Source organism: Pimephales promelas, chromosome 25 (genome assembly GCF_988280905.1).
Source record: "Pimephales promelas chromosome 25, fPimPro1.hap1.1, whole genome shotgun sequence".
NCBI lineage: Eukaryota > Metazoa > Chordata > Actinopteri > Cypriniformes > Leuciscidae > Pimephales > Pimephales promelas.
In genome coordinates this window covers 15,660,572-16,237,287 of record NC_142793.1, presented here as the reverse complement: position 1 = coordinate 16,237,287, position 576,716 = coordinate 15,660,572, and the positions used below count along the sequence as shown (strand labels likewise).

The 576,716-nt window shown below is 37.7% G+C and overlaps 20 protein-coding genes and 5 long non-coding RNA genes across 47 annotated transcripts in view; 13 read left to right on the top strand and 12 right to left on the bottom strand.

The window, feature by feature from the left end:
- Window positions 1–20,060: 20,060 nt before the first annotated feature.
- LOC120460250 (uncharacterized) lies at window positions 20,061–38,526 on the bottom strand. Its single transcript, XR_016150742.1, has 8 exons — window positions 38,343–38,526; window positions 34,345–35,099; window positions 30,517–30,686; window positions 30,273–30,346; window positions 28,581–28,676; window positions 26,888–27,020; window positions 24,469–24,638; window positions 20,061–21,712 (listed from the first exon to the last, which is right to left on the bottom strand). It is a non-coding gene; the product is annotated as an uncharacterized LOC120460250 (long non-coding RNA).
- A 7,406-nt stretch (window positions 38,527–45,932) lies between these two features.
- dnajc24 (DnaJ heat shock protein family (Hsp40) member C24) lies at window positions 45,933–111,740 on the bottom strand. The gene is made up of 6 exons (XM_089127702.1): window positions 111,561–111,740; window positions 58,104–58,210; window positions 57,684–57,801; window positions 52,779–52,917; window positions 46,930–46,998; window positions 45,933–46,841 (listed from the first exon to the last, which is right to left on the bottom strand). Exons 3-6 carry the CDS (start codon window positions 57,795–57,797, stop codon window positions 46,708–46,710), a joined length of 456 nt encoding a protein of 151 aa, XP_088983828.1. The 5' UTR covers window positions 57,798–57,801; window positions 58,104–58,210; window positions 111,561–111,740; the 3' UTR covers window positions 45,933–46,707.
- Window positions 111,741–119,495: 7,755 nt separating this feature from the next.
- mpped2 (metallophosphoesterase domain containing 2b) lies at window positions 119,496–137,122 on the bottom strand. The gene is made up of 7 exons (XM_039648176.2): window positions 136,844–137,122; window positions 134,615–134,827; window positions 133,248–133,429; window positions 132,138–132,363; window positions 121,111–121,226; window positions 120,860–120,973; window positions 119,496–120,644 (listed from the first exon to the last, which is right to left on the bottom strand). The coding sequence occupies exons 2-7, from the start codon at window positions 134,740–134,742 to the stop codon at window positions 120,526–120,528; spliced, it is 885 nt and encodes a 294-aa protein (XP_039504110.1). The 5' UTR covers window positions 134,743–134,827; window positions 136,844–137,122; the 3' UTR covers window positions 119,496–120,525.
- Window positions 137,123–157,219: 20,097 nt separating this feature from the next.
- On the top strand, window positions 157,220–222,539 carry nav2b (neuron navigator 2b). Of its 4 annotated transcripts, XM_039647949.2 has the most exons (39): window positions 157,220–157,456; window positions 162,332–162,449; window positions 162,918–162,970; window positions 164,525–164,597; window positions 164,688–164,928; window positions 165,681–165,749; window positions 166,085–166,218; window positions 168,869–169,829; window positions 169,914–170,002; window positions 174,359–174,470; window positions 176,138–176,479; window positions 181,122–181,244; window positions 198,726–198,855; window positions 201,860–202,157; window positions 202,944–203,583; window positions 205,030–205,413; window positions 205,611–205,676; window positions 206,428–206,579; window positions 207,290–207,466; window positions 209,106–209,158; window positions 209,547–209,570; window positions 209,949–210,023; window positions 212,643–212,726; window positions 212,911–213,031; window positions 213,115–213,281; window positions 214,250–214,422; window positions 215,330–215,410; window positions 215,842–215,995; window positions 216,124–216,271; window positions 216,358–216,455; window positions 216,541–216,636; window positions 216,717–216,885; window positions 216,983–217,218; window positions 218,039–218,193; window positions 218,307–218,378; window positions 218,577–218,773; window positions 218,871–218,989; window positions 219,078–219,281; window positions 220,855–222,539. In XM_039647949.2, the coding sequence occupies exons 1-39, from the start codon at window positions 157,235–157,237 to the stop codon at window positions 220,966–220,968; spliced, it is 6,924 nt and encodes a 2,307-aa protein (XP_039503883.2). In that variant the 5' UTR covers window positions 157,220–157,234; the 3' UTR covers window positions 220,969–222,539. The 4 variants fall into 4 exon arrangements, with proteins under 4 accessions (XP_039503883.2, XP_088984043.1, XP_088984044.1 ...); XM_089127917.1 differs by lacking the exon at window positions 205,611–205,676; XM_089127918.1 differs by lacking the exon at window positions 215,330–215,410.
- A 286-nt stretch (window positions 222,540–222,825) lies between these two features.
- dbx1b (developing brain homeobox 1b) lies at window positions 222,826–226,005 on the bottom strand. Its single transcript, XM_039648106.2, has 4 exons — window positions 225,430–226,005; window positions 225,128–225,229; window positions 223,600–223,799; window positions 222,826–223,494 (listed from the first exon to the last, which is right to left on the bottom strand). The coding sequence occupies exons 1-4, from the start codon at window positions 225,785–225,787 to the stop codon at window positions 223,204–223,206; spliced, it is 951 nt and encodes a 316-aa protein (XP_039504040.1). The 5' UTR covers window positions 225,788–226,005; the 3' UTR covers window positions 222,826–223,203.
- A 3,146-nt stretch (window positions 226,006–229,151) lies between these two features.
- LOC120460277 (uncharacterized) lies at window positions 229,152–236,652 on the top strand. The gene is made up of 4 exons (XR_005617923.2): window positions 229,152–229,353; window positions 229,438–229,522; window positions 233,673–233,831; window positions 236,016–236,652. It is a non-coding gene; the product is annotated as an uncharacterized LOC120460277 (long non-coding RNA).
- Window positions 236,653–245,913: 9,261 nt separating this feature from the next.
- LOC148965066 (uncharacterized) lies at window positions 245,914–257,005 on the bottom strand. Its single transcript, XR_016150645.1, has 3 exons — window positions 256,867–257,005; window positions 247,195–247,288; window positions 245,914–247,066 (listed from the first exon to the last, which is right to left on the bottom strand). It is a non-coding gene; the product is annotated as an uncharacterized LOC148965066 (long non-coding RNA).
- On the top strand, window positions 256,870–265,705 carry exoc3l1 (exocyst complex component 3 like 1). Of its 9 annotated transcripts, none has more exons than XM_089127523.1 (14): window positions 256,870–257,008; window positions 257,126–257,229; window positions 258,910–259,070; window positions 259,174–259,393; window positions 260,561–260,973; window positions 261,116–261,405; window positions 261,486–261,603; window positions 261,712–261,837; window positions 263,228–263,328; window positions 263,412–263,528; window positions 263,676–263,946; window positions 264,042–264,197; window positions 264,852–264,985; window positions 265,079–265,705. In XM_089127523.1, the coding sequence occupies exons 2-14, from the start codon at window positions 257,190–257,192 to the stop codon at window positions 265,263–265,265; spliced, it is 2,334 nt and encodes a 777-aa protein (XP_088983649.1). In that variant the 5' UTR covers window positions 256,870–257,008; window positions 257,126–257,189; the 3' UTR covers window positions 265,266–265,705. The 9 variants fall into 9 exon arrangements, with proteins under 9 accessions (XP_088983649.1, XP_039503889.2, XP_088983650.1 ...); XM_039647955.2 differs by having other exon boundaries at window positions 258,895–259,070; XM_089127524.1 differs by having other exon boundaries at window positions 256,871–257,008; window positions 257,129–257,229.
- Window positions 265,706–266,372: 667 nt separating this feature from the next.
- Window positions 266,373–272,910, top strand: prmt7 (protein arginine methyltransferase 7). Of its 2 annotated transcripts, XM_039647958.2 has the most exons (17): window positions 266,373–266,616; window positions 266,915–266,951; window positions 267,229–267,378; window positions 267,459–267,567; window positions 268,305–268,417; window positions 268,501–268,730; window positions 268,825–269,005; window positions 269,233–269,357; window positions 269,445–269,580; window positions 269,683–269,766; window positions 270,747–270,794; window positions 270,876–270,965; window positions 271,368–271,529; window positions 271,625–271,699; window positions 271,810–271,970; window positions 272,314–272,410; window positions 272,565–272,910. In XM_039647958.2, exons 1-17 carry the CDS (start codon window positions 266,522–266,524, stop codon window positions 272,748–272,750), a joined length of 2,079 nt encoding a protein of 692 aa, XP_039503892.2. In that variant the 5' UTR covers window positions 266,373–266,521; the 3' UTR covers window positions 272,751–272,910. The 2 variants fall into 2 exon arrangements, with proteins under 2 accessions (XP_039503892.2, XP_039503893.2); XM_039647959.2 differs by lacking the exon at window positions 266,915–266,951 and having other exon boundaries at window positions 266,477–266,616.
- Window positions 272,911–273,471: 561 nt separating this feature from the next.
- ciapin1 (cytokine induced apoptosis inhibitor 1) lies at window positions 273,472–276,646 on the bottom strand. 3 transcript variants are annotated; one of them, XM_039647961.2, is made up of 9 exons: window positions 276,508–276,646; window positions 275,622–275,784; window positions 275,364–275,507; window positions 275,209–275,288; window positions 274,748–274,916; window positions 274,356–274,429; window positions 274,165–274,283; window positions 274,004–274,085; window positions 273,472–273,926 (listed from the first exon to the last, which is right to left on the bottom strand). In XM_039647961.2, exons 2-9 carry the CDS (start codon window positions 275,779–275,781, stop codon window positions 273,816–273,818), a joined length of 939 nt encoding a protein of 312 aa, XP_039503895.1. In that variant the 5' UTR covers window positions 275,782–275,784; window positions 276,508–276,646; the 3' UTR covers window positions 273,472–273,815. The 3 variants fall into 3 exon arrangements, with proteins under 3 accessions (XP_039503895.1, XP_039503894.1, XP_039503896.1); XM_039647960.2 differs by lacking the exon at window positions 276,508–276,646 and adding an exon at window positions 276,415–276,486; XM_039647962.2 differs by lacking the exon at window positions 276,508–276,646 and adding an exon at window positions 276,383–276,400.
- Window positions 276,647–277,046: 400 nt separating this feature from the next.
- On the top strand, window positions 277,047–281,143 carry coq9 (coenzyme Q9 homolog (S. cerevisiae)). Its single transcript, XM_039648103.2, has 9 exons — window positions 277,047–277,206; window positions 277,758–277,944; window positions 278,055–278,190; window positions 278,276–278,418; window positions 279,153–279,237; window positions 279,347–279,451; window positions 279,532–279,687; window positions 279,783–279,836; window positions 280,722–281,143. The coding sequence occupies exons 1-9, from the start codon at window positions 277,065–277,067 to the stop codon at window positions 280,755–280,757; spliced, it is 1,044 nt and encodes a 347-aa protein (XP_039504037.2). The 5' UTR covers window positions 277,047–277,064; the 3' UTR covers window positions 280,758–281,143.
- A 283-nt stretch (window positions 281,144–281,426) lies between these two features.
- polr2c (RNA polymerase II subunit C) lies at window positions 281,427–284,460 on the top strand. The gene is made up of 9 exons (XM_039648104.2): window positions 281,427–281,657; window positions 282,262–282,311; window positions 282,471–282,539; window positions 282,636–282,688; window positions 282,784–282,912; window positions 282,981–283,032; window positions 283,112–283,280; window positions 283,706–283,780; window positions 284,185–284,460. Exons 1-9 carry the CDS (start codon window positions 281,572–281,574, stop codon window positions 284,327–284,329), a joined length of 828 nt encoding a protein of 275 aa, XP_039504038.1. The 5' UTR covers window positions 281,427–281,571; the 3' UTR covers window positions 284,330–284,460.
- Window positions 284,461–284,957: 497 nt separating this feature from the next.
- LOC148965065 (uncharacterized) lies at window positions 284,958–348,776 on the top strand. Of its 2 annotated transcripts, XR_016150787.1 has the most exons (4): window positions 284,958–285,286; window positions 289,806–289,907; window positions 315,675–315,814; window positions 348,309–348,776. It is a non-coding gene; the product is annotated as an uncharacterized LOC148965065 (long non-coding RNA). The 2 variants fall into 2 exon arrangements; XR_016150788.1 differs by lacking the exons at window positions 284,958–285,286; window positions 289,806–289,907 and adding an exon at window positions 314,226–314,555.
- On the bottom strand, window positions 285,406–382,859 carry shank2b (SH3 and multiple ankyrin repeat domains 2b). 2 transcript variants are annotated; one of them, XM_089127967.1, is made up of 24 exons: window positions 382,693–382,859; window positions 366,845–367,038; window positions 364,105–364,308; window positions 361,884–361,955; window positions 358,929–359,037; window positions 357,972–358,123; window positions 356,186–356,353; window positions 355,531–355,647; window positions 352,892–352,969; window positions 348,652–348,718; window positions 337,733–338,069; window positions 327,147–327,304; window positions 326,518–326,631; window positions 318,907–318,988; window positions 314,156–314,238; window positions 312,832–312,956; window positions 297,534–297,669; window positions 297,128–297,208; window positions 296,790–296,798; window positions 296,163–296,183; window positions 293,928–294,052; window positions 293,539–293,650; window positions 290,917–293,269; window positions 285,406–288,732 (listed from the first exon to the last, which is right to left on the bottom strand). In XM_089127967.1, the coding sequence occupies exons 2-24, from the start codon at window positions 367,028–367,030 to the stop codon at window positions 288,195–288,197; spliced, it is 5,427 nt and encodes a 1,808-aa protein (XP_088984093.1). In that variant the 5' UTR covers window positions 367,031–367,038; window positions 382,693–382,859; the 3' UTR covers window positions 285,406–288,194. The 2 variants fall into 2 exon arrangements, with proteins under 2 accessions (XP_088984093.1, XP_088984094.1); XM_089127968.1 differs by lacking the exons at window positions 296,163–296,183; window positions 296,790–296,798.
- A 1,975-nt stretch (window positions 382,860–384,834) lies between these two features.
- On the bottom strand, window positions 384,835–390,834 carry acte1 (actin, epsilon 1). Its single transcript, XM_039648088.2, has 9 exons — window positions 390,765–390,834; window positions 389,475–389,617; window positions 389,109–389,237; window positions 388,015–388,125; window positions 387,841–387,925; window positions 387,597–387,758; window positions 387,148–387,339; window positions 385,259–385,440; window positions 384,835–385,135 (listed from the first exon to the last, which is right to left on the bottom strand). The coding sequence occupies exons 2-9, from the start codon at window positions 389,601–389,603 to the stop codon at window positions 384,992–384,994; spliced, it is 1,134 nt and encodes a 377-aa protein (XP_039504022.1). The 5' UTR covers window positions 389,604–389,617; window positions 390,765–390,834; the 3' UTR covers window positions 384,835–384,991.
- A 7,850-nt stretch (window positions 390,835–398,684) lies between these two features.
- guca1g (guanylate cyclase activator 1g) lies at window positions 398,685–403,681 on the bottom strand. The gene is made up of 4 exons (XM_039647907.2): window positions 401,974–403,681; window positions 401,668–401,817; window positions 401,500–401,590; window positions 398,685–399,221 (listed from the first exon to the last, which is right to left on the bottom strand). Exons 1-4 carry the CDS (start codon window positions 402,169–402,171, stop codon window positions 399,100–399,102), a joined length of 561 nt encoding a protein of 186 aa, XP_039503841.1. The 5' UTR covers window positions 402,172–403,681; the 3' UTR covers window positions 398,685–399,099.
- A 42-nt stretch (window positions 403,682–403,723) lies between these two features.
- LOC120460422 (transmembrane protein 263-B) lies at window positions 403,724–430,944 on the top strand. Its single transcript, XM_039648187.2, has 3 exons — window positions 403,724–403,878; window positions 404,697–404,790; window positions 429,406–430,944. The coding sequence occupies exons 1-3, from the start codon at window positions 403,873–403,875 to the stop codon at window positions 429,684–429,686; spliced, it is 381 nt and encodes a 126-aa protein (XP_039504121.2). The 5' UTR covers window positions 403,724–403,872; the 3' UTR covers window positions 429,687–430,944.
- A 6,224-nt stretch (window positions 430,945–437,168) lies between these two features.
- Window positions 437,169–440,309, bottom strand: chst1 (carbohydrate sulfotransferase 1). Of its 2 annotated transcripts, none has more exons than XM_039648186.2 (2): window positions 440,221–440,309; window positions 437,169–439,397 (listed from the first exon to the last, which is right to left on the bottom strand). In XM_039648186.2, exon 2 carries the CDS (start codon window positions 439,336–439,338, stop codon window positions 438,076–438,078), a length of 1,263 nt encoding a protein of 420 aa, XP_039504120.1. In that variant the 5' UTR covers window positions 439,339–439,397; window positions 440,221–440,309; the 3' UTR covers window positions 437,169–438,075. The 2 variants fall into 2 exon arrangements, with proteins under 2 accessions (XP_039504120.1, XP_039504119.1); XM_039648185.2 differs by having other exon boundaries at window positions 440,165–440,254.
- Window positions 440,310–440,332: 23 nt separating this feature from the next.
- Window positions 440,333–466,623, top strand: LOC120460423 (uncharacterized). The gene is made up of 7 exons (XM_089127831.1): window positions 440,333–440,423; window positions 441,048–441,142; window positions 445,345–445,507; window positions 463,647–463,704; window positions 465,655–465,767; window positions 466,006–466,404; window positions 466,534–466,623. The coding sequence occupies exons 2-6, from the start codon at window positions 441,109–441,111 to the stop codon at window positions 466,028–466,030; spliced, it is 393 nt and encodes a 130-aa protein (XP_088983957.1). The 5' UTR covers window positions 440,333–440,423; window positions 441,048–441,108; the 3' UTR covers window positions 466,031–466,404; window positions 466,534–466,623.
- Window positions 466,624–505,459: 38,836 nt separating this feature from the next.
- Window positions 505,460–521,269, top strand: cry2 (cryptochrome circadian regulator 2). The gene is made up of 11 exons (XM_039648184.2): window positions 505,460–506,006; window positions 507,354–507,462; window positions 510,680–510,822; window positions 515,905–516,178; window positions 516,434–516,574; window positions 517,196–517,507; window positions 517,586–517,737; window positions 518,202–518,404; window positions 519,424–519,507; window positions 519,752–519,948; window positions 520,274–521,269. The coding sequence occupies exons 1-10, from the start codon at window positions 505,849–505,851 to the stop codon at window positions 519,940–519,942; spliced, it is 1,767 nt and encodes a 588-aa protein (XP_039504118.2). The 5' UTR covers window positions 505,460–505,848; the 3' UTR covers window positions 519,943–519,948; window positions 520,274–521,269.
- A 2,374-nt stretch (window positions 521,270–523,643) lies between these two features.
- On the top strand, window positions 523,644–544,517 carry mapk8ip1a (mitogen-activated protein kinase 8 interacting protein 1a). Its single transcript, XM_039648079.2, has 12 exons — window positions 523,644–523,740; window positions 524,753–524,864; window positions 528,589–528,900; window positions 533,594–533,675; window positions 535,466–536,440; window positions 537,518–537,590; window positions 538,093–538,262; window positions 538,348–538,451; window positions 538,558–538,674; window positions 539,709–539,779; window positions 540,547–540,645; window positions 542,229–544,517. Exons 1-12 carry the CDS (start codon window positions 523,670–523,672, stop codon window positions 542,299–542,301), a joined length of 2,259 nt encoding a protein of 752 aa, XP_039504013.2. The 5' UTR covers window positions 523,644–523,669; the 3' UTR covers window positions 542,302–544,517.
- Window positions 544,518–545,056: 539 nt separating this feature from the next.
- Window positions 545,057–548,274, bottom strand: cstpp1 (centriolar satellite-associated tubulin polyglutamylase complex regulator 1). 2 transcript variants are annotated; one of them, XM_039648082.2, is made up of 9 exons: window positions 547,847–548,274; window positions 547,572–547,674; window positions 547,322–547,452; window positions 547,135–547,219; window positions 546,956–547,038; window positions 546,340–546,535; window positions 545,806–545,915; window positions 545,625–545,688; window positions 545,057–545,429 (listed from the first exon to the last, which is right to left on the bottom strand). In XM_039648082.2, exons 1-9 carry the CDS (start codon window positions 547,893–547,895, stop codon window positions 545,261–545,263), a joined length of 990 nt encoding a protein of 329 aa, XP_039504016.1. In that variant the 5' UTR covers window positions 547,896–548,274; the 3' UTR covers window positions 545,057–545,260. The 2 variants fall into 2 exon arrangements, with proteins under 2 accessions (XP_039504016.1, XP_039504017.1); XM_039648083.2 differs by having other exon boundaries at window positions 545,289–545,429; window positions 545,598–545,688.
- Window positions 548,275–548,841: 567 nt separating this feature from the next.
- On the top strand, window positions 548,842–572,502 carry ckap5 (cytoskeleton associated protein 5). 4 transcript variants are annotated; one of them, XM_089127752.1, is made up of 46 exons: window positions 548,842–548,992; window positions 550,237–550,323; window positions 551,809–552,002; window positions 552,756–552,962; window positions 553,055–553,226; window positions 553,366–553,498; window positions 554,341–554,444; window positions 554,526–554,639; window positions 554,714–554,818; window positions 554,923–555,012; window positions 555,092–555,256; window positions 555,356–555,484; window positions 555,764–555,913; window positions 556,033–556,131; window positions 556,239–556,349; window positions 556,456–556,548; window positions 556,637–556,822; window positions 557,183–557,277; window positions 557,376–557,433; window positions 557,629–557,754; window positions 558,222–558,361; window positions 558,485–558,659; window positions 558,794–558,907; window positions 559,042–559,170; window positions 559,415–559,609; window positions 559,951–560,083; window positions 560,354–560,451; window positions 560,726–560,800; window positions 561,115–561,240; window positions 561,346–561,495; window positions 561,572–561,775; window positions 564,144–564,279; window positions 564,371–564,564; window positions 565,237–565,403; window positions 565,641–565,664; window positions 566,495–566,668; window positions 566,805–566,925; window positions 567,062–567,241; window positions 567,432–567,619; window positions 567,744–567,819; window positions 569,486–569,674; window positions 569,747–569,884; window positions 569,969–570,052; window positions 570,225–570,384; window positions 570,478–570,620; window positions 571,555–572,502. In XM_089127752.1, exons 2-46 carry the CDS (start codon window positions 550,267–550,269, stop codon window positions 571,768–571,770), a joined length of 6,117 nt encoding a protein of 2,038 aa, XP_088983878.1. In that variant the 5' UTR covers window positions 548,842–548,992; window positions 550,237–550,266; the 3' UTR covers window positions 571,771–572,502. The 4 variants fall into 4 exon arrangements, with proteins under 4 accessions (XP_088983878.1, XP_088983880.1, XP_088983879.1 ...); XM_089127754.1 differs by lacking the exon at window positions 560,726–560,800; XM_089127753.1 differs by lacking the exon at window positions 565,641–565,664.
- Window positions 572,503–573,517: 1,015 nt separating this feature from the next.
- Window positions 573,518–576,716, top strand: part of LOC148965064 (uncharacterized) — a 4,211-nt gene continuing 1,012 nt past the window's right edge. The window contains exons 1-3 of one of the 2 annotated variants that reach the window (XR_016150703.1): window positions 573,518–573,901; window positions 574,023–574,136; window positions 575,217–576,716. The exon at window positions 575,217–576,716 is cut by the window's right edge and continues 1,012 nt beyond it. This is a non-coding gene — a long non-coding RNA (uncharacterized LOC148965064). Of the gene's footprint in view, window positions 574,137–575,216 lie in introns of both variants that reach the window. The other variant, XR_016150702.1, reaches the window with a different exon arrangement.
- The window catches only part of drc7 (dynein regulatory complex subunit 7), a 9,516-nt gene continuing 7,876 nt past the window's right edge, over window positions 575,077–576,716 (bottom strand). Inside the window, exons 14-18 of the mRNA XM_039647900.2 lie at window positions 576,217–576,327; window positions 576,031–576,141; window positions 575,762–575,956; window positions 575,443–575,582; window positions 575,077–575,262 (exon numbers count right to left, since the gene is read on the bottom strand). Of these exons, the coding sequence (XP_039503834.1) occupies window positions 575,178–575,262; window positions 575,443–575,582; window positions 575,762–575,956; window positions 576,031–576,141; window positions 576,217–576,327 (642 nt within the window). The 3' untranslated portion in view covers window positions 575,077–575,177. The remainder of the gene's footprint in view (window positions 575,263–575,442; window positions 575,583–575,761; window positions 575,957–576,030; window positions 576,142–576,216; window positions 576,328–576,716) is intronic.

Sequence of the window (576,716 nt, the reverse complement as noted above, 5' to 3'; positions counted from 1 at the left end):
ACATGTCAATGTATCTCTGAATCTGAATAGCCTTTTCCCCAGATTTTCACTCAAGAGGATACATTGTTCATAGCAACTTAAAGGTAATGCTATTTTTCCTGAAATAAAATACATTTTCGTATTCTAGCCTAATATCTTCACACTTACAGTTACACTACCATTCAACCATTCACTAGCGTTTGGGGGCGGTACATTTAGTAATGCTCATAAGTAAGTTCAATATATCTAAATTTCAAATTTAGTTTATTCCTATAATGCAAAGCTGAATTTTCAGCATCATTACTCCAGATCCTTCAGAAATCATTCTGATATGCTGATTTGGAGCTCAAGTTCAAGTGCTTTAACACATCCTTGATGAATAGAATTAATTTAAGAAAGAAAAAAACGTACTGAACCCAAGCATTTTTACTGTAGTGGCGCTATCAAAACATTGTTCTGTTTGTTTAAACATCTGACCAGCCACAGTATAGCAATGGTAGCTCAACCAATGGCATGAGTTTGGGGCGGGGCTATGTTTGGCCATCCAATCCTGTTAATACAAGAAAACCTGCTTGGAAACAGTCATTTGTTTATACAGAAATTACACTTTTTTTTTCATGAACCACGCAACATCTGCCATTGAAAATAAATAATGTATGTGACTCTAAACCAAAGCTTCACATTAAATATTGAACAAAAATACAGTGAATCAATGTTTGGTACAGGATGAGTAAAAGTGTTGCAAAGTATTTTGAGTAATGGATGTGTGAGCATCAAAAACTCAGTGGAATGCTGTTATTCCACTTCAGCAATCTTTGATTTGTAATCCAACCCCAAGCAGCGCTCTCAACACCCTTTCACAAAGGCCTCAACCATTAGCGTTCCAGCTTGCTGTTTTCAGTAAACCTTTCCTCACTGCAACATCGTACACCAAAGCCCAAAACCACTCTTTACAATGAATGTCATAAGCACATTTCCCAGCCCTGAATAACAGTTTTCTTTGCTGGGAAACTGTTTCTGAATCTAATAATTATCCTCTTCATCCTCCTAATTCAGACTTTAGTGTTTGGCTGAGAAACGGGCCGGCTGCCAGCTCAAAGCAGAGTCTGAGTTGTCAGGTGGATTACAGTCATATGAATCGCTCCGCAGGAGGCCGAGCAGCCTGCAATTACAGCGTGGCGGCGCCTTTGATTTAAAAGAAACTTTCAGAAACTGACTAAAATGTTGAATAATAAGCCATTAGAGATTCCGAAGGCTGGAGCCCCGAAAAGAAACCCTCCCTTCCTTGAAGTTTCCTCCATTTCCTTGGCATAAACACACACACAAAATATTGTTTGACGTCACTAAACGCCGAACAACGTCTGCGCTAGTCAGTCAAGCACCTGTGACGACTAGCTGCTTTCACCCAGGCAAAAGTTTCGACAAATCTTTACGGCACGATTAAGAGCGGTAATCGCTTTCTGCGCAAAAAGAAATATCAGTTTATTCCATTGTACTAAAAGCCCTGAATGGGATCCTTTCAAAAGAACGTGAATCTTTTATATGACGGCCTTTGGATTTTTAAATGAAAATGAGGGGTCAACTTCTCTCATTTTCCTCACAAAGGACTGAAAGGAAGGGACCAAGCAGACTTGAAGGCTACAGCAGAAGGTGATGAGATAAAAAGAGACACAGCCAGCGCCGCCCCGGCTCACATCAATGCTGCATTGTGAGCCCCGCCAGAGACAAACGAGCACCGGCCACAATCGGAGCGGGCCCGTAATTAAATTTCACACAATATGAGGCAGCAAATGACATGTAAATTATAAATGGCTGATTCCTTGCTTTCCATGACAGTGTTAAATAAGGGAGGTGTAAGTGAAATCATTAGATTATGCCATTCAGTGATGGGAGGGAGGGAGGGGGGTTTCAAAAGGTTGCCGTCTTGGAGGGCCCGAAGCCAGCCCTGGCACAAATGATGCACTCCGAGACCATTTCAAACAGCGGCGGGGACAATGCCCAACCAGCCCTTGATTGTGTTTGTCCACCTAGGTATAAAACAGACATTATGGGCATTTTGTCCCGCTCACCGAGATGCTCGGGCGGGCTAAAAAAGAGAAGTGAGATAAGTGGATGTACTTCACTGGCTCCTTGTATCTCCCACCAATTACCCTCTAAATACATAGACACAGCCCACTAGCGTCAACAATGAAATATAGCTCGAAAAGAGAAAAGAGGGCCATTTCAAAAGCGTCGTTGCACGCATGGAGGAGTACCGTGGGGTAATTGCGGAGGGACAGATGAGGGACCGCTTCTTTTCACGGAGGGAGAGGGAAAGACACACAAATACAAACAAGAAGGGGTAATCTCACTTCAAGAGACTTGAAAAACTTTGAAACAAAAAGCCCTTTGAAAGCTGAATTTGAGAGAAAGAGCGAGAGCTTGCATATATATGTTCAGTTGGAAAAAAACAGGGAATGTTGTCAGGATGCAATTAAACCTGGTAAACAAACAACAACAACAAAAATGTTAAATATATATGTAAGGAAATGATGACCGTCATTGGCTTCCAAAAGTTTTGTGAACTAAAGGTGATTAAAAAGTAATGTGTGGGCACTGTGGGCTATCACATACATGTCCAACCTTCTTAATTAGGACAAATCCCCTTTTAGCCAGTACTAGAGAGAGAATAGGCGGCCTTAGAGTGTTTGTGAAGAAACTCATTAAAAATGTGGAATGCTGCATGAGAGATGGAGGGAGAGAGAGAGAGAGAGAGAGAGAGGAGCTCCCGTTACAGCTTTCTGCTTGAGTAGCCACAAGTGGCCTCTAGGATAAATGTTCCCCTCTCGTCTCAAGTAGTTGTCTTGAACCAAGTGCCGAGAGGAGAAAAGAGCCACAACTTGTTAGTCAACAAGTTAGCTTAGAGGGGCAAGAGAGGGATTTGGAAGAGCAAGAGCAAGGTTGTGCCACATCCAAACACACGCGCAAAAAAAAAAAAAAAAAGATCAGATAAACCCCAGTGAGTAGCATCAAGAGGAACATGGTCATCAAACGTCTGATTATAATATATGTGGAAAAGTATCAATGTCAGCAACATTACATTACTGCCATTCATCCATCCATCAATGGCTTGACATTTTTTTTTTTGGCTAGTGGTTTTCCAAAGTTACTAGCCACAGAGCATTTTTACAGGCCAAAATTTTGACATCAATACCATGGGTAAAAAGTGACATATAGATATTTTAAATATTATCAGGTATATTAGGCTGCTGACACTTTAAGACCTGACACAGATCTATTATACTGTTGCACATGCGTTTTCTTTCTCAACCATTTTCGTTGGTTTTTTAACCAACTTAAACATTTTAAACATAACGGACTGTGAATACGGTTCAGATACTCGCCAAGACCAGCATTGACATTTTTTTGTCTGTGTATTTGACTGTTTGAGCAGCAAGCAGGAAAAAGAACTCAATTTAGTACTGAGAGGCAGCTTTATGTGCGCGCACTTTGGGTGTGAGCACAAAATCTGTCGGAATGGGTAAAATTGTGTGTCAACTCGCTGTCGGAGAGATCAGAGAGCGAGAAAGCACAGCTATTCTGCAGAAAATGAGTATTGAAAGCGTTCCACATATTGACATGTTTTGAAAAATCTATACTAAATCTGCACTTAGTTTATTATTTCAGATGACCTTTTAATGGGCCACAATTAAAAATAATAATAATAAAAAGTTGTTGTTGCAATGTAAAAAAATAAATAGAAAATCTCATAACACACACACAGACATTTATACAGCTTCAAAAAATAAGGCCACATATACACAGTGAAGGAAAGAGAGGACGCCTGCCTCTGGCTCTCACCCCGTCAGCTCCAGAGAGCTTAGAGGCAAGCCCCAGCCCCGATTAACCCTGATCGGGCCGTCCGCCCTGGGGCTCTCCTTCTCTAGCTCGGGCCCAGGGTTCAGCCAGAGAGTCAACACCACCTCCCCACTCTCTGTCCTAAACACGTGCACCACAGCTCAACAAAAAGCCTGAGACAGCCAACATCCATTCATTTAGCCAAATAATCCTAATTCGGATCTGGCTAAAACGGACACTGGTCCCCAGAGCATCTAAAACGGCCAATTTTACTTTATGATACACAACCCACAATTAAAAATGGAAATCAAATTGACAGAAAAAAAAAAGAAATATTGACATGGCTGTCAATGAATACGTTTGTGTGTGCACAATAAAACATTAGAAGCACTGTTGCGAGCTTCCAAAAGAGGCGAAAATTAATTATTTCAAATACATGTGGACCTTTCACGAGCACAGGCTTGATTTGCATTGAGAAATATTCAGCAGAAGTAATTGGTGCACACTGAATGAACTCAATTTTCATTCCAAATTTCATTGGAGTCCCAAGGCACTACTGCATGGGATGCGAGCGCCAATACAAACAAAAGTAATGTCAAAAGGGAACGCAGGAATCGAGGAACAAAAGGGAGAGCAAAATTGTTTTAGCATCGTAAATGAACGATGAAAGCTTCATTCAGGCGGTGGGCTGAACGAAAAAAAAAAAACAGATATCACATGAAACGTTGACAGTTGATGTCTTCATATAAATGTAAGAATTTACATTCTAATTAAAAAGAATTTACATCTTAATCAACGCAGGCTTAATTGTTCAGCTAGTGTTTTCCAGTAATGAAAAACTACATTGTTCTCCCAGAAAATGAATGAATGCTATACCATATTACCTATATTACCATATTTTGATCCTTTATATTCCAAGCGAGTAAACAGACTGCTACATAGTTGTAAAATAAACCTAAGTATCTTTTATACTGTGTGTCATATACAGAATTATTCTGTCACACATCATTAAAACTAAAAGTAAAGACCGCATACTCAGTCAGTGATTTGCACGCAACTACCAAGAGTTTTGCGAAGCTTCATGCTGGTCACCCAAAGCCACAGCTGAACCCTTTGGCATCTTCGTGTGAAGGCAGCTGGGGCTGATGGGGTGGTTAGGAGGTAGATACTGAGGGAATTATACAGCACAGCCCCACACTCAAGCCTCCAGACCTTTAGAGTTTTAGCAAGTCATGGAACAGAACAGTCTTTATGAATTTTTAGTGCAAAGTGCTTCTTTAAAATTGAACTTGTTTCTGCCATAAAAAAAGGTAATTGCATCTTTTTATCTCACAATTTGGCTTTTTTGTGTAAATTTATCTCTCACAATTCGGATTTGATAACTCGCAATTGTTAGTTAACATCTCATAATTCTGGGATAAAAGAAAATTGTGAGTTATAAACTTGGAATTGCAAGAAGTAAAGTCAGAATTGTGAGAAATATAGATATTGCGAGAAATAATGCTGTCGCAAGCAGGGCGAGGCCAAGAGCCGTGGGAACGGAGCGAGCGATTGCTACTGAGTGTCACCTGCGCGCCACCATGAATTTCTCACGAAGGAGCTCCAGAAGGATAAATGGAGGACCGACAACGGACTGACAAGGACCAGAGGACCAGAAGTGAACGAGAGAGAGGACCAGGCTTTGTTTTGTTGTGGACTTTACTTTGTGTTTTGTTTATGCTTTACACAGCAGTCGTCCATGATGGGCTGCCGCTTTACTTTCAATTTGTTGTTGGAAGCCAAACTCGCAATTGTGACTTTATTTTGTTGCAATTAGGAGTTTTATCTCTCGCAATCGTGAATTTATAATTTGTCACATGACCTTTTGCCACATCACCTTTTGTGATTTTTTATTCTATAGTGGAAACAAGGTTCCATAGCTTTAAACCTCAAACAATTTCTATGAAATTTTGAAGCTTAACCTAGCTGAACATAATTGTAATTGATAAATCTTACCTAAATCGTAATTATGATGTCAGGTGCGTTCAAATCACTTTGGTAGGAGAAAATTGGCGATGTATCTTTTCTACAAAAAAAAACTCAACAACAAAAAACTCAAAGAAAATTCAGTTTCCACAGTTTCACTTGTATGGGAACATTGTGTTGGCGTTCATGTGTCATAAACAATAATTCTGACATGACTTGAAAGAGGTATGAGTTTCCCAGGTGTATTTGAAGCCACAGTCAGTTATGGCGCAGAGTCTGGTGTAAATTACACAATAATAATAAATGTATATTGCATATAAAGACTGTCATGACATGAAAACAAGGAGCTAAGTAATTTTTTTCTCCCTAGCCCATGCTAATCTATGAGTATGCTAATAAAATAAACAGCACGAGACAGCAGAGTCCTTATCAGCTCTACAAGAAACCTGTGATAAAAATGGCTAGCAGCTTCTTCTAAACTAAAGTAATGTTCGACCGGTCTCAAGACACTAAATCAGTTTAATCAGCTTTTACACTTTCCAACCATTTACACGTCCAACTTAAAAACGTTGCTCTACGCTCATTAGCCAGCACAAAAGACTAGCGACTAAATGAGGCATGATTCATGAAACGGATACCTTTAATCATCACTCCTAGCCCCCGAAAGGTCGTTTGGTATATTATATCTAAGTGTGCAGCTTATTCCTGCTTCATTACTGATAATTAAGACCTGTCATATTTTCTTGCACAATGTGTCGGCTAAGAGCTTTGGCATCTGCCAAATAGGCATCAATTTTCAAAGCTGTGGAATGAAAGGTAAGGCAAGACGTTATAAAAAGTAGTACTGGGGTTGATTTGGTTAGCATTTCTGTTTTGAAATCATGATTTCACAGAAAAAAAAAAGTTGAGATTAAATAAGACATCTTATTTTGATATCGGAAAGCTCTTAGCAAAAGTGATGGGTTCCATGAACAGGGAATGGCTCAAGTAGCACTCTCTCCTCAGATAGTTATCACATGAATAGCCTAACAGACTGAATTACGGGCAGAGACTTGGGAGCTGTGGAAATGTGGCAGAGAGATGCTAAAAGGGACAAATTGGCTTTTTCATTAGCATCTGTTGTGGCTCGACTAGCATAAACTGTAGAAAAGCCTCAGAGGTGTCATACGGGGAGAGTATAGAACTTAAAATGGAAATTCTAAACATTAAAAAGAGGTTAAACAGGGTAGGTCGATTCATCTCAGTCTAATCAACGACAGGTTAGGATTATATTGTACCATGGTCTTTAGCATGTAGCAAAAACTACTGTTTCCTGCTTCACAAGGGGGTTTATGAGATTTTTGTCATTGAGAATTACTTGTTATATTACTCGGTGTTAAATTACAAAAAAAAAATGTTTTTCTAATACAAAAGCTGAAGGAGTGACAGCAAATTAAGACATTATCTCTTCTAAATGGTCTCTATATTTTGTCCCTCTTTTGGAAAGTCGTGAAAAAGCAATCATGAATTTTTTTCTTTTCCTATTGAAGCAAACAGAAAATAAATAAATAAATGATTTGCTGTAATTTCTCATTCACCACAGAAGTTTACCCAGACTATGACGGCTTTTGAAAACCCCAGAAATGTGAAAAGTGTCCAAAACGGTATACACCTCAGGCCTAACAGATTTCAGCAGGGCCAAAATGATATTGAAAACTAATTTCTCTTGACACAGCGAAAATAGACAGGATTCTTCCAGCATTTCTTAGCTTTTTTCCATTTTTCTTTTTATATGGTTCAAGGCTATGGCTTCATGAGAATAAAAAACACCCCCCAAAGGCCTTAAGTTTGCTCAGTTGAAATGATCTGCTTTGACAAATTTAACGGCTCTTTTTTCTCCCTCTCCAAATGCACTTGTCACTCAGTATTAGCCGTCCTCATTAATGACAATGGGAAAGTTTATCTTAGCCACACATTTAAAATCATCCTCAGCTTACAATGGGGCTCAAAAATCTTCCACAAAATAGAAGGCGGACCTACTTACACAGACACCCTTTTTTGAAGTAGTGTTACTCTTTATGCCTGGCTGTGAACAATCTTTCCACAACAATAAGGTACATTCTTCGGTGATCAATACTTATTATCTGTGCTCTGGTACATCTCTATACAACCTCTCTGAAAGGCTACCTGTGGGGTTTGGACCTGATGGTCACTGCTTGATCCGCCACTAGAGATGCACAAAAAAATATCTAATTTTAAAGTCATTATTGTAGGCTTTTGTGTAAACATATATACACACACAACACATACATTTATATTTATATATTTACACACACACAGACACACAAGTACACACAGAGAAGTGGCCAAAAGTGATGATTGGAAGGGATATTTGTTTTTTATGACCCTACAAGTTCGAGTCAAGTGGTCAAAGTATGGGAAAAGTATACATTGGTTCTATTTTAAATGAGGGAAAAATAAAAGAGTAAACTTGGTTTATCTGACAAAATTACTTGGTAAAAAAAAGAAAAAGAGGGAAACTATAGCTACAGGTTTTATTTTACTATGCAAAAACAATGCATAGAAAAACAAAAGGCTACAACAGAATCAGTTATTAATATATCAATGTTTCTCTCTTGCTTTTGTATTTCATTGTACAGTATTATCACAAATTAATTTAACAATATTTAAACAAAGGGTAAAGTCTGAGTTGTAATATATAAATTTAAACACTGAATACAGATATATTCATAGTTATTGTGTGTGTATATTTTGTACACACACATTATATATATATATATATATATATATATATTTTTTTTTTTTCATATATAAAATATATGACATATATAAAAATATGAATCATGAATATGTTTTCAGATTTCAAATAAATTATATATTGAATGGCCAGATTGACCCTTCATGAACTATGAACATATTTAAAACCTAAAACATCCAAAATGTATAGTAAAGAAAATACAAAATAAATAAATACAAAATAAATAAAATACACAAACTTAGTAGCTATCCTATTAAAAAAAGATTATTTGTTTTGTTTTTTACTAAAAAACCCAGCAGTTCTCTTATCTTCTGATGTGAAATGTGATATGGTGTTAAAGCTGATGTAGACACACCGTCATTAGTTCCACACAATTCCCCATGTGTCATAGCGTCTGTTTGAAAAAGCTGCATCATTGATGCATAAGACAGCTTTGAACTGCAGTCTTTTCCATTATAGGACTACTAAACTAAATGCAGATAACATACAGTATAACCATAATACATTTGGAAAGGAGTGATACTTTCATTGCTGCCAGATAATTCGCATTCCTTTTAGTCATTGTAGAACAGCAAGTGCCGAATAACATATATCACAGCCTTTGTGTCAAAAAAGCATTTGAGGTAAACTATCAGATGATTGTCTAATGGGAATTTATATTTGGGTCACATACCAAAGGGGCTCCCCACACCCCCTGAGCAAAACCCCAAAGCTTCCATGCAACAAAACAGCTTGGCCTGCACCGGCCCATATCAGGACGAGACACAAACTGTGGGAAAGTTATTTTTAAGTCGAATGCCATTGGAGACAAAGCAGGAATTGCTCCTGGCTATGGCACTCTATGGCCTGGATCAAAATTCCACCTTTGGACTTCCCCCTCGGACAAGAGGAGGGCAGATGATGACTGGGATGTTGATAACAATAAATTCAGCCAGGACCGTAGTCGCGTGCACACCAACCCGACACTAGAGGTTTTTACACAACTGATACTTGAAAATCAAAGAGTTAACAACATATAGTTGTTTCTAGAATCATCCTCCTTTCACAGTTTTCATCGTCCACTTAAGTGACCGATCATTTTGGTAAACATGTTACGGTTACTCGCTGGAAAGACTTGACCTGTGACTTGACTTGATGCTAATTTGTCAATTTTTTTCACTGACATTAAAATAAAAGAAAAGAAAAGAAAAGAAAAGAAATGACAATAACACTTTATTTAGATAGTCCACTTTCTACAAAGTAACTTTGCAACTCAATGTCAAATACCAGTCCAAATACCATTTAATAATTATAATAATTTAAACTGTTATTATTATTGCATACCGTTAAATGTACAACAATACTGAGGTGAAAATAGTATCTGGCACTATTTATATGAATAAATAACATCTAAATACTATTTACACTTAGTGGAAATATCCTCTACGTTAAAAACATTACACTCACAGAACACTTGCCTCTAAAAATCCCAGAACTGCTTGCTAACCGAGAAATTAATTTGTAAGGAAAAAGTAGGCTAAGAACAAAATGGAACAAGTGTTTTTCACTCACTCACGCGTTTTATTTAATCAGAACTGACTGGTAATCACTTCGGCAGCCATCTTGCCTTCAGCACTCAAAATAGCACCTTGCATAATAAGAGCCACAATAAACCCAAACATCATGTATATTTATGAACATAATACAACCTCTAAATTCAGACTCTACCGTACAATCGCAAATCCCCTAGCCCCCACTTCTGTCCTGATTTTCCGTCTCGTCTTTACAGTTACCCTTTTCCCACCGATCTTCCTCCTTCCCACTCTCTTCCTTCATCTACCTCTCTGCCCTCGCTGTACCTCTGGCAGGCTGATGCCAACATGTTTCAGGTTAGATTGCAGCCAATAGGAGCACAGATGTCATGACAGAATCTGACAAAACAGCTCAGATAAAAGCACTACTGCAGGTGACAAGGACCTGAACCGTTGACCTAGACTCCAGCAGCTCGGCTTGTAGCAGGAGCCTCCAACAACAGAAACCACTTACAATTTGTTTGCTATTTCACTACACAAAATACCTCATAAATATATGAATCCATTTAATTCAACTGTTGACATTCCTATGTTTTGAGCTCTATGGTCTAAAAAGGTTGTTAATACAGTTTACACAACACATGGGGAAAAAAATAAATGCATTTATATATGGGTAATAATAATACTCAAATTTTTTGAGTATATTATTTAACTTTGTCTAAAAAGTTGTAGATTTCAAAGAATCATTACATTAAGTGAAACATATGCAAATCAAACATGCAGTTACTATTGGTTAATTATTTCTTTTACCTAACTGCATGTTTGTAAAAAATATTAAACTGTTACCTTCTTGAAGTAAGCAATTTTGTCTATGCAGTTTCCTCAACAGGTACAACCTGTAACCAAGAATAAATAACATTTTCATTCATTTTTTTAATAGAAAAGGCATGTTTTTTCCTTCTTTTTCTTTTCCTATACAAAGACAAAAAAAAAAATAATAATAGAAGCATGTTTTCTAAAAAACACATTGCAATATATACATTTGCAATTGATAGAAATAAAGTCACAGTTATGAGAAATAAAGTTGCAATGTACAACTAATAAATTAAAATATAATTCCATTTCTTGGTGGAGAACGCGGGCATCATAAAACACGTGCTCACTAGGCTGGAAAAATCTGGGATTTTGGTACAACAAAAACACAAATAATCCTTAAGTTTCTCAAAATGACTCAACAGAAGCGTCACAACAGTGACAAATCTGAAGAAGACAACGCCTGCTGCATTCCAAAGCAAATCGAGCTGGGATATCTTGAAACCAGTCAAGTAGTCGCTGACTGCATAAGCACAGTTTAATTATACGCCTGTTTCACATTCTTAGCCAAACCTTAGTCCCCCTTCGAGTGTGAAGAAACTAATCCAACATAGCTCACCTGTCCTGAAGTTAATGGTAGCCTCAAGCTAATGCACCTGCATGGCTGAACGTTACTGTACGTCGTACAGCTAAGCATTATACAAGAATGATTTGTAGTGATATTAATTTAATTTTAATGTAATTTAGGGCATATAACGACACTTTTCAATTCCCCAACTGGAAAAATGTGCTCTTGCAGTTTTGTTAACATTCGCTAGCTTTAAAATAAATTTGTGTTTTAGTGAGGAAACCTTATACTTCATTTCACTGATAAGAGATCAGTCTACTTGTTGTCAATCCTCATGGAAAACGAAGACGTGATTAAGAGGAAATTGTTCCCATAACTAGCTAACCTGCTAATTGTGTTTCTTCACCTGGCCCAGGCCTGCAAGCCAACTTGAAATTTGAGCTTCTAGCAGATTGCAACCATTAGTAGTGGGAACAAGTTCCCTTCAGCGGCAGTCAGCCTTTACCTGAACTCACTCCAAAGACAGACCTGTCAATCATGTGGCAGGTCACACACACACACACGCTTTGGGTTTTTATGTTTTATGCGGACATTACATATAGATTTGTATGCAGTAAAGACCTGTAAAAAGTGATCTTTAGTTGAAGTAACTTTAAAAAGTGAGGAAACCCATTGCCTTAATTGTTAAATAATTCAACTTCATGCGTAAGTTTAAGGAAAAAAAAACCTTAAACTTTTTTTTTTTACTGAAGTACTTGCCCACATAACCATAGGCATACCTTAAAAACATATGACAGGATGTGTGACCATCCTCTCGGTCAGACGATCAGAAAAATCAAAGGCAATTGGTATGACTCAGACCCAGGCCTTAATACCTCCTGATTGTGCAACTGTAAGCTGGTTTTGTGCGAGTACTGGGGAGCGCTGTGGCTTTAGCAGCAGGGAGATTAGCGGGCCGGCCAAAGTTGGCCTCCAATCCTTTGCCCTGCTGATGCCTGGAGGCTCTTTGAAGTAGACCCATCATACCTGGCATTGCAGCAGTGAGAACTAGACTGGTGTCAGCTCTAATCAGTTGGCTTGTCTGAGGATAAGGAACCCAGGCTTGCGCTAATTGGCCTAGTTGAGGATTATACCCCTTTGCTGGAGATTCAGGACAATAATTTAGTCAAATGGAGAATTTTATTATCTCTGACTAATTAAGATGCCTTCATTTTTTCTTTTCTTTTCTTTTTTTTTGTAGAAATGGGAATAGAAAGAAAGAAATGTATACACACAAAATGAAAAGAGCAAAATAAATGAAAATAACTTTGACAAAAGATACATGCAGAGTACATGCATTAAAAACAACTTCAGAAAGTAATTTCATTTAGGATGTTTAAATAATGACATTGAGGGAGTATTTTGAGGGGACACTGGCTCTAACGTCGACTAGTTTTGTTTGGTAACTCCCCAGAGCAGAAGCTAAGTAACTCGCTAAAATGGCACTGGCCTGCCACGGCTGTGTTGTAGAGGGAGGCAGGTGGTATTGGAGAGGGCCAGCTAGTGGGTGCAGAGGTTTTTAATACATCTCCCGGGAACTAACGAGACAGACCGGCCTTAAAAATGCAAGCAAAGTAACAGAAGGGAATTTAAGCAATTCCAAATGAAACGACACAGTAATCATAAATTCAAACTACTTTTTATAGATGTTTTGAGTTTACTTTCTCTTGATGGTTTAATAGATGTGACATTCATGGAGCAAAAACAGCAAAGCAAAATGTGACGTAAAATTCAAAGACAGTTTGCATATATAAACCAACAAGGATAGATAGAATGACAGAATGATAGATAGAACGACAGAATGATAAATAAAAAGAATGATAGAGAGATAAATAGATAGAATGGCACAGATAAATAGATAGAACAACAGACAGACAGATAGAACAGCAGATAGAACGATCGATAAAATGACAAATAGAATGTTGGAATGACAGGTAGACACAGACATATAGAATGATAAAATGAAAAACAGAATGATAGAACGACAGATAGCTACATAGAAACACAGAACGATCGATAGAACGACAGACGGAACAACCGATTGATAGAACGACAGACAACAAACGATCGATAAATCAACAGACAGAACAACCAATCGATAGAATGAATATAGAATTCTATAGAATGATAGAACGACAGATAGCTACATAGAACACAGAACGATCGATAGAACGACAGACAGAATGAACAATCAATAGAACGACAGACAGAACGAATGATCAGTAGAACGACAGATAGCTACATAGATACAAAGAATGATCGATAGAATGACAGACAGAATGAACAATCAATAGAACAACAGACAGAACAACCGATTGATAGAACGACAGACAGAACGAATGAATGATAAATCGACAGACAGAACAACCGATAAATAGAACGACAGACAGATCAACCAGTCATGAGAACGACAGACAGAACGAACGATCGGTAGAACGACAGACAACGAACGATCGATAGAACGACAGACAGAAGAACCGATAGATAGAACGACAGACAGAAGAACCGATCGATAGAACGACAGACAGAATGAACGATCGATAAATCAACAGACAGAACAACCGATCGATAGAATGAATATAGAATTCTATAGCATATAGAACGACAGATAGCTACATAGATACACAGAATGATCGATAGAACGATAGACAGAATGAACAGTCAATAGAACGACAGACAGAACAACCGCTCGATAGAACGACAGACAGAACAACCGATCGAAAGAACGACAGACAGAACAAACAACCTATAGAAATACAAAACAACCGATCGATGGAACGACAGATAGAATGATAGATAGATCGAACAGTAGATAGATAGATAGAACAATCTATAGCAATAGAGAACGAATAATCGAAAGAACGAGACATGACAAAAGATCTATAGAATGACAGACAGAACGGACGATCAATAGAACAACAGACAGAGCGATGGAACGATGGATAGAACAATAGAACGATATAGATACCAATTAATTTGATTCAAATTTTTTAACCATTTGACAGCCCTAGTATAGACACATCAGCAGAGCAAAGCAGAAGGTGAACTGTGGCAATGTGACAGGACGCCCAAGTCTCTTAATCAAGTGGTCAGCTAAAGAGGCCATCGGGTCAACAAAGGGGCAAATCGGTCATTTGAGGGTGAAGTCCCAAACACCAAAGCGGTGCCAACCCAATAGAGCAGCCGGCCTGTGAAAGGAGGGGAGGAGGAGTATGCTAATTATCCACCGAGTATTCTTATGTGAAACAGGGCCTGGCTTAAGCCCCCTTTACGGTCTGGGGAGGATCAAATAGGTCCGGGGTTGTCAGTGCTGCCCACTTGTTTCATGTGCACCCATTATCTCGCTCCCTTACATTGACTGGGACAGATAACCATCACGTCATATGGACCCTCCTCTGTTTTCGCACATTTGATCTTTCACGCTCGGCTGATCGAGGCCAGGGGACTTAATCAGAGAGAGGTATGGCATTCAGACACATTCAGAGGTGGTGGCTTTGCGAGAAGATCTGCCAGACCTAAAGAAGCAGCACCGAAGCTCTTTAGATGCTACCAACGGCCACCCACAAGAGCTTAGAAGCCATTATTGGCCCTTAATACTTCAATAATAGAGAGATTACTGATTGAGAGTGAATACAATTGAGCCTAGTTATCTAAACCCGTTGCCCATTACAGCACGAGAAGACCAAGCTAAAAGCTGAGAGAGTCCTCTCTTGAAACGCTAACTAGACATTTACGACCAATTTAACCTAATATTTGCAAACATTGCCGTCGCAAATGTTTGATGGACCTTGGAACTGTTCAAGTGTCTTAATTCAGCTCAGACCACGCATGTAATCAGGTTTTAAACTGCATCATTCAATCAGTAATTTGATTAAGGAGCTTCAGTAGGTAAACTGTTAAGTTCCTCTTGACTAAAAGACATGGAAAATGTTGTCAGATTAGTTAATAACCCACAAAATGTGATCACTGAATAACTAATGGACGCTAATACGCAGTTTAAAAGTCACGTTTTACATTATTATTCATACAAAATAATACACAAATGTTAAGTATGTTTTTTACATTGATATTTACAAATTACAAAAAATAAAGCATGCCAAGAAAATGTAAAAATATATAATTAAAAAAAAATTTATTACATTTTTCTCGGTTGCTCTATGCTTGACTCAGACTAAAATATTTATGTAAAAAAAATAAATAAATTATATATATATATATATATATATGTTTTTTTGCCAGGACCATTCTGATTTGCATGCCATAAATAAATTAAATGTATTTTAAAAATAATAATAAAAAAAAATCTTAAATAATATCCATGCATGCAGGGTATAACTGCATATATAATATAATATACTTGAGTGAGAACTGAACGAATTCAACATGTGTTTGTTTTTACGTCCATGCTTGGTTGCACAGGGATTTGGCCTTAGTCAGCTGGCAGCTCGCTGCTTGGCTTAAAAGCACCGGTGAGAGGCTCAAACACACTCCAGGTCACCAGGCAGAGGTGTGTGAGTGTGTACGAGTTGCACAGAGAGGCCCTGCCGGAGGACAAAAGAAAATTAGGGACAAGAGAGTAAACCTGCCAACCCAGATGGATAAACTTGACTTGCTGATGAAGGACTCAGCAAAACGTTCCCCACTCCGAAAGCACCCCCTTGGACTAGCAACACCTCCCCGCACGCTTGCACAAACAAACACACACGCTCCTTTTGTCTGCAGTGCAGTTTCAACACTTGAGGCAATGAAGCAAAATGTTGTGATTATTCTCATGTAATGAAGCAGAACAAGATAAACAGCCATTCTTGTTGAAGAGCGAACAATTAACCGTTCTAAGGTTCTGTGGTCCTTTAAGATGTCTAGGTTTCGTTGTCACACTCACCTCGGTGTGTTTGTGTGTGAAGGAGGTTAGGTTTTTTATGCAGTATTTACAGTAAGCAGATCTAGCTATCACCTTTCACCAAGCCTACAGCACGCTCGAGTCCTTTTTATTTTATTAAATGCACCAGTGGGCAGCTACCAAAACAGGGACCAATGCAAGAACAGAGGGGAGAGAGACAGAGAGAGAGAGAGAGTGAACACATTTACATATAAAGCAATATCCAGGGTTAAATGCAAGTAAAAATGTACAGAAATGACATTTTTGAAGAAAATGTGAGGCGGTTGATCACGCAAAACTCATGGCTAGGTTGTTGCGAGGTGGTTTCTATGGTCTTTTGGGTGTTTTTTTAGCACGTTTAGTCACTGGTCTAAGTCAATACTGAGTCCCAATGTGTCTCAGGCATGGTTATTATTGTTAACAAAAAGAAAGTATTTAAAAATATTTCTGTTAATTGAAATAAAGCAAAAATATTAGTTAAAAAATAGTTGAAAAACTTTAAATAAGTTGAAGTTGAAGCACTAATATTCTGTAGTTATCTGACAAGTTATCTGCCAAAGTATAATGTTACACTTTATTTTGATGGTCCATTTTAGACATTCAACTAACTATAAGTAACTTTGCAACTACATGTCAGCTCACTGACTGTTAATAGATAGTTAGTTACTTCTAGTCAGTAATGTCTGTTGGGGTAGCATCAAAAGAGTGTCAGTAGAGATTAAGGAGACAGTCTACTAATACTTGAATGACTGCTAGTTGACATGTAGTTGCAAAGTTACTCATAGTTAGTAGAATTTTTAAAGTGGACCATCAAAATAGCGTTTTTTTTTTTTTTTTAAGTATTTAGGGTTAGGAGTTTGTTAAAATCATTAAATGAACAATAATAATAACATGCATTATTTGGGCAGAACTTTATTTTAAAGCCCTGTTCCCCATGTACTTATGTAGGCTAATTGGGTAATAATGTACTAACCCTGAACCTACCTCTAAACTTAACCTTAACCCATGTGGTTACCTTATTTTACCCAGTACTTTCTCAGGTAAGTACACACACAATTGCATATACTGTAAAATTAAGTACATTTAGATTTATTCATTTGGCTGACGTTTTTATGCAAAGAGACTTACAATTGCTATATATATATATGTTAGAGTTCGCACGCCTCTGGAGCAACTAGGGGTTAAGTGTCTTGCTCAGGGACACATTGGTGTCTCACAGTGGATTCGAACCCAGGTCTCTCACACCAAAGGCATGTGTCTTATCCACTGTGCCATCACCACCCCACAAGTGAAACCATTATTTGTACAGAAATGCAATTACAATGAAAGTCTCTGGGGTTATAGTTGTACGTTTGCCACGTAGACTTCTATTGCAAGTCTAAATACAACTTACAAGTGCATTCACATCATGAAAATTTTTGTTTTTTGTTTTTGCCCATTTCTCTCCAGTGCCTTTTTGAAATGGGAGACAGTGTATGTAAAAGCAGAGGAAGAGAGTCTCTCGGTTTAATTGTATGTGACAGGACGGCTGGCATGCAGAATTCAGCCATACTATACCTAGTATACTGAGACAGACAGAGAGCTGTGCTACATATACTACAGCATGTACAAAAACAATGGCTTGGACAGTGACACATTTTGCTCTTCTGGAGTGAAATTAGCTCCACAGATTGCTTTTTTTAGTCTGCCTGATATTTAAAGCCAGTATGAAGCTGGTTTTACCTCCACATTTAAGAGAAACAAGATATTCAACAAGAAGATGGTGGGTGGGATTTGATTTTTTGCATCAGGAACTGATCGGCTGAAAAATAAGAGGGCTTGGTGATGTCATCTAAACGGAAAGTTGTTTAGGCGTTTGTGATGAAAGATTACAACGACGATTTGTAATTTTGAAACTCTTCAATTGATCACAAATAGAGCAGGAGTCTGCATAAATTAAATAAATACACTAATGTTCAAAGGTTGGCCGGTTGGTAAGATTTTATAATGTTTTTGAGAAGTCTCTTATGCAGCAAGGCTGAATTTATTTGATCAAAATACAGTAAAATAGTGTATTTTTATAAATAATTAAAATAACTGTTTTATATTTTAATATATTTGCTGTCAAAGCTGATTTTTGACTGTCAAATGATCCTTCAGAAATCATTCTGTACATTTATATCATATTATACATTTATTTACTGTTACTTTTGATCAACTTAATGCTTCCTTGTTGAACAAACTCATTAATTAAAAAAATATATATACATACATGCATACATATATATATATATATATATATATATATATATATATATATATATATATATATATATATATATATAAACACACACACACACACACACACTAGAAATCCATGTTGAGTGGTGTTTCCTACCAGTGATGTAATGGGGTCATTTATTTCAGTAAACAAAACAGTGGGAGGAGACCTGAGTTGGCCTGCTGATATTTACAGAGAACAAACATACTCTCTCGTTAGAACACACACACACTGACATGCAGCTTGTACCAAATACCACCACGACACCAACAAAGCTTGAACCAAAACTGTCAAATATCCATTCCATATAAGTGACACCTATAAACACACAATATGTAATAGGATTATAAATTGAAATGAATATTGATTGTCTAATTCCAAGAACTAGATGTTGAGATGGCTGATGGGTCGGTGTGTGTGTGTGTGTGTGTGTGTGTGTGTAGCCAAGACCAATGTGGATCTCGTACGGCATTCTGCAAAATTCCCCCGAGCCTGTCTGCTGAGCTGAACGTCTGATTGAGTCGTGTCACACTAATCTATCCTGACAACACGCGAGCAGTTGCCATGTACCCCTCCCAATCCCTAATGCACTTTTTTTGTGTGCAAGAGAACGAGAGAACCCCATCCGCCCCTCCATTCACTTCAGAGAGGATGACGTGGTCTGTGTGTGCGATTGTGTGTGTGTGTGTGTGTGTATGGCAGAATACCTCAGGGTTTATGTGAAGGGTGATTTGTAAAGGAAAGAAAATCAATAGTTGGTCCATAAATGTACTCTAGTCTATATCATATAAAATATACAGTAAAGAACATGTCATAATGTTAAATAAACAAACGTGTATTTATGTTTTTAAGTCTGACTGGCTTAAATATTCATAAGATTAAAATGTATTATTTTTTTTTTTACTTTTCTAGTCATCAAAATGTTGCATTTAAAAGATGGACACAGCATAACCTTTTTTTTATTTTATTATGTTATTAATTTATATTATTAATAATATATATATATATATATATATTATTTTATTTTAAAGTAAAGTACAAACGAGAACAAATAGTACTAGAATTTGATTGAAATGATCGGTGCAATTTTATGAAGGATCATTTTTGTAAAGGAAAAAAAAAAATCAATAGTTTGTCCATAGACGTCCTCTGCAGGAACTCTATTTTTACATCATATAAAATATAAGAGTATGTCACGATGTAAAATGAACATAACAGTTGCATGCATTTAGGTCTTAAACATGTATGATTGGCTTAAATAGTCATAGGAGTTTAAAATAAGCTAATAAACTTTACTTTTATAGTTTTAGTTTTATTTATAAAGAGATGGACACTTTTCCTTAATTTAAAAGATAATATAAAAATAGATTTTTAGTTTTTACATTGTCCAAATGAGGACAAATAATAGGAATTTCAATTCAAATTGCCATGGCAATTTTTTAGCAGGAAAGGAAAATTGCGAAGAAAAAAGAAATGCCAGAAATTGAGAAAAGCTAGAAAAGAAATCGTTTGTGTTGAACTCTTTCCATAGTTATTCCTGCACTATTGTCCAGCCTGGTCTAATCCCGTCCCGCTCCAGATGGGGTTCAGGCCAGGAGAGAGGACCGTCACCCTGCAGGTGGGTGTGGAGAGCGGCTGGGGGATCACTCCCCTTACGCCTCACCTTCTCCTCCACCCCCTTTCCCCAAAATCCTGTTTTTAACACATGACCGGATGCCCTGAATTATTCAACCTTTTCAATATTTCACATGGCCCCCTTTTCCATGTTTGTTGCCCTGGACTTATGCAATTTTCATGGAAAAAAAAATGTTTTTGTCCTAGTTTAAAACACAAGCGAGACAGCAAAGGTTTGGTATCATTACAGTGGAGACTGTTGTGAATGAAGACTGAAAGGGGTTTGTGACAAAGACATGACAAGTTTCTCATGAAATTAGACTGGCATCGTTTTTCTTTTTTTTAAAGCTAGATAGATAAAGCTATTTCTTGTTTCTCACATACATTTTCTAAGACAATATAAATTAAATGTTAAAATAGGACTATAAAACACTTGATTTTGATTGGTCAAACAAGCCATTACGGGTTCAAATATTATTATACACCGAGCGCTTTACTACAAAATAGTCCCAGACAAAGGATTTCCAACATTTCACCTTTCTTGTATCACTCCGCAGTATCTTTCCTCTCACATATATACAAAAACTTAAACTAAAATTAAAACAATACTTGTATGTCTATTCATGGAACACGATTAGAAAATTTAAAAAAATAAAGGTTCTTATTTGCATCAATGGTTTCATGAAGAACCTTTAACATTCACGGAACCCTTACATTCTACAAAAGGTTCTTTAGAACATTATAATAGTTCTTTTAAAAACTGTTCACTGAAAGGTTCTTTGGGGAACATAAAATGGTTCTTATATGGCATGGCATTACTCGCTTATATGTATTCAAATGATGACAAATTTGGATAGACATACAAAACTATCAAATTTTATCCTAACATTGTATATTAACCTTGTATTGTAATCATTACGAGCATAAGTTGTAACACGTTTATGGTGTCTGCTTGACTGAATACATGTTAACTTTAAGTGCATATCACTGCCATATGGACATTACTTTGATACACTCATCTTTGAAACAAGCATTTTATGTAAAGCTACTTTGAAACAATATGTATCGCGAAAGCGCTATACAAATAAATGCGAAAACCCTGATTATGCCTACTATACTTTATATAAATGAGTTATAGCTTTATAATGGGCAATGTCAGCAATGTCGCCTTTACTACACCGAACCAAAATAACTACATTGTGTCGTTTTGCATACCTCGCTCGCCACAAATTTGGAGTGCTTTGAGAGACAAGAGTCGAGGAAAGCAAACTCTCGAGGTTGGGCATGTTGGCTGGTGACCAGCGGGCTCAAGCCGCCCCATTCTCCCACTGTTTCCTTCAGAGTCCTGGCTGCCGCTACTCGCCAACCCCCCTGACCTTCCATAAGGCCCCAGCCCAGGACACCGCGCCTGTCCTGCCATGTGGTTGGCTGTACACTCCTCTCTCACAGGACCCTTTTCATCCAGAGTGGAGTGGGGGTGTAACATTTTCTGTAAACACACACACACACACACACACAAAAATACAGTTAAAAATATAAGCGCAGATGTAGATGTAGACGCACAAACAGCGTGACACACATGCGGCACCTCATGAGCGAGTTATTATTAAACTTTCAGGTCAATTGTGTGGTAGAGACTCAACTTGAGGCTTTCAGCAGCATAGTGCAGTAGAACTGATGAAACATTCATGCTCGGAGAGCCATGTTTCTTTTCTTTTTTTTGTGTCCATTTTCATTATATGCCATCTCTGTTGAGTCAAGTCAAGATCTCCTAATTCACTAGTACCTCTTACAGCTAATCAGCCTGACATGTTAACTTACATAAACAGAACTCCAAAACTTCGGGATTGTGAGTTTGTAAAATGTACACCAGAGAACAGCCCCCACAACCTTTTTAAGTTTATATAACCAATTCATGCAGGATGTAACAGGCTTTTAATTATACATTATTTAAAGTTTTAGAAAACGCAATAACAAAATGAGGAGCCGCTTAAAATGCTTTTTTAAAAGCACCTCCGAACCCTGACCCTGACATGAAAAAATAGATAAAACTATTTCTCACTGGAAAACACTCAGATTAAAGGCAAAATTGTAAATAGGACTATAATTCACGTTTCTGATTGGTCAAGGGATTCTAGGTTGAACTAATTTTTTATATAAACTGTAAAATTGTCTAATTTCCTACTTGGCTATACTACTGTAGTTTTATGTCTCTAGCATAGTATTTGTCTTCTCAAATAATACAATAACTTTATATTTTTGTTTATTTATTCATTATTTGTTACACAATCATATAATGACATGGATGTTTAGAAATATTAACGATATGAAACCAAATTACATCAAGATTAATGTCAAAATGGCTGAACTGTGTAGACAAAAACAGGCATCTGGTGGGGGCCGCTGTCCCGGGTCCTCAGAGTGTGGCCGGTATAGGGGTTGCCCCTGCCTTCTGCCTATAGAACAAATGTGCCCAAGTTTGGACCCAGGGTTGCCCACAGTCTGCTTGCACCAGCAGCCAAGACCTCCATATGCCCACCCAGCTGACACCGTCTCCAGCACGCTGTGACCCCAATGTACAGTAAAGCAGACCAACACATGCCCAGAACTCTGCACACAGAACCAGTGCACTAGGTCTAGGATACATCCATGGATATGCGTGCATTAGTGCTGGGAAGCTACTTTGGAGGTTGCCAAGCTAATCATTATTTCAAGTAGTTAAATAACTGCCAAACAACTATTTAGAAAAGGCAGATTCAAGTAAATGCCACCGAAGTTTTTAATCAGAGCCATCATAAATTGTATATAAATCTAAAGAAAATATTTAGATTTTTTATAAATTATTATATTAATTGATTATATATTAATTACATGAATTGATTTTATTTTAACTAAAAGCAAAATGTACTTTTACCATCAAATCTGTAAATAGTCTGTCAATAATAGTCTATATATAGGAATATAGATTTTCTTTGTTTATATATATAAAAATATTAATGCAATGAGATAATTATATATATACACATATATATATATATATATATACACACAAATATATATATATATATATATATATATATATATATATATATACACACACACACATATATATATATATATATATATTGAAAATGAATTGTTTTTTGTATTATAAATTACAATATTAGCGTTCTTTCAGATTTCACGACTTTGAGTTTTTAAAGTCCCCATTTACACCTGTTATTAAAATACTTTTTGGTTTGCATGCACTCAAAATACGCACAGAACTAAACGTGGTAACAAAGATCAAATGCAAACACAGTAGCACAGTCACATGTAGTTATTGCAACCCTAATATCAGTGCGTCCATTAAAAGTCAGAGCATTAGTAACCACAAAAAACAAAAGCTTACTGATCTCCGAGCAGCTCTCACAAAATGTACAAAGCTTCTGATACATTAACACTTATCAGGAGTTATCCTCTCCTAACAGCCACCGCTGAAGGCTCCAGTTGCATTAATATTTTACAAGATTAATATTTAAACACATCAAATGGAATATGGAAAATAGCATATTGAACAGAACCTCATTAGCCCACGAAAGAGAAGCTAAGTAAGTTTCATTCAAAGTGCCTTTTCATTGTGTGTGAGAGTGAAATGGGAGAGGGGACGGATGGACGACGGACGGACGGATGCTGGGTAAAAAGATTATGGCCAACCTATATAAATTGACATGTTCAAGAGTTTACTATGACATTTGGCAATAAATACCATCTGCTGTATAAAAATAGTCTACTAAACGAAGCTCTAGTCTAAACTAATGCAAAACAACCAATCAACTGTCTAGACTTCCTTTATAAATGGCTGGATGGCTTTCAAAAGCAAGTCACACTTTTTTGGCACGTCAAGTTTAGGGTTGTGAAGGAGACTTCATGCACACTGAGGAGGAGAGAGGCCAAAAAAACGTCACGCCGCGAGATCACAAGACTGCCTTTGGCCAGAATTATAGTTCAGAGCTCCATTGTGATTTATAATTTCTCTCCACCTATTTTGAAGTGAATATGAAAGAGGTTTAAAAGTGCTATAAAGAGTTTGCTCCAGTAGACACATTTTTTTGTTAAACAAACAACAACAAAAAATTATTTTAGTTGTTCTGGTCCTGGACTTCATACATTTAACTTTAACTTTTAAATCTTTACCCAGATGTATTGATCTCCATTATATTGAGGCTGAAAAGGAAAGAAACATTTGAAATAAAGTAAACTTACGATGAGAAAGGCATGATGACCTTTAACACGTGGCGTCGTGCCAGATCACGGTGGAAAAAAGACTTGCACGTTGTCATATATGACACTCAACAATAGTTGTTTGCCTCTGAGCTGCCTGGAAACAGCTTGCCGGCTGCTGATGATGGCAGACCCTGGAGGCCACCAAATCCCTGAGGTAAAGAGAGGAAAACATTAGTAACAAGATAACAGGGGAGGAGAGGGCTCAGAGAGCTTGGCTTCTTCAGGTACCTGGGCCTGCTCTTAACTCCTGAACCAGCATCCCAGGGACTGGTGACAACAAGCAGTGGGTGTAGGGGTGGTTATAATGGTTGATTATGATGATGATGATGATTTCAGTCAATATATTAAATGATTATTATACCAGTCTGTCTGGCTGTTTATATCATATAATACACTTAAAGAGTAACAAATAAATAGTCCTTTAATCAACTTTGTTCACTAAATCAACAGTCCCCCTATTAAAGTGACAATCCCCCAGGAATAACCTGGGATTAAGTGCTTTGTTCAAGAACAAAATACTGATTGCTCATGAACTGCCCCATGTGGTGTTTAAATCTATAACCTTTACACCTATGTTTAAACCTATAACCAGGACAGATCTTTCAGTTTTTAAAGCTACACTGTGTGATTTTTACCCCCACCTGGTGGTGAAAAGGTATATGACCATCTAGTGAATATTAATTTCTGCTCCTCTAAATTCCGATTTCGTTTTAACCCCTACGGTACAATGTAGTCCAAGATTAACATGGCTTCCGGTTCGACCTCGTCCATGAGTGTTAACTCAAACGTAAACGCGAAAGGTGAAGCTTGAATTAATGGGTATGTCCCTCTTTGGCTAATGTACTTTCAAGATGGAGGGGCAACATGGTGACCAACATTAGAACCCCTTACCCGTATGTATTTTCAATGGCATATTATACACTCACTATAATACTTTATACTTGAAAGAAGTAAATAAATTAATTAGCACATATATTTTTGAAATAACTAAGTGTTTTTACCTAATAATAAACTAAAAGAGTTACACAGTGTAGCTTTAAAATAATTGTTTATATTTTGTCTATTGTGTTTGTTTATTTGAGCTAAAAAATTGTCAGTTACCAAAACAGATATTTATTTATTTATTAAATAATTGTTTATATTTTGTCTAGAATTTGTTTGTTTATTTTAGTTCGATTTTTTTGTTTTCAGTTTCCAGGACAAATCATTATTTTTTATTTTATTTTAAATAATTGTTTATATTTTGTCTGGATTTTGTTTGTTTCAGTTACCAGAACAGATCTTTATTTTCATAATTGTATATATTCAGTTAGGTTTTGTTTATATAAACTTGTGTTTTGTCTATTTTTTATTTGTTTGGTCTCATTAGATTTTTGTTTTGTTTCAATACCAGGAAAGTTTTTTTTTACTACATAATTATATATGTTTGTTTTTTTTTTTTTTAGTTAGACTGTTTTGTTTAAGTTACCATAACAATTCTTACATTTTTTCAAATAATTATTGTTATTTTGTATTTAATATTTTTGGTCTATTTCTATTTATTTATAAGCCAACAAAAAAGGAGGTACAATACCCAAAACAAAATATCAACTAAACAATTGCAAAATAATGACTTATAGTAGTAATGACAACCAAATGTTAATACCTTGTTACTTTGAAACAACATGAATCTAAAACTATTTTTTTTCATTCATTTTAATTCACCATGGTATTTACACTGCACTTTAACAATAGTGATATACTGTATATAGACCATAGTACATGGTCATAGTGCTTTGGTATTTCTATAATACCATGTCCAGAAAAATAAATAAAATAAACAACATGGTGCTTTCTGTTAATGTACTGAATACATAGTCTAATATAAACAATTAGAATTCATGCAACACAAGTCTACTCGAAAAGATCAATGGAAAACCATTGATAAGTGCCATAATCAAGACACTAGGGAAGCTGTTAATCAGTGACTGCCATTCACATCCTGCAAGAGACGCTTAACAAGGGGTGAATTCTGCTGAGACTGTGATGGCTTCATTACACTGGCCTCACTTACCGTCTGGAAAAAAAAAAAAATAATGATTTAATGAACAGAGTTAAGATTTGACACCACCGCAGCACTCCAGCTCTAAATCAGAAATAATGAACGAGCCATTAACGAGGGGCTGGGAGAGAAACACCTGATCTGCATCCCCCCCCCCCATCCTTCCATCCCTCTGTGTCTCTGTCTATCCCTCCCTCCCTCCTTCTCTAATAAACAGTCCACAGCTGAATCAGGGCATCACCTTCACCTGCTTCTGCAGCACTAAACCTCTGTCTATCAGAATACACCCACCCACACTGCGCCTCTGTCTGTCACACTACTCCTACGCAGTGTATACGTACACACACACACACACACCTTCACCTGGAAGATGAGCTGTCTATGACCGTCTCTGGGGAGTGTGAGGGGGTCTCTCTGTGTCTGTCACACTCGCAACCTCAGACGCGAACACGCATGAGGCACGCAGTAAGAGAAGCACATCCGTACACACCTGTCAACAGAAGAATGTTTAATTTGAACAGGCCTGCCATCGTTTGATAAGATAATGACTGAGGCTGCCGGTATAATCATTTCGTTCATTCATGTTCGCTTCGGTATAATGAAGGTGAGGCCTGAGAGTTCCTGAAATTCGCTAAACAATCATCAACAAGTTTTGAAGTAAATGTTTTGAAATGAGACAATAAACAAAAACACAACTAGGACAGGAAAAATAAGTATGCTTTACCGTGTTGCTTGAGTCGATACATTCAAGGTCCTTTAATGGAAATTTGGGTTTACCAGAACACCTGGCTATCAAGAAATATTTTCCACAGGGTTCTCGAGTTTGCTAATTTGTTCTTTGGATATTAATAAATTCCTATTTATGTCATGGGTTTTTCAGTTCAGCATATTTGTTTTTGGGTTTTTTTAAAGCACCAGCAGAGGATTTTATACAACAAAATTAAGAACTAGACAATAAAAAGTTCTTTGTGGGACTAAATTAAGTTAAATGTTCTCAAAATTGTTAGCCATAGTAGATACACAACTGTTCGCGGTCAGCATAACTTAAAAAATAATAATTAATACTTTTATTCAGCAGGGATGTGTTCAATTAATCAAAGGTGACAGTAAATACTGGTTGTAAAAATACTAGCCTATGGTTTCCACAAAAATATTAAGAATTATTTTCAACATTGAAAATAATGTTGCTGTAAGCTGCAAATCAGCATATTAGAATGATTTTTTTAAGCATTGTGATGCGTGACACTGAAGACATAGGAATAAATTATATTTAAAATAGATTAAAATAGAAAAGTTATCTTATATTGTAATAATATTCACAATATTACCGTTTTTACTGTATTTTGATCAAATTTCCCAATCTGATCAAGTACTGAAGGTTTTTATTAGCTGGGCGGCCACCTAGTCTAAAATATGCCCAAAAACTCTTTAAATCCAGCCAACAGACAAGGGGAGACCATTTAAAGTCGGCATGAAATCAAATTCGACAAATCTTCTTTTTATATGTAATATTGTAGTGTTTATTATAAATGATTTATCTGTGCACTTCAATATTTTTTTTAAATTCATGTACCCTTATAATCTTCAATCAAATACATTACCCTTCCCTCCCTCATCGAAACGACCTGTCTTCTATTTCGGTCACGTGCCATGGCGAAAGGGTGTGGCCAGATCCAATGAGGGTGTGGCTATCGGTGCACCGCCTCTATTCAAATCTGCCTCCATTTAGTTTGCAACACCCACCGCCCAACGATCCAATCAACACACGAAGGACGAAATCAAGCCCTGCCTAACATTTTTGATCTAATTTCAGAAGCCGTTTCACCTGTATGTACGTCACAACAAGGGAAAAAAATGACAATCTCAACGTCTATTTTTTTAGCAAGGATTACATTAACTATAGACATGTTACACAAGCATTTGACAACCAGAAGTTTAAATTTAGCTTAAACACCCTAACTTTTTGTGAAATGTTTAACTTGAAAAGTTTGCTTGTGCTATATCTAATAAATACCACTTGGTTTGATACTGAATGCAATCACATTCTTACCTGTTTAATTGTGGCTTAAGAGTCCAAATACTTTGTTGAGTGACTGCATCCTTGATTATATACAGCCAATGGTCTGCAACTCCCTGTGGCTTTATGCTGTTTTGGAAACAAAATCATGCTAGTTTACTGGTACTTCTTTTAAGTGTTAACATTTCCTTAGCTTTTATGATCTTAACCAGGCCTATTACACATAAAAGGCCCATAATACCAAACCTTAATTTAAGTGCTCCTCCAACAAACCCAACAATTAAGGCACTCTTTACCATGTGTTCCATTCTGGACAAAACTTTACAATTTAGCATTGGGGCACCTCTTGAAACCTGCTTTTAAAGAGCTGTCGAAGAGAGGCATTTTTAACTTTTGACAAATAAACAATGGCACCCTCTGAGCCCGCTGCGCTAAACACCGCTCACCAGGCCCGAATTAAATGAGGAGAAAAATGCTCAGGTCCCTTTGCACCGCACCACGATTTTAAGGAGGGGAGAGCACACATTTCACACAGTTGCCTTTGTGTGTAATATATTGTATCATGGCCATCCTGCTGGGCGTATTTCATATAGATAATGATGAAGGCAATGCGAATATCTACGTGAACGAGTGGGTTAGCTAATTAAGATTATAGCTACCCAGAGAAGTGTCTCGGTACAGTTTGCACCCAGCAAGGCGCTGCCTTCATTGTGGGAAAAGCAGCACCATTTAAACAACAGGGTCCACATCACCTGGAGCGCAATTGATACCAATTATACCATATCATAAAGTAACCCAATTTAATAGTCAGGGAACCAACATGGGGCATTTGGCTCATTTATTAAGAGACGACCGAAAAAAGATTCATTTCTAGTCGGTGAGCTGTCATTTTGTCGCAATGATAAAGCCCAGATCCTAAACTTAAGAAACTGACTGTCACAAATAAGGCAAGAGCAATTAAGCACAACCTGGCGCCAAGAAAGGGCAGTAATTAAGTGCGTTATTGTCTTTTGCCTCGCTATTTTAGTTTCAGTGGAGCTAAAGATGTTTTTGAAAGATAATTTTAGAAAAGAATCAATCCAAATGAAGTATAAATATTATTAAATATTATTAATATTAAAAATAATTGAAAGATGACACTAACTAAGAATTATATATATATATATATATATATATATATATATATATATATATACTGTATATATATATAAATTAAAGATGGTACAGAAAGTAACAGTTTTTTTTATAAAATTATTCAAATGTTTGGGATCAGTATGATTAAAAAAAACACTTTTAATTCAGCAGTGATGCGTTAAAGTTTACAGTGTTACAAAATCGTATTTTTTTTTACATCTGCTTTACATCAGAATTTAAATTTGTCTCATATTTGATGAAGTTTGCATCACTGATCATTATTTTTCAGTTTATCAATAAGAAGCTGCTTTAAAACTATCAGTATTTTATAAAGTGCTATCTATATAACAGAGAAGGTATACTGTATACTCAAAAAAACCTGATCAATAGAAAGTTAAAAAATCAGTTTCCACAAAAGCAGCATAATAATAGTAAGAAATGTTTCTTTAGCACCAAATCAGCATTTTAGATTGATTTCTGAAGGATCATGTGACTCTGAAGACTGAGAGAGTAATGATGCTGAAAATACAGCTTTGCATCACAGGAATAAATGACATTGTAAAATATATTAAATTGACAAGAGTTACTTACAAGATGCTGTAAGAAACAGGTGGAAATCAATGGTGTAAACTGTGGAATTTTCGGCAACGGATGGATCCGCAGTTCTAGAAGAGGATTAATTATTTGTAATATTTAATTCTATGAAAAGTTTACAATTGAAATATTGAACAAAATTCTTTAGTGAATTCAATTGAAACTGGCTCCATTGTGAACGCCATAATCCACTCTTAATCTGGATCAGGGATTCTAGTGTTTTTTTTTTTGTTTTTTTTACCCCTCTCTCGAGGCAGCAGTTGCCGTTCATCCCGTGCCTTTGTGTACGTGCCGGCCTCCTTAACGTTTTAGCAGGGCTTTGACTGGTTGAACTTTGATCTGATGTCTTCATTGAGGAGAACTGCAGGTTACCCATTCAAGATGCAAATCCTTTACCAGAGCCTATAGGCACTTTGTAAAAGAGAGAGAGAAAAACAGGGTGAAAGAGAGAGAGTGAGTGTGTTTCGATGGGAGGGGGGAATCCTGTGTGAAGTTGAAACACTCCGCACGCCCCCCTCTACACACACCCACACACACACACACACACACACTCGCGCTCTAATCCACATTGCAATATGGATTAAGGTAGGGGATAACCTTTTCTTAACGTGCAAGAAAGAGTATGGCAAGGACAAGCCCGGGGTGGGCGGCTGGGGATCTTCTCATTATAAAGCAGTGCTGTATAAAAGCACGCTCTGTGTCAGGCGCTTGTGAATGGGCCTCAATGCAGCCCCATTCCCAGGCCTGGTGGGGAGGCTTGCCAAAGACTACCTAGAGCCAACTAAGCGTGAGTAATCCGTCCAAACTCAATGGACGGGGTGAGCCCCATTCAACCCTCTCAGAAGTTTAAGAGTTGATCAATTTATTATCTGTGGCGATTAGGGTGCAGGCCCAGTCACCTTCTTAAAACCCGACAGTCCGGGAAGAAAAGAAAAAAAAAAAGGAATGGGTCTCTGTTTCCACAGCCAGCGTCGCATAACCGAGGCCCTCTAATTGCGATACTAATGCGCTCGAAACCTCTGATTTGAAATGAACCAAGGCAGAAAACCGATTTCATGCTGTGACAGTTTATATATTGCCGCCGATAGACAAACGGCCCATTGAATAGGAACTGTACCTTCTAATTTTGTTTCCGGGGGAGAGAAAATAATCGCTTTGTTACATAGGTAGAGAAAATTGGGCATAAAATCATTCAGCCATTTTTTTTTACAGTCTTACAGTCTGATGTGATGTCTTTAGATGAGAATTAGATGACTGAAAAAAGCAAATTTGAATAATTGACTGTTGTAATTACGCCCCCAAAAAAAGGCTTTGTGCCTTTAACGGCTTGTAATGACAACTGAGTTAACAGATCGGTGCGGAAAAATAAACTACAAGTCAAACAAGCTTTGTTGACTAAGGATCACACCCACTCCAACGGCCACAAAGGGTGCAGTGGTTTGGGACAAATCTCAAGTGCTCTTCACACTCACACTTCTTAGCACATGGATAAACAGTTGTATTAGCTCAATTCACAATAGCCATCGTCTTTAAAAAAAAAAAAAAAACGAATGTTAAAAGCCAGAGGAGACCAAACAAATGAAAATGACAGGCGAAAAGGGGAGTGTGGTGAAGCCATGCCTGATTCCTCAGAGCAATGATGAGGTTAACACAGCAGGTGTAATGGGGTGTGTCTCAAGTAGCTCACTACTTCAGTAGCCAGTACACTAGTAGCCTACTACTGTAGGGAGTCAGCCATGTCAATATAGTTCATGACATTCACATTGTAGAAATTCCCTGACCTCTCACTAGATTCACTCACCAGAAACAATGCCGTGTTTTAAGTCAACAAAGACGAGTCTATAGACTCCTTTGTTTTATTTACACTGTAAAAAAAATATTGTTGGATTAACTTAAAAAAGTAAGTAACCTGGTTGCCTTAAAATTTGAAGTTGATTGAACTGGAAAAAGTGAGTTACATACAATGAAGGAGATTGATTTAATCATCAGAAACTCAAAATAATAAGTTATCTGAACTAAATAAATTATTTGAGTTGATTTGACAAAAGAAAAAATGTTGTGATAACAAATCTTGAAAATATTTTTTTTTTTTTACAGTGTAAGTGCAAATCAAGAAAAACTCTTATTTTTTGTAGTTACCTTTATATTTTGTAATGGCATTAACAAAAATGCAATGTGTTAAACACTATACTGTAAGCAACATTTTTTAAATTTCAATGTATGTATTTTTTTTAACAAATATTCAGTGATGGAAATTACATGCTTGCTAGGGCTAATTTCACAATTAAATAATATTTTCACACTTTTTAGTTTAAGTAGAAATGATGTACAAAAATATTCTATTTACAAATGCCATTTACCTTTTTTCCTTTGTTTTATCTACACAAATTGTCTATAGAAAACCTTTAGAAATTAAGAAAAAGACCTTTAAAGCAAAAGATTTATGCTAAACAATATATATATATATATATATATATAAATGTATGTGCTCAAAATTGAAGATGTAAATTGTGTCAGTGTTTAAATGACCACTGCTGATCCACGAATTGAATGCTCATGACATACAGATAGGGATCTCAGGAGCAGAATGAGACATCCATAGTTTAACAAGTGAGATATTAACATTCTTGCAGGGCGAAGCAGTCGTCACCTCCTCGGTTCGCATGTTCATGGCCCTGTGTTTGTCAGAGGTCACTGCCAACCCACAACAAGCCGCCACCTCATTACCCAAACTAAATAACTATTAAAGCCATGTGACAAATATGCTACATATTCACATGGACGCTGCTCAAAAGTGAGGCCCCGATTACAGGCCCAGAGCGGAAAAGATTGTTTCATCGTCATTCTCACACTCAATTGACTGTGTGGTTATGTGTGTGTGTGTGTGTCCTGGAGTCATTATGTGCAATTCAGGCAAGCACGTGGATGGATGTGTGTACAGAGCTTTCAATCATGTTTATGAGGGGCCGTTCGTGCATATGCGTGTCTGTTTGACTCTTAGCGGCTGTTCCCTCTGCAGTCAATTTATCTTAATGTGAATTGAATGTGCTAACAACTCCAGCGCCGTCAGACATCATTTCATATCAATCATCCGGTATCAGCCACACTGATCTACAATGGCAAACACTCAGTACTTACGGCAACAAACAGATTTACTGTAAATTATGAAATATATGTTGGAAGAATGGCATAGAGCACTGAGAACTCTTAGTTTGTTCAATTTTGACAGCCGGCTTGCTTGCAAACCCCTTAGCCATTTTGTATGTAGTACAAAAGTGTATTACTGGAATAAATCAAACAAATTCCACAACACTACATAGGACAAACGGTTTGGAGAATAAATAAATAAATAAATACCACAACCCAAATAATATCTGCCACCATTTGCGCTAAATAGCACCTACTATTTACTTAGTGCAAGGAAAATATTGCTATTTTCCACTTAGTGTATTTAATATATATCCCTATTTGCACTTATAATCAAAATAAAATAAAATAACCACTGCCTACTACTACTATTAATAATGCTGAAATCATTTTGTTATGTATATTCAGTGAGAACACTGTATTGACCAATCATCATCCAGGATCGCAACCACCACATTTTATATAAAGTAATAAAATCACAATAAAGTCTTTTAGTGGTTTGTCACTTTTAAAGGGACTTTTTAAAAAAAAAATTAAATGATCTATTTCAGTCTATACTTTGTAGCATGTTGACCGTTTTGGTCTCCTGGCCACTTAACAAGGTGCATGTGTGAAAGAAGATGTGTCAGAGCCCCAGGGACAAATCACCTTTCTTACAATAAAAAAACCAGGCCATTGTCTCGGAGATAACACCTTAAATTAGAAAAACCATGCTTAACACCAACACTTCCTGATTAGACCTGTGAGGAGCTGTGGGCCAATCAGAGAATAGGACCATGGGGCATTCCTTTGTGACATCATTAAGGTAATGTGTGGGTAAAGGCTGATTTAGATCCCTGGGCTGGTCACTGTTACAGATTGCCGGTTAGGAGTGTTTGGGGAGGAGAGGAAGGTGTGAGTGTATGTGAGGGGCTGAATTCACCTCTTGCTTCAGACTCTTTCGGCTATTGACTCCTCCTGGGAAAGGAAAGAAAGAAAAGTCACTCAAGGCAAAATCACATTTGGTCAGGTCTAATTTGACAAAAAAAAAAAAAACACAATCCATGGGTCAGATCAGAAAAAAAATGGCGAAAAAAAAAAAAACACAGCAATTATTATCCATACGGTCAAACACACATACACCGGTCAGACATATTTACAACATCTTCACTATAGGATATTCCTCTCAGACCAGCAAGAACTTTACATATAAAGCGAGGTCAGATACACAAAACATGACCAAAACATTCTTTAGATCCATGGAAACCTTCACTGCCCTTCAGTGTGTCTGCACTCTGCCATGCTAAGGAATGGGAGGCCTATCAAAAAACAAGCCAACATCCTGCATTGGATTCCCGCCCTCCCCATTTATATGGAAAACAAAGGTTTACGCCTTGACCCCACCCTCCATCAATCAAAATATTTACAATGGCCTCCCATCTGTCCGCTGAACTGAAGCGGCCCGGGTGCTTCTGTTCCTCTTTCCATTAATGGAGGGCTTTTCCTGGAGAGTCGTGGGTTTGTATGACCCCCTGGCTGTGGTGAATGCTCGGGAAGGTCATTAAAACCAGTAACATCACCGAGCTGTAATGACAAGCAGAAGATGCACTTCCTCTTTTGTGGGATTCACTGACTGGCTGGTGGCTTTTCGTTACGCCAGCTCTGCATGGCTCCGTAGATTTGCTCCAGAGGCCAAATCTGGATTGAAAGGTGAAGGAAAAGGTGAAGGGTTGTATTGTAAGGAAGAACAATTTAAATGTATGAAAATATGACAAGAAAATATGTTTCTGAAGAAGAAACATATACCAAGAATGAGATTTGGAACACAAATTCTTGGACTCTACAAAGTACGTTCCAAAGTCCCATATTTGATCTGGCTTCCACCCACTCTGAGGCTCGCGGCCAAGCCAAGGAGAGCATGCCTTCTCTGGCTTGGCCGAGTGGGTCAGCCCCCTTGATGAATTTCACTTTTTCGCTTATATCTCGGGAATGCCGGAGCTCCCCCTAGTCCCACTTTGGCAAAAAAAAAATTAATTATTTATTATTAAGGCCACGAAATAGTATCTTAAGGCCACGAGTATCTTGAGGCCACAAGTTAGTATCTTGAGGCCACGAGTTAGTATCTTAAGGCCACAAGTTAGTATCTTGAGGCCACAAGTATCTTGAGGCCACAAGTTAGTATCTTGAGGCCACGAGTTAGTATCTTGAGGCCACAAGATAGTATCTTGAGGCCACGAGTTAGTATCTTGAGGCCACGAGTTAGTATCTTGAGGCCACGGGTTAGTATCTTGAGGCCACGAGTTACTATTTTGAGGCCATGAGTTACTATCTTGAGGTCACAAGATAGTATCTTGAGGCCACGAGTTAGTATCTTGAGGCCACGGGTTAGTATCTTGAGACCACGAGTTACTATCTTGAGGCCACGAGTTAGTATCTTGAGGCCACGAGTTAGTATCTTGAGGCCACGAGTTAGTATCTTAAGGCCACGAGTTAGTATCTTAAGGCCACAAGATAGTATCTTGAGGCCACGAGATAGTTATAATTATTTTTTTTTTGCCAAAGTGGGACTAGGGGGGCTCCGTACCTATTGAAACTCGGATTGAATATAGATCTCCATGGGTCACATGCTAATCAGAATGTTCAAGTCATGTTGTGAATATGCCGTCTTTACATTACACAATAAAACTCAAAAACGCTAAAATTAGATGCCATTAAAGTCAGTGGTTCTCAAACACACCTCCACATCTCCTCCACACCAAAGGGGCCGCATGGTGACTTAAAAGTATTAATAATTTATAAAACTCTTAATTAAAATGACCAGTCTTGGTGTCACAAAAAGTTGCCTTGGAATGAAACTGCAATTCTATGATAATCTTTGTTCTGTTAATGTCTAGCCTGACAGACTGGAAATACAGCTAACGTACAAGTGCATGTACTTCAGCATGAAATATGATCAGTTCCACAAGAACTTGTGTTTTTCCCCCTCCAGACCAAGCCTTTCAAATAACAGAATCGGTTACAGTAAAATTATATTTTGATATGCTATGAACGTCTCTCTTCATTTGCAGCCCCCAAGCCATTTCGATTCAGCCTAAAAACAAAAGGCACCGTCTGCCTCAACATCACTTTGCCCCCAGACTTGCTGATTGTTCAACTATCTGCCACTCAATGATAAAAGTGCCACCCAAAAGCATGGCTTCCTTGTTTCTCCCTCCATCCTGCCTTTGTCTCCAAAACGGTGTAATTTCAGAGATTGAAGTCCTCGCCGGTGCCTTCATTCCCCTGCTCTGACAACAATAGGACCCAAGTGCTTTCAGGAATGATGGATAAATTACTAGGTAGTAAAATATTATATCTAAGGTAGGTGATGGGTCCTTTTCTGCAGGGCTTGTCTCCATCAGTCTCATGGCTCTGGAGGTAATTATAGTCTGTTGGATTGTCTCTCTCTCGGCATGGGATAGAGCTCTGCTGTTTGTCACGAACTCATCTCGCCGAGCGATAGGACAGTAATGGTTCGAATTAACATCTGTTGCCTGGCTGGCATTGTGAAAGGCAGTGACAGCTTCACCACTGACCTTTTCTGATTATTGAAAAAAAAAAGAGGAACAATTAGCTCCCCTCTCAAGAGCCAATAGTTTAAATTACAATGTATATTGTACAATTGACTGAAAGACTGTCAATGGGGCTCAGATGTGTGATTTATTGTGTCGTTTCATTGCAATCATTTGGTCATTTAAAGGCATTGGTTAAAACCTGTTATTTGGAGGTGGACTGGCGGCACGACAAACTCAGGGTGTTTTTCTGAGGTCAAAGCCTCATTAGATCATCGAAACGGCTAACAAATATCAACAGTAGCACGTTGTTCTTTGGCTGAAACGATATTCCTTGATCAGCACAAGTTAAACTCAAACCAACAGAAATTGTGGTATAATGTTGATTAACACAAATACATTTCCTTTCCTTAGTTTAAAAAAAGGGTTTTTACAATTTGGGTTACAGTTGCAATAGAAGCGAATGGGGCCGATACGTAAATGTTAAAACGTTGGTTTTATTTAATATCTTGTTTCACGTTTCTGCTTTCAAAATTGTCAAAAAAGGCTCCACTCACTTCCATTATAAGTGTATTCTTGAACTCAGAGAGTATTCCTCGGAGTAAGTCTGAGCTAATTTTGACAAATTTGAACCAACGTAAAACCACTTAAAACATTTAAATTTCAGTCCTTTCCAAACCTCCTGCAAAGCAGCCAACGTCTCCTTCACCTCAGAAACAACTTGACCCCGACGACAAATAATGACAGCAAAGTTGAGTAACGAACACAGTACAGTGGGCAAATATCATCAGCCTCACCCATAAACTCAAAGCTGAGCAAGGCAAAGACGAGAGATTCCACAGCTCTTCAATTTGTCCTCCCAAGGATTGTCTTTTATTGATGGCTTTCTAGGTCAGCGACCCTCCGTGCCGTTCAAAGGATCTAAGAGGCACCCAGATGGGCCCTCTCAAGATGGAGCCTATTGTAGCATACTTTCTATAGTGTCTTACAAATGAAATGCGTAGGAGCCATTAGCCCAGAGTGGATTGTTTTAGGGGGTGTGTGTCCCTCTCATGGGGGGTAATGATGACAGTCTGGGCCACAGATCAGTCATCAAAACAATTGTTTCGGGCCTTTTCTTTTGATGAGAGGCTTTCGCTTTACTCTCTCTCATTGCTCTTAACTGCGAATAAACTCCTGATTGCGTTCTGCAAATCTTGAATGCTCCAATCTGTTGGTTTTACACCTCAAGAATCAGTCCAAGAAAAGTTCGAATGGTTATAGCTTTAAATAGAATGGATGGTGTAATAAAATCAGACACATTCTCAGTAAGGTTATATACCAACTTTTCCCTCAACAGGATGTTATTAAATCTTTGTCAGGTCGTGACAACAGCAGGTGAGGTACTTACTGTTGTCTTAAGGGATTGGAAAGGCAGGTGTCATCTTTCCACCTTGCTCGGCCCAGCACTGTTCAAACTCCCAGACACCTTGTGTGAATTCAGTAGATAAGCATTGGCTGACACAGACATCACCTTATTGAATTAGGCTGTTTGTGCAGGCAGCCACCAGAGCATTCAGCTTCAGCTCTGGTTCTCACCTGTTGACAGATGGGACAGACATGCTAGTTACCTCAAAGGAAATTAGGAATCCAATTTGAATACCAGCTGTTTTTTAAGCAATTGGAGAGCCCCAGTAGTTGTTCAACAGGGTCATTAGGCCTTAAAACTGAGGTAAAGAACTAACAACGGGTTAAAGAATGCTTTTGCTTCAACTAAAAGTTCATAAAAATAAAGGATTTCTTTAGAACTAGGGTTGAATAAAAATAACGATTTATTTCCAATTATCAACACTTTCAGGGATCGAGTATTTTTTTTTATAAGACATACATTTAAAAAAAATAAATATATGTATTTGTTCATGTCATTAAATCTTAAAACAAGTTAAAACTAAAATTAAATAAATCGGAATCATACAGTATTCAAATCAACAGTAGTTCTTGAAAAATACTGACATATTTTAAAGAGATGTGTATGCACGGTTCGCAGCAATTTACTTTTTTGTATTACTTTGAAAACGCTTTAAAAAATTACAGAAACACAAAGAGCTATAATCACCACTATCAATGAAAAAAAATCCAAATTAGAGCATGCAACCATGGGTAACAAGCTAAATTTTGCTAAACCCCAGTCAGTCATCAAATCCATTGTGATCATGTTGTTTGATTATCATATTTAATTTGTAAGTTGGGCCGGTGGGAGAGCGGATCTCTCTAATCCCCTTTCTCTCTTCTGTGCTCTGCTAATTTGAGTCTGTAATGTTGTATGCATGTGTGGCAGTGATTGCTATCTGTGACACAAACCTCCTGGGAAGTCTGATCTGACTGGTGGGGCCTCATAGACTGATCTACAGGACTATCTTGCTATATTTGCATAAGCGGCAGGCAGCTTTGATACTGGACAGGCAGGTGTTATGCATTCTGTGATCGTAAGCTACAATCATGTCTGGGGGTGCTGTTATTAACACTGATAACGGATATGTTTTCATTAAGCAGCCTAAGGAATAGGTCCCTCTATGGAGACTCTATTTTGAGGGACAAAACGTGAATGCAAACGACGGCAATGCAGTAATATCCATATATAGTTTTTCTGCCACTGGGGAGGGATTGGTAGGAAATGGCATGATTCAACAGCATGATAGATTTAGTCCATGTGTGGAAAAAAAAGCTAATAGTTAACAAATGACTAGGGATGAACAGATTTTTAAAGGGACACTCCACTTTTTTGGGAAACAGGCTCATTTTACAACTCCCCCAGAGTTAAACAGTTGAGTTTTACCGTTTTCGAATCCATTCAGGCGATTTTCTGATATTTAGAAGAATATCAGTAACCAGACAGTTTCTGGTCTCATTGACTTCCATACTAGGAAAAAATATATACTATGGAAGTCAATGAGACCAAAAACTGTCTGTTAACTAATATTCTTCTAAATATCAGAAAATCAGCTGAATGCATTCAAAAACGGTAAAACTCAACTGTTTAACTCTGGGGGAGTTGTAAAATGAGCCTATTTCCAAACAAAAGTGGAGTATCCCTTTAAATTCTGACTAGTGCAGATAATTATCATCATATTATGACAAACAATTGATAAATGGCCAACCTCTATACTATTTTTTTTCTTATATTATACTATTATATTCAAAATAAAATAAATTATAAGAAATCAATGCTTTAAATGCTATACGTCAATTTAGGCATCACAACATTAATATGAAAACATGGGTATTCATTTTGAGATTTGCATTGGCAAGTAATTACATTTTTAGTATTTTTAAAGATTAACTTTACGTGAATATTATGGAATTAATATATCGTGTGCCTTTACCAATGACTAATACGAAATTAAGTGTAAGGAAGCTGGTTGCTGTTCTATATTTAGACTAACTGAACTGCCTTGAACTGATGTTATTACAAAATATATCACAAATCCACAAAGGTCCAAAAGACTAGTTAACATCACCCAAATTCATGGCCTTATTCGCAAAGCTGTGCGGTCTATACTTGCTACAGTTTGGAACATGTTGCTTAATACTAGCGGGTGTGTTTTTCTCTTTGGGACCCCCTGGTTTGAAGCATTTCCAGTTTCCCCAAGTTCCCCACAGTGCCTGACTGCCCAGCACAGTCGACAAGGACTCATGGAGTCATTTAGGAGAGCAGCGGGTCGATGTTGTGGCCTTGTGCTTATTGATCCCATCCAGTCGACAGACACATCCATTTCCCACAGCACACAGTGGGACAGGAACAACAGCTTGACACCCCTAGATCATCAGCTCATGAGGAGAGGTATCTTTTTATGTGAGGGATTTTCTTGGAATGCTGCTTTGAAGATGCGGGAATGGGGAGCCATGAATGGTGAGATTCTTGAGAGAAAAGCAGCTCCTGGGATGGAGGGGTCTGTCAGCAGGGGCTGCCACTGTTGAACTATGGCATCCGAGGTATTCATGGACAAAAGGAAACTTCTACCAGCTTTGACCACTTCTGACTTTTCTTCGAGAAGGAATCTAGGGTGAGAATTTGGGAATATTTCGGAAGCCCATTGAGCATTTGACAGACATAAACTAGTCGTGGAATCAGAACACCTCACTTTTTGATTGCTTACTGAAAAACACAGCAAGTGATGTCAAACATCTGCAATTAGGAGAAACAAATCAGTGTAAAACTGTCTCCGTAAACTTGACCACCATTGCAGGGAATTGTGGTAATCGCACAAAGGACAGCTGATCTAACCTCTCACATTGAGATGTGAGACAGCGATAGATCCAGTCACTGGTAGCTATGACTGCAAATGGCCAACTCATTTACAATCTGAATCCCATTTGATTCCCAGCGGCTCTCCCAGGCATCTCTCCACAAGCTGTACCACCCGCCACTGAGCCGGAGACAGAGAGCCAGCTTGCCACATATGGATCGTCCCTTGATATCATTCAGTCAGCGTGTAATCTTATTATGCAAAGTCTTAATCCGCACCTATGTCCCAATGCCCAAGGGTGGCAATATTGTGATATCAAGGTTCTGGTAGGTCATGTTGCGTGATCCCTACTCTTTTCTTTGGAGAAGATGGGGGACTTAAAAGCCATCCCTAGAGGCCAAAGAAATGGAGAGAAAGAGAGATCTGGGGCGGGACCAGATGTATGGTTTTGTCTTGATTTTTTTCCCTTTTGGATGACAAGATTGACATGAGGTCTCCAGCAAGGATTAGACTTGATTTGGGGCAGTGGGATTTTTTCCAGCAGACACATTATTGGACAAGGGAATAAGGGGCCACCAGCATGGCGAAATTGGATCAGGATTGGCAATCGCTGTGAGTCAGCAATGGAAACATCAACTGCTAAAACAGCAGCTGCCCTGCAGATCTCTCCTCCTTTCAGGTGAAACCACCTTCAGTCATTCGGAAAGGGAGCGGATGGAAAGCGAACTGGGGGTGGGAGAAGCAAAGAGATACGAAGGCTAGTGGTGGTGGGGGTAATTTTGATGTTGGTGAGACTTAACACTGGCGTAATGGGATTAAGAGAAACACCTTTGTGCCCGGAAAAAAAGCCACCTGGTGCTGTAAAGAGAAGAGCTGCTGCAAGAGAGAGACAGCCAGACACAGACCGAAGGAGAGAGGGAAAAGACTAATCCGTTCCCACCTCTGGGATGTCATTCATAAAGCCGAGTGATTTCCGCTCTGCTTGCTTCAAGCTAATTCCATCACCAGGAGCGACGGGCGATGGGAATAAAGGGCCGAGCTGATTATCCCAGCCACGGCCTAAAACATGGAGGCATTCCCGTTCCTCTTGGAATCAATACCACATGATGGGTTTCTTAGACCCGGAAGTTGCAAAATGATGTTCAAATCCTAAAAGAGAAGGACAGGGAATAAAACAGACAGCTCAGGTGTGGTGGACACTATGAAATGACACATCTACATCTATAGTGTCTGCAATTAGCAACCACTGTATCTCACTCCAAATTAGAGGGTTTCCCTCAATAGAGCTATAAGGCCAATAGCCAATTAAGAGATTGGCAAACAATGAAGTTGCATCTCCAAGCAAGCTGTGCATGGCCAAGCGGTTCCTTGTTGCGTTTCAAATTTAGCTTGCTGTCGTTGATTAGCAAGTCCGCCTCCTTTGAGACATTATTGCTGTGCCTTTTCAGTCTATCAGGCTAAAGACAGAAAGCATCTATCTGCCAACATATATGACATGCTAACATTAAAAAACAGACAAATGAAGGTGTGTGTGACAAGCAGGTTGACATAATTATCGGCAAGGGAGGACGGTGTGTGTTTTGGTGTAGTGGTTGGGGGCAGGTTGGCTTGATTAACAAGGAGTAGTTATTTTTAAAACCAGGTTCTGACATGTTCGGGCATGCAACAGTGGGGTGGGGGCACCTGAGGGCCCGTGGCTTTATGGGTGCACCAGTGCTGTCACTTGTTTAGTCTATGAGCACATTGGGGACGCTCTGGCATTGTGACTCCCCTTGGCAACTGCTTTCACAACAAATGTGTAAACAGCCTTTAAAAGAAAACAGTCACGATTCAAACACACCAATTCATATTTCAAGCAGACAGCATAGCTCAGGTCTACATTAATGCAAAAAAACAAAAAACAAAACAAAGCAATCCAGTGAAGGCAGAATAAAACTTACCTATAAGGATTCATAGGTGTTTTGAGAGGTTATACATTGGCTTAATATAACTGTACCCCTCTCTGTCGGTCTCTCTCTCTCTCTCTTACACACACAGGTCTAGCATTGCATGAGGGCTGTTAGCATTATTGCCAATTGAATGGATAGGATGATGGGATAGGCAGTAAACCTCTGGCTCTCTGAAAGACTCTCAGTCATAAACAAACCAGACAACCACAACACAAGCATGGAGCCATCAGCTTCCTGCAAACATCTTTAGTAGAGTCATCCATCAAAAAGAGAGCCAAAACGATACAACCTTAAAGGTGAAGTGTGTCATTTTAAATGCAAATAGATCTCCTATTCAATATCAAAATATCAATATGAACATAAAATTCTGTAAAAAGTAAATGCAGATCTACATTAATACAAATTTGGTCAAACCAATTCTCACTATTAACTACGCCATTTGCCTCAATATATGGATAGTTAGTAAGGTAGCTGTAGTTTAAGTTTAAGTATTGGGAAGAAGAAAATGGGTATGCAGAATAAGGCATTAATATGTGCTTTTTAAGTAGTAATATCCGGCCAAAAAATAGTTCATAGTGAAAATTGGACCCTTTAAACTGTAAACTGTTACCACAAATGTATTATTAGTTATTAGAATTATTATTATTATGTTATTATAAGAAAAAAATCCCACCTGCTGGCCCCTTTGAAAATTTTGAGATGAGAGGCAAATATGCAACGTTGTCCAAAACACACAAGCTATTTTAAAGGTTTGAGCTGAGAGGGGTTAAAGGAGGGAGGGAGGTTCCCTCTTTGTCCAACCGCCTGCATTAAATGAGAAACCATGAGAGCAAAAAAGGTAATGAAAGTTCATTCAAAGAAAAGGGCCCTATCTTCCAGCTACTTGGAGTGCAGGCTTTGCATTAAAGGAAACTCCTTTCAAAGCTACCTGCGAACAAGAACCGGGATCAGTGAAAGTCTTGCTTAGTTAGACAAAGGTTTTGGGTTACCGTTCACACAGATGTCAACAGGGGGGAAAAAATGTGAGAACAGTCACCAAACAACAGAGAGACAAGGTATAACTAAATTAAATAGTTATGTTGCAACATTCAATAAAATATACATTTAATTTTTTTTTTTTAAAGCAGCATTATGTTACTTTTGAAATTTTGCTCTCGGGGTCCCCCTACAGTTGGAAAACAGTATTGTCCTCTACTACTGTCGTAAAATCTGTCATGGTTACACTACTAGGGAATACACGCGTGCATTTGTTGATGAGCGATACCCCTGAACTCTGCAGAAGGAAGGAGTTCTCACATCTTGGGCAGACTCCAGTGTTGCGTGTGAAATGTCTTCATCCCAGGTACATTAGCATATATTTCAGCATGAATATAGCGTCATGGGCTTTATTTTATTCAAACGTCAAAAGATCGCGTAGCTCACATTTACAAGCCAGCGTCTTTATAGTAACGTTAGCCTACTGTTTTACATAATGGATATGCTAATTCAGTTCAATGTTTGTTGGTAGATAATAGCCAAATCGTCAAAATTATAATATCAAGCTACCATAGATGAATCTGCAAATTTGAAAAATCGATTTGCATTACGTTATAGCCTGAGGCAAGACACTTTCAGCAGAAAAAAAACCCCAAACAAACATGACTATCAGCCTGCAGACATAGGATAGTTATCCTGACCGATTATTTTGTCCGTCTAATCATGTATTATTGACTTGCAAGAATGTAGCCCCTATCAAACTCAGTAATCAGTATACTTTCACGTCTCCAGCTGGTGCGAGCTGCCCACCCCGGCTCTACGGGGATGCTTGAGTGTGTTAAGCGTGCTCAAAAGAAAGCAATGCAGTCTACATTGGATGCGGACCCAACAGTAAACTGATCGCGCGTACGCGCTGTTTCTGACGCATTTCACATTTGCTGGACGAGGTAAGATTGATGCACCAGACCGGAGCCATGACAACATACAGAGTCAAAAAATTTTTGTAAAAATTAAAAAAAAAAAAAAAAAAAAACGCTTGTTGGGCTCTCGCGTCGGAATTTGCGGAAGTGGGGGAAGTGACGTATGTCATAAAGCAGTCGAATTTTGTCGTTTTTGTTCCTACCCGCTCCCCGAAGTTACAGAGTGCCAGTAAAAGCGATACAGCAGACCTGTTATTCAACCTATTGTAAGTCGATGTACCATCTCCAGGGTTTTGGAAAAATATTATAAAGGTTGAAAAAAGTTACATAGTGCTTCTTTAAATAAAACTACATAGCTCTCTAATTTTCTAACTTGAAAACTGACTTTCTGATCTATTTCTATGAACGCTGAAATAATGCAGTTGGCCAACATACAAAATACAGTTAACTCAAGTAATGACTAGAATATAAAAAACACATCTTTACCATGCAAATTGTTATGAATTATTATGATTCTTTCATCATTTACAGTCACGAAATAAAGGGACATTAATTCAAAGAAACACAGCTGCCCAACTGCCTGTCCAGACCCACAAGTGCACGCAAGGTTAAAAGTTATATCCCCTCAAAAATAGAATGATGATGTCCATCATTGCACTATAATGTGTTGTTGATCCTGTCTGCACATATAGGGGGAACTGAGGACTTAATTAGAGATTTGACAAGCACACTCTCCAAAAGTGATGAGATTATCCATAATTGATGTCACAGTCGATTAAAGTTCGGTCCATTGCCGGTCCACTGGCAGGTCTAGCCTCGGTTCAGGCCTCAGGACATTGATGAAAAGCGTGGTTTTGCCCCGATCAAGCTGTTTCTACTATGGGACGACAGATTTTAGCAAACAGCCTAATGACTGTTTGAAGTTTAATAAAGGCATGACCCTATTCCATTGCCACAACCTTGCGGATCCCCCCCAAAATTGAGTGGACCGGAGAACAATAAGGCTCGAAAGAAAAATGAAAAGCTCATCATTAATTGGAGGGCCTTTTTCGATCAGTGATGTGTGGAGGCAGTTAGTGACTTCATTGTTAGAGGAGGAAAAAAGTGCATTTATTTACATGCAAACAAATATTAACAAGAGCTAAGAGGTTATTGAGCCGCCTGGCCGGTCCTCGCAAACACAGGATGTGAAAGGATGGGGAACAAACAGCATTTGAGTAAACGTCTGGTCTGTAAAAGAGCACGTCTACCTCGGAGGAAACAACCAAGGGCTTTCTGTGACAGTGAGAGTCTAGTGTGACCCAATTCTGGAAACAGTTATTTGGTGATGCACTTGATAAAAGGTACATGTGAATGAAATGAGATATGCTGCTCAGTTCCACAAGAAAAAAATTAATAAATAAAAAAAAAAATAAAGGGAAGGTTTTTACAATATGGTCACTTTGAAGATTTATGTGGAGGCCATTAAAAAATAGCTTTAAAAAAGAAAATGTCATGTCTTTTGATTTCTGTATACTGTCAAATTTGAATCCACCTGATGAAAAATTCAAACAGTTCCTCAAAAACAATTTCTCATACTGTAAGTGCCAGGCTCAGTTATGAATGGGGATGTCTTCCTGTTAAAATCCACTACGTGTCCATTAAAAACAGTCCAATAAGAAACTAGCCTGAAGTATCCAAAAGTGTCATGTAACCTTCTTAACTTCAATGCTGAGCGAACAGGAATTGCAGCACACAACTGTTTCCATTTCTAGTGTGTCATCCTTCTCCAAGATGAATTCTCCTCCACAGCGGCAGCCATACGTATAACACTCAGTGTCTGAAAAAGAAGTGATGCTTTATAATCATAACCGTATTTATAATATTATAAGTGGGTATTATAAGTTGCTTGAGAAAAGAGTACTAACCACAATCCCAGTTCATGTCGTCTAGTGTTATATGGGCGTCCACTGGCCAGCTCTGTTTCAATTCATGTGCTGCAGAAAAATGTAATATGAAGAGGAAGTCAAACTGATGATCAATACATGACACAACATGCTCTCTTTCTATCAAGAACAAAGCAGTATTTCATTAAAAACCAGATAAGAAGTCCTTTTAGCATTGCATTTTACAATAACACTGGGGAAGGCAATACATTATGACTAATATCTCACTGATAAGAATATATATATATATATATATATATATATATATATATATATATGAAGTGTTCAGATGCAAAAGCCTCTAAATGCCATTTGAAATGTTCTTCTTTAATGATGATTTTTACCAAACTTGTATATTTAAGTTCAGTAATTTCACTTAAATAACAATTAATAGGTAATTATCATTGCCATTTAAGTGAAATCACTGAACTTAAATATACAAGCTTGATAAAAATTATCATTCTAGAAGAAAATTTCAAATGGCACTTAGAGGCTTTTGCATCTGAACTCTTCATATATATATATATATATATATACTGTATATATATATATATATAATAAGATTACTCTGAAAGTTGTGTTTCATTACCACATCGAATTTTTGGCACACACACACACACACACACACACACACACACACACACACACACAAAAACAAGCCACATCCTGAACCTTTCGCTGGAAAAAGTGTCTGGAAAAGTTTCCAGAGCAATCCTTGCTCGTTGAAATATTTAAGCAATAATCACAGAGGATTGCTGGGCTGCTGTTCCACTTATAAGAGATTTAGAAAAAGGGAAACTGCAAAGTCATCTGAGGTCATTTAGAGTATCCTAGCAAAGCCTTCATGTCTCTTACTGCTGCTATGAATACACACAAAAGAGTTGTCTTAAAATATTCATTGAATATTAAAGCAGGAAATGCTTGGCATTTCACAAGGTTCTGCTTTAAAGGCTGCTAATAAGTCAATTTGAAACTAAAACCGTGTGTGAAAAAATGCAATATGACAATTAATTGTCAAGAGGCCGAGAATGAAATTAGATTTCTTTGCTTCCTAATGAAGTCAGGAATCAAGAACGCGACACTTCCAAGTAACGGTTCTTGTCCCTCTCTGGCATACTGTCTGAGATCTTGGCAATTAACAGGTTTGAAAGCAACGTTTTATCATGCTTTCTTTTAATTCGTTTAAAGGAATGTCCTAAGTAGGTGCCATTTCAGTTCTGGCAACTAACATTATCATTAATTTCTTATGTGGAAAAAAAAAGAAAAAAAAGAACTTGAGACAATGAAATGAGGTCCATCTTTGAAATTAGTAGTCTGATGCGTCTCCATTCACCTCAAAAATATGAATAACATTCGGATATAATATTTAGGCTAGCGAAAAGCTAAACCGATGGGAATATTTCAGTTATGCAACATAAAAACTTGATTAATTACCTCATACTATACAGAGTACCCCAGAATAACCTCCAGTTACGAACGTACAGCTACGGATGATGCATTTCTGCTCAGTCATCAAGTCAGAGATGCATAAACTGATGAAAGATATAAAGACTTATTCCTATGACAGTAACCACATGTAAAATGCTCATATCTCACAAATAAGACCCTGTTCATGAATATTTAAAACTGAATACATTGCTGATAATAGAGTGCATGAATATCTACATACTACTATATACTACTATATATATATATATATATATATATATAGTAGTATATATTAGTATTTAGATTTTTTTTTTTTTTGGTTCTTCCCAACCAGAAGTGGCCTTTTAAATAGAAGCCACAGTATTTGACATCAAACCTTGTCTGGTCAATATTGACACACATTTCAGTGTCCAGTTATTGACTGCAGGGCAAGCTACTTAAGTTGGTTAGGGATTAGTGTATCTTTTGAGCTGGCCAGAATTAATCTCAAACTTAATTAAACAGACCATATAGACTTCAATTGAGATTATTTTTTTTTTTACATCAATTACATACAAAAATTAACTGTACAGTTTACTGTGTGTGCTGCTTTTTTCGCACCAATACCGACAAACCAATAATTATTTTCATGTTATGAGCCATGATGACCAATAAACAGTCAAGTTAAAATTGTATACTATTTGCATAAAAATAAAACGAATCATATGAAATGCTACAGGTTAATTTATCCTAATTATAATTTACAGTACAAAACATTATATTAATTTTAAAATTTTCTAAAGATTACATTTAAGTGTTCTAAATCATTAACTTTAACATTTTCTTTGCCATTTTCTAATGCTCAATTAATGTCAAAATAGAGGAAATGAGCACACACACTTAAATATCACCAGTCAGTCAATGTATGCAATATGGACTGACAAAAAAAAAAAAGGTAATATCAGCGAGTTATTGAACCAGCGAGTCTTTATGAGTGAGTCGTTGAATCATTCATTCAAACCGATTAAAATAACAATTAGGGCTGTCAAACGATTAATCGTGATTAATCGCATCCAAAATAAAACTTGTGTTCACATAATATATGTGGGTGCACTGTATAAATGTGGGTGTATATGTATAAATACACACACATGCTTGTAAATATTTAAGAAATATTTTCATGTATATACTGTATATAGATTTATATATAATTTATATTACATATAAAAATAATTTATATATAAATAAAACAATGTTTTTAAATATACATGCATATGTTTGTATTGTATTTATATATACATACAATAATTATACACAGTACACCCACATATATTATGTAAACACAAACTTTATTTTGGATGCGATTAATCGTTTGACAGCCCTAATAATAATTCATTCAAATTAATTAAACATTTTCAACAACAAAATAACATGCTATTTACTAGAGGATCTGACAAAATGTTAAGTTGTCTCTTCAGAATCCAGAATCGTGCAGCTCTACTGTATAGGAAATAAACTGGTTTACATGATGGTCGTTTAGTTTGAAACATCTGCTTTACATTAATTATGTCTACACTTATAATATACAGTTTGAGACACATTTAATATAGTTAGAATATCTAACCTAAAACACCTTTTGTAAACACCTAAAAAGTGTCAATTAGTACTCGCAAATGAAGTCAAAACAAAGCGTGTCTGATATCTGAAATAAAGTCACTCCATTAAATGAGGAGGGCAACTCCATCACTCCAGCATGTGCAACCTAAACTAGGCCTGGCTTTTCTGTGGACATTCTTTAAATGTCAATTCTGTGGCTGTGGCGATCTACGTCTAGTAGCAGTGCAAAGTGTTCCCCCCTAAAGGCGATGCCACAGCTCCCCAGTTAATGGCGCACAGGACCCTGGATGTACACTTATTGAAGGTCCTAATGGAGGGCTAGGGGGAGCTTGTTCCTTAGGCGAGAAGCCGACTATCACTTCATGTAAGAACTGGCCATGTGTGACAGACCTGACCTACATTCTCTCTCGCACTCTCTCTTTATTTCCCTCCTCCTCTAGTACCCACAATTCCAGCTACGCTTTTCTGTAAGGAAGCATCTGTGACTCCAGACCAAAGACAACAGCTCGGTTCTCATTCCTTCCTTTGGTATTTTAAATATTTCAGACAATTTTAGTATGCCAAAGGGCTAGTGACTAAGCTGCTTCATGCTCTAAATAAATTATCAACAATGAACGAAAATGAATGACGAATTTTTATTTTTCAGGTTAAAGGGTTAGTTCACCCAAAAATGAAAATTCTGTCAGTATTTACTCACCCTCATGTTGTTCCAGCCCCGAAAGACCTTCGTTCATCTTCGGAACACAAATTAAGATATTTAAGATATTAAGATCGCTCCTGCATACAGTCCATAGGCTTCTTGAGGGACTGGCTCTTGCTGTCCCCGAAAAGTCATTAAAGACATCGTTAAAATAGTCCAAGTGACTACAGGGGCTCAATCTGAAGTTTATCAAACGACGAGAACACTTTTGTGTGCAAAAAAACAACAAAAATAACGACTTTATTTCAACTATTCACTTCCTTCTCCATGAGCCTGTAAGTCAGTTAACGTAGTGTGATTGCGTAGAGCTACGTCACACGTAGGCTCACTATTGGCCGACGCTGGTCATGTGTGTGTGATGCGTGTGACGTACAATAACAGAAGCTTACGCTATTAAACTAGTAACCTGACTCGCGCAGAGGGAGAAATAAACGAATAGTTGAAATAAAGTCGTTATTTTTGTTGTTTTTTTGCGCACAAAAGTGTTCTCGTCGTTTGATAAACTTAAGATTGAGCCCCTGTAGTCACTTGGACTATTTTAACGATGTCTTTAATGACTTTTTGAGGACAGCAAGAGCCAGTCCCTCAAGAAGCCTATGGACTGTATGCAGGAGCGATCTTAATATCTAATTTGTGTTCCGAAGATGAACGAAGGTCTTACGGGGTTGGAACAACATGAGGGTGAGTAAATACTGACAGAATTTTCATTTTTGGGTGAACTAACCCTTTAAACGTGAGCAGTACTCATCAGTGCTAGACTATTATGGATGGTTGATATGACAATTTATCAAGCCAAAAGTGCTCATTCCATGTCTAAAATGGCAAAAACTGAAACGAATAAATCAATAATGTGGTTTGAAATTGCTGGTGTTTTTGACGTCACAAACTACCTTGTAACCAATCAACGTGCCAGTGGGCTTTAACATATCATTAACAGGTATCCGGGTGTGTTTTTTGTTGATATGAAAAATCGGGTAAATTTAGCAATTTAACAAATGTATCATGTATATTATGATGTTATGATTAACTATATGCCTTTCTTCACGGACAACGTTCCCCCGAGTTGTTCAAAGCGTTTCAAATGATTGTTAGAAGGCAGCTATCTAACTCTGAGATAAGAACATGGTTTGTGTAACATTAGCAACACATTATTAACTGTTTGATAACAGTCAAGCCAAAGGCTAATCATATTAATTACCGTTATGTGTCCAACGTTGTAAAGAGCGATACCATTGTGCAGTGTTTACCTCGGTAAGTTGGCCGAGTGAATCTGTGAGCTTGTGTGAGTGGAGGCAATGCTAATTAGCATATTCACGGCTCCACGCATACTAAATGAAGCAAAGGTGGTTACATTCAAGCTATTTTAAGGCATGAAGATTTTTTTACAGGAAAAAAAAAACATTTAAATATATATTTTGGTAATCAAAGATGAGTTTTAAGGGATACAATTATTGCACTGTTTTTACTCAGTAAAGTGAAATTTCAGCTATATACAATATTAAATGCAGTGTAAAGTTTATTTGTGTATTAAGAAATATTATTGTTTTAGTGAACTCGATTAAAATAAGTTTACTCATTGCAGAGTACTCATAACTAATGTTTTTTTTATAAACTTAAATTAATGGAGGTAATCGCTTTCCTCAAATGAAATGAGTTAGCTTAACTTTTTGGGGTTTACAGTGTGACTACGGGGAAGATTAATGAAACAACATACGAAATTTAGGGGCGAAAAAGGGTACGTTGTCCATTCTGTAGCAATATATGAAGCATCGCTCACACAATTCACTTCCAAACCAAGCAGCCACTTGACCAACTTGAAAACAAGCAAAATCTGTTTCGCCATTCACCAAACTTCCATTTGGTGATTCGAAAATTCCAGAGTATTCTGGGTGGTTGCTAGGGCATTGTTAGGTAATTAATTAGAAAACCACACCGATGTCTCAATGACATTTTAGTCACCAAAATCATAAGTGTGGTCACTCATTTACAAAATTCAATACATCATAGCCCATCTAAACACAATTCCTCAAATACACTTTAGTAAAGTTTCAGTAATTAGAAGGATTAGACTGAAAGTGCATAAGAGGATAGACCGGAGGGAACGTACCCCGTAGCTGGAGGTTGTACTCCTTCCTGCTCTCCTCATTACTCAAGATCTTCCAAGCCTGGTCGACATCAATGAATCTCTGCAGGTGCTGCTCCGCCTCCCCTTCTGATACGTCCAGCCTCTGCTTGTCCGGGTGAAACTGCCAATCAAAACGCAGAGTGATGAGACTGACAGAAATGAAAACCAATGACAGTCACGTCTGATAGAAACTATTACATTTGGACAAAGAAATTAAGGCCGAGAAATTAAGCCAGATTACAGAAACGGATTGCAAACAATACATGAGTGATGCAAAAGGTTGAATAATAAAAATGTAAACATGGTGACAAGTCTTGATGCAAAGTTAATGGGCAATTTGCTGAAGGACTTGCTGTGCTTTTGGACAGTTTACCAGAGAAGGCAGACCATGGGCACTAATATGGACAATGGTTCAAAATATATATGTATATATATATATATATTTATATATATATATATATATATATATATATATATATATATAATATACCAGTTAGGACAGATATGTCTTTCCAATGACAAGACTGGACAGAGTAGACAGTTAAAAGGGCAAAGGCCGCTTCTTTCCTCCAGCCAAAAACACTAATGTGATCCCACTTTGTGTCCTAAAATATGACAGATCTTACGGTAACATCACAGCTTTGCCAAAATAAAATAAAACTGTACCCAGAAGTCTAATGCAGCCTCCCTAAAGGAAGCTTTAGGGATTTATTGTGACAGTCCCTTCCGGCCTAGATGGATCCTTACAGTAAAGAGTCCTTCTCCTTGAGCAATCTACAGATCTGGGGCTGTGACTATCGATTAGTGGGGGGTTGAGGGTCAGCTGAGCCGTGGGGCACTTCATTCGCCCACTGGAGAAGAGAAAGGTTGAAAGGGGCAAACGGAAAACAACTTAGATCCTTTCGAGCAGGCATTCAACCAAACTCTGATTATGCTCTGGCACAGGCGAGCAGAGCATTGCAAGTGTATGTGTTTGTGTATTTCCATGGTCGCTATAGTTCAGAAGCCGCATCGCCGCCAAAGTCGGGTAATGATGCATGGGGTGACACTGGGCTACAATAACCGACAATCTGGGGCAAGCCAATTACTGTCCACAGCGATTATATTTGTAATTTTAACCAACAGGAAGACTGAATTCAACTAATCATTTCAAGCAATTAAGTTTAAAACTAATTAAAATTTAAGGGTGCCCGTTCTCCGTTGTTTCCCGTTCATCCCCCTCTCCCTCCTCGCCCCTTTCTCTGTTTGTGTTTTTGTTGTCGTTTTCACTTTGTTAATGGGTGGTCAGAATGCGATGAGAAGAGGAACAGAAAAGCAACTGCAGCAACAAGCCAAAAATTAACTTCCTGATTGAGAGAATCATTAACCATTTCTTGTCATTTTTGCAGTGCAGGTGAAAGAAGACCCACTCTCAGATACAAGAAAGAGGGGCCAATGAACTTTAACTGAAAGATCCTTAAATATGCTGACGTAAATCATTCATTGCGGCCATCCGATTGATGGAAGGCTTTTTGGAGTGCATTCTCTCCAGCACTAGCGCTGTCACATGCCGTCATTACATTCTGAGGAGAATTTCAAGTTGGTGAAATGCAAGGAAAGCATCCTTCTTCACTCAAATCTCAGTTTAATTAAAAGTACCAGAGTAAAAAAAGACATTAAGATTAGGAACGGCACAGGATACCAGCTAAGAGGATTAAATCGATTTGTGTTTAGGATGCTTCAGATCAGAGGATCAGAGAATGACCAAAGCTAAATAGCTAAAGTGAAATCTTGAGGTGTAAGCGAAACTTTAAATCAGCGTGGCCATCTAGAATAACACACGAAGCCTACTACATAACGTAATGCTTGAATTTTAATTAATATTCACAACACACAAAGTTACACGTTGGTGGAGGAAAAAAAATTTACATTATGACACCCATAAGGCATTTTGGGATATATTTTAATTTTAGTACACATAATGGCAATGAAGAAAAACACTGACACTAGCTATATGTTTAAATATTAGATTTGTTATTTTTATTTCTGTGGTGTGGCAATTTGAACCATCACCTTTCCCAAAGTAATATCTCCAACAATATATTCTCAGCCAGCACAGAAAAGGAAAAACAGCTCCGGTCCTGAACCCTAAGAATGGCTGAGCAAGCTTGGCAGCACAATTTCTCAGTTACCTCCAGCAGGACGCCAGATTCTGCTAGAGAATTAGACTCTCTCCCCAGTGGCGGAATCGGAGATAGGGTTTTGCTTTCCTCTACTCTTTGTAGGTGAGCTCGAGGAGTCAGGACCACAGGTGTGAAGTGCAGCTTAGCCCTGGCAAGCACATACTGCTTCTCCACAAACATCTCCCTGGGTAGTCTTTTGTCAAATAGATAGTCCCTGTGAACTGAGTTTCAGGTCTGTCGTAACAGGATTTAAAATGCAAGATATTTAAAAAAGTTAAAATTTATGAATATATTTTTAATTGGTCAAAGCTTATGCATCTAAAAAACAAACTTTAAACATTGTACAAAAAAAAAAACATTTTAATTTCTTTTTTTTTTTAAATGTTGCTTGTGTTAAGGATGGATCTTTTTTTTTTTCCACACACACATTACGATCCTTCAGAAATCCGTTTAATATGTTGGAGTTGGTACTCGATAAACTTTTCTTATTATAAATGTTGAACAGTTGTGCTGCTTAATATTTTTGTGGAAACCATGATAATTTTTTATTTCCGTAACTTTTGTTCTGATTCTCTGATTAATAGAAATTTATTTTATTTTATCTATTTACTGTCACATGTGATCGATTGAATGCAACCTTGTTGAAAAAAAAACAACAAAGTTTAACAAAAATTAAATTATATATTACTGATTCAAAATTTTGAACTGTAGTAATGTTATATAACTCAAATATTTTAAAATATAAATATATGACTGACTTATATGAAAACCTTAGGGAAAACCAATAAGAGTTAACATTTGAATGTGAACGCTTACTGTACTGTTTTCCAAAGTTTTCTTAAGATGCATTCTGACTCAATGTTACAAACACTAATGTGGTTACACCACCCATTTACTATAGTGTTACTCTACAATTTCCAGTCAGGTACTTGTCATAAATACATAACACAACGAGAGGCTGGAGCTCTGTTAGAGCAGCCCGTCCTCCTGCCCCTCTGGAGTTACACGCTTTAATTGCTGTCTCTTTGCACGCATTGTAAAATATTCATTTACTGGGGCTAATGGAGCTTGGAGAGCAGGAACACAATATAAAGGGCCGGGCAATTTGGAGCACTCGCCAGCTCTAACAATACATCATCATCTCTCAGAGGCTGCGAAGGGAGCACTGCCACATCCTCCGCTGGGCTCTGGTGTTCTGCCTGCAGCCGCTTTCTGCTTCAATGGAGAGAGGAGAGAGACCGAAGCACAAAGGCTACTACCATCACACTACTGCCACCTACTGTCAGGCTGAACTCAGAATGAGGGAATGAGGCAGGACACTGGGACTACAAACAATAATCCCAAGTAATACAGCAGTATAGATCCAGAATTCTGAATCAGTAAGCTGACTTCTGCCCAACTGTCTGGCTATATTTTGAAGAAACCAATACGTGATGGCATTTCCATCACATGATGCTGATACGTTTGACTTTAACAAGCTAAAAAACAAAACAAAACTGAACTATTATTAATTTCATTACCAATCAATCTCCTGCTGTATATTGCGTAAGGCATTGGAATGGAGTCTTCAAACTGCTTCTACAAATTGCACGCCACACATCCTGATTTATCGACTGGTGTTATGAGATTGCTGTAATTAAAATGGGTTTGGGATTAAACAAATCAGCTTAAGTATAACTTGACTGGGATAAATCAACCTGCAATGTGTATTAATGAGAAATACTGATGCCATTGATTAATTGTGCTTATATTTTCAAAGCTTGTATTTAGCAAGAACAATTTGCCCTAGGAGGAAACTTTGAAGGGAGAATCGAGCATAATCTTTATCTCGGAATGAATTTTATCAGTTGACATGCACTGCATAACATCTCTTTGACTCCAAAGCCTACTGTTTTACAATACAATATTCAAAACTTAAGAGTATAAATGATAAAAATTAAATAAAAAAACCTGTAGTGAATAGTGAGTGTGTGCATACATGCATGCATGCATTCATATGGTAACACTTTAGTTTAAGCTTATTAGCATGCATTGAACTAGGATATTGGTTGTTTATTCCCTGGTGAAAAAAAAATGCTAAGTATACTTGCAACCAGAGTATGTTAATGATTAGTTTACATGAAGTGTGCTATTTGTAACTAATTTTGTACCAAGTATATTTTAGTTGTAATTAACTTGTAGTAAAGCATAACTAAATGCATTTAGTGTACTAAACTGGACCAACTTCACGTATACTTAGAGTGCTTTAAGTATATGCCTGTGTAGGGACTAATTACATGTTTGATTAGTAATATTAAAGTGTGTTTTTTTTGTTACAAGTACATTATGAGTGTCTTCGAAACATACAAGCAATATACCATAAATATACCAATATACCATCGGTGCACTTGCCCATGAGTCTATCGTGGTGTGAAATATTTGAGTATAAAGTAGGTGTATATAGGCTCATTAATACTTTCAATGCATTGTTACAATGATCATTTCCAGCACACAGTTAAAATATCATAAAATATATTTTTGAAAGTGCAAATAAATACACTTTTAAAAAATATTAATTTTCACTTCAAGCATATTTTAAGGAAATATATTTTTAGAATATATCTTAAAGTACAATTATTTTAAAGTGTGTTAAAAGTGAGAATAGGTAAAAGCATGATGTTAATATACTTAAATAATTCCCCGTTTGAGAACCACTGATGTATGGGAATATTTGCTGAGTACCTACCTTGAGGATGAGCTTCTGATACTTCTGTTTCAGCTCTTGTATGTCATCTGTTGGACAGGCACCCAGTATTGAGTACCAGTCTTTATGTAACGTTAGACCACAGGATTCTGCCATAATTCTGCAGAATACAAACAAAAATACAGAGGAAAGTATGAATTGTTTGCTCCAAACAACTGGCAAGTGCAGGACGATTATTTGAAATGTAATTTATAACCTGTATACATTCACATTGACCTTGTTAATCTTTAAAAGTAATGATTATATCATAGTAAACAACAGTTAAGACAGTCTGTCTTCAGCAGTCAGTTGGCAGGATGTACTGTATACAGCACGTGAAAAAGCATAAAAAACGATACAAAGTAAGAAAAACATATTATATTGTAGTATGATATGGTATAAGAGAACTGTCTCGCTTCCTACCCGAATATGAAGGCGTTTTCTCCGCTTCTATGCAGCTGTCGTCAGCGTTGGCCTTCCAGTCCATGCTGCTTCCTCCAGTGTGAGGGTTTGCCTCGCTCTTTAACGCACTGACAGAAACACGTATGCGTTGATCAAATAATATTTTAATCTGAACGAATTTTGAACTAGACAAATTGTGTAACATCACAAATAATAAGCACTTATGTTTGTAGTTGAACAATTTAATGTCTATTTTTGAGCATTTCACTGCTCTCAAAGACGGCGGAACTCCTCAAACTAACGTTTCTACACGGATGTATTAGAGAGAAACACGATAGCGGGTGCGCTGCTGCTTCTATGGAAACGGTGATGAAACATAGGGTCTGGAAGCAAACAGTTACAGCTTGCGACAGTTAGCTACTAACATTCAGAATTTATTTAAATTAGACCCTTTTTACTTTTTAGTCGGAAAATAGATAATGAATCACAAAAAATGATTCCAGAATGGTTCCTGATCACAATTATATTGGGATTATAACAAGTATCAGACATTCATTGATTAGTATGTTGGATTGTTGGGGGGTGGGGGTGGGGGACAGATGGCTGGACATGCAGACAGAAATATTGAAATTCAGAAAATATTTGTGGTAACGTTTGATAAAGTGCCATTATCCATTTTAATGAATACTTGATTTACCTGCAAAATCTTAAAGCACATCTATTGTTCAAATGCAGATACAAATACAAATACTGAGCTAAAAGAAAATAAAAAAGGAAATTAAAGGAAAGGAAACATATTATAATGGGAAGCCATAAAATATTGATATTTTGCTTTGACAAAATTACAACAACAAAAAAACACTTCTATATATATATATATATGTGTGTGTGTGATTGTGACAAGGGTTGTGAGAAAAGTTGGTGGATATTTGTTAATTGTGTTGGGAATTAACTAAAATATCATGTATGTCATAGTCTACAGAGGGCAGAAAAAGAAAGAAGAAAAAAATCACAATGTGCACACCTCAGCCACCGTCTCCAGCTGCTAATTAACAAAGTATTTAATGAGCACTGTGAAAGATGCTAAATGTAACAGAGAAAACAGATTGTTTGTCAAGCCATGTTTACTCAGTTTAGGTTTATTATGAAGCAATTAATAATTTCATGATGAAATTTACAGATTTTTTTGTTTGACATTTCAGATGTATAAGGCACAACAACAGATGTTTGTTTTCCTGTTTTACTGATGCATGTAATTCGTTTGTGTAATTCTACTTCTAGGGCAGGAAGAGTTGTGCTGTTGTAGTATCTTAAAAGTTGTCGAGAAAATACTACACTTTATTATAGAATGCTTTTCATTAGGTTGCATTAATTTTTGCTTCCCATTATATAAAGGCTATTTTTATATATTCAATATACGGAGGATGTCACTTAGAAAAGAAATTGAACAGAATTATAAATATATTTTATTTGTTAAACACTGTTGCTAATACTTCCTGGCTGCTGTTGTTATTTACAGACTCAGTAGGTGTTAACGAGAAAAGATTTTGACTGGCGTACATCTAACAACACCCAAATATCACTTTAATTACTGGAACTGAAAAGAAAACAAAGCAAACAGAAAAAACTTTAGCATGACATTGTGCAACTGTTCTAACGTATAATTATTTGTGCTAATTACTGATTTAGAAGTTGGGAAGAATTAAACAAAGTAATTAGCAAATGGCATTCTGATTAGTTTCAGCCTTGTTCTTGTGTATTGCGTGTGATGCATAAATCCATGAAGCACTCAGTGATCAAACGAGCAAACGCATCTTTTTGAGATCCGAAGGTCATTCATAAATTAAACCTTATTATTGGTTTAAAAAGAAAGTTCTACATGAACTTCTATAGAAAAAAAATACATATAATTGGGGGTAACGCATTAAAAGTAATTTGAGCTATGTAATCAGATTACTTTTTTCAAGAACAAACAAAATATCATTTTTCAAATATGTAACACAAGTTACTTTGTTTTCCCATATTGACTGTTAAAATTATTGTTTTTCTAGACTAAATGTGAGCATTAACTCATCTCAATCGCATAAAAACAGATTCAGTATTCCTCAAAATGGAAACTCACAAAAACCTGTTATTAAAAAACAAACAAGTGATCCCAGCCCAGGTGAGGAAATGTAACGCAAAAGTAACGTAATACATTGCTTTCCATAAAAAGTAACTAAGTAACACAATTAGTTACTTTTTAGTAAAGAACGCAATGCATCATTTTTAAAAGTAATTTTCCCAACATTGGTCCTAGATGATGCTAACTGGTAATACAGACTTCACCTACTTTAGAAGTCTAAAATTGTGGTTGAGCTTCATGCTAGAGGAGATCAGTTTTGAATGGTTCATATTTTGCAAGCCATGAAATGAAATAGATAAATAATTTCAGCCAGTTGATGTTGAAGCCAGAGACTATGAGTGATCAGTTTGTTCACTGACCCAGAGTTGAATTTCACCCTGAAATTTGGCTCTAGGAAACTGGCTGTTCCTGCTGTGTTCATAACTCTAGAGATTTATTCTTTAAAACTGTGGGCCAAAGAAGCTGTAGGTTACCTCGAAAAGTTGTTAAATGCTCAAAATAAAGAGCATTTTGGTTTATGGGAAAATTGGAAAAAAGGGCTTTCCAGCATGCATTACTTTCAAAATCTTTTTTAAAAAGTAAAGGTTCTTTATTGGCTTTGATGGTTGACGAATCTTTAATGGAAACTTTCCATTGCAAAAAAGGGTTTCTATAGTGTTCTTCATAGTCTTATAGTGTATTAAAATGTTCTTTACACTCAGAAAAAAAATTGTTCTTTTAAGAACTGTTCACTTAAATGTTTTCCTTGCAAATATTCCTCCCTGGCCAGCGTTTATTAAAAAAGTTGCCAGCCAGTGCTGTTTTCACAAAACTTTCATGGACCCCATATTTCATTGTAGCCTCTGTCTTTACCAAAAAATTAAAACTGTACACAGAACGTTTCCTAATGGTTATTTTTGTTATTATTTTGCAACCATAAAATACTGTTCCCAGAACATTGCAGCCAGGGTATTGAAAATGAAAACTAATTAAATTCAATGAATGTAAAATTAATCAATATATACTACTGAGTGGTTTAGATCACTTTATATGATGAACAGATTGAATTTAGGCTTTTAATTCATATATAAACATTCATCATTCGTCTCACACATCAGTTGTGGTAAACGGAAGCTCAAGCATGTTTGCTTGATGTGCAAGAACCAATGAGGTTCATTCTCGTCTTACTGTATGAAGCATGTTTGAGCTTCAACAAGAACCAATGAGGTTCATTCTCGTGCTACGCAGCATGTTGAAAAACTCAACAGTTTTTCAGCATCCTCATTCTTTACTTGTTCCTAATACTTAGTTGCATAGCTGCCAATGGAGGGACAGAAATCTCTCAGATTTCATTAAACAAAAATCTTCATTTGTGTTCTGAAGATGAACGAAAGTCTTATGGGGTTGGAACGACATGAGGGTGAGTTAAATTATCAACTATCTCTTCAAGAGTGTAAGGACTAAACATGAAGAAGTTATTAGTTGCAGATCAATGTGACCCTCATGCACACTTTGAACATATTCATCTCTACCAGAGAGTGCGTGGGTAGCTGCACTCTTGCAATGCCAAGACCCAGATGAAAACAATCTTTTGTTTGTAATAACCGTTGAAGGTGGAGTTTACACCATTGACCCATTGAGGTCAAACAGTTTTAAAGACAAGGGTACAAGGAATGTACTGAATATGCCATTACTCTGTCAACAGTATTATCAGAAATGAACTAATTTGACATTCAAACCAAGTTTAATATTGTTAACGATAAAAGCTAAACGATAAAAGATTGTTAACGACTTATAAAGTGAAAACCAACCATTTTCATTTCTTATATCTTATTTCTATATATAGATATATATATATACTGTATATATATATATATATATATATATATATATATTAGCATAATAGCCTCAATTGCATATCAGCAGTAGCTCCATTGAAAAAAAAAAGGTGTTTTCGGGGAGTTGTCTGCATCTCCGAATTCCTTGTGAACCCCTTTGAACACCTATATACGGGTACCATTTTTCTGCTACAAAAAGTTTACAGTAAAACCTTTTATTTACTTCAACTGTGACACACAAACCAGATCATATCAGCAGTTCAAGGCTTAGGATCCTCATCTGGTCATTAGGATAAAAATTATCCCCATGTTTGTTTTCAAAGCACTCCAGTGGCTATCAGGGAAATATTTGAATTCTGTGTGTGTGTGTGTGTGTGTGTGTGTGTGTGTGTGTGTGTGTGTGTATGTGTGCTTGTACTCATCATTTCCATAGGTGAGGCTCTGCGCTGCCCCCTGAAGGGTGCATTGAAACACCCTTTCTTCTCCATGAGTACCAACCACTTGTAATTCAAGTAGAGCGGGCAGCTTTGTCCCTCGGTTCACCGATTGTTCCCGGTCGACACGGATGCCCCCTAAATCAGTCTGAACGTAGCGCCCCCACCAACACAAGGGCAGAGACGTGAGAAGGGAAAAGAAGATCCAGGAGAAGAAAGGGAAATACAGTCTCTATGTCTTGGCCATGACATCCTGGTAGGAGAGAGGTATTCAAGGCCTTGAATGGCTGCCAAGCTTTAGGGTTGCCGTCTCAGTCTACATGGGGGGCCCTTTGGTTCATTCTGGCTGTTAACTCAAACACGGTTTACTTTCAGGGAGGGAAGTGGTCCCGGATAATGAATGTTGTTGTGGATGCGTGTCGCACCTGAGATGACACGGAGGTACCGCGGCGGAACGCAGCGCTGAAAGAGGTTCAAGTGAATGATGACGGATTAAAGAGTTATATCTCAGCACGACACGCACTGTACTCACAAGGCCTCGCCGGTTAATGCAAATCTACCACAATGGCATCCCCCGCGAAAGGGGCTTTGACCGACAGTAGTTTGGCAGGGAGCCACAAGCGAGGCAGCACCCCTGCCAACCGTCATTATCCTTGAGGTGAATTCCCCACCAGTGGGCCGCCCAACCGACCCAATGCTCTGTGCTCTCCTGGAGGAGGTAAGCTCCGTCCAGAAGCACTCAGCGCTCGTATTTGTTTTTCAATGGGAATGCCGACCACATGGGGAAAGCAGTCAAAGAGCTTTAGAAAGCATGGACATTTGGGAGTATTCGTACTGTTTAGAAACTCTACCAAAGAAAGGGTGTTTTCTATTCAATTAAGAGCAAGTGGAAACCACATAATCCTTTTCCTCTCCAACTCGTTTTCACTTAATTGAGTTTGAATCGAGAAAGTGGACACAATTTTTGAGGGGTTTGTTTTTTGCATTTTCACGCACACAACTGATTCGGTGTCATGGGAAGAGCTTTTCCATTATTAACATAAACCAAACAGAAAATATCCAAGGCATTACACTAAAATCACTGTAAAAAGTTATTTCCGTGATTTGTAATCACAACTTTTTTCCTTTGTCAAATCAACTACAATTAACTCAAAAATGTAAGGTTAATCCAACAATATTTTTTACAGTGAGTAGGAGCACGTCTTATCATGTGCACACACATATAACAGCACCATTTAAAATATATGTAAATGTTATTCATTTTTGTATATGTAATTAGGATAGGTTTAGGGATTGAAATGTGGTCCAATTTCTTTTACAGCATTACATTTTAATGCTTTAAAAAGATATAGAATGAGATATATGCATTCTCTTCAATGCAAGTGATCTTATATTGAGTTGTCCCTCTCCAAATGGGCTGTGCAAGAGATCATGTGCTATTTATCCTGGCCCAGGAGACGCCCAAAAAACAGTGCCATCTTACAGCCATGTTTATTTATGAGTCCTTTGCTGGGTGCCAAGTTTTACGGGCCGGAACTTCTGTGCTGCAGCTGTGTTTCCTTGGCTGGCTTTCATGGCGACACGCACGGCTGTTCTCTGAGCGCCCCGACACAGAGCGTGGTTGGCACGGCCCAGCGTAACTTTGCGCTCTGGCTCTTTGCTGGATCAGCAAGCTTTACCTAGCGAAATCTGCTGCTAGCGCTATGGGCTTTGACTGATAATCAATCTTGCGTGCCTGCTCGACAGTTGTCACTGGGACAGAGAGGCGGAGCAGGTGGCAGATGGGGCCTGTCTGCTGAGAGAGGAGACTCTAGGTGAGCCCAGGCCTGGCCCAGTGCAGAGAGGTTAACCCACCGCACAGATTTAGCTCTCTACTCCACAGAGGTTCAGAGGGGAAAACTGGGAACGGTATAGGTGTTGATAACCAGGGTTTAGAGCTAGTCTAACACTAAATCCAACAGAGGCCTTGTGTGAATAATCTATTTCGATTTTGGCCTTTAAAGTAATTTTGCTATCACAGGGGGCATATACATTGAATCAAGGATTAGCATAGGATTTGATAAAGTATGAAGATTTTAACCAAAAGTTTGAACTGGGGCAAGTTTTCAAATGTGTTTTAAATGTTATAAATTCATAACATTCGCTGCATGGCCAAACAATGATGTGTTTAATAATTGATTTGAAGACCCTATAATAGGGTGTTTAATGAAATTATATCGTGACAACTTACCCCATGCTGACATTATGATTTTCTCACAGCATAGGCTATTTAACTGGTCTTCTCTGCGTTTATGCATTAATTCTTTTTCAGGCTTTTAATAAACACAGGAAATTTTTTGAGACTGTAAAGTCAAGAATACTTTGTCCTTCAGACTTAATCATTTTTAAAATAAAAAATCTCCATATTTCTTGTTCTATAAAACAAAGCAGGCTCGCCCACATTTTGCGCACTAATAAAAACACACTTTTATACTTTCTCTCATGAACCACGTGTGAAGAAAACACAAGCGAGCCCGCCACAGGTGCGATGTGTGAGAAAAGGCCGAGCTGTCAGTCCGCGTTTTCCACTGTTTGCTCACGGAGCTGATGTGTTGTGACGGGTTGTGATTGACACTGGGAGGTGTGACTGGCACGAGTCTGTTTTTTTGGGTGGAAGAGGACAGGTTTACATCCTTCTAATTGCTGACTCGTCTCGACGGAGCGCGGGAAACCGAGGAGGAGACAGGTAGCGCGCTAACACTCCTTCTTGCGTCAAGCACGGGCTCGCGTGTAATTGCGCTGTCATTTTCTGTACTTCACGACAAGTCGGAGTTGTTGTTAAATGAACCACAGGGAAACGGGAATGTTCCCACCCGCACAGTTCGACATGCATGTTCGGTGAGAGAAAGGCGAAGCACTCCTGTGAGGCGTGATTAAAAACACATATCAATGAACTTCACCTTACAAGGCTTTTTTCTTTAACAGAAGGTGCTGATAAAATAGCTTATTTTTGGTTTGAGTACATATTTAAGGAAGTTTAATCACAAATTTAATAGTAATTAAACAAAGTAAAGGCCTATACTGAACAACACTTGACATTTTTATACATTAACGACTGAATGTCTTTGGTTTATTTTCTTAAAAGTGCTTTTTTTTTCTCTCTCATTAAAAGGTTTCTGACATAAAATTAATATAGGTCTGTTATTTTTGAAAAACATATTTAAAAAAAAGCTTACTTGATATTACATAAGCTTAAATTCAAAAGCCAATTAAATATGTTTAAAATGTTTTTACATTTTTGGGCTTTTCGGTTTAATTTTATGGGATAGTTGAACTTGAACCCTCAATCCAACACTTCGTAAACATGTCCTTAGCATGTCCAACTGCACCACTTGATAGTTATTCAATGTCAAGCAGGTCACCTCATGGTGGCCGCCATGATGAGATCAGATGACCAGTTTGATACAACTTGCTATCTCTGAGTGCTCTTTTAAATTGGTAACTGACATACTATGACTACACTGTAAAGAATTATATGATCAGTAAGTTAAACATCATCAAAAGTTAAGCAATTTTGAAACTTTTTTATATAAGTAATACAAGATTCAGCTCATTTTTTTAGTCAATTTTAAGTAATTTAATTTGAAGTGACTTAAACATCCAAGTTTATTGCAAAAACGTTTTTTCTACAGTGTAGTCACAATCTGGGATTTTTACCTTTTAATAACCTTTTAATAACCTTCACTATTTTTGTTTTAAATGGCACAACATATGTTTTTAGTGCAAATTTTGTGTTAAAATTATTATTTTTAAATTAATAATAGTTTTTCAAATGTAATTATAAAAAAATAAACAAAATGCTGCTGTGTAAAAAATATAGTTTTAGATTCTGTATAAAAGATCAGACCACAGGAAATGTTAACCCAAATTTTGCCACTTTTTAAAGTGAACAGATAGGGTTCATTACCCTAATAGAACCATAATTAATTTATATCATTGGATTTAGGGTAGGTCACGGAATCAGTAGTGTATGCAGGTTTGTACTGTTATAAGTAAATGAGTGTCAACATCATCTGAGAATAAGGCCTATTTTGCATGGGACAGGTTGGGCAGAAGCTGTTTAGGAATGTAGTGTGTGTGTGTGTGTTCTCGTCTCTGTGGAGCCTTGTCTCTGAGCTCTGACAAGCTGACTGGCACAGCTAATGGACTGATCATAATGCCTGTCTGAGGGCACTGTCTGTCACATGACACCAATGCCAAGTCATTAGATACAGCCTGGAGGCCATCAATAACACATACTACATAATAAAAGTCTTGTTGAAGCAAATGCACTTTATACCTAGATAAATAAAAGTAAACGGGGTTTGTCTTTTCACTTTCAATGTGAGATTAATACTATTTTAACACGCTGTACAAACCAAACCTAGTGCAATCTGATTGTAAAATGGATTGCTCTGGACTTTAGGCCGGTGATGGACTTATGTTCAACCATATAGAAAGTGTAAAAAGCAATATGTTGACATCTTAAATCACATTTTGTAATGTCTAGTCAGTATTTTTGTCAGCCACAATAATGTAATGTCTTGGAATGTGGAGGCTTTTTTCTCATCAAGTATTGATGCAGGAGCTATGTGATTCATTTGATTCATTTAATCTGTATATCCTAACAGGGAAGGGAACAAAGATTTAAAAAAAAAATTTTTTTTAGGGATTTACGATGATAATGGATATTCAATTGCGCATGCTCATTCTTTTTGTATTTTACAGTTAGATTACTTTTGTCATCTGCCATAAAACTACTGGATTATCAATATCAGCCATCATTTTAATTCAAAGAATTGACACTGGTCATTCCGAAGGGGTTAGAAACACAGTGCATTGTTTATTACAGGGCAGACCATCAGGAGTCATTACACATACACAGCTTAACTCCCTACTGTGTTGTTGATCATCTGTTCATATGATGTTAAAAGGTGAGAAGATGTGTTCATGCGAAATGTCTTGAACAAACTAGCACAGGAAAGGTCAGTAGGGCAGATGCCGGGAGCCCCATAAGAAGACTGATATTGAATCAGAAGGAAATAAGTTGATAAGTGGCAGAGCCGTGCTAAGGTGAATGTTAATTATAGCTAAATTGTGAAATTATTCCCACATGCTCTCAGCATCTGTTCCCTTCAGGAGCTCTGATTTATGGTTTCTATCAGCACAAGCAACCTGCTCCCCATACTTGTGATACACAGGAGCAAGATGACCATTCAGTGCAGGCAGAAGGCCAGCCCCATAAAGGCTTGTCTGTTGAGTATTACCTATTACCCAAATATTATTAGTGTTACGGAGTTGTTGCCAGTTGATTGGACAACCAATATACTACAACTTGGAACTATTGACCTTTAAGCTATAAACCTCATGTAAGGACAGTAAATCTAGTAATTATTTCCAAAATAAATCCTACGCACCATGATTAATACTGTATATTCTTGACAAAGAGGTATTCAAAATGTGTGGAATAGATTTTGCTCATTTTGTGGGCCTTGGTGTTTGACTTTTTCACACCATTTTCCCAACCTTTGCTAGTCAATTTTCAGGTCCTTTCTACCGCAATCCCTCAGAGAGCTTCTCCAAACACCTTTTGTGAAGAATCCCCAGCAGCATGCTTTAAAATTGCACAGAAAATCCCCCTCCAACGCTGTTCTGTTGAACGCGACTATATGGCATGCTACATTCCTTCTGCAAGACTAGACTGTTTTTATTCTTGTGTGATGGTTTGATGGAATGTGATGCACACGCTTAGCTATTTCACTGCTCTCGTGATATGTACAGTAATTCCCTCTTTCAACCTTATATGAATTTCAAAAGATCATTGAAGTGTTTTTTATCCCCTAATGCACAGACTGAATTCAGTGTTACAAGGAGTGCAGAGCTTTCAGAAGACAGGGATACTACAACTGATGCTAGCCTGTCATCTGCATTGGGAAACTTGAAAAACATATCAATTACAATAGAAACTCAATATTTCAGTCTTTTTGTCTGGTAACGGTTTCATGCACAACCACTACTGTTTGAGCTAAACAGAACTGTAGCAGAATTAATGGTCATGAAATCTATAAAATGGTCTTTTTTTTTTTCTCGAGTGGGCAACTTATTACAGACTTGTTTCCAAAATCTCATATTATGATATTTTATGCCTTAGTACAGTAAAAAAAACAACAACATGACATCATGATTTTTGCGTAAACATACAAGCCACTTTCAAGTCAAGTGGCGTTATCTATACGCATTTTGAGCTATCCGCGTGTATGTCTACGCTGTTAAATGTCTGAGCGATTCCGCGTCTATGTACACGCTGTTAAATGTCCGAGCGAAACGAAGCAAAATGTAGATCTACATCTGGGGAGCGATATTTTTTTTTTCCTAGGATGGTAGGGGAAGACTCATAAATGTTATTAACCCCAGTGACGGGTAGGTTTAAGGACGGGGTTGGGGTAGGTCATATATTTCAGCCCGTTCTCATTCTTTAGCGTCACATAGAACGCTATATGACAAAACGGCGCTATACTACGCACATCGCACCCTTTATCGTTAATATAACACACGAACCCAAGTCGTCATAAATCCTTTAGTGTAATATGAGACTACCCTACCCCACACCTAAACCTACCCATCACAGCGCGTGTTATATTAAAGATAACGGGTGGCATCTGCGTAGTATAGCGCCGTTTTGTCATATAGCATTCTGTATGACGCTAAAGGATGAAAATGCGTTGTATATTTATATATGCAGTAATGTAACGTTAGTCAACGGCGTTCATAAACATGCTGAAAAGCGATTATGCGATTAGATTATGCGATTAAATTGTCGTGAAAAATGGAAATACGAATTGGCGTGTCATTAATACGCCATTTCATGAGATCAGTCTGAAAAAAATGACATACAGCATCATCAAGGGAATTAGAGCAATAATCTTATAACTGGCTTCAGTTTTACACCTTCCAGATAACATCATGGAACGCCAATGCACGACTTTGCCACAAATGTTTTGAATGTTTCGAATAACCATGACAATATTAGCCTTTATCTATGCATTGTATCTATCTGGGTGATCTCAGCACGGTCCAATCAGATCAGCCCTTGTCTTGGTATGTTTGTGTGATAGCGTATACTGTAGTGACAGGCAATGCAGAAGAGAAGACAGGGTAGACAGTTTCCACATGCTAACATGCTCGCCTCCCGCACTATTTCTTCCCTGCACCTGGAGTGTAAGTGGATGCCGCTGAGGGGAATGACGGGCTTCACCCGCCGGTGCCAGGTCCTCACAGCCACCATGATGTGACTTGGCATGTAATAACGTGAAGTGACTGACAACCCGTCAGTCCTCTTTGTGTCAAAATGTCAGTCTAATCACACAGAGATCACTATAAGATCTATGAATCATGGGGCAGCTCCTTAAAGGTTGTGTATCACAAAATGTACATATTGGGTCTATGAGTTGTGTGAGAAAACTGTTTAAACCTTAGAAAATAAAGATTGTATGTTCTCTTAAAATCAATGTCAGTAATTGCAAGTCTTGCTATCCCTTTAACAATTTCGACGTTGGACCCATTTTCTTAGAACGGTACATTTAGGTGAGATAAGCAACTATCGCATGATATCTTCTAATAATGCTTTAAAGGAATATTCTGGGTTTAATAATGGTTACAGTCTATAGACCACTGATCAAATATCAGACAATATCATACCACACAAAAAAGCATTCCCTGTTTGGAAGACAAACAGTTTTACACTTACAGAGAAAATCCATTGGGCGAGCATATAACATTTTTTCCTCAGATGACCTGTAATATTCCTTTAACAAATTCCTGTGCAAATGAATAATACATATTTTTCAATTTTAAACAGTGTTAAATGCTAATTTCACCACAGCGTCCTGGTAAGGGCAGGCTCCATCCGTGGTAACTCATATGCAGAAGATCTCCTCTCCGACACCTTTAGAGCACTGGGGACTAGTCTGTCACTAACCTTTACTGTGGAGAACAACACTGTAGCCAAGTGTGATTGTGGTTACCAAACCCACACTTGCGAGCATACGCACACTTCAGCACCTCTGAACCTCCTTTGACTGTCACCTGCTTTGGTCCTAAGTCTAATTCAATATTTTTTTCCCTTTCTTTCCAGGCATACTTGGGTCCCAAAAAAGACAAGTCAAAGGACTCCAGTTTTATTGACACTTGGAAGTACAAAGCAGAGCCAAATTCTGTATTCTTAAAGACGAAGTAGCTTCACAGGACTGTTTCTGTCTCTACTGAATCATCCCATCTTGGTGGAATCAAACACAAAGCAACAAGTCGCAGCGTAGCTCCCTGTTTGTACAGTAGCATGCATTATTTATGAGGCAACCTGTGCTGTGTGCATCCAAAATCAAATAAGCCTCCTTGTATTACAGCACTGTTCTGTTAACCCTCCACCCACCCTGTCACCCACCCCATTGCCAGTCAGCAGCATGTGCGTTTGAGTGGATTTGTAAAGAGTAAAGGATATAAATATGTTGGGAAAAGACCCACACATCCCATACAATTTGGGTCCCATTGGAGTTCAGGGAGCGTGTGATCGGCGGAGTGCCTCTGAATGTCCTCCTTTAGGGCCCATGCTGCTTGGAGGCTGGGCCCCAACATGTCTTTCCCCCTTCCCTCTATCTACACAGCAAACCTCCTTCACTCTCAATTTAACCCGAAATCTGATGAACCCTCTCTGCCTCGTCTCCCCCACGCACGCATACACAGACACTAACACCGGATTTCATGGAAGAAAGAGTAGATACAGTTGCGAGTTGATCAATCAGCAGGCGTGAACTGAGGCAGAAAGGCATTAACAATTCACATCGTTCTCAGTCCACTCGCCCAAGCAGAAGATTCCGGCAGCATATCTAATGCACAGCTACCTCACTTTATATAAGGGCAGCCATGACTCACAAGCTATTCTGCAAAAGTGTGCATTGATTTAGGGGGAGGGAAAGGATGGGGAACTCTCAATTGCCTTGCCACCATCCATATTAGCGTTGCACCTTATCCAGGCAATTAAAACATCGCTCAGGATCTTGGAAGGACCTGTCTTCAGAGCTGGGGCAGACTCTTTTGAACAGCTTTTTCATATGGCCGTGGTGAAGATGCCCCATCTAAATACTTTGTTGGCCACCCCCTCAGGTGAGCGCTGTCAATTTAATGGGATAACTGCAGAGCAAAGCAGCTGTGAGAGATTTTGCTTAAAGTTCATCAGTGGTGCACTTGTCACTCTCCTCAGTACCGTGGCGAGACAAATTCAGAGAGGCATCGATATTTAGAAGAAGAAGGGTTTAAATCAGGCCCCTGAGGGACAGAGCAAGCCTCGACAGCCAGGCCAAGTGTCGACACTTGAAAGGACGGCCGTCATATACTGTAGGACCAACTAAAAATGTGTGTGGGGTGTAGAGTCAAAAAGTTGGGTCCTCTTTAAATGACTTGTCCTTATCCGAATGTATCTTGTGCGCTGTAACGTTAGTGGTTCTTATCTGCATCTCATTTACAACAGAGGCTGGCATCAGGCATACAGCCATTGCATGTCAAAACTTGCAAATTGAATGTATGTGTGACTGATGGGTGCTGCAAGTCTTCCATAGAGAGAAACACACAGCTCCTTTTTTGTTGTTGTTGTTGTTTTCATTTTAACACCAACCAAAGCTGTTGTAGATGAGCTTGGCAGGGCGTTAACTTGGCGGAAACATGCTCACTTCGCCCTATGGTTGGTTAGTGTGAAGCACTGTTGTTAAGCATCATGGTTCACTGTTACCTTTCGGGGAATCTCAATAACTTGTGAGGCTGACATAATCTTGCTTTTCACTCACATTTATTCATTACCTCTCTCTCCTTCTCCACCTCTCTCTTTTCTTCCTCTCCACTCACCTTTCTTCCTCACCCACTCGGGGTTGACAGAAGGCCCCTTGTTCAGATGCACACCGGGCTTCACACAGTTTTTCATTCCCCAACAATGAAAGGAGCTTTCAGCAAGGCTGGTTCCAATTCATCTGTGATAAATGAGAAGATAAGGCAATCAGAGCACACCATGACACGGTGTGCAGCTAGTTAGGCACACTTCGAGCCCATTCAGGTGTGCCTGTGAGTCCTGACGTTGGGGGGGCCCTCTATATATACGTACACAGTCCTGATGGTGGCCAACACTCGGGCAGGAGCGGGATGTTGGGTTCTTAGTGTAGATTCTTTCTGTTGACAGGTCAGGTGTTGCGGCATTAAATGGATCAGAATGCATGAAGTATGGAAGAGAGAAGATGCTCTTATTGCATGTCTCAGTATTGCATGGACAGTTGAGGAGGTCAGTATTGGAGGCATCTATGGAGGCCTCTGAAATGGATGTCTATGTGCGGGGTTCACAAAGGCCTTTTGAAGAGGGTCACTTGGGTACACCTGAGACAGGTAAGTGAATGGTTTGGACGTTGGCACAGTTTTACTTTAAATTGACAACCAAGTAACGAAGTATTGTTTAATTCCTTTAGATTGAAGTACGCCAGTTTAGATATGGTTCACTGGCATGGCAGGTGTCTTAACGTTTTCTTCCCACACAAATAGAAAGCAGCTAAACTAATTTCAACTTTGCAACCTAAAGGAATTCCTTAACTGTCTATTGGAATTCCTGCCGTTGACTGATATGTCTAAACTGTTATCAGCTTTCTCACGTGATGGGAAGGGCCAGGTTCACTCGAAGTTGAAGAACTTAAGATGGACGTCATGTTAAACTAATCAGCAATTCTGAGATTTAAATATTCTTTTGCCCAAAGGTAATTTGATTTCTAAACGAGTTAATTACATGTGTGGGTGCTTTAGACTGAAGGTCAGCCAAGTTTGAAAATCTTTTACGTATTCAGATGGCAAAACTGTTCTTTCTAATATCATTTAAATGTTTGTACATAAGTTTTGTATCCCTCAGAATCTCCTCTTCCATTGCATGCTGTCTTCTAAAACCAGATCTTTACCTCTAGTTCACTACCCCATTCCTGTCAGGTTCATCACGTATCTTTCTTTTGTGTTTGCACATGAGTATTAGACATAATCATGCATTTAGAAGGGAAGTTCAGTTCAGTTACCACATCTGGTTGACGGGTATGTCCTGTCAAATTAACAATACCTTTAGAATGGTGATGCTGAGTAAATGTGACTAACCAAGCATATTTGTGTGTGTGCTTGTACAAGTGTGTTTAGGGTGGGGTGTAGAAGGACAGAATATTATTGTGGGAGTTGCTAGTCAGTGTTTGTAGACAAATAGGCCTGCAGCTTGGTGATGGTTCTTCTCAGACTGAATGGTGGAGGCCAGCGCTACTAGCTCTCCGATCATTCACCATTAGAAAGTGGGAGTTTTTTTGTTGTACTTTGCTTATAATGCTTATAGTTTGAACATTTGTTTTGAATTCCCAATTCTTTTTGTCTGAAATAGTTCAGAAATTGGATATATATATTCAGTATTCTTTTTTTCTTCACCTTGTCAAATGATCTTTGTACTATTCAAGCATCTAATCATGATAGAATTATATATACTGTGGCTCAGAACACACATAAAAAAAACCTGTACTTTATTTTAATGGCCTTCCCTGCACTAATTAGAAAGTTTTTGAATGAACTTCTTCATTAAGGATCAGGGTGTGAGATTGACAGCAATAGTGCATCTTAAACTTCTGACAGCTTTAAGTGCCATAACCCATAGACGTCTACACCTTGATTAAATGAAGTGAAAATTGTATTCTCGTCTCGCTTGATATGAAAATGGAATTTGCTATCATGAAATATACACAGTTGTCACTTCTTAAAAAGGTGTCAGCAATTTGCTTCACTGGGTAAGGTGAATATTTGCCATGACAGGAGAAGAAGAAAAGGTTTGAGAGAAAAAGACGGGGGGAAGGGGGGGAGTGTGATGTCTGTGATCAATGAAAGACTTCATTGCATTGCGCTTCGTTGCTTTTTAAATAAGAGAATATAGATCTCTAGAGTTTCTCAGGTTTGTGGCATCCATATTTCGGGTGGCATAACAACACTGCCACCTAGAGACTGATGACTATTGCTGAGAAATCTGACTTGATGTGTGTGGTTGTGCGTGTGTTTTTTTAGCGGAGACAGATGCACTCATTCCCACCTTTTTTTCACCCCTCTATGGACACAAAACACATTTGTATGATGTTCATTTTATGCTACAACACATGGTGGTTTTATTTGAATTCCGAATTGAATTCCTAGTGTAATAACAAAGAAAAAAACTTTTTGCTTTTCTCTTTGCAGTCAAATTATATGGTTTTAGCCAATTGTCTCCCAGTGTTCAATCCAAAATATTGCTCTTTGACAATGTTAAACTAGAAAAAAAAATGCAAAATGCTTGGTTGGAAGTAAATTGCAGTTATTGAGCTTCAAAAGAGCGAGTGAAATTTGTTTGGTTTAATTCTGAAACAGTGCCATAATTTGCTCAAAACACCACTTAAATATCTTTTGTATAGTTACTCAAAAGTTACTCTAACATCAAAGTGTTCTGTTTGGAACAGTTTAAAAACCATTTAGAAATAAATAGTCAAAATTGTTGTTTTATTTGCCAATTGCGTTTCTCTCACAGTTATATGTTTAGACCCCAAAATCAAGCCAAAACTGCTGTTGATTGCAGTCAATATGAAGTTGCCTCGCAGGGATTCGCAGACCTGTCAGGTGTGCCAAACTACTAATGAGCAAGACTGCGCATCTAGCCATCCATCTGCGGAGCGGGCCTGCTGAACACCCTCAACCCAGCTGCTCCCTTCTCATGAAACAGGTGAGTCAGGCAGGGACAGGGTGGTGTGTGCAAGCCCACGATCCCCAGGAAACCTGGTCTCCGCATTGGGATCAAAGATCAGTTGTTTCAGAGAAGTGGTCTAGTCTGGTGCTTTGAAGATGGAGCAGGAGGGGATCTGGTTGTGTTGAAGCCAGGTTATAGAGCAAGAGTTATGGGCAGGAAGCAGACTAGCCACAGGGATGCTGGTGGGATTGAATGGGGTGAGATGGGCGGCACAACTGTGTGTGTGTGCTATTTTTGTGCATATCCACTGACATTAGAATTAATTTAGAAGACGGTTATTTTATTCAGAATTCATTAAATTGATTAATATTCAGAACCAGTTCCAGTATTGTATCTTCAACCACTGAAAACTGATATCAAAAAACAATAGTTAATTTAGTACTTGAAAATTTATTGACTTCAATTGATTTGTACTTCCACTAAGGATCATATTTTAGAATGTAATTCAAAGAAAATTTACTTTAAATGCATTTTAAATAAAACAAATATACACTCTAAAAATGCTGTTTTTTTAACCCAGCTTTGGGTCAAATATGGACAAACCCAAACTTTGGGTTAAAAATGTAATTAAAAAATGTAACCTGATGGCTGGGTTTGTCCATATTTGACCCAAAGTTGGGTTAAAACAACCCAAGATTTTTTAGACTGTACAATTGTTTTTTAACAGGTGTAATGTACCTAGAAAATCTTCTTTGTGAGTGCACATTAGTTTGTACATGTTCATACACTACAAAATGTTGGGGTGTTTTAAACCGAAAAGTTGGGTCAAATGTGGACAAACCCAAATGTTGGGTTTAAAATGCAATTAAAAAATGTACAGTTGAATTTTTTAACCCAATATTTGGGTTTGTCCATATTTTACCAACAACCAACCCAGCATTGTTTAGAGTGTATCTTTCATGTCAGTTTCTCTGTTAAAGTTCGATTAATTTTTATGTTTTTAAAGTAAGATTCCATTTTGTGTCTGATGGCTCAACTTCTAGTTTTGTTTCATGCGATATTGTTAGGTTTAGTGTTCTTAGTGTAACCCTGGTCTGCCCTGTCATATTGATTCACCCTCTGCAACGTAGGTGCTATTACAACTGGGGTTCAATGGTGTATCTCCAGCAATACTGTGAAATGTCACTGAACATGAGGCTGACTGTGGAGCTGATTTTCATACGTCTAAAGAGATCAGAGCTGTTGCGCTTGGGAATATGGTTTAAAGCAATTGCATATTATTGTGAGCCTACCACATGTAGTTTTGTCCCCACCAGGATAGACAATCACAGTAGGTTTCTTTATTGTGAATATCACCACCTAATGATTTATGGAAATTCTGCATTTGTATTGCATTGCATCAGAATGTCAAGGCTGTTTTGAGAGTGAGCTTGGTGTTGGAGATGTTGTGGGCCGTTGGACTGAATTCTTGATTAGTGCGTAGAAGAAAGAAAAACATTACAGGAAGGAAAGTCTGGTAAACAGATGTCAGAAATTATGAGAAAAGTATAATCGGTTTAGATTACTTTGACATATTTGGGCCGCTTGTTGTTTCTCTATAAGACTTCCAAAGACAGAGGAAGAAACTTTACAGAATCATTGTGATTTATACAATTCTACAGCCTTTTGTTGTCTGAAGTTATGAAGCCCTGCAGTAATGTCCAGTACACCCACACACAATTCACAGACAATAACACTCTGCAACCTGAGATTGTCCAATTCCAACAGGCACCTGTCAGGATGCTGCAGCCCTGTCGCCGTGTGGAAAATTCCCATTCAATTGCTCTCTCCCGAATGTATGTACAGAGAGTACCAAGCAAATTATGTCAAAGAAATAACTTTTTCTCTCGGACAAAAATTACTTCCTGTCTTGAACTCTTACCTAAAATAATGGAAGCCAACTTCCTTGTGCAAAAAAAAATGTAAAAAGGTGAGACAAATTGGGAGATTCCACCATATGAGAGTCACTTACTTATGATTGTTACTTTGCAAGTTACAAAATATAAAGCCCCAATTGTGAGAGATGCCGCTCTTTACTTTATTATTTATTTCACTCAAAAATTGCTTCAATAGCTGCTATTTAATATATGTAGAAAGTAAATATTTTTGAGAAAAAAACACTGTTTTGAGAATTATCATCATGAAACCAATTAAAGCAACTAAACCAAAAATAAATCAAAAGAAACAAACAGTTATATTTTACATGTCCGAAACTTCTTTTCCACCAATGTTTTACTTTATCTCCAAAATCCCTTTCCCAAAGATAACATACTTAATACAATAATGAAGAAAGTATATTTCCTCATCTTCTAGTACAACAGGATCTTTATTTAAACATCTTGAATGATAGCCTGTAATTCACCTCCTTGGTGTCAGCAAGACTCGTATAAAAAAGCGTAAAGCAGTTGTGGTGTGGGGTTTTAATTGAAGCTCTCATGCACAACGAGCCGCTCTATAGGATCAATGTCAAGACCTGCGGAGGCCGGGGCATCTGAGCAGTGCTCCCTCACAGGCGCAGGATGGCTGGAGCGGTGACGAGCTTCTAATTGTGCTCCACAGAGAGCGAACACCCCTGTGGACGAAAATGAAAGGGCGCCCAGCCTGGCTGCATCTCTATTGTGTGAAAATAAATACATACAGTCGCTGCCCAGGGTGTGAAATAACACACCAGCCGTCGGATTTCACTGGTCATTTCACCCCCAGCTGCAGGGCCCAAAACAAAACGACATTGTCTTAAACGGTGAGAAGGGAGAGACTATTGTGTTTTTTTAAGTGGGGACCTTGCTAAGGTTTACAATTTATCCAATAAAGGTTATCCATTTCAGAATGGAAACCCGGAACCGGAAAAACCGGTAAACCGGAAGACCGGTACCATACCAAAATTGATAATACCGTCTTTCTCTTTGTTATGTTATGTGGAGTGCCTCCACATACGTTTTCAGTAACATTTCCTCTAAAAGACCTCCAAAAACAGAGGAGGAAACTTATTGAAGTTATGAAGCACGTGTTTTACTAGGATATTGGCTTTTTAGTACTTATAAAGCACATATTAATGCCTCATTCTGCATAATCATATTCTACATCCCTTAATCCTACCCAATACCTAAACTTAACAACTACCTTCCTAACTATTTATTAGTTTATTAAGGCAAAAGTCGTATTTAATTAGTTAATAGTGAGAATTGGACCCTAATCTAAAGTGTGACCAAATTTTCAAATGTAAAACTTAACAGACCAGTACTGTAAATGTGGTAAACCATGACATTTTGGTCATGTCAAGTGAATTTGGATGAACCACACTAGAAGTCGTTGCACAATTCCAATAAATGCACAACTTTTACCACTCAATCTACTGAATGTCAACATGCCCACTTGCTACGTTGATGGGCAACAATAAACAGCTTACCTTAAGGAACTATATTACTTGTTGATTTTTGCCACAGTTTTGTAGAAGCAACAAGCCATTTGAGTCTATAGTGATTCATTAGGCTTTATAGGAACACTCGTATCCTGTGGTGAAATTGCTGTGAAACACGTCCTTTTGTGGCTTGTTGCTTTGATAGAACCTACCTTTGCAAATTGATTTCAAACACTGGCCATTTCTGTAGCCATTTTACTGAAATGGTGAAGAAGGTGTCGTTAGCATGGCAGCCAAATGCCTTTCTTGGGTCTATTTAATAGACAAGTAAAAAATATGACATTTCAGATTGATTTGCTCTTTTAGTGTCAGCAGAGACATTTTCTGCCCTCGCAAACCACATCTCAGCCTTCTCTAAATAACTAGCTTGTCACCCAAACAGGAGTGTTAATGTAGGTCCTACGACAACTGTCTGATTTATTGTCCGATTCACTCAAGACGACGACAACAAAAGGCTGATGTTTCTTTTTTCCCTTACACCCAATTTAGCAGCCACCCGTTTAAGTGGCATTGTCCTGAACAGCATGGCAAGCGAAGAGATGTGGGCCGTCTGCTTCTTGTCACTTCCTATTATTAAGAAGGCGCTCCGTGGCACCTGGGGGAATGCCAGTCTCCGCTGCTCCCATCAGAAATCTGCATAACACTGCCTGATGGCTGTGGCCGACCAAACGTCCAAACACAACCTGTCATGTCTCAATGTTACCCAGTATGCCATGAGCAGCGCTGGGCCTGGGGACGCTTTCCAGCGCCCTAACACTCGATGTCTCCGTCAACCACACTAAACCAGCTCTACAAATAAGAGAAGTCACCAGGCATATTTTTACTGCCAGGCCAAGCACAACAGCCTCTCGCCACTACCGCCAGTCTTAACAGGAAACTACGAGGTTTCAGCAGTGGTCCGTTTGTCACATCATGGGGTAAGTTCACAGTTTCTACATTATCATTGGCTTGGCAGCAGAATTTAAATGGCTAACAACCTAATTCAAATCTACCTTCATTATACAGTTGATTCTGGTCTAAATGCATTGATACCATGAAATGCTACAACAACAACAAAAATGTAAAAAACATACCAGTTGTGGGAAAAGATTTAGATTATCACAACTGGAAAGAGGAAGATAACCGGTCAAATGAGTTATAAGTTAATGTTTAAAGCTTTTTGAATTGTTCTTTCCCATGTTTCTCGTGTGCACTGGTCTTCTCTCCCTACATTTCACAGTAAAACATCGATTTGGCCAGAAGTGTTCCACACCACAGTTCACACAAAGTATTCTCTGTTTTGCAGATTACATCCTGCCAGACTTTTTACAATCCATTAGATCCTGGAGGTACATCAGAGAGAAACGGAGCTGGAGTGGAATTCCAGGCAGACGCAGGTGTCAGGATCAAAAGTTGAAAACATTCTCTGAGCAGCAGGAGGGGGTGGCATGCTTGTTAGACTTGAAAAATAACAATTAGCATCCACCATGTGACATGGCTCATCATAACTTTGCCATAGTTGTCTTGAAAGTTCCACCATGTCCTTTAAGAGCATTTGCTGGTGAGGGCAGAAGAAGAAAAGGTACAAAAGCTGTCACTGGGGCTGTACCTTTTCAAAAGGTACAATTTTGTACCCAAAGGCTGCATATTGGTACCTTAGTGGTACATATTAACACCTAAAATGGTCATATTACCACCTAAAAATGACATATTAGCTCATGAAATTGACATATTAGCACCTAAAATGTACATATTAACACTTAAAATGTAAATTAACACTTAAAATTTACATATTAGCACCCAAAATGTACATATTAACACCTAAAATGTCCTTATTAGCTCATGAAATGGACAAAAGTTTACCTTTTAAAAAGGTACTGCCCCAGTGATAACTTTTGTACCTTTTTTTTTCTCTGAGAGTGTACCAATTCGCAATTTGTGATATGAAATAGTTGTCGTGCTGTATAACGTGCTTTCTCTTTTGACCAGATGGCTGGTCGTGGCCTTGGGTACTTCAGGTTTGGTCGTCAACCAAGTGGGTCATCAATAGGAACAGAAGACTTTTAGCACAGTTCATCTGGTAGGGTCAGATGGAACATCTCTGGAGTGTTTTACATATGTCCACTCCATCAACTGTCCATTGAGATCAGTACCACCCTTTTTATCCTTGTCAAAAAAAACAACAACTAAACCAAGCCCTCCAGTAATAAGATTGATGTTCATTTAGCCATCAAGCATTTGGCTAAATACTCTGATAAAGAGGTTACCTTTTGATGTCAGTGTGTTATTTTAATGCCTCACTTGTTAAAGAGATCATATTTAAACTTGTACTTACCTCTATTGCCTCTCAGAGTCTTCGAAATGTTAATACCATGGGATCTATTTGCTTTCTGAACACCAAAGCTTTGTGAGCAATTATTTCTTATAGACAGGATACTACTCATTACGAGTCAATGATATCGAAGAGCAGGGGCGTTAAACAACCCGAATGGCACGCTAGTGTAAACACAGGTTGTCTTTGTATGAGAGATGAAGGTGTGGCTTTTCTAATAATATACTGAGATGTCATGCCAAGAGGTCACAATCCAGCCCCACTACTGCCTGTCCCGCTCCGTGTTGGGCTAACAGTGGCTTTTTTGTGTATACAATAGCGGGACTTCCAAGTGTGAGGAAGGAACGTGAATATTTGCTCAGCGAGGGGCGCAAATTAAAGGGGGTGTCGCATTAGCCACACCACTTTCTTCCTTTCAATATACTTCTCTGTCTTACTTTTAAATCAAAATGCAGCCAGACGTGTATTTTAATTGGTTCCTGTTCAGAATCCCAAATAATTACGACGAAGCTTTGAAGTACAGTCAATTGTTTCTGTTGTAGTCGAACAGGTGTCATTTCTTAGGGACCTTGATGTGTATTTTGTGACATTTGTCAGTGTAAGATTGGCAGGTTATGATGATGGTGCTGCAGTAGACGTGGAGGGTTTAATTAATATGAGAGGTGTTGCTTGCTTCTCTGGAGCTCAGCAGGGATTTGTAGAGAACAAGAATATGACTGCAACATGCGGCTGCCTGAATTGAACGTTATAATAGAGTTAAACAGGTAATCATGGAACATACTGTGCAAAGAGATTTTTTTTCTGTTTACACTTGGCTAAAATGTACTTAAAGCACTTTATTTGCAATATGTGCACTTTTTGGGGGCTTTTTTGAAAAGAAAAATTGGGGGGAAGTCAGTTTTGATTGCCATGGCGATCAAAAAACTGTGCCAACTGTGGTGTCAATGACCCTAATTCCTTACCCTATATTTATCTAATTGAACAAAGGGGGATAAAAAGAACAAAGCGGGTCTGGGAACTCACACTAAAGGCAGTGGAGGTGTCTTGAATGTAACATGCGACTCGGTTGCACCTGCCCCTCACGTCGGTCAGGCGCAATGACTGTGGGTTTTGGGCTGGATATCAAAGCCTATAGTGCCAGTGTCCTAGGTGGGAAGGGATGTGGGAGGCTTGGGGGGGGGGGGGGGTTGGAGCCAGGCCTCCTGAAGGGGATTAGTGTCTCCCAGGGAGAGGAGAGAGGATGTGGAACGAACACCTGCTACGTTGTCAATAGAGTGCCGGAGAATCACGGCAATCATACACAGCACGGCCTTACTCAATGTATGCTAGTGGTGGCCGGTGGGGGGTACGGAGGAAAGAAAGCATCAAGCAATGAGCAAACGAGTGCAAACTAATACCACAGGCACTCAAACAGACAAACTGACTTTCATTATATTGAAAAAAAAGCTTATGTTCCAAAGAAGTGGTTTGGTTTTGATTACATTTTTTTGATTAAAATTGTAATGTTAAACTTTTTTCCAATAGTGTGGAAATAGGCCTATTTGCTCTCATTGAACAGATACTCGCTGTCCTTCATAGTGCAACAATAGCATGATTTCGTTTGCTTTTATTTAAGTTCTTCAAAGTCCTAAATATGGCTTAACAGTACTATTGAACATGTTTTCAATAAGCCTGCGTTTCATGTATAGCTGCTCCTTTTTAATTTTCTCACTATTCAAATGACAAGAAACAGAGCTTTTCCTTTCATCCCTTTCAATTTCATTGTACGAGCATTGTATGAGCCTGTCTGTTTTTGACTGCACCAGCACAATATCGCTCCATTATTTGGGAGTTTCAATTGTTAGCTCGGATAATAACCCGATGATGCTAAAAAGGGATCATATCCCCCAATTTAAAAATGGTGTGACCTCTGCACAAATTCTCCAACTGCTGTCATTACGTTAAGTTTCTCCAACACAATAATTCTAAAGACAACAGTTTGTCTTCTCTGGAAAGGTTCACCACACCCTTGTAGAGGCCTATCTTCCCATTTTCTTCTCTTTGTCAAGCTCTTCACCTGAGCAGCTATTTCAGAGGGCCCTGCCTTTCATAAAGAAGTCCAAGCTGTCATTCACTCTCTTCTCCAAAGTGACCTGTGTTCCTCATGCACTTCTCCTCACCCTGCTTTAAGTGTTAAGTTGAAGTAGGTTATTAAGAGCCCTTAACTCAGTCTGAGAAAATGGAGGGATTGTCAGCCTCTAGATCTTGCCAAATTGAGAGGGAAAATGGAACGGTCGGAAAGTGCAAGAGTGGAACGGTCCTTCTAGATGAAGACTGCTTTGTTAAACTTGACACAAACATCTCTCGCGGCTGGCCTCAATTACAGCCAGTCACCAGTAATTATAGTACTGGGTAGATTGAGTCAACTTGCAATGGTTGTACCTCATAATCGTAATTTCTTCTGTAAAGATGTACTGTTAAATAGGTATATAAGTTTAATGCAAGTTCAGCTCAATCAACAGCATTTGTGGCATAAATAAATGCAAAAATTATTATAATTCAGCCTTCGTTTTCTTTAAAAACAGCAGATGTTTTGGCTACGGTGAGTCATTTACAATGGAAGTGAATGGAGCCCAAGAGTGGAAGATTTAGTGGAAGTACTTGCATTAATTCTTCTGTTAAATCATTGTTTGCATTATCTGTAATCTTGTTCTCATCGTTTTTAGTCTTGAGAACTTGAGAAAAGGATGTTACTTTTTTCTCACTTAAATCGTGTTAACAACACATTGTTTACATCTATATAACTCTTTTGCATTATAAGTGGCTCATTGTAACCCTTTTTTTTTTGCAAACACTACGACGCAGATTTTCTCAATATGGTTCCACTTTTCCATAATGTATTTCAGTACATTGTTTCTGTAAACAAGGCCCACTATATTCACAAAACTCACCGCACTTTATCTCAAATATTAATGAAGCCAAAATCAGATGTTGCTTTGTGTAAATTGTGTGAGCGTGCATTTATATATTTACTTCAGTGAATCAGGCACAACAAGCACAATGCATTCTTTGTGAATTTCCCCCATGGCTTGTTGAACTCTCACTGTAAAAATTGAAAAAGGAATGAATGGGGTTCAAATTAACTGGTGTAAACAGACCTGTTGATTAGCACCATGTGACATTTCCACTTGACATTTGACTTTTTGAACATTGACAACTTTTTATTTTCACAGAAAATTTTCTTTTTTTCGGTTGAAGAAGTTGGGTTGAGTTCCACCGTCAACAGATTTGGAGGTGGCGTCTGAAAAGCACCATAGCATTGTAGGAGTTACGAGCAGTTGATCGAAAGTGTATGACAGAGCAATCCTAATTCCTGTCATGGCGGAGAGTACACTGCTTTTCTTAACAGCATAATTAAGATTCCCATTAGCCGGTGCATCCCTCTGTAATGTTTTGACAGAGGTTGTTAGACTTCTTCACCTGGCAATCTCTTATTTTTTTCTTCTAAGCCCAACCTTATTGCCTGGCTTTCTCTTGCAATCGATCTGTTTGCCTTCCTTTCGCCGTTTAGCTCGACCATACTTTTATTTATTTAATAAATTTGGCTACTTCATTTTGGCAGCCCTTAACAGCGATATCATTACCCATAACACTTCATCTTAAAGATGTTACCTCTAGAATTTGGCAAATAAGTGGAGTATTGACAGCGCTAAAGATTCCAGAGTGTCATTGTAAACCAAGTAGGCCCTGCGGTCTCTCTCCTTCCATTAGTTTCTGAATGGCGGTGCCAATACAGTGAAGAGAGTATTAGGATCAGAGGGCGCATGTCAGAGTTCACTGATTGAGCCTTGTGCAGAAAGCCTCGCTGACAGTGCAATCAATGCAGCGTTGGGTATCGATTCGGCAATATCACAGCTGTCTCTTAATGAAAGGGTAGCGGAGAACGAGGCAGCGGCGGAGTGAGGGGAGAAGGGCCGAATCATCGCGCGGGCTGGAATTACCTTTCGATTTGGCCCGAGTCCACTGTGTTGTGACTCTCATTTTGCTGCGGCACCTTTCTCGGCTGATCAATACGACATCAGCCAGTGAGGCGGTAATTACCATCCCTCCGGCTCCACACAAAGCCCGGCAGCAAGGGCCGGGGGGGAACGGAGAGGTCATGCAAAAAGCAGCCGGCCACGCTGAAGGTGACGGGAGGTGGGGGGGAAGAAAGGATCCCCTTGCGCTCAGCGGAGTACTTAGCTGCCTTTTTAATTACTGTAATTTTCCACACAAGTCAGGAGAGCGAGCTGATGAAGTCAGACACTCTCCTCCCTGCTGTTCCTGATGAGGCTTGATGGGCCTTCAAATTACGCATTGACTTTGCTGTTTCATTTCCCAGTGTTTAGTGCTAATAACCTGTAGAGCCCCCTTTTTTTCTCCTTCTCTTTGCTCCCTCCCCCCTCCGCCACGGCTACACACTTTCTACAATCGCTTATACACACACACACTCTCTCTTTCTCTCTCTACCTCTGAGTCCTTGGTGTCAGTGCGGTAATTACACTGTGTGAAATCTCTACCGCAATCACAGCTGTCTGGCCCTCTTCTCGCGCCCAGGTCAACCAGGCCACGGCTAATCTGCGCCACCGTCAGTGACAAGATGGTAGAGACCGCTCTATTTCTCGGCTACTTTTGGAACTGTGGACTTTGAGAAAAGTGTTTTAAGAGACTTTATTTTGCTCTCAGTAGTTCAACATATTTGTCAAGTAATAATGTCCAACAGTGAACGTAATGTACTTCACTGAATCCCCCCTTCCCCATCTCTTGACATTTTCACCAGTCTCATTTCTATCACATATGAAATTATGTGTGTTTGATAATATTACATGGTGAAAATGACATTTTAAACATTTTTGGAATGAAATAGCATACTGTTTTGTCTAATTTCACAGCTAGCATTTTATGTCTTAAAATGCACGCATGATCAATGGCCTATTTTTAGCCTTTTTGTTTTTTTGGTTAAATTTAATGCTCTGTTAGTTTTAAGTCAGTTAGTTTTCATAAAAAGTCTAAAATATGTTAGTTTTAAAACATTTTGGGGAATTAAATGACAAGCACTTTTGTTACCACATAGCTACCATTTTATGTACCTTGAAAACAATTGAATAATATTTTCTTTTTGGGGGCAAAATTTGATTCTCTTCTCTTAAGCCTGTTAGTTTTAACAAGAAAAAATGTCTGAAATAAGTCTGAAAACTATTATAAATTGACGAATGCACATGCATTTGTGAAAGAAATAACATTTTTGGAATGAAGCGACAAGGGTAATTAATTGGTTTCATTTATGTATCTTTTGGTCGTCGTGAAATCAAAAATGACCCTATTTACTTTGTTAGCACACATTAGCACACATAAATTTAGGTTCTGGGAATGTTAGTTTTTGGTTCCCAGAACTTTCCTAGAACTTTCCCGGAACATTCTCCTTACGTTATAAAAACGGAACCTAAAAATAACCTACATGGAACGTTCCTATAACGTTCTTGTTTGGTTCCCAAAAAAATAACCTCAATGGGACCATTCAGGAACGTTAGGGGAACGTTCTGTGTTTAATCCGTGCAAGTTAATATACAGAAAAAAATATCCAACAAAATTGGAACATTTGCGTCTGCTCTGGAATGGCGTTTCCTCATGATGACATCAGTTTGGCTTAGGTTGAATATCCTTAAACTACCCCCCTCCAACCATCAGTCTACTATGAGCAAAGGATGGAGAGGAGGCTCTCTTAAAAAAACTATTCAATATTCCATTTCACTTGGAAAATGTCACAAAACTGAAGTAAATTTGGTTGCAAATTCCGTTTCACTGGGACTTTAAACACATGATTAAATGATAGTTTCACATGTGAGTAACACAATATTGATTTGTTTAATGAATAGTTTTGCCATGCAGGTTTTTTTTTTTTTTTTTTTGGACCAATGAGGCTTCACTTTGAGTGGGGCTACCCAGAGCAACGCTGTGGAAATAGAAACCGCTATTCATTGCTCAGATTTACATGGAGGCTTTTATCGCTTATCAGTCTAACATGCAAGCCTGTCAGCAGAAACACGGCTCCAACAAATCTTTATAAAAAATACATTGCAACTCTTTTTCTAATGCAAACCGACTGCATGGCACTGCCCCACCTCTCTTCAGCCCTGGGTCTTTCACAAAGACTGTGAAGTCACACCCTCAGTTTAGCAGGTTACTTGCCGCTCCCCAGGCCTCGACACTCACTGCAGAGAAAACAGTTGGAGTTCGAGTGTGACCACTGATGCATAACATTCCAATTTCAGTGCCATCCCATACTGGAAGACTGCAAATGAGACGAGGGGAGAGATGAATCCTCTGCTCTCGACAAGATTTGGGCCTGCCGTGTGTTGTGAAATTCCGCTAAAGATCTGGAGACAACTGTGGATAGGGGATTCTCAGTTTCTTGCATGCCAATTATCACAGTGTTCATTTCATATTTAATGGAAGAGTGTGCTTGGATTTCTTTGTAACATCCTTTGGTTGCTTTTGCAAACATATTGGCAATCGTCTAGTTTAAAACTCACAAAACTTGAAATTTTAACTAATGTGGTTGTTTTCTTCAACAATACTTGATAGTGTCACTTTCAATGCGACTTTGGCTTTTGAGCTTCAGAAGCTCAGAAGAAAAAATACATTGTTTGACTCAATCGGTGTGTGATTTTTGTCTATGTGGCAGGAACGGAAGCCTGATGGACCTGTAGAGAACAATCAGTTGTCGAACTCTAGAGATGTGGCATTTCTTCTCTCCATTGAAAACAATAAACCTTTAGTTGCCTATTGACTTGTGTACATCACCATTTTTATCACTACGGCTTCACTCCCGTCCTCAGAATGAATAATTGATTTGTCGAGGAACAAAAAAAGGTGAATAATTGGAAAAGTAGGGAATAGAATGAAGGGAAAGAAAGTGAATTGATCTCAGATGAGAAGCCCTCTCAAATACAGTAGCCCAATGATACAACAGCACTCAAAGAACTGTTTTAGAGGCCTTTTGATGCTGCTGGGCTTTGTCCAGATATGAGGACCACACTCACGCATGCCATGTTTGATTCCAACAGTTCTGTTGTGTTGGTGGCTGAGTGAACTTGAGGGGGAAATGAGGAGGCTTTGAGCAGTGGGGCCCTGTTGGTCCTGCTTTGCATGTCCATGAAAGCAATGCTGTTCATTAGCTCGGCCAGTTCTGTCTGCCTCACTGAGCCCAAACACATACACACACACACACACAACAGCACACCCTCTAGACAAGAGCAATTGGACCTTGCACGTAAGCCACCCAAAGACCGTCACACAATGAGCTTATTTATCTTGGTGAGTTGCGATCTGTTCTCAGGAAGAAGAGCGCTGGACTGAAATGGTCAAGGTGAACGCTAATTACTTCTGTTGCAGAAAGAAGCCGAAAAGGCGTTGAATAGTTCTTGTGCTCATGCAGTCTGTTATTATGTCTACTGTCTGTCTGTATTTCACTTGTATTGTCTGTCTTTATATTGTTTGCATAATCTGTCTAAATCTCTCGATAGCTGTACAATCTGTCTATCTATTGTTCACATTGTCGGTCTATAAATTGAGCGATCATTTGTAAAAATCGGGGTGTACCGGTATCGTTCATCTGTATGCAGTACTGTATATCTATCTATCGTTTGCATAATATGTCTGTATATCTATCTATCCATACATCTATCTATGTACAGTATATCTATCCATCTCACTGTAAAAAAATATTTTCAAGATTTGTTAGCACAACATTTTTTTCTTTTGTCAAATCAACTTAAATAATTTATTTAGTTCAGATAACTTATTTTGAGTTTCTGATGATTAAATTAATCTCCTTCATTGTTTTAACTCACTTTTTCCAGTTCAATCAACTTAAAATTTTAAGGCAACCAGGTTACTTACTTCAAGTTAAACCAACAATATGTTTTTTTACAGTGTAAATGATAAATCCATCCATCCATGTCCCCTTTTGTCAGGGTTTAGTTTTTTTCTTTATTTTAAAAATGTATCTGGGCTCCAATTACAAACACATACATTTAGAATTATTTCTGTATGTTGTCATCGCTCATCATAATAGTCTGAGCACCTCAGCTATTTTCAATCATTTGGCACATCCATTCACACAGACCTCTGGTAGTGCTCCTAATGTGCTGGGAAAGGGAAAAATCTTCACCCTTTGCTTTCACACACACACACACGCGCGCGCACGCGCGCGCACACTGTCTTGGCTAATATACCTCTGTCCGTGTGTGTGTGTATTTTATAGGATAATATCTAATGGCAGATTAGAAGACTGGAAATACATAAGTTATGTGTTCTCCATCCACACAGAAGAAAGAAACTCATTCCGGTTTGGAAATGATGAACATATTGCCTGAAATGAATTTAGTTTGTAACATAATTGCTACAAAATTATGTTTGCAATAAAAATTTGCATGTGTATGAGTCCATAACTGCCAAGTTTGAACCTTTTCATACACTTGAGGCCAATTTCATAGTCATACTAAGGCCAAGTTCTAAGTCTTGAAGCTGTCCACCATCTGAATGCTTTTGTATCTCCTCTCTGGCTCCAGGTGTCAGGGTGAGCACTCACGACAACAACAACTGGAGGAGAAAGAACGAACCTTTCAGGCAACCGCTGGTGTCTTAAGCTGTGGTATATAAACTATGAGCATATTGGACAACAGCAAGACTGTCATGCTGTGCAATGCCATTTTCCTGCAGGCTCCTTCTCCTACTGTCTTCAAACACTGCTGGAGTGGTGTGTACATGTGCATGTCTGTGTGTGTATGAACAAAGCACTCACTTTAGAGTTGATCAAAGCTAGCAGGCCTCATCCTCGCACTGGGGCATCACCGAATTGCTAGTGCCGAGTTTGTCAGCCACAAGTGGCCCAGCAGATCTACGTACCCCGACCGCGACAGAGAGTGGATTAAAGAAAGTACACAGAGGGTGAGAGCTGTTTATGAGCAGGCAAACCAGCTGCTCAAAGAAAAATAAATCAAATGTGAGATCGGAAAACACACACACACAATCTCATGTGTGGCTCATTTATTTTAATTTATCTTTATCCATTTATTTTTATTTTAATTAGGCTAAGTGTTAAACTGTAGTGTATTATTTGATAATCGAAAATTTAAATAAATAAAAACATGTTTGTGACCTCTATTATGGTTGAAATCCATCTGATTTTTTCATATTTCTTTGCAGCTCAAATAATATCTTTAGTAATGAATGTTTACCAACAAAATTATATAGAAATCAAAAAACGAATAGCCACAACAACACCATTAAGCAATAGGTTCAATTTCTAAGTTTTCGGAAATAAATATATTTTTATTCACAATTGGTAAATTCACATAAGGAATGACTTATTTGTTTGAAAGTGTGTAATTTCTTACAGTATTTTAAGATTACGCTTATGATCCATGTGTGGTTTTAGCCCTACAGTTTTCTCCAATTAAACGCCCATAATCCCTTGAAATACCAACGAGTTAGAAGCTTAGCTAGTGTAACAGAAGAACACAGCACCGAAGTGAAAGACGGTCAAACAAGTTCGCAGAGGGTGTCATTCTATCCCTGGTGGCCTGCAAACACCCCTGCAACCCCCAACCTCTCCTGCACACCCTTATGTGCCCTGACAGTCGATAAGAGCAGCCAGCTGGGCGGGCAGCTAGGGTGTGACCCAACTCCCACATGCATACCCATGCCAGGCAAAACTCTCCATCTTTTCCTCATTCTCCCTCTGTTCTTCTGGGCTCAGAGGGTGTGAAGTAGGCGTTGACCTGTGCCGCTGGGTCTCCAGGGAGAGAGCTGTATGTCCGGCTTCATTTGCCACTCACCTCTCAATTAGAAGCAGAGCGGGGACGATTCCCGTCGCCTGTGTGTGGGAAGCAGAGCCCTGTCTCTTTCTGCCTTCGTGTGGTTTGATGAGTGCCGTGAGGGCTTGTATTAGTTTCACTCACTGTCTCCATGGGCAGCTGGAGATTTCAGATGCTGCTTTGTATTGAGAGCCGAGATGGTGCGGTTTTGAGAGCCATGCAGATTCCTCATTCAAAACATATTGCGAATAATCTGTTTAAAATGATCTATGGGGCAATGTGTTACGGTCGGTTTAAAAAATATATAATTCTTTCAAACAAAAATTCTATCCAAGCTACAATGTTCCCTATTCAGCGCAGTCTCACCCCAAGACGTCATACAACTGACGCTTTTGACCATACGTCAACATCCACCGTTTTAACGTCGGTTAGATGACGTTATCTAATCCTAAACCTACACCGTCACCTAACTGGCGTTAAAGGTAAAGCGTCAGTTGGATGACGCCCCAGGATCGTCATATAACTGACGGAAAATTGTACCCTAAAATGGCCGATGTTGACGTATGGTCAAAAGCGTCAGATGAACGACGTCTTGGGATGAGACTGTGTTAGCCTATTTCAGCCATTGTCCAAATCGGTGTCCTGGGGTCCATTTTAAATTGGCAGGGGTCTATAAAAATTTCCTGAATTTTTAAATATATATATATCGGGAAATCCTTTAGACTATTATGTTATTCACTCAACGGGAAAACATTTTTAAAAATTGTTCACTGAAAGGTTCTTTTGAGAAGCAAAAAATGGCTCTTTTATGGCATTGCAGTGAAAACTACTTGATCACCTACTGGTTACTAATTTAATTTCTGTGGGTGGATTTAAACAGGCCCTTTCTGGTATTAATTTGCCATGATAGCTGTGTATGTTTTAACATGTATCTGAGACTGGGTGCAATATAATTTATATATTTTAAAAGTGATATAAATGTATATATATTTATATTTAGAGAGATTTACATTTAATAAACTGGTACAAATCTGTTAATTAAATGTTCTTCTGTCAGCTACTGCAAAATGCATAGCCAAAATAAATAAAAGTCATGTTATAGCTGTTTTCTATAAAGTTCAATTTTTACAGCTTTTTGTGTTATTTTGACTCCGAAGGCTCATAAAATTACTTATGAGGTCAGAGCCTCGCAGAGGCCAATACTAATCCTCTATGGCCCCCTTCTGGTCAGATGTATTAAATCCGTGTAGCACGGGTTTATCACAGTGCCTGTTTTTCCGTCGCAGTCTCTGACATGATAATTCTCCGTGTCTGTCTCCTAGGTTCAAGAGCTCTTCCTGGAGCTGGAGTTGAGTGACTTCTCCCTATGCTTATGAAAAGTCTATTTCCTCACTCGGATGAGTCATGTGGTCCTCCCAGCTTCCACGGATAATCTTTCAGAGGCTGGGGTCACAGGCAGGCTGCAGTTCAACGGGCCCCTGACTATTTGTTTGATGAGCGGCCCTTGGCCCCCCTCGGAAAGGGTACAAGGTTTATGCAACTTAGAGGGGGGCGCATGGGCCGACCATTTTTGTAATATTGCTGAATAATCGCTCATTGATGGGAGTCCCACTGTCCATGGTGATTCTTCCAGCAGGCACAGAGCACTGCTCTGCCTCTGCCAATAATACTTTGATAATGGATGGTTCTGGCCAAGGCCCACCGAGTGGCATATGAAATCATAGTGGCATCTTCCTCTCTCTGTATATCTGTCTCTGCTGTCCTGCCTGACGGCTGTGTGACAGAGAGAGTGGAGAGTGGGCTTTTTCCTTCATGTCTGACTAGTCACTGTAATGACTGCAGATGGGAGAGCTGCAGGGGGCCGAGGCTCCGGGGCCCTGTCATTGTTTTTGGGGCCGCCCCGACCCACTCCTCTCATCCTCTTTTGCCTTCTAACACAGAGCAGTAATTGAAAAGTACATTAAAGCAAATTGCTTATATCAGAGGACGCAATTTGTCCAAACCGACATGTATTTATTCTCAAATAAATAAGAGAAAGCACTTCCAGAAGGTGCAACGGGTCTCCACAGCATTGACGTATTAGACTGTTTATTATTTGACAACAAACACTGAAATCATTTGTCCACGGTGATGGTCCTCCCCTGGGATGTTAGAAGGATTAACGATGATCTGCTTATTGACTTGAACTAATGTTGCACTTCGACGTTTAAAAAAAACACACACACTCGTGTTTGTCTTGTCAGTGCAGAACACCTGCTATTTTGACTATTGTATATCAACAAACAGTTTTTGATCCTCCTGGTTTTTAAAGTTTAGATGTGAGGAATACATGCTATTGTTTTATTATGCTCCAGACATAACAATGTTTAGTTTAGTCTGGAAATGTTTTTTTGTTACGTTCTAAAAAACATCACATTGCTTTCATCTTATGACTTCAGACATACACTGCAACTCTTTTAGTCGCTAATTTGAATGACGGCCGGAAGTGGGCCACAGGATGGCAGGAATTGGTCTCAGGGGACCCTCGGGCTTTGCTTATGGCCCCTGAGATGAGGGTTAGTGTTCCCAAGTGAGGGGCCACGGGGAGAGCAAGCAGCTGTGTGGAGTCTGGCCTCCATCTTGCCTGGTACATCACCTTAGGTTGAGCTGAGCAGCCATCCAGAAACAATTTGGTTTTGTCCCCTAATGCTGTTGCTCAAGCCTGGACTCGCTTCACTTTCTGACTGTACATCTTTGTTTTGAATATGATACAAAATGAGTGAAGAGCTTTTAACCTTATACAAAGTAATAATTATATATCTCAAGGTGGGCTCTTTTGACCTTATCACTATTTGTCCACTAAGTGGATGCACATTTAGGTATTCAAGAGATACCCTTTTTACCCATAGTAGAAGAAACACCCAACTTTGCATATAGTCTGTTGATGTTCTTTATGTATAGGGTTATATAGATTAACACATATTTGATTTTACATACATTTGTTGTGATCTGTATTTATACTATTTATTTAATGGTTATCCCCTTTATTGTACATAATTTACAAGCTACTTTTTCTGGATTACACCTTGAGTTAATAGGCTACAGCAAATGTAATCCATTAATTAATATTTACTAACATTGGGCCTAGAAAACAATTAGAACATAAACCTTATATGATGGGGTTATGTTGAGTTTAGAAGATATTTCTGGTTAAACGTGATGAGTTGTTGGACTGTGAGCTTTAATAGCTCTTCAGACTCTTATGGGTTAGTCTTTACTCCAGACCTTTACTGACATTAACCCTGATCTCTAACCTCTACTGTGCAAGCACAAGTTTATCAGACCCCTCAGGTAGATCAGATTCATTTCTCATCTGCATTAAGTCAGGATCAATAAGTCCCAGTTTGTGGATGATCCATGGAGTAACATTTTATATAATTGAATCAACCTAATTAAATTCAACGTTAGGCTTCAGTATTTGTTTTACATTAACAAGTTAATGCATTTAATAATTGAATTAAATTAACTTGTAATAACCAAATGAAGCCTGTAACTCATGAAGTACAATAATTGTGAAGTTGTCATGAAGTCCACTTGGACTACGAATGAAAATGAGTTTGTAAAAAGGAATTATCTTTAAAATAACAGTAATTCACTGCACTCCGAGATTACTGCACTCTTGCTCTAAGCTCTGCAAGACTCTTGATCAAATGTTGAAAATTTCAAGGTTGACTGCTTTGAAATCAAAGCTAATTTAGGACAGATGTTGAGTGTCTTTTCAAGCAGTTAATTGATCTGATGTTTTGTCTAAATCCGAGAAGAAAATGTTGCATTAATCAAATTAGTCTCGTAAGAGAGTGTGAATGTCTTAACATTTGCTAATTAGTCTATTTCTGCTTTGGGTTTGTTAATTTGATTAATTATCTTTCTAGGAGAACACTTGTCCAATTGATAATTAGATGAAAAATATGATCTTGTATATTTGGTACATGTGCTATATTGTGAAAAACATGAGGAATAATGCAATTCTATATTTTTTTAATTAAAAACAATAGTTTTTACTATAGTTTTTATGTACTTTTTTTAGTATATTTCAAATTTCTCATTATTTTTGTACTAATATCTAAATATTACAGTCCTTACTTATATGTAGTGTACTACTGAAACTACTGTTCAGAAAACACAAAGTTGTACTTCCTTCAAAAGTAGTTAAAAATCCTATATCCTCAACCTAATGCATGTTCTCATCTCGCTTACCCCGTAGGCTTCTGTTTCAAGCTTAGCACACAACAGTGATTGAGAGAACTACTACAGCTGGAAAGAAAGGAATTACTAGACCCGAATGAGGAACACCTCTCCAGCAGGACAGGGCTCAGTGTTTGTGGGACTTAATAAGCTGCCAGCCCTAATCTCAGTTTGAGGTGACCCCTGTCACTGTCTTTTTCCCCTTTACATCAGCACCAAAGGGGGAGAAGATGCTCTCATCACAAGAGGATTAGTCGGGACACGAGGGACCCAGCATGCAGTAATGTGCTGAACAGGGATCTGTCTTTGCACTGGCTTAAAGTAACATAGTAAGTTATTTTGTCCACTACGAAACACATGGCTCAAGCTCACCTTGTTTAAGAAGACTTTTCAATTTCAAAATTTCAGTTTACTTTATTTGTACACTGTAAAAAAAAAAATGTGTTCAAATTACGGTAAAATACCGGCAGCTGTGGTTGCCAGAAATTGAACTTATAAAATACAGTAGCAAGATTTTACGGTAAGAAGGTTTTACAGACTTAATTTAAAATTTACAGAAATAAACCATATTTTATTATCTGATAAAATGTTTATTTACGTTAAATATCTGTTTTGTACTATTGTAGTACACTGACAACCAACAATCACAGCAGTGATGAATCACATGATATATGGAAGCTCATCACAAGCAGCTCTTGCACTAGAAACTCAACCTTAAAACATTAATTCTGCACAGACTGATTCACTCAAACATTAAACACCATCATGGTAACACATGAAATTTAAAAAAGGCAATAAACATTAATTTAACAACATTAAATGTCGCATAAAACCTTAATGTAGATACCTGATTATAAAAAGACTACGCAAACTATGAAGAAACAAGTTGTTTCAACAAAAATACATAAAATGTGAAGTGTCACGCAGAGAATTGTGGGAACGTCAATTTACGTTTTTTCACTGTAAATTATACAATGAGTTGTTCATTTTCACTTTCAAAAACTGTAAATTTAACGGTATTTTACAGTAAAATTACAGGAAATTTACCATTAGATCTATCACAATTATTTACCGTACATAGTAAGGAAAGGTTCTGTTAACCAATTAACAGTTTTTCACTGTAGCATTTTACCGTTAAAATCACGATAATTTTTTACAGTGCGAGTTACTTTCTTTTAAACGATTTATCAATTCACAAAACGTAACTCCAAATGATTTTCCAATAATAGCAAAAGAAATTTAATAGTCGTCGTAATCTTAAAAAAAAACTAAAACGACTTCCTTTTCTGTTGACATCATCCATGCCTCACATTGGATAATGTTAACGAATATGCAAATAGCTGCATTCCCGTTTCACTTGTCGCACTACGAAAGTAAAATGACTAAAATTTCACTGCACACCGCAAAAGGCATATGGAAAGTAGAAAGTAGAAATTTAAACTGTAAAACTCAAATCTAGAGTGATAAAATGAGTGTTCTCTCCTTGTTTAAGTTTAGCGAAGCGAATAAACTTGAAGGCTTCGAATGCATGTGAAAATACACACGTGAACCTAAGCTAATAATTGCAGTGTATTCGAATGAAACTTTTTCTTTCTTTGAAAGAAGATGATATGTCTTCCCACACATTATGCATTAATTAGATAGGTGCAATTCTGTCTGAGGTGGCGATGCTCTCGCAGAGGGCAAGTCTTTTCGTTAACTCAACAGAAAGGTGCTGTTTAAAAGTAGCATCTGCATAACATATAATTAGACATGCTTCAACTCAAAGAAACTTAAGTTATTGTAGGGGAGGCGTACAGAGACTCATATTATACGTGTAATATCTTTTTTTGTCAGGCTGGTTTGTGCTGTGTTTGTTCTTAGTATCTCCGAACGGAACGGCTGTATTACTATCCAGGTATTTGGAGAATAAACTTTTGAATAGATTCCAAATTAGATTAAATTGTCACAGCAAGAGAGAGTCATACCATGTCTTAATTTTCGACAACAATACTTTTCCTAACCACATCTGCTCTCTGTTACTAGGACATTTATACTATAGCTGGGTTTTCAGGTGATTTCTGGTTCAGCGAACCTGGTGGGGATCAGCGAGTCGAGGTACGGTCTGTTCTCTGTCCGTGTTGAAATCGACATCTGACTGGAATTGATTCAGACTCATCTGGATTTCACACTTTCACCCTGATGTTCCAGAATTATGCGCTTTAAAAAAATAGAAAACAAATAAAAATCCAAATTGCTTCAGTCTATCGCTGCAGATCTTTCAACTTAAATTTGTCTCATTATGCTACATGACTCACAAAAAATCTGCCAGAAGAAATGGGTTTTAGTATATGACTTAAAATGTCCCAACAGGGTTCTTACAGCCCAATGCCTCGCACAAGTAAAGGGAGTTATTTGTGGGAAAAGGAGTGTGAAATCAATGAAGTGTGTGAGTTAGTCTAAGGCCGATATATAACAGATAGCACAGGTCAGCTCTAAGCTCTGCTGATTTTCTTCCCTTTACTCTAATACGTGTCAAGCGCAACAATCTTCTCCCTCGATGCCTCCCCTCCAGGGCCGGAGATCCGGAGAAGGGATTGTCCTCTGAAGCCTAATCTCAGAAGATGACACCATCTCAATTGCCGCATCACTGTTGAGTAATCTAATCTTTTCCAATGAACTCAGAAACTCAAAAAAGGCATTATGCTCCATGAGTCTAGTCACTAAATTTATCTAATGAGGAAAATGATGTCAGTAGCATGGAAATAGACATGGATGGGGGCTGAGGTGGCTTTCATGTTGGTCTGCGGTTTTGCATTTGGGCATTAGGTTAGCTGAAATTACACAAGCACAAAGCAATGCAGTACTGCCATTAGTTTAGCAAATGCAATTGTGCTCAAACAGTAGGGTTGGAAACTTCTCTCTCTCTTTTTCTCATCATTTGTAATGATGAAATACATCTGTGTATTCGTATTTTATTGATTCACTATAGATAACCGAACTGATTCACATTATTAATTCGTTCGAGAACTGAAAAATATTGTTTGCGGTGTACGTATGTTTTTGATTCACTGTAGAGAACCGATTCACATTCTGGAATTGGACTCTATTTTTTCTATATATATATTAAAAAAACGTTTCACTGGAATCATTGGTTTGGAAATTGGGCTACACAATTTGCACTGTATGTTTTGTCTGCTATAAAGAACCGATTCATAAGAGTCATTTGTTCGGGGACTACATCTGTTTTGCACTGTCGAATAGATTCACTAATGTTTCTGAATACAGCAGCATTTTAGTAGCATTCCGTCCTAACTTGCGAGTGAAATAAAAGTTCTAAATAAGAACCAGTTTTCGGTTCCAAAACATATCAAACAAACAGAAAATTTTAGTAGCATTCCGTCCTAACTTATGAGCGAAACGTCATAAGGTTTTTCAAACATTTTTACAAAATAAAAGTTCTAAATAAGATCCAGTTCTCGGTTCCAAAACCTATCAAACAAACAGAGCATTTTAGTAGCGTTCCGTCCTAACTTGCGAGCGTACAAGTGTATAGCCTATGCCATGAATAAAAAAGAGCTAAAAAAACTATAACAATTTAAAACCTATAAGACAATAAACGTTTTTATAAAAGTTAAAATCCCCACAGTAACGGTTTAAAACATAGTTTATAGGGTTTGAGTAATCACTGAACTGTAACTTTACATATTCAAAGCATTTTTACTGCTTCATAAGCTAGTATTATTGTTTCACTCTGATTTCATATTCATAGAAATTATGTGAGAAACCTGATATGGTCTGCTACCCCTTACATCTTAAATGAAATCCGCATCCAAATGTGTGAGCATTTTACTAATAGCAGATTCACATAAAGGGACATTATTATAATAGTATTCAAATGTCAAGTCAAGTCATGCTTCATTGTCATTCAACCACGTAGTGGACTGTTCCACCATATAATAATATGATACAATCAAATATAAGATGCGTACATAACATACGTAGGACAGAGTATCATGTGGTGCGTGTTGATGCAATTTAACAATGTTGCATTTGCCACCTCATATTTTATAACGACAGTATGTTAAATCACCTCAACAAGTAGCCTTCACCGCTGATGGGCCCAGATGTGTTAAAGGCACAGAACAATACTTCCACCATGTTTAATAGGTGTGTAACCTTCCAGATTCATCTTCCCGTCACCATAGTTTCAGCATTAGAGCGAGCAGTGTCCCCTTCTGCATTTCAAGCCCAGTGCATTGTATTTGATTTGCTTATTGGCAAGTTTATGCCCCACTTGGCACCATTGATGCTAAACAGAGAAACAATACACCCATAGTTAATGTACAAATATTTGCCATGTGACCTCATAGGGGAATCCTTGCTCGCCTTGAGTTTGTAGCATGATACTTGAACTTTCATTTAAAGGAATATTTCGCATAGTGATACAGGACAAACAGAAGTATGTAACAAAGATGAAAGATGTTAAGGGATGAGGGATTGTTATATGAAATTATTGCTTAGCCCCACACTAAATTATAATTAGATTACTAAATCTACACACCCTAATTTCATCCTCAAAAAATATATATTGAAAATGAAAATATTAAAATAATAGATCCTTCAAAAATATGAATAAATACTAAAATATCACTGCAACTGAATTGTAATATTGGATATAACTACAGAAAAAAAAGGTTATAGTAAGATATTTATTCACACTAAAATCAATGTAACACATATTGTTTGAATACACTATTGATGCGGTGAGTATTTTAACATTTACGTATGCATTGTAAATACCAGTTACCCATATTACTTGTTTTTTAAAGAAAAAGGGGGACATCGGCTGATAATTGTCGGCTGGGTTTGTTCTAAACTGTGAATATTCCTTTAACGACTTAATGTTATAGTGTATTTATAATGGTGAGTATACTCAAAATATTTGTTGAGATATCGAATTATCAAGCAATTGCGTTTTGTGAAATATTTTATTAACAAGACATTCATTGGAGGAGATAGCAGTCTGCTAGCATGTATTAGATCAGATTAGCAAATTGTTGCAAAAAACAAAGTTTCTCGATGCTTTTGTCAGCTCTTGTGGATGGATAACTCAGATCACGCGTAATTACATTATAGCCGAGATACTTTGATCTAAGACTAACACATGCCTCAAACGCATTAGAGGTTCATTAATGTGTACCATGATCACCTCCCTAACACTACATGGCCTCGTGTGAAAAGGGCACATCTTCATTAGACTTCGTGTGACGGTAACACTTAATTAGAAACATGGATTTGGAACCCGGGGAGCGCTGCAAATGGAGTTGTTGCTACAAGCCAATCAGATGAGGTGGCGAACACCTTTTCCCAGTATGCCGATGGCCGCGTGTGACTGTGTGTGTGCGTGTTGGGGAGGGGGCAGTTCAGTCGAGCATGACGGCCCCTCCTGTCACCCACTGACCTGTGAGGGGGCCCCAACGAGCGGCGAGTGGTTGTCAACCTAAGCACTAGTGACAGGCCCCACTCCGGGCACAGCTGTGCAGGACCCCGCTGTTGTTTTCCCACTGCCTGCTGGGCAGCTGCACTGCTGAGGGGGCGACGCTCTCGTCCTCTCCCCCCCTTTCCCTCTCTCTATCCCTTTCCATGCCTCTTCCTCTCCTACCCTCACTCGTTTTGTCTCTTTTTCTAAATGTAAACACAAATTTGTATCTTTTTGTTAGTGTTGCACCGTAATTAATTTCTTTTCATTAAGGCAAAACCGAAAATAAAGTTTTGGAAATTAAATTTGAGTGTCGTGTTCTCAGGCTAATTCAATTTCACTATTAAACATCAGTATTTCGGGAATTTACTTTTTTTAGTGTGTGCTGTTTTGGCTGAACATTTGTTTTTCCGAAATGTCTGTGCATCACTCTGTGATAACTCATCCTAACCTCTAAGGTTATATGAAACCTTAAAGGGTTCTATCAGGAGCCTCATATATAAAGAACCTTTTAGGGGTTCCCATTTTATGGATTTAGTTTTAATCCATTCATTTTGTTTCAACACCTTGTAGAATTTTTTTCAAATCCGTTGAATTAAACGGCTCATAAACATATTTATCACTAAAATTGAAATAACCTAATAAACCTGGAAATATAACACAATCATTTACAAACATGTCTCCTTATATACTGTAGAACCTTTTTGGCATAAAAATGCTCTTTAAAATTCCAAATCTCCTTTTACCTAAGCGTGACCGTCATTTGCGTCTATCGTGAGTGATTTGCCCTGTTACCAGGCTGGGAAAATGGCAGTTGGGGTTGCAGTGACAACCCCCTGCTCTTACCCCAGGGTGGGCGACAGGCTTGTAGCCCTTGGGGAGCCACTAATCCCTTAGTCTGTCCTCGGTTCTCAGTTACTAGTTCAGGGTCATGTAAGACCTCAATAGTTCATTAAACTCTGACATGAACAGGTCAAAGGACCAGTTTTGCTGTCCTCGGTTCATCCAGTTGCCTCATTTAAAGCTGTTCGAAAGATTTGTGTGTTTGCACTTTTATTTTTTTTTAATACATATTAGAGAAACAATAAAATAAATTGTTGTCACCTATATCGGATATGTTTGATAAACTATAATTTAACATTAATTAACCTAACATGAAAAGATGCATCAAATGTCTGTATCTTGTCCTTAAAAGGAGGTATTTTGGTTTGTCTTGACCATCTTGATTGTATCCAACAAATAAATTCATGCAATAATCTGACAAATGTTGATAGATATTAGATATTTTTTTTAGTTTAAACTAACTTTAAATTTAGCTGCGTCCAAATGTGTGGCTAGAAAAGGCATATATTTAAAACAAAAACTCTTTTGCATCAAGCTTGATATATTGTGATTTGATTAATTCAGATTTATTTTAATTCTGATTTTTTAATTCAAAATTTAATTCAGTGTGTCAGGGTTATGTTTAGTTTGTCTGTGTTTTAGGGTACATTTACACAACAACGATGTCGAGTTTTCCCTTTGTGTTTTTCGCGTACAGGCAGCAGTGTGGTAAAAAAAAAAACGTTAACATGTATTCATGAAAACGACAAAAAATTCTGCATTTTGCATGCCAGGCTAGAAGGTGGTGATGTCCCTTTGTAAAGAAAAACTATGCGCCTATAGACTGAACATGTAATACACATACACATAACATCACCGTATTCACAAATTCGTGTTTTTGTAGTTTTCAAAAGTTTATTTTCAGGCCTGCAAAAAGCTGTTGTCATGTAAATAAATGTCCAAAATGCATAAAAAGTTTTCCATTTTTGCCCATACTCCAGAGGCGGTAAATACCAGGGATTCTACCCCTCTTATAATGTGGAGGAGAGTGGAAGAATTAGCAAAATGACAGTTTCATCGTCCTGCACCAAGCTTGTTTCGTCATCCAGAATCATGTCAGTATTGTCTGTGTTCCCACCCTACCTACCACTCCGAACTCATTTGCCTGACTTGTGTTGACCAAGGAGGCCGTTCCTGAATTGTCTGCCTGCTCAGTGTCTGCAAGGTGGCTGCTTTTAAATGATCTGTCTGCCCCTTATCGGCCAAGGGGGCCTTTTTTGAACTCCCTGCTCATACTACCTAATTCTTCTGCCCTGTTTTTGCTGGCTCAATTCAGCCCATCGGCTCCTCCTAAGCCACCTGCACCTGGCATCCTGGATCCGCCTTGAGCTACCAGATCGCCAACTCTGCCCTGGAGTGTTGAACCTCTAGCTACACCTAAAACCTCCAAGCCCGTCAACTCTAACTCGGCCCTTCCGACCAGCCTGCTCCACCTTGGCTCCTTGCTCCCTCGGCTCCACCTAGGACCGTCGTCCCTATGGCTCCACCGGTTTTCCTCATCCCTCCATCTCTTCTAAAGACATTATCATGGTTCTTTTTACTGACTGAATAGACTTTACATTGTTTTTAGCAACTGTTAAGATTATGCCAAGGTAATGCTGTAAATTACCCTATTAGGGTCATATTATGGTAAAAAAAAATAAAAAAAAATACCATAATATGATTCCCCCCACCCAGAACCAAATGTAGTGGAATATTTATTTGTTTACTAACCTCAAGATGTCTTTCTAAAGGTGAAAAGAGAATAGAAAGCATTTTGACATGACATCTGTCTGTCTAAATTACTGAATAATAATATTCAAAATTATGGCTTTATTACATTCAGTTTCTGAAATGAACTCAAGTCATTTATCAGTAAATAATTACGCACCATTACTGGTGCAGTCCCTGCCAAGTTAGTTACTGTCAGATTGGTTAACAACCTCTCTGCCAATAGCTGGTTTTTGGCACTTGCGCCGTTGATGTCCTTCTCTCTTGCTCTAAATAGCTTTGCATTCTCTCAAAGCAGCTCTAAAATGATCCGTCTGTGCTCTGCTCACTGCGAGATTAAAAAATGAAAAAGAAACAATGTCGGATTGTCTTTGTACATGAGCTCTGGGCTCTTGGGAGACTCATTCTGCTTCAGGCGGAAACATTGTCCTCAGTACAGATGTAGGCCTTAGTGACAGACAATTTAACACTGTCTCAAAATACGCACACACACTAGTTCGGTCTTCCAATTGGTACGTTTATTGCCATGTAAATACAAATTGTCTGTAAACAAAGCTAAGCTCCGATAATGAAATTATAATCATTCCAATAATGCTTGCTGTGCCGTGGATGTAATAATTATGATGTGTTTTTGTTTGTTACTGTCCTCAGTTATCATTAAGGGAACATTTTAAATGTTACGTTTAAGCGTTTTGCATACACTTATCCAGAGCGTTTCGCATCGCATTTTAGGTACACGTTTTATCACTTCACGAGTTCCCCGTGGGAATTGAACCTGACAGTAACATGTAGCATGTAACATGTTTAAAATGTCAAAATGTTTCAGGTGCATAACCACCCCCAAAAAGAAAAAGAGCAATTCATGATTCTCTCAGACTAAATTTGCTGAAGTGTCTTTCTTCTCAGATTTGTCTCCTGTGAAAAAGACCCCACTCGGATTTGCTGAGATGCCAAAGTACAGTCAAAAGTCTAAGATCACTTCATGAGCTCAAACATTTCTCATCAAATTATATCAAGGCTAAGTTGTCTTTAATTTGATACATAAGTAGCCTACTTATTACAGAGATAATGTACTTTTATTTATATGTACTTCTAATGTACTTTTCAACCTACTGTAAATGTAATGTTTTCAAACACTTAATTACAATTAATTGAAAATGTTTTATACTTTAAATGTATATTAAATGCCATTAGTTTTTTGACCCACATATGTAATACTTCTATTGTCTTAAAGTGTATTGAGGTGTACTTATAAGCATTCTAAATTTGATTTATTCTAAAATTATTTTCAATTGGAACTTGTGTCATGTATTTAAATATATTTTGTTTGTAATTATGAAGTTGCGATTTAGAACATAAAATATTAACTTTAAATGTTGGCATATTGAATAACCCACTACAGTTAAAAATATAATCAAGCACTGCATATGTGCTTTAGCATCAACAAGACATTGAAATTAGACGATTTGAAGTGCACTACACATGCCTACGAAAAGCAACCTGCCCAATAATATTCTCATATGAGTTGTAAAGAGACTCAAGCTATTGTTAACCCTAAAATTTACAGTGATTACTTGTTTACTTTTCCAAATGACATGATTATTATGTGATTGTGTGGGCTACATCAGCGTTGTGTAGATGGATGCCAGTGCCGTCAGCGTTGTGCCTTCGCTGTGTGTCTGCAAGGCACTTCCAGAGATTACATTGTGCTACGCTAATTAAGAGCTTGCCTTGCCGCTATCCCAGAGCTAGCATAACGCCCGGATCAAGCGTGAGCTTGCCAGTGACTTCAAGTGATGAGTGTACAGGCCACGGCCGAAGTTATGTAGAGCTTTTCAGAGTTGGATTGAGATGTCAGCCGTCAGAGTTGAACCACATTCACTCCATTGATCCATTTTCTACAAGAGTAAACAAATCATCAAAGCGAAGATCCGTGCCACAAAGTGGGTGGTGTAGTCGTGGAAGATTTGCGCACGTCTGAGATTTAAAGTGTAACAGGCCAACGTTGATGTTTGTATCCATTGTGCGTATCCCTGTGCGGACCTGTGTGTGTGGCAGCAAGCGTGTCTTCGCCGTATAAGGGGGAGGGCGGCATTCTGCACCCTTTCTCACACTATCCCCAGTGGTGCGTGGCTCTGTGAGGCTGCGCTTAGTCAAGCAAGCCGCCCATGCTCACTGGCATTTCCTAAATGCGGCCCAGCTGGAGGCCGACTCTCTCGCCCGCCTGAGTGGCACACACACACTCTCTTAGCAGGAAAGGGAGGGACGGCAGAGAAGGAGGGAGACGTGTGGCGGCTGATGGAGTTCTGCCCCTCGTTCGCCATCACCGGTACCGCTACGGCTATTAGCCACTGCAGCGACGCATTTGATGCGCATTTCCTGTCACAGTGGTCTAGCTCCATTTCGAATGCGCACGAGGCGCTTAATTTTCATCATCCGACTGCGTGATGCCCTTTCTTTTAAGTAATGTCAGTGTCTTTTTTTTAATGGTATTCCTGTCAAAAGTCTCTAAAGGTAATAAATGAAGCTTATGGGGGTGGATAGCTCGTGGGCGGGAGGGGCAGAGAGAGATAATTGACTTTCCAGAAAGCTTCTGAAATTATCTCCCGACTTCAATCATTAACATGAACGAGCATGTGTTAGGGAGGGGTTGCACATGCATCTGCACACAAAATGCAGGCAAACATCATGTTCAGTAAGGATAAGCTTAACTATACTAACATATTTTAAGATAGTTTACTATGGCTTTATTTGTAACTTTTTTTTCCGCATTTGCAACTTCAGAGCTCAAATTTGCACTCTCACATTAATTATGACTTAATTTATCATAATTTCGTTCACAACCTCACAGTTGTGACCATACAGTATATAAGGTTTCTCACATTTGTGATTTTAATTCACGCAATAGTGCAACTTAATATCTCATATTAGGATTTTCAGATTTCACAGTTATAACTTTTTATTTCTCAATTCTGACTTCATATCTTGAATTTGTGATTTCATTACTCACAATTACGACTTCCAATTTTTTTTAGTTGAGACTTTGAACATTTGTATTTTCACGTCTTATAAGTATGACTTTTTCTCACATTTTCGACTAGTTCTTGTACTTGTGACTTTATATTTCACAAATTTCTGACTATTGCAACTTTTGGCGCTTTTCCACTGCACAGTACCAACCTGACTCGACTTGACTTGACTTGCCTTTGTTTGGTTTTCCACTGTGTAAAAGTTGTACCTGTACCTGCTTCCGGGTACTTTTTTTTTTGTTCCACCTCCGGCAAGATTCTGAGCGAGCTAAGGCGAGCTGAGGCGATTCTAAAATGTGACGTGAAAGCAATGCCGACTGCTGATTGGTCAGAGAGAATTTTCACCATTCACGGCGTCATCATCATTGCATACACCAAATATAGTTTTGCCAGAGATAGTTACATTATTATGGCAACTCGGAAGAATACGCCGCGGTCAGACGAGGAGGTGCAAACTTTCCTTTGTTTGGTGGCCGAAGAGAGGATCCAGCGAGACCTTGATAGGGCAACGAGGAACGAAAGGTGTCGCTTTGGCGACTAGGTACTATTTGTGGCGGTACTGTCTGCAATGGAAAACGGAGTGAAAAGCGATCTGAGGCGAGCCGAGCCGAGTCGAGCTTGTACTGGTAATGGAAAAGCGCCATTTATTGCGACTTAAAATCTCACAGTATATCATATTTCTCACATTTGTGATTTTATTTCATGTAATAGTGACTTTGTATTGCAACTTCAAATCTCAAATAAGATTTTCATATTTCCTGGTTATGCCTCAATTGATACAGTATATCAATTACCAACATGACATCATGACTTTTGCATAAACATACACGGCACTTTCAAGTCAAGTGGCGTGTTATCTATACGCATTTTGAGCTATGCGCGTGTATGCGTGTATGTCTACGCCGTTAAATGTCCGAGTGATTCCGCGTGTATGTACACGCCATTAAATGTCCAAGTGAAACGAAGCAAAATGTAGATCTACATCTGAGGATGGTAGGGGAAGACTCATAAATGCTATTAACCCCAGTGACGGGTAGGTTTAGGGACGGGGTTGGGGTAGGTCATATATATACAGTAATGTGCAGTCACTGAAATGGTGATACAGAAGGCCAATCTTCAATTCTGCCATTCCTTCTGTTTGGCTCTTAACAATGTTTTTGGTAACACATGAGTTTAGGGTAGAATTCTCGCTATATTAACTAGTTGCTTATTAGCATGTATATTCCTAGGATATTGGCTGTTTATTAGTACTTATAAAGCATATTAATGCCTTATTCTGCACAATCATATTCTACACACCATAATCCAACCAAATACCTACACTTAACAACTACCTAACTAACTATTAATAAGCAGTAGGAGTTTATTGAGGCAAAAAAAAAAACTAGTGAGAATTAGACCCTAATGTAAAGTGTGACCAGTTTTTTTTATTATATGCATAACAATATAACTGTCTGAAATGCATTACAGAAACTCTTAATTGATCAAGCCTATTTATGACCTCAAAATAGTCATTCTTATGACTTTTCCGAGTGATTTACTTATTCAGGCGTTAATAGCAACAGCAACACTGCCTCGTTTCTGCATAATATTCATATACGCTATTGGTTATAATAGAGCTGTCTAGATAATTATTAGTCATCATTAAACTGTCCCTCAAAGGTTTATTCTCAGCTCATATTCATTTCATTCTTGAAGGCATAATCATGGCTCAAAGAATAAAGGCTTGCGGTTTAATAATTCTGTGTAAATACTTAAAGACACAGGGTTTTTTACTGCAATAATACAGCCATACTTAAGTTAAAAAAACACAAAAACCTCTAAGAAACAGGCTTTGTTATCTAAATTGTGAAATTATGTTTTGTCATCTACTTTAATCACTCATTGTTCTCCTTCTAACAATGGACCCGCAAAAGGAATCACATAAATTGGTGGTAAATTACAGTACGCCTGTAACAGTCGACTCAAAACATTCCACCTGATTTAAATCCATTGTTGTCCCAGCGGAAACAAAAAAGAAAAGAAAATGTTGAACCCCCCAACACGTATTCTGCATTTTGCATAAACTCTTTTAGTAATTCTCCCGGTGGACTTCATTGTCTCCGACGTGCGTTTGAATTATCCAGCTCTAATGTGTTTTTCATTAACACAGCTCTTAAAGACCCTGCGCACTGGTGGGTGTTATGTTGACCATGTCAGATCCAAGTAGGGAAAGAGAGAGACGAGCAACAAAAAAAAAACTTTCTAGTGCTATTTTGTTGTGCACTGTAATTAACTTGCCAGCAGTAACACATTAGCATTGCATTAAGCTCTCAAGAGCGGAGCTCAGCCGCTAGGTAAACAACAGGAGATTGTGTTGGCCATGACTTATGTTGCTTTGGAGACTCTGTGACCCCCATTAGAGCGCTGCCCTTCTCCTGGTGCCCACAAAAGCGGGCACGGCTTTAACTGTCACCCTAGCACCAGCGTGTTATCCCCACCATTCTGGCTTTGTTAATTATTAGTCATCTCTGATGAGATTGCTTACCTATGTGGCTCATTATTTATAGCTTAACTTTAGTGCAGGCAAAACTCGTCACATTCTGTATAATGCTTTAAGATTATGAAATGTTCCCTTTTAAATCTTTGCCTTTTTACAATACATAGGATGTTGATTTCAGCCCATTATGAGGGAAACATGGGCAAATTATCTCGAATGTTGTAAGAAATTGGTCATACCAATTTTTGCATTAATATGTTTTAGCGTGTTTATTGTCTAAACACTTCAAAGCATTTAAGTTGGGGCAATTTGTTGCATAATCTAAACAAATTTTGTATAGAATTTATAAGTTAGCCAAAACAATGTTTTGCAGTTTTAACTAATAAATTATTTTTTGTTTGGTAATTGTTTTTTTTTTTTTTTTTTTGTTATCATGTTCCCTGTGGCAATTGTCAATTTCAAACACTCTGTTCGCATTTTGGGGAAAGTTGTCAGTTGTTTTAAAGTAGTTTTTAAAATGAAGGTCGATAAAGCGTTTAACTATTGAAATAGATAATGTATTTATAATAATGTCATATGGTGTTTTTTGCCATTAACTGTATTATACATGTCTATTGACAATTTCTGTGTCACAAATTCCATTTTAGCTTACTAAGTTTATTTGGAAAAACTTTTTAATAGTTAAAGTGTTTGAGTGTGAATGTGAATTTTTCCCAGGGTGAACGTGATTTCACCAAGTACCACATGCTTTCCAATCAACCAATTAAATTTGAGGGACAAGTTTATAGTTTGTCAAGTTTAGGCTTAGAACCCTTTCATTGCCCACTGATTTTAGGGGAAATTTATGGGTAGGGTTAGGTTTAAGGGTAGGGATTGGGTAGGACTATATTTTGGGAAAGGAATGTTGATCCAGGACCGACATTACTTGACAAAATCACAGTGACCATGTCCCAGTGCTCTCAGTGCTGGGTTGTGACAGGAAGGGCGTCCGACATAAAAACCTGTGCCAAATCATGTGTGTGTGTGTGTGTGAAGCGGACCCAGTAAATGAGTGGGAATAATGCTAAGAAAGAGAGAGAGAGAGAAAAAAAACTCTTTAATAGGTTGTTCCATAGTGACATCTTGCCACACATAATGCGTTAACCTTTTTCTTACATTTAGATGTTGAATATTGTTCAAATTGAGAACTTTTTTTTTTAAGAAAACTTCTTAAGATATCCTATCTAGTGATTTTAGCGAGGTTTGGTGAACATTTCTGCAGCTGTGACATTTCAAACCTCCGAAAATAGCCTTGAAGCATCTGGACACCTTCCATTCATCCATTCTTCTCAATATGCACTCATCCATCCGTTCTTTCTGGCCATTACGTGCGATGGCTCCTTTAGCGAAGCTCTCTTTCGCACCAGACGTGTCACCCCTGATGCGCAGTGGTTACAGGAACCCAGCAGCCCGAGCTCTGTGTGTCCTGTCAGGTTGCCGTATGACTTGTGTCAGGAACAATCTGTTGCCGATTTGTCCGTCTCTGGTGGTGTCCAGCCATGCGGCAGGTCCGCGGCCTCTCTGACCTCAGGTGATGGGACACTGCCCTGTCACATGATATTTGCAGATAGACTTGCACACCGTGTACGTGTTTGCGAAAGTGTGTGTTTGTGTGTGAGTGCTTGGACCCTGTAGGCTGTTTGTACAGTAATTAGCTACAGTAGAGAGGAGGTGGCAAAAGTAATTCGAACAGACAAGAGTTTTTACACTTGAAAGAGAGATCACACACACACTACTCTGAGTGTATACTATTTGAAGTGTGTGTATGTGGGAGAGACTGAGAAACCGACTTATACCTAATGCATTTTTTGTTTAAGTTTTCACAAGCAAAAACTTGCATTTGACTTTCAGAGCATTCAAGATAAACATTTTATAAGGTTGGGGTTGTGCAACAGAATTAATTTTTAACAAGTATTTTTTTGTGTTTTATTTACAGGCAGATAGTTTTGAACACTGGCTGGTAATGTATTTTCTCAAAAATGTATTTTGTATCATTTTTAACCCCAAAAAGCTACAGACTGAAGCTTTAAAAGATAAATACATTTTGAAGCATTTTATAAGTAGAAAGTATTTAAGTATATAGATATAATTTTTTTTTTTTTTCATTTAAATGCAACTAAACCACTACAAATGATCCAGAATGCTGCAGCTCGTCTGGTCTTCAACGAACCCAAAAGGGCCCACATCACTCCTCTGTTCATCTCTCTGCACTGGCTACCACTCGCTGCTCGCATCAAGTTCAAGGTGCTGACACTTGCTTACAGATTGACCACAGGATCAGCTCCCTCCTACTTCCACTCATTATTACAAGTCTACATCCCTACCAGAAGCCTATGATCAGTCAATGAGCGAAGGCTCGTGGTACCACTACCAACACAGAGAGCCTTAAAATCCCTCTCCAGAACATTCTCATTCACGGTACCATGCTGGTGGAATGATCTCCCCACCCTCACCTGGAATGCAGAATCCCTGACAGCATTCAAAGCACAACTGAAAACTCACCTCTTCCGTGAGTACTTAACATAATATAACATAGAATAATAATTCTTTCCTCTAAACCCAACACAGTGTCTGTCTCTTTCAATCTGACCAAAGCAAATCACAATAAAACATTACATTCAAAAACCCAAATGTACAAAATTAAATGTAAATAATATATTCAATTCAACCCATCACAGATTAAGATTCAGAATTTCAACATTTTTTCCCCAAAACAAACAGAATATCCAACTATATGAATTGGAATTACCAAATCCAACGAATTTGATTCAGTTGAAAAGACTTTGCGAATCAAAAGTCTCAATTCAAAGAGTCTCCTTTTTAAAGGCAAAAATCTAATAAATTCAAAGAATTGGTGTCTTTCGCATCCAAAAAACAAGGAAAATCAGAACTGTCCTACCATTCGATGGTCTCAAAGCACAGATCAAAGTGGAAACGGTCCTTGGGCAGCCAGCTCGCCATTTGTGCACACACAACCATGTCGTTCAATCAGACGATTCCGCTCCAGGAGATCATATTTGGCACAAAGCAGGAAACTCTCACAGGGAATCACGTTCACATAGAACACAAAAAACCCAGCCTTGCAAAAGACAAGGCAACACAACAATCAGTATCTGATTCAAACTTTTTTCATAACAATCTACATTTCACAAATATCAACTTAACTTCTCAACAGTTATTAAGTTCATCAACTCTTATAAATCAATCACACTTATTTTAGAACACAATTAGCATTTAAACCCCTTTTTTTTCTTTACATGTGGTAGCTTTAGCCCACGTGCTATCAAAACCTGTCTTGGTTGCAGTCGTGGCCGAGTGCAGACTGAATGGTTGCCTGTGAAGCTAAAAATCTAAATGTATCTCATTCACCTGCTTGTCGTTGAATCAACATAGATTTTATTGTTGATTCTGCAAGTTTGATATAGATTATAGGCCCGAAGTCAAATGAATGAGTACTTACATGTCCTACAGGTTGGGCCGCTGTTAGCCGGAACATGCTAGCTAGCATTCATTCAACCAGAGAGATGGTACCTGATGCTAAAACAGAATCAGAAACATTATCTTAAGGAGGGCTTTCTGTCAAAGTATTTATATTTTCATGTGGGCTCTTTCAAATACTTGACAAAAAATGACATCCTGAAAAATGTAGACTCCCGTATTCATTCTGCACTCGTCCGCCCACAGGAACGCTCCCTCAACTCCCTAAACTTGTCACTTCTTATATCCAGAGAAAGTCTGTTATAACTTAACTTACTGTGTTTACTCAGCTCTTAAGGTGATTTTCTGAAGTAAAACTGACGCTTCATCTTTTGTGTGATGTACAATAAACTTTATTAAACTCATCAGTAGTAGCTGCTAGCTATGTTTGATCATCATTCGCACCTGGTCCGAAACAGCAGACTTAATGGATACAAGCAGATGACAAATACGTTATAATAACCATAATTAAACTACTAAACTATACCTGTTCCATCTCTATACAGCACCCTGACTCCACAGGCATTATTGTCCGACTCGAAATGAACACCGTTACTGAGAGTTTCTGATATTATCGTCATTCCGTGAGGTGAAATTTTCCTGAGAGACTGAGCGCGAGCTCACGAAGCTCCGCCCCCTGTGCCGGCAGCAGCAGTTTATTTGCATTTAAAGGGCACACACTAAAACAGCGCGTTTTTCTGAGCCCCTAAAAATGACAGTTTAAACATGCTGTAAAAAAATATCTAGACTTATTTTACATCTTGTGAAAAGGGGCGTAATACGGGACCTTTAAACTATGTGCTGCTACTATTGGCTCACAGAGGTGTCAGTCACTACAGCACGATGTGTGATTGGGTAAATCTCTTTTCCATCTAAAACACAATTTTTCTTCTACTTTTAAAGGGATAGTTCACCCCAAAATGAAAATTCTGTCAGTAATTACTCACCCTCATGTTGTTCCAACCCCGTAAGACTTTCAATCATCTTCGGAACTTAAATTAAGATATTTTTGATTAAATCTGAGAGCTGCATCACTCCTCCAGGCTTCGAAACTTGATGGACCAGAAAAGTTTAACTTTTTGTGCGCAAAAAATACAAACAAACAAAAATAACGACTTTATTCAACTACTCATTTCCTTCATGTGGGCCTTGAGATTTCACTTAGTGTAACTGGGCAAATCTTCAGTGCTGTACGTCACACGCATTACACACATGACCAGCGTTGGCCAATAATAGTGAGCCAGAATTTTCATTTTAGGGGTGAACTAACGTTTTAAATCTTCATTGGTAGCCAAAATTGCCCAGGTTACACTTGCTTTAATTCTCTTTTTTTCTTACTTGGAAGTTGAAATTTACAGAGACAAAATTGAGAGAATAAATCTTAAAATCTACAGAACTGCATCTCAGTTTGTAACATCAAAATGTAGCAAAAGAGAACATAAAATAGAAATTTTTGTTCTAGACTGACTGAACACAGACATGAGACTGATCTCCTCAGTCTATCTCAATGCATCACAGGATACGTCACCATGTCCCGACAGGAAAGGCGCGCATTGACACGACCTTGTGTTTCTGCATGTGTGTGTGTGTGTAGACGTGAGGTTTTGTGTGAAGTGGTCACTGCGGGGCATCGACAGCAGCTGGGACCGTCCACTCGGGGTGTGTGTCCTGAGGTGTGACGGCCACTGATGGTCTGCAGAAGGTGGTTTGGCCACAGCGTGGCAAAGTCGTCTGTTTGCTGAGGAGGTGACCAGGAACCCTGGGGGAAATGAAGAGGACATGTACACACTTACACAAACACACGTGCAAGCTGCATTTGAAGAGTCAAGACAAGACACCATACTGGACATTACTGGCAAAAAAAACACCACGTGATATTTGCATTATCTTCCAATCCAATAGTTGAGCACTATATCCATTTTAAAACTACTATGTTTTATTGCTCAAATGTTGCTCTTTGAGTCCTAAATTGAATTTTATTGAGGTGTCAACTTTGGCATTTTGTTTTTTAAGTTGTACTTAAACACAATCTTACTGATATTTGTTTACAGTAAGAATGAGCTATGATAGCTGTAAATCGTAGGCTATATCAAAGCTCAAATTATTTATTTTTGAAATAAGACAATGAGAAATGTGTTTTTATATTTAAAAAAAATCTGAGCAGTTTAACACATCTTTGAGATCTGAAATTCTTGATCAGGGTATTTTTATTATTTTATTTTATTTTTAAAGATTTTATCTCTCAAAAATGTTTAAAACATTAAAAATGTATTTTAACAAACAATGATAAAAATATTATAATGTAAAAAAAAAATATTTTATTAAGTATTAAAAATAATTTTAATTTAATTTTAAATAAAGTTAAAATAATATCATAATACTAGTATAGCAATGAAGAAAAATAAATAATCTGTTTATAATTAAAAAAATACTTCAAGGGGTGTGTGAATTTATGAGCACAACTGTTCATACACGTGCATGTGTGTGTGTGTGTGTGTGTGTGTGCGTGTGTGTGTGTTTACATCCAGACGGGATGCTGCAGGTGAGCCGGCCCCAGAATCAGTCTCCTCCTTTGCATAAGCACTAATGACAGCAGCCAGCACATGTAAATGAAGACGCTTCGCTCGGATTGAGAGAAAGCAATGTGTCTGAGTAGCCACACACTAATCATCCCAGCGGGAGCTCCATCTGATTCAGTCCCATCATTCCGCATGTGTTCAACATCGGCCCATTTAAATGTCAGGCCTTGATGGGCCACCCCAACTGCAGACAGGGGAGGGGGAGGGGGTGCGGTTGTGATCTGATGAGACGAAATTACCTTTTAATTAGTCGATTCTTTAGACTTTCATAATTGTTTTGGTCTTACAACAATTGTGAGGCCTGTAATTTTAAAAGCTATTTTCAGGATGAAAGCCCAGGCAGTATGAGAGAGTTTGAGAGGTTGAAAATGAAAGCGGCGATTCAGTGTTTGTACAGACATTTATTGTTTATGTGACTGGTTTATGTTCATGGCTGGTTTGAATCATACTTTTTAATAGTGAGCCTGCTGATCCCAGGCTAGTTTCTGTGACAGGGACCTTTAACCTCAGCTTTGCTTGCTTGTCATGTCTGCTTTTTGGGTGTCCACTTTGCTTTCAGCTCTCTGAATTATTGATCATCTTTTCAATGAAATATTAAGATGCTCCATGTGCATCTACCTTACTGTGATTTACTCCTATTTCAACACAAACAGGGCACTATTGATATTATAAAGAAAGCTTAAGAGACAGTGAGTTTATGTGTTTGTTTCTATGGCACTAGAATGTAAAGGCACTCTCAGATTTTCTGTGACGTTACCCTCGGGACACACACTCACACTTTCACACTCATATTTGCCGGAAGACACAAATGACATTTATATTTCAATGTTCTGATTCTCTGTTCTAAATATGTGGAGGGTAAATTGGATGTAAAAATGGAGAAAGTTGTCTATATGAGGGTTGTGTTTAGGGTTGGATGATAGAATATACAGTTTGTGCAGTATAAAAATCAATATTTCTATGGAAAGTCCCTGTAAAACATGGAAACCCAATGTGCGTGTGTGTGTGTGTGTGTGTGAGAGAGAGAAACAATTATATAAATATTGTCATGTGAAGTTTTTTTTAAACTATGGAAGTTAAAATAAATTAAATAAATATAAAGCATATGTGTGTATATATATATATATATAGTAATAAAGAAAGAAAGAAAGAAAGAAAGAAAGAAAGAAAGAAAGAAAGAAAGAAAGAAAGAAAGAAAGAAAGAAAGAAAGAAAGAAAGAAAGAAAGAAAGAAAGAAAGAAAGAAAGAAAGAAAGAAAGAAAGAAAGAAAGAAAGAAAGAAAGAAAGAAAGAAAGAAAGAAAGAAAGAAAGAAAGAAAGTTTTTATATTGAATGTAACATTGAGTAGATCATAGAGTTCTGTTTCCCCCTAGTGGTCAAAATAAATAAACTGCATCTTAAATGATTTCTGTACTTTTTAAACACATACTTTGTAATGAACAGTGGAAACCTATTATATACGGATACCTTATTTTTTCATCATTTTAAAGAAAAACCATTTCTGTTGAAAGAATGGGTTTGACATTTATATTTGTATTATTATTAGAAATGTCTTATCTTTTGTGTTCCCGTTTAAATGCTACCTTCGTCACTTTCAGGATTTGAGCGCAATAACATCCATGGTCGACAGGGGGCGTCAGAATCCTAAAAATCCCCATCCACCAGTATGATATGATTCTTCATAATCATACAGCCATGTAAGCACAAAACGCGTCTGTTTAATCCAAGCGTACTAATATTAATAAATTATTTCGTTTATTATTAAGAAATTCTATCTAATAATGATGTAGTTCTGAAATATTCCTAGTATTGGTTCATGCACTTACTATTTTTTAAATATAATTTTGCATTAAATAGATTTTTCCCTGAGGATGCAAAAAAAATTCAATGTTGTTAGTTTGTTTGTTTGATCTTGGAAAATGCATTGGCCTACATAGGCGTTCAAGTTGGAATTCGTTCTCGACTAATGAATGGCGACTTCTGAACTAAGCCTACTTGAAATAATAGAGGCACAAAGTTTTTTTCCGTTAACAAAAGCAAAGTGTGAAACATTAATCCCAACTCCTGATATGTTGAATATGAACTGAAGACATACAATTAGACACACATAAAAAATAAAAAAAAACATCAGAAATATAGCAGAGAAAACACAAGAGATGATTCTTAAGATATGAAGAATATAGGCTATTCATAGAATAATTTAACAATCACAACAGTTTCAGGCAAGGTGGCCAAGTCCATTTCTAACCACAGTTTTCTTTGGCCACAAGATGGAGCCAAAACCCACAAGACTGAGATTGGTCAAGAACAGACACATCATGTCATGTGGTCTATGATATTTAAATATTTCTGAAATTGTTAATAATCCTCTATCAAAACGATTATTAAGGATTTCACATATATTTAAAAGGGAAAAAGGCATATTCCAGGTTGTGATTTGGTTTGTGTATAGGTTAAAAAGTTTAAAGTGAATTATGTCATTTTAAATTGATGGGATTTAGGCATATCAAATAGCCTATGTCCAGAGGTTGCTTTCTATGTGTACCTCAGTAATGTACTATAGCTACATCCCATTCCCAAGCATATTATAATGAATTGAGCAGCAATAATTGGTTTCTAAGATTAGAGAAGGATGGGATTAGGATTTGTTTCAGGGTCAAGATCAGGTTAAGCAGAGGATTAGTATATTAGGATTAAGGACACAAAGGAATAGGGGATGTCTTGAAACACAAGGTGAGATAGGACTGACTGACAATTGATGTGAGATATAAAGTCATCATCCCTAACATTGGCGTTATCCCGTTTATACATGCCTTTCTCGCCAAATAAATAAATATGTGGAAATTATTTTATTTCTGTATATTATCTTAAAGGGATAGTTCACCCAAAAGTAAAAACTCTGTCATCATTACTCACCCTCATGTCGTTCCAAACCTGTAAGACTTCCGTTCATCTTCGGAAAACAAATGAAGATATTTGAATGAAATCTGAGAGCTTTCTGGTCCTGCAAATGCAGCTTACCCAACGACCACTTTGACGCTTCAAAAAGTTCATAAAGAGATCGTTCTGGAAGGGTAAAGGGTAGGCTACATATCATGCTTTTAAATTATTCATTTTTACATATCATACATTTGCGGTCTATATAAAGCATAACTGCAATGCTTGTGTCTGAATTCCTCATTATTATAGCTCCACAGGCCCCTTTTCTGATGTACGTCTGTGAGCGACTCCTTTTGGAGCGGCCCCTTTAAATGAAAAGGATATGTATCATACCCATTTCCATTGAAGTTGGAATCCTTGAAGTGCTTCGGGTCACTACATCCAACAACCGAACATTTTGACTTGCCCTCTCGTAACTTCTGCATCACTGAGCTTGGACTACAAAATCGGAGCGAAAAATAATAATGGTGGATTGCTCGAAGTGTTGGGCCCGTAGTCAATGTCCTTATTTGTCAGTTCCGCTGCAAATACTGTGATGTAATTGTTCAATAAACTTCATAGAGAACAGAAAAATCTGAACAGGTTGAAAAATAAGACCAAAACAGAATAAAAGGATATAAACGAAGCACCTGAAGAGAATAATTTCATCTTTTCTGTACTTATAAACACTCCAAATATACAAAAAAAAAATAATAATTATTTAAGGGCTAACAAAGTAGATTTTGCATGAGGTGAACAATAATCTTACAAAAGGAAAAACTATATCAACACTATTAATATCAAAATGTGTACGTCTCTCTGTTTATTTATGGAAAACTTCATCCTTAAAGGAAACATTCAACAATTTTACTGGTTCCCCAAAAGGGAGCTGGTGATGACTGTAGGCCTATAATAGGTCTCAAACAGGAAACAGGGCTCTGATGAAATTCCAGGACACTTTCGAGGTACGAACGTTTGTGTGTGAAATCAAGCGTCGCGTCTGATATCGTGTTCGTAGGCTATTAAGCATGACCTTGAGAGAGACGTTACGCCGTCGGAAAAAAGTGCACCGGTTTGCATCTTCTTTTTCGCGTCTCGTGTTGGTTGACACTGTTAGATAAGTCTGATTTAACATCTTTGCCGCTGCTATCAGTGGGAGCACACGCGGGGTCAGAGTTGGCATCAGCCTGTGACATCCATCACACGAGCTCGCCAAGGCTGCGCTGACAAATATCCACGATCAATAGCATCTGACAGGCCAACACGAGGTTATGGCCATCCCTGTCGACTTTATCTATTCTCTTTCAGGTCTGACAGATGTGGGGTAATTAATGGACTTCATTAATCAATCAAAGCCGTTGCTAAACTCCAAATTTAATGTGCGAACACAACGTTATTTACTCTGTGGGAAAGAAATAAAGTTCTTAAAGGGATAGCCCGCCCACAATTGAAAACGTTGTCCTATTTTATCCACTCTCACCTGTAGTATGACTTTTTTTTTTTTTCCGTGATATAAAAACACAGATATTTGTCTGAAAGCTCCACTTTTCCACAAAATAGCTAAGTGAGTGGTAACCACAGAGCTTTCAGTTGATATTATTTCAGTTTGTTAAACACTTTCATTTGGCTTCATGTGACCCATATACATGTCTTTGCTATGATTTAATTCATTGGGCTTTTTTTTTTTTTTTTTTTTTTTTTGGTATTTGACAGCCCCTGGTCACAAATAAACAGCTCAGACATTCTTCTAAACTTATTTTGTGCGCCACAGAAAAACTCAAGATTTTTGGATCAATAGGTGCGTGCATAAATAGGCCTAATAGCATTTCTTTTAATAGTTTAAAAAATAAATGACAGACATCAGATAAAAACCTTGTTTTATTTGCATATAAACTTGGCTAAAAGTCACAATGGATAAAAAAAGTCACAAAACATAAAGCATTTACAATATCAGAAATTACATAAATCCATTTTTTGTGTGTGTGTGTGTTCACAAGATTGTAGATCCACAGTGAAATATACAACACACATATTACAACTAAAAATTAAGTTGAGGATAAATGAAATGTTATGTCGTATACAGTTTCGAAACAAATGCGATGGAATTGCAAATCTATACGATAAACAATTGTTTGAAACTTTACAGACATTGACCGAATTTGTCTTTGTATATCTCCTGAGGCAGTCACATTGTAAATTTTCATCCACTTTTAAAACATAGTATCTTTATGATCTCAAAAATGTGCACAATCAGTCTAGTCTAAACTGTAATTATGACAAAACACCACAGCGATAATGCAAAATGAAATTCACAACACCCCATTTAAAAACGCTTTCATCTTTTGACACATACAGTGCCACTCTTTATGTTGAGAGTACAAAATGCTCGCATGTTGGTGTTTAATGACCCGGTAGATAAAGATGTCGTCTTGATTAGAAAAGAGCAAAGTCTGACTGCAGCAATAAATATCAGACCCAATGGACCCTTTGACATGAGTGAAGTATGAACTTACCCATTTAATCCAAAATTGAATACACCATGCAATAAGTTCATGACTTTAAATAACTTTATAACAATTTTATAAAGCACAATTAAATCAGACATGGTCAAGTATTGCTGACGCTTTTAGGAGTACCTTTATAATGCACTTTTTAAGATCCTGACCAATAAAAAAAAAGGAAAAACAGAAGGCAACTGATGCAAACAAATTACAAATATGAATTCACAAGTTCTTCTCCAACAATGCTCATTTAAATGGTGTCGGATTCAATCCGACTTTAAAAAATATTTCATTTCCATGCATTTTTAAATACAAGCAGTACAAAAAGACCATTCATTTTAAGTAAGGAAGATTTATTTAGAAAAAAGGAGGCGGGGCTTTAATGAGTCTCAGGAATTTCCTGGGTTGGGGAGATCAAATATGATTGGTGGATTGGTGGGCTGGAAGCTGACCGTACATGTGGAGGAGTTGATAAATGTTGTGTAGCCATCTGTCATTGTTCCATACCCTGAGAACGAGAAAATATTTGTATGAATTTATTTTGTGTGCATTTTAGTTAAAATATTTAAATGCTTGTTTACCCATTTAAACAATATTTTAATATATTTAGATTCAATGTTTTTAAATATGCTATACTAAAAAAATTATATATTCACACACAAACACACATATAAAATAATATATATTATTATAATATGTATTTAAAGAGAATTAAGCCCTCACCTTCATGGATTCCTCCATATGCGTGGAGTTTGGGTCGGACCCTCTTTTGTACAGTGTTGAGTAGTTCCACACAGCCTACTCTCTGAAGTTCTTTGGGGACCCAATCTCTGAACCCTGGACAAAGTCCAACATCACATCCTTAGTCGCGTCTCATCACATTTATGATGACTTTAAAATACAACAATCCATCTGCAGACACAAACTGATGTAAACATGCTCTACAGTTACATTCACATTTCTTCAATGCTTACCCAGAGGAGGCCCATGTGTCATAAGAATATCTACGTCTTCAGGGATCTGGTTCCACTTATCGAGGAGAGACTGGCCACGAGGTAAGTTAAAACCCCATCCATTAAACCACGGGGTCCTATGGGAGCAGACAAACGCATTTTACACACTTCATAAATGTCAAAATCATCATACACATGCCTGCATGCTGTTCTCACACACATACGCCAAAAAGTCGACAGTATTTGCTAAACTGATTTCAAAATAGACTAGTTGTTAGGTTGCATGAATCTGCAGCCATTATATATATATATATATATTTAATAATCCCTCTTTCTCTATTTAAATTTTTGACCATCATGATCTAACCCAAACAGTATCCAGATTACTTTTTCTTTAAAAGAAAAAAAAAAACATGAAAAATGCCTCATGAGTATTGCAGCATTAGATTTGAGGCCACGGCACAACTGAAGCTATTCATCTGAGCCTCCATCAGGGCGTCCAGCGGTTTGGAGTGGAGCAGAGGTCATCTGCAGAGGAGGCAGATTGATCAAGCTGTCAGCACCAATGAGCAGAAGCATGTTAATAAGAGTTTTATTTCCCCTCTGGGATGGGCCTGCTGACAGCCTGCGGTAACCCGGGCCAGACCTTTATTTACCACTCTCAGACCCAGTCTGATAAGGGCCAAGTGTCTGCGCCCAGCTAGACAAGGCTGTGCAAGGCCAGGGCTAAATGTAGGCCTTGGTAGAGAGGGCAGGAACTGACCCCGTGCTGATAAGCAGAGCTGGGTGATAGATGGAGACTGAGCAGACAAATGAGAGTAGGAAGCACTGCGGAGAGCAATGTCTGCAACTGCTCAACACCACTTCAGAAGCTGCACTACAGTGCAGAATTTCAACATTTCTTCAAAATGTTAAGATTTTTTTTTCTTTTAATTTAAGGAGAATTTGAAATCCTCAAATAATGTACTTTTAAAAAAATCTTATTACACGGCTGTGGAATTCTTGTTTCTGATTGGTCAATTGCACCATCCAACATTAAGTTAATCCCAGATAACAACTTCTCAAAACAGAAGTTTTTTTCTTTGCGGAAGTTTTGCATTTGGTGACCTAACAGAATATTAAAACTCAGTTCAGATCAATATTTTGTATACAGTTATTTAATGATAGCTACCATCCAATAGCTATCATGGACTCACTCTCTCGTTTCATACAAACTAGAGCCCGACCAATAAAGGATTTTGAAGGCCGATAACGATACAAATATTTTGGGGTTTTAAAATCCGATATATCGGCCGATATTTTATTTAGTTATTTATTTTTTTAAACTGGACATGATGGTCACAAATTTTGTCATACTTATTTGAGTTAAGAGAACTGATGGGGATCTTTTAATTGTTATTCAAGCAATGTATGTCTCGTGACCAACTCAACGAGTGTTGCCAACAGGAATGGTTTAAAGAGCTCTCTGGTGGACAAACAATACAACTCCAACACTCATGGTTCAAGCGTGTTTAGTCCATTTTATTTTATTTTTGAATTCCCAAAAATTCCCATCGTGCGGATTCCTATTGGAATGACTGGATTTCCCGCATGAAATTTTGCTGAGCAGCAGTAAATGTGAAAAAAACGTAACAATAGATACATATAATATATACTACTATTACTAGGGATGCGCACTAGTACTCTGAAGTGACACCAAGTTAGATAGGGGCTGATTACTAATTAATTTTTAATTATATAATTATAAAAGGCTCTTTTTAACACAATACACATTTAAAAAAAGTAATCTAAAAATGTAATTTAAAAAATGTGGTGAACTCGAAAATAGTGTGTGTTTATTATGATCATTATGATAACCTGCAAGAAGTGCAAAGAGCTTTGGTAAGAGCATAACTTATGAACTTTATCTTAACCCCCTGGGGTCGGCGCGATTTTCTCGCGTTTTTTTTTTTTTTCGTTTTTTTTTCGTATCAGTGCAAAATAGACTCAAATAACTGCCTATTTTTGTCAAACAGGTTTTTCTTCGGGTTTTTTTTTTCTCGCGTTTTTTTTTCCGTATCAGTGCAAAATAGACTCAAATAACTCTGCCTATTTTTGTCAAACAGGTAAGTGTTATAGATCATTCAAAACTGTTAAACGTCTTCTTTTATTTGTGTGCACTAATAATAAAAACAAAATGTTGTGTTTTCCGTAAAATAAAGAAATTAAACATGAGCGTTCTCCCTTCTCTCTCAATGTGAAGTTCATTCTGAAACGTGACAGAATATGACCTGTAACTCAGCAAATGCTTGTCACTGTGACATGAAACATGTCTTTACAAAGCTTGAAGTCTCCATTTTTAAATGATATAAATCATATTCGTAAATCAGTAATTCGTATGAAAGCAACGACATGTAGTTTCTCCAGGCCGAGCTGATTAGCGCTAATGTGACCACGCCCACACAAGCTGTACATATGCAAATGATCCACGCGGAGGAACGCAGAGCTGTTACCACCCTCATCACCTTTAAAAAAAAGAATCAGCGACTTCAGCAATCCTGCTCTGCTTTTCGTTGAGTTTGAAGATTGTGTTTGTGCTGTTTACCTTGGATTTACCTCAGAAGAATAATAAGAACATGATTTGATTATGAGAACGATTTTTAAGGTAAGACACTAACAGTAGCATGTAATTGTTACATAAACTTTACATTGTAAAAACCTGTGTTTACTGTTAAATACCGTGTTTGTTGATATCTGCTCACATGTAGATTTTATACTATGGTAAAAGTAATGTCATAGATTGGAGCGGCTCGATCGCTTCAGTAAATGTTATCTGCACAAGCTGAGAATTTGAGTCACTCACAGTGTGGGTTGAGGTTTTTACTCCAATCTCATTTTCGTAACATTGTAACGTATGGAAACGTTTGAAGTAACACATGATATGTTATAGTTTCTCTTGATATCAGCATGTTCATAGGCGGTTTTTTTTAAAGGGACCAAATGCCACTGATGAGTCCAGCTTAAACATTCACATGATTCTCTGTACATGAACATCGTAAAGTGAAAAATCAAACACCTTGGAGATGACAGTTATGTAGCCTACTATATTTTAGGAATGGCACAAAGGTGTGTGACTGACCAAGTCTCTGTCTTTAGATCAGTGTGTTTACTAATGTGCTTTTTTGTCATTTGTTGTGTCTTTTTGGATTATGTTGTGTTAAATAAATCCAAGCAACCATTTAAAAACATTCTTTTTTAAATCTCTCCTCATTCTTTGTGCAAGGCTCCTCATAATGATGGGACCTGAGAGCACCTGATAGGGCCATTCGGAGAGGGTCTTTGACTTTCTCAGGTGTGAAACACTCAATATTAATGGGTGGTTAACGCCTCCCCGCATAAAGCTTTCTTACACAAAACATGTCTTACAAATTTTAAACCAATATATTGTCTTATCTGAATGAGTAGTCAGGATGATTTTCACATAGTTTTGAAGCAAATATTCTAAGCCACGTGAAATGTCAGAAAAAAGCACAAATGTCAGAGCTTGTCAGAACACCTCCAGGGCCCAGAAAACACCTCAGACCCCAGAGGGTTACGAAATTTCTTAACTTCTTACATAAGTTTAGTAAATCTGGCTATGATACGACCTGATAGTTGAAATCTGAAGATTATAAAAACAGAAACATTAGGAAGGATGAGATTACAAATATTAATGAGTCTTAAAGAGCTTGATACTGCCACACTCACAGGCATGCATATATGCATGAGCACACATGCCCAGTTGTCCAGAGGTCATTTTACAACGAGCACTTGACAAAGTCGGAGCCTCTGAGAGGCAGGAGGTTAAGACTAGAGGGGGAAAAGGTTTTCACAGCATGTTCCCCGAGACCTGGATCTTTTTTCATTCACTGAATAATGTTGAAATAGACAAGGAACTAGGGCCCGGTCCTTTGTACCACCTCAAAATAACGAGAGAGAGAGAGAGAGAGAGAGAGAGAGAGAGAGAGAGAGAGAGAGAGAGAGAGAGAGAGAGAGAGAGAGAGAGAGAGAGAGAGAGAGAGCCCTGGAGCAGTGTATTGAAAACCAATTACAGAGAGAACGAAAAAGGTTTTAGAGGAAAAAAATAGAAACGTAGTCTGTCGCTTTAAAATAACTGCCAATTAAACTTAGAGACCCAGTTGAACCTTGCAAGGGAACAGTGTCTGTCAAATAACAAAGTTTTCCTGCATCTGCATGTTCCAGCATCTACTTCCAGCAAAATACCCCCAAAAGATAATTCAGAGTCATCTTTGTGTTAAACGAGAAAAGCATCAAATAGAGATTTCAAAAAGTAACTTTGGAAATAATTATACTTGGTTGAAATTGTATTTAATTTAGCATAAAAATTATTACACAAACTTTTTGCTACAACAGCCATTAGAGTGAGTAAATGTTGATGACAGAATATTAACTTTTTACACTACACCTTTAATGGGATTTTTGTTATACTTTTGTTTTTTATTACACAAAGCAATGCTATAGAAATAGAATCTAAGAAAATCAACAAAATGTCAATCATTGTTGGTCAGGACAAAACAATTACATGAAAAAAATAAAGCTTTTATTGTGTTATTTTGATATTATTTATATACCACTATATTATTTATTAGCTTTTATTAGTTTATTTTTCATTAAAGTTTAACTTGTGAGCTTTTGCCATTTAGGGCTAGTCTTTGATTTGTTTTAAGACAAATATTTAAACAAATATTCAAATACAAGCTGTCACTTTAGTACTCAAAACGTAAAAGCGCAGTCATTTATGGATTTGATACTACACGTCCATCATCACAGGCTGGGCTCATAGACTCGGCAGTATCCACTGTTTGTCTATCCATTAACGCTTCTTCATAGATTGGAGAGAATGGAGTTGATAGTGGTTGAAATAGAGGCTGAACACAGGAAATGGCTGCTGAGGTCTCAGTGTAAGTGTGTGTATGTAGACTTGTCCATGGATGATTGATGGAAAGGCAAATAAAGGCGAGTGGCTGCTTTCGAACCAGGCCTGTACCCTTGGGTACAATCTCTCAAACCCTGTAAGTTTTCCTGCAAACATACTCAGGCCCGTCTGCTTTAACTCGCACATCAACGTCAGAGTCCGAGTCGGGCTGGATACACATCAAGCTAGTCACAAATGTGATGTCATTACATCCTCACATAAATCCAAAAAAAGGAAGGCAGGATAAAAGAAATGTATTATTACAGGGCTCTCTGGAATACTCGATTGCTTTAATGCCTCTCATATCAATTTTGCGGTCTCTTTTTTTCTCAGTATAAATATCTCAATCAATATTTCATGTCCATTCATTATTTAAATAGCTGTATTATAAGTGAGATAATATACAGTCTGCTGGTTATTATCACAAAATAAATCACCTCTGCTTAACATTAATATAATACATTTAAAGATCGTAAAATAAATGTTAACTTTTTTTTTTTACTAATTTTAATGTGAAATTAGCTCCAAAATATTTGGGGGAATATATATATATATAAAATTTAAATTTATATATTTTAATTTATAGTTCACAGGAGTTCACGGGAACAGATTAAAGGTCACAAAATATACAACATCCCTGAGAAAGGAAATAGATTCACATTTGCCTGGTCCTTATAAATGGTGAGAAGGCATCTGTGTAAAAGGCTGAGGTATAGCGTCAGTGTTTTCACCAGTGTCTGCTGTCCACCAGTTCAGTTTATATATATATATATATATATATATATATTAGAATTAAATAGAATTGTATTTTTAATATTGAAAATAAATACCAAGAAAAGGAACAAAACATAGTTTTTTTTTAACAGAGAGAGTGAAAGCTTTTACCATCTGAAACTGTTCAGTACTGGGACACAAGTGTATTTTTGTGTCTGCGTGTGTGTTTGTTTTGGCTGCATCAGCACTTTGTTTTGATGAACTCTCAGTGACCTGGACACACTCCCACTGGCACACAGGAGCAGCCGTCTGAGCCTCAGTAACTAACACACACACACACTAATGCACAGGCCTGCCAGTCCTTCAAACATCTCACATGCAGAAAGGATAACTGAAATATTTATCTGCCCCTGACAGCAGGACAACAAAATAAGAGGGAGATCAGAGAAAGATGTGATTGTGAAAAGTAATGTTTGAGACTGTTATCAATGGTCAGGAGAGAAAAAGCACAGATGAACCCGGGACAAAAGAAAAACTAGAGCGTAGAGGAAATGAGACGGGATTTCCTGCGTGATTTTGTGATGGTACGATACAGCACACATCCCAAAGCAAGATTGACAGCAAATATATTTGAACATTAAACAATTAAAAAATAATAAATAAAAGGTTAGGTAACGATTAGCCAACAAAATAAAAAAATAACCTCACAAGACATACAGCCTGCCTCTTTCTCTTTCTCTCTCTCTCGTACCCTCCCATCAGCCACAGGTAGGCCGAGCAAAGGAGATGCCAGCTGTTAATTATCCCTGACAAATGACGCCACCTTCGGGCCAGGGGTCAGCTTACAACCAGTGACGTGAGCAGGTATCCAAAAAAAAACGTTACCTCTATAGAGGCTTCTGTTGATAGCTGAGAGGACCGGATGGACAGAGGTAATTTACGAACAGCATGCAAGTTCTGCGTTTCCTCCATGAAGGTCAATAACGAACGAAAAAATTGAAAACATGAGCAAGCTAGAAAAGTATAACAAGAATATGCTTCTGCAACTCAACGGGAAGAGTGTGGCACTGGCAACACCAAGGCCATGGGATTGAGTCACAGGGAGCATGTGGAAGCCATCATATTGTGGATAGATGAGTGTGAAAATCAGAAGAGAGATGAGAAGCATCAGACTGTTCTAGATTCTTTTCAACATCTTAATTCAGTCAATTCAATTCAGATGAGGCAATTAATATTCATTAGCAGGCCTTCAAGAGTCTAACACTACCCAGGTGCAGCACATGTTAACTCACATTAAGCTCTCAAGATGTTATTAACAAGCCTGTCAAATCTTACATCTCTACTAAAGCCAGTGTATTACATGATTTAACGCTTCATAAAATGTTTATATTTCTCATCCTTGCCGGTTGAAATGGAATATTTTAGAAAGGAGGCCAATTTACATGAGAAACCCAATACGGTGCCTTGACAGTTTAGAGCAAAGCACCAAACGCAGCCATTTGTAAAAAATACCTGCTTTATCCCAAATTCAGTTCTCTTTCATGTCTTATTGTCCTTGAATGGTAGCCTGGGAAAACCCAGACAACTTCCGGCAAATTTAGATTTGCTCTGAAAGTTAGTCTGGCAAAGAGCTCATTCAAGCCCATTTCCAATCCGTTGAAATCGAGGCACCAATCAGAAACGTTGGGGCGGGCTTTACACGATGACGACGGCGCTGGGATTTTGAAGCAGATTTTGTAGATTTTTTTGCAGATTTTTTGTTATTAAAAAGGATGAGATACATAGATATAGACCTGGATGCTAAAGGGCATTTGTGGATAAAAAGTATGTTTTAATTTTATTTAGAAAATGATTGATTTGGTCATATTGCCCACCCCTACTTTTGTTATTCACATGTAAATTGTACATACGTTCAATTTTAATATAAAATGTCCAACAGTTTTTACATACTTTACAGCTAACACAACAATTTGTTATGCTTCTGAGAAAGATTTTCATAAATCAAAAAATTCAATGTTTTAAACCCAAATAAATCCCTAAATGGATAAATTGCAAAAAAGGCTTTTTCCCAGTTTTTAATCAGTCTGACAGAAAAGGGAAAATAAATAATTGAATACAAATGTTTGGGGTTGACATTAAAATGATTATTAAAAAATAATTTCCAGCACTCATAGTAACAGAATGAAAACTCTATACCAATGCTTTTCCTCTGCATTACACGCATCACAAGCCATTTCAAAAAATGGTGGGGACATAATCAACCAAAGCAAAAATTGGTGGGGACACTTCCCAACTGAGAAAATCTCACACTTTATGTCTAATATCCGTATAAATGCAGATAAACAGCTAAATACTTCTATCATCCCTGATCATTCATTCACAAGCACACCATAATCAAAACACATTAGCACCGAGGATGAAGCCGTGATACGGTTTCTATGGCAGCAAGAGACACTCCCCCACGATCTATCGTAGCCTGGCCTTGCAAACACTCAACCAAGATGAACTCAGATCACATGACTTACGTCTGCCTTTCCTAAGAGGATTAGAGAGACTTTGATTTTCAAAAGCCAAACCACCGTCTAGCACAACAAGCTTACACGTTAATCAAACCAATCACAGCTGCAAGCTGGAATATATGCGACATGTATCGGTGTGGATATCAGGTCGTAACGCAAGTAGGATTACCAAACATGCCGTTATCAGGATAACGGTTGCCAAGCTATGCAAGATAGCCCCGCTTCTATTAGAAAGATCTGGTTAGGCATACGAAGGTGTATCGGATATTTGTCTGGTACGACACAGAGACTAATCAAGTCAAGGTCAATGTAGCGACGGGAGCACTGCCATGAAAGGGAATACGGATAAATAAACTGACATAAAACAGGCTCGTCGTCTACCTTGGGCCAGACGGGAGTCAAGCCTGACCGAGCACTTTGTAGGAAAGAAGAATGAAGCCATGTAAATGACCTCCTTGATAGCTGAGGCCCGGGGTCAGGCAGGTCAGAGCGGCTCACTGTGAGCATGCACTTGGAGGGGCGCACCGGGGTCGGCCTCACGTTTTGATCCTGGCTCCGAACAAAGCACCAGGATGTGTTGGAACAAAAAGCATTTCCTGCAGGAGAGGCTGGGAAAAGTATGACCAAAGAGCACCCCCACCAAGACCACCCATCAGAGATGTCTGGTTTCCCCACTTCTTGCCAAAATTAGCATTCTAATTCTGCCTGGCTGAAGATGGCAAGATATTTTAGATAGACTAAATATAGTTTCATGTTTGGTGTTTGAGCTCGCGAGACTTAAATCACAACGTGGTGGTTTAAACAGTGGGTTTCATTCACTAACCCTCTATGCATTTTTGTGTAACGTTTGTGAAACCACACATACAAAAGGTGGCTTTAGAAACAAATTTGTTAAGCCAATTAAAAAAAAAAACTATGTATACTCACACAGAATATATATATATATGACAATAATATCATAATATGCCAATGAGCTTTCAAATATTTATAATATTGATTCAGAATAATCTGGATTCATTAATTAAAATATAATTTATTATTTATTATTTTAGAAACAAAATAATTAAATGACTACAATAACACTAACTTAATTAACTTAAACATAAATAATATATACATCTAATAAAATAAAAATATCAGCCTGCAGTGCATTGATTAAAGCAAATGAGATTTATAATATTTACTCAGAATAATATTCATTAACATAGAATTAGGGGAAATTTGCAGAATTTTTTTTTTTTGCATGTTAACTTATTCTGTGCACAAACATGCATTTTTTATATATGAAATTATTAGTGAACGAAGACCAATTCATCTTCCACAAACAATCTGCAGAACCAGATACCAAGGACATGGTCACCAGAAAATGGATCATAATAAAAACCTCATTAAATTTGTACACATATTTTTATCTTAAAAAAAAAGAGGCAACTGTCATTCAATTTCAACTGACTTCTTCAGGGGCAGATTGATAAACTGCTTCTAGTAGTTGTCGACTATTGTGTCACTGCTACAAAGCTCTCCTTGCCGAACACTGCTAGGCATCTATTCACACCTGAAGTCTAACACAGCTTTGTTGGTCTCCCATCGGAGAGAGGGGCAGCCCAGTGGGTGAGGGGTTAACTGAGATAATGGTCTGCTTATCAGACACTGAGGTCTTTGCATTAAAGATGCCAATGTGTGATGACGGCTGTCTGTGTGTGGGTTAAGCGTATCAGAGGAAGAAAGATACAGTAGATGGAATGAAAGAGAGAGAGTGAATGTGCGTATGTGTGTAACACTATCTGTAGCGAGTGAGAACATGTCTCGTATCCAGCGGAGCAGAGAGTACAACGGTGTCTAGCATGACCCAGGTCTACAGAGGTCTCTCTGTAGACTATAAGTTGATCTTAACATAGAAGACAGCCATGAGAAATCATACAAGAGACATAAAAATTATTTGATTCCAATGAATCAAACACAAACTTCAATCTGTTACTTAACTAACGGACTTGACATCTTGACATATGTTGCATATGTTTAGTACATGCAGAGCACTGATTCTGATTTATGGAGCTTTATCAAAAAAATACATTCTACATTAGCCTTAAAAAAAGAAAGAAAATGTCATCTTGGAAAAATCTTTTTCCAAAAATTATTTTAGAAGTGGTTCTTAATAATTTTAGACCAAGAACCATATCTGATCAAATCAGATAAAAATATTTTTACGATAAAAATATATATATATATAAAAATAAAAAAAAATCCCAGTCCCGTGATGTACCATCTAGGAGTAACAATTCAAGATGAATTATCTTCAACATGAAATAACATTTGAAATTTTCGTAACATTATGTTTAGATGAGTGAAACAAGATATTCATATTCAATGTGTGGTGTAACTTAAAAAATATATACTATGGTAGTCAATGAGACCAGAAACTGTCTGGTTACTGATATTCTTCTTAATATCAGAAAATCAGCTGAATGGATTCGAAAATGGTAAAACTCAACTGTTTAACTCTGGGGGAGTTGTAAAATGAGCCTATTTCCAAAAAAGTGGAGTATCCCTTTAAGTGGCATTGTGACATTGGCCAAAAAAACAACATTTTGATGAACAAATCAAAAGACAAATCTTTTTTTCTTGGAATTTGTGTACAAATTAAGCGTTAAGAAAGGAAAAACCATTCATTGAGATTTCATGTTGACCTGAAACATGGAAATGTGCTTAACTATTGTACACAGTGATGCCTGAGAAAACGTAGAAGCCATTTACATGAAGTCTGATTCAAATGTTGGATACTTCACTAAATATTCTACTTGACAGATGTCGCAAACAAAAAGTAATAAACAGTTTGAAAAAAGTGATTTATAAATGCTTACCACGGAGTCCCGTATATCCTGAATCCTTTAATGGTGATCTCAGAGTCCTGCAAGTACACACAGTTTGTAAGGAGGGACTGAACGTCGTCAAAATCCTCAGGCCTCAGCTTGGACACTGAGGGGAAACGGTAGTAATCCTGCTTTACGAGTTCTGCCATAAAGTCTTTATCGAAGGTAAGTTCGTGATTTCCCGCGATGACAACTTTGTATTCATATGGTAGACTGCCTGTAAGAGGAGAGAGATAATGAGAATGACAGATTTTGGCAGAACAAAATTTTGCAGCATCGTGGACATATGACTTCAAATGCTTAGTGACATGTTGGACCAGGTACTTTAGTGACAGAATCTTAAAAAAAAGAAAAGATTATCAAAAGGCTTTGAATGAATGAATGAATTTATTTTATTTGATCAGGGACAATGCACAAAAAATCATTGATCTAAGAAAGAAGAGATGACATGTGCCAGGTTATAGCAAAAAATATGCTAATTTCCGCCTGCAGTCCCTGGACAGGTTGATGGTATACTTACAACAATTAAAAATTATATACAGAATTATAATACACAGTTGATTCGAACACAGAAGCATCACTTTACTCAACCGGAACCAACCGGAAGTGAATTTACAGCTCACTGTGGCTGCCAGTCATAGGCGAAAGCATGACTTTGATTTCAACAAATAAACAATGGTTTTGACCTCTGTAACCCTAAAGAACCTTGGTTTCATCCAAGTGAATTGTTGCCGAGGCCAACGAGACCAGACCGAAGGGCACCAATTAAAGCCAACAGATGGGTATTTTTCAATTTCCAATATTCAGTCAAAATTATGCAACATTAACGTCAGTTTTTGAATCAAAATTACAAAATATACAACACTGATGTACCTCAATCTTAAAACAGGGCACTTATTTGCAGTTAAAACAAATCCTCAAAAAACAGCACAGCTTTTAAGATTATAAATGAACTGTTTTGCTGAATGGCAATTCTGCCATTTCTGGTAGAAGTGACTTAAATGGTATCATTAATATTGACCTTTTGTTTGGGAGTTCGTGTTGTGACAGCAGGGGAAGTGCTTGTCAGCAAAGGTGACAGGACTGGTTTTGCGCACTTACCTAACCAGTCATTAAACTTCTTCACTTCAGATGGCAGGCCAAGCTCTGTAAAGTCGCCCGTGTGAAGCAACACGTCACCAAAGGGCATCTGGATTCCATCAGTCCTCGAGTGTGTGTCTGAGACGCAGACAAAACGCGTATGACCCACGGGCTTCGGCGCATCGTAAGGAAGTGGCTCTACCCTGTGGAAATTAAGAGTGTGTTTGTTTATTTGTTATATGTACAGATGACTTATCAGCGAATTAAGAACAGATGAAAGATACCAAAGAAAATTCAACTCATTCATTTTAAATGTCTATACAATTAAAGTCAATGGGGTCCAAAACAACTTTGGTCCCCATTGCCTTTCATTGTAAAGGTGAAAAAAAAAACACTTTCTTAAACAATTCTTAAAAACTCATACAGTTTTGCTATAAAATTCAAGGGTGAATTGAAAGTGTAACGGAACATCCCATTTTTGAGATTTTTATTTGTGAATCATGTTACCGTCTACTTGTTTTCCCAGCATTATTGCCATATATTGTGCTGATAAATTGCTCTATCCTGCACATCTGTACAAAAGTACATTGCATCGGGTTACATAATAGAATTTAACAACAAATGGATGTTTCTCGCACACTTAAGCTAAAAGCAATTCAATGGCACATGCATCCTGGTCGATCCCTTTTGCGTGTGCTGATGTGCCTTAATTGCATGGTACCATTAAAGCAGCAAAGGCTCGGCTAATCAGCATGCTCCATTCTTTAGGATCTGCACCGGGCCTCATTATGCCATCATCAGCATCAGTCAATAATCAGGTTTCTTTAGAGGTGAGCTCTGACCCTGGGGTCAAAGAGCTATTGTTAAAGAGCTAATCAACTCAACTAACCTTTGACCTTCCTCTGGTTAATAACAGTCTTACACTGTTTTAGCCCTAAGATCTCTATTATGATTACAAGAAATTTAGGCACAAATTCTGAAATATTTTTTTCTAAATGTATTGGTTTGATATATATATACACAACCTGAAATGTTTACATGTCTCTTGTTCTTGCGTTCAGTCTGAAAGACAGTTTATGTCTATAAACAAAGAACGAATTATTAACAAATAGCCAATTTGAAACTGGACTGGATTTATGCAGTGCCATTATCTTGTTACGTACCCCTCAAAAATATCATTAAAATGCCTAATCCGCAACAATATTAAGTTAAAAAGGTCACTTGAATTCATTACAACAGAAGTGAAGCCGCAGGAGCCTCTGATCACCTGGCGGGGTGAGATGAGACAAAAGGGGCCAGATGTCCTCTCTGTCAGCATTCTGTTCTGTCTTCAATCAATCAATTAAATCAATGTTTCAGTTACAGGAACACTGTACACAGACACTCACATGTGGACGTGGGGGGGCTGGAAGCGGCTCTGGTTGATGTTGTAGTGGGTGAAGGCCTGGGTCGGGTTGGAGCTGTACTCATCCACAGAGATGGTGACCTTCCCCTGCGAGGATATTCTGCGAGCCATGGCACCTCTGGTTGGGGCATGAGCAGGTCACAAAGGTACAGTGCAGATCTGGTGAGCAAGCATCCTTTAGTCCCAAGGCTTGGATCTGAGTCACCACGTACAGGGACACCAAGATGCAAAACGTTAATGATGCAAATCCAAATCCAAATTAAATAAGAAGGTACTGAGTACCAACAAAGTATTCAGTAATCTGTCCTCAATGCATGTTTAATATATAACTTATATAATATATTACTATTGAACATAAAAATAATTTCATGAAAATATAAAAAATACAAAGAATATGTTTTATGAATCTGCATTCCACAAGAAATTTCTATTTGTGAGAGAAGGCAAAAATCACGTTGCACCAAGAAACTGATGATTGAAACAATGTGAGCTGGAAGAAAAAAATAAAAAATAAAAAAATTCACGAAGGAACGCAATATTTTTGCTGGAAAAGAGAAAAGACTCAGGTTTTTGCAAGTGAAACACAAGAAGATTGCCATATATTTTTCCGATCCACCTATCTTATTTCTCTCCTTTTTTCCATCACCATATTCCTTTAGAGGCGTTGTATATTGTATATGTGTCATCTTAGTTTATGAAAAATCTCAACAAAAAATCTTTAAAAATATATAACGTTGACTCACGGTGTTACGGACGGCTGAAAAATTCTACTCACTGTGTTTCGGACAGGTAGAAGGAGTCATTTCTAATATGTAACGCATACATTTTAACAACTATTAGCTGGGTTAGTCATAAGCGAAAGAGGATGAGGCAAAGATGACATAAGATGAAATGACCATGAAGTGTCTATTTATAGAATTTGCGGAAACTGTCTAATGTCCGGAATACAATGAGTCTACGTTATATTAAGAATTTTTCATATCAATGCAAGCTAAATGTTTACTTCAGTATAAATTTTATGGTATATATAAGTAAAAATCTAAAAGTTCAGGAGTCCCAAAATTTATTGGAATGTACTTGAAAGAACCAGTAAGAAATAAAGAGTGGAATAACAGATAACATAAAATAGAGAAAAATATGTTACATTGTGCTATATATATGATCAATAGAAGAAGCATCATTGATAGCTGTGAGAGTTAAATAAAATAAAAACATTTTAAAATGTGTTTCTCTTGGCATTGTGGTCCTAAACATTCTGAGGGTGTATTTTGTAATTGATAATTCCCATCTAGCTGGATTTTATCCATTACATGACTTATTCTTCATAGTTTTTCCCTTGGTTGAGAACCTCAGCTCTGCGTCCTGTTGTTCCTGCATCATAGATTTCAAACTGTCAAATGCACCTTTCCCACAATGCTTTCCTTCCTTCTTTCTCCCATTGACTACAAAGACAAAAGCTCAATTCATTGTTTAAAACTGAATAATGGATATGAATCATGTTAAAATGCTTTGTATTTACATATCACAAAACATATTTTGTTTTGTAGACGGGGGGGAGAAACCTCCCTCATTGTTACCTGCATCCATTTATTTTGTTCAGCTGCACCGCCTCCTACACAGTCTCAGGCAGGCTAACCTTTTGCCATAAACTTGAACTTTGCTCACCCTCCCTGGAAGACTTGAGACCGGTCACATTAATAACACTTTGGGTGAGCTGGAAGCCTCGGACTCTGTAATTATCTGTCAACAAAAGCCAAGCTTCTAAACTGGCGTCAGACTGCACGAGGAAAGTCTATATTTCATTGTACTGTTAATGCAAAATCTGTTCTTCTTACTGAGGCAACTGAATCAAAAACGTTCACTCAGATAGCACAAATAACCCGTAAATAACATATAATTAGTGCACAAAGCAAGGCACGGGTAATCCTGAGCACATAATAGTCAATGAATATAACCGTTTTCCACATAATCGCTCTATTCAGATGCAGAGCTATGAACGTGAAAGAAACTTGACGGCGCGAAAATATTATAATGTATCACTGCGAAAATGTTATAATGTGTCCGCTGCGCTGGTTTACAAATGTATTTCGAGATAATTCTAAACGATTTCCCTCGAACATGACAACCAGCCACCTCTAACCCATTACCGCTTTGTGCCTCGCTATTTTTCCCCTAGCGATCTTCTTCAAAAGCGACTTGTGTGTAACGTTACCTTCTCTTTTGGCCCAGAACCGCTCGGGGGTTGTCCGCTGATGTGTCAAAGACGACGGTCATCGGGTAATTCGCAAGCCGTGAGGGGTTGAGGTCGCGGCGCGCAGGGCAGAACCTTCGACCCCCAGGGTCTCTCTCCAGCAGCACTCTCACTGAAATGCGACAGACGACGAGGAAGGAGGGAGACAGACGAGAGAGAACAGCCTCGACGTGGGAAGAGGGGGAGCCCGAGAGAGACGAGTGCAATGAACGACGCTGCCACTGGGGTCAGAGAGCACAGCAGAGAAGTCGAGAGGTAAAAAGACGGACAGCCATTGGGTTACACCTTTCACCGGAAGCGCACGCGATAGGTCAGACAGCCAATGAATTATCATTAAGGTAAAATCTTTATGTTTATATAAGCAAGAGCTGCTCCATATATCAATTTAGCTGTATGGTCTAGCACAGAGGTTTCCAAATATGCAGTTATAAAAAAGTTCAAATGTAGCCTATTTATAGAACATTTTTTTATATAATTAATATTGTTCCAAAACAGTTTTACATTGAATAGTGCCTTACTGTGTTAAAAAAAATTCACAGCCTTATAGTCACCGTGATATCAATTTAGACAATTCTTGTTTTAAGAAATATTGCAGCTTTCATTATAAATGATTTATCCATGCACATCATTATTATTTTTAAATTTCTGTGCCCTCGTATTAAAAAAAACATTACCTCTTGCAAAGAAATCTCTTTTCTGATGATGTGTTTACAGGCGCGAGGGCGGGACAACCTGTCACTCACATGACATCACAGCAACAGCAAACCTCAAACATCCAATCAAATAGATAGATAAAATCAAATCCCGTCCTACATTGTTTCTTGTTTGAGACGCCGTTTAAAGGGATAGTTCACTTTTTTTTTATGTTTTAGCTTACCTCAAGGGCATCCAAAATGTAGGTGTCTTTGTTTCCACAGTATTTTCAATTTTGATATTTTTCGGTCAAACTATTGTTGTCTATCAGTTATATAATGCAGGTTAAGTGGGTTCACCTCACAGAGATTTCGGAAGTTTTACCTTTTACTGTGAAGATCTAAACATATTTAAATATACAGGAAATCGCAATGGAAGACTTTCGATATATCTAAATATGTTTAGTGAAAGGTAAAACTTCCAAAATCTCTGTGTAAACAATGAGTGACTTACACGCTCAACCAATCACTTCCGGTGCACGTGCAGACCGTGCCGTCAGATCAGTTGGACATGGCTGTGGTTACACGAGGTAAAAACAGTATAAATACTGTTTGTTTTCTCACACAAACCGCTCATTTCGTGTCTTAGGCCATCAACGTGTACTTTTTAAATCGAGTCATTAAATCATGTTTAATTTGGACTTCTCTGTGTATGATCTTTGAGGTAGACCCCCTAAATCTGCATTATATGACTGATAGACAACAACGGTTTTACCGAAAAATATCAAAATTGAAAATACTGTGGAAACAAAGAAACCTACATCTTGGATGCTCTTGAGGTAAGCTAAAACATATCAAAAATTTATTTCAAAGTGAACTATCCCTTTAACTCACAGAAAAGACAATCACAACTTCTGTTTCATGCTGATTTTAAAAAATGTAAAAAACTTTTCTCATCTTTGCAGCTAATTTTTATCACTAATAAATCTGTATCAGTTCATAAAAGCAGGGCTGACATCTGGTTGATAAGGGAAACGGCTGTGTCAATATTACAAAGCTTTAGGCACTAACTCATTTTTCATTACCAGCAGGGTGGACTTCTGCAATAGACTCCTTCCTGGAGTACCCTCTTATGAACCAGTTAATGTATTTCACTTTATGTCCATTCATTTATACTTTATTTTAATTTCCCTTTTATGTTGTTAAAAATGTATAAACTTAATTATGATACCGATGGGATGCTCTTTGAAATACTATACGATAGAAATAACTATTTAATTGCTTAATTAATGCAGTAACACTGCTGAGCAAAAGAGATGAAACCTACATGCTCGCATGCACATCCTAAAACCTTTATTTTGTTCTTGCATGGGCACGGTTGTCATTATTGTGTGTGAGAGAAGAGACATTCTTTGAAGAACAGTGGGTGAGGGAGGCAGGGAAAGCAAGCTGAAAGAGAATTTCAATTCCATGGCAACTAGGCTGTTCAGGCTTCCATGCCTTCTGTCATCCAGCTCCGTGACAGAGACTGGCATCACCAGCACAGCTCTCTTGTCTGTTCAGAACAGGAGAGCGAGCGTCAGATCATTACTGCTGGTTTCCATTCAGAGCAGAGTTGTATTGGTGAATGTAGGATGGTGGATGATGGTGGGTGAGTGGGTGTTTTGGTTGGTTCTATAGCAATGTTAGGTTGCTTTGTTGTTCATATTCATTGCTAAGCCTTTTCTTCGGTGATAAAATATAAATGCTTTCAAAGAATGGATCAAGATCAAATCCTCTCATTGTAAGGATGATTCTCCCTCCGGTGATGTACCATATACAGCATACAGTTTTTGTGATGTTGTGCTTCTCTGATTCTCTGTTGTATGTTCAAACAAGCTTTAAAGAAAATGTAAAATATAGCAAATATATATTATACTATATATATATATATATATATATATATATATATATATATATATATATATATATATATATGCTGTATAAATACAAATATTTCAATTGGCCTTGAAACGAACATCAAAATATTTATATATTTAATATACTTATTGTTATTTAATAAATAATATAATATATGGCCAGAACAAAAATTCTTATTTTTTTTTTTATAAATTTTTGTTTGCTCTTGATAATAATAACAAAGAAAATTTAACACCTTTCACAATCCAGTTAATTTCAGATGGATAAAAGAAAAGTTAAATATACTTTATCACTAGTAAATGGGTCATATTACTGAAGTAAAAATGGATTGCATATTGACTTTAAAGAAGTAATCATTAAAGTTAATATTCAAATATATTTTCTAGCAGTCCAAACCCCACACAAAGTACAGTACAGTAAAACTAATCCCTTTTTAAAAAGATGACCGTTAGCTGACCTCCAAAAGTAATGAATAAGGGAACAAATCCATAATCTAGAAAGGATGAATCAATACACACTAATTCCACATAATGCAGTGGGGTTTGGGGACTCGGCAGTGTTCACTGGGCATTTTCTGTCCCCTGCAGAGTTCTCACAATTGCAACAGCTTGCCAGGAATCATTATGAAATGAATTACCTCTAGGGAGGCTGTGGTAATTAGTGAAGGGGGCGCAGGTCCACACTTCTTTGGACCTTCTTCTCTGACAGTGACACATTCATTTCCATTATAAGACAGCAGCTGATTCAAACCATTCATTGTGAATGAATACCGGTATTTGAATTTTGGATGTTAAAATTACAAATAAAAAAATTATACAGGCTATATAGATGTTGTAATATGAGAAAGAGTGATATATGTATGGGTGAATCACATTCAAAGCTTGCCTGTATTATTTGACCTCATACCACACTATACTAATGCTGAATATGTTTGTCTGCCATTGACTGATGTAGAGTTTGATATTGATCGTGCAACCCAGCTAACCCAGTTTATGCGTCTTTCATGAACATGAATATTTGTCAATATGTCAAAGGTGACATGGCACTGTCACTTCCTGGACCTTTGGAACTCCAGCACACAGTTGAACCCCTTTGGAGGAGGAAGGCCTGGTGCCCTTTGACCTTTTCAATAATTACAGGAGGACTGAGGAGTATAATTATGGGGCACTTGGCTATTCCAGGGAATAAGGAAAGAGGGGGCTTTCCTCCAGCGCAGCTGTCAGTCATCCCAAAAGACATGTAGTCAATAGTAAATGTGCATTTTCAGCATTTACATCAAAACAATAGGATGTATACTGTAATATCAAGGGGTTATACGAACTATGATCAAACTGTGGTGTACAGTTATTGATTGGTTATTCACCAATCACTGATCGAACTGGCTTGTACAGTGGGTGCTGTTTACATTGGTTGTAGTAAAATAGGATTGCAAATTGATTTTGAAGTTAATTAATCATTAGAAGAGATTGCCTTAAGCTTTTCTCACATTGCATGTATTGATGCTGCTTTCAGAGACCAGACACATCCCTTGTGCCACTTGCTTTGCAAAATGTTGACTATTTCAAAGACTAAGCTCGTCCTATAGGATTAGAAGTCCTCAAATCGTAATGATACCCGAACACCCTAACAACAACATTGCACTGCCCTAGTAAACACCCAAGACATCATAGCAATGCCCTAGCAACCACTCAGAACACCTAAGCAACCTCCTTAAAAATGGCACTAAAACAAACTTCTCATAACACCTAGCTGCCTTTTGCTCTGACAGGATTCACTCACAATTTCTTTTAAAAAAGTGTACTGCAACCACATAGCAACACCCTAACAACTACACAGAACACCATAGCATTTGCATAACAACACATTAGCAACCACTCATAACAACCTAGCATAGTGAAGGCTTTTGGACTGATAAGCACCACTTACAATTTCTTCAGACATTGTGTCAGCAACCACCAAGAAATCCCCTGCCAACAACCTAGAACATTCAAGCATCCACCTAGAAACACCCTAGCAACCACTCTCAACAACCTAGAATAGTGTAAGCTTTTGCACTGACAAGCACCACTTATAATTTCTTTAGAAAGTGTAAAGCCACCACCTAGCAACACCCATACCCAGAACACCCATATAACCTCCTAGAAACGCTCTAGCAATCACCTAGAACACATTAGCAACCACTCACAAAAACATAGTGTCGGTTTTTGCACTGATAGCACCACTCGCCATCTCTTAAAAAATTGTAAAGCAACCAAGAAACATCCTAGCAACAAACTTGAACACCCAAGTCACCACTTAGAAACTCTCTATAGCAGCCAAAGATCCATAGCAACCATAAAGCAACACCCTAGCAACCAGCTAGAACCCCTTAGCAAATGCATAGCATCACCCAAGCATAGTGCTGGCTTTGCACTGAAAAGAAGAAGTGAAAATCACCTCACATTTTCTTCAGCAAATGTAAATTTAAAAAAAGAGTAAAATAAACACATCAGCCTTAAACTCTGTATAGACAGCTACCGCAGTCCTGAGGATGAGAAGGGTTTCATTAAGCAGTATACTTCTCAGAGGCTTCTTTTGGCTCTTTTCCCCTTTTTCAATTAAATCAAGCAATTAGCAAAACAACTTTTCTGTGAATTGCATTAAATGTTCTTTCTCAAAAAGAGAGTGTTCGCAGAGATGTAAAAACGGAGTTTAAAGTTATACAGGGCCTGACCTCACAAATGTGCCTTGACTTATAATGGGCCTGTGCCCTCTCTGACATTTATCAGGTCTTGGGAAAATTAAAGATCTTAGGAGTTTTCCACCAATTCCGATTTTCACCTTTTTTCACATCAACTGATATGGCAAAGTAAATCTTGCCCAGCAAATGAAGTATTGATTTGTGTCTCTCTGGCCTTGCTATCACCTTGTCCTCAACACTGTTATACACTGACTTGTTTCTATGGGCTATACAGAGAGAGTTTCTATGGGCTATGCAGAGAGAGAGAGGGCAAAAAAGCTACAGATAGACTGTCATATGTCTCGGCTTATTTAGACCTCAACCTCATTCTTATCCTGTCATCTCAGGACCTCTGTTTTTCTCAATCTCTGATTCAATTAAGTCTTCTGCTGTCAATCACTGATGATGCCAAAGCAGGTTTATCAAAGGCTACAGTCCACAAAGGACCGCTGTACTTATTACTTGTTCAAATTAAAGAATGGAATTCTATTAAACACGATCAGTCCATCACATCCTATACGTACCTCCAGATCACATGGGTTTAGGACCACCGAGAACCTTCATGAATTTGAATGCCTCACTTCTAATATATGTTTCAAGTGGGGAGCTTGCAAAGCAGCAGAGATTACTGCAATGATATGCATCTTTTTGTGTCATAAATTTCCGGGCGCCGCTGACAACTGTCTGGTTATTATGTGCTCGCATTGGCGAAGCAGCGAATGAACTGCCTCGTCGAGACTCGCTGACAGCACAGACAGGAGCTTTGTTTGAGGAATTATGGTATTCAATTTCACATCAGTGACAAACTCTCTTCCTGTGTCATAAAAACAACGATAACAGGATAGATTTTATGGCCGGCCTCCTTCGCTCAAAGTGGCCTCGTGAATTTCAATCGAATGAAACAAAGGAAAGGAAGCATTTGTGTTCCAGCTGCGAAATAAGAAGTTTGGTGGCGGTCATGGAGTTTTGCCTCATGCAAATACAAACAATCTGTAGCTTCTATGAGACATTATATGACAAATCCAGTTCTTGAATCTACAATAGCGCTAATGTGTATTCCAGCAGCATTGCACTGGTCTGTGTTTGCGTGTTTCAGGTTACATCGGTATGCAGGTGGCACCATGTGACTGTCATTCATTCATTCATTCATTCATTCATTCTGAAAATTATCACGTGACCAGCATCAGTTCTGTCACTTCACTGGCATTCCCAATGCCCTCATGGAATAGTAAATAAATTAAACGCAGCCGATGCTTTCAAGAATGAAATGAAGTCAGAATCCAAGCGACTAAACCATTTCGTTCAAAACAATGATTAAATTTGGGAACTATAAACATGTATGAATGCATCATTCACTGAGCTGATTTCTGCAAATTTTGAGAATAAAGACAAATGACTGTCTGGCCTGTTCACACTGGGACGAATTAATTCGCCAACGTATAACGCCTCGTGATTAAACAAATGGCGCCAATGTGAGTGTTCACACCGACGCGTAAAACACCACGCGTAAAAGCGTCATTTTAAAAAAACGCGTCAAAAAATATCCGACCAATGAGATTGCCGCTTTTGCTCACATGTTTGGAGCTTCTGAAGAGACAAGTAAACCATAAATTGGGGGCGCTCAAACACAAAACGGTCACAGAGCACACAATGCTGTTTTCATGTAATTCTGAATAAAATAAAATAATTTAATTGAACAATTCAATGAAATAAATCATCTTTATGTTGTCTGAAACATGAATATTTATTGTTAAATGTCAATTTAATGTTAAGGATGATGATGATGATTTCAGGTTTCAAAATTCATAACCCCAAGCATTATCATAAAATCCTTTAGGGCCTGGAAGTAAGAACAAGGATGTAAATATTTATTATGTGGGGATTTAGGCCATCTGATCACACAGTCAGACTAATTCTGTAGAATTCAAGCAGATTTGAATAGAGGAGTCATGTTCAAAATCACAGATGATGGATCTTCAGAAAGCCACCACAAGTAAACATGACACCTCCTCTCAGTCTTCATACAGTAATCCACAAATTAAACCCTTAATCAGAGTGTCTATGACCCAAATCCCATTACCAGCCCTCAAAGCGGCTGTTGCTGAGCTTAATTAAAAATAAAGTTTACACTAATTAGCTTTGAATGAGATAACAGTAGGCCTATATGTGATAATATTAGGCTTTTTATTAAATAGCCAAGATTTGTGTCAAGAAATAAATGATTTTTCATTTTTCAAAAAAAAAAAAAAAAAAAAAACATTTAGAAGTTACTGTTTTGATTACATTTTCTCGAGTCGTGTGTGTGTGTGTGTGTGTGTGTGTGTGTGTGTGTGTGTCTATTTTAGCTCTCTGGCGCCTCTTGCTGTTATATCTTCAATACAACAAGAAATATAATTATACATATATATCAGGCATGTCAGGGCTTTGAGTCAAACGTTAAGTTCAAACTAATAAAGAAAAACATCATATTTATTTAGTTGGGTAGCCTATGTAAAATTTCATAGAATTCTATGATGAAGGTAGGCCTAAGTTAACTATAAGCAAAACGTGTTCTTGGTCAGGTCAGGGTTATTATTTCAGATCAGGTGTTCAAATGTATTTTAAATACAGGCTAGCTAAATTTAACATTTTATTCATCAAAATGTCTGTCGGACAAAATAATGGGTTTATATTTTTATATGTGTGTGTGTGTGTGTGTGTGTGTGTGTGTGTGTGTGTGTGTGTGTGTGTGTGTGTGTGTGTGTGTGTGTGTGTGTGTGTGTGTGTGTGTGTGTGTGTGTGTGTGTGTGTGTGTGTGTGTGTGTGTGTGTGTGAGCAAGAACGGTGGAAAAGTGCAGTAGATTTTTTCTAGTCAATACAAATTCTGCCCTGAGAAACATTCACTGAAATAAAAGGTAAAACGAGCCTCGATCTCCTTGTGTGTCAATCTGAATTGATTCCTCTAGATGGCGTACAAATTCTTCACTAACGAAGTTCCCATGGCAACGATAAATGCTGCTGATAGACGGGGTGGGGTTGGTGTGTGTGTGTTCGTTTTTTGATTTGGCCATGACGTCATAAACAACACCGCTTTTTCCCAGCTGGTTCCGGGTGCTGTAGGCGACCCAAAAGAAGAGTTGCACCGTTTTTCTTAACCAAATGGAGTCATACTGCGGTAATTTACTTTCCACTTTTTCTAGTTTTCTGTTAAATTGCACGAGTTGTGAAGTGCACGAGTTGTTCGAACGCATTTAGGGAATTACTGCTCTTAGTGATTTTAATGCAAATGAGAACTGCATTTACCTTAATTTCTACTCAACTGCACTGAAATTCTAAATGTAAATGTTTCTTTAAAGTGTGTCAAAAATCATCCTTTCTGTTGGATCTCTTCATGTTCAAAAGTTGTTGCCATCAGAGATGTTAATTTGTACAGACCAGTTTCTGACACTTTTACCTTTACTTTTCTCTCTCTTTTCCTAACTCACTAAGACACACACACACACACACACACATCTCAATCCATGCGTGACTCTAGGTGGCAGAGGATTTCCAATATGACAGCTCTATGGCTAAAATGAAACGTGACTTGAGATGCTCACTCGTGCATTGCTGGAGAAAAACGAACCTTCTAGGACTGAGCCACTGTCAGTCCCCCAGCAAGTTCCATTACTCCTCATTTGGGATCATGAATCAAATATCAGTGTCTGTAGATCCTCTTGTTGTGCTGGATCAATCCATTGAGCAGCGGAGCAGCCAAATGAAGGTTAGCAAAGCCCCTCGTTTGATTGTAGCTTTAATGACTACATTTAATGTCTGATAAGGGGATCAAGGAACATCTTGATCGAGGAAGGATCTTGGAATATCTCGCACGTATCGGAGTGTAGATTTGGTTGAGCCCCGGGGTTTCCTATATAATGGAGGTAGGTTCAGAGACATGCCAACACCTCTGTCCCCATCACCATCAACAGCAGCTTCAACAGAAGAGGAAGACTGTCACGCATGCTCTCGAAGACCAGAAAAAAGTAAGTTGAGCATATTTTATTCACATTATCGAAAAATTCATAGCTTGTATTTGCTCAAAGAACCTCTCTGAAACCTCCTTGCCTATTTTGATCGCAAGGTGAACGTTTGGTAAAGTAGGTTATTTCTTTTAGACCAAGAGTTCTCTCTCCCACGTTTGTCTCATTCAAGAATGCTTGAAGATATAAGCATTTTAACTTTAACTTTCCAATCCCATGTCTTTTCCACTCTTTCTTCAGTAGAACACTATTCTAAGAAAATCTTTTCCATCCATACAATGAAAGTAAATGGGGTCCAACGCACATTTTTTCCACAGAAAAAAAAAAGGTTTTGAACAACATGAGGGTGACTAAATGATGACAGAACTGCTATTTTTGGGTAAATTATACATTTATAAACAAATACATCAAATACTAGTTTCCAAATGGATGGCAAGTCCTAAATATTCCAAAACATGCTTAGAATAAATTAAAGCGGATGCTCAAGCAGCACGTCATCCATATGGTCTATGGAGTGTTTCTATTGACACCGGTACGGTACCCCAAATGCCTATATTCGAACAGCTGGGGCACCATCCCTGCTCGTGCTTTGAAGAAGCCACATTCCGTGTTCACTGTCAAATCCATTAGTTAATTTGCCATGATAAGTGAGGGTGATTAGATCTAATGATTTGCTGGGTGTTAGACGGAGAGGCCCTCGTAGGAACTTAAACATCATAAAGAATCAGACTCAAATCTCTCCTGACGTATGCCAGGCTAATTGTCTGGATGAACTAGGTTTATGATTAGTCAAAGCATGTGTTACTTCAACACACACACATATGACACAAAATTACCTTGAGACCATTTAATTAAAAACCATGCTCGAACGTGATATCAAATACTAATATTATTAAGCATAGCTTACATGTCAGAATACTTTTTAGGGTCACTGCATACTGGCATGTTCTATTCCTTGAAGAATGGATGAAACATTCATCTTCAGATTTTTCCCTCCTTCCGTGGTCAATAAAGAACGAGTGTTTGCTTAGTTCACCTGCAGTGCAGCTGCACATTCATTATGACGATAAGGGTGTCACAGCTTGACAGTTCAACAAAGAACAGGTTGTTCTCACCAACCCTTGGCATACCCCATTTCTCTGAATTAAAACGAGATGTTGATTTTATAGCAAACGTTTTATATCTACGTGTGGTTTTCCAGCAAAATTTCCACTGAGGTCTGCAACATAAATCCAGATTAAATTGTTGAAGCCCTCCCAGTCACCCCCCCCCCCCCCCACCCCCCTCTGAATGCTTTTCTTTCACGACTGAGCTTCGCTCCGCCTGTGGACTTGTGTGTTAATTCACTGTTAGCCCTGTCATCACCATTAACTGGTTCCACTGACACGGAATCTAATCACTTTATAGGGGCCATGAGGAACGAAGAATTGTCCGAAGCCTCCTGCTCAATGAAGACGAGCTTGCCAGTAGACATTAGGCTCTACTGGTCTGACTGACTAGCAAAGCTAAAGTTCTTTTTGCTAAACTTTGTTAGATGCACATGTGAGCTGTTCTGATTTAGCTTTCTATTCCAGGCACTCGCCCAATCAGGTTACACTGGGCTGAAGTTCAACATTTTGAAGTTTGTGGTTTGCTTTTATGTCTTTTAAGTTTTTCAATGCACAATTTTTCCGTTGTTTGAGTTGTTGGTTCACCTGTACTTAGAAACAGAGAATGTGGTTCAGTGTATATATTCATATTAAACTCTGACATATATTTTCACTATAATTCATTGAATACTGAAAGTTGAAAAGTAGCCCTGTTGAACCAATAGGTGCATTGACGTCATTTTAGATAATCAATGATTTTTTTTGTTGAAGGTGCTTTGAGGTGAGTAAAAACAGCAATGAAATAAAAAAATGAATTTTATTCAGTCCTAATTTACTATTCAATCTATCAACAGTTTTTTTTTTTTTTTTTTTTTTGGCAAGTTAAAGGGTTAGTTCAGCCAAAAATTAAATCATTAATTACTCACCCCCATGCTGTACCAACTCCGTAAGACCTTCGTTCATCTTCGGAACACAAATGAAGATATTTTTGATTAAATTTGAGAGCTGTCTCACTACCACATAGGCTGCCTAAGGGACTGGCTATTGACGGCCCAAAAAGTCAATGAAGAAAATGCTTAAATATTCCATGTGACTACGGAATATTAAGGAATATAAGTTTATCAAGCGACGAGAATACTTTTTGTGCGAAAAAACAAACAAAAATAACGACTTTATTCGACTATTGCTTTTCTTCCTTGTTGGCCTGAAACGAGACTTCCTTAGATTTCCACGACGCGTGCGCGGGAATTGCGACCTCCTTCAACTACTTACAGTTCAGTTCTCGCGCATGCATCGTGGAAATCTAAGGAAGTCTACATTTTTTTGTAGTTGCAGTTTGAGTTAAATTAGGTGAATGACTACCCACTGTTGCATTGTGGAAATCTTTTGTTCATTTAATCTCAACAAAGTTTGAATTCAAATTGGTTTCACATCAGATGAAAAATATTACATCTTGGTTTTAAATTGAATTGCATTGATTGTACTCTTCAAGTCCCTGGAGTTTAAAAAAGCAGAATGAGATGCATATATGCTATACTTATCAGTGCATCATTGCATCTTTACTTTTTTTTTATGATAGACATGTTATGTCTGTCTGGAATCCATTGGAATTTAAGAGTTGTAAACTCCAAGATAAGGAAATTCCAAGTCTGTATTAGCAGATCCCGTTCCCCTGCCTATTTCTGTTCTATTTCTTCTTGTCCTTCCTTTGAGCTGGAAGCTCATTGGCACAGTGTACTGTAAATGGCCTCAGTGATGTGATGGGAGATGACTGGTGTTCTGATAGACTCGGGCAGCTGAGTTTTCTTTCCCTTTAACTATACCTTTGGCTTTGCTATTGTCTCTTACCGCTTATCTTTTATGCTATTGAAGCTATTGAAGATCAGATGCATGCAGATAAGTATATGGTGAATTCAGGTGAATGTGGCTACTTTGGTTATATCAAAAGTGGCCTGGTTTACCTGAATTCACCCTAAATGTAATAAAGTTAACTTTTAAGAATTACTTTTTTAAACTGCCCAACTAATATAGACTACTGTTCAAGCGTATCTCTTCCATCCATTCGTCCTCCATCTTTCCTTGTGGAGAAAGGAGAATGTGGCTTTTTAATAAGTAAGTGACTGGGACTGAAAGTGTGAAGACCACCTCATGGCAGTGGTGTGTTTTCAAAGGGCAAACCTCCCCCATCCGTGCTTTGCTTCTCTAAATAATAGATTCAGTCTCAGAAACGCCTCACAATCAGAGTACGGGGCTGCTGAACACAAGCCTCTCAAAGACCCCCAGATGGAATTCAATTGAATAGTTTCACTGTGTGTGATTAGTTCAATTACATCAATGCCTGATCGCTGTGAAACATTTAGTTATTTTTTTTTTTATATTTGCACTCTTTAATTTTAAGTGAAGCAAAGCACTTGCAGTTTAAATGCAAAGTATAATCTTTGCAAAATTGACATTGATGTCTTTGTGAGAGCAGAAGAAAGTTGTGCTGTCTCATGTTATCTGAACACGTATTTAAACAAAAGCATGTTACTGCCCTTTGCTGTGATGGGGTCAGTCTAACAGTAGGTGGCAGCACTGCTGCAAATTGCACACTTACTGCTAAGGTAATGAATATTCTCTAAGACTTTTTAAAAAGGTTTTAAATACCACTTGACTCAAGCATTAGATTATGTCAGGGTTTTTTTTATCCATTACAGAAACTGAAAATGCCTTTAAGCTTACACTTAGGGTTCAGGTTCATATATTTAAAATCAGGCTAAAATAATTGTGGTTAGCCTGCTATCTTATTAGAATTAGACCATTGGAAATCATTGCGTTTTAAGAGAAGATAATATCTATAGGTTTCCAAAATTAAGTGTGCTTAGTAAGGTAGGTTTTGATTTATTTATTTTCTGATATTTACCCATATAATAGTTACATTTGAATGACTTAATATTAAATAATTTCTAAATCTACAATTTCTGCCTGAATTTTAAAATGTTTAAATGAAAAAATATCTAATAGATATCGAAGGAGTATTTAATTATTGTTTTTTTTTTTTAAATATCAACTTGTTTTTTTGTTTGTTTGTTTTGTTTGTTTTTTGTTTGTTTGTTTTTTTACAACACTTATGCATTGGTGAGTTTTGCAATATAAAAATCAAGTTACTGTTTTTACTTCTTGCTGAATATTCTGGGATCATTTCCACATTTCTGCGATAATCCCTCGGCTAACTCACTAAAAGGCTTGAAAAAAGTACTTCCTAAAGTAGTTCCTGACTTAATTTGTCCCAGTGGTTGCATGCAGGCTGGTATATTCTAGTTCAATTTGCCATGAGCTCAGAAGTTTTTGGGGATGAGTGACATCATCACACAGGTTGATGTGTTTTTTGGGGTTTTTGTGTGTTTCCTGCAATTAGCGTTAAGTTGGACTGCGGAGTCTAGAAGCGGGTGTGTGTTTAACCAAATATCAAAGCCATGAGGATCTGGCAGCAAAGCAGTCTACAATTGAACAGCCCCAAATATGACATTAATCGAATGGTTTGTTTTTATTTCTATCTGGCTCTGTCGGCAATTGATTTAACATGTGTTCTTCCTTTCCTCTAATTCAAACCTTTTCAAACGAGACAATTTGGAGATTTTCTAAGTGCTGTAGTTTCTGAGAATGCTTAAGTTTTCAGCATTGTTTCTTTAAGAAAGCAACTATTTATCTCATTGCAGTTGCTTGTGCCTTATCTCCCCAAAGGGAGTGAGAAGAGCACAATCTCGGACACCTCGTCTTATCAGAGGCATTGTTCCGTGTGTGTTCCCGTTTCACACTTTTGCTTCCTCCAGGCCAACACGTCGCGTGCCGCTGGGATTCTCTTCTCTATCTCCTTCTATTTATACCTCCTTGCATGTTCTCTCAGTTCAAGAAGCACTGCTCAAGGCTTTGACCTCCTCCTAGCTTATAGAAGGGAAGGCCATCAGGGAGTGTAGAAGTGCCGTCAACCATAAAGATTGATTTCAGTTGAGTAACATCTCCCATTTTTTTTTTTAAATGGCAGAGTTGTATTGATGAGTAATGCATACTGTATGGTAGTGGGGATAGCCTGGTGCTCTCTAAGATTGTAACACAAGCAGGTTTGACCCCAGGTCAGACATTTGACCATTTGTATGAAGTTTGTTGCAATTAAACTTACGCATGCTATATACAAGATATCATATGCAGCATATCTTATTTATTTGCTACTTTATAAATCATTCATTTATATTCATTCTATTTTTGTAAATGAGTACATTTCATAATGAATATTTTCAAGATTTGTTGTCACAACATATTTTCTTTTGTCAAATCAACTTTACAATGATTGATTTAGTTGAGATAACTTATTATTTTGAGTTTCTGATGATTAAATTAATCTCCTTCATTGTATTAACTCACCTTTTCCAGTTCAATCAACTTAAAATTTTAAGGCAACCCAGGTTACTTACTTTTTTAAGTTAAACCAACAATATTTTTTTTACAGTGTAGTAATTACAACATTTTTTCTTTAGTCAAATCAACTTAAATAATTTATTTAGTTCAGATAACATATAATTCTGAGTTTCTGATGATTAAATCATTCTCCTTCGTTGTATTCACTCACTTTTTCCAGTTCAATGAACTTAAAATTTTAAGGCAACCAGGTTACTTACTTTTTTTAAGTTAAACATCAATATTTTTTTTACAGAATGAGTACTTCTACAAAAAAAATGGTTAATTATAATTAACAGCACTAATTTAAAAATGATACAAATTTAATTTAATAAAACATTCATATCGAACATCGTTTTTCAAGGTTGATGTGTAGTGTTAATAAGTTCCAGTTAAGGGGTTTAACAAGTATGTTTTCACAGATTCAACCTCCAGCTGCTAGCGTGGCACGGGTGTACATGCTAACAGGCTGATAAGCATTAGGCTAAGACGCTAATCTTGTGTGATATGTCACTAATGCCCTTATGCTATTAGCAGTTTGTGAATGTTGCTTATCACTGACTGAGCTGGAGATGTGTGGTTTTGGTAAGAGGATTCAGAAGCAGGTGGTGTTTGGTGTGGCGACGTGACCTTCAGCGTTTGATTCTGAGCACTGCATGTACTTTGGAAACGCCATGTTAAAGCTGAGACTCCTCCTCTGTTTGAACTGTTTTGTGGAAAGGAACATTTACGAAATTATAGTCAAATCATTGTGAGAGGCTCTTGCTGAATGGCAACCCGAAGTTTAAAAGGTCATTTACTCACCCACATTTACCTATACCTTTAAATCGTATTTATTGCTTGAAAGGTTATTTACGTGAACAATTTATGACCACTGTTGACATTTGAGATGAATGGCGATGTATTTAGCTCTGATCCCTCAGAAGGTGTGATCTTCCTGTCCCTGAACCCAGCATATAAGCCAGTAACAAGATTGTTTGCTGACTGGGTCAGATCTGATCATTGGCTTGGAAAAGTGGAATAAACTGCCGTTCCAAGAGTCCCGTCTGCTGCTTCTCACCAAGCTTGTGAAAGGAAATGCATGGGGTGGAATAGATCTCCATAATGACCCTGAATTTACTAGGTCAAAATCTATGCATAACCCTCTTTTGCTGGTGACCACAACATTAGGTAGTGGACACATCTTTAAAAATCTTTAAAACATTATGTCTCTGAATAGGCACGTCTCTGGACAGGTTTTAAAAAGCAGTACGGACCGCTTTTGGCATCAGTCATTCTCTGATAGTGTATCACTATCTCTGTGTCTGCATCCTGTTCAGCAGAAGCTTGCCAATGTCAATGTGCGGCTGACATTTGGCCATGCACAAGTTGGAATATGCCTGAATATACTGTTATGTGTTGATCAGTTTTTGTTCAATATTTTTGTTCTCAATTATTAACAGGAATGGGTGTGTGTCCATGTGTGCATGAAGATGTACCTCAAAGTGTCGGCATAGTTTTGGATCCGGAAGTGATTGTGTTTGTGTCAGCAAGATAGTCCTGTGACTGTGCAGCACTGTGGAGATTTGCTGAAGTGGTGTGTCTGTTTCACATCCTGCACACACTTTTGTCTGATACGGTCCATTGATGACCTCTGGTTCAAATTGTTCCAAAAGTGACTTTTCAGTGGCAGAGTGATGCCATAGAAGAATGAGACTTTTGGTCGCCCAAAGAACCTTTTATTGTAAAAAACAATTTTGTCTTAGTGTAAAGATCTTTTTATACAATCTAAAGAACCTTTTTTCACTCTAAACATCTTTGTGTGATGGAAAGTTTTAATGAATGCTAAAGGTTGTTCATGGAACCATCGATGCATCCGTACAGTCCAGGCCCCATAGTTCGGCACGCATGTGATTCGCGGATTAATTGCCAAGTTTAACCATCATAGAGTGATATATTCTAATTTGCACATGTTTTGTCTTGCCAGTTTACAAACTCAAGTGATTTTAAACCATTCCAGTGCAAGAAGAGGCAAAAGAGAACTCGATTTGTTCACACAGCCACAAAATTATGTCAAAATACCAATCTCAGCAAGTATTCTCGTAAATTGGTATTATGATGGTCAACATAAATTGGATATGAATCATATTATTGGATCGGTGTATAATAGGTCTTAAAGTGACGGCAGCCTATAAATACTTGCTGCTGTCGGTGTCATTAATCAAACAACAAAACACAGCTTTAGCAAAAATGTGTCTATATTTAATTTATACATTGAACACTAGTGGTATTTTACATTTCTGTACCTGAATACTAATGTTAGACCTTACTTGTAACTGTTATATTGTATTTATCTGTGCTTGTAATTTGTGTTTGTCCTTATTTTTATTATTTTTTTCAATTATCCAACCTTTTAAAAAAGAAAAGAAAAAAAGACAGCGTAATACGATCCGAACCGTGAGCTTTGTGATCTGTTGAACCACTAATCAATGAGTGTACTATTAGAGTGTAGGATGGTGATAATAACTTACTGTACTATTTTAATAAAGTTGTACACTGTTACACAAGTTTATTGTCCATCCCGAAACCAGCGTGATGTCTACCTGTCTTTACAGTTTAAGGTTACTGTGACCTAAGAAGTAACCTGGCACGCTCTGTCCGCAGAAACGTATTGAGTTTAAAGTGGGCAGATGTCCACTCACAACAAGTGACCATATGGAATAAGCTGCTTCTCTTGGACTCTGTTTAAAGGCTAACTTTAGTGAAGAGTTGTTAATGGACTGGACTGTCAGCGTCAGATGACCCTCCGGTGAATTAGATTTTTTTTTAGCTTGTCTTTTTCATTTAGTTTCATTTTTGTTTTTCTTCCGTGTTTTTTAATTAGTTTTAGTTTTTAATTAGAGTATTTCTATGCTGTGTAATGATATTTAAATAACATCATTACATTTCCCAGGGCTTTCTGGTGCATCTAGAGGCATTTCCATCCATCCATCCATCCATCCCTGCGTGCTCCCGAGCTATCAACGGTGTAATTTTAATTACCCCATCTGTCGACATGATGCCAGTGAATGACAGTGCTTTTGCAAACATATCCACATCGCTATGATCTTTGTTAACTGCTGCTTTCTCGCTGGCTGCTGTCATTTTTGTCGTGTGTTGTGAGTATCTCACATCTTTGAATCATGTTCAGTGTCTGGCTGGCTGCAGTTCACTGAACGGCCACCAGTGGTGCTAATAACACAGGTTTCTGAATTCTACATAATTCATTTTAAAAATGAAATGTGGGTGAAATAGATTGGGCATGTACTACTGCTGTAGATGCTGCCGTCCAAAAGCAGTTTGCCTTCAAGGAGTACATTATGGGTTCAATGATCAAATCCAGTTTAACAACATGGGTCTGTAAAACTGATCCCATGCTGTGTGTTGTGGTTGCACATGTGTGTTTACCAAAGCCTCAACCTAGCAACCTGCACCTACCACCCACCATTCCTGCGGTAGGTTTATTACTGTGTCCTCTGCTTGATTCCCAGTGCTGTTTTAATGATCTGAAATGAGTATAATGAGAATCCAAGTCCAAACACGTCAACATTGGTGCGAAAATATCTGTTTGTTTAACCAATGGAAAATGAACCAATGGTTTGGTGGTGCAGTTATCATAAAACGTGGCTCTTTTGCACCTGTTGAGATTGAAAATGGGAGATATCTCAAATTCATGAGAAAACATTGGCTGACACATATATGTTCGGTAGTAGTTGATATTTCAGTTTTCCAGATCCGTGATGGACTGGCATCATCTCCAGTTTTGCACATTCGACATAGTTGTGGAGTCAGTGCACAGTGATTCTCTGAGGAAACAATGCATCAGTGCCAGGCTTCAGAGAGGCAGTGGGTTTCACTTGTCCCCACAGGGATTATTGGGTTCAATCTGTAGACACTCAAAACTGCTGCTCCAACAGAATTTCATCCTCCCAAAGCCTCGGCTCGGGCTGCGTGAATAACCAAACACTCCCTCTCTCAGCATGCTGTTAGAAACGCAACCGGCCATGGGAATTCAGCGAGTGCCGAAAAACAGGGCGAATGAGACTTAACATTTCAATCATGGTAAAACCGCATACAAAATTTTAACTGCATGTAAAAATACTTAGGCTTCGAGGCAGTTTTGGTTATTTAACTGATTTTAATCATGCCTAATAGATGTTTTTGGCAGTGGGTAAATTGCTTTGTTGAGATAACAACAAGAACAAACAATTCTCCTACCATTTTGCCTCAATTTTTACTGTACTTGTAGTTAGTTATAATCACATAGCCAGATTGTTAAAAAGTATCCATTTGGATTTTCATTTTTGATATTTACATTTTTAAATATATATATATATATATATATATATATATATATACAATGAAGGAGAATGATTTAATCATCAGAAACTCAAAATTGTTTGTTATCTGAACTAAATCAATTTTTTAAGTTGATTTGACAAAAGAAAAAATTTCGTAATTACTAATCATGAAAAGATTATTTTTTACAATAATTCTAATTATCAGTTTGTTAATGATTTTGTATATAGGCTATTATAATAATTATTTAATAATATAATAATGTTTTTTACACTTTAAAAAATATTCTTTGGAAATCATGACATTTATCACAATTAGTTGAATGTGTTGATAGCCCTAGCTTTATTTCTCTTTATTACTTTAATTGTGAGTAGAAAAATATAGATTTTAAAATCAATATTTTTCCATATAATATATTTTGTATTTTAAAAATTGATAACATTTTTTATTTCCCCACAAGATAAATTGGTCTTTTTATACTTTCTAAAAAAACATGCAGCTGTCTTTAATATTTTAGGGTTTGTGGCATCAAAAATTTAATCAAAACTAAAAGTTCATCAAAACTAAAGCAAGACTTTTCTTCTTTGCTTGCTAATTGTCCGTTTCTCAGGTGCATTGGTGAGAAAGAAGGGTGATATTATGGCTGATTAGGCTGTCGCCCAGGGGCGTTAGCGTTGAGTTTTCCCATAAGACACATCTGCTGTCTTGCTAATGGCTTGTTAATCCTTCTCAAGCTTGAGACTCATGCCTTGCTGCCACTGCATCTGGGGTCTGGTTACACTTCCATGTGCAAACTGTAGGTTTCTTCTGCTCTGACAACAAATTGCATCCTGCCCGCTTCCCACTTATCTGTGATTTGTGCCTGCCAGAGAGTGTCCGCTTCACTGGGCTATATTGGGCGACTCTTTGCTGCTGTGGGACTGGTAGCAGGTGGCGGGCGGAGTCCAGATCCCAAGTCGAATATGGAGTAGAGCTTCATTGGATAAGAAGAACACTGAAGATACTGATGACGGGGAAGGATTTGGCTGATTGTCATGGGAAAATCACATTATTAGAAGGTTTAGCTAGACGTCTGTGTGCTGCCAAGCTTTCCAGTGCAGCATGAATGTGAGTTTGTGGACACACTTCCCACTGCATTGCTCCAGCTGTTAAGTCAGCGTGTGCGGTTGCTCCGAGCCTTGTGCCTCTGCAACCAGACAACTTTGTGCCAGCGTGTGCGTGGTTGAATGTAAAAGGATAAGAAGATGCCTGCTATTCTAGTCGCGTCCAAGATGAAGTCGGGATTGCCCAAGCCTGTGCATGCTACCGCGCTACCCATTCCAGCTAGGGTGGCAGCCCAACAGAATGGACCACTGAAGCCCACGCAGCCCAGCCTCATCCCCTTGAAGTCTCCCATCTACAGACAGCAAAGTCAAGGCACTGCAACTTTACAGAAAAAGGCCAAAGACACATCAGGAGACCCTCAGGTTGGAACACTGATGCTTTTAATTTGTATGTGGCTTTGTGGTTGCATTCATGTTCTAACAGATGATCATCGTTGTTTGGGTAGTTTGATTCCACACAGACAGTTTTATACTTTGATTAAATAAATAAATGAAAATATGAATAATTTGTGCATTGACCATTTGGTCAGTTATCTTTATAGTACTATTGATCGTCTTCATCGACCTCATGTAAAGTATCAGGCTACAACAGGTATTTTTTTGTAATTGTGCAAATTATCACTTTGTTTCTCGTAATGGCATCTTTATATCTCACAATTGCAACTTTGTTTCTCATACTTCAGAGTTGCGACTATATCTTGTAATGGGAATTTTCAAGTAATCGCAACGTTATATCACAGTTACGACTTTGCAATGGCTACTTTATATGTTAAAATTACAAATCTCTAGTAACTTTTTCTCTAACATTTGTTTTTATACTTGAGACTATATTGTCTCGTTACTTGTTTTACGTAATTGCAACTTTATATCTCACAATTAAAATGTTGTTTCTTGTAAATGTTACTGTATATCTCAAAACTACAACTTTCTTGTAACTTTTTATCTCATAATTGGGACTGTTTTTTACATTTCCAACTTTGTCTCGCAATGTGACTATATCTCAATTTCAACTTTGTTCCTTGTAATTGCTACTATATATCTTAAATCTATAACTTTTTTGTAACTTTTTATCTCACAATTGACACTTTATATCTCACAATTACAACTTTGTTTCTTGTCATTGCTCCTTTACATCTCAAAACTACTATTTTCTTGTAACTTTATCTCATAATTGGGACTGTCTTTTATATTTGCAACTTTATGTTTCGCAATGTGACTTTATATCTCAATTACAACTTTGTTCCTTGTAATTGCTACTATATATCTTAACTTTAACTTTCTTGTAACTTTTTATCTCATAGTTGACACTTTATATCTCACAATTACAACTTTGTTTCTTGTCATTGCTCCTTTATATCTCAAAACTACAATTTTCTTGTAACTTTATCGCATAATTGGGACTGTTTTTTATATTTGCAACTTTATGTCTCGCAATGTGACTTTATATCTCAATTAAACTTTGTTTCTTGTAATTGCTTGCTACTATATATCTTAAAACTATAACTTTCTTGTAACTTTATCTCATAATTGGGGCAGTTTCTTATATTTGCAACTTTATATCTTGTAGTGTGACTATCTCATAATTGACACTTTATTATATCTGAAAATTACAACTTTGTTTTTTGTCATTGCTCCTTTATATCTCAAAACCACTATTTTCTTGTAACTTTATCTCATAATTGGGACTGTTTCTTATATTTGCAACTTTATGCCGTGCAATGTGACTTTGTCTCACAATTACGACTTTACGACTTTTTTTGGCTACTTTAGATCTGACATTTTTTATATCTAGTTATGACTATATCTCGGAACAAAAAAGTTTAAAGTTTCTTTTATGACTTTACGACTTTACGACTTTTTTTGGCTACTTTAGATCTGACATTTTTTATATCTAGTTATGACTATATCTCGGAACAATAAAGTTTAAAGTTTCTCATAATTGCAACTTTATGCCAACTCAATCGTGACTTTAAATCTTTCACAGTGTGGCTTCATATCTCACAATGACATTTTGTTTCTTGTAATTGTAACTTTATATCTCACAATATAACTTTTATAAAATAACTCTATGATGGAAACAGGCTTGCTTGCAAGGTGTTAGTGTTAATTGTGTTTTTGGAATATTAATGAACAGAATATAAAACTGCTAAATGCTTTGGTTTGTCATGTTGAAGTTCAAACTTTGCGGAGTTGTGCCCATATTCCAACATGACTTGACCTACAACAGCTGTGTACATTGTATTCATGTCTTTGAAACAGTTTCTCTTCTTTGGCCACATTACCACCTTTGTAACTACTGTTTGTAGAGCTTCCCGCTGAAAGCTCATGTGTTTATACATTTACATGTTAAAAATATTATGCTTTGTAAGAATAGATCCTGCTGACCTGGTCAAAGCAAATTGCCTATGAAAAGTCGCAGTGTTCTTCTTTTGGTCCACGGCAGCAGTGTGTAAGTTTATGTCTATGAGTGTATGCGTACATGTGTTTATATAGCTTCATACGTTCAGTCGAGCTTTGAAGGCAGCGAAGAGCCAAGTTCTTCATGTGGCGAGGTAGAATAAAAAGCTCAGCCAGTTGGCCTGTAATTACAGCACACACGCACACATAGACACGGTCATGGAGGTTTTACTACAGTGCTCCATTAGCGGCGGTGAGCCGCACTGCAGGTGGGCATTTGGCCATATGGATGGGATGCCACACACACCAATCCCAAAGGCCAATAGTGGGCACCCTTTAGCAGACACTGGTACTAATATACTACTATGCCCCCACATTGCACTGCTGTCCCTCTTTGTTTTGGCCAGGAAGGTGGAAAATGCTTCACATTTATGAAAATGGCACTAAATGTGTTTTGGGACAGCATTGGTGAGGATTAGTCACGGTTGGTTGCCTTGTAAAACAACGTGATGAATGCAGTTACTAGTTTGTAAAATATCTGCTTTTAGTCTTGTTTTTGGAAATGATGGAATTACCAAAGACAAGGAATGGAAAGTCCATTACAAGTTTAGGGACCACTTTTTGCTCTCTAAATTGTCCTTCACAAATTGAATTGCTTGGGTTTTATTGAGCTGATCTTTAAAAACTCGATCTTGAACCTTAAATGGAGAAATGCAATTTGGCATGTTTGCTCTGTTTTACAAAAAGTGTTTTGGCTGTGATTCTGTCCAAATACCGTAGTTTACCATACTTCGATTTGGTATTTATATTTAAATGCAGTAGTTATACTCCAAGTCTGTGGTACTTCAAATAAAAACCAAGGTAATACCAGAGTGCTCCTTTTATTTTTATTTTTTATTTTTTTGGAGCTATCTTGTTTTTAGCATCACTGTAAAAAATCTGGTTTAGATAACATAATATTTTGAGGCATCCAGGTTACTTACTTTTGTAAGTGAGTGTTGTTATTGTAAACTACTAATAAAAATTTGTAAACTACTAATAAAAATTAGCGATTGAAATAAAGCTTAAATTGTAGCTCTTGTGCTATCAAAAATAGACGGAGGCAGGATTGCAGTGTCAGAATAACAACGGTTGTGTTTTTAATGAACTCATGTGTCAGAAAAAACGTGCATTAACACACCCCAAAACCACATGAACATCTTAAAGGGGACATGTCCAATATACATGTGTGTCGATGATGAGTGAATTATGTCATCAGATCAATGATGTGTGAGCTTGTATCCGCCTCTACAAAAAAAAAAAAAAAAAAAAATTAAATGTTGCCTATAGGCTGAACTGATATAAGTTTCCTAGAACAAATAGGCTACAAAATATATATTTTACATTTAAAAAAAAAAATGCCACATCAAAATGTTTACAAATCCTATAATCGTATTAAAACATTAATGCCGATTGACCATCTACAATTGATTAATCTTAACCCTCATTTTTTTTGTTCAGAATGACTTGAGATTGATCAATTTAATGACGTTTATTTACAGTTCTCAGAAAAATCATTAACCAATATGTTTGTTATTAAAATGAATGTGGGGTCTTTTTGACCCCAAACAGAACATGATGGCTAAACACTGATTTGTTCTAATGTGATTGCGCACGTAATGCATCCTCATGTTAACATAGAACTTGGTTACTCCTCTTCCCCTGTGTTTTTATTATTCAAGATTATTATTCCCACATGCTGTCCACCGCAGCCTAGAGGTTTTGTTTACAGTGAAGGGGTGGAGCGGTTCTCCAAGTTCTGTGGGCAGAAATACAAACAACCCCCTGCAGGACTCACAAGGAGTCTCTGTATTAAAACCAGCAGTGGCTCCAGTTTTAAATGGTCCATGCTTAGCTCTGATCTGCATGATGGGCATTCACACCAGTTCTTATGTCCCATTTAGACCCATTTGGATATAACTAGACCAGCAACAAAACACCTACAGCCCTTCATTTCTGACCTCTAGTGGCCTATTGAGTCTTTGCTGCCTCCCAGTGCTCACTTTTTGTAGTTGCATGATGATTAAGATATAAAAGCATCAGGGATGTTTGGAATTGCATAGTACCATAATACACATGGTAATTTTGCAGTGTACAAATATATTGTATGCAAAAAATGTCAAATTCATTCTGCATTATACAACCAGAACACATGACATACTGTATCACACAATGCAATATGCCTAGCTGGATACCATTTTTGAGAATGGTGAATGGTCTGGAAGCCATGACAACTTTTTTCAGACTGCTACTTTTTTTTTCCATTTATAATTTTGTGTTTTATTTAAATTATTTATTTAAATGTTTATTCACTAAATAAAAACAAATGTTATAATATTTGATCAGACTGCCATTTTTTTCATTAATAAATTGTGCAAATATATTTAAATATATATATTTTTAATATTTAACAATTACCTTTTTCATATTTTTTTCACCTCCATTGTTTGGATAAAATGTTTTAAAACATTTAAAAATATTTATTCAAATAAATACAATAAGAATTTAATCCCAAAAAATCATAAAATAATCAAATATGTTTCTAAATATAGTTTTTTTTTTTTTTTTTACATTTAAAAAAAAAAAAAGAATTAGATGTACAACCTGATATTCCAGACTCTTTTGACAGCTTGCTTTTATTAATTTTCTTGGAAATTTCCCTGTCTACACTCTGATATTTAAATGGTAGCTGATCGGCCACAATGTGGCATTTGTCTTTCATCCATAAGCTCTAAACCCAGAGTTAGATGTTAAGTGCCTTTTCCTCATTCTGTCTCTCTCTATTTTTCTTTGGATGAATAGATTTATACAGATTGGGCCAACCACTACCTAGCCAAATCCGGACACACACGCCTGATTAAAGACCTCCAACAGGATGTTGCCGATGGCGTTTTGTTGGCAGAAATCATTCAGGTTGTAGGTAAGATTAAAGATTAAATCATTTTCCATACTTTAACAAACCCCTCTTCTTCCTTCAGAAAAAGTTAATACATAAAACCTACAATTTTGCTCCACCATACCAGTAAATCTAACCATAATGAGTAGGTTCGAGGAGGAGAACTGGGAAAGAAATGGACACACATAAGTATTAAGAAAACTCACCACCTCTGTTATTTTGAATGTGTTCTGAAGCTGTTTTATGAGATCAGTTTCTAAAAAGGGCCAATTTGTGGATGGTTTATGAGGCTACAAACTGTTTTGTGAACATTTTATTAAGCCAAAATGTAATTAACGTATGCAAGAGGAGGATACGCGTTCCTTCTTATTCCTATTACAAATACAAAAGCCTGAAGACCACACCAAATTGATGATGTGTTCATAAATCAACTAGCAGGTAAAAAATGGTGTTACTTTAATTCAGTGCCTCTGTTTTCTTTTTTCCATTCAGCAAATGAGAAGATTGCAGATATCAACGGATTCCCAGAGAGTCGCTCTCAAATGGTAAGACTCAAAATTTCTGTCCGGCGTGATAGGAAAAGAAACAAATAAGTAAAACTCTCAATCGAATGTCACTTGATGGTGGATCTAATGAAGAAGTGATCAAAATATTGATTTTGAAGATACTGAAAATGATAGTTTTGAGAATATGGACAGGCCTTGACATTTAGGCCTTGTCATGTCCTGTCTTTTGGACAAGTAAATCGCTCATTCGCTTTTTTGGTGGTGTAATTTCTAAAGCATTTTTCTCATCAGCTTTTACATATAGGCTACTTAAATCTGGATATTTTTTATATTTATTTATTTATTTACTTTTATAAAGGCCAATTTCTTTAACCTTGCAGCATGTTTCATGTCAAATTCTTACATTTGATCAATAAATTCAGTTAGACACTATAGGGCTGTTAGCCTACTGAAATGGAATAATTTACATTGCAAAATTACAACATCAATAAATAATGTTATTAGATTAATAATGCACATAAATGTTTGAATATACATAAAATGCAATGATATACGTTTAAACATAAAACTACACCGCCAAAAGGTGGCGGCAAGTGACCGCCTTAATGAGTGAGTCATTGAGTCGTTCATTCAAACGGTTCGTTCAAATACTGAATCATTTAGGAACAAAACACTGCGCGAAAGTATTGCTTTCCTTCGGAACCATTTTCGCCGTTGAAATAGAACAAAACAGTCTATTGTGTCTAAAATGTAAGTAACTAAACTAATTTTTACTACTTATTGAACTATAAAATCAATGTACATTTGCAATTGTGTTAATATTCAGCAAAACTGCTCCCTTGGTCGTGCTATGTTACATAACTATATCTATGTTCAGTTGTATAAATATAAATAACAAAATTTTTAACATTCTTCTGTGTGCTGCTATGCTCATTTGTTTTGATTTCTCCACGAAAGTCACAGCCCGACAGCACGCCTTTTGTTATCGGAAATAACACCATTATCAATCGCTGTTTAAGCCGAATGTAATAAAATCATTATCATTTGATGCTTATTTTTCTGTCTCTAAAGTTTTAAGCTAACTATACCTGACTGGTCGGGAAAGTAAAAATCTCTTTCACTTGCACCAATAAATCCACTTGTTCCTTTAATAAATCCGGACAAGCTAGCTTTAAGGGTTCGTAAGTTAATCAAAAAAGAAAATTATCCCATAATTCGTAGATTTTCCATTTAAGCCAAATATACATGATAAATGAGAGTATATTATGACAGAATTTCCATTTTTGGTTAAACTGGCCCTTTAAGAAACAACCTCAGGGGTGACAATGGCAGGTCTTGTTGACCTTAAAATCCTGGTGTTAACCAGCATGCTGTAGTCTGTCGTCTCGCCAGTGGTCAGGATAAAGATTGTAATGTCACAGGAACACCGCAGGATGGACCCACATGGTTGTAAACCACAAAACTACCCTATTGAGCACCATCTGTTTGGTTATGTTTCCTGTACACCTGAGTAAGTGTGCAAGTGTGGTGGGGTCACATTTTCCGAGGGGACAGCAAGCTCTTGATTTATGTCCGTGTTTCTCTCTCAAACAGATTGAGAACATTGATGCCTGTCTGTGCTTCCTGGCTGCTAAAGGAGTGAATATTAAGGGACTTTGTGCCGAAGGTGAGCGGACTCTTTAAGGGTTAACTAATGCTCAATAATATTTAAAATAAGATGTCAACAAGATTCTTTTCTTTTTCTGCCGAACCACAGAGATCCGCAATGGCAATCTGAAAGCCATTTTAGGCCTTTTCTTCATTCTGTCGCGCTTCAGGCAGCAGCAGCAGACTTGGAAACAGACCTCCAGCAATGTTCAGATGCTCCAGAACAACCAGGCCCACCGATGCGCCAGTCCTGCCCTGCCTCCTCACACTTCTCCCTGTCCTTCTCCTATCCAGCAACACTACACCTCCTCCCCATGTGCACAGAAAACACAGACAGACCTGCAGTCCAGGTATAATTTTCAATTCATCTACTGGATAGCTTCTTCATGGACATATAACATATCACCTGGATTGAAAGATCAGTAATCAATTTTTAATCTTTAAATAATTTGGTTGGAGGAAATTTTATTTTATATATATATATATATATATATATATATATATATATATATATATATATATATATATTTAAATTTATATATATAAATTAACATATTATATAAACAAACATATAACATTTTTAGATGCTTTCATACTGCTCTTCTTTTTCTTCCTCCTCTAACTTTTTATGCCCTTAACATTTCCAATGATTAACCTTTCATTATAGTATGTATTAATATTTTGAGTGAGACTTTGATTTTTATTTGAGTTTTTATTTTCATTTTAGTTGAAATAGTTTTGTGCTTTTGTCGTTTTTTATATATATATTTATTTATTTCTGTTTCATTTTAATGTTTTAGTGTTAGTATGTCATTTTTTTATAAATTTTTTAAGAATTGTAGTAACACGACTTAAACTTATTTTATTTTAGTTTGTTGCCAAGGCAACATCTCTTATTTAAGATTTTTAAGTAAAAATTGTTAATCTCATATGAAATATTAGTTATATTAATAATTATTTCAACTTTATTTAAATTAACAAAAAAAAAATTAAAACATTTTTAATCATTTTAGTTTTAGTTAACAATAACAACACTGGTTATTTCTCTAACTCTTCTATTCATCCCTTTTCTTTCTCTTTTGTCTTTATCTTGATCTTGAAGTCATCCATCAAAAGGCTCTGATCAGAAAAAAGCCATGAGACTCTCAGTTGCTCAGAAAAAGAACTCTAGGTCAGCTTTCCAGATTTATACATCCACTCTTGAAAACATCACAATGTTCCTGATCTACTGTACTTGTCCTCCTAGTAAATTACTTCACAGCAGCACCATCTACTGATGATCTTGTGATTCTACACAAGCCTATCTTGTTTCCTCAGGGCCAAAAACATGTGAATCCCCTTCAATAGTCATTTTGTTCTCGATCATATGATCAGATGTGGACTTTAATATAAAAGGTCACTGAGGTTTATTTATATAATTTGCACTCCAGTCCTGGGTCTTTGCAGCATAAATAGTTATTGTTTAAAGAGAAAGTTTGAGTTTGTTCTGACTGAACTCTTTGTCAGGCTTCAGAGCCCCTCTGTGAGGGCGGCTGGAACGGGCACAGAGAGTACACCTCGAAACACCAACAGACGCAGCCAAAGCTTCAACCAATGTGACCGATTTAAGCCGTCAATCTCTGCCTACGCTCATGAAAGAGGTGAGTTAATCACATCCATTTACACAATCTTGAGAATGATTGTTATGTAAGCAGTCATTTAGTAAAAACTGTTATTGTTAAATCATCCTGAAAGAAAAACCCAAGGTGTCTTGCTCAGTGCACAATGAATAACTCTGAGGTATTCGAACCTATAACCTTTCACCCACATCTTTAACCACAAGGCCACACCACCCATGGAGTCGGCAGGCTTTATTTCAGTATTATTTTTTACTAGAATTACCTGTGATTTTTTTTTTTTTTTTTTTTTACAGATTTATCGTACTTTTCCTTGCTCAAATTGGGATTGGTATTATTGATAAAAAAAAATGTTTTTCAAGAAATTTTATGATTTTTATTTTCAGAAACTAAAACTGGTCTTTTTAATACGTAAATATATTTCTCAAAAAGTATTTCTCCCCCCAGAAATTAAAATAGAACCAAAAATGAAGCTACTTACAAGAATGTCCAAGCTGCTCTCAACAAATAGTAGAAAAATGAAAATACATTTTTGTCATCATTTACTAACCCTTATGTTGTTCCAAACCTGTAAGACTTTCATTCATCTTCAAAAAACACAAATTATTAAGATATTGTTACAAAAATCTAAGCGATTTCTGTTCCTCCTTAGACAGTCCACGCAACTACCACTTCCAAGAGATTGTAAAACTAATCCATATGAATTGAGTGGTTTAGTCCAAATTTTCAGAACAGATTAGATCGCTTTATATGATGACAGATTTAATTTGATAAATAAACATTCATCAGCGAACATAAAAAGAAGCTCGACCGAACACGACCGACGCGTGAGAATAAACCTCATTGGTTCTTGCGGAAGCTCAAACGTGCTGATTAACACAAGAATGAATGAATTCATTCATTTAATTAATTTGATGGTCATATTCATATAAAGCAATTGTGTCTCTTCAGAAAAAATTTGGACAAAACCGCTCAATTCATATATGAACTCTTTTAAGCGACAAAGTTGCGTGGACTGTCAATGCAGGGACTGAAATAACTCAGATTTCATTAAAAATAACTTCATTTGTGTTTCGAAGATGAACGGAAGTCTTAGGGGTTTGTAACAACATAAGGGTGAATAAATGATGACAGAATTTACTTTTTATGTGATCTAAACCTTTAAGCTCTCACAAGTGGATAATGAAGAGAATTTAGTTCTGTTCCTCATGCTAAGTTATCGCAATGCTTAAAAAGGCTGGGAAGAAGCGCACAAGTAAATGGACTTACTTCATGGTAATTTATGGGTCTTTTGACCATAAAGACAACTTTATAGTTGCATTCGTTTTTTGAACCAGCACTTATTGGACATGAATTGTTACTTCAAGTTCTACAAAATATTTTGAACCAAAATTTTTCATGATAAGTGATCCAAACCATCCTCCCTTGATTTGTTTAAAGTTTGGTAACTGCTCATTTTGTTCACATTTTTATGATTCTTTAATTTCATGTTGTTGACACATTTTTGGCACGCTGTTGTTACATTAAGGTAGGCTTGTTGGTTTACACACTTCAGCATTTAGTTATTTAGCGTGACTGTTTCCCCACTAACATGTCACATTTTTGTATCCAAGACATTCATAAAACCGTATAAAAAGTATTTTTCCCTTTTGCACAATCATGATGTACATGTTTGTGTGCATGCATGCATCTGTGTTTGTGTGTGGTTCGTGTGGACTCTCGGCTGCACACTGCTGGATCTGGTATGTTGATGATGAGGCGTTTGCTTCTCACTGATTCAGCTCTAATTAGTGTACTTGTGGCAAAACCAGCGCAAGAAGAGAGAGAAAAGTCAATGATTATGACAGAGCTTTATATACAGTGAGATCAAACGGCTAGGAAGACATGCGAGGAATAGGACTGTTATGTGAATTTTACTCCGATTGCCTGTAAGGTAAGCACCGCTTAACTAAGTTTTTATGCAACAGGCTAGTAAATAATTGCATAATTAAATAATGCATACAATGGGAATCACCAGTTTAGCAGTGCAGGAAAATAAAATCAGGGAAAGACAGTGACTGATCAGAAAAGGTCAAATGAAACGTTTAACTTTTTTACTTAGTCTTTGAAAGAGTTTGGTTTCATCACATACTGAATTTTCATGCAATTCAGGCTAATTGTATAAGCTATTAAATATTATTGTATGTATTATATAATAATAATACAAAATATTTGTCCATTTTTGTTTTATTTTATATTTTTGCATTAGTATTATGACTGAAAGCACATAAAAAATGTGCCTTGGAAATGGTTTGTTTTTATATTTAACCAAATAATCAGTTTCTTCACTCACATCTCAAATGTCAAGAAATGCTCCACAGTAACTCTCCTTTACTAAAAACCCTGGATCTCAAAAATAAATATTAATACATTACTTCACATACTTTAAATATTTATCTTCATAGTTTTCTCAGCACTTCATCCAATACGCTCTCATATTTCCAAACTCCCACGGGTGTCACTCTTGCTAATGTCTATGTGCAACAGCTTGACTGCACTTGCTAGTTTTTAAAAGATTTGACCCATTTTCTCTGTGCCTTTGACCTCCCTACTTGTCCAAGTGCCTGTTTCAGTAGTTGACACCAAGCAATGGATTAAATTGACGTTTATATTTAACTCTCTTGTGAATTTACAGAGAAAACCACCTCATCACCAATAATGGTTGATCATGGACCAATCAGCTCTTCCATTCCTTCACCCAGCTGTACGAGCACCACAACTTCCACCTCTAAACCCTGGAGAAGCAAGTCGCTCAGCGCTAAACACACTGCCACATCCTCCATGGTAACGGTTAAACAACCAGCTCCAGATTCTCTTGAGGTTCCTCCTAAGGTGATTGCCCAGAAGTCCATGCTGGAAAAGCTCAAGCTCTTCAACAGCAAAACGGGTTCCAGAGCCTCCAAGGTTGTCAGTACAGACGATGTGGAGCATGTTGAACCAGAAGGCGGCCAGATTTGCCCCATCCACCCAGGAAACCAACGGCCTGTCACCCCCAGCAGTTCTGGCAGCTCAAGTCCCAAGCTAGCTCTGAAAGGCTTTGCACAGTTGACGCTTGGAAAATCTTTGGCGCCGAAAACAACCTCGGCAAAAGCGTCTGAAAACCTTAAAGAGAAGTCAAAGCCTAAAGAGAAAGAAAAGCTCAAACAGCTTCCTGTTACAGATCCCAAACACCTGAAAGGAGACACAAAAACTGACGGACTTGTTGTACTAGACTCGAAGAAGGCTGTTCCCAAAGGAAACAAAGCAAAAAAAGACAATGCAAAGTCAGCCATGAGTGGAATTCCCAAACCAAGCCAAGGAGGAAAGGGTTCAGCTGCAAATAAGACTGTAGCGTCGCCCCCTTGTGGTGCGGAGGGAGAGCGGTTACGGAGCACAAAGATAGGAGGTCTGTCTGTGCATAAAGGGCAGAAAGATAACAGAAACTACAGCTTTACATCTAGCTTAGCATTTTCAGATGGGAAAAGTAGCCAAGATCTCACCCTTGGTGGTGCGCAGACCCACTCAACAACCAGCAATATGGTCAGTGTGCAACTTCCACAGCTCCAGCAACAATACAGCCATCCCAACATGGCCACTGTCGCCCCATTCATGTACAGGTAACACCTTTGTGGGGCTTTTAATGTGTTATCCTGCTTACTCCATTTGGTTCTAAACTAGTATGTTGTCCTGTCACTATGTAGGTCTCAAACTGAAATTGATAAGACTGGGCTGGTGACACGAGCAGGCCTGTGCAGCAAATCTATCCATACTTCTCTTGAGAACCTGACAGGTAAGCGTTATGAGAATAATGAGAATGAGTACAGAAAAATAAACTTGAGTGTTGGGGAAGCTACTTGAAACTGTAATTGAAAATGATATAAATAGTCACTGCCACAAGTGAGTTGTTAAATCACCCACTGTAAAAAATAAAAAACCGGCAGCTGTGGTTGCCAGAACTTTACTGTTAAAAATACTGTAGGAACGTTAATGGTTTTACAGACTAAACTTAAAATTTACAGTAATAAACCGTAATTTATTTTCTGATAAAATCTGGATTTACCAACTTATTGATGTATTGGTATCTGTTTTAGACCATTGTAATACACTGACAACCAACAATCATCACAACAGTGATGAGAGTTACATAAGCCAGTGGTTCTCAAACTTTTTCAGGAGGAGGCCCCCTTGTGTAGGGTGAATCCTTTTGTGGCCCCCCAAAAGAAAACTCATAACGAAAACATCCTCAAACGTACAATTTTACTTACAAATTTTAGATTGTACCAAAAACAAATGAATTTGTACAATGCTGGAACAACAGTTCTGTTTTTAGCTTTATGTCTTTGAATATACAAAATTAGTTAAATTGTACATTTCATTAAATATAACATTTTTTTTATAAAAAATGGTTTTGACAGTTAACAGTAACATTGTCTGAAAAGTGCAACAAAAGTATTGAATACTGAACATTTGTGATGTTCATAGTAAAAGATAAACACTGAAAAATTAATTTGCTGATTGTAAAAAAGTGCATTAAACTTCTTACATTTTAAGGTAGTAAATGACAGTAGCTCAAGTTTGGTTTGCAAATTTGAACAGCAATCTGTTTTTTTTCAGCAAGAAAAAAAAAAATTCTACTCTACTTAAATAAATACAGAATACAGAATAAATACAGAATTCTATAAATAAATATAGAAGACATACAATTTTATACAAGTTTTACAATATAAAAGAAATCATGCAATGCAGATTTTACATAGGACAATCCAAACTTACATACAGGTAAAATAATTTTTTTAAATAATTTCATATTCTAGAATTTCTTTGCGGCCCCCCTAGCGCCATCTAGTGGCCCCCCAGGGGGCCACGGCCCCCAGTTTGAGAACCGTTGACATAAGCAACCACAGCTCATCACAAGTGAATACTTGTTTAAAGCAATACTTAATTCAAGAAGCTGCACAGTGTCATTCACACAAACATTAAGCACCATCATGGTAACACACATGAAATTAAAAAAAAGCAATAAACATTAATTTAACAACATTAAATGTAACATATAACCCTAATGTACATAACTGATTAAAAAAAAACAATAAAACTATGTAGAACCATAGTTATTTCAACAAAAATACATAAAATGTGAAGTGTCACACAGGGAATTGTGGGAATGTCAATTTACGTTTTTTCACTGTAAATTATACAATGATTTGTTCTTTTTCACTTTCGAAAACTGTAAATTTAACGGTATTTTACTGTAAAATTATATCACAGTTATTTACCGTGTATAGTACGGAAACTTTCTGTTTACCAATTAACAGTTTTGCACTGTAGCATTTTTACAGTATTTTACCGTTAAAATCACGGTTATTTTTTAGTGATTCACAGTGAATCATTTTAGTGAACTGAACCATTATGCATTTAGCAGAATTATAGTAAATAATTTTAGTTCCCTTTCGTCCTGGGAAGTCCAACATGTCGTCGGGGAGTTCCCTGACGAATTGGAATTGGAACTCCCCGACGACACGTCTCTGAAACGAGGGTTACATACGTAACCGAGACGTTACTGGTAGCAAATCTTTTTAGTGATTTCATAGCCCTTCATAGCAAATCATTTTAATGTTTCATAGTGTTAATAATTTTAGCAAATGATTTGAATAATTTAACAGTTCACTTAAATGAATCAGACATTTCAGTTTAGACTTGCTCAGGAAACCATTGTTTTACCATGTCACAAGGCTGAATGTTGGACTTGTTACTGGGAAAAACTGTTTCGAAACAGTCTAATATCACTCTACTAAACATTTTAGTAGTGTTGCCACTTTTGGATAGTTACTCCCCAAATCTAATGCCTGGTTAGGACAAGGTCATTAACTGTGTCTTTGTATAAAACAACACTGATTATTTAAGAATAAGTGAGCAGTGTTTTCCGAACTTTGAGGCCAATGTCAGGCCAGTCTGAGAGTGAACAAGAAAACAAAACAGCACTCATCTGCATGTAAAAGGCTATGAATGTCAAGGAGTTGCCAAGGCCTACCAGCATGTGTGTGTGTGTGTGTGTGTGTCCTGTCTCAGTCTGTCAGAACTTTGTGTGGAGAGAAAAACTCTTCTCCACAGGGGAAGTTCCCTGGGCTGGTGTGGACATGAGAGCTGTATTATAAATTCCCCTCTCTTTTCCATGGAGGAAAGAAAAAGGCAGGACCGCCATCACAAGAGCTTCTTTCACGAATCAGTCGGGACATTCTCTTGGAAAACAACTCTGAATGTGTCAGACAGACCTTTTATCCATCTTAATAGAAGCGTAGGAGAGTCAGGGACACGTTGCCACCAGAAAAAGCACAGGACATTAGTAGCTCTGTGAAGTCTTTTTCTGCAAACGAGACAAAGATCTGTACCACTAGAAGAAGACCTAAATGAATCATCTTCTCAATGGACCAAGCAGAACGCCATTGTCCGTTGGCATCTCCTCTCCGAACTGAAGGAACAAGTGATGGTTCTCATGAGGACATCTTAGACTTGGATGACTGCTCCAGTCTCAGGAGAAAGGACAGGTTCTGGGGTGTAGACAGTTCTGGTGGACCTCCAAAATCATCTAAATGTTTGGCTGAACACACTCAATCAAGTGTTTTGAATGAAAGGGAGCTCAACACTATCAGCTCTGTATATCAGCTGCATTTGAGCCAACACTCTTGTGTGTGGGATGGAATTGCTCGGGTTAATGAGGAGATCCTTCTAACCATGTTGGACATGTTTGAGAATCATGAAAGTGAGTAGATGAGTGTTGGATGACTGTTTTAAAAAACTAGGAGGAATTTAACACACCTGAAGTCTTGATTTTCCATTTTTGGCTGCTTTTTTGTCACTTTTTATTCGATAAAGACAGTAACAAGAGGAGAAATGGACCTGCGAATTTTATATTAGAATGTGTAGTAACTGTTAAGACATCTCTTTTTTTCTTGGAAGTCTGCCATTGTTGGCTTGAAAGAGAAAACTGACTATACAAGAGGATGTTTTCGCATAGTGCCCCTTTTGGCAATTATAATCATGTGCGTTAACTACTTGGCTAAAGCAAATCTGTTAAAATGTTGTTGTTTTTTTGTTTTTTTAATTAGTTTTAGATAATGACCCTGAAATCTGGCATGACAGCAGTTGACTTGAAAAATTGAATATAGACCATTTTGCAAGATGTAAACAAAACTGGTCCAGAAGCACTTCCTGTTTCAGTTTTTTAACACTACATAAAAGCTGGGATAAAATACAACCGACAGAACATATAAAACTGAGTCAAAAAGTTAAACAAACATCTTTAAGATTTTTTCTTTCCATGTGAAATAAAGAAAACAGTTACAAACTGAAACAGGAAGTGTTTCTGGACCAGTGTTGTTTACATCTTTCAAAATGGTCTATAGACATTTATGCTAATTTACGCTAGCGCCCAATGCTTAGCCTACTTGCGTTGCATTATCACTTTCATCCCATCAGATATCTTTGCAAATAAAGCCAAACTAAATCCTGTTTTAAAAATAAAATGTTCTATAATTGAAGTAGTTTGAGAGGAAACTAGTTTTTTTTTACCCAAAAGGTGGGAAGAGAACAAAGATTTAGCATTAGCCTAAGCGAGCAGTTCTGAAAGAGGTTGTTTGTGGTTTTTACAGCCTCTAGGAATGTACTTTTCCACGGCACTCATTCTTTTACACGTTTTACATCATGTGTGAGTGTTTGTGTGTGTGTGAGTGAGTGTGCTCTGTACCTTCTGAGCCCCTTGTGGACCTCTTATGATCAGTAAACAGCCGTTAATCCAAGCCAAATCCCCTCTCACCTACGGCATACACTGCGTGTTTATTTTTAAGCAGCGGTTGGCTAACGTTTCGTACGTTAACGTTGGTGCAAGAAAACAAAAAGCTCTTTTACGCTAGGAGATTTAACTTCACAAGAAGTTAAAGGGGCAGAGTTAGTGCTGTGATGCCAATACAGAGGTCGGAGTTGCTTCATTTACACTATCCCATGATTCTTCGGGTTTTAGCTGCATTTCTGAAGTATTTTAGGTGTGTGAATGTGTGTGTGTGTGTGTGTGTGTGTTCAGACATGCTTTAGAGTTATAGTAGCAGCTGTTTGCAGACTTTGGTGATGGTGATGAGTCTGGTTTCCTCAGGTGAGGACTCCGAAAACAAGAGGCTACGTACTGCGAAAAACATTGCTGATCTGAGGCAAAACCTTGAGGAAACCATGTCCAGTTTGAGGGGGACGACACATGTCAGTCACAGGTAAAAGCCAGTGTGATGTGTTTTATTTTTTCTCATATTTTGTGTATGTTTCAGCCTGATAGAAGTGACTAAAGTTTGTTTAATTCTTCTGAAATATGACTTATCTTAAAGGAAAGTTTAAAGCAAAGGATTAGAGTGACGCTCTTACAATTGAAGCGAATGGGGCCAAGCCGTAAACGTTAAAATTTACTATTAAATTTTAACAAGAGAATTATTATTATTATTAAGTACTTTTATAGAATTATTAGCACCAAATGTTTTCTTTTAAATCATTAATTTAAAAATAGACCCCATTCACTTCAATTGTCTAAAAGTGTCATTTTGATTAACCCAACAATCTGGCGAACTGGTGGTCAACCCAAAGGGCTCCCGCTAGTGGTAGTTAGTTCTTACTGCATTTTCTGTGGTGTTAGTTCATGTTCAGACTCTAAATGACTTCTATTCAGTAGGGTTGAAGTACAACATGACATTAATAATGACTGGGCATGCACAGTTCAGAAAGCACCCCATTGTTCCCGGGTGTGTGAACCCTTTTATCTCTGGGGGTTTGTGGGTGTTAAACTTGAAATGGCTTTGAGGAAGACATTTTGATTGGCATTAGGAGCTCATTTGGGGGGTGCCGGGTTTTTTGTCTTTGCCGTGATCAGTTTGATACGCGTCTCGGCCTTCCAGGGTACAAAAGCTGGCCGTGAAATCGTCTGAAGGCCACATACTGCCTGCTAATACTAGATAAAAAGCTTGTTTTAATATCCCAATGAAACGCTGTCCCGACAGGATGCATAATTTTGCCAAAAATTCAACAATGCTTTTTGCCTGATGCTTGCTCTCTTTCTTTCAAAAAGGTATATTTACTCCCAAAAAAACTTACATTATTTACTCACCTTCATGTCATTCCAACCCCATATTATTTTCTTTTCTGAAACAAAAAAAGGATTTATTTATTTATTTTATTTTATTTTATTTTTAGATATTTTACCGAATGTCTGCTGAATGTAGTTTCAGTTGTGGCTTGAATTTTTGTTAGTTAACTAAAACTACAGGGAATTTAAAATAATTTTAATTCTTTATTGAAATCGAGCTGGAAAAAAAATAAGTAAAGAATATTAAAAATATATATTTTGGCAACTTACTACCGAAAACCAATATAAATTAAAGCTAAATAGATATATTTAAAAAAAAAAAAAAAGTGACAAAAACAGAATTACTGAAATGAAAACTGAAACCACAGAAATAAAAGCCTATTTCAAATATTAGTAAATACTATAATGGCATAAATAATACTAAAATAACAAATTATTTCATTGATGAAAAACCTGAATTGATCAGGTGCCTGAAAAACCCTTTTTTATCATGTAAACCTCTCCTTTTGTCACTTCTTTGATATTAGGTTAAGAATAAGTGTTAAGCATTATGTTCTAGGTCTAACAAGTGTCCAATCAAAATCAATAAATAACATAAATATACGTAATTATTTATTGATTATTCTCTGATCATTGGTGTGTGTTTTGAACATCTTAAACTCATTTGTCACATATACGTAGTCAGTGATGTTATATTGAATCAGAATAAAATAAAGAACAAAGTCAAGATGTTAATAAACCCACTGTATAGTTTATGGTTATTATGTCATTAACTTCTCATGTTTTTTCTTTCTCGCTGCCTGCCAGCACTCTTGAGACCACCTTTGACAGCACAGTAACCACAGAGGTCAATGAGAGGGCCTTGCTTACCCGCCCTGCTTCTGCACTGCCCTGGCGGCTGGGCTCATCCAGTCCTCGTCTACAAGCTGGTGATGCCCCCTCTTCAGGAAACACGTTCGTACACCACGGCAGTGGCTCTGAGCGGCACACGCACAGACGTCAGACCTGCACACACAACGGAGTCGTCTGCGGCCTTGAGCTCTCAGAGAAGGTGGAGGAGCTGGAGGGCGTCGCCATGGAAACGGCAGGGTACATGAGTGATGGAGACGTCCTGGGCAAGAGCATGAGGGTGGATGGTGTTTCCACTGGGTGAGTGTGGTTTGATTCTGTGTTTGCAAAAGTTTTCAAATGTTACATATTGATAGATGACGATACATCAGCTTTAAAGTAGGATAGGCAATTATTTTATAAAATAAATGGTTACAAAACTCATTTCACATCCTGATAGCAATCAATATTAGAAGTGATCTAAAAACTAAAACATGTGCATATAACTTCTGTGGAAGTCTCAGGACCAAAAAATGTTTGTTCAATCAATACAGGTAAGAATGCATCGCTTTGTATCTGCCTCTGGGTGGCGCTCTTTAGTTAGTCCTTTTTGACTAGTTTATTTTGATTGATTTACTTTCAAACAGAATATTCTAATCAATCAATTTTTAATCAATCAACTTTTTTGAATATACACAAAATGTGCAACTCATCCTTTTAACAAGTTAAAATGTCCGTTTAACGCTATATATCAAAAGATGCACTGTTAATGCAAGTGCGCAGTGGCTCGACGCGCCCTGCACTGAATTCCTACTGTGTCCCATGAGCGGTTAGCCACAGCTTTTTAGCATGTAATCATGTAACACAGATCCAGCTTTCTTTATTCACTTCACTCTTTCATTGTGCCGTTCCCTAGGAGCTCTGCCAGTTTTTGCCTGCATGCTCAAAGTCCCCGGTGCACTGGTGTGGTTTGTGGCAACATGCAAATTACAGTATGTTTAGATGGTGTTGTTTCTTGACTCTTGGCTTTGTTTTGCATCATGCAACATCCCAATAGCCCGTCTGCTTCTGTATGCAGCTTTCAGTAGCTAGTTACTGACATAAATTTGAGAAGCCTCAATAGCTCTTTCATGTTAGTAATTATTTTGTTCATATGTCTGTTATCAGCTGTTAATTTCGGAGTCCATCAGTAGGACATGAAAACGCATCATGTAGCCTGTGGTAGGAGAACGGGAGTCAAGGGTCATGGGAAATATTCATAGTTGAATCCTGAGAGAGGGTGAATATATGAATATTTGGGGCACGAAGAGAAAGAGAGTACTTGAATTTACCTCACAGAGATGCATTTAGCTGACTTTTCGTGGAAAAATGTGCAACCTTTTGACCCCATGGAAGAGATATGAGGCTAGATCCAAATTTGGAAATGCGACTAAATGCACCAACACACGCAGCGAATGCAGAAATGCCGTGCATAATCTTTCCCTAGTCCTGTTCAAACAGGAATCAGACAGACACCTTTTATTGGATTCTCATATTCCTTCTGCTCAGTGCTGAATTCCAGTAGAGTGATTCTGTCACCACAAGAAAATCTTTGTGAGACATATGATCATAGTTGGAAAGCTTTTAAGCCCAATTACTGAGACCATATATGGATGGATTTTGAAACGCAGTCAACATTGGGTACTTACAGCAAATTCTGTTTCTAAAACCAGATGCTTTGGTTTGGATTAGTGTCTTTTTACTAGCTTATCTTAGTCCCATCTTAGTTACATGTTCAAATAATCGGATAAGGATTACATAAAAGGCATTTGAACAATGTTTTGTGGGAGATTATGTAGGGATAGTATTGATTTTATCCACTGAGATTTGACTGAATTGTGGATGCTGTGATTTATATATGTGTATATACATTTTATTTGAACATTTATTTATTATTTATATTATCCATTGAGATTTGATTGAGGTGTTTTTTCTTTCTTTATTTATTTTATTCTATTCTATTTTAATAATTTTAACTAAGCAAAACTCAATTTTCTGTAGAAAACATAAAGGACTATTTTATTTTATGTTTTTCCTGCCGATTTTTATTTATCATTCCTTGCCTATTCAGCCTTGGTTATGTCAACAGACACTATAGAGAGAAAGTTATTACATTTAGATGAAAGATGTTTTTGTTTGAAGAGTTTTCTACTATAGCACCAGGTTATTATTTGATTATACATTGTCTATCTATTTATCTATCTATCTGTCAGTCTGTCGAGACTGCTGTTGAATGACTTGTAGCGGGTCACCAGGTCGGGGCAAATGAATAACTAACTCCATGGGACTGAGTGTTTAACTAGTTGAAATAATCTTAACAAGCCTCTATTGCTCAGTAACTAAAGTTAAACAGAAGCCGTTGATCCCAAATGTGCCCATATAATAGGAAATATTGTCCAGTTATAACATTTAAACACTATTCACAAAGATAACTTCTTCAAAAAGTATAGTACAGGTCAGGCAAGGGATGGTTTCATATCATGATTTATTATTTATTCAGTTTAATCAATATTAAATGGTCACATAAATCTACTAAACTGGTTTTGTCACAGTTTTGCTGTTTACTACAAAAAAGCCAATTTAATATTTTTGTTGTACAAAGATGCAAAATTATGATTGATCAACCAGGATTGTGAAATTCATTATATTTCCTGTCTTCTGATCTGAATCACACCTGATGATTCATTTATTATTTCATTATCTGTATGAATTATAAACCATAAATCATTAGTGTGGCGTATGCTGTTGGGAAATGTCCCACCTGTCCAGCAGGTTAGTGTGCCGCCCAGATGATGAAACAGTCACCTGACTCAGTCAGAGAGCGATTGCTTCACAGCAGGAAATGAGAGATCAAGCTAAAGGATGCGTGTCTTTTAAGATGCTGTGCCGTCTCCTGCAAACCTAACAACCAAAACGAACTCACTCCCATTATAATAAGCAATCTGATACAGTAAAAATGCCTATTTTATATTATACATTTTTAGATTATATATTATGTGTTAATGTCACTGTATGTAAACATTTAATAGATTATATGATAATAACACCTACAATAATGTTCCGTTTTTTTAACATTAGTTGCTTGTAATAGTTAACAATGAAAAATACCAATTAATTTTGTTAGCTTATATGTTAAATTCAAACTGTAATACATTATTAATAAATGTGCTACCATGAACTAAAAATAAATATGTATTGCTCATTGGGAAATAAATGTTAGCATTAGTGTTATTGTAATGTGAATTAGTAATTATCATGATGAAACACATAATTGTTCTGTTAAATCTAATTTTACCAGGATAATTCATTTACTTTCAAGTAGTTCTGTCTTGCATGAGATGTACCTGTTTTACTGTGAAAATCATATTAACCTGAAACAAAGCTTATCGGATCAGCCTGTTATTATCAGCAATGCTCTCCCACCTGCTGTAGTTTTAAGTGTTTGGTTCATATTGCTTGTCGCCAGAGGGCAAATGACTGTCCTTTGAGAACCTGTAGAACATCCACTTAAATGGGTCAACAGAGTAAACACTCATCCACCTTGTGCCTCAGGTTAAAACACACTGTCCCACACAGCTCTCCTGTCCACTTCTGCCTGCAGTCCAACCCACAAGTCTTATTTTCTCTCTCTCTTTCCTCACTTCTTAATGTAGTTTGTCCTTAGGGATACTAAGAACACTGATAGGTGCTTACAGTAAGAACATAAACACATAAGCGCACACCTTAACAGTCAACAGACCTGGTCATGTGAAACCAACGACTTTCTTGATTGTCGCAGTCCTAGTTTGTGACTTTTTGGGAGGTGAGTGAATATTTTGAGTTGCATGTTGGTTATGGTTTTGTTTGTTAAACTGAAATAGGCACTAAATTTAGTTATAGCTGCTTTGGGTAATGAACTGTTTTTGAATTGAGATTCATTTTAACTAGCTAAAGAGATTTGTAAAGTTATTCTTTGTGAGGTTTAATTTTTTTTTATTAAAAAAAAATGTATTAATTGGTTTGTTGGTTTGAAAAATACGTTTGTATGGGTTTGTAAAATTTTATTTATTATATTTATTTTTTACACAAATAAACCCAAAATATCAATATATTACATAAAAAATGTCATTTATAATAACAAAATCTTGGCTTTGAGTAATTCACTATGGTTTATTTTAAAATTGCTAGACCATATCAATCATATCAGCCATGGTTATTGTTAAATAAAACCAAAACCATTAAAACATTTTTTTTATAAAATAAAATATGAACTGAAATGAAATAAAATATATTTCAGCGAGTTGTCAAGGCAACATTTCTCATATTCGTTTAGTTTAAGTTGAAGTACCTAAAATTAAATAAACAAAAAAACTAAAACTTAAAAAAAAATTTAACGAATTAAACCTTATTATCAAAAACCATACTACTATACCAATACTAGTATATCAATACTAGTATACCAATATAACACTGATCTGACCGCCCTGAAAATCGATATAAAGTAAGTATATAAAAATACATAGTATATGTGTCCTTTCGGTACAATCAATGACAAGATCTTCTAACGTTATAGCACGTCTCTACCTATGCGTTTCCACGCATGTGGTAAAACTGGTTTTTCCTGTGCCGGATTTCTCTTGACATTGACAAACGTTTGTCTTTACGCTGTTAGTTGAGCGAATTGAATTCATTTGTTATGAAAGTGAACGTCCAGACACAACATGCTGTCAAAGGAGCTGAATAAGTATAGATAGATCACCAGACGGCGGGCAACGTCATGTAAAATATCTTTTTGTTATTGCGTCTCGCTACATATTTAACTCCAGTGTTTCACAAGACAGCCTGTCCATGCTCGATTAACAGATAAGACACCGCATCACACCCGTAATTGCGTCTTGTTAATATCTTGTGTGTTAAACTAGCATTTGTGTGTGTGTGTCTGCAGCTACATGACCGACGGAGGTCTCAACCTACACTCCCGGAGGGTTAACTGGGTCTCGGATGGCATGAACTCCGTGAGAGGGACCGTTCACCACTTTAATCCCAAGAGTCAAGAAGACACTGATAGGTAGAACTTAACCTTTCACCTTTGCATTGCATGCACTAACTCACCCTGTAGACTCTCATTTTCCATGTATTCTGTTTCTTATGATCAGTAGTCCTGAGTGTAGATCGCCACAGGATGTATGGTAGTCAAACCGGAGCATTTCAGATGGGCAACAGAGTTGCTTTTGTTTCCTCACAATGGAAGAGAGTAGTCATTGTCTTTGTGAGCGCCAAAGGCAACAACTAATGCATCAGTTTAGGCATACATCCACTTCTTTTTGCGTGTGTGCGTTTGCTCTCACATTCGGTGTGCTTTTGTGCCGTCCTGCAAGCCCTGCGGCTGTTTAACATCCCACATCCCTCACCGTTTGTGCTGTGTCTCCTCAAGCGCAACAATAGTGTCTGTGAACATGGAAAACCGTCTGTGTTTTTACTAAACACATTCTGAACTGACAGTGGATGGCATATTTATTATTAAATGCGTCTGGTGACTCATTAGTTCAGAACTGAAAGATGTCTGATTTGTCTGCTTTAAAAGGGAAAATGAAAAATGTAGAGATCGAAAAGAAAATAATGGGTAGGTAAGTATGAATGATTGATTGATGGGAGGATTGGATCTGAAAGAAGCCTCAGAAAAGACTTAATTTTCCTTATTTCTTCTCAAGAGTTTTTATTAGTGATCATTATAAGCTTCTCATTGATCATTCATGCATCTCGTGTTGTCTATACTGTGGAACACATATTTTGAAAAATGCCTGTTTCTTTTTTTGTTGTTTTGGACCCCATAGAGTTCAACAGTCAGGTTGCGCAAGTATAAATGTGTTTTTTAATGATAAAAACCTTTAAAGACAGCCTAATGTGAGCTACAATGTTGTTAAACAATGGTATATCTGTTTGTTGAAGCCATCAGTCCACGTTATTTCAACTTATTTTTTAAATAATCATGTTTAAAGTGTAACTAAACACTTAACCAACTTTTTTTAGTTAATAATCTGTAAGAATGGATCTTTATTAATACCAGTCATTGATTCGAGTAACTTTTTTTGACATTTGTTTATAAAGTGTTCTATTTCTACAGTATATGGTGTAAAAACGTCTTAGTGCTGCCCTCTTCAGGTTGAACGGTGGCTACTGCAGTTGAATTTTCCTATTGGATGTTTCGCACTTCGTGACGCACCCAGGTTTCAGCTCACCCCGCGAGCTACGCCCTTGGCAGTATAAAAACCATCTTGTGTCGTCAAAACCACTGTAGGGAGTCAGGAATTGGAATTGTGAGTATTGAAAACTATCAGGATAGAGTGTTTTAGCATCTATTTCGTCCCCTCTATCTCCGCTGGGGTCTGCCCACTTTTTCAGCATTTTCAAATATTGCCAGTGGGTGAAGTCAGGCTCCGACCAGGGTTTTAGTTACCCTTTAACAGCAAAATTCCTATGTGATAAACTACTTTACCCATGATTCAACAGAGAATCGCCAATCAAAGAATCTAAAAAAGTAGATTTGCAGCAAAACAACACTTTAGTGCCCACCGTCTCCTATGAAGCACTGCGAATGATGTAAGAGTCACTCTCTCTACCTACTCAAACTACAGTACTAACATAATTGTATATTATATATTTTGCAACATTTTTAAATCAAAAGTTTTATATTTCTCTCTAACAAAGTTTGTTGTTTTGGGAAGGAGGCGGAAACCGGCGAACATTCAACAACGTTTAATAAAATATATAAACAAATACAAAAACGAAAGTAAAGGCCTCTCTCGTCCTTCACTGTCGTCGCTCTGTGAGAGATACGAGACCGGTGCGTCACACAGGTGTTGCTCATTATCACTCACGCCACCGGCCTCGCGCCGTTCTCTCAAGGCCCTCGGCCTCGTCCTGCTCGCCACATTTACCATTTTTAATTTGATTGTCATTTGCAATGCTTCATGGGATTGTAGTTATTATTTTCCTATTTGAAGTCGTTACAAAAGTCTTGTACGGTTAAGTACAGTCTTGTCATTTTTGTCCAATTTTTTTTTGCTTCTAATCAAAGTTTGTAAATTTGTAATTTACCTTGTAGCTCATGGTTGGTAACGGACTTTTATTAAAACCATTTGAAAAACAAATGTATGCAAAAATACTTCTGTAACCAAGATGGCTTAAGTTGGCAGGCACTGTTGCACTTTATTGAATTTAATATCTTTTGTTGTGTTTTCATAGAAAAAAAGTTTGTGTAGACATGACATGAGGGTGAGCAAATGTCGACAGAATTGTAATGTTGGACTAACTCTGATTGGTCATTGACATTTTGGTTTGACAGTCCAGTCCTGCGAAGTGGACCAGACATTGTCTGCAATGAAAAGTCTGGCTCTTCAAGACTAAACCCCTGTCCTTGATGAAGTCAGTGGAGAAGATCTCGCTGATAAACTGGCATTTGATCACAATCTTGGCAGAAAAAGAGTCAGAGTCAGATTGATGACCTACAGACCAGTTTTGTTATCCATGGTTTTCCAAATAAGGTAATTTTCTTGAGCCCAGCCAGGTGTGTTCCCAGGATTCTGTGCCCAGTACCTGTCAAGATATCATCTTAGTGCCCAGATTGATACAGGTGAAAGAGGGATGATCTAAGACCTTGTGAAATGTTGCTAGAGGGTGGGAATGGTGAGAATCCAATGGGAATTCCTTTTCTGCCCTCTCTCTTACTGGAAATGTCATGTATAATTTTGGAATTCTTTCTCTAACAGCAGCTGGTGTAAAAAACAAAAGCATTAAATCTTTTTGCTCACGTTATTTCGACTTGCTTTGTCATCAAATCTTCCAAAACAAACTCCGGTCAGTGAAGAAAGATGAGGTGGTGTGAACTTCAGTGGTGCATCCCTCTGAGAGCTGCTTAAATTCCATCGTGAGGGGAGCCATGTTGGTTTTGGAGTTGGATGATGTGGATGCTGTAGAAAATTATTTAGATTAATTTGCTATACTGTAAATTCAGTCAACGCTCCTTTGATCAGATCATAACTCTCGCTTTTGGTTTGGTGATCCTTTGCAGCTGATGATTCTTCTTGTTTTGCTTTGACTATATTTGTCTTGCAGATGATAAATTGTATTTTATTGATATTATGCTATGATTAGTAGAACCAGGGCATATTCACATAAGCACTCTAGTGTAAGTGTAATTTCAAATTTCGATACAATACCTTGAAACACATTGATACTCGATACCATGGGAAAAAAACTGCCATATATATATATATATATATATATATATATATATATATATATATATATAATTTTTTTTATTTATTTTTTTAATATCATCTCATATTTTTTGATGAATAAAGTGGGTTTAACCCAAGTCTTCTGAAGAGACATGATATATTTATTTTTATTTTTATATTAAGCATGCCGCACCTGTTTTTTTGTGATAAAGGAAATAGGACCACCCTATACTTTTACATAGATATTCAGACACAGCCTCAGAAATGACAGTCGTCTTAAGCATGTGGTGTGTGAATCTCAGTGTAGTTTCCTGCCGGTGGAGGGATGTCCGTTTTTCAGGTCCACGATGACTGCTACATTGTGTGTGACTGTGTAATTTGGCCGTGGCAGTTCAAACACGGCTCTGAAACGTGATCGGGGCGTCTCACCCTGGAGAAAGGGGCTTGGGGACCATGTCTGGACTGAAAGGAGAGCCCTGGTCAAATCCACACCCACACACAGAGAAAATGTGCCATATTGCACACACATTTGTGGGTCAGTGGTTTTCATAAGTTTCATTGCATGTGAATGCCTTTGGTATGCTACATGCTCTAAACCAGATCAAGCTTTTAGTCAGATCAGTTTTCGCTACTGTAGCTTTAAGACTTCTGCATGTAAATGACCTATTTGTAATGATTTTCTAACGTCTACCAGTGTAGACTTTCATTCATCAGGGTTGGCTAAGTTGCTGAATACAGAATAGACATTAATATGTAAGTGGTCATTTGTTAATCATGTCATGGTTCATTAACTAGAGCTGGGAAATATAACTGAAAATGTATATGAATATGAATATTTAATAAATATTTCTTGATATTTATGTATTTGAAATTTGTTTTGTTTTTATTATAATTATAATTTTTACTTTTTTGTATTATGTATTGTATTTGTATTATTTTATACAAAAATAATAATATATTTAAATTATTTATTTAATATATGTTCATATATTTTTCAGCCTTTTGATTAGACATTTATCTTGATAATCTGAAACCTTCTTTTTTGTTTTTTTACATTAGAGCAGTAACATGATATGCCCCCTTTAAGCAATATTTGATTTATGACTTGCATTGCAACCAAAATTTTTCCGAAGGCATTTACATGGAATTGAATGTGCTTCTTTCTTTTTCCTATCATTGTTTTTAGATGTCAAAAAAATTTTCTTGCTGATATTTCTCTATAATGCAGTTTTGTATTTTGTTAGTTTCTATCCGCCAGTGTTGTTTGGCTGTAGATAAATGAATGTTTTTGCCTACTGAATTTGACCAGAAGTCTTTGGGGCTACAAGACATTCTGCCTACACAAACGTGCTCTCCAAAAGAGATGCAAAAAAAGATGAGCTGGCAACTTGCCTTCTTGCCAACAAGCAAGCCCAGCAGGTACAGTCATGAAGTTCATAGTAGGGCTGAAAAAAGATCTCTCTGCACTTTCACGCTTCTCTCGCTCCTCACCGCACACCCAGACTCTGCAGTAAAAGCACAGTAGCTGTGGCTGATTAGGCTCTTGAAAGCATTGGTGTGTCTGGTTCACTTCTCAGAGATCTGATAATGTGTCCCTGTGATCTGCTGTACCTGTAGAGTGCCAGATAGAAATAGACTGAGAGAACTGAACACATTGGACTTGACTGACCGGTCTAAAGCTTTTGTACGAGGCAGTGAAGTGTGCTTTTGAGGGTGACAGCTGAGGTTTCTTTGTATTTTTGTGTGAGTTTGTGTGCATTTATAGATGTGTGTGCCCAGTAACTAGACCTGCAGTTTGTTTTGGCTGGTCTCGAACACTTCTGATTAAGTGTTAACGCTTTACATAACCTGATAGCTGTTTTTAGGTCAGTTATTTTCTTTGTTTGTCTTCGTTGTTTTATTTATTTTTTTTGCAGTATTTTGTTTTGAAGGTTTTTTTGTATTTCATTTTATTTGCTTTATTCTCATTTTTTTATTCTGTATAATTATTATTTTAGATTTTTAATATTTTATGTTTTTGTTAATTTATTATTCATTTTTGTTTTTCATTTAATTTATTTACTACTTATTTATTTATTTTAATTAATTTTGGACCAAATGAAAGACCTCTTATAGTCACAATGATCCCAGTGATCAGATTATCAAAAAAGAAAAAAAATTTAATGTAAGACGAGGACTTACTCTGGGCGAGCAAAGTCTGTCATTTTCAATGAAATATTCAGTTTTGGTTATATTATTATAAATATTAATTATTATATTTTATATATTTGGTTATATTTTTATAAATATTATACAATTTGGTTAAACATTTAAAAAGTAAAAAAAAAAATCTAAAATGAATCACATGTGTTAACACAATTTTATCATATTTCACATTTACAATGGCAAATAGCTATTGAAACGGGCTGGTCTACACTCTAAAAAATGTTGGGTTGTTTAACCCAATTTTGGGTCAAATATGGACAAACCCAGCTATTCGGTTAAATTTATTGACCCAAAATTTGGTTAAAACAACCCAGCATTTTTTAGAGTGTAGTAACACGGGTGAAACCCAGAAAGTAATTTAAGTTTTCCTGAAGAATTCCTGCACAAAGGGAGACGCAGCCTCTGTCTACTGTCATCTGTTACGCTTAACCTCATCCATCGGCAAAACTGCGATAAGTTTAGGTCTGGTTCTTTCACCTTAAGCCCTCAGGACAAGCTCAATGACAGCATGGGAAGCATTCTTCACTCTTAAGCTGCTTAAGTCGCCACCCGTGCAATTTTTTTATTGGCGTGTTGAGGCAGAATATTTAGGAACTCTTATCTTTTGGATGTTTTAAATGTAAAAACATTGATTGATTTGTTGTTTCAGGTTGAATCAAGGATGCAAAAGAACATCCGTCCATTTGCCCTTGACACGTCTGGTATTGATGGAGAAAGCGATATGTAGAGAGAACTGTTTCCTCTGTGGTTTAGGATGGCTGAACATGGGCTCTGAGGGGGGCTTAGCAATCACATCAGAGCGGACTCCTCTCTAAACAGTTAAATGGATGGGACAAGAGAGAGAGAGCTCTTATCTGACATCTGAGGAAACAGCTACTTCCTTTACCACAGTCTATACATACAAAACACGAGTGGCATCCAATACTCTGTGGTACTGGAGCTGTTGACCAAGTATTATTGTTTGACTTTTTGTTTAGAGGAAAGCTGAAGCTCATTCTTAACTGAGAACACTTCTAAATGCCTGTTCACCCCAAGAACTATAAATATATAACGATAAATAAATTAGCGTTCACACCAGCGGCACACAATATCATTCTGTTTATTCTAAGCGTGCAACAGTTTTGTTGTCTGCTGCTTTTAAATGCTTGTAAAAGCAGGATGGATTCTGATTGGCTGTCGATCAGTTGGGAAAAAAATCGTTCTGAAAGTGCTTCCAACTATATTGTTTCTCTGTGCCTTTATTGTTATAGTTGTGGTGCGACTGGACTCTGCTGTTCTTTTATATTTTGAATTATTCTAACAACAATATCCAGTTCTGGGTAGATTTGCATATTTGCATTTCATTCTTTATTTTCAACAACATGAAGTGCAGTAAAAAACACATACATATTACAAATATTACACTACAGAATGAGAGAGATCTTGCAGCTTGGTAGATTCTGAAGTCCATGTGTAAAATTGTTCACGTGGACTATGCGATTGTTTTTATGGGGAGGAATCGCACCTTTAACACCCTTTAACAGTGCTAACTGGATGCTTGAGACAATGATCTTAATCACTCAGCACAGCCATCACAGCCAGCAGCCAATTCACATGCAAATGTTGCCGGACAACAGGAAGTTGGAGATGGAGGGACGGAGAAAAGAAAAGAAACACACTGAAAGACAGAGGGAGGAGGATATCCATCAACACATGGGACCCCCTTCCCCCCACAGTGTGTGCGAGAGAGAGAAAGAGAAGGAGAATTAGTCATATAAATGGATTGGAAAGTGTCAGTAATGCGTAATTAACTACATTGTTCGGGAGCAGGACAGTAGCCAGTAGTTGTTCTCAAAACAATTTTTCCTGAAAAAGCTTTTTCCAGTCACCAAGTAGCGGTTTAATGTAACAAAATGCTACAGAACGTTATTTTTTTGTCACCCACAACTTTACAGCAATGGTGAATATAATAATGTCTGCTGTTTCATGTAAAGCATTAAGAGGATTCGCTAGGGAATCTGTTCCTTTGGATTGATTCGTTTAAAATCAGTCTGCCTTTCTGTCTAGTTTAACTATAAATGATTAACTTATAGTATGAGCAATCAAAATTCATATGTGAATTTATATTTAGGGGTAAAAAACTATGGAAAATGTGCAGCTTTTGTCTACCATCATGTGCTGTCGCTGTGTGTATTCTGTGATTGAAAGTGAGAGACCGAGAACAAGAGAATATTTGTGTTGTGTCAGTGTGGCTTGTGTATTTGCAACAAAAGAACACATAGAGGGATGGAAACACAGGAAGGAAAGAGAACAACAATAGAGAAATAGTCTTGTGTTCAGTGTCCTCTTGGCCCCTACAGACCCATTGGCTACAATAGAGCTCCTATCTATCTATGTGTTTTTATCTTGTGTATTTTGTATTTTTTCTGTTTGCAGTATTTGTGAGGGGAGAACTGTTCTACCTTTTCAAATTTGTAGTTAATTTTAAATGAAAATGTTCTGCCTTGTTGGCAAAGCATATTTTTACTAAGGCCCTGTTTACATGAGAACGCTCGTGGGTGAAAGCGTAAAAATATTTTACCGGATGTGCCTTTCGTTTACACGGCGACGGCGCTTTTGGGGCTTAAAAAACGAAAAAAAGTGAAACCACCATCCAGAGAGGAAATTGCTCCACCGTCGCGTTCCCGTGTAAAGGGTAAAAACGCAAAAGTCTGCTTGACAGTGAAGGTTGTACGCAGGCGCGCGGACTTGGTTTTGTTGTGTGGCAGTGCTCCACATTGCCACCTAGCCGCCTGGAGTGCATACTACATTGCATTTCTCACACTTTTACGTCACGATATGCCCGCGGATTTCCCACCCAAAACGCTCGTCTAAACGCGGAATAAAAAGTGATAATGCAACGCCACTTTTGCGTTTTCTCTTCAGAATCGTTTCTGTGTAAACAGTCCACACTACTTTGTTTTCGTTTAAAAACGGAGACCTTTTGCTACGTTTGCACCTCCTGTCGAGACTAAGACCACGTTTACACAAAGCTGGGTATTTAGCGAAACTAATATTTTCCCCCTCTCCGTTTTCAAAAATAACATTGTTCACACACCCGCATAAATACGCCGTCGAGCGCCATCATAACTATGCCAAACGTTTTGGCGGCAATGTAGGGAGAAGGATAAAGCCATGCAAGCCAATCAGAATCCTCAGAATCGACAAGAGAGAACCTAAAACGCCGTTTCTCCCAGTTCACACGACAACACATAACCGGCGTTTTCAGAAATCTCCACTTTGGCCGGAGTTTTTAGAAATAATCGGTTTCTGTGATAAAAACGGGGTTTTCGTATAAATGAGAGGCCAATCCACAGGGAAATATCTGTGTTTTCCCTTCGTGTAAACGGGGCCTAAAATGGAAAAATTTAAAACCGCGAAATTTAGGAACGCTGCAGCTCCGTTTTGCGTTTTGAATCTTCGGAGGGAGTTTTAGTGTAGACGGGACAAAACGGAGGAATTTAGAAACGATGACGCAGAGGCTCACACTCGGCTCTATGATTGGGTGTCATCAGTCATGACGTGTCCTTCCCTGATTCGTCTACCACTGTTTAAACCGGCACGTGCATGTCCAGTATTGGTGAATGGTCGCGTGATCCGCGTTTTCAGTCGTTTTAATGTGGACAGAGATCAATTCTAATACGCAGATAAAACGCGATCGTATTCGTTTTAATTCTCCGTTTTTAAACGAAAACGCAGTAGTGTGGATGGGGCCTAAGTATCCACGTTTGCTCATGTAATTTACCCTTTATACAAATAACATATTATTTATTATATTATTTACGGTAAAGCTATTTAAAATGTTACATAACATTTCTATTTCAAATAAATGTTCTTGAGTTTTCAATTAATCAAAGAATCCTATAAACAATTATCCACAGTTTCATATTTGCGATGAAGGCATTGTTATATACTGAATTGTGATTGTTTTTATGACGCATATTTTATCACATATTATGCAAATCTATTATGTTGCCGTTGCAAGCTGCTTTGCCTTTGAATGTGTAATTTTTTTCCATATTCAAAATGATTCAAATCATGCTCTGCGGTTCCCTAGAAAACAGCCCAGAGTCACAACAACTGTCGTTTGAGGGCTGTAAAGTTGTTGTCTTGTTATATTTTAGTGTTATGTTTAATTCGTGTTGAAGAGAAGAGAGAGAATGCGAGCAGGATGGAGAAAGGAACTACTCTGAATTCCTCATGCTCACTAGCAGCTCTGTCATTACAAACGTCTGGCGGCAAAGGTTTGGGCACGAGGGCTGGAATCTCTCTCTCTCTCTGCCTCTGTTTAATAACACAGTCGCACACTCAAAACTGCTCTATGAAGACAGAAACCTCTTGTCACAGTCACACTATATATATATATATATATATATATATATATATATATATATACACATTCCCACTTTTAACGCTAGCGAGATTAGCAGTTACTTGTGTTTTTGTGTGTTTGTGTATACAAAAACAGCTCAGATGCTACATATATATGGTCTCGTTTGCCCACAAAGTTTTGTGCCAATGTTTAAGGCCAAAAATGTTGTTTGCGGTTTTGTTAAACACAACAAAATTGCATCTTTGTCTGTTAGCAGGATCTTTCCGCTAAGGATTAAGGCAGCTTGACCTTTAACTATGGGATGTGACCCTTAAAAACTTTTGTGAACAACAGAGCATGAGAACGTGAAGCATTACAGAATGAACTAATTGGCCGGGTTTGGTGAAGTCTGTAGGTTAGTCACTTATTGACTTTGTGCCTTTCAGCCACAAGCTAGCCACACGCTAAACCCCTGACAGACAGAAAGAACTGTAAACCGAAAATGGATTCCCACACTCTTATCGCGGTGGACTATGTTTCCAAGCTGTAAAAACACACTTAAGCCGTAACTTATCACAAAAGATGGTGTGCTTTAGAAGATTAGCCTACTCCTTCACACACCTACACACACACTTTTAACGTACACACAAACACTTTTCGTGTAGGAACCTGCCTTGCCTCAAACCTGTAAGGTCACCTGGGATTTACGACACAACGCAGATGTCCAGATCTAACTCATGTGAAGACGGTGACTGTCAAACCTGCCCTACTGAGATGAAAGACGAACTTTTGAAAACACATTCGCTTGTCACCAGTTGATATATGAAAAAATATATAAACATAAATAGATGAAAAACTTTAACTTGAAAAATTGCACGATTATTGTAAAAAGTTCTAAAATTACTTAAACAAATAAATTAAAGCTATATAGAATTATAGTTTTTTAAATGAAGTATGAAAAATGCACAAAACAAAATGACTAAAACAATGAAAAAAAATGCAAATAAAAGCTTATTAAATACTATAATATAATATAAATTATACAAAAATAAAATGGTTCTCCTCCGTGATGGTTCACCCCAAAATTTAAATTGTCATCATTTTTCACACTCATGTTGTTCCAAGCCTATATGACTTTCTTCTTCTGTGGAACATAAAATACAATATTTTGAAGAACTGTTTTTGTGTCTACAATGGATGTCAATGGGGTCCAAATCAACATCGTATGGACGTTTTTCTAAAAATCTTGCTTTGTTCCATATTTTCCCATATTAGATATTAGCATCAGCATTGACCATTATTCTATAGATCTATACTCCTACTGTTTGCCATTAATTGTCCCTCCCCCCATCTGAGAGAACTTTGTTTATTGTGAATATTCACAAAACAACCTAGTTGATAATAGCAGGTTTTCCGTCCACTTGAAAACACAATTTGATTTCAAAGCTTTAGTTCATTACACATGAATAATTCAACTTAATTAACATCTTGACATTCTTTCTAATCCAGCTCTGTTCTGAGACCAGTTCATAGAGTCAACAGACATCTCCTTTTGAAGTCCTGCTGGGCTTAAAGACTGCTTTGTGATCAGATTACGATTCCTTCAGTTGGTAAAGCCGCTCCCCTCAGCTTGTGGTTGGCTGCTGGGTTTGTGTGTGTGTGTGTTTGCGGGGAGAATCGGTGTCTCTCTCTCTCTCTCAGAGCAGCGATAGGCAGAGTGAGGGAAGGAGTGCAGTGGAGCTTTACTCATGAAGCTGCCTGCCACTCAGCCAAACTTTAGCGGCCTCTCGCCGGTTGTCCCGGGATCAGGCTCTTGCCAGGGAATTCTGCAGCCTGGCTCCGACACTCTGAGGTAGAGAGGAGGAATTTTCTTTGTTTGAGGATTTATGGGGTGGAAAGTTGCTTTGCCACGTGGGATTGTGTTTGTGTGAGTGTCTTGAGTGTGAAAGAGAAAGGTGTGTGGTTAAACCGCTTTACTGATCTTAGATTGTGCTAGAATAAAATGAAATATACATATAATATATGCTAAATATATTGCTGTTATAAAATAAAAATTAAATGTTTAAAACAGGTGAAAATTGACGCTTCATGCTATTTTGTTTCTCAGGTGCATTTTTAAAGATTTTTTTATTGTTTGTTGACCAAAAAAGATATATATTTGGATTATAATTATATAATTGGATTTTTACAGTAAATGTGTATGATAATGATTGTTGTCGTGTTTAATTTTATACAATATACTCACTTTATGTACTTTATGTATTTTGTGACGGTATGAACGCTGGGGACTGTGACGTCTTTCTTGCTTTTTTTCAGGTATTGACAACCTCAAAATTTAGGACACTGTCACAAAATTTGATCTGTTTTACTTTATTTAAACACAGTATCATTATCATTTTTTTTTTAAAGAAATTAATACTTTTATTCTGTATTTTAACTTGATCAAAAATTCCAGTGAATACATGTATAAGGTCACAGAAAAATTCTATTTGATCTAAATTCTGTTCTCATCAAAGAATCCTGAAAAGAAAATCCTGTTTTCAACATTGATAATAATAAGAGATGACACTAAAGACTGAAGTAATGGCTGGTGAATATTCAGTACATGTATTATGCATGTGCATAAAATACTTCTTTCACAAACAAACAACAAATCTTGCCCACCCCATACTGTGCTGTAACTTTTAAAATCATTTTCCAACATTTGGAAAGCTAAAAAATGATAGTTGCCACTGCCATAACAATTAACTTGAACAAGCTTATCAATGACCCATACACTTTTCTTGCTGTTCCTGGTTAAAGTACCTTTCCCAATCTCCCACAATGCCTGGCAACAGGGCTGGGGTTGCTGTAGAGATGGGTATCCTTGCAGAACTAATTGATAGGCCACCCAAAGCAAACAGGACAAGGGTGGTGTGTGCAGTCAAGCTGTAGCTCACAACTCCACTCTGCTCTTCTAATAACAGGTCTTTAGAAAAAAAACTAATTTCCTGCCCTGTGGATCAACCCCCACTATATGCTTTTACTTCTTTGGGGCTTGACACTAATCTAATGTCCTAGACGGGGGAAGGGACGGGTGCCGGTGTTTCTGCATGCAGGCACGTGTTTGACTATGGTGGGATACTAACAGGTTGTTTTGGGGCGGTTTGCGCTCAGTCGTGTCACACCTGTGTCCGCTGTCACTGCTAATTAATTAAATTTGCCAATTCATAATATTAGTTTAAGATTATTGGCGAATGTTGTCGGTGTTGAGGGTGAGGGATTGTGTGTGAAAAACAAAGCAGCCAATCTCAGATGGGTGTCTGTTTATGATATAGACTGTATTATTTTCCTCTTAGACTGCAGTTGGGATTTAATAAAGAACATTTTGTCATTGTTTAATCAGCCTTGTGTCATTCCAAACCCAAATTGCTTTTATGTCTGTGGAACAGAAGATGAGAAATTAGCACGTTTCAATACAATTGCAAGGAATGCTAAAGACATCAAGCCTAAAAAGGGACACAAAATCGCCTTAAGAGAATCCTAAAGATTCATAAAAGTAGTCCACACAACCCATTTGCTATATTTGAAGTACTCTGAAGCTATTCAATAACTTACTTGAGGTAAGGAACAGACCAAATTTAAGTCGTTTTTCGTTATTCCAGTAAGCTGTGATCACACGAGTCAGTGATTTGAACTCAAGAACTGAGTCATTTGTGAACAAATCATTCAGAATGGTTTGTTCATTTGGCTATAGAAAAGACAAGTAGTTTGTTCAGGCATGTTTTTTTAGGGATTTACAAGTGCACACATATAAAAATGCACATAACTAGAATCACAATAAAGTCATATTTCAACATGAACAAATTGTCGCTGTACTATGATTGTATGTTAATAATTGTCTTATTTTAATTGCGAATATGACAGATGAGCCATAATATTTTGTAGTCACTCTTTACCAATAATTTGTTTTGTGCTTTTAATTTATTCAAAATGTTTATTTTCTCTCTGGCATTTCAGAAAATCTTTTTGTTTAAATTCCATGCCTCATTCTAAAGAGTTCAGAGGCGATATTTTGCTCACTCCCCTTCTATTTTGGGTTGGTTTGCACTTGGGCAAAGCAAGGGGAGGAATGTATTTGGATTATATTGGAAAGAAAGAAAGAGAGGAATAAATTCTTTGAACATTTATAAAAGTACCACTTTCTGACCCACCTCTGCCCTTTATACCACCCACACCCTCTCTTTCTCTCGCTTTCATGTGAGAAGTATTGTATGGAACATTTGCAGACCTTTGTTTTGTTGTTTTAAAGATCAGATGCTGGTCAACAAGGAAATTGTATGTTGACCTATTCTGTTATTCTGGACAATATTGCATCGGAGATGCTCGCGTTGACCTCATTTATTCAATACAACGTATTTAAAGCATTAAAGGTACAATATGTAGAATTTTTACTCCACGTTCGCGACTAACTTTGACTTGAGAGAGACGCGAGTGCTCCATGTATTGTATTAGACAGGTGAGCAAATGTACATAAATACTAATCAATATTGTTTAGTTCAACATGATTAAATGGCAGAATATGATCTGTAAGTTATTCTAATGTTGATCTAGTTTAGGCTAAAGCTAGTCTCATACAGCCAACAAACAACCTAGCCTAACTAGGAAACACTCGAATGCTCTTTAGTGTGATAGTAAGTTTAATTTGTCTAATAAACTAACCTGTGTGAGTTTTAATTCAGCACTTTCGTGTACTTCGGTAGAATGAAATGTTCTTATTCCTTTATATACGCGGGACTTGCATTGCGTGCGACACGTATACGTCTCTCATTAGCAATTCCGAGAGATCCATCATCTTGACGACGAGATCCATAATTCCACTTGGTGCTTTGCATCATCTATATACGCCTTTGTTATTGGAAGAGATTAGTGACCCCTGGTGGCCAAAAATGACATACCCTATGTTTAAATGCCGTTTAGTGTGATAGTGTAATGTTAGACCAAGTGAAGCAGTGCTGAGTTAACTCAGTCTCAAGTTTAATTTGTCTTATAAACTGACCTGTGCGAGTAATCCAGCACTTGCGGGTAGTTCGGTAAAATTAAATGTCTTTATTCCTTTATATCCGCGGGACTCGCGTGTGATATTTGTCCCTTTAGCAGTCACGACCTGCTTCATACCACTATGAATGTTTGCACTCATCCATAAACATTATTAGATCCATCAGCTTGACAGCAAGTCCCATCATTCAGCTCATCACTGCGTCATAAACCTACACCTTTGTTATTGTTGGAAACTGTGCCCTCTTGTGGCAAAAAACCTACATATTGTGCCTTTAATTAGTTTTAGTTTTAGTATAAATGTATATGTACACTGCAATAAAATACTACTTACTATTTACAATATTTACAATAAATTCGGACCTACTTACTTTTGTGTTTACTTTTTTAATATAGTTTCCCCCCGTTTTTACTTTTACAAGCCAGTTTTAGGTGGCAGGTTCTCATTCTAATTTAATATAACGTTTAATTCTCATGCTAAAATAATCTAAAAAAATATCTTATGAATAATTTAATATTATTACTAGTAGTAGTAAATTCATATTTAATGAATATAAAAATGACATTTAATATTAATAGAGGCGTTCTCATTCCATTGAATAATCTATTAATGTTATGCAAAATATTCTCAAATCTCTTTAAAAATATTCTCTAATTAATCATTTGAATAGTATCAAATATAAACTAATATTTAATGTATATTCAAAATTGATACAATAATTCAATTTTAATACTTTTGCTGTATTTTCTTAGAAGGCAAAGACTTTTACTAAATCTGTTATTTCAGATAAACTAAATGCGCTAAAATCCACAAAACAATGATTTGGATTTCATGGCGTCTTTAAAAAGGAAGAAGTGACTCATTCGTGTCTGTTTTCTTTCCATTTTTGGGGGCTTTTGGTGTTTGTTTGCATTCGCCATCTATAGCATCTGACAGCATATGGCAAATGATGAATGAAGCAGATCATTTAAGCAGACACGTGGAACCAGACAAACACATAAGCACAGTGTGTGTGTGTGAGAGCTATTAGACACATAGCTCCAATGGGACCAACTTTCTCACAGCTCATTAAAACAGGAACCACAGACGTCCCTCCACGCCAGTTATGTCGAGTCAGTTATGATAGACTTGAGCTATGGGGACTTTGCTCAAATCAAAACAAGTATCTATTCAGGTCTTTCGCAGGACGTCAGAACTGTGGTGGATGTTTGAACACGCGCCTCTCTTGATTCATGACTGTCTGTGAATGAGCTTATGGGCTGGTTTGTTTGCCTGAATGATCATGAGAAATGAGGAGGATTACGTGGTGTCTTAGGTGCTGATAAGATGTTTTGTTTCCACACACTGTTGATAAAGCTAGTTCTTTTAGCATCACTCGAGGCTGGAGTAGCCATAGCTGGTGACTTGTGGGAGTTTGGGCAGTCTGTGTTTGGATTTAGCAAATAGCATGGAGGGACTTCCTGTTTACACACCCTCAATACATTCATATCAGCAAATGTCATTTTCTCTCTCTCCCAGGTCTTATGATGTTTGCTTTACCAACATGGATAAATTGTGTTTTTTAGCCTCATTCAAAACAAATTATCCAAATGTATCACTCTATTATTGTCAGACTTTGTCAAAAGTATGTTTTATATTTGAAGAGTTCAGATGCAAAAGCCTCTAAGTGCCATTTGAAATTTTCTTCTAGAATGATTATTTTTATCAAGCTTGTATATTTAAGTTCAGTGATTTCACTTAAATGGCAATGATAATTACCTATTAATTGTTATTTAAGTGAAATTACTGAACTTAAATATACAAGTTTGATAAAAATCATCATTAAAGAAAAAAAATTCAAATGGCATTTAGAGGCTTTTGCATCTGAACTCTTCATTTGTACTTGTATATGAGCGTGCCATATGGCTCTATATCAGCACAGCTGTGATTGCCTATTGCTGAATCACAGCTATGCTGATATGGAGCTATATTGCATATAATCATGAGATATTGCTCATATATGAATAAGAACAAGATATCATTTTTCGTGATTTGAGTTAAAGCAGCAAAATGCTGATTCTGGTATTGTCAAATACCAGAATCATATCTTTTTTTTTTTTAGCCCGATTCAAAATACATTTTCAAAATTGATAATTCTGTTGTCAAATTTTCTTTAAAAAAAAAAACTAAAAAAATAATATTTAAGCTAAAACTGCTCTTTTTGTCAGGTTTTTAAAAATTAGCACACCTTTTTAGCCTCATTTAAGCTATAATAACACAATTGTTAATTCTATTGCTGTCAGTTTTTATGATTTGACAATAAAATGTACAACACAAATCCTCTCACAGCTAGGTTTTCCCTTTATCCAGTTGTGCCTTTGGTCCATATGATTTTGGTTGAGTCCTGCTGAGCATCCTAAAGGATTTTGTGGGGGGATATCCAAGCAGAGCGCACTGAGAATTTGAGGCGCAGAGCTAATTAAAACAAGTTTTGAGGAGCAGAGAGACGCGCCTAATGTCTGAAGCATGATGGGAATGCAGGTTTTTATGCCCTCACTGTCCCGGTGCAGACTTCATGACTCTCCACAGATGTTGTTTTTGCTTACCTTTCCTTCCATTCCTACATTTTCCATATTATGCTGAACTTTCTGAATCCATGTATTCTGTTTTATTTCTCGCAGTCTTCCTTTCAGTGTATTGATATCATGTTCCTCAGAGAGAATAAACTGTTCCTCTCTCTTTCCTCTTTGTTCTCAGTTGGGACGACAGCAGCTCAGTCAGCAGCGGGATCAGTGACACCTTGGACACAGATGACCTCAACACCAGCTCGTCCCTTAGCTCCTACGTCAACACCCCATCTGTCCCACACAGAGACGTAGATGAACAGGTCAGTCATTGATTCCAAAGGCAACTTCAGAGCCTCGTGGTCGAATCAGAAACATCTGTAGAACTTCACATGGGAAACAACAGAGCACTTAAAAAACATTAACATTGTAAAGTCTACATTTATCGTTCTATATATACTGTATAACGATAGATAGAAAGAGAAATTATATTTTAATTATATATTTAAAGATGTATAGAATGGTTTTAGATTTATACAATATATATAATTACATTTATAGAGATGTTTGCACACATTTGTTTACTTGCAATAGTTTAGTAAAGTGTGTCTTTAGTTTGACCTCAGCATTATTTTCAGTTAACTTTAAGTGCATGAAGTACACATTTAGTCATTCCAATTTAGCAGACTTTAAGTATACCAATTTAGTAAATTTACAAAAAAAATGTATACTTAAATTAATTGCAGGGTATTTATATTAAGTACATAAATATGTAATTTTATTTCTATGTTTTTATTGTACACTTAGCCTAAAATAGACAAATTTCAAACACATTTCTGTATTTATTTATTTTTTGATAGTTAATATAAATAATAAATGCATCGTAAACCTTTACATAAAACTTTGAAATCTTTTCATTTGAATAAAAATCAACCCCTGGGGCATAAAAGTGCCTAACTTTGAAGACACCCATATATATAGCCATAATACAGAGAAATCTTGCAGTCTTACAAATATCATGTTGAACTGTTAAACAGTCCTTTTAATTGTATTCACCATCTCTGTTTAGCATTACATGCAATCAAAAACAGGCCTGCAAATTTATAGCACTGCTTTGGGAGCGGTTCTGTTGCTTCATTGTCCCTTTTGATTCAATGAAATATTGGTGGGCCCTTATCAGAATTGGCCTGAACCCGCTGTGTGCAGTCTTTGTGAGTGTGAGTCAGCAGACTGACTCAACTCTGCCCCAGTGATTGATCATATTTACAAGCTCAAAGCAGGTTAACATATGCTGAACAAATGGACCAGTACAGTGAAGCTAAGACACTGTGTCTATCTAGCCTGTTCTAACAAGATGAGCTTTGTAAATCCAGACGTGACACCCTGGGTTCTGTGCCAATAAGTCTGGCTTCTCAGTTTGTGCATTTGTGTTGGTCTTTAAATGTTAAATCCATGACCTTATTTATCTACAGTCTTCCAAATTCATCTCCTTAGATGAAAACGCTCATGTTTCTCCATTTGTTTTTGATCTCGGTACTGAAAAAAAGGCCCAGATGTGGTTTTCAGTACCCAGTGTTATTTTATAGTAGTATTGAGATTCTATTTTAGTTTTTATTTATTTATTATTATTTCAAATTAGTTTTTATTTTTGTTTAGGTTTATTTTAATTTAATTAAGTTTTAGTGTGTTTTTTCACTTTAATGTTTTTATTTAAAATATTTCTTTATATTTTTTTTATTTAATTTATTTTTGTATTTTATATTAGTACATCAATTTAAACTAAGACTACGTTCACACTGAAATTTTTTCAATTCACACAGTCTTTGGGAATGACAACCGCATTTACTTACAGGTGTGAGTCTCAAAGTCCCGTTCAAACAGCAACTTACAGAAGCGTCTCGAATATTGTCGGTGTGAATGTGCAACAGGAGTCAAGCCTGTATTCTCTTACCAGTAACCATAACGACAGTAACCAAAGTTATATCAAAGATGGCGTCCACCATACAACTGAAAAGTCTTATTTCTTTGGACACGACAAGAGTCCACTTGGGTCCCGAGTTCATCCGTCAAATCTTCATCAAACGACAGCAGCTTTTATATCTGGGTGGAGAGCGGAGCATTTTAGTCACTAATGGGAGCCGCTCTGGCTGAGTTTTCTTTTAGGGTTTTAGTTAACTACAATAAACCTGCTAGTAACCTGATTTCAAAGTCAAAGAGTTTAGAACCGTGACTCAAAAGTGCGTCTGAAGCCAAATATCTGCCACCTTTCACTTCCACACCCTTGTACTTTTTCCCTATATAGTCTCCCCTCATTCTTCAGGCTGGAGTGGAGGAAGGATTTATTGTATTGGCGTTGAGATAACAATGTTTTGGAATTGGCCTGATAACAACTGGAGACTATTAACATTCTTTCCCTGGCAATAATTTTAAATGTGGATTTTCAGTAGCAGCTGAACAACGTTTTGTCTAAAAGGGGGTGATGTCATCTTGGCTACGTTGTGGAAGATCATGTAATGAACGAGTTGGCCCTCATGTCTCACATAATCAGATTTTATGATGACTGTTGATGGTGTTGCTGAATAAATAAGACGCAAATTAGCTGTCGGCGAAATTGCATCTCAGTCATTACAGACATTTTTATATATATATATATATATATTTGTCCAGAGACTTTTTATTTACTTTTTCATGCAAACTTCTCTCAAATATGATGATCCCTTTGGCAGGATTCCGCTTCTGAAAATGAGAAAACTGTTAAATGATTTTATATATAATCAATAATTTATACCATGTATGAGAAATATCAAACTGCTTCGGTATGTCGCATGTACGTCATCTGCTCCCTCCCCGTTCTGTGATTAGATCCCTATCTCAGGTGAAAATTTGGTTCATAGTGTCCAGGCTGCCTAGCAGCGTGAAAAAAAAAAAACGCTGGGGAAACCCAGGCTAGCCGCTCACTCTTTTACAGACCATTCTCTGTAAACTTAAAATCCCAGTAGATCATCAGTTTCTGAAATACAGTACTCAGACCAGCCCATCTGGCACCAACAACCATACCACATTCAAAGTCACTTAAATCACCTTTCCCCATTCTGATGATTCAGCAGATCGTCATGAAGATGTCTACACATACCTAAATGCATTGAGTTGCTGCCATGTGATTTGCTTATTTGATGTTTGTGTTAACGAGAAATTAAACCGGTGTAGAACACATTTCATACCACATAACACATACCATAGATTTGCAAAAAAGCAGATTTATATTCTCTGAGGTTTGAAGACCAGAACATTTCTTTGCGGCTAATGATTTAGTTTCCTCTCTCACAGCTCCAGACGGATGCAGAGAAGCACTCTGCTGTGAAACACAACCCCAACTGGTCCAACAACGACCTTAAACCTTCAGAAGGCTGCTCTAACGGTGGCATCAACATGGAGACCACAACCAAATGGAACCACAAGCCTTTAGATTTCCCAGATGAATCAGAACGGAGCTTGATGGGTCGCAAGACTCCTACCATCTCCCAGACGGGCTCTTGGAGGCGGGGAATGAGCGCTCAGGTGGCCGTCACTTCCCCACGGACGAAGGCAACAACACCTACAAACTGCAGCTCACTCAAGGCAAATGGTAATAGTTTAGACATGATGTTGCATGGATGTTTCAATTAGCATAACCTTTTGTCTTTCAAACCTGTATTCTGTGGAACACAGAAGTTAATATGAAGAACACTAACATGTTTTATGTATGGACAAAAAACAGTGAGGCATTTTTCAATGTGCTCCACAGAAGAATGTAAGTCATACAGGTTTGGAGTGACATGAGGCTGAATGAATGATGTCAGAATTTTCATTTTAGGTTGATTTGTTCCTTTAAAAATAACTGAAATGTAAACAGATTATTTTTTGTATTTTGTAAAATATTTTGTTTACAGTTTTTTTGCTTACAGAGCTAAAAAATAAGAATTACAGGCGCTTAAATACAGTCCAGTGTTATTTATATAGCATTATAGTATTTATTAATATTTTGATTTTTATATTGAGATTTTCTTTTTAAGTTTAGTTTTTTTTATATTATGTGCTTTAGTCATTTATATATTTTGTTAATATTTGCTTTATTTTTCTTTCAGTTTAGCAAATTTGTTTCTTTTTTTATTTGAGTTTGAATCGATTTAAATTTTCAAGTTTGTTTAATCGAATATTTCAATTAACATTTTTTTATACATAGTTTTAGTTAACGATAACAACGCTGACTGAGCCATGTCTCTAATTTCATGTGGTTTCTTGAGGGATTACAGCCAAATAAATCTTATCACATATCACCTTGGCTAAGGCTTATGTTCAGATGAGTCACGACATGGACTGTGCTACTGGATTCAAAACTGTTGAAAACATGATTTCATTTTGTGCTCGACAGTCCGTGTCGTCGATCATCCCACAAGTAAGACCGACGATGCTAAGGTGTCAGAGAAAGGTCGCTCCAACGGCACTCATTCCTCAAGTGTTGATGACACCAAGAAACCTCCGCTCAATTCAACCGTACGCACCCCGACCAGTACTTTTGGCTTCAAGAAGGCTCCGGGCGCAATGGGGACGATAACCACGAGTGGTGCCGTGGTAACTAGCGGCTCCGCTACAGTGGGCAAGTTACCAAAATCGGTCGGATTTTCTGGGGGTCGAATTGTGTGTCGGCAGACGGCTCTTGATGATGGATACCTTCCTCCAAGTGCTCGGACAACTCTTCAGTATCGCAGTTTACCGAGACCTAGCCGTACCGGCACCTCTCGCTGTTCTAACCGCACTAACATCTCGAGTCTTGACGCTAATTTTTGCAATAAGGGTACTGCCACACTTCCCAACCCTAAGAGTCGCAACTTAGCCAAGTCCCCAATGGGAACTACTAACCAGACGGACCGAGAGAAGGGTATATTTTCCGATGTGGAGAGCCAGGTACTTAAGACTAGCGCAACTACCCAGACGGGGATGCCAACTCCGTGCCAAGCTGGAAGGCAAACAGGAGGAAAGTATTCAGAAATGTCCTCGCCAACCCTTCGTAGGTAAGTTCTCCACCTTATGAAGACTTGAAAGGCTGTTGATGAAAAATGTATTTAGCAAAAGCATGATTTCTACTTGATGTGGATGAAAGCACCATTTTAGGTCCCTCAAATATTTACACAGCAGTTCTCAGCTGTGTTGTGTGAGTTCCAGAATGTTCTCCTCCTTGGGTGCTGGACGGCGTTCACAGAACTCATTGTTTATCTGAGCGATTTGATGTTGGTGGAGATTCTGAGGCTTGAAAGGCGACTTCTGGCCACCACAAGTGCATTTTCTTCGGGATTCTTGATGTTTCTCTAAGACATGGCACAGACCAAGAAGCTAGTATTTGTTCTAGCTGATTAGCTTGCTAGCTTTGACTGATTGCTCTCCTAGTTAGTAGAACCAGACTGATGTTATCTGACCAGTCAGTCCATGAAGTAATGAGAAAAATCAGAGATGCCAGACTTTCCTTATCTCATATTTTCTTTTGTGAAGAGTAGGGGTGTCCAATCTTGCTCCTGGAGGGCCAATGTCCTGCAGAGTTTAGCTCCAATTTGCCCGTACACACTTGCTTAGGCATTTACTGATCCCAAAGACCTTCATTAGATGGTTCAGGTGTGTTTAATTAGGCTAAACTTTGAAACAAAGTGGCTCTCCAGGAGCAGGATTGGACACCCAACAACAAAAGACTTTACTTTGTTAATGAATAGCATAATTTATACAATTTTTTGTAGAATATTTCAGTTTTTTTTATTACCGTTTATTACAACAGATTTCTGTTTTGAAAATGTATCTTTAACTATGTGTTTTCATATTAATAACCAGTCTGTAAATAGAATGATCCCTACAAACCTAAAATATACATCACAGTTACAGTTTCAAGTCTTTGAATCTGCCATAACCAAAAACTGACTCATGATTCAGTGAGGGAGTCAATTGTGAACTCACTAATAACTGTGAATCTAATTTAAACCACTAACTTAAAAAAAAGTTTGTAAATCTTAAACTGACGCAGTAAAAAACATTATAAGAGTAATTTGTTTGCAAATCAGTCAATGCGGCCTAAGCTACAGTATGAACGATTCTCTTACCGATTGACTCTGATTCAAACTGCCAATTTACATGTGATTTTTTGAGACAGTTTCAAGAATCTTTTTGACTGACGCATTAAAAAGAAATGGTTCACATTAGTCGTGTTTTGGGAAATCACTCATTGCATGCCTGCTCTATGAACGATTCTCTAACTTACAAGTGAGTTTGAGATAGTTTCATGAATATTTTTTACTGACTCACTAAAAAGAACATCACAGCTGTGGTCATTGCTGCGTGCAAGTGACGCTGGCAACTGACAACCTAGATTTTCAATTATTGTCACACAATGTTTACTTTTGGTCGCACTGCGACCATTTTAGTTACATTTTTTTATTCGGTCTCATTGTTAAATCCCTTTCCCCCTTTGCAACCAGACTCTTTGGTAGCAAATCTTCCAATAAGCAAGCTCCAGTCACCACCATGGAGAACATGAAGAACTCCACCATCATCTCCAATCCCCATACCAAGTCCATCCAGCAGAATGGTTGTCTGGAGACACCATCTGTCACCAGCGGAGGCAGCGGTCCAGTTTACAGTGACAATCTGACGGTGCCCTCTGTAGGTCATGGAGAGCAGACGCTTTCCTCTGTGGCCTCCAGCACAGGATCGGCTTTCTTTCCTTGGGGAGGCAGGGATGGATTGGGCTTCCCTTGTCAAAGCTCCAACCACACCAGTAGTGACTCTATAAATGTTTCCTTGGGAAAGGAAGGTTTATGTCTTAATCGGACCAACAGTGCTAGAACTGGCCTCTCAGACAGGTAAGAAATTAACTGTTCAACATGTACACAAATGATTCTTCCAGCTGTTTGTGAATTGAAAATAGCATTGCTATCTCTACTTACGATCTACCTTCCTTTACATGCACTCCTCTTTAATCATTTCCTTATCTCCTCTCCTTTTTCTATCTCTTTTATCTGCTTCTTTTTGTTTTGTCTGCCCCTGTACCTTTCTCTAGCCCTCAGTCCTCTCCCTCTGCTAGCCCTAAATTTACCCACAACACTCTGCCATGGAAACAGGACAGGTAATGCTATACTGTACTGTATGTGTGGTCAAATGATCACTTTTGCTTCATGTTTTTGTCTTGCTTGTGTGCATTTTGATTAGGGCTTGTGATTTAAAATTAGTTAATTACTTCATTTTCCTGAATTCACAGTTTCACCAATTCACAAGCAAATTAATCTTTTGAACTGGTTCTTTTAATGAGTTTCAGTCAAAAAGAATGATAAAACGGTCCCAAACTCGTTTGAATCAGGCTTGGTCTGTCAGTGAATCTTTTTTTCGACATTTTTTTTTCCCGTCTGATTCAAAATGGACCGTTACTTGTTTTTAAACACGTTCACAACTGATTTTTTTTTAAATAATACATATTTTAATTCAGTCACTCTAAATATGTAACTTATCTCCAAAATGTAACATTTTATGAGCCAGTGGCTCCATAGACTGGAGCCCTGATTAAGTCATACCATATGATAATAGTATACCAGTATATTAATAGTATGCCAGTGCTTGTGAGTTTTGATTTGTTTAGTCCACAATGAAATATGGTATTTATTTCTTATGTACCTGCGGCTTAAATATTGCAGTATGCAAATAAATATGGGAGTTCATAGCTGTGGACTTTGGTTTTCTGTTACCCACCATAAATTGGATAACTGTGATTTTCCTGGCATTGTGGCGTTTTTCTTGGAGCTCTTTTCATGAGAACTTTCATGCGAAAGAGAAAAACAACATTCTGTTCTACGGACTTATGTACACTTGTTTTAAACCTGCAGGTATGCCCATGGGCCTCAGGTCCGAGGTCACGAGGAGCCCGGTGATTGGCTGTGTTCCCCCTCAGCTGTTGGCCTCTCAGATTCAACCCCCTACACCCCTGCCTCTACAATCAGCTCGCCCTCCGGCACACGCTTCAACTTCAGCACACTTGGTAAAAACAAGCAAACTTGCGTAACCGGTGTCTTAACGACTACTTCTGTGGTTGGGGCATGCACTATATATCAGTTATTAGTTAATATTATTATTATCAGTTGTAATTGGTATTGGTTTTAATTTTAATTTTAAATGGTATCAATTGAAATTGTTTATTTAATTATGTAAATGTTATTTCAAAATGCTAATTTCCCCCATTTTTATATTTAGAGTAACTTTGCTCTGATCTAAATCTCAAAATTACTTTTTTTTGATCCTGTACATTATAATGCTGTGATGCCTAAATTCACTTGTAGCATGATTAAAATTATCAATATTTGTTTTTTAGTGTTTTATTTTTCGTTTGTTTAGTCAAAATAGTATAAAATTAAAAAAAAAAAAAACCCAGCCATTTATTGGTCATCTGCCATAACGTAAAAAGAATTATCGATTTATCAGAATCACACAACATTATTGTTTTATTATGTAATATTATTTTGTTGCTGAGTATCGTAACTAGCAAAAAAGGTACTAACAGCAAGTTAACTACCAAAAAAGCTCAATTTTATGATAGAATCCTCACTTATGGATTATGATTTAATTTATTGGTTTACATATAATGAAATAAGTACTAGTCTCCCCCTCACTGTGAACTTTGAATGCACATTCATGTCATTAGGGTTCAATCGTAGTGCTTATTTAACCTTGATCCCTGTGTTGACACTCCAGGCAGTCCCACCACTGCTTCACAGATGGGAACTTTGCGCGGGACCAATGGTCAGGGAAGTCACGACGGCCCGTATGACCCCTACATTGACCCACGTCTGAGGAATTCCTCAATGAGCCTGGAGGAAAAGAGCCGCACTATGAGCAGCTCCGGATCGTTCCGTGAGTGCCTGGAAGAAGGTGAGACTTCAGATTGATACTTATATTGAACAGTTTGGTTGTAGTGGAGTTTGACCTTTTGTGTATGTGTGTGTGTGTGTGTGTGTAATTTGCTGTGTATACTAAGAACTATTATCATTTCTGTCTGCCATCAAAATTTACCAATTTAACATCATGTTTTTGGAAAAGAGCTAATAGACCTGCATTGTTCTGCTACCTAATAACTAAATGATAGGTTGTCATTAATGTTAGGGCTTTTGACAAAGTCAGGCTGTAACGTATGTCCTTACTTGCGCCAAAGCATAAACAAACAAAGAGCGGCTTTGTTGGCCTGGCAGCCTTTACCTCACAGTTAATGTTGATTTGATGATTAACTCGCCTGCCTTGGCTCAACACCACTTATCCCAAGGCTCTCTTTTGCTTTCTGTATTTATGATTCATGTCTTTCTAAGGTGGTGATGGTGTTGATTTCAATGTGCCAATGAGCAGTGGTGTTTAGGCTTGTAAAACAGAACAAAGTTGCTGTTCACCATCATGTATGACTCAATATAATGACATTTTTCAGGGTTATTGTTTGTTTTTTTATTAAAAAATGTAAAACTAAGCTCAGAGAGGATTTACCATTAAATGAATGTGTATTTCTTGAAATGAATATATAATTTACATACTTTCATGTTGTTTACACCAAATTCTGACCCGACCATCTGAATGTCACAACAGAATGTCCTCAGTTTCCTTGTCTTATCTGACAGGAGTGGCACCCAGTGTGGTCATCTTGACCATGACTGCATACCTAAAAGCATTGGTTCCCATCTATAAAAATCCATGTGATTTGCTGATTAGATATTTGTGTTAAATGAGCAGTTAAACTGGTGTACCTATTAATGAATCTAATAGTGTACCTAAATGTGTCCCGTGACTGTGTGTGTATAAACAAATAATTTTTTTCATACAATTAGTAATCAATATGTATTCATTTAGCAGAGTCCTTTACCCAAATTGACTCTTCTGACATCACAAGCAAATTGTTAGAGAGCCAACCATATTTAATATTTCGAGTCAACAATATTCATGTCTTTCTAAAGTAAAATAATATAATAGCTTAGTGATTAAAAAATTGTTCTCAATGTTCTCTAATGTTCTCAAAGTTCAGTGAGGCTAAAACGACCCTTAAGCTGCTTCTGTGGAGCGTGAAGGAATCATATATTCCTTAAGATTTGTCATAAACACTGACTTTTGCAACCTCAAAGGCAGGTTAGTTTAAGTACTTGACATAGTTATTTTTTTATATTTGAAAATACAATGAGAGGAACACACAAACTCATAATTCTTTGCAAATATGCAGTAAAGGGGATTTATAACCTTGTATCGCAACGTCACGTTTAATACCCTCTAATCCACAAATGATTTCACAGTACATTCGGGGGGGTTTTCAAGCTTTTATTGCCTTTTTGTTCTTTCTATGTTTGTTGGTTCGCCAACACATTAAGAAAAACACATTATAATAAATATACGGGCTGTAACGGTTATAAGCACTTCGTAGTGTTTGTTTCAGCATGTGCTAGCTTATCCTGCTAATTTTTCATGCTAGTTTTGCAATGACTCGCATGCCTCTGTAATGCTTGATATTATTTTGACTGAAGTTTTCTTCTCTCCATAGTTCATGGCTCCTCTTTGTCTTTGGTGTCTAGCACGTCATCAGTTTACTCTACGGTGAGTCAAAAGATTTTAAATTGATGCTAAATGCTAAAGTTTATTGGTTAAAGTTTATTGTATACATCTGCTGAACACAAAAGAAGATATTTTGAAGAATGTTGGTAAGCAAACAAAATAGGCACCAATGACTTTCATAGTAGGGGGAAAAAATACTATGGAAGTCAATGGGTGCCATCAACTGGCTGGTTACCAACATTCTTCAAAATATCTTCTTTTGTGTTCAACAAAAGAAAGGAGCAGGTTTAGAACAACATGAGGGTGAATAAAGGATGACAGAATTTTCATTTGTGGGTGAACTAAACCCATTTAAGTACCTTTTCTTTACATGGATGCTCAACTTTTTCAAACAATTAATCTTTATGTTTTCCTCCTTGTCCATCTCTAGCCTGAAGAAAAGGCTCAGACAGAGGTGAGAACAGCACCCATCATTTCTTATAATGTAAATTATTGAGTGTGTTGCACATGGGAGCCTGTAAACTGTCCAAAACACTGTTTTTCTCAGCTGGTTTGTAATTTTAAACACACTTTGATGTAACTCTTTTTCTAAACCCTTGAAAATGTCTGTGTTTGTCATGATGGTCTTCTTGGTAACTGTCCTTGATATCTACTCTTTAATCTCTGTGTTTTATGTCTGAAACCAAAGTTTCTCTTTCATGCTGATCAAGGGCCAGTCTCTCCTTAACACATTATTATATGAGAAACCACAAACTGGTTCCACATAAGCTTCAGAAATCAGCTTCTAGCAGCATGACTTGTGTTTGAATAACTGACTTTAATGTATGTTTAGATCCGTAAGCTTCGGAGAGAACTGGACTCATCACAGGAGAAGGTCTCGGCTCTTACAACACAGCTCAGTGCCAACGTGAGTACACTAGGCAGTCGTTTTGGTTTTGGACAAGTGCCACCTACCTAAACATTTCTGCAAACCAGGTATACCCATTCATGACAATGGTGTCGAGGAATGGATTGAAGAATATTGTTGGAATAGATTGAAGAATATGACGAAGAGTTCAAGGTCTTGGCCTCTGGATCTTAATCCAGATGAGCATCTGTGGGATGTGCTGGACCTCGCAGCCTACAGAACTTGACGTCTAGGTACCAGATGACACAGGGCACCTTCAGAGGTCCATGCCTCGGTGGGTCGGTGCTGTTTCAGGACCAACCACATATTAGGCTGGTGGTCTTAAAGGGATACTCCACTTTTTTGGGCAAATAGGCTCATTTTACCACTAGAGTTACCGTTTTCAAATCCATTTAGCCGCTTTTTTGATATTTAGAAGAATATCAGTAACCAGACTATCAGTATCTGGTCTCATTGACTACCATAGTGGGAAGAAAATATACTATGGAAGTCAATGAGACCAGAAACTCTCTGGTTACTGATATTCTTCTAAATATCAAAAAATTGGCTAAATGGATGAATGGAAAACGGTAAAACCCAACTCTTTAAATCTGGGGGAGTGGTAAAATGAGCCTATTTCCAAAAAAAGTGGAGTATCCCTTTAATGTTTTGGCTCATATACTGTATGCTCAGTGGTCATTTTAAATGGTTTTTGGCTTCGGAAATTGTGGTGTTACCAAAGGTGTGGTTAGTAATTGCAGAACTGCTTCAAGTTGGATTTTGTAGTGATGTTTTGACTTTTGTACACCTTTAACAGTTGGTAAAAGAGTGATTTTAACTTTTGTTCTAGTGTTTTACAGTGTATTGAGTAAGATTGTTTGTAATTTGATCTGTGTGTCATGCGGAGTGGAATTATTTGCTCAATAACTACAAATATGACAGCCCGCATTTGGCCTTCATAACCTAATGAATCGTCACATCCTAAAACCCCCATCCATCCGTCAGCTCTCATACAGGCTTCACAAACAAAACTGGAGGCTTTTGCACTTCTGGGTTTTGCACCGACTGCTACTCTGCTTGGATAATAAAAATCCCTTTGAGGAAAACTTATTGAAGGTTATCTGATGTTTAAAACAGCACATGCCCAAACACAAACCTGTGACTCCCTCCGATGGAAGTCATCCAGATCTCCAGGCCCTTGATTATCGGCTTATGTTGCATGTTGATACGCTTGTTGTGTAACTTGTTTACGAGCGTGGTTGCTCATTTTTGGCGGCTACAGCTGAGCAGAAATCGAATGTGCACGTCGTCCTCGGTGTCTTCACGCGCAGTTCATCGCCCCAGAGATGTTGACAGGCAAAGGCAACCGCACTCGAGTAATTTGGCAGCCTCTGAATAATTACCCATCCTTGAGGAGGGTCTGTGAGAGGACTAAACCAAAGCCACTCGGTCACCCCAAGAGCCAAGTAAAATGGAGGAAGCGAGATCTCAGTGAGGTGGGGTAAAGATCGTGGTTTGACTGCTCTGTTTGTCTTTTTGATGCTTTTAATGATTTATTTTATGAGCCGTTTTTTTTTTTTTCGTATGATGTTACCTTGAGGGAGTATATTTTGAGGATTTTGATTGATAATTTGAGCTCTTGAGATTAATCTTTTGTTGTCGTGTGGAACAGGTTGTGTGACTCATGTTTTTGAGTTATCAAGCTGTTGTGTACATGCTTTAGTGAACGTTACTCTGTGGTTTTCCATATACAAACCACAAAAGTTTAATTAAATTGCAGTTGTGGGTGTGTTTTGTGGGATGCATGTTGTTTATTATTCTACAGCTCTGTGGAATACTTGATTCTAATTGGTCAATCGTGCCATCCAGTGGTATGTTATTACCCAATAACAATACCTAATTGCATTGTAATATATTATAAATACAATTTTTATAAGGCGTCACCTACTATATATTATATAAGAATGATAATAATTCTATTGTAATTATGTATTATTTATTAGTAGTATTTATTATTGTGTAATTGTATTATTTGTTGTTGAAAATATACACTGTAAAAAAAATATTTTCAAGATTTTTATTTATCATTAACATTTTTTCTTTTGTCAAATCAACTTAAATAATTTATTTAGTTCAGATAACTTATTATTTTGAGTTTCTGATGATTAAATCAATCTCCTTCATTGTATTAACTCACTTTTTCCAGTTCAATCAACTTAAAATTTATTGGCAACCAGGTTACTTAGTTTTTTAGGTTAAACCAACAACAATTTTTTTTTTTTACAGTGTATTATCAATACAATTTTAAAAGGTATTTCTGGTTTGTTTACTTTAGGTGAGGGTCTTTAGATTGGCAATGGAGATGAATGGAGCTTTTACCAGTTTTTGCAGCTTAAAAACCCAAGTTCATGCCACAGCTTGTCTTTATCTCAAAGCCCAGTCTCACAGACATATTTGGCACTTTTTGATGCATTACTGACAAGCTGGAACCCACATTTTTCTAGAAATGTGATCATGCTTTAGTTGACTGCTCAACATCTGGTTTAACTCTACTACTTCTCAGAGTCTTTGTCCATTTATGGCATTTTGCTTATTAAAATATAACTGATTTACCTTGTAAATGAATTTGTGTGTCCCCAGTCTCACCTTGTGGCGGCTTTTGAGCAGAGTTTAGGAAACATGACCATCCGGCTGCAGAGTCTGACGGTGACGGCGGAACAGAAGGTGTGTGTGTGTGTGTGTGTGTGAGAAAGAGCTGCTTTTTGAAGTCCTCAGGTAGATACTCTAACCTGAACATTGTACCATGTGAAAATGTCCCTATGAGGAAAACAACATCATAAAGAGTCTAAATAGCATTTGATGTGATATTTAAAAATGATTTTGTCGTTTAATATTTGTGTACTTGCAGGACTCAGAGCTGAATGACTTGAGGAAGAACATTGAGCTCCTTCAGAAGCAGAACTCGGCGACTCAAGCCACAATCAATGGAGTCATTAACACACCAGACCCAACATCAACAAACCGAAAAGGTGAGCTCTCATGTCTTTATTACAATAAAATAAACAGTAATTTTTGCCTATGGTTTGTTTTTATTATTCCTTATCTCCCTCAGTTTCTCTAGACTCTGTTAGCGGGTCGCCTCAGTCCGGGCGGGAGTTGCGGATCCACAGGCAGCCTTCCTCGGACAGCGTCTCCAGCATGACCAGCGCCACCAGCCACTCCAGCATCGGCAGCAACCTGGAGCTCGACGCTAAGAACAAGAAGAAGAAGAAGAACTGGGTAAGTGTTCCAGCCTGTCCATCAAATAAATGCATACAGTTCTTCCAAAATATCTTCTTTTCTCTTAATACATGCTTCTCTCCAAGACTAAACAGGCTATTTGGAGTTAGGCCAATACTAGATTGGATTATTTTAATTATTTTGATTATTTTAGTCATCAACCTTCATGTGGTGGAGGAAATGTGAATATTTTACCAAAGAAAAAGTGTCCTAGTTATTTAGCTGCCAAAGTCTCTTCACACCAAGGATGATAACTGTAATTATAACATTAAATAGTCCACATTACAACTATGATGATTACAGCACAGAGAAACGATATTGTTAGAAATGCTTTCAGAATGATTTTTGATAAAAACATTGACAGCCAATCAGAGTCCATGTTGCTTTAAAGAGCTTGAGCCTTTAAAGTGGCAGACGACAGAACTGCAGCATGTGCTTATAAACAGAATGATATTGTGAGTTTGGTGTGGGTTGATACCTGTTGGCTTTGTTTTTGTTGAAAGTTTAGAATGAATATCAGTTATCGGTATCGTAAATTCATTTGTCCTTTTGCATTCAGGCTGTATCATCTGGGGGAGGAAAAGCACCTGATAACTATGTATGTGATTCTAACCTTGTTGTTATAGTGTTGATGGTGTTGTGTGGTTTTAGAGATGGCACCAGTGTGATTTATTCAATTTATGTAGTGAAGATGATCTCCCCTCCTTCAGAATGTCATAGACTGGATCCAAAACACATTTTTAGATTATATTAAACTCTACCAAAAGCGATTAACGTTTTAGCTAAATGTTTTTGTCCGATTTCCCCTGTGCTTTCATGTCATGGTACAGGTGTTTGAGGTAAGATGAGATAAATATCTCCTTCAGAATATTTTTAACATAACCTTTTATACTCTTTGACAGTTTTAAAGGGACCACTGGCAGATTTTGTGACAAAAGTGTCTTAGTAACAGATTGTTTCTTCCACAGCTGCGGAGCTCCTTTAAACAAGCATTCGGGAAGAAAAAGTCTCCCAAATCGGCATCCTCTCACTCGGACATTGAAGAGATGACGGACTCTTCTCTGCCATCTTCACCCAAACTTCCATATAGCGGATCGACAGCCTCTTCTCCCATGATACGCAAATCCCACTCCAACTCTCTGTAAGATCCTCACAACAATAATTTTATATTATTATATTAATACATTTTATTTTATTCATTTATTACTCTTTTTTTTATTATTATTAATAATAATAAAACCTGTTAATAAGAATAGTATTACAATGAACCCAAACTAAACCCATAATCCCCTATTCTATTTTTAGTGTGCACGTGTTACATTAAAACAAAATTAAATATTTTATTATTAATTCTACATTAATTAAACGTATAATTATTATCATTTATTACTGTTTATTTAAAAAAATAATTTCTTTTAATTTTATTTATTTTTTTTATATTTCTTTTATTATTATATTATTCATTTGTTATAAATAATCAATGTATTATTATTTCTTATTTTCCCATAAAAATAACAATCTGTTAACAATTTTGGTTTGGTTAGCACATTTCTGGAAACTTCTTGAAGGGGATAGTTCACCAAAAAATTCAAATTCTGTCATTATATACTCACTCTCAATTTGTTCCAAACCTGTATGCATTTTTTTCCTTCTACTTAACACAGAAGAATATATTTTGAAGAAAATCAGTAACCAAGCACCATCAACTTCCAGAGTATGGAAAAAAAAAGACTTTTTGGTTACTGATATTCTTCAAAATATCTTCTTTTTTTGACGAACTATCCTTTTAAACCCTTATTTTGGATGGAGGAAGGATTTATAATAGACAAGCACCATTTACAATGTGATTTAGTCTAGGACTAGGTGGTGTATTTGGAAAATACCACCCATTTTATAAACTACAAACTTACACACACCGAGATTTTATGTTGCTACTGAGTAACTCTCAATGTGATGGCACTGTCGGATATAACAGTTTATAAATGTCCAATGCAACATGGAACACCCTCAGAGTTTCTCTCATGGTTGATATATGTGTATGTTCATAGTCCTCAACTGTCCTCCCTGCCTGCACACGGGCCTGTCTGGGGCTGTAGCAGAGAGACCATGAGGTCTGCCTCACTGGCACGGTAAAAGAGAATGGCACAAATCATACCAATGATCAGTTCCAAGAACTGACGTTCAACCAATGACAGCTAGATTTGCCTTTCAGGACTTATTCATCCTGAGCAATTACTAATTTTAAAACTGTGTGCCCTGATTCATAAATAATTAAGTATTGCTGCTATTTATGAATCGACGTATTTATTCACTACTCTATAGTTCATTAAAAGAAAATTCACTTTCACAGATAATCATTTTCTGATGGTTTGTGATTTTTCCAAAACACAAAACAATAAACTAATCTTAAATGATTGTATTTTTTGTTGTTTTGTTTGTATTTATTTATTTTGTTTATATATTGCTTTTGCTTTTTTTTGTCATATTTTTTGTGTTTTGCTAAAGCATTTCTTAATCATTGTCTTTTTTGTGTGTGATATAACGTATGCGTTTTTCACAGGATCTCTGAGTGTACGGACAGCGAGGCTGAAACAGTCATGCAGTTGCGCAGCGATCTGCGCGATAAAGAAATGAAACTTACAGACATCAGATTGGAGGCTTTAAGCTCTGCCCACCAACTGGACCAGCTTCGCGAATCCATGAACCGCATGCAAGTGAGCGTCTTCTTAAACACATTGTTTAAATGCTCTTATACATACTTCTTACTTAAACATTAAATATGTTTTGATGTAATGTTGCTTAATTTTGAAGAGGTGTCACAAACGTAATTTTATTCTAATAGATTGAGATCGAAAGGCTAAAAGTGGAAAATGACCGATTGAAGATTGAGAGCCGAGGAAGCGGTAACAGAGCGCCTTCTCAGATGTCCATCTCCCCTTCGTCTGTTGGCCTTTCCTCTCAACTTAGCCTCACAGAATCCACAAGCTTAGGTATAAAAGACTTTTCAAATTTAAGAATTATGGTATTTTTCAAAGAAATCTGTTATAAACTATAGACATTCTTTGTTGATGCTTAGATATGTTGCTAGAAGATAGTGGAGATGGAAGTTCCTGGAAAGAGGGACAGCATGTGAAGGTTGTGGTCAGTCTGGAGAAGGATCCAGACTGGAAAGAGGTACAAGTCAAAGACATTTCAGCTAAAATAACCCTGTGATCCCATCACTGTCTCCTCAAGCGGTTCTTTCTGTTGCTTTTGGCAGGAGTGTAGACCTTCTCAGTTCCTGCTGGGCTGCATTGGTGTCAGTGGAAAAACCAAATGGGACGTACTAGACGGGGTAGTCAGGCGCCTTTTTAAGGTACAAAAACTCACAGTGACATTTGAGCCAAAAAGTTCTTCACAACACAATCACACGTCATGTTTCTATCACTCCAACAGGAATATATCATCTGTGTAGATCCTGTCACACACTTGGGTTTGAACACTGACAGTGTGATGGAGTACAGCATTGGAGACATCCATCGCGCCAGTGATGCAGATACACCAGAACTCCTGCCCTGCGGTTATCTTGTGGGAGAAAGCGATACCATCTCTGTCAAGCTGAAAGGTACGCTCAGTGCTCTTTTATAAGAAAACATGACACATTGACAAAAGAGGTCACTGGCAGTTTCCTCATGATCTAAACCCTCTCTCTCCTTCAACAGACTTGTCTGACGGCAGTCTGGACAGTTTGGCTTTCGAGACGCTCATTCCAAAGCCGGTTCTGCAGCAATACATCTCTCAGCTTGAGGAACACAGACGAATCATCTTTTCAGGGCCCTCTGGCACAGGGAAGAGCTTTCTGGCCAGCAGACTAGCCGAGTATATGGTCCGAAAAGAGGGAAAACATCTGGAGCATCAAGCAATCGCCACCTTCAATGTTGATAACAAAACTACTAAGGTCAGCGAAGCTGCTTGAATAAATAAAATGGAATGCAATCATTTATTAACAGCAGTGGGAGATTATGGGAAGCTGATTTAAAGGAGTAGTTCACTTATAAAAAAACTTTTGCTGATAATTTACTCACACCCATGTCATCCAAGATGTCCATGTCTTTCTTTCTTCAGTCGAAAAGAAATTAAGGTTTTTGATTAAAACATTCCAGGATTTTTCTCCATATAATGGACTTCAATGGGAACCAAACGGTTCAAGGTCCAAATGAGAGTTTCAGTGCTGCTTCAAACGACACCAGACGATGAATAAGGGTCTTTTCTAGCGAAACGATTGGTGATTTAAAAAATAAATAAAAAAGTTTTATAAGCACAAAAGCTTGCCTTGCTCTGGTCTGTGATGAGCGTTTGTGACTCTCCTGTTCAAACTCGTTCATCAAAATGAACAAATCTTTTTTTGAGTCATGACTCGGAGGGTCCTATAAGACCCTTATTCATCGTCTGGTGTCGTTTAAAGCCCTTTGAAGCTGCACTGAAACTCTAATTTGGACCTTGAACCGTTTGGTTCCCATTGAAGTCCATTATATGGAGAAAATCCTGGAATGTTTTCATCAAAAACCTTAATTTCTTTTCAACTGAAGAAAAGAAAAGCATGGACATCTTGAATGACATGGGGGTGAGTAAATTATCAGCAAAAGTTTTTTTTTAAAAATGAACTACTCCTTCAGGTCATTTCACTGATTTGAAACACTTCAAAAAAACAAGTTTTCGCTTTCAGCGTGAGGGAAATTTAAAGGTTCCTGTAATAAGGTTCAATGCGTATTATACAGGAGCTGAAGCAGTACTTGTCCAACCTGGCGGACCAGTGTAAAAACAGTGAACCGGCTGTGGACATGCCTGTGGTGCTCATACTGGATAACCTTCACCATGTCAGTTCGCTGGCCGAGATTTTCAACGGGCTGCTCAACTGCAAAAGCCACCAGTGGTGAGCAACACACACACACCAGTTTATATCAATGAAGGATTCTGTGAAAATGCAGATATTTTCATGTTTCACAATATATTTAATTTATATTTATTTGTATTATTTTCTCACAGTCCATGCATCATTGGAACCATGAATCAAACCCCATCACCCACTCCAAATCTACATCTTCATCATAATTTCAGGTATAATCCCATTCAGATTACAGTGTGATGCTGTATTAGCATTATTTTCCTGATTTTTTTTTTTTATATTATAATACAGCATATACAACTGGAGTTAGTTGGGTGCAATACCCCAAATCTCGACAAGTTGGCCCACAAGCATTTCTCAAATGCATGCATAAAGGTGGAACTGGTCTTATACTTGGTCTCTTATTTCAGATGGATTTTATGTGCCAATCATACTGAACCAGTGAAAGGTTTTCTGGGTCGATTCCTACGGCGGAGGCTTCTAGAAACCGAGATCAGCAGTCGTGTGAGGAACGGCGAACTAGTTAAAATTATAGAGTGGATCCCGTGTGTTTGGCATAATCTCAACCGCTTTTTGGAAACACATAGTTCTTCTGATGTCACAATTGGTGAGTGAGGCCACAGCCAGTCACAATCACCCAGATGCCTACCTGATAGTTCCTCAATTCCTTCTAATGATGGTTTAAATGAATAAAATCACCGTAGGTCCTCGGCTCTTTCTGTCCTGCCCAATGGATGTAGAAGGCTCAAGAGTGTGGTTCACCGATCTGTGGAACTACTCCATCATTCCTTACATGCTGGAGGCTGTGAAAGAAGGGCTACAGGTAAGGCCGTCTTCCATCATATGTTGTATCTGTTGCTGTAGCAGGATGCTAAAGCAAGCAAACGAACACTTTCTCATGTGTTCTGCAGATGTATGGGCGCAAGGCAGCATGGGAAGACCCTGCGAAGTGGGTGATGGAGAGCTTCCCTTGGGTGGCAAGTCCACAACAACACGAATGGCATTCCCTGCTGCGACTTCGGCCAGAGGACGTAGGGTTTGACGGGTACAATATATCTCAGGAGGGCAGTCCAGGCAAACAACCTGCTCTGGGAAAATCAGAAGAAGACCCACTGGTAAGTTTTAAATTATAGAACCCAAATATCTCTGATATGTAGCTGTGTGTGTGTGTATGTGTCTGTAAAATTTATAGACACTCACACTCACAGGGCTCGAAATTAACGCTTTCCTGAATACTATAACGACTGAAAATGGAACACTGATTTCATACGAGAGTTTAAAGGCACCCTGAAAGTTATATTTTTCAGCTCTTAGTATGAATATGTTAGCCTTAGATTATGAATAAGCTGGTGTGTTCTAAAACAACAACAAAATTTGCATTTAGGAGATATAAGCATTCAAAACTGAGTCTCTCACTTCCGCTAAATTGGATCATGGATTTTTATAACATACGGTAACTTAGTACGCATGCTCAGTATCAGCTGCTCGTGCTCATCAGTTCTTTCAACATTGATATTGGTTTATTTCGAGTGAGAGAGACTGTCAGGCACGTCCGTAAGCAAGTAACTTTAGAAAACTTTGGATCAGCGCTGACACAAGACGCATACTGTTTTGAACGATTCAGTTCGAGTTGGTGAACTGGTTCGACCGGTTCACTAAAAAGAACCGGTTCAAAAGAATGATTCAGTTCGATTCAGGTTCGAGATCGGTTGCTCAAACGCTCAAGTTTAATTCCTTATTCCAGCTGTACGTTGGTTAAGAATGAAATGGCTAGAATGTATTCATACCTCTCTACTATTGAATCTGTTCAGATTCGCTTCCATGGTTTCGTCAAGTACGACATACAGTCTGTGAAGTAAATGCCTACATTTTGATGCAATATTTAAGCCGTTTCAGCAGTGAAAATAGTTCACAGCAGAACCGTAGTGCATCTCACAGCAACACTCAGCCTTGTTTTCATTACTGAAGGATTCAGTATTTTCAACAAATCGGCCAGATTCAATGACTCCTTCATAAACAACTTCTTCAGTCTTGAATGAATCAGCCGTTTGAACAAATCGTTTGAATGAATGACTCCATGACGCCCTGCCACCTACTGGCGCTTTAGTTTCATGTTTAAAAGAATCGTTCTTAAAATATTTAAAACGATCTCATAACATTATTTAATTAAAGTTGTAATTTGTCAGTGTAAATGATTGAATTTGATTGGTAACAGCCAATTAGTCTCTTATTCTAATTGAATTTATTATTCAAATTTAAAAATTTGAAACAAAAGATGAATCATACATTTAATAAGATTAAGGAAAAAAAGCCTTTTTATAAAGGTAAAAAAATGGGTAAATATCACAAATATGCAGATTTAAACATGTCAAAGCCTATAGAACACTTATTGGGAGTATTCCTTCAGAATAATTTATATTTATTAATATTAACACCAAAATCCTATTTTTTTCCGCACCAGCACCAGCTTTTTTTACTCGGACAACTGAATGACCGATATACTTGCCACGTGACGAGGCTTAATGTCGAGCCCAGACAGATAGATAGATAGATAGATAGACAGATAGATAGATAGATAGATAGATAGATAGATAGATAGATAGATAGATAGATAGATAGATAGATAGATAGATAGATAGATAGATAGATAGATTTTACTATGTAATAAAAGCTGTTCCTCCACCACAGATGAATATGCTAATGAGGCTGAAGGAGACGGCCCACTGCACTGGAACGGAGAGCTATGATAGTGATTCCACCAGCAACAGCCTTGGTGACTCTTCACTAGAATCTACACTGTGAAAACACTTTCAAATGTTAAATTACGAAATAGAGACTTTTTAATATCAGATCCGGCTTTTTTTTGGGAATCTACAGGGTGCTGGAAACCTACAGGATAGGGTGCTGGAAACCCGTAAAAAATCATCATTGCTCAGTAAGACACTAATCGAGGGAAAACATGCTCAAGAGCTTCAGAGAGCGTTATTTCCTCAAATGGACTGTAGATGGCGGTATAAGTCTGTTCAATAAGGAGGTTCAAATTGAACACTGGTACCAAGTCACGTGTATTTTCTTTCATATTATACTTTCTAAAAGGATATCATGTTGCCTGACTTTAATGCACTAGTGAACTTTGGTGCTGAACTTGAGAACAATGCCTTACAATGTTTGTGTAATAGGTTGAGATGGGCTTGCTTATGTCTTAGATTTCTACCTTTCTATAAATACAAATAATGCAAGGACATTATAGCCTTCAAATGATGCACTATCTGTGGGACCTACAGAGATGTATATTGTAACGTGAGCTATATTGTGGTCGCTTTTTGGCAAAAAAAAAAAGAAAGAAAGTGTTTTGGTAACTTGTTTATCATTAAGAGGTGTTTGTAAAAGTGATGATACAATATCAAAGCGAAATTGTTTGTTCTATCATTTTGTGCCAGGAGAATATTTTTTGCCTCTTAATGTAGTGCAATAATCTCTATGCAAAGAATATTTAACCTCATCATGACCGAATTTCTGGTAAAACTTTAGTCAAATGAATGTGGTTCATTCAACAATCTGAATACTCAAAAACCAGACATCCATCAAGAGACAGTGGCATTATACAATGCAACCTGTTGATATTAGGAAGCCAAAACGGACCTCTTTTATAATTCTCATTCCCAAATAATTTGGAGGAACAAATGTCCTCTGTGTTCAGTATGTTTTTCTAAAATACTTGTTGAATGGAGAAAGAAACTTCATGGGGGGGGGGGGGGGGTAGTTAGACATGCATTTGAAAGGGTCTGGCACATGGATGCATGTGATGTGCTTTAGTCTGAATTGAGGGTTTGCGTGTCTAGTGGCCCCCTCAGCAGTATTAATGTGGCAAACATTAGTGTGAGATCCAAATGGATTACTGCGAGTTGCTTTATTTAAAAGATTGCATTTTGTTTCCAAAATGTTTAAAATAATTTCCTGGAACATGTTTTAATGGAGTATTTCTGTTCTTGTTTGTGTTTTTCTGTGTTATATCCCGCCAAATACTCTTGTTGTGCTTCAAGTACTGCCAAGACAACACTTTTTTTTCTTTAAACACATCTACATGTGAAAACAATTGTGTGAATATAGCCTATTGAAATGAGTTTAAATAATAATAATAATAAAAGAGGCAGATTGTCTAATTTTCCATAAATTGCAGGTAACAAGTTTTGATTTTACTTGTGTATATTTTCAGTTGTACTATATTTTTGTAAATATTTGCCTCCTATTTTGTTGTTGGTGTAGTCTTTAAGAGAAATGGTTTTAAAGTTGTTCATGTTTAATTATCTTTTTCAGCCTAGTGATTGCATGTGACCTTTTTTGCAATAAATGTGATCATTTTCCTGTTCAAATATCAGTTTCTGTCAGTTATTCAGTGGCAAGTTGTCAACAGTTATGTTTTTCAGAAGTTGAGGAAGGAGTAAACAAGTCTCATTTGTCATTGGCAGGACTTATAATGTATCTTATCACTTTTTTAACTTAAATTTATTTGTTGAAACTGTCTCCAGACACACAGTTACAAATATTGCTTGTAAATTAAGAAAAGTCTATTCAATAAAATATCTATGGCCATATAAATAACATGAAATTATTTTTTCAAGCCAGATAAACACAAAAATGAAATGTTGGTAATTTGCTTTGGATTTTTTAATTTGTAAAAATATTTTTGTTCACATGTATATACATTTTTTACAAAAAAAACATCAGTATACAAAATAATATAAGATTTTTTTTAAGTTAGAAATGTGCCATCTACGTATTTAAGAATATAGACAAGTATCCCAAATCATTAAGAAAGATTATAATAATCTTAGTATAAAAATTCCATACAAAATATTCATACAAAACACTATACAAGCTGCCAAAAACGCAGCGGTTACATCATTGTCCCTTCAACTGAGAGCTTTCCTATCAGTAAAGTTCACACAGCTATCGTGTACAACGTTTCTGAAAACGTTTCACAAAGTTTTTGTGCATAAACATAACTCACTGGAAATTACATAGTCTGTTTAATGATTATGACACGGTTATTTCCTCGTCCTCTGATTCTGAGAAGTCTGAGTGCTTGCTGGAAATCGAAGGCGACTTGAAAAGTAAATCTGCGTTGAGCTCGTGATCTCTGATTGGCGCGCGCGGGCTTTCTCTCAGAGCCGCGTCATTTTCGAACTTTTTTCCAACGTCGCTCAGGTCAGGATTGGGGTTCATTTTCGTAGGCAAAGTTTGTTCCCTGCAACCTCCTGACGATAGAAGCTCTCTTTCTTTGGAATTGCGCCATTTCATTCTTCGGTTTTGGAACCAAATTTTTACCTGACAACAAAGAGTAAGCAAAACATGAGCGCGACCAATTTACCTCAGACATCCACACACAAAGGTACGATACAAAAAAAATGTTTGTGGACAACTTCAGCTTACCTGAGAGTCTTTGAGGCTAAGTTTCGCCGCCAATTTCTTTCTGTCTGGTTTGCTGATGTACTTCTGTTTCTGAAACATCTTTTCCAATGCTTTGCGCTGCACGTCAGAGAAGACTGCCCGTCGAAGCATTCCTCTCCTCGGCTTCCCTCGAGCCGTGAGCGGCCATGCGAAAGTTCCGGGAATGGGCACTGCTGAAGATGCTATAAGAGAGAAAGAAACAAATTATTTTAAAAGTCGATATTATTAATGTTTCCCTCAAAAAAAGCAAATATTGGTGTTTTCTAAGAACAGGAAGCTCTCATTGGGCTTGGAATGAAAGTTGGGCTTTAATGTTTTTATAAATTTGAGTGATACGGAACGAGGAAGCTAATTAGCACATTGCTTGGTTCCCAAAAGCATTGGTATGGTAACAAGGGCGAGCAGTCATTCAGAGCGCTCCAGTGAAAGATAGAGGTGCTAATGAAGCGTGGACGGTAATTGTGTAGTAATGAACTGACTGAAAAAGGCTTAGGACAGGCCACTAAAGCCATATATTACGGCCACAAAAGAGATTTACACTTAAAAACTAAACACAACGGCATGCCAGGGACATTTTGAGAATACTGATGGCGGGGGACTATGTTTGCCCCCAAATATTTTCATTAAATGGACACGAAAAGCCATTCATACTGCTCAAGTTGTTTTGTTGACGTATTCACACCGCGGTGAAAAGAATCAGTCTATTATCGTTGGTCTGAATGAGTGCACGATCCACAAGGCTATTTGTAGCCCGCATTCACTGGAGTGATGGACATGAAGCTTAACGCAAAGTAGACCCACTTTTATTGGTTTTCTCTGAGGTATACGTAATAGATTTAGCGTTAACCCACGTACAAATGAGGTTGTTGTAAACATTAAATTGTGTAGAGGAAATTTTAAGTAACTATACAATCCATGTATTTGCTACTTGAGACACTCTAACCTAATTAAGACTACTACACCTTGTTAGGCAATTTTCATGCTGCTACATGAGACCAAAACTTTAGCTTGGACGTCCCGTGAAGACTCCCCACACGCTATGTGGTCTTGTGAGAATATTGAAACACTGAATAGAAGCTAATAGGGGAATTAGTCCATGACTGGTAAATGCCTATCAGCAGCATGCTCAAGTCAACGACGGGTCTGTGTGTGGCTGCCCAGAGGGAGCTGACCAATTGGTCATGGTGCTGAAAGCATTGTTGCCAATCAGTAACTAAGTACACTGGCTCGGTGGGAAAAGGCAACGATGAAGAGAAGCCAACAGTTTGCTTGTGAGAGTGGACCCGCCTTAAATTGGGACCATGACAATTCCGGCTAATTTGTGGATTAGGGGAAGCGGTGCAAAATGTCAGCAGTCACTGCGTTTGCTAAATAGGGCATCAAATTAGCGAGACTGATTCCACAATGTCCTACAAATTCCAGCATTGGAAGCACATTCTGAAAGCCCATCAGTTTGACCGAATTAAGAAGTGACACAGCGATTTTTGCATTAATAGTGCAGTTGACCCACCTGGGAAATATGATGCTCTGATGAATGGGTGGAATGAGCCGTCAAAACATGGGAACGGGAATGTTTTCGCATTCATCCCGTGCACTGAAGGTGGTGGTGAAACTATGACACAAAATAAAGTGGACATCAATTAAATGAAGTCAACTTGTACAAGGTGATAAAAAAGCAGGCAAATGCGTAACATGAGTGTCATCGCTATTTTATTCATTAGCGTACTTTAAACAAACAAAAATTAGGAGATGTGACGTTTTATCAATTAGCCTACATTAAGTTGCTAGTTTATAAGCAAATGAGAAACCTACCGTTCCGTGTTGTTGACGCGAGAATCGCATTCACTCCAAACTTCAAGTAATTTGGATCGTTGGAAATTGAAGTTTGTGGAGAGCTTGATCTTTTTGGCAAAGACGTAGACATGGCGACGTGGGCAGCGGAGGAGTTGTTCAGAGTTGTGGCTCCTGTAGCCGGAGGAGATGCACTTGGGGACGGGATGCTCCTGTGCATGAAGGTGGCAGGTCTGCTGATCCGCAAAAGGTCTTCTACGAGGAAGCTCGAGTGCGCGGTGAACGCCGAGTGGAAAGTGGGAGGCAAGGAAAGAGCCGCCGAGGGCCTTAAAAAGTTCGGATACATAGCAGGTGGCGCAATAACACTTGGCAACATCATTGCACCGTTTTTAAAGAAAATGACAACGATGAATTCACCTGCTACTACTCTCACTGCAATGGCTTGCGTAGATTAGAGTCCAAAAGGGCAGAATGAAGGAGCTCTTGCTTGTCTCTCTCTCTTCCAGGGGTTTTATAGTGGACCGCTGGAGAAGCCTTTTCATGGGTGACAGCTCTAACAATGAAGTTCAGCCAAATTCTCCACGTGAGTTCCGTTTACTCCAGAGGCGACGCGCCCTGATTGGACAGAATAAATTCGGATTGGATTAGACAACACCGAGCAATCCGCGGACAACGGCCTTTTACGCATAAAAAGGGACTAGTTAGTCATAGCCATGACTCATGCCGTTACGAAGATTGCAATAAAATACAAATACAAAATGTCTGCTTTGCCTACAAACGCGGTGAAATTATTTTAGGCAATCTACATCTTGAGACAAATAATAAACCAGGCTTCATAAAAAGGGAAAACCAAGCTCTGTGAAAACAGTACAATTAAAAATTGATTTGAATCAGTTTAACTTAAAACTTTACCAACAACCTGGTAAATATATTACTTTTAACTACTTTAAATTATTGTAATTTAAATAGGAATGATAAAAACACTTTAACATTTTGTTTCGACCTAATTTATACTGTGTATTGTTTGTAACCTAGTTATCCCTGTTTTCTGCTATAGATCCTGAATAACAAAACTAGACAACATTACTTTCACCCTAGTTGAAGGTAGGTCACTCTAACATTTTCTTCCATTGAGATACCGAGAGTAAAAGAGAAATTTAATTGTATGAGGAGCTGGGTCAGAGAACATGCTGTGCCACACGTGGATAAGGTTTAATGTGATATGGCAAAGCACAACCTTTCAAGTTTTGCTGCTGAACCACGGGGGAAATGGCCAACGCCTACCTTTAAAATATATGATAAACCGAGAAAAAGTGCGAACAAAAGGATTGATCCTATGAGGCTTTTATTGGGACAGACGCTCTCTTCTGTCAGATGCACCAAAAGAGGTGAATCCCGAGGCCTGTGGGCTAAGACCTGTGACTAATGGCGTTTGACCGCTTCTCTGTCAGGATTTGTCCCACTAACCATTCATTTTCTCGCATCTACCTTCACATTTATCTCCGCGGAGTCAACTCGTGCGCTTTGATTTGGACAGGAAAAAAAGACGAGGGGAAGATATAGTCCGCGTGAGCCCTGAGAGATGACACGGCGAGTAAATCTCCATGAAATTATGCGCCAGGCGTTGCTCTTTCGCACAAATGGATTGTAATACTGGGTCTTTAGAGTTTAGACAATATTTTAAAACTTTTTCAAACGAGATCCGCTCGACAGCCTTCTTAGTCCACCTTAAGAAGTCTTAGCAACCATCTTAGTAAAACAAGAGATGTCTTTGTGGGGGAGCTTCGCTGTGATGTGTAGAGTGGCATATAGCGCAAGTAATTTTGGGACAACTGTAATACCCCATTACGCCCCTTTGCAAGTTTTCTATTGTTTTTTTTCTTTTTAGCCTGGCCAAATAAAGCCGGTACTTATTTGTAGCTTTAGGCCTATTAGGCCTATATTAATTATAATTTTCAATCACTATTCGCATTAGTGATGGCCTATTTTATTAACCAAATGCCAGCCTTTTCCGCTCCTTAAACAAGTAGCCTATTAAAATCTATCAACACGCAAGTAACAACGTAAGTGATTAAAATGTCATTATTCCTATTTATATCAAATCAATAGCCTACGACCGTTAGATTTGCATCAGTTGTTTTTAGCACCGCCCGGGGCAGTCGTATTAAGACACCTCATCACCTTCAGAAAACCCAAGAGGACTTCTGCACGTTCAAAGCACTTTATTCTTTTTCTTGCACTTGAAAATCCCTCTATTGTACCTATCAAGCAGATGGTTTGCAGGAAATATAGCTTAGCCTCGGTGACCGAAACTAATTTCTGCTTGCTTTCCAAGCCATGGCACGATTGTTTTCTCTTTACCAAATAGAGGGAGTGCAGCTGGTCGGGCGCTGAATTAAACCCATTAAAGACACATTTCTAAGATATTATATCCACATAAATGTGCCTTCCCTCCTCCTGACACACACCAACGCGCGCGCTTTTGCATAATAGATTGTGCCGACTGCCGAGATTATATATTCTCCTTATATGTGGTGAGCTAAACATGAATCGAAAATGATTTGGTTTCATTTTATTATCAGTTCTTTATTATTGGACTCTTAGCAACTTAGTGAAATGACAATGCAATGATTACAAAACTTAAAAAAACTGTTAGTAATTTTAACATAAAACTTGTGCTAATAGCCATGACTTTCGCAGTAAATATTGTTGAAATTATTTTTGTTGGTGGAAATAAACGAAAATATTATAGCTTAAATAGTTTGGTATATTAATAATATATAATTAAATGACAGGACAGTTAACTGATCCATGCTATAGGCTAAGTCACAAAAATTTCATCCAGTTTTGCCTAACATTGCCATTGTTTTACATTGTATTTCTACATTTCAAACCCCATACCAATTTCATTTGGCTTTTTGTAGTAAATGTATTTTTTTCCAGAGTAATAATAACCTAGTCCAAATTATGATTACTTTTTTATTATTATTAAATTCATAATTTTTACGTAGCCTAGATGATTAACACTACATTTGCGTCTGGTTTTAACACCTTAATCCGCCCCTTCGCTTCGTGCAAACCCTTTTAAGACTGCCCAGCATCTGTTTCTGTAGATCCAAGCACGGCAGAACACAGGAGATTAACTAAGAGCCAAAATACAGAAAAGCATTGACAAGCATTAAATTGATATTAACTCTGCTTTAAACATAACGCCGGAGCAAACTCAAGTCTCAGCACAAAGCGTTTTGATTTGCGACAGACATGCACCTGTTCTGTCGGTTAGAGCGCGCAACATCTCTGCACCCTCACAAATCAGCAAACATGAGAAACCTTTGTCTATTCACTTGAAGGACGTTGTTAGGATTTATAGGGTAAATTGGGGTTTGCGTTATGGGTTAAATAATGATTCATTTTATATTTAGTGATAGGCCTGAATTGTCCTTCGCAATAATTTTGATTAAACAATTAAAATACTGCGTGTGCTTGTAATGTTGGCCGCATATGAAATTGGTCATAAAATTGGCATAACATTGTTAAAGTAGCCTTAACTGCGCTCTTTCAAGGACGCGTCTATTGGACGGATAAGAACATGTAGGCCTATAGGCTATGCTGAGTGTTTACCTGCGCGTTCAGTTGAATGGGAAGTTTTTAACTTCAGCTTAATGTTGTTGAACTGAACATACGAAGCAAACTGTATAAATATCCACAACATTAAAAACAACTCGAAATAAGAGCGTGCGGATCAGAGCCGATCAGCCCACATACGCACACTACGCAAGTTACGCAGGGCCCCGCAAATTACTCAAGGCCCCGCCTCCCCCTCGTGTCAAAGCGCGTCAATCAAAGTTTACAGCAACGATGAGAAAATTAAGTGGAACTATCCTTTTGGTCGCGAAAAGAGAGGCAAAAAACGCCATGTGAGTGAATTTCGGGAACAACAATCAGGTAGACTTGTGTTCTCTCCTCTCCAAGTTTGATGCCAGCAATGAACAGTGGCCTAGCCTAAAGTTGATGTGCATCTCTCTCTAGCTGGCGTTTGGTCTTTCTGTGTCTTGTTTGCTAATGCCCGGCCACTTCCAGAGCTGTGTTCTGTGACTTTGTGCCTGACAAAAAAGTGAGTAAAATACAACTATTTATTATGTTTGATAATACGACAAAGGGCAACGGCGTTTGTTTACAAACTGCAGCTCCGAAAAGATAAGCGCATCGTTCATATGCGCGTGCACGAAATGATGAAACGCGCACTTTCCAGCAAAACACCAGTGAGCGAGTTGGCATTCCTCATTAGTAAGCTACTTTTAAAACAAGAGAATTATTATCAGTTTACTTACAACTATAGATAATACAATAAAATAAGATGGAAAGCAAGGTGTTGACAATATGGCAAGCCATTTTAGCTATTATTCATTCACATTCATTTTTGATATCAGTAATTAAATTTGTACTATTTAAAATGTGAATTATTGATATTAAGTATTTACCTTTTCTAGAAACAGTGCATATTTCTGATATTATGAATTACATTTTAATTAGTATAGTTAAAGGAGGGAGGATTGTAGTGAGCACTGGGCTGTCAGGTGTGACTGTGGCAATTGCAAAAGGTTTACATGGGCCAGGTAGGAGGGCCCCTAACAGAATTTTGCTTAGGGCCCCAGGGAGGTCAGGATCGGCTCTGGTGCGGTTTATATCAATCAGATGTGCGTGAAAGTTGTGTTCATTAATGTAACTGTTATACTGTAGGCTCCCATTAGCGCTTTCTTTGTGAATCATCTTTAGTTAAATCCATATTTTGGTATTAAATTAAATGAATGCTTCAGTGTCCCTAAAAACAGCCTAATTCGCACCCTGCCTGTATAGCTGGTGTTGATGCATGAGGGATGTTGACGATTGCAATATCTCTGTTAAACTGCTTCCTCGTCATCATTACTCACCTTAAACTTAACATTATACAGAACTGATTAATTGAAGTCGATAAACCTCAGTGTGACTCCATGAATGTTTTTTTTATGCAGTTATGGTTGTTTAGAAATGTCATTAAGTAAAAAAAACTAAATCATAATGTTGTTTACATAATGTAAATAGTTTTTAGTTACCTATATAAATAAAAGGCTTATATGACATAAAATGAAATTGCGATCAAAAGTTTGGCTTTCTATATGCAGGAGGATAAGACAATTTGAATGTGAGCACTAAGTAAACTTTAAGAAGAAAAACCTTCATCCAAAGGCTATTAAAGATATACCATCTCAAATACCTGAGGTTTTATAAATTAAATTTCTTTGATAGCAATGCTGCACCCAATTCAAACTACTAATATATTTATATATATATATATATAAAAGTGATATCAAATTAATTCAAACCTTTTACACAGTATTTTAATTTCAGAACAAACACGTTAAATGCTTTGACCGGAACAAATGTTTAAAATAATCGGTGGGTTTGTGTATATTTCAGGTTTTTTGTGATGGTTGGTTAGCTTAGATAATTATGATCAATTTCCCATGAATAATATATTTATCATCATCCTTTGTTCTCTTAAATATACGATTTTATTTAAATACATTACAATACAATACTATCAATATAATTGACCATGCATTTAAAAGGAAAACAAGAAGCTTTTGAGATGAATAGAAAATCTCACAGAATCTGTTCATTAGATTTAAATTGGTCATGGGAGCTCAGGCTACATCAATGTAGCAAATGTATTTTCTTTCTCATTTTAATCTCATGAAGTTTCACAGTTACGGCAAATATCTTTAGAGTCCTCAGCACCTGGCAGGTTGTTTTGAAATAAAGCTTGTAAATGGCCCTAGTTAAATTGTGTTTCTAGTGAAGCCCAAGCGTTGCTATGCAGCCTGAAAAAAGGAACAATCCTCGTGGTTGTCAAGACCACTTTAAATTAAAGGCTTGTTGCTAACAAGCAATCAATGCTGCAATTAAAATGACCCTTGGTCATGCTAACCTGTGCCATTTATCTTGCTGAAGCATGCTCATAATGGTAAAAGCCACTAAATAAGCTTAAAATGGGACAAAAAAAATTCAGTGCTTGGAGGGAGGACTCCCTATTTAACGCTAAACGCTTGTAGGGGTGGTGTTGAGAGTTTGAGCCCATCAGCACAATCTTTAGCTTTGTTTTAGACCTGAACTGAGAGAGCAGGGGAGAGAACCTTGTCGAAAGGGCCCTATTGAGCACGCCTGATAAGTTGAACATGGGGCAAAGCAGACGTAGCCGAGGCGCTTGTGTACTGAGGAGGAGCCGGGGTTGTTCGCTGGCCACTTGAATGGGGGACGCCAGCGCCCGTTGGCTGGCTCGTATTGATGTGGTTTAGCCGAGTAATCGGATTGAAAGTGAGCCATGGTATTTGTGTCAGTTCACATTTCGTCAAATGCATAATATGCATGGCCTTGGCGTGGGGATTCTGTATTGAGACTTTGGCTTGCAATTCAGTGTTATGAAAAGGCAAAGCCTCATTTAATTCAAATATAACTCTCACTCAACCATTTACAGATTGCTATATTTGCATAACAGCAAAGAACTTTTGCCTTTTCAATGCCTGTGCGGGTTTGTGTGTGGGTCCTTTTCCTGCGCTTCTCCTTGGCCAGGCCTTAAAGGGGGGAAATGTACGCAAATGTGCGAAATAAACGTGTACATTGTGAAGGAGTGGGTTTTCTCACAGGGATAAGCAAACAGGGGTATGGGTGAGAAAAAGTTAGACTATGACATTTAGCTTTTTTCCCACTGCTGGAGCAATATGTCGAGCCGGACAACAAAACAAATGTGCTACAGTGGTGTAATTCACCTTAAATGACGTGCACTCCTCACTGTGGTGATTTTGAATGGAATTTCGTTGTAGACTTACTTTTTTTCAAAATCTCTCTTTTGTTGAGCCCTCATTTTAACTGTAATTATGTATTCTTTGGATTATATTTGAATTTATTTTTCTAAAACATGAAATTGTAATAATCATTTTAAATAACCCCTCTTTTTTATGAACAACAAGACTCTTAAAAATAGAACCAAAAACACAAACCAAAAAAAAGAGTCTATTGACTGAGGTGTAAAGTCCAGGGGTCAGAAAGTTAAGCTATGTTTACACGGAAACGATTCTGAAAAGAAAACGCAAAAGTGGCGTTGCGTTATCACTTTTTATTCTGCGTTTAGACGAGCGTTTTGGGTGGGAAATCCGCGTGCATTAGGTGACGCAAAAGTGTGTGAATTGGGATGTAGTGAGCTCTCCAGGCAGCAACGTGAAGCACTACCACACAACAACACCAAGTCCGTGCACCTGCGTACAACCTTCACTGTCAAGCAGACTTTAGCGTTTTTACCGTTTACACGGGAACGCGACGGTGGAGCGTTTTTAAGATTTCCTCTCTGGATGGTGGTTTCACTTTTTTGCGTTTTTAAGCCACAAAAACAGCATCGCCGTGTAAACGAAAGGAACATCCGGTAAAAATATTTTTACATTTTCACCCGCGAGCGTTCTTATGTAAACGTGGCCTAAAAGTCCTGCTTTATTCCACCCATGAACTCAGCAGCTGATTTCACTAATTATCTCCTCGCTGAAAAACAGTGCTAATTAGCAAATCCAGGTGATTGGAACAAAATCCCGAGGAGGACTTTTGCTTTCCGAACCTGGACTTTACAACTTTGCCAAATTGCCAAAGAGGAACCATTTTTTGTTCCACAAAAAAACAACATGCATATGAAATCTATCTTAAGAAAGTATAATAATGTTACATTATAATATTTTAATGTTGTAGGATAACGTAACAATTATAATCTACAAAGAATACAGCCAAATTTAAGAACTATAACAAAAACGGCTCTTTGCTCCAAAGAACCGCAGAATAAACTTTATTTTGTTTAGTACCAGGTATCACAAAAAAGTAAAACATCTTATAAATTCTGGATGATGTAGAAGACACCAATATTTTTAATCCTCAAGAATGTGGCAAGTAAATTAATTCCAGTCAAGAGACATGTCGTCTTTAAGAGTAAGAAAACTTAAAGGCTGGTGTGAGAGTGATTCCCCATCCTAATTCCTGGAAAAAGCCATACCTTTGATCATCTCTCTATTTTCTAGTACATGCCATAATCCATGTCCTAGACTTTCATGTGTTCACCAACCTAAACTTCCAAAAACAGATGCAACACCATTCCTTCTTCTGACGGAGAGTGAAGGGTGGGAGAGGTGGTGTTAATATCAGCATGTCGGACCTGAGATTAATCCTAATCTCCTCTCTGTGTGCTGCAGGCCGTGGGGTTGAAAGGCATGGGGAAGTACCAGTGGGGGTGCTCTGGCCTGGGATCTCCTGCCCAGAGAAGATAATACCAGCGGAGGAGCCTGCTGGTCCCATGGAATCCCGCTGGAATCCCCACTGCTCTGTGCTTTCAGTGCACACTTCCTGAAGAGGTGCGTGATATTGGCCTCCCACCTCTCGGGGCCAAAGAAAGCTCAGGCTAACAAACGGTTTCTGTACCCCAAAAGCTGTGTGTCTGGCACACATCAAAGTTAAAGCCACTTCTTCAGAAAGTGTGGAGATGTGTGCAGGACAGATGAATGGTAATCTCCACAAGTAATAATTCCTTATGGAGAGAGAATATGGCAGCAACAGGTGCATACTTGACTCAAATCACTCCAGTCGCTGGATCTTAAGTGTACAAGAGGAAATTATGTTACAGAACTGGTTTTTTGAATCAAAAATCACTATATGATGACACTTAATTTGAGTTGATCATTTACTTTCAGTCTTTAATGAGACATTCTTCCCTGATTTCAAATTCTCCATAATCTCTCCCTCCAAATGCAGTAAATCAAATATCAAGCCTATTTCCGCCTTAAAGGAAAAAAGGGTACTTGCAAGTTGCGACTTGTGACTTTATATCTCACAATTGCAACTTTTTGTCTTCCATTTGTTACTTTGTAATGCACATTTTTGACTTTTTGACTTCCAGTTGTGATTTTGTAACTCTCAATTGCAACTTTGTTTGGGATAATTGTGACTTTATATCTCACAATTACAGCTTTTTATCCTCGTAATTGCAATTGTGACATCAAAATTTGACTTTTTATCTACACTCTAAACAATGCTGGGTTGTTTTAACCCAATTTTGGGTCAAATATGGACAAACTCAAACATTGGGTTAAAAATGTCATTTAAAAATGTAACCCAATGGCTGGGTTTGTCCATATTTGACCCAAAATTGGGTTAAAACAACCCAGCATTGTTTAGAGTGTATCCATTGCTACTTTACTTCCAATTGGGCGACTTTCAATTTTAAATGTGTACATTTTTATCTTGCAATTGTGATTTTTGAAACTTCAAATCATAAAAATGACATTATATCTAGCAATAGCAATTTTTATTTTTTGTAATTGTGACTTTGTAGCTTCCAATTTTGACTTCATATTTCCCAATAACTTTATGTCTCATAATGTGCCGTTACATTTCGCAATTTAACTCCCAAAAGCAATTGCAAAAAAACTCACTGTGTGACTTTAGTTCTAATTTTAGATTTTATCTCACAATTACCTTTTGTAATTAAGGCGGAAACACGATTCCATAGGTGAAAGAAGACAGAAGCCAAGAGAAGCACAATGCTTTAAAAGTAGAGGTAGAGAAAGAAAAGAACTGGAAAAAAGGCCATAGAGGGACCTCAATTCTTCTTTTCTGAGGGGACTTCATAAAGTGAACAGCCACTCTAGACTCAGTGTTATTTTCTGCTGTCCACTGATGGTCAAGACTGATGGCTGTAAGGATCTATACATTCTTGCAGGACCTTTGACCCCCTTTACATTCTAAAGACCCTCTTTTAAGACTGGCAGTTATTCAAGCCCCTGGCAGTGAATTGCTGAAAATGCAGATCAAATCGACCAAAAAGGCCACAAAACTGTTCAGGAGAAGTACAAAACTGTATATTGGCTACAGTGCAATGCTATGTGGAATAACTGAGCAGTAGTAATGCTCACAAGACAAATTTATTGTCTTTCTTTCCCTTAAAGAAGGAGCGCTGGAGGCCTCTCCTCAAGCTTTGCACAAAAACTCATCCATGAGTAAAAAGGCCGGCTGAACACTTGGCCTGCCCAGCTGCCTTGAAGTGAATGGGGTTTCTTTTTGAGGCTATTCAATGCTTTCTGTCTCTCTGCATACAATGTAGGTGTTACTGCTTAGAGAGAGAGTGAGAGAGAGAGTCAGGAAAATAGTCACTTGAGAACTGAGGCTGTTCTTCATTCTCAGTCAGTCATGAAATCTTTCCTTCTTCAGATGAGGAGGGGTCTCACTCACAAAGGGCCAGGGGACTCTCAATGGCCGTCCTAACATTTTTATGGGACCCATTCTTATCCAGATAATAAATCTGATTTTGAATAAAACATAGATCCTCCTGTATATTTTTATATGCTGAGGACAGCCATTAGGCCGATAACTTGTAATTTAGGAAATGCGTGTTCATTAGCAAACTCAATGATGGTAATAATCATAAAGGCCCTTTTTTGTGCCTTCATATTAAAGGATTTGTCATTTTGTTCTTTTTTAAATTTTATTTTTGAATTTTATTGACTATTTTCCCCTTTTTTTCTTATCATTCTCAAAACAAGGGACAAAAGCGACTCTTTCAGCAGTCTATAACCCTCGCTGGGTCAAAGAGAAATCTAAAGACTATTAGGACCAGTGAGAACAAAAGGATCGTGGGGGGAGTCGTGAAAATGAAAGCCCACCATTCTCCCGCAGTCGAACGGGATGCAGAGATCGAAAGTTTCGTTTCTGATTTTGCCGTTTTCATGGAGGTCGAGGGCTTGAATGGGAGTCTGCTGGACGTCTACCTCGGCGCAGGGGACTTTTATTCTCCGCAGCATTTCAGGCTGCAGTTTGACTCGATCTCAAAAGAGTGGCATGCTGGAGACCTCGACCGGAGGTGGCGAATGGTGCAGGCACGCGAGCTCGTTTTCTGGCAGGGGGTTACTAATCAACACCCCAAGTTGACTGTCGGACCCGACTTCAAGAGGCCAGAAAGTCTCTTCCCCTCCCCACTGATGTTTTGAGTTGGTATGGAGAGACTTTTTGTGCTGCTGTCTGTGATGTCGAGCTCAGGCCGTCATTAGAAACATGTCTATGTTAGAGACACACTCTGTTTGAAGATAGAAGAGCATGTTATTTGCAAAATCAGAGTCAGTCAAGTTATATTTTTAAAAAAGCATTATCGATATACTGACATATCGTCCTTCCCAGTATCATCAGTTTTTTACATGTCTTGAAATGAACAAGTTTTCAATTTCTGAATTAAAATGTATTTAAATATTTTACATACGGCTTGAATGAATAATGAGTCTTGAGACTGTAAAAGAAAAAAAGTCTAATTAATTAAAGTCTAATTTAAAAATTAGTTAGATCAGGCTATAATTACTATTACAGTTGCAGTATGTGAAATAAGTTAATTAGAAATGTAAAGACAAATTTTGTCTGCCAAATCAAAGTCAGGTTGGTCCAACCAACACACACAGTAGCCGTTTCGTTGTTGTGACAGACATAAAAAAATATTTTCTTTTACATGATAGATTTTTACATAAGTCATGAAATTAAATGTTATAGAAATGTTTTTTTAATGAAAACATGAATACATAGATTAAATCTCTAAGAACTCTTAGATTATATAATTCAATTATATATAATCAGTATATATTTATAATTGTAGATCTGAGACGAAAGTACAGACAACAAATAAGACAAAAAACGAATGCGTTGCTCTTCAGAAAACAATCACTTGCATATTTTGCTCTCAGTTTGAGAGCCGTGTCATGTTCACCATACCTTCTCTAAGATTATAACACACGCTCAACCTGCCTTCCTTTCAGTCAGGGCCCCAAATCAGATTTCTCAAGGGTTGCCGTCACACACACATGCACACACAGAGAGATAAAAAGCAAAGAGGAACTTGCGGCTATTCCCAAGCTACGCCTGCTCTCCGCATATTAGCCCCTGTTGAAAAGAGGTCTCTGCAAATGAAAGCGTTCACTGGTCATTCATCTTCCATTGGCTGCCACTGGTTTGCCAAAATGTGCCATATCTGTAACACTTGAAGAAGTCCAAAGGTTAGGCGAGAGTGAAAGCAGGCACTTGATGCGCTCAGTGTCTTGGTGGTTATGGTGTTTGCTCCCTCTTTGTGGTTTCCCAGCAGGACGCCTGTTGTCCGGTCACATTCACGTGTCGTCGCCACACACTGGAGGACTTCACCTGTTAGAGAGCCACCAGACTTTTAACACCACAATATCTGCCTTTGTGCTTCGCCTGCTCTGGCCCTTTCACCCGAACAGACTGTAATTTCATCCATTTTTCATGGCTTTAGTTCCCATGAATGCCTTACATTTCCATGTCTAAACATCAACAATGAGGGAATTTCATGGACCGTACAGACAAGATACTGCTGCTTGCAGCTTTAAAATGTTAGAAAAATCATATAGGCTAATTTAAAAATAAACTTTTGAGGGGTGGGGGTGTAAATGCAAATAGTGATTATCATCAAAGGAATGTTCAGGTGTTAATACAAGTTGGGCATTTGTGGATTTGCCGCTTGTCGCTCCTTTTCTTAAAAAAAAAGAAAAGAAACGCAAAAATCTGGGTTACAATGAGGCACTTACAATGGAAATGATTGGAGCCAATCCGTACACGTTAAAATACTCCTTTTCTAATTGTATAGCCACAATACCTATATGCAATTTAGCATGTTGTACGTGTGATAAAATCACTTTTCTGTGTTAAGTTATTTCCAATTTTATAACTTTGTTGCCATGATAACGTAATGTCATAAACACTAAAACTCTTAAAATGACTAGAAATTATTTAAACCACTCTACAGCTCAGACAATAGAGAAAATAATAATGTAGGGCTTCACATTTGTGCTTTTAAATCCCCCATAAATTGTCCTCATTCACTTCTATTTTAAGTGAACCAATGTATCTTCCATTTTTGCCTTTTTACAAGAAAATAAGCGTCAAATCAAGATTATTTTGTGAGGTGATTAATATTATGCCACAAATGTGGTCAATCAAGCTTAACTTGTGTTGAAACTGGAATATTCATTTTAAAAGAATATACTTTTTCGGCCTTTCCGTTGATCTAGGTCATTGTAGGAAATCAGCAAAAAAACATATTTTTAATGTTTTTGTTTTTTTTCGTCCTCCAAATCAAACTGTTCCATGTCATGCATTCAACTTTTCGGATTACGTTCAAGACAAAAATATGCTATCTGTTATAGTTTTCAGTCAAGCAGTACTTTTATCAGCTTCAAGATAATTACTTTTATCCTAAAGAGGCTGTCCGTCTTTGTTAACTACTTCTTCCCTGAGAGCAGATCTGGGCATCAAGTGGCCGAATCTGTTGGATGGGACGCCCTTCACAAAAGTGTATCGAGCGGTACAGACAGACGGCATTACCCCCTCCTAACGGTATGCTTTTGCATTTGAATGCATCTTCGAGCTCCTTCTCTAGCAGAGGGCCGCGCCACTAACATCTCTAATCCTTAAAATATTGTCAGAGCCCATGAATGCTGGCAGTCCGGGCATATGTGTAATTATTCTGTAATTCCCCCACCAATGTGATTTCTCTTGCGTGCGTTACGAGTCGTTACCCCCCACTCTTTTGTCATCCAAATAATTGTTTCTCTTTTTTTAGGGATAAATCTGGGAATAGAAAGGGTGGCTCAATAGATAGAGCAACATGAGCAAGTCTCATATGAGCATGCAATTTACATACTGATGGTTTCTCCCATCTCTTGATTTGAACAAAAGGGGCAGTTTGAAAAGATGAGTGAAAATGAGGATGAATTCAGGGCCGTCGTCTCAAAGAGAACAGTATTCTTAGTAGACATTGAGCCAAGTCACGTCCAAGGACTTGGCCACAAGACTGTTGGACTGCTTTTAGAGAAACTGCCAAATCTTCAAGTAGCACGCAATATTAAACAGATTCTGGTTGAAAGAGAAATGAGGTCATATAATAAATAATTATATATTACAAATAACTATATAAATTAATTATACTGGTCAAAAGTTTTTTTATGGTTTAAGAAAAAAAACAGCACATTAGAATGATTTCTGAAGGATCATGTAACACTGAAAACTGGAGTAATGGCTACTGGAAATTCAACTTTGCTATCACATATTTAAATTGAAAACTTTTATTTTAAACTGCAAAGATATTTCACAACATTGATGTATTTGGATCAACTAAATGCAACATAAGAGTCTTCTTTCTAAAACATTAAAAAAAATCTTAATTATTCCAAACTTTTGACAGGCATATTCATATCAAGACAACAATTTGATTAAATTAAGAGTACATAAAATAAACATAATATATTAAAATAAATAACTATATGAGGTCTCCTGTTTCTCAGGATTTTCTCCTGAGAAAAATTCCCCATTCTCACATGTGACTTAATACAGATTTTATCAATGTCTTAAACTGTGCTCAGATTCACAAAGATAACAAACCTTAAACTAGTCGAAAAAATTCGTATGAATTCAAAAATTTCTCGTCAAACTCTTCCAAGATTTCCAAATGATCGAATCCATGACATTCACGATACCTGTATAACTCTATTGTCTAAAATGTCTCATTTGTATCTGGTTTTAATCTATAGACAAATATACTTGAATATCTTTAAAGTGTTAGTGTTCACTCTCACTCTCATGTTTTTCCAAACCCATATGGCTTTTGTTCATCTTTGGAACACAAATGAAGATTTTTTTAACGAAATCTGAGAGCTTTCTGTCCTTCCATTGGGAGATCCACAACTACTCACCTCAACTATCCACCTCAATTTTATCAAGCAAAACAAGTGCTGTGGTAAAAAGTGGAAGCGCTGCTGTTAATGGAGAGACAGAAAGCTCTCAGATTTCATTAAAATATCTTCATTTGGTCTTAAAGTCTAACAAGTTTGGAACGACATGAGGGTGAGTAAATAATGACTGAATGAATCTTTAGGTGAACTAACCATTTAAAATATACCAAAATAAAGACGATTTCAGATCTCATGAGCAATAAGATTGTCGTCTGAGCATATTCAGAGGCAGTGTTGTCAGTCTCCCTGAGTTCTGCTCATTAATTCCACAACAATCGACACATTTCTGGAAAGCTTCCTTGAGAAATGAAACAGTATTTAATTCACAGCAATTGAAATGAGAGACTCAGACACCCAGAACCTTCACCCTCGTCTCTCCATGACAAACTAAGACGATAACTATCGCTGTTAATTACCAACAAGGGTTATTTGAAGGGGGACTTTGAAGATGCTGTATTCTTCTCCCTTTCAGCTCCTCATATTGGAAATAATGAGAGTGAATGGCATGGGCAGTGGAGGGGTCTTGCCAGTTTTAATTTGAAAACCTCTCCAAGTCATTGTATCTATTAAGACCTTATACTGGCAGTGGCAAACAAGCTGAACTTAAAGTGCAACTTCACACTTCTCCCTGGCTTCTTTCGGCATGCAAGAAAGGAATCTCAAATAAGCTGAGCCTGCTTGCAATTCTCTGCCTTAATTAAGACACTTGTGGCTGACTATAGGGCTTTCTTTCCCATAGTGCTGCTCACGAGTGTGTGTGTAAAACGACCATGAAAGGAGAGAGGAGCGACAGAAGAAGTGTTTGGAGAGAAAAACAGAGATTAATTAATGGACAACTTCACTTGAATAAGATGGGGTTCGGGGGTGTATGCGGGGGGATCCGCTATCCATTAAGCGTCGCTCCAGATGGGACAGAAAAGAATTCCTTAAGAAACGTCTCTTTTGCCGTTTTATGCGTTACTTTGAGATTTACTTTCGTCAACAACACAAAAACAATTCTGTCAAAATTCAGTCAGTGTTTCTCTCAGTTAGACAACTTAAACAGGTTCCCATATGAAAGGTAACAGCTCGCTCTACATAAATCCCATTCCCAGGGGCCTACTGATTTTATGAATACATTTACTTCTTATTCTTTCTCTCTCCCTTTAATGTTGTCCTTGATCTAAGCTTATAGTTTCTCTCGACTGGGAAGACACATGGGGTCAAGGCCGGCAACAAAAGCCACGAAAAGCTGTTCTCTCATATTTCTTTGAGATTGTTTCTAATCTTCTGCATCAACCCTGAGTGACTCAGTGATAAGTCAGATTATAAACAGTGGCTTTAAAGCAGAGAGATCCTGTGATCTTAAGGGGATTTGGCCACTGCTTGGGGTGTCCAGGTTCATGATGTCACTCCTCAGGCTGTCAGTCATTGTACACAGTGGCCTTCGGTGTCATTTAGCGATGAACTATGATGGAAATGCTTTAACGAGGAGATTTTTCATTAAGGTGTGAGTGTGTGTGTCCAATTAAAGCAATACACCACTTAAAGGGATAGTTCACTTTGAAATTAATTTTTGATATGTTTTAGCTTATCTCAAGGGCATCCAAGATGTAGGTGTCTTTGTTTCCACAGTATTTTCAATTTTGATATTTTTAGGTCAAACCGTTCTTGTCTGTCAGTCATATAATGAAGGTCTATGGGGTCTTCCTCATAGATCATGCACAGAGAAGTCCAAATTAAACATGATTTAATGACTCATAAATGTAAATACACATTGATGGCCTAAGACACGAAACGAGCGGTTTGTGTGAGAAAATGATCAGCATTTATATCGTTTTCACCTCTTGTAATCACAGTCACATCCATTATACTCTGAGGGCGAGGGCTTCTCTCTGCGCTCTATAACTTTTTTCTGGTTCACTTTCTTAATTTATTTCACTTTGACAAAAATCTGCCAAATGTCTACTTTAAAACAAGACCAATTTTACGTCTATTTTCCAAAGCATTGTTGAATTACAACCATTTAAGTTTAATCAAAAAAAAAAAAAAGAGGGGGGTGACAGTTAACAAGTTAAAAAAGGTCCTGAACTACTGCTTTTGGTCTCTCAAACGCTAAGATTTCATTCAATATGCGATTAAGCCAAAAAAGCTCAGTTAAATCCAGAAAGCATTGAAGGCGCCAAGTCTGAATGGCAACAATATTTTCTGATTTCAAAGAGGTGTCATTCTGTTCTTAGTCAAAAAAATTGTGAATTGCTTCATCTCTGATCTCTTTTGTTAAATCAATCAGTTTAGGGTCCAAAACTACTATTATGCAAGCGTTGTTCTTTTTACATAAGATCTGTTGTGATTTCTTTGTCTAACTCTTTGGCATGACATGACTCAATCCCTTTCTTGTGATCTGTAAAAGCACGTTTGTCGGCATCCGCATTGTCTTGTTGGCTTAACAGCCTTTGACGTTGATGGTAATAGTTAACATGTCTTTAAAGTAGTTAAAGATCTGGTACCAAAGCCCAGCATGTTCCACTTTCAGCCTATCCTCATTAACAAAAGAAGAACAATCCACAGGAAGGAGACAAGACAGTCAGACAGATTTCAACAAACAATCACTCACTGTACAGCTACTATGAGCTATGAATTGATCTTCATTCACTATCAGATTCCCAACGGAAGCTTAATGGTTGGCAACCAATGTCTTCAAGAAATGATGCACGTTTAGATATTTTGTTCATTAAAGAAATGTAGTTTTCGCTACGTGGTTTAACAGGCCGTACCTGCACTGGTGAAAATAAGAAGTTTGCTTTTCGGTAGGCAGGGTCTGTTGCACCCCGTTCTTTGTGCGTGTGCAGGGAGGGTGGACCCAGTGGGCTTTGATTCTCAAACAGACTCCCTTTCAGACGCTTCCCCGAGCCTGGCTCTGAGCTCCTCTGCTCACATCCTCGGAAAATTCGGGAGGAGAAAAAGTTTATGGAAGCGAGCAGTAGTTTATTCACCAGGCCGCCAAGGCCTTTCAGAGCCTTGAGAGTGAGAGTCTATAAGGAGGCAATCAAGCATGTGCTGGGAATAAGCTCGGTTGCCTTCCTACCTGTGACGGCCCCCCTCAAGTGCGGCTAAGAGACTCAATGAATGGGGGGAAGAACAATAAGCGAGAGGAACAAACAATTCAGAGAAGTCTATCATTCTGTATGCTGTTATCTTAGGCACTGAATAAAAGCAGACTCTCCCCCTTTCGGCCCAACAGTCAGCACTATTTTCAGGGACCAGTAGCACTCCTCAGGTCCCTTTCAGAGGCTCTCAACAGGTTCATAAGGGCAAGAAGTGCAGTATATTAAAAAAAGAGAGAGGTAGTAACTTCACTTGACTGAAGTCACAGAGAATCTGAAGTGAGCTGGTGAAATAAAGCCAGTGCCAAAGGGTTTTCCACAGCTCATTAACCAAACAAGCAGAAATATGCTCACTAATTTTAAATATTTATATATTTTAGAATTTTATGTAAAAAAAAAAACCTGCAGTTAAATTGTTGTTCATTTTAAAAATAATTCACTCAAACATGAATTCTGTCATCATTTACTCACACTTTCATAGGTGAAACACAACAAGAGATATTCATATAATAAAAGTAGAAGGGGACTGGGGCTGTCAAGCTCCAAAAAGGAGAAAAAGCATCATAAAAGTGGTCCATATATCCTGTGTGCTATATTCAAAGTCCTCTGAAGCCATATGTGTGATGTAAAGATTCAATTGTGCTTTGTATAGAAAAGAGCAGCTTAGAGGTTCTTCTTTCTTAAGAAGCTTGATGACACAAATTTCATATTCGGATGAACCAAGTAAACTTATTTTATTTTAAACTTAAATTTCTGTCAATTTTAAGGCTTTTTCTTTTTGAGTAAGGCTAAAAGAATCACATCTCAATCATTCCCAATTACATCCTCGTTTCTCTCCTTTTTTTAAAACAAAAACCCTTATGCCTAAGTAATGCTGTCCAAGACCGTAAGCTCTTGTGTAAAGTCGTAAAGCAAGGCTTCCTGGCCACCAGTGCTTTTCCTCACAGATGCACTGGCCCCTGCCTGTGGGAAAAGGGAAACCATGACTTATCTGAACATATGGTTTCCCAATTCAAGTCAAAATGTCTGAGCCCTGTTGCATCTGGTGCCATTTTAGTTGGTTAAAAATGCCACACAGGACTGTGACGAAAGGAGAAGAAATGGAGGAAAATACAGTTATTACACACCCATGGGCTCATTTTTTCAGCTCATTAGCCACTGGCCTCCGTGACCAATTAGGCTTTGTCACCATTGCCGGGGTCATTATGCTCACATCTTCTTGCATGCTCATTCAGCTGTCTTTAGGGAGAAAATAAAAGACAGAGAAAGAGAGCTCATTGATAGAGGCAGGAAAAGGCAAACCCTTATAAATTGATTGAAAATTAAAGAGAAAGTCACAATGAGATCATTTCGCTGCTGACGCTTGTGTCTTCATGAGCAGGAATGTGTGGGATTTAAGGATGATGCCTTAATGACCCCTAACTGATGCCCGATCTTTATACATATAAAAAACTTTTACCCGACACACTTGAGCTTGCTTCGCAAATGTGTCATCATTTTTAAGCTTGTTTCGCTAACCCAACAAAGTGGCTGTAATTATAATAAAACAACAAACGTCTCACCTGAAGTCATAAGTTAATCTCTGCTTAAAAACTCAGCAAGCGACCGAAGGCCAAGTCAGTTGAGAGTTCGGTAAATGCACTGCCTCCCCTGTGCAGGTCAGTTACTGGCCAGTATGTGTAAATGGGGTCCATGGGGAGAGGGTAGAGCCGATGTCAATCACAAAGTTAGGACACACAAAAGACCATAATTGGCGTGGGTCCACCTCATCCTTGCATCCGAGAGCAGTGTTGGCCCCGTGGGGCCTCGTGAACCCCCCACCACCCCCAGACTGACCACAGTCCATTTATCAGAGATGGGGGGGGGGGGGGGGTCTACACACTCCCCTGCATAAGCATTGTACACACTCTCACACAAACTCATGTGAGCGACCCAAACAAATATGCTGCGGGGACCGTGGCAGACACACCATGTTACAACAAATTTACAACGGGCGCACCATGAAAATGTCTGGGTCAATATGATGACTAATGGTGTAACTGTGTGGATGACGGACGAGTGTGAAATAACTAGATTACATGTTTAGCTTAAGTGATCGGAGAATCATCAAGACATGACAGATCATTTACTTGCAAAAATAAATTAAAACATCAGGGTAGATAGATAGAGCTAGATAGATAGATAGATATATAGATTAGATAATAGATGGATATAGATAGATGGATAGATAATAGAGATGATAGATAGATTTAGATTATTGATGGATAGATAGATAGATAGATAGATAGATAGATAGATAGATAGATAGATGGATAGATAGATAGATAGATAGATAGATAGATAGATAGATAGATAGATAGATAGATAGATAGATAGATAGATAGATAGATAGATGGATAGATGATAGATAGATGGATAGATGATAGATAGATAGCTAGATAGATAGATAGATAGATAGATAGATAGATAGATAGATGATAGATAGATGGATAGATGATAGATAGATAGATAGATAGATAGATAGATAGATAGATAGATAGATAGATAGATAGATAGATAGATAGATAGATAGATAGATAGATAGATAGATAGATAGATAGATAGATAGATGGTTTATTTTCCATTTCGGTGATTTTCCATTTCTGTCAGATGTCGTTCCCAGCAGGCCGTGTGTTCGCTCTCTCTTGAAATGAATGGGAAACCAGGCTGCTAAGAGCACGCTGAACAGGAGGCTAATTCCTTGTGTTTAATACAAAAGGACCAATTATATGCTAATCAGCACATCTCAACACTGCGTCAGCTTTCCATCCTTCACCGGCAACACAAGATAACAGTTAGTCATGCTTCTTTTAGGGCATTTCCTCCAACTGGGTTCAGCTGTTAAAGATCATTATAAGCTGAAATCTGCTATAGAGGTGGAAAATTAATTTATCGTGAATGGTGAAAATTAGCAATAGCCTTTATTAATTACTCTTATTGCCACTTTATGCTATCTTTAGACATATATATGAATTTTAAATCTCTATGTCATTGCATTAAATGAATTTTTAGAAGCTTTTTTTTGATAAAACAATAAATTAAAAAAAAAGTATTTTGGATTAAATTAAGCTTTATATTAGTGTATATGTCACATATACTTTAAACAAAAAATTCTTTCACTTTTCACAAATGTCAATCAACCCAGTCAAAACCAACATCAGCACCAGAAAAGCATCAACATCCTAGGAAGTGAGCTGACCACGTCTCGGCTAATTATTAGCAGTCTTTTGTCTTTTGGCAAAATCAAACAGCATGCCTTACACTCTTTCATCAGCCTGATTCAGTCGGCCCAATTGTTTTAATATGAACTTCCTCAAGTGTTTTCATTTAGTGTAGACTAGCCCCCTGCTATCCAAGCAGCCTCACCCCCTCAGAATATCTCCACCCCCAAAGACCCGAAGAGTCTTTCTTAATCAAATGTACATTTACTAGTCGCTTGACTTGAGACATCTGCCCCAAGCAACCAGTCAATATTGTGGCCCCAGTTCAAAGCAGTCAGTTCATTAGCTGTGTCAGCTTTACAACCAGAAGGTAATGGGTTTGAAAGTGAGCAACGACAATGCGCCGCAATGCAGGCCTCATTTAATAGTGATTTATCACCAGCCAAAAGCCCTGTTTAACCTTTGGCCAGTGCAGACCTCCCTTCCTCTCTCAAAGGATCCATTGTCAGCTCCCCAGGGTATCTTACTGTGTGAATAAGGAAAAGATGATCTAGTTAAAGTCATTATATCACTACTAGCCATATCATCAGAAGTAGAGCAGAACACTTCACTGGCAAACAGAGTGAGCAGATTCAGCTGTCACTGTTTACTCACCTTCGTGTTGTTAAAAATGTATGACTTTTTTTGTACTCCACAGTGAAAAGCAATGGGGTCCAAAGTCATTCTTTAGATTATCTTCTTTCGTTTTCTGCAGAGGAAAGAAAGTCATACAGGTTTGAAGCGACATATCTCTCAAGACATTGTTGGGTGAACTATACCTTTAAGAGATCATAACATCATGTTCAGCCATTTTGACACTCAGCAAATATTAGCTAAGATTAAGTTGGAAATGTAGATTCTTGTGATGCTGAAAAATGCCTCAAAAGTTTGGAAAGTACAAAAATGTCTACTGCCTAAGTAAAACGACTATTAAAGTTGGTTTTGGGGGGGTATTATGGCATTCAGAAGCATCAGGTTGAGCATGTGCTGTTATTTTCTAATGCACTTAGGTCCTGTTAAGTAGCGGAATGACAGGAGGACAATACGGATGCGTGGTCCATATGGACGGCATAGGTCTTTGACGGCACCCTCTGCACTTTATTAACCACATGTCTTACCAGCACTTAGTAAACTGTTTTGTTAACAAAGCTCTGGCAGGAAGAATAAAAAAAGGGGGTCGGCGTTGAAAATGTGAACAGTTGGTGCGATGTAAAAGACAGTGTTTTCTGCGGAGAGCCTGATGGTCCCCCTCCCCATCTGCCTCACCTCCCTCCCTGCCTTCAGTCTACGCCACTCCGCCCCGTCCTTACAAGGCATGGCTTAGTCACACCAGCTGCCTGGACCATTCTTCACTGGTTGAGCTGCCCCCTGTCACGACCAGAAGCCCGAGGCTTCCATCCCTGTACGGCTAAAGAGAAAGATCCTGACGGGTTAACTGGGCCAAAATCCTGGGGGATCTTGAGATGAAGCGATCAAAACAATGCAGATATTTAGACTAGAAAACACAGTGAGCAGTTCGGATTAGTTAGGAAGACTAGTTATAGAGCTATTTAACTTGGTGTCATTTGGAGAAATATTATGGGGGAAAATTAGACATTACTATGCTTTAAAGAAATGCACCAACAATTGTACATTTATTATGTACAAAACACTTTCATTTTAGAACAATTTAGCCATTAAAGTATTTATTATGTATTTTCTTTTTTTTTTTTCTTTTTTGTATATAGAATTAAAGGGTTAGTTCACCCAAAAATGAAAATTAAGTCATTAATTTCTCACCCCCATGCTGTACCAACCCCGTAAGACCTTCGTTCATCTTCGTAACACAAATGAAGATATTTTTGATTAAATTTAAGAGGTGGATCACTGCTACATTGGTACAGTATATATGGGGGTGAGTAATTAATGACTTAATTTTCATTTTTGGGTGAACTATCCCTTTAATATTATGTTATATTAAATTATGTTAAACACAACTTAAAAATAAATACTAGCTATTATTTCAAGACATATTTTTAATATATATATATATATATATATATATATATATATATATATATATATATATATATATATACATACATGATATATAAATATATTAATATAATGTTATATTTATACAATGCACTTCCTAATATATAATATTATAATATAAACATTTAAATATGAATAAATTCAAAATAAAAAACATATCTTTGCATATATAAATACATCTTTAATATTTCAGCTTTTCAAATAAAATATACAAGTTATTAACATGATATAAAATATTTAATGCATATTTTGTTATATATTTTTTCTTTTTTCTGCCATTCTTCTGCTTCAATGGTGAACATTATATATTATATTATATTAATATAATATAATGTAATATTTATACAATGCACTAAATATTATATAAACGTTTAAATATGAATAAATACAAAATTAATGCAATACATATGTATAAATACAATTATAATATTTAAATAAATTATGTTATTTAAAATATTTTTTACATTTTTTTTACATTGCTGTATATCAACTTAATTTTTTTGAATCTTGTATAATTTATGAAATCTGTTTAATATAATTTAAGTTGAAATTACTTAAACATCCAAGTTGATTGTACTAAATTTAAGTCAGCAACTTTTTTTTTACAGTGTGATTTTCTTTTTTTCTTCTGCTTCTGTGGTAATAAACATTATGTATAATATATGAAATTATATTATTCAAAATATTTTAAAAATACATATCTAAAATGAACCAGACTGTATAGATTAAATTGATGCAATCGAAATTCCAGTACAGATGTTCAGTCAGCTGTTCAAGAAAACCAACCAACCAAACCAGAAAGAAAGAAAAAACACAATGCAGGCAAAATGAGCTCCATTTAGAGACTTACAATAATCCTTTCTACCCTGAAAGAATTTGTTACATTTCAATTTTCTTTGAAGTAGTTTTCGGCACATTTGATGGCGAGCTTCGAAAGCACAGCATTATCGGTGCAAGAATGGGGCTTTTCAAGGTGTTTATAAATTTCAAAGATCTCTCTCTTGTCGAGCACAGATTGTGTGGTCTGATTGGGTCACTCCCTCAAGAGTCACTTGAAAAATCCACAGTATTTGGTCTAACTCCCGATACTATGTGCGAGCCATGCTAAGACTTCAAGGCATTTGCTTTGTCGTGGAATCTGCTTAGGTTTAGTAAGCATCAAGAAGTCCTCGCGCACACGTACGCACCCTTTCCACAAAAACGTTCCCCAGTGGTGAAATTGAAGAACGGGCGACCCATCCGCTAAGCAAACAGAATGAACTAATGGATCAGGCATCTTCCCCTCCCATTCCAATTATCCAGAGCCATGTTAAGAATATGGCCGCATCGGTAAATGCTGCTGATGCTAATACAGATAATCCCTTACACATATCACATTCAGACCGGTCACTTAGCCACCGAGCCACCCAAGCAGTCAGAGTGCAGGAGTTGAGACCGCCAACAGAGAGAAAGTGCATCCTTCAGGTTTGAACAAGCTAATGAGGAATATGTAAATGCTGTGGGGGCTTATGAGATTACCACTTGTTTGATAGTTATTACAGGTGTTAGTAAACCAGTTAATGCTGGTCCATTCAAACCCTGATTGATCCCTCAATACAGGCGTTTGTGGCCATGTTTGCACTGAATTGTGCTGTGGTGGGTCCACACTGTGTACTTTTCATGTCTTTTTCTGGTCTCTAGTAGCATGATAACATCCCTGGAAATATTCACTAAGATGAGTTCAATTGCATAGATTTGATGCTTTTTCCTCTAGATGCAATACCTCGATTCGAGCGGTTCTTCTGTGAAAGTATCTTTCTTATATTTCCTTGCTTTGGATTTGGAAGGCGCTTGCAAGTTAAAGAAGTCATTAAGCTTAGCCAGACACTACAAAAGAAAGATTTTGCAATGGCAAACAAGAGTGTCAAATCAAACAGAGATTTGCCAAAGAGGCTTTGGCGAGTTGGTGAGATCCATACCAATTTGGAGATTTCAATGCTCTCTTTCTAACTCCTGGGAAAATCACTGGACTTGTTGGAAGAGGACAAAAGTGTTAAAGAGAACAACTCGAGAACATTATGTGAGATTCAGAAAAACATTCCACAAATTGGAATGCTGAAACTTGCCGTTGATGTGCAACAACGTGAAACTCACTATAGTTTTAGAGTAAATTGTATCTAGAACTGAAACCAAACTAAAGCTTCATATACATTGTTAATACACCATTTTTTATTTCTCTAATCCTCCTCAACAGTCAGATATTCCTGTCTGGATCAACAGTTGTCAGGACCATGTGAGCCAATCAATGTAAGACAATAAAACCACATGTACTGCAGGAACTCAAGTAAAATCACCTTGCTCACTGTAACTTCCTTCGCCTGGACAGAACAATAGTCCAACATTTGGGTCATGGGTTGGAAAGTTCAAATTACTGAGCAGATCACTGACAAGCAAATCTTTCTTCAAGAGTGCTCACTCTTAATTGAACAATAATAGTTACAGTTGTAGAATATTTTTCTACAATAGACAATATTTTTCACCAAAGGGTTAAACAAAGCATTGATAAAATTTACTAGACCTTTTAGCCTTATTTACATTAGTCTACCAGTCAACAAAAACTTTTTATGTTGCAGATAATAATAATAATAATATACATATATTTTAAGTATGAATTAGAACTATTATAGACTAGTCACATTATCACTTTTACATACATATTTGACATAAACACTTCTCCTTACACACACTTGCCTGGTTTAGCCCACTATCTTTATGGGGACTCTCCACAGACGTAATGGTTTTTATACTGTACAAACTGTATTCTCTCCCCTTACACTAACCCAACCCCTAAACCTACCCATCACAGAAAACTTTCTGCATTTGTACCCTTTCAAAAAACATCACTGATTATGATTTATAATCGTATTTCCTAATGGGGACCAGGAGTCCCCATGGGTCTGTGTGCATTCAGGTTGAAGTCCCCACCGGGATAAAAAACAAAACAAAACCAAAAAAAAACCAAGCACGCACAGACACACATTATATATATATATTTCATAGTCCATGATTTAGCCTAGTCCATATCCATAATAAATCATTTACATGTCAGTAGGCCTGTCAAAGACAGCAACTATATCAGCTGTGAGAGATAATAAAGTATTTATTATTCAGAACCGTGTGATCGTAATTGGTGTGGAAATACATTGCAAATTCATGGGAAACCATATTTAAATAGTCTTAGATAGCTTTAGAATTATCAATTCAAAACACTTGCTCTGCAGGATCTGCGCTGACATCGCCCTCTGCTGGTGGCCTAACAAAATACAATTGTGTTTGTAACAAGCGCAAGGTTTCAAATCAGCCCAAAATAAGGATATTGAAGTGTATTCCCGTTTTAAGACTTAATGGGGATTGTTTCATATTTTAAGGTATATTTGAAAAAAATAAAATAAAATGGTTTGTAATTGTTTATTCTTAATGTCAAACGACTTCAAAGAGTTCAATACATTACACTTGTAGCCTAAGTTTTTAAATTGTAAGTTTTATTTAGAAAAAAATTGGTTCAAGCTAAATCATCAATTAAAATAGTTTTTAATTGTTTATTTTTATGTTTAAATTAGTTAAAATATTTTAGAGAGTTCAATAAATTACAATACACACACACACACACGCACACACTGTTGTTTGCTGTATGTGTGTGTGTGTGTGTGTGTGTGTCCTCCTCAAACAAGTCCAGTGATAATATCGTTTTTCATTCAAATAAATAAAACAAATAAATCTTTTGTTCATGTTGTAATCCTGATTAAATTTATTTTTTTGTGTGCGGGAAGGAAAAGGCGTCTTTAAAAATACTGAAATAAACCTGAATAGCCTAAAGATTACATCACTACAAACCTGGCATAGGCTAGCATATATTATTTAAAACCGTTCTACCTTTTATAATCTCGGACATTCTCATTTAGCCTACCCACATAAATATTAAGATTTAAACTGCGTGAAGGCGCTATATGGAGTCTGCTTTGTAAAGAAATTGTCTCTCTTGCGCTACCAAAACAAAGCTGTTCCCTTGAGAAAATAGCTAAACACCATGTAATTTTAGCTCTATTGCACCGTTTTAAAATTGATTGTGTTCCGCGACCTTAGGCGAATTAACGCTATGCATTTAAACGTTTTTAACGGTAGCCTATGTCGGCTTCTAGTGTTCCCCTTGTTCCAAATGTGGCCAACAACACAAGCCCGGTCATTGTGACATGGCGCTATTCCTCCCTCAAAAAGACCAAGAACGATGGGAATTCAAGAAACGAGCTTTATTTTGGAGGTGCCACCTATTTGCGGCTCATAAAAACAATATTTAGGTTGTGCTTGAGCGTTACCTCGCTGAATAGGCTCTATTCATGTGGGGTTAAGAGTGTAGCGTGGGTCCTGTGAGGAGGTAGCGTGGGTCCCTGTGTTTCGGGGAGGAGCTGTCAGGGTTTCGGAGGACCCGGAGAATAGGGACCCGCCAGAGTCTCTTGCTTGGGTTCGAACTGCGGTGATTTAACTGCATAATCGGATTGAAAGTGAGCCGCGGAATTTATGTCAGTTCACATTTCATCAAACGGCGAGTGTGAATTGAAGTCGACAGAACAGAGGGTTAATCCAGAACTAAAGCCAAAATAATTAGGGGCCCCCATCTAATCTCCTGCTCATTCTAACACCCTTGAATGACATTAAAATATGGCAACGCTTGCTGTTGGCAGTCAAATGTGTTCCCCAACTTTAAATGGGCCAATCAAAGCCTGGACTTTGAAAGCTGAGGTTTGTTCACAGAAGCCATCATAGCTTTGGGTGTCAACCACAGCAGTGAATAATTCAGACAAGCTTATTATGTCATGTTAAACATTTAATTTTTTATAAACTCGTTCCTTAAAGTACATAAATGCTATTATGGGCCACAAAAATGGGGTAAGTTGTCACATTGTAACCTGCCTGCTTAAAAAGTAAAATATGAAAATCGTGGATTTAGCGTGGATCGTGGATAATTAATAAATTGATTATAACTTTTATAACATTTTAAACACGTGACAGCTGAATTTTTGTTTGGAGGACACAATTCACAAAACAAGAAAAAGAGAAACAAAATCTTGTATTCATATGGTAGAAGTTTTGTTGGCTTCTAATAAAGATTTTTTTTTCTCTTAAAGTTTTATCTCTTCCTTTTAGTTGAATGTTTCACTAAACATTAAAACTTAATAAAGTATTCTAAGAGGAATATTAACTTAGTTTGTGATACATTTTTAAGAATCCATTTGTTGTTCATGCTTAATCCAAAGTCTACTGGATAGATTGAGACTTTCTTTTGTTTGCCAAATCGTAAAGGTGCAGTTCATGGTTTTTCCTCTTTGTCGCCATCTCTGTTCGAAATCTGCAATACGCTGATTTCACGCAGCCGCCATTTTTAAATCGAAAGCGAGGCTCCGGTGGGAAGAACCCCGGAAGACTAGGGTGACCATATTTTGATTACCAAAAACCAGGACACTCGGCCCGGCAAACAGATGGGCCTACTCAAATGATACTCGAAGTTTACTCAAAGATACCTTATTAATTTCAATAGATTTAAAGTAGGTTATGCCTCTTCTGTATGGATAGAAAATGGTTATATTGTTATATGAAAACAGGACATGTCCTGGGAAAACAGGACAGTTGGTCACCCTAAGATAGACAGCAATGCCTTGGACTACCAACCTGAAGCTGGTGCCGCGATTTATTGGATGTTAATATCCAATATATATATATATATATATATATAGTTAATTCCTGCTTCTTTTTTACGTTCTGAATTACTGTATATACTGTATATACAAATATTTTATTTATAAATGAATTAGTCTAAAGTATGAAAGAAATGTATGTACATTTTTAGAATAACTAATTTCTACATTAAACAACATGCCATCACATTCACAACTCTCCTATGATTAAAGGCGACACTTCTAGTTTTCTTCCCACCGGAGCCATTTCAAAATGGCAGCTGCATAAAATCAGCGTATTGCAGTTATTCACGGAATTATCAACTTTACGTGGGTTGTGCCTCGACTACATTTAATGCCCTTCAGATATTATCCTTGTTTTCACATGGGTTGCGGCCTCCTTTTTTCTGTAGCCACTCCAAAGTCCAAACGAAGTCTTTTGCGTTTACGGCGGGTGAATATCCAGTCGTCACTTTGTCGTTTGAACCTTTCTGAATCCGCCATCAAATTGATAAGTTTAATTATATCAAGAGCTGTGAGAAAAGGCTACAAATCTCCACCTCCAACATCCTCACACACAATATAGCCAACTAGCTGAGATGTACATGCTCAAAAATTTTTGGATAATTTTTAACCCAAAAAAGTTACGGAATGCAGAATATTCTCAAATGCTCCCCAAAATTTGCTTCCCAAAAACTAACCTCATGCTTTGACAAAATCCTAACCATTGCCATTCGTCACCACCCCAACACTGACCACATCACAGATTTTGCTATGCTGGAATGTAAGTCATTTGCTTCAAAGCAGTGGATGTGCGTCGAACATTGTTAATTGTTCTTGACATTTTTTTCAATTGCCCTTAGGCCACAATTTACGAATAAAATCCCTTGTTTTCATGCAGCTTCAAGCCTCGCTATATTTTGATTAGATCGAACAACTCAACCTTACACTAATAAAAAGAAAAATAAGACTGAAATTAAGACATTTGTCTGTCCATCTCTGGGAAAGACGAGGAGAAGCAGGAAGTCAGCCCAGGTCAGGAATGTCAGACAGGAAGTCCTCCTTGTGTTTAGATGACTACTTCTGAAATAGACTTCCTATTCCCTGCGATTGGTAGGGTGGTGTTTTTATTTTAAGATGGTGATAGGGGAGGGTGACCACAAAACGCACAGCTTCGTTGCCCTTAGCTGATAATACATTGGTAAATAAAGGGGGTGGCAAAGTAGGTAAACTGCCAGAGGGGACCCTTCTGTATAACTAATACAGTATATTTGCTCTGTAGTTATAAGGGATGCATCTCCAACCTTCTACGAGAAGCTACATTCAGTCCAAATTAGCCTCAGCGGAAAAGCTCTGTTAGTCTGTCTCGGTCCTTTGGTTATTGATGCAAAGACAACAAAGTCTAGTCACATCTATTTTTAGCACATACTGCTGCTAAGGAAGAACGATAAAAGATGTAGCCTTGTAATCTCACAATACAAGGCTTGCAAAATATCAAAAAGCAAAGAACATTATGAATCGGCTAGATCCAAAAAGTACTGTATAGTCAGTCATTATAGCTAAATAAAGAGAAGCAGGGTGATTAATGCTTGTATATCTCTGAAAGGATTTATTTAGCAGTAATGATCAGCTATGCTTATTGACTGCTTATTATAATGGCAGCAAACCAAACAAATGAATAGAAATGGACATTAAAATGGGGTTAAAAGAGAAGGAGTGAAAAGCTGGTAGACATTAGAGGAATAGTTCACTTAAAAATGAAAATTCAGGCATTTACTCACCCTCAAGTTGTTTCAAACCTGTATGAATTTCTTTCTTCCGCTGAACATAAAGGAAGAATGTTGGTAACCAAACAGTTGAAGTACCCCATTGACTAAAATACCCCATTGAAAAAAAATAAATAAAAATACTATGGGAGTCAACGGTTTTCAGCAGAAGAAAGAAATTCATACAGGTTTGAAACAGAGTAGATGATGACAGAATTTTCATTTTTAAGTGAATAATTCTTTTAAACTATAGTTGTGTAGGAAACAGTTTACCTTGGACTACAGTCAATTTACAATTTAAGCATGCAAAGAGCCACAATTAACCAGTTAAAATAAAGCATTCCGGAGAGCTGAGTAATTATAGTCTATTTTGAATAAACTTACATCAAAATCCATTTCAACACATCTTCATCAACAGTTGTGTGTACTAATACTTAAGTATACTTCGTGTGGGTTTGTGTTTGGTAGAGCCTGAGAGAGATGTAAACACAGTCAGCGGGTAAGTCACAGGCCACGACACTTAACAAAATAAACAAATTCATTAAGGGGCCTCTGAACTTAGATTCCTCTCATGTTTGCTTTACAACCAGCAGCTGTGAGCGATCACAAGACACTGGTAAGAACTTTAAGGAACAATGCAAATGATCGCCAATGATGATGTCAAACCACATACAACCTTTGTTCGATTATCCCAAGCACTTCCTCTGAAACATATTGGATTATAACTACCTCAGACACAGAGAGGCACTGTTGCACATGAAGGCCACCCCCACACTCACCATCTGGATCATTTAGAGGGCGGAGTGCCCGCTTTCCCTCTGTCCCTCATGCGCTCTCTCCCTTCCTCCCTTCCCTTCCTGCCGGCCTCTGAGCAGAGGATGTGTCTGGGAGTGTGAGAGAGCAAGGCTGGCGGTGAAGTGGGTATGTACCCTCTCTCTTCTTCCCCCTTGTTACTCTCTGCGTCTCTGCTGATTGCTCTCTTCTTCCTCCCTGTTACTCTCTGCGTCTCTGCTGATTGCTCTATCTGGCGACACTAAGCAGGCCCTCTGGGCAGGGCAGTCTCTTAGTGGCAGAACGGTGGACGGTGGAACAACAAGTCTAAATGTCAGACGGAGACACGAATGGTCGAGACAATCATGAAGGTACACATCCTTTCTGTTTGTTTGCAATGATGATATGCAAGTCATACTGTTGCATTAGTAGAGAGATCTAGAGTGTATATCTATATAAAAGAGCATAAAATTCAATATAACTAGCATATGTGTCTGCCAGGGGAATTATTTTGGGTTCCACCCACCCCCATAATGTCCAGCCATAATAGTCTGCTTGACTTTTTGCCATATATATATATATGGGTCACATGGATGCATTTCAGCACCACAGTAAATTAATAACAAGACCCATTCATAATGCACAATGTACTTAACATACATGAAATCTAACATTGTGCCGTGCAAAAATGCTAATAAACACAAGAGTTTATATCCAAATAAAACACAATAGCAAATATGTGTTCTCCATAATTAGTTTTAGTAGTAATGTATAAAACATTCAGTACATACCTACAACATCCTCCGAGGTCTTTAAGTGATTGTATATGATTCTTGTACAAGTCATGAATCATCAACGCATTCTCACCCCAAGGCGTCACCTTTGACCATGCTTCAATATTTGACGTTTTAGGCGCCCTTTAGCGTCACTTACATGACGCGATCCTACGGCGTCATCTAACTGACGCTAAAGGAAAGCGTCAGTTAGAGGACGCGGTTAGGTTTAGGTGTGGGGTGGGGGTAGGGTACACGCGATCCTAGGGCGTCATCTAACTGATGCTAAAGGGCGCCTAAAGCGTCAGATATTGAAGCATGTCCAAATGCTTCCCAAGGCGTCAGTTAAGTGACGCCTTGGGGGTGAGAATGGGCTGGAATCATTGTGGTTTTGGCCAAATTCCTGGTGAAGTAATACGTTATCCACAATTCTGAAGAAAGGGACACAAATTAGAGTAGTCCGTGTAACCATAGTAATGTGAATGACAGCACCTCAACACAGCTTAATGATGTAATTAAATCATGGCTGAATAGATTACATAATTTTAAGTGCTTTATGGGTTATTCATTTTGTTATTACAAAGTCTTACAAATGTATCTTTATTTCTAATTTTCAAATGCCTTTTTGCTCCAAATTAAACTTTAAATCAAACTGTCATGTTGTGAATAAAAGATACGTTACCTGCCTAAAGCCCAGAGAAAAAGTGTATGGTCAGTTGTACATAGACCACAGCTGTAAGCTGGCAAGTACTTGAACTGGTCACTGAATTATGAACCTCTGTTTTGCATGATTCTGCCATTTATCATGGAGAGGGGACAAACATGCAGTTTCTGAACTGAAACTGTTTTAGTAATAGTCTTCTTACATACTTTCCCGTGGGTGTTTCAGCTCTTGAGCACTCACAGGATTGAGGCTTACAAAATGGAAATTGCTGCGTCAAGAGCTGAGTCATTCTTAGGAGAAGAGATCAATTCATCTGAAGAAGTTTCAAAGTTTGCCCAAAAGTCTCTTTTAGATAGCATTATGCTGGCTTAAATGACCTGTCTCATGAACATATAGAGACGGTTTAAGTATTTCACTCTGCAAATCAAACAAGGCTTTCAAAAAATAAGTATGCATTCTCTTACACAATCAGCAATAACTTCAAAACATTGAAGCTGAACAACTGTACAATTCACATTGGATTTTGTCTGCGGTGGGCATAGTTATTTCGGTTCTGTATCACATGAGCTAAGTATTTTTTTCCCCATTTTGACTGAAAGATGCCCTTGTCCCAGTTGAGGTGTGGCCAGAGCTGGAGAGAGCCGAGTGTTTGGCTCGGGGCGCTGCGCTGAAATGGGCGTCAGGTGTCTTTTGTCGTCCAGAGCATCTGGAGAGACTTGGACAATACAGGAAAAGAGAGAGTCAACGAACTGCGTCGATTCATTCAAGGTTAAAGGTAAGTGGTGATATTTTTAATTAGAAAGATAAAAAACAGATCTAAATCTAAATGATCTAAAAACAACTGCAAGAAAAGTAATCTGCTCATTTGCATTTTTAAGTCAGTTGTACAGTCCTACCTGGAAGGTGTTGACTGGGGCCTCGGTCAATTGCGAGAAGCACGAGCTGAGCTCAGAGAAGTGTCTCATGACATGCACAAGGTCAACTTGGAGTCCAGGAAAAATTCTGAAGTAGTAACTACACTGGAGACACTTCGGGATGTTTCTGTCAATCACCGCCAGCTCTTTGCTGCAGTTAGCAACCTTCCACGTCTCTATAAAGGTTAGTGATTCCCTGCCCTTTTCAGTGAACTGCATGTCCTTAATTATTTTGCATGCCATCTATGGATATTTTGGTTAAGTATTGAATGTCAGAGCAAGGGTGTCCGATCCTGGTCTAGGAGATTCTACAACATAACTGCCAGGAAGTTTCCAGGAATCCTGAAGGTCTTGATTACCTTAATTGTGGTTGGAGCTAAACTCTTCAAGACAGTGGGCCTCCAGGAGTAGGATTGGACAACTTGCCTAGAAGTCAAATATTCTCAAATACATAAAATATGTGAAAGCAAGCAATTCTAGCCAAGCAAATTTGCTTTTATTCGTCACTGAAGGACAGACTGAATTGCAGACACTATAGTGGGTATACTGTAAAATGTCTTGGTCTCCAGTTTTTAGGTCCACTACTGTTAAGGCAGAGCAAAAATCTTGCAGAGCAAGAAAGTCACTATTAAAGTTGACAAGTCTATAGCAATCTAAATAATAACACAGCTCTATCACCCACTTAAGTACTGAGGTTTGTTAATGCCAAAAGCCGCGTTTCCACCGCAGGAACTTTCCCCAGGTACTAGGAACTTTGGGGTGGTACTTGGTGTGTTTACACTGCAGGAACCAGGGTCTAAATGAAGTTCCGGGTAAAAATTTCCCCCCCCCAGAAAGTCCCTGCTGGCGAGGTAGTACTTTTTCAGAGTTCAGGAACTTTCGGGGTGGGACTTGTGCACTGAACAGTCTGATTGGTTCTTACCACGCTATTCTTTCTGCCCGATGGCGCGTTCGTCCTATTCATATCACGGTCAATGTCCGCTGGTAACAAACATCAACTTTTAAATCTAGCATTACGAGCTTTCTGAATACGCTTTGGGTGCTCGTCTCTTTTCTGCTGTTTTGTTAATTACCTCGTTAGTAAACCAATCGCACACAAAAAAGCAGCAAAGCTTGAATCTCCTCCATACAAAACAAAAAAAAATGCGCAGGCTAGGAAGAGCAGTCGCACGCAGTTCAACGTCATCTTCCCGCCCCGGTACGTTAGTATGTGGTGTAAACTCAGTAAGCAAGCGGTCTGGGTGAAAAAAAATTCCTGTGAAAAAAGTTCCTGGGACAAATAGTTCCTGGTAATTGCGGTGGAAACGCGGCTAAAGTAATACAAGATTTGTTGTCTCCTCTTTCATGTCAGTGCGGAGTATGGTGCTAGAGACAGAGAGGCTAGTGGAGTCTCGGAGACTATTGGAAGCTCATGCTCGGCTAATGGAACTAGAGCGCTGGCAGGATGAGGTACTGCGGCAGCTACAGGGACCCAGGGGATCTTCTGGAACAGCATTAACATCTGAGGAAGAGGAGTTGGTGCGGAACTATTTCTCAGGTGTTGGATGCCTGGTGGATGCCCTTGCCAAGGAGCTCTGGGCAGTAGTGGGGAGTGGGTTGACGCTTTCTCATCAGAACCCCACACCTTTTGTGTCAGCTGTACGGATAGTGGAGCGTGAAGAAGCACTAGATCAGATCTTTCTGGAAGAGCGGAGGTCAGCATTGGGACACAACACACCAATGCCCCCTGGGAGGCCACGTTGTTGGAGGGACCGCTTCTTCAAGGTTTGATGATAAGCACTAAGTTTCCTATTGGTAGAAGTAATGGAATGGGTTGTTTGTATGATGGCGCGACTAAATTTAAAATGTAAAAAAGGCTTGTGATTTGCATTTACTTAATATGCACATGTTCAAACTATTTGGTTAGGTGATAGAGGAGGCAGTGTCAGCACGTTTCCGTAGCGTGTCCTACTTGCACACTCAAGGACCAGGGCTTGCAAGTCACTTGTCTGCTCTACAGCACTGCATCATGGGAGATCTTTCAACAGTGCGGCATTTTCTGGAACAGTGTGTTCCAACTCACTATCATTTAACAAGAGCTTACCTGCGCTCCTGCCACCAGTTCTTGCAGACCCATCTTGGACTGGTTAGTGGATGGGAGCTAGAGGGTGGGGAAATCTTTGCTGTTCTTAACTGGGTTCTGCACATATACAACAGGTAGGTAAAGCTTTCGATTCTATGTGAATTTGGTCCTTTTGTAACCGAAATGTTGTACACATCAGAATGTGTTCTTTAAGCTCAGAGATGATGGGTGAGCCAGCCCTTGTAGCTGAGCTAGACATTGAGGATATGGGACCTCTCATATCTCAGGAAGGTCTTGAGCAGCTGCAGAACAAATATGTCCAAAAAGTTCGGGTAAGAGCCAGGGTGGGGTTTTAGTCTCTAAACTTTTATCATTTACCTTGTCCTGTCTGGATTAACAGGCCACATGTTCTTGAGAAGTTTTACTGTGATTGTTTGCAGAAAAGTGTCTCAGAGTGGATGCAAAAGGCTCTAGAGGTAGAGCTGACAGACTGGCAGAGAGATCAGGAACCAGATATTGACCATGAGGGCTGCTATCACACCAGCCTTCCAACCATCATCGCTCAGGTACTTCAGCCAGGGGCGGACTGCCCATCTGGAGCACCGGGACTTTTCCCGGTGTGCTGCTGGCCAATGTGGGCCAGCCCGGTACAAATATCTAGTATCAAAAATATATATAAAACAATGACGGAAATCATAATATTACATTTCTTTTCTACGCAAATGGATAAGGGAATCGATCGCGCGGCCGACAAGGAGTGCGTTTCGTGTGAATGAATGTCACTGTAGTAGTGCAGCTGTGCATAAAGCCCATTCAACAGGTTCTGAACATGGTTCTGAAGGCGAAAGTTAGCTCCCCCTGACTAGCGTTGTGTTATTTAAAATAAATGTTTAAATAGCATATAGCTTTGTATTGTGTTATATTTTTATGCTATTAGTGGTGTTAAAAATATTCTGCACATTAATGAGCCAATTTGTTATGATGTGGGATGTGTTGGTACGGAGGCCGAGAAAGCTCAACGCGTTGCAACTGAATGAAAACGCATGTAAATAGAATAAACACCCGCAAATTAAGAAAACATCTTCATCAGTTTCACAACACACGTGTGCACCAAATACTCACAACACCACCCAAATACAGAAACCCGCAAATAACACAGACCACAATGGAAATCTTTTCAGGGGAACCAAATAAGTGACTAACCCTTACAGCTTAAAATTCTACTTTATGTATTTATTTATTTTTGCAAAACGTACAGAGATTACATTTTTGTGACATACAACTTGTATAAAATATTCAAAATGTATTAACAATATGTTCAATGTCATCAGAATACAAATGAGAAAAGAACAATGAGCTGAAAACTTAACTAAATAAATAAAGATAGAGAAGAACATGAAGGAAAGATATTTATCTTCAATAATTTTTCATAAAGAAAAGTTTCATAAGATATATTAGGTAATGTAGGGTCCAAAGTTTTAAAGTTGAGACACACATGTACACATATTTTAGCGCTTCGTCACTTTGGCCTATTTGGTTTACCTGGAAACATTTCCGTTGTGGTCTGTGTTATTTGCAGTGCATTTCTGTATTTGGAGCACACATGTGTGGTGAAACTGATGATGATGTTTTTTTTTTAATTTGCAGGTGTTTTTTTTGTATTTGCTTCAGTTGCAGCACGTTGAACTTTCTCGGCCACCGAACGGTGGGCTGCTGTGGGCCAGAAAGTCCAGGGCCACTTTTTGGTCCCAATCCGCCCAATGGCTAGATCTACAGAAGCAATGTTGCCATCCAAAGTTGTGAATTTAACTTCTGCTCTAAATGTACGCGCAACTTCGTTCTTTTGCAATATATCAAAATGTGCATAAAACAGGTGGATGGAAACTTAGCCAATGAGAAAGATTTGATCCGATATCAGCACTGATGTATGAACTGCTCTGATGTCTGGGTTATTAGATGCTTGAAGAAAATGCACGGGTGGCATTAATGATAAGTGAAGCTCTGCGGGACCAGACAATCCAAATGGGTCTTTATGAGATGGAGAATCTCCTCAGCCGGTGTGTATGTTTAGCAATACTGGTATCCTAATTCTAACTGATAATTCATATTTTTGTACTTTCTTCTCACTCTATTGTAACAGATTTCGAGATGCAATCATAGACTTTGGGAAGGAGCATCGCAGGGATCAAACCGTAAACAGTAACAAGTTCTACCTCCATTATCTACTGGCCTGCATCAGCAACTGCATCATCCTCAAGTGAGATGATGTACAAGTATCTTTTTACAGTATGTCTGTATTTGTGTGATGTTTGTTTGAAAATGTGTGTGTTTCAAATAGTTTTTCTGTGTGTTAGAGGTGCTTATAAACAGTATATTTAAACATTTTATTTAAATGTACATCTAGAACCTCCACAGAAAGTCTGCAGCAGCAGTTGTGCTCCTTCCCTTCAAACCGGTATTCTCGCATTTCACTTGGACCTCTGGCTGCCCTGGACCGTGCTGTGAGAAAGGCATGTCGCTTAGTCATGGACCATCTCTTGTTTGAGCTGCAACCTCATCTACAAGAGCTCCTGTCTCGTGCCTGGCTGGACCACGGAGATGTAACCTCAAATATGTGTGGGGTTCTAGAACGTCACTGTGAACTCTACAACAGAGTGCGGCAACCTTGTCGCCAGGTTAGTGTTTATACAAATTACATAGACCAGACCACACAATAAAATCAGTGTATATTTTTACCAACTAACATTTTGTGGTCATTCATCATCTACAGAGGCTAAAGGAGGAATGTCAATGGCTAACTGTTGTTGAGTATGTCCGAGCACTGATGCAGAAGAGACTAGTCTGCAAAAATAATGATGAGCGAAGTCAATTGGCCCAGCGAATGTCACAGGATGCTCAGCAGCTGAGGGACCACCTTCAAAGCATGGTGAAAGCCCATTTACATTTATTTTTGTACTTTAGGAGCATTTAGAAGTCTGCAATGGTTTTAAACTCAACCTTGTAGTTAGGAGTGTATGACCTGATCTGGCCCAAGCCAACAAGTATTGGCAAATTTGGCCGAACCTGACCCAAATTAGCTTATTTTCAGATAAGAATATAATATGAGAACATGCAATGATAGGGCTGGTCACATTTATGCAATCTGACACCACAAATAGGCAAATAAGAATGTTAACCCGGGGTTTAGGAATGTAGGCCTACAGTGTGAAGTTTCAGTTCATGAATACCCATGAATCTGTTTACCTGGGGTCCAGAATGGTTCAGGGATAACTATTTTAAAGTGTGAATATATCTCCTGTTTATATTTCTTAGCAAGTAGACCCAGGCACACAGGTTCAGCTTTGACTCAAAGATTACAAAAAGTCACATTATTTAAAACAACCCATTAATTGCAAACCCGAGTCTGACACAAACCTAAGTCATTCATGTGAAACTGACCTGAACTCGACAATTCATTGGATCTCATCAGGCTCTGGTCAGGTAGCAGACCTCTAGGAAAAATACAAAAATGTGTTATGTCTGTGGAAATGATATTGACTTTGACTATTTCACTGCTGTAATGCTGTTTTTATATTTAAAGGAGATTGATGGGACAATAGGCGAGGTGAATCCCACAGCTTTGATACTTACACTGGCTGACATAATCAATGTGAAAGACCCAGGCATGCTAATACTGGAGATTTCTGGACTGGTAGCCAAGTACCCTGATATTAAGTGAGATTTCAAACCAAGCATACCCTTAATATTCTAAAATCAATACTAATATAGAGATTATATGAACTTACAAAGTGTGTCTTTTCACTTCAGTGAGGAGCATGTCTCCGCCCTGTTGGATGTTAGAGGGGATGTGCCCAAAGATGTGCGGAAGTCAATACTAGATTTTCTGGAGCAGAGCACCCCACCTTTACCACCAGGATACCGCTCTATATTCACAGAAATCCTTGTGCCCTCATCCAGCATGCATTTTTGTCTGCCTACTGCAAAGTGTACTTGAGAAGCACTCAGATAAACTACCTATCCAGCCTAGCGAATGGGAAATTAATTTTTAATTAACCAATATTCAAAAAGACTTGTCTATTCGTTTTCTGCTTTGTCTTGTCTGAACAATCCCCTTTTATATTAGTAAATCATAATGTGCCCACAAATATTTACATTTATGATCTCACCGTGACCGAATGCTTACTTACAAAAAAGTGCAAAAACAAAATGAAACATGTATGGTAGATACAAGAGAAAGCACCATACAATCTGGCTCATTGCATTTTTAATTATTTGGGGGTGATCATTTTTTTTAATGTAATTTTATAAAAATGTTAACATTACCAAACATAGCGTTCCGAAAGATATTAAATCAGTTACTTTAAAACTTGTATATTGTGTTCACTATGTATATTGTGGTTGACTGTCAATAAAGTAATGCATTTTAAAACAACATTTATTTAAAATTGTTTCAAGATCATTACGCTAACAGCCAACAATGTAAGCAATGGCACATGATGAATATAGTGTACCATTAACAATCTGATAACACTGTACCATGACACATTATTTAGTTATGACATTATTTCAGCCATATTAGTATTTGTAGATATTATTGGACCTGTGGATACGTTTTCATTTATAGGATACTGCTTTGAGACATGAGCATAAACAGGCTACTGAGAAATAAAAGAGAAATAATAATTATTATAATAATAAAAACATGTATCAAGGGATTATTTTCGATTAATATGTTTAGAGGCAGTAACCTCTTTGTTTGCACTCAACACCATCAGCTTGAAAAATGATTTGTCAATTGATCAGGCTATTATCTAAATTTAATGCACAAACATTTGCTTTACAATCTACAAAAAAAGAAGGGAATTCTGAGAAGGGAATCACGCTACAAAACTCACAAACAACAACAAGACACGCTTTTAAAGAGCTTTCTGGGCCCAACATTTCAAAGACAAGGGCAGCCAATAACCTGCCTTGATTTAAAATCGCAACTTTGATTAATATGTGAGCTGTTTCTTCATTATTAAACACAAAACATTAAAATGATAAACCTAAAAGTAGCCTATTAATTTTGGCAACGGTTGAAGGGAAGAAGCTTTATGTGGTCACGTGATCTGAGGGGCGTGACTTTTTGAAAAAAACATGGCCGCGCCCGGCGAGATCATGTTGTATTAATCTATTTGTGAACGATCTAGACATTTATGGTACAAAAACATTCATACTTTAGTGTGCTTATTTAAGACTGAAATTACAATGAAGACCTTTTGCGGTCGTGCAAATCCAACAACCGGAGCGCTGGACTGGGTTGAGGAAAGCGAGGAGTATGATTACCATCAGGAGATTGCGAGGTGTGTAATCCATCTCATGTAACATAATAACCATACTTACTCAGCAAATTATATTTGCCTCTTTATGTAGAAGTAATTTATGATATTTTTCCAAAAAGTAAACTTTACAAAACGACGTGATAATTCTAGACAGTGACTTGTTGCTATTGTTGATCTAACACGTGGACGTGTCGGTCGGTAACTGTGCCAGAATATCCATTACACTTAATCGAATTGTAGTCATGTGCTATCCTGTCATGAGACTGGGGGTAAATTATTTGGTCATCACTTTATAATGGTTTGTGTGTCTCCTACTTAGGTCCTGTTATGCAGATATGCTCCATGATAAAGACAGAGTGAGTGTTGTTGTTGGACACAAACATCCACGTAATACAATTACATAAAGAAATATTGTTAATCAAAATAATGGTTCTAAAAATAGTGTAGCTCCTATAATGAAGGCCATTTTGCACTGAATTCATGTTCCACGTAAACGAGAAAATCAGAATGACATGACAGAATTTTCATTTTTTGCCATTTGACATTTTCCAAAAGTATATGGACTGATATGATGTGGGTTTAAACATAGAGAAACTTTGATACATTTTAATCATTCTGCTTTGTGTTCCTAAGAATGAGAAATACTACCGAGGCATTCGGGCTGCGGTGAGCAGAGTGAAGGCCCGCGGTGAACGGGTGGTGGTCCTGGACATCGGCACCGGGACAGGTCTGTTATCCATGATGGCTGTGACAGCTGGAGCCGACTACTGCTATGCCATAGAGGTACTTACTAATGCTGATGTATTGAATGTCGATAAGTAAGATGGAATTTGGCTGAAGACAAAAATGTGAATACCACACAGGTGTTTAAGCCAATGGCACAGGCTGCCACTTCCATCACGGAGAGGAACGGTTTCTCCGACAAAATCAAGATCATCAACAAACACTCCACAGAAGTTACGGTTGGACCAGGTTAGATAACAATCATTATATTTATTGTCCAGGTGGATCCAACAAGTATTGTGCATTAGTGTTCTATAGTAGTGATTATAAAACTGATAATAACAGTTATGAATGTTGCTTGGTTGCAGCAGAATTCAAGAAGTATTAAAATATAGGATATTAAAGTATACTATTTTTTTCTATGATAAATATTTTATGAAAATGTTAAAATGATATACCTATCATTTGTAAATTCTATATATTGTACATTTTTTAATACATAATGACATGCGGACAAATAAATATGTTAGCGAAATACATTCTTTTACCCCCATGTCACGTGTGGGACTCCGTAATGTTGTATATTAAATACTTTCCAATTCCATAAATAATATTTTATTAGATATTTATATGATTGTAATATTGGATTACATTTGTTTTATTTTATATATGTGTGTATTTTATATAAATGTGTGTGTGTGTGTATATATATATATATATATATATATATATATATATATAATTTATTTTTGTATATTTTTAAATGATGAAATATTAAGATTATATTTAAAAATATATATATATTATAAATTAATTTGAAATATATATATATATAATATATGTGTATATATGTGTGTGTGTGGATATGAATACATGCGTTTAACATACATAAGCGACTTGAGTGTCATAGTGTAAATGTTGTGATGGGCAACCTCATTTGTATCACCTTGAATGCCTTGCAAATATAATTGAGCTTGTATCTGCAGATGGAGACATGCAAGAACGAGCAAACATCCTTGTCACAGAGCTGTTTGATACAGAGCTGATCGGAGAAGGCGCGTTACCCAGCTATGAACATGCGCACACACACCTTGTCAAGGTAAATAAATACAGTTGAAAATTGCAGTTATATGTGTTGCTGTGTCTTTTAAGTGTTTAATGCTGCTGCTCTCACTGGCACAGGCAGGTTGTGAAGCTGTGCCACACCGTGCCACGGTCTATTCCCAGCTGGTGGAGTCGGATATGCTGTGGAAATGGTCACAGATCCAACCCATAGAGGTGGATGGGAACAAACTGCTGCCCTCATCTGCTGTAGTGGAGTGTGCAGGAGCGCCCTCTGTCTGTGACATCCAGCTTAGCCAGGTGTCTCCAGAGTCTTTCACTCCCCTCGGGCCCATCTGCACCATGTTCAGGTATAAGTTTGGATGGCAGTTCAGTTCTCTAAATTAAAATGGAATCATTTTTTTTTTTTTTTGAGTAATTAACTGATGTATTTTTCCACTCTAGTGTTGATTTCAGCAAGCTGGTTAGCAGTGCTACTCAGTCCTACTCAGTACAGTTCAAGGCCCAGACCAGTGGAAGAGCACAGGTAGTCTTATCCTGGTGGGACATCGACATGGACCCTGATGGCAACATTGTGTGCACTATGGCCCCTAGTTGGACCTATTCAGACCCTCAAACTTACCCTGTAAGTACTGGTGCTTAGCTGCTTATATTAATGAGCGAATATCAAGAATCATCTTACATGACATTAGTTTTTGAACGTCACAATGCTTAAAATTACAGTATTAATTTACAAAAATATAAACATTTGGGGTGGAATGTCTTTGGAAGAGGCCCTTCTAATACGAACACTGTATTACTTTGACTTGGTATAAATATATTTGATAATATCTTGCATCATGTGATGTACAGTGGAGGGATCACTGGATGCAGAGTGTCTACTTCCTCCCTGCAGAGAAGAATGTTTCAGAAGGAGAAGAGTTGAGCTTAATCGTCTCCCATGATGACTATAGTCTGTGGTACGACCTAACGAACAGGTAAAATGCTTTCCAACATGCCCTCTGTTTTAAACGGAAAACTCTATGAGGAAGACGGTATTATATTTTTGACATTCTGTCTTTTAGTGAACAAAATGTTGTCAAAGTGGCGCAGTTTCGGCCATGCTGCACCTGTCAGGCCCACCTGGTCTGGACGAGGCCTCGCTTCGGGGAACTAAACGACGAACAGAGGACTGAGAGTTATGTGAACGCATTACGCAGTGTGAGTTATACTTTTACAATCACTGTTGATTTCCACGTGAGCTTGAAGTGCTGCTTTCTGGCGATGGCTCATAATTTAATGTGTTTCCATGTATGCTTGCAGATTCTGAAACCGGACAGTGTGTGTTTATCTGTCAGTGATGGGAGCCTGTTACCTATTTTTGCTCATCTGCTTGGATCTAAAAAGGTCAGTTTTTGCTTGAGTGTTAAGATTCACAAATTTAGGTCTGCTTTAAAACCTGGCGATCTGCCTTCTCCCTACACTTCTGAGGCAGCATCATAGGAACTCATAATTAAATAAAATTATAAGCAATACGCCACATGCCTTGCAATTGACCAGCTGTGTTTAATGATGGCATGATAGTAAGCTAACACAATTCAGTATTGGGTAAATAATCAGTTTTAAATGAAAATGGACTATTTTAGAGAGTAGCCTAAATTAAGTAAACAATAAGCAGCTCAATGCACTACACGAATCACAGTTGATTTCAGTAGAGTTGGATGTTAGCATTTTGCTAATGATGCAACATTAGGTAAATAATTTCTGAGTCAAACTGAACTATTTTTAATGAGTATTTAATAAAGTTTAAGTAAATTATAAGCAACTACACGATTTTTAATTGAATTGACCAATAAAGTTTGATGTTAGCTTGTTGCTAAGCTAACAATGCAATATTTGTTATTTCAGTAGAGTTGGATGTTAGCATGTTGCTAAGATAATGATGCAATATTAGGTAAATGATTTCTGAGTCAAACTGAACTATTTTTATTGAGTACATTATAGATTTTAAGTAAATTATAAGCAACTACACTATTTTCAATTTAATTGTCTAATAGAGTTTGATGTTAGCTTGTTGCTAAGCTAACAATGCAATATTTGTTATCTGTTTTAAGTGAAAATAACCTATATAAAACAAGTAAATTATACATTTTAAGTAAATTAAAGTGTACAACAGTTTGATGTTAGCATGTTGCTAAGCTAACTTCAGGAATAATCTCTGTATTCTGGGTTTGCGTTTTCTGTGAAGGATAAATAGTGCTGTCTTAAAATGTAGCATTGAAAGCATCCCTATGATGCCTTAAAATACTGCCTTGGTAGGCAGCTTACTAAGTTTTGAAACAGAACTTACTGTATATGATTCTTTTTTTTACTTTCTGTCTTTTCAGGTGTTCAGTTTGGAAAACTCTGGAATGGCAAAGCAAGTGATTGAACAGGTGAGATTTTGAAGCTAAAAAAAATTGCCTACATGAGTTCAGACTGGATTGGGACTGAAACATTTGATCTCCTGCTCACAGGTGCTACATACTAACTCACTGAAGCATGGTGTACAGCTGCTGGGAATACGACCAGAGCACCTCTCATTAGCTGATTTAGAAGGAAATCAGGTACAAACTAAATGAATCTGATCATGATACCCACTATAAATGTACTTTACATGCATTTGTTGATTTGAAGGCTCTGCGGAATCTGACTTTATCACATATTTTAGCAAGGATACATTCAATTGTGACAGTTAAGGCATTTATAATGTTCCTAAAGATTTCTTTCAGCCTTGATAATAGTAAGAATTGTTTCTTGAGTGGCAAATCAACATATTTGAATGATTTCTGAAGGATCATGTGACACTGAAGACTGGAGTAATGATGCTGAAAATTCATCTTTCCATCACAGAAATTAATTATATTTTAAAATATAATAAAATAGAAAAGTTATTTTAAATTTGTAATACAATTTCCACAATATTACTGTTTTTGATTTAATAAATGCAGCTTGAAATCTCCCTTCAGATTTCCGTGTTGATGGGAGAGCCCTACTTCAGCACCAGTCTTCTTCCGTGGCACTCTCTTTTCTTCTGGTATTGTCGCACCGCGGTTGCCCAGCTGCTTCTGCCCAACGCTGCCATCCTGCCTCGGGCTGCCACACTTTACATAACCGCTGTTGAATTTCAGGTCAGTTATTTCTTTTGGATACATGTCGGATATACGAACTTCTGTATTATACATTTGCAGACTAAATGATATTATACTTTTTTTTTTTTAATCAGGATCTGTGGCGAATCCGAGCTCCCTGCGGTACTTGCGAGGGCTTTGACGTCAGTCCTATGGATGAGATGATTCAGGTAAGTACTACTTACAGGTTTTTGGTCTGAACTCATTCTTGAATTTAACAATTACAATGAAATTCGAATGTAGTTGATTAACGTGCTTTTGCGATTAACTCAAAACACAGCGATCTTTGGATTTCCGTGAATCCTGGGAGGCAGAGCCACACCCACTTTGGGAATACCCTTGTCGTGCCCTAACAAAACCACGTCCAGTCATGACGTTTGACTTCACACAATGTGTTCCTGAGCAACCAATCAACAGCGAGGGAACGGTGCCATTCACAGGGTAAAGCGAACATATTACAACTATTATTATATTGCATTATACACTCTTCCTAAAATTATTTGGAACACCTGTTCAATTTCTCATTAGTGCAATTATCTAATCAACCAATCACATGGCAGCTGCTTCAATGCATTTAGGGGTGTGGTCCTGGTCAAGACAATCTCCTGAACTCCAACGTTCTTTTTTTTTTTTTATCTTACCGACTCCAATCTTTTGAGCAGTAATTTATATATATATATATATATATATATATATTTATATTATAAAATGACACCCCTAATAGATATTGAATATGTGATGCTAGCTACAACAGCAGTGCTCTTGAGTGATACTGATGTTTCAGGAGAGGACGCTGTCATGGTGTTGTTCTCTGGATGGAGTATCAGCTGACTGAGGACATCACCGTAAGCTTGGGCCTAACCAAGCCTGTCAGTGAAGAGGTATTTGCTAAATCTTATCTTGTTTATTGTACAAACAATATCTGCATTCAGTTCCTCAATGAAGTTGAAATAGAAATTCAAATAAGACTGTAATAATCAAGTGTCACTCTCCTGACCTATTCACCTTAATGTTGTTTTTTTCCTCATTTAACAGGGAGCTTGTGTATGGAACCCACACCGGAAACAAGGAGTGTTCTTCTTCAGATCTGTGAGGGAAACTTCTGGGAATGGAAGCGAAGATCTTTCCTACAATTTAACCTTTGAACCTCAAACTGGTGACATTAAAATGGACTTCTGTCACCGAACCTTGACCAATGACAATATTCAAGACTCAAATTAACTAGGTCATCAGTTGTTAATGTTTTTTTTTTTTCAAGACATTGCTTATCCAAAGACTTTTAATGACTGTGAACTTCTAGATTTACAGTAGTGATGATTTTGTAACTTATCTAGACTATCTGATGTGTATTAATACTTTTTAATACATCAGATCAGAGATATTGTTCTGTGTCGTTTGCAGATTCATACTGATTACATACTATATGGTAACAGTTCAAATTGTATGGCACTACACAAGTCCCATGATGCTTTTCCCCATTATTATTGAATCACAGAAGCAACACCAGTTAGTTTAGCTAAGAGATTTATTATTTATATACATGTATCAGATAATATGATTTCCCATTTCTCGATCCCCGCATCCCATCAAGCCAGCTGTAAATTGTTTCTCTATTTTTCTCCTCCTTCACCTCGTCATGCCTCTGTTTCTCCTTCCTCTCACCCCATCATGCCTTCAGTAAAGGATTGAGCTTATATACACATGCAAAACATTGCTTATGTGTAAAATAGAATGTATAGCTCATGCTTACACTTTCCACAGTAAGAAACTATCCCACGTACGTACTGAAAACTGATTGTTTGTTTATCATCTAATCTACCTAGACATAATATTTGTCCTTGTTAGGAGATGATCAACAAAATTCGTTCCAACTGTGACTGGCAGTGTATGTGAATATATATATATATATATATATATATATATATAAGGCAAAATCCATGTATTACTTTAACAAATTTTATTAAGCATTTCATTTTAGCTTAAAATAATCACATTACACTATACAGAAGGCAAACTGCTTTGGATTTTCAAGTAAAACAAATTTTACTCAAAACAGACTTGAAGATGAGAAATAATCCATATTTCCAACATAGCCTGTGATCTCTGCGAATACTATTTGACATATTTAAATACTACAAATCTGATGGTGAGAGATGTTTACAACCGAACCATTCAATTCAATTGACAGAAATGACACTCTGTGAACGGTGATGGAAATTTAATATGGGTCTTGATGTTGCAGAATCATAATGGAATGTAATATTGTCTCAATTATCTATCTAGTGTCTATGCATCAGCTATATCAGTGTTGGCCAGCAGAACCTTCTCTCCAGGTTTGAAGGCAGGCATGCCTAGATATGGACAGCTGGCACATCGGAAGGCATCGCCCAGATAACACTAGAGAGGAAACATAAGTCCTAGTTTATACAAAACTGCCAAGTACAAAGAAATGATTTAATGATAGAAATACATACACTTCCACAGGCTGATTTGGGCTGGCTGGCTTTCTGAGTGGCTTTACTCTCCTGTTCCAATTCATCAGCAAGACCACAAGTGCTACAGACCAAGAATGGTCCTGTTAGTAGATGGATACAATGTTTACAGCTTTATATGTTGTTTAATGTGAGGTAATCACCAGTTTTTGCAGGCTTTTTTCTTCTTATTGGAGTCATCTCCACAGGAAGCCTTGAGGGAGGACGGGTCAGGCTTCTTCAGATCATCAGCATCTAAAAGTGCATCTGAATCCACCAAATCCTAGAGAGCAAAACAACGTGTTGGGTATGTGTACTTTACAAAAGGCACAAGACTGAATAGATCATTACATACCACATCGTCGTCATCAATATCATTGGCTGATAGCGTCCACTTTTGTGCAGTGCTTGGATCAAGAGCGGGTTTCTCTGCAGAAATCAAGTATTGTGAATGCATTGATTTGCCCCTTTTTATTTGATTGATACATCAACATGAAACATCACTCAAAAACTTGAAAAGGGAAAACTGACTGAATTTTCCGTAATTATAACACAATGCTTCCCCACCATTGACAAAGTGGAGATTTTTGTGGAAATGATCAAAAAAGCCGGCGGTGGCTGGCAACTTTTTTAAATAAACTCTGGCAGGGAAAGAGTTAAATTGCAAAATCAATCTATCTTTGAATAACGGTATCATGCACAATTTGACCAGATGGTCAATTTTGGCCTTGTGTTGCAACCACAGACCTGTCGTAGTTGTTTTCTTGCCAAAGGAAAGTTTCAATTGCGTCGAGGATCCGACCTCAAAGTTAGGTTTAGATGCTGACATTCGCACCCTTGAAAGCGTGTTTCCCTGGAACCCTGTGCGCTCTCTCAGACCAGCGGCTGCTTCGGGGCTCAGCGGCTCCATCTTCACCTGTGAAAATGAAACACACTTTAGTTTATGCAGACTTTAGGACCATCTGAATTGAATGCACTTTTTATTTGCTCATTGTATTTTTCAAAAAGTCTCAGGCTAGTTCAAAACTACTTATGTGATCCTTTTTTAAATAGTTTTTATTACAATAATAAACATGACTATTATAACTACTACTATGTCTACTACTAATTAGTTGAATAATAAATGGTAATCTCAAAAATGTTTGAAATTATTATTAAAATAATAGGTCCTACACTGAATCAACTTCATAAAATCACTGAATGCTGACCTCTGTGACGGACATTAATCCAGACAGTTTAAGAGCTGACATCAGTTTCCCAGCGGTCCTCACACTACTGTCTTCAGAACCTGAGAAGAAACGTTATGAGGCGAACTGTTAGCATTGATTCAATCCATTTGAGGATGGCGTTCTGAATTCGATACCTGTTACTGGCTCCTCTAGCACAAGTTTCCCTCCAGGTTTCATCACTCTGGCGATCTCAGCCAGCATTTCAGAACTGTGGACGGGTGAGCTGTCAGCCAGAAGGCCTGAGAGAACCCAGTCATAACTTGAAGCTGCATTTGAAGCTAAAACAGACAGATATGAGGTATGTTAACATTTTAGGAGAATGACTCCTTTAATTCTTTAACTAAAGGAATAATACTAGTTTATCACTTGGAAGTCTCAGTCTGTGTACTTACAAAGTTGTAGTCTCTCCAGGTTCTCCAAAGACACTAGACTCTGGTTACCAACAATAGAGCCAATAGTTTCAGCAAACTCCTTGAGTGCAGACGAAGATGATGGCTGAGTCCATATCAGCAGAACCCTGTTCCCCTCCTTCAGTCCAAGGTCTGCCATCATCACCTGTTACCGGTAATACATATTTATAATACAACATTACTGTTTTAATGCTTTTGACAGAAGTATCTTATGATCATCAAGCCTGCATTTATTTGATCAAAAATACAGTAATATTGGGAAATATTATTACAATTTAAAATAATGGTTTTGTATTTTAATATACTTTAAAATATAATTTATTTTTGTCATGCTGATTTTTCAGCATCATTACTCCAGTCTTCAGTGCTAATATATCTAATATGTTGATTTATTATCAATGTTGAAAACAATATTTGTTTTACAATCTTTTAAGCAGCACAATAGAAAAAAAATATTAAGAAGCACAAGTATTTCAAACCTTGATTATAAATCAGCATATTAGTATGATTTCTGAAGGCATGTGATGTGACAATATAACGTACTAGTGTTCTTTAGCAGACTAGCTCATAATCATATAAATATATTTTTGCCTAATTCGGTCCTAGATAACTTACACTAACCATTACAAATGACCATTTACAGTAAAATCGGCTGCTGATGACGATGCAGTTAGTTACAACCATAGGTTACAACAGAACGTAAACAGACACCATTGTACATCTGACTGAGACAGTAAGATTACCTTGCCAATGTAACAAAACAGCTTCAACGTACCATTCAGTTTAGCCAAATATCAGAAAACCCATCCACACAATAGAACGTTTTACAAAAACAAGTTTTCAGAACAATAATAAACAGATGTCCCACCTGTTTATCGCGTCAAAAAATGTTTTCCCAACACCGGTCACGATGGACGTCGCAAGTTGTTATGTAAGTGTCGCGCGTGGATGATGACATCTGTTGTTAGAATAAACCAAACCAGTAGATCGGCAATCCACGTATTGGCCCAATAACGTTCTCTCATTGTTTAGTAACTATAGATAGTAAATGGTTTTCATGTCGCAACTATTTACTGTGTATTATAAATTTAATTGATATTAAAATTTCATAGTGTCATCATTATTGAGGTATTAATCATCGCTCAGTTGACGGCTTTGTTACGTGATACATGTTGCTTTTCACCGCGCTGACTACATTTGGCCAATCATCGTCGTTTGTGGTTATCTATGTATTTCATTTGCAAAGACTACTTAAGCGGATACATTTGTGTGTGTGTGTGCGTCAATAGGTTTTTATAATTGTATAACGTGAAATATAATAATTGTATTAAGGTTTGAATCAGGTTTGAATGCGAATCAACGGCTAAGTGTCCTATTTGGGCCACCAAGAGCCCCCTAGAGGAAGAGTTGTGTTAGCAACAGTTAATGGCGACATATTTTTACAGAAATGTTTACAGTCTATGCATTTGTAATCATATAGTATGCATGCGCAGTCCGCTGTGGTTGGATATGGCGGCGCTGTTTAGAGGACTGAGAGTTGGAAGGGCCTTGCGGGGACTCGGCAGCGGTAAGCGGGGGACAGTGTGTGACAAGGCTTCGGGCAGTTTGCTACAAAAGTTGACAGTAGTTACATATGACATGCCGAGGGTGTATCTTGTAAATAGTTCTGCTTGCTTCCAAGTAAGGCAAATGTAAGTCAGCTGGGCGACTAGAGAAGGTGACCATGAAGGGCAGGATTGCGCGTGCAAACAAAATATTGCACATGACAATCCATAACATTGAAGATTGTGTAATTCAGCGTGATGTCAAATGCATATTGAAATAATGGTGAACGTCAACTGAAACGTGTGCAAAGCTTTTCCAAATGTTTTTCAAAAGTAAATGGTTTGCAAAGCAGGGAATACAACTGAATGCTAACATTAATTCTTGTTTAAGTTTGTTTCACTTTTATGAATCTGAACCATTATTTAAATAAAGAAACTGAAAGCTCAGCGTTACAGATTTTTAAAAATATTTTATTGCAATGCTTTATTACTCTAGAGCATGTTTTATGATCTAATTATGGAGTGTTTTGTTGCACGGTAATTTATTTGATGTTATGCACTATTCCAATCGCAGTTCAAGGCACAGTCAGTCCCCAGTGCAGAAATGTGAGACGTGGATTCCATCGTGCCACCTTGTTACGACTGGCCGATGACTCTAAAAGTGGCACATCGGTACCACCTCCATCCTTCCATGAGGTTCCCACAGCTGGAGAGAGATCATCTTCTTCAGAACCTTCAGAAGATGGCCAGCCAAACACCAGGTTAAAGCCCCAATCCTCCAGACCTGATGGAATATAAGAATTGAGTTAAATTCGTCATACATGGATCGACCCTGCTGTCATAATCTAACCTTGTCCGTTTGGCTTCTCAGTTATCAAGATCAGAGTGGTGAGCACGGCGAAGACTATGAGACGGAAGAGCAGCTCCAGGTTCGCATCTTGACCTCGGCTCTGGAGTTCGTTCCGGAGCACGGCTGGACTGTGGAGGCCATCGCTGCTGGAGCAGAGGTTTGTTTCTTAAAGCTAAAGAAAACCTCAAGTATTGTAAATATTATTAGACAATATAACGGTAATTATATGCTTTGTGATTCAGACTCTTGGCCTGTCATCAGCTTCCACTGGGATGTTCAACAATGGGGCCGGAGACCTGGTCCTGCATTTCGTTGCACAGTGTAACGCTCAACTTGCCGAGACATTGTCAGAGCAACATAACCTGGTCCAGCTTGGCCAGGCGGAGTGAGTTTAATATAATTCATTATTTAATATGCTAGTATACTTGAGAAACAAGATTTGTGTCATTGTTAAGGTGTGAAGCCACCCCTAAAAACTGCATTTTATATAGATTTTTTTTAAATGGAAATTAATGACGTGAGACGTGGATTTCATCGTGCAGCCCGTTACGACTTTCCAATGACTCTAGTCTAAAGTGACTTAAATGTGCTTGTGCTGATTTTTTTCAATAGATGTGTTTATTTAGAATTTTTATATTGATTTCTTTTAATTTAATGTAACATTCAATATTATATTGTTGTGGATTTAAGTTATGTACATATTATATTATTGTGGATTTATTTATAATTTATTTCTAATTATTTTGAGTAAATGATAATATCAGTGGTTTAATTATGATTATTTTGAGTAAATAGTAATAATCAGTTACATAAGTTTTTTATGAAAAAAAATGTTACATAATATTATATTACATTATATTATTGTGGCATTATTTGTGTAAATTCGTTCTCCTATTTGTATTAGATTAAAATGGATTTATTTATGCATTTATGATTATTTTTGGTAAATGATAATATCACTGGTTTCAGTTGTTTTGTTGAAATTTCAGGAACTAAACAAGCTTGAATGGTTATTTTAATATATTATGTTGTGGATAAATAATTATACATTTAATCAGTTGTGAATTTAATTGTTTAGGTGTTGTAATTAAAATCTACGTGTATTTTTGTATGTGTTAGACCAAAGGAAACTGCAGAGTTTCTGAGAGACGCAGTAGAGATGAGACTGCGTATGTTGGTTCCTTATATTGACACATGGCCTCAGGTATGGAGACTCCTCTCAAAACACAAATTTAAAATGCTCAATCTTTAATAAGCAATAATTTATAAAAAACAACAACACTGTGTTGTTTATGTGTCCTCTGCTTTTGCAGGCCATGAGCATCCTACTACTGCCACACAACATCCCCGACAGCCTGAAGCACCTGTCCACGATGGTGGATGACATCTGGTACTACGCAGGCGATCGCTCGACAGACGTGAGTGGCTTCTCTGATCTCACTCGCTACCGTCCTCCTTTCTTTGGTCTGCTCATCCACCTGTATTTCTTCTGTCTTAGATGAACTGGTACACACGGCGGGCGGCACTGACGGGGATCTATAACACCACAGAGCTGGTGATGGTGCAGGATTCGTCTCCTTACTTTGAAGAGACATGGGCCTTCCTTGACAATCGCATAAAGGATGTAGTTAACATGGCGAACACGGCTAAACAGGTTAACTGATGAAAGACAGACCATTTTTTGTGCTATCCCAGAATGTGATCAGCAAATATTATTACTGATATACTGGTAATCTTTGTTTGGTTTAGGTGCAAGCCACAGGAGAAGCCGTGGTGCAGGGACTCATGGGAGCCGCAATTACGGTAACCATGCTAAAATAGAATTTCCAGATAGAAATGTATTAGCCCTAATACCAAGTCTGCTATTTCAAGCTGTTGGTATTTTAGTGATTAAATTTAAAAAACAACACAACAAAAAACATGCTTAAAGGGATACTCCACTGTTTTTTCATATTAAACTGTTATTCCCTTAACTCAGACGAGTTGATACCTTAAGTGCACTTAATCGCTCTGGCGCATGAGACACTTTGATAGCACTTAACTAGCCCAGTTCAGTTACTCGAGTAGTGTAACTCGACCTAGGACGGTAACAAAATAAAACGTTGCGGTTTTCTAAAAAAAAATAATACAAAACGCTTTTCGCGTTTTAGGTTGTGTCATCGTCCTAGGTTGAGTTACACTGCTCGAGTAACTGAAAACGTGGAGGTGTTTGGTCATAAAAAATGCTGCTGGTGGCTGGCAACTTTTTTTCAAAAAGTTAAAACTATCACCGTTCACACGGATCTGTGAGAACGACTAAAAACGCTGTAATCTGCTGCCAGGCCAGTAGTTTGCGATGTCACCTTGTAAAGAATCACTACATGCCTATAGACTGAACATGTAATACACACATCGTAACGTCGCCGTTTTCACAAATTCGCATTTGTGTAGTTTAAACAGACAAAAATGTTATAGTTTTCAAAAACGTACACCTTGAAATCCGTTTTAAAAAGTTTTAAACGCTGTTGTCGTGTAAATGAAAGGCCAAAATGCATTAAAAGTTTTTAGTTGAAAATGGTTTGAATTTTAATTTGGTAACAGATATTTTGATGTTATTACATGTTTAATGCTAGAACATTACAAAATAAGTGAAATATTTTATTTATTAATTATATTTCAGTTTTAATAGTAAGCTTTCTTTTCTTTCAGCTGAAGAACCTAACAGGGATTAATCAGAGACGATGAGTTTCTTCTGAGTTTCCAGCCTTTGTTTTGTCTTGTCTTCTACTCGACCGAGCAGCGCAAATGTCTGACAGCTCACTCACCCGCTCTAAACCAACTAAACATGATAACATGATCACAAAGAAAGTGTTTGTGCTATGATACAGGGTCGATAATTACACCCGTAGCACTTTTAAATGGGTCAGCTGTGCCATAATATTTCTGTTATGTTTGTATCATAACTCAAGCCCAATGAGGAGCCAGTTTTCTTTTCAGGCATTGTAGTCTGCTGCCACACTCTCTGCGTTTGTAAAAAGAAAAAAAGAAATAATATGAGTGTAAATTGTATTTGAGAGTCATATGTTCATACAAAAAATAAAAAATAAATAAAGGGTAACCTATTTACAGTACAGTGTCTGTCTGTTGTTTTTGATGTTCAACTTTTACATAAATGTTTCCAAAAAACTTCCATATACATATTATGATTTTACAGTAACAACAATAACTCTAGTGAACATGCTATTTTAAGATATCACAGTGACTTAATTAGTTGGTGGGTTTAACAGTTGTAGCAATGTATTGTTCCAAGTCCACAAAAAGACATATGACTTTTATTCTAGGTTGACGCATAACGGATTCTGGGGACCTTTAGTATGTCTAACCGGAAGTGGTACTACAGTGATCCGGATGCTAACGGAAAGATGGCGGCTAGTGACCAATGAGCTTCTGTCGTTTGTTATTTTGCTGAAGAAGCGCTCGATGCTGGAGTGAATGAAAGGCAGACCGCATTTATAGTTCGTTTATTTATTATCGTCTTAATCTTGAGTTAAATTTCGCTATGCCGTATGCCAACCAGCCCACAGTGAAGATCACGGAGCTGACGGACGAGAATGTGAAGTTTGTGATCGAGAACACGGATCTCGCGTGAGTGAAGTGATCATTAGCGTTTTACGCAAGTGTGTGTTATTATGGCATTTAAATATGTGTTTAATGTGTTATTACAAACAAAAATATGATATTTTCAAATACATGACATTAATGATATCCTACGGTACTGCCTGCGGCATATATATAAATATAAATCTATATTTATAAATGTATATACGTATAAATCCCGATATATATATATATATATATATATATATATATATATATATATATATATATATATATGACAAACTAAAACCATAAGATAAAATATTGAATATAACATATATTAATAATATATATTGCAAATTAAAATCATAAAGTTAATTGTATTTATATAAAACTTTTTTAAATTAAGTATTATAATAATAAATGTTTGTTTGATGCTAGAAAATTGCAAAATCACTAAAAGCAACTTTTAAACTGCTGAGGCCAATGATCAACATTTTATGCATTTTTCATTGACCCTTTTCACATATTAACTCATTCATTTAAAAAGGTTGAAAAGGGTAGTTTCAGGCTCTATTTGTACCCTGTTCATAGGAAGTACCTGTTACTATTATAAGTTTTTTAATATGTCTTTATTTTGTTTTTTATTCAGGGTGGCGAACTCTATTCGCCGCGTGTTCATGTCAGAAGTTCCAACCATCGGTAAGGATCAAACCATCTCAGTCTTCTAGATGTTTTTATTTCTAGCCCTTCTAGATAGTTTTTATTCAGATAAGGTCATGTAATAATGTGTTTACATGATTCAATTATGCACTTTGTCTTTTAGATCTGTTAATCTGATGTAATGTGCTTGTTTGCCAGCTATCGATTGGGTTCAGATCGATGCCAACTCCTCTGTGCTCCATGATGAGTTTATTGCACACAGAGTGGGTGCGTTTGTATAAAATCTTTCCAAATCTTTCATTTTTCATTCTTCTTATAATGCAAAGTGCGGCCTCTCAAAGTTATCATGTTCGTCTTTTATAGGGTTAATTCCACTCACAAGTGATGACATTGTTGACAAGATGCAGTACTCACGAGTTAGTATTAAACTCTTAAATGCATTAATATGAATCATCTCATTAATTGTAGAGAAGTGGAACGTAACATTTTGCTTTCTTTGGTTTCCCATTAGGACTGCACATGTGATGATTTCTGTCCGGAGTGTTCGGTTGAGCTCACGCTTGACGTAAGATGTACAGAAGATCAGACGCGACACGTGACCTCACGAGATCTCCTGTCCAATAACCCTCGGGTCATCCCTGTATGTATATATTCTCCTCACAAATTCAAATACAGACACTGCGTTTTCTGATGGATCTTGTTCTTCAGGTAACATCCAGAAGTCGAGACAACGATCCCAATGACTATGTAGAGCAGGATGGTGGGTCCTGTTCCTCTGTATAATTTTCTGTATAATCACTCAGATGTATTTGCATTCATCATTTGAGTTTTTTCCACAGACATCTTGTTGGTGAAGCTGCGGAAGGGTCAGGAGCTGCGTCTCAGAGCGTACGCTAAAAAGGGGTTTGCCAAGGAGCACGCCAAGTGGAATCCCACCGCTGGAGTGGCGTTTGAGTATGACCCAGACAATGCGCTGAGACACACGGTGTACCCACTTCCACAGGAATGGTATGGTTCTTATGCAAGCCTATAAAATGCGAGTAAATCTTCATGCTAGTTCATGCACGCACGACCAAATAATGTCTAGCGTTAGCCATTTGCTAATAGTTAGATTTCACTTTCCATTGTTTGAGTTAGAGGCACAGAACATAAACGGTTGAGAAAGAAAACGCATGTGTAACAGTATAATAATAGACCCGTGTGTCGGGTCTTAAAGTGACAGAAGCCTTATATACCTGCTGCCAAATTATGATAATATTAAACATATATATGGTAGTGTTCCACCATTGTATTTATGTCAAAATTGTGGCCAGTGAAAAATGCTGAGTGGCTAGTAACTTTGGAAAACAACTTGCCACATGGATGGTGAGCAAAAAAGTTAAAAAATGTCAAAAAATGTGATGCATAATTCTGTACCTTTCCTTGACTCTCAGGCCTAAAAGTGAATATTCAGAAATTGAAGAGGATGGAGTTCAAGCTCCATATGATCCTAATGGCAAGCCAGAAAGGTAAGGGAGTTTAAACTCATACATACTTGCATAAAGATATATGCAATGGAATTATTTTCCCCCGTTGCACATATTTTGAAAGTTAATAATGCACAAAAAGACCAAATAACTGCAGTATTCTGTTTTATATTATGAGGAATTGCTAAAATGTGTTTGTTGCCTCCAAGCGATATTGTGATTGGATATTTTTTATTAATTTTATATAAATAAAAATTAAAGGCAACACATAAAAAAAAATCCTCATCATGTACAATTTGCTTTTATTCAAAATCATATCTGTCATTTAATTGGCATTGTATTTGCAATGCATCATGTGCTTTCAAATTGAAAAAAAAAAAAAACATTGTGAAATAGTTAATTAAAAAAAAGCATATCAATACAAATATTTTTTTTCCCCCATTAAGGTTCTATTACAACGTGGAGTCCTGCGGTTCACTTCGGCCAGAGACCATCGTCATGTCGGCTTTTGCTGTGCTTAAGAAGAAACTGAGTGATCTGCAGACTCAGCTCAGTCATGAAATTCAAAGCGATGTGCTCACCATTAACTAAACTGATAAAATACTGATTTTTGAATCACGTTTTTTTTTTGTGGAAAATATATTTTTGCAGCTGTTATTTGTTTCTTTGCATGAAACCTGTTATGATGGACAATACTATTAATAATAAACACATTAAAACATTGTCGTTCCATAACTATCACAATGTGGGGGGGAAAAAACTCTATGAACACCAGAGGGCAGGGTTTGTGTGAAAAATATTTAAAGGCATAGTTCACTTTGAAATTCATTTTTGACATGTTTTAGCTTACCTTAGGGGCATCCAAGATGTAGGTGTCTTTGTTTCCACAGTATTTTCAATTTTGACATTTTTCGAGTTGCTTGATTTACTTAAGAGTATCCAGGTAGAATTTGAGTTCCTTACAAAAAATAAAAAAGTAGGGCTTAGCACCTTGAAATTTACGAACTGATCTGAATCAGATGTCCAACTGAACCGTGTCCAACGTTACGCCGGAAGTGATCTCTCGCGCGTCTATCACGCATTGTTTGCACTGAGATTTCGGAAGTTTTACCTTTCACTAAACATATTTAGATGCTATTCGTATATCTAAATATGTTTAGTGAAAGGTAAAACTTCCGAAATCTCCGTGTAAACAATGCCTGATGTAGACGCGCGAGAGATCACTTCCGGCGTAACGTTGGACACGGTTCAGTTGGACATCTGATTCAGATCACTTCGACATGTCTGTTAACAAGAGGTAACGTTGAAAACAATATAAATACTGTTCGTTTTCTCACACAAACCGCTCGTTTCGTGTTTTAAGCCATCAATGTGTACTTACATTTACGAGTCATTGAATCATGTTTAATTTGGACTTCTCTGTGCATGCTCTTTGAGGTGGACCGCCTAAACCTGCATTAAATGACTGACAGACAAGAACGGTTTGACCCATAAATCATGTGAAAATACTCTGGAAACAAAGACACCTACATCTTGGATGCCCTTGAGGTAAGCTAAAACATATCAAACATTAATTTCAAAATGAACTATCCCTTAAAGAGCCTATTTTATTCATTGACATGAAAACATAAAAAAGACAGCGTGTCATGACAAAGCATAGAACAGCATGCTGATAATGGGAAGATTTTATTTCAAGCAAAACAAGCCCTGAAATGGATGTAACAAATTTATTTAAAGCCTCCCCGAGACAAACTATGTAAACAAAACACATGGCTACGTGAGACAGATTGACAACAGATTGTGCAATCATATTTATTTGTCCCGTAAATTTTGGTTGGTTCAAATACATTAGTGTCGAGGGATTTCGAGGAAAGTGCAGTCAAAAAAAAAATCTCTTTGATTTTAACCAGGAATTCTAGTTTAGCACAAAAGTACAGCAACATAGATCAAGTGAATGCATTCCTCACAAGTGTGTGAGAGAAACATGAAGAAACCGAACTCAATAGTCCAGCTGTAATTAGGCAGGAGCTCCTGCGTCATCATATAAATGCGTTTTTAAAATTGGATTATGCGTAGACAACGATTCAGTGCTGTCATTTTTGCCATAAATATAAAGTATCTGTTTTCTGATATCGTAAAGTGTGATTGTGCGGTCACATGGCGATATTTCAGCAAAATTCGTCAGTAGCAATGTATGAAGCACTGCACAAGCACGTCGAATTCGCGCGATATTTCGCGGATCAACGGTAACCGCGAGTGCTCGTTTTATTTTTCGTCAAGTATACACACCACACAAATCTACATTTTTACTTCTGTCTTTAATTACATTGTCTAAAAGAAGCAGGTGACAGCGATTATCTCGTTATTTTTCTTCTAATTCACTGAGACCTATGTATATGTAAATTTCATTTCATAATAGTATATACTGTACTGTGGAATACTGGCAAAGAAAGACCAAACAGTGTTCTTTAAATTTGTGTATTGCTTCTTAACTGATACCACATAGATTTTTGGCACACCACATATCAGAGTTAAATGTCATAAAAATTTCATAAATATTTCTATAAATCTTTAAAATACTGTGCTGTTTCCTAAAATAAGATATATAGAGATGATTACTCTAACTCCTCTAAGGTCGAGAGATAAGCAAACATATATATAATTTATTTCTGAATCTCTTCACTGCATACTTAAAAGTTCATCATAAATTTATTTCATTCACAGCCACTCTCAAAATCTGTCGCCTTTCCCTCAGTTCTGACGTTACCCACAGTGCTTTGAAGGTGAAATGTGTAATAATGCTGGCTGTCCCTTCGTGTCTGTGTGACGTTTTAATCTCCAATATGAACATTATCTCCATTCTGATTCCATACCTGTGGGGTTTTATGGCGTTTTAAGTCGGATAAAATGGATGCATCTCTGAAAAACGAGACTCCAACAATGGGAAAATCACAACGAAATCTTAGATAATCTAGAGATGTTGTGGTGTGTCAAATTGTAACACAGATAGGCACACATTGCAGTTACATGTTTAAATAAATAACATAAACAAATCATAACTTCTCCCAGTTGTTGAGCAAAGCAAAAGGATTGCAGGACATAAAATGAAAAGGACATATTTTGGTTAAACAGGACAATGAGAATTTACACCTTGTGAAACCACTTAAAATTTGTTGTAGATGGTTGTAGGTTGAGCTGCAAAAAAAAAAAAAAAAAAAAAATCAATAAAAACTTCAGTAAATATAACAATTTATCGATATGAACTCCTGTATCAGTTACAATTGACGACATTGATATGTATAGATTAAGGAGGTTTCCTGTAGTTTTGTGAACGTTCCTTTTTACCACCCAACAATCAAATGATTCTCATTACACTCAAAAATAAATAAATAAAAATAAATAAATAACTGAAAAATTCACCACTTAAAGTAAAAGATACATACTGGCTCTTTCAGAATGATTGTGTCGGTGTTCAACTCAAAACTGTCAAATTTGACTAATTAATTGTCAAATCAAATTCTACTTTAATTTGGTTAATTTCCATTCAACCATGAAACTTAATCTAGGTATTTCAATGTACAGATCTTGTGTGTTCCTGTTCAGATCCATTATTTCAAATAAACTTGGTGGAAATTAATACTGACAAGAAACAGCGCACCCTAGAGTCGACTGAAGGTGCAAATAAAATGTTGGTGGGAATGCCGCAGACTTCCTTACTGCATGGAAGACACCTAATAGTAAACCACAATTCAGAAAGACCAAAGAGAATTGTTGATCATTCAGACAAACATCCAATGTTAGCATATTACAAGACTCGAAGATTCAAGATGGTGGAGAGACCTGCTGCTTGCTACGGTTGCGTTTATTCGCACGTAGGGAGATTTGAACTCTGTTTTCAAGTGACCACGGCCCTTCTAGGACTGTCTGCAAATGAACTGAGGGACATCTAAATGCCCGCCGATCACATTTCAGAGATTCATGTTCCTCTTGGTCAGAGGTTTAGGTGGGGAAAAAAAAGCAAGATATTTATTTCATAGGCAGCTGATACATGGACAAAGGTTCCCTTTTTTCCTGAAGAAATATTCTCTGTAGAATTGTCTTAGCAAATATAGAAAATGGATCCCCAGCTCTGCTGGTTTCAGTGCATTCAAAGGAGGCCAAAGTCCTTAAAAGCCAAAGGATAGTCAGCTCATGTTTGTAGTTTCCATACAGTGTGTTGGCTTCAATGTCCTCTATGGCGCCGGAGCTCTTGGAACGGAAACGCAGGGAACCGTTTGTGCTTACGTGGATATTTTGAATGCTTGAGTTTCTTCAGGATGTGTCAGTTCCTAAAATCCACCAAAAAGCATGATAGGACAACAAAGTGTTCAAATTAGTGAACTGAAATAAGGGAAGAGGGAAAACGAAGCTTATGAACAAGATGCGTGGAGTCCTGATGAGGACGTCTCGCCCAGTCTCATCTGTCTAAGAGGACTTTCAGTGCCCGCTCGATGTTCATTCGGTGACCCACACGGGTCACGCCCAAATCGATCAGATCCTCCTTTTGCAGGTTGGGCAGGTGGCTGCCCTCGATATCGTTGTCCATAAAGGCGTCCCTGTGCTCGCCCAGGTTCAGGCTCTCGAGCCAGTCAGCCACATCCTGCTTGCTCCACATGAGGACAGGTTTGGAGGCGAAGGGCTTGTTCGACGCTGCCTGGATGAGGGTGAGCGGGGAAGGGGAGCGGCTACGCCCCGTGCCTAGGCTGAGGGGTGGTGTGGGCAGGCCAAAGACATCCGTCATGGTGGGGGAAGTGACCGAGGTTGGGAGGGAAGAGGCACAGCTGAGACCAGAGTCTGGCGGAGACATGATAGGGCTCGGGGTGTGGTGGTGGGAAGGCAGGCTGTCGGGCTGTCGGCACGGTGACGGGGCAGGCACGTTGGGGCCAGGCTGGGCAGTGAAGGTAACGGTGGTGTTCTGCTGTGTACCTGAGATGAGGGATACACCATCCTGATTTCTGCAAAGACAGAAGGATAAAAGTGAAAGAAATAAAGGAATATGTATTGAGATGGAAAACATAGTACACTTGAGGAGGAATGTAAAACTATATTCCTGTCGAAAGTGGTTGGCAGTTCTTAAGAGCGTTGTTTTACATGTTGCTATGGGGTTCTGGGTGAATAATGGTCGAAGTTAAAATTCTGTATGTTATGGTATGTTTTATTGTCCAGTAGATTAAAAACTTCTAAGTAATAAAGCCTGGGTGAAAAAAAAAAAACGTAACAAAAAAAAAACCATTACTTTATTCTATAAAATCTGATACAACCACACATTTTTTATTTCCATTTGTAGTGTCCTATTTTTCCAAAACCTTACATACTCAAGTGCATCTAAATCAAAAACTTTCTCTGGAAAGATGCCTTTAAGGATGAGACACAAGACAGATCTGTATATCTTTTTTTAAGTGATTCACACAAACAATGTCTCACTCCTAAAAAAATTAAGCCTATTTTTTTTTTAAACGTTTTAATTAAAAGTGTCCTGACAGCATTTACTGTTACATAATAAATGACAATTATTTTCATATTTCTGCTTAATTATCATTAAAATAATGCAAAAAATAGAAAAGAGCCCAATTTTTTATGCAAAGTATTAATTTTAGTAGAGAATATGATTTGGACTTTATTTAATCACCAATGTATATTGACAGTATGCATGTACTGTGGGTGGTTTAGTTTTAAGGTGAATGTGATGCTCTTTAGCAATGCAATGTCCTTGCCCCAGGTTTCTTCTAATACCCAAGGTGCATTGGCCTACATTTGTTAAAGTGAACTTTTACATTTGCATCTGAGGTAGCACAGCAAATAAAACCAAAGAAAAATAAAACGCAGCAAATAAAACCGCAGATCGAAGCGCCCGTGCCTTCAGATCACTTGGACGTGGCTGTGGTTACAAGAGGTTAAAAACGATATAAATACTGTTTGTTTATTCACAAAAACCGCTTTTTTCGTGTCTTAGGCCATCAATTTGTACTTACATTTACGCGTCATTAAATCATGTTTAATTTGGAATTCTCTTGTCATGCTCTTTGAGGTGGACCCCATAAACCTGCATTATATGACTGACAGACAACAACGGTTTGACCTAAAAATATACTTTGGAAATAAAGACACCTACATCTTGGATGCCCTTGAGGTGAGCTAAAACATATCAAAAAATAATTTCAAAGTGAACTATCCCTTTAAGATTAACCTCAAATCAATGATTTCTATTCATAGTGAAGAAAAAAATGTCTTTGCTCTGTGTGCTAAACATAGTCCTGGGCTACAAGTGCATTTTAGGGTCAGTTGTCTGGTCTGTAAATAATAACATCATTAAATTATGAATGAGACTTGAAACTGTCAATGTCGATGGCAAACCACTGTCTGTGTAATGTGGCAGCCATTGGTGTACTCAACCTTTGCAAATGCAAATCAAGGCAATTGCTGATGTTTCGCAAAATAAATGACACATAAGATTCAAAATTGAATGAGCTTTCTCTGTAGGAATCATCAGTAAAAAAAGAAAACTGAAAATGGCGAACGATACCAGATACATTTAAAAAAAAAAACTCTTTATACAATACTAAATACTAAAAGGAAATGATCAATTGTTTAATGTTTAAATTTCATCCAAAACTTGGGAGTGCAAATTCTACATATACTTATTAATGTATTGTGCCGCTCTTCTTGCATCACCTGTACTGAAATCAGTGGGGAGTCGAAATTCCAAATGACACTTATGAGGTTCCATTTTAGTTACGATGCAGCCATAAAAAAAAGCTGCCTATGTTGGCAGCACACAGGAAGGAAGCTCAGTAGGTTTTCTGAAAGTCAGAACTCCTTATAACCCTATACATTTTTTTTTTAATGAAATATAAAAGCCTTTAAGAAATTGCATAAGAGAATCTAGAGATTTGTTATTCAAGCAGTTTGGGTGATGGGACAACTAAGTAACAAATGGTCCATGTTGTAACAACACGCACATGCCTCCTTCCTCTGTGGTACAGTCTGTGTTCATCATCACACTGACGTTGCTGATCTCGTCCTCAAGGCTGTTCTCATTATTGGGTTGCTAGGCAACTCTTTCGTTCTCCAGCAGAGCACACACACTAATCTGAGAGCCTAAATGTAAGCCTGTGATACAGGAAGGAAAGAGGGCATACCTTGTTCCGAAGTGAGTCCTGGATCCCATTGGAGAGTCTAATGCTTCCCCTGACTTTGGTGCTTTGTCCTTATTAACATGCTGCAGAACTGAATTGGCTTCAGGGCCATGGGGGCCTTTCATCTCCGGAGGGTCACCCCACAACTTTGAGGTTCGTTGTGTTGGGGTTTTCAAGGGTTCTGGTGGAATAGATCCAGGGGGCGGAGGTGGGACAGAGGAGGGCATTCTGAAAGAGCTCACGTTCTCCTCTGGCAAAGCATCCTTGTAAAGTGCATTGCTCTTGATGGCAGGTTTAGGTTTTGGTTTGGACAGGATCTGAGACCTGTCCACCAGAAAGGCTTGTCCATCTGCATAGACGGTGCACGTGTCCATGGTCTCACCTCCTTCCGAAGACAAGGTGGATATGCTGGACACAGTAGAGATGTTGCTGGTGGTCTCCAGTTGGGGGTCACAGCTGCTCCGGCTGTCAACCTCGATGCCCGAGTCAGTGATTTGTTCGTAGGGCTCTAGTGGCCCAGGAGGGAAGCTAGGAGGTGTGCAGTTTGTAAGGACCGTTGGTCTTTTGATTTCAGAAATTCCACCACCTAATGGGGGATAGTAGGGAGCAAGAGAAGGCCCTTTTGTACCATTTGCTTTCTGTTTGAGCAGTTCAGCTATAGTCCCCGCCTGGTCTTCAGGAATGTCAAAACTGTTGGCAAACTCGAGAGGGGGTGGGAGGGGTTCAGCAAACACAAACTCTTCATCAATGTCGACAGAGGCCAAGGGAGGTGGAGGGATGCCGAAGGGCAACTTGACAGGCTCATCCACTGAGCTAACAGTTATGATGGTCTTGCCATGTGGAGCAGCTGATAGCGCCTTGGGAGCTGGGGGGTTGGTGGGAGCTGGCTGGTTGGGGTCGCGAAGCTCCCCAGGGGTGTTGTCGGGACTCACTGCCTCGTCCCTGTCGCCCTCTGACAAGCTGTTATCCTCCGATTTTGCCCCATCTGTGGTGTGTACCATCAGCAGACCAGCTGATTTTTGCTGAGAAGTGTCCACAATGTCAATCAGCATGTTCTTCTTCTCCTCAGGCCTCTTCTCAGGCTTGCCCAGATCGAGCTGATACTTGGATTCTGTCTCATATTTGGACTCTGTCATCTGCCTTCGCAGACCCCCACGGGGACGGCCCATGGTAGCGGTACTTGAGAAGCCAACCTCCACATTTGGTCTAAGTTTGGTGTCGATGAAAAGCGGCTTATTAAGATCAAGTTTGGATAGGTCACTCTTTAGCGGAAGAGGCTGTGATTGCTCCCTCATGGCTCGGTCTCTGGCTGCTAACGCTAAAGCTAATGGTGAATTGGGGTCAAGTGGTTTGCCTGTTACCGGATGAACATAATTCCCACTTCCTGAGCTGTAGGTCTTATGAGCAGGTAGACTGATCGGGCTGTGTCCTGTACGAGTGCTCAACAGTTCTCTTACCATGGTGGGCTCAGGGCTGTTGAAGTCTGTCACATTGCCTCCACCCCTAGGGATGCTAAGTAGTGATGAGGGAGGTGCCATAAGCCTACGCAGTCGCTCATCACTGCTAAACATGCCCTCATCTATAGATTTGGAGTGTCTGAGACGTGGAGCCGGTCTAGGTGCCACATCCTCATCACCCGCATCTGTGGACTTAAATGATGGAGAGTTGCGATGAGCATCAAGCCTCTTCTCCCTGTCTCTGACTGCACCGGCAATGGCAGCTGCAAAGGGACTGCCTGCATTTAAGCCATCTTCAGGACGCAGTTGCCCTGGGTGATCCGGTGTGGTTGTTTCAATTTCCATGCTACTCCCTTGACTGCTCTTACCACTGCTGCTGGTGGAGGGCTCTTTGATTATTATTGTAGGAATTGGAATGGAGCAGGTTTTCTCAGGACTGTCTTCTACATTGGGTTGTTTGACAAGCATTCCCTTCCTTCTGGCAGGCTTGTTGGGCACAAACAGTCCAGCATGACCCATCTTGCCCACATCCGAGTAAGGGTTCTCAGGGATTAGGGCACGGCGCATATGAAGACTCTGTTGGGCTGTTGGGCTATGATTGTACCCCTCAGATTCATACTGCTCAGGACTGTCTCTGTAAAACATGCCCTGATCTCTCCACCCAGCACCTTCACCTCTGTCTGGGGCTGTGCTGTTTGCATTAGGACTCTGTGAAGTAAAGCCTGGTCTGATGGTGCCGTATCCTCGACCAGCTGGGGCGGGAGCATTATTATGAGGTGGAGATGGAGGGGAGATGGCTGGTGGGGGTGGAATATCCTCTGATGTGTCAGGCATTGAAAGGCTTCTTGTAAATTTCAACATTGGAGGAGTAAGGAACTGCTTCTCTTCTTCGGTTACCCCTGTAAAGGATTAAAAACAGGAAAAATCAACAAGCCTGGGGGTGCAATCACCATCCAGAAACAATAAATATGAAACAACAAAGCAACTTCTTGAAAATATGTCACATCAGTGACAAAACACATAGCAAGAGTGGGCTGACCACTGAGTGTAACCCAAATATCTGTATAATTTTACAAAGAGCTGAAAGATTTTTTTGTGCAAGTTGTCAAAATAAAGAACGATGAAAAGATTTACTTCAGCAACAAAACAAAATTGAACAACCACACACCTATAGATGTTTGCCGCCGTATGGTTCCCCTTGGTATACCCAGGAAAGGGCCTCTAGGACTCCCTGGTTGTTGTGGTGAGTCTGCTGCTGCATCCTGACTATTGCAGAGAGACTACAAAAGACAGAATAAGGCTGACATGATAATAAGGACAAGCAGAATGCAGCACTTTTGCAAAGCATCTTTTCGAACTAGGCTTCACATAATATGTTGAAATGATTTCATTAAAAGAGACTAAAACTAAGAAATAAAAATATCAAGCAGGGAAGCATACTCACAAGCCTTTACATAACTACACTCTAATTTAGGGCATGCATGGGCAACAGACTTGTAAAACTGTTTACTTTAGTTAGGCTACAATACAATGGGACATTAGACAAGGCACGCTTACATTCATTTCAGGGCTGACAGCAAAACACTTGCTAGTTGGGCGTGGTTTGACTGCTGCCACCCTCAGATCTGTGTTTGAGTTGTCCCACATTGGTTTCTGGGGGGGTACGACCTCATCCACTTTATCTGTAAGACAACAGCATCTTAAATTAGAACGCAGGAAGCTACATTTAAAATAAACTCAGTATCAAATATTGCTAATTTCCTTTAACACGATCCTCATAAGCAAGGATCCGAAACCAAGCAAGGATCCGAAACCGAGCAAAAAAGGCGACAGAAATAGATACAGCGACAATGGTCAAGGTCAAAGCCGTGCAAGCGCTTCCTGGTTCCATTAGAGAAATCTTAGCACTTCTTTCAACGGCCACTGCGCAACATGCTAGCATTTTTTTTGACAGCTCCCATGCATGGGATGATTACTTAGTGTGACTTGAAATACAATCCTCTTCTTCAGACCCTCATTATCTGAAAGCTGATCATCTACACAGAAATGGAGGAAAGGGAAATTCAGATTCTGATTTCCTAGCATAAAAGTGAAAGACTGAATCTGGTCAGTTACACACACACACACACACACACACACACACACACACACAACCCCCTGTACACCCGGCATTAAAATGTTTCGTATCTGGATATTGTTTAATTGAATTTAATTATTCTTTACAATCACACTTCCTTGCATCATTTATCAAACTTTAAAATCAGTGATGGCAACTTAAAACGATTTCTGTCTTGTTGACAGATAAAATTAAGGTATTGTGTTTCCCTAAATTCTAAACATTCCCACAGTAAAATATACTAATAAGGATTAGAACAAAATAAACTTTAAAGCACCCAAGATTAAAAGTCACAAGAGATTTTGACAGATTTGTTCATTAAACCAGGTGACCCAAGCGCATGACTGCAGTATCATTTGTGTCAGGTAATTATTGTAGTGCTGCATTATCATTATAATTTCATCATCTGCATTTCTAAGCAGATAATGAAATGCGCATTATCATTTACAACTTTATCGAATGTGGTCAGAATTTGTGCCTGACCACCTCAGAACAAGGTTTCAGTGGTTCAGTTACAATATGTTTTACACATGGGTGCTATTTATGTGGTCAAGTGCTGACCATACATATCTGGAAATGCTTGTTAATGCCAGGACTAAAGGGGGCCTCTTCATTCGACATTATATGGATATAAACACTCCGATTTTAAATTTAAAATCCCATCATAACCCTGAGGCGAAGCTTTTTTTAAAAAGAGTTCTACCAAAACTGCCCATTCAGAAGAATCTGTCTAGTTAATATTCATTACAGAAAGAATATCTGCAGAAAGAGAATGCATTTGCTTGTTTTTTATAAACAAGGTAATATCTATACATCTTGATAATATCTAAATATGGATTTAAAATGACTCTCTTTGATGAACTCAATACGTACAAGGCTGTTTTAAGGACACAGCAGGAGTACTATGCAGCCAGTCATATTCTGTAAACATAAAACTAATGCTTACAACGGATCAGAAAATATCGTCTTCAAGAAGACAAAGGAGTCCACTCAGCAGCCTAAAGATGTTGTCTCATATCTGTGCATCAGTCACAAGTCATCATATTCCTGATCATTGATAACAGTGGTGATAGCTTTACAATAAAAGCATGGCATTACATTTTGCAGGTGGAATGTTTCTATATTAAACGTATGCAGCATTATTTCCATGGCAACGTCTTGTTTTAGAGAGATTTAAAGCTGGAGCGGTCCCTCGTATGATAATAGTTAAAATGTAGTTCTTTAAAGGAAGAAATGATCTTAAAATGTTTATCTTCTCTTTGAGGAGAGAAATGTCGGCAGGATCCATTATATCAGTAGGAAGAAGGACATGTGTCTGAAGCAGTTTTGGCATGGGAAATTCGTGGCTCTTGTTTTCTCAAGCGCATCCTTTTTATAATAGAAGTCAGGCTGTTGAATAATATATTCTTACATTGCACTTTTGAAGATCTAGAGGGTCAATAAGTGAAGCTAAAGGCTTATGGAGCATTTTGCAGTGTAAACACATTTGGTCTGTTTTCACAGTAAGCAGTCTTCCATTCAACTGGTAAATTTTGATTATTTGAAGAGAGAATACAAATTATTTGCACATTTTTCTTCACTGAATGATATCAAAAAAGCTAAGTTGTGTTAGAAAAAGAATTACTGTTGCTAAGCTGAGGTGACAAATATTTAAAGAGTGCTTAGGGAAAACTCACCCTTCTTTTTCCTCAAAGTGGCTTTAACATAAAAGAACAATTCAGCTTTATTCAAGTATTAAAATTCAGAGATAATTTCCAGAAAACATGACGAGGAGAACCAACGTATGGAATACATAGTATTCCTCCACATGGCATTGACCTGTGCATAATGTAATGCCATTTTAGACGGAAAGCAACAACAAATCCATGCAGTTAATTTTTCAACACTATACAAGACAAGTAGATTAGTATCCAATATAACAAAGTGACGAAAAAGACAATTCATTCCCGATTACACAATATAAATGAGGATTTAATACGCATGTAATACTGCTTACCATTTGTGCCATTGTTTAATTACTAATAATTAAGACAGCATGACCCATTAAACCCTGAATTTAGCTGTGGTCACCAGAATAAATCCTTCACAATCCAACAACGATCCGCTCAGGTGAAATGCATAATGTGTTTACAGTGAATGTGAAGGTAGTACTTTGGCTCTACACAATAACTGTGTTTAAAAATCAAAAATCACTGTCTCAAAAAAATACATATAACAAAGTCACATGCATGCCAGGGAAGCACAGCAGTACAATTTATACACACAATTTGTAAAAAATTTTTTTTTAAATAATAGTATAATACCTTTATCCACTTTTAGGTCAGCATGCAGGAAAACAAAACAACATCAAAGTTCATTTCATAATGAACGGTAGCTGTAGAACAACAAAAAGTGCCACAGGTTAAAATGCATTCACAAGACAATTTTGCGCTTAAAAACAGCTAGACGTAACAGAACAAAATGGACCTGAACCTTTTAACTTGACATGTCGTCTTAAAAATGCAGCTCTCACGTCATGAGACACCAAAAACACAACACAATGCAGCGTAACCTGTGTGAATGGTCCCTTATCGTGTTAAAAAAGTATGAAGAGAAACTAGACATTAAATGAGATTCTTCTACTTGGCTAGACTGGGCTTACCTAGGTCTTCTAGCTCTGAGGTCATAGATTTTGAACGCATGGACAAGGCTGTGGAGGGAGCCCTCCGTGGTGGTGGTGGTGCTATAGCAACAAACCAAAAAAAAAAAATAAATAGAGCAGGTACAGTAGACGCTTTAGCCATGGGCTGTAGCATTCCCATGGGGAGGCATTGTATACAAAAACAACTCATGCATTCAAGGTTTGCCGATTCACATTTTAAATAATGAATGCAAAAACACAAATTAATAGTGTTATTAAAAGCAGTGATTAGTAAAACTAACATTAGCAATATGGAAAAGCAATGGTTAGAATCACATGAAAGGAGTTTTGTCAGCTTATGACTAAACATGTTACTTCATGATCCAGTCAGTCAGGAAACCCTGAACAAATCAAGACGTTTTCGTACCTTTCTTTCGAGCCGTGTCATCAGGGTCTAGGTTTCGACTGACTGTCACCACTTTGATGATTAAGTGGTTGCCGCCGTGACGAATCATGTTGACCACTTGTTTGTGGCCCACTTTGACAACATTGTCCTGGTTCACCTATAAAAAGAGGAACAATTAAGCATCAGCAGTGGATTACAAATTATTTCCTTATTGCGTTCTAGGCATGTTAAGTAGGGCTGAGCCGGTAAACTTGACAACAGCAATGTGAAAGCTGTTTTACATTAATATTATGGCACGAGTGAAGCACAATATAAAAAATAGGTTAGCAATTAAATGTTATGAATGTCGAATTAATACGAATGAGACAGTTGTGCGTGAGCCCATAAATTCAAGCTTTGTCGGCTTTGCATTCTGGTTTGCGATCTGGTCACCCGATTATCAGCGAATTTAACAATAAATTAGTTGTTCCGCTGGACATGGAATCTCTTGTTTCTTTTCCCAAATCTTCACCCATTTTCGAAGGGGATTATAAACGTTCTTCCTTGGTTCGCTTTTAATTAGGCCTATTATATTCACATTTTTTACTGTGGTAAAACAGAAAATAGCCAACCTTTTTACTTCCATGTCAAATTCTTTTTAACACAGTTTGTGCTTGTTATTAGACTTGGTAAGCACCATCAAGTTTATTTGTGAAGCGCGTTTCACATGCACGGGTGATTTTAGTTTTCTTTCTCTGTCTTTCTTTGTTACTTTCTCTGGCAGTGCAAAATCAAACATAGACTAAATGCCTTGCCCTTGTGGAAGATACAATTCACTCTTCAGACCTTTTACAACAAGTAGCTTTCCTGCTCATGTTCCACATCCCTCTCAAAGCGCCGATATGACGCGTCTTTGTGTGGAAATCAAACTTTTTTATTTTTATATATATATTTAACTTTATTATATTAAAGTTACCATTATTTACTGATATTTATTTAATGATTTAGAGCAGTGTTTCCCAACCCTGTTCCTGGCGGCACACCAACACTGCGTGTATTCTTTGTCTCCCTTATCAAACACACCTGATTCAACCCATCAGCTCATAATCAGGTGGGTTAATGAGCTGATGGGTTGAATCGGGTGTGTTTGATTAGGGAGACAAAGAAAACACGCAGTGTTGGTGTGCCGCCAGGAACAGGGTTGGGAAACACTGATTTAGAGGCTTTAGTGTGTTGTTTCTTTGGAATTGCTCAAATAAACACGCATGTCTGTTATGAAATGGATGTTTGAGCCTAGTTTATTATTATTTTTTTATAACAAAACAACCCCCCAACCACCGCACAACCACCGGTAGTTGGTCCATTATTACCACCGCGGTGGTAAAGAACTGCCACCGTCACAGCCCTAATGTTCAGATGTTTACAAAGGATTACAGTGTCTAATGTACTGTTGTCACAAAATGGCACTGTTGTGCATAATTCATTTAATTCATTTGCATAATTCATTTACAAAAAAAAAACAAAAAAACAGCAGATGAATTATTGTGTTGATGTACATCTTACTGGGCTGGATATACAGTATGTTCAGAATTGGATACTAGCGTACAGTACCTTTAGTGCATACATACTTAAATAATATACATCAAGTTTGTGTTTAGTAAGATTATATATATATATATAAATGAATGAATGAATACTTTAATATCGAAAGAATGCATTCAATTGATAAAAAGTGACCGTAAAGACATTTATTGTATAATATTGCCCCCAAAAATCACTTTAATTTTTTTTTAATTAATTTTTTTTTTTTTTTAAAACGTTTTTTTTTTCAGCATTGATAATAAAAGGAAATGTTACTTGAGCTCCAAATTAATTTCTAAAGAATCATGTGACACTGAAGACTGGAGAATTTTTTTTTAAATACATGAAAATAGAAAAACTTTTTTTTCCATTAAATTTTATTTCATGATATTATTTTTTTTACTGTATTTTTTAATCAAATACATGCAGCCTTGGTGAACAGAGGAGACAATGAAAGATTAGTTGCTTGCTTCATATTAAGGGAAGGATACATTCTCATTCTAGAAAACATTGTAAACATTTCTGTACTTTTGTACAAAGGCGTTGTCATAAAATGTTGGGTACATTTTTTTTTTAATTTTTTTTTTCAGAAGACAAAAGCTTAACCGTGTAGGTGCGTATTTCATTTACTCAAATTTTAGGAGTACACTACAATAAATATGGTCTCAAACAAACAGCCTAAAAGCCCATAAACCTCTAATCTTGATTTAATAGGTATAAACTTTACAACATCATAGTGAAGTAAATTGATCTTGAGCATTCAGCCACCCAAAGGGTTATAAAATCTTGCAAGTTTGTAATGGTTCCTGGCATTGACACAGAACAAGCATCAACACCAAAGTACACCAGCCCTACTACATTTGCTATCAACACATCATTTATCTCCCAATTGCCCTATTTAAACTAGATATACAAAGCCATTCATTTATCCACAATGCTTTAAAATTTCCTTTTGTCCTTATGCATTTTCTTCACTTAAATGGTCACAATTCCAGAGAGAGCTGTCATTGGAAAGGCATCAAAAGGTAGTAAATCAAACTGGGGTTTAAATGTTTAAGTGGGACACTCAATCTGCCACCGAGCCGGTACTGGTGAGCTCAATTGCATTTAGCTACAGCAGAGACAATTTGCCAATGGTGATAATCGTTAATATATGGGCAACATTCATCACCAGATATTTTTTCATCATCACTTTTCAACAGAAGTGTAAAGTCCAATGGCTCCAATTCTCCAACTGGACTTAAATTCAGGGAGAAACAATTTATATTCAACATTTTTTTTTTTTTTGTACTGCATGATAGCATACGTTCCCAAAACTATTAGAAGAGGCTCTAAAAACTATTAGACATAAGTTACCAACTAACAAGACCACAGTTTGAAACAAAACTAGATTTTTTTTTTATTATTTTATGAAGAAAATTGAGTAGCACCTGCTTGTGCTATTGGTAAGCAAGGGCATTGCTATAGTGTTCAGAAAGGTTGCTAGGGTGTTCTGGGTGGTTGCTAGGTGGTAGCTTACTGACCTGAGGCAAAAGAGGCAAAGCAAACCCTCAAAAATCAATATATAATTCTGCCAGGCAAAAATCTGAATGAGTAGAAAAGTAATATTACACCAAACCTCAACATGACACATGATTTGACAATACCGATTGTCATTCCCTATCAAACCCTGACCCTAATGTAAGAGAACTAGCAATAGTTACAGTTGCCTTAGCAAGTAGCACTAATGACTACGATAAAGATGTTGATATGCTTTGATATAAATCGTCTCATAAAAGGCACTGCAGGCAAATTAGAGAGACACCCCTGCTCCTATGGCATTTCTCTAGCAAAACGAGAAACACCGTGACTACGAAACAGATCAGCAGAGAGAAAATGAGAGAGACAGGTTTGGGAGAGATCTTAGAGTATGCCTTTTACCGAAGAAAAGGTTACGTGAATAAGCTTGGGTAACCTAGGAAACAGCCGAGAGAGCCGAAGTCGTCTTCATGACGAAGAGGGCTTTGCTGCTCCTTTTATTCCATCGTGTGTGTTTGTGTGATTCATAAATGCTGCGAGCGTAATGGAGAGCAAGGGACTACGTATGTGAGCATATGCGAGAGAGATTGCCATTGTTCCAATTAAATAAAATTAGCTGTACACAAGTAAGAAAGCAAGCCGTAATCAAAGTGGGATTAGGAGTGAAAGGCCCACATTGAGGAATGTAAAAAAAAGTAACAGCCTTTAATGTTAATAATAGTTATCTTTTCTCCATACCTACTGTGATTTTTATACTGTGCATTCCAGAGGCACCAGAAGACAAAATAACGGTATTACATCTTAGAGCTTGACCTTATGACAAATGATGTAAATTTAGAGAGATTGAGAAGGAGAGAGAGAAAGCTCTGTGAATCATGAGCTGTAATCCCAACTCTGTGCAGATTTGAGCAGTGTTCTAGTTTTTGGTGAGTGCTGATGGAGGATGGCCACACATTTCCTAGCATTCTCACTGACCTCTAGTCTCTCAGCATGTCACACACTGGTAATGAGATTTGGGCTCATTTAGGAAGTGCTGGGACCAGATGTAGATAAAGCTCACAAAACAGCACAATCTCACCATGGCCACTTCATCTTGATAATCTCATTATGCCGAAGCAGAGCTAAATCCAACCAAGCTAAGCTTGAGCACAGGAATCTGATTTTTTAGTTGTTTTTGATACAAGGACATGGAATATGGGTCATTATTTATTCACCCTCATGTCGTTCCAAACATTTATGCTCTGTTTTTCCCTGAGAGCTAAACTGTGTAACTCTTTTAGTTTATTCTTAGCTAAAAACAGTTAGTTCTTTCAAAAATATATGTGCTCATTAATGTATATTTACTTCGTTCAAGTAATAAAGTATTCTCGTGTATAATATGCCATTGAAAATACATACGGGTAAGGGGTTCTAATGTCGGTCGCCATGTTGCCCCTCCATCTTGAAAGTACATTAGCCAAAGAGGGACATACCCGTTAATTCAAGCTTCGCCTTTCGCGTTTACGTTTGAGTTAACAATCATGGACGAGGTCGAACTGGAAGCCATGTTAATCTTGGACTACATTGGCCACCGTAGGAGTTAAAACGAAATCGGAATTGAGAGGAACAGAAACTAATCTTCACTGGATAGTCAACTAGATGGGAGTAAAAATCACACAATGTAGCTTTAAGATACAAAAGAATCATTTTGAAGACACTTCTTAAAGCTTTATTAGGAAAACTCTAAAAATGAACCTATAGCATCATATCTGAACTACTTATGTGTAAACTGAATTTTGGGAGAATGTGTAAACTGACCAATCAAAATGGATATGCAAATAGAGTAAAATCATTTCTACAAAAAAGCTTAACATGTACTGTAAAAACGCATAAGGATAAGAAAGGTCAGTAGCCAGTAAACTTTCAGATCCATTTGGTCCATTTGGTATTACATTATCAAGCCAGCTTGAGGTTAACACAGAAGGTGGAGGAAGATAGAGAATATATAAATAAACAATTAATTCATAACAGATGGATAGACACTTACTAGAAATGTTCAAGTTACTGAAGGAACTCCTCCTTGCCATAAATAATTTGAGCAGAGGAATAGTACACATTTATTTACAATTGTTTGTTGTAGTTCTATAGATAAATATATAGAAAAAGAACAGCATATGTGTCACGAGGGTGAGTGAATAATGATAGAATATCTGTTGAAATTTCTGTTGAAATATTCCTTTAGGAGTTAAACATGCTGATCCGAGTCTCTGTGTGTCACGAAACTGAAATCAGGTTAAAGACAGCTTAGGATGCAAAAACTGGAATTTGGAAGGTGCTCTTTTTACACACACATTTCAACACACAAAATGCCAATTCTAAAATTATCATTGATTATAACAGTTTGTGATTTCACGGTGCAATAAAAAACAACACACGGACACACAGATCTTGACTGATGGATGTGTGTGTCGTGTGGTGAGCATCCCACACTTGATTAAAATCTGATGAAATTAGCAGGCGGTTATCCTCTGCACAGAGTCAGCACACAGGATATAAACCATAAAACGATAAGCCTTCCATTTGGCTAATCAGATCAGTTCTGCTCAGGGTCGTTCTGGTCACAGTCTCAATACACACGTAAAAAAAAAAAACACAAAAAAAACCTCATAAAACAAATTAATTTCATTGCTTCTCTGCAGTCCCCAGATGCACCACACAATTTATGCTTGCTGTTCTATTCAAGGACCTTAGAGATTCTGTGTGTGTGTGTTCACGTGCTACTCATCCAACTTGAGTGTGTATGTGTGTGTGTCTGTGTGACAGAGAATCTACAGGGACCTCCATATTTCATGAAGGATGATTTTGTGTCACATCTGGTCACTTCCAGAAGAATAAAGATGTGTACTGCACTCTCACACACACACACACACACTCTTTTTACACATGCACTTACTGACACAAACAAGACGTGCATGCACAAGTACACATTCATATATATACTTGCACACTAAGCCATTATGTAACAGTCTATCCATGTTCACCCTTGTGGTTACATAATGCCACTCCGTGAACTAGGAGACCCCCTCCAGGTATCTCCACATAGACAGAAACACTAACCAGTAGTAACAGAACATCGAGGATGCATGGACAAGGGAAGGCTCTTACTATTTTATTTAGACCATAAAAAACAGGAACCACTCATCTACAGACCAGCAAAAAACATCTAAACTAATGTTATATATTACACAAGAAGACTGGAAAACATTATTTATGAGGGTTTTTGAGGCCTACAAGGAAGAAAAGGAATAGTCAAATAAAGTCTTTTTTCGCACAAAAAAGTATTTGCGTCGCTTGATAAACTTATATGAGCCACTGTAGTCACATGGAATATTTAAACATTTTCTTCATTGACTTTCTGGGCCGTCAAGTTTCAATCCCTTATGCAGCCTATGTAGCAGTAATCCACCTCTCAAATTTAATCAAAAATATCTTCATTTGTGTTCAAAAGACGAACAAAGGTCTTACGGGGGTTGGTACAGCATGGGGGTGAGTAATTAATGACTTAATTTTCATTTTTGGGTGAACTATCCCTTTAATACAGACATCATGAAACATCATGAAATTAGAAAATACTCCAAAAATGTCTTATTATGACTAGATAATTAAATTGTATATATATTATCTTATATTTTATATATAAGATAAATATATTAAATGTAATTATCTAGTCATAATATATGTATATATGATATTTAAATTATGTTATTATAATATACATTTTTAATTAAAAATAATTCTCCAAATTTTATATGCTTCAATCAATAGCAGGCAATAGATATGCTCAGTTGAAAAAATGTACATAACCATTTAATACTGTTGTAAGATAGCAACATAAACATAAAATATATAAATAAAGGTAAATATATATATATATATATATATATATATATATATATATATATATATATAGGCCTACTGTTTGGATTAGAAAAAATAAGCCCTGGCATTATGTGCTCCCAAAATAAGCCAAACCAGTCCAATGTTGATGATAATTTGATGAAAAAAAAAGAAAAGGAAATCACACATCCTTAATAAAACATCATACAACTCAACAAATCCACACAGTTCCCATCTCTTAATCCCCACGTCAAATCCACTATCATTACTAAACATGACCCAGCGCCAACATCACACTCTCTAATACGAACTAGAGAGCTCGCAATCTCTGCACCTCTGGCCTGATTTAGAGATTTACAGAAGATTGTCAGAGGGCAATCATCCAGCCCAGATAAAACTCTATCCTGTCAAATGAAATCTCCCTCTTCTTAGTACTTTCCAGAAAGGAGGGTGCTCTTTTGTCTTGAGTGGGAATAATTACGAAGAGTACAGGGGATCTGTACTCTTCACACTCAAACACACACGCACTAAAAACCTCATCCATTTTCCTGTCTGCATTGCTATACGATAGCAGCACATATCGGCTTGGCCTGGACCGCACTTATAGAAAGGTTACATGATAAGACCTCTGTGGTCAAGTCCTCTATTGAGGAGATTAAACGCAAGATAGTGTGAAAGACTCACTGAGAGTTTATAGAATTTCCATTAAAGATAAAGAGGCTGCCTAAACAGTTTTTGGAATAATAAAACCGAGTATAAAAATGCTGTAAACAGCATTTCTGGATGCCAGCTATGTCCTGAGTCCTGACACAAATAGAGAGAGTTAAATGGAACTTTACAACTTGTATTAAATTGAGATTGTATTGCCATGACATTTCTGAATACAAGTTTGTCAAATATTTTCATGGCTAGAAAGCATTTGTTCTGACAAAAATAAAAAATTAGTCACAATTTGGTTTAATGTCAATTTTCTTATTGCTACAACTGCCTGCAATAATTCTTTTTTTTTTTTAATCCTTGTCCCATTATCTAAACAGGAAGTAGATGGATGCCTGATGCATTTACGCATTGTAATATCCATAGAGCAAGTTTTACCATACAAATGCCATATTTTGTGGACACCATACCACATTATTACTTGAATGAAATAGTACCAAAATACTTGGGTGGATCATCATTAATTTATGTTTTAATAATGTCACAATATCAAGTTTATATGAATGTATAAATTACAACATAAATGTACACTTATACACCATTATCAGCACATTGAAGTAGATTCAGCTCTCATCGTCTCTAAGAAAATGCACCATTAATGCAGTGTCAGATTTTTACTTTCACTTTTTTGGAGTGAATAATAATTTACTGGGGTTTGAAATTTCTAATATTGACTTTATTCAAAATTATCAACAAATGCTCGTAAAATGATGGACAGCGATTTAGATTTTGCATGAGATAAAATCAAGTCAATTATTATTATTTTTTTTGTTGATGAAATAGTTCAAAAGAAAAAAGTATCATGATTTGATACTTGATACTCTACTTGATATTTGATCATGATACTATTCCATACCATAATTGAAACAGACACATTGTTTAAGGGACAGCTGCATTGTTTTCAGAAATCAGTCCTGTGAGCATCAACATCTCACAGCTTAGGAATTCGTAAAACAGGCTTGAAGAGATGGAATGACGAAAGCCAGTCTCTCAGGAGGAAACTGTCATATAGCATATTGCAGTTAAATTCAAGCCTAAACAACCATGAGAGCTAATTTCTAGCATGTAGAGCCATTCGCCACTGAAATCCAAGCACTCAGGTATTGGAATCCATCATGGAGGTGCATTTTTGTATCAATACAAACAGGAAAATAAATGTTTACATGCGGGCCAGTGCTGCACTCCCAGTGATGAAAAAAAACCTCAAACCTAGCTTTCATCACTGTGCTCAGACACAATGCTGGTGTCGTTGCTAGGCGACCGTTGCTCTGTGTTACAACATGAGACCAGGACCATCACATACACGCATGAGGAAGGTCAGTAACATCACCGGATTCTTCCGTTATTTTTGGAAATATTAAAAATAGCAAGATCTATTCCAAGACGTGAAACATAACGTCGCGTAAAAATGGAAATCGTGCAACGTTGCGGCAGTTAACTTTTTGATTTAGTGTCACAGAGCAAACACTATGTACTGCGCTATACTTGGTGAGGAGCAGGTTTTGGTGACAGGTTGTACGGTTATCAGGCCATGAGGATGCTTGCAGGCATCTCCTACAGTCCACAGACTTCCTCCCTGCTGGTTCTCTCTGTGCACAGAGAACATTCTGGAGAGAGAGCATTACTGCCGACGAGAGATGTCCAACCATCAACAAACACATCATCCGACCATCACATTCAATGCTAGCAGTTTTTTGAGCTACATAACCACAATTACATATTTTCATGACATTCAATACTTTTTTTTACCCCGTCAGCATGACAGTGCGAAATATTCACAAGGACCAGAAATACTTCAGTGCTGCTGCTTGTTTAAAGTTTTAAAGCAGGAGACGCATTTTGTGTCAGATTAGGCGTTATGTAAACGCAATGCATGTGCAAACCGTATCAACAAACATCCTACGTCCATAAAATAGCCTGTTTGAGCTGATATAATTATTAAAAAACATGCCATTATACGCCACATCCATGATATTCCAGCAGCTTGCACACTTTTTTTAATAGAAGTTGGTGAGCCCTGCAAATTCATTATGGGTCAGTAAACATCGATTATTTTATGGAATTGATAACTCATGCCCTGGTATACAGTATTAGATCTTATATACAGAAAAAAGAAGAGGGGTAAGGTGCACAAATGCGATCAGATGAGAGTAAAGAGAGAGAGAGATACTCATGCCCACACACCAAGGGCAAGTGGGTGTAGATGTATTTTCAGTAAATCCATCTTTCTATTTTGTAGCTTCCTGGTCGATCACTAGCGCTCTTCATAAGCTTCAGTTTCTTACAGAGTTTCTTTTAGGAAATAAGATTAATTCATTGACTCTCAGAAGCTTTGGGAAATGTAGGGGTATTTGCTATTAAACCTGTACAGTTAACAGAAGGTAAAACATATGTTTTTAATAGGGGTGTAACGATACACGTATTCATATTGAACTGTTCGGTACGAGGCTTTCGGTTCGGTTTTTGGTACGCCCTTTTTGAACCGAACGGTTCGTTGGACCCTTTTTCCTGCCGACCAAAATTTCTTTATTTCAAATGTAGGCACGTTGCACACTCATAATGTAAAAGACGCTGGCGTAACCACAACATTGGCCAACATCAAATGGCAAATGTAATGTAAGCGGAACGAAACTGAGCTACTCGTTATTGCGTGGTTGACGAACCGTTTATCAGTTTGGACCAATGCAGCGCGAGCCGATCTTGATCATCAGTTCTGTTACTACACAGCGAAATTCAGTAAAGAAAACATTCGAATTCGCCACTGAAGTATTGCTGCGAGATCTAGTGAGAAACATTCACATTTCTCCGTTATTAACGGATCAAACAGCGCTGGCGTGGAAACCAGAAACATTGTGCCATGAATGAACTATCCAGTGCCCACAGATCAGCAACATTCACCATGGATTTACTGTATAACACTACTAACTGTACGTTTGGCAGGAATAGTAGGCTATAACGCTTTCAAGTAACATCACGTCGGTTTTATTTTGACATTATGAATACAATTGCTGCCCTCAAATGTTAGTCTGAACTAAAATAAACCTTTGTTTATAACTACTACAATATTACATTTCATTTTGTCCAAGGAGCTGTTTTGTTTTATATGCTCCAAAGAAAAGTCAAGTATAGCTCCATAATTGCTCAAAGTTAAAAAAATATCATACTTTATGATGTTAGTTTTAATAAAATATAATTTAAAAAATGAAATCAAGGAAATTTCTCTGCCATTTCTTTCTTTTTGCTGTATCAAAAACGTACCGAACCGAACCATGACACAAGTGTATCGTATCGAACCGAATCGTGAATTTTGTGAACCATTTTGTGAAGCTCTTCCAGCTCGATTTCTTTGGAAGAGCTTTGCCTTGCTTACTCTATAAGGCTTGATTATCCCTGGGCCCTGACACATCTATACACCAAAGTGTGAGAGAGCAAAACGGCAGCGTCTTAACCTGATGTGGGCAGTGAAGCTTGCTTGGCTCCTGAGGGAGTGACGGTCAATATCATCGACTGGTCGATTAAAATGTGTTTATTGTTTTCACTGTACTCGTCGGGGGGTGGGGGGATGTTAGAATGAATGAATATATATAAACAAACGCTTGCTTTCGAAATGTTATTCTAACCTTTGCGTATTTTTACATTTTCATCTGAAAGTCACCTATAAAAGTGGTTAGAATGCAATATTGCATTTATATACACTTATGTTGTATATTTTATACACAACATAGTAGTTGAGTCAAACTTTTCAATGAAGAATTTTGATTAAAATTTATAAGACTACTATATATTTATAGCGTGTCACTGCAGTACGTCACCTACCTAGTGAATACAGAATTTGTCATTAGTTCAACATAGTTAACTAATTAAACTTCAACTCATAGCACGTTAAACTTCCTGCAAAATGACATCATTAAAATGCAGCTCCCATTGCTCCATCATAGAAACATTCTGGCTTAGATACTCTAAGACTTTACCGATTACCGTAAGGAGCTAATAATTCATGAAATCTTTGCCGCTCAGGAGAGCCAATCATATTCTTCCCCATTCTCAGCCCTTTCATGCGGTGCTGAGATCTTGGATCTGCTCTCTGTGCTTAAACACAAAGTGAGTGTTCTCTTGAATTTTGCATGCAAATGAACTTATTTTGCTGATGTGGAAAAGAGGACGATATTCCCAATGCTTTTCATGTCTCGTGGTCAGTCTCTGCTGAAGTGTCAGTTCAGCCAGAACGGAGGAGGCAAGACAGGTGTTTTGCAGATAAACTTCTATCATCGTTACATATTTATAATGGGATGGACTGGATGGTCGACTAGTCATCCATATACACTTTTAATGAGAAAGGATGCATTAAATCAGGGATGGGCAACGTCGGACTCGGTCCTGGAGGGCCAGTGTCCTACAGAGTTTAGCTCCAACCCTGAAAAAAAAAAATCACCTGGCTGTAACTTTCTAGTAATCCAGAAGACCTTGATTAGCTTGTGTCAAAAGTGTGTTTGATTAGGGTTGAAGCTAAACTCTGTAGGACAATGGCCCTCCTGGACTGAAGTTGCCCATCTCTGCATTAAATAGATCAAAGCTGACAGTAAATACATTTATAATGTTACAAATAATGTTCTATTAATCAAAGAACAAAGTATAATGGTTTCCACAAAACGTATTAAGCAGCACAACTGCTTTCAACATTGATAATAAAATAAACGCTTCTTGAACAGCAAATCATTAAATTAGAATGATTTATGAAGGGTCATGTGACACTGAAGACTGGAATATTTTTTTTATTTTATTGGATTATTGGAGTCCATTAATCGAGCTTTTATGCCTCTTATATTGTAATTATATATTACTATGTAGTATGTACCAATGTAGTATGTGCAATTTACTAATGCTCACACTCGGCCTTTCGCGTAGACACAATCAGTATCTCTCTCGCGCTGTCGCTCGCACGCAGACACACCCGGTATCTCTTGCGCACTTTCGAGCGCACTCTTGGACTCCTGTTGCTCGCACACAGACACACTCTTCTCTTATCATTCTGTGAACGGAATGACACATTTTAAATATCGCTCGATCACGCGAATTTGATCGTAGGAAGCCAAAATCGTGATCGTGATTAAAATTCGATTTACCATGCAGCCCTAATAAATTGTATTGAGTAATCAAATGTATAAAAAACTGAATAGTCTTCAAAGTGTAAATTAAATCTACATTTATATTTATTAAAGTTACAAATCAGATTCAGTCACGAGCAATGAAACTGACTGATTAAAATTAAATGACACAGAAAGCAGCAGGTTAATTAGGCTGCTGTCACTTTAAGACCGAATATACTGATCTAATATAGCCTACTGATACACATGCGCTTTTTTCTCAACTGTTTACGTTCACTTAAGACAAACAAATGTTTACAAGGATACTCACAAAGGCAGGCATTTTGACACAAATGAGTGTGTATTTGACCGCTCAAGACCGTTATTTCGATATTATCGGCCGATATTAAGCATTTTCCAAACTATCGGTATCAGCAGTTATAATGGCCGATAAATGAATATTTCAAAAATAAAATAAAAACGGACGAAACACGCTTGAACCATGTCATGAGTGTTGGAGTTTGTATAGTTTGTATAGTATAGTTTGTCCACCAGTGGGCACTCTACACCGTTCCTGTTGGCAACACTCGTTGAGTTGGTCACGAGATATACATTGCTTGAATAACAATTAAAAGAACATCCTCATCAGTTCTCTTGACTCAAATAAGTATGACAAAATTTGTGACTATCATGTCCAGTTTTTCTGCTGTTAAATAAGCCGAGAGTGAAGCGGAATTAGCTGGTAATAGTTACGTTGTTACAGTGTAGTTGACTGACTGTCCTTTTAACTTTTGACAATGAGACTGAAGTATTTCTTTAATAGCGTGTGATAGTTATAGCAATGAGACGTATCATCTCTCCTTGGCCTGTTATATTGAAAATGTATGTTTTACAATTTGCAGTATGGCGTAATCCATTGCTAAATTTTGGCTCATCATAGGCTAGCTAACCACAGCTAATGCCACTATCATCAGTCTGTTCCGTTGTGACAATAAAAGAAACAAGTTTCTTTTTAAAATGCATTATCATATTATTTTAGTTAAAACTCATAAATAACTACAAATACTGTAACTAATGTTGGGGAAATCTGTTAATGTTTTGTTGAGCGTTTCTGAAATAAAAAAAATAAATAAATATCGGCCGATATATCGGATTTTAAAGCGAAAAAAAAAATATTTGTATCGGTATCGGCCTTGAAAATCCTTTATCGGTCAGGCTCTATTAGTCTCTACCTGATGAGAACTTTCTACCGGTTAATCGTGCCTACCCGTAGATCACCTCTAATTCCTATGATATTGTTTCTTGTGCCGTTATCATTATAATTGTGCGCTAGTCTCTCCAGTTCTTTTATATTCCTTTCATGCTATTCTGTTATCTACGTATATCTATAACTATATATTTGTTGTTATAGCCACCGTCCTTGGTGTGAGTAGGCCTTAACGGCTGCTGAAAATGCATCTTTGCCATCACAGGAATAAATGTAAATTTTAAATATATTAAAATAGAAAAAAAAAATTCAATATTTCAACAATATTTCACAATATTACTGTTTTTATTGTATTTTGCCTTGTCGAGCATTAACAAAAAAAAACAAAAAACTTTTTTTTCTCAAAGGATTGCATACACCTCATTTTATTGCAAGATACATTTTTATTGCATTTCATCAAGGTATTTCTGATCACAAGAACATGTTCTCAGAATAAACCCAACCTGATTAAGGTATAGTGCTTGCTTATGACCACTAACGACAAGTCAGTTTTTAAACTATGTAGTTTATAGAGCCATACCAATAAGATAATATCACTTCACTAACCAAAACAAAATGTAATCTAGTAATAACCACAGGGTGGTTAAGAAGTGAAGTAGTCCATTTCAGCCCTTATCATGATACTTCTTTGCTGTCTTAGTTGCTTTTTTGACTTGGCAGATTACAAATCCAGAGTACCTCAGAGGCATTAAAAATTTACAACATCCAATAAATGCGAGATCACTCTCATACAACTATCAAATTCAAAGCCCAACTTCTAAAAAGAGTAATGATGGGTGATTACCGGCCTGACATTTTCAACTTTCGAATGAATTCAGAGTGTCAAGGTTACACCCTCATTCATTAAAATGAGAATTAAAAAAAGATAAGCAAGATTGCCAATGCAAAGGTTAGCCTTTTAAATGCAACCCAGACTAAAGAGCTCAGGAGACATCAGGAAACTGAGTTTCTGCACAGGACAGACCTCTATGCGTTCACAGCTTTTTCCAGGAGTGCTCATCTCCTGCGTCTCTAAGCTCCTCTGTCTCATTAAAGATGTAACCATGACCTTTCCTCATATTCACAAGCTCAGACTGTGCATAAACATTCTCTTGTTTGCACTAATGTGTGAATGATTCAGCTGCAAGCTCAAGATGAAGTCCCCTGTATGGGTTGGACATCACTCTTCCAGCTGATCCCTGATACCTTTCTGCCCCTTCAGCAAGCAATGGCTTTCGCATCATTCCAAAACACACACACACACACACACACACAAAAACAACACTGTAAGCTTATGGAAACGCAATCGTTTTCTTACCTCAATGAGGAAGTCGCCAGTCCTCAGGCCAGCTTTCCATGCCACCCCTCCCTCATCCACTGACTCCAGATACTGCAAAGCAGGGAACGCCGGGGTTGGAGTAAACTCCTCGATGGGGGTATCCGCTAAAAGTCCAGGCCAAGCCAGATGAGACAGAACCAAAGAAAAGACATTGTGAAAACCAAAAGACATTGTGCTAGTTTACTTGACCCAGATTGAACCTAATATTGGACCACATTACATTTAAATAAAGATAAAACATCTAATAAATATATAGTTAGGACTGGGATTTCAATTATATATATATATATATATATATAATGATTTATTAATAGCCAATGATTAAGCTTGATATTACTCAAAAACCTGCTGAAAGTAAAATTTTTCCATAGAATGATGTGAAAAGTTAAATTCCTATGAAAATGAGTGTCTGGTAGCCCAATGGATAATGAGTGTGGCTAAACAAGAGCATCTGGTCTGATGATACATGATGCAAGCTGCAATGCATCCATTCAACCAAATCAAAAATGAATGCAAGAGTTGGGACGTTTATATAACCAGAGAAAATGCATGCATGGATGTCACCGCTGACAGTGTGGGGAGAAGCACTGGTCTGGAGCCTGACAGAACGAGGGGCATCGCATGAGCTGATGCAGAAAAAAAGCCACAGTGCACCACTCGCAACTTCAAGGGATCTGTAGTGCACTAGATGTGTAGAAACTAAAAGCAGTGTGGGTGGGGGGCACTTTTGGTGTAAATGAATTCTTGCACAAGTAGGTAATGCACCAGATAATTTTTATGACATTTTAGTTACATACATTTCTATGAAGGATTTGCAAATGAATTAAATAATTTCACCACAGTAAGAAACAGCTGGAGTGTCAGGAAGCCCTGGAGACAAAGTGTCAGGAGAGTCCTAATGCAGTCCAACACAAGCCAAGCACATGGAGCAAGGAGTGGGTGGGGGGTCTGTGTTTACACTTCACAGATTTGACAAGCCCACTTAAATTCATCGCAGTCGAGTGGTGGTGGACACGCTGACACCAAGAGATGCATTAATTCAGAAGTTCTTGACATGGATGCAATTCATGCAGCTCAAGACAAGCAGACACATCAAATCATGTGCGCGCACGATGACGCGCTTTGAAATCAACATAAATGACGTTAAGTGAGGGGGTACAAAAAAGACAACACGGGCGAGGGATAAGAAATAGTGTGAAATGAAGGACCAACACCGTTTGATTCTCGGGGGTATAAAGCACGAAGTGATACACAGTCATGATGAGGCGGCGGAGACAACGAGGGGTCCGTCTTTTTTTCCTACCTTTCGCCCCTCTCAAAACGAACCCGAATCCCTCGTTATCCTTCTTCTGCAGCACGACCGTCTTTTCGTTGATAACGCAGTCGCTGTGGAGAAAATTCCGCGCATAACGACCGTTATTACAGCCTATCATCCTCATCATCGCAACCGCTGCGCGAGCGGAGTGATGCTTCATCCTGACAGGCGTCGGCTGAGCGGAATTAATCATTTTTGCGACGAAGAGAGCGATGTGACGAGAGTTGTAACCGTTGAAAAAAGCTCACCGCCGGCTTTATCTGTCGAAAAAGAAGCTGTGACACCGGTTAAGAAAGGCAGGGCCCGGTCGCCGGCGAGATAGCGTGTCGTAAGCGCGAGACATAACCGCCAGATGAAGGATGAAAATCACCAGAGGAAAACATGAGCGGTAATCTTGGAGAAATGGGTATGAGAGAGAGAGGGAGAGTGAGTGAGTGAGAGAGAGAGAGAGAGAGAGAGAGAGAGAGAGAGAGAGAGAGAGAGAGAGAGAGAGAGAGAGAGAGAGAGAGAGAGAGAGAGAGAGAGAGAGAGAGAGAGTGTGTGTGTGTGTGTGTGTGTGTGTGTGTGTGTGTGAGAGAGAGAGAGAGATAGAGAAGGGGGAAGAAGAATGTATGCAAGTGTGCGCGAGCGCGATCACTGGCCTTAACTGAACTAAAAATAATTGTATGTGTCCATTGTAGATTGGAATTGTGAAGAACCTGATCCTTATTTCTGGTGTTTAAAACGCTTACATCAATAATTCTTTAAGTACTTTTGGAATAATAAATATTAAGAAATCAGAATCTAATAGCACTTTTTGTATAATATTTAGACTCTAATCGTATTGAATGCCCTCAGCAGTCTGTCACCAAATGAAGATAATGCCAGATTTCTACGTCACAGATTTCAAAAATAATCAGTCTTTAAAATTGCAATTGTTTCAAAAAGTGTGGTACACTTTATTTTAAGGTGACATAGCACAAGAAACTAAACCAAAACCCTAACTCTCTAGTAAATACATGCAGGACTAGTTAATTAATATTAATTAGTACTTATTTGAGTGAGTACAGCGTAACTAAGTCAACTTATAATAAAGTGTAACCAAAAGTTTACACAGATTTTTTAATGAGTTTTCATAGACTTTTAGAGATGTATAAATGCAATCTAAAATTTGGTTCTTCTAACACATGTAAAAAAAAAAATTAAATATTCATTCATTCTGATTCATGCATTTAGATGACCTATTCCTTTAACACAAAGCCGCACAGTCTGCTCAAAGAAATCATTTCAAAAATCTTTCAAATACAATATGACTTGTTAATTCAATTAATTTTTGGACTGAAATGTATGTATTATGATGGTGGTTGTCCTGAATGACACATGTGTGACACTAAGTGTTTTCTCCTGCCTTGCACCAGCAGATCAATTACTGAAGGTGTTAGAAGGCACCAGAGATATCTAGAGATAGATAAGCAGTTTGAAAATGACAGCAATGAAAAGTAAATGTTCTCTCTTCTTCTCCCTGAAGGACAAGAGGGCTTGCCATCTTTTAGATGGAAATCAAGCCTGAATAGGCGCAGAATCGCTCAAACCGCAACGTCACAGACATCTCTCGGAAAGAGCTGGAGTCTCATTTCTCATCTGGCACATGAACTTTTTTCATATCAGGTATGGATTGTGGTCTGCGGCATTTCATTTGACTGAACCTTGTATCTTGACTGTGTCCAGAATGAATTGTGGAACACAGAAACTAAAATAATCACTAAAGATCAGCAGCTCTAGTTTGATTAATGCACCCAAAAAGATCTTGAAGTGTTTATAATCCCATAAAAACTTTAGCTGGCATATTAACAAAATGTGCTTAAGCTTTTGATCGCAAGATTGACCGACTTGCCTCACAGTCTTAAAACTATAAGATAAAGTCTCACTGAAATATTGAAAGCGCTCTGAGCTCAAAAGGTAGAGTGCTGACTCCTGAGGAATGATGCATGGTTGTCATGGAAACATAATCTGCTTTGAAGGGGACACTGTGGCGATGTCACAGAGCAACAAGGTCATTAATATCCTGGCCTGTTAGAAGAGGCTCAATAGCTTGGAAATATTATTTGCTCATAATTGTATTTGTACCTGTGAGGTGATTTCATTCCAAACACCTTTTGTTGACTCCTACACAACACATTCAGACTGTCCATCACGGACCAATATTTATACGCCAATGTGGATTAGCTATTTAAATCGTAAACCCATTCAGTCTTATCCTGCTGAAAAGTTTACACCGGTATCCATTGTAAATGTATAATATCTGGAGAATAAAATCAGTGTGTCTGGAATAGACTGACACATTTAACAGGTATCATACGTGTATCTGTGTCAAGTTCACCTAAAAGAACCTACGTCCTTCTGTACGCCTGTCACTCAAGCTCCCTGCAGCAGGAAGTAGCCTGCACTGCATTGCCATGGATTCTCTGTCTCCATGACAACCAGCTCCGAGCGAGGGGTGTGTCAGCTGGGTAGGAGTATGGTAGCCGGATGCGAGAGGATCTGTCTCTTTTTTTGTCTTTTAACACCCTGTGCCAAATGTGTAAAGTTCATTGTAAAGCAAAAAAAAAAAAAAAAAGAAAAGAAAAGAAATAATATTACACTTAAATTGCAGGGTTATTAGAGTTCAATTGCTTAAAATACTGTTTTAGTTTAAAATAAAAATATGATCTGAAATGATTTTATTGCCTTATAGACTCCACAGTAAACCAATGATTTGTAGCTAAAATCACATTGTCAAAGACAGGCAGTTTATGTCAAATTTGCAGATGTACAGCCACATATTATGACATCATAATGTCAAAAGGCAGATTTTTTTTTTTTAAATGCCATCAGAGTGTCTGCATCACGCAGTGATGACCCCTAGCTCAGGCGTTGCTTACATAACCGACCATTTAAAGAGTTTTCACACTCTTCAAACCATTTTCCCCCTGTGAATAACAATGTGCTTGTGCGGCGCTTCGTGTTAAATGAAAGTAAGGTGGCGAAGTTTTGGGAAATTATGTTTTTTGCGTAATGGGATGCGCAGGTAAATGGATGACTCGTGTTGCCCTTTGATACTCTGACAAGAACAACTATTAACTATATAGGCTATCTCTGACCATGAATAATTGATTAATGATCTTTTTTTATTTTATTCTTTGATCATACTTTGTAGATTATTAAAGTAAATCAAATAAATGAAGTAAATCAAATGCAATATATATATATATATATATATATATATATATATATATTTACTTTAAAACAGATCATTCTCTGGATTATTAATCTAAAAAGCATTATCAAAGAATAAAAAAAGTTCATTAATCAATAACATATGTTTTTTTTTTGTGTGTGTGTGTGTGTGTGTGCGTGTGTGTGTGTGTGGTGGGGGGGTTGGCTGAAAACAGACTGGCCAATTGTTAAAGGCTTAGGTAAATCTAGCATCAAACTATTAAAATTAGGCCATCACCCGGCCCAGACAGAACCTGCAGATTTTTCCTCAATTTTTTTTTTTTTTTTGTGATTCTGGTGGAAAATCTGCTAAATTTGTTAAACACATGTCTCAATCTGCTTAAAGGAATAGTTCACCCCAAAATTTAAATTAACCCATAATTTACTCACCCTCAAGCCATCCTTGGAGTATATGACTTTCTTCTTTCAGCCGGAGATATATTAAAATAATATCCTGGCTCTTTGCAACTTTGTAATTGCATTGAATAGTGTTTTTGAAGCCCAAAAAAGTAGCAAAAAAACACCCAATCTGGCAACACCAGCCAGTAGTGTCGCACCGCAGCAGCGAACGATGTGTCATTTGATCATTTAAATGGATTTTATGACGAGGTCGGTGAGGATGGAAAGAAATCTTACATCTCGGTGTAAACTGCCTGTTTCTGTGTAAACTGCCCGTCGATAAAATAATTGTTGTCTGTGGTTGTATATGGACTTATATGGCAATAATAATAATAATAAAAAGCTCGCAACATATGGAAAAAAGAACTATAAATGAACTAGTTAATTTCAAAATGTGTGAACTGAACTTTGAACTAGTTCATGTAGAAAGTGAACTTTCCCAACACTGGCTATAATCATTGGCTTCCGTCAATGGCTGTATACGTGAGTTCACGAGAGAGTCGAGTTCCGGCGAAAGTGTGAACTCTAAACTGACGTATGACGCATGCGTGGTGTAAGATTAGGTGAGAATTGATCACGTAACTTTCACGTGAACACACATACGGCTGTTGCCGAAAGCCAGTGATTATACTTCATAAAGTTTTAAATATTTATATTTTTTCTTATAAAAACCCATCGCTTCACTTCAGAAGGCCTTCATTAACCCACTGCAGTCGTATGGATTTCTTTTATTATGGAGCGATGCACTTTTTGGAGCTTCAAAAACTCAGGCAATATTTAATGACATTACAGACCTGGGAAGAGCCAGGATATTAATGATTGTGTTTGGCTGAAAGAAGAAAGTCATATACTCCTAGGATGGCTAGAGTGTGAGTAAATTATGGGATCATTTTCATTTTTGGGTGAACTATTCCTTTAATTAACCTTGTCAAGGCAAAACTAATACTAATACTGACACTGCAATATATTGAAAAAAATCGATCACTATCCTTGTCTGAACTGTAAATATGTATGCAATAGAGAACTCATTTAAAACTACCATCATATATTGAACCCGACACACTTTAAACAATGGTCAGATGGATTAGAAAAATGTTTGATCATACCTTGATGCATCAAAACTGTCATAAGATCCCACAGTGTAGTGTCGGAAGAGCTTCCTTCTCTCTGATCGGTCCGCCCGGGCATCTGTGAATACATATTCACAGACATTTACTTTAGATAACTCTAATTATGTAATATTTCAATGTTGCATAGTGGTCAGAATCTGTGCCACTGAGAAAGAGCCATAAAATTCATTTTCAAACATAAACAAAAAGTTTCCACCAAAATTCTAGTGTGACTGTGTTCAAGCACTAACCCACCGAACTCTGAAGACTTCACAACATCATTATCACTACTTTCACACCGAAGATAAAATGTGCAAAATGAATAAAAATAAGCTCCAGCATTTTTGAAAAGTACAGCAGATGTGATAAAGTGAGGATGTTCAGTGTAAAGGTTCGGTTACATAATTGCACTGAAAAAGCTGTCTAGTCACAAATTGGCCTTACTGTGTGCCATATGTCACATAGACCCAGGTGCCATTTTTTAAACATTTAGTCGTTTAGCCAACGCGAAGACACCAACTGTGCTCTAGAAAAGAATGAAATAAATGACAAAAGGTGCTTACCGTTTCACCTTGGCATACTGTTACTGAAAATCAATACCAGCATGACGCAAAAAAAAAAAAAAAATCTAATTTCTTGATCACATGCCATATGCTTACAAAGAATCCACAAATTATAACAGTCAATTCAAAATCTGCACTAATCTAACTATACCACATTACACATTTAATTGCAACCAATAAAAAGCCCTTTGGAAGACAGGGACCATTTGGCCCATAATGGAGCCAAACTAGACTAGTCCTCCGAGAGAGCTCAGGAAGGCCAAATATTGACTGCGTTTTATGAAAGGTACCAGGAAAAGAGCCAACAAAGCTAATGAAGATATTTTTTTATGTCGCAGAGATTAAATGTCTACACGGCATTATGGCATCCTGTTTGTACCACATTAAAACAACTTTCCGCAGAGGACTCGTACAAATGGATCAAACACAAAGAGTCGATTAATATCCAAATTCAATCAAATCACCTTGATGTTAAGCACGGCCCCCGAAGTGCACTTATAAAGATTGTATCTAGGGTGGAAGTATAGAGATTAAAGGGGGCACAACTGATGATAATAAAGATCCTGAGCAACCGTATACACATATTCATCCGTTAATGCGATTCTTAAGGAGTTTGTTCTGCAGGCTGCAGCTTCAGAAAAATGCACCATTTGTATTGTCCTCTGCGGTTCTGTTGATACACGATGATATCAGTAGTCAGGAGGCTGCGTGGGATTCAACACTTTCCCCTTCCAACCTACTCACTGGTTAGCTGTTAAAGTTACAGACGCTCAATTCTTTGTTGAGCTGAAGCGTTTTGATGTTCAAACAAAAGGAGGTTTAGATTCAACGCAAGACATCAGCTCTATCCTGTGACTGCTAATGTAAGATGTCCTCCCCATATGTCAGTGGTTTCAAATATATCAAAATCAAAGCATTTGATCAAAATGTGTCCATCTAGAGAGGTTAAAATTCATATGTTCATTACCAAAGAAAAAACAATCGCAGCATTAAAATACGGCTTTAAAATATGAATCATGGCAATTTCTGAAAAGTAAGCTTTTGGCACTCTACAACTTATTTTTTTTGCTGTCATTTTTGCCATTTATATAAAAACAAATCAAATAATATTGAGGTCAGACTGGACGTGCAATGATGCATTCCGTGAAATTAATAAACCAAAACTGAATCGTTTGAGTGTGCAAGTGAATCATCACACTCTGAGCCTTGACATTACCATTTATAGATGTGTTTTGTCAGGTTTTGCATTATGCAGTTGAGCAATACCTGATTTTACATCCATACACTGTAACTGAGCAGAGAAATTTAACACCAATAAGACACTGATGTTATAATTAATAGGATGAATAAAATGGCCACCGTGTTAAGTGCCATGTCTTTTTCGTTCTCTTTCTCACATCTTAATGGAACACCCTGTCAGTTTCTCCTTTAGCAGCTGTCGTCTTTCCAACAAAAAAATTTCTGGCATGTACACACAGAGCCACACGTACTTGACATGAGTGTTGTTCCTCTGTGGTCCGAACGAGGAAAAAAAAGTCTATTTGACGTGAGGGCGAGCAGCGATGACAGTTGCTACAACACCGGATATCAAATCATCATGGGTAACTTGCTATGTAAGATAGTAAGCAAGTAAGACTTGAAGGATGCAAAACTTTCACAGCAGCGTCAGAGCACACCACTGGAAAAAAGTAATAACTATAATATTCTGCCAGTCACTCTGAAGTTTTAAAACTACAACTTGACCACAGTTTCTCACTCAGTCTCTAGTGAATAAAACTAGTTTACCTGAAAAGCTAGAACATGTTTGAGAACTGAATTAGATGATAAAACCACCTTTTGGATAGTACCTACAATTTGTTTGCAACAAATCTGAAACGCACACAAAAAGTTACTACAAGTCATCGGCATGCACAATTACCTTAAAAAGCAACTGAAAAGACTCATTTGTGCTGAAAAAAACCACGAACGACTGCAACTGGAATTTTCTTATCATTCCTACACAACTGTCCACAATGCAAACATCAGCGCAGAGAGCAAAACATACAATTATTAGTCGCGCAAATCCATAATTCATCACAAACCTCCCGAGATTGCCACATCCTCAAATCAACATACCTCCAAAATGAACCTTCTTCCTGGATCTGCTAGTTTCGTCCATTGGTCCCCTTTAGTTCAACCCCCGAGTCAATCCGAGAAACACTCAATTCTCCTTGCCTGAGGGGGGAATACCACTTTTCTCGATCCCACAGGCCCTGATGCCTAACTTCCCATCTCCAAAAACTCTCGCGTCTCCTCGAGTGCTCGGGTGAGAGCTGACCATCAGCACCACACACATGGAGAAGAGAACCGTGGCATTGGAAAAGATGGTATGAAAGCGCTGTTCTCAGTGCCGTGAGAGGGAGAGAGAGTGTATGAGAGAGGGAAAAAAAAAGATGCCACAAAAAGAGAGAAAAAAAAAATCTTACCAAGGCCCACTCCTTAGCAACAGGGTTTGTACAGTGTAGAGCATGTTTCCATGGAAATATATCAATCAGGAATGTGCATGAGTGTTGCTCGGAAAGGTTCAAGAGACTTCAGCAGAATAGCCTACTTGTGCGGTTGCTAACCAGCCGAGGCTGCGTTTAACCATATCCGATTTTGAACACTGCACTAGATCGTCAACTTTCAAGGCTGGTCCGGCAGCGTATGGATGGGTATGTGATGAATTTTAGCCAAATGTTGGATTTTACCTACAGTAGAAATAAGAGCGTTTTGGGCAAAAGATGTGACTAAAATAAAGCAGAGAGCATCGCCATGGGAACCGAATTACTATTCTGTAAATCGATGTAAGAAATCCGCTGTCCTTGCAACTCTTTGTTTCACTCATGGCATGCACTGGAGTAGCCATGGATTTTAAGGCTACCAAACACGCCTCCCATCACAACGGAGCATTTCTCACCTTTTCACACCGCCATCCTGCTCGTTTTGCAACACTAGCAATGGATGCGCTTCAAAACGCCTCAGATGACACTTATACTAAAGATAGCAAGCATTTTCACTTCAGATTACTGCTAAAATGTGTGCGACTTGATCAACAACTTAATTATTGGCTATAGCATTAGGAATAAAATGATACAGGCAAAATACCTACACTGTAAAAAAATATTGTTGGTTCAGCTTAAAAAAGTAAGTAACCTGGTTGCCTTAAAATTTTAAGTTGATTTAACTGGAAAAAGTGAGTCAATACAATGAAGTAGACTAATTTAACCATCAGAAACTCAAAATAATAAGTTATCTCAACTAAATAAATTATTTAAGTTGATTTGACAAAAGAAAAAATGTTGAAAATATTTTTTTACAGTGTAGTTTCGCCACAGAAAAACATATTCAGGTCAATGGTGTGACATGCATTTTTTCATCACTTATTTTATTCAAATATACACTCAAAAAAATGCTGGGTTGTTTGTAAAAATGTAACCCAATGGCTGGGTTTGTCCATATTTGACCCAAAATTGGGTTAAAACAACCCAGCATTTTTTAGAGTGTATACATGGTTGCAATTCACACATACAATAGCTTAAACACACCTCCTCTAAGATGAAAATGTTTTCTTTTAATAATGAACATGTTTTTAATGTATGACCAACAAAGTCATGTTATGCAACCAATATGCAGAAACAAGGGGCAAAAAAACAACAACAGTAAATTATATCATAGCTAGGATCTCTAGCTATGATATAATTTATATATCATAGCTATGATATAATTATCTCTAGCAAGGAAGCAAGAAAACCTGTTTGAAAACATTTTTTTTTTCAATTAAGTTCACCAAAAACAGTTAGCCATACAGATGCAGAAGCACAGCAGGACAACCTCAAGGCAAATGTCATGTTCCATCATCTGACGGGTGAACTTAGATCTTACAGTCTGAGAGCTGAGTCAGCCAGACTCTCTCCCCGAGTCACATGGGCCAAAGCCTCTTGGCCAATGACAGCTGTCGTTCACCACACCTCCATTCTGCTCACCACATGCTGTCGTGAACAGCTCTCCATTTGTTTCATGTAGCTGCCAATAGCTGTCTTACTGTACATGGTCATAGCCAACAATCTGGACCACAGTAGAGAATTATCATTGAGATTTTAGACTAAAGTGTGACTGTAGATTAAAAACAGGATTTGGATAATAACGTTGTGTGTAATTACGTCAAGTGCGATGCAATGCAAAGCCTTTTACTACTGTTATACAGTGCATGCATAATTATTATGCAAGTCAATATTAATTCCGTTCATATTTTAGCACATTTTACCAATTCCAAACCACATCAATGTTATTCATATTAAGAAGGGTCATGTTTGAAGATTTTGTTCCTTAGCAAAGTCTCTGAGATCCAGACAACTTGTATTTCTGGAGACTCTAGGTTAAAGACAGTACTGGAAAATGGCGGCACTGGAGACTTTGTGAGACTGTGGTTTAAATCTTGGTTTAACACAGAATTCTTCACTTTAATAATTAAAAACTTTTGCAGTTAATATCTTTTCTTCTCAACCTGAGCATTTCTTGTCTGAATGGTCATGCCTCAATTTGGCAATGTCTATAGAATTGCAGTGTTATATTATACATAGTATAGCATTATATATCATTTATAAATGATTATATACCAATTTCACTTCAGTTCCAGTTTCAGACAGTTCACTTCATGTATACAGACAGGAGCCATCTTAGAAAACAGTCTCGATAAGTCGATCCCCGAACGCCGGTCACACAGTTCAGCTCACTCAGCACGACCTTCGTGGTTTGACTTGTCGTGACTGTTTTCCAAAGATGGCTCCTGTCTGTATACACGAAGTGAACTGTCTTTATAAAGAATCTTCTTATTAAACAGTCTGTACAAAGTTCTCAATGCTTCAGTTTGCATGTAGGGATCCTCTTTATGTTACTGTGTTAGTGTGGGGCAATTTTGAGCCTTGTTAGTGGTATAAACTAGCGATGTATTTTTACTTAGTAAATGCCGCATATACTAGTGTTATACACTAAACAGTTTTTAGAGATAAAACTCTATACATTCGATTATCATGAAAACAAATCTTAGAGAACGGTTGACTAGGTGCCGATGTTTTATTAGACCAAAGGTTCATTTTGCGCCGGAGTTCTCCTGAACCAAAGACAATTTCTCAATTTCGGTTTGAAATCATTGGTGTTTCTGACGTCACAAACTACCTTGTAAACAATCAGGTCAATGTGTGATCGTCAACGAGTGCATCTCTGAGCTGGTGTGAGTGAGTGGAGGCGGGGATACTAAATGAGGCAAAGGTTTAGAGTTACATTCAAGCTATTTTAAGGCGTGATCCATTTTTTTAAGGAAAATACTTTGAATCTTTAATTTTGCTGATCAAAGATGAGTTTTAAATGCTAAAATGATTGACTACAGGGGGACTTTAAGACTGATGTGGTTTGGAATTGGTAAAATACGCTAGGAAAAAAAAATATGATCAGACTTGCATAATGATTATGCGTGCACTGTAAAGGTTCGGATGGGTTTCAATGAAGAAAACATCTAAACGCCTCTATGACACTTGCACCACACACACATACAGGGCTGAAAAAAAAAAAACACAGAAGCTGCACTGATGTGGAAGGCATTCATTTGGCCCAAAATAACAACTCTCAACAGAATGTTGCCCCTGGCCCCTTCTGCCAATTTGCACAGTGAATGTTGAGTGCGCACACCACAGCTACACAACAGCCAATGATTGTACACACACACACAAAAAAAAATTTATCTAAATTTAACAAACATTTGGACTAGAGTAGTGCTTTGATTGCTGTTAATAGCATTTCTGTGCTCTGTCCAATTTGGACATAATGCACAATTTCTCAGGTGCTCATTCACAGCTTCGGTTGACGGATGAACTCGAGCATTTGATCTGAGAGGTGGACACGCATGTGCTTTGTGGCCTAGTTGCAAATGAACACTAACTGAATTAACAGCCTGCTATCGCCGCAAGGCTTCTCACATATTCTGTGGGTTATCAGAGCAATGGAGAAGAATAAAAAAGACAATAAGAGGAAGGGGGAAAGTTGTTTTCCCCTCACTGTATAATATGTGAAGAAGCAAACAATCATACTCACCTTCATGCTGTTCTGAATGCATGTGAATTTCTTTCTTCAGTAGAACACAAAAGTAGTAGTTTAGCAGAATGTTCATTCTGCTTATTTTCATACAATGAAAGTAAATGGTGACCAGGGACTGTCAAGCTCCAAAAACGAGAAAAAAGACGAGAAAAGTATCATAAAGTAGTCCGTTTGATTTATGTGAAGCCAAATCGAAACCATAAGAATTTCTGAAAAGACCAAAAATTGAATCAATCACTGATTATTAACCTTCATTTCAGCTCTGAGGTATTGAAACATATGCTGTGCGAAAACACTTCATGCTAAGTTTGACATCACTGATGCCACCATTGGTTCTCTCATTCCTTTTGTATACCAAAACATTCTACCGCTTTAGGAGATCTTGAATATAGTGCAATATGAATAAGGGGTATGGACTACTTTCATTGTATGAAACAGACCAGTGTGAACTGTTTGTTGAACAGTGTGATTCTGTTTTCCACTAAAGAAAGAAAGTCGCATATTTTGGGTTGGTTTTTACCCGACATGTTTATTCAGTGTTTGTTTTGTTTTGTTGGTGTGTAAAACGTTCACCCGGATCCGCCAAAACGACTAAAGATGCTATATTATTCAGGTCAGTAGTTGGCGATGTCACTTTGTAAAGAAAAACAGTTATACATACAGTATACGCATTACGTCACCCTTTTCAAGAATGTGCGTTTTTGTAATTTACACGGATACGTTAACAATGTAATTTTCAAAAACATGCACTTTGAATCCCGTTTTCAAATGTTTGCATATTTTTGGCCATTTTTAGTTGAAAACAGTGTTAAACGTACCTTAAATTGTGACAGAAATGTCAGTTTTGGGTGGACTACTCCTATAAGTTGCAATGTCAGTGAATGAGAACATGTTGAATGTGTGTGCTGGTGTGTATTTGTGTGTACACACTCACATGGCCTGTCCTCATTGGGTTTGCTTGGGATCTCTTCCACACATTCTGCTGGGAACCAGCCTACATTCCCTCGGGCACTGCCTTCCCAGAATCCTCCTTCTCCAATACTGAGAACTATAGAGAAAGTCAACAAAAAATATATATAAAACACTGTTCTCACGATTTACATACTGCATTTATTGTGCAGTCCTAAATATGACACCAGGAAAAATGACTGTAATAGATGCAGCTCTTTTACTATTCAAGATTATTTTGCTCATTCTCCGACTGACATTATAAGCACTTCACTACCGATGTGTAAAAATACACATGCCAATTATATATATCAGGCCTATGAGGAATTTATCCAGTGAAGTCTTTACTCTTATCCTCTGAAATCTCTCTAGTTCATCTCTTTCTGTTTGTGAAGTGTTGCTAGCTCCGGCCAGGCATCGCCTGGTGCCGAAGGGCAGAATCTGTGAATTCTTGTTCTCCATATGGCAGGAGAAACTGCACTCCCTGTTACAAACCAGCTTTCCCCTTCATTTGGTGCACAATCATACTCTTGAAAAAGTGCTTATTTACTACAAATAACATATGGTTTAATTGAGTAAAGTTAAACTTAAATGCAATTTTAGAGAGACATTTACCTTTCACCCTGTCGTTCTTGAACAAAGCTATTTCGCCCTCAGCCTGTGGTTGGTAAGTCTTGACCACCACATAATGTCTTCCAGGCACAGCACTGTACAGCTTGCGTTTGGACCCTGGGGTGTCCATGCCGGAAAAGGCATCCCTGTTGGCACGGGGACTGGGAATACAAGCAACATTATCTGAATATTATTATAAATTTGATATATATATATATATATATATATATATATATATATATATATATATATATATATGAAGAGTTCAGATGCAAAAGCCTCTAAATGCCATTTGAAATTTTCTTCTTTAATGATGATTTTTGTCAAACTTGTAGATTTAACTCCAGTAATTTCACTTAAATAACAATTAATAGGTAATTATCATTGCCATTTAAGTGAAATCACTGAACTTAAATATACAAGCTTGATAAAAAATTATCATTCTAGAAGAAAATTTCAAATGGCATTTAGAGGCTTTTGCATCTGAACTCTTCATATACAGTATATTATTAGTATATTATGTACAGTATATGATATATATATATATGTGTGTGTGTGTATATATACACACACACACACACACATAATAGTAATAATTCTAATAATACATTTGTACTGTTATTATTATATTTTTAGATAATATAACATATAATTTAATTTTATATTTTTATATTAAATATAATATTATATATATATATATATATATATATTCTTATAAATTTAAATAATATTAAATATTTTAATGTTTATATATATATATATATATATATATATATATATATATTAATTTATATATATATATATATATATATATAAACATTAAAATATTTAATATTATTTAAAAATATTAAAACTAACATTTAAAAAAATATCTAGGTCTAAAATTAATGAACAAAAATAACTAATTAACAAAATACATGAAGAGAGATAATACATTTCAAAATCATCGCAGATTTTAAGAGATGAAGACGTGGAGGATGAAGACCCCTAAAAAGGGTCTGGCAGTGTCTGTGGTGAGCACTAGGATGCTAGAACACAGCTATAAAAAGTATAAGGGCTCCCTCTGCTGGATAGACATCATAAATAGGTTCTCCTAGACATGCTTCCAACAAGCAGAGATTTTGATTCTTGCCCAGGGCCGAGCTGAATCCTTAACTTATCCAGTGACGGCTCACAGGAAACGTTACCTCTAAAAGCAGCTGAGCCCTGTCCTGAGATGACTTCATCTGCTCAGAAGGAGCAGACGGCTCCCATCCAAAAAAAAACTTGTTCTCCAAAAAAGTGCTGACATTAAAAACAGTCCCGACGATGTTGTTAATGAAGGTGTTAATGAGAGAGCGATGGAACTAAAAATAGCATTGTAATTGCACAAGAACATCCAGTTTTCGATGATGATGACATGCATAATCTTGGATGGCGCACATATTGTTCTTTTCCATGCTTTCACTTAAACTAAATGCAGGCCTGGCTTCACAAGGAGGCCAGAGGATGGCTGATTGCAAATCGATTTCAATTTGTTTTTATAAATTAAATTAAATAATTTAACTTATATAGGGTCAAAAGACAGCGTTGAACAAATCTGGGTTAAAATTGGCCACAAGTATAAATATAGTCCATTCAAAAACCTGAATTCTGGTATCAGAAAACATAGCTATCCATCCTGTATGGATAAAAATCATATGGTATCTTGTCATAGAAGCAACTTCATGTTCACATATGACATGCCCTACCTCTCAACCTCTCAAAGTCCCCGTGGCATCTGGCGGCTTCAGCCTATAGGAGCAGATGAAATTGGGACATAGCACCTACATATGCCCTCTACGTGCCTCCTGCTTTTTTAAGCCTCCACTGAGACCCTCTCAATGTCAGTGCCCAAAGTCAACACTAGATTAGCCTTCTTACATAACAAAACTTGACGAAGATGATACAGATGTGATAGGATTTTTTTTTGAGCCCCCCAAAAAAGTGTTCAGAAGCTAAATAGCCCTAAACAGATACACCTGGTTTATTATTTTAAAATGAAATGATAAATGGACCGTACCAAAAAATTGGTAGCGCAACCTGCAACACCTGTGAGAAAATAACCATATGAAACATGATGCAAAAAACACGCTGTGCAACATTTTAAGAGCAAACTAAATAGGGTTCATGGCACCTCAAAATTAAAGGAGTAGTTCGAGTAGTAGGAGTAGGCGACCATTTGAGCTTATAAAACGTAAACTTTGTTGTTGTTGTTTTGTTTTTTTAAATGAGCGATCGTTTCGCTTGATAAGACCCTTATTCATCGTCTGGAATCGTTTAAAGCCCTTTGAACAGTTTGCAGTTTGCACTGAAAATATCTTTTGGACCTTGAACCGTTTGGTTCCCTCTGAAGTCCATTATATGGAGAAAAATCCTGGAATGTTTTCATCAAAAACCTTAATTTCTTTTCGACTGGAGAAAGAATGACATGGACATCTTGGGTGACATGGGGGTGAGTAAATTATCAGCAAAATGTTTTTTTTTTTAAAGTGAACTACTCCTTTAACTCCCAGCTGCAAAACTCTGTTCAGCCAATCAGATTCAAGTGCTGAAAAATCACAAAAATGACCCCAACTATCTTTTAAGCATTACAAATACCAGCGCTATCACAATATATCCGTGACACCAGTTGTAGTTACATGAATAAGTGCAAAAAACTCTGATACAAAAATCCTACTTTGCTTCTAGCTTGCCGATATCTGATAATCAACTATCAAATGGCCTCACATACAGAATCTACACCAGCTGGAAGAAAAACAAGCATATTTCAGCAAACCATAAATGACTGGCTTACTCATTTAGAGCACCGCCTATGGCAGCCAACCGGTCTGCCAATGCAACTAGCTGTCAAGCGAGCAGCGAAGCTTTCTTATCCAGCTTCATCCAAAGACAATTACATAAGCTGCGCTTCGCATCTTATTTTTGGAGAAAAAAAAGCAAAAAAGAGTTAATGTGGGCTGAGGTATTTATGCAAAACAGGGAGGAAGGAAACAAGGCCAGTAAGTGTTAGAAATCGGTTCAAGCGCTGCACGTATATTCACATCCACAGGTCTATTTTTAATCAAGCTTGAAGGAAATAAGGTCTCAACATCTTTCAGATTTTGAGACGCAGCAATCAAAATATGACAACGGTGGCAGAATAGATGCTATGGCAAACACTTGGCTAGCAGTAGCACATAGCCAGATAAATCATGTTTACATTGACAGTTATAGAGTTCAACTTTGGTTAAGCTAAATCAGGCTTCATTTAACTCTGTTGGAGTTCATTAAACACGGGTAATTTTACCGGGGTCTAGCTGTGAATATTGTTTATTTGATTAGTATGTTGCAGGCTATAGGGTTCAAGCTACAGAATGCATCAACAATACTGTTATTCAACTTGTCCGAGACCTTACGCCAAGACTTTATGGGTTGTTCTATTTTCATTAACAAAGAATGAAAATAAATTATTGGCAAAAAAAGGTACTTTACAATACCAATTTTTAAAACTTCTTGAGTGAAAATTGCTAATGTGAAATCCATTATGTTTAGCTAAAATATGTTGGGTTTTTTTTTACAAAAAACAAAACAATTGATGTCACACACACAGTAATTAGGTGTGTACATGAGATAAATAGCCGGTTTAATAATTAATGCAATTAACAATTTTAATAATTCATAAATTTAACATAATACACACACATATCTTTCTGTCTATGTATCTGCTATTGATAAAAATAATATAAACAGTGCTTTTCAGGTATCTAACAGTAGTTTTCAGGTATAGAAATTGAATTAAAAGTAATTCTATTTACACTTTAACACTTTATGTAACACTTTACAATAAGGTTCATTAGTTAACATTAGTAAATGCATTAACTAACATTAACTAACGATGAGCAATGCATTAGTTACAGTGTTTATTGATCTTTGTTAATGTTAGTTAATACAAATACAGCTGTTCATGGTGCGTTCATGTTAGTTAACAGTCCATTAACTAATGTTAACTAATACAACCTTTGATTTTAATAACGTATTAGTAAATGTTGGAATTAATATAATAAATGCTGAAGAAGTATTGTTCACATATTGTACATGTTAACTAATGTAGTTAACTAATGTTTACTAATGAACCTTATTGTAAAGTGTTACCAAAATAACATTGCATATAATCTTCACTGTATAAATTAAATAATTTAAAAGGGTGGTTTTCACTTTTTTCATTTTAAAAAGTGTGGAATGTTAGTGTTGGTGCACACTGCACAGTATCTGCAAAGTTGCAGCGCTGAGAGTTCAGTGTAAGCAGAGATATCTTTTAAAGAGATGACAGAGATGTCTTTTAAAAATCAGGAAGTTTAATGCCTACAAAAATGACTCGAATGAGACTCCAAAAGAGTTTTAGATGTCACTAACCCGTACATTTACATCAACCCTCCCTCCGTAATATGCAAAAAAGGGCATGGCCATACAGTATTTCTGTGGCTCAACGAAAGTGTGTTATGTTCATCCAGCTGTCAGGTCTTCTGTGTTCGGGCTTCCCGTGGACGTTGTAGTTCGTCAACAATGGCTAAAATTTATTTTTGATTATGTTCCTGAAAATTACAATCGTAATTTAGCTCTCTGTGCTGCGCATTTAACGGAAGACAGCTTCAGGAAATCGCCACGAATTCAATGCCGGATTCAACAAGAAACTGTTACTAAAACATGAAGCAGTTCCAACTTTAAAACCAGAGGCAGCAGTTGTTGGGCCACAACCTGGAAGTAGGCTAAATAATTTTAAATGTATTTCAGACGTAATGTTTTAGTTTTATCAAATGCCAGCGCTGGCTTTATAGCCACTAGTTATGCTATTACGTGTCTACGACAAACATGTACAAACATTTGATTTTGGACCTGAATTTATATCTGTACTAATTTTGTAAATGTATTTTTCATGTATATATATAATTTATGACGTTATTTTTCGATTTGATCAAGAACGTAAACCAATGCCAACGCTGTTTGTGTATATATTAGCCAGTCAGTTCGATGCTATTGTGTAAAACAAACGTTTATAGACCTTATGTAGCCCCGCCCCTTTTCAGCGTTGCGCTTGTTGTCTTTTGACTTCCGGTCTGTATTTTGACAGCGATCTTGCATGGGTAAGAATGAACTGCTCGTAAAAAAATTCCCGGTCGACATTTGTTAAGACATCTGCTTTACAATGCTTATGATAAACATTACAATGCTCATGATAACTTTTGTTAACTCTACAATAAGTAAATCCACTTCACCAGCTAATTACTCCTCAACAGCGATGCCATAGAAATATACAGAGCGACCGCGAAACCGGAAGTTCAAAGACAATATTCTAAAGATGACTGCGCCCATGTTTTTCTGGTGCATAAGGTTTATAAAGTTAGAAAAATATAGGCAAATTACCATTCAGAAACGTTTTGTGAGAGCTGTGTGTGGTGAGGTTCTGCTTGACTCTCTTCATCGCCGCTTTCTGGGTCTGATTCTGCCTCAAACTGATACTGCAGTATCGACACCATTATTTACATTTGACAGGAACACACATGCAACTTTCGCCCGTAAAGGTAATGGCATTAAGTAAGTAAGTAAGTAAGTAAACTTTATTTATATAGCACTTTTCACAGACATGAAGGGTCACAAAGTGCTTTACAGTAAAAAACAAATAATAAAAGAAATAAAAACCACAACACACATTACAACACCACCATATAGCTAGTTAAAAGCTTGTCTAAAAAGATGTGTTCTAAGGTGTTTACTAAAATTTTCTACAGTGTCCAAAGCTCTCAAGACTAATGGAAGAGAATTCCAGAGCCTTGGAGCCACCACACAAAACGCACGGTCACCTCTTGTTTTAAAACGTGTTCTAGGAACAATAAAAAGGTCTTGGCCTGAAGACCTCAAGGAGTATCCGGACAACGTGCACTAAACTGTAGTTGTAGCCAATCACAACACACCGGCTCAAACTAACCATTCTGAACCCAATGCCTGTTTCTGAGGGAGTGGTTTCATAGATTCAGGAAGTCTACCAGTCGTTCAAATGACAGAACGCGCTTTAAAATAAAGGTAAAATGTATGAAAAATAAGACTTTTAAAAAAAAGAAAAAACACGAATACATGTTAATATTGCACCCCATAAACACAATCATCCAAAGAAAAAAAAAAAGCAGAAAACCACCCCTTTAATCATTAATAGATTCATCATTATTTAAGTTACAAAAGCTATTCAATCAAGAACAGAGAGTAATTTTCTTGTCTTTTGTTGTTTGATTAACATTTAAAACACAGACAGCAGGAAGACCTACTGTATAAACTCAATATTTGCGTGCTGTCTGAGACATGGCTTAGTGTGCGTGCTTCAGATGAGTGCACACGTAACATAAATTATATATAAATCTATATACAGTATATACATGAAAATATTTCTTAAATATATACAAGCATGTGTATATATATATATATATATATATATAGACCATTTCACAAGATGTAAACAACACTGGTCCAGAAGCACTTCCTGTTTCAGTTTGTAACTGTTTTCTTTATTTCACATGTAAAGAAAACATCTTACAGATGTTTGTTTAACTTTTTGACTCAGTTTTAAATGTTCTGTTGGTTGTATTTTATCCCAGCTTTTATGAAGTGTTAAAAAACTGAAACAGGAAGTGCTTCTGGACCAGTGTTGTTTACATCTTGTGAAATGGTCTATAAAATAATTATACAGTGCACCCACATATATTATGTAAACACAAACTTTTATTTTGGATGCGATTAATCACGATTAATCGTTTGACAGCCCTAATATATTTATATACAGACATATGTGTGTAAACATACATAATCATAGAAATATTTCAATTTACTATATATACACACACACACACACACACACATATATATATATATATATGAGAGAGAAAGAGAGAGAGAGAGAGAGAGAGAGAGAGAGAGAGAGAGAGAGAGAGAGAGAGAGAGAGAGAGAGAGAGAGAGAGCTTGAAGGGCCCTGTAAATACCTAAATGTAAAAACCACAGTACTTTTTTATACAGTAGGTCATCAAAACATATCAGCATTTTCTAACAACTCTGAACAAGGAGCATGTTGTATCTACAACATGACCTTTACTGGCACGAGACTGAGCATCTCGTATTTCCCTTGTTTATAGCGGTTGACAAATGGCAATATGACGCTACAACTGACTACATCTGCTTCGTTTCCATTCTGAGCCTCTGAAGAGCAGCCACATTATCTAATACACCATGGAGTAGAAGCCACATAGAAGACACATAGACACCGACTGAAAGTGACACGCTCACACATGTACACACACCATACGGACATAGCCATAGCAACTGCTGCTGTAACTAAGGGATGGCGTTCCATTTGAGCTGCACATGCAGGCAAGAGAGCCAATGATATTTCCACGGGTTTGACACTAGCACTGGAATCCAAGTCCTTGGTTTTGGATCCGAAACCAAAATATTTTTTTTTATTCGTAAATGCCATCGTAAAGCACGTCTAGCACAACAAACGGATCTATATAGGCTGCAGTGTGAGAAACGAGAGGAGAACGGGGTCAAATACCAGAGGAGTTAATTCTTCCTTTTTAAAATGACATCTAATTAGAGTTTTTTGCAGTGGAAGTGAGTAATTGGCCTGGCCCACTTACTGTACCGAGCCTGCTCTCGCGCTAGAACCCCTGTTGAGTGACAAGATTCGCACACCCACCGACACACATGCATGTGAGCAGACGCACATAAGCGCGCACACACATATACACATGCATGCTGAACTTTCACTACACGACAAGCACCCACGCAAGCATTCACTCACAGGGAATATATGTATATATATATGCATGGCCACACACACACATGCTCTCTATCTTTCCAAGCAGATTCTCGCCTCTCTCTGTGGCCTAATTGTTCGCCAAGTCTACATATTGCACCTTTGTATTATGCGCTGCTGCACCCAAAGTCACAAAGCTAAAAAAAAAAAAACAGCCCGGGCGCCTGTCCAATCCCGTCCTGGATCAGGTGCATGTCACATTGCAAATGCAACCAAACCTTGGCTGATCGGGATATTTTACAAACAGATGTCCAAATATTTGTCACTGTTTCTTTTCAAGGCCATAAGCAAAGTTGCACACAGATGGTCCAGATAAAGGCTAGTCTTTCATCCCAAGGTTACAGTAAACGTACAGTAATACTATATACTGCAATTGACAACATTTATTCCCACATGTAGTTCCAAACCTGTGAAATGTTCTTTTGTGAAACAAACTAGGAGAAATTTGGAAGAAAGGTCTGTTGCTCTTTTTCTTACAAATTACATTAAATAGGAAATGAATCTTCCAAGATTAAAATAGTCCATACCAAGTGTACTTTCGCAAAAAACTGGTGCAATTAAATTATTTTAATGCACTTTAAAAACAGAGTTAAAAAAAAGTTGCCAAGGGAAGGACAGTTCGTAAAAAAAAAAAAAAAACGCACACAGAACCCTTTAAATATTCACTCAGTTATATTTCTTGTTGGATAAACTAAGCTACATCCCCAGAATATGATGTGTTGCAGACTGTATCTAACACCTGTATTAAAACATTTAAAGCAATAATTCACCCCAAAATTAAACTTGTTCATCATTTACGCACCATCATCTAATTCCAAACCTGGAAGAATCTCTTTCTCATTCATAACACAAAAGATGGTATTTTGGAAAATGTCTCTTTTTTTTTTTGGTTCATACAATTGAAGTCAGTGGGGTCCTATTTTATTTTACACAGTTTAATCATATCTCAGAATATCTCTATAGAAAGAAAGTTTGGAACAAGTCAATCACGTTTTTCACTACTCGAGTTTCCATCTCTGATGGACACAAAAATACACATTTAATAGAGTTGTGCAGGTACAGTACGACGTCAGAACCCAGAAGTCTAATTCGCCGCTGGTTCCTTTGAGATTTTCCTACTGGGTTTTATAATGGGGTTTTTCAATTCACATCCCAAGCTGTCTTATTATCTATTTGCTTATTATTATCTTATTAAAACCATGATGTCACACTGTACCTACACCACTCAGGTCCTAACCATGTCTTAAACATTGGGGGACCAAAGTTTTTGTTGGGGAGAGGGGATTGGTATTTTTATTGAAATGAATTAAATAATTAAAGGATTAAAAGGGTGAAATATGGTAAAAATATGGTAATAAATTAAAAGAAGTTCTAGGTCTACTTGTAGTTGTAAAAAAATGCAATATCAAAGTTTTTACTTTTTTTCTCCTAACTGTGAGATAAAAAGTCACAATGCTGTACCTTTTTTATTTTCTATTCAATAACAGAATTTTATTATTTATTTTTTTATTTTTTTTGCCAAAAATATGTAAACTTCAGAAAAGTGGCATATACAGTGGTATGAATAAGTTTTGGCACCCATGCTAAAGTTGCCTAAAAAGAGGAATAAAAAATCATCTTTTGGATATTGGTCTGAATGCCTTAATTAGAAAAATTAGGAAAACTCCAACCTTTAAGGACAGAAATTTTCTTTGTAAATGAATAATGTATCATAAATAAATAAATGTTTTTCCTTAAAATACAGGGTGCATAAGTCAGGGCACCCCTATGTTAAATTCCCATAGAGTCAGGCAGATTTTTATTTTTAAAAGCCAGTTATTTCATGGATCCAGGATAATATGCATCCTGATAAAGTTCCCCTGGCCTTTGGAATTAAAATATCCCCACATCATCACACACCTTCCACCACACCAAGAGATTGGCATGGTTTTACTTCAGTTAGCCTAATAGCTGGTTTGATTTGCATTGAAAGATGATCTTATGGAAAGTACCCCATGCCAATCTCTAGGTGTGGTGGAAGGTGTGTGATGATGTGGGGATATTTTAATTCCAAAGGCCAAGGGAACTTTATCAGGATGCATATTATCCTGGATCCATGAAATAACTGGCTTTTAAAAATAAAAATCTGCCTGACTCTATGGGAATTTAGAGAATTTTTATTTATGATACATTATTAATTCACAAAGAAAATTGGTGTCCTTAAAGGTTGGAGTTTTCCTCATTTTTCTAATTAAGGCATTAAGATCAATATCCAAAACATGATTTTTTATTCCTCTTTTTAGGCAACTTTAGCATGGGTGCCAAAACTTATTCATACCACTGTAAATCCACAATTGTGAGGAAAAAAAAGTCTGAATTGTGAGGTTTAAACTCAAAAGGAACAATTACATTTTTATTAATTTACTGCATACAGATCTAATATCCTAAAGACTCCAAAAAAGAACATTTTACAAAAAGAAAAGCCAGACAGAGGGCATCTCTGCAGTCCAGTCCACTTCCCATACACCAATTCCCAACATTTGACCCATTTGCATTAACTTTTAAAAACAACACAGATTTGCCATAAATAGGGCCTCTGGTGGCAATAGTTAAAAACAACCTTGTCCTTACAGAAAGGGACACACTCTAGCCTGGACATGAGGGACACACACAAAAGTGGACACACAGTCAGACATGGGCATATTGACAGTTGTCCTAAAAAAATTATCCCTATTGCGGATAGCCACTGACCTGCTGTGGCGCTGCGGGGTCTGTCTCCGCGTGTCTCCCTCCCCCAGTCGGCCCAGGGAAGGGGAACGGCTTCGGGCGGAGCGTCCCCCCAGGGCCATGGTCTTCACCGTGCCATTGGGGCTGTTCTGCATCTGCTGGGGGTGGCGGGGCAAGAGGCTGCGCAGGGGGGAGGCGACAGGAGAGGGTGAGCGAGAGCGTTCCAACGGTGGCTTGTTGACGTTCAGGTTGTTGTCGCTGTTTGAGCGGAGCAGCACACGCGGGGCGGCAAGTGTGCTCCTACCCTGGTGCTGGGTTGGTCTGCTCCGACCCGTGCCTGCCGGTGCCTCCCGGAACGGCACTGGGGGAGAGAATAGAAATAGAAGAGAATAGACTGTTAAGTGTGAAGTGGACTTTCAAGTACTCTGTCGACACCAAAGTAGTTCAGCTTTTTTAGGTGTTCTTCATTCCATTGTAAGTGGTATGAATTAGAGCACTGTTACGAGTGTTCAAGTACAAGCTTTGCTTTCTTGCTCATTTAAGGAACGTTACATTAATAGACCGAAAGCTGTCTGCTCATCAAGTTCACAATCAACCAGTTTGATGCTCACTTATTGAATAATGAATCAACTTACTGGTGTTCAATATAATTTTTTTTATCAAGTCATTGCACAACTAAATACATGGTCGAATTCTAGTTCAAGTAATATTCCTGGTTAAGTGTTCTCAATAAATTGTTAACACTTTAGGTTCAATACACTCACTTTTAATTATTGCAAAAACTTGAACAAACAATAAACAAATACTTGGTATTTATTAATAAGTGTTCATTTCGAAATATACTTGAAAATTTAAAGTTGCATAAAATAAGATTTTTCGCTGTATTATGAAATAATGTTTTTTTAATATAAATATATTGATAAATGAGCACTATCCAATGTTAATAAATGATGTGAACAAAAATGTAAACAAAATACGCATTATTATTAGGGACAATACTGATATATTCAGTAATGTTTCATTCTAAAATGTTATTAGTTAGTTGATATGTAAAAATAGTCCTTTTGAGGTAGGCTTACTTTTCCAGGTCAATGGATTTGATCATTTACTAATGTATTCCTTGGGTGAAGTTTGTACCATGGAAACAGATATATAAATATTGGTAATAGAAATACTTCTAATATGCTGATTTCGTGATGAATTATTATTTATTATTATAATCAGAGTTAAAAAACAGTGGTGCTTGATCCTTTTCTGGAAAGTCTGATACACTTTTTTTCTAGATTCATTTATGAATAGAAATGTCAAAAGAACATAATTAGCTGGAAGTACAAATTTGATCTTTATCAATACTGTAATAAATGTAATACATCCTTGGTTAATAAAAGTAACAAAATATTATTTCTCATATCCCTATAAGTAGGCATTTTGTAAGTCCCCTCAAAACCCTAAACAGTGGGCTGAAAACAATCTTTTTTGCGACTCAGTTTGGTGTTGCTATTGGTGCAAAAACTTCACACTTCAGTTATAACTTTTACTTCATCACCCCATTGACCTTGTAAAAGCTTTACTGATTGGGCCTTTTTTTCAAACTAAAAGATGAGTCAAATACAATAAAATTACAGCTTAATATTCCTTTAATAGAGTAAACAACGTGCTTTGGGTTTCTTCAACAACAAGAATATGCTGAACACAATGTCTCCAGAGACATACAGTACACCCACAGCAACTAACTTCTGATGTTCTAAGGTGTTATACACAAATTTCATGGCCGGATGAAGCCTTATCTCCACAACACCCCCTTTTCAGGTCTAGGATATTCCTTTGAGTTTTCTGTTTGCGCTGTATGCATGATGAATGCCTATATTTATTCATCCGCTGCCATGTTAAAGGTGGTCCAGAAGGATGTTTATCCAAAGAAGCTTGTTTCTCAGAAACACTAGGCCACTGAGAGACACCGTTCACGCATGAACTAGATATCACTGGCTGGGTGAGACAAACGCTATAAATATATTCTAAAAAGAACCCAGGAGAAGCATAGAGGAGAATTACGCCGCTAAACACACAGTTCACTCCCGTTCCGTAATGTGCTGACGTAATGGCAACTTGGAGCATTAGTTCACTTTCGCTGTCTTGGAGAGGTTTTCATTGGATGATGTTCATGACAAACGGTCTCAGAGGTACACATGCTCCCATTCATTATTTAAAAGGCTACTGTAGAGGGATCATTACAGCACTAATGTTCAAACCCAACCCCCACAAGCAGGGAAGAAATCTCCCCCTCCCCCTAAGATGGTTTATATGGACAGCCCCATGCACAGAGCACAACAAACAGGTTTTTTTTTTGGCACCAACTGAAGCCGGTGACATCACAAGCACATTGGCTGCCGGAACACGCTGGTTTTGGAACGTTGATGAAACAGTCATTTCCTTCAAACAAGTGAAATCAAAGTGGCAACATTCCAATTGCAGCGTTCTAATTATAAAATGTACCAATTCCACTCAACAAAACTGTAGGAAAGATATAACAAACATGTTGAGGAACTCTTCAGGAAGGAAAGTCCATGGAATTTCACAGCACGAAGTTGATTGAATTCCTTGAAGACAGGAATGACTATCTCACAGTGATGTTCTTTCCACCTCAGTCTAATTCACTCACGGCCTTATGAGATTCAACTTTGGTTTCCTTTTTGTAACCTGTCATAATAGAGCTCAAACACACTTTTTCGTCTCCTAAGACAAGTCCAAACACCTTTTAAGCATGAATCCCATGGAACAAAAGTCACCAAAGGTCAGGAGACCCCTGCTCTAAAACCCTCCGACCAAAAGATCACCTCTTACCTTCTTTCTTGAAGGCATTCAGTAAAGACTTCATATCTCCTCTGAGTTTATTGCTCAATAACTCCCTTGAAATGTCCGTGAGGAACTTGGATGGGTCAGGTTCTCCTGGACCTGGGTTCCTCGGTCACTGAAGCACAACGGAGAGGGTTAAGGAGAAGGCAAGCACTGTGGTGACAGTGCCCGCTCCACATGATGCCGTCTGTGACTGCGAGAGGAATCGGCAGAGCGCACAAGCCTCGCACTTTTCATTGCTCGGTACTCTCTCTCTCTCTCTCTCTCTCTCTCTCGCTGACACACATACGTGCACACTAACTCTCTCGCTCAGGCTCCGTTTCTTTCCGTTTCGTCCCGCCCCCCTTCCTCTCTCTCCTCATCACTATTTCCCCTCACCAAATCATTGACTGTACTATCAGTTGAAGCCTCCCCCATCTGGATTCCTCTAGGTCGACAAGTCAGAAGACTGATTGGAGTATGTTGTTGAATCAGCTGGTTGACAGGACCATGCTGGGATAATTTGATTCAAAACACCACTATTATGAGACAAAGTACTGAGATAAACACAATTGCCCAAAATCCTTCAAGTTCAGCCCTTCTGTGGTTCGCGATACCATCAGAAGTGTTTTTAGTAATCGCTGGCGACCGCCCACCGAACGGCGCAATCAAGATGTTTGAATTAACTTGAGAAGATGTTATTGATTAGGGATTTTAACCCTTGTCGGCTAACCAAAACAGCTGTATGGGAATCAAGCCCCCGAGTGTTGCTAAGCAACCAAGGGATGGATGTCTAAATTAGTCAGTGCAAGTTGTCGGGTTGTGAATTCTCCCGTTACCCATGTATGTGGGCTGTCCTTCCTTTCACACTAGAAATTCACAATTGCCTCTCTCACTCTGTCTATTTCTACCCCCCCCCTCCCCCTCCCATTTTCTGGAATGAGATGAAAAAAGATATTTGAGGAAACAAGGAGGAAGGAATTCTTGCATATTAATATCTGTGTCAGCGTATAATGTAATCAGCAAATAGATGGATATAGAGTTAATACATAGAGTGAGATCCCAAAGTCTGAAACCACTAGTGAAAATCTTAAGATTTTGTATTACATTCTAATAAAAAATAGAGTATAAAAATGACAGGTACAATTAACATGAACTTCAAAATTTGCAGTATCGAGCTGACATAAACTTCACAAGTTGTACAAAACTGGATGATCCATGAGAAAAAGAACATCTAATTGTTTGAACAAAGGAGTTCACAAATTTGTTTAGATTAGTTAACTAAAACTTTAAAAGAAAATTGTTAATTGAAATAAATCTGAATCAAATAAAATATCAATATATTGGATTAAAACTTATGAAAATGAGAAAAAAGTTGAAGTACTAAAATTAATCAAATTAATTAAAATAAAAAAAACATAATGACTAAAACTTAAACTCGAAAAACCTTTTAAATATTAAAGCTGCAGTTCGTAGTTCTTTCTCTTTGTCGCCATCTCTGTTCAAAATCTGCAATTGCAATTATTAGCAGAATTATCAACTTTACGTGATAAATTCCAAATTTGAATAAAAAAACCCAAAATAAAATAAACCCCAAATTTTCAATATGGTCTCAGACTTTTGGACCCCACTGTATATCAATGTTTGATGAATTGCATATAGCAGAGATGGACAGAGTGGAAAAGTAAATCCAACACCATTTGTGCTTCATTAGAAATCTCTGTGCTCTAATGAGCCAGCAAAATGACAAAGCTGACAGCTTCTTCTAACTCAACGCATACACAAGTACTAACATGGTAAAATTGTTTGGAAACTGGTTCCCAGGGGGAGCTGTAAATGTGCTTTAAGGGACCAGTGTTGATATGGCCATGATTCAAAATAAAACAAGCTCCACTTTAAAACAACCCAACGCAAACCCTGCGAGTTAACTCTCTGCGGACGACCTCCTCTTTCTTCTTCTCGTTCTTCTTCTCTTCTCTTCACGCCATTAACAAACCCAGTGCCGATCGCCCTTGCTTCGGTTGCTTTGATTTATCTTTCCTGATAAAGAAAACATCCTTTCATATGTGTCAGCAATTTCTAAATCCTCTGCACATCCAGAGCGGAGCTAAAGATGAATAGACAATTTCACCCAATTAAGGACTCTATACGTAACAAAGAGTCCCGTCGGGCCTACGAGGGGTTGGCCAGCGCAGCTGGTACCCACAGTCTCATTAAATCAATAGTCATTAAATTGCACTTGAAAGTGTACTTCAAACTAAAGAGTTCAACCTATTCGATCGAAGTTGGCGCAGGTTTGAACTTGGGTGGTGAACTGAAATCCATCACTCTGTCATGCTTTGAATTTGGTCTTGTTTATAAGCCATGATTAAAACTCAAGATGGTGTATTATATTTCCCAGCGGCCCCAATATCTAATTTAGACTGGCAGAGTGCAATATGATTCTGTGTGTGTGTGTACGTTTGCATGTGTGCGTACGCATATCTTCCCATAATTCACACAATATTTGAGTGCTCTTTGAAATCTGCGCCATTTCAAAGACTTTACCAAGTAAGTCGATAATAAGCAAAGATCCAAGACCTCCTTGGCTTCTCTACCGCGACAAGTGCGCACAAGGCAAATTCACATCCCTTAAGCCAATTATTGTGCGGATTCGGGAACCATGGCAACCATTGGGTGGCATTGAATGGGATGTACATTTACATACATAACTACAGTGCTCGTTTTAAACATATAGGCATGGTGGCTGGAGCACATAAACAAACAAAACCCAATGGATTTTGGAAATGCAAAGCCTTCACAAATGGTTTGAATTTGTGAAGATCAAAGCTCCAGCACTGTGCCCTCTGCTGTGGTCTAACATGTGACACGTAATTACCGGATCCCCTGCCACTATGCGCATGAAAATAACAAGCCGTTCCTGTTTCCTCTCTGAGTGACGCATTAGACACAACGACAAACTGTGCAACTATTGAAGATTGTTCAATCAAAACCTTATAAAAACAATATCAGTGCACAGCTGGCCAGACAGTTCATTCCGCCAAAGGTTCCTTTCGCCTCATATTGGAACATCCGGAAGCCTGCTGATTCCCATATTCTGCTGATGGAATCTCTGTGTTTATGTCAGAGCTGTTACCCAAAGGTACAAGGAAAACCTGACAGCTGTAGCAAAGAAGATGCTACATCTAGACTTCAGGTCAATGCTATTCTCCGAATAGCTACACTATTAAAATTGAGGTTCCAAATAGAGGTTTTCCCAGCAATTCCATAAGATCCATTAAATGGAGTTCACTTTGAAATGAATTTTTGATATGTTTTAGCTTACCTCAAGGGCATCCAAGATGTAGGTGTCTTTGTTTCCACAGCATTTTCAATTTTGATATTTTTAGGTCAAACCGTTCTTGTCTGTCAGTCATATAATGGAGGTTTATGGGTCCACCTCAAAGAGCATGCACAGAGAAGTCCAAATTAAACATGATTTAATGACTCGTAAATGTAAGTGCACATTGATGGCCATAAGACACAAAACGAGCAGTTTGTGTGAGAAAACGAACAGTTTTTATATAGTTTTTACCTCTTGTAACCACAGCCACGTCCAAGTGATCTGAAGGCACGGGCGCTTCGATCTCTTGCGTGGTTGCGGAAAGAAAAATCAACGTTGTCTGTTGATATATCGAAATCGTATTCCATTGCAATTTCATGTATATCTAAATATGTTTAGATCTTCACAGTGAAGGGTAACACTTCTGAAATCTCTGTGTAAACAATGAGTGACGTACACGCACAAGAGATCACTTCCGGGGCTTTCCGGCATTTGCCGCCAGCGCTTGCGCAGATCAAAGCGCCCTCGTCCTCAGATCACTTGGACGTGACCGTGATTACAAGAGGTAAAAACGATATAAATACTGTTCGTTTTCTCACACAAACCGCTCATTTCGTGTCTTAGGCCATCAATGTGTACTTACATTTACGAGTCATTAAATCATGTTTAATTTGGACTTCTCTGTGCATGCTCTTTGAGGTGGACCCCATAAACCTGCATTATATGACTGACAGACAAGAACGGTTTGACCTAAAAATATCAAAATTGAAAATACTGTAGAAACAAAGACACCTACATCTTGGATGCCCTTGAGGTAAGCTAAAACATATCAAAAATTAATTTCAAAGTGAACTATCCCTTTAAGTGAACAGTTCTCAAAAGAACCATTTTATCTTAGGCCCTGTTTACACCTGGTATTAAGATATGTTTTGGTCAATCGGATCACAAGTGGATGGCGCTAATTACAGCTCTAACATTTGAGCTTGTCCACTTTCGACCACTTCCAGCATTTGACTGGATTGCTTTCGTTGTTTAAACGTTCATGTGGTCGAATGCATTCGAACAGCCACAAAAGGCCGTCTACTCTCCACCTACTGACCTAACACCCAAACATTGTGGGAGGCGGGCTAGTCAGACGGGATTTAAACTTAATTGGCTGGAGACCCAAGTTTGGTGTGGAAGCACAATCCACGTTTGGTGTGCAAAAATGAAAGCCGCTGCTCTCAGTATGTTTTTCCGTCGTCTCCGAGTGTGTTCAAATGTGAATTCCACGAGCTTATTTTGTCCATTAGATCGAAAGAGCTGAAAAAACTCTTGCATTTACCCACCCATAGAACCTCCCCTCTAAGAAATCAAGACAGATCTTTTGTCCACTTGTTTACAAGTGGACAAAAGAGATGGATTAAAACACCAGGTGTAAACGGATATGTGTCTGCCTCGTCTACTTGAGATCCAATCATCTAAAACGCCAACGCATCATAACACCAGGTCTAAAAAGGCCTTAGTGTAAAGAATATCTGAAGAACCTTTTCCCACTATAAAGAAACTTTTGAGCAATGTGAATGTAAAAGGTTCTTCTTGGAACCATTGACGCAAATAAAGAACTTTTTTTTTTAGAGTGTAGTCCCAGAATCATTATCCCACATTTCCATTTTACATCAATACAGACAGAAAATGAACAAAGCAATCAAAGTCACTCAATGTCGTTCATTAAGCAGGTTAACAACTTTATGACACGTCGGTGAGACGAAGATTAGCATTGCATGTCTGAAAAACCAGGACAGAAATGTGACAAAAAACTTGAACGTGACTATTCCAATCAGAAAAAAACGTAGGACTTGACAATGGCCTATATTCAGAACAGGAAATAGTAGGAATTCTTCTGGTGTGCAAGTGCGTGTATATGGATGAGTCTCCTCTTCCTGTAAGGTCTGTAGCTTATGTAGGTCAGCCCCACTGAGTAACGCTCTCTCTAGATGCATGCTTGGGTTTGGTGCATGCAGCCATCTATAGGGTGCAACGACAATCGGCAATGCCTGTGCACACAACCTTCAGGGCGAAAACATAAATCACTAATATCATCATTTATAAAGCATAATGCACATGGATCACATGTTGTATGTGAAAGTCGTGACAATGTACATGCAAAATGCCTGTTATGAATAATTAACATGTAAATGAGTTATTTATGTCATGTTATCTCCACTCTACATTATACACGGACATATCCGTGGCGTCTGATTTACCCAGAGCAGACTTCATTTTATCTAAATCCTTTCGTTTAATGATGTCTAATGATTAATTAAATCTGTTGTGCCTTCCCTGCCTTTAATGAGGCAGATGATTATGCGGTCCGTTAATTGAAACGAGCGCATTCAATCACTGGATTCCTCAGTGTGGCTGAGAGTGTCAGAAAAATATACGGATGCATTTTACTTTGGGTAAATTAACACTGACATCTTCTACACGTTTTAGAGCTGTGGGAGTAGAGAGTGCCGTGTGAGGTAGAAAATCAAATAATTTATCATCTGTTTATGTGCAAAATATTCTGCCGAATTTTTTGGCTATATAAAGTTCTAGGAAGATATATATAGCTGCTGTATTAAAACTACATTTGCGCATATGCAAACATAACTTTGACTGACCCTAAAACTATAAAGAGAGCTTGTATCTTCACTAAAGGTTCAGACGCACAATTATAAGTTAAAGTAAACCACTTCAGGAGCCCCAGAGGCACAAATTGCTGAGACCCAGCATTATAACACTGCATAATTACAAGAGCCGCTGGAGATGACGTCTGCTGTCTCAGTAGCAACAATAGAGGAAGCCCATTTTAGCTTATGTTAGCCTTTAGCCCATAGTACAACTTTTGCACCTGCAGCATCAGCTGCCTGCCTGACAATTGGTTCAGATCATGCACCTTAATAAATGTGATACTCGCTTGTGCATTTTGCTGAGGAATAGCATTTTAAATGAATTGAATCATTTGGTCATGCTCATTTTCAGTACAATCAAGACTTTATATGTGTTCCTGTGGCCTAACACTGACAGCGATGTGTAATTTAGCCATGCAAATTTAAAGCTAAACTGCTGCATGACACAACACAGTCACAGCCAATCAAAACATCTACAGAACAAGGCAGCTCTGTATTAATATTCATCAAACATAATTCCCCCACAATTAATCCAGCATGAACTATACATGATTGAATTGAATCAAGCTTTGTTTTGAAGATTATTTTTATAATTTTATTAAAACCTTTATTTTACCAGGAAAAGAAGCACAGTGAGATTGAGAATCTCTTTTACAAGAGTGTCCCCAGCTCGATTGAGTTTACCTTGTTGAGTCTCTGAACCTTGGGACGTTGTAATAGTCAAAAGATTATGAGGGATTAATTTTTATTTAGAAAACAACATGAATTTTGTTATAGCAGCATTTAAATCATTTAAATTTAGTTACTAGATCTTTTTAATGAAATCTGAATGCTTTCTGTCCCTTTATTGACACTCTACACAACTGCATTTTCAAGCCCTAGAAGACATCATTAAAGTAATTCATGTGACTCAATGTGAATTGTCCCTGTTAATCCATGTCCTTTTTGGGGTAAACTAACCCTTTAAAGGGACACTCCACCCATTTGCATTAAGCTTTCCATTGTTAGAAACCCAGTTATACTATTGAATGGTCGTGTAACACTCTCTCATTTTCCCCTGAGACGAGAGAAATCAGCTATTTACCTTTTTCACTTCCTCCTACAATGACGCAAAAATCGTCATTTTACGTCATTGTAGGAGGAAGTGTAAGAGGGGGGATTTCTGTAAAGACGACAAGCACGAGTCCCCACCCTTTCAATTCAGCTTTTGCTTTCTGCAGTCGCCATTCATTGTTTACATGTACAGCTTTTGTTTCAATCTAACTGGATTCATTCTGATGGGTGAATCTGAATGTAGTATTTACATGAATGCTAAAAAAGTGTTCGGGTGATGTGCGTTTTAACATTGCTAAGAAAATCCCCGCTCCTCCGTGAGAGATTTGAGACTGGTAACTTACGTCTCACAGGTGTCGCTCATCGGCACCACACGGAGAAAATGAACAGTAGTTATATCGTTTTTACCTCTTGTAGTCACTGCCATGTCCAAGTGATCTGAAGGCATGGGCGCTTCGGTCTGCGCAAAACCGAAACAATGGTCTTGCGCAGACCATTGTTTCTGCACAATGAGAGATGTACACACTTCCAGCGCTTTACAGCGCTTGCGCAGACAGAAGCGCCCTCACCCACAGATCACTTGGACGTGACTGTGATTACAAGAGGTAAAAACGATATAAATACTGTTCGTTTTCTCACACAAACCGCTCGTTTCGTGTCTTAGGCCATCAATGTGTACTTACATTTACGAGTCATTAAATCATGTTTAATGTGGACTTCTCTGTGCATGCTCTTTTAGGTGGACCCAGGGTGGACCCATAAACCTGCATTATATGACTGACAGACAAGAACGGTTTGACCGAAAAATATCAAAATTGAAAATGCTGTGGAAACAAAGACACCTACATCTTGGATGTCCTTGAGGTAAGCTAAAACATATCAAAAATTAATTTCAAAGTGAACTATCCCTTTAATAGGACTGGTTTGTCTGAAATAAGATTTACAGTACATGGATACAATTTCGTTTAATATTTGTCCCTTTTTTCAATGAGTGTGTAGGTAATAAAAGATTCTGGTATTCATAAAAAAAATCATAAACATGGTTTTCATAAACATCAAGGAAGGTGCAATATCCAACTTACCAATATCAGCGTCTTTGTGATTCTTTATGGACTCTGCAAGCTCAAAATTTCCAGCAATTATTGCCACCTTTGAAAAAAAAAACACATATATAACATATTAGATTCATTCATTCACAGGTATATATCACACTTGTTCTATGAGGCTGCATAAAACAGTCTGCAAACTTATAGTCAGACCAACTGAATTAAAAATAAGACCACTGTCACATAACACCTAGATGCAGATTATATCATTTTATCAGTTGAATTTGGTGAAAAGACAAAGGTTTTAAACATTTATGATGTTTTGCTTGTATATAGAGTAATACTTGTGAGCTCTGACATATTACATCACCTTTCCCAACTGTCTTGATAACTTGATAACATGCAAGTAAAATCTTTGAAGTGACTCCCATGAGTGCAGAATTGTGATCTAGAGTGACGTAAAAGTCCCATGAACTCTGATATGACTGTTCAGCCACATTTTGCAGTCTGAACATAGCCTTAGTGAACTATTCCCTGCAAAGCTCAATGTAACCTCAAAAGGGCCTTCCCAGCAATGAAACAAAAAAACCTGTTCAATAGCACGACTTCCCATTCAGCAGATGTTCATTTCTATTTAATGGCTTTAATTTTACCACCCTTTAAAAAGCTAGTTACGCAGTCTATTATAAGATCTATAATTTACTCATCAGTCTGGTCACCAAGTCTGGTCGTGAGAACAAAACTAGGTTTGAAATGGTGCACCAAGGCAGAGTAACACGCATTACGTTTGTGGGTTTTGGAGTACTAGTTTCCTAAGAGTGATAAAACACATCATTCAAATTACACTAAATTAGTTGCTAAGATTTACGTAATGAGCTTTTAAAGACCTGCATTCCTTTTCGAATGAAATACGGTGCTTGGTTGCAGCATAGAGCTAATGCTAGATGAGTTAAGAAGAAAAACACAACAGCAAGGAAAGTTAATCAACACGGTAAAGGCCTAGAATTGAAACAAATATTTGAAGAACTGAAGTTCAATACTATTCACACAAACACTACAGTCGTATGAACAACACACATTATTAAGTAAGAGCAGGAACCTTTCGGTTTGCAGTTGACCCAGTATTATCGTTCTCAGAGTAAAAGATGTGGCGGTAATACAATTTGCTCTGAACACTTTCCGATTTTGCCGGGGAGAAGTTCTGTTAAACCAGGCGGATCGGAGCGTTCCAGAGGAGAGCCTGAAGTTTCATGAGCTGCTTAAATGAGTTGTAATCGAGCGATCGCCGAGGCGTGAAATATGATTTTAGCAGCATGAGATGAATAATACAGCGCATTAAACAACGCATCAGGAGAGCTCTGATATGTACATTACATAAACACTTCACTCCTACGTCAGGTTTGGAGTGAGCAGGGTCAGTTCAAAGCTTTAGAGGTTGTAAACCGAGCAACTAGCACAATGAGGCCAGCCACGAACACTAAATGTAGCAGCAAGTGTTGCTAATGTTTGACTTGATGCGTTTGACTGTAGAGCCGACTGCAAAACTAATGATCTCAGCTCTATTTTAATGTTTTTGGAGGTTTGCCATTGGATTACTGTTGCGATATGTGCCATCTTGCTAATAAAAGCCACAGTTTTCCTTGAGGCACAAACAACAACATATATTTGAGTACTGTACAAACCAAGTATTTTTCCACTCTGGATATAGCACTGACGGTGTTTAAACTTCAACCACAATCTAAAAACTTGGCACAAATGCTGAATGCTACACTGGGTGAACAGGTCTGTGCACTATGAAATCAAACTATGAATAAAAATGCAATGAAAGATGCAGCGAGAGCAAAAAGGATACGGTTATTTGTGTCAAGGAGGTTGCATTTCAAAGGGTTAAGCTTTCATTATGTGGGTGGTCTAGTACAGTATTGATGTTGGCGTGTTTGCTATTAAAAGGGTTTACTGTACAGAGTATTTTGCTATCAGCATTCGCTTTGAAGCTTTAATAATTCATTATGATAGTGATATGAGGGGTGGCGATTATGGGTTAGGATTATGTCATTTTAATAGCAACTGAACTCAAAAAAAAAATGTATTAGAAGTGGGTACTTAAAAGATTGGATCTTAAAATATTACTATTATATTATATCACAATGTAAAAACCATCATATAAATTAAATATCAAAAGCTTGTTCCTGTATCAATCTTGAAATGCTTTTGTTCAAGCTTTAAATAAACACATAATTTGTAGTTTTTTTCCCCTGAAAAGTGTAAACTGTGTCTCTGAGGTGCAATCAAAACATTGCCGTTGGATTATGGATTCCAACCAGCCTCCTACGTCAAAAGTGTCTCAACCAATGATGCGAGTATAGGGCGGGGCTATCTGTTTGTAAAGTGCGGGGCTAACCAGCCAATTGAAGCTGGTTTAAATTGTTCATAAATTGTTCTGCTTTATTCATAAATGTGCAAATTTAAGAGAAATTCCTCCTGCTTGTGTTGGCGGAAAAATTGCTAGTATTTTTTGCTAATAATAGTCACTATTAACTATAACTTAAACCCTTATGTCGTCATTAATTAAGTGTTACGTTAAGTTAAGAATACTTAAAGTACAACATTTTGGCATCATAACTCAAACAGGTATGTTGAAACTGGAAATTGAACTTATTTGTCAGCAAAATATTTTGAATTTAACTGTAAAAAATGTTCTTTCTTTTTTCTCATGCAGCAACTCGAACCGACTTATAATGAAGATTTAAAAAATATGTTAAATTTGTAGGTACTGACTGTAGATGTCATGAACTGGCTTTTTAAATTGTATTATATTGTTGTCTGAGGTCAACCTATGACGTTCGCTTGGTTTTTGCATTCAAAAACATCAAAATGAATAACTAATAAGATATTTTCTACCCTAGCTTTGAGACCAGTTCAGAAACGCTCGGTTTTTATGGGCGTCTTGCACTGAAGACTTGGAAGTAAACTCCCATTGCTGTCAGTGGATAACAGTTTTGCCTTATAATGAGTTTCAACTCACCTCGTCAGTGCATGTGGGGAAAATTGTTTTGAAAAATTAAGTTTTGCAGTCCTATTGGAATCCAGAGGAAGCATCTTCTTCCACAACCAGGCACTGCACAGTATTTTGTATTGTTCGGTAGCTTGATCCGGTTTGTCATCACGAGGTTGATTTTCAGCTATGTTATTTAGCTATGCGTGTAATGCGCGAATCAGTGGGCGGGGCTGTTTTATCCTCTTTGACGTCATAGTTCCCCACTTTGAAAAACAAGTCGTTTGCTGAGGCTGGTGTCAATAAAAGCTTTTATTGGACTAATAAGGACGTTTTCAGTTCTGAAACCTACAGGATATTCTTATAATATCATCAGACGTTTGAGTTAAGTTTCCTTAAGAACATCAGACAGGGTGTTTAATTTTCTGGTCAAACCATGACAAAGTCTGTGACAATATGCACTAATGACTGTTGGGGCAAAAATTATACTATAAAACTATATTTCTAATAATAAGTACTAATAACTATTGTCACTAATATTAATTCAAACCTATATTTTGTAATAATACACACTACTGCCGCAAAATTACATATTTCTAAGAATACGCGTTGACCACTCGCCGCAGTTTTACAAAGATTTTTAAGAATAAAATTACTTCAACTATATTTCTAATAATAATTATTGGTCCAAAAATGGCTTCAGTTTCAAATACAATAAATAACTAATGACTAGAGGCATTGGAGATACAACCATTATTGAAGGCTACTGAACAGTAAACGGAACACTATCATCAGCCCATGGCCACAGACTTGGATCATGTCCATTGCTGTCAGACAAGCTATTGAATGTCACAATCTGACATTTGAGAAAGAAGCTCCTTAGGTAAACAAAGACAAGATTAAGAGATTTTTACCAGGAAAATCAAAACTCCACTGGCTTATTTCAGCGAAAACATTTAAGAAAGCTATAAAATCTGATTTAACATTTATTTCCCCTCTCCAAAATGTAATTATCTGAAGATACCAAACAAACATAATGAAATGATTAATTACCCTCACGCTCACTCATTGTTCTCCGAGTGCTGTCTTACATAATGCCTGCGCTTTCATATGACATTCCGTCTAATTAATTAAGAACTCTGCCCGACAGAACAACAAATAGACCCAAGTTCATTTTGCACTTCTGAACACTAAACCAACAAAATATCGCAAACTTACATGCTTATCTGAAAAAAAATAGTTTCATTCACTTATTAAAAAGTAGCCAACATGTTCTCATACCTGAAAGGGCGTTTGTCCTCTGTAGTTCTTGACGTCCTTGCTGGCTCCACGAACCAGAAGAACCCTGGCACACTTTTCCTTCAGAAGAAAAGCAGATGATGGAGAAATTAATTCAATGTGATCCAACTCTAAAAGATGCTCTACTATCTGTGTTTCTTGACCTTCTAAGAGCAAAATTAGACACGTCAAGAGGTACATCCCATCTCACCCAGATCCAAAAGTGACTTCTCCCTCAGCTTTGGGAACTCCAATTCAAGTGTGAAGCTACAGCAAAGTCTACACCCAAAGAGAAAGGACAGGGGGTCTCTGCAGCAATGCCTAAGTGCATGTGTGAATGTGTATGTGAGAACTAAAAGCAGAAAGACAGAGAGAGAGAGAGAAAGAGCGAGACAGATCCACGGCTCTGTAGCTCTCCAACCCACTATATCCAGCTGGATTCAACAGCCCACCCACGGAATGCCTCACCACTAAACCGACACACACACATACACACACCTCCATTGCCTTCTCCTCCTACCTTCCTTCTAATACTAGTTTCACAGCTGCTGCCAGCCCTTGTGTATGAGACATAATCACATGTGAGGATGCTGCTTATATTCCCTGCACATGAAAATATCCCTGGCCTGCATTTGGCACCAGTTACAGGTTCCTCGTTGACATGGTGACGGATCGGCGCAATAGGGTTTAATCGCAAACAATCGAGGCTCGAGAACCCAAGGTTTCGCCTCGTTGCGGCCGATTACTTTAAATAACCACCTCATTGGTCACCTCAGGATGAACACAGAAATACATGATACATCATTTGTGGCCACCAGTGAACTCAAGAGCCTCCACAAATCAATAAATGACACATGCCATCGGCAGGGACATTTTCTCACCTTAAAATAAACTATATTTTCTAGTCATGGTGCGATTTGTTTCAACTGTATTTAACAGCACATTTATTTTGATGGCAAATGAAAACGAGGCTGTGAGAGCGAGAGAGAGGTACATTTCGTTCGATTCCGTTGTTCGTAAAGTTAAAGTACATAGGTTGTGTAAAATTTGACCATACAACATATTGAATTGTATGTTTACGTTTTCCTTTACAGATCTTGTATATAAAGGCCCATTCACACCAAGATCGATCAACTATGATATAACTATATTAGCGTCCACACCAACCACAATAATGTTCTTTTTATTATAAGCGTGCACCGCAGTTTTGTCGTCCCACACTTTAAATGCTCAAACTTTTTTAAGCAGGATGAATTATGATTGGCTGTCAATGTTTTTATCATTTAATCGTTGTGAAAGTTGTTGTGAAATCGTCTGTGCTGTTATTATTAGTTGTTGAGTGGACTCTGCAGTTCTATATACTTATCCTTGTCATTATAGTTATCATCTTTGGTGCGAACCATAGTGACACAGTGGATGTGGGATCAATATGACCTATGACACAGCAGGAATATGATGTTATACATAGAGCGACAGTGAATACTGTTAGCGCTAGCAGTTCCAGCAGACAATGGCGCGCATGCTGTGACCCCGAGCTGACGGAGCCGACTAGATCTCCCACAGAGGAAACATAAGGTGATTATATGCCTGGCTGCTTAGTGTCGTGAACGTAATGGGCCGTTGTCCATTCATAAACACTGAATGCTGGTGCTAATAGTCATGAGCCTTCCAGTTCAGTTCGGGGTTTATCATGGATAGAATGGGAGACAATGGTGAATACTGGGCAGTGTAATTAGCGGCAATCGGTCATTGGCATTTATACAAATGAACATGGCATCATTTCAACCCTGAACCTTCCCATAAGACGAATGAGAAAAAAGACAAGATATATACAGCAAATATTTAAAAAATATAATATTTATATAAAAATGTTAAAGTAAAAACAATACAATACATATATATATATATATATATATATATATATATATATATATATATATATAAATGCATTTTGCTAAATTAATTTACAAATGATTTGCCAATTATCATCAGCATAATACTTCAGTAAAATTTTAACTAAAAAGATTACATGAATTTTTGAACTTGGTATGTTTTCATTGGTCAATGCCAATGAAACATTTTTGTATGTCATTTTTATTAGTGACCTTGAAAAAGTGCAGAAACTTGCATTTGTTTCCAGCTTGGGTTTAAAAATATATTTATTTTCATAATAAATATATACAAAAAATATTACATCCCATTTGATACGAATTAAAAAAAACATTAAAGAAATATGTAAATAATATACATTTAATATATACTTATATATTGTATATAATTAATTTATTATTAGCCTATTATTTACATTTATTTGTTATAGGCATCCTCCATTAACATGCATACAAGAAACGCAGAACTTTGAAAGGTTCTCCTTTAACATCTGGCTGTAAAACTCATCATTTATTTTTTACACTTCAGTCCCAAAGATTCTCCTAGAAAGTGTCCCTGCTGCACTCAATCTCATCTCTCTAGTCCTAGGGTGCTATTGATTTCTCCCCCGAAGTGTTATTGATTGTTTTGGTTTTTATATACTCCTATTGACAGTGTATTCTGTTGCATGACGCCAATAACCTCTGTTGATTGACTGGTTAAATGGAGCTGACTTCAAATCTTTAAAGGTACTGTTTGTGTTGAATGCATACCTGTTTGTACAGGGCGCAAATATGGAGAGCTGTATTCCCAGAAGCATTTTCCACACTCATGTCCGCTCCGTAGAACAAGAGGTGCTCCAGGTGCTGGACGTGACCGTATCGACAAGCCTGATGAACAAATGAGAACTAGTTTTATCCTTCTTGTGACAAAAATAAGAAACATTTTCTGCTGGAACAAAAGCATTTGTGAGCCTTAAATTTTCAACGACAGATCCAGAAGTCTTTTGAAACATCATTAAGCCTTCAGTATGTTGTCATCTCATATCTTTCAAAGAGTCTGAAAGTAAACCCTACATGCTGCTTTTCCATTTTCCCAGTAGAGTGTGACAGAGCAAAAACCCACAGCAATATGACTGGCATCCTGCAGTCCACCTGTCACAACACTAGATGTCAGTACGCCGTCACAACAACAGACAGACTTGATGATTTGCTCACGTTAAACTAGTTTGATCTCATCATCACCTGTCCATTAATTGAACAAAGCTGCTGTCATATAAAACTGCAGCTCTAGTATAACTTCACTCCACGGTGCATATATTACCCCACGCAGCCACGCTCAACATTTTTAGCCAAAAGAAAGCTTAAAGAACTCTTTTTTATTGAATGTCACCAGCTAGACTACTCATAATGTGAAAGACAGCGCCACCTGGTGGATCTCGTGCCAGCCGTTCTCATCATGGCATGCGACGCTGGCATGGGCACGCAACAGGACCTCGCAGCAGCTCGGGTCTCCACCTACGGTCACTGTATGGTAGAGTGGTGTCAAACCCTGACGGTCCTTATAGTCTGGAGACGCTCCCAAATCCAACATAGTCTACAGAGGAAAGAGACATAGGATTAGGATCCAGTTAGAGAGGAAAATACATTAAATACAGTATTATGATCATGTTTTAGAAGAGAAAGGTTTTTGGAAGGGTCTTAAAGCATGAAATCAATTTTTTTTTTTCTTCCTTTTACGTCACAGCTAAAGATAGCTGCTCTAGTGATGGGTTTGAGACTGCACTGGGACTCATTTTTAATGTTCACATGTGACAATTAAAAGCACAATTTGTGCAATTGTTAAGGAGCTATTTCTATGAAATCGAACCCTTTAGCATTGTTGTTGTAACAATGTATTTAAGGGTTAATTCTGTGATGTTAAATTATATTTTTGACATTTGACATTATTATTATTATTAATAATAATAATGTTGAAAACATTTTTTCAAGATTCTTTAATGAATAGAAAGGGTAAAATAGCAATATTATAAATGTCTTTACTGTCACTTTAGATCTATTTAATGCATCCTTGCTGAATAAAATATACTTTCGTTAAATAAATAAAAACCGCCCCCAAACTTTTGAACAATAATGTACTGTATATCAGAAGAAGCACCTTGAACTATTATAAGCAATCATTAAACAGACACTTAACATCTTAGCAGCCAAATAACATCTGAACTTGTAAAACCTACTAATTTAAAGGGATATTTCACCCAAAAATCATTAGAAGATGGTGTTGAAGAATGTTTGTTAGCAGACCGTCATTGACTTCTATAGTATATTTTCCGTCAACTGTCTGGTTACCCAACATTCTTCAAAATATATTATTTTGTGTTCTCAAGAAGAAAAAAAATCATACAGGTTTGGAACAACCTGAGGGTGAGTAAATGAGGAAAATTGAATTTTAATTTTTGGGTGAACTATCCCTTTAAATACTCTGCAAAATGTAATATAAATATGTATGTAAAACAATGTATATATATATGTTAACAAATGCACTTGATTCTTTCAATTGGTATGACAATGTCTAGGTTTTTATTACATTTTATACAACCAAGCAGTTGCATAACTGCATGACTAAAAGTACATTCCTAGTTCCTAACTAAATGACTACAAGCATTTTTTGAAACATTATGAAACCCATTTTTTCTAACATTATGAAACCCAGCTTCTCCAGTAATGAAAATAGGAAATCTATGGCTGTAACACATTGAAGTGACATAAACTAAAATTCTGCATGAAGCCTTTTTAAATAAATAGCCAGCAAGCAATATACTGTACAATATACTGCAATAAGTGCAACGGCAGAGAGGAGATTGTTTTACAATATTCAATGCACGAAACAGTAGACTACATCAGCAGTATTATTTCCAATGGTAGTCAAGAGAAGAAAGTAACAATGAAATAATGGAGAGGAAAAAAAACTTACTGATTCCTTTAAAAAAACAAAAAACAATACAGTGTGTGCTTTGCATGAAAGTATACTGTCACGGTAATACATGTACCCTGTGTAAACTCAGCAGAGTCACTGACACCAAGACATCACTGTATTGCTCTGTTTTAGATCAGCAGCCGTCATTCTTTAAAAAACAAAATGACAATCAAAGAAGAGGATCACTCTAACACATCCATAAATTCGTGCCGCCGTTCAGGATGAGGTCATTCATTACCTTGAGAGCTATCTGGTTCTTTGCCCTGGCTGCTTTGTGCAGGGCAGTCATCCCATCCCGAGAGCGGAAATCCAAATGAGCCCCGCCGTTTTTCAATGTAACGATAATCTCCACCATATTGTCCAGGTGGGCAGCAAGGGTTAGTGGTGTCTCTGTGGATCAGAAGCGCAAAAAAACAAGTTAATATGTATTATGTAAATCTAAGCAAGATATTAATCAAGGGATTTACGTTTCATCAAAACAATAATTAGACATGTACAATATACTGGACTATAAACTGGATACTTGCAGTCACGTACGATATAAACACATTGTGAGACTGTAAATGTGACTTTATTTGTGACTTTAGACAATGTAAATATAAAGTTACCATGTAAAAGTTAAGGGTGGGGGGTGGATGGATGGATGGATGGGTGGATGGATTTCGGGGGTGGGTGGGTTGGTTGGTTGGATGGATGGGTGGGTGGGTTGGTTGGATGGATGTGTAGGTGGGTGGATGGATGGATGGATGTATGGGTGGATGGGTTTCGGGGGTGGGTGGGTTGGTTGGTTGGATGGATGTGTAGGTGGGTGGATGGATGGATGTGTAGGTGGGTGGATGGATGTGTAGGTGGGTGGCTGGGTGGATGGATGGATGGATGGATGGATGGGTTGGTTGGGTGGATGGATGGATGTGTAGGTGGGTGGATGGATGGATGGTCATCATCATCATTATCGCTAAGGGTATTAGTGTATTCTTAACAAAACATGCCATAAAAAATAGGACATAACCATTGGATTAAATCAGTGAGTAAATATGTTAATTATAAACTGCTGAAATATAATGTAATGGTCTGACCAAACTGTGTTGACTAAGAAGAAATGTAATCAATCAAAAACAATTTGAGAACAACTACATAGGGCCTGAATAGCCCTTTATGGGCAGATTGGGAGGTCATCTCATATGGCATCCCCTACCACCAGTGTCCGGGTCATGATAGTTGGGGTCCAACCCTCTCTCCAACATCTTGGAAACTTTGTCCATCTGATGATGTTGGATGTATTCCATGAATTTCCTCAGGTTGACCTTACAGAAGGTGTGAGAGAGAATGAGAGAGCAGGTGAGGGGAAACAAGAAACATTGACTGAGGAGGAAGGAACAGGAGAAAGTGAGGGAAATGAACAGTTGACGAGAGTGTGAAAGGTCTCTGCTCACTTCCTCTCTCATGTTGAGATCTCTGGGACACACATGCCACGCACGATACAAGGCTGGATAAAAATAGATAGGAGAGCAGCTCCCAGTACAGAGACATCAGAGAGAGAGAGAGAGAGAGAGAGAGAGAGGGAGCACAGCTGATTTGGCCAGCTACAGGCAAGCTACGACATGCTACAAACACAGATCAACATGCGTCAACTCTAACACATAACCAAACGCGCACGCAAAGGCCTCCAAGAAGAGAAAGTCATTTCCATACCCGCACAAAATATTATTTTGCATTATTTAACTTCTGGATCCCGTTCTACCAACACTAGCTTTCAATAATTCACACTTTGATGCCAGCTAACAACTTTTAAACTACAAAGTGGAACAACATTCACCCTCTTACGCTGTAAAAAGTGTTTTGTCAGTGTCAGCCAACAAAAATCATCTAAAACTAGTTTTATTAATTCAAAAATATTATACATTCAATAATAATTCAAGCAGAAAATGTTTGATTACACAAAGGGGTCAAGGACTGAAAGGTTAGCATAGTTAGCATAGCATCTACTATCTAGTGTTTCCACCTTTTTTATGGTGGAATAAATGGATTCTGCACTGATAATCATACAAAAGTAGCCATATTCTGATTAAATTGGTGAGCATCTTTGATAATTTGATGTTTTCCCATTCAAAGAGATAGGATCTGTAATTGTGTGACTGAAATAGCTGCCCGAAAGGTGTTTCAAATGACTTGCCTTAAAGGGACTTTACAGTTCTACAAAATGCTGAATAAAGAATGAGCATCAGGTGTGTTTTTGCTATTTAGGGTTTTATTTATGAAGGTGTTGTAAACTGAAGGTTATATTGTCGAATTATTTTCATAATTGTACAACACTATCAAATTTTGTACTTGCAGTTGCAACATGGTACTTTTATTGTTAGTGAAAAAAAATACAATTTCATACATTTCAAAAAATTTACAGTCAACTACAGATGCTGCATCCATAGGTCTGGCCATGTTTGTGTTATGAGAGCTATAAGCAAAGATGGCAGAATTCATACTCCAGCCAAGCAACTGCTATTGAGTCGAATGAGAAGAGTGCAGGATTCTTCAGTTTTTTTTATTATTTTTTTTATTACAGTTTTCCATGGATAAGGCCAAAAAAATGTATATTTTTATGGGTCAGATGAGGTAGAAACAGCTCTTTAAAGGGATACTCCACTTTTTTGGAAATCAGAAACCAGACCAGTTTCTGGTCCCATTGACTTCCATAGTAGGAAAAAATATATAGTATGAAAGTCAATGGGACCAGAAACTGTCTGGTTACTGATATTCTTCTAAATATCAGAAAAACGGCTGAATGGATTAGAAAACGGTAAAACCCAACTGTTTAACTTTGGGGGAGTTGTAAAATGAGCCTATTTCCAAAAAAAAAAAAAAAAGTGAAATATCCCTTTAAAGGTGCTAATTGTACTAAAGCATAAAATACCATAATATGTAATACTAGTTCACATAGTTTCTCGGAAAAACAATGCTACAGACAGATATTCTACTCTGAAATGTGTGTTCCGTGTCAGAATGTCTGTTTTTGTTTAAGTCTGTGTGATCTGCCAATTTACCCTAGAGTATTTCAACACCCCGGGTTGCCAGTTACTGGAAAACACAGCACATTGCAGCTAAGGAAGCCAGCAGACGAACTGGGTCAGCAATTGCAGATTCTACCCGACCTAAAAAAAAACTCAGCATATATCTAAAAATCTCTAGAGGCATATTAAAACGCGGAAAACTTACACCATGAGGTGTGTCTTCTTCTTTTGTCAATTGCGCTAATACCCATATGTCCTCAATCTGGCAACCTGCGAGAGCTTCAAGTCTGAGGCGGGCTGGGGAAACTCCCTCCAATATTTAGAATTTGGACTTCAACCACTCTGTCAATATTACATACTGCACCTTTAAAGTACTGCAACATCTTCACCAAGTCAGATTTTAACAGAAAAAAACCCACTAAGCATTTGCAACTGTATTTATAATTCATCGAAGTGGGATGAATATCTGTTCCTCTCTTCCTACGTCATCCTTTGCAAACCCTAGCGGCTTACGGAGCTGTAATATAATAACTTATTAAGGGAGCTTGAAAGCTCAGAGCAATGAGAGGGAGAGTTTTAAATGCTGAGGGAAGCATTGTGGGGACAAGAGATGAATAGGTTGTAAAGACACCGAGCAGAGCCCAGGACACACAGTTCTGGAAGAAGTCAGCAATTAAAACATGGTTCAGAGCTTCAGGGATGCTTTTGGGAGTGGATCGTGGAATAACCTCTACCAGTGTTTGCAAAAACACTCCTGACCACAGAGCAAAAAACTGGCCAAAACACTAAAACGTCAACATCAGTGAACATCTCGACCCAACAGTCCTGCTAAGTCCAAATGTATGCAAATTCTCCGGCCTGCTGCATTATTTAGCAGCAGAATGTAAAATGGATGTTGTATTTTAGATATTCAATCCTAGTGACTGAATAAAAAAAAGCAAGATTTCAAATGTTTCTTTGCGCATCCCATGACACCCTGATCTACTTGCAATTAAGGAAATAATGTATGTATGTAAAAGACTCAATTATCATTGCGAAAAACAAGTTAATCACCACCTACATGTCAAAAATAGACACATATGCAATAGTAGGCTAATCTACATATGCCACAGCAAAATGTTTATTTAAAAAAAAATTAGTCTCACCTGTGTGTGGAGTTTTTCGATTTGCTTTTCATTGACGTTTGGCTGCTGGTACACTCTGCTCTTGTAGCGGAACTGCAAAATTGAATCAGAGAAAAATACAATTTATATGCTGTATTGGTTTAAATTAGAAATGAATACCAAAAAAAATACACTTATAATAAATGTCCAAATAATAACCAAAAAGTACAATAGAAAACAGATTTAGCATAAACAATCTGGATAAGGTTTTTGAATAAATAATTTATATAATCTTTAGCTCAAAAAATGATAAAATAGAAATATGTTTCATTATACTCCATTTGCAGCTTTTTTTGGGGGTTGGTTGCTGACTTGATAGTGGTATGATTATATCAGACCCTGGGGCTTGAACGAAACGTACAGGAGCACAACAAAGGTTCCTGTTACACCAGCCTGACATCAGCCTTTTCACAGAGAGAGCTGAGAATGCTCCAGTACAGAAAGCACATCTTAAGGAGGACTCCGGCCTTTTAATGCTGCGTTGATAGCAATTTAGAGCAGTTATCATCAATGTCAAAACCAGTTTGTCATTGTGATCATCCTTTCCATGAATAATATGAATGGATATTTTTATACTCACAATAAAATCAATTATTATTACTAATTACTATTACTAATTATTTCAATTTGTTTTTTATTTTTCAATTGTAAAAAAAAAATGGAATTTAAGTCTATGTACAGGTAGCAAGTATATTAAGCTCACAATATAACAAAATATTTTGATAATCATAATGATTGTTCAAAGAAAACAAATCTGATGCTCTTTTAATTGAAAATGAAATAAATACAAATAAAATATAAATTATCTTTTACATAAATAATACATGGTCATTTGTATTCACAATATCTTTTTAATTACTGATTTTAATTATTGTTTATGTTGATTATCACAGAAAGCAATTCTGATGTTCCTTTAAAGTCCCCGTGAACCAGAAGTTGCAAACGACTTTTCTCCAGTGTTGTGACGTATTTCTGAGAAAAACGGAATACTAAATGAGGCAAAATAGTGGACATGGCTTTTTTTTTTCAACTAGCACCTGATTGGATCTAGAAAAATGGGTGTTTCATTCTGAAATGGAGGATGACGCAAGTTTACACACGCTGTCAATCAATGCTCGCTCGGCGCTCGCAAACACACAGCAGCTGTCAGTTGGAGGGGCGTGGTTATGGATGTTAAGGAGACACCCAAACCGTAAAGCCTACGTCATCGGGCAAGTGACATTACTGTACTGAACGTGTCTGGAAATGTGTATTATAAACAATACGATAGTAGTGGGATGAGTGTTGTTAGACTGCAGATCTAGTACATAAAATAAAGCACCTACTTTCTGTTATCCTGAAAACAGTCAGCATATCTGAAAACTTGTAATTTATCACAATAAAAAATAGCCTCTCCATAAATCAAACGCTCTGCCGATGTTGATTCGTGTTTTCGTCCCAAGTCGATCAGATTGACGATTGACCCTTCAGCAGATACATTTTTGTTTTGTTTTTTATATTTATGTGGAGTTTGTGTTGGAGTGTGTGTTGTGCTGGAGGCAGGAGTTTTTTTTGGTGTTATCAGACCCAGGTTGTTAGCTGTAGTCGCATAGACTGAATATAAAAAGGAGAGAGGCTCGGGAGCGCGCATGCACGTCACATCCGATGGATTTCGCAGAAAATCCGACCCAGAGACTTCACATAGAAATATGAATACTGGCCTTCAGAGGTAATATCAAAACCTGACAAGTGGATCATTGCAATGTGTGATTACAACCCCTTCACACACATGCAATAAAAAAGGATACATTTTAGAAGAAAAGTTACGTATAGCACCTTTAACTAATGTAATGTTAACAAATGAAACTTAATTGTGAAGTGTTTTCAAATAAATAAACCAAGAATAGCTGCTTACAAAACACACTTTCAATGAAAGTCTATAGGGCAAGTATACTGGAGTTTTTAAAAGCCGAATTGTTTTGAAAAACCACTTCAATTGATGGATGGTTTTGTGCAAAGACGTGTGCTATTTGAGCTGTAAAATAGCCTAAATCTTCTTTTTACGGACAGGGCTACTGTTCAAGGCAGATTAACTTCTAGTTTAGCTTAATTCCTGTGGATGTTTGTGGAAGTACAGATAGTGATGTCCCATGTCCCTTTCCGGCATCCTTGCATGTATTGTGCCACAGTTACATCATGGATCGAGCTTAAGTTGACGTGTTACCTCGAGGGTCGGAACGCCTTTAGTGGAGGGTAGCGGATAGTCTCTGAGGGGTCGTTCTTCCTCCAGGAAACCACTTTCCCTCCCGTCCACGGCCGGCTGGAAGAGCCCGTAGTTGAGCACATCTCTCAGACTCTGTGTGAGTGTACACAGGATCTGCTGCTTAGCAACCCATACTGTGGCATCAGGACTGAACCTCATGGATTTCTGGCAAAGCCACAGAGAGAGAGGGAAAGAGAGAGACAGAGAGACGCTCTATCAGCCTATAGCAGGTGTGCAGATTAACAAGGGAGAAACATTTGTGTGCTGAGGGAGAAAACAACAGAAGAAAACACAAACTGTGCTTTTTGACATTATTTGGTATTGGTTGACTGACAGAATGACATTTTATAAATAAAAATGGTAACACTTTACAATAAGGTTCGTTAGTTAACATTAGTTAACTACATTAGTCAATATGAACTAATAATGAATAGCACATATACAGCATTTGTTAATCTTTGTTAATGTTATTTTCAACATTTACTAATACTTGATTAAAATCTTGTTAACATTAGTTAATGCACCGTGAACTAACATGAACAAACAATGAGCAGCTGTATTTTCATGAACTAACATTAACAAAGATGAACAAATGCAGTAACAAATGTATTGCTCATGGTTAGTGCATGTTAGTAAATACATTAACTAATGTTAACTAATGAACCTTATTGTAAAGTGTTACCATAAAAATATGTAGTAGTATAACACAAAATGCATTTTGTTTGTCCCTAAGATCGTATTTTCATTTTTCATGAACATTTTCAACCTCTCTTCGACCTTAACTCTTTCCCCGCAAGTGTCTTTTTAAAAAGTTGAAGGCCAACACCAGTGTTTTTGATCATTTTCACAAACATTCATGGCACCCCGAGTATTTTGTTTTACACAGACCTTCTGGTTTTAAACAAAAAAAAATATATATTTTTTCTAGCTTCATGCATTCCTTGAATAAGTTTAATAAAAAAGCAACATTTTGAGCAAAAAACTGAGAAAAATATGATCATAACAGATGGAAGTAGATCGAGTTAATCAACACCCCTAATGCTTTCACAGTCCTAAACTCGCCCTCGGTCGACATTTCATTCAGTAACATTAGGCAGTTTTGATTTATATGCCGTTTAATGTTGGGAATCGCATTATTTTACATATGCATATGTTTATATAATATAAAATCGCTTGTTGTTTCTGCTTCTTCTTAGACTGTGTTTTAATCAGAAGATTCAGTACTCTTTCAGAAGATGCGTAATAGCGCCCCCTACCATATAAAAGTGAAAACACGGAAAGCTGGACATTTTAGTCAATGGCGGGGAAAGCATTAATAATTAAACGATAATAACTGTAAAGTTCCAGTCACATTAGCGAAATTTCGGCAAAAAAAAATCCAATTTGTCTATTGTCTTTAGTGTTGCAGTGTATGAAACTGCTCAAAAAGACACTTTCAAACCAAACCGCTCGCTGCGTTTACCAATTTTTGACCCGTTGCGAAATCAGAGTGGATTTTTTTTCCGCTCTCCTTTTGTCCATCCACGAAAATTCGCTAAACAGTCATAAATGTGACAGCACCTTAACTGTACCTTTAAAGGCACATAAAACCAGATTAAGTTTTGTGTCGTCTGTATGTTTTGATATCATTAGTTATGCTAATGAACTCCTATAGGTGTTCATTATATATAATACTCCTTTATTTATAAATATTGACGAAATTCAGATATATGCATTTAAATTTAGTATTTTCATTCAGGTAAAACACCATAAAAATTGATGACTTATCCTGCACTACACAGATTTCTGTCCAATCATACTAATGAAAACCATTAGCACCAAAAAGTGATGTTTTGTCCTACCTGAACTTCTTGTTTCTTGGGAATCAGAAAAATTGCTTTTTTCCTCATTTTTGTGTTAAGAAATAATGAACTCTATCCTACTTTTTATTCAGTTACTGTGACTGAGATGGTATTGTTGACATGTAAATGCATGTGAAATATGGAAACTGGGATAATTGTTATGCTCAATAAACATAACAATGGAAATAACACCATAACCATAACCTCATCACCAATGTGCCAGAACAATTCAATACTCTGCTTCTTCCTAAAATAAAATTTTCAGTAATGACAGGCACAGATATTTTTAAAGAACCTGTTTGGAGCATGAGCAGTATCAAATTCTACATTTGTAGCCTTGTTTGGTTGCAATATTATAATAAATTGGGCTGTAATGCATGGCAACCCATTATACATTTATAATTAATAATCATATTGAATAGATTTTAAACTTTCGTTGTTGTTGTTATGGATTTTTTTAAAGTGTCATTTTGGGACTTAAAGTTCACTTAAAGTTAATATTTTGAACTATATTTTCCATATTATCCTATTGTGCTTGCTTGTGTGTCAAATTTTCTAATATATAAAACACATTTGGAAAAGGCTCGTCTCTACATGATATTGCCTTTCTGAACTTTCTTCATTTAATGCGTGACAATGCAATTTTCTACTTTACGAGTGTAAAATAGGTGAAAAACTTGTTGCCTCTCCCAGTTGCATCCGTTTCCATTTTTTAGTCCACTAAAACCCAAACAGCTCTAAAGAGAAGGCTGAAACTGTAAGAAGGAAGTAATTTACTGTTGTAATATAATTTTGAAAGGTCCACATGGCCCAACAGCCTGAGGTGAAACACGAGTGTTTGTATGTGTGTGTGAACGCACGGACTGCTGCAGGTCAGGGATGACCACACAGATGAGCGTTGTGTCTCGCAGGCTGTTGTCCAGTCGGCCACTGGTAGGTCGATCCAGCCTGGGAGGCTCATCTCGGGAACTGTCTGATTCCGAGCTGGCCGAGTCAGAGAAACTCTGAGCCATTTCCTCCTCGCTAGACATGGGGCTCCGCGGCATGATCAACACTGTGGAGAAAGAGAGAGACAATTTAAAAATCAATTAAATAGTGTGCATAATGCATTTTTTTTTTCAATTTTAAACAAAGTTTTTTTTAAAAATGGAAAATGAAAATTGTAAGTATTTCATAGCAATCTTCTAGTTTAAAATGACCTTGTAAGGATTGCATACAGATAAAATCAACAATGATCTGTAACATAAAGATTAGCATGCACTTAAACTGCAGCACATGAATATAATTCTAATTCCCAAAAATGCACCAAAAAAAGATGAAAAGATTATTTTTTTAATTACTGGAAAATAAAATACTGGATAATAACTGGATTTTTATTTTAAATAAATAAAATAAAATGAAATGATTTTTTGTGGGATGATTTGTGGATGCACATCCAGGGCACGAAGCTCCCGTTCTACCACATCCCAAAGATGCTCTATTAGGTTGAGATCTGGGCCATTTTAGTACAGTGACCTCATTGTCATGTTCAAGAAACCAATTTGAAATGATTCGAGCTTTGTGACATGGTGCATTATCCTGCTGGACGTAGCCATCAGAGGATGGGTCATGGTGACCATAAAGGGATGGACATAGTCAGAAACAATGCTCAGGTAGGCCGTGGCATTTAAACAATAACCAATTGGCACTAAGGGGCCTAAAGTGTGCTAGAAAACATCCCCCACACTATTACATCACCACCACCAGCCTGCACAGTGGTAACAAGGCATGATGGATCCATGTTCTCATTCTGTTTACGCCAAATTCTGACTCTACCATCTGAATGTCTCAACAGAAATCGAGATCAGACCAGGCAACATTTTTCCAGTCTTCAACTGTTCAATTTTGGTGAGCTCTTGCAAATTGTAGCCTCTTTTTCCTATTTGTAGTGGAGATGAGTGGTACCCGGTGGGGTCTTCTGCTGTTGTAGCCCATCCGCCTCAAGGTTGTGCGTGTCGTAGCTTTACAAACGCACAGACGTCGGTTGTAACGAGTGGTTATTTTAGTCAAAGTTGCTCTTCTATCAGCTTGAATCAGTCGGTCCATTCAAGGCATTTTCGCCCACAGGACTGCCGCATATGTTTTTCCCTGTTCCACACCATTCTTTGGAAATGGTTGTGCGTGAAAATGCCAGTAAACTCAGACCGGCCCAAATTGCTTAAATCACCTTTCTTTACCATTCTGACATTCAGTTTGGAGTTCAGGAGATTGTCTTGACCAGGACCACACCCCAAAATGCATTGAAGCAAATGCCAGATAATTGCATTAATGAGAAATTGAACACATGTCCATAATAATCCTTTAGGTGTGTGTATAATATAACATCACAAACCACATAGCCAACTCTAAGTGGTTAAAATGGGTTCTGAAGAGGGTCATTTGATGGATCAGCCAATTGTCCAGTCTAGGGAAAGTCATTATTTAAGTAAGTTATTATAACTTGACAAAAGATTGCCAAGACAATCTTGTTTTTATTTTGAATTAAAATAATGTGCACCGATGAATCACAATAGCACACAGACCAGGAACATATTAATAAAGTAAAGTGGGGCAATTTTGATATCCTGTTGACTTGAGTGCTTATTATTCTCATATGTAATATTTTTTATATTGCTATCTGGTCATTTAGCTCCACTTGTTTATCTCTGTGGCCTTTTGTGAATTCACTGGGTTCACCAAATGTTGCCGAACAGTCCCTATCTGCCAAGACTGCGCGTGTTTATATTTCTTCTGTGGATGACTTTAGGAGCACCGCAAGTACACTGAAATGTCAGACAGTATATCACGTCATTTTAATATTCTTCTCTACATCTTTTGGGTCTGCTCTACCTCGCAGGGATAATCGAACTGACACTCACCTGAAAATGGCCTTGTTTATCACAAACTTTTGATAAATTAACAAACCAAACTTTAGTTTTACTTTTACGCCACTACATTCCAAAGCATAATATCGTACGTTTTAAACGCAAAATAAAAAAATTAAAACTTTGCTTATTTGTAGCTACATTTTAAAAACCACATGATGGGGCTCACAGACATTTGGATGCTTATTGTATACTTTATTGGCATTTATGAATTAAATCGGATTAAAGGTTTCCAAAAGGAACAGATGGGGCTGTTTTCTGTGTCTTGGGTTATCACATGCCATATTTCTGATGTGTACACAACAAATGCTTTTGAAATCACAAGACTTCAATGGCAAACAAAATGTCTGGGTTTTTGGAGGAGGGGGGGGGAGACGGCAAGCAATATCAGACAGACAATGACAGAGACGCAGAATGAGAGAGAGGCTCAGACAGTAACTAAAGCAAAGAGGTCAGGTGAAATACCTGACTAACGGCGCTCCGCTAAAGCTTAAATCATCACGGCATGTGCAAACGAGACGAAGCGAGACAGCTGAAGATTAATTAGAAGCGCTCATCACATTCCCTGTGCATTTTACCCTGTGAAAGGTTCGAGAATAATAAAATTGACCTTTCTGTGCTGCTAGCGCATCTTGATAATGCTAAACTACCATGTGTGTAGGTGGTCAAATAACCGCCATTTAATTAAACGCCACGATACCGACGATTAATGGGGCTTCGGTGTAAGAATATGCTTTTATGAGATGTTGTGCTTATGTCTGTTATACTTTGAGAGTAACCATGCTTGTTAGTGAAACTGAGCCCACGGTTTCATAGGAAAATCAGGCGTTCTTGTCTCTCTCTCCCCAGTGGCTCAGTCAGTCAGAAGGCCCTGTCATTCATCAGGGCTGTCAGTGTTGGGTTTTCTCGCTCGACCTTTAGAGTCGCCCGCCACCAAGACGGGATTCAAGAAGCAGGAAGCATTTGTCGACTATCGCTTGAAGGCTACCACCAATTAAAACCTTACAGCGTAGAGATGAAATTGCACCCACATGCACTTTAGTGCTAAGAAGCTGCCAGCAGATTTAACACAACTTCAGTGTTGGCAGATAAACAGACACCACTGAAGTCCTTATACAGTCGTGTTATTGTGTGCTGGATGATATATTGGTTTCCTGTGAAGTGAATATTATCCAGTTGTGGGCATTTAAATAAATTACACAGTACATGCTTTCATCTTGCTGAATTAATTAGATATTATTTGCTTGTAAGAAGTTCAAAGTAAACAGTGTAACAAAACCTTGCAAAGGTTACATGAAGATACAATCAGCAATATGAATTAAAATCCTTTTAATTCCCAAAATTACTGCAAAAATCACCTTTTTTTTGTAAAATGGCTGCGATCAAAACAAAACAAAAATAAAAACACTGGAAAATAGCCTATAATGTAAAAAACATAACAGAATATGAATATAATAAAAGTGATACAATTATTTCAAATACAATATGAAAGTGAAAGAACCTTGCAGACGTTACATGAAAATTAACTCAAATATAGATACGATTTATAATGTGAAGATGAGCACGCACTTTAAGCTGATGCATATGAATTATTATATTCAAATTCCCCAAATATACTTTAAATCACTGCAAAGATCACCTTGAGTGGCCTATTGATTTTATAAAAATCCAGTGATAAAAAAATTAAATAAGTATAAATGGGAAAATAATCTATGATATATGAATATGATCATAATATGAAATTACATAAAATATTAACTAATATGCTGGAAAATAAAACGTAGCAATTTGGTGCATTAATAAAAAATATGTGACAGGTGTGCGTTGATTGTCAGTTTATGAAGGCTTTGAATCCAGCTTGTGCAATCATAATTCATACATTATACATTAGATTTCATATTTTGGACATGATATACACACTCAGATGCATTAAAATTATACATTAGATTACAAAATCATACATTTAATTTCCAGAATTCATTATTAGTTCAGAGTTACCTGTGTTTTCGGACTATTTGGGGTATTTATTTATTACACTCGATTATAGATGCTAATATATGGCAGCAATTATACACCAACCACATGCAGTACTGACCTAGAAGCATAACTTACTGTATTTAATAAGTTCAAATTTATTTTCCCTGTTAACTTCAAAAACACACGCTGATGCTTTTTCATTACGACAATTATTTATTAAAAGTGCTGCCAAAATATTCACTTTGAATGTCTGCCACTGTTGCCACGACGACTACTAAACACATTTGCATTGTTATAGTTAATGGAAGTGATGCATTAAGCATTTTTTTTTTAATGGCTGGTTTGGTCTAAACTGTCATAATGCGTTAGGAGGCTTAAAACATAACTTAATATCTTACACGTATCAAGGAGCATAAGAAGGATTCTGGTGGGAATTAAGCTCACCCTAATATCCTGAAAAACAACAGAATATTTTTCTTACTGAGATTTATCGAGGGTCTCATATGAAGGTTGGTTCACTTCTACGGTAGGTAGTCACTGTATCATTTCACTCAGGGTTTCTCTATTCCAAAAGCCTGCCTGAGGGCAGTCAAACTTGCTGTTTCAGAAACACGGACAGTAGCAGGAACTGACAGCTCTCCGAGAGCTCAACCTTCCCATAAACATATATCATATTTGAGAAGCATCTAATACTGCACCCTTCATTAAACCAATGCACAAACATTAATATTTCACAACCAATTTATTTTTCATCAAAAAGTGCTGTGGATGTTGCATCAAAAGCTCTTGGGTTTATAATTTTTGCAATATAGCAGCTCTAAAACTCCAATCCCATCCTCATAAAACAAAAAGAGCAATAACAAAAATGTTGTGCTTGCTCATGCAAACCTCACCACCATAATGCAAGGAGGCTGGTTGCCAGGGTGTTGCTATGGTGATCTAGGGTGTTTCTAGGGTGTTCAAAAGAGCCTGTGCTTAAATTTGTACACTGAAAAATGTGCTAACCTAAAAAAAATGGCTAGAATAATATACCATTCAAAAGTTTGGTGCCAGTAGGATTTTTTTTTTCAATAAATTCATACTTTTGTTCAGAAAGGATTCATTAAATTGACCAAAAGTGACCGCTACTTCAAATTAATGCTGGTTTTTTTTTTCTCTATTTACAAAAAAATTAAGCAGCGCAACTGTTTTTAACGTTGATTGTAATGACAGGTGTTGACCTAGAGGTGTCAGTGTTCTAGCGGGGGATCATAGAGGGCCGAAGAAGAGACATACGGGAAGTGTTGGGTTGTTGTTGTTAAGCCAACTTGTGAATAAACTGGACACAGAGAGAACTCACGCGTTGTCGTTGTCTTCTCAGTATTAAATGACTGTAAGGAATACCAACAGACATTACATGGTGTCAGAATAGCCTGTGTGTCAGTAAGAAGACATGGCGAAGTTTAGCCCGCCGAGCGAGTTTAAGTTTGAGAGCCCAACCGAATGGCCGGAGTGGAAACAGCGATTTCGCCGCTATCGGTTGGCCACGAAGCTAAACAAAGATGACGGCGAGATTCAAGTAAGTTCGCTGATCTACGCAATGGGCAGTGAAGCTGAAAAGATATTCAGTTCATTCGAGTTTGACGAGGAAGATGAAAAGAAAGACTTTGAAGTGGTCATGAAAAAGTTTGACGACTACTTTATTCCACGACGCAACATCATACACGAGCGTGCATGTTTCTATCAACGGAGCCAGCAATCCGGGGAAACGGCGGAGATGTACATCAGGACATTATATGAGTTAGCAGAGCACTGCCAGTTCGGGACTACAAGGGATGAACATATAAGGGATCGTCTTGTGGTAGGAATAGCAGACAAAGAACTTTCCCGCCAGTTTCAGCTCAAAGCAGATCTAACGTTGACGCACGTGATTGAACGGGTGCGCCAGACAGAGGCGATAACGCGTCAGGTTAATCTTCAGACCAGTCGACCGGAAGCTCAGCTGGCCAACGTTAATGCGGTCAAAGGGAAGGATTGGCAATATAAGAAAAAGAGTCAGCGACGTGGGAATAGCAGCCAGGCAACCAACACAAAGGATGAGTGTGGGAGGTGCGGTAAGCCACAACACTCTAATGAAAGAAATTGTCCTGCGTTGAAAAGCAAGTGTAATAAATGTCACAAGGAAGGACATTGGGAACGTAAATGTCGTTCTAAAGCAGTGAGAGAAGTCACAAGTGAACAACCTGGACTAACATACTTCCTAGGAGCAGTTGACAGGGAGGATAATGAGAATACATGGACTGTTTGCTTACCTGTAAACAATGTGGGTGTAACCTTTAAAATTGACACAGGAGCGGACGCTACCATTATTGATGAGGGGACATTCAAAAAGATGAGTCCTAAAATAAAGCTCGAGCCACCTGTCACTCGTTTTGTTAGCCCAGGGGGCGATCTCAGTTGCATGGGCATGTTCCAGAGTTTCACAAGCTATAAAGGGAGGAAGTACCCTCTGAAAGTGTATGTGACTGAAGGAAAAAGCTGCTTACTGGGCCGTGAGGAAGCAGTGGAAATGGGTCTAGTCAAGAGGATGAATGAGGTCAGTAGCGTGTTTGGATCTAGCGGGTTATTGAAAACTGAGCCAGTCAGAATAGCCCTGCTCGATGATGTCCAACCATACGCAGTGCCGACAGCCAGGCGGATACCCCTGCCACTGGTACCGCTGGTAAAAAAGGAACTGCATCGCATGGAGGAGGAGGGCATAATCGAAAAGGTAACACAGCCAACAGAATGGTGTGCCGCGATGGTGCCGGTACTCAAACCCAACAAAAGGGAAGTCCGCCTTTGTGCAGACCTCAGGAAACTGAACAAAGCAGTGAAACGGGAGAAGTATGTTCTGCCAACGGTGGAGGAAATAATGCCAAAGCTCGCCGGGTCAAAAGTATTCACCTCGCTGGATGCAGCAAGTGGATTTTATCAGATCCCCCTGCATGAGGAGAGCAGGTTGCTCACCACTTTCATCACTCCATTTGGGAGATACGCCTTCCGCCGTCTCCCTTTCGGGATAACAAGTGCTCCTGAAATTTTCCAGAGGAAAATGGCGGAGACTCTGGCCGGCTTAGAAGGGACTGAGATCTTTATGGATGACATTTTAATTCACGCAGAGACAGAGGAGCAACATGACCGACGCCTGGCTGAGGTGTTGAGGGTCATTGAAGCAGCAGGGCTCAAGTTGAACCAGGCAAAGTGCAAGTTCAGACAGAGGCAGGTTCGTTTCCTGGGTCACTTAATCGACGAGGCGGGCGTCAGAGCCGACCCCAACAAAGTCACAGGAATACGGAACTTTCCACAGCCACAAAACGTCACAGAACTCAAAAGGTTCTTGGGGATGGTTAATTATTTAGCCAAGTTCATTCCAGAGCTATCAACAGTGGCTCACCCACTGTACGAGTTACTGAAAGGAGACAAAGAGTGGATGTGGGGACCTGCACAGTGTGAAGCGTTCAGGAGCTTAAAGACTGCATTAGCCACAGCTCCAGTACTTACCTTCTACGATGCCAACAAGCCCACTATAGTGTCAGCAGATGCCAGCAGCTATGGGCTGGGCGGCGTTCTACTCCAGCAGCACGGGGATCACTGGAAGCCTGTGGCCTACTGCTCCAGACGGTTAAGTGACGCGGAGAAAAGATATGCGCAAATAGAGAAGGAGTGCTTAGCAAGTGTGTGGTCCTGTGAACGGTTTGACAAATACCTATATGGACTGGACGGCTTTAGACTGGTTACTGATCACAAGCCGTTGGTGCCTCTCATGAACAGTAAAGACTTAGACTGTGTCCCAATTAGGTGCCAGAGGCTATTGATGAGACTAATGCGTTTCAATGCTACGGCTGAGCATGCACCAGGCAAAACATTAGCGGTGGCAGATGCGCTCTCTAGAAGCCCAGAGCAATGTTTGGGGGATGGGGTCTGTCACGAGGAGGTGGCCGCACATATCGAGGCTGTCATGAGCCAGGTCCCGGCCACACCACACCGGATGGCGGAGCTTAGACAGTACACAGAATATGATAGACAGCTCCAGACAGTCATAGGCTTCATCAGGAATGGGTGGCCTGATTATATAGGAAAGGTGCCTGAGGTAGTCAAAGACTTCTACCAAATGAGAGGAGAACTATCTGAGATAGATGGTTTGGTCATTAGAGGCAACCGCATTGTCATTCCCACAGAAAAAAGGAAGGCCATCCTGGAGAGAATCCATGACGGACATCAAGGCCTGGTAAAGTGCAGAGAAAGAGCTCACCAATCCGTATGGTGGCCTGGAATGTCTGGTGAGATCGAAAAAACTGTACAAGAGTGTGCGTTTTGTAGAGAGAACAGAAACACACAAAATAAGGAGCCGTTAATGCCCAGCGAACTCCCATCTAGGCCATGGCAGAAAGTTGGGGTAGATCTGTGCGAGTTTAAGAAGCAAAACTACTTAATAGTATCAGATTATTACTCTAGATATCTGGAGATTTTGAATCTGCCTACAACTACCACCAGCCAGGTTGTAGCTAAGCTGAAAGCCACATTCGCACGTTTTGGCATCCCTGAAGTAATGGTGAGCGACAATGGGCCCCAGCTATCTTCAGAAGAGATGAGGGAGTTTAGTGAGGAATATGATTTTGTTCACATTACATCCAGCCCTCACTACCCTCAAAGTAACGGACAGGCAGAGCGGGCCGTTCAGGTAGCGAAATCTATACTGAGACAGAAGGACCCCCTCCTGGCCCTGATGGCATACCGAGCCACACCCACCTCTTCGACAGGAGTCAGTCCAGCAGAACTGCTGATGGGCAGGAAAATCAGGACCACCTTGCCCACCTTGCAGGACAATCTGAAACCAAACTGGCCGAATGAAGAGGTGATCAGACAGGCTGACGCTGCAGCCAAGCAAAAGCAAGCTTATTACTATAACCGCAGGAATGGAGTAAGGGTTCTACCCCCACTGAGCCTAGGGGACCCGGTGCTAACAAAGTTGGATGGACAAAAACAGTGGACAATGCCTGCTGTCGTTCACAGTTCCAGCTCTACTCCAAGGTCCTATATCGTGGAGACAGCACAGGGACAGCGCTACAGGAGGAACCGACGACACCTGCAATCCACACCCAAACCGATCACAACTGTCAGTGAAAGCCCTGACCAAGTTGCCCCTGAGGTCAGGAAAACTGAGGACACGCATGGTACTGAGACACAAAACACTTCCACACCCACACAAGGGACGGTAACCATCACTCGCTCAGGGAGAGTGAGCAAAGCCCCAGACAAACTGGACTGGTGATTATGGACTCTTGATTGAATAGACCTGAAAAAAAAAAATGGTCGATTTGTTGTGGATTTATAGTATGTTTCAGGAAATGCACTTTATTGTTTGAAAAAAAAAAAGAAAAAAAATGGTTCTGTGCATTAGCCTTCATTGGGGTTAGAAGTTAACAAGACAGTTTAGTCTTATAAGAAACATTGTTAATATACTGAAAGTGTTTATTGCTTATAATAACAGTTCATGTTAACTAAGAAGAGCAATATCTTTGAGGGGGGAGATGTAATGACAGGTGTTGACCTAGAGGTGTCAGTGTTCTAGCGGGGGATCATAGAGGGCCGAAGAAGAGACATACGGGAAGTGTTGGGTTGTTGTTGTTAAGCCAACTTGTGAATAAACTGGACACAGAGAGAACTCACGCGTTGTCGTTGTCTTCTCAGTATTAAATGACTGTAAGGAATACCAACAGACATTACATTGATAATAATAAAAAAATGTCTCTTGAGCAGCAAATCAGCATATTAGAATGATTTCTAATGGATCATGTGACACTAAAGACTGGAATAATGATGCTGAAAATTCAGTTTTACATCACAGGAATTAATTATATTTAAAAAATCTTAAAATAGAAATATTTCACAATACATATATTTTTTACTGTAATATTTGATTTACATTCAACCCAAACTATTGTCCAAAAAAAAAAGTCCAAAACACTATTTAACAGCACTGAATTAACCTAAATACATGAAGTTACAACAGCTAGTTTAGGGTTATGATATTAAAAATAACTCCTTTACAACCCCTTTTTATGGAGTTTGACAATCTGGTCTGCAAATATGGCTGATTCCCTCCTTCAAAGAGATTTCTCAGCCATTTTATCATCCGCCAGCCGACGGTCCTAAGTCCAATCTTTTAAAAAAGAAATAGGACAGCTCTCGTCAACAAACCACACGGTGTGCAATCATTCATGTCCATAACCGTTAGATGCCACATTTGACTCAGCAATAGAAGTGAAGCTTCTGTGGACTGCCTGAAAGGAGAAGGGTAACTAAAGTATGGGTTTCATCTGGGCCAATGAGTAAACCACAGAGAAGAGCGGAAAGAAACAGAGCTGTGGGACTCAAAGGAGCAATAGAGTGAGACGGGAGGATAGACAGGGAGGGGGAAAGTGCCATACAGAGGCAAGTAGAGAGGGAGAGCGGAAGGGGGACGGGCTGCCCTGGATCTGTGTCCGCTTGCCTTACCCCTGGTGACTTAACAGCAACACCGCACAGCTGTAAAATAGGGCAAGACTAGGGCTCGCGTACACGCTGGTGCAAGACGAGCAGAACAAATCACAGTCTGAACATCAGTGTTATAAAAAAGCGAGGTGAAGCTGATGAAAAATAAATGAGAAGCAAGGCCCAGTTCTATCACAACATGTCATCTAACCCCTCCCATGGGCTGCCTGAGTTCAATCTGAGCTCATCGAGGAATCCGCACGTCAATACGCAGGACAATTATTGCCCCCGGAGGACCACCGCTGCTTCAGGCCTACACCATATCAGTAGACTACAAACAACGGCAGTATATTGTTTCTCAAATCAGTTTTCATCTTTTTATTCATAAATCCATTCAACCGCTCACTCTTAGAGGCGCCATTTAATGATTCCTTCTCTCCACGAATTGTCAATTACACCACAGTCCTTAACTGAAGAGCATGCAATATAATGATGAAGCCATCAGATCTTAATAAAATGCACTTATGTGGATTAATTTGATAAATGGATGCCCAGTGTTGGGGAACTAGCCTACTCTCCAAGCAGCAGAGCAGAAAAACAAAACAAAACAAATAGCACTAAAGGTACAATATGTAAGATTTTTGTTATCAAATATTCAAAAACCACTTGCACGTGTGATGTATTTCATACATTATCCCAAAATTTGTAAATCCGGAGAAATCCTAGTTTTAAATAATGGCTCGTCTCTTGTCATTGTCGCATATCAATGAAGTAATATCTCCTCCCACCTTACATACACCTAAACCTACCCAACTCCGCCCTCTGATCCCTAAACCCACCCCAAATCCCTAAATCCAACCCTAATCCTACCCTTCTCCACCCCTTGGATCTTGATCCGACTCCTCCCGTGAATTTCATGTAATTTCACTGCATTGAGGTACTGTCAGTTTCCGCTTGTAAAAACCATATAAATAATACTTAGATACTTTATTAGCGGCCGTTTCAATGGGCCGCTTTATAAGCTGCTAATGGGGATCTAAGTATAAAGATCTATGACACAATATCTCTTAAGGCGCTGTTGTGCCATACAGAAAATCCAGAAAGTTAAACACATAAACATATAGATCAAATGAGGCAAGCAGGCTTTGGGACAAACGAGAAATAAAACAAGGATCAATATCGGCATGCCGTTTTCAGGAAGGAGAGAGCTTTGCGACAAACTTGGACTTGATTTGTCTGCTCTCGCATGTGTTTTGATAGACAGGTAAAAAGAATTTATCACATATTAGTAACATGCTTATATAGCATTACATTTCACATATCACGATCCTTGCAGCTAATTAATTTCGATGACATAAAATAGTGTGATCAACCGTACAGGTGATAGAAAAAAAAATTTATTAGCTGATAAATAATTTATAATTCGTTACATCTCTGGATGGTGAAAATGAAATCTCCTAGAGTTCCACTCTCATCAAGCTTCGCTTTTGGTTTTGAAAATGAAAAAAAAATACAGATTGCACCTTTAAGAGAGCAACATTTTATAATACTTTGCATTATTTTCTGTATTATTATTGTTGTTTTGTCTTAATTTCACATTCTCTGAACTGTTATTTAGTGCTCACTGTTTGACTGGGATTAAACTAAAAACAATATTTTAAAAAATGTCAAAATAAAATGTAATCAGAGACATTTTTGCTGGCACAAAAACAACGATGGTTTTAGAATAACTTAAGACACCCTTATTGAATCTGTGCATCGCTTTTTATGAACCGTCTTTACGAATTAATCAAACTTTCCGAACGTAGGCTACAAAAAAAAAATCTATGAATGAATGAATGAATGAATGAAACCTTTATTGCCCCAAGGGTGAATTTGTTTTACACTCATGGGAACCACAATAAACATAACCACAAAAAACATAGAATAAACATAAATAAAAAAAGAATAAAGGCAAAAGTGACATGGAATATATCAATTTGACAACTTAAGAAATCAATAAATAAATATATATATTCAGTAATACCCTTTAAAAAAACTTAATCTAAAAACTTTACTGGCTCGTTATATAGCCTAATTCCTTCGATCACCAACATAACACAAACTTTTATCAGTGTAGTAAATCAAATTGTGAAAGTTTCTCTGCACTTAATGTTTGATGCACTACTAAAAACTGTTTTGGCTTGAATGGTTTTGATTTGATATGAATGAGGAAAGAGGTCGCGACGCTGCATCATTTTAATATCGATTCTGATTGGTCAATTTGGTACGAGACAGTGTTGTAGTCGAGACCAGCTCACTCGAGACCATAGAGAGTCTGGTCCGAGGCGAGACCAGAGAGTTTGGATAACCTAAGGTTGGGAAACCGAAGAATATCTTTAAGAATATGTAAAATATTTGGTGGTAACAATAAAATTGGTACCAAACTCAAACAGTAAACCAAATATACCATGGAATCATGTACACTGTAATGGTAAAAAGGCCACATAGTGGAATAAAGGTAATTTTATTACAACTATGACTTAAAATTATTACAATCAGTAAGTGCTCTTTAACATAACATTACTGCACACGAATTCTGTGTGGCTCTTAAACTGAATAATGGATGATAAGGCAGACATTTTCAATACATAGTTGAGCTAGGGGCTCCAAATCACATCTGACATGGGTCCTTTCACGTTGACGTTTCAATCAAGCAATTTAAAGAAATATCTGACAAAAGCCAATGAACCAATTCAATAGAATGAATCAGACTATTCAACCCAACATGAGGACCGAATTATCCGAATTAGTAACGTTACTTTACAGTAAATGTTTCTTTCAAAATGAGAAAAAGTGCCGTAAGGAGGAACGAGTCAATAGATTGAATTGGATTTCAAACGCTAGGCTACATGAAAGAGAGGATCAGTGGAATAAATCAAACTTTCAAACACGAGGTGCACTGATTCACTAGAATAAATTGAACTTTCAAACGCTTTATATGATTATTTGGACAGATTCTTTCTGTAGAAAGAATTTCACTTCCAAATGCTGAATACATAGTGAGCTGGTAGGGTGAGGTTTCTTATATTTGAAAACCAAGCTACTACTTTTCATTTACCGCAGCTACTATGAATCAGACAAACTGAGTCCTGGAATCACCTACTGGGCCTACATAAATCGCTTAGAAGCCTGAAGTGGACAGTGTGTGGCAGCAAATCCAGTCTGCTAAAATCCTCCTCTCCGCTTCTTATCTCTGTGGGACACAGGATAACAGAGAGCTTCCAACCCCATCCCCGTAATGGATAGATCACCACAGCCTCCCAGCTGCAGCTTCTATTTGCTACACAAGCAAAAATCCTTGACCGGCACGCTCAAGGCGCCTTACAATACTGATAATGTTGTTTGTCTCCTAATTACAGTTGTCTGGAGGCAATTTGACTGAGATCTATAGTGCACAATCACAACAGCAATCAACCGCTTTGTGTTTTGAATGTCGCATGTTGGTCAAAAGCCCCCCCCTAAATGCTTCTGAAATGAAAAGAGCGCTCTGATGTACATTTATTAGGACTCTGAGAGGAAAATCACATCTTGGCATGTTGCTGAAGTACAGTATGGCAGCAGCAAAGGCAAAATTTGCTGAACGGAGGAGTCAGTGGATGTCATGTTGAAAGCTGAGGTGGATTTCCTGTCTTTGCTATACAGTTTCTGAAGATAATCGAAGATGAGATACAGTTTCATATCAAAACATCAGGACACAATGCAGAAAACATTTTAAAAGCGGAACAATCGCTGAACGTCCTGATAAAGCCACTGGACGCTGCAGTGGTTGGGTTCGGGCAAGATGTCTTTTAACAGTCTCTTGATACTTATCAAGGAAGATACAATGAGTTGTGGCTCCGGCGGCCCTGAGAAGTGTCACTAGTGAAATCGGTCTGTTCTGTTGCTATGGAGTCGCAGGTTGGAAATCCCATGAGACCATCGCTACCCATGCATTAGATGGGAGAAAACCTGAATCTGCGCATAATAATGCTGACCTAAAAACTCTTTTAAGAGGCACATAAATTATTGTCAAAACTCCTAGAGGATTTTAAGTTCCCAAGGGATGCTGGAGTCACTTTAGTATTGAATTTTACAAACATCATTTTATGAGGAGTTTTGTTTTCTTTAATAAACATGATGTTTCTAGCTTATAGATAAATAAACAGCACCAATTTTGTATCACTTATCATCTTTAAAAAGTATTTGTTTTTATTAGTTATAGATTGATACATTGGATAGACCAATAAAATGGCCACTATTTACCCATTTTGATATCACTTTGTATAGGCTACTCTGATATGTTTGATAAACTAGCCAATATTTGGACATTTTGACTATCAACATCTACTAATAATAATGTTAATGGATAATGGATAATTTGTGCAAAACTTTTTTGTAGGGATTTTTTTTTTTTTTACATCTAAATTACTATAACTTGCCCTGAAAAATTGATTCTTGGTCGTTCAGTGGTCATATATTTCTGAATAATAACCGTTGCCCATGGCAACACTCCATAAGTGAGTATGTTTCCTAGCTGCATGTGTTCTTTAAGTAATATGTTAAAAGAAAAGCAAATCAATATTTAATATCACATTATTTAAATGTTAATCTAACAAGGAGTACTAGTCAGATGGACTTTGTCGCAAAATAAACCTATTCAATATGTTAATTAGCCCTGACTTTATTATCCCTATTTGTCATATATCAGCCACTCTGCTCTCTATATCGGTTTAACCCTTTAGAAACCCGTATTGGTTGACCAATCTGCATCTCAGCCTGAAGCTTAAAAAATTATTATTATTTGAAAATGATAAGATGGAATCAAATGTTGGACTTGAATCAAAGTATTTCTCAACTAATTTTACTGGATACTGTGCACATCACACATATCAAATTGATGGTGTTATTTAATTTCTTTTTCTTGTATACTGAGGTATCTTTAACTTATGGCATCGTTTGTGCTTCCCAGTACAGACATCATTAAGCCAACGTTGAAATGATCGACCACAGAAAAGAAAAAGGAAATCTAAGTCCAAATTCATATTTATGTCTAAACATCAAAATCTTTGAGAAGCGTTTCCGATCAGTAGGCTACTGAGAAACAGGAGAAGTTAACAAGAGCTTGTCCGTCAGCAGCATCACGTCTCCATCACAGCTCGTTAAGTGCATGTGGGCTATACAAACTTCAGTGTTCTTTTTTTTTTTTTCCTTTAAAGTAATAAAAAACCTATAATGAAAACTGTATTTTGTAATAAGAAAACTATAGGGACAAAAACGGACGCGTACTGGAGAGATAACAAAGGTGCACTTACAGCATCCGGCGCACTTTTTCCTTTCTTTGGCTCTTTATCCTTTGTCCAAAAGGATATAATTCTCCGTAGAATCGCTCAGGTTTGTCGAGTAGTCCAAACAGAGAAGGGAGTGACCCCTTTAGCACTTCTTCAGGGGAAGAGGACTGTGTATTCCGCATGTGTGGACAGTGTTAAATGCGCAGCATCGACCCGAACGCGCAGAACGCACACACACACGCGCGCGCGCAGGGGAGGAAGGAAATATTTGCGCTGGATCAGGGGCTCTTCTAACACTAGAGGGGTTCACTAATGCAGGCGGAGCCACAGTCCCCAAACTAACACATCTGCATCTACGGCCAACACGTTTGAATTTCTAAATTTACGAGTTGTCTTTTTTTTTTTTTTTTTTTTTTTTTTTTTAAATGATACGTTTGTTTTAAAATTACTATTTCATGTTGGTTCGTGTAAATGTTTCAGGATTGTACTTAAAATAGACATTAAGTAATTTGCACATACTCTCTAGACAGCTGAGTCTAATGAACTTATACAGACAGATGATAGATAGATAGATAGATAGATAGATAGATAGATAGATAGATAGATAGATAGATAGATAGATGGATGGATGGATGGATGGATGGATGGATGGATGGATGGATGGATGGATGGATGGATGGATGGATGGATGGATGGATGGATGGATGGATGGATGGATGGATGGATGGATGGATGGATGGATGGATGGATGGATGGATGGATGGATGGATGGATGGATGGATGGATGGATGGATGGATGGATGGATAGATAGATAGATAGATAGATAGATAGATAGATAGATAGATAGATAGATAGATAGATAGATAGATAGATAGATAGATAGATAGATAGATAGATAGATAGATAGATAGATAGATAGATAGATAGATAGATAGATGTTTGATGTTAAACAGTGGGTTATTGAGCATCACATCCGAACTGAGCCAAACTCGAGAAGATTGCAATGTATGCACTAACAATGAACGTGCTGCATTGTGTGCGAAATAAAGGAGCAGCAAAATAAGATTTTAATAAGCATGAATAGATTTCATAATGGATCTGAGCCTACTCTCCTTTCCCCCCGATCTCTCTATTTTCTCTCTCTTTCTCTTGTTGTCTAGATGCATTAATCACTGTAACCTCCTAGATGTCTCCACCTTCATTTGTCTTTGATTTCTCCGTCAGTCAGAAGTGGGGCAGCGTCTGCTGTAATAAGTCTGGCTTCTTAACTCTCTCCTACTGTACACCCTTTGCAACCCACATTGTCCAGAACCCACAAAACTGGGTCTCTGTGATTTAATTGGAAGCTGGGGAGTGAAGACTTTTTCTGATTCCAAACCTGTATGAACTTTTCTTCTGCAGAACACAAAAGAAGATATTTTGAAGAATGTTGAATTTCTTATTTTATGAATATTATTCAAGTATTATTTAAAAAAAATATATATTATTTTATTCTACAGAAAAAAGAAAAGCAGGTTTAGAATGAGATGAGGGTGAGCCAATTGTTTTTAGCTGAACTATGCCTTTACGTACAGTGTTTGGTTATTCTTTTCTCTCAAAAGCAGATTACAAATGTGCGAATAACATGTAATAGGATGCTTCATTGGGGATTTCAAGGTTATACAAAGTTCTAAAACAAACTGTATTCATACTGAGTCAATAATAGGAGCAACTGCAATAATATTCTTTACCTCACATCTTTTTGCCCTAGATTGTTGGGTTTCAGCTGTGAGACTCAGTGTTCTGTTGCTCAGCCGGAGAGTATCAGCTGTGCCTCTGGCCTACATTAAACTGACCTGTTTTCTTATCGTCATCATCATATATTTAGGGCTATTGATGATAGAACCCTCAAGTCTGCATGATTGGTAGAATAAGCAAGAGTTGTGGTTCATACACCGACTGGCGATCAAATGACATTATAATGTGGTTAAGGCAGGTTTGACGCAAGTTGTTTTGCATAAATTCTCAGGCAAGTTAGTACAGTGATCTCAAGGGTGTTTCATGGGTAATATCACAGCAGCAAGTCTGCCATCCGGTGGCCTCGGCGAAGAACGATCTCAAACCTGAACGCTGGAGAGCGTCCTGTCAGTTTGAGTGTAAGAAAGTGCTTTATATACAAAGAGGAGTTTATTGAAAATATGTAAATGTATTTATTGAACAATTTATTGTGGCTGTAGACTTGAATTGTTGTACAGAGGGACTTGAAGTACAAACACAAGACGTGACATGGTGTAAAGACTATAAGTAGAGTCCAGGACAGAAGAGAACGAGAAGAGGAGGGGTTTAGAAGCACTTCCTGTGGACAATGGAGGGTCCGGCCTCCTCGTACTCGTCTTTGCTGATCCACATCTGCTGGAAGGTGGAGAGGGAAGCCAGGATGGAGCCACCGATCCAGACAGAGTACTTACGCTCAGGAGGGGCAATCATCTGTAGTGGACAAAGGAACATTTAATTGCCATTACAAATAATAATAATAATCAGGATACAGTTTGAAACACATTTCTTGATGCGAACGGGCCTTTAGTCGTTAAAACTAGTCCTGAACTGTACCTTGATCTTCATGGTGCTGGGAGCCAAAGCTGTGATCTCTTTCTGCATCCTGTCACCGATACCAGGGTACATGGTGGTACCACCGGACAGCACATTGTTGGCGTACAGATCCTTACGAATGTCAATGTCGCACTTCATAATGCCGTTGTAAGTGGTCTCATGGATACCAGCAGACTCCATACCTAGAGACAATGCCATTTAGATGATGAATGGGAATGGATTATACATTTAAATACTGTCCATATGGAGTAGCATGCTAATTCAAAGCGCAGATTACATAATAGCGTTGATTTCATTACGGGAAGAACTGCTGGTGAGCCACTGCCCTATCGGCTCTATTGGATAAGGAAACAGTGATTGATGTACAATGTCAAGACTAAGAACCCTGTACACCATAAATAGCCCGTCAGCCTCTGGCCATATAGTGAAACGCTCCTAATTAGTTCCTGACAAAAGGTGATCCGTCACTGTGTCACCTCTTCTAAAAGCGCACGGTAATGTAAGAGATATCGCTTCAAAATGCAGCTGTTTGATTTTTTTCCCTGCGGGAGTCTCTTGACCGCTTTGCTGTGTCTGTGGAAGGTGGGTTTAATTGTGTTGCTGCACATAGACTGATGTGCTGCATGTGCAAATGATTGAGAATTATTAATAATATGAATTTTTCATCAATGGGAATCTAGGCTTGGCAATGGCTCAAAAGGGAGAATATATTTTGAGTGTGGGCTTAGTGGTTCATTGTAGGCCCCGTTTCAGGATGGCTAGAAACTTTGCATGAATAATTGATTAAAAAACAAGGCATAATGTAGGGATATTCAAAGCTTGTCTGTCATCAAGGAGAAACCTAGTCTAAAATCCTAGAGGAATGTGAACATGATTCTATGGAAGCCATTAGAGGCCATGCATTTTTATTTTTTTTCTGTCTTGTTTTCTCAAGAGCTACATGATTATGCCGATTAAACAGTTTTGGGCTTTTAATGAAAAACTTTTTATTTCTTAGGAGAAAACTAAGTCGTGGTGATGGGAAAGTATTGGATTACTATATGAACATTATAATTTAGATCAAATGCTACGTAAACCAAATAAGAATCCTCTAAAAATAAAAGAAAATTTGTAAAATAAAAATAAAAATATTTCCTACTGGTAACTTCTGAAAATGCTAATCTTTATTAAACATTTTTTTTATTTATTTTAAAATACACTGTAAAAAATATTTTCATGATTTGTAATCACAATATTTTTTCTTTTGTCAAATCAAATTGAAATCAAATAATTTATGTAGTTCAGATAACATATTTTGAGTTTCTGATAATTAAATAAATCAATATTAACTCAATGTTTCCATTTCAATTAACTTACAATTTTAAGGCAACCAGGTAACTTCATTTTTTAAGTTAAACCAACAATATTTTTTACTGTGATATTATTATTTATTTTTAATATGATTTAATTGACTGATTAACTTATTTTGATGAGTTAAAGCAATGTAAAACCATATGTTGTCAACTTAGGCTATTATTTTATATATATATATATATATATATATATATATATATATATATATATATATATATATATATAATATCATTTAGATCTAATCCTAATTTAATCAAGTAAGAATTGTCTAAAAAAAAGATAAATAATAGAATACTATTTCCTACTGGGAAAAGTGAAATTGTGACTCTTTACTTAAAAAAAATAAAACTTTTATTTGACTGTTAGAGATATTAACAAAACTAAAACATTTTTGTTTAAATAAATTATATCCTATAGCCGAAAGTTTCTAGGATTCATTCCGTCCGATTGTATTTTTGACTAGGGAAAGAAAACATCCAAAGCCAAGAAGTATAAAAAGGGGAGCAATTATCCAAATGAACTAATAAGAAACTGACCAATGAAAGATGGCTGGAAGAGGGTTTCGGGACAGCGGAACCTCTCGTTACCAATGGTGATGACCTGACCGTCGGGCAACTCGTAGGACTTCTCCAGAGATGAGGAGGAGGCGGCGGTGGCCATCTCATTCTCAAAATCAAGAGCCACGTAGCACAACTTCTCCTTAATGTCACGAACAATCTCCCTCTCAGCTGTAACAGCGAGTTAGAAAGGTATTAAGTAGTACAAAGTAGTACAGCAGCAGCTGGCTACAGTTCTCTTTGCGCAGTTACTGGTGTTGACCACAAGGTGGTGCTGTTTAGTTAATGAATATATCACTACAGCGTAAAGAAGTATAAGCAACATTTTACATTTGTGATACAGTTTATTATCCATTTCATGAATACATTCTAATTTAACCGTCTATCATTTATAATTTATGTGAAAACTGCAGAAAGCGTTAGATTACCAGTGGTGACGAACGAATAGCCTCTCTCAGTCAGGATTTTCATCAGGTAGTCAGTCAGGTCTCTGCCGGCCAAATCCAGTCTCATGATGGCATGTGGAAGAGCGTAACCCTCATACACGGGTACATTGTGGGTCACACCATCACCAGCGTCCAGCACAATACCTGAAACAAATAAAAGAAAGCATGAAAAACCAACAGATGCAGTTTAAAAACAACTATTATAGTCAATGTATGCAATGCTAACCTGTGGTACGGCCAGAGGCATACAGGGAGAGCACAGCCTGGATAGCCACGTACATAGCCGGAACGTTGAACGTCTCAAACATGATCTGATATACAGATAGAAATCAATTATTACTAAGTATTATGGACATAATACTATTAATGTCATGATTTTAAAGTCTTTAAAAGGGCTTGCCTGGGTCATCTTCTCTCTGTTGGCCTTAGGATTCAGAGGAGCCTCAGTCAAGAGCACGGGGTGTTCCTCAGGGGCCACACGGAGCTCATTGTAGAAAGTGTGGTGCCAAATCTAAGACAGCAGTATTGTATTTTTCATTACATATGGAAAAACACAATACATTTTCAGTTTATAAGGTTTTAAAATGCAGTCTTTTTTTACTGCTGCGCAGCAAATTTTCATGGGGAAAATCTATTTGTGCCAAAAAGCAATAGACTTGTACCATACAGCTTTGTACCATCCATTTGTTCATGTCTACAGTTATTGCATACTTATTAAGATAAGTCCTCACACTAAAAAAAAAAAAAAAAAATACTTTCAGTGGTTCCAGTTCCACACAACAAACTTTGGTTTATTTTTAATCTATGCAAAATCTATCCTAACGATGTCTATCCTAACGAGCTGAGGGGTCCCACTTTATATTAAGTGGCTTTAAGTACTATGTACTTACATAGGAAAATAAGTACAATGTACTTATTGTGTTCAGGTTGTATTGTAAAACACTTTTGCTGCTATTGAGGTGTGATATGGGTATGGTTAGGGACAGGTGTGGTGATATGGGTAGGTATCATGGTGGGCTGAGGTGTAAGGGAAGGATCAACTGTGTAATTACAAATGTAATTACATGAATTAATTACAGTTGTAATTACATGCAGGTATTTTCAAAATATAAGTACAATGTAAAAACATGTATGTACACAATAAGTCCAATGTATCAAAGTAGTAATTTCAATGTAAGTACATAGTACTTAAAACCACTTAATATAATGTGGGACCGAATTGAGAAGTTGATTTGACAAAAAAAAAGTAGTTTTGATAAATCATGAAAATAATATTTTACGGTGTATCTGTAAAATGCCTTGCAGGATTTTCATTTTGACCTTATAAAGCATAACACTGAGCTTTTCCTGGAATTTCACGTGAAGGTTCAAGCTGTGGTGACCAACAGAAAGCCGCTTTGTTTGATTCATACACAATTAAAAAATAATTTTGCCGAAATTTCCTTATCGTTACCGCACTTTTGCTCCTTAAAAGTGACTAATTCTAAGGTCTACCTTCTCCATGTCGTCCCAGTTGGTGATGATACCATGCTCAATGGGGTATTTAAGGGTGAGGATGCCTCTCTTGCTCTGGGCCTCGTCTCCTACATAGCTGTCTTTCTGACCCATACCGACCATGACACCCTGGAAGAGACCATAAAACAATCCGTCACAATCTTCACATTCAGGGTGACCTTTTCACCCCAACTTAACAATTGTCAATACGTTTGACTCAAATAAGCACTTGCATGATTATAAGCAGAGCGTCGTCTTTACAGGTCAAGGGTTAAAATGTAAGTACTGTGACTTAAGACGTGCTTTACTGAGTGGCTCAAAGTAAGACTAAGCCTCAGATGGGATCAGTGAACGTGGTGGTCTCACCTGATGGCGGGGTCGGCCCACAATGGAGGGAAACACGGCTCTGGGGGCGTCGTCACCGGCAAAGCCGGCCTTCACCAGACCTGAGCCGTTGTCGCACACCAGAGCGGTGGTCTCTTCCTCGTCACACATGTTTGCTTAGACAGCTGGTGTTTGAAGACCAATGGCACAGGGAGCAAACACATGGCGCCCGTTAATAAGCAGGATTTTCTCTTGCCTATTAAACCCTTGTCTTTGCTTGTTGAATTTATGTAGCACTCAAAGCTAAACGTAAATTATTAATCTTCTGTGCTTAAAAAGAGATTTCTGACAACTTGTGTTATTCAGTCCTACACTCCCTTCGGCACACTCGCAATGTGCTATAAATAATACAAATTTTATTATTATTTGATATCTTGAGTTCAGATAAGCTTCAGTTTATATGCATGTAATATTTTAATCGTGCTGCTTCTGTTGTTACAAAGATGCGAAATGTTCACTGCTCTACTGTACCAAATAATTCATTAAATGAGGAATTATTATACTATATGACTTTATTTCTTCTGCAGAACACATAATAAGATATTTGAAGTACTTTTTGCGCCAGTGAAAGGCACTGACTTTGACTTTTAATATACACTGTTTGGGGTTGGCAAGATTTTTTAAATGTTTTAGAAAGGACTCTCTTATGGTCACCTAAGCTGCATTTATTAGATCAAAAATACAGTAAAAACAGTAATACTGTGAAATATTATTACAATTTAAAATAACTGTTTTTTTATTTGAATATTTTTTAAGATGTAATTTATTCCTGTGATGCAAAGCTGAATTTTCAGCATCATTACTCCAGTCACGCGATCCTTCAGAAATCATTGCTGCTCAAGAAACATTTATTATTATCAATGTTGAAAACAGTTGTTCTGCTTAATAGTTTCATGGAAACAGTGATAACAGTGTTTTGTTCAAATTCGTTGTTCAAAACAGCATGTATTTGAAATTGAAATCTTATGTAACATTATAAATGTTTTTACTGTCACTGTTGACCAATATAATGCATCCTTGCTAAATATTAGTTTAAAAGTATTCATTTCTATTATAAAGTATTCAAGCATTCAAACTTTTTGGACAAAAACAGTTCTTCGAAATATATTTTTTTGTGCTCCACAAAGTCATGCAGGTTTGGAACGACATGAATGCGAGTGCGGTAGATGATTCGAATGTTCAGTTTTGGGTGAGCTATCCAAAAACTAAGCTACGCTATCTGATGTAGTCCAACAAACCATTTAACATAAAAATCCATTGAAGTACACTCACCCAGGAGAGCTTGCACAAGAGGCCTGGAAAACTTGCTCCCTCAAGAGCGGTAGAAAATAAGAGAGTGAGCGTCCGGTTCACCTGCTCCCATATTTATATAGAAGCCGTGTCACCAGGGCTTCAGAACCTCAAGCCTTTTTAGGACACATTACAAACCTACATCACTCAAAGATGGGCCGTCCCACGTGAAGCTGGGGTATTGGATCGGGTCTCACAATGGATACTGTTGACAGACAGTTGCATTTAATATTAGAAGATAATTTATGGCTCAAGAGGACAGCGTGGACTATTGTTGGAAAGAGAGGTGGCCAGTTCACTGGGAGAGAATGGCATCCCAGTGGCCGTTATAAATAAGTCGCCGTGCATTGGTCATAATGGATGAATGGCCATTTGTCTGTTGTCTGTTATCTGTCAGTTGTGAGGAACTTCTAGCTGGCCTTCAAAGGAAATGCGGATTGTCACCCCATATGGGTGTGGACGATCCACCGGGAACCAAAGCCTACCAAATGAGGAATGATTATCAGCGTCTCTTCCTAAAAGAAACTCATGGCCTCTAGGAAACTGTCAACTTGCCACACTTTGATGTTTGTAAGGCTGTTGTTTGTGTGGGAGGTTTAACAATTACATGGACACAAAAGCAACTTGATTGCATAGTGTCAAAAAAAACGGTATTGTGCTATTGACAATGGCACATGGTATGTTTACTTTTATAAAAATACAAATTTGTATGTCTTAGACGTGTTTGATCAACTATTGTCAATTAATATTCAATTAGCCTATCATAAAAAATAACTAGTTTTAAACACATCAAATAGTGATTATGGCCTGTCCCAGCGCAAAGGTCTAAATTTTAATTCACTATGGTAAAAAAATACTTATAATTAGTTTTAATGACTAACAATATATTACATGAAATAAGCTAAATATTATATATTTAGCAGATTTTATAGTGTAACCCTGTGATAATTAAAACTACAATTTTAAAAATGCTTTCAATAATTTAAATATTTATCAAATAAATTATGAATATTAGATGAAAAACTTAAGCAAAAAAAAAAAAAAACTCAAAAATGAGAAATGCTGCCTTGCCAAATAACTCAAATAAAGTTGAAATGCTAAAATTACAAAAACTTTTAATGTTTGAAAAAACTTATATTTACTTATACTTACTTATATTTACTTATATGTATATATATATATATATATAAGTAAAAGCTATATCAAATTATGAATAAATATATAATACTATATAAAACCGAAAACCAAGTCAAGTGAAGTATATTTAGCGATTTCACAATATAGATTGCATCAAAGCAGCTTCACAGTATCAATCAAAACATAATAACAATGTTCGTTTCTTAGTGGAAAACATCCACGTTTAATAACAAAGAAAAAACAACACTTCTGGGTTAACGTTTTTAGAAAATGATACATTATGCTTTGATTTATGTTAAATATGTTCACATTATATATAGGCTAATGTATATCATATAATATATAAAATATTACATTCCAGTATATATAATATTTATGTCAATGCACATGTATAGGTAACCACAACAAACTAACATTTTGTCCCAAATTTGCATATATACTGTATATATATGGGTCTGACAGGCCTGAACCTAGTAAATGGGCCTACTGTAAAAAAAAATATTGTTGGTTTAACTTAAAAAATTAAGTAACCTGCATGGTTGCCTTAAAATTTTAAGTTGATTGAACTGGAAAAAGTGAGTTAATACAATGAAGGAAACTGATTTAATCATCAGAAACTTAAAATAACAAGTTATCTGAACTAAATAAATTATTTAAGTTGATTTGACAAAAGAAAAAAAATGTTGTGATAACAAATCTTGAAAATATTTTTTTACAGTGTTAGTAAATATTTTTCTTATGCCAAATTGGACAATCATTGTATCACTTGTACTGCGTCTTAAGGTCAAATGTTAGGCAAAGTTTACATTTTCAAGGGCAGCCGGCCATTTGCATTCTTTAGCTCACACTGAGATAATCCACAGTCTCTCTCGTTTGACTCTCCAGAGGCCTGAAGTTTGGCCACGTGTCAGCTGGAGGCCACCCAGTAACGCACAGTAGCGACAGTCTGCCACCTGGCCTTACATTCTGATAGTGACACACTGACAGACCCACCAGCATTGACTGTAGATGGTAAAACAGCCACTCGCACACACACGCACACACACACATGCAAGCACACTTATAAGCTGCTTTCCTCATGGAGACCAAATTTTGTCGCCATACAGGGTATACCTGAACCACACACATATTTGCTCATGCTGTTATCACTGACACTATTTTCTCCTATACTATTATTTTAAAAAAATATTCAAGGTTAAATAGTTGCGTATTTATATCATAAATGGTATGCCAGTGAAAAAGCAAAAACATACAATGGTTGCCTCATAGACTTCCATTAGTACACTGTAAAATCATTTTCTGTTTGCTTTACACACTCCAGACACTGTCAATAAAGTTTAATTTATAACCTGAAATATACATTTACATATGACTGGAGCTTGTGATTATAGAGCAGTATATACTGTTGCTATTTTTAAAAACAGAATGCTAAAGTACACATTATTCACCAATACATTATTAAACCAATTATTAAATAAATTATACATTTTGTTCACGTTTATCATGTTTAATAAATGGTGTCCAGTTATTTTGGAGTCATAAAACAGAATATATCTGAACATTTGTCAGTTTAGAACAAATTATGAGTCAAGCTAAATAATGAATGACTGAATAAAACAAACTAACTAAATAAATAAATAATGGACAATAAATGGTTGCAAATTGCTCATATTGGCAAATGTCATCCAGATATTCTATTTTATTTATTATATATATTTGCATATTGTCCACAATACATGTACATTCTATTACAGCAGAAATATTGAGAGTATTGCTATTCTAAACATAGTCACTGTATAAATAAACTTTGACTGTATGCTGTTTCTCTAAGTCCAAATGGCCCTAAAGGGACAACAGTGGACAGCAAGAATGTTGGTACACGTGTTTGTACACAAACAAATGTACAAATATGCCAACAGCAAGTTAAATAAAGACTCTCACTGCAGGATTGCATGCAATATTGAACAATAAAAAATAAACTGCAGTGTTCCCAAATGACTGACACTTTACTTTAAAGCCATCACATGGCCTTCCGTTTCATCGGATTAGAGATTCAGCCTTCCTAGCAACACAGACTTTACACATATACTTCACACATACACACACACGGTTCGCACATAAGGTGTCATGTCAAACTTCTGAGGATTTGACCCCAAAGTAAAGCCACACACCTGTGTTTACTCACACAAGAGCCAGTTTCTATTGTGAATAAACACCATTTTATGGTTCCACATTCAAGAGCTTCTGTCGTAGTTGGATCATGTGACCAGTCCTCTGTTCTTCTGCTGCCATTGCCTTAGTCTCATAGCTGAAATTCCTCCTCACTAAACATAGATGCATCCGTTCTCAATGGTGCAGTGGAGTTAAGAATGAGTTGCACAATGATATCTTTGAAGAATATTTTATTGTTTAAAGGTAGCTCAGTTAAGCAATTGTTAACATGCAGTGAGACTATGGAGTAAATTTGGCGGGAAAATACATTTATTTTCAAAAAAAAAATTTGTGATACATAACACAGCTCAAATCATCTCAAACTGGTTTCCTGAACATGACAATGAGTTCACTAAACTCTAATGGACTCCACAGTCACCAGATCTCAATCCAATAGAGCACCTTTGGCATGTGGTGGAATGGGAGATTCACATCATGGATGTGCAGCAACTGCGTGACGTTATCATGTTAACAGGGACCAAATTCTCTACAAAAAGGAATGTTTTCATCACCTTGTTGAATCAATGCCACAAATAATTAAAGCAGTTCGGAAGGAAAAGGGGTGGGTATGTGTGTGTAGATAGATAAAAAGATGGATAGATCTTGATAGATTGCAATTGTTTCCTGTTTTGTTTTGAATTAACAGTCTAATGGCGGTTTTCCACTGCGTGGTACGACTCGGCTCAACACGGCACAGCTCGGTTCGCTTTAGCTCTATTGCTTCTCCACGCCAGTTAGTACCGCTTTAAAGTGGGTGGGATTATAGACTGATGGATAACAGGTATGCTTGGAACCTCAACAGACCAGGTACCATTTAAAGTGAGCCGAAGCGAGCCGTACCGTACCGTAGCATGCAGTGGAAAAGCGCCAAAGCGTGCCGTACCGTACCGTAGCATGCAGTGGAAAAGCGTCATAATACTCTGACCATGTCTCTGCAAACCATTTAGCATATTCCGTCTGACTGGGAGAACTACAGTATGTCAGAGAGAATTTTAATATGCTTGTTATGGTGGGCCAGGAAGCCACATGAATTTTGAATAAACTGCCAGGAACTGCTTCAGAAGGCTGTTAAAAGATATGCTAAAACAGATCTGTTTTAAGCTCTTTGATGCAACAGAATTGCTTCTGAAATTAGATTAAAATTGCTTTAATCCTTCAGGAATGCAGAACCCCTGTTACAAAAAATGAGATGCAAAATCCTTCACAAGCCAAAAGTTCAACAATTCAATGACTTGATTTCTATTAGAAGTGGCAATCACCTCTGAACTTGTAAATGAGTAACTTAAAGTAATATTCAGCATAATTCATTTGGGTTTATTATATTGATGATTCATTTAATAGAAAACTTTTTGAACAATTTGAAATATTAAATCTCTCTCTCACACACGCCACATAGGTGATTTATATGGGTTAATTGTGGTTCAGTCAGAGGATGAGCTCCATTTAGGCTTAAGAGTAAAAAAAAAATGACATGGTTTGAATTATATCACTGTTAAGAATAGTTCATTGCTAAGCACCATGTGTGAACACATTGCATAGTGGGAGGCACCATGCTGGCATTAATCTGTCTTCCATTTCAGGTCGATAAATCAAAGAAAAAAAAAAACTGGTTTATTTATGTGTATAAAAGATGCATGTACATAGATGCCCTGTGTGTCAAATGTCCTGTAAACTCAGCACATGTGAACTCATGCTGGCATAAATGATAAATGCGCTTCTGGCTCCATGCTGGGTTTCCTACAGAATTCGTTTGAATGCAGCTCTTATTGGTGCACATATTGTACAGTATGTAGATTCTTCCACAACTTCAACAGTCATGAATAATAAGCTTTAGGCATTTAAGCATTTTGTTCCCTCTTTTCCTCAAACAGATAGTCCAGCCCAAAATGGTCAATTTTGCAAGCTCCTCAGAATATGCACAAGACTTTTGCACATTGAATAAGCAGTTTATTACATATAACCGTTTTAAGAAGACTTTAAGGCATCTACATGGCCTTACATGCTGTAATCGGTGTAAGATCCTGCATGTAAAATGTATAAATATATTCAGTGAAGATAATCAATGTACGCGTTGCCTGAACCACGTGGCCATAAGGCTAATATGTTTAAGATTTTTTTAAATGAAAAGAGGCAGAGTGGAGTTTTATAACATATTTCGTTTAATTGTTGATGAAAAGAGGCAGAATTGTAGCATATTTCATTTTATTGTTGCCTACAATATACATAAAGAGATAACCGGAGTAGCCAGAGCGTACTGAGTGATGCAATCAAGAACGCTCTGTTCCATTTGCAGAAGAACCGGACTTGCATCCTCTCGTCCTCTGGAGTTCGTTCTCCTGAGTTGAACTTGGCAAGTCCAAACTACCAAGGACGCAAGTCCAAAGTTTGCATACTTGGGATGCTTCTCATTTCTTTTATGTGCATCCTCATTTCCTTTCCTCGCGTCTCAACTCCACCCCCTGTAGGACACTAGGGAAGGAAGCGAGGAACGGAAAGGAGGACGGAGGAATCGAATAAAACGTTTTTTATATACATTGGAATACTTGATCACTCAAACGTCACTCCACAGTGTCATCAGCAGCGCTAAAAGCATCTGCCCTTATGTTGTTGAAGTTTGGTTATTTAAAAAATTTATAACAAATAATAATAAATATAGGCTACACTGTTGAAATATGTGAGATGTGTGGTTTATATAAACTGCAAAGGTGAAGTATAAATTAAAATGATTGTGACCGATGTGAAGGGGGAGGAGAATTAATATGTGCATCACGTTTAGTCAATAAAACACTTCCGAATGGGATACCTCGCTCATGACTCCTCAGGAAGTCTCCTCACTCCTCGCGGTGCAATTAGAGAATTGAGATGTCCTTCAAGATGGCTGAGCTTTATCGGTTTCCGGGTCATAGGATGGAGGATGGAGGAGCGAGGAGACGAGGGGGGATATTGAGAAGCACCCTTGGTATTGCGAAACGGCTATTGACACCGTCGTGATCAAATGACTCTTAAATTGACTCAGTCGTGATCAAATGACTCTTAATTGATTTGTCTCCCTAAACCGAGTCTTTGATAATCAGTTCCCTTATTACAACTCTTGTTCACATGTATCAAATACAGATATTAAACACTCAATAGCTCAATGATAAATGTGAGAACCCACAAACTTGGTCTCTAAACCAGTGCATTTGAAATTGCCATGAACCGTTGATGCACTTTTCCTCCAAATGATTTGATATTCAACAGATCTCAGTCCAACTGTACTCACTCATCTGCATGCACACATGGAATATGCGAGGGCAGTCCAAGGACCAAAACAATTGTCTTCGAACTGAAACAAACATCGACGATGCTCAATGAATCCGTCCTCCGTAAGGCCTTGGGTGAATGTCCGCCATGAGCCCCGAACAAGTCCTCTGTTCTCTGGCGAAATTTCCTATGAAGTCCTCCGTTGCTCGAAAATTCGTAACGAAATGTAACGAAACTGGTAAACAACTCAGTTCGGATAGTGCAGAGAGGGATTAATTTATGCTCATCCAAAACAATCCTGCCCTACAAAGCAAAAAGGCAGTAACTGCATTTTTGGTGAAACATTAGTTATTGTCATTTTCATGACATTTAAGGCCTCCTTTGTTATGTGACAAAACATCGTATCTCAAATGTGTGTTGTTTGGGAGAAAAATGGTAATCGTTTGTACGGTAACTGCAAAAAGCCCTAGTTAAAGCCATTTTTCTCAGTTCTGCACTCTGCGTAGTTACCGGTACTGCCTTTTTGCTTTATAGGGCAGAATTATTCAAAATTATTACTTTTAAATAAACATTTTCTTTTTAGGAAAAAAAATTAAATAAATAAATAATACAAATATAAAACTCACCATTTTACCAGTGTGTATTTCTTTATAGCCCTGAATTTTCAAAAAGGCTACATCCAACAGAAAAAAGTAATATGTATCTATTTATATTTGTGTAAGTTGGCCATGTGCGCTGCTGCGGAATAATGCCTAACAAGTCATCTCAATAGAGCATCACAGTCCTGCACACAGCCCGAGAGAGCGTTGGTGCCAGAAGTAAATTTCCAATTCATTTCTCCCATTGACATTTTGTAAAATCCATATCTAAAGAGTATTAGAGCATGTCTGAGGATAACCAGCTACGGCTGAACTCATTAAGCATACAACATAGCATTTCGATTGAAAAAACAAAGAGAAAATCCAAAAAAAAAAAGAGTCAAGAGTACAAGCTTGTGTACATATTTTCATTTTAGAGCAAAGGAACTACTCCTCCCATAAACCACCGCGCCTCACTGTAGTTGACTGAAAGCCATCGTAAAAGAGCCTTTTGAGTGACTTTCAAATCTGATGACGGCCACGTGAACTTGTTGTGTTTTACCGTTTTCGAATCAATTCAGCCGATTTTCTGATATTTAGAAGAATATCAGTAACCAGACAGTTTCTGGTCTCATTGACTTCCATAGTAGGAAAAAAAATATACTATGGAAATCAATGAGATCAGAAACTGTCTGGTTACTGATATTCTTCAAAATATCAGAAAATCGGCTGAATGGGTTTGAAAACGGTAAAACTCAACTGTTTAACTCTGGGGGAGTTGTAAAATGAGCCTTCTTCCAAAAAAAGTTGAGTATCCCTTTAAATTGACTATGGAACCTAGTTATTGTTCCATCTATGAACACACGATTCATTTTTCTTAAACCAAGTTTTGGGTAATTATATCCATCCTTCATAAGAATACCAGCATCTTCACCACACTCAGAAGAAAATGTGACGGAACCCGCTTTTACACATGCAGACTGTTTGAACATCAATGCGATCAATGTATGATGAGGCACGTATTCGCTCGTGACAGAAGGCAAATATTTTCTGACCTCTATACCAGGTCTCTCTCATTTGCAGGCCTCAACATTTGAAAGATTGTAAAAGGGCAAGCAGGTTTTGGCCCATGGGATGTGGATGAAAGCTCATGGATCTTTTCCCCATTTTTCCCTGAACCAACCCCGTGCATTAGTGTCCAGTTTTAGGAGGTCCATAATCCAGGCATCTTTTTGTGCCCCTTCCATGAACTCTGATAGGGATATTTGACCTGTGGATGAAGAGGAAGACTGTTTTTAATTTATTCTCTCATCATCCGCTCCCTCCACTGACAGGCTTATTTTAGCAACAGTCTAAGCCAACATATATTTAGGCTGCCACACGGGATTATTATATAAGGTTTATTCATCCATGTGCTCCTGTGGATTTTTAGAAACATAATTTTCACACACTCATGTATGACAGTTTAATATGTCAAATTGTATCAGATATATTATAGTCCAAAATAGATTTCAGACATTTTCCTCGAGCAGCAAATATAATTTCCACCACAACTCAAATGATGTACCTATTGTGTATTCTGTGGAAACGACACATATATGATATGTATAAATTATATATGAAATGATATATATAGTGTGTAAAAAATTATTTGTAACAGTCATAAATAACTGTTTTACATGAAACAACTTTTTGTACCATTACTATTTCAGACTGATCTCATGAAATGGCGTATGTATGACACGCCAATTTGTATTTCCATTTTTGGCGTGCTATCAACACGCATAATCGCTTTTCAGCGTGTTTATGAACGCCGTTGACTTAACATTACATTACTGTATATATAAATATATGACCTAACCCAACCCCGTCCCTAAACCTACCCGTCACTGGAGTTAATAGCATTTATGAGTCTTCCCCTACCATCCTAGAAAAAAAAAATAATAATCGCTCCCCAGATGTAGATCTACATTTAGCTTAGTTTCGCTCTGACATTTAACGGCGTGTACGTGCGCTTAGTTTTACATTACACTTCGAAATGGATCTCACTTAGTTTATTGTTTGCACAGTTACACATTTGATATAATGAAAATATGTATTTACTGAAAACAAATGTTGAATATTTGGACATTTGGATGTATTGTTAAAATCATGGCAACATGGTGGGCGAATTAGATTTGATATATATTTTCCTCATAATTGTGTACATATATTTGCACATCCATGTTCCCATTTAAATATGAATATATATGTTCAAATATACTTATGTACACACAGTACCATATTTTATGACGTAAGTGTATTATTGAATATAAAATTACATATAATATGATTTATGAGTAAACATATTGCTACATATTTTTCAATATATGAAAAGTGGCAATAACTTGTGTATTACTATTGTAATATATTAAGACATTATATTATTGTGTTCATTTTCAATATGCAGTACATTAAATAATGTAATATAGTGATATTTCATATAGGAAAATATTTTCTTTGCGTAAATGAATGGCTTGAAATAGAATGCTAAACAAGTTTTTAGGTGTGCTGTTTGAATGTTTACATACTTTTGGCAACATGTTCATCTGTTTACCACAAGATAGTACATTTTTGGTCTATAAAGCCCCCCTGCAGTCAAATCATTTTTGATAAGTTAAGTTTTTTTCCTGAGTAAATCATTTTGTTGTTGCTTAAAACAGCTTGAATGGAACTCTACACTATACATGGACACATGAATATGCAAATTAGCCCCGCCTCCAATCACTAACACCAGCTCCACTGGATCAACTGTAGTAAACGCTACACAGTGGCAAGTAGAAATATTGGTTTAATCCAGCCATATATGTTTGAACCAGAAACTGACTCAGAACAAAAAGAGGAAGTACGATTTATACAGAGTTGTCTACAAGTCAATATATTAAAGTATTAAAGCCAATGGTAACGTGCTTTATGTATCACTCTCTACAACGTTGGACGCATAATGGTAATTAATATGATTATAGAAAATCAAAGGAGTGGACGGGATCGGTTATATGTTTGTGTCTTTGTGACGGACGGTAGGAAACGGGCAGTTTAAAACTGCGTTCTTAGGTTCACTGCAGTTTTAAGGAGACATTACTAGCAATGGTGCTGACTTATGAATTTGCACATGGTTTGTCTTAAAGGGATAGTCCACCCAAAAATGAAAATTGTCATTGTTTATTCACCCTCATGTCTTTCCAAATCTGTATGAATTTCTTTAATTTCTTTCTTATGATATTTTGAAGAATGTTGGTAACCAAACAGTTGATGGACCCCATTGACTTCCATAGTATTTTTTTTTACTAACATGGAAGTCAGTGGGGCACATCAACAGAAGAAAGAAACTCGTACTGGTTTGGAACAACTTGGGGGGCGAGTAAGTGATGACACAATTTTTATTTTTAGGTGAACTATTTCTTAAAGCATATTAAAACACCATAGACATATAACCAACATTTAAAAACTTGATTTGAACCACAGGGGATCTTTAAATATTTATTTGAGGAATAAAAAAATCCACTTACCATCTTTGTTTTCATCTAAAACTTCAAATATCTTGTCACATATTTCACTGGGTGTCATGTTCATGTGGTTTTTCTTAAGTTTACAAATGATCTAGAAGGAAAAAGCGAGACACTTTTTAGGCAAGGAAATACAAACATGACAGTGGTGAGAATCAAGACCACTCTCACCTTTATAATGCGTTTGACCTCTTGTTTGTCCAACTTTCCACTGTCATCTCTGTCATAAACTTTAAAAGACCATTTCAATCTGTCCTCTAGGTTCCCTCTCAGAACCAGGTGGACAGCTGCTACAAATTCCATAAAGTCTATAACATCATCCTGCAAATGCACACAAATTCTCGGCTGATGAGCTGATCACATATGCACATAATCACAGCTTATGAATAGAAATTGCTGCTTTGCAATCACTATAAAATTTTGAAGTAAATGTGCACTTGCATTTTAAAAGTTTTAAATAATGTAAAAAATACTTACCTTGTTTGTGTCGAAAGATTTGAAGAGCGTTTCCATGAACAAAGCCTCATCTTCCGATGTGCTCTGAACTCCGAAGATCTTGCGGAATTCATGAAGATGCAGGGCTCCACTTGGGCACTCTCTCATGAATCTGGTATAAAGAGGCTGGATATCTGATAGCTCCACTTCTTCTTCTTCATCACTTTGAATTTGACCCATACTGAAATCCCGTCTTTGTCCAAAATGTTGATCATCTGAAAATTGTCACCATAACCGAAGCGAAAGTGCCGCGCTTCATTCTCCTCACAGCTAAACTGACATAATCCACTTACAACTAGAAGCGTGTTGTCTGACTATAAACGTACTGGTATTTTTGGAAGGGCTAAATCTCATTTGCTCTTTGATCTGACGTGCAGAACCTTCAGGGTAAAGTTCACTATCCAATATAGCAGAAATCTAATATCGACTAAATGCCTTTAATATAAATTCTTGTTGCATTACATCATTTGTTTTTACACCCTCTCCTCCTGAGTCTTTGTAAATGATTAATAAATTCACTTAAATAATTGATATTTCACAAAGTCATAGCTGATTAAATAGGAGGGCCATTATACTCAATTACACCAGTGTCACAAAATGCCTTGCGTGACTAAAGTTAAACCATGACCTATCACCTCACTCTTCTAGATTGCCTTTCTGTAAAACATATGGTTTCACTGGGGGTTTAAAAAGGACCAACCCATTCTTACTTTCCCACTTTCTGAGGCCACTGTCCTAACAAGACCTTTTAATTACAGCGGTATATAAATAAATCCTTTAACAGGTTAAGCTGAGTTTCTCAGTTCAGCTGCGTTCAGGCAAGAAGGAAGACGTTTTTTACATTGCCTTGCAAAAAAAATTGCATTAAAACTGGAAAAGGATTTTACTGTGGACATCATAAATGACATTAAGCTACTTTAATGCATGACTTACAAAGAATATGCATACTTGAAAAGAAAAATGATGTGTCAGAATGAATTAAATTTGAGTGTTTGTTGCTCTTGAAATTATATTGATTATTTATTTGTTTAAATAAGCAAGAAATGTTTTCTTTTTGAAAGAATGGTGTTAAATTATCATACACCATATGGTAAGAGTAACATTATAATTTAGTTTTTGCTAAACAGGCCAAGTCTATTCATGCCCTCTTTCAATATTTATAGCAATGATTGATACCTTGCCCGGTGAACTTTGGCCTAGATGGAGAATCACATCCATTTCACTTCCGGTCAATAAAACTCAAATTCACCCCGTTTCACCTTTCGTCTTCTTTTTGATGAGGTGATATATTATTGAGCAGCATGTAAGAGATGAATGAGTGGAAGGTTTCTCACCTGTCATTACTGGCAGCGTAATCCTCCGCTTAATTTGGGACTGAACAAATGTGCTAACCTACTATGCTAACTATAGCATATACTGTATGGTGTTTATGAATAAATTTGACAAAACCACAAAATGGAAGTCTTATAAACGAATAAGTTTTTGCAATTTTATAATTTAAGAAAAAGGCCCAAAAAAGGTCAAATATGGCACACATAGGCTATATCGTACACTTTTGGTTTACCTATGAGATTAATATCAGACATAAAAATGTTGTTTTAGTCCCTAATCAAACATTTACTGTGGTAAAAAGCATCGTAACCGAAGCTCTTCAGGCAGTGAGGATAATCAACGCGCTGCTGCCCCCTATCGACCAACAGCTCAACAGCATCCCCAAATTCCGTAAACATCCCCAACGTCACTTCCGCTTGCATTGAAAAACATAGCAAACGCTGTATTTATTTCGTATTAAGCGCTATTCCCATTTTATAGTCTTGTGCGTCTCCATCAATATTGAAGTGCAGAGACGTCCTTTCTAAAACTGTATTAATAGCCTCAGTAATGAAGGTGAGTGGAGGATTTTGTTTGTTTTGCGTGACAGTATTGAAGCCAAACCTGTTCTTACCTGATTCTGCACGAGCACAAACTGTTGAATTTTTTAAATCAGAAGTATTTGCATGGGACTTTTTTGTTTCTTTGTCACTAAATGCGATTTAGTCGGATAATTATTGTGTTATCTTGCTCTAGATAAACGGGGCAGCTGGCAATAAGTCGATGCATAAATAGGGTATAATATATCATCAGCATGATAATGCAAAAACCACTGTATAAACTATGCAGTATCACTTTTATTTCATTTTGCAACCATAAAGTTTAAGATTTTAGCTGTGTAAGATGGTGTAAATTGGTTGAGATGATGATGACGACGATGATGATAATGATAATTGTTGTTGTAATTGGGTCATTCATATCATGCAGTAGCCTACTTTTGCACTCTATTCTTTTTTCAGATATAAATATACTTGATAATTTAAGTAAGTGTTTATATAAATGTGTATTGCAGACTTTCAGAAATAAATCAAATAATACTATAAAACATCATAGATGTCATCAAATCAACTTATGATTGTGTTGTTGTTCTCCTACTGAAATTATGAATTGACTTACTGCTGCTAAGTGATGTAATTTCCTTATTTAGCAACTTGCCTCAATGTAACAAAGATCACATGGAATTATAATTGTGGAAATTGCATTCTATCTTGATTTATATTCTTGATGGAAACATGAAAATGTACTGCATAACATGAAGGATTGTGTTGTTGTTTACATTGTCGGGTTTGTATTTCTGTATAATAGCATAAACTGTATAATCTTGTTAATTGAAGGGCCCGAGTGCAGAGACTGAGGTGATTGAGGAAGCACCTGCTGACCCTAATAATGAAGAACTTCCACCTTACCTGCATGAAGAACCACCTGAGGGTAAGTTCAGCTTGATTATTTCTTAATATTTTGTTCTTAAATAGGAATCAATATATGTAATTAAATTAATTTCTATGTGTGAAACATGTCCATAAGCTTTTTTTAACAAACAAACAAGGTTTTACTAAAAATAATAATAATAATTGTATATTATTTATTTAGCAGTTAGTGCTGATATGGCAAGGAAAAATAACAACTTGAAAAAAAAATACAAAAGATGTATTTATTTAGGTCACCTCACATTAATGTCTAATGGAAAATGTATTTCCAATATGTATATTGGTACATAGCGGAAAATGTGGTAGGTCGTCTTCTTTTTTTAATCATTTGAGTCACTTTTGCTTGTTCATTTTCTTGGTTGCTTTGTGGTGTAACAAATGGCATTTCAAAAGTTTAATTCATTATTTTACAATTTCTAAAGGAAATCAGATGTATTTGCAACAAAGAACAACTAAAAAAAAAAATACAATACTGTTCAAAAGTTTATTAATGGTATACAGTGTTTTTGAAAGAAATGTATTATGCCCAGATTGCCCACCAATGCTGCATTTAATTGATACAAATCCAGTAAACAGCAATATTGTAAAATATTTTTAGAATGTAAAATAACTGTTTTCTATTTTAATATAGTTTAAAATTTAATTCATTCCTATGATGCAAAGCTGAATTTTCACAATCATTACTCCAGTCTTCAGTGTCAAATGACCATCAGAAATCATTCTAATATGCTGATTTTCTGCTCAAGAAAAATGTCTTATCAATGTAAAAACAGTTCTGTCTAACTCATGGAGTGTTTGGCATTGTAATGGATACAACAATGCTAATATGTTTGGTATTGGTGGAATAAATTATTTAGATGTTATTGCTCTTACTGTTGATTATTGCTGCTGCAGAGAAAGTACGGGACTTGCTATTGCAAATACACACACGACACACTGCTGTGAGCAAGTCTGACATGCTGCTACTATACAATATGGCATACCTGAATTACCCATGGAAGATCAATACAGGTGGAGCCAGGGAAGGCGGAGGGTTTCTGAAGCATGCTGCAAACTGCTAGAGCAAATGCTGACCAAGTGTTTTTAAAGGTTGAGCATCGAGCTCATTGGCCACTGACACAGCAGGAACCAATCAGAATATAGGCATTTTCCTATTGAGAAAGATGTGATTGCAAACAGATTGAGTTAAAGGAGGACTGAGGATTGTTTTGTAAACAAGACACAGGTCGAGACTGGACTGGCAGACCGATTAAGATAAAAAAAAAAAAAAACGGTGCTGTGCCTTCTATATTGGATCTGAAGACTCTGGGGTAATGACATAATTCCACTGTGTTGAAGTTACATGAACAAATTATGTTTGTTTAACGTAATCCAGTTATGTGGAACCTGTTGACAAATTAAAATTAATTAAAGCCAACATATAATTTTTTTTGAGTGCATGCGCATATATATATATATATATATATATACAAAATAATTATACACACTACACACACATATATTATATAAACAAAAACTTTTATTTTGGATGCGATTAATCGTTTCACAGCCCTAATACTTTCACTTGTTTAATGCAATCTTGCTGAATAAATGTATTAATTACAAAAAAAAAAAGATTTACTGACCCAAAGTTTTAAACAGTAATGTATATTTGTGTTTGGAAAACTTAGTAGAGATATCAGAAGAGTAAACCTAAAAATGATTAAGTAATAAACGTAAGAATTGAACTTGACAATTCCACATGACTAAATTTGTTCACATTCAGTTTTTGTACTTAATAATTTTAAGGCGACGTGTTTCCTAACTTTTTTTTTTTAAGTTGAGTCAACTGATCGCTTTTTAATCCTCAGGGAAATCTGGTTGATTTTTTTTTGTCAAAGCACATTTAGCATCTGTTATCTTTGTAATGTTGTAGTAAAGTATAGTGATCTGCAGAGGGCCACACTGATCAACATAACGCAGGAAGATTTCAGCAAGGAAAAAAAATGCTGTTTGGAGTGTCAAATTGTTCAAAGGTTTAAGTAAACTTAATTCCCGAATTCATTCATCTTTTCAAACGGCTTCTATAAATCCCTGCGGGTGTCCTCTGATACACACAGGGCTGCATTTGGAGTTAATAACAGCCGCATACACTATATTAATGCCTTTCATTAAGAGCTAAAGATCTTTCAGTGACTGAACGTGTTTAAGTTAAATTAAGCTTTTGTGCCCACTCCGTGATCAATGTCCTCCCTTTGTTCTCTGTGCTATTTGATCTTTACGTCCAGGGACAGCACAAAGAAACAAAGCTCTCTTGTCTTGTCTCTTTATAAAAAGTCTATTCGAGGTGAAGGCTCGGATGCTGCTGCTTTGCCAGAAACAATCTCTTTAGTTTAAATGGCAGCATTATGTTGCTATAAATTGCTTTGGGATTCTCGGTGCCTGCTGCCCACCAGTGCATCACAGGTGATTGCGTAACAGCAAATGCCTGCCCTCTGGCTTTTTGGCTGCTGCCTCGGTGCGGATCCTGAAATAGTTTATGATATCGCTGCGATTTTCTCCATCTTTGTTGCTGAGAACTTGCATGGATTCAAGAATACTCTCAGATATAGGCTGTGCATATTGAGCTGTTTGTTCTGATTTAGTGTGTGTTGATTTTGACGTATACAGAGCTATTTTTGGGGACTTTGGCCATCACGATAACTGGTGTTTTATAAGAAATGGGTTTTGAGCTTGAGGATACTGAAGTGCATTGAGCCGTCTTTTCAGATGGAGGGGAATTGTTTGAACCAGGCTTAATATAACTGAGTAAATAGCAGAAGGGATTGAAGTACAAACAGAATGACCCTAGTTCAGTATCTCAGTGACTTCACAAAGATCTGCTTAGGGTTTCAAAGCCCAGAATACCATTTTTTTGTCGGCAGAGTTCGGTTGGTGTGAAAGCGGACTGCACCCACTTTGCTCATCTGAACCCCTGTGTCATGAACAATTCAGTCCATTCACTCAATCAAGTCTGTCTAGGACCACAAAGTGATTCCATTCATAAGAACCTTTAATGAGTACTAAGAAATTAAGAATAGGTGTGTTTTACTTGAATCAGTGATGCCCTGACCGATCGGTTAATGACACCAAAGAACCGCTTCAATATTTGTGCAAAGAATGATTATTAGCTTGCATTTGTAGGCTATATGCTAGAGCCAGACCGATTTATCGGCCGATATTAGGAATTTTCCAAACTATCGGAATCGGCACTTATAATGGCCGATAAATTAATAATTAAAAAAAAATGGACGAAACACGCTTCAACCATGTCATGAGTGTTAGAGTTGTATAGTTTGTCCACCAGAGGGCACTCTGCACCGTCCCTGTTGGCAACACTCGTTGAGTTGGTCACGAGATATACATTGCTTGAATAACAATTATAAAAACTGATGGGGATGTTAGGGAAATCTTTTAATATTTTGTTGTGCGTTTCTGAAATAAAAAAAATAAAATAAAAATATCGTCCGATATATCGGATTTTAAAACCAACAAATATTTGTATCGGTATCGGCCTTAAATCCTTTATCGGTCGGGCTCTACTATATGCTATATGCTATGCTACATTTGAAAAATTTTTTGCTTTTTTAATCGGTTAATCAGGGGCATAATATATATATATATATATATATATATATATATATATATATATATATATATATATATATATATATATATATATGGACGTAATAAATCGTTCTCAAGTTGTAGATTACTTGAAAAACTGTAAAGTGATGTGACGATGTTTTCCGTGCTCAGCGGGTAGACATGATTAATCGATAATCAGATTGGTAATTATAATTTTGTTGATTAAGTCATTTATCTGACAGATTCAGTGAATTCATTCAGTGAGCAGGTTCAAACTACAAGACCGAAGTTTTTTTTGAATGATTATTTAACTGGCTCTTTTGAGTAATTTTTTGTGTGATTGAGAATATACTGCTTCCACTGGATGTTTTTGATTCACTGAAAAGAACTGGTTTAAGAGTCAGGTGTTGGTAAATTGAAAAAAAAAATGCCCTTTTTTGTTTGTGTGTGTTTTTGGTAGCTTATTTTTTTGCAAACTAACTGCTCGGCATATTAGCTTAGCATACGTTTAGCATACAAGCGGATACCCATCTGAGCAGATTAAATTGTTGGTATAATCGCAAAGGTGAACCGATACTCATGACCCTCCTGGTCACACTTATTGTTCATATTGTCCATAGCTCTGAATGAATTGTCTAAGGAGAGCGTAAAGTTTTGAAGTCCAGTGTGAATAAAAGATGGTGAATCTGTGGTAAACAGTCACTACTGTCCTTGCATTGATACAATTGTTGAAAATGTGGTTCAATTGTTTTTCTTCTTATTGGATAATTGTTTCTTTTGTTGATTGTCCATGTCTATTATCAAGTGTGAGTGTTTACTTTGTGAATGGAAAACCCCTTGATAATGGTTTGCCTGATGAAGATCTTGTTTTCTCGAAACATTGCGATTTTCTCTTCTTTCTTAACGTGGTTCTACACAAAAGTACTTTGTGAAAAGAGTCCCATTTCTTGCACGCTGATATGTCTTATCAAGCCAGTAAGTTTTATTTCCTGAAGCGCCCCTGATGTTGCAGCCATACAGAATGAGTCCGTTCGGGGCGTATGGTCGTCTGAGGTCAGACATAGTCACAGAGGATTTGGAGCGGAACCAGACAGGCTAGCCCACATGCTAATAATCATGTGGAAAAATACAAGCAAAATGGAGCTCTCCTCCCTGAGGCGTTCGCTCGCACTGCTGCAGAGAGTGTACCGTTTACAGACCGTTTCTTCTGTTGATGCAACATTTGCACCTGATTTTTCTTCTCAAGCTTGTGCTGTTACCTCGTCTGTAAATGTCACATGTGAGGACAGAATGAAAGGCAGGATGGTGGTTTTGAGCAAATTACGAGTGGCGAACGTAGTTGTTTCACAATTATGTCCTTTGTGTGTTTTAGTGCGAGCTAGTGGCGGCGAAATTCAATCAAGGTTAGATTGTCAAGCCCTATTATTGTGATTGCACTTTATTTTCTGAGTGAACAGGCTGGAATTGGCGTAAACCTGAGAAACGCAATATGCCAGAAATTCGGTCTGTCAGTTTATTTGAGCTTCTGTTACTACTACTGTGTGTCTGATGCACATACTTGCTGAGGCATTCATTTAGACATCAATACCCTGTCTAAATAATGTTTTTGTATGTCATTGGTTCTGTCGTTTACTTTACTCAAATGCGTAAAATATCAGCTAAATGACATTTTTGACAGAGTAATTACAGTACTTCCTCTTCTTTCATAGCTTGTTTTTAGCATATGATTGGTTAGGTTCACAAAATCACTGTTGAGGATTGATAACTGTGTTTATGAGTGATTTATTGTGAATCTCAGATTGTCTTGTAATACCTGTAACCATAGCAACCAGTAACTGTGGATGTCCCTAAACACCATGAATTGCTTCTTTAAGGGTTTAATTTGTATTTCATCCTCAGAGGCATTACAGTTTGGTCTTGTTTTGTTTTCTCTAACAATTATAATAATTTTTCATTACCTCGGTGAGATGAATCATATAAATTGTTATATATATATAATATATATATATATATATATATATATACAGTATAACATAATTAAAATAAGTAGGGGAGAGTGGGGCACAATGTAACGTAACACTTTTGATTTTGTCAATTTGTGTAAATCTACAGTGATGTGAATAAGTTTGGACACCCATGCTAAAGTTGCCTAAAAAGAGGAATAAAAAAATCATTTTTTGGATATTAATCTTAATGCCTTAATTAGAAAAATGAGGAAAACTCCAACCTTTATGGACACAAATTTTCTTTGTGAATGAATAATGTATCATGAATAAATAAATGTTTTTCCTTAAAATACAGGGTGCATAAGTCAGGACGCCCCTATGTTAAATTCCCATAGAGTCAGGCAGGTTTTTATTTTTAAAAGCCAGTTATTTCATGGATCCAGGATAATATGCATCCTGATAAAGTTCCCTTGGCCTTTGGAATTTAAATAGATCCACATCATCACACACCATTCACCATGCCTTGAGATTGGCATGGTTTTACTTACTTGGTTTACAGTTAGCCTAATAGCTGGTTTGATTTGCATTGAAAGATGATCTCATGGAAAGTACCCCATGCCAATCTCTAGGTGTGGTGGAAGTTGTGTGATGATGTGGGTCTTTTTTAAATCCAAAGGCCAAGGGAACTTTATCAGGATGCATATTATCCTGGATCCATGAAATAACTGGCTTTTAAAAATAAAAATCTGCCTGACTCTATAGGAATTTAACATAGGGGCGTCCTGACTTATGCACCCTGTATTTTAAGGAAAAACATTTATTTATTTATGATGCATTATTCATTCACAAAGAAAATTTGTGTCCTTAAAGGTTGGAGTTTTCCTCATTTTTCTAATTAAGGCATTAAGATCAATATCCAAAAGATGATTTTTTATTTATTTTTTTAGGCAACTTTAGCATGGGTGTCCAAACTTATTCACATCACTGTACTTAGGGTTTAGAGTATTTATTTTCCCACATTAATTTCCCACATGTTTAGTACAATTATGTGGTTTTGTTTTATTAATACAGTGTATACTTTTTTCTTGATTTACCCTGAAAGAATGGAAGTGAAATGTCACAACATGCCCCATAGATGGGGTACATTGTAACATGTGAGGGGCACATTGTAACGTCACTAAATGACAGCTTAAAATGCTATCTGATCTAAAATATGCAAGTCAAACCAAAATATTTTCTCAATAAAATACAATTATTAACTTTTTCATATAAAATAATGGCATTTTTTAACAATTAAAAATATACTACTTTTTGACAACAAACACATAGTTCAAAACAAAATTATAATTAATAATTTCTCAGACTTTATTTAGATGTTTCTCTTTGTTTTCTCAATAGAATTCATAAAAGTATAGAATATAAGAGCTTATTTCTAATAGGGGCACATTTTGTAACGCAGTGTTACAACATGCCCCAACTGCACAACTGGGGTTTAAACCCTGCTAGAGTCTTCTGCTAGTTAGCAAAGCATTGAAGAACTACATCAACTGTTAAACAACAAATTGGAGGTTAAAATAATATCAGATTTGTTTAATTTTAATTGAAGTAAGAAATGTACTTTTGCTATGGTATATTACAAAGATTTTGGAATTTTTTTTTCTTTCCTTCTTTCCTTCCTTCTCTATATAGTGTTGAAATGGCATGTATAAGTATTTAAAACAAGTGTGTTACAACTAGCCCCACGTTACATGGTGCCCTGCACTCCCCTACATTTATGATGACTTGAATAATTCAACTAGGTTAAAAAAATATGACTTTAACTTTGATTTAAACTCCTATACAGAGGATACAGATCTACAAAGACGTCTCAACTTCAGTCTTGATCTTGAATGCATGGGACAGAATATTATCTGTGGATTACAAACATCTGAATGGCTTATTCAAATTTAACAGATCAGACAAATAAGAAGGCCGTTTAAAACAAACCACAAAAGTACATATATTAATTTAGCAGCACATTTTGTTGTTGTCCGTGGTGAGAAATGCGAGTTTGAATAGCATTTTTGTATTAGTCACTGACCGTGCTTGTGTAGACCTTCTGTTTGGGATGAACAGAAAAGAATGTGCGAAGTTAGTGCTTATATTTCACAGATGTGACTGACAACCAGTTGACTGAAGTTCAATTTGTACAGCACAAATCAACCAATCTTTCTGTCAAAATTTGGTTTTGACCCCTCACTTTGGATATAGAACACAGTTGTCACCAAACTGTCTATGAACATAGCAGTATTTAGCACTCCAGACCAGAACCGACAACCTGTATTTTGTAGCCACATGCAGCCTTAATGCTAAGCTCCTCAAATCAGCTGTAAACTCACAACCACACACCAGCAATCTTTCAAACCATCCTGTGCAATTACAGCTCAAGGTGTGCATTTACCTACGAGAGCAGCCGGAACTAAATCAATCGAGCCTTTACGTCGACAAGACAGAATCGAGTTAATAATAGCTAAAAATGATGTTTTATTGAGTTCGTGCACTTCTGTCCTGTTTGTTTGGAGCCGTGCTGCTGTTCCATCATCCTGACAGATCCAGTGCACGTGAGGGGCTCAATCTGATGTTGTGTAAAAGGATGATGGATGGACCATCAGCCTCACGAGGCTCCCGGTGCATCGTCCACCTGCGGTTCTGCCTCGGCGTTTTCATTAGGTCCCCCGTTGCCGAAAACACAGATCAACATATGTGCTGATCAAAGAGCCCTGAACGCGATGATGGATCGGTTCGAGTGCAGAAAGAAGCTTGTGGTTTCGTGTTCACTCTTACGACTTATTTTTCATTTTAAGTAATGTGTTTAATTAAAAATAGAGTGGTGTAGATGGATTACTTAAGAATTATCAGATGGTGTGTGTCACAAAAGAATTACAGCCTAGCTTTGAAGATAAATTGAATTCTTGCTATTGGGTGTAGATTTTATAATGTGTCTAGTTGTTAAAACAGATTCTATTGAATAACTTTTATTCCATCGCCCATAAATGGTCGCCCTATCCTGCTAGGGGTGGGTGGTGCCAATTGCATCACCAAATGGGAATTCAGTGTAATGACATTTCAGTAAGGTTTTCTTCCTGGTTGGCCAACAGTTAGCACCACCCCCAAACTCACGCCATTGGTTGAGTCAACGTTACCATGTTGGGCAAAGTTTTGATAGCATCACAGTCAGATTTCACAGACTGATCTCATGAAATGGCGTGTGTATGACACGCCAATTCGTATTTCAATTTTTGGCGTGCTATCAACACGCATCATCGCTTTTTATCGTGTTTATGAACGCCGTTGACTTAACGTTAGATTACTGTATAAACATATGACCTACCCCAACCCCATCCCTAAACCTACCCGTCACTGGGGTTAATAGCATTTATGAGTTTTCCCCTACCATCCTAGAAAAAAAATATCGCTCCCCAGATGTAGATCTACATTTTGCTTCGTTTCGCTCGGACATTTAACGGCGTGTACATACACGCGGAATCACTAGGACATTTAACGGCAAAGACGTATTGTTAACAATTACAACTTTTGATTCTAATTATGTGTTAGTAAATGTTATTAACATTAACTAATATTAATAAATGCTAGATGTATTGTCCGTAATGTTATTAACCAATGTTGATGAATGAAACCTTATTGTAAAGTGTTAACAATATGTCCTTATTGTCATAGATAAGGTCCTTGAGTGAATGGGCATTTATTATCATTTAAAAAAAATAAATGTAGTTTTTCATTTGTCTTGTTGTTTTTATTTTATTTATTTTTTGTTAAGTTAATTGTTAATTTAACTTTTAAAATGTTTAACAACAGTTTCTTAAGTGTTATTTAGTGTCATTTTTATGTTAAATACAGGTGGGTTGTATAAGTTTTATAATAATGTATGGTAAATAATATAAAATATTAATAATTATGTTTTACAACAATACCATGCATCTGAAAAAAAAAAAATTATGGCCATTTTCGTTTTGTTTTAGTTTAAGTTCAGAAAATATGTATTTTAGTTAAAAAAATGTTCCTCAGTTATGTTTTTATTTTGGTGAATGAAAATGTTTTCATTTAGTTTATTTAGTTAGTTTTAGTTTTAACCATAATATCATAATAACACTATTAATGGCTTTCTTAGTTGTTTTTGTTTATCAAATGGATAGTTTACCCAAAAATGACAATTCTGTCAAATTACACACACTTGTAAAGATATGTGGCCTTATTCGTTTTTTTTATTTTATTTCACTTCCTGCCCTTCAGCCTATGAGCTTAATGGGCAGAGATGAATGTTTGTTATGTCCAGTATAACAAACCAGAAATTCATACCAACGAGGTAACAACACAAGCAAATAGATATTGTCAATTTACTTTTGGACAGTGGCTGTGTGGACAGCATCTGTGAATGTCGGCTCTCCATGCTTGTCTGATCACAGGGAGACATTTGTCACTTGAATGCTTTGTCACAAACCAAAGGAAAGGGGAAGCTTTCTGCTCATTAAATGCACACTCATGCTGGGCCATCTCGCACACTCAAGAGCGAAACTCAAAAGCTATCAGGACTGATGCGCATCAGCTTTACAGTCCATTTCATAGGCTGTGCCCGAAATAGCCCCCATACCCTTAAATACGGCATTGTTTGAGCGGATAGCCATTTGTAGTGGTGTCCAAAACCCTAGTGGACGTTATCGAGTATACTCATTCAATTCCATAATGCACCACTACAACGAATGTACAACCGACGTACACTCAACGGCTAGAGAATGCCCATAATGCACTGTGAGAGTGCAATTCCCTCGTCTTGCCAGAAGATGGCGCCCGCAGTTAATTTGACGGCTACAGCGTAATATCATACAGGTATAGATACCTTTTTAATTGAGTGTTAAATTGTTTAATTAAGGTTTATACTGTATGTAGCTTCCATGACAAATTTCAAGATAAATATTTTCATCTTATACTGGAGCAGCCAGTTTGCTAAATTTCAAATGATTATTAAACCGCAAGCACACTCGGTGTCCAAATTTGCTCTCTCATTTTATTCACTCCTTCAAGTGAACTTTAATGTAGAGAATCATGAAGGAGTTTATAGGGGGTGATTTCAGACACAGTCAAATCTGTCACAGCCCAACCTGGAGCTTTCCTCTGAACTTTTTGCTCCATAGCCTGAAAGGATTTATGACGGTTTTTTACAGTGCAATCTGGGAAACAGGATTTTGTTTCCTGTTTTAAAATAGAAGTTCAGTCTAGTACTATGTACACCAATTTACACAGTCCAAACAGCCCATTTATAGCAACTAACCTGCAAAAACAAACGTTGACCAGTAGTGTGTATATGTACGTATATACTGTACATACACTCACCTAAAGGATTATTAGGAACACTGGTTCAATTTTTCATTAATGCAATTATCTAATCAACCAATCACATGGCAGTTGCTTCAATGCATTTAGGGATGTGTTCCTGGTCAAGACAATCTCCTGAACTCCAAGTCAGAATGGGAATTGGAAAAAAGATGATTTAACCAATTTTGAGCGTGGCATGGTTGTTGGTGCCAGAAGGGCCGGTCTGAGTATTTCACAATCTGCTCAGTTAATGGGATTTTCTAGGGTTTACCACTATACGGCAGTCCTGTGGGCGAAAACGCCTTGTATAGAGGTCAGAGGAGAATGGGCCGACTGATTCAAGCTGACAGAAGAGCAACTTTGACCGAAATAACCACTCGTTACAACCGAGGTATGCAGCAAAGCATTTGTGAAGCCACAACACGCACAACCTTGAGGCGGATGGGCTAGACAGCAGAAGACCCCACCGGGTACCACTCATCTCTATACAAATACCAAAAAAGAGGCTACAATTTGCAAGAGCTCACCAAAAGTTGAAGTTGAAAATTGGAAAAATGTTGCCTGGTCTGATGAGTCTCGTTTTCTGTTGAGACATTCAGATGGTAGAGTCAGAATTTGGCGTAAACGTAATGAGAACATGGATCCATCATGCCTTGTTACCACTGTGTAGGCTGGTGGTGGTGGTGTAATGGTGTGGGGGATGTTTTCTTGGCACACTTTAGGCCCCTTAGTGCCAATTGGGCATCGTTTAAATGCCACGGCCTACCTGAGCATTGTTTCTGACCATGTCCATCCCTTTATGGCCACCATGACCCATCCTCTGATGGCTACTTCCAGCAGGATAATGCACCATGTCACCAAGCTTGAATCATTTCAAATTGGTTTCTTGAACATGACAATGAGTTCACTGTACTAAAATGGCCCCCACAGTCACCAGATCTCAACGGTCCTGGAGGGCCACTGTCCTGCAGAGTTTAGCTCCAACCCTGATCAAACACACCTACCTGTGAGTTTCTAGTGATCCTGAAGACCTTGATTAGCTTGCTCAGGTGTGTTTGATCAGGGTTGGAGCTAAACTCTGCAGGACAGTGGCCCTCCAGGACCGAGTTTGAGAACCCCTGATCTTTGGGATGTGGTGGAATGGGAGCTTCGCGCCCTCCATCAACTGCAAGATGCTATCCTGTCAATATGGGCCAACATTTCTAGAGAATGCTTTCAGCACCTTGTTGAATCAATGCCACGTAGAATTAAGACAGTGCTGCAGCCGAAAGAGTATGGTGTTCCTAATAATCCTTTTGGTGAGTGTGTGTATTCTCAGTAGTGATATGTTAAGAAATTCTCCTTTGAAATTGTGGCTGTAAGGAACAGAGCTTTTACGTAAATCATAATAATCTTAATAAAATTGTTTTAATATCTAGCAATAGAGAAGGAATGAGAACGGGAAAGGCAGAAATTTATCACATTCAAACAGTTTGAGTTTAATTTAAGAAAGGCAAAGGCTGTCTCTGACCCAAGTGTGACCATGCTTTTCACATCCAATTATTTCCTCTGCCATGACGAGCAGAAACAATTTTTTTTCAAGGGAACATAATGGTGGGTGAAATGACAGGTTGAGTGAATGCATCTCTCTCCACGGCTGTTTTCAAAGGACTGACAGTTGCTCTCCACCACCTCTTTGGCATAGAACAATGAAAAGCAGCAAGGAGCCGACTTGCCATCTGTAGTATGACTGGTAAATTATGACACTTCATTACAGCTTCCTCTTCCTCTCTCTCTCTCTCTCTCTCTTTCCTTACCTCTCTCTATTTCTCTTTCTCACTTTCTCTGTTCTTTTCCTCACTAACTACCTCTCTGTCTTTGTGGTTTTTACTCATTTTCTCTAGTCTCGCTCTCTCAGTCTCTCTCTGTCTCTCTCTCTGACACCTATCCTCAAGCCCTGTGTTGCTTGTGGTAAATTGGGACACCACAAAGCTCATGGGTCAATCCAGCGCCCATTTTCTGACAAGTACACGGTCATTAATATGTGTTTCGTACAGTTCAGTGTCAATTGCTAGGTTGTTAGTTGCTATCCTAAGCCAAAGGAGCCTATCCACAAGTCTCTATGATATCCTTGTCCCAGTATCTCCATTTTTTTTTTTTTTTTGGTCAATTTAATTGTCCACCAGGTCCAACTATTCTGTTCTTGCCATTTACTAGTGTACATTTATTATAGTTATATAATTGTACTTGTAATTAATTATATACTTGTGCTATTTGTATAAACACTTGTGAAAATTTTGTATATTAATAAATATTAACTAATAAAGTTAATTACTAATAAATTGCACTTATGCGCATATATATATATATAAACATTTACTATATTTTATAATTATACATTTTATCATTTGTTTTACTTTATAGATCGGAATGTACATTCATCGAAGGACGAGTTAGATCTGTGTCAATGCAATTCATTTATTTCCATGCAATCATGTTGGTGCTTCATTCTAAGCTGCTTTTGATATCGAGTCTACTGGCATAAGCCAGAGATGAAAAAATGCGCCGGAACATCTGTCCCCTCAAATATGAAAGTATAATAAAGTTATGTTGTGCACGTCTCGTCCCTGTGGTCAGCAGAATCTCTCGTTGGCGTGTTGCTGCACACCGCTATCATTGCAAATCCCTGCTTGGCAAAACCAACAGTAAACAAAAATGTGGCGGGGGTGATCTGGGGGTTTGCCTGCATTGAATTATTTAAGATTTTACCTTGACGATTCTGCACACCATCTGCTTGATGTATAATTCAAGAGACATGCTTAGGGTGGGATGCCTTGAATGAAGCGCTCTGCATTGAATGGTGACAGTGTTGCGGCTCCAAACATTATGTAGCCTAAATTCTTTGATGTGTGTGATATGAGAGATCTCCACTTTTAAAAGCTTCACTCTTTGATATATATTTCAGAATCTGCACCGCAAATTTCAGTTACACTTGCCGTTTCATCTAAGGATGGTAGGGTCTAATGTACATTGCTTTTTTTTTTTTGGCACACTCTGAGACTTTTTCTGCGGATTGACGTGTCTTTCTAAATCCCCAAGCACTAAGTCTGACATGAAAAGCAGGACAGGGCAGGAACCGCAAGCCAGGTTCTCCTTCAGTAAGCTCAGCTGGAACAGGCAAGTTTTTTTCCCCTCCATCTGTAGCTACTGAAGTGCAAGCGTGTGCCGTCCGTCTGTCAATCACACTCTGTATAGCAGAGAAATCCATCTGGGGAAAATAGAGACTGTTTGAATTATTAGTGTTGGAGTGCTGAATCAGTATGGTTTTTGCAATCATCTGACTCTAATTTCTTACGATAAAGGGACATCTGCTTCGAGATCAGTGTCACAAATTGAAGACAAAATTGTGGGCAATGACAATTTCAGCTTCGTGGTGGCTATTTGTTAGATAACCGAGATCGAAGGGTTTTGTCTTCTTCATTTCGATCTTGTGTTGCAGGCTGTGAATGGAAACCTCTCAGGGGGAATCTGAAGTGAAGGTTGTTGTACTGTAAGATGGATTGTTTTCAACGGTGTTTTAGAAAATGGATTGATGATATTAAAGAGATTGTCATCATTACTCGCCCTCACATCGTTCCAAACTCATATTGTTTCTTTCTTCCGTGGAACACAAAAGGAGGTATTTGGTAGAATGTCAGAGCTGCTCTTTACAACGATGGTAAATTATACTGTCAAAATTCAAATGTGATTAAAAAAAGACGGCACAAAGTATCCTAAAAGAATTCATACAAGTTGTTTAAACGCATACAATAGTTTTGTGTGAGGAACAAAAATTAAAAGTTAATATTAATCGCCCTTCTGTTTTTGCATTGAAATAGCAACACGTTATGCTGGTTTAACGTTGAAGATCTGATTATTTGTAATGTAGTTATTTATTTACATTTATTAATGCATTATTTTATTATTTATAGTATTTTGCTAGTTTATGTATGCGTGTTACAACTGATTTGATGTCTTTCTAGGTTCAATTTTCATGGTTGCTGTAAAAGCGCATTCCTCTGTGCTCCCTATAGAAACACTTGGATCTCTTTCACCATTAGGAAGTCCCAAAAGTCGTAGTCGTGATTGACTTTGATGGAACATGTTTACAAAACAGCCTCTCCTAGCTGAGTCGATGACTCGCATTGACGGAGATGGAATTTGTTTTTGTTTTCACCAAATCCGCAGCAGCCAATTAGACATTCACAGAACTTTCGTATTCTACAAAACAGAATTATATCCAGAATTGGTAGCGCTTACATGTCAATGAAGATTGCGTGGGCCGTGGGCTTAGAGAGAAGGCGTGAGCTATAGCTTAATTTTACGAAGATGTTGTGGGATATATGCTAATAGGCTAATGAAGATATAAAAAAGGAAAAGTAGCCATTGAAGTTATTATTTGTGAGTGATAAGTTATAGAACATGGCATGAGCTAGGCTAAAGATGTCAGTTACTGTAAATGCTAATAGGCTATAAGATAAGGAAGGCTAATAAGCTATTGAAGACATTGTTATATGTTATAGAATATATTGTGAGCTAGGCTAATAAACTAATGAATATGACTTACTAGGCTATATAAGGCTGCGTCTCAATCAGCTCCCTAGCTTCCTAACTGTTAAACAAGTATATCGTGTACACCAGTCGGGATCCTGGCTCACTACACATTGGGAATCTGATCACTCGATTCGCTGCGACATGACAACGCCCTAATTGTACATCATCACTGTATTGGTATTTATTAACAAAAGCAGAATTGATATCTTTATTATATTGTATGTTTAAAGTTTTATAATACTTTGCTTGTTACATAGGTTATATATGTGCAACATTTAAAAATAAATTATAAATGTAACTTGAATCTGTTCATTACCTGTCTAGTGATGTATGTTTATGCTGACATTTTAATAATCAGTTGGCTCGCACAGTTGCGTGATTCGGACAATGCACATTAATGAACATCTGAATTGAGACAACAAAACAGACGTAAACATGCCGGATTATAGCCACAGGGCTAATTTACATCCTTAGTCCCTAGACAAATGACAAAAATACAAAGATTACAACAAACAAAGTAACAAAAAATTAAAAATACAAGCAGAATAAAATAAAAAAAACACTTAGTGGTCACAAGACTGGTTTGCTATAAGCCACACTTTGAGTCTGGTTTTAAATATAGGAAATGTGGAACATTCCCTGACCGAGATGGGGATACTGTTCCATAATATACAGGCCTTCACGGACCGAGAGTTTTGTCCAACGCCTGTTCTTCTGAACAGAACTTGGAGGCCCGTGTCCTGGCACCACTATTAGTGTTTAGTTTAAAAATGTCCGACAAGGGGGGTGGGGCTAATCCATTTAACACGTTTGGTTATTAAGAAATAAGTTCGGTTATTTAAGAAATTCATAAGAAATAATTATAAAAGCAAGATGCCCTGTTGAAATATGTGAGATGTATGGTTTATTTAAACTAAAAGTATAAAGCATAAATTAAAATGATTGTGACAGAGGTAAAGCTGGAGGAGAATTTGTACGTGCATCAGGTTTTTGACAAGACACCTTTGCATCCTCGTTCATGGCCATAGGCTCCTATGGAAGCTTCCTCGTTTCTCGTCTCTTCACGGTGCAATTAGAGAATTTGGATGTCCTTCAAGATGGCTAACTTTGATCAGTTTCCAGGTCACAGGCTGGAGGACGGAGAAGTGATTAAGCATCAATTTGAGTATTGAGAAGCACCCAATGTTTCAGTGCACTGGAAGGATTTTGCTTAAAATGGCCGAGTCCCTGATCAGTGCCCTGACTACTAAACTAAAGAGCTGATTGAGATGCAACCATAGGTAAATAAGTTAATCGTAATCTATAGGCTAAGATTCTAATGAAGATGGTGTGAGCTATAGGGTATAGAACATAGCATGAGCTAGGCTAATAAATATTAGGGTAAGATATATGGTAACATGATGTGAGATATAGGTTGATGACCTATGTTAATAAGTAATGAAGATACTAGTAAGCTAGGCTAATGGAGTAATGAAAATGACATGAGATATAGGTTGATGATGTTAGCATAAGCTAGGCTGAAAAAAAGCTAGGCATGTTTTTATGCTTATGAAATTTTTAATAGCTTGGTTTAGATTTTCAGTAAGCTTGTAAAGCAACTATGTTAGCATTTGAAATCGCACAATAGATGTTTATTGTATGCTGTAGCTGCACGACACTGGATAGATTTTTTATTTATTTGTTTCAAATGGAGGTTACTATTCCCCCACCATTTTGAATAGATGACTATAAAAAATTTGTTTTACTAGAGGTCCTGACAAATTTGAGTTGTGGCGGGGGTCTACAACTCCCACCACAACTCAAAGGCTATTTAAAAAATATTCAATTAATCTGACAAATAAATGTCTAATTGTCGTGCTACCTACTGGTGTAACTATGTAATTGATGCTATCTTTATTTGAAGCGTTAAGTTACTTTTAAAATGTAATTTACTGTATTTTCAGACTCATCTCATGAAATAGCGTATGTATGACACGCCAATTAACCCTAACCCTATCAACACATATAGTCGCTTTTCAGCGTGTTAATGAACGCCGTTGACTTAACGCTATTACTGTATGTATAAATATATGACCTTCCCCAACCCCGTCCCTAAACCTACCCGTCACTGCGGTTAATACCATTTATGAGTCTTCCCCTCCCATCTAGGAAAAAAAATATCGCTCTCTAGATGTAGATCTACATTTTGATTTGACTCGCTCGGACATTTAATGGCGTGTACATACAAGAGGAATCACTCGAACATTTAACGGCTTGTACATACACGCGGAATCACTCGGACATTTAACGACGTAGACATACACGCTCAAAATATAGCTCAAAATGCGTATAGATAATACGCCACTTGACTTGAAAGTGGCGTGTATGTTTACGCAAAAGTCATGATGTCATGTTGGTATTTTGATCACTACCGTAGACATCAGTTTTTATATCGAAACTTTTATCACAGAAATAATGAGACTATGTGGATACAGATAGAAATCTGAATGTTTGCAATGATTGTACTTGGTTAATAGACATGGTGCATTCATGTCCTCCTGGAAAGTTCGTACATACAAGGTGGGAAGTCATGTTTACGACCACATCTAAGTCACTTTTGTCGGAGTAAGATGGCGAAGTACTTTCTTTCAATTAATTACACAAAATTACAGCAAGATTCTTAAACTCTTGTTCTAGAAAATGAAGAACAAAGAAATGTGCAATGTGCAAATACGATCTATACGAGACGACTTGAAAGCACCAATATCCGAATCGTCTTCATTTAGGAATATGATCGCATGGGTGTTTGACTGGATGCAGCTAGTGTGTGCTATCTTTGACAGCACAGAATCAGACTCAAGATGTTAGCTAATAGTGAGGGGGTAAATATCGTAGAACGTGTCTAAGAGATGTTTTCATCACTCAGCTTTCGTTTTTCCGAAAAGGGCATGCTTGTGCATCTTTTAAAAGCTTTGTTAGGATTTTCAAGGCGGCGGCCATGGGCTTCCATTGAAAGCTTGTGAAGCAACTTCGCTGGCATTTAAAATCACACAATGGGCCCTGTCATCGATATAAATATTGAAGGCGAATGGCACGAGTGACTCATTTGAACACATTATCAGATCCTTGCGCCGGGGGATTGGCGGGAAAAGGTCTTTTTCTGCTTATTGAAGTCAACAAACCTACAATAGGAAGGACTGGGATGAGTAAGCACAAAGGTTCAAGTGTCATACATGTCTCTCCCGATAAGTCAGACGCTAGCAAGCTTGCGCACCCAGTGGAAACATTGACCTTTTCCATAAGTGGTTCACTAGTAGTTATTTATTTATTTAATGCAGCTGTATCAGGCCAGCGGGGGAAAAGGCCACATTCAGACTCCATTTCAGTAGAGACTTGTCAGTCCCATAATTGCCAATGCTCGTCATCGAATGGAGCTTCTAATCGTAGCAGTGTTGATGTCCTTGCAAGTGTATGGTCTGCAAAACTGGCTACTGGCTTTTTATTCATTTGAAATGCGAATTTGTGTCCAAGTGTCAGGTGTGTCCATGTTTGTATGGTCTATCTTTTTAAGTTTTTACTTGTTTAGCCATTTTCCCCCTAGAGTCTCTTGTACTTACACCATGTCCAGCAAGGTCCAACGATAATTCAGTACATTCCCTTCCAGGCCGTTTTCTCGAAACCTCATTTTAACTTGACCCTTCATTGTGTTATGCCTCAGGCGACTCGGGCACAGGGATTAAAAATAGAGACCTCAGCAGGGACGGAGTTGACATGGTTCTTGTTGGTGAGAGTGGAGCAGCGGAGAGCTGAATTCCGCTGGGGGTTTTTATCACTGGGGAAGGTCCGATTACCCCCTCCCTACTCTTACTACTCCTTTTCTCCTTCTCTCTCTCTCTTTCGCTCTCTCACACACTGTAAATCTCAGTGCCAAGTGAGGAGAACAATATTTTCACCATTATTTCTCTGCACTACAGAGAGATGATGTGGGTATTGATACAGACTCATAAATTTACAGAGGCGACAGATTTACGCCGGAGGCTGGCAGCCCACCTCTCGTTCAGGAACATGTTCGGCTTTGATTGGTTGGGAATGGATTCTTGGCTATCCAATTCAGCTTAGGTCAGGCAGGTCTAAATCAAGAGGACTATATCACTGGTTTTTATAGAGATGGCAATTTGGTACATACAGTAAGCTCAATACTATAGTAATATGTCTCTTCTTCTGGGATGTGCTTCCCGTTACAACAAACTGCACAAAATTAATTAATTTGTATTTTTGTTTTTCGCTTTTTTAACTGTTTAGTACTCCCTGTTCTACCGTCTTAAAGCTGCAGTAGGGAGTTTTGAGAAAACGTTGACTTTTTTTTAAATGACTGTTTCCTCCACGATTGTTTGGTTTACTATATATATATGCCGCCGATGGCTCAGTCATACTTCGTAGGGCCTTATTTGTTCCTGTCCAAGTGGGTTACTGGAGGAAAATGCTTTGTATTGGTTATCGACTTTATCTCCGTTCTCCTCCCTCCAGTTTGTGAATGCAGCATTGTTGGTGTTATCTAAAGGTCTTACTTGTGGCTGTCCTCGACAGGAACATATTATAGAGTTGGGGCCAGGGTTCATGTACCAGAATGTTCAAGTGTGCCCTGATCATTTTCTCAGCTCATTCTGGGCACCAAGGAGACCACTTATCTTGCTTTAGTTGGGGCTTTTGGATTCTGTCACAACCTAAAACTTTATTCGTCCATGATTGCTGCAGGCTTCTTGCTCCAATTGATGTATAGATTGGCTTCGAGGCACCCGAGCAATGTGAGTCAATGATTCCTCTTTCAGTTGTACAACCTAGTCTACAAGATTCAAGATTCTACAACCTAATCTACAAGTTAGGGACAAAGATACGTTCTCTTGAAAGCTTTGGCGCTTAGAAGGACATGTAAAATACGCCATTCAGTTTCTTTGTGAATGTTTATTTAACTGTCGAGACCAACACGGTAACCTTTGTAGGGGGCTTGTTGAGTGGGTTTTTAGCTACTGATGCTCACCCTCCTTCTCTCGAAAGAGTAACACGCCTCTGAATATCTTAACCTTTCCATCTAAGCCTTCAAATGTCACTGTTCTTTCCCTGCATCTGAACACAAATTGACATTTTCTATTTGCTATAGAATTTGATTGATCTTGAAGGCTCCTGTCAAATAAAGAATAACTTGGTCATTCTTCCAAAGAAAGAAAGCTGTGGCGTGTTTTGCAGTTCTGGCAGCATGCTTTGAATTGGGTGTGATACCTTTTTTGTATTGATCAAACAACGTAAGCAATTAGAAAGATCAGTATATTTGATCTCACGCAAGGGTATTTACTCAGCAAATTCTAGCGACTGTTTGATTATAATGAAGAACTGCATATTTGCTAAATTGGATAGATGGTTTGTGGCCTGAACAACTAGTAGACTTAGTTCTGTAAATTTTGTTTTGTGTTCCATTGACCTCGATCAGACATGATCTCGGGCTAAAGAATTAGCATTAGGTTTGTAGGAACTTTTTTTTTTTTTTTTTTTTTTACTATTTTTACAAGATTTTACTATATTTAACTTTGCACAAGACTTTTATAGAGTTTAGAGATTATTAATATATTTAATATTTTGTTGAATGTTTAAATTATGTAATTTTAAATCATTGTAATCCTTCTGCAATACCTAGAAGTTTAGTCATTAGTTTAGTGCATTTATCAGGGATAAATGAATATTCGATAACGCTTTACAATAACGTACATTAGTTAACTAACATGAACTAATAAAGAGCAATACATTTGTCACAGTATTTATTAATCTTTATTAATATTAAAAAAATGTTAACAAAAACAATCTTTGATTTTAATAATGCATTAGTTATTGTTGAAATGCATATTAACTAAGATTAATAAATGCCGAAGAAGCATTGTTTTTTTTTAGCAATGTTAATTTAGCTAACTAATGTTAAATAATGAATCTTATTGTAACCTGTTACCAATTATTCCTTCTTGCACAGCTCTGTACACAGCACATACACGCTCTCCCCCTCTTCAATCAGATCCTACCAGCTGCATTATCCCATTCTTTTAGGTCAGTAGTCAGTTAAGCCAGATTAGGATGGGGTCTTTCCATCCCTGTGCTCAACAGAAATCATTCATGATGTGCACATGTATTTGTTGTTGTCTGTGTGATTAATAAACTGCATATAATTTTTAACGATACAAACTGAGGTTTGCGACATGTATTGTTTGCTCGTTATTTGCATCTTGTGAGTGATTTATCGGGTTGCACTATTATATAGCTGCTATGTATTTTATTGTGTGTTGGATTGACATTTCCTGAACTTCCTTATATTGCAAATAATGCGTTTTTGTCACACTATGCTATTGAGGAGGATTCTGTTATATGCATATATGCAACATTGTCACTGACCGCAGTTTTACCACCATTATCGTTGAACTCCTTAACTGGTTCTATCCTCATGTCTATTAATTTGGTTATTTTGTTAAAATTAGAGAGAATTCAGAAAACAAATTCTGGTTCTGCATATCAGGGACACTCAAAATTCATAAGAAACATCAGTCGTTTGCTTGTCTAAACTGAACATGGGACTCACAGTAGAGACATGGTGTTAGAAGAAGCAAGAGGTTTGTAGGCATGTTTCATACATATTAATGAATTTTGATATTTGCAAGAGGCCGCTAAAGCGAGGAAAGTAGGCTTTAGTTAAATCTTCTCTAGTTGCATCTTAAAAATGTTTCACATCAAGGCTGGTTCTGCTTATTTCTGCGTGTGTCTGTTGTTGTTTATGCACGTGCATATCTGTGCACGTATATGAACCGCATGTGTGCCGACCTTGACTGCTCCATGAAGTTTTCCCTCAACCGTCCCACGAGACTCATCTGAAGATGCGCTGCTTGTCATTCACACGGCTTTCTCCGTGGCACATCGATTCACCTGGGAGCTCATCGAGCAGCCCAGACAAGCGGTCCTTGACAGTATTGATTGAATGTAAAAGATATAATTTCTGTTCACAGTCCACAGAGTATTGTGGGGTGTGTAAATGCTAGTTGTCCAGTGGAAGGAAAATAGTCTCTTTTTTGTCTTGTATTCTGCCAAAGGAACAAAGGGGAAAGATTGTGCTATTTGGTGTTTGGTGTGTGTGTGCGTGTTTTAGACCACATCTGCTCACTGTATTACTCAGGTCTGTAGATGTGAGGTGATTTCACAATGCTCCCCTGAAGCTTTAAGTCTCACATAACCATCACAAAGAGGAAAATAAGCAATACTTACATAAATGTTTGAGTCTTGACTCCTGAAAGACATGATTTCAAAATCATGGCTTTAGGAACCAAGTTATCTTAAATGAAAAATTGGAATGTAGATAATAATCATATTTGCCATGGTTTGATGATTCATAAAAGGTACAACAGAAAGAACTGGGAATGACAAAATGGAGCTGGATTTATATATAATAGTCTTTCAAAACATAGCCATACATATCTCAGTGGTTTCTGGTTGGTTACTAGATGGTTGCTTTCTGGGCCAAGTCAAAAAAGCAAAACCCAAGTTAAGGTCCCTATGGTTCAATTAAGGTTGAGTGCAAGTCATTGGCGTTTTTCCCCGTCGTAATAATAATAAAATTAAGGTAAAAGTTTAGTTTAGGGTCCAATTACTTATTCTACACCCTAATATCTAAACCTAACAACTACCTTACTAACTAATTTAATAAGCTAATTACTAGTTTAATGAGACAAAAGCTGTATTTAATAGTTCGAAAATAGTGAGAATTGGACCCTAAACTAAAGTGACTCTAATGAATTGTAAAAATTATAATAATTTAACAAAGTGGATATTATGTTTTGCTGTTGTTTAATAATTTAACATGTGTTTTTGCAAATCAATTATTGGACACTTAAATTCAACATGAAACAGAAGTTGTGCTAGTCTTTTCTCTCCTATTGTGACGTATGAGTGAAACAGCTTCTCGAACAAGAAAAAATGTAGGGTGGGACTTAATTTTTCTATCAGGAATTGATTGGTTGTTGTTTGCTGTTGTCCCATCCTTGCGCCAGAAAACGTGTCATCAGAGAAGAATTGTCAATTGTGATTTCATGGTGAACTCTATTGGTCATAAAATTACAAATCATTTTAACACTCTTAGAGTCAGATTTATTAACAAATATTATTATTAAAAAACAACTGTCAGGATTTGGACATTTTTGCAGCTGACCTTATTATGGATTTGTGGGAGTTTCCCTTTCAGAGGCTAAATTTAATGGAGGAGAGTATTTAGATTAATCATGCAAGGAGATTTACTAAGGTTTTAAGTCAATTTACTGGTATGTGTGCCATTATTTTAGCCGGGCAAGCCAGACCTATCAAGATGTTAGGTCTGGGAACTCACAATGGGCATACCTCAATCCGGGGGGCGGGATAAATGGTTGTCTTTCAATATCATAGGATAGTGCTAACCAACCAGAGCAATGAATGGCTGTGGCTGAGTGAGTCCCATGCGTTTTCCCATGGTTTTCCCTCCAGCGGAGCAAGTTGATATATTAAACTTTTGCCGTATCCGGTCGTCAATTCTGAACACATCTTCCTTTTTTAAGAATGGCGTGACGTTCTCTTAACTCCAAGTCATCCAGAGTCGCGGCCAAAGCCGAATCGAAAGGCCGCTGTTCACCAGCTGCATCTTGTTTGTTTTCAAGTATCTGGGAAATCACCTATGGAAATCACGGCGCAGAACCGTCACAACTCTGCCGTCATTGTGTTAAGCCCGCCCACAAACTCTATACACGATATGATTGGCCTGACCAGAGTTTGTTTTTTCCACTTCGAAAGCCAACGGAGAGTTGCTAGACCACACTTTGCTGCAAAATAATTTTTGCTGCCGCTAGGGTGCGTCTAGATTTCTAGGCTACCATTATTTACAACCCAAAAAAAGCATGTCTTAAACCAGACACTGATTTGCGCGGCTCTTGGTAGATTGCGTTGGTCATTACGGAAATGATCTGGCTGCATCTGTGTTTATTTTTTGCGTGCAAAACCCATCTTTTATGGGATTGCGCTCACGCTAATTTGTCCAGTTTAGTAAATCTGGCCCTGAATGTTTACGCTTATGTAAATCTACTGTTTTTCAGACTTGGAGAAAGACCACCCTAAGAATGAAGCAGGCGTGGTGTGGAGAGTGACCGGCGGGCTGTTCAACTTCACCAAAGGAGCGGTGGGTGCCACCCTCGGAGGCGTGGCCTGGGTAGGCAGCAAGAGCTTCGAGCTGACCAAGACGGCTGTGACGAGTGTTCCTGCAGCTGGAGTGGGATTGGTCAAAGGCGGTGTCTCCGTGGTAACGGGAGGGGTCGGGGCAGTGGGGTCTGCAGTGGCCGGTAAAGTTACACCAAAGAAAAAAGACAAGTCAGATTAGACTGGCTGACTCGCTCCCAGCCTTTGTTCGATTCGGTGTGTCTGTGGATGTCTGGGTGGTGTGTTCTCACTTTCATGGGGGTTGGAAAACAGGTGGCTGGTTCATTTAGCCCATGGGAAAATTACTGTTTCGCATTCACCAAATACAGTCCTACCTAAGTTAACATAAAGAATGGCAATACGCCATAAACACACTTCTACCAACATTAGAAAGCTACAAGGGCCTTGAGATAATTGGTCTCTCATGCCTTTTGTTTGCTAATTTGTTTGTCTATTTGTGTATTTTGACTATTGGCTGAAATATTGGTTGGTATTATTAATGCTTGGAAGACTCGCTTCGGGATCAATATCATAAAATATTCTTTAACAAATTAAGGAATCTGGCTCTGTCATAAAGGGAACTCTAATATGCCAGCACTTTTACTTAAAATGAAAACTTGGTGTACATTTTTTGTGTGTAATATCAGTCCTTGTATACACATAATTAGCCCTAATGAGGTATTTCTGCATAAAACGTCCCTTAAAAAGTTCAAGCACACTTTGCAGAATTATTCCTTGAATATGCTGGTCTTGCTTCAAGCACGTCTTTGAACAAAATAATGTGAGAACTTGGAAGTCAGTGAAAGTATTATTTAATCAAATGAATCAATGTGACACTAAATGACCCTGGTCATCCAATAATGTGTCGTTTAGACGACATAGTCTCAAATGTTCTTCGATTTAGTGTCAGAAATCGTGTCTTTTCTTTGATACCGATTTCAGAGTAATATAAACATCTGCTGTTTTCACAGTGAGGTGTTTTATTATCATCACCTTCTCATTTACATAATTCCTGGTAAGTTTAGAGATCCTCTGAATGGCAGTTTGCACATCATTGACGAAGATTACATTAATGGTGAGTCTCCAGTGTAAACACTCCATTTTGTAAGAGGATGTTCAAGCCGTTGAAATTTAATCTGTCTCCAGGAAACCAGTGCCTGGGGTTAAGAAAAGAAATGATTCGCATCTAAAAAGGATGCGGGGAAACAGAAACTACACCACATTGTCTTCAGTCCATTTAAAAAGTCTCTTTAGCAAGTCTGCTTCGTTTTCTCTTTGCGAAGCATCGCTTGTGGTTTGCTTGAGATGATGTTTTAATGGCTGTACATGTGCCTAAATGTCTTGGGGAGTTCTAAAAGCTCACTGTGGAGTGTTTAGTGTTGCAGAACAGTGCAAAATGACCACAGATGTATTTCCAGTGACCGTTTTACAGTCGTTTACATCATAGAACTAGCACAAATGAAAAGTTCATGTTTCTGGCTTTTTTCTCCCCTTTTTGCTTAAACGTTTGTCTCCTTTTTTATTTATGTAAAAACAACATATGGCATATTATTATTATTATTATATTGCTGCAATGCATGCTTGAAGCTCTAGTTCTTTGTACAACATGCTGTTAATTGTGAGTATGTATTTCACTTTTTTTCATGTTTCTTTCCGTTTTTGCTATCTACACACTTTCTGTTAGGTACCCATGTCTTGACGATGCTGTTACTATAAACTGGACTTTTAAGACCAAGTAGATTTTGTCTATAATAGAACTATTTTTGCTAAATTGATGCTGTATTCTACAAATAAAGCACTCTGTATTTTAGAAATGCATGAGTTCTTTGTATTTTGTTGTTGCTGCTGTTGTTTTTTATTTGATTCACTTATTTACCATCAAAAGAATTACTATCCTGCAATGAATAGGTGGAGATATTTTAATACCATTGATCTACTATTCATTTTAGCTTTAATCAACATTGAATGCACTGATATGCACTGACAGTCCAGATCTGGATTAAGTGACCCCATAATTCAAATCACATGATAAAATCCCTTTTATTAAGGCTGAGAGGTAAACTTTTACACGGCATCCACTTGTATTAATAAGATGATAGCGTTTTTCGTCATAAAATGGGTTACATGTTTGGTTTCTATGAGAAAGAAAAAATAATAATAGCGTCTTTAGATTTGATGTCAGGTGTCCGATATAGGCAGAACCGGGTGCTCATAAACCTTTTCATTGCATACTGAATCGGCACAAAAATTTATTGAGCCAGTCAGGGGTTTTATCTTCAAAAACAATTGCATGGCTCAACAACATCATTGTTCCACAATATTAACCAAGGACATTAGTGATTTAACTATCAAGTAGTAAATGCACCATAAAAGGGAAAGTTGTTTTGTGTCTTTTTAACCTCACACCATGTCGAAACCAGGCGAAACGCAATAAAGCGATTAAAAACTAACAGTGAAGGACGAAAGCCAATCGTTTTTGTCCTAACCCACAGCCAATGCCGTCTGGTTTTTGGGCCCCTTGTATTGCATATTGTTTGGGCCCCCCTGCCCACACCACTGCTGGACACTCGTAAGGGGCCAGACACACTACACTCTTCATTCCATTGCCTTCCATTCATACTCATGCAAATGCAGAAGACAGGAAATTCAAGCTCATGCGAATTCGCCACATTCCAAAATGTACATTTGGTGAACTCTGTCCTGCACATTTGTTTCACATGAAGACATGTGACAATTAGAAGATTGATAGATCATGACATGACCTCTTAGCTGAATTAAAAGAAGGCAAACTTTACAAAAGTGACATGACGTGAAGGCCAAGTATGGTAACCCAGACTCGGAATTTGTCCTCTGCATTTAACCCATCCAAGTTAGTGCACAAGTCTGCAGGATTGCAGTAAAGTTGAGTAGGCTGATATATTTTCGTTTTAAAATTATACTTTAAAAAAGACACTGCAGAGTTTGACGTCATGTGTAGCTTATGACCGTTGCCTTGTTTGTAAAAAAAAAAATTATTGCTATTTATTGCTTTATATTTCTGTTAATCACTTCATCTAGTAGATTATCCCTGTTTGTTGTATCTTGCTTGAAAATGTTTTCAATTGTCTTCCTTCCTTTCAAGTTTCTTATCCTGTTCTTTTAAGTGATCTTTATGATATATGTATCCCCTGTAATCTTTTATATGTTCAATAAAAACAAAGAAAAAAAAAACTTCTCTGCTAACCAGCTGATGATCTAAATCAGGTGTGTTAAAGGGATAGTTCAAAATAATTAATTACTCACCCTCATGTCGTTCCAAACCCGTATGACTCGTTCATCTTTGGAACACAAATGAAGATCTTTTTAATGAAATCTGAGAGCTTTCTGTCCTTCCATTGAAAGCTATGAGCAGCGTTGCATGAGAATGAACCTCATTGGTTCTTGTTGAAGCTCAAACGTGCTGCGTAACATGAGAATGAACCTCATTGGTTCTTGTAGAAGCTCAAACTTGCTGCGTAACACGAGAATGAACCTCATTGGCTCTTGTAGAAGCTCAAACGTGCTGCGTAACACGAGAATGAACCTCATTGGTTCTTGTAGAAGCTCAAACGTGCTGCGTAACACGAGAATTAACCTCATTGATTCTTGTGGAAAGCTCAAACATGCTGCGTAACACGAGAATGAACCTCATTGGCTCTTGTTGAAGCTCAAACTTGCTGCGTAACACGAGAATGAACCTCATTGGCTCTTGTAGAAGCTCAAACGTGCTGCGTAACACGAGAATGAACCTCATTGGTTCTTGTTGAAGCTCAAACGTGCTGCGTAACACGAGAATGAACCTCATTGGTTCTTGTTGAAGCTCAAGCGTGCTGCGTAACACGAGAATGAACCTCATTGGTTCTTGTTAAAGCTCAAACGTGCTGCGTAACACGAGAATGAACCTCATTGGTTCTTGTTGAAGCTCAAACGTGCTGCGTAACACGAGAATGAACCTCATTGGCTCTTGTTGAAGCTCAAACGTGCTGCGTAACACGAGAATGAACCTCATTGGCTCTTGTAGAAGCTCAAACGTGCTGCGTAACACGAGAATGAACCTCATTGGTTCTTGTTGAAGCTCAAGCGTGCTGCGTAACACGAGAATGAACCTCATTGGTTCTTGTTGAAGCTCAAACGTGCTGCGTAACACGAGAATGAACCTCATTGGTTCTTGTTGAAGCTCAAACGTGCTGCGTAACACGAGAATGAACCTCATTGGTTCTTGTTGAAGCTCAAGCGTGCTGCGTAACACGAGAATGAACCTCATTGGTTCTTGTTGAAGCTCAAACGTGCTGCGTAACACGAGAATGAACCTCATTGGTTCTTGTAGAAGCTCAAACGTGCTGCGTAACACGAGAATGAACCTCATTGGCTCTTGTAGAAGCTCAAACGTGCTGCGTAACACGAGAATGAACCTCATTGGTTCTTGTTGAAGCTCAAGCGTGCTGCGTAACACGAGAATGAACCTCATTGGTTCTTGTTGAAGCTCAAGCGTGCTGCGTAACACGAGAATGAACCTCATTGGCTCTTGTAGAAGCTCAAACGTGCTGCGTAACACGAGAATGAACCTCATTGGTTCTTGTTGAAGCTCAAGCGTGCTGCGTAACACGAGAATGAACCTCATTGGTTCTTGTTGAAGCTCAAACGTGCTGCGTAACACGAGAATAAACCTCATTGGCTCTTGTAGAAGCTCAAACGTGCTGCGTAACACGAGAATGAACCTCATTGGTTCTTGTTGAAGCTCAAGCTCATGTGATTAAGGGAACAAAAATCTCTTTTCATTTGATTTCATCAAATAGCCTAGATCTTCATTTGTGTTCTGAAAATGAACGACCGTCTTAGGTTTGGAACTACATGTGTGAGTAATTAATGACAGAATTTTCATTTTTGGGTGAACTATCCCTTTAAATAAAGATGACATAGCCTACAAATGTCGAGTGTTCCTCACGTCCCCAGGACCAGGATTCATAACTGTCCTAACTAGCCATGGCCGCAAAAATGTACGATGGATAGTTATGTTATGACTTTAAAAAAAAATAATAATAAAAGTTCGCGGGATAAAAAATAATTGATTCACAGAAATGAGCTAGACTTGTACCCAGAAAGCACAAAGCGGTTGACCAACGTATTATTAAAATGTAAAAAACAGAGCTGAAAATGACAAATCGTTCTTACGAGCACGCGCGGAGTTTCTGAGGTAAGACTTTTCCCTCATGAAATCAATAGCTTATAAAAGTTGGAAAATAATATCTGAAAGTATTGTCTTCATAATATTTTAGGTGTAGATTTACCCACAGGGACTGCGTGAAAGAATAGCCTAACATTCCGGCTATATTCAGACAAATGAACCAGCCTAGACGTGAATTTGAAATCAGAACTGTGAATTATTATGAAGATATACAACAGTGGAATCTAATAACTCTTCCCCTGTCTTATTGACTCATTTATAAGGCCGTTTATTAACGGTAAATTAGACGCAGTGGACCTATATGTTCCTAAAACGTGTAGCATAGTAGGCTATCTGATCTCTTCTGACTGCAGACAGCTCAGTGAAATCTCATTGGTCTGGTTTCTGATCAATTAAATAATCTTGTATTTTTTATTATCATTGAACCAAAACTAATGAATATAAACAAAAATGTTTTTAAAATGAAATGTCACCGCATACCAGGAATGACCCATACAAATTAATAGTTAAATACTGTCAATAAATAAATACTATAGCATTGTATAAGCTATCTTACAATTAAAATAGAAGGCTATTTTAAAATAACATATTTCTTTCATCACAATAAATATTCTTTATTTAATGAAAAAATATGAAATCATTGTCATGATGCAAAAATATGTAAAAAAATAAAATAAAAAAATGATCGAATCTTAATTTAATTAAATTCATATATAATAAACTCTATATTAAATAGTGGTATGTTCGGATAGATACAAATTGTATAATGCAACTAAATACTGCCATTAAAGGTCTAATAACTGGTGCTGTGTGGAGTCTCTTAATCACAATAAGAGATTTTAATGGTTTTCTTAATCACATTAAGTGGTTTAAATGAACGACAGCTAAGACGATCACAAGCAGGTTGAGATCTTCATTGAGAAGCATGTTTTATTGTTATCCTCTGAAGATTAAGTTCAACTCAGCATCTGCTGTTCATGTATATAATCTCAGAACAGCAGAAACTGCTTCTTGACATTTGGGGGCAGGAGACCTCTGTTGTGGGCTGGAATTCACACCATTGGACATCTCTGGTTTTATCCCAGATTTATTTTATTCTCTGTTTTATCCCTTCCATCCTTTCAAATTCGCAAGTCTTCACTGTATGGGTTGAGAAAACAAATAGCTTCCTCAGCATTTAAGTGGGTAATTTACACAATAATATCTGCTTGCAAGTAGCACTAACACCATTTTTTTAACCTTAGCTGGCATGTTTTTTTAGCTGATCTGTCCACTTGTGCTGCCAAATTATTGGTGGCTTTTTTTGGCAAAGGATAATGCGGGATTGGGTTAGAAAGCCAATTACTTGTGCACTTTTGGGTTGATGGGAAAAAAAGTTAAAAGTTCATCAAACAAATGGCTTTAAAGTGAATAGAAAACTATGATGCATACAAACCTCAGGTCAAAAAATAAGCCACCTGCCAAGAAAGTGTGTGTATGTGTAAGCTCATTCAATTCTCACATTTGACTGAATTACAAATGCCACACTGAAACTATATTTTTATGGGACTTTTTTATTTTTATTGACAGGGATGACTGGAAATGATTAGGGCAAAATGGGACTGGCAAATGACAAACCAGCTCATAGCTACAAGGCTGTGGCTTCAACTTAATGTGAATAACTATTATGAAAAAGCCATTATTTCTGCAGTAATTATCCAAACTAACCTGTGCAGCATAGCTTATATGCATCAAATTTCCATGACATATTTAAAGCTCGCATAATTAATAATCGCCTACTGCTATAACAGGGTTCATTCTTTTCAACTGCATTGTAAACATTAAGGCTGATTGACTAGTTACAACTTTAGTGCACAATCTTTAGTTCTTGAGGTAGCTTCACTTAAATACGTATAGTACTTTAAACACAGAAGCTTTTTTATTTGAGTTTATATGCACATCACTCATGGTTATGTATTGTACTTGTATATGCTGTGTTTATAGTCTTATAATTTCGAATGACAAAAGTGGCTTGACTTGACAATGCAGCCCAATTAGACAAGTAGACATGATTAACTATTTTTTCAGACCACAAGGGGGGGCCGTTTCTTCTGGATGTCTTGAAAGATCAAACAAGTAAAGACTAAACAATGGTAGCTTGTATGACATTCATTTCTATGGTACACGACTGCGAAGCACGTATATCTGATGACAGTCTCGTTGAATGAAAGAGAATTCGTCCTCACACACTCTTCTCGCTCTCTAATGCTGCTGACACAAATCTAAAATTGAAGACTGACCATTAATATTCCCTATTTAATACTGAATGAGGGTTAGCAATTGAGACAATCATGATGAGATTAATATATCTGGTTTAATAACCCGAACGTGCATCCAGATTATCTAGATTATGTAAAATCCATGAAGGATTAAAACAAATTAAGGCCATTGTGATAACCAAGTAAGAGTCATGTACACAACTGTCCTTTAAGTGATTACCGTCTTATTTATGCTTCTCTACATTTATTATGTTTTCAAAAATAGAAAAAGTCTTTCACATACAATGAGCCAAACATTTTTTTTTTTTTCATGGACACTAAATACAAATCTATATGCACTGAATCAACTAAAGAATGAATCATTTCATGCATTTCAAATGAAAATCTCTAAATTACATTAAACTACCAAACTGTCCACTCTAAAAACATGGATTGCATTGGGATTTTCTGAAGTAGTATCATGGCATTTAGCGAAATGTAACAAAAACCTTTGTACAATCATTGTGATCTAACAGCAATAATTGATTTTTACAATGTGTTTGTGAATCATGATGATCACCTAAAGCAAGCGGACTGAAGTGCTTTAGATTCTTTTTACCTGGATGCAGCACCAATGCATAAAGCAAACCAAAATAAACCCCCAAAACAGTGTGACAGACAAGACTTTCCACTGAGACACACCTGAGAAATAGCCTGACAGTGACATTCACAATTTTATTGCACGGCTGTTATCATACATGACAGCATTTCAGTCCCACGTTAAAGAACGTTCTTCTTGTGAATAGTCTGGATTCTATGACATACAAAATATTCACATTCACTGTTGTCAAAGCAATGACCAGCATACAGAATTTCTTTATCAGTAGTGTGGTGCTCTGCTCTAATATATAAATAATGAACATTACTATCTCAATGCGATCAAGGTGAAGTTCAGATCTCTTTACAGCTAAAGTGTTTTGGTTCTTGTGCTGTTCAGAAAATCATAGGGGGACTGCAAGGCGGGAGTCTCCGAAGTAAAAAAAAAAAAAAAGTTCATAGTGCAAATGTCAATCACATTAAGGCAAGAATATAAATGTAGAAAAATAGTTGTGCGTGCACGTTTACCTTTGTTACAAAAAAGGTATGAAGGTTTTGTCCTCGATGAGAGAGAGCGACATGTTTTTCAGCTCCTCGGGGGAGTTGACAGCTTTGTAGCCGAGCTCATCTAAAATGTGCTGACAAACAGTTTGTGTGTAATCAACTATGTCATGAGACAATTTCAACCTCCAGCTCTCTGCGTTGGCCGCCGAGTCCCTCAACGTGCCGTACTTATGCTTTGCTGACACGTCGTTATTGCCTCTTGTGTTGTTATGTATCCAGTCCACCACGCTTTTTTCCAAAGAAAGACCAAGGAATTCATAAACCTCCTTGGTTTTTTGGAGCGGATTCCTGGCTAGGTCCTCGTATCTCACTAGCATGTACCGTCCTCGAAGCCACGGCGGCCGGCTTAAGCCCGTGGACACTGAGTTTAGAAAGTCGTCACACACTGTTGTTAGCTGAGTCAAATCCAGGTTGTAGGGTTTACGGCCGGTGGCTCTCCAGATCCGCCATAGGCGGTATGTGTCCCGAAAGGTTTCAATCCTTGAAGATAGTATTCCACGTGGGTCCCTCACCAATTGGATAACTTTCAGATTAAGCCGAGGGTCCTCAATCAGTGCCTTGAGATCATTGACCTCTGGAATACGCACTGTTTTAATGGCCACGTGGCGTCTTTCCCGACATGATTCGGTTGCTAGGGTCAAGTTAAGGGAGGCACACTTTCGAACACAATCTCCCTCTTCTATATTGCCATCATTAGGGCTGAAGGCGTCGCAGACCGGCATAGAGCAGAGGGCTTTGCTGGCTCCTCGGCGAAACAGTTTATCCGTAGTATGGTTTGCCGGCTGTGGTTTGATGTAACTCTCTAAGAAATACAAGTCGCAGTTGTACAAGCTTCTAAGAAGGTCACGACTGGCTCCCAGCATCACTCTGCGCTCAACAGCATATCTGCTGGGAGAAAGGTGAGGGATTAAGGTCGTTTGGACATGATAGAGTGGCTCAAAAAGATAGAAAACATCTGAGTGCTGGTTGAACAACTGTCCTACGAAAGAGGAGCCGCTACGGGTGGTTGCCAAGATGAGGATGTGAGTCTTCCTGGAGGAATTGTAATTAAAATACGGGTACTCATCACACATCCGATCGAAGGACTCCACATCCTGTCCCAAACCACAGTTCAGAGGGTTAGGAACAGGGCACAAATGAAAAGGCTTAGCTGTGAAAGTCCTGATTGCTGTGTATTGGATCGCTATGGACACCAATGCAAGCAGAATCACAGCCTTCCAGGAACATTGCATGGCTGGGTAACTTCATTTAGAAGATGCAGTCCGATTTGATCCTATCGACAAAGATGCAGCTGGGGGGGGAAAAGATATCTCGGTGAGTTCAAAAACAGAATGTAAGGCATAAAGATGTATAACGTTTAATTTAAACATCTAACCAGGTCTGAAATAACAAAGAAATGTAATCAATGAACATTTAACTTCAGAAATGATGATGCATGAGTCTATATTCAACAACTTTAAATATAGATGTGAAATCTAAACTTGTGAGGCTCCTTGCAAAGCCTCAATTTCAAGCAGTCTAAGACAAATGTGCCTTCAAAATATATTATATTACATTCTACACTATGCTTCACAATGCAAGCCTTAAGCAGTCGTGTATTGCAATATGACACTTTGATCAAGTACTTCATGTTTTAATGCAGCCAAACTCCCACAACTAAACTGCTTCCTACAGGCTTTTACACAAGTCGGGAGGTATTTTGTTTTTCCCTTGGGGAAATCAGCAAACCAGCATCGAGAATGCAGGCAGGTTACAAAATCAGAAACTGGCACCAGTTCAGGCACCTGTAGAGAGCAATTGCAATACCACACAATGCCATATGCATGCTTATTATGATAGGTTTGAAAGGCAGCCGTCGACGACCGCGCGCGCCGAGTTCTGATTTACCGCAGTGCAACACAACTTGCTATTCAGTTGGAAATAAAAAAAAATAGCAGATCCGATCTGTCTGTCGACTATATAAAACGGTGACCAACTTATCCCCCTTTCCAGCGCGAACATTTTAGATTTCCAACTAGACTCGAAAATATCTTGAAATAAATACTTCGATATACTTGCCTCATATAAAGCTGTATGAGAACATGACGAAAATTTAAACAAAAGAAAAAAATCACCATATGCCGCGATGGCTTTGCGTAGTCGTCCCGTAACGCACGTCATAGACGTTTTTATCGCTTTAATTCACGTATTCAGATGTCGAGGGGTTCCATATTCCCTAAAAAACGATGAAAAGGTCGTATATCCTCAAGCAGCTCCATTCATGCACTGGATAAAACATTCAAAGACGGGCTCCGTGGAGAGACAACGGATGAATAAGGTATTGATGCGCATCCTCAGACATCTCTCTGTGACTAAACGCGAAACACCGGACGGATATTTCGCTCGTTCGTCGTGAGGAGAAGACTGAAGAGAGGTGTGCCAGTCGGTCCCAGATTAAGTAAAACGTAGACAGCCCCATGCGAATATTCACCCCCTTCCCACATAACCACAGTTGACAAAGGCTGAGGAGGAAAAAAAACAGCATGGGGGGAGGCAGATTCGGTTCACTATTCGCGTCCTCCCTCAGAACATGTCTGTGCTCGACGCTAAAGCCTTTGAACATGGAGTTAGTTTGGATGAGGTGAACTGGTGGCATCTAGAAATGTCATTCTTTTTTTCTCGGTCTTTCTCAGTCGCTGTATAGCCTATATATAGGCCCTATAATTAGTAAGCGAATTTATTCGTAGCTATTTTGATTAATGTAGCTATTTTATTAACTTATTTTATTATTTTCTCCTTGTTATTAATCTTATTAATCTTTTCGTTATGAATTATAGATCCTTTTTATGCCTATGTTTCATGATTTTCCCTGTGATATTGATTTCTTTTAGTGTGTTGTTCATTGCATAATGTGGCCTACCATATGCATGTTATCAAAGTGCATCTGTTTTTATCTCTGCAGACATGAGATAGTAATACAAGATCTGCTACAAGACCTTGTGTAATCAGATCTCCATCCTTAAATGGCTGCAAAAGAAGTACCAAGAATATTAATAGGTAGGCAACTTTCCCTTCCTGTTATATAAGCATCGCATAAAAAAAAAACGTGTCTACTAGAAGACACACATAGCCAACAGTAGCCTACACTTAATAATAACACTAGGCTACTACAATATAATTAAATATCTTTGTACATCTTTAGGTCTAACCAAAAAATGTCTGTGTGTGATAAAATAATCTTCTAAACAAACATACTTAACGGTATGGCCTCACCACTAATGTACCAGATTAAAGAACATATTTATTTACATATTTAAGTCTAACAAAAATTAACATGTCAATGTCCATGTGAGTGTGTGTCTATGTGTGTATTTCAATCAGAGTCATAGAGCTGACAGATGAATGATGCTGGTAGCCCTGGAGTGCAGGCTTGATGGGCCCAGAAACTGCAGGGCGCAATTCAATATACCAATTTATAATACCAGTTTTATTTAAAACACTGTTGTCAGAGACACCCCTTTCAGTCTTTCTTTTCCATGCCCTATTCATTCTTTAAAAACATTAAAATCAAGAAAGTTCTTAGTTATATTCTTAGTATGGAAGGAGATGGTTGTAACACTTTTTAAATAAGTGTTCCACCCCACCCCGTCAGCCAATGTTTTATATATCACGTGAAATGATGCAATTTTTTATATATATTGAAATTTCCGAATTTTGTCCAGTGCCTGACATCAAAAGACTTAGAATATGTACTTAATCTAGGTGAACTATTCCTTTAAACTTCATAGGCAATCATAATTGTCATTGTTTGATACTTTCATTTTGATTTTAGCTGCAGGATGCAATTAACAAAGTGCAATGGATGTTCATTTGGACCACAAATCTGCACTTCCTTTCATCTGCTCTCTTTTTTCCCATTTTATGCTTTCACCTGAAGCCAGACATTGGTATTTGAAAATGGGGCTTTTCCCCCAGTTCAGTGTCTTGCAATCTCAAAAGCTGCCAAATGTGAGATTTGGTTGGCTTTTTGCTAAATCAGTTTTTATCTTTGTGTGCTCAATGCAACCCCAATTTCAATCAGTGTGTGTACTCAACCATTTGAAAACGTTGGGCTGCATATCAGTGGTGGCAGTACTGGGGTGAAGATGGGTGTGTGTCCCCTTTATCCACCCTGCTGAGAGCTGGTAATAAGCTTTCAAATGCAAATGATCATCCCCGCTCTGTCCACCGAACACTGCACTGCATCAACGATTCGGCAGTTATTTTCTAGTGCTCTGAATTTACGGATCCTCTATGACAACCGTGTCCGGAGAAATGAGGAAACCCAAAGCATGAAACGTGATTTCAATATGCGACTGTACTGTGCAAGAGACAGAAGAAGCGAAACCAGAATAGACTTACGACAAACTCTGAAAGACCTCTTAGACTCGGGCTTGATTTAATGGACTAGCATGAAGGTCCCAAATTAAATGTTTTATTTGTTCATTATTTCTTTTCACATTCTACACTTTTAAAAATAAAGGTTCCAAAATGGCTTTTTCGCAATGATGCCCCTTTGGTCTCCATTTTGCATGTTAACAGATCTTAAAGGAACTACTGTTGTCTTAGTGTGAAGAACATTGCAATTAAAACCATTTTCCACTAACCTTTTGTTCAACTGAAGGGTTCTATGGATGTTAAGTTTTTAAAATTGGAACCATCATTGAACCATAAATGCCAATAATGAACCTTTATTTTTAAAGTGGTCATGGATTGCATTGTTTTATAATGTTTCATGGGGAGTTTATAATGTTAGTATGATTTTTACAGATTTCCCCCCCCCCATAATTTAGAAATAAAAGGCATTTTTCCTATCCCCTGATTTTAGCCCTCTGATTTGAACGATCTGTTTGAAGGGGAAACCGCGTGTCTGCTGTGAGACTTCAGTGTAAAGGCCCACTTCAGTGATTGGCAAACATGTGGAACTCTCTCGAAAACTTTTAACACGTTTTTACTATTAAGCTCTCAAGGTTAGCTAGTTTATCAGCATAACATTTAGATCTATTGCATTATATTTCGATTTTAGCATGAAAGGTTTCAGTGATGAGCATGAAGCTGATAATAGACATATTGAGTGAATGAATGCAGTGATCTCATCACTTCAACTCCATTTCTGCACACTAACGAATGCTTTCATTGTAACTAACAGTGCAAGCACAATGTAAATAAGAGATTCGTTGATTATAACATGAGTTTTGGCGTGAATCCAGAAGTCACTCACTGATAAACTCGCGCTGTTTGATTGCTTTCTAATTGATTCACAGTTTAAATAACAGATTATTTTCATCCTACTAAGAGAAACAATGTGAAATTGACTTTAGTCACTGGTTTCATTTACTGACACATAGACAAAGAACAGCTGACAGTACATGACTGTACATATCAGAAATCACTGATCTCAGATCAGGCATTAGAATTAACACGGTTACTTACATGTTGTTGCATTACTGACGATATCGTAAAAGTCTGTTTTTCAAAGCATGCACCGAAATTGCGTCTGATTTACCGAAAAAAATCCACAGAACAAACAAATAATGCTCAACTATGACATTTACATTGTTGAAAACAAATAACTACATAATTAGGATCCTTTGGAAAGTAATTTTATTTTTAGTCCAGTGATCCTGTATCGCTCTTCTCACCACGCCTGTGGGCGGAGCCAAAGTTGCATTGATGAAGTAGGCGTTGATCTTCTACAGAGGCGGTATTTCAGCTATTTAGATTCCAAAACAAGTCGGAATAAGTTTTCAGCTCTGAAATTGATATTCTTATTGTATGATGACCTCTAATATGTCAAAAACTCGAGGAAATTTTGATTTCTCAGTTCATAAGCCCTTTAAGATCTTATAAAGAATATCAAAATGTTATGCTTTCCAAGCAGCCAACATGTTAAATTATTGACCAGTAAAAGCTTGTCAGGCTTTCAGCCAAATTTCCCCTGCTTTATAACCCAAACTTCACCTACACAGGCTTAATGAATATGAGAACTGTCTCTGATGGTTCATGCGTGAGTCAGGAACATTTGGGTCTCTGCTGGTCAAGGTTGTTCCTCTGCCGGATTTGGCTCAGTGCCTTCAGACGAGACAGCTGACTTTATTTCGTGTAATTGAAAAGAGTTTGTGTGGGAGAGAAAGGGCTGGAAAACAGTGTGCCGTCAAGTCCAACTCTAATTAAGACAGGAGCTGCCATAGTGCTTTCCATTGGATCTGAAAACAGAAGCTGTGTATAGCAGATTAGCTGACTTAAGAACAAGCCAACGATGAGAATAAACAGCGCTGACGGTCAGTCAGTAGGTGTCTTTGATTTTTCTTTTCATTTTCATTGTTTCATTGTTTATTTTCATTGATTTTATTGGACAGGTGTGGAAGTGAATATGACAGTTGTTGAAAATATGTTGAAAGCACTGTGGGTAGAGTTGCATATAATTGTGTTGTTCTCTGGCAACATTTGTCGCAGAGAGCTCACTTGAAAATGTCGGCCTGCATATTATTGGCCAAACAAAAAAGTAGTCATGATTAGCTTCTGTATTTTTCTAGACCACAAGGGGGTGTCATTTCTCCTGAATACCCTAAAAGGTCAACAACAACAAAAATTATTTTCACAATCCAGGTTTTGTCACATCCAGCAAGTTTGGATAAACAAACTTCTGTGTCTCTGCTTACGTAGCAAACTCTTGAATGTAGTTGTTTTTCTTGTTCTTTATGGTGCTATATACCTCATTTTTTGTAATTACTTAATAAACTTGTGCTTCCACACTATACACGCTCCCTTTGAGACTATAAAATGTGTTCTTTCAAAATTTCAAAATACTCGCATTCAATATGTCGAAACAATGACTAACATAGCTGAATATCTTTGTCATAAGTGTAGTGCTCTGTTTATTATTCAAATTATGAATAGATATCTGTGCCCATGATTGCTTTTATTGCCAAAAAAAAAAACGTTATGAAGGTTTTGTCCTCTCAAGAGAAAGCGATGTTTTTCAGCTCCTCGGGGGAGTTGACAGCTTTGTAGGCGAGCTCATCTAAAACTTGCTGACAAAACAGTTTGTGTGTAATCAACTATGTCATGAGACAATTTCAACGTCCAGCTTGCATTGGCTGCTGGGTTAGTCTCTTGATGTGCTGTATTTATGCATTTTTGAACACAATCTCTTTCTCCCATATTGCCTTTGCAAAAACTGAAATGCCATCCTCTGAATTGTAGCATGTCTCCTCCAGGTCTGGTGGGGATTGGCAGAAATGAAGGGCCAAGGGTCTGTGAGGCCGTCGATCCAGATGGCATTTGTTGCTTATGGTGCTCACCATGTCAAGTCTTCCACTCGCTCAAGTCTTGGGAAATGAATATTATCCTCTTCCTACTTGAAGATTTTGGACCCTGTTGGTGAGTGGGACATTTTTAATGGGCTCTTGTAATATATATTGCCCTTTTTCCAACACAGTGTGTGTCGTGGTTTTGCGGTGCACAGAGAGCATTTTAAACAGCCCGAAGCCCTTGACGAGGGAGTAATTGCCCGATCGTGTTTTGATATGAATGTGTGGAGATTTTTGGCAGCAATAAATGACTGCACAATTTTGTAATAGGTCACCGAAAAGTACAGGGTGAAGAGTGCAGTTATGAATAATTCAGAATGTCCTTTTCAAGTCCTGCTATTGTGATGCCCCCATGTTACATTGCAAACCCCATGAAAATGAATAAATAGCCTAATAAATTCCCTATAAATACAGTATGTCTGGACATTTTGTAACTTCATATGCCTCTTAGGTTTAACGCGTCTAGGTTAAAAGTATTTTTTTTTAATTATTTCATTTTGGTCATCACTGAATATGAGATTGAAGTTTAAAAGGAGATTGAATAGTCGTTTGCACTTAAACGAGAGACTTAATTACACATCCTAGATGAGTGTAGTCGAAGGCTCATCCCTGTTGCTAATTAACTCCACACAACCATCATGACACCCAGATCGCATAAATCATAGCCATTGGAAATATTATTTTTGTTCAGACGTGACTGTGATTTCAATCTGCATGACATTTATGGACCGCAAACAGTGATGTATGCCAAGCAAAGCTCTTTTAAGTGGGAGCAATCGCCCACTGCTCTTGTGCTTTGTTTAATTGAAAGAGAGGCATTACGAAAGCCATGTCAGCCCTAATGCTACAGTACCAGGCCAGCAGTCTCAGACCAGTGTTTAGGTGGAGCTAATAGCATCATTAAGGGTAGATTTAGTCTCTGGTTAAGGTTTGGCATTCGTTAAAGGAATAGTTCACCCAAAAAGGAAAATTCTGTCATTAATTACTAACCCTTGTGTCTTTCCAAGCCAGTAAGACCTTCGATTATCTTCGGACCACAAATGAAGATACTTTTGATGAAATCTGAGAGCTTTCTGAACCCCCATAGACTGCAATGTTATTACCACTTTCAAGGCCCAGAAAGGTAGTAAAGACGTCGTTAAAATAGTCAGAAAATACTTTTACTAGACGAGAACACTTTTTGTGCACAATATTTTTTGAGTTAACCCTTTAAAGAATGCCTAACCCCTCGCAACCATTAAACCTACCCTTAATGACGCTATTAAATGGTAAATGGACTGCATTTATATAGCGCTTTCACAGACCCAATGGCCACCAAAGCGCTTTATATTTTCCTCACATTCACTCATTCATACACAGACAGCGGTGTCAGCCATGCAAGCCACCATCCAGCTCATAGGGTTAGGTGACTTGCTCACGGACACCTCGACACTTGGTCAGGTGGAACCGGGGATTGAACCACCAACCTTCCGGTTTGTAAACAACCTACATGAACCATTGAGCCATTGCCGCCCCAAGATGACAGAAATTACATTTTTTGGTGAACTAAGGTAGAGCTTATAGTTAACAGCATTATATTAATGGCTGTACCTGAAAAGTGAAGTCACATTTTATTGTAGTGCACTTTTCCAATACCAGTACCAGCTCGACTCGACTCAGCTCGCTTTTCCCTCCGTTTTCCATTGCAGACGGTACCGACACAAATAGTACCTGGTCATGAAAACCAAACAAAGGCGAGCCGAGCCAAGTCGAGCTGGTACTGTGTAGTGGAAAAGAGCCATTAGTGACAATACTAGTGTATGATGTATGAAGTACAGCTCATACAGAAGTCACTTTTGGCTCTTTTCCACTACACAGTACCAGCTCGACATGACTCAGCTTGGCTCACCTTTGTTTGGTTTTCCACTGTGTTAAATTTGTACCTGTACCTGCTTTCGGGTACTTTTTTTGTACCACCTCCGGTGAGGTTCTGAGCGAGCTAAGGCAAGCTGAGCTGATACTAAAATGTGACGTGAAAACAATGCCGACTGCTGATTGGTCAGAGATCGTCGCCATTCACTGCGTCATTTCACGCGCCAGATGGAGTATCCAGAATATCCCTGCCATTTTTAAATAGTTTGGCCAGAGATAGTTACTAAACTTACAACTATTATTATGCCAATTCGGAAGAATACGCCGTGGTCCGATGAGGAGGTGCAGACTTTCCTTTGTTTGGTTGCCGACGAGAGGATCCAGCGAGAGCTTGATGGGGCAACGAGGAACGAAAGGCGTCACTATGACGACCGGGTACTATTTGTGGCGGGTACTATACTGTCTGCAATGGAAAACGGAGTGAAAAGCGAGCCGAGCCGAGTCGAGTTGAGCTGGTACTGGTAATGGAAATGCGCCATTTCAATCTAAACAGAAAATAACTAATAAATGACATGCTACAGTACATTTGGTATCACTCAGAAAAAAACTGAAATCCGTTCGCCACAGTTGTAGCATGTCTCCTCCACCTGATGGAACAGTTCTGAAGGGGACCCTTTTGATTGGCAGAAATGAAGGGCCAAGGGTCTGTGTGGGTGTTGATCCAGATGGTATTCTGTTGCTTACTGCACAGAGCATGTCAAAGTCCAGTCTACCTGGAGGACATGCTCAAGGCTCAGGACAGGAATATCATCCTGTTCCAACTCAAATATTTTGGATCTGTCCTTGGTGTGCAGGATAAAGGGACAGCCGGACATATTTAATGGCCTCTTGTAATACATTCTGCCCTTCTTCCAGCACAGTGTGTTTTCGGGGTGCACAGAGAGCATTTTAAAAAGCCCGAAGCCCTTGACGAGGGAGTAATTGCCCGATCGTGTTTGGATATGTATGTGTGGAGATTTTTGGCAGCAATAAATGACTCCACAATTTTGTAATGGGTCACTGAAAAAGTACAGGGTCAAGAGCGCAGTCATGAATTATTCAGAATGTCCTTTTTTTAAGATGAGTCCTGCTGTTGTGATGCCTCCATGTAACATTGCAAACCCCATAAAAAATACGGGACGAATAAATTCCCTACAAATATGCCTGGGTATGTACATGCTTTTTGTAACTTCAAATGCCTCTTAGGTCTAAAAGCATCTAGGTTTGAAGTATTCATTAAATATGATTTAATTTTGGTCATGCAGAATCACTGAATCGGAGATTGAATAGTCGTTTGCACTTAAACGAGAGACTTAATTACACATCCTAGATGAGTGTAGTTGAAGGCTCATCCCTGTTGCTAATTAACCCCACACAACCATCATGACACCCAGAGCACATAAATCATAGCCATTGGAAATATTATTTTTGTTCAGACGTGATCGTGATTTCAATCTCTATGACTTTTATGGACCACTAATAATGATGTATGCCAAGCAAATCGCTTTTAAGTGGGAGCAATCACTTTTTCAGCCCACTGCTCTTGTGCTTTGTTTAATTGAAAGAGAGTCATTACAAAAGCCATATCAGCCCTAACGCTACAAGAACAAGAACCGTAATGACTTCACGGAAGATAAGTGTACTGAATATAAGATCTGAGGGTGTTCAGTGGTGTATGATCCATGGGCGGTGGAGATTAATGGAGATTTTGTGTTAAAACTGTTTTTCTGATGTTAGGTCATACATGGTCATTTTTAACAATGGCATATATGAATCATACTTTTTTTCTCATTGTTCAGTCATTCTGAAAGAAACAAACATTAAATTTCCATTAACAAAAGGAAAGATTGTTGCTGAAATGTCATTACTGTTTTATTCATGGTGTGCCTACCAGTCAGAACCAGTCTCTTGACGGTTATATCATAAACATATCAATAAGTAAGGAAAAGGGATTTCCTCAAAACAAATTTCCTAAAAAAAATTTCAGGACCTGCCTTTGCTTAAAAAGATTCTCCAATTCAAAAACGTCACTTTAGAACTAGCAACAAAACTAGTTCAGTAATGGTGTACTGTTCCTGAATAATTCAGTTTTTTTTTTAAATGGATTGAGTAAATGATTCAATGACTCATTCACAAAGACCGTTCTTCAGTGTTTTTGAACCAATCGATTCAATGAATGGTTCGAATAAGTCACTCATACTGACAAGTCACTTGACGCTATACTGGCATAACGTAACCTGTGGAAAGAGTGATTGCTGGTTGTTCTTAGACCTTATTCACAGCAGTGCCATCTTGGATTTTTAACCTGACTGAAAGCGAGCCAGAGAAAGACATATATCTCTTTAGTGGATCGTACTGGATTTTTGGATTTTTCTGCTGATGAAACAATGTAAAGATATCTTTCCAAGAAACTTCAGTAGACAAAAAAACTCCTGTGGAAAATTATGTGGAATTAAAGCTTTTTATACAGATGTCATTGAAAACACGGGTAAGCTTATCCCTCACAGCCTTGCTTTCTAACCTGTCATGGCGCTGCTTTGAATAAGGTATATTCTTGCAAGGATGCAATCTTTAATTTTTCAATATAAATCCGACACTTTTATTACCAGTATTTTCCACCAAGGAAAAGTTATATGTATGATCATATCATAACTTTACCTAAAATGCTAATTCCACCCAAGAATAAATTTCCTAAGGCAAAGAACTTTACCTGTTTTGGGGGTGGTGGTTATTTAATCTGGAATCTATATTAAAATTAATTAAAATTCACTAAAACAGCATCACTTTTTCCTATTATACATTATTACATTTTCCCCTGCACTTACTGTCCAAGGTAGTTTCCTCATTCACTACAGCAATTCATTAATCTAACAATTTACTAATTTGCATATCACTTTAATCCATGGCCATCATCATCTGTTAAATCAAAATCTTTTTTCATGATAGTGAAAATTTTAAACGGACTTAATGATGGAATCAAACCTCAATTTAAACACTAAATTGGATTTACATAATTTATATATATACACAGTATGATGGTGTTTTGCGCTCCCAGAATAATGATCTTTTCTCATTTGCAGTGCCCTCACCTCTATCTCTGTCTCTTGAGAGAGACTCTTGCATTACTCTTTCCCCCTAAAAAGCTTAACCTGCTTTACCTGCTGCTCCAAGCACCTTAGCCGCATGACAAAAAAAACATTTAGTGCCTCCTTAAACATTCAGGACATTTGGGGCCGAGCACATCTATTTTCATAATGCACTTTTGAGAAAGCAAGGTCTTTGTTTCTTGCCGTAGCTAACTTACTTCCAGCTTTCACGTGCAGGTTTTTCGGGTCTGAAAAGAAACTTGATTGCCCTTGTATGTGTAACGGTTACCAGCTGGAGTGCCCTTGAGAGCCACCAGAGGGCACTCCACACCAGACTTTTATCATTCACTCACAACTACATTACCCATAATTCACTGCCCGGACTCATCATCTCTGATTATCACGTTCACCTGTGTCTCATTATATTGTTTAGTTCACCCCATATAAGCCTGGTTCACCTCACCATTCTCTGCAAAGTCTTGTATGCACTGCATTTCCTTTGCTGTCTTTGTTCCTGGTTCTTGATCTCTGATGTCCTGGTTTTCCCGTTCCTGCCTACCCTTTGTTTGGATTGCCTGCATGACCTTTGCCTTGATTCTGATTTTGATTCACTTTAATAAACTGCATTTGGATCCTCAACCTTCGTGTCTTGAAGCAGTTCATAACAGTATGAGTCACATTATGAACTGCTGTCTGAGACATAATTCAAAGGCATAGGTGTATAGTCTAAAATAAAACACAGATTTCAAATCATATATCAGCACCCTCAGGTCCACATAGCCATTATTAAAACTACCTCCCCCCCACAAAATCTCACCACTCCGATTGCTTCACATTGGAAGGATCGTTTGGAGAAAATACATCACCTTCCTCTAATTACTTTGCCCTCTATTGGAATGAACTCTTTCCATCCATTTATTAAGTGCTACAGTTTACTTAAATTACTGCCATCATTTTCTCTTTTCCTGCTCTTCTTCTATTCTCTCTCCTTCTCTCTTGTTCCCTAAATAGATGCATTTCTAGCTGTCAGCAGAGTTTGTGGGACAGACTGAATTATGGAATCATACGAGCTTTGGGTGCTTTAATGGTTTTCTATGGAGAAGATTACAGAAACAACACAAAAAGCATACTGGATTAGGGCAGATGTATTACATTGTGATGGATCGCAGAGCCAGGATTTGGCAGTCAAACCGAGCATAAAAGACGTCCATTTTTAGAAACATCCTATCAAAGTCATCCCACCTGAGCACCATCAAATTTTCTTTTAATTGGACATCTTTTATCCAGGCTTTGATGGAGTGTTTCTGACATGGCCACTGAGGCCACGTCCACACTACTGCGTTTTCGTTAAAAAACGGAGAATTAAAACGAATAGGATCTCCGTCCACACCAGCGTTTTATCTGCGTATTAGAAATGATCTCCATCCACATTAAAACGACTGAAAACGCGGATCACGTGACCATTCACCAACACTGGGCATGCGCGTGCCGGTGTAAACAGTGATTGACGAATCAGGGAAGGATACGTCATGACTGATAACACCCAATCATGGAGCCAAGCGTCAGCGTTTCTGAAGTCCTACGTTTTGTCTCGTCCACTCTAAAATGCCCCCCGGAGATTCAAAACGCAAAACGGATCCGCAGCGTTTCTAAACTTCTCCGTTTTAGGTCTTCGTTTTTCCCGTTTTAGTCTGGACGGGAGGTGCAAACGTAGCAAAAGGTCTTCGTTTTTAAACGAAAACGCAGTAGTATGGACGGGGCCTGAGGATGGCTCAGTTTTCTTTACTTTAAAGAACTGTTTTTGTATGTACAATGAAAGTCAATGGGGTCCAAAATCTATCTATAAAAATATACTTTTCAAACTTTCATATCTTTTTTTGTTTTACAAAATATTTTCTTTAGTGTTCCACAGAGGAAAAAAGTCATACAGGTTTCAACATGACGAAAATGATTACAGTATGTTAAGGGGTGAGCCATCCCTTTAAAATAAAACAAATCAAATTAATCTAATTCTAAGGGCTATATTTTGCCAATAGCCTCGTGGGCAGCGCCTCCAGTGACCCAAATTAGATTTCTGGCCCGAGGTGCTTTGTCGATCCTGTTCCCCTCTCTCCACCCATGTGCTTTCCTATCTGTTCTCTGTATCCATAAGGCATAAAAATTGCCAAAAATAAAACTTAAAAAAAGCATGTGCTGTATTTCAGCCCATAAACCTTTTAGTGGTTCAGAACTAAAAATAGCATAGGCTATATAAATTTAGTCACTGTCATTCTTTTCAGCACAAACACGCCTCCTTTATATGCAAATGACTGAATGTGCCGCAAAAAAAAATTGGCACTATTTGCCTCGCCAAATTAACCTTGAGCTAAAAGCATTTTATTTTAAATGTGTACTTTATCATACTTAGTTGTGAACTTGTATGCAATACAGACCTTAGACTGCACTAGCTGAATGAAATCGGTCAAGAGCCGGGCAATCACCCTCACTTTCGCCTCAGGAAAGGAAGTGACAAGTTAAACCGCCGCTCACGAGTCAGGAGGGTCGAGAAGAGCCTAGAACAGGATGATCCCTGCTCTTCACTGAGATGCTAATGATGATAAATGGTGTATGTGTGGATTAATGAGAACAGAGGACAAGACGAAGGGAACCGGGAGTTCCGGGAGAAAATCTCTGTGACGTCTCGCTCTGGACGCATAGAACTCAATCGCCGGTGACGGTACTTCACTGTTTGCCCTTGAAAAGCAGGTCCAATAATTATCTCTCCCCTGTGCTGGAAATAGGGGGAAGGGACAGATCTGCCTGGAAGCTTCCTCATAATTACATGCTGCCTCTCCAGTAGGATCAGATGAGATGATTTTACCTGTGAACCATCTGTGTTATACTCCACAGTTATTGGTGAGAGAGGATATTGAGCAGACTCTGGATTTTTTTTAGTAACAGGAACAGTCTCGTGGGTGTGCGGCTTTATCTCAAGGACAAGAATGAAAAGAAAAATGACTTATGAAGGCGTCTGTAAAATTCTGGATTTTTTGACAAAGCCGGAATTTTCTTTAGAACAATTAACTTTACGATAAAATCTGCAGAATTCTGCAACTGTCATGAATGGGCTTTCGATGAACATGTCAAACTAACGATCAAAGACTTGGATCAGAGGAATCTTTTTAAGTTTTGCTAAATTTGTCTCAGACGTCTAAGTCGTGGCCAAAATGTGGTTTTAAAGAGGTGATAATAACTACTATTTTTGTAAATAACAAGCTTCACTATTACATTCAGAAGCACACTACCCACTCACAATCTAAGGCCCCGTTTACACGAGAACGCTCGCAGGTGAAAACGTAAAAATATTTTATCGGATGTGCCTTTCGTCTACACGGCGCAAACGCAAAAAAGTGAAACCACCCTCCAGCGTGGAAATCTTAAAAACGCTCCATCTGGACTTGGTGTTGTTTTGTGACAGTGCTCCACATTGCCACCTAGCTGCCTGGAGTGCACACTACATTGCATTTCACACACTTATGCATCACCATTGCACATGGATTTCCCACCCAAAACGCTCGTTTAAACGTAGAATAAAAAGTGATAACGTGACGCCACTTTTGCGTTTTCTCTTCAGAATCGTTTCTGTGTAAACATAGCCTCAGGTCGAATGTCTAATTGTTATTAATCTCCTCAACTCTTTTGATGGTAAAGTCATCCCTTCCATCCAACATCCCCTTCCAACACAGTTTTCACGAATAGCTCCAATAACTAATATATTACAAATGTAACAAAGGGTTATAGCGATCACTAAAAGGGGAACCATTGGAAAACCATATATTAGGAGTATGTTAGGTGGAGGAGGTGGAGGAGGTTTAGACATTCCAGGTAATGCAAATTCACAAACAAGCGAAGATGACATAAGCATTTTCAAGAAAAAGACAGCATATTTTAGTTCTGTGAAAGCAAAACAATGTTACTCAAGAAGAAATAAAGCAACCTCTGCATCCATTTTCATGCGTCCCGCTCCTTATGTTCTCTGCAGCACTGGGCAGCTTCTCCGGTATTAATGCCAGTCTTACATTTTGCCTGATCATAACCCTTCCTTTTCCTAGGGCCTTTTCCTCCAGACGCAGCCTTACTGGAAGCTAAAATCATCTTTAACAAGCCCCCCCAAAAAAGTGCAAGTAAACCAGATTCCATGTAACCACAGTGAAAGCTTTATCATAATAACCCTGAAGAGGTCATAAAAAGCTCTGTTAACACATAACGCACAAAATGATGATAAATTGTAATCATACATAGGGATTTCAGAGAGCTTCAGACTCAAATTAAACGAAGATCAAAAAAACAACTCTATGCAAACAGATAATCCAAACACGAGCAGCACAGTCCAATTTCGCTTCAATTAACACTTTGATAGGCCACATTAATCACAAACTGCAACAATTCAGGCTCTATCTCTTCAGTGTGTCCCTAAACAAAACACTGCAAAAGAGGAGAACAAATGAGCAGATAAAGCAAATTGGATTGGAAATTTAGTCCCCCAAATGACCACATAAATTATTGCCCATGCAAATCGCCCCACTGTTAAGCATCATAAAAGAAAGAGGATATGCTCGCCAGTCGCTATCCACCAAGGATAATTAAGTTCCAGAGTAGCCGGAGTCTATCGGGAAGGCAATGCGGCAAATGGACAATGCAGAGCTTGCACATGCATTACTTTGAAGATGCAACAGCGACGCACGGCTGTTTATTGTTGTTGACGCGTGCCTCCAGCTCGAATACCATTTCTTGGTGTATGAACATGAAGTGAAATTCAGTGAAATCCCGCAGAGACTGTCCGAGAGCCAGCGCAGCAGTTTTATTGTAAACGTGGCCGCAGGAGAAATGAATGGAAATGGGTTCCGAAGGCGTTTTTGAGTTTGCTTGTCCTGAATAAGATATAAGCAATGTGAAGCTGCAAGTAGCCTATCTCAAGAGACTCATCTTCTCTAAGCATTGAGATTGCATTCAACATTTCTATAACCGTCAGGAATCTCTACTTTACTCGACCCTGTAGCGGCCACTAAATGTGTTTAGGCTTCAGTTAGAAATAGATGGGTTTTCTTTTCATTGGGGCTCAATTATTGATTTAGAAGCCGAATCCTTTTTCACTAGAAAGGTAAAAACATAAAAGTGGGAATAATTGGAGTAATTTGCTGCTCTGCACCACGTACCAAAAAGAGAGCGATAACTGATCATTTTCCTGCGTACAGCTTTGTTGGAAGCCTTTTCAAAATATTTTCAGAAATATGCTGCACTTGAACATGCATTTTAATGAAAATGACATGCAGTCATCACATGCACTTTTTTCATTAAAGCAGCACTATGTAGTTTTTTCAACCTTTATAATATTTTTCCAAAACCCTGGAGATGACTTACAATAGGTTGAATGACAGGTCTGCCATAGTCTGACAATGTCTGTATTGCTTTTACTGGCACTCTGTAACTTCGGGAAGCGGGTAGGAACCCGATCACAAAAAGAACTACAAAATTCGACTGCTTTACGGCATATGTCACTTCCCCCACTTCCTCAAATTCCGACGCGAGAGCCCAACCATGTTGTCATGGCTGAAGCAGTAAAACCAAATGTGAAGTGCGTGAGAAACAGAGCGCGCGGGCGATCAGTTTACTGTTGGTAATGTGTTGTGTAGCTTCGCCCCTTGCATCATACAGTGTAGACTGCATTGCTATCTTTTGAGGGCGCTTAAGACACTCAAGCATCCCCATAGAGCTCAGGACGTGAAAGTATACTGATTACTGAGTTTGGTTGGGGCTACATTCTTGCAAGTAAATAATACATGATTGGACGGACAAAATAATTGGTCAGGATAACTATCCTATGTCTGCAGGCTGATAGTCATGTTTGTTACTTATTTTTCTGGTGAAAGTGTCTTGCCACAGGATATAATGCAAATTGAATTTTCCAAATTTTCAGATTCATCTTTGGTAGCTTGATATTATAATACTGACGACATGCTATTATCTACGTACCAACAAACATTGAATTAAATTAGCATATCCATTATGTAAAACAGTAGCCAATAAGCTAACGTTGCTATAAAGACGCTGGCTTGACTCCTTCCTTCTACAGAGTTTGGGGGTTTCGCTCGTCAACAAATGCACGCGTGTATTCCCTGGTGTAACCATGGCCGATTTTACGACAGTAGTAGAAGACAATACTGTTTCCCAACTGTAGGGGGACCCCGAGAGCAAAATTTCAAAAGTAACATAATGCTGCTTTAAAATGAATCTAGTTGTCCTACTACAGTATAATACATCTTGAAATATTCATTTTCTATTTTTCAAAGTGGACCATTTCCCCATGTACAATGCTAATTGTAAACACTGAATCATTGAGAGAGAACTTCATGAAGTCGTTCTGATAAAAGGTGACATTTTTCCAGTATTTTTATTTTCTCAACTCTTTGTTTTATTCAGATCGATGGCTGAAAGCCTCCCTTTTCCATCGTTTTCGCCGCCCCTGTTCAGAGTAGCTCGAGACTCATTTGAATTTCAACAAGAAGCCAGTTGATGCTTATGTCAGTCTACACAGATTAATGGAGTGGAACTTTCCTCACAGTGTGCGAGCAAACACAAGGCCTTGAATGTGTAAACAAGTGGCACAGACTCAGTACATCAGCCCAGATAAAGGTCTTCCACACAGAGAGGCATGTACTGTATACTAAGGGATACAATCTGTGCGGCTGCCTCAGAAAATAATCATGAGGGTTGCATTTCAAGAAGCTGACTGGCTTGCCCTTGATTTCTCCTCTAGCCCTTCACATCAGAACCCTTCTAGTTCGTATTCAAGTTTTGCCTTACTCTTTCCAGGAAAGGAAAGACACAACTGCAATATTAACTGCAGGCGAAGCTCAGATTGATCATAATTTTGCTTCACAAGCGACCCTGTTGATTTAAAATGTCTTGCTCTTTGGCATGGCAAATATCTAAGAGGCCCTGATTTTAAAATCTTCTGGATCAATGAACAGTTTTAGTTTTTGCTTCCTTTTATTCAACGGCTACGGTTACACGGGAGGAGCCTTTTTGCACCCTGTGGTTTTTCAAAGATCCGATGTCATAGAATACTGTAATCTTAAAGGGAAGTCGATGTGAGCGGAGAATGCTAAGTGCCTCTGTAGCGATTTGCCATCTTTGGGATTAATTGTCTGTAAAAAGTTGAATGCTGGGGATAGAAGGGGTTGAATTGATTCTCATTGATTTGCTCCGAGGCTTTGATCCACAAGAAAATGCCTTGTAATCATGCTTCAGGAGCCATAAACGAGACTAAGAGCTAAGTCGTTAATAACGACAATTTTCAGAAGCTGCGTTCTATAAAAACCCCTTTGGGGTGATAAAGCAGTAGCATAGCTGTAAGTTTAAGCACCGTATCCCTTTAAATGATTCTGTTTTCATAAAACGTTGCTTTAAGGAGTAGTTCACTTTAAAAAAAAAAACATTTTGCTGACAATTTACTCACCCCCATGTCATCCAAGATGTCCATGTCATTCTTTCTTCAGTCAAAAAAAGAAATTAAGGTTTTTGATGAAAACATTCCAGGATTTTTCTCCATATAATGCACTTCACTGGGAACCAAACGGTTCAAGGTCCAAAAGACAGTTTCAGTGCAAACTGCAAACTGTTCAAAGGGCTTTAAACGGGTCCAGACGATGAATTAGGGTCTTATCAAGCGAAATGATCGCTCATTAAAAAAAAAAATAACAAAGTTTAAGTTTTATAAGCTCAAATGCTCGCCTTGCTCTGTTTTGATGCATGTTTGTGACTCTCCTGTTCGAACTCGTTTATCAAAATGAACGAATCTTTTTTCGTGTCATTTGGTTGATTCAAGGAACAAAATGAATAAATTGACTCTGAAAAAGATTTTGATGAACGAGTTTGAACAGGAGAGTCACACAGAACAGAGCAAGGCGACCATTTGAGCTTATAAAACTTAAACTTTGTTTTTGTTTTTTTAAATGAGCGATCTTTTCACTTAAGATTCATCGTCTGGAATCGTTTAAAGCCCTTTGAACAGTTTGCAGTTTGCACTGAAACTGTCTTTTGGACCTTGAACCGTTTGGTTCCCATTGAAGTCCATTATATGGAGAAAAATCCTGGAATGTTTTCATCAAAAACCTTAATTTCTTTTCGACTGAAGAAAGAAAGAAAGTCATGGACATCTTGGATGACATGAGGGTGAGTAAATTGTCAGCAAAAGTTTTTTTCTAAAAGTGAACTACTTTTTTAATTCAGGAAACGGGTCCAAAAGATTTTGAAGGTGACAGCCTTCACAGTTAATTATTTACTTAACATTTCAAATTTTCATGAAACATAATGCATATATTTATATCACTTGTTTAAACAACTATAAACAATCGTAATTATTCTTAAGAAACGTATATTTTAGAGACAATACTTTGTCTATGTTTTCTCCGCCAAATGAACGAGATGTTTCGCATCTCCAAGCAACACAAAACGACTGCGTCCGAAATTGCATACTTCCCTACTATTTAGTAGCCGAAAAACAGTATGTGACAAAAGAAGTCCGAATTCACAGTACTCATTAAAAGACTAGACAAAATGTACGCAGATGATTACCCCCGGCAAAATTCTTAAGTGCGCATATATGGACATTTTACTATCCCATGAGGCCATGGGAGAGGATTTGTGAATGACAGTGAACTGACACTGCTAGATCACATGATAATGACAGTATGTCAAATGTACGTCAATGTACCTGTATTACATTCATACTACACACAATCATACTATATAACATACTATTTTTTTAGCAGTCGTGAATTAATTACTTGTTCGAAATAAGTACCAAGAGATTATGCGATTTCTGATGCAGTGATTTTGAATGAATCATTTGAGTAAATAATTTAATGACTCACTTCTAAAAACTGTCACTTGTTTAGTTCTAGAATTAATCACCTACTTGTGTCATGATGTAACCTCGAGAAAGAGTTACTGATAAATCACCAACACTAATGTGCTATTTTTGTGATGTTTAGTCAAAATAACTGCAAGCTTGAAACAACATGTGGGCGAGTAAGTAACATTTTTTATTTATTTTCACCATTCCCAAGACGTTCCTTTATGGTTCATATTCAGACTTCTTTATATAAAGACTTATATAAATGTTACAAAACGATGTCCGCGCATGCTGATGGGTAGAAGCCGACAGATCCGACAGCTGGATTTGAGAGATGGCGTTCATGTCTTGCTGCTTGACCTCATTCTCTAAACACTTTGCACTTGAGATTGGTGCCAGCCCTAACACAGGCTTCGAGATGTGAGGTCAGAGCTTGCTGAGGAGTGGAGAGGACGTTGTTTGTCCCAGTCGATAATGCAGAGGCACCGTTGCTTGCCTGTCTGTCAGGGACAGCTGTTTGTGTTTGCATTCGGCCATGTGTATACATGGCAAAGACACCTAAACAGTCCTAGCGCTGCAGAGCTGTCACTGTTTGTCACATTCACACGCAGGGGGACTGTTTTTGAAAGGGTGCCAGGCCGGAGGACATGAGCTGGAGCAGAGGTTAAAATAACCCCCTGAAACTGACGCACGGAACAGGATGGCAGCCTGCCGGTAATTGGAGGATCGTGGCAGCTTTCTCTGCTGCTCTTTTAATGGGGAGGAAATTGATCCACTTAATGTCAAAGCCCATGTGAACGTGCCATTGGATACGTTACGAGTGATCAGGGAGCGATTGACAACCACAATTCCTGCAGACTCTAAAACAACATGTCTTGATTTTTCTAGTCTTGCATCAATTGCGTTTTCCTTTCATGATGTTCACATAAAATGCTCATCCAGAACCTGCTGGTTATTCTTTTGTAAGCAATTACGTGTCCAGCCAGGGTCAAATCACACATAGAAGCATGTCAGGGCCCACAGAAACAATTGGACAATTTTTTTTTTTTGTCAGCTCTAAACGAAGAGAGGCCACTTAAGACCATTTTCTAAGCCTAGCCATGTAGCTGTCGGATTACAGTGATTTTCTGTCATTCTCAGTCTGGGCTGGATTATGGGTAAATCCCATGAGTGACCCAACACTGCTTTAATACAGACCCTCAACCAGCCACTATGTTTGAAATTTATGTCAAAACAGCCTGTCCAGTACTTGAAATCGGGTACTCTTGAGGGTTTTATCCAGAGAATAGTAGGGACAATCGAATTGTCTCAGACGAGAACCCCTTTGAGAATGATGGCCTGGTTATGGCAAGATATATTGTTGAAAAAATGTATGCACACATACACAATATTGGGCGATATTGGGAAATTGGATGAGATTGGGAAGAGGTCCAGCCCAAGCTGAATTTTGCAGGTGGGACACCTGTTCATGTCTCCAGCCATATGTGACATCTGGATGTGGCGTTTGCCATGGTTCATTCATGAATAATGATTATTTCTCCTATTTTTGCATGTACATTGCCTTTGCTTTCATCTAAGGGTGCAGTTTGCACAACAATGGTGTTGTAAAAATGGAATTTGCATTTTTCCCATGTTGGGATCTGCGAAAACGATTGTAAAACACTGTATTATGCTGCCAGGCCAGTAGTTGGCGATGTAGAGACACTACACGCCTATAGACTGGAATATGTATTTCGCATGATGTCACCATTTTCACAAATTTGTGTTTTTTTTTTAGTTTACACAGAGACGATATCTGTATCGTTTTTCAAAAACTTGCACTTTTTTTGCAGTTTTTGTGTGAATAAACGGCCAAAACGCATAAAAAGTTGAACATTTTAAGTTTAAAATGGTGTCGTGTAAATGGCCCCTGACACTCACTAGAAGTTAATCTTTTAAAACAGGTATCATTTAATAACAAATCTCAAAATGAATATCCATTTTTCTTACTGTACACCTACAAACTCACTTGTACAAATGATTCATATTAGTTTGTGTTTGTTTCAGCCATTTATCAGTTATCACACATTTCAAGCAGATTTTCACAATTTTATAATTGTGAAGGCCTCTTATGGGAATAAACATAGGTAAATATTTAAATGTGCAGTATGCAAAGTGCTAACGCAGCACCAAGGAAGATTTACGTTTGGAAAAACTGCTGTTTGGGACTTCAGTGCCGTTAATAGGCTAGCAGTTTAGTTTAGGATTACTGTAAGTCAATTGAGTGCATAAATTCCAATCATATTTTCAAGCAGCAGAGGAACATCGTGACTCATGGGGTTCACCATAACCTTAAAAACTAGCGAATATATGAAATAGTAGCTGCATGCTCCATTTTAGATTGTTTTCTCTTATTTTTCCTTTTAACAAGGTCCATTAGCCTCACCGTCTGCTCATTCCACACTCTCTAAAGACCATTTATCTATTCCTGTTTTGAAATATCTCACTGTTGTTCGACATTAAACAAGCCTGCAGAGATAATTTGATAAGTAATGAGTTGCTCTCCTCACTTTTCGTATAGATGAGGGTGGTTGGACTCTGTCTGATCCTCTAACCTACATTTCTGTGTGATATGTTATCATTAACATAACCCAGAAATGTTGCTGTATTCCTAGTTTACGGTTCTGCACTCTAAGCAGATTCTGCACTTTAAATGCTCTGTGAAAACTCATTTAGATACATAAATCTGTGTTGTATTAGATCATTTTTAAAAGAATTAATGTGTTTCTGTTCCACCAGATGTTCTCCTATTTGGTCACCGAAATAGCACATTATCTTTAAAGACAAGGGAAATGAATTCAAAATGTGTCAGAATATCTCCATACTCTCCAACAAAAAGCTATGTGTACCACGTAAAACATCTCTTTGACAACAGCTCATCAAATCTACAGACAAAAAGCCATTCATTATTTGTCAGGGCTTGTTTTTTTTTCAGCATGATTTTTGATTCAAAGTCAAGTCAAGTCTTAAAAGAGGGTTCTGAGCTCTGAATTAAGTACATGTGAATGAAAATTCTCATCTTCAAGAACTTTTTATACTATTAAGAATGTGTAAGAATAATGGCACAAAAAGACTTCACTAGCCTCATTTCCATTACAGACTTTTAACTTTTAAACTTTTAACTGATGCTATTCGACTACAAACGTAATTTTTTCATATCGCGATAAGTCATTCCAAACATCAAGGCAACAGATGTCGGTAAGTTTGTGTTTATCCCAGCCACTGCACTAGACATTAGTCTAGTCAAAAGGAGACGTGAGTGTGTTATCCAAGCGTTAATGGCAAGGACCGCCCCTTACTTGAGAGTGGCACATATGAGGTGTTTCTGCTTCAAGGTTTTGATAAATTGTGTTTAGAATCCATATTCCTGTGACTGAGTTGCCTGAAAAACCACCTCATACAGGCGTAAAAACTTTTTTGCGTTATATAGGCGTTTTTTCCAAAGTTGACGTGTTTCCATTGGGCGTATTTTCAATTAGCAATTTTTAATTCGCGCAATTTGAAGGGTAATGGAAATGCAGCTACTGTAGTGTTCCTCAACTCACTTAGCGGCCATCTTGGTAATGCCTACAGGCAGCTATTTTCTATGCAGCATTTATCAAACTTTAATAAGAAAACACTGTAAAATAGTTTGTCAAGATTACATTCCCGTAACATATGTCAAATCGGAATTAGAATCGAAAAATTGAATCACAAATTTGCCTTTTTATCTCAAATTGCGCTAAAAATGTAAGAACATTTTTGAAAAAAAAAAACATGCGATCTAGCATCTATAAAGATGATTTTTCTTCTTATAGCAGCCATATGATTCTTATAGCAGCCATATTAAGACATTTCTCCCATGTATGGTCCATCATCTGCTCCTTATAACTCTCTGGTAGTGTGAAAGCATTTGATGGTGTATAAAAGATTTAGCTTGTTTCATAAGACAGAAAACGGCCCAGATGTCTCAGTAAGCTGGGGTATATAATTTATTTATTCAATAAATTTTCTTTCTGTGCTTCAGACTTATTGGACCGTGTAAAGTGCGAGCTAATGCTTGAGGCGAAATAAATCCCCCCCAAAAAAACCTAATAGAACCATCTATGCTACGGAATGAAATCCAAATGATTTTGATTGTCTGGTGACAAAAGAAAGTTCCAATTTGCATTGTAGGTCTTGTTGTTATTCAAGTCATTTTCGACCTTATACAGTGCAATTTTAATGCAAAAATGTAAAGTATTTAATTAATTGCTGTTCCTTTCCATTCCCCGCTCTCTCTCTCTCTCTGCCTCTCTTTTTTCTCTCTCTCTATTTAGGTCATCAGCACTGCAGAGTCTCCGTAGTGGCAGCTTATTCCCTCTCTTCAAAAAACAGGTTTGTTTCGCCAGACACGCTTCATCAACGGGATAGAGATGAGGCCATTATCGAGAAAAATAATTGAAGCGTTAAAGTTCCATAAAGGGCGATCATAGATGTCATCCGTCAATTCATCTGTCTATCCCAAGATGCAAGTCAACACGATTGCAGTGAAACATCAGATGCCTCTAATTAAAAAAAAATAAAAAAAAATCTTTTGTTGATTGCCGAGACCTGGACGACGGATTGCCCACTGGGATTTTAAAGATCTATAACCAAATCTCCCACAAGTGTCGGCATTAAAAAGCCCTCTCTGTTGGTTTTGAATGAATACAGTTGATTATTCACAGAGCGCCAAACCATGATTACAATCAGGATGTATTACTGTGATCAACACGGTATGACATTCAATCAGGGGTTTTAATCGGGAGAATGAATGATAGCAATCAGGTTGTTAGAGCCAAATAGTCTATTCTTGACAGAAATCCACACTATATTTACCGCAAGCTATGATAAGGAATAAAATATGACTTAATTATGGTCTGTTTTGAAAATAGCTTGTTGTTCAAAAGTCAAGAATTAATTAATGTCAAAAAGATAAAATATTTTTAATTAAAAAGAATTTATGACACCACCATCCTTGTTAAGTCCTAGAAAGCCAACACAGTCCGATAATCTGAGGATGAAAACATTTTCAGAGACCATAATGTGAATGATTATTTTCTTAGAGGACACTAGAGAAGGACAAATGAAATCTATTCACACACTTCCATTCACTCTATTGTCATTTACTGTATGTGTTTTTGTCTTCATCCTGGAAATACTTCTGCACTGTGAGACTCAATATGCCACCTGTCTCCCTCACTTGCCTTTTATCAAAATTCTTTCTATGAAAAACAAATTATTTGAATGATCTTACGTCGACTCTCTCGGCAAAATGTCTAAGCTGTTATGGGCCAAGCTCTGTCTGGATCAGAAGCTAAATAAACATGCCTGTAGAACAGTGAATCCACTAAGCTATAACAACCCGATCTCACGGCAATTCGTACGAATTTTACGAGGTGGCTAATTCGTAACAATTCGTCCGAATGACCTACCCCAGACCCCCCCTTAAACCTACCCATCACGTGGGTTTAGATAAATCGTATGAATTTGTACGAATTAGCCTCTGAATTTGTACGAATTAGCCTCTTTTTAATCACTCGTACAAATTGGAGATAGCGTTGGCTATACCCAGCTGCCATTTTAACGTCAAGTCACTGTTGAATCAACGCAGGTGACCGTGTTGGATAACCATTGAATTTTGAGGTTGTAGCCTACAAATAGTATTGATTTGATGTACAACTAAAAAATTGTTAATATTTCTAAGTTGAATCCATAGTGAGTTAACAACACCACTTCAACTATTTGGTGTTCAACGTAGTTTTGACACTGAATTCATGTTTTTTCATAAACTGACATTATTTCAACAGCATTTAAACGTTTAATGTCAGTCGAATGCCAGCTGGGTACATTTTAAAGCCGGTCGGTTCAAATCTTATGTTTTTGTGTTGAATCAATCATTAAGGTCATGTCCACACTAATATATATTTCTCTCCGTTTTGGCCTTCCGTCCACACCGAGACGCCGTTTTAAGTCAACAAAAACGTATCTTTTGGAAAACGCTCTCCAAAGTGGATAAATTTGAAAACGCATTTAGACTTTAGAAGTTTCTCATCCACACTGAAACGTCGGAAAACGCCTGAAAACGCTAGTGTGGACGGAGAGCATTTTTAAACGAAAACCCCGTTTTCAAATGTATGTGGACGTAGCATAAACCATAAAGCCCAGGGATTTCATTTGTAGACCACATGGTTAAAAAGTTACAAGCACGAACACAAGTGTAATTTTGAGCAGGTGTCTCTGTAGTTCTCTGTTGATGCCTGTGGGCTTGTGATGGCCTACAAAACTTCTAATCCCCCCTTTCAGGGTTGGACGTCTCAAGACAAAAAGAAGAGGACTACCTGGAGATACAGGCCCACATTAAAGATAGTCGGATTCCAGTTGCGAAACCTGTTCATACCATTTGTTAGTGCCTACGGGTAGGTAAAAGAGTCAGTGAAGTGCCTTGAGAAAGAATCTGATTAAAAGTTATATATAAGCCTGTATTATCTATATAGACACCACTGCTCAGAGATTAGTGCGTTTCACATTAACCCACCGATCAACACTAGCACCGGCTTCCCTGTTGGGAGCTTGAGAGTCAGACTCGCCTCACTCTGAGCAGTCCTGTTTTCATTTGTGTTGTGCATTGTCTAAATTGCTGTTCTTGCCGGCCAGGTCACGCTTCCGTTCACCGGAATAAGACCGTGACCCGTGTGCTGCGCACCAACTCAATCCGCTACTTTCTCGCCGTAGTGAAGGGGCGCTCGGCAGAAAGAGAATGATGAATGGGTGTGGCGTAAGTGCGTGTGTACGTGTGTGTGATGATGAGTCTGCAGCAGAGGACACCCTGTCCATTCCACTATACACACACACACGCACACACCAACCCAAACAAGACTCAGGGGTCAGTCGCACATCCCAGCAGTGCAATCTGTCCCAACAAATTGGGTTTGATAACAGATCGACTACAGCAGAAGCGGGCATAATAGCTTCCTCATGCCCAGCGCCGTCTGTGCCCGTCCACTGCCAGATGTCTCCCTTTAAAATTTGATGTATAACCGTCTCTGCTTAAAGGTGCAATATGTCAAAATTTTGACTTTCTATTAACAGAAATGCAATATGACATACATAACTACTTTTTCAGTGGTGTATAAAGAACTTACTTAATAAACTGTAATGTTTTTATTATCTACATATCCACAGGCCCCCCCTTTTACGAAAGTCGACATACTGTATTGTGTCGCCATGTTTGTACCGTAGCCGACAGCGAACAAACAGCACTCATTTCGTCACTACCTTGAAAGAGAAGCTGAAGAAACCTAGAAGCTCGCCATAAACACCGTGAGTAGTGACTTTTTCCTTGTCAGTGGTGTCAAATATGTAATTGGATTGTTTCATGCAAGTTAGTTCTTCTCCCTTGCTGTGTTATGGCTTTGCTATGTTGGGATAAATGTGCTGGTTGCGTTCGTCTACAGCTGATTAGTACTCTTGCCATTGACCGTATGTTACAGGAATCACCAACCCGTCGATCGCAGTCGACAAGTCGATCTTGGAAGCATTTTAAGTCGATCACAAAGTTTTCAAAATCGATTGTCTGTAGTCGCGCGTGCTGTTACAACCATAACACTTTATTTCGATTGTCCACTTTAGACATTCTACTAACTATAAGTAATTTGTCAACTTATTGTCATTAGAGTATTAGTAGACTGTCAGCTTAATATCTGCAAACACTTTATTTTGTTTGTTCCCCAACAGACATTCAACTGACTTTAAGTAACTTGGCGACTACAAGTCAAATTATTCTCCTAACCCAAAGCCTAACACCCAACCATAACAGTCTACTGACAGAAACACTCACAATGTTACACACTCTTGGCTTACTTTGGCTATTCTCTGCTGTCTCAGACGACGATGTTTGTCCCGTTTTAGCCACCGTAGCTTCTTCGAAAGGGAGGTCACTTTAGGCGGTGAGCAGTGGGCTGACCCTTAGTGGAACTCGCAACCGAACCGCTAGATATCGCTAAAAATCACACACTGCACCTTTAAAGCTGAGTAAAAAAAGCAGATTTTAAATGCAACGTTCTTTCTGTTATTGTGGAAAAACATAGGCATTATTTTTTAACGTTATCGTTCAATGCCAAATATTAGGCTAGAGTTTTTATGAATCAGCCTGACACTTTAATAGCGGCTTTGTAGAATTTTAAAAGGATGAAAGATATTAAAATCCATATCTGTCAGCCCACACTGAAAATCTCCCACATAACCCACCCGGCAATGACAATCGAAGACATTATCATGGAGAAATTTGCTCCGTGAAGAATTTTATCTCCATCAAAAGGGGTCATTAAAACTTCTTAAACTAAACGCTCTTGAACAAAACTTTCATAGAGTACAGGGAAATCCAAGTTTGATTGTACCAGTGCTTTCTCCATATTAAATAAAGCAATGAGGGCCAGTGATATAGGCCTTGTACTACTCTTTCTCATTTGAACACCCATCTATCCATTTCATTTTGAGTTCTCATGACTTTTCCTCACATCCATTTTTAATCGCTTATAGTTCGTATATTTATTTTTAATCTCAATACAGATCTGATCTGATTCTTAAAGAAAGAAACTTTCTTCTAGGCCTAGTTTGACTTGCACAACTCAACTTTTTCTTCTGAAACACATACCAATTATTTTTCGTGGATTAAGGGTTTGTTTGATACTACTGCCCGTACGATTAAAGTCATTGGGGTCCAAAACAACATGGAACCTCATTGACTTTCATTGACAAAAAACACTGAGATTTTTTTGTGTTGCACAGAACAAAGAAATGGATATATAAAAGGTTTGCCTGGTGGACATTAAGAAAAAATACTTAGTAGACTTAAAGGTTACATGGGGTTTTATATTGCTGGAGTTGGGCTACTTTAGCTCTGTTTGTGGAAACTTCGAACAGACATCATCATTTCACTGTATTAGAGGCCTTTTGTTGACTCATTCAGTTAATCAATGCTCCCCTAATATGACCACTTTAAAGAAATCAAAAGCTCATAGAAAAGAAAAAAGGCCATTACATGAGTTCAAGGCTCAGTCTTAAAGCACTTGCGAAATAACACACAATTTCATGATAAATTATTTGTATATTTTCTGGAAAAGTTCTGCAGATCAATTTGAGACGGCTGAGCTTTGCAAAGCGTCAATCTGTCCCTCAGCATCTTAAAACACTAATGCATCTATTTTGGATGAAGCACTTCACCCTTTGGCTGTTGATGGGCTTCAGATAAATGAGTGAGAAAGCAATCTTATTTTCTCTAAGAGAGGCTGAGAGAGGGAGGATGAAAATCGTATAAACTGCAATGGGATGATGGAACCAAAAGGCTGAGGTTTGCATATTGAGGTTTTGAAAGGATGTCTTTTAGGGAATCGGAGCTGTACATCATCCCTAACCTGTTTTTGTTGTGGTTTGAACCGTGTCAGTTTTGCACTTAATATTTTAGCTCGAAAAAAAAAAAAAAATTCCCCCACATTACCTGTTAAACCATTTGTATTGAATTAATTATCACTCTTTTAGCCAAACTAAACAATGCATGCAGCCTGTCCAAACAAACAATGCAATCATTGTTTTTTCCTGGTACTTTCTAGAATGTTCCACCAGAATGTGCAAGGAATTAAATAAGTTATATTTCATGTCTATTTTTAACAGGGCGCAAAGCAACTATGTTTAAACAGCTGGAAACAGCTTTGAGTACCCCTCTACTGTCTCATATCGAGTACAGTTTACTCCACAGTAATATTTTCAGAGAAATGAATGCGTGATACTCCTTTCTGAAATTGTTTAGTGTTCATAGTGAATTGCCCATCTGTCAGATTAAGACAAATCCTCCATTAACAAATGAAATGTCCAGATGGCATGGAAATAACACTTCAGTATGTTACCAAATGTCACAGGAGAGTGGTTAATGCTATTTAATTTTTACTGAATATGAAATTTTTTTTTAATAATCATGGTTTGTTGAATTCTGTTGAATTCAAGGACAACGTGTACACCATGCATCAATGTTTTATTGTTCATAGACTGTTTTTATGTCTTTGCTATTATACTCTCGAGTATCATGATTTAAGACTTCATATTATTCGTTTTTCCCTTCTCTGACATATATTTGGAACAGTAGAATTTGTCCTCAGAGATCAGATTTTAGAGAAATCCTCAGTCTTTCTCACATCAGTGTGTGCCTTTCTACAAAAGTTATAATAAAACTAATAAGATAAAACAATCGATGAAAGCTCTGGGGGTCTATGTTATCGGTTTTCAGATATTACTTCTGAAAGTTGAGCTCGAAAGGATTTCTTACACCCCAACCCCCCTTTCCCACCCCCTTTTTAGTTTAGTATATAATGAACAGCCATGGGGAAATAATTTTAAGAATACAAAAGTATATCTCTTTTAAAGCTGCTGTAATTTAACTTAGTATTTTATTTAATATTTATATGTAAATGTATGTTGGCCTATATACCTGAAACAAATAGCACTTAAAATTGAATAAAAATTCCAAATTAATTAAATATTTTTAATTTTACAAGGTTTGACATGCTTGTTGATTGAGGTCACGTGCATTATAGTAATCTGAACTATTATTTGTGGAATAATGTCTACTTCACTTCACTTAAAAAAAATAGTATGCAGTATTTATTGTGCAGCCTATTCATGTTTGTATTCCATCTAAACATTGTCATTTTTACAATTCCAAACCTTGCATATGTACACTGAAAAAAATATATTATCAATAAGTTATGACAACATATGTGTTTACATTGCTTTAAAGTTTACTCACCCCCATGTCATCCAAGATGTCCACGTCATTCTTTCTTCAGTCGAAAAGAAATGAAGGTTTTTGATGAAAACATTCCAGGATTTTTCTCCATATAATGGACTTTACTGGTAACCAAACAGTTCAAGGTCCAAAAGACAGTTTCAGTGCAAACTGTTCAAAGGGCTTTAAATGATTCCAGACGATGAATAAGGGTCTTATCAAGCGAAACGATCGCTCATTTAATAAATAAATAAAAAAGTTTAAGTTTTATAAGCTCAAATGCTCGCCTTGCTCTGTTCTGATGCTCGTTCATGACTCTCCTGTTCGAACTCGTTTATCAAAATGAACAAATCTTTTTTCGTGTCATTTGGTTCATTCAACGAACGAAATGAACGAATTGACTCAGGAAAAGATTTGTTCATTTTGATGAACGAGTTCGAACAGGAGAAACACGAACGCAAATTTGAGCTTATAAAAGCTAAAAATGTATTTATTTATTTTGTTTGTTTCGCTTGATAAGACCCTTATTCATCATCAGGAATCGTTTAAAGCCCTTTGAACAGTTTGCAGTTTGCACTGAAACTGTCTTTTGGACCTTGAACCGTTTGGTTCCCAATGAGGTCCATTATATGGAGAAAAATCCTGGAATGTTTTCATCAAAAAACATTTCTTTTTGACTGAAGAAAGAAAGACATGGACATCTATGATGACATGGGGGTGAGTAAATTATCAGCAAAGTGTACTACTCCTTTTTTTAATTTTTTTATTTGTTTAATGTAATTTAAGTTGAAATTACTTAGGGGTGGTTTCTCAGACAGAGTTTTAAGCCTAGTCCTAGACCAAAATGGCCCTTTAAACTAGATTAACAGAAATCTTTTTTTGAACAGGTCTTATTAAAACTTTTCAACAGCTTACTTTTAACACTTTAGCACCGGCATTTCCTTCAGGTAATGCAAATGTATTTTGTTTGGATCATTGCATCTCTCCTACCAGACATCACAGGCAATTTTGCACCTATCCCATGCAGAAAAAGATGAAGACTTTAATGTTTACAACCACCGCTCCGTCGACCGACACAAACAAGTGAACAAACATTGATAACGTTTCCTCTCCAGAGCCCTGGAGTCACACACCCGATGCTCCAAATGGGGCATGGTCCATCGCAGCAAGCGTATAATATGCACCCTCCGACAAAAACAAAGCCCTAGAGCCCTTCAGGATGGAGAACAATATTTCCCCCCTGACTCGCTACAGCTGCGAAATGAATGGTTCGCTGAAAAACAAAATCACCACCGGGGGTCTGGCGACTTATTACTGCTGACACGAGGATCAGCGATTTTCAAGACTCCAGTAATTAGCGCCTCAAAGACGGAAAGTTACCGGGAGAGGAGCTCTAAAACACTATGTTTTCCACTATCCTCAGCGCACACGTCGTCACCTGCATGAACTTTTAATAGTCCGGATGTTTATTTGCACATTAAGACTCGAGAAGCCTTTTTTCCACACTCATAGAAACTTTGAACTTTAATAACTGGCCTATATAGCCTATCAGATTGCAGTAGGCCTAACATAGGAAGCAATCCAGGCCTTAAAACTCCTGTTCAATAATAAACACCAGATATATTTGAAGCTATTTCTCAATGTACGGAAACATTGTAGGCCTGCATTCGTATGCATTTTATGAAAAAAATATTGGTACTGCACAAAACTCAAAACTCTTGATGGTTGTCAATGCGTCGCTATAGGGTTGCTAAGGTGCTATGTGGTTAGTAGCCACCCAAAACCCTCCACCCACCTGCTTAGCAACACACTGAGGTACAGTGCATTGCTATACAGATGGTAGGGCATTTTGGGTGGTTGCTAAGGTGTTGCTAGCCGTTTCAAAAATCAACCATTTCAAACTGATTTTCAAAAAAATCTTTATCTTTATGGGACTATTTATGTAAAATATACTGTATGAATTAACAGTAAATGAACATTGAAAAGCTTTAGTCAAATAGCAAGTAGCTGGAAATAATTCACAAGATTTGGGGTAGCAACAAGATTAATCAAGATTAATTCGGTCCGCAACATTCTTAAGGTGCGCTAAATAGGCCTTGAAAAAAAAAATCACTGTGTCCCAACATTTTAGATCTGTGGTACTTTTGGGAGATTAGTTTCTGACCCTGGTTGCAAAGTTATTATTGATGTTTGCATACTGGCCCAAGTAAAAAGTGCCAAATCCCAAATATTTAGGTCTGAGAACTGAAATATGAATCATAAACTTGCTGGATGTTACCAGCTTTCTTTATTAGAAAATCCTGGATCATCCTGTGAGAATATTACTCACCGATTAATGAACAAACCATTTTCACTTTTTGGGTCATCTGCCTAACCAAGCATAATTTTTTTAGGCACTTAGTCTGGTTTTAAATGTCTCCGCTTTTGTTTATTTTATTTGGTTCCTTATCGTGAGGAATCAATAGGATGTGGAGAGAAATAAACATGTATCGATCAGAGAAGGGAAGTTAGATGTAAGGGTGGGATTAGAGCAGACCCCCTCTCTATCAGCCTGAAAATGTACCTCTAAATTGACTCTCACACACACACACAGATAGCAATGCCAGAGCCGCTTATTCCATTCGATTCCACATCAGATTTGAAGATTAAAGATTCATCTGGGATTTATCCTCACAGATGCTCCTACCAGTTTCAACAAAAGTTGGAGCAGAGTGCAAGTTAAAGGCCATGACAGTTCAACAGACGGCTGTTGGATTTTCAAGAGCCAATCACGACAGTTTGAGCCTTATGATTGTTTTCCAGTTAAATAATGACAGAAATAGACAAACAAAACAGTCCAGTTTGATTCATATGAACTAATTGACTGATCTTCTTAATCAGGGATTCAACTGATTCATTAAAAAACTGATTCGAAATAGGTAGCCCTAACTGTCTTTATAATTGAGTCACTGAATTATTCAATTAACTGTTTTGCTTAAAATACTGATTAATTCAGGAACAAAACAAGCGAAAGGCTGCTCAACTGAATTCACATACTGAGTGAGTACTTCTGAAGAAGTAACTGAACTTTGAGCTGTCGGTTCATCCAAGAACACTAATTCGTTCAGAAACAAAACAAGTGACAGTTTTTGAGGCACTGAATCTTTCATTCAGAATTGATTCAGAATCAAAACAGGTGACAAGAGATAGTCTTGAATCTTTAATTCAACCAACTGTCTCAAAAATGCAAATTCATGCAGGATCAAAAAAGGTGATCATCTTTATGAATGACTCATGAAAGAAATATTAAAATGAATTAATATCCTAAGCTAACGACACGAGGAGGAATTAAATGATGACAGAATAAAAATTTGTGAATGAACTAATCCTTCAGTACTCGAATCATTTGCACTTAGCCATAGCAAAATGGAAATGTGTTTTTTCGCTCATCCCATACAAGCCCACAGCATGAGGTTCGGCTAATATCCAGCAGGGCTCCCTCCCCTCTCTTCTTTCCCACCAGCCACGTCCCAATCAGCCCAGCCAAGCGATTTATCATCCTCACCTGCGGCCGCTCCATTTATCATCCTTAGATCGCATCTCCAACGGACAGGAAATGTTTATTTTCGCTCATTACAGTCACCACCATTCCCCTTCCACCAACGCTAACTCAACCCCCCCAACCCTTATGTGATACCTGGGCCCATCTGATCTCATTGCATGTACCCCTGTCTCATGCAGACCATGCACCGCTGCCCTCAGCCATCAACCCCTCACAGCCTCCAGTACCACTCCATTTGCATTTAAATGGCCAGAAATACACATTTCACACCCTGTTATTGGATTACACTCCCCCTCCCCCTGATATCTCCTATTAGCAACCGGAAAGGTTAAATGGCTAATATTGTCGAGCCACACCAAGACTCGTAATAAAATTGATGTGATGCTGCACAAACTCATATGGAGGGGGTTCGGGGGAATTACCTTCCATTTTATACACCAGTGGAATCCCAATTATTCTGTCAGACCTGCGGCGATAGCAAATAACATCCACTTTTCATACAAGTTAACTCACCCGGGCGAGACTGCATTAGAGTTGAATTATGAGGATCCAATAGGGATTTGTTTGCAATCTTGCATAAAACCCTTCATCCTGGAAAATATGATCAAGAGCAGAGTATTATTACAGTGACTCCTACAATCTACCCTTGATTGCACACCATGTAGTGCAGATGGTAAACAACCATCTCAAACCACCGATAAGGGCACTTGAACCTCTTTCACACTTTGCTTCATTCAAGATAAATCATTACAATCCTCAGTGCGGGGAAAGGACCGTTTGGCGGCAGCAAGCATCCCACTTTTCCTCACACACCATTGAAACTCTCACCTGGAAGCAAATCCCTTCAAAAAACCTCTTTAGTTAACGTCAATATATGCGAGTCTGCGAGAATATTCTTGTCCGATACTTAGTGGTTGTACATTTTCACTGCTTGCACGTCGGTCCCAGGGTTTTTCTGGCCTCTAATTATTATACTTGGTTCGGCTGGTATAAAAGCTCCTTTTAAAGTCAGTCTCCCTGTATTTCGCTGAAAACTGAACCTCTGCCTCCACTCTCCCTGACAGATCAATCCAACACTTCTCTTTATGGCAGCAGGCCTGAGAGGCGTTATGAACTGCATCATGTGGTTTTGTGGATTGTAATGTACTTCAAAGGGAATAAAACATGTACAATATAGTAAAAACCTGCATGTCACTTTAAGTTACCCTGCAGGCATATTTTTAGGGCTTAATATGTAATTTTACTGTAAAATCCATTTAAAAATCGAATTAGAATGAATCTTGTTGTTTATTATACATTTATTATATCAAGCTTTGCAAGATATTTAGAGTGTTTTATGTTTAAGGGTTGGTTCACCCAAAAATGAAAATTATCCCATACTCACAATCAAGCCACGTGTATATGACGTTCTTCTTTCAGCTGAACACAATCAGAGTTATATTAAAAAATATCCTGGCTCTTCCAAGCTTAATAATGGGAGTGACTGGTACCTTGTTTTTTAAAGCCCCCAAAAGCTATTCAAACTCAAGCACTTCCATCATTTTTCCTTAAAAATTCTGCTTTTAGACTTCTAATTCATGACCAGTGTTTTTTTTTGTTGTTTTTTTTTTTTTGCTCTATCCTCTGCGTTTCTGAGTTCGTCAATACCTATTTTTTACAGTCTATGGTCAATACGTTAAACGCCAGGTCAGAGACTCGCTTATGGTCATTACCGGAAGCCAGTTTATAAAGTTATGAATATAGATATTTTCTTACAAAAATGCATTGTTTCACTCCTGAAGGCTTTAATTATCCCCCTGGAGCCGTATGGATTACTTTTATAATGGATGTGCACTTTTTTTGGGCTTAAAAAAAACAAAACAAGGTCACTCCCATTATAAAGCTCGGAAGAACCAGGATATTATTTAATATAACTCTGATTGTGTTCGGCTGAAAGAAGAATGTGATGTACACCTAGGATGGCTTGATGGTGAGTAAATTATCGGATCATTTTCATTTTTAGCTAAAGGTGATCTAAGCGATGTCGCACGTTTTTTAGGCCAAAAATTTTTTTTGTCACATACAGCAAACATCTCCTCACTATCCGCTAGCTGCCTGTCCCCTAAACACACTGTAAAACAAAAACGCGGGCTCTACTAATGGCAACAAAAACAAACTGCGGCAACCCGTTCCACGAAACATAACAAACTGTTCCAGCCAATAACTGACAAGAAGGCCCTGAGGGTGGGGTTTGGGGGATCAGTGCAGATGAGGAGGAGGGAGGGTCTATCTAGCCTCGATTTTGTTTGAAAATACTTTAAACGTCAACAGACATCGCTTAGAGCACCTTTAATTAACCCTCTAAGCTTTTTGTAGTTTAAGCAATGTTTACAGTGAACCAGTTTTAACATTAGACCTATTTTTTGTGGGTGGATAGGCTACTGAAATTACATTTAGTCAATTCACAGGCCTTTTTTAAAAACCTTGTACATTTGACTTTAATTTAATGTTTTCAGAAAAAGAAATCTCCACCCAACAGTGATAGACTGTATCATTAATGATCATGTGAAATGAGGTCTTATTTTAATCTAATTTCTCATACGAAGCCTCGAGTGGCTGGTAATTTGCAGCACACACACAAAGCATGTCCGTTCCCACTGGAATATATCTGATGAGATTGTGTGAGATTAAATTGTCTGAAGCCTCTGCACCTGAACTATAGTGATTCACTCTACATGCCCAAGAGACAGTTAGATTTATTTGACAATAAAACAAAAAGCAAGCACTCAACTCCTCTTGCATAAACACAGGATAGGAACAGAAGGATGGAAGGCGGAAAAGCAAAAGATGTAGGCTAGTTATCAAGTCCTGCAGTTTTACCTTCAATGCCAAGGTCTCTCATATTTCAGAGAACTGATAATTAGATATGCTGAATGCCAGATGAATTCTCAGTAGTCCTAAAAAAGTATGTAAGGCCATTATCTATTCGACCGTGCATTAATATTAATAATGATTTTTCCAGGCCCTGCTCGAAGATAGTCATTTGTGTAAAATTTGAAAACTTGAAATGTCACCAATCCTTAAAAAAAAATGTATTTGATTAATTCAAACAGTGTGCAATTGGTTTTGACACACTGCTTTTGGCTCAATTACTTGCTCCAAAATGACAACCTGACAATTTAAATTTCCATCCTTTTGCAATTTCTTTAGATGCAGACAGACAATATCACCATGAGTAATGTATTCAATTAAACTCAGTTGGTCCTGAAAACCTTTTAATATTTTATGCATTTGTTACATGCACGTTCGTTACCATGGCAGAATATACGCAATAGGCGTATGTGATACAAGATAACCAATTTGATAGTTGACGTAGCTCGTATTGTGCAAGTGTGCTCTTTATTAAACATTCATGATTACACATCAATCTCAAAGGTGGAGTGAAACCCTTTTATTTTGCGTGAGCAAGAAAGGAAACGCATTAAATAAATTGTTACAGGAAACATCCGAGCACAACTTGACAACATAGCAGATGAAAACCGACAGCATAAAAGTGCTGACGAAGAGCGAACGGACCTAGCGAAGCTGACCCTTGCTATGGCCACCACTGAATTTAATTTTATATTTCTACTCCGGGGAGAGCTTTGACTGGCAGATAAATTAAACAAAATGACATGTGTTACCCAACCGCTGTCGCATTTTATGCACGCCATCGTGAACTAATTATTCGTTTCTGTTGGCCTCAGGCAAGAGTTCACAGCGCGCGTGCGTTTAAAATGACAGTTTCTAAACTTCAACTTGAATTGTACCCTATGTTTGCATAAGCGTTCATTCCGTTTGATATTCTGATATCTTAGCCAAAGCTGGTTAGGTAAAGAATGCTATTTTTGCATAATTGCGTCTATTGAGTGGCCAGGCGTGCTGTATACGGCTGATGAAGGGGGTGAGAGCCAGCTGCCAGCTGTGGCGTAATAAAACCCTTTTATGCCTCACGCTGATTGCTGAGGTAGAGATTATGACCACAAGCTGATTTCCACCACCAGAATAGCTTTTTCACCGAGATCTAGGCTGTGTGTGAACAGTGAAAAAGTGTATAGGCTACTAGCAGTGTTGTAGTACTCGAGACTCGGACTCGTCTTGGACTCGGTCTCGAGACCATATTTTAATGGTCTTGGTCTTGTCATGGACTCGTGTCCATTTGGACTCGGAATTGACTCGTACTCGAACATTTTTTTTTTAGGACTCGGAATTATTCCCGAGTCCACTCGAGTTCAATTAAAAATATTTTTCATGATTATTAATGTATGTTAATAAAATATTTCTTTAAATTGATTGACACGCCCAGTGATTGGTGATTTTCTAGTGCGCAACTGCGCATGACAAATTGTAATAAAATTACTTTTAACACCACCTACTATGTGGCCTACCACCTACTATTCCGGGAAAAACTAAAAGTTAGTCCCGGTTCCAGTCGATACTCGATCCTCGATACCCAACCCTAATAGCGACAAAGAGGAAAACTGTAGACTGCAGCTTTAAAAACACATAATAATGATAAACTGTGACTCTATGATGGTTAAACTTTGCAATGAATCCACAAATCACAAGCTTTATGGAGCAGGGAGCAGCTGGCCTGTACGGATCATGGATCAATCACGAATAAAACATCACACATCCTGCGATGTAACAAGTGCGGATGGATGCGCACATCGCAATATCGATGCTGATACATTGTGCAGCCTTAGCCTAAATGTATTTATATGTTTATATTGTCTTTGGAAGGCGTAGGTCCATAAAATGTTCATCCAATCATTGCATTTTGTCCAAGTGCAGTGATACAATGTCCTACCTGCCTGTCAACGTATGTATTTCCATGCCTCCACCCACCAACCGAAATAGCAGCCACCTTTTACAGTTCCTCCTGAACCAAAACAACCAGCTTATGCTGCGTTCACGACAAACTGTAATTTGAATGAGATGGAAATCTGTGATGTTATACTCGAATTTATGCATTTTAATGGCAACATTATCAATGCTGAAATGAATCTGCAGCCGTCAGGTGATACAGGTCAGTGCTCTTTAAGTTGTTTAATATGTTCATTATTATTGTGCTTTGAGACATAAGGTTTATAGTTTCCATTACAGAGTTCAAGATTAATATTTTCAATACTGCTAGAGCTGCCAGTTTGCCAAGATTCAAATAATTATTAAACAGCAAGTAAAAGCATCAGCCCTTCCGTGCACTCAGAATTCACTTTTATTCACTCCTTTAAGTCAACTTTATTAGTGGACTAATGTAGGGAATAGTGAATGAGGGTATAGGGGGTGATTTCGGTCAGCTAAGGAAAACAGAAAATAAACACAGGAACTGGGAAACAAAAAACTTATCCTAAAACTTAAACCTGACATTAGGCCTGTGTATTTCGATGTATATTATCCCCAAAAGTGTAATGAGCATGAATTTGTCTTAATTAGAGGCCTGAATGTTACTGTCACCTTGTTGTGAAAGATGCACTGGGTGCTGTATGATATGCTTCTCGTCTCTTACTCAAATAATGCTGATTACTCGCCAAACTTTTTTTTTTTTAATGGGGGCATTAAGTACAGTCATGAATCTTGTTCTTTCCCCCAAATGGGAGCGACGTCAGGGGCAGCGCAGGATTAATGGTCTTTCCTCCTGCCTTCTCCTTTTTCTTCTGGGCCTGGGTTCCTATTCACCCAAAGGCTAATGCAAATTAATATCCACTCTCCCAGAAAATGAGTCCTGCGGTGCTGGGCTCTCTCAGCCCCGACAGATGCCGAAAGAGAGTTACGGAGAACAAACACTTCATTAACTATTTCTTCCCACATTAATGGAAATAAAAAGCCATGGAACCTTGCCACAGACTGGATGGTGGTAATCAGTTTTATGCTTTATTGTTTGTTTGCAAAGGTTGAAGTCATCCACCCATGGGTGCTCGCTCTGTTAGTGCCATGCATATATACACATTTTCAGGGGGGTTTGAGGACAAACAGAAACCCTGTTCGTATAGTTGTCCTTGATAAGATTTGCTTTTCTTTCACTCATCCTTTCAGCGACCAGTGTGTAAAATGACAAATGACGGAGACCTTTTGACCCTGACAAGGTGGACCGTTTGCACTGATTGGTAGCTTAGAGGACGGGTTTCATCAATGTTAAACTGGACATGTAAAAGAGCCTTCAAAAGGCCGTTCTCATGCACCGTTTTCCAGATGCGACTCAATAAAGTGGCACGATTAAAGCTGTCTGTTCTATGTAAACCAGTTTTTGTCCTAACCAGCTGTGAAAAGTGACAAGACGCAGGACATTTTGTCAACAGTGCGATATTCGATAACAGTCAGATTTAAGCAACTTTAATTGAGTCGGATGTCTGCAAATACTTTTTTATTGTGACTCAGATTTAACCGTAATTAACAAAATGGTAAGTTTGGTTCATTTTGAATCAGTTTAAAATGATTTAAAATGTCTACTGTAGCAGAAGAAGAGTTTGTGGCATTGCTATTGTAGAGTTTTGGGCGTGGCTATACTGTAGAGTTTGTGGCATTGCTATTGTAGAGTTTTGGGCGTGGCTATACTGTAGAGTTTGGGGCGTGGCTACACTGTAGAGTTTTGGGCGTGGCTACTGAAGAAGAGTTTGTGGCATTGCTATTGTAGAGTTTTGGGCGTGGCTACTGAAGAAGCATTTGGGGCGTGACTATTGTAGAGTTTGGCAAAGCCTAGCCACCCCCACCATAGCATTTCATTGGTCCAACATCCTGCTCTGTCTCTGTAAATATAATTTTTATATATATATATATATATATATATATACACAATTACATAACATCACACACATACAGTAGGCTATATATACTGTATATACTGTATAGACCTTATGCACCAGAGAAACGTGGGTGCCGTCATCTTTATTATATAGTCTTTGAACTTTCGTTTTTGCGGTCGCTCTGTTAATTTCTATGGCATCGCTGTCGAGGAGTAATTAGCTGGTGAAGTGGATTTACTTATTGTAGAGTTAACAAAAGTTATTATGAGCATTGTAATGTTTATCATGAGCATTGTAAAGCAGATGTCTTAACAAATGTCGACCGGGAATTTTTTTACGAGCAGTTCATTCTTACCTATGCAAGATCGCTGTCAAAATACAGACCGGATGTCAAAAGACAACGAGCGCAGTGCTGAAAAGGGGCGGGGCTACATAAGGTCCATATCCTGCTCTTTTCTCTTGATAGGTGTTCATTGAAATTTCAGTCTCTTGCGTGAAGTGGGCCAGGCTTCCTACGCTCACTGTATTCAGGAACTTGCACAGATGGAGACTTGCCTCGGGTGTATTTGTCACATTATCGGCAATTAAACATTCTGACCAACATGCTCTGCGGAGTGAGTCCAATGCCCATGATACGGTTTGTTAGCAGTAGTTTTGGGACAAGGAAGGATTTGCACATGATGGTGCTTGTTCGACAAATTAAAAGTGCATTGGTGCAAGCCTGATTTCCATAAATATGATTTTTTTTTCAGATGATAGTAGACAGGAGCTTCCTGTCTCCTGAGAACTAAAGCTCTCCAACCTCCCTGTGTGCATGTGTGTCTCAAGAGACTAAAAGTCAAAGACGTACCGTAAACACATCACACTTAATTTCTGTCATTTCTTAACCTTGAACCACATAGATGGTCTCATATGAGGTTTATAAATACTTTCTAGTCTACAAACTCTGCTGGACCTCTAATGATAGGGGGGTGTAGGGTAAGATGTGCCACTTTTTTTCCTGTCCTTTTTTAAGTAAAATTAAATGAGAATAATACAACTAAACAAGTCTTATAAAGCTGTCATGTCATGTAAGAAGTTGAATTAGTGCAGATTTACATTTCAAATAAAATGTAAGCATAACTGACAAACAAACAACTTAATGCACATTTCATTCCAAAGTCATATTTTATGCACATTATTTGCATAAAAATAAAACCCATGACTTTGCCACCACCATGCTCTGTTGAAATAATAATGAATATATTTAAAAAAATAAAATAAAAATGAACTAAAATATTGAAAACTTTCACATTTATTTTTGCCATTTTATTCAATACTCCTTTTTTTAATTATTTAAAAACTTAAATTAATGAATTACTAATCTCTAGCCCAATCATTCACATGGATTTACACATATATGATATATTTTTATAACTTGATACATTTTGCTTTGACATTTAGTCTCTGTCCAATACGTTTTATCAAGCAATTTCACATTGCCATGATTTATCAAGCAAATGACAAGGTGGCATATTCGCTTCTCGTTTTAATGACCCCTTTCCTCTTGTCAAACAGGAACGATAGAGACAGCGGCACAATTTCCTGTTGTGAGCGACTAAAAATACCTCTGACTTGCTGATCTGATTCAGTCAAATAAAGAATAGGAAAATAACAGTGCAGCTCAAAAGGACAAGGATCATGGCCGGCAAATGTGCGTTTGCATGAGTGACCCTACATGCATGTGTGTGTTTGCATGAGGATGTGCATGTGTCTTTTTTCACAGGTGTGAACGTAATGCAAAAGACCCAGGGAGTCGATGGTGAGCCCTTTCTAATGAAAATACTCTGTTAAAGGCCAGCGCCGAAAAGCTGTTTGTTAGGCCACTTTCTCACAGCTTTTCTCATTTGGTGAGCTTCAAATTAGATTCAGTCTGTTACCGCCATCAGTTTTCAGCAGTCCGTCTACCTTCTTTACTCTCTGCATTCTAATTTGATTCTCTTTCATTCGCCATTCATTTTCCTCCCCCTCTCTCTCTCTTATTCACTCACTCTCTTAAACTCTTCGACATCTCTGTCTTAGCGGTCCAATTTCATTCCCATCAGCCTGGGACTGTCCAGCAAAAAATAAAGAAAGAAATAAAGAACGATGGAAGGCATTGTTAATCCAAGCAAGCCATTGATATTGGTGCCACTTTAAAACTGAAATACTTGCTTTAGAAACTTAAGTAAACAGATCGCACTTGATTTTTTTTCTAGTGCTGTTTCACTTGGTTTGAAAAATGTCCAAATTAAACATTAAATGCAATGAGAGAAAGAGACACAAACAAGCCAGTATTGAACATATCGTTTCATTTAGCTACTTGAAAATAGGGGTATTTCTTACTAGGTCTGCATGATATATTAAATATTAATGGTGTATTCGAGAGGTCTTTTCCTGATATCAAATTAAGTTTCCTGGAGATCACTCCAACTTCAGAATATTACTTCCATAAACTATGAAAATGTCATTCAACAGTATTAAAGTATTGATTTATAGCAATTTTCTTAGTGAATCAAAACTCTGATTCAGTGATTCATTTGAATCATCACTCAATAATTTTGATTTGAAATTATGGTTCATAAAATACAAAACACCCTCTTATAGAAAATTGAAGATTTTGAATCAGATTCAGGATGAACAGAAATGATGAACCATTCTTTTCAGTGCATCAGTTTAAAATGGATTGAAATATTAATTGTGTCATCTCATCATTCAAAAATCCAAAACTTTTCACAGGGAATACACTAATATTGAGATATTGAATATCCCTATTTCTCACTAAACTGTATTAAATCTAAGCAGAGATTTTACGGAACCGAGTTGGAGGAAGAGAGAGATTTTAAAGTCTATCAACGGCTCATTTGCATATAGAGGAGGTTGCACAATGATCATGACCAGTACGAAATGAGTTTGGTCACTGATGAGAAAATAAACAGTATTTGTTTGTTCCTACAGAAGAGCACTTTCTTCTCCCGAGTTTGTTTTCGAAGAATAAACGCAAAAATATAGCCCATCCGGTGAATAGTTGCGTGGAAACTGGTAATATAATTGAAAGGACATCCAGTAACGGATAACAATAAGAACAAATTATTCGGAATGTGTTTCTGACCCATTTACTACTTATCTCTGATGATAGCAGGCAGTTGGGAAATGGGAAAACTCTTATCTTCAGCTTCATTAGCTGGGTTATCTAAATTACAGCCCTTATCTGTTTTAATTATTAATTTAAGTTTTAAATTACTTCTGCATCTGTACTGTTCAAATACAGTGTGGTGCTACTGCTGAGAAATGTCTGAACTTGTTGAAAATTTCAATTATCAGACTACAACCACTAGGATTTTCGTGCCCTAAACCTGATAAATTAATATGAAGTTCCCATCTGGTTGGCGTCTTATACTCCAAGTCATCCATCTGAAAAACAAAAACAGGAAAAAGTTTGATTTGAAGCTGAAATCCACATGGTGCACTCGCGTTTCATTTACTAACCCATATAGTTCCAGACTGCAGTCAGATTTCAGCACCATGGAGAGCTCATAAAGCAAGCGACATGCAGCTGAGCGCTAGTTTCCACTAGGGAATTTTCCCCATGTGTACGTGTTTTTAAGTCTGTTTTTGGAAATTGGCATGAAATTTCATTTCCTACCTGACTGGATGGGTTTTGTCACATTGTTACCTTATTTTTATTGCCATATATTGTTGCCTCTCCCCAAATTTTAATGAAAGATCAAATTGAGAAAAATCTTAGATTACTCAGTTATTTATATTAATCATGTTGCCTTCTTCACTAAAATGCACATCTTTTCATCATGTCCAATTTTTGTGGTCAAATAATTATATAATCATAAATATCATGTTTCATTTAAAATATATTTATCATTAATATATAAATGAAGTTAAGGAGGCTGCATATATTCTTCCTTTATAACTGCATGACAACCCATCCCATTTTTGGAGTAAAATAAATAAATCTAAATCTTATTTTTTCACGTTTCATCTATATCATATATATATACTGTATATATATATATATATATATATATATATATATATATATATATATATATGAAGAGTTCAGATGCAAAAGCCTCTAAGTGCCATTTGAAATTTTCTTCTAGAATGATCATTTTTATCAAGCTTGTATATTTAAGTTCAATGATTTCACTTAAATGGCAATGATAATTACCTATTAATTGTTATTTAAGTGAAATTACTGAACTTAAATATACAAGTTTGATAAAAATTATCATTAAAGAAGAAAATTTTAAATGGCATTTAGAGGCTTTTGCATCTGAACTCTCCATATATAATTACAGTATATATTGTATATTATAATATAATAAAATAGTATTTATTTTTCATTTATTCATTATATCTTAATTATAATCAGATGATAGTAATACGATTGATCATATGATTGTTGTTGATTTTTACATTTTATTTTAAAATGAGTTGCAGAATTATATCAAATGAGTTCCTCCATAGTTCAGTACCTGAGAGAGGTTTCTTCAATTTAAGCAAAATGCACATTAAAACACATATACCCAAATAAATAACAGTAAAACAAAACTATTAATAGCAAAATAAATAATAAATAAGAATATTATATCTTATTTTTCATGTTTCATATATTATTTGTATATATACAGTATATAATTCAATAAAGGTAATGTTGAGTCATCATCATAAATAGCAAGTTGTCATTTAGCAAAAACACAGACACCCTCGTTATTAGTGACCCTGGTGGCCATTAGGTGAACTGCAGCAACGAACTTAAAGGAGTAGTTCACTTTTAAAAAAAAAACTTTTGCTGATAATTTACTCACCCCCATGTCATCTAAGACATCTAAGACACGTCTTTCTTTCTTCAATCGAAAAGAAATTTAGGTTTTTGATGAAAACATTCCAGGATTTTCGGTTCAAGGTCCAAATGTGAGTTTCAGTGCAGCTTCAAAGGGCTTTAAACGACACCATACGATGAATAAGGGTCTTATTTAGGACCCTTCGAGTCATGACTCGAAAAAAGATTTGTTCATTTTGATGAACGAGTTTGAACAGGAGAGTCACGAATGCTCATAACATACGGTAGCTAGGCGAGCATTTGTGCTTATAAAACGTAAACTTTTTTATTGCGTTTTTTTTTTTTGCGTTATCTTTAGTTGCATCGCGTTGAGCTTTTTCGGCCACCGTAATATTTAGATAAAAAATGTAAAGATGTGCTTTCCTCTCGACAACAAAATAAACGCACAACAAAAATGAAAGCAGCGGTTAATCTGATCATAGCGATATACAGTATCTGCACCAGCTCTGCAAATCACCATTTCGACAGGTGAGGTAATTCAAATTATGCTATGATCTTTTGATTATTAAGTATATTTAAGACTAATCCATTTTCGTTGCATGACACATTTACATTACAGAACAGCTCTTTCATTATATTGAATAGTTTATTAACTTTCATGTGCGATTGAATGGAAGAAAGACTCTCGGGAGCGCGCGTGACCATCACGTCCTTTTAAATTTCCTGGCAAAAATGTCCCGTGTCCTTCACATAAAAATCATTGATAAAAACCAGTCCTTCATAGACCCTTTGTTAGGGAAAATCTCGTTTTATAAGTTTGATAACAAGCACATAGCTATTAACACATGGAAATTCATCATATAAATAGTCCATTTAAAATCCACTGACATTGAATTTTCTTGTCTTGTATTAGTATTGCAGCAAATAATGTTAAAACAAATGTGAAATGCTTGATTTCTCTTGCTTTATTTCACCTTTAGTCTTTCTTTGATGCTGTTTCACTCAACCAAATCCACACAGAGCTATTTTAGCAACTGAATGGCTTTTTTCATACAGCACCGCAACCTTTTGGCACATTATCTGCGGGCTGGTGAGGTCATTCAAATAAAGAACAGCAGGCTCCCATGCGCCATAGCAATACATCTGATTTACACACTTTTGTTTTGTGCATCTGCATATAAATGTACATTTCTAACAAAAAGCATTCACAAGCACAAACCTTTATTACTGTGCCGCAAAAACACCTCCACTGTGGTGTTATTAGTATTTAGTCCCATTACCCAGCATTCTCTCTGGCTGAGCATTGATAATACAGCGAATGCAAACGCTGTGTAATTGTATTCGTGGTCCTCGCTTGAAGCGGGTGCCCGCGACACATTAAAAATGAGAACAGCTCACACACACACATACAGAACTCTGACAAACACTCCACTTGCTAATCTCCTGCCTGATTTAGCACTTGTTATGTTGAGGGGAGAGTCAAATAGTATGGACCACTGCCTCACAGAAAAATGTGCCACATTAGCATTTGAATATGTATTGTATTCTAATCTCCTTTCACTCAAGCATATATGAATATAAACCAATTTCCTTCCTGCCCATTCAGATTAGTCACTTTTCATTGCTCCGAAAGGACGTTTAATATTCAGTATCAGATTTTTATATCTTGTAGGTTCATTGTATGATATTGATATTTGTAGCTATAATACTTTTTTAGCGACTTCAACGCTACGGTTTTATACTCGGCTTTGTTTGAAGGACATTTTTTTTTCTTTCTCTCTGAAGCTGACAGTCTTTGAAGCTGTCAAAAACATAAGCAGGATGTTGAGAAACGTTTCACTGTGCTTTATTATATCAGGGCAGCTGTTAGCAGGCTTTTTCTGATCAAGCTGGCTGGTACAGGAGGTATTTTGAATGGAGGATCTCGGGGAGGGAACACCTCTAGGGGACGTGACTTCTTTTAGCTTTTCATTATTGCTAGGAGAATGAGACTATTTTAGCAGGAGCACTGAGACATTTTAAATGATACCAAACATGTATAGGTGTACAGCACACATAACATTGAATAGGTTTTTCAGTGAGTTCGAGATGAGGAGGAGAAAGGGGTCAAAATGGGGATTTTCAACTCTTTAGTTATTGTCTATACAGCCACTTTCTGTTTTGTGATGGTCAACAATCTTTTGCTGCACATCAGAACGATATTCTTTGGTTTTACTCATTGTGATGGATGATTAAGGGGATTTGGCATTTGTGTTTCCTCATATTTAAACTCCTGTGGAACAAGAAGTCATGACTGGACAATTTCATGTTCACCCTGATGTGCTAAAAAAAAGGTTAATATTAATGGGAATATCCTTCAGAGATATTTTACTCGTAAAATATTCAAGGGGTGCCAATAATTGTGGGCAATAGGTTTTGGAGAAAAACATTTATTTAATTATGTGATTTCCACCTCACTTTCAATTATTTTACTTCAATGAAAGGTTAGAATTTAATAAAAAAAAATGTAATGAAAGATCAAAAGGATAAACAATGCAGAATTATTTTTTACAGCCAGTTTTGATCATATTTACTAGAGCCAGACCGATTTATCGGCAGGCCGATATTATCGGCCGATATTAGGGATTTTCTAAAATATCGGTATTGGCACTTATAATGGCCGATAAATGAATATTTTTTTTTAAAAATGGACGAAACACGCTACAACCAAGTCATGAATGTTGGAGTTGTATAGTTTGTCCACCAGAGGGCACTCTACACCGTCCCTGTTGGCAACACTCGTTGAGTAGCTCACGAGATATACATTGCTTGAATAACAATTATAAAAACTGATGGGGATGTGAGGGAAATCTGTTAATGTTTTGTTGCGCGTTTCCGAAATAAAAAAATTAAATAAAAATATCCGCCGATATATCGGAATATCGGATTTTAAAACCAACAAATATTTGTATCGGTATCGGCCTTCAAAATCCTTTATCGGTTGGGCTCTAATATTTACCAGGGTGACATACATTTTTTACCATCATAATTTCTATAGTGAAAAGAATGATGATCAATTCGAATAGATTAGAGTTGTGGTTAATTTTTACATTTTTATTTTGTGTAATTTTTAGTTCCTCCTTAATTTATAGCAATATTTAAGAGAGTTTCTCTCCTTTATGCAAAATCCATATTATAACCATTTATATACCGGAATCAATTAAAAAAATTTTTTAAATTAAACTAATCGAGAGCTGGTTATTTTGAATCAAATCAAATCAAGTCTAAAGATGTGCTACACAAAAGGCCTTTGTGACTAACAGGCTTTAATAATTAGAGATTTGTCAATTAAATTTAGAATTTCTAGACTTGTTTTATAACAGGAGTGTATTCAAAGTAAAAAGAACAGCCTATCTCATCAGTGTCATTCTTTCTAGCAGAGGACCCAAGCTGGTGGAAATCATTAGCTCTGGGTTTGATGTGGCGTCTGGGAATTGTCTACATCATGTGTCTTATCAAAGAGAAATACACAGGCCTCAGATGACCATCTCGGTGCTATTATGGATCTGTTCACCTCTAATATAATTAGAGGTTAAGAGCTTTTAAAATGGCCCTTGACTCATTTGCTTCACCAAAGCTATCATTAAAGGATTGAGTTCCGTACGGGAGAGCCTAACTCTCTGTTTCTCACCAAGTCAAGATAGTACAAGTACAGTCTCGCACTTCACAATTAAAGACTTCATCGTGGACCTATTGCAAAAGCCATTAGCTTACTGAAGCTTGCGGATTCTGGAGGCAAAAACATAATTAGAAAAAGATTGACTTTCTGGCTGGCTGAGATAATGCTTAACATGATGTTAACATGATGTTCAGAACATGTTTTAGATTAGCATTCTCTTGAAGCTGGACTTTTTTCTTTTTTCTTTTTTTTTTTTTGTTGCTGTTATCCAGTCATTGCTCTATACGTTTTAGCACTGGTCCATGATTAGTTGTTAATAACTTTGCTTCAGGAAAAACATCAGGAACATCTTGTTTGAGTAAATTATGTTGTGGTCATAAATTCAAAAATTGCCAAGGAATTTCTAGTAGGATATTCCACCTTAAATAAATATTGTTACCCTTTATATAAAGGTGTCCCTTTTAATTTTACATAGATAAAATTAAACTCATTATTAGGCTTCTTATTTTATTTTTTATTATTTGTACATTATTTTCATGACAAATTAAGCATTTAATCCCCCGCCCGCCAGTGTCAGTAATGCAAAATAATAATATTAATTATATATAGGCCCGTATTTCATCCTTAACCATTTTAGTTATTATTCGTTTCTTAATTATTTCATTATTTTCATGGTAAGTAAGAATATTTAAATCCACATCTACTAAATCCCCTACTGCCAGAACTGTAATAAATAAATGAAAATATCATTAGTAATATTAATAATGAAGATGATAATAATAATTGCCTTGTGATAGACTGCCCACCTGTTCAGGGTGTCCCCTGATTGTGAAATGGATGGATGGATGGAGATTTATTATTATTACAACCATTGTGATGTGATATAATAGAGCTGTAATCGAAATGGTTCAATCATTACAAATCGGGTTTATTGGCAAAATGTACAGACTTTCAGCTGTTTGCAATGAACAAATCCAACAAAAGTAATTGAAATAGCTCAACACTGTTTGGTTTTCCCAAATTCAATTGAGAATGCAACTTTTAATGACTTCTGCGGTCTGAAAATTATTCAACCCCTTCATGGCAAACATCTTTAGTACTTAGTAGAACATCTTTTTTACAAAGGGGGGTGTGAATAATGTTGATCACGTGTGTCTGTGTGTGTACTGAGGTGGGAGGAAAAATTCGAATTAATGCTTTTCCGTCCGCTTGAGAAACTCTAGCAAGAGAACGCAAGGTTTCTCGGGGGTACATAAACATTTTGCGTGAGAGCGCGAAAAGCATTGAAATAAACTTTTTCCTCCAATCCCATCATTTTTTCCACCACATGTTCCTTTTAGGGGCTCCGTAGCAATGAGAGAATGCTTGTCCTGATAATCATTTTGAATGACCCAAAAATTTCTTTGTAAGATTTACCCACAGCACTTCCTGTAGACTTTTGCATTCAGACCCACAACCGAGGGAAGCGCCTGCAGTCGCTTGCGAGCAGCAGCCTGTGATCAAGTTACGTCAATTTGACAAAGCGCATCTTCAAAATGAATGGTGTCAGGTCGTTACAAAGACACAGTCAATGGGTGGATTATCCTTTGTTTAGGTGGCAAACAAAACAAACAGCCCCTTATACATATTAAACAGTTTTATAATGTTCTGTTTGGGACGCCAGGGACATCTAATTGCTGTTTGTTGTGATGTTGAGGCCTGTGCAAATCTGCTCCGTGCAAAAGGACCGATATCAAAGTGAACATGTGTCCAATGGCATGTGTAAGGGCGATTGTATCGATGTAAGCGCCACACACTGAATTTCAAAGAGGGATGCGTTCGTTGAACCCAACTCCAGTCGCGGCAGGCTGACAGTGAAATGCCTCGGATTGAGAGTGGATACAATGTCAACATTCATTAGGCAAGGCCCTAAATGAAATGGAGAGCTAATGGACTAGAAAATAAATGAAACTCTGGTCTGTGTGTGTGTGTGTGAAGCAGGATAAATTCATTCATTCATCTGCTTTTAACATGCTTTTCTAAGCAAACTTTCCACCAAATATTAAAATAAGACTATATGTAATGAAATATCAAATCAAAAAAAGCATATTATAGTGGCTCCTCTTTAAATTTCAAGAATAGCAGTATACAATATGTAACACTGTAAAAAATATATTTTCATGATTTGTAATCACAACATTTTTTCTTTTGTCAAATCAACTTAAATAATTTATGTAGTTCAAATAACATAATATTTTGAGTCTCTGATGATTAAATCAATGTTCTTCATTGCATTAACTCAATTTTTCCATTTCAATGAACTTAACTTAAATAACTTCAATTAACTTAATTTTAAGGCAACCAGGTTACTTTATTTTTTAAGTTAAACCTACAATATTTTTTTTACGACTGAAAAGCGACTTGCAATGCTGAACATGTCCATGTATTATATAAAGTCTATATACCGAAGAAAATGAGTTTAATGTAAGGAAGTCATTAGTACTGGTGTGAAAGAACATCAATAGCAGAAATGAGCTTTTATAGAATTAGAGCTCATTAGAACAAAGAAAGTTCTAGTTATCAAACAGTTGGTGAGTGGGTACAATGGTCTGAATACCGGTTGATGTTAAAAAATGTGGAGACGGAAAGATCTTTTACAAAAGAGACTCTTGTAAAAGCCTTTTACCAAGTAGCAAACCACAGTTATTCATTTGCATGTATGTTTAGTTTTTTATCACATTTGCATAACCTAATTTTAAATATTGAATTTAAATATAGATCATAGATGTATATGTGTATGTGTATTCATATTTAAGCATATTTTCTACATTATTTTTTCTAGCATTTCAATTTTTTTCTATAATACTTTCTAGAAAATCTGAAAATACATTGCAGTGAAAATGTCGGCAGGGCAAATAAAATCAAAACTACTGGTCCGACAGCAAAAACTCTTATTGCTGAGCCCTGAAGCTAAATCTGTTTATTCAGACATAATGCAAACAACACGCATGCCCGAACACGCACTCATTGATTTTAGGTGGTGGTGGATGAGAGAGTCTGAACACCCAGTATTTGTATTCAGAATGCTTTGGTCCAGTTGAATAAGCTCATGTTTTGCAATGATGTTCGTAATAAGAGGCTGTGTGTTTTCATAAAGATATCCCTCGGGCCCCATTACGGACATCAGACAGCTGCCGCCGCCACCTCTGTCCACCAGTTCCAGCATCTGCTACACACACACACACACACACATGCGAATAGACACCATTCACTCACCTACAAAAGCAGACTTCCTGAGGAGCCAATAGGGGCCTCAAGTTTCACTTCTCACCTTTAAAAGGTGAAACAAACCCATTCGGGCACTGGGACATGGTACTCTTGTGCCGATAACTGCGCCAAGTGAGGTTGATTAACATTTTTTTCCTCATTATAATGATAGGACACCCAAAAATGTATAAAGTCATAATTTATTTAGCATATGTATGACTTTCTTTCTTCTGCAAGATCTTTTGACTATATTTTCAACAGTTTTGGCACACAATGAAAGGCAATGGGGTCCAAAACAACACTGGAACCCACTGACACTTCTTCATTTACGTTCTACAGAAATTGTGCAGGTTTGGAATGGCATTAAATGAAAAATAATGACCTTTTATTTATTTTTTATTGAAATATTCAGATAACCTTAGATTTCTATTTGCCTAAATGGCCATGAACAAAGAAATGTATCAAGGAAGCAAGTTATCATTTTAAAAAACCATCCTGACAAGGTTTATTTTACATTTAACTAAATTTTCTTCCCCCAAAAATGCTTACTCGTAGTCTATATTCCTTAATGAAAAATATCAAGGAATCTGTATTCATGTAAATTCGCCTTAAAGCTCATGCCAACAAGTTATATTTTGCCATTTTATGTCAATTTTCCCGATTGCTTCTATAAATTTGCTGACTCATTGGCTATTACGAATAATGAAATGCATTTTTAAGTAGACATTAAGTCTGTTTTTTGGTCCACAAGAGTAACATAACCACAAAAGCCACCAAAGTGATGTCAGCAAACCCCACCTGACCCGATCCATGGTTGCCAAACATTGTGCTCGGCGTTAGCCGATAGCTTCATGTGTGCCAAACACCAGCAGAAATGGGAGGGAATGTTCTTCCATGTTCACCTAAAACTGACTAATCACAAGAAACCAAGATGACCCAAGCCTGACTTCACCAATCTATTGGGTTTTTCCTCCGAGGGCTCAAGATTAGGCCGAACAAATGGCGAGATTGTGCAAAAGAAACCCCATCTCCTTTCAAGCCAACTTTATTACATTGTGTTGTCATCTGATACGATGATTAGGACAATGACTCTCACTGTGAGACAGCGTATGGCTATGCTAGACAGAAACGAATATCCCTTGTTTCCCACAATAGCGTCCTTAAATGTTAGCAGACATCCAAACTCGACGAGGGACATTTCTGTTTGCCTTTCTTTCCTGATTACTCCGAATAGATGAACCCCAACAATATGTCTAGTGTACAATGATCATCTCCAGTGCCCATTTAGTGAAGGAAAGAAAGAGCAGCCTGTTGATTAAAAAGCTTTTTACTTCAGACATGTCCTCCATTAATTCTATTCAAACGCTCGCGTCAAATCGTCTTGTCTGGAGGCTAATCACAATGAATGATCTGCAAACTCAAGCAGCCCAAAGAGAAGCAATTCATAACCGTTAGCAGCTTCAATAATAAACCCTTCTAATGCTTTAATGACTTTAGCTGTTGTGTAGTGGGATTCGTTTTCCCTTTTAAAAGCAATTACGTTCACACACTCAAACAAAGGTGTGCAGTCGCTCTCAGAGTTGTTTACTGCAACACCCATGACAATATATCTTTTTTCGGGTGGCATATACTCATTTAAAAACAGTAGATTGATTCATATGCAAACTTTACAGCTTTCACAAGTTCTCTGACGGATGCTAGCTCTGCTTTAGCATTACATAACAAGTTGGGGTCTTAAAACTAAGCCACTCTACTCACGAACGAGCCAGTAGAGCTGTTCGATGGCGCCTGCATGGTTTTTAACGAGCGCAGCCTCTCATTACTGTCAAGAACTAAGGAACGGACTTCTCTGACCTAAAGACGCTAATTTTGCAAACAGTGCATTTTTCAACAGTCAAGACCTCGTTCCTTTATCTTTTCTGTGGCACGCAGCAGATTTAAATCCACGCCGCTGCCGCCCCTAATTAAAGGATACAGGTTAGAAACTTCCTGCCTCCCACTTGCCAAATCAGCAAAGACCTAAAGTTGATAGGTCGAGTTACACGTTGCAGCTGAAGCTGAAAGTTTCGAAAATACGTTTATGGCATGTACTGTAAGCCACTTCTAGACTCTATTAGTCTTTAGTTTCTTTTACTGTCATTACGCCGCTCCTTCAGACATCTCAAGGGGAAGCATGCAGGTGCAGAGGGTCATTCATACCAGCAATAGATTCTCATCCATTATGACAAAGAAAAAGATCCGTTCGAGAGATCCAGGTGATAGCAGCATCTCAAACTGAGAGGAAATAAGAAAAAACTTTTATAATATACACTGCATATTTCTCAAAGAGTCTGAAAAAGGTCCATTTGAAGATATAGTCTTTCCACTCTTTTCCGAGAGCTTTCTCTGCTCTGATTGGTCAGACGGACGCCGCATTATTGTACACGGTACCGATTGTTGCGTGTCGGAAACTAAACACGCATTACCATATCGGAATTTCCGCTCCGAAGGCTTCCTCAGCACTTGATACACAGTGATACAAACAATGGCATTATTTTTTTTCCAAATCAATTCCAGCTGAAGTCGTTATCTGGCACTATGGAAATTTGTTACATTGACTACGTTTACATGCAGCCCATAACCCGTTCAAAACCGGGATATTAGCAATAACCCAGTCGCGAACGGCCATGTAAACACCGGCAAAAACCCGAATATGCTCATATGCCAGATTTTAAAAACCGGGATATTATACCTGGGGTACCCATTTTCTAACCCGAATTTTTGGTCATGTAAACGCGTATTGCCATATCCCCATAGTGATTTGTATTCTGCGCATGTTCTATTTGCAAGGAATCTTGGTCTTTTGAGTAGAGAAACTTCTCGACGCATACAAAAATCATAGACAGTATAAGACAAAAATCCACGTGCAGTATACTGGAATTAAACATGGCGAGACGTTACCATCAGTAACGTTACCAGCATCAAAGCGCAAACAAAGCTGTTCGCTATCTGCCCCAAACTATTCATTATCCGCGTGCTGCTGTTGTTGTTGTCTTTGGGTACAGGAAGAAGAATCGGAAATGACGCATATTGCGTCTTAAGGTTGTCCGTACGTCTAGACGTTAACCGCGCATCGCCGTTTACATCGGGATATTGCAATTCCGCGTATACAGGAGAAACTCTCTCTGCTCACGCTTGTAAACGGGTTATTCCTTATGTTTCAGAAACCCGATTAGTGACCTTAACCCAACCATAACCCGAAAATTGCCGGCATGTAAACGTAGTCATTGTTACATACGTATCCAACAGTAAGTGAGACTTTGATGTACTTTGATCTTTGAAACTTTTCAGACCTTTAACATTCAGAAACAGCTATTACTCTGCATGAAAGGTAATATTCGAAAAAGCATAATAGAGGCACTTTAAAGCTGTAGTCTGTAGTTTTTCCTGTTTGTCGCCATCTCTGTTCAAAATCTGCAATTGCAGTTATTCCCAGAATTATCAACTTTACGTGCACAGCGCTGATGAATCCAGTGTTTTGAGGAGAGTGTTCGGCTCTCAGTCGCCGCGCCGGTGTGGATTCTGTCATTTAGAATCACAGATTATTATTTTTGGAAGTACTGTATGACCAACATAATAATTTTCACTGGAAAATGTAATCTGAACAAGTAACATTCACTTTTGTTCTGACCAACTAAGGGAAAAAACAATGCAGGAAATTGTGCTGGTTAAATTTAACAATCGCTTATCATATCACGTCAAACTATGCAAATTATACTTTGTTCTCAAATTGTTAATGTTCAAAATCAGCAATGCGTGACTACATCCTTGTTTTTGTTTTTTTTAAATAACGAATTGTCAAAGCTCTGGCTTGTCATGTCTATGGCTTTTTATTCTTGGATAAGAATTGTGAAGACCCCAATGCTGAGATATAATTTATTTTCACATTAAATTAAATAACATTTTCTTATAACTAATTATATCGTGACCAAATACAACCAGAAACAAATGGTCAGTCTTGCTTATGAAAGATAATTCCTCGAGACCAGTTTTCAGTTGTGTGGCGATTTGTACAGGCCCAAGCAGCACACGAAAGAGCCATTTTTCTCAATTCTCCTTATGAGAAGTATGGGAAAGTTGCCCTCCACAATATGGCGGCGCCGTTGACGTACTCTCCAGCGGCCAATAGGACGTCTATGTATTTATTATGTATATGTGCTGGATAAACAGTGAGTGTGCGCGTGTGACAGTAGGAGGCTAAATTATTAAGCGGACAATTCCGCTTTCGACCTGCTTTAATAAATAAAAACAAATACTACTGCTACTACTACAACAACTAATAATAATACTAATTACTATATTTTTATAATATATTATTACTACATTAACATAAATTGAAATTGTTTTCAAATAGTTAAATGATTTTTTTGTTGTATTGACAGCCATACATTTCTTTTTCTTTTCAGGTTTACACATCTAACAGTACTCTATTATAGGTCTATATTAATAAAATAAATTATTGATTTTCCTTAATATTTTTTAGAAAGGAGTTCATGGCAGGAAGGCATTTCTCATATCATTTTATTCCTTCATTGTGTTTTTATTTTCATGATAGACTTCGAGACGGTTTGTTCTTTTTGACTGTAGTGATTCAGAAGGCCAGTGCTTACAGAACGAGAGAGAGGAAAATTATCTAAACATCAAAATCCTAGAAGGCCATCCAACTCATCATCTCTGGCGTGTTCATTTCAGTTCATGCCTGATGACATTTCTCAACAAGCGTTCTTGTTCCGAGGTAGATGGAGGATGAGTCATCCAAAAACGTTCTTAAGCTCATAAATACACTCTGCTCATCATCTGCGACTGATGAAACCATAATTACAGAGACCGCATTCAGCATCACCTCCGTTCTCGGATGTCTGCCTAACAGTCGGGCCAATGGAAAGAGATGCTGCACAGCCACAGTTATGAATCCATGTTCACAGATGGCCACAGCCTTCAAACACTTTGTGCAACATCAATCTTGTGGACGTGACATTTGCCCCCCTCCCGGCGCCTTACACAAAGGTTGCTTTTGAAAGATTACTTCGGAGAGCGATTTTCAGGGGAACGGAACAACCTGATGGATTTCGGCCCTGGAAAAACCTCAAAAAGATTAAAAGCAGACTGCACCTGCACCTGCTATTGACATATTTTTGTACAGCGTGATAAATGGATATCCTACTTTTTCAGTTATTAACTGCATTAAATAGTTTCTGTACCACTGAGCAAAGATCTTGTTGCTGGTCATTAGTGGTGCTTGCTAAAACAAAGCATCTACTTATATTACTTTTGCTCATACTTGGGGGATTTGAACAAATCCCTAACACTAAGCATTACACTTTGGTGCAGAAATTTTCCTGAATACCTAAAATTCAGGAGAAGTGTTGAAGAAATGTGCTTTTGCATTCGCTTGGGGGATGATAAAATGGATGAAAACATCCTCGGATTTATATTGAAGAAAAGACACACATACATTTATATATATATATATATATATATATATATATATATATATATATATATATATATATATATATATACGTATATATATACAGTAAAAAACTAAAAAAAAAAAAACATATACACTCACCTAAAGGATTATTAGGAACACCATACTAATACTGTCTGACCCCCCTTTCGCCTGCAGCACTGTCTTACATGTCATTGATTCAACAAGGTGCTGAAAGCATTCTTTAGAAATGTTGGCCCATATTGATAGGATAGCATCTTGCATTTAATGGAGATTTGTGGGATGCACATCCAGGGCGTGAAGCTCCTGTTCCACCACATCCCAAAGATGCTCTATTAGGTTGAGATCTGGTGATTGTGGTGGCCATTTTAGTACAGTGAACCCATTGTCATGTTCAAGAAACTAATTTGAAATGATTCGAGCTTTGTGACATGGTGCATTATCCTGCTGGAAGTAGCCATCAGAGGATGGGTATATTGTGGCCATAAAGGGATGGACATGGTCAGAAACAATGCACAGGTTGGCCGTGGCATTTAAACGATGCCCAATTGGCACTAAGGGGCCTAAAGTGTGTCAAGAAAACATCCCCCACACCATTACACCACCACCACCAGCCTGCACAGTGGTAACAAGGCATGATGGATCCATATTCTCATTCTGTTTACGCCAAATTCTGAATGTCTCAACAGAAATCGAGACTCATCAGACCAGACAACATTTTTCCAAACTTCAACTTTTGGTGAGCTCTTGCAACTTGTAGCCTCTTTTTCCTATTTGTAGAGGAGATGAGTGGTACCCGGTGGGGTCTTCTGCTGTCTAACCCATCCGCCTCAAGGTTGTGCGTGTCGTGGCTTCACAAATTCTTTGCTGCATACCTCGGTTGTAACGAGTGGTTATTTCAGTCAAAGTTGCTCTTCTATCAGCTTGAATCATTCGGCCTATTCTCCTCTGACTTCTAGCATCAACAAGGCATTTTCGCCCACAGGACTGCCGCATACTGGATGTTTTTCCCTTTTCACACCATTCTTTGTCATTAAATCATTGCTTAAATCCCCTTTCTTTCCCATTCTGACATTCAGTTTGGAGTTCAGGAGATTGTCTTGATGAGGACCACACCCCTAAATGCATTGAAGCAACTGCCATGTGATTGGTTGATTAGATAATTGCATTAATGAGAAAAGAAATCTAAGTAGTATTTTGAAGTCTATTTAGTATTTTTGAGACACACGGTTTGAAATCGCTGGTGTTTCTGACATCACAAACTACCTTGTAACCAATCAGGTCAACATGTGATCGTCAACGAGTGCATCTCTGAGCTGGTGCGAGTGAGTGGAGGCAGAGATAATTTGCATATAAGATTAAGGATATTTAAGATATTGGATAATTTTATAGACTACAGGGGGGCTTTAAACTTCTATAATTTTTTTTCAGTTGACCAAATTTCACTACATTTTATGAATATAATATATAATATTTATACTGACTTATTTAACTTACTTCATATTGACTTTTAAAGGTAAATTAAGCAAGACACGACTGCTTTGCTGTCTTCTCACACCATGCCAGCTCTGTTAGACATCCAATAAATCACCCGTGCGTTAACTGGCATGGACACTTGTGCCTGGCAAGACATGAATTAAACCAAATACAGCATGGATCAGCACCACCTGTTCTCTCAGAACAACAAGCCTTAGACCTAAAACTTATCAGTTTTCATTTCAAGAACAACACTTTACATAATAACCCTCTTAAAAGGACTCTTGGGGACTTATTTGGTTTGCAATGAAAGATACTGGTGATATCCGTATCAAATCTATCTTTGAAGCAAAGATAAATCTGAATCTTTGAAATGAAGCAATATTCAGAGATTTAACATAGTGACCCTTGCTACTCATAGTCAGAAGCATACATTGAATATACATTATTATGTGATGTAGGCTATGTTTTGTATCGCATTTTATATTACAATATGCCATATCTCTTTTGTAAGTGTTTTATATGGTAGATTTCATACTTTAATTCCTTAAGATATCTGCTAAAACCATTTATACCTATACTAAAAGATTACATATTTGTATTGTAATCCTATACAGCTGTTAAAAAAAAAGAATGTACAGCCTTAGCTCACAGCTATTGTAATCTGTTATTATAATAATATGAAACCGCACTGTCTTAATTTCGAAATGCCACATTAAGAGACTCCCACAGCAGGAAACTATTTTTAATGAAGTCTACTTTTAGATACAGCATTACTAAAAGAAATGAGAAGTTCATTGAAAAACGTATTACTCATTTATAATGTTTACAATGTCTGTGAGAGACTTAAAAGGTTTAGAATTAAGCAAATACTTTTCCTGAGGGCAAAATGTCGTGAAATAATATGCTATTTACAAGACTTCAATAATACAATTTCTTGGAAGCAAGGGACAGCTTTTAAAATATTGATGTCGTTTTTAAAAGCATTCAGTTTGATTTGTCCTTGGCTGGTTTTTGGTAATAAAAACATATTATTCTAAGAGATATTTCTCGGATATCATAACATACACCAGGAGTTTTGAAGGCTTATTGCAGAGCAGGTTTCTGCTTGTCAGCGGCTTTGCCACCGCTTCGTCTGTGATTGAATTTGGAGCCTTTAACACCCAGAATTTTATCAGGCCATTCATAACAAACGTCTGGAATGTCCCCAAGTTCAATCTAGACTTACCATTATTGATCAAAACACATGGCACATCTGAAATTGGATTAGTCGTCTCGAAAAATATAGAACAAATATGTGCGAGCCTCGGTTTTGTGCAATCTGCTTAGTTTTCAAACAGTCGTGAGTTATTTAAAATACAAAAATCTTAAGTTTGGTAGACAAAATAATGACTCTTGTTCAGAGTCTTGTTCTTATTTGAACTCAAGTAAACCCATAGTGACTTTGATAGAAGCATAGAGTGGGAGGTTAGTTTAAAATGTGAGCTTAAAGCGCCCTCTACAGGACAGTGCATTATTTTATATTTTATGAATTTAACTTATTTCTATTATGATTTATAATATAGTACATTTATAATAAATCATATGATGACGATGGTTATTATATTTTATGTTCATAACATACTAATTATATTATAATATTGATACTCATTTACATAATTTGGAGTCTAAAAGCTGTATTGTAATTTATATATAAATATATGAATTACTATACAATATTCTTATGATTATTTCCAACTATAATAATAATGTATTATATTAGATATTAGATTGCTTTGTTATACTATTGATGTACATTTATATTATTTGCTAAAAATTGTAATAGGCAATTGTAATAGGCATTGTTGGCTGGTAACTGATTGCATGTAATCTGGATTAGCTAATTAGATTCCAAAAAGATAGTTTGTTATTGAATTATATTACGTTTTATTAATAATAATAATAATAAAACTTTATTTTATATAGTGCCTTTAAAAGTAGTATCTCAAAGCACTTTACATAAAAAATAATGGAATTAGACAGACACAACAGTCTAGGCAATAAGAACTAAACAAGCAATAAAATAAAAGGCAAATAAAATAACAATCACAGTGATCACACAGTCACATAAAAGCCACCCTAAAAAAGTACGTTTTAAGGGAGGATTTAAAAACTCTAAGTGATTCTGCATTTCTAATCTCAGAGGGCAGGGAATTCCACAATTTTGGAGCTAAAGAAGAAAAAGCCCGATCACCCATAGTTTTTAGCCGTGTTGTTTGGACGGTTAAAAGACCAGCTTCAGAAGATCGCAAAGCACGTGTAGGAGAGTAGGGGGTTAAGAGCTCACGCAAATATTGAGGGGCCAAGTTATTCAGGGCCTTATAAGTGAGCATGAGAATTTTAAAATCAATACGAAAACTGACTGGAAGCCAGTGCAATTTTTCCAGGATTGGTGTAATGTGTTCCCTTGCACTGGTCCCAGTCAGAATTCTAGCAGCCGAATTTTGAACCAACTGTAATTTACTTAGGGTAGCTTTAGAAACCCCAGCCAGCAAAGCATTACAATAATCAATTCTTGAAAAAACAAAAGTATTGATTAACTTTTCAGCCACAGAGAATGTCAACAAAGAACGTAATTTGGCAATGTTTCTGAGATGAAAAAATGATGTTTTGACTGTGTTACGAACATGATGGTCAAATGTTAAATTGGCGTCAAATATTACCCCCAGATTTTTTAGTTTAGTTTGTAATTTCAAAGCTGAGCCATCCATACTTAAAGTTATGGACTCTGCTTTACGCAACTGATGAGGTGAACCAATAAGCATCACTTCAGTCTTATCACTGTTCAGACAGAGAAAGTTTTCAGACATCCATTTCCTAATCTCAGTAAAACACTGAGAAATATAAGACACAGGCATATTGATATCAGGTTTTGAATGTAAATAGATCTGAGTGTCATCGGCATAAAAGTGAAAATTAAGACCAAGAGTTCTTAAAAGTTGCCCAAATGGAAAAATGTAAATACTAAAAAGTAACGGGCCCAAAACTGATCCCTGGGGAACACCAGAGCGCACCACACCGACCTCGGACTTGTAATCACCCATCACAACAAACTGCTTGCGATCAGAGAGATAGGACTTAAACCAATTTAATGCAGAATCAGAAACTCCAAAAATGGTCTCTAAGCGATTGATTAAAATCGAATGATCTATAGTGTCAAAAGCGGCACTAAGATCAAGAAGAATCAGTATAGATAGACGGCCAGAATCAGATGCCATTAACAAATCATTAGTCACTTTGACCAGTGCTGTCTCAGTGCTGTGCAGTTTCCGAAATCCAGACTGAAGTGGCTCAAAAAGATCATTAGCAGAAAGATGAGACAGTAGTTGAGAAGCCACTGTTTGTTCTAAAATTTTGGCGAGGAATGGAAGATTAGAGATGGGTCGAAAATTATTCAGATTATCAAAGTCCGTGTTGTTAGTTTTTGGTACAGGGGTGACAGCAGCAGTTTTAAGTGCAGCTGGCACAACACCAGTGCACAGGGAGTTATTGATAATTCTCAAAACAAAGGGAGAGAGGGAATCAAAACATGATTTAAAAAGGCAAGCTGGTATAGGATCAACTCTAGAAGTTGAGGCTTTCAGTTTTGAAACCGTATTACACAGAGACTGGGAATCATGAATTGCAAAATTAGAGAGCGAGACACCAGAAAATGCAAATGTATCTGAAGAGGAGGCAGCAATGGTATGAGTGGCAACAATGTGGTTTCGAATATTGTCAATTTTGGTGCTAAAAAACTCCAAAAACATATTACAAAGGTGAGTTGAAGCAGGAACATTAGAGACGCTGTGATTTTTAAGCAGCTTGTTAATTGAGTGAAACAGTTTTTTGGGGTTTCTCTGATTGCTGAGAATTATATGAGAAAGATAAACAGATCTTGCTGACACAATTTCAGACTTATATTTGAATAAGCTGTCTTTCCAGGCCTGGTGATGAACAGCTAAACCTGAGGTGCGCCATCTACGCTCCATTTTGCGACACAAAGTCTTCATGGCACGCAGATCATCATTGTACCAAGGAGCAGAGCGTGCAAAAGAAACAGATCGTGATTTCCAGGGAGCCAGCGTATCCAGGCCAGACAACAGTACAGAATTCAGCATTGAAACATTGTCATCCAGATCATCAGATAGAGAGTCACAGTTTAAAAGAGAGTCAATAAAGTCAGAAAAATCAGAGGGCTCAATAGATCTCCAATTCCTATAATTTATAATGCGTGAAGTGTTTGTATACATGACAGGTATTTCCAAATTAAAAATGACAGCCCGGTGATCAGACAGACCTAAATCAGTGGTAGTTAACTGAGTCACAAATGAACCACTGGAAATCACAAGGTCTAAGGTGTGGCCTTTGTCATGCGTAGGACAGTCTACTAGTTGGTCTAATTCAAAGCACTCCAATATGGACAGAAAGTCTTTTGTTATTGCGGAGTCTTTTATGTCCATATGAATGTTGAAATCCCCCAGTAAAAGAATTCTTTCAAATCTGAGGAAGAGAAAAGACAACATATCTGATAATTCAGATAGAAAGTCTTTATTAGTCTTAGGAGGCTTGTAGACTGTAGCCACTGCAGTCGGAAGGGGCGTAGAGACACTCAGAACAAGACATTCAAATGAGGCAAATTTGGGAGCAGCCACGGGACACAAGTTGAACTTTAGACTGTGCAGCACGATGATACCCCCACCTCTACCAGAAGAACGTGGGAGATCAAATAATCCATAGCCAGCAGGAGTCAGTTCATTAAAAAGAAGACCGTCAGATTCTTTGTGCCAAGTTTCAGTTAAACAGAAAAGGTCCAGCTTTTTTTCTAAAATAATGTCAGATAAAAGAACAGCTTTGTTGTTGACCGAGCGCGCGTTAAACAGTGCTGATTTCAGCAGACGCGGGGGAGCCGATGTATCCGATGCAACCTCATCACGCCTGAATGCTGATAAGTTATTGAAATTAACCCCTGTAGGTCTAAACGGCAGTCTATGGGGTTCACGCAGAAATCTCGGATAAGCGACAGATTTAGATGTTGAGCTTAAAAAACTACGCCTTGAAGAGCGATGTATGTAGCGCTTAGGTCGCAGTATTCCAACATGACTGCAGAGAGCTCGTATATCATTCGCTGTATCAAAACGTCTGTTCAGGTTCAACAACTGGCGAGCAGTGTACCTGATAGCCATTTGGGGAAGGTCCACACCAACAGCAGCCTCACAGCGGTGTAAGCAGTGTACGTCCTGGGCCAAGCAACAGAAGAGTGAATTCCAGTAAACAGCACTCAGAGATAGAAGCAGTAGTCCAGCGTGCGAAGCATAATTCCACATCACGGTAGAAAGTGAAAAAAATACAAAACACAGATAGACTTTACTGGCTCATAGCCAAAATAAAAAACAATTAAAAATAAAAATGGGAGAGAGGAGCGGCAGCCAAACGCGCCAGCGTGCCCTTCAACCGGAAATGCTCATAATAAAATTACAGTTACTTTTTAATGAATTGCATGATTATGTATTATTCACACAATGGCGGTCAATTCTTAATCATTTAATTATCTCTAGTTCTTTTTACTCTTTTAAAACTTCCTTTCGTAAAAATTCCATTGTGTCATAATGTTTAGCACTATATTCACAATATAGAATGTCCAAGTAAATACATTTGTATGAATAACAAATACATAATGTATGAATATTAATAATGTTATTAGATATTTATAAAGTTATTTATTGGTTTTATTATGGATTTATGGATTTATTTATATATTTATTTCAAGGGTAGTAAGGAAAGGCTGATCCACAAAGAAAAAAGAAGAATGAATCTTATTGGTTCTTGAAGAAGCTCAAACATGCTGCGTAACACAAGAATGAACCTCATTGGTTCTTAGCAAACATGTTTAAACTTCAATTATCCACAAAAAATGTGAATAAAAGCGTAAATTAAATGATTATAAAGCGATTATGTGTCTTCAGAAAATTTGGACTAAATCGCTTAATTCATATTGATTAGTTTTACGATCCCTATATAAAGTTTTTTAAGCGTTAAAATGATGGCTGTGTAGCTATTTATGAGAGCTCTCAGAATTCATTAAAAATATCTTTATTTGTGTTCTGAAGATTAACGAAAGTCTTAGGCTGCGAGTTTGGACTTGGTGATGAGTAATTATTTTTGGGTGAACTCCCTTTAAATGTTCACTGACTATAATCTATTCTGAACCTTGTTTTATATAATTTCAGCAATTTGAAGAACTACCACGAGGCGGCGCGAAACACCAGAAAAACAAACAGGTCACCTCACGTGCGTTTCTTCAGTTTAAGATCATGCTTATAAAACACGTAGACAGACCCAACGGCTATCCACAACTGGGACAACTGTGCATGATATGTATTTCCCATCTGCTTTCCTCAAAACACTTCAGTGTGTGATGTCATAATTTGAAGATTATTTCCCAGGAACATTGCGAACAACACACGAGAGAAACGTGACTGGGCTGGCTCAAGTCACTCCTTCTGGGTAATCTGTACACGTGTTATCCCGTTGCCCAATGGACGCGGGAAGAGGCGGAAAATTCACTGCGTCGTCTACTCGGACTGCTCCTCAACTCAAACTTCACAGAGAGACGTAACGTGGACCCTGGACGACTGAAATTGGGGATTGTTTGCGCTTCTGGACTACTATTGACTTCATTTGACCTTAAGGATGGAATAAAAGTAACTATGGTTGTGAATTCCGTGCATTGGTTTCGTAAAGGGCTGCGGCTTCATGATAATCCGGCTTTGCAGGAAGCTCTCAATGGCGCGGATACTGTACGCTGTGTTTATATTTTGGACCCGTGGTTTGCAGGTTCTGCCATTGTGGGAGTCAACAGATGGAGGTCAGTGGCATTTGTTTTTCGTGGTTTGTGGTTATAGACAGACGTACGCTGAGTAGTTTATGTACTATTGCGAAGGGTAGGTAACTACGCAGCTCTTGTAATTTACACCGCCGCTGTTATGTTTTGGCCCTGACACGCGCCCGACCGAGTGTGCATGGTGACGGTAGCTGGTGTCGTGAAATGTTTTTGTTACGCAGAACGTGTGCTAATATCACATTTATGAACAAAAAAACAATAAAATGGCGACGTTTTATCACCGACTATGTCGTAAACGTAAATTATTCACTCGCGTAAAGGGTGAACAAACTTTACAAGTCAGCTGGATACGTCAGCTCAACTTCTCTTAGTGTGTTATTTCCATTTATACGATGAATGAATTAATCTATTATTGCGTGAAAGATATATAACTGTGGCGGTCCAGTGACAGTGCTGCTGATGATATCATACAGCTAAGTTATATGGAAGCTAACAGCTAGTCCTTTTGCTCACGCCCACTTTTGGTTTTATATAACGGCTAAAATTACAATTTCATTATGGCGTCATTGGATGTGAATGTTGTTGGTGAAGTCAAAAGCGCGCGAGTCAGAAATAAGAACGTGGGAGAGTGTAAAAAAATAATATTCCAAATGCATTAGTGCGAGTCACGTGATTTTCACGTGTGCTGCTGCCTGTTTTACTAGCATTAGCATACATGCTATTTTGTTTGAATGAATAAACTACCAGCGATAAAAAAATATTATAATTCACTTTAAGTCCGAGCGTTGTAATGAAATGAAAACTTTTGAATCCTTATTTGAAGCTTGAGTATGCAAACATACGTAATACAAAATAATAAACATGGTGCATGCTGAATCACACAGTAAGAGTTTTATTAAATTAATAAAATACTCAAATTGTTTGTTAAAAGACTCGGTAGGATTGGGGATTTTGATTGATTCATTGCAATGACTTGAATCTTTTGAATCCATTACGATGCCTATTTTAAACCAGTCGAGGCCTTAAATAGTGTGTTAGGAGTAGATGGCTTTAGTATAGAATACGAGAGATTAGTAGTACTTCTGGTCCCCAGATACAATCATCCAATGCAAATGAATAGAAAATTTGTTTGATCATTGCATGATGCTATAGATATTGTATTGCTCCTCTAAATTGTTTTGTTTCAGATGTTGATTGAAAAAATATACAGTATTTTTTATTCTTTTGTGTTTTTGGTGTGATCTCAAGAATGCTTAAAATAACGGTCCACTTGCAAGTTGTGTATAACTTCTGAAACTAGCACTGCTTGCAAGGTCACAGCATATTAATACATAGTTTTGTAAATAATCTTTTACATTTTCTCTCCTGCAGATTTTTACTGGAATCTTTAGAAGATTTGGACACAAGTTTGAGGAAACTGAATTCAAGGCTTTTTGTCGTGCGAGGACAGCCAACCGATGTCTTTCCAAGAGTCTTTAAGGTCTGTATTTGTCAAGTTGTTTGTTTTGTATCTTTTTGACTCACTTTGGCTAATATCTAAACATTTATGTCTCATAACTTGAAACTTCGGTTAGGTTTGTCCAAGTTGTATTTGATATAATGTTGAGTATTTGAACCTCAGCTCTTTTTTAATATATTAACAGTTATGTTATTGATTGGTTATCATTAATAGGGTCTTTTGCAAGTGATGTGATAATTATTAGTGTAATATTTTAATATTAATATCAAAAATAAAATGAAATATGTGTCTTCTGCTCACCAAGGCTTTTATTTTAATTTAAACCGTAATATTGTGAAATATTATACAATTTAATATAAATGTTTTCTATTTCAATATATTTTTAAGTGTAAATTTTTCATGTAATGGCAAAGCTGAGTTTTCAGCATCGTTACTCCAGTCTTCAGTGTCACATGTTCTTTCAGAAATCATTTTAGATTTCATTCTGTATCAAGTTCTCTCACATAATTTTACACATTCAAGTCTGGGGAAGTTGAAATTATTTTCAGCCAATATAGTCAAAGCAGTTAGTGTTAAAGGGATACTTCACCTCTGGAAAGATGAATGTGTATTTAAATTGGGTCATTTATGTCGAAAAAATGTGAAATTATTTTTGAATTTGGAGCTTTCTAGACTGAGAAAAGCCATAAAATGTATTTTTGGCTTATACGGATGAAAGACAACAACTCCCAGAATGCACTTGCTTTGCTGCCCTAGGAAGGCACACCTACCGGTAACAGAGCGCAGTATCAGAATGAATTCAGTTAGATTGAAACAAAAGCTGTGCATGTAAACAATGAATTACCAGTACCAGCTTGACTCGACTCAGCTTGCTTGTCGCTACGTTTTCCATTACAGACAGTACCAACACAAATAGTACCCGGTCGTCATAGCGACGGCTTTTGTTCCTTGTTGCCCCATCAAGCTCTCACGGGATCCTCTTTTCGGCAACCAAACAAAGGAAAGTCTGCACCTCGTCTGACCACGGCGTATTCTTCTGAGTTGTCATAATAATAGTAGTAAGTTTAGTAACTATCTCTGGCCAAACTATTTAAAAACGGCAGGGATATTCTGGATACTCCATCTGGCGCGGGCAATGATGACGCAGTGAATGGTGACTATTCTCTCCGACCAATCAGCAGTCGGCGTTGTTTTCACATGACATTTTAGTATCGGCTCAGCTCGCCTTAGCTCGCTCAGAACCTCACCGGAGGTGATACAATAAAAGTACCTGTAAGCAGGTACAGGTACAACTTTTACACAGTGGAAAACCAAACAAAGTCGAGCTGGTGCTGTATAGTGGAAAAGCAGAATTAGCTTCCAAAAATAAATGGCTGACACTATGTGTACATTCTGTGAGTGAGATCCCACCCTCTATCGGAGGATTTTTTTCCAGACATAAAATACATAAATCTCTTGTCTTAGGGTGATATGAGGGTAGAAAGCATGGTGATTCCAAAATACTACAGGTTTTCTACTAATACAAAGCTTAATGGTAAATCCTGAAGTATCCCTTTAAAATCCAATTTCATGAAAATCTCTTTGAAATCATTTTTCTAATCCTTATTTTCCTCATCCAGTAATCACGATATTCATTGCTTGAAAGGTGTTTCCTAAGGCAATCATCACTTTAATGTTATGCATAGTTGTCTTTAGGGGTCAATTCAAATCCATAACCTTAATGCTCGTTTCACACATACTCTTTACATTTTCCATACCCATGTTAACAGGTTAGAGCTTTCACACTGCATGCGGATGCAGCCTGTAGATCCATTCCAGTTGCGGTGCTTGTACAGCAGTGCAGAGATCGTTTCCTCACCGAGTCTATTTCTGCTCTGCTGTAAACGTCGAATGAAAGTCACAGCGCACGGTTTGTGGTCAAAATGAACACAGATTGACCAGGAAATGTAGTAGTTTCACCATAAATGCATTTCATTATATAAAATGTAATAATCTCACCATAAGTGTATTTAATTAAATATTAGCCTACTTTTCCTCTTTTTACTTTAAGACCGGGGTTTTAAGCAAGGAAAACAATTTACCTCAACAAGGACTTAATGAACGACACTCGTCTCTTTTGTGGCGGTAGAAAAAGTTCTTTGTGACGTGCAAGATTTATCGTATTAAAATAATAATATTAAATTTATTGTGATAAAATAATAATATTAAATGCAAAAGAAAAGGCACAAGAGTCAGCTTTTTTTGGTCAATTTTAAGTTTTTATTTAAAATGTTTGCGATTTTAGTATAAATACATGGTTAAATATTTGACTACATGCTTGAGCGACTTAATATGTATGAAGTAATGCAAGGAATTATATGCCTACGTTGTTTAAATTGTGTTTAAACGTGCATACGTCCATTCAAGTTTGTAAAAGAGAATCACAATGCTGACAACTATATTAATGAAAGTTGCTGCATAACTTCTGAATTTGAAATAAAAATAGTGAGTATGTGTTTGTGGTACAGCCGCGGATCAGTTACGCACTGCAAACGCAGCATATGTGAAAGCACTTTAGCCTATGCTGCTCCTGCAACACGCACCGCATACGCACTGGACACGGAGTATGTGTGAAACGGGCGTACGTATTAAAGTTTGGCGCCCTCCCACAGCTTCTAAATTTCACACGCCCTCCCACAGCTTCTAAAGATCACATTTTCATGCAGTCGGAGCAGTCTTCTCTCAATTTCAATTCAATTCAAAGGGGCTTCTCTCTCTCTCTCTCACGACAATGCTTCATTCAGACTTTGGCAAGTGGGTTGTGTGAACCCTTTGGCAGGTTAATAGTGCTGTGTTTATGCAAGGGGGTGAGGGCACTGGCACATCAGCCATTTAAAATGAGTTTGTATAACCTAGATGTCACAGAATGAGCTATTGTTTACTTCAGAATAACTGAAGAGCACAGTGGCCATGTGTGAAGTTTAAATTGACATTACTCTTAAGGGCTCACCTTTTTAAGCCTTATTTGGTAATCAAACACTAAATGATTATATTACCGGATGTACTTGAAAGCAGCAGCTGGTTAATGATGTTAACTTGAGGCTGTCATTGACCTCACTTAACCTTATGTAACACTTTTTTATGCTGCTTTTGACAAATACTGCTAGTAATAATTTTTTAAAGATACTACATGTTGATGTTGTATTTACTTTGACCATTTGTGTCATTATTTAACGTATATCGGATCTGTCTCTTTCAGGAGTGGAATGTCACAAGGCTCACGTTTGAATATGACTCTGAGCCTTATGGAAAAGAAAGAGATGCAGCCATCATTAAAATGGCGCATGAATATGGTGTGGAAACCGTGGTACGAAACATTCACACGCTCTACAATCCAGACAGGTGGGTGATGAACTGCTCTCGCACACATTCCTCAGGGAAAACTGACACATGCTGTTGTTCCCTCACAAACTTAACAAAGTTTGGTTTTGTAAAGAAATTCATTCATAGGCTTAATGTATATTTTGCTCTTAAATTGTCTTAAATATTAAATTCGTTCAAGTATGTCCATTTTTGATGGGTAGTGTATTAACAATATTTTTATAATTAATTGTTTTAATTTTTTGTGCCTGTTTTACTACCTTGTATTGTAATATGTAATCATTTATTCCTGATGGCAGAGCTGAATTTTTATTGTCACTACTCCAGTCTTTAGTGTCACGTGGTCCTTTTAATACAATTAATCGGCAAAAGCGATGAATTGGACGACCTCTACTGATTATATCAGTCAAAAGACGGTGAAAAAAAATGTGTCAGTACTGTGTTATGAAGAAAACCCATATGTTGAATTTAGAGCCATTGAAGTGAAAGAGACATTAACAGTTTTAAAAAAGCGACGTTAAAGCAGGCTCTATTTGACCCTATGAATTTCAAGTCGGGGTTGTAAGATCAGCGTTTTTTCCCCACACCAAATGTTTTTTGTTGCGCCTCCCATCCGATAATTACAAAGAGCTTTGTTATTTCTGGTAAGAAGCAAAGTCTTAGTTTTCAAATTCCATTTTATCATAAAATTCAAATAATACGTGCAGTTTAGTGGACAATTGTGTGTAAATTTGCAGTTGTAATAAAGAGATATTGATATTTTTGGCAACAAAAGAAGGGGGAGGGGTTAATTACATTTATAGTTGTGTAATATGCAGCTATTATTGCCCATTTTGTATGCAGAAAAGCTGAGCGTAAGTGGAAACGAGACAAGCTTGAAGTCTCTTATGACATCTTAATGGAGTCCTTAACAAACTATCAGAGAGCAGTAGCTAAAGGAAAGGAGGTTTTGTTCAATACAATTGATTCTGTTTTAAACCCAACCAAAAATACTGTTTTAGACGTTACCCAAGAAAACTGTGAAACATTTTTATACTCCTTTACAAAATTAAATGGATTAAATGTGGAATTGTACCTACTCCTTTTAATCAATCATTAATTCCTCCCCTATCCAGCTCTCGGACTCACTTTGAACCAGTTACACCAGAACAACTAGCAGAAGTAGTCTCCAAAATGGTGTAGTCTCCAAAAAAAGTGCTCCTGGTTCAAGCTGTACATTCTTTCTCCACGCCTTTTTAAAGTAGTCTTTATGACTATCAGTTTCAGTGTGACGCTATAATTAACAGCTCATTAGCAAGTTGAGTTGTGCCAAGCAGATTTAAACACAATTTTACATTTAAAAAAAAACACTTTTCTACAGGCCGATCTCCAAACTGGCAGGCCGATATTATCGGCCGATATTTGGCATTTTCTAAAATATCGGTATCAGCAGGTATAATAGCCGATAAATGAATATTTAAAAAATAAAATAAAAACGGACGAATCACGCTTCAACCTTGTCGTGAGTGTTGTCAAAAATAACTGTAATTATAAGGTAGCTTATAACTATAAGGCAATTTAGGGACTAATTATTATTTATCAGAACTTTATATTTTGATGTTCATTAAAATATTTTGATGTTCCTCTGTTCTGTTGTGACAATAGAACCAAGTTTCTTTTTAAAATGCATTATCATATTATTTTAGTTAAAACTCTAAAAAACATTAGTATAACTACAAATAACTAATGTTAGGGAAGTCTGTTAATATTTTGTTGCGCGTTTCTGAAATAAGAATAATAATAATATCGGCCGATTATATCGGAATGTCGGATTTTGAAACCAACAAATATTTGTATCGGTATCGGCCTTCAAAATCATTTATCGGTCTGGCTCTATTACATGGGTCACCAAACTAAGGCCCGTGGGCCGAATCAGGCCCGCCACACCCCTTTGACTGGCCCCCCAACCCCTCTGCCCCCCACTACTTGAACCGGCAATCCCCAAAAGTCGTCATGGCCTATTTTTTTAAATTGCTTTTTGGAAAATAATAACATGTCTGCATTTGGTATTTTGTTGTTTACTGAGCATGCTCACCTGGATAGGCATAAGAGCTGACTAGTTCTATTACTCATGTTGTTGTTATAATTTCAATGTTTATTTATTTATTTTATAGGCCTATTTATTTGACCTTTATTAAGTGCTGTACACAATTATTATAAATAGTAACAGGCCTACCTATAATTTATAATTTTTCATTCATCCTTACCAGTGCCACTCACCTCAACTAGGCAGATGTTTCTTACCTTGACAGGTTTGATGTTATTTGTATTCGAAAATAAATAAATGGAAAATCTGTGGTATTTCAAATTAAAACAAAGTGTGAAGACTCGATTACTACTTTTGCAAACAACTATTAATGATAAACAAATATGGCTGTGCCAGGCTAGTAATCTCTACTATGAGGCCTGCTGGTGGTCAGTTTGGTCTTTGTCACACAATTCTATTTTATATAGCCCCGGCCCCCCATCACAGTCAGGAACGATAATGTGGCCCCCAGAGAAAAAAGTTTGGTGACCCCTGCTTTTAGATACATTTTAGTCTGGTTTCAAATGTTTGCACAGCACTGAATCTGCATTATTGAACATCACCAATGATATTTTACTCTCCATGGACTCAGGTTCACCTGTTGTCCTACTTGTAGATCTCAGTGATGCATTTGATACAATTGACCATAATATTCTAGATGGTTTAGAATGTATGGTGGGCATCCAGGGGACGACCCTCCAGTGTTTTTCCTCCTATCAAAAAGGAAAAACAGTCTGTTAATTTAGGCAAGTTCTCTTCTACATCAGCTCAGCTAAAACGTGGTGTCCCTCAAGGGTTAATTTTAGGACCCTTGTGATTTTTTTACTGTAGATGTTTCCCCATAGATTTATTTTTCAGAAATACAGCATATCTTACCACTGTTATGCCGACGATTCCAAATGTTATTTTTCAGGGTATGTAGAGAAGAACTGTTCAGTAGAAAATGCCTTAAATTGCTTTAAAGATATTAAACATTGGCTGGCAAATAAATTCTAACAATGAAATGAGAGCAAAACCGAAGTCTTCATCTTAGGTTCTTCTTTCTCTTGCTTACCTGGCTTAGTTGCCCTGTTGTTGTCAAACGTACAAGATCATGTGAGGAATCTTGGAGTCATTATCTCTTTATTGATTTACTTTTCTCAGTGCTATTGATGAGTAGTTTTTATCACCTGAGATTGATCGCTAAGATTAAACATTTTCTTTCCCATACTTACTTAAATTGTTATCCACTCACTTATTTCATCAAGGTTAGACTATTGCAACTTAATGTAAATTGGTCTGCCCCAAATTATTTTATCCTGTCTTCAGCTTATCCAAAACGCAGCAGCCGGCATGTTCACATTCCCTAATCATTGACTAGATTACTCAGTAAACTTTGCCAGCACTTGTGATTTCACAAATGTGATTCACATAATGTGACATAATGATGAACTTTGCGGCACTGTGACTCTGGTCTGCACTTCTGTTCATGTGCAACTCACAATCTCTTATCCTTTTCCTGAGTGTATTACCAAACATGAGTTTGACTCTCCCCTTCTCAGATTACCGTGCAGATAAAACTACTCCTGATGTGTAATGTAAAACAAGTGTCCTTTTGCATAGATTACATAAATGTATTATATGCCCAGAATCTCTCATTCAGAGGGGAAGAGAATGAGCTTGCATCCATAAGCGTGTGTGTGAATGCATGTGCGGGTGCGAGTGTGACGTCAATCTCTAGTTCAGACAGAAGAAATGAGACTCTACTGCCATCTGGTGACTGAAAGCGGCCCTGACGGTCACACTGAGAAACATGTGCTGTGGGTTGGAGGGAGGGTAAAATAGCTCAGCATGCAAGTCACCACTGCAAACATGTGCGAGGGAGCGCCTGGCTTTTCCTAACAAACACGCGGGTGCCCTTTGATTCTGCACTGTGCCGAGAGAACCGGCCAATGGCAGGGCTCCACCCCTGTTGGATATAGACGGTTGTATAAGATCAGGACTATTAATAAGGGACAGGCTGTTAATGTGTTAAGACTGTTGTTTCTCATTAAGAGGGCAGACTGAGACTGTTGGTTCTTTTCAGAACCAGCCTGGGACTTGTGTGCGTGCATTTGGAGAATGTGTGGGGAAGTGTGTCTGGACACGCTGCCAGCCACTCTTTCCTATTTGATTGAATATGACCTTACTTTAGTGACCTTGTTTCCTAAAGAATAAAACTGAGCTTTTTATGGAGTGCCACCTCAGGTTGTTTGAAACTGATTGGTGTAGTTGAATGAGCTATAAGTGAAATGTCCTACAAACAAGCATGGTTCTGTTAACGTCGATCAGGTTTTTTCCTGTACTGATCCCAATACATAGTGTTTTTAATATTTGTTTTTAAATATTTGGGTGCATTTAATTAATGTGCACATAAATGTTTGGTTTTAATTTATGCGTGTAATCACCAAGGCTGCATTTATTTGATTAAAAAATACAGTAAAACACTTTATTATTAAATATAAAATGATGTAATTACACTTTAAAATAACTATTTTTAATATATTGTACATTTTACTTGCATTCCTGTGATTGCAATGCTGAATTTTCAGCGTCAATACTCGTCTTCAGTGTCGCACGATCTTTCAGAAATAATTTTAATGTCTCCTGCTCAAGAACTTTCTTATTATGGATAAATAGTTGTGCTTTTTTTTTTTTTTTTTTTCAGGATTCTTTGTTGAATAGAAATTCAAAAGTACAGCATCTGTAACATTATGAATGTCTTTTGATCAAAAATGTTTTTAATTTTGTGTTATTGTGATACACTAATGTAAATCAAATTGGGCCTGTGACATCAACTGGCTCAAAACACTTTTTCGCATTTATTGTTGAGCCTTATGATGCCTTTGAAAATTATTTATTTCTACACTAAACTTTTGACAGCCAGTCAACAAGATCAAATCAAACTAGCTTAAAACAAAGACCTTTCCCTTTCTGAGTTCTATTAATATTCAACCTTTGAGAGAAAATAACTGCTTATAGACCGTAAAATCAGAGACATGTTTTTGGTTTCCCCTCAGGATCATAGAAATGAACAACCACAGCCCCCCTCTCACTTTCAAGAGGTTTCAAGCCATTGTGAACAGACTTGAACTTCCCAGGAAACCGCTGCCGACTGTCACTCAAGAGCAGATGGACAGATGTCGGACGCAGATCGCGGATAACCACGACGAACGATATGGCGTGCCCTCTCTTGAGGAGCTGGGTTTTAAGACTCAGGGTGACGCCACACATGTATGGAAGGGTGGTGAGACAGAAGCCATGGAAAGATTAAATAAACATTTAGACAGAAAGGTAAGACTTGGAGATACCTCATGGAGTTACACGATTTAATAATGACTAATAAACAAGAAATGCAGCTGTTGAATTGGTTTATATGTGTGTGTATATATATATATATATATATTACTCAATTATATTTCTAGAAAGGAATAATTAATAAATGGTTGTATAATATTACCCATTAAAAATTTTTTTTTTTTTTTTTTTTTTTAATGTTTTTATATTGGTTGTTATATTTTGATTTAATCTCTTTTTGTGTTGATGCAGGCCTGGGTAGCGAATTTCGAGAGGCCCAGAATAACGGCTCAATCACTGTTCGCCAGCCCAACTGGACTTAGTCCTTACCTGCGATTTGGCTGTCTGTCATGTCGTGTTTTTTACTACAATCTGCGTGAACTTTATATAAAGGTAAGTAATTGTTATTTTATGACATTGTTGGTAGTCATCCAGAGAAGTGCAAGTGTAATAGTTTAATAATGAGTGGTAGATGGCATAGAAATAATGAAAGTGGAAGTTCAATTTGAATAATAATTAAACTTGCTAAATTAATACATGCATTTAACTTAAATAATAAAGGGACCCAAAATCAAGCCTTGGGGTACACCACAAGAAAACGTGTATTAAATATTCACTACCAGCTAAACTTTTGGGCACATTTGACTGAATTTATATTTCCCATAATCTTAATAAACCTTTTGATCTGAAGGCTTATGTTGAAATGTTTGAATTTAATTTTAGAGATGAATATGAATTGTATACATTTTAATTTATTAACAAAAACCATGGTGATGCCAAAGCAGCCATCAAGTGCTCCTTCATTACTCATTAAGAAGTGTCCCAGGTGGATACCTCATGAAGTTATTTTTGTTGTGTTAATTCAAAATGTGGCAGCAATAATAAAGTATGAGAATTAATTATTGGTGTTTCCTTTTTGAGTATGCATGTATGGTCATAAAAGACATACTGTAAAACTACGGCATAGTAAAACAGATTTCACAACCATTTTCATGACCTTTTGCACTTTTCCAGCTGCGGAGACGGTCTAGTCCACCCCTTTCGCTTTTTGGCCAGCTCCTGTGGCGAGAGTTTTTCTACACAGCGGGCACCAACAACCCCAACTTTGACCGTATGGAGGGAAACCCCATCTGCGTACAGATTCCCTGGGATCACAACCCCGAGGCACTGGCTAAATGGGCTGAAGGTCGGACAGGGTTCCCTTGGATCGATGCCATCATGACCCAGCTAAGACAGGAGGGCTGGATCCACCACCTGGCCCGGCATGCCGTAGCCTGTTTCCTCACTCGAGGAGACCTGTGGATGAGCTGGGAAAGCGGAATGAAAGTAAATAAGATGGTGCAACTTCCCCTTTCTTCCTTTTTATTCTTTTTCTCTCTTAATCTAACTCTTTCTATCTCTCAGGTGTTTGAGGAGTTGTTGTTGGATGCCGATTGGAGCGTGAACGCAGGCAGCTGGATGTGGCTCTCCTGCAGTGCGTTCTTTCAGCAATTCTTCCACTGTTACTGTCCCGTGGGGTTTGGCCGCAGGACGGATCCCACCGGAGAGTACATCAGGTAAACACACCAGCCCTTAACCACAGTAAGACAGCACGTCTTACATCACTGGCAGGTGTTATCTATTTAGAGTTTTGTAGATTTGTTGCATAAAGGCTTATGTAAACCGCCTCAGGTTCAGATCCCTCCACTGTGCTTTCAAAGGAGCTGCTATAAAATTGTGTATTGTATTGTATTGTATTGTATTGTATTGTATTAAGCTCCTGCATTGGGTATGGGTTTACATCCCATCCCTGTGCGTTGACCCGACCAGATGAACCAGTTCTTTCCAGTGCTGGCGATCTTGTGCCAGCTGCTCTTCATCCTCCATAGCGACTCCGAATTTTACTCCAATGCTTTAACTCCGATGCTTTTTATGCTAATTTGTCTTTTGTAATAAAAAAATGTGTATAATTTAAAGAAAGATATTTTGCCATTATTTGTAAGTGTCTGTTATAAAACCATCAATACATTCTCACATGCAGGAGGTACATCCCGAAGTTGAAAGACTATCCTAACCGCTACATCTACGAGCCATGGAACGCTCCAGAATCGGTGCAGAAAGCGGCCAACTGCATTGTGGGTGTGGACTATCCTAAACCTATGATCAATCATGCCGAGAGCAGCCGGCTTAACATCGAACGAATGAAACAAGTTTACCAGCAGCTGTCACACTACAGAGGCCTTAGTGAGTAACACACAGTGGATCTATCAAACACAACGGTTTATTACAGCCCTCTAATGGAGGAAACAGGAAATTACAGCATTTGTCACCAACAAAAAATTGTTCTTATGATATTAAGAGCTTGTATAAGGGGATATTTAAGCATGAGAAAAGGCTATAAATCTCCACCTCCAGCATCCTCAACACGCAATATAGCCGACTAGCTCCTTCTTTATGTGTACAGATGTGATGTGACAAAGACATGCTCGAATCTCCCGTGGAAATCCGCCAGTATTATTACAAGCTTCCCGCTTTGAATCAAGCTATGGCAAGCAGATGGTTTTGAACACTGGCTGGTTATGTATTTTCTCAAATATGTATTTTGGATAATTTTTAACCCTAAAAAATCTACAAACTGCAGCTTTAAGGTCAGGATCACACAAAAGGGGAAAATTGGCCTTGCACAAGTCTATTAGTTATGTATGCATATAATGGATTTGAAACTTGGAGTGCAGAGGTCTGATCATGCTTGCCCACACAATATGGAAAATAGTACATTTGCATTAGCTCAAGATTGTCATTTATTGAATTTTAAATGCATGCAAATGATTCAATACTTTGAGAAAACTTTTCAAAGCTGTCATTTAACAGATAATACATGATATCTGGGCCACTGTACTGATTGCTAATTTTAGAGGATTTTTTAATGAACATTGCAATGTCAGAATAAAAAAACAACCTGTGTATGTTTAGTTAAGACTAAAAAGACTTCAGTTAAGACTATAGTGGTGTTAAGATTAAAAGAGCTCTCACCATAGAAGTTTTGAATTAAAAATACAGCTAGTTACAGCATTTTACTAAAGGATAAAATAGAAAAGTATGTCGGTACATTTTATGCTGCTTTTTTTTTGGCAGACGCATTTATCCAAAGCGACTTAACATTGCATTTCATTATATCTGTATGATATTTGTTGTGCAGTTGTGGATGACGACTTTATCGGCATTTGCAAAAATTTGTAACCATGGCTTTTTTTGTGCGACAGGTTTGCTCGCCTCAGTACCTACAATCCAGGAAGAGGCGGAGCCTCCCATGTCAGATGACTCTCAGGCCAGCAGCAGCACTGCCGGTGAGACGCGTCAATCATCAGACTAACATGATTCATTGTGCAGCTTTCTTTTCTTTCAGCTAGGCTATGTTTTTCTCTCTGTGACTACACTCCCTGTTCGCACATAAGAATGTGAATTTACTAATCCAAAGAAGCAATCTTCGCCCTTATTGTTAATAACTAATCATACCATTGCTACTATGACCAGACATAAAATTGTTCTTGTCAGGACAGTACTTTTTCTGAAGCTCCATGTTTTCTACAGGTCAAGGCTCCACGCCTCCTCCCTCAACCCCACCCAACTCTGAGCCCTCCAGCCCGACAGCGGCTGCCCCCGGCACCCACATCCAGAGGAAGAGGGGTCTACCCTTTGAGCTCACAAGCAAACAGAAGTCAAAAGTCAAGCACGCCAACCAAGCCAAAGGAGTCGAGCTGAAGATTGATGAAAAGCAGTGACCACAGGTATAAAACCCACAGTGTTTGTGCATTTAAGTTACCAGCCATTCAGATTTTTCTACTTGCCAAAATTATCAGAAATTAACAAACCAGATTAACGAAGTCACATCTTACACTTATATATATGATTCTGAATCATTGTATTATTTCTTTATATGAAGCATATTTATTGAAGCCACAAAAACAAACCTGTTACTGACTAATTGTATTTGTCCAAAATTATTGTATTTTAATTGAAAACTATGTGAGTGGTGCTGTATGATTAAGCGTATTCAGAGGTAAACAACCCACAGTGATGATGATCATTAATTTTATTTCTGGTCGTCTTCAGGTTAAGACTTCATTTGCGGACTCGGAGGAGTCTACCTTCCCGGACTATCCAACAGACAGAAACGGCAGGAGTCTAGTGAGAAATGGTGCCACCTTTCGCGGAAGAACAGAAACGGCACTAATAAAAAAAAAATAACAACAAAAGATTGAACCGTTCCGTCAAGGCGTGTTATACTGTAGATCCATCTTTCATAAACAGCTGCTTTTGACCTGCTAAACTAAACATGATTGTATGAAGAGACAGATAGATGTTTAGTTCTCCCTTCAGTTCGCCATTGAGAGTAATGAACGATTCGCCGAAATAAGTATTCATGAAGTTATCTAGCCAAAATGTATGCAACTCGGATTAATGGCATGTAATAAAAATGACGAGGGGAACATTTGAAGACAAAGGCTGCAGTGTTCTGACAACATCAATTGAGAATTGTAATTCTTGTATGAAGTCTGATATAGTTGAACTCTATAACTGCAAGCTTCAAGCAACTAGTTCGCACAAGCAATTAAGAAGTTTACTACGGTTTCGGTAATTTCTCCATTTAAATATACGCTTTGTGTATGTAATGCAAACATTTCGTTGCCACTGGCTGCACTAAAGTTTTCTGAATTTAACAGAATCCATCCTCATATTAATTCAATAAGCTTGATTTATTTACCAGCTCATTCATTTTAACGTTTGCAGGTTTTCTAAAAGTTAGAAACAAATAATTGTACATTCCACTAAATGTATTCATTCACTATAATTTAACAATTTAACATGTTTCCTCTGCAAGGTGGAACAGCTTTATTTATTTTTCCTCCCTTTTTTTCTTTTTTGTATTGTATAAAAGAGTTTATTTTCATTAAAAGGCTGATGGGATTAAGCTGTTCTGTTTGTAGGCAGTAATTTATTTAAGCCTTTTCACTGCATGCTTCTGTCAGCGACAACTTGTCTGCGATATATTGCATCTACAATGTTTTACTGTAGACTACAATATATCAAATAAATTTCTTGAATCTATTTGAAACTCGTTTGACTTTATTCTTCAACCTGAAAACTTTTATCATATTACACATCCTACAGCCTTTGTTTTACAAACATGAATGAAATCTCATGCATCTTGTAAAAAATCACTTCTTTTGAATATTTTTGCCTGGTGGACGTTACAGCAGCAGACATTGAAAGAGGGACGTGAGACATATTTGGGTATCAGAATATCACACACACTTGTGTGAGGGATCTTTTGACTTGGGTCAGTCCACCAAGAACGCCTTAGCACCATACTTAAACACCCACAACAACATGTTTACTAAAACATAGTGATAGAGACTCCTGCACCTTTTTGAGAAGGACTTAAATCACCACTAGAGGGCGTCTTCACATTGTGCGTGTGTATGTGTATATGTATGCCCAATTGCATTTATGCACAGGCCTGCTCATTTGCATTAGGTGATTGAAATTGATCATATTGAATGAAAGAGGTATTTATATAGCGCTTTCATATGTACTACTGTACACCCAAAGCACTTTACAATAATATCAGGGGATCTCTCCTCAACCACCATCAGTTTGCTGCATCCACATGGATGATGCGATGGCAGCCACGTTTTGTTTTTTTTTTGGTAGCAAGTATCTTTCACGCTCTATGGCAGGCAGGGTGGACATATAATTACTTGACATCTTTTATATAAGTGATTTCTTAAGTTATTTACTCCTGGCGGCTGTGTACGGACGTTGGTTTTTGCCGTTATTTTGTATTGAAGCCTATGGGGAGGAGTTGGTTCTCACTGTGGAACATGAAATTCATGGGGAGGAGTCGGATCCAGATCCAACTCCGCCCCCTGATCCCTAAACCCAACCCTAATCCTACCCATCCCCACCTCCTTGGATCGTGATCCGACTCCTCCCCGTGGATCTCATGTACTGCATTCATTGAGGTGCTGCTGATGAGGAGTCTAGTTTGTTTTCCCCCAAAAAAGGGGGCGGGGACAAAATTGACAGTTAAATTCCATGATGTGCCGATTGTGCGTATATAATAAAATTTAAAAAGCCAGTTCATGACCCCTTTAAATATATTTTAGTGGTTAGTTTTTTTATATATAGTTTGTTTTCATGTTGGCTTTTTATTTTTTATAATAGTTTGTTTTAAAATATTTTAGTTTTCATTCTATTCATCTTTAGTTTTGTTTTGTTTTTTGTTCTTGGCTTCGTTTCATTGTTGTTGTTTTTTTCTTAGTTTTGTTCTGTTTTGCTGTCCTGTTTTTTGTTTGTTTTTTTGTGTCTGTGTGTTTTGTTTCTTCGTTTGGTCTGTTTTTCTTCTCTTTGTTCTTTTTTTTTTTGTTGTTGTTTTATTTGTTTTGGTTTCTGTTTTTCCCCTCTTTTTGTGTTCGGTTTAGTGTTTGTTTGTTTTTTTTTTTTTTGTTTTTTTTTAAAGTCACAGATACATCACCAGTATGATAGTTTTATTATTATTATTTTCTGTGAATATCTTTGATTTTTCTCATCGTTATTAAAACATGCCCCATCAGTGGACATCTGAGTAAACTGAGCAGCATCCAGCAGTGTGCTGGTGTTGTAATGCAATGGAGCTGCTGTATGCTGAGCTGATGTGAATGGTGTCCTGTGGGAGCTGTGCTAATGAAGAAAGAGCTCTCAGCTCCTGTCCAGGTCAGCTAATGTACTCTTATACATCATAATGACCACAGAGCCTCTTATTGTTGCCCCTTCCTTTCTTCGTCCTCCATCTTCTGCCGAGTCCCACAATGAAACGGATCTCCTGCAAGTCGTGTAATCTTCGTTCGCACAATGTAAAATAAGATGACGCAGGTTTGACCCATCAATAACGTGCTGACTATTCTATTAAAGAAACCATGAAGATCTAGATCTTCTTAACAGGGTTTGGGAGTTGTTACTAATGAACTTTAATGATACAATATATATCTCAGACAGCCTTCCAGATATTTTTATCTGTTATCAATGCCATCGATTCCCAGCATGCATCTCCAGTCCCGATGTCGGCCTGCACTTGTATGGAGGTGGCAACTTGAGCCGCATTGATCTGGACCATCAATCACTGGTGTGGCAGACCCTTTTAGAGGAGACTACGCCTCTCTCTCTCTCTCTCTCTCTCTCTCTCTCTCTCTCTCAGTTATCCGCCACTGACTTTAATGGCTCCATTGAAGGACACACGCAGAGCAGAGAAAGGACTGTCAGGGGTGTGCAGTATGATGTTTTCCAGGGGATGTGAGGACAGGCACTACAGCTTCCCGTGGCTGATGTAACCCCCCCCCTGAGGACCCTCGCTGGAGACGTTTCTGTGTGGAGTGCTGGACGGGAGGTTGAGAAAGAAAGTGGCATAATTGTCGGCTCCATCGATTTCCCCCTAAGAAGGGTCCAGTGGCACCCCGCCCTGCCCCGCAGATGGTGCTCAGCCTGGCCATGGACTCCAGAGAGGATGGGGACAGCTGGATGGAGGAACAGTGGGAGAAATGGTACAGTAGTGATGGGGCCTTTTACAGTGCACTTATCTGACCTAGGATCAGCTTGTGTGCTCTGATATGGGCCAGAATGTTAGTTTGGTGTCCATTGCAGGACAATTAATGTAAGGGTTATGGATATGAAGGTTTTTGTAATTTAATATGCGTGTATAATATTTCTAACCTAAAATTAGGCTTGATTTGAGTGTTTTACATGGTACAAAATCATACAAATAACTCAACTGTGGTGTGCAAAACGACATTAATAGTTCTAGGTTTTTTTGCTCGACTGAATTTATCATGAACAATTATCTTGTTCATCTTGTTATCTGTTATGAAATGTGGGCGGCTGCACAATTGCAGGTATAAAGGAAGTGTTGAGAAGTTAGTATGTCTGAAAGCTTTTTAAAGCTTCATTTATCGGCAAATGGCTAAAAGATTTTGCTAGCTTGCAGACTGAGGTAAGGACACTTAACAGCTGCTTTCTAAACATTATAGACTGAATAAGAAAGTAACTGTTATTGCTTAAGGAAGTTTATATGATGTGTTAAACAAACAGCAGAAATGTGTTTTTGCTAATGCTTTCTTACAGATTTCCATTGCACGTTTATAATAATTCTGAATATACTGTATATAGGCTATATACAGTATATATGTGTGTGTGCGTGCTCCTGGTATTCCCCTGTCCCCACAATGTTACCTTACGGTAAAAATAACATATAACATTTATTGGTCCGCATGAGGAAAACAGCTTATAAAGCGTAATAAATGAAGTGTTTTGAAAATGTAAAAATGCATTGGGGGTAGGGTGGGATTAGAATATACAGTTTGTATAGTATAAAACTATACGAAGTCCCCATAAAACATGGAAACCAATGTTTGTGTGTGTATATATAGCACTGCAGTATTCCTGAAGTTATCTGATCATCCGGTGAGCCCTGCCCTCTGATTGTCTAGCAATAGTCTCATAGTGGAGGAATGACGTAGTGTGTGTCACTGTGTATGTGGGTGTGCTGCCACTTTTCAGGTTAACGCATGACATCAGTCTGAATGAATACGAGGATGATGACCTGTCAGAAGTAACAGAAATCACGGATGAGAACGGAATCACTCTCAACCACCTCGACCTCGACCCTAAAGTAAGTCTGTAGCCTACACCCTCAAATTACAAACAGTTTTCATATAAGCTGTCCTTTTTAGGGAAAACCATATAGACCAACATATTAATATATTTTATTTAGGTTATTTATATTTATCAACATATTTTTTTCTTTAATGTATGTATAGCCTATTTATTCAAAATTATAATATATGTAATTTTCACTTTTTTACTAATTTATTTCACATTGAAACAATGTATTTATTTTAAAACTTTGCCTACATCTAGTTTGTAGAGTCAGTTACTCTGGTTGTTGGAGGTGCGCCAAACATAAGATTCATCAACATCTGAGTCTGAAGCTAATCTCCTTACAGCTCACTAGTACAAGACTAGTTCAGTAATCAAACATGGCACTTAACTTTAGACTGTTCCTGCATTAAAGGAGTAGTTCACTTTTTTTTTAAAAAGATAAAACTTTTGCCGATAATTTACTCACCCCAATGTCATCCAAGATATCCATGTCATTCTTTCTTCAGTCGAAAAGAAATTAAGTTTTTTTTTAAAAAACATTCCAGGATTTTTCTCCATATAATGGACTTCAATGGGAACCAAACAGTTCAAGGTCCAAAAGACACTTTCAGTACAAACTGCAAACTGTTGAAAGGGCTTTAAACGATTCCAGACGATGAATAAGGGTCTTATCAAGTGAAACGATCGCTCATTAAAAAAAAAAAAAAAGTTTAAGTTTTATAAGCTCAAATGCTCGCCTTGCTCTGTTCTGTGATGCGTGTTCGTGACTCTCCTGTTCGAACTCGTTCATCAAAATGAACAATTAATTTTTCGTGTCATTCGGTTGAATCAGCGAACGAAATGAACGAATTGACTCGTAAAAAGATTCGTTCATTTTGATAAGTTTAAAACTTAAACTTTTTTTTTTAAATGATCGATCGTTTTGCTTGATAAAACCCTTATTCATCGTCTGGAATCGTTTAAAGCCCTTTGCACTGAAACTTTCTGAAACTTTCTGAAACTGTCAAAATCTGAAACTGTCAAAAACCTTAATTTCTTTTCGACTGAAGAAAAAAATGACATGGATATCTTGGATGACATTGGTGTGAGTAAATTATCAGCAAAAGTTTTTTTTTAAAGTGAACTATTCCTTTAAGAATTTACTGCAAATGAAATGTAACTGTATGAAATGAAGTTTCACAGTAGCCTAGCTATTTACTGTGTTGAGCGATTTCCCGATTTTAATCGATTTTCATTTTTGATTGACAAAACTGTAACCCCATGCACATCCAATATACAGCGCAATTAGTTTGTGCTTTGTTGCTATTAACATACAAAAAGTCTCAGCTTTCAAATTCGATCAATTTTATTACGAAATTCAAATGTTAAATACCGTTTTGGCGCTCTGTTATGAGGAATGACAGATCGCCTCAAGTTCCGCACGGGAACTGAATCTCTTCTTCTTAACTAACGTTACTGTTTTTCAGCACAAAATAAATATGGATGAACATCAGAAGGTATGTTGAAAAAGATATAGTAGGGCCTACAATTTACCGAAATTCTTCATGTCTCAAATAATAGCTTGTAAACATTTTCACAGCCTATGTGTAAGCTATAACATTACCTCAGAAAAGACATTCAATATCCATGAGCTCCTACAGCTAGACAAATAAACTCAAGAGAGGAGCATTTTGCTAAATATTTGCACTATATTGCATATTCATTGTATTTTTTTAACTGTCTTCAATATTTAATGTATGTTTGAATAAATCCGTCATGTTTTTATGACGTGGACCATTTCAATGTGTAGGTCTGTAATTCACTGTAATTTGCATACAAGCCCATATAAATCAGTTAACCATGCTTTTCTAGAATATTTGACATGATAGCCTGCATTAATCGAATCAAATCGAAATCAGAATTGAATCTAAGCGCAAGTTTGTGAATAGATATCGAATCCAATCTGAAATTTGTGTCAATACCCAGCCCTATGGATTCTAAATGTAAGGATTGTAGTAACCATCATGTAAATTTTCAAATAGATAACAGATATATCACTGGTTTAATTAGCTGATGTGATTTCATTTATTAAACCCTTTAAGTATTTTACATTTAAAGGATGAAACATTACATGGACAAATATTGCCTTTGAAAAAAGTGAATACAAAAAAAAAAATATTTATTTGTTCACCCTCATGTCGTTTTAAAACTGTATCTTGTGTTAATATAGCTGACTGTATTACTATATTGAAAACAAAAGAAGGTGTTAGGCAGACATTAGTTACCATTAGCTTTTTAGTGTTTAAAAAAGGAGCAGTTTGGACATTTAGCAATGTTCTGTAACAAAAGCTTACAGGTTTGAAAAGACATTAGGGTGAGTAAATGATGACCAAAACTCACTTATTCATGATCTAGGCTAACCCCATTGCTTAATTAAAATGTCAAAGATTGTCTGTAACTAAATAGTATGATTAGTGTTAGTAATCACAGTAATCTTAATTCAAAAACAGTAGACGTCAACAGACAGTCCCCACCGCCAAGTAAAATGTATGGTTTATATCTCTCCACCCTAAAACCAAATAGTCACTTATCTTTCCATGAGACACAGTCATGCGGTCTCAAGCTGAATGAGGAATCATTATTTGACGGTACAGAGCATGGCGAGCAGTTTACCCCACAGCAAAAATAGATTTCTAGGTCAACGGCACAGCATTAGTTTCCATGTATTGCGGTCCGAATGTGTGTCGAGATTTCAGTATTCATATGAGTATGAGTGAGTATAAGGTCACAAGAGGCTGTTGTGTTCCAGTTAGCATAGCAGTCAATTAGCATTAGACATCAATACTGAGGGGAGATGTCAAACCCAATCGCACCTGACTGTTTATGATGGATATCATCATCTAACCACCTAAAAAAAAAAGTCCCTCATTTATGGTTTCACAACCTACTTTATGCAGCAATTGACGATATAACATAAGTGTGTGTTGCTAAGAATAGCACAATAACTAGCTTTTAGCATAATGTTATAACTTTTCTGTCAAAGCCAATCACATCTGTTTATCATGGATATTATCATATAACCAATTAAACTTAAAATTAACTTTAAAAATTACTTATTTATCTTTGCACAAGCTTTTTTTAATGCAATAATTGATATCATGACATTCATGTTTAGGCTATGGCTTAGCGGTTATTTAGTGGTATTGAACATATTATAAATTCACTCTGTATCAAAGGCAACCACATCTGACCATGGATATCATCTAACCGCTTAATGTCAACAAAAATCCCTCATTTATGATTTCAGAAGCTTTTATATGTAATAATTAGCATCATAACAAGTGTTTACGCTAATAAGTGTTTTTTTCAAGATGATACGGTGGATTAGCATTATTGAACAGGTTCTAAATTCTCTCTGTTAAAGCCATTCACATCTGACCATGGAAATCATAAAAATAACTTAAGATCACAATCTTTTTATTCAATAATTAGCATCAATAAGTGTTTTGCTGCGTTCATAGGCAATGAGGCAGTTTAGTGTAATGAACATGTTATAAATTCTCATTTCTGGGTGTGTTTATTTTGCTATGTCGTGTGACACGCCTCATTGTTCTCTGGGATTGAATTAGCTTTCCTTACAGCAGTCAGAAAGGGAGCCACAGGCTGATGTCATCACTGCACTCTGATTGGCCGGCTGCCTCTGACTGCAGCTCCTTTGCTCTTGACTCTAAAGCTCTGCTGCCTGCTCTTCCCAGGATCACATGACCCAGCCGGCCAATGGTACGCCGAGGAGCGGCCGGAGGAGGGGGGTGGTGGAGCTGCAGACGGAGATGCTCCACTTGGACCTGATTGATGCAGAGGGAGGAATCCAGGAAGAAGAGGAGGAAGAGGAGGACGAGAGGCAGCCGGTTGATGCCGTCGATGACAACCACAAGGAAGAGCAGGGCGCAGGGCTGCCTGTCACTCAGCCTCAGCTAAAGGATTTCATCCCTGCTGTCGCCATGGATACCTACCGGCCCAAGAGACCCACCACCCTGAATCTTTTCCCTCAAGTGCCAAGGACTCAGGTGAGACGGACTGTCTGGGCAGCGGCCTTTGGTCTTGTGATTTGCGTCCGAGGCAGATTGACAGGGATTAGAAATTGTTTTACAGTAAGAGTGATGAATTTTTACACTGCACAAACAAGATCTCGAGCGATAATGTCATCTCGAGCCATTCCCCTGGAGGGATGGGGTGTATTTTCAGTGTATATGTAAATCGTTGCCACGTAGCGTTCGGTTTTCTTTGATATTCCCGGCCGCTGATGCTGATGATGTTTCCTGTTTGCGAGCTCCCGCTCGGGCCCACCTGCTATGAATCACTGCTGCCCGCCCTCCATGCGTAATGCAATCCGACAAGACAGAGCGTGAGTGGATCATTACTGTTGACCTGTGAGGGTCAAACAGCAGGGGGCGGCACTTTAATGGGGTGATTTTAACAAAATATTACACGGTGGGATCAAAAACGTCTTTTGGATGGCGTATATGGCGCTGTTTTTGATAGTCTTGTGATCTGTGTAATGTAAATTGGAATCGATTGACATTTTAGGGTTAGCAAATTGTCACTTTTTTTACTCCGGTATAAAATATAGTGAGCGTTTCTACTGTTATTGTCCTGGAACCTTGTGTGACAACAAGCCCCAATTGAAATTTTAAACACTCTGATCTGAAATTTTGCGAAAATGTTGTTGGTTTTATTATGTTCACTTGGGAACTTTAGCAAAAATGATGATGTCAGAATTTTAGTTTGGTAAAATAGCTTCAATCTCCATTACATTTCCCAAGAGCTCAAAATGGAGTTATTCACTGAAATTAAGTTTTATTTTAAAAGTAAAAAAAATAATTATTATAATTTTACATACTATAATGGACCCTTTTCACAGACTGTTATGACAGTTTTCCACAGTTATAGTGGAGTTTTTAATTTTTTTTTTTAATGTAATATAAACATTTATATTGTTTGTATCTGCTGCTGTTTACATAACTCTATGATGACAACTGCATCTGAGAACATCAGATATTATGAAGGGTCCAAAAGTCTAGATAATATAATACTAAAATAACACTGATCTAACCTTTTACCTTTTTAATGTAAATGATTAGCAGCCATCCTTTCTCTTTCTCTATTTTGAAGTGCATTGTGGGTAATGAGGCAAAGGGAACTAAATGATTTAAGTAATGGCGCAGCACTGTTATCTCCTGAAAAACTTCCAACCCAGACTTGCTGAACTCCTATGGACCTTTTCTGGTGTTGTCCAGAATATTATATTAAAAAAAAGCATATGATTAGAATGATTCTAGATTAAGATAAATGAACATTTTGTCATTATTTACTCACCCTCATTTCAATCCAAATTTCAGATCACAATATTTTGCAGAACATTCAAGCTGCTCATTTATAAACATTGAAAGTTTCAAAAATACATTATTCAAGATCTTCTGAAATCATGCAAAAACTCAAGTCTCATTCTTCATTTTATATACAGTAGGTCAATAATACAGGTTTGAAATGACATGAGGGTGAGTAAATGAATGCAAAACTTGTTGAAAATGCACATTAAACCATAAATAAAATGCAGTTTAATCTGTTTGGTCTGCAGTAACAATATTTACCATCTTATAGCATTAGTGCTGGTTAAAAGTCCAATGTCCTGAATGTCTAAAACAGCGGATATATTAAAATGAATGTTTGTTATTAAGAATTGCAAAAGCCCACTTGTTGTATGTTTTATGGTTATGAGGTTGACATGAGAGTGTTGCTAGTGACTGCAGACTGTTTTACAACTAGAGAAGATGGTGGATGACTGTAAATGTGCTTCCCTGTCTTTAATCTCGTAATCTTTACGTCTACAGCATTGGCACAGCTGTGGGGCTCAAAGGGCCTTTGAGGAATTAGCAAAGAGCTTTTACACAGTTATTGAGTAATACAAGTAAAACTGTGAAAATGCCTGCTCTAAAATGATCTACATTGTGACGAAAATATGTCAGCTTGAAAGCTAGAGGCCTGGATGTTGGCTGAAACTCTTTGAATAGATGTGGAGTGCTATTGACAACCTACTACTTCTGTAATAAAACACGTTTCTGAGTGAAATGAGATATTCAACAATTAAAAATGTTGGACAAGACTTGATTTTATCCGGAAATTATTGAATTGTTAACAGTTATGGTGTACTTTGGAGGGGCTGTGATGTCAGCCAAAAAGTAACTATTTTAGAAGCAGAGGATTGTATGTTGTATTTTAATTTATTAATATATCTCTTTGAATTTTGTGGAAAAGTAATAAAGGGGTCATGAACTGGCGTTTTAAATTTTATTCTATTGTTGTCTGAGGTCAACTTATGACGTTTCGATTGGTTTTTTTTTACATCAAAAAACATCAAAATGAATAACTAATAGGCTATTCTCTACCCTAGTTTTGAGCCTAGCTGAAAAACGCTCTGTTTTTATGGGCGTCTCGCATTGAAGACTTGGAAGTAAACGCCCACTATGGATAACAGTTTTGCATATTATAATGAGTTTCAACTCACTTGTCGATGCACGTGGGGGAAATTGTTTTGAAAACGTCCAATGTTGTAAAATGGCAACTGGAATGATTCGCCCATACATGTTCGACCCAGAGTCCGTGTGTTGTTCAATATAGACGGCACAGCACCGTTCTTAAATCTTAATCGGTCTGCAAATCCAGTCTTTTATACAAAACAATCCTCAGTGAAATGAAGCGGACAGACGGCAATGTTTTTACCTCATCAGCTGGAAACGTCATTAAAAATAAAGTTTAACCAGGCCTATTGGAATCCAGAGGAAGCTTATGCAGCGACTGTCTTCTTCCACATACAGGCACTGCACAATATTTTGTATTACTCGGTAGCTTGATCCGGTTTTGTCTTCACCAGGTAGGCATCTATTTTATTCAGCTATGTGTGTAATGCGCAAATCGGTGGACGGGGCTAAACCGGCCGTGTTGAAGTAGGCGTTGATCTTCTCCTGCGGGGGTGGTGTTTTATCCTCTATGATGTCATAGTTCCCCACTTTGAAAAACGAGTCGTTTGCTGAGGCTGGTGTCAATAAAAGCTTTTATTGGACTAACAAGGACGTTTTCAGTTCTAAGACTTACAGGATATTCTTATAATATGATGACCTCTTAGATGTCAAAAGCTCAAGGAAAATTTAATTTCTCAGTTCATCACCCCTTTAAAATATACCACCCTTTTTGACTTTTAAAGACTTTATTAAATCAACACATATGGGTTTAGGTGCATACATTCTTATTCTAGAAAGTAAGCATCTGATTGGACGAAACAATTTTTCAGCTCCAATCCAAATGTCATGTCTGGCCTAAGAAAACTGACATTTTCACCCTTCTTTCAAATATTATTAAAAATTGGTTTAATTTAAAAAATTTGCTCAAGTGCTTGGTGACAATTGTTTAATTTGAGTGAATACTATGAAACGCCAAATATTTTGGCCAGGCTGTCATACAAAGAATTTATGAACATGCAAAAACAAGAGAGATATTAATATCTCCAACAAAATATTAATTTTTTTAATAATTATGTTGTAGTCAATATGCCTTTTCCTTGCTTTTTTGCATGGTAAAATAAAACCTGTAGCTGTTGTTTGCTTCTTCTTCTTTTTTTGCCAAATAACTTTGTCAGACCAAGTTTAGTGTTTTGTTCCTCACTCATATTCAATATATATATATAAAATATAAATAAATATATACAATTTCCTAATATTTTAAAAGTTTAATTGGACTTGTAGTGTCATTGAAAACAAATATACGCTCCAGACATCACTTTTGTCCACTAATAATGTATGTATAAATATAGTATATAAATATCTTTCTCAGATTTAAATGTCATATATTTATGAAGATTGCTTAATTCTAGTCTGATATTAGTAGACCGACAGTAATATTTAGAGAAAGGCTTTGATTATTAAACTAGATCGCAATATACTGTCGGGATAGAGTTTCTCCCATCTGGTTTCTTTCCTGATACTGTTTTTAGAGTCACTGGATAAGAGCCTCATTTCAGCCATCTGTGTCTTCCTCCTCCGTCACGAGCACTAGTGTGTGCTCCTACCCCCACACTTACGCACACACTGACACTCTCTCACGCATGCCAATTCTGCATCATCGATGACCATATTGCTATGGCAACATAGGAATGTCTGTGTTAAAGGTGCATTATAGCAGCGTGGTCAATTGGTGAGTCAGCGATAGGAAAGAGCGGTAAATCAATCTGTCGGGCTGCTCTTCCTGTAACTCACCTGCTTTATGGATTGTACTCAAATACACTTTCTAGTTTCACTATATGATGGAAAAGCACCTAAAATGTAGTGGCAAGTAGTAATGCAGACAAAATCAATCATTTTATTCAGGATGGAGAGATGTACACATGCCTGTCTGTGTTTTAGTCTGAAAAATAAATTAATTTGATTTATTAATTAATAAATTGCTGCTGTTATTTTAAATGCATTCCACTTGTTTTGACATTTTGTTATCTAATGCAATGACATTCTTATATTTAAAAAAAATATTATTTGTTATTTTAAGGTTATGTAGAGAATGTATGTATTACTGTATCTACACTGTAGTGACCAAAATATTTGGTTATCATTTTTATATTTGTACGGATTAATCTCAGCAATTTTGATCTGACCCTGTCTGCACTATATTGAAAAATCCATCCCTCATTCTTGTTCTCCATTTTATTCGCAGGACACAATAAATAACAATTCCTTTGGTGAGAAAGAACGAAGGAAAGAAAAGAAAACCCGTTCTTCATCACCACACATTAAGGGTAAGTAATGGCCACGCGTTCCACAACAAATTAACACGTCTGATGAATTTGCTGAGACTTAGATTTTTTCCAAACAAGTCATTTTTCAAACTCTTTTCTATGCATTAGAGGAATTACCATGAGATAAAGGCAAGGAATACAATATATGTCTCATCATTGTGATTGTTTTTTTAGTATTCGCTTCCACGGAATGAAAACGTGTTTACGTGCTGTAATTAACTTAATGGGATTTTCGTCAATCCACTTACCCAGAGAGTTCATCTGATGTCACTTGTGTGTGACTCTGGCTAGAAGTATGAAAAATGTCTTTAAATGTCGTCTATGATAAAATACTTTCTCCTGTCCCAGTGTAATCCATTAAGGAGGGTAAATACTGTGGCTACCAGCCTCTGTCCCAATTGTCTTGCTTTTACTTTATACTTTGCTGAAAATGGCAAATTTGCATTTTGTGTGTGTTACTTTAGCACAAGTCCACCGACTTGAACACATTACCTTAAAGTCAGCATGAAATGAAAATTCATAGCTTTCTAAATGAGTAACACTTTACAATACGGGTGCACTAATATGCATTAATTCATGCTTAACTAATGCACAGGTAATCATGAGTTAATGTATAAACCATTAATTAATGATTACTGCATCAGCAACTAATAAAGAGTCTATATGATCCATAGATTATGTAATACATGAATTGCTATTAATTCAATGCGTCATTGTGTATTAATTCCTTAATAACATTTTATTAACTAGTAGTGTAAATTAATGTGTTAATTACCACAATTAGTCAAAGCTATGCATTTCAACTTCCAGTTGTCTGCTTTAATTAATCATTATCTAATGATTTGCAAAGGTATCATTATGTTATGACTTTACTTGTTGGGGCACATCATTATTAACTAGTCATTTAGTAATTGTAGTAATTTGCACGTGGATTTGCACTAACAATGAAGTAATTAATCATGTATTAATGCATATTAGTGTACCTGTCATATTATCTGAAAGTTGGAATACAAGGCTTTGACTCATTCTGGTAATTAACATATTAATTAACACTATTAGTTAAAAAAAAGAGTTATTATGGAATTAATCCACAATTACATTTTTGATTAATAACAATTCATGTATGAACTAATACATTAAGCTTAAAGACTCTTAATTAGTTCCTAATGTGGTAATCATTAATGAATAGCTTAGATACACATTAATTCAGTATTATTTGTGCATTAGTTAAGCATGAATTAATGCTTATTAGTGCACCCGTATTGTAAAGTGTTACCTCTAAATGCATGTTAAATGATCTTATTGTGAACAATTCATCCGTGCATGTTTCTTTATTTTTGGAAGACCATAACTAAGTCTTCTAGTGAAACAACACACTTATCTCTGATCTCTCTCCAATCATATAGTCTGCTTAAACCCCGCCCTTTTTTTTACAATCAACTGCAAGCTTGCATTCAGATCAGCCTCCATCCAATCAACAAGCAATGGATTGAACAAAGACCCGCCCTGCATTTTCTTATGATCTGTCACTACTTTAGTCTCATTGTTTCATTATTTATTTATTTTCATTTAGTGTTTATTTAAAAATAGTTTTTCTTGGTGAATTTCCTCAGTTGATTAACTATAATGAAACAGAATTTCTATACTGGTTTAAAAATCATCAGGATTCATTACTTCCTGTGCTGAGTTGTGTTTATGAGGCATTAACTGACATTTTTACATAATCCCCTTCAAATATTTTCCTCCATTAGGCTTATTGCCTAATGTATAATCTTCTGTGTGTGAAACAGGAGATCCGGCGGCCAAACCCGAGCAGGTTAGCCAGACCGATGGGGACAAAGTTCAGGCCAGGGCTGACACCAAACCACGAGGCCCAGCCTCCTCTACGAATAAATCCTCAGCCGCTTGCACCAAGCAGCAGGACAAGTTGAACAACCCCAAAGTGGTGGCGCCCCTCACAAAGGCAGTTATGAGGGAAAAATCCACGGAAGTGACCCTCATAGAGGGTGTCCTTGACATGCCGATCCTTTGCAAGGAAAAAGCCCGGTATCACACCGTCAATGGCTATCGGGAACAGGTGCAGTATCCCGTGGAGAATGAAGATACGTGTGACCAGTCGGTCGATAAAAACAAGGACTATCATGCCACTGAGGAGATCCACCTCACGCCGGTTAACGGGGAGCAGGAGCGACCGTTTCTGTCCCAGAGCAGCGACAGCAATCGCATGTCCATTAGTTCGGACACGGAGATTCCTCCCCTTCACAACTACCCATCGGCGGGTTGTCCGAACCCCTCCATTAGCGAGGAGGATGAGGTGTATCCACCTACACCCCCATGCCGGACTGTCAGCCTCGGTGACCCGGGGGATGCTAGTCAGTGGGCTGAAACCCGCAAGCCCAAAGTGGTGAAGGAGGACAAGGGAACCTCAAAGACGGTGGCGGTCAGCACGGATGCTTCGGGACTGACGTATGACTCTGTCAAGTACACCCTGGTGGTGGATGAACATGCTAAGCTCGAACTAGTGAGCATCAAGGATTGTTACAAAGGTTACGAAAGTGACAGTGACAACACAGTCTATGAATCTGCCATTGACGATGATGAGGAGGATCAGGATGCGGACGAAGAGGGGGAAGAGTCAGGAGCGACGAGCATGAGGAGAGACACTTCCTGTTTGTCTGCCGACTCCACCACAGACACCACCTCAGACATGCCACGTTCCCGCAAGTTCAAGAATGTCTTCGTGAATGGACGGTCACGTTTCTCTGGTGAGTAGTGTGAGCTTAGAAAGTAGTTTGGAATTTAGAAATTAATTTATTTAGAATTCAGGTTCTTAAAAAAATTGTTTCACGTGCACGGATCTTTAAGGAATAGTTCACCTAAATGAAAATGATCCCTTAATTTACTCGCACTCAAGCCATCCTGGGTGTAGATGACTTTCTTCTTTCAGCCAAACAAAATCTGAGGCCCCGTCCACACTACTGCGTTTTCGTTTAAAAACGGAGACCTTTTGCTACGTTTGCACCTCCCGTCCAGACTAAAACGGGAAAAACGAAGATCTAAAACGGAGAAGTTTAGAAACGCGGCAGCTCCGTTTTTCGTTTTGAATTTCCGGAGGGCGTTTTAGTGTGGACGAGACAAAACCATACAAAACGGAGAACTTCAGAAACGCTGACGCTTGGCTCTATGATTGGGTGTTATCAGTCTTGACGTGTCCTTCCCTGATTCGTCATTCACTGTTTACACCGGCACGCGCATGCCCAGTGTTGGTGAATGGTCACGTGATCCGCGTTTTCAGTCGTTTTAATGTGGACGGAGATCGTTTCTAATACGCAGATAAAACGCTGGTGTGGACGGAGATCGTATTCGTTTTAATTCTCCGTTTTTAAACGAAAACGCAGTAGTGTGGACGGGGCCTGAGTTATTTAAAAGTAATATCCTGGCTCTTCCCAGCTTTGTAATGGCATTGTGATGCCCCAAGTTTTTGAAGCTTCTCTATTTGTTGCTCTAAAGACCATTCACTCCCAGTAGATGCCGACTTTTTCGTTATAACCTGACCTGGGTTGAACATGTCATATAATTCAAAGAGAGTAAATGGCTATGTGGAGTGGTTTACCAGAAAATGCAAGTGCAGTGTGAAGAATGGCAAAGGTCCAAGGGTTGAACCTTGTGGTACCCCTTCCATAATACATAATACAAGAATTCCAAAGATTTTCCTCATTAACAGGTTTGCTAATATCAGACCAGCCAGGAGCAAGACTGTGAAATTCAGCTAGCATTACCTGCCGCAATGTCTATTTCCCTTGTTTTTCCTAGTGACAATGAACGTTTGTTCTCCTACTTAGGGGCGGAGTTTGGATTTTTCTCCTGTGTTATTAATGGAGAGGAAAGAGAACAGAGCCACAGAGGAGTGTTCAGGTAAAGATTCAATCAAAGCCTGAGATGCACTCATTTAAAAAGCACAACAGTGACTTGAAACATATGATGAGCATAGTGTTTTTTTTTTTATATTCTTCATTTTATTATAAGAAATTGTATAATATTTAAGTTGAGAGATGAATACACTCGTCAAGTTAAAATGAATAAAATTCAAGTAATAATAATACAAATAAAAGCATAATAATAATAACATGCTTTGGATTACTGTTTCCTTACTGTATTTCTTTTATTATTGTTGTTGTTATTATTTTAAGTATGATTTTGTCTTGAAAATATCACAATGCAAAGTAATTGTACTAAAAACAGATTTATTCTTTTGATTTGTAGTGAAATTCACCCACAAACCAACTACAGCAAAACAAGATGACATCACACAAAAAAAGCATAGCATTGCAGGACAGATCTGTGCATGTTTTGAAAAAAGTCACACTCTACTCATGCGTGGTTCCCTAAACTCATTTTTACTCATTTTATTTCACAGGTTTATTCCTCGCCATGATGATGAGTTGGAGTTGGAGGCGGATGACCCCTTACTGGTCGAGTTTCAGGCCGAGGATCTGTGGTGTGAGGGCTACAACATGCGCACTGGATCCAGAGGCATCTTTCCTGCATTCTACGCCGTCAAGGTGACAAAGGATGAACTTGTTAAAGGTAAACCTTGGCTTTGCCATGGCATTTTGAGTATTTTAATTTTTGTAGATTGTGCAATAATGTCTGTTCGCTGTGATTTATTCAGAGGTCAAAAGTGACTGGATGGACAAATTCTGGGTGAAATTTCTTGGTTCTGTTCAAGTGCCGTATCACAAAGGGAACGATGTGCTTTGTGCCGCCATGCACAAGGTATACTACTTCATTTCTGGATTTGCATACATTTACATAATAATTTCATGTTATGTTGTTGTTCATGTGTAATCTGATGTTCATGTTCATCTGATTATGTCAACAGATAGCATCAAACAGAAGAAAAACAATGCAGTTCAGCCCTCCTTCGCCTTGCATTCTGGAAATCAACACAAGAGGAGTGAAAATTATCGTTCAGGATGACTGTCGGACTTCTGGAAGGGTTTGTATACCTTAGAACAACTAATTTATTTATTTTTTCTTAAAAAATTACTCGCCTATTATATTGTCATTCCTGTCATGTAGTACCATATCAAATAGTTTTCAAAATGAATATGTTGTGTTATTATTTATGGAAGTAGTTCAATAAAGGGTTTAAGGGGTCGATTTAATTTTGAAGTTGTATTTTACATCAAATTTGACCTTATATTTTAAATATTTTATTGAAATACTGTATTCTGATATCAGTTGCTATCATTTTATCCATGGATGGAATATTTTAAACTGAGCGACACTGACTAATGAATCTAAACTAAACTAAACCTTACGTAAATCATAAAATTTTGTTAATTTTATTGTTGTCCTACCAAAGTGATATCACTTCCTGAAAGATGATGTCATTAAGGATGTGTCTTTTGTTAGTAAAAGAGATATTAACTGATTAAACCTGTGAAATAATTATTAATAATGAATAATCTCAAGAAGTTTTGCATTAGAAGAAACACTTATAGAATTACTTATATAATATTTATTAGAAAATACTAGGAGTTTATTCTAAATATTTAAATGATATATATATATATATATATATATAAAAACTTTATTTCTATATTTGAAAAATTAATGATGACATGAAATAGCATAGTAGGCATGAACCACACGCCACTGTTTAAGGGCGCTCTCAATAATACCTGTAGATTTGTGATTTGGAAATGGACTTTGACATTTGACCCCATGGAGGCGGTCTTAGTGTGACTAGATGTTGTCATCAAAAGGCTCTTCCACTAAACTGAACTCTGTGACGTAACATTTGGGTTCCACGGTTATTCAATCAAGTGTCTTAATGCGGGGGGTTCTTGTCCCCTAAGCCCCTCTGAGTGAATTTGTGAGCGCGCTCAGTGATGTTAATCGCAGGCTTCAGGAGTTAAGCGCACATACTGAGACGACCTCACACTGCATGTGCTTCCTGCTTACACTAATGTGTTCCAATCCCTGCTGCTGATTAGACCACTCAGTCTTTCATTTCATATTTTACAGGGTGAGAAGTGCTTTCACTTTTTCCAATTGAAAAACATCTCCTTTTGCGGATGCCATCCAAAGAATAACAAGTGAGTTTGAACCTCATCGAACATCTCATCATGCTTTTATTAGAAAAATAAGGGGGAATTAGGGCTTACATAAATTAATAAAATAATTGAAATAAATTTTAATAAATTGATAAATAATTAATAGATTTTTACCTTTCAAAGGTTTGGGGTTGGTAATATATTTTTTAAGTCTCATGCTCACAAAATTAATTTGTTTGATCAAAAATAAATTTAAAACAGTACTATTGTGAAATATTATTGCAATTTAAAACAACTATTTTCTATTTTAATATATTTTTAAATGTGAAATATACTGAATTTTCAGCATCGTCACTCCAGTCTTCACAGACATATGATACTTCTCAAATAGTATGCTTTGATTTGCTTACGAGATTGCAAGACTCAAGATTTGCAATGTTTTCTTATCATTATCTCTCTTGAAATATGCATATTTTTGTGGAAACCATTTTTCAGGATTCTTTAGCGGATTAAAAATAAAAAAGAACAGCATTTATTTGAAATAGAAATCTTCTGTAACCATATTGAACAATTTAATGCATCCTTAAAAGTATTAATTTCTTTCAAAATCTGAATTGCAGTTTAGATGCAGTGATTAATATAAGATTCTTAATCTGGGACTGAGATCTCGTGGTCACTTATATAAAGCTGTAACAATAACCCCATTTTTATCTAGCTACACTGCCCCCTACAGGAAACCAAGAGAACACAACAATGACAATAGAGTCAGACACGACTTGACTGTAAATACTCTTGTGTGTTTCTTTCAGGTATTTTGGACTAATAACAAAACATCCAGCATACCAGAGATTTGCCTGTCACGTGTTCTTCTCAGATGATACAACCACAAAACTGGCTGAGTCTGTAGGGTGAGTTCTCCAGTCATTTCAAGATTACACACGACATTCACACTAATTTACACTTGAAACACTAACTTATGTATTTGAGGCATATGCTTTTTGCTTATTACTATATTTAGAGATACATATACAGACTGTATAATACGGGTAGATGGGGCCCCAATGGGTCTGGCTTGAATTTCCCACTTAGGACCCACATAAGACTCTTACAGAGCCCATTTAAAGCCCATCTGGGTAACCATAGTTGGATCCCGGGTGCAAGCCCACTTAAGGCCCATTTGGCCAGGTGGGGCCCAAATGGGTCTGACATGAATTGCCCAATTAAGACCCACACAGTACCCGTACTGGTCCCAATTTTAGTACATCTGGGCTTCCACAGCTTGCCCCAATGTGGATCCCGGGTGCAAGCCCATAATGGGGCCCACATTTGCCGCCCATCAAGCCCTCATATGGGCCCCACATGTCATTGCTGGCTGGGCTGTATACTGTATAATACAGTAGTAGCCTATACAAATGTGTGATTTGATGGTTGTTAGTTGTTTGAAGGTCGTATATTAGTCTCAGTGACGTCATATATAAAATGTTATAAAATTATACATTTTCTCAGAAATAGATAAATTTTTACTAGAGCCTGACCGATAAAGGATTTTGAAGACCGATACCGATACAAATATTTGTTGGTATTCCGATACAAAACATTAACAGATTTCCCTAACATTAGTTATTTGTAGTTATTTATGAGTTTTAACTAAAATAATATGATAATGCATTTTAAAAAGAAACTTGTTTCTTTTATTGTCACAACAGAACAGACTGATGATAGTGGCATTAGCTGTGGTTAGCTAGTCTATGATGAGCCATATTTTAGCAATGTATAATGTCCTACTGCAAATTGTAAAACATACATTTTCAATATAACAGGCCAAGGAGAGATGCTATAACTGTCACACGCTATTAAAGAAATACTTCAGTCTCATTGTCAAAAGTTAAAAGGACAGTCAGTCAACTACACTGTAAGAACGTAACGTAACTATTACCAGCTAATTCCGCTTCACTCTCGGCTTATTTAACAGCAGCAAAACTGGACATGATAGTCACAAATTTTGTTATTTGAGTTAAGAGAACTGATGGGGATGTTCTTTTAATTGTTATTCAAGCAATCTATGTCTGTGCCCTCTGGTGGACAAACTATACAACTATACAACATTCATGACATAGTTCAAGCTTGTTTCGTCCGTTTTTATTTTATTTTTGAAATATTCTTTTATCGGCCATTATAACTGCCGATACCGATAGTTTAGAAAATGCCTAATATCGGCCTGCCGATATATCGGTCTGGCTCTAATTTTTACTTACGTTTTTACCTACATCGATCTGCTAAAAGTTAATTTAAAATATGGCACTAACGTACTTTTGTGTTTGGCATAAATGAAAACCAAACTGATTGTAGTTAGTAGTTTCTATATCTAAAATCACATCTAGACCTTTCCAAAAATGCAGTTAAAATGTGACTTTGTTGCACACAATATAAATATTTACATTTATTAATTTAGCTGAAATATGAATGTAAATGTTTTTCTTTGTTTGAACAGGAAAGCTTTTCAGCAATTCTACAAAGAAAATATGGAATATTCCTGTCCGACAGAAGACATCTTCCTCGAATGACCTTCGGTCTATTTGTATTTTTGCATTATCACATACTATATGAGGTGTTGCATGATGGTGGTTTTGATCCTCTTTGTAACGTGTCATGTTGATGATATAATGTTGACGTCTATTTCAGACAAATGTTAAAATCGAAACGAATATCGGCCACACCGCAACTACTTTCACCTCGTACATCTTGAGTATTATTGACTGGTGTAAAGCCTTACGGAGTTTAATAACTGAAAAAATGTTCGATGTAACTTGTAAAAATCATTTCTGTGCGAAGTTTGGTTTCATTTATTAATTCGAAGCACAATGTTTGATGCATTAATGTTGGATGAAACAACACAAGACAGAAAAGAGATCATAAAGCTAGACTGGATCCAAAATCAAGTTTTTCTCGGAAACCAAAGCTTTACTGGGGATCGTCCTTCTTCACTCAGAACGGATGTGAGCCATGTAATTGAATTCAGCCCAGTTTGTCCATCTGGTGTCCCTGACCCGCTTTGCACCACAGGTTAAGACCACTTTCCAACATTTACCACATCGTATTAGCAAATCTTTGAGCCCAAGGTTATGAATCCCTGATCCAGAACATTAAAGTACAGTCACGTTTATCATTGTTTATCGAATTTTCATGGTCGAAATCAATACAGTAGGAATCCTACGGAAAGCTACTTGATTTCGACTCACAAAGAGCGAGTTATTGGGCATAAAAAAGTCAGTGGAATGAAAAAAAATGCAAGGTCTAGATACGTGTTGATGACTGCCTGCCGCATTTTTAGAGAAGGCAAAAGACGTGCGATGTGAGCGTAAAGGTCAAACACGATCGACTCTACGGGATTGTTCACACAGATTGTGTATTTGCTCTTAAAAATGTGAGAGAAAGGTCAGTGGAACAAAAACCGCAAGGTCTAGAGACGCATTTTTTAAAAGCTGACCAACTTTTAACTTGAGCGCCATGTTTTTAAATGCCGTGTCTACAACGTGATGCGGAAAAGCAACAGGATCCATTATAATCAGTGATGCTGTCTACAGTGGATGCATCGCGACAGTAAACTGATGCCCAGTTCTATTTCTGATATTCTCCATGCGTTTGCGCTACTTCTGATATGAAGGACAAATGGATTTGCAATGTTTGCTTTGTCGCGTCCAGTATGGACTGCTTCTAGCCGGCAACGGTTGCATGACGCAAATGCAATGGCTAACAACATCCGTCTAGTGCTTTTACATTGAAAAACAATGGTAAAGTAGTGCAGTGAGATGGAAAAAAAGGTATTCTGTGTGAACGACCCCTAGAGCATTAAAATAGAATTCCATTCCACGTTTTTCCCTTGTCCATTCCACAGAGCTACTTTTTCATTGTTTTCCTGTGTTTACGGCCCAATGCCACAATCAATTTCAAGTGTTCTTGGTTCAATTGGGTACTTGCTGTCATTTATCTGCGCACTACAATGTCTCACAAATACAATACAGCACCCATGCTTACTTCTGTGAATGCTTTTTCTTATTGGTTCTCGTATTCAATGTTCACGTGTGCTTAGATTCCCATATGTTGCTCTGTTAAACAGAGCATAGTCTGGGCCTTTTTGCATTCTGGTTCAATCTCAGAATCCCTGGCATATGTAGCTGTGAAAACCAAATAATTGTATTTTCTTTTTACATATTATATTAGATATCCTATTTATAACTATACAAAATGGAAAGATCTTAAAGTATATATTATTCTGGCACCTGAAATATATATAAGGAGAGGATGCGACACTGTCATAATGACAGATGGTGCCGAGGAATACTGCTGCCTGGTAGTGAAAAGTTTGTGCTTGCTCATTTTTTGTTTTCCTGATACAAAAAAGGAAAGGTTTAAAGCCAAGGCCTAAAATGGACCCATTTTCACCAGTCCTTTCAAAATGGCACATCCTCACAGCATGCGCTTACCTATTATGCAATATTCACAAAATGAGCAGTCTTAATTGAATAATCTGCAGAAATGGCGTTCTGTAGAACAGTTTCTCACTGTGCGTGAAGATATTTTGCTTGGTACGGCCATTTTGAAAGGTGGTATTCAGTTATTAGGACCATTTGTGTCTGCAAAAAAAATATTTGCGACTTGATCCTGCAAAATCACAAGTTGTGCCTATTTCATCTGTTATCACTGTATATTGTTTTTTTTAAATGATCATAACTTTTCTGTTCTGTGGAAATCATAAAATTAAATCCTATTTGTAAATCGATTGTCCCGATGTTTTATTGCTAACAGTGCATCAGTCATGAAACACTAGAGGACGCATGCTGAAAGGTTGACATGCAATCGCATCATTACCGCATGGCACACACTGATTGGCCTTTGCTAATCCTGCAGCCAATGAGATTGCTTCCTCAACATGTAAATAGTCTCGTATTTCAGTATTGTTCAGTGCTGTAAGCTAGTCCTGCTGTTGTGTGCTATCAGAGTTCCTCTCTGAAACCCCCCAGCTCCCCCTGCCTAAATCTGCTACAGCATTTATGAATGTCTATTTATGCAGCAGCATATCTTACATGCTCAAGTCCATACTTGCTCTGCAGCAATAATCAATAGCAGCAGCAGCGTTTGATGTAGTTCGCCAATACCAAATACATAACATTGGCATACTCAATGACATGCTAAAACTATTTCTCTCGAGTTTTCAAGTGTGTGTGTATATATATTACAGATCAATTACTGTACTGCGTTTTCCTTTATACAACAGTTATATAACAAGAAGTTAGGTAATTGACATTTTTAGACACAATATGGATGGCTAATTTGTTTATTTCATGGTTTCAGCTATGAAAGTAAGTGGACTACAGTGTAGCCCATAGAAATGGAAGAGTGAGCGTAGACAGACAGAGTAGAGATGCTTCAGCACTGCTGGAACGCCACTCTAATCAAATCAGTGAACTAGCATAACTGCTGTCTAAAAAATCATAAAGAAGCTAGCAAGCAGGGATGTGCGTGTTAATTCTCAGAGGAGTCTGTCTCCTCCGTGGAACCGTCGCTTTCCATTTCGATCCTCTTGCGTTGGTGCAGGGACTTGCGTGGCGAGGCCTTCTTGGACGTCTCCTTCTGTCCCGCAGCGCTGCTGCTGCTGTTGTTGGACGTCGGGCTGATGGCAACTTGAGCTATGCTGGAAAATTCACAGAAACAGAGTCAAATGTATTACATCTCAAATCTAGCCACTAGCATATTAGCTTTCAATAAAATGCGTAAGCGTTAAATATAAAAAGATTGTTTGCACGCTCTCCGTCTTTTAATAAAAGACGTTTTAGTTAACCAGCAAGTGACTGTAATATACTCTTTGAAGCAAGGCCGTCTCTCTCACAGTCTCTCCAGCTCCTGGTCCATCTCTGGATCAATCAGCAGGTCCGATTTATTGGGAAGAGCACCTGATAATTATATGACAGAAGATAAAGCATTCAGTTCACATGTCTAACTATCATTAGAACAAAAATTACATGTATTCAGAAATACGAGTAATTCATTTTATATTAGCAAATACTCACTGATGTCTTGGTTTACTCCCTCATGTTTGGCCAAGGCCATCAGAAAGCTATAGAAAGACACTCGCTGACTGCTCTCTAATATCTCCTTAATGGCAACAATGGAGGGAAACCTGGGAAAAGATGAGATCAATATCATGTTCTAGAGTTGGTGGGTAACACATTACAAGTAACGCAAATTACGTAATCAGATTCATTTTTTTAAGTAACTTACTGAGAAACAAATTGCTGTAATTCTGCAGCATTAAATGGAGCTAGTGTTGTGATTGTTAACTAAAAATATGAAAGATAATTTTCTGACATTGAAATAAAATTGCAATAAAATATAATTAAATTAAAACTAATTTATATAAATAATTGTAAGTTGAAACAAAATTGAAACATGAAAATAAATTAAAAATAATAAAAGCCAAAAACATATTTGTTAAAACCACATAACAAATTACTTAAACATGTAATTTGTAAACTAAAAAATATAAAAATAAAAACTAATTCAAAATATTAATAAAGTATATAAATATTGAATGAATGTCTTACTTGTGTTTGAACCTCTCACAAAGACCCTCTATACATTCACAAAAGATGGAGGAGTCAACGCCTTCTTGAGCGTCCGGCTCCTCATTGGCTGCGCTGGACAGCTGTTCCACAGAGGTGGAGGTCGGGACTATGACGGTGTTTGGGTTCTTCCCTGACAACAGGTCTTGGTAAATCACAGACACACTCTCTACAAACTCTGTGAAAGTGGATGAAGATTAGATCATTCTGATGAAAGGCGGAGCCTCGAGTAACCATAGAAACGCTTACACATGGTGATGATGTCACTGGCCTTTTGTTACATCACTGTTAAAATCTCAAGGTCAAGTGCAGCTTTTGTGTTAGCAAGACCTTTAAATATCACCAGTTCTTTTGTGATTGGGCGGTTAAGAAATAACACCTGAATCTATTTCTTAACATCAAGATTTTACGTTTCATTTTATATGAATGTATAAGGAAAATTGTATGTTTTTGAATTGCTATAAGTGGTTACAATTAAACATTTTTAATTCACTTAATATGTTTACCATAAAGTAGGTTATGTGATGTTCATACAGACGTCATAAGCAAAGTGCAGCTTAATTTTATAGTCTAGTTCATTATATTACTAGTTAAATACCTTCATAATAGAACTGGATTTGGAATGAATAAATAAAATCAGAGAATGACAGACAGTCAGTGGCATCGTCTATCAGCACAATCCTGCGATAGAAAGAAAACATTAAAGTTATTCAGTTAAATATCAATGTGAAAGGAGGGAAACGTCAACGAATCATCAAACAGAAAATTTGAAATTACCTGGCTGTGTTTTGTACCATCTCAGTGGGAAAGTCAGGGCACAACAGCTGTAAAAGTGAACTGTATTCTGAAATTGCCAACAGATCTGCAAAAAGAAACAGCTGTATTTGCTCGATGTACCACACAACAATGCAAACAACTGAATAAGAGAAGTGGCATGACAAATGGCGTATTTGCCTATGCTTACCCCCATTCTTTCCAATCTGTCGGAAGCATTTCCAGAAGATATGTATAAAAGACTCTCTGTTGTGAGGTGTTGCTTTAATGTAACTGAATTCCCTGAAGAGCACATGATTCCCATTCTTCACACTAGCAAAACTGCAAAATTATTATTTTTAGGACATGTATCATGGTTGTATCTGTATTAGCTTTAGTATCATGGAGTGCCATGATAATGTGTCCTCAAATAATATATAAAATTATTTATAATAACTTACTATTCTGCAAAATATCGGACCACACCAAACTGGGTGTATTCCTCTTTATGTTCAAGTAGCTGTGTGACAGCATCATTGAGATAAAAGAGTACATTCGTTTCAGCTGGAAAGTAAAAAAGAAAAGGCAATGTCATAGTAGTGTGTCTGTAATAGTTTTTAATGCAACTGTCAATCATTCTGCAAGCAGGCATCTTGGAACCGACTGCAGCTTAACAGTCTGCGCACCAACAACAAAACAACTGACGTTACCAAGGGATAACCGTAACATAGCCTACCTAAATACTCGTCAACACTGAGGCTGAAACGATCCGTATTCATTTTCATGCTTTTTTATGGTTTGCTGGGATGTAGATGCGGTTCATGACTGTCCTTGAAGATCCATTAGCGGTCAGTGTGCCCACTCTGCACTGATGCTGACACTGACTACAGCGCATCAAATAGGCTAGTAAGGATTCATGCGTACAGTTTCTTAGGACTGAGTGCTAAAATGAAAGGTTAACCTTTATATTACTCCATTTAAATATACTTTATTATCTTATTTTAAAAATATAGGATCACTGGAATTCGATATTTGCGTGTTTTACAGGAATATTTATTTCGCATTTGAGACAATCTTTACACAAATTCATCTAGGGATATAAAACAACCAATAGACGACGCGGTCGAGCAGCACGTGACACAACACGGAAGTGAACGCTGGGTGGAGTCTCGTCCTCGTTTTTAAAAAATGCTCGGCTGTGTTTCGTCAGTTTTTGTTGACGCAGCCGCGGCTATGGAAACCCGCGCATGCGCAGCACAGCTGTTTACTGCGCCCATATGTCTTTCCATTTAAATACTAATCCACGAATCTGTATTTTTGCGCTGCCACAGGTCGCACATATCAATTCCAAAAGCACTGAAATCCATTTACGAATTAAGGATCCTGATAGACATTATTTCTATTTAGATCTGTCCCAAGCTAGGAACATATATACAAATGCACGCTAAAGCAGTATTTTGTTCATTAAATGTCTAACGTTAGATTTTATTTATAATAGACATATAATGTTATATATTGCAAAACTGTTAATAATTACACACATATGTATTGAATAGCTTTTTATTTTGTTTGTCAATGTCCCGAAGTTTTGTTCCAAAACCAAAAGTATATTCTTTACTGAAAACAAGATACGATAATTGATTCTGTTATTGCATGCTCACTTCACTTTAACGTTAAAACACCAAATATGCAATAAAACCTGTATAAACTACAAAATGCACTCTACAGTCTATAACAAATGGATTGGACGTTTGAATGAAAACTAGGCGTCTCTCCTCCCTCTGTCTCCCCGCCCTCGGAGGCGTTTCAAAGCCCAGAGAGTAATGACCAAATATCGGTCCCAGCTGATGAAGATCGCCCTGTCTTCCCTCTCTAAAAGCAGGTAAATAAAACTGATATGGAATTGTGATCGAAGATTATTACACTAAAGCCGTTTGATGCGTTTTTGGCTTCATATACGTTGCTGCGTTTTATTTGAGGGCCTTGGTTTTAGTGACGGACTGAATAATATCAATCCGCTTTTATATATCTGTGACAAACAATAGTGTGAGTCGGGTTTTTCATTTTACTGTCACATGTCAGGTTAGATGAGATGAGGATAAATGTTGACATTTTAGTCGTTGTGGAAAGCTATGGAAATGGCGATATTTGTTTGAATCTCGTAATGGTTTAAGCTGTTGCAGGACTAACAGACAGCCAGTCAGGGCCGCGTATGTGCTAACAGCTAACCGGTATATTCAAATTTAGACATATTTACACCCTGAAACTAAACAAACTATACACGGGAATTGTTTTATTAAACCGTGAGGATTAAAATAGCAGTGTCCTGATTGAAATAAGACCATATTTTAACGTCTTAATCTGCAAAATGATACGGGCCGAGCGACAGTGGTTGCGGGTCACTAACGGCTCTGCTGCACCCCCGTTAGTGTTCTCACATGTGATGCGCTGCAAACCACTTTAACGTTTTTAAATGCCCCACACTGCTTTATTTATAATTTTCTTGACTAATAAATCATTTAGACGGTTGCCATTGCTCTAAACACTCATTGTTTGCTTTAATGTTTGTTTTGGGCGGGCTGAATTGGCGGCGCTGTCTGCATGCACACGTTTCTTTGCCTAACGTTATAACGTTATGCTTTTAAATTGTGTTTTCCTCACTTAAAGCCAGGGCTTTGTATTTAAGTATTTACATTTAGGTTTAGATCGATATATGTAATATGAAACCAGGCTCTTCTGGGATGCATTAGTGGATGTTGCTCTGCTTTAGCTGCAGATCTGGATGATGTGTGCATTTGCTGTGAAGTAAATCAAGTATTTCTTCTGTCTGGCTGGAGATTGTTGCTGAAATTCATGTGGATATTGAAAAGTGCACTGAACTTTATTTACTGTGACAAGCTAGTCTAGTTTCCTATGTCATTTTTAATTGTACTTGTTCTTAATTGCTTTTGTTATGGTTGAGGTGTTAGTTGCATGCTTCAGATGAGCTCAAACATGTCCATTTAACTTAAACTGTACCTTTACTTATTTAGTACATGTTTTTTGTGTGTACAAGTTGGTTTGATTGAATTTTTGTATTGCTTTGTATGGTGTGTGAGCAACCAAAGTTTCCCTTCTTTTGTTCAGTTGAATAGATCAGACCGACAGAAAACAGCCATGGGGGATGACAGTGAATGGATGAAGTTACCCATCGACCAGAAATGTGAACACAAGGTGAGCGATCCAGGCAACTTCTATATTTTGGCCCATCAAAAATCCCCTGACAGTGTTGGAAGACCAGCTTCAAACTGTCAGCAGTTTGCTCAGCCTAATTGTATAGAGATGAATGCATGCAAAGCAGTGAAATAAATGTGAACATTCTTTATGGAAAACTTACACCTTGATGAAATGAATCTCATTTACATTTAGGTGTGCAACTACTTAGCTAAATGGTTTAACCTAGCTATATTGTTTTGTTTTTTTCTTTTGCTCATATCAATAAGTTATACTGCATACCACTGCAAAGATGCGTTTAAATTTTGAGCACTGTAAACCCATTATTAAAAAATTAAAACTTCAACAAAAAAAATTGCACTAAAGATATGCTTGTCTGATATGTACATACAGCTACACAAACTATGCAAAGTTTTGAGTTTTGTAATGTTGATAATGTGAAAAGACTTATGCTCACCGAGGCTGCATTTTTTTTTTTTTTTTTTTAAAGTACAGTAAAACAGTAATATTTTTGAAATATTCAAATTTAATATAACCAAAAGCTGAATTTTCAGTATCGATACTCCAGTATAGACTGTCCCGTGATTCTTCGGAAATCATTCTAACAAGCTTATTTGCTGTTTAAGAAGTATCTTATCAAACTAAGATAAACTATATAATCATTTAGGGCTTTTTTTAATTTTACTATGGACAACTATTGGATAACTTTTCTGAGGTGAATCGTTAACGTTAATGCTATCTTAGGTGACATGTTTACATATGACGTTTTTTAAACTGATTGGACGATTACACAAGCCTATATTTCAGCCAGTTGCAAGGCATCTTTCAACATGCCTTTTGATGTTCATTCATTTTTTTTTCTTGCTGATACTTGTAGTTAAGGGGCGGGATGATCAGGGGTGAGAGTAGTGTGCAGCACTTTTATTTGAAACACTACCCCTGTTTTCACAGACCAGGCTTAAGCTTAGTCCTAGACTAAAATGTTTTAACTGAAAGCAACTTGCACTGGAATATCCTAAAATATGTCGGTGCCACTTTTTTGTTTTGCCTTGAGATGCACACCACCACTAATGTTTTTTAAGGCATGTTTATAAAAGCTACTTAAATGTCCTAATTGAACTAAGGTCTAATCCTGCCTTAACCTAAAATCTGTCTGTAAGACCGTCCCCTTGTTTTTGACAGATTAGTAAATTGATACATTGATTGGTCACACATTTTGCTTGAGTTTTATGATGCAAATTCAGTTTAGTAGTTGGTACTTTGTTTTATCAACCTGAGTTTTATGCATGTACTGCACATAGTGACTTAAATGATAAAGCATGTTTAGTTCTTGTCTATTATAAATAATGGCTGTTAAACATACGTCGGCCTCTAAGGAAAGTGGGCCAGTTAGTTACCTCAAGTAACAAGCTCATTTATTCGTTTTTTTGTTGTTGTTGTTGTTGTTGTTGTTGTTGTCATTATTGATCTTCTGTTTTCCCTTAGATTTGGAAAGCAAGGTTAAATGGATACGAGGAAGCATTGAAGCTCTTCCAGAAGATAGAAGATGAGAAGAGCCCGGAATGGGGCAAATACCTTGGACTTATCAAGAGATTCGTAACAGATTCCAATGCCGTAGCCCAACTCAAAGGACTGGAGGCAGCACTTGTTTTTATCGAGAATGCACACGTGGCTGGAAAGTAAGTATATTTACTTTTATGGTGCTTTTTGGACAAAAAACATGTCGCAACCGAAATATTTGAACATGGTGCTAGTCGCTAAGTTTTAAACCAGTTTCATGAACCGCTAGGAGGACTAAAGGCAATGTTTGCTTTTCTCTCGATCCCTGGGGAGCTCTTTATTTTCCTCTGAAATGTTTTATATGGGATAACATTTTGTAAGAACTTTGTTCACAACTGAGTTTTTGTAACAAAGCACAATTGTGATATCTATTTTTGGGTCAAGGGGGAGTCATCAGGCAAAGTAGGAACGCAGCACTAGCTATAGTCTTTAACCCATTTAGAAAACCATGGAAATATCATCTTTTTATTTCTCAGTTGAGACATTATTATCGTCACAAGGATGACGGAAGTTCTTTCTTTTTAAACAAGCATCTAAAAAGGCCTAAATTTGTGCTGCTCCCTCCATCGCTTTTCATTAGGCCTATTGAGTTGGTGTTTTTATGTCTGTCTAAAACCAGATAGAGTCGTTTCGTCATTGTTAAAGGTGTGAAAGTAACTTTCCTCCCATGATGTTTGTTTTGGTGATTTTCAGTTTGCTTCAGGGATAACACGACAGTCTGTTGTGTTTTACTTTAGCTATTAGTGCCACAAGAATGGTCTTCAAGTTGGTGCGCTAATAAGGAACATACTTACTTAAATGTTGATTTGTTGGGCTTAGGAGGATCCATTATGTCTTAATGGGATCTAATTGAAATGATTCTTGTCTTGCAGGACAACGGGGGAAGTGGTTTCTGGAGTAGTCTGCAAAGTCTTCAATCAGCCCAAAGCACGAGCCAAGGAACTGGGGAGTGATATCTGCCTCATGTACATAGAGATTGAGAAAGCAGAAGTGGTCCAGGATGAGCTGATCAAAGGACTGGATAACAAGAACCCCAAGATTGTTGTTACTTGCCTTGAGACACTAAGGAAGGCACTTTGGTGAGTAGGCAATTTTGAAAGCTGTTAACCATCACTGTACTGGCCGGCACTTATTCAGCATAAAAAAAACTTGTTTATTTGTCCTTTTTCAGTGAATTTGGATCGAAGATCATAACCCTCAAACCTGTAGTGAAAGTGTTGCCAAAACAGTTTGAGTCTCGAGAAAAGGCAGTTCGAGACGAGGCCAAATTGCTAGCGGTGGAGATCTATAGGTGGATCCGCGATGCTCTGCGAGCTCCTCTACAGAATATTAATTCCGTACAGGTGATGTTGCTAAATTTTCACTTAAAAGTATGCGTCTTGTACTTGAACGTTCATAGTTCTCTTGAAATTGGTGTAGATATTGTTTTTCTGGCTTGTTAATGCAAGTTGTAATGTTACTTGTTTGACCCTTTTCTTACAGTTGAAAGATTTGGAGGAAGAATGGGTGAAACTCCCAACTACAGCTCCTAAGCAGACCAGGTTCTTGCGCTCTCAACAGGACCTGAAGGCCAAGTTTGAGCAGCAGCGAGCTGCAGGAGGAGATGAGGCGGACGGTGAGAATATAGCACAGTAGACAATAGACAGTTGTCAACAGTAGACACAGTAGACGCATGTGTTTTGCGCTAAGGGAGGAGAAATACGCCTTTTTCTTGACCCAAGAAATCGAAATGTTTTCACATCTCGTGCAGCCTAAGGACAAGTGGTACAGTTGTAGAAAGAAACTTCCAATGCGAGAGAATGAGTCTCATTGACATTTTGAAATAACCTGGGGTTTTTAATGCTTTATTTAACATCACAACTCGCACAAACAGAGTGAAATACATGTTTTTTTTTATTACAGTATTATAAACGTGGTTTACTTGCACTGATAACCATCAAAAATAAAAAATCATTATTTGAACATCATTAATGATAATGACAATCATTAATTGAAATAACCCAATTTACCCATTTACATGGAAATTAATATCCCAGCAATGCATGTTAACATGCTCAATATTGATAGTGTTATAATCCTTCAGATTTGTTTTTCAAATCCAGTCTTTATAATTGACCGTCTGCACTACTACTTTGGATGTAATGAAATCAGATCTGTTTGTTCAGACCTTGTAGTCTGTATCTGACTAGTATGTCAGTTGCCATAGCGAATGAATTAGTTGCTAGCACAAAGCCAAGTGACTTTCTTTAGCAACAGGGTAGCTGTCAATGTAGAATAGAGAGGACAAAGTACTTACTGTACTCTAGTTATAATATAGTATTATGATACAAATACAGGATGTATTTTATATTAAAATAATATTCAATTCATTTTAATATTAATGCAACTTATTTTAATTCGTTTTAGTTTTGACATAAATATGCCTTCATTAATATTAGTTTTAATTTCTGACCATAGGGGACAATGATGAGGAGACTGAAGTTGCTCAGGTGGATCCTTATGAGCTCTTGGAAGCCGTCGAGATCCTTTCAAAACTTCCTAAAGATTTCTACGAAAAAATCGTAAGTCAGAACAACAATGTAAATGTATTAATCATCATTGAGTTTCACATCAATTTAATTAGTCATTTCATCTTGTCACAGGAAGCAAAAAAATGGCAAGAGAGGAAAGAGGCGTTAGAGGCAGTGGAAACTTTGACTAAGAACCCAAAACTCGAAAATGGAGACTATGGGGACTTAGTCCGAGCATTAAAAAAGGTACAAGTTCTTGTGGAATTCTGGGTAATGGGATAATCTCTGTGAGCAAGGTCCTAACCATTTCCCTTTTTTAGGTCATTGGAAAAGATGCCAATGTGATGCTAGTGGCCATGGCAGCCAAGTGCTTGGCTGCACTAGCAACAGGACTGAGGAAGAAGTTTGGGACATATGCGGGTCTTGTAAGTGCTCTTCATGACAAACCCTGTCACGATTCGTTTTGTCGAGGCGTTTAGCGTAAACGGACTACAGTTTCATTGGAGTTTTTTTCTCTAATCTTTTCAAGGTGGTGCCAACTATCTTGGAGAAGTTCAAGGAAAAGAAACCTCAGGTGGTCCAGGCCTTGCAGGAGGCCATTGATGCAGTCTTCCTTACTGTGAGTATTCAAAACGCATGGTGGCAATTGGCTAATTTGAAGTTTGATTAATTATTAACTCGGTATAACTGTATTGCAGACAACCTTGCAGAACATCAGTGAGGATGTTCTGTCAGTGATGGACAACAAGAACCCGTCCATCAAGCAACAGGCTTCATTATTCCTCGCCAGAAGCTTCTGTCGCTGCACCCCAAGCACTTTGCCAAAAAGCGTTCTGAAGCCCTTCTGCGCAGCGTTCCTCAAGGTACAGATTCCTCTCCTCTCAGTGTGTTAACTCTTTCTGAAGGCTGGTAACTGCATTGTTGGTCTTGTTTAGTAAGTTGTTTCTCTTTTTTTGGTGCAGCAAGTGAATGATTCTGCTCCGGAGGTCAGAGATGCTGCTTTTGAGGCATTAGGGACAGCCATGAAGGTGGTGGGAGAGAAAGCTGTCAACCCGTTCTTAACTGATGTGGACAAACTCAAGTTGGACAAGGTTAAAACATGTTTTAGCTTTTGCATTTAGGTTGAATTCTCAGTGAAACGCCAATATTAGTTTCTGGAGGATGCCAACAGCTGATAATTAATAAGAATTCTATTCTAGTTTCGTTATATTTTTTTATTTTGCATCAACTTACTGAAATTGTATAAAACAAGCCAATCGAATAACTTTCTTCCCCCATTTTTGCATGGAATAAGCACTATACATTTGAACTGTGGGAGGAGCTAGTGCAGAAGTTCATGGCTCTTCCTTTCATGTTTTCTGCATAAATAGATAAAAGAATGTGCTGAAAAGGTAGAGCTTGTTGGCAAGAAAGGAAGTGGTGGTGGAGCAGAGAAGAAAGAGAAACCGGCTGCAAAAGCTCCTCCTGTTGAAGCACCTGCCAAACCATCCGGGCCTTCTAAGAAAGCTCCTCCAGCTAAGGTATGAGTTTATATTTTATTATCTTTTTTTCTTCTTTTTTAAATGAGAGAAGATTTTAAAAATATATATATATATTTTTTATTTTATTTTTTTTGTCATGTTCTTCACGACACGAACAGGCTGCAGGACCTCCCAAGAAGGGCAAACCTGCCTCTGCCCCAAGTGCAAAGTCCAAGAAAGTTCCAGATGCTAAGGAATTTGTCGAGACGGAGTTATCTGTATGTTTTGCATCGACACATTAAATATTTTCATTGATATGATGACTTGACCAAAAAATAGTTGTTTTGCAGAATAGTCAAGTAATTGAATTTTGTGTGTTCGTCAGCTGGAAGTCTGTGAGGAGAAGGCGGCTGCTGTGCTCCCAGCCTCCTGTATGCAGCTGCTGGACAGCGGCAACTGGAAGGAGAGACTTGCTAGCATGGAGGAGTTTCAGAGGGTGACTTGTGGATTTTGTGTCCACTTTTTTTTGCCATTTTTGGCTATTGTAATGATTTCAACTTGAGGAACATGCTCTAAACTTAGCTTGATTGCATTCTGCTCAGGCTGTGGAGCAGATGGACAAATCTGAAATGCCATGCCAGGCTTTAGTCAGGATGCTGGCTAAGAAACCTGGATGGAAAGAGACCAACTTTCAGGTAGTCCTCTTTAACATGTAATGCTCTTTAGTTCTCAGGGTTTGGCATTCGATCAGGTGCTAGCTTTCAGTATGTTTTACTTCACTAGGTGATGCAAATGAAGCTCCACATTGTGGGTCTAATTGCACAAAAGGGATTGTTCTCCAAGACATCTGCACTGGTGGTTCTGGATGGCCTGGTTGATAAGGTTGGTGACGTGAAGTGTGGAAGTAACGCTAAAGAGGCTCTCACTGCGATTGGGGAGGCCTGTTCTCTGCCGTGGATTGCTGAACAGGTTGGTGTTTGTGATGTAGAATATCTAATAATTGTTTATTTGGTTATTAAATTATGGCATTTATATAAAATAATTACCTTTATTGTTATATAATAAAAATAAAATGAAACCAATTTAATTTATACTTGTTATCAGACAGAACTACAGTATATGTAGTTGTTGTTTATTTTATGAAAGTTTAGTTATATTATCAATTATAGATGTCATTAAATATATTTTAATTTATTATTAATCATAGTCAGGTATTTATTTATAATAATAATAATACAAATTATTTAAAATTGTCATTATTAATACTGTGACATTTTATATTATTATTATTTTTTTAATAATAATTGCTTTTTGTTTCTCAACTTCCAGGTTGTCTCTCTGGCTTTCGCTCAGAAGAATCCTAAAAACCAGGCAGAGACGTTGAACTGGTTGGCCAATGCCATGAAGGAGTTTGGATTTGCAGGGTATGTGCTATATATCTGGGGGTTTATTTAGTTTTGTTTCTTCATGCAGTTAATCTTTTCCTCATTTCTAAATCTGAATCTTATTCCTTGTAATCCAGAATAAATGTCAAGGCGTTCATCAACAATGTCAAAACTGCTCTGGGTGCCACAAATCCTGTGAGTCATGGTTTCAGTATACATAATCATAATTCTGCTGGGCCTTTCAAGTGGAAGGACATGTTTATACACTTGCTAATAGTGATTAATAAACAAAGAATTCCTGGAATATTACAATATTATAATGTCCTTTGTTCATAATGATCTTCAAATCCATTAGTCCGATGTAATGAGCTGTGTTCATGTTAAATTCAGGCTGTGAGGACATCAGCAATCACTCTTTTAGGAGTCATGTACCTGTACATGGGCGCTCCCCTGCGCATGTTTTTTGAAGATGAAAAACCGGCCCTCCTTCAACAAATAAATGCTGAGTTTGAGAAGGTAAATATGGCCTTTTGAAATGCAGTAATTGAAAGTGAGTTGACTTGACCATCAGGGGGGTGTGTATTTTTACTGCTTCATTTTTTTGTAATGCTCATGTTTGCCCCATACAGTAACACTGAGTTTATCGAAGCAGATAGTGTGAAAATAAGATTGTGAAACAATTTATGTATTTACTAATTTTCCAAAAGTATTGATTCATTGAACATTGCAAATCAAAGAGTAAAGTATAAAAATAAATGTAAATAGAACTATAATAGATTTTACTTTACTTTTTGTTTAATTTTTTTTAGCTATTTCTGCATCTCTCATTTATTTTAACACCACATATAATAAATGAAATGGGACTGATTTTGCATTCATGCTGACTTTTATAGAGTACTGTTGTTAATGTTTAAAATCCTTCATATTTATTTTAGTGTTTCTTGTTAAATCTGACTTCACCTTTATCATACTATCCTTCATAGATGCAGGGTCAGTCTCCTCCCGCCCCATTCCGTGGTGTCAAAAAAGCAGGAGCTGAGGAGGAGGGAGACGCAGCTGAAGAAGAGGAAGTGGACGGTGGACCCGGGGACATCATGGACCTGCTGCCCAGAACTGACATCAGGTCAGTGAGTGTGGCAGTGCTTCAAAAACCTTTTCTTTTCATATAATGGATCCATCAGGCATCTTTTGATTGTTAGTAGGAATAAAAAGGATCCGGTCAAGAGATGAATTTTCTCATTCGCAGTGATAAAATCACATATGACATGGTGTCAAAGATCAGTGACAAGAACTGGAAGGTCAGAAAGGAGGGACTTGATGAGGTGGCTGCCATCATTTCGGAGGCCAAATTCATCCAGCCAAACATCGGCGAGCTACCGATGGCACTGAAGGGCCGTCTCAATGACTCCAACAAACTACTGGTAACGTAAAGTTTGTTTTAAACTAATATCAGAACTTAACTATTTGACTCTTGTTTAGCGTTTCTCACATGTGGCATTTCAGTTGTAGTATTCCAGTATAGGCTTGGCTGTAATGTCATAAAATTTGTCCGTAGGTCCAGCAGACTCTCAATATTCTGCAACAGATAGCCACTGCCATAGGTCCATCACTCAAGCAGCACGTGAGGAACCTGGGAATTCCAGTCATTACCGTTCTTGGTGACAGCAAGGTATGAAACGCTGTATGCACTAGTTGTTACACATGTGGTGTGGACTCACACAAGCTTGTGCTACTTGTCTGGCTCAGATAACTATTTAATGCTCTAGTTTGAGGTTTCTGATTTGCTTGAAATTTGACTTTCAGGCTAATGTCCGTGCTGCTGCCATGACGACGCTGAACGCTTGGGTGGAGCAGACTGGAATGAAGGATTGGCTTGAAGGAGAGGACCTATCAGAGGAGCTCAAGAAGGAAAACCCCTTCCTCAGACAGGAGGTACAACACTCACGTTTAACCCTGTAAAGCCTGACATATGAAATCATATAGTTCTGTAGTTTTTACTGTACAATAGGCTTTATAGGGCTAATTTCAGATCTGGAAGTATTTGTTGATTCTAACAATTTTAGAGGCTTTAAAGCTAAGAGTCATGGTCCAAAAACCACAACTTTTTTAAAAGGTTATTTATATCTGTTTTATTTGATCATTCATCGCAAGCTAAAATTCTGCTTAAAATCTATAGTTGCTGGGCTGGCTGGCTGAGAAGCTGCCCACCCTGCGTACGGTACCCTCAGACCTCATGCTGTGTGTGCCTAACCTCTACGCCTGTCTGGAGGACCGTAGCGGCGACGTGCGCAAGAAAGCTCAGGATGCCCTTCCCACCTTCATGATGCACCTGGGCTACGAGAAGATGGTCAAGGCTACCGGCAAACTGAAGGCAAGTGGGCGATGCCCTAACCTTGGGGCTGGGCGCAGCCTTTATACCAGTCTTTAGTGTCATGCGATCCTTCAGAAATCATTCTAATAATGTGACCTGTTCTGGCAAAAAAAAAAATAATTTTGAATACATCTCTGTTCAGAGAATCTTGAATTTTACGTAACCTTTTGTAACGTTATTTTTACTGTCACTTTTGATCAATTTAATGTGTCCTTTTATTTAAAAATTCTATTCAACAAGATCTTAGTGACTCTAAACTTATGAATGGTTAAGTAAATGGTTAAGAAGACCAGGATCAAGCAGTTGTGTAACGTCACTCTTGCCCTCTCGTCTTTCTACAGCCGGCTTCAAAGGACCAGGTGGTTGGCATGCTTGAGAAGGCCAGGGCCTTGATGCCAGCCAAGCCTGTAGCTCCTGGCAAAGCTGCACCTTCCAAACCCGCCTCCAGTGCTCCTGCTGCCAAACAAGCTTCAGGTTCACTCATTTTCCCTTTGACCACAGCTAACATGACCACCTCTGCCTGGCTGGCTTGAGCTATTTTAAACAAAGGTAGGCAACTGGCCCTTAAGATCCACTTTCGTGGAGAAAGGACGTTGGATCTCAAGGGCCAGATTTTGCCAGTCCTGCTTTTGAATCAAATTTGTGATTAGTAAAAATCAGGTATTCTGAACATGTAAGTTAGAAACTTAGATTTGAGACCTATTAAAGATGCAGGACTCAGCTTGAATGTCTTTTATTTTACAGCTCCAGCCAGGAACCAAAGTCCCATTGAAGACTTCAGTGAACCAGAACCCAAACCAGACACTAAGAAATCTAAACCAGCGGGTCCTGCAGCTAAAAAGGTGTGGCACATTTCAGTCTTTCTGTTTTGTCTGCTTTTGTAGGGAGTTGCTGCTCATGAACAATTTAAAAACTTGTTCAATCTGTGACCTGAAACACCAGGTCCATATTACACAAAGGACTGTTCATGGGAAGACAATGATAGTTTTATTTATTTTACACAGTTAAAAAAAGAAAAATGGGCATAAACCTAAATTCAAAGTGTTAAGATGAATTGGGTTTTGTATTTTAGTATTTTAAATGTGTTGCTCTCTAAAGTGTCATTTTGTGCACTAGAGAGAGAGCATGGAGCTCAAGGTGAAAGGAGAGAAAGATAATGCTAAACAAAACAGGACAACTAGCAGTGAGAAGGTATTAGTATCTCCTGTAGAGCACCAGTGGAGCTGGTGTGAGGTGGAACGTTTTGGTGGGGAAGCACTGCATGTAATGTAAACTGATTCACAACCTTCCCAACCCCCTCTATGCACACCTTGGCAATATAATCACCATTGGCCAACTTGGTGGTTTTTTTTTTTCCCCCTCTCAAATTGTATGTGTAGTGTATTTAACCATGCAGAAAATACTGCCGGTTAACGGCATTATGAACACCCCTACTTGAAAGCTTGTCCAAATGAAGTACCAGAACTTAAAACTTCAGTGTAATAACAGTTTTCCTGTTACTTTAGGGTGTTGTGGGTAAGAAACTTCCAGTTAAAGCTGGGGCTAAGGATGAAGAGGACAGATCCGGTCCCATCTTTATCCTCGTTCCCAATGCTAAAGAGCAGAGGATCAAGGAAGAGAAGGGGTTAAAGGTGAGCAGCTTTTGAACTGTCCTCGTGAACAACATTTGTCCGCAATATTGAGATGCACCGTTAGGCTCGTCTGTGTTTAGTTACCAAATCCCAACTCTTCTCTAGATTTTGAAGTGGAACTTCATTACTCCTCGTGACGAGTATGTGGAGCAGCTGAAGACTCAAATGTCGACATGTCTGCCCAAGTGGCTCCAAGATGAACTCTTCCACTTTGACTTTCAACGCCACGTAAAAGCTATTGGAGTCATGATCGAGGTTAGTCACGTTGTAGCAATTGGCGAGTCTGCAATCATATCAAATTGTGCTAGACTTATAACTTTATGTTTTTCAGCACATGGAGCCAGAGTGTGACGCTGTGATTAGCTGTCTGGACCTGGTGTTGAAGTGGTTCACTTTGCGGTTCTTTGACACCAACACCAGTGTGCTGATGAAAGTCCTGGAGTTCCTCAAGCTGCTCTTCACCATGCTGAGCAGGAAGAACTACCAGCTCAGTGACTACGAGGCCTCGTCCTTCATCCCCTACCTGATCCTCAAGGTGGGTCTATCCATTATCTTTAGTGTAAATTGCAGGTTAACCACCTCAACCTTCAATTTGTGTAAATTAAAGTGCTCAATATGTATATATTTAAACATACCGGCCTTAAAATGCGTTAAAATATAATTTATTGGGGTTTCTTCAAAGATTGCATAATTTTTACAGTAAAGGCCATTGCACACCGAGCACGAAATATTCGTATGCGTATTTTCGTGTTCGTCAGCTTAAAAATTCGTCACGCATAGAAACCTTGCACACCGAGTCCGTTGCGTATTTCTTAAACCTTTGCGGGAAAAAACGCAAAAATACCAAATGGATTCGTCAAGCAGTGAGGATGATTTTTGCCCTCTCTCTTATTGAAAAGGGAAGAAAGAGAAAATATTGCGTCCATCCAATCCTGAAATTGCGCTGAGAGGAAGTCGAGTTCCTTATCAAGGAGTTGCGAATTTATCCTGAGCGATTCAAAATTTACCTCAGAATGGGACAGTTCGATGCTTTGCTAGCGATTCTGGAGCCACATATTAAAAACAAGACCACCAATTAACGTGAACCAATCGATTCTGAACGGAGACTGGCAGTGTGTCTGGTATGGACACACACACACACACACACACACACACGTGCGCGGCCCGGTGGAAGCGCTGGGCAGACAGAATAGCTAGGCTGTTATTGTGTATATTGTGCCCAAATAATACATTAGTTATCGAATAGGCTGCTCAATCACACCTTATTCGATCCTAAATTTCAATCTGATTGAAAGGGGAGGTTTATTAATTTCATAATTCAATATAGAGAAGAGAACATAAACACTTGATCGAATTGAAAACCGAAACTGAAAGCACGGCGCATATGTGCAATGATTTGAGGACGAGCTCCCCCCGGCCCTGAATTGTCAAAAGACCTCTCAAAATGCTGGCTCTGGATGCGAAAAACGCAGAAAATCGAACCCGATCCGATTAATTTTATGACGGACGAAAGTTTCGGAGGCGGTGTGCAAGCGTGACTGACATAACGTGAGGTCGAATTTTTTTTTTAACGTGCGAAAATTTCGGATGCGAATTTCGGACTCGGTGTGCAATGGCCTTAACTTGGTTATGAGGTCATGAGAGGGAGTAGCAACCCGTACTCTGCTAGATTCCTACTTTTTGTGGCTTTACTATGGAGAACGGCTTGGAGTCCCTTTTATGATGTTACGCTCAGCCTAGTGAAAGAGAGGGGGAGTGTAATATATAATTATATTCAGCGTTTTGGTATTAAAAACCATACAAAACAATGGTGGGCGGTTCTTATCTTTTAGTAAGCACATTGCATTTTCTTTGTGAAAAAATGTAACCTGAAATTTACACTTTAAACAACGAAGACATCTAATTAGTTTAAACCGAGCAGCAACCCTCCAGTCTCTCTCATGAATAACACAGAATCCAATGCGGAAGTGACTTAAACCGCAATTCATCGACTGAGACAGGCTTCAAAAGGGAGGCAATTCCATATATCCTCCATTTTAAAATGCGTTGAGTATTGAGAGAACAACCAGCGCTGGTTTTTAGTTGTTTTCCTCTGTCAGACATCCATGAGTGCATGTTCACAATTTCGTTGCTTTTTGGATTTTTTTTTTTTCCTGATTTAAAAACGTCTATAGATAAAGAGGCAACACTCATACTGAAGTACTGTTGCTCTTGTGGAACAGATACGAATATGCATATTTAACTTTTCAGTGTGAAAAAGTACAATCAAATGAAATCCTGTGGGTGTCAATGCTTTCTCTGTCCATGCAATAAATGCACAACCTTAAATGAGCTCGGATTTCAAACGCATTTACTTTGGGTCAAACCGTAGATAGTACGTTTTTGAGAGGCGGCCAAAATCTGAATTTAAAATGGACAAAATAAAGCTCTAATCTCTCCGAACTTGACGTGCGACGCTGTTGTGGCTGACATGTATGCCCATGAATCACACACGCACATGCTTGGATCAATATTTGAAGTTATTATATTAAACATTTTAACCAGTAGAATAATACAGCATCACGACACAGTCTCACTTTTAGCCATGTCTTTCAACCATAGTATTTTGAAGGGCAGAAACATTACTTTTATTGACTCTATTGAACTCTGGCTTTATATTAAGCCAGGTGACTTGAAACTTTCAGCAACCAGGCACCTCAGCTCCAGCCACGTCCCGCCTCTTTACCATTTTCTGTTATCCGGCGGTGGCGCGCTGCGAAGATGGCAACTTTAGGCTATACGCTTCAGAAACTTCTCAGAAACCTATGGGTCATGTCAAGGACCCTACGTCCATATTTGTTTTACAGTAAATGGTTGAAACGCAGCCTAACATTGTCCTTGACGGTGTCTTGTCCTCTACACAGGTTGGAGAATCAAAAGATGTGGTGCGCAAAGATGTCCGTGCTATTCTGGCGATGCTGTGTAAAGTCTACGCAGCCAGTAAAGTCTTCCCCTTCCTTATGGACGGAACCAAATCAAAGAACTCCAAGCAGAGATCTGGTAAATGCCCATGGATTTGATGTCTCAACCATAAAAACAGCCATTTTACAGTAGTGTCTTCATGACATTTTCGGTTTTATTTGTTCTTCAGAATGTCTTGAGGAGCTCGGTTGCCTGATTGAGAACTTCGGTATGAATGTGTGCCAGCCGACTCCGGCCAAGGCTCTTAAAGAAATCGGCGTTCACATCGGAGACCGTGACACTACGGTCCGCAATGCTGCTCTCAATACGGTCGTGGCTGTCTACAACACCTGTGGAGAGCAGGTCTTCAAACTCATCGGCAATGTAAGACGCCAGACAGTAATGAACAGTGGTCGACTGATATTTCCATTCTTATATATTAGTGTATTTATGGGTAGCCAGTGTGTGTGATTGCACTATTCAATTTAAAGAAACGCTTATAACAATTTCTGAAATATATATATTTTTAAAATGAACTAAATTACAAATAAATCATTTAAAAATGTGAATTAAAATAAATATCATTAACAGTGAGCAATACATTTATTTTTTATTGTCTAACATAAAGACTGTTCGTTGTTAGTCAGCTCAGGTCCAATAAATAAGATGTTTTAGTAAATGTTGAAATTAATATTAATAAATGCTTTAGAATTTATTTTCATTGTAAGTTCGTTAACGAATGGATACTTATTGTGAAGTGTTACCTTACATATTAATAGGATTGCAGAATCATGAAGCTGCTATTTAGAGTATTTTTTACAAGAATGAATTGTTAGCACAGAGAAAGCTAGTACCTGATGGTCAGAGCTCTATTTGTCTGTCAAAATAAAGGTCCCATTTCCAGTACATCAGGGAAATGGATAAACCTATTGGCTGATAATAAAAGAAAAGCCAAATATCGGCTGATATATCGCCTTCGTTACCTGTAATAAAAGTGCAAGGTTCATGTTGGATGTGATTTTGTGCTAAGTTCAACTTTGTTTTATCATTGTCAAGCTCTCCGAGAAAGAAATGAGCATGCTTGAGGAGCGAATCAAACGTTCGGCCAAGAAGACGCCCGCGCCCTCAACCAAACAGGAGCGACCCCAGAGAGAGCAACCCACCAATCCCAATGCAACCTTCCTCCGCAAGCCTGCTCAAGAGGAAGTGCCTAACAAGCTCAAGTATGTACCGTTAGGCCAAGTCAGGCACTCTTGAATGATCATTTGAAATGCAAGGGTATTACACATGGGTCAAGAATTCCCATTTTGGCAAACTTGCCTATACAATACTTTCTACTGTCTAATTCTGTCTCGGTCTCATTCTTTCCTCTTGTGTCATTGCATGTTGTTTCTTAATCCTGAGCCTTTCTCCTCTTCTCTTACTATTCCTTTCTTTTCTTCGCTGCCCTCCATGGACAGAATAATGTATCGCACTTACAGGATGTAAGTACTGCCGTACATCCTGGAGCTCTAGAGATCACAAAAAAACTGGACTGAAATAAAAGAGATTATTAGATTTATACGGTTAATTTGATATAGCTTCGTTATATATATATACTTTTTACTCCTGTGTATTTGTGATTTTAAAGTTGTTTAATGTAAGATCAGTTCAAATAGTTTTAAAGCAAAGCACATTTTCACAGTGATTCACAAAATGAAATGAAAAATTACGTTTATGCACTTTATAATTGTGAATACTATATTTATGCACCAATATACTTGTGAAATGACATATTTAGTTTGGTAAAAGAAAGGAAAATCTTATGCTTGCAAAGCTGTTTTTAATTTAATGTGAAACATTTAAAATTGTAATATTCTATTTTAAAATGTTTATTCCTGTGACACAAAGCTGAATTTTCAGCAACCATTAATATTCTAAGATCCTGGTTTGGTAATTTGGTAACATGAAATATTTCTTGAAAACCAATGTTAAAGTTGTGCTGCTTTTTTTTTTTTTTTTTTTTTTTGGTTTGGAAACCTTGTTTTTTTCATGATTCTTTTGATAGAAAGTTCAAATCAACAGCATTTATGCAATGTATACATGCAAATACTTATGAAATATGTTTAAAACAAACTTGAGTGAGGGCATAAATATAAATCACTGAACAAGTTTTAAATCATTTAATTGAATGTGAACAAACAAAAAATCATTGTAAGTGTGTATATATACGCTTTAATGCTTTTTTTTTTTTTTTTGCTGGTACTGAATTAGAATTTTGGGGGGATAATTTAAAAAATGCATCTGAAGTGACGTTTTCCTCCATTTCCAACAGTCAAGCTCGGGCACAGAACGCTCACTTGGAGCAGTCGTCTCCTGCCATCCCTAAAGAGTTTCAGCTGGATCTGGACGTGTTCGAGAACAACCACACATGTGCCAGTGATATCCCTGACCTGGTGCAGCACAAACTGGATGAAGTTCTGGAGCCAGTCATGATTCCTGAGCGCAAGTAAGTGTTCGACTCAACACAAGACCTCAATTGTGCTAGTTAAACGTATATTACATGCAAATATTTTGCCTTCAGAAATGCTGTGATGAATCACTCTTGTAAAATGCTTTAAATCCTATTTTGATGTTTTTTTTAGGATTCGTCCGGTCTCTCCACATTTCGACGACATTCACAATAGTACTGCCTCCACCATCAACTTTGTCATCTCACAGGTGGCCAGTGGGGACATTAACACTAGTATCCAGGCCTTGGCACAGGTGGGTGTCCTGCTTCAATGATTTGGATATCCCACCTTCATGTTACACCATGTTATAGCCAGGGACAATGTTTCTAGAATGAAGGGATTTGGGCCAAATTAATGTGTGCAAGACATTTCTCTGTGACATCCTGCAGATTGATGAGGTCTTGAGACAGGCGGACAAAGCGGAAGCCATGTCTGGACACATCGACCAGTTCCTCATCGCCACCTTCATGCAGCTGCGGCTCATCTACAACACGCACATGGCCGACGATCGGCTGGACAAGAAGGACATCTTCAAACTCTACAGCTGCATCATCGGAAACATGCTCTCTGTGAGTGCTGCGTAACTTTTTTTTTTACTTTGGGAAGAGAAATTCTAAACACCTCTACTATTGTATTGCCAGAAACAATCAGCTTTTGTTTGCAGAAAATCATTTACGCATTAAAATGCAGTGAGTGTCTGCGAAGCGAACAAAAGTCGTCGTTCATTGGTGTGCTGAGTCACTGTGTCTCCGTTTCCAGCTGTTCTCGATGGAGAGTCTAGCACGGGAAGCCTCCATGGGCGTCCTGAAGGACCTGATGCACGGGCTGATCACGCTGATGTTGGACTCTCGAGTGGAGGACATCGAGGACGGACAGCAGCTCATTCGCTCCGTCAATCTGCTTATGGTTCGGGTGCTGGAGAAATCCGACCAGACCAACATTTTAAGGTTAGCACTGCAGCTCTGCACAGGTTCCTGGAGGTGGCCTGGATCCTTGCAGTGTTTTTACAGCTTAGTACACAAAACACCGTAATCGATGCTTGTAGATTAAAGGTCATGGTTTGCTTTCCAGTGCGTTGTTGGTGCTGCTGCAGGACAGTCTTATCAGCACCGCCGGCTCCCCCATGTTCTCCGAACTTGTCATGAAGGTACAACTATCACTTTTTTTGTGCATATGTATATTGATCTTTTATATTGGGTCATTTTATAGGCAGAACTCTTGAGTACCCCCCTTAAATACTTCACTTTCCACGCTTCAGTCAAATCACGAAGGCTAAAATTGTTTAATTAGCCTTTACTTTTTATAGAATTTTATTACACACCCAGAAGTCATGTCAATTAGGTGGGAAATATTTAGGTGGGACCTTTAATTTGACATCAGGGTAATTTTGTTTTTAATTTGAGTCATTAAAAGAAATTAAATATGCTTAATTCTACTCACACACCCAGAAAGGTGATTTTAGAGGTAGAGAAAATAACATTTAAACATGGATGCATGACGTGCACTGATGAATCTTGCGCAATAATGCATCAGTGTTTATCTTAATTACACTTTTTTGATTTTGTAAAAACCATTACCATCATTTTTAAACTCTTAGTTGCATCTAGGATACTTTATGAATGCTCCCAGTTGACTTCTGTGACGTGTAAAAACAAGAATTGGCATCAGCCTTACAGTTGAAAATAGTTATTGCCTTTGTATTAGCTGTTTTTTGTCTAGAAACAAAAGGCTTTCACATCTATATTCATCCACAAAATATGAGTCTCCAAGTCCGTGTTCTTGTAAACAAACGTTATTATAAAAGTTTTTGACAATGAACATATATGGATACAGGTCTTTGAATTTTATTTTTATGCAAGAAGTTTTCTGGAAAAAGATTCCATATTATTCCTTCCGGTCCGCTAATGTGTTATTTCTCCAACACTTCGTGGCCTATGCATACTAGCTTGCTTACGTTTTACGTTAAGTGTTTCCCGCGTGAGGTATTTTGTGTTGCATGTTGCCATGACGTTCATGCGCACAAAACTACAACGATGGTACCTCAACGTTTCACTAACGGACTGTGAAACATTGCAAAAATAGGCTGAAAGAAATGTGTCCGAGATGTGTTTAGGTTTCAAGATGTTTGGAATGTTTTATAATATATTTGATCTGAACTATTTGTGATATATTGAACACAAATTATACAGTCATTGACTAAACCTGTTTTCAGTGCTTATGCCGAGCCCAAATATGTGTTAAGATAATGTAAACCCGTGAGGCAAGACAAACTTAAAGCATATTCATATATATATATATATATATATATATATATATATATATATATATATATATATATATTAACTTCTGGTTACAAGAAGCTCTTTTCAAAAAAATCCATGCTAAAGTTAATGTCAGATCATTTAAGAATACAGGACATTGGACGTACTAAATATTCTTCAGTTTTATGCAAAACAGAAAAAGGACACACAGGATATCAGATCTGTCATATGGCCCCCCAAAAAAGAAGCTTTTTTTTTTTGCATATTTGTGTTTAACACATGAAAACTGTTGCAATGTATCTTTCAAGGTAACATGATGTACCCTTGCTCTCACTTGAAAAGTGTCCCCACATTAAGTTCTTGAATTTGAAGGTATTGGACCTGGAAAGTCCAAGTTAACCAAGGTGTGGGTTTTTTTTCAATGCAACAATTATTTTAGTTTTAAGTACTAAATTTACTAAAACTTGAAATAAAATGTATTAAAGCCATTAAAAAAAGTACTTGAAATTGTTTTGCTTTCTTATGTTCTTCAAACATGACCTTTCTATGCAGTGTCTATGGAGAATGATCCGTTTCCTGCCTCAGACCATCAACAGTATTAATCTGGACCGCATCCTGCTGGACGTGCACAACTTCATGAAGGTTTTCCCCAAAGAGAAGCTCAAACAGCTCAAGAGTGACGTTCCCCACCGGACGCTGAAGACACTGCTGCACACGCTCTGCAGGCTCACCGGATCCAAGGTACGCTTGAGACCCTAATAGATCCTGGAAGTGCTCCCTTTGCTGAAAGTGATCCGTCAATGTCTCTCTCAGATATTAGATCACATGTCCATGATTGAGAACCGCAATGAGTCCGAACTGGAGGCGCATCTGAGGCGGGTGGTCAAGCATTCTGTAAACCTGTCGGGACTCAAGTCTGACAAGAGCACAGAGAAGGGCGCCCTCAGATCGGTATGTTCTGATATCTGAGTCTCAACTGAAACATTCATCTTAAGAAAATTTCAGTGGCTGATCTGGTTTCTTCAATTTCAATAGGATGACAAAGTGATCAAGGCCAAAGTGAGTGACATCCTGTCTGAGATCTTTAAAAAGATTGGCTCCAAGGAGAACACTAAAGAGGTAACACTTGCAGCTTGGGATAGTGCATATCCAAAAATGAATCTATATAATCTCGAATCGTGAGCTTGTGAAGCGAAATCGTGAAATGTCAATGCCCAGCCCTAGGAAAGAACCAGAATCATTTGCCGTTGTCTACTTGATGCGTTATTCAAACGAGGATGTTGTTTGTCAGGGCCTGACGGAGCTGTATGAATATAAGCAGAAGTACTCAGACGCAGACCTCGAGCCCTTCTTGAGGAACACGTCCCAGTTCTTCCAGAGCTACGTGGAGCGAGGACTTCGCATGATTGAGTCCGAGCGTGAAGGAAAGGGCCGAATCCAGACTTCTACAGGTGAATCACACCAACCTTTAATGAAACCTCTTCAAGTGTTCTTGATGTGATGGGCTCCGTCTCACGGAGGTGTGTGTGTGTGTGTTGTCTCAGTCATCCCTCAGCACAGCACAGACTCGTATCTGCCGAGCTCCAGCACTGTGCCCATCAGCAGTAACGGAGAAGATCTGAACGCCGCCGCTTACTACGAGAGACTGAAGATCTTACGGCAGCGCCGCGGCCTTGAGAACTCAACGGTTTGTCTCTTATTAACTTGAGTCAATAACTGTAGTCAATAGTGTCTCGACTTATTTCATCGTCATACCGCTACAATCTTTAGGTAATGAAACTGTATTGGATTCACAAACCAGCTCATTTGCATATGTCAAAGTAAAAAAAAAAAAAAAAAATGTACTTGTGGCACCCAGCTTTAGACTATATTTTGAAAGCATTCTGTAATGACTAATTTATCAGTAAAACAGTATTTTTCTTTTATTACTTGACAATAAGACTTAACAGTTATGATTTATTCAAATGTTTTTAATAACAAATAATTATCAATTACAGCGAATCTAAAAATATTGACAATTTTTGCATTAATTTAACAATTTTAGGATTTGTATAATAAGTCATTTTAATAGCTAACGATGTAAATCAAATATTTTATTGTTTAACTATTTGAAATTATTTTAAATTCTAAAATTTAGTTAAGAATTTGTTTAATTTATTTAGCTATTGAATTAAGTATCATACTACATTAAATAAAAAAATATTTTTGTTCTTATTGATATTTGCTTTATTGGTGAGAAATATTAGTCCGTTGCACGCTTATTTATTATTAATTACTCAGTCCCAAAATTTGTTAATGCATTAAATCTAGACTAATTTAATTAATAAAAAAATATAAAAACGTTATTGATGATAAACTTTAATCTATTAAAATTACAGAATCAAATTTTAATTTAATAACAACCCCTTAAAAAATGTTGAAGTCCAAAAAGTATTGTTAACATATTTAATATGTTAATTAATTAATTAGTTAGTTCCTATGTTAATTTATCAGTGAGTATACAAATTTTGATTTTTGGTAATTGTTCTTGATAAAGTGTTAACCAATTAAGTTTTAATAATAATAATACAATTATTTGCAACTCGTTTCTATATGTTGTAAATAAAACTGTTCACCTGCAGCCGGAGGAAGACCGACCTCCTCTCAGCTCCCTGAGACCATCGGTGGCCTCCTCCACAGACATGCTCCACAGCAAACTGTCCCAGCTGAAGGAGTCCCGTGAGCACTTCCAGCAGGAGCAGTCCCACTCCAACAGCCCCACCCGCTCGTCCTCCCCCGCCTCCAACCTGGACGACCTCAAAAAGCGGCTGGAGAGGATAAAGAGCAACCGGCAGTAGATCAGCGGCTTGTCTTCATTTTACGCTAACGCACTAGATAGTCAGCCGACTCCCCCTAAACTCCATCCCCGCGTCTTTCAGGGTAAGCGCGTGCATAGATTACGGTTATGCGAAATAGGATTCAAAAATAAATAACCCGGTCTGTCTACATTGTATAATAAGTAAACATTTTCTGTATGTTAGTATTGTGCAGAGTTGTTTTTGTACATATGTTGGCTAACCTTACCAGGCTTTTATGTGTCATTTAGGGTTTTCAGTGTACAGCTTTCTTGTGCAGAATGCTGTAATGTGTAACTGAAGCTTGTTTTGCTTTTTTAAAATAGACAGTTTAGAGAAATCTAAATTAATGTCACTTTCACTTGGTCTCAACTCTATCTGTTCAACACTGTTTGCCATTTTTGCTGTTTTCTTTCTGCTCTCTCTCTCTTCCAAGCGTCTCTGAAGCTCTCAACTTTTGAAGGATTGATTCCTTTCTCTTAAGGAGCATGGCATGAAGTACTGGATCTTTCTTTTTATGTAAATAAAGTTTGCATTACTAAAGGATGTTAATTCAGTTTTTCTTTTAATAATATTCCCAACATTTTGCACTCAGTAGAATGTTGGTTATTTATGCATTGTTTTTTTTTTTTTTATTATCCAACTGGGATTAGTGTTGAAGTGTTGCTATTAAGTTTAAGTGTATAATCTATAGTGAAAATGGCAATAAAGATTTTTATATAATTTAACAAACTATTTAATGATGTTCTTCTGAATTTTTTCTTCAAAGGACTATGTAGGGCTTTGCAATGCACAATAGTATTACAATATAGATTTATGTAAAGCAGTCTATTGACTAGCATTTTATTACACAGCCCAAAAAAGATTGAAATTCGTTCAGCAAGGGTGCATTAAAATGATCAATAGTGACAGTAGAGACATTCACATTGCTACAAAAAAAAAGTTCAAATAAGTGTGGTCCTTCTCCTTTTATTTATTCTTCCTTCAAGAATTCTTTGAATAGAAAGTTTATCATGGTTTCCGCAAATTAACTTGTTTTCAACATTGATGATTCTTGAGCAGCATATTAAAATGATTTCTGAAGGATCATGTGACACTTAAGACTAGTTATGATGAGAATGAAAATTCACATAGATTTCTAATTAATTGTTAGAATTAATGGTTTGATTTCACTTTTCTAACTAGTTTGTGTAATGTTGCTGTTTGATTATGTCATTAATATTGTGGTTAACTACCTGTTAAAGGTATAGTTCACTTTGAAATAAATTTTTGATATTTGTTTAGCTTACCTCAAGGGCATCCAAGATGTAGGTGTCTTTATTTCCACAGCATTTTCAATTTTTTTGACTTTTTTGGTCAAACCGGTGTTGTCTGTTGGCTGCAGTAAGAGGAGGAGTGAAAAAAGCGCAGTTAAGCCGAACAGAACTCGGTTCTCGCAGTGGATCAGACACCTGTGAGATCAAAGTCTGATATCGCGCGATTCACACTCGTGCACGTGTTGCTAATAAACTGGTTGTGATTTAATAAATATAATGAACAAGACACCCAAAGTGCTTGTTATTTAATTACATTCCAAATATGTGTTTATCAATCATTTTTCTTTAAAACAGATGTGTTTCTATATATTTTTTAATAAAAAATGACATCACATAACCCATATGGCACTGTTAGAGAGTTTATTCAACCATTTGTGTAGACATAAAGCACAATATCAGTTTTAAAAGCAAACATTTTAAAAGAGACCAATACATCACGGTTGTTTAAACCAATGAGCAATAAGCTGTGTCGTCAGCAAGTCATTTCCCATCCTGCTTTTGATGTTTTGATCAGCTGAGCGCAATCGGTGGGGAACTGCAGAATCCGACACTTCCGCCTTGCGCTCCTGGGAGTATTTTTTTATGTAGGTCGGCATGAACTCAGAGCCAGGTGGACTGCTCTCGGATACCATCCATCTGGCGGTGATCGGTTCTGCGCAGATTTCGCTCATCTCAAACAAGCCTTATGTTTAGTGAAAGGTAAATCTCCGTCTAAACATTGCGTGATGTAGACGCGCGAGCGATCACTTCTGGCGCAACGTTGGAGACGGTTCAGTTGGACTTCTGATTCAGATCAGTTCGACGGCTGTTAACAAGAGGTAAACTGTTCGTTTTCTCCCACAAACCGCGCGTTTCGTGTCTTAGGCCATCAATGTGTATTTAAATTCACGAGTCATTAAATCATGTTTAATTTTGACTTCTCTGTGCATGCTCTTTGAGGTGGACTCCCATACCTGCATTATATGACTGACAGACAACACCGGTTTGACCGAAAAATGTCAAAATTGAAAATACTGTGGAAACAAAGGCACCTACATCTTGGATGCCCTTGAGGTAAGCTAAAACATATCAAAAATTAATTTCAAAGTGAACTATCCCTTTAACTTCCTCAAGAAACGTCCTGTTGCATTCTACATGTCACTTCTTGTTGAGTCTCTCCATCGTTGTCTGACTCCAATTTAAACAAAAGGCAGAACAGTTTCTGACATTTCATTGCTTGTATGCAAGAGGCAATCGGAGCAGCTAACACACAGGCTCTTGAAGCAGGAGCTTATTTGCATTAAAAGGGACACACACGAAACAACGTGTTTTGACTGACCCTCTAAGGCCGGATTCACATATAGCGCCTAAAACGCGTAGAAAACGCTGGGTGCGCCAGATTCTCCATTTTCCAAAGCGCCAGGGCGGTTGCGCTTCAGTTGGTTCTTGTCACATGACCTATTGTGTGCGTATGGTGCGCTTGCGTCATTCTGAAAAGTTGAAATGTTTTTATCTCGACGCGGCGCGGACACGCATGGAAAAAACTAGCGCGTCGCACCGCGACCCCATCGCTTCCATTATGAGTGCGCATACCGCGCGCCTACATTTGAAATAACAAACTTGAGCGCGCAAAAGACGCGATATGTGAACCGGCCCTAAAAGAGACAATTTTAGAATCTTTTATATACTTTATCTGTGGGGTATTTTGAGCTAAAACTTCACATACACATTCTGGGGAGAACAGGGACTTATTTTACATCTAGCAAAAGGGGACTTTATACCACCCTTTAAATAACTCAAAATTAGTTTTACTGTATTTTTGATCAAACAAATGCAGCCTTGGTAAGCATTAGAGACTTATTTAAATATATATATATATATATATATCTTTCTAACCCCAAACTTTTGAACAGTAGTGCATAATTGTTACCCAGCCACTTGACACTGAACAACTTCTGATTGTCATCAGTTATTGTGTCTCGACATTTTGTCAAAAGGAAAATAACCTCTCAAATGATTCAACAGAACATTTTATTGAACTCATATGTGACGGTTAGAGATATGTCCTGAAAGATAGGGTGCCCCAGATAGTAGATAGGATGCACTTATCCTGTGTCACAATGAGTAACTGGCCAACTTTGGATGTCTTTTTAGATTCTCCTCCAGGGCCAGAGTCTTCTGAGGTCCCCTCTCCTTGTGTCTACAACAACAACATACAGATTTACTGTTATTAAAGCAAAATGTACCAACATGGCGAATATCTGCCCATACGCCTCCAAATTAATTGGCTACCGTTGGTTAAATTGCACACAGTTGTACCGTTTTCAAAAACTAGTTAAGATACTCAAAAAAGTTGTTATAACAGATTTGCGAAGCGCACCGACTGAGTCTCATTTTGAGAATGTGGATCCTGAACTTGGCTTCAGAGCAGTAAGCTTGGTAATCTTCCTCGTCCTTAGAGGTCAAGTTGAGCTGGTTCTTCTGGAACCACTGCTGCTTCTTCTGCAACTCCTCTGTCTCCTGAACAAAGAAGTTTGAGATGATTTCAATTCACTAGAAGTGTATTACCCCGCTTAGCCAAAAAGAACCGTGTTTCCATCCCTTTCAGTGGCGATTTATCTATTCGAGTCACCTATGCAATTATGAATTTATGCAGTATTTTAAGGTGGTGCTAAATCTTCTTGACTAAACTAGCTTGCCTTTTCGATTCTGCTCTGGATACTGCTGGTTTTGTTATCAAGCAACTGTTTAAACTCAGTCAGACACTCTGTCTCCAACTGAAGTGCTTCCTGGTGCGTGAGGACTTCTGGTAGTCCCAGTCGAGCCTGGAAAGGAGCCAACAGGTCTAGCTCTTTCTCTTTCTGCCGCTGCTTCTTTTCTTTAGCCATACGTTCCTGAGGAAAGAAAGGTAACAGAGGTAGGTGGTAGTTTGGATGAAAGTGGTTGACCGTTTAAAGCCTTGATTCACCTTTTCTTCCATGTGCTGATGTGCCATCTTGTTCCTCCTAGTGTTGTATATAGAGATCAGCAGATCAGTATTACTTTCCTCCTTTTTTCTCAAAGACAGAATGGCCTTTACCTGAAACACACACGCTAACGTCAATATGATCGGCTGAACAACAACATTTGTTGTGGTGCTTGTGAACTGTAATACCTCTTTTTCCGAATCTCTGATCCCAAGTTCAATGTTATACTCATCTTTCATCAATTCCACAAGCATTTCGTACAACTGCAAGTTCTTGTAGGGTTTCGCAAAACGATCCACCTGAACATGCAAAAAGAAACGAGCCGTAAACACAAAGATAACAAATTATGAATCATGATGCTGAAGGTCTAGTGACTATCTTTACATCTGCTGCAAAATCACAGCAAATCAGAACATATGTTATGCTTAAAGAGATAGTTCCAAAGTTTTACAAAGTTGTAAGTTTGTAGAAAAGCATCCTATTCGTAATATATCTAACCCTCAGTGACAAAACAGCTGGTCATATGAAAACGTATGAATGGGATCGTACCAACACTATCTCACGACCAATTTGAACGAATTCGACGCATGATTAAAAAGTGGCTAATTCGTACGACCTCACTCGTACTAATTCGTACGATTTGTCTAAACCCACGTGATGGTTGGGTTTAGGGGCGGGGTAAGGGGTA

Excerpts from the sequence above, each read along its gene's own strand:
- dnajc24 (XM_089127702.1), bottom strand. The coding sequence starts at position 57,797 with ATGGCAGAATCCTGTGGTCTAACGTTACATAAAGACTGGTACTCAATA. Across the intron at positions 52,918-57,683 it reads ATCAGAAGCTCATCCTCAAG|TTTCACCCGGACAAGCAGAG; the intron begins GTAGGTACTCAG and ends TTTGATTGGCAG. Across the intron at positions 46,842-46,929 it reads CGACATGAACTGGGATTGTG|ACACTGAGTGTTATACGTAT; the intron begins GTTAGTACTCTT and ends CTTCTTTTTCAG.
- mpped2 (XM_039648176.2), bottom strand. The coding sequence starts at position 134,742 with ATGGCTCGCAGAATATCCTCGCAGGGGAAGGTCACCATCTCTGTGGAT. Across the intron at positions 121,227-132,137 it reads AGGATATACGGGACTCCGTG|GACCCCGTGGTTTAATGGAT; the intron begins GTAAGCATTTAT and ends CTGCTCCCATAG. Across the intron at positions 120,645-120,859 it reads ATATGGAGGAATCCATGAAG|GGTATGGAACAATGACAGAT; the intron begins GTGAGGGCTTAA and ends TCTCGTTCTCAG.
- nav2b (XM_039647949.2), top strand. The coding sequence starts at position 157,235 with ATGCCTGCTATTCTAGTCGCGTCCAAGATGAAGTCGGGATTGCCCAAG. Across the intron at positions 170,003-174,358 it reads TTCTCTTGAGAACCTGACAG|GTGAGGACTCCGAAAACAAG; the intron begins GTAAGCGTTATG and ends TGGTTTCCTCAG. Across the intron at positions 219,282-220,854 it reads AATCAGAAGAAGACCCACTG|ATGAATATGCTAATGAGGCT; the intron begins GTAAGTTTTAAA and ends CCTCCACCACAG.
- dbx1b (XM_039648106.2), bottom strand. The coding sequence starts at position 225,787 with ATGATGTTGCCAAGTGTTATTGCGCCACCTGCTATGTATCCGAACTTT. Across the intron at positions 223,800-225,127 it reads CAGAGCATCATATTTCCCAG|CATCTTCAGCAGTGCCCATT; the intron begins GTGGGTCAACTG and ends TCTCTCTTATAG. Across the intron at positions 223,495-223,599 it reads TTAGCCTCAAAGACTCTCAG|GTAAAAATTTGGTTCCAAAA; the intron begins GTAAGCTGAAGT and ends CTTTGTTGTCAG.
- exoc3l1 (XM_039647955.2), top strand. The coding sequence starts at position 257,190 with ATGTCAGACGGAGACACGAATGGTCGAGACAATCATGAAG. Across the intron at positions 259,394-260,560 it reads CCTTCCACGTCTCTATAAAG|TGCGGAGTATGGTGCTAGAG; the intron begins GTTAGTGATTCC and ends CTTTCATGTCAG. Across the intron at positions 260,974-261,115 it reads GGAGGGACCGCTTCTTCAAG|GTGATAGAGGAGGCAGTGTC; the intron begins GTTTGATGATAA and ends CTATTTGGTTAG.
- prmt7 (XM_039647958.2), top strand. The coding sequence starts at position 266,522 with ATGAAGACCTTTTGCGGTCGTGCAAATCCAACAACCGGAGCGCTGGAC. Across the intron at positions 268,731-268,824 it reads CCCATCTGCACCATGTTCAG|TGTTGATTTCAGCAAGCTGG; the intron begins GTATAAGTTTGG and ends TTTCCACTCTAG. Across the intron at positions 269,006-269,232 it reads CAGACCCTCAAACTTACCCT|TGGAGGGATCACTGGATGCA; the intron begins GTAAGTACTGGT and ends TGTGATGTACAG.
- ciapin1 (XM_039647960.2), bottom strand. Across the intron at positions 274,284-274,355 it reads ATATTGATGACGACGATGTG|GATTTGGTGGATTCAGATGC; the intron begins GTATGTAATGAT and ends TTTGCTCTCTAG. Across the intron at positions 274,086-274,164 it reads AAAAAAGCCTGCAAAAACTG|CACTTGTGGTCTTGCTGATG; the intron begins GTGATTACCTCA and ends CTTGGTCTGTAG.
- coq9 (XM_039648103.2), top strand. The coding sequence starts at position 277,065 with ATGGCGACATATTTTTACAGAAATGTTTACAGTCTATGCATTTGTAAT. Across the intron at positions 278,419-279,152 it reads GTCCAGCTTGGCCAGGCGGA|ACCAAAGGAAACTGCAGAGT; the intron begins GTGAGTTTAATA and ends TGTATGTGTTAG. Across the intron at positions 279,452-279,531 it reads CAGGCGATCGCTCGACAGAC|ATGAACTGGTACACACGGCG; the intron begins GTGAGTGGCTTC and ends CTTCTGTCTTAG.
- polr2c (XM_039648104.2), top strand. The coding sequence starts at position 281,572 with ATGCCGTATGCCAACCAGCCCACAGTGAAGATCACGGAGCTGACGGAC. Across the intron at positions 282,913-282,980 it reads ATAACCCTCGGGTCATCCCT|GTAACATCCAGAAGTCGAGA; the intron begins GTATGTATATAT and ends CTTGTTCTTCAG. Across the intron at positions 283,781-284,184 it reads CCTAATGGCAAGCCAGAAAG|GTTCTATTACAACGTGGAGT; the intron begins GTAAGGGAGTTT and ends TCCCCCATTAAG.
- shank2b (XM_089127967.1), bottom strand. The coding sequence starts at position 367,030 with ATGCCGCGGAGCCCCATGTCTAGCGAGGAGGAAATGGCTCAGAGTTTC. Across the intron at positions 358,124-358,928 it reads TCATGACCCGGACACTGGTG|AGACACCACTAACCCTTGCT; the intron begins GTAGGGGATGCC and ends TCTGATCCACAG. Across the intron at positions 312,957-314,155 it reads CGTTTTGAGAGGGGCGAAAG|CGGATACCCCCATCGAGGAG; the intron begins GTAGGAAAAAAA and ends CTGGACTTTTAG.
- acte1 (XM_039648088.2), bottom strand. The coding sequence starts at position 389,603 with ATGTGTGACGAGGAAGAGACCACCGCTCTGGTGTGCGACAACGGCTCA. Across the intron at positions 389,238-389,474 it reads TGGGCCGACCCCGCCATCAG|GGTGTCATGGTCGGTATGGG; the intron begins GTGAGACCACCA and ends GGTCTCTTCCAG. Across the intron at positions 387,759-387,840 it reads TGCCTCTGGCCGTACCACAG|GTATTGTGCTGGACGCTGGT; the intron begins GTTAGCATTGCA and ends TATTTGTTTCAG.
- guca1g (XM_039647907.2), bottom strand. The coding sequence starts at position 402,171 with ATGGGTCAAATTCAAAGTGATGAAGAAGAAGAAGTGGAGCTATCAGAT. Across the intron at positions 401,818-401,973 it reads AATCTTTCGACACAAACAAG|GATGATGTTATAGACTTTAT; the intron begins GTAAGTATTTTT and ends GTGCATTTGCAG. Across the intron at positions 399,222-401,499 it reads TTTAGATGAAAACAAAGATG|GTCAAATATCCCTATCAGAG; the intron begins GTAAGTGGATTT and ends CTTCATCCACAG.
- LOC120460422 (XM_039648187.2), top strand. Across the intron at positions 404,791-429,405 it reads GCATGAAGAACCACCTGAGG|ACTTGGAGAAAGACCACCCT; the intron begins GTAAGTTCAGCT and ends ACTGTTTTTCAG.
- chst1 (XM_039648186.2), bottom strand. The coding sequence starts at position 439,338 with ATGCAATGTTCCTGGAAGGCTGTGATTCTGCTTGCATTGGTGTCCATA.
- LOC120460423 (XM_089127831.1), top strand. The coding sequence starts at position 441,109 with ATGGCTGCAAAAGAAGTACCAAGAATATTAATAG. Across the intron at positions 441,143-445,344 it reads AGTACCAAGAATATTAATAG|GTCTGGTGGGGATTGGCAGA; the intron begins GTAGGCAACTTT and ends TGTCTCCTCCAG. Across the intron at positions 465,768-466,005 it reads CCATTTGTTAGTGCCTACGG|GTCACGCTTCCGTTCACCGG; the intron begins GTAGGTAAAAGA and ends CTTGCCGGCCAG.
- cry2 (XM_039648184.2), top strand. The coding sequence starts at position 505,849 with ATGGTTGTGAATTCCGTGCATTGGTTTCGTAAAGGGCTGCGGCTTCAT. Across the intron at positions 506,007-507,353 it reads GTGGGAGTCAACAGATGGAG|ATTTTTACTGGAATCTTTAG; the intron begins GTCAGTGGCATT and ends TCTCTCCTGCAG. Across the intron at positions 517,738-518,201 it reads CCCACCGGAGAGTACATCAG|GAGGTACATCCCGAAGTTGA; the intron begins GTAAACACACCA and ends TCTCACATGCAG.
- mapk8ip1a (XM_039648079.2), top strand. The coding sequence starts at position 523,670 with ATGGTGCTCAGCCTGGCCATGGACTCCAGAGAGGATGGGGACAGCTGG. Across the intron at positions 538,263-538,347 it reads AAAGGATGAACTTGTTAAAG|AGGTCAAAAGTGACTGGATG; the intron begins GTAAACCTTGGC and ends TGATTTATTCAG. Across the intron at positions 539,780-540,546 it reads TGCCATCCAAAGAATAACAA|GTATTTTGGACTAATAACAA; the intron begins GTGAGTTTGAAC and ends TGTTTCTTTCAG.
- cstpp1 (XM_039648082.2), bottom strand. The coding sequence starts at position 547,895 with ATGAAAATGAATACGGATCGTTTCAGCCTCAGTGTTGACGAGTATTTA. Across the intron at positions 547,220-547,321 it reads ACAGATTGGAAAGAATGGGG|ATCTGTTGGCAATTTCAGAA; the intron begins GTAAGCATAGGC and ends TTCTTTTTGCAG. Across the intron at positions 546,536-546,955 it reads AATCCAGTTCTATTATGAAG|AGTTTGTAGAGAGTGTGTCT; the intron begins GTATTTAACTAG and ends CCACTTTCACAG.
- ckap5 (XM_089127752.1), top strand. The coding sequence starts at position 550,267 with ATGGGGGATGACAGTGAATGGATGAAGTTACCCATCGACCAGAAATGT. Across the intron at positions 559,610-559,950 it reads AGGCTACCGGCAAACTGAAG|CCGGCTTCAAAGGACCAGGT; the intron begins GCAAGTGGGCGA and ends GTCTTTCTACAG. Across the intron at positions 566,926-567,061 it reads GTATCCAGGCCTTGGCACAG|ATTGATGAGGTCTTGAGACA; the intron begins GTGGGTGTCCTG and ends GACATCCTGCAG.